Genomic DNA, 552,237 nt, shown 5'->3' with positions numbered 1-552,237 from the left:
GCTGGACTCACTAATACCACTTCCAGCAGCAAGCTTAGTTTTCCCCAAGAGGCCTCCTATTCAGGTACTGGCCAGACTCAACCCTGCTTAGCTTCAGTGTGAAACCAGCCAAGAACTGCAAGGAGATATGGCTCTGGCAGTATTCATCTTTTGATCTCAAACCCAAATGTCTTCAGTGTATAGTGAAAACAATAGAATTGGCCTTGCCATTCCAATACTTTCAGAGCGGACTGTATACATAACGGCCGAACAGGCTGGATGACCGCTACATAAAGTAAACACTTATTTTATCTAGCTGTAACGTATATATTTTATCTAGTCTATAACATAATGTTTATAAACAGCTCAATCAGCTACAAGATTACAAAACTGTGAACAATCCCAAACTGATATCCCAAATTATAATCCCCAGACTAGTGCACTATATCTTAACTACACTCTGTGTACTGAAGCATATGTTTAGTAGGAAGCCGTCTGAGATTCAGATCAATGTGTAAAAGTAGGATAGGCTTTGGTAAACATTACAAAACAACAACAATGAATAAATGAATAAATTACACTATAAAGCCTAGATTTAACATGTGAACTGTTAGCCTACTCGTTTCAAAGCATGAAATTGTTGCAGATATTTTTGTGTTCTTATTTTATTCGTCTTAAACATTTGGCTGATTTAAAATGATAGAAAAACATTTAATATATATACATATATATATATATCCTGCTGATTTCACTACTCCTTAGTGACTATTTAATTGTTGGTCTTCCACAAAAGATGAGCTGTCAGTGTGAGCCCATCCGTCTCTGCTTTTTTATATTACACTTTTTCCCCCCTTTTCCCCCACTTCCTTTTGCTCCAGGCAATTTTGACACCTTAAGATCTGCCTGCTGCCACTTTCCATTGAGCACAGACGTCTATTTCACCCATCCCCACACTCTAACCCACGTCCATGAATATTATTCCAAGAAAAAAAAAACATCATATAAAAACACATTAAACTACACTCCATCTGTTTTAATCTGTTTTTCTTTTCTTGTTTTTTTTTTCCTAAAAGAGCAACTGGAGTCATATATGTGTTTCTTTGGAGGAAATAAGCTCTTCAAGAGGCCAATTACTGTCAATATTACACCACACTAGCACTGCTTATCCTGATGGTATTGTAGCTCAAAATATTTTCCAAGCACCTTTTGTGAAAACGTAGAACCAATAGTTTTAACACTTCAGATGCCTTTATAATATCAGAGACACAATGTTTTATTAACCAATGCATAATAGATATAGGACCCATTCTGATGGCTTTACCAGGTTGGCTATTTCCCTGTTACATTGATCCTGAATAATAGATAAAATCTCATTATATTCTCATGGTGCGCAGAGGTCTTCAGCACTTTATTATCACTATGAACCTCAATTAGTGATCTGCTAGACTGCTGTTGAATTTTTTAAATTATTACTGTTGTTATTTCACTGTGCCCTCTATCTCCTCAGTCAATGGTGAGACTATTTAGCCTGATCTCTCAGCTGGGTTTTGGTGTAAAATTATTTAACCAATATCTCATGATGTACAAAGACTTTCAGATGGATTCAGATTATTATTATTATTGTTGTTGTTGTTGTTGTTGCTTCTGCTTCTGCTGTTGCTGTTGTTGTTGTTGTTGTTGTTCTTAATGGCATTCTGGCACAGTTTCGTGTCTGTGCTGAGTTTCTCATGTTCTTCCCCGGGTTCTGCTTCCTCGTTTTCCTCCTACTGTCCAAAAACATGCAGGTACGCAGACTGGTAATGCGAAATTGCCCATAGGTGTATGAATGGTGCCCTTTGATGAACTAGTGTCCCACCTGATGTGAATTCTCACACCTTGCACCCAGTGTACCCGGTGTAGTATTGGCTCTGGATTCACTGGATTCACTGCAACCCTTACCAGGATAAAGTGTTGCTGAAGATAACTGAATAAATTACTATTGTTATTATTATTAGTAGTAGTAGTAGTAGTAGTAGTATGATGATGATGATGATTATTATTATTATTATTATTATTACTATTATTATTATTATTATTATTATTATTAATGTTATTACCTGGGATGGACTGGCACCCTGTCCAGGGTGTACCCCGCCTTGTGCCCAATGCTCCCTGGGATAGGCTCCAGGTTCCCCCGCGACCCTGAAAAGGAGTAAGCGGTTGAAGATGGATGGATGGATAATGTTATTATTATTATTATTATTAATAATAATAATAATAATAATAATAATAATAATAACAATGTTATTATTATTATTATTAGTAGTAGTAGTATGATGATGATGATGATGATTATTATTATTAATGTTATTATTAGTAGTAGTAGTGGTATGATGATGATGATGATGATGATGATTACTATTATTATTATTAGTAGTAGTAGTAGTAGTAGTAGTAGTGGTATGATGATGATGATGATTACTATTATTACTATTATAAGGATACACACCCCTGTTAAATTTGCAACAAAAAAAAGAAACCAAGGTAAATCATGTTAGATCTTTTTCCGCCTTTAATGTTATACATAGTAACCAACAAAATTCAAGTGAAAAAAATGCAGTGAAAAAAAGAAAAGAAAAAGCACAGGTGTGCACACCCTTTTATAACAAGACTGTGCATGTGCTTGGTTAATGTGAATTAACCAATGGGGCACAACAGTGACATTACCAAGACCAGGACATCCATCCAAAATTGACAAAACATATCAGGGAGGCTGCCAAGAGACCTATAACAATATTAAAGAAGCTGCAGGAATATTCGGCAAGTACTGTTCACTCCAAGCACGAGTCCACAATCTGTTGTATTCTTCACATGTCTGGGCTGTGGTGTAGGGTGGCTAGATGGAAGCACATTCATGAAAAACACATCCATTCCCTCCTAAATCACCTCAAACCATGTGACAAAATGTGTTATGGTCTGATGAGACCAAGGTAGAACATTGTGGAAGTTAGCGCCCTCTTCTGGCTGGGGAAAATTGTATCTCTATTTTACAATGCATCTACAAAACAGAATTTCATGCTTGATGGTGTTTTAAAACATGTTACAGCATGGTCTCATTTCTGTTCCAGTTCGTGAACAATGTGCATTGAAACAGCGACTCGTCCTTCAGGTTCTCTAACTATTAGTCATATGCTTATATAAAGTATTTACATCAGTTAAACATTAAAAAAAAAGAAGCTTTTCTTACCTGCGTAGTTGTGAAATGTAGAATTTTCTGTTTTTCTGCATAAATAGGACCTAAAACATCATCAGATTTTCACACAAGTCCTAAAAGTAGACAGAGAGAATCCGATTAAACAAATGAGACAAAAAAAAAATATTATACTTGTTCATTTATCTATTGAGGGAAATGATCCAATATTACATATCTGTGCAAAAGCAGTTTCACCTGAAGGTGAAATTAGAGTCAGGTATTTTCAATCAACTAATAATGTTTTAGTTAAAGAAGGGGGATCTATCAGAGTCTGATCTTAACAACACGTGTTTGTGGAAGTGTATCATGGCACGAACAAAGGAGATTTCTGAGGACCTCAGTTAAAAAGTTGTTGATGCTCATCAGACTGGAAAAGGTTACAAAACCTTCTCTAAAGAGTTTGGACTCCACCAATCAGACAGATTGTGTACAAATGGAGGAAATTCAAGACCATTGTTAACCTCTCCAAGACTGATCGACCAACAAAGATCACTCCAAGAGCAAGACGTGTAATAGTCCACGAGGTCACAAAGGAACCGTGTGTAACTTCTAAGCAAATAAAGGCATCAGTCACATTGGCTAATGTTAATGTTCATGAGTGCACCATCAGGAGAACACTGCACAACAATGGTGTGCATGGCAGGGTTGCAAGGAGAAAGTCATTGCTCTCCAAAGAGAACATTGCTTCCCATCTGCAGTTTGCTAAAGATCATGTGGACGAGCTAGAAGGCTGTTGGACAAGTGTTCTGTGGACATAAGATGTTTTCCAGCATAAGAACTTTACCCCATCTGTGAAACACAATGGTAGTAATATCATGGTTTGGGTCTGTTTTGCTGCATCTGGGTCAGGACGACTTGCCATCATTGATAGAACAGCGATTTCTAAAGGAAAATGTCAGGACATCTGTCTGTGAACTGAATCTTAAGAGAAAGTGGGTCATGCAGTAAGACAATGACCCTAGACACACGAGTCGTTCTACCAAAGAACGGTTAAAGAAGAATAAAGGTAACGTTTTGGAACGGCCAAGTCAAAGTCCTGACCTTAATCCAATAGAAATGTTGTGGAAGGACCTGAAGCAAGCAGTTCATGTGAGGAAACCCACCAACATCCCAGAGTTGAAGCTGTTCTGTACTGAGGAACGGGCTAAAACTCCTCCAAGCCGATGTGCAGGACTGATCAACAGTTACCGCAAACGTTTAGTTACAGTTATTACTACACAAGGGGGTCACACCAGATACCGAAAGCAAACGCTCACATACTTTACACTCACAGATATGTCATATTGGATCATTTCCCTCAATAAACAAGTGACCGAGTATAATATTTTTGTCTCATTTGTTTAATTGGGTTCTCTTTATCTACTTTTAGGACCTGTGTGAAAATCTGATGGTGTTTTAGGTCATATTTATGCAGAAATATAGAAAATTCTAAAGGGTTCGCAAATTTTCAAGCATAACTGTAAGTGAGAAGAAGGATATAAACAGTTTAAAGCCTTTCTCCAGCTGGCTAGAAGTGACTTTACAAGTACATATCTACTGTAAATTCCACTGTTGTGAGTATAGTGAATGAACCGGAAATGCAGGAGCAGTACTATGAGGAGCACTTAAGTGGGCACTGAGTGGTCAGGTTAAGAGTTAATGGGGAAAATGTGCATTACATGTCTGAGTGTCATTATTTATAAGTTAAGGTTATACACGCTTTTGGAGTGACTTTTAAATATGCTTAGTGGTTAGCACATTCGCCTCACACCGACAGGGTTGGGGGTTCGATTCCCGCTGCTGCCCTGTGTGCATAGACAGCATTTATAGTTTATAAGCAGACACTTTGAAGTTTTTGCTTTATTATGCACTATTAAAGTATTATATATTATAATACCATAGGTACTATACTATATATACACCATATATAAAATTATGGGGGGGGATTAGTGGTTAGCACGTTTGCCTCACGCCTCCAGGGTCGGGGGTTTGATTCCCGCTGCTGTCCTGTGTGTGCAGAGTTTGCATGTTCTCCCCGTGCTGCAGGGGTTTCCTCCGGGTACTCTGGTTTCCTCCAGCAGTCCAAACACGTGCATGGTAGGCTGATTGACATTTCCAAAGTGTCTGTAGTGTATGAATGGGTGTGTGAATGTGTATGTGATTGTGCCCTGCGATGGATTGGCACACCGTTCAGGGTGTAGCCTGCCTCGTGCCGCATGCACACTGGGATAGGCTCCAGGTTGCCTGCGACCCTGAAGGATAAGCGGTATAGAAAATGGATGGATGGATGGATGGATTAATGGATGATGGTACCTGACACTGCTCATACACACTCTTTAGTTTTTACCTATTTATTCAGCACTCGCAATTCAAATTAGGTAAGCTTTATTTGTGTTATTAGAATGATTTCATTAATAATTATTTTCTTACATCAAGTAAAAGAATGGTTTTTTTTTTAATTATTCTCTTAAAACGTTAGAGATGTTACTGAAAGCAGTGCAGTTCTCTTCTATAGTGTAATGTGAAACGACAGCCACTAGATGGAGCTCTTGAAACGTCTGTGGCAGAAATTCCTGCCCCATGAAAGTGAAACTGTACATGGTGTTGTTTCATTTCAAAAGAAATCACATGGTATATTTGAAATTATTTCAACTAGCTAAATATTTGAAACCAAGACAAACCATTAGCGATTGCTATTACTACGAGCACTATGAGCAATTTTCTCGAACCATCTGAACGTCTTATAGGAAATCTGTTCACACGCTATTCTCCAGTCTTTAATATTATTTTTATTGTCAATCATTACCATCATTAAACATCTAAACTATTGCCTATCCTTCATAGTAAAAAAAAAGTGCAGCCATATTTATCCACAAGCACACTCGATCTTGGTTAACATATTTTAGTTATAAAGTGTTTGCTCCAGCATATCATCTAGACATATATGAAAGTATTAGATAAACCATTCCTTTTATGCACTCAGTAGGTGTTTTTTATGGGTGGTGAGGCCTCTGTGCTGCTAATTATCCCCTGTTGGGTTCCGGACCGGCCTCTGAAGGGTCAGGCGTGACCCCAGGGCAGACGTGACCTCCTACCTCCATAAAAAGGATAAGCTTTCTAGAGCCACCAGTGATTCTGTCTATGTTGCCTCTTCATGTGCTGGTGTGTATATGGGGCTGTACAGTTCAACAGCTCAACATTCTACGTACAATAGAACACTGCAAAGGCCATCATCAAGAAGCGGAGACAATGGGGCACCACAGTGACCAAGAACCGATCGAGACAAGACAAGATGAAACCATATCAGAGAGGCTTCCAAGAGACCTACGGCGACATTAAAGGAGCTGCAGGAATATCTGGCAACTACTGATCAGTCCCTGAATGTGAAAACCATCTCTTGTATTCTTGACATGTCTTGGCTACGGATTAGGGTGTCTAGACGGAAGCCCCTTCTCAAGGAAAACAACATCCATTTGACAAACCATGTGGTCTGATGAGACCAAAGTACAACTCTTTGGACATAATTCTAAAAGATACGTTCGGCTTAAAAACAAGACACCCAAAAAACACCATACCCATGATGAAGCATGGTGGTGGCAGCATCATGCAGTGAGGCTGCTTCTTTTCAGCTCATTAAGATAGACATCATCATGGATACATGATTTATCTTGGTTTTATATATATATATATATATATATATATATATATATATATATATATATATATATATATATATATATATATATATATTTACTTTTTATAACAACTGTAGCTATATGTAAGCAGAGAGCAGTTTGGGAGTGGGCATGTCTTCGGGGTTTGACTGTCATCGTACGATAAGTCTGCAGAGACGACGGATTCCTGACCCCCTGAGGTGAACTGGAATAACCCCCACTAACATTATCAGAGTCAATCAATATTTCAAATATGTATTGACGTGAGGCATTTGGTGCATTTGGAAGAAGCAATCCTATGTACGTCAGAATGAAAAACGATATGCCACCGGCCCCTGGCTAATCTACTGCAACGTCTTATATTTTAGATTTCTACTAAGTAACCAAGTAGACAAACTTCAACTATGGAATAGAAAGGCTGTTTCTTGGTGAAGTCAGTGAGTCTGCGTCTCATGCGCAAGTCAAATTCTTTCCTCTACTCCAGGAAGTGGTAAAGTGGGAGGTGTAGGATGGCTTCCTGTGGAAATAGATCCCACAGCATATTGAATCAGACAGAGCACAGCTCACTTGCCTTCTCTCTTCCTGTCAGTAGATAACGAGAAGCTATATCAAGCCGTTAAATGTGTACGGTGGATGTCCAAATCATAACAAACCATGGTGAGTTCCAGCATTACATTCTAGTCTGTAGAATTTACCCAGCTAACAGAGAACTTCATGTGTCATGTGTCTGGCAAGTACTGAGATTCCGGAAGCCGGAATGTTCTGAAAAGACATAATGGTCTTAGAACATTAATCACACCATGGCTTATGTTCGTAATGCAAAAACTAACTTTAGGGGAAACCTCAGTGTGGAAGCTGTAACGTCGTAAACACGTAATGTCCGGACAAACTGAACATTCTGGAAACTCAAACAACAGTGTCACCTGAGTTTATACACTTTTAGTTAAGGTTAAGTAATATACATGAGGTTGGTTAGTATTTACTTGTGTTATTAGTACTAGTAGTAGTAGTAGTACCATGCAAAATGTCAGTTCAGCGTGTTATGCTTTACGTTGATGGAAAGATCTTTTTTTTTTTTTTAGAAAGGGCAGCATTGCTGTCATCACCTCTTTCCACTCTCGTTTGTCAGAAACGCAATCTGACTGCAAAACAGTGATCTGCACTGCCGAGAGACTTCAAGTGTCACGACTTCATCTGTGGGCCTCCTCTAGTCCCAGGCAAGATGGATGTCAGTGTCGTTAATGTTACCAGGGGTTCAGATTTCTGCAACGGTACTCCATTTGGTTTTCGATCTGCAGTCCAAAGGAAAAATGCAGCTGTCCTGGTCTGTAAACAAATCCTAGTAGACGGTGTGGGGAAGTATGTGTAGTGTGAAATAGAGAGATAATGGGAAGGTTGTGTAAAGCAGGCTCCCTCTTTGGTATGCCAATAATGCGTAATGCCTGTTTACCCCCTAGCTGTTCCCCGCTCACTCATGCGTGACCCTCTGCTCCTGATTCCCCCTGGAGGGGTTTAGTATGTGGAATCCCTGTCGATCCTCACGTCTGCTCCTCCGACCACCCAGTCCACTCCTGCAGCACAGGATCCGATTTCAGCTCCTCTAGATAAGCCTAACCACGTCCGAGTAGCTTCAAACACACTCAGATCTGGTCTGTGATTGAGGCTGGCTCTCTGCACCATGCATTAGAGTCTCTAGATATCAGATTACACTATTACACTATTACTGAAAGGGGCCTTCGGTGTACAAATGGCTGGATTGCGGCTCAAGTGTGCTGCAGGACAGAAATAGACTAAGTGGCCTTGCTAATCATGTTGATCAATTAATGACAACATAATAATAATAATAATAAGAAGAAGAAGAAGAAGAAGAAGAAGAAAAGGATAACTGTTTTTTTTTTAGAGATGGTATGCTGTCTGGGTTGACTGACATCCAGTGTTTGTTAAAAAAAAAAATTATATTCTGAGAATGTTCTCTGTTTGTGTGTGTGTGTGTGAGTGTATTAGATGGCTGTGAGTATTCCAGGAATGCAGTAAGTGAAAATGCACAGCTCAGATTGCAGGAAAGAAACCACAGAAAACAAGCCAGTAAGGAAACAGACATGCGGTACCCTCCCCCCAGTAGACCCACCCCCGCCCCCCCCAAAAAAAGGGTGTTTTTCCTAATCTGGACGGCCAGAGATGAAACCGGTTCCTAGTTTACGGCTAAGCCTGTGGTACAAAAGAAAGGAGGGGGCACAGACCCAAACAGATGTCGATGAAATTCAAATACACAATAAGGAACTCACACACGGAAAAAGAAAGGACCGACAAGCCGAGTTGCATCTAAATGGGGGGGTGGGGGGGCCCAAAAAAAACCTATTCGATGAAAACCATCCATCCGAAATGCAAAGCGTTTTCAGTTTTCAAACTGGAGGACAATAATAAAAAAATAATAATAAGGAGACATAAAAGTGATCACATGACTGACTCGGAAGCAAGTTCAAGCAAGGGACTCAAGCGTCATCGATTAGGAACAGCTATCAGAGAGCGTGCAAGGAAGGATCAGGGCTTAAAATATACAGTTTACTCGTTGAAATGCATCCCGTATGGAGAATATTACATGTACAGCGATGTCAGAAATTCTTGAAATGAAAAGAAACAACACAAAACCACATGCACCGTTGTGTGTAGTCATGACTAACCACGTCATTCATTATTTTTTTTGACATATTTAGTCTAGCAGAAAATTAGATTTGCTGTGGGGCCAGGCTTACAACCAGGCTTAGCAAATCTATTTTGGGGTATAATCCATGTATTCCAACAATCCTTTTTCAGAAAATATTTGTAGTTCAGATTGGGAAATTAAGAACGTGATGGTTTGATGGAGTTTGCATGTTCTCCCCAAAGACGGTAATCAGATTTCCTCCCCCAGTCCATAAACATGCGTCGTAGGCTGATTGGCGTTTCTGAATTGTCCATAGTGTGTGTGAAAGGGTGTGTGAGTGTGTGTGATTGTGCTTTGGGTTGGTACCTCCTCCAGGGTGTCCCCCACCTTGTTCCCCGAGTCCCCTGGGATAGGCTCCAGGCTCCCTGCGGCCCTGTGTAGGATAAGCGGTATTGAAAATGGATGGATGTATTGATGGTGGTTCGATGTTGTTACCACCCCAAGGTTGATTTGTTCCCAGTGACAGCATGTCCCAAAGTGATTTACATTTTATTTATTAATAAGAACAACACGTCATACTAGGAGGTACAGTATAGAAGCTATAAACAGTCGTTCCCTCACCACCTTATCTTTTCTTGGTAGAAAATATATCGACTGTTACAAACCCAGTCAACATTATATAAACATCTCCTTCGAATAAAGCTTCACCATGACAACAATTATATTATATACTATTACATTATATACTGTCAGAGTTATGGTGTTATAGAAAATGAAGCAACACCTTCTGCCCAATCAGATTCAAGAACTTAACAGTGCTGTGTTATCAGTTAAGATGTTGCCATGACATGACAAACTGTGATTTTATTGGCAAGGTGATGTAAAGCCCAGTGACAGAACAGAACATTTTGCATGCTGCAAGTTTTCGTTAACGCTTCTCTAAAGGAAAAACTCTCCATACTGTGAGGTTTCTGGGTCAGGAAAATACCCAGCAGGGATTGTCAGGATTTTCTGTGTAAATCAGATAAGCTGCACACACAATTTTGCGGAAATAAGAGTACTGGATTCGAGCACTTGGGAAAGTCAGCTTGGGTTTTATGCAATTCGCATGAAGAAAACCAACAAAGCCTTGGTTATACAGTTGTGCCCAAAAAAAATCTTCATACTGTTAACAAAATAAGAGGGATTATAAAAATCCCATTTTGTTGGTATTTCGTCTTCTGCCAGACAAGTGAATATCTCATTTAGCGTCTGAAGGGCAGTACAAAATGAAAAAAAAAAAGATCTTTAAACAAAATAATAACAACTTACACCGATCATCCTGTTCAAAAGTTTACCCCCCCTCCCCCTCTCAGTCGTCCTCGGTGTGAAAAGACGGATCTCAAAATCATACAGTCGCTGCTGGAAAGGAGTCAAATATGCGGAAGATGCTGGAAAAGCAAAGAATGTGCAGGACCTGGAGGATTTTTCTGAAGAACCATGGGCAGTTTAACTGCTCAGGACAAACAAGTAAAAACATAAACACAGTCGTTGATCATCCGGGTAACGACACGCAGTATTAATAATCAAGCATATGTAAACTTTTGAACTGGGTAATTTTTTATTAATTCAGCTGTTATCTTGTCTTGTGGACTAGATGTGAGCATCTGTTAAGTGAAATAGCTTATTCAGGACAGAACTAAATAAGAAAACAACATGGGATTTTCATGATCCGTCTTATTTTGTTAACAGTATTAAGATTTAGCAGATTCTGCAAGGGGTGTGCAAACTTTTGGGCACCACTGTAAATGTAACTTAAACTACATACAAACACAACAATGAAAGAGTTCATCAAAATACATTGGCTTGATTTTTTGTTTTCTAATACAGAGCGAATAGTCGCTGCTACAGTATATTGCTTCTTTTCATGTGAGCAGTATGTTTATTTATTCATTATCTAAGAAGGACACATTGTCTACATTGTCTACTCCTGGATTTTTTTTCTTCTAATTTTATATATGTTATACTTCACCTTTATTGCTGATGTAGTATACCTACTTAATGAAGAGTTCATTGTGTTCCTGACCTAATCCTGTTTTGTCACTCTTTTGTGTATTTGACTGGTTTTTGGACATATTAAATATTCAGTCCTGATTGAATTCGAGCTCCGTCCTCGTACGCGTTCCAGCAGTCAGACTTGATGATGTGTCCGTGTCTCGCTTTTGAATAAGTTAAGAGTTAATCATGTGATCACCTTGATATATTGTCTACTGTATGTGTCTATGTGTCTTTGCAAACAGTAGCCTTGTATACTAATTGCTGTTTTCCTGACTTCATGGTCCTACATACTTGAAATTGATAACGTCCACCACATTGAGGCTGTATCAGATCTTTACTGTGTCGCTACCTGATCCGCAACCCTTCCCGATTTGCATCGTTTGATTGTAGCATTGTAGGCTAATGAATTCTACCCTTTATCATACATGTGTTATTTTACATTACACTACATGTTATTGTCATATCACGGCAGACCAGCGACTACATTTCCCATCCTGCACTGCGGCCTACAAACATGGCCGCCGTGGACTGCAATTCCCAGAACACTCGTTCATTCCAATCCAATCTCAGACACAATCACACCACGGTTTAAAAGGACTTTCTAGGCATTCACTCTTTGGGAAGTATTGAGTGTTATCACCGTACCAAACGTTTATATGCTGTTCCTCGATTTGTTTCATGTTCCTTGACCTTGGTCTTGGTTCTCGTCTCGATTCTTGCCTTGCCCTGCCTAGTTTATGCCTGTTTGTAGATCACCTGACCCATTGCCTGTTTTTTGAACCACGCTATTGTGTAATGATTTGGATTCATCTGCCTGCCTCTCTTTATTAAAAGCTCTTTTCTGCACTCGCATCTATCCTAACCTTCATTACGTGGATTACGTGACAGATTTGTTACTTGACAAATGAGTAACGTAACTAGGAAAAGATGAAAACTTTCACAGGACGAAATTTTCTCCATGCTGAGAATCCAATAGATGATCATTCCCACAGGAAGGCCTCAGGAAGAGGTGGTGTCTCAGAGTTTCAAGTTTCAATGTTTAGTGCTGTAGAAAAGTTAGTAAACTGTAACATATGATGCTGGATTATTGAGTGAGAAATGGTGAAATGAGCTCACTAATGATCCAGGGTGGAGATGTGAAGCAAGTGGTTTTTGATTTCAAAATATGTTGCTTTATTTCTTTGAAAAAAAGTCTGAAGCCCATCACTGGCAAATGGACACTGGTTCATGACTCATACTGGCTTCCACAGGGAGGAAATAAAGATGCTTCCTAAGCAGAAGTCTTTTTTTATTTTTGCATGTAAAGTAGACCAATAGTATAAATGCTCTAGAAAAAGAAAGAAAAAGCAAGCATCTTGCATGTACATGTACATTTGACATCTATTCGTCCATCCTGCCTTGCTTTCCTTGCATCCTCGGAAAGGAAATGAAAAGATGAAGTGAAATTAAAGAAATGCAACGCACTCTTAAAGTTTTGAATAGCAGCTGTTGGGGTATAAATCAGAAATATTATATTTGTTATATTTTTATGAATGCTAGACAAGTCATTTTTATAACTCCGATTGCTGGTGATTTGATTTAGTCATTTCCACAAACACCTTAACTCTTTACTGCATGGTGTTGCCGTATGGCAACAATAAGTTTATCTCCAATTTTTTGATAGGCAATAATATAAAACTACTATTTTCCTATGTAACTGGAAAAAAGAGGGCTTTAACTTTGACATAACAAAGAAATGCCATATCACCTGACCAGGAAGTCCTGTTTGCGCTTCCTTTTCTAAAATCACATGGCAAGTTGAAGGATATCATTGGAAATTTGATACATTTTTCAATATTTAGGCAAAACCACTTCATGGAAAATAATTCAACACTAACTGAGATAAGTTAACATTTATTTTTGCTCATTTAGACAAATTTATATACTATTTATATATTTAAAAAAAAAAAAAAAAGAAAGAAACGTTCCTTATTCAGGAGAATTTTAAAGATAATTTTGTAAAAATCCAAATAAGCTTTATACATCTTTATTGGAAAGGGTTTAAACGATGTTTTTCATGCTTGTTCAATGAACCATAAACAATTATTGCACATGCACCTGTGGAAAAGTCCTTAAGACACGAACAGTTTACAGGCGGGAGGCGATTACGTTCACAGTTACAATAACTTAGGACACTAAAGAGACCTTTCTACTGACTCTGAAAAACACCAGAAGAAAGATGTCTATTCAATTTTCAATTCAATTCAATTCAATTTTATTTGTATAGCGCTTTTTACAATAGACATTGTCTCAAAGCAGCTTTACAGAAATATCAACACGGTATACAGATATTAAAGGTGTGAATTTATCCCAACTGAGCAAGCCACTGAGTGGCGACGGTGGCGAGGAAAAACTCCCTAAGATGTTTTAAGAGGAAGAAACCTCGAGAGGAACCCGACTCAGAAGGGAACCCATCCTCATCTGGGTAACAATAGATAGTGTGAAAAAGTTCATTATGGATTTATATGAAGTCTGTATGGCCTTAGGAGCAGCCGTAGTCCCAGCAGTCTGGAATTAGAGAAGATTTGAGCTCCATCCAGAGTCTAGGGTTCCTGCTCACCTGCGTGAACATGCAATAGATTTGCTGCAGGGAGGCATGAGGACTGCAGATGTGTCCAGAGCAATAAACTGCAATGTCTGTAATGTAAGACGCCTAAGACAGTGCTACAGGGAGACAGCTGATCAAATTGAAAATTATATGTAACGTGATCGAGAACTTGCAAATGCCTTGGTGGAAGAGTGGACTAACATCTCACAGCAAGAACTGACAAATCTGGTGCAGTCCATGAGGATGAGATGCTCTGTAGTACTTAAAGCAGCTGGAGGACACCACATACTGACTGTTACTTTTAATATTGACCCCCCCTTTGTTCAGGGACTCGTTATTCCATTTCTGTTCCTCAAACGTCTGTGAAACTTGCTCAGTTGTTGAACGTTTTTATGTTAATACAAATATTTACACCTGTTAAGAAATGTGCTGGAAATAAAAGCAGTTGCATGTGAGAGGATGGGTTTTTTGTGTGTTTTTTTTTTTTTTTGCTGAGTATATATTTTGAGTAGTCTGTTAAATGGTGAAATGTAATTGTTGCCATATGGCAACAAAATGCGATAATGGAACTGTGGTTCCTCTTGTGTCTCCTGGGACTGTTACTGAGCATCCCATCTATAATTCAGCAGTGAGATGATGGCTACATACAACAGCCCAAGGCTTCCAGTAAAAATATACCATCACATTCTGGCTTCCAGTGACGATACAGGTCGTATGTACGTATGTCCAGATCATTTCCCGACTTTTCTCAACATGTCGTCAGTCTGCTATTAGTCAACGCCAACGTTTTAAGACATTTATTGGCAAATGACTTCAAACCAACGTGGACGGCGTATTTTTTCTTTACGGTTTGAATTTTCAATATCTCATACAAAGTGGAAGTGGTTTTCGATCACAATCTGCCAATGCTATAAGTATGCAGAGAATCTAAAAAAAGAAAAGAAAAAGAACCACACGCAGTTTGTCCTTAGAAATGCTCAATACTCCTTGTCATCAATAATAGAGTTTAGACTACTGATAGTGAGCACTTTAGAAGGCTAAGCTTGGAGTAGGCTTCAGGGCTGAGATGCCAGGCACTGATCAGTCATTAAGACTGATACATATTTAATGCTGTGGCCAAAAAGCAGCCAAGATTTTAGATCAATAGTCTACAAGACACCTAATCAAATGGACTTGCCATATCCAGGCTTTTGTATCTCAGAGTGAACAAACATGCTGCGCTCAGAAATTTATACTGCTGTATAATACACGTCTGCTTTATGAATTATGTATATTGTACTGTATATCGAGGTCTGGACACACTCAGATTTACCTGAACGGTCATATGGTAAAATTTCCCTGAATGAATAATTAAAGACAAAGTAAGCATTCCATCAAGGTAAGAGCGATACAGTATACTGTTTTACCTTCCGTCATACGTGCATACATCCAGACAGCTCAGATCGATCCGTCTGATCTGAAGACATTTTAAATTCGGCCGAACCCTCTTCAAAGTGCTCCAAAAGCAATGCAGTGTCGACATTACAAAATTATTCAACCCCCTGAATAGAATCCCTCACAACAGCACTAATATGCAAAACAGGTGTTGCCTCAAGCACACCCGAATCGACTAATCAAGGGCTTCATTAGTTGCACCAGGTGTGCTTGAGCTAGAACACATGAAATACCTGAACTGGGCAGAAAAAGGAAGGGCTAAAATTCCTCAGGAACGCTGCCAGAAGCTATGCATGTCATTTGCAGCAGGTCATAACAACAAAAGTGTGCTCTACTAAATACTAAAGATGATTGCCATGAAGGGGTTGAATAATTTTGAGACTGGAGAAGTCACTATAAGTTGCATTTTCAGTTGAATTTGGGGAAACCACTCGAAGCATTCGTCGTGTTGAACTATTTCGATCGCTTTTGTTTGATTTGTTCATCGCAAACAGCTGAAAGTCTAAATTTTGACAATAAACCTGATTTGCAATGGGGGTTGAATCATTTTGATTGCAGCTGTATAACCCCAATTCCGAAAAAGTTGGGACAGTATGGAAAATGCAAAAAAAAAAAAAAAAAACCCAAAAGAGTCATTTTAAAAATTCAGTTCACCCTGTATTATATTGAAAACCCATTAATAACACATTATTTGATGTTTTACTTTGTGAATGTAATTTATTTTTTAATATACACTCATTTCAAATCTGATGACTGCAGCACACTTCAAAAAAAGTTGGGACTTTCGCCTGTTTACCCCTGTGTACCATCACCTTTTCTTTAATAACACTTATTAAGCCCACAAGTGGACGCTGAGTGAAAACACCAGTTGGTTAAGTTTAGCAAGCGGAATTTTCCCCCATTCATCCATTATGCATTTCTTCAGCTGTGCAAACGTACAGGACCTTCGTTGCCTTATTTTACGCTTCATAATGCGCCACACGTTCTCAATGGGAGACAGGTCAGGACTGCAGCAGGCCATGCTAGCACCCGCACTCTCTGCTTACGCAACCATGCGTTTGTAATCCGGGCAGAATGTGGTTTGGCGTTGTCCTGCTCTGGATGGCAGCATATGTTGCTCCAAAATGTGCACATATCTTTCTGCATTACTGCTGCCTTCACAGATGTGTAAGTTACCCATGCCATGGGCACTGACACAACCCCATACCATGACAGACGCTGGCTTTTGGACCTGACGCTGATAACAGCTTGGATGGTCCTTTTCCTCTTTGGCCCGGAGAACACGACGGCTGTTTTGTCCAAAAACTATTTGAAACTTCGACTCGTCGGACCACAAAACACGATTCCACTGTGCTACTGTCCATCTCAGATGAGACCGAGTCCAGAGAAGTCAGCAGTACTTCTGGACAGTGATGATGTACGGATTCTGCTTTGCATAGTAAAGCCTTAACTTGTATCTGTGGATGCAGCAGCGAAGGGTGTTGACTGACAAAGGTTTACCAAAGTATTCCCGAGCCCATGTCAGGATATCCATTACAGACTCATGACGGTTTTTAAGACAGTGACGTCTGAGGGATCGGAGATCACGTGCATTCAGAAGTGGTTTTCGGCCTCGCCCTTTACGCACAGAGATTTGACCGGATTCCTTGAATCTTTTAATTATATTGTACACTGTAGAAGCTGAAATGACTAAAATCCTACCGATTTGTCTTTGGGGAATGTCGTTCTCAAAGTGTTGGATTATTCCCTGATGCATCCGTTGGCAGATTGGCAAGTCTCGACCCATCCTCGCTCTTGAAGGACTAGGCCTTTTTTGGAGGCTCCTCATATACTACGATTAGACGATTGCCTCACCTGTTTCACATCACCTTCTTATTTCAACTCGTCACATCGCTATTAGTCCTAAACTCACCGTGTCCCAACTTTTTTGGAACATATTGCATAACTCAATTTAAAAATACACACTTACCTTCAAAAAAAAACGATTCAGTTGATTCGATAAGACATCAAATACCTCGTCTTTATACGTTTGGTTTTTAAATACAAGTGAAAGTACATTTACAAATCACTCTCTTTGTCTTTGTCTTTGGCCCAACTTTTTCCCAACTAATGTATAACCTGTGTGGAACATGTTAAGATCAATGATGTCTAAACAGTATTTGCATATGTTGTTTAGCCAGCGTGTGAATAGTAGCTGTGTTTGTACTGGAGGGCTGACCTTTCGATGCGTGGCATTGATTTTAATTGTGCCATGGCAGGTCAGATTTGTGGCTCTCTCTCAGAGTGAGAGAAAGGAAAGCACGTGCTCTGGGACCTGGTCTATTAGTACGACGAGCCAGATGCTCTTTCTGCATACAATGTGACCCTAAGAGGACAAGGGTCCTTTAAATAGCCTATTATCAAATGTAGGGTCAGTGTAGAAAAGAGTATCTTTCTAGTGTGTGTGTGCGTGAGAGAGAGAGAGAGAGATAGAGAGAGAGAGAGAACAGTGCAAGCATAGCATACATGCATTCCTCTATGGAATGGAACAGGGCTTGAAACCACAGAGCGATTACACAAACATTGCAGCTGAGACTCGGCGGACACACTGTTTACAGGCAGAGTTTGCAACGTTGCTCAGCAACGGCTTCAGCTCAGACAGACAGACTCGGGACTGTGCTGCTCTGTTCTCTTCTGGCCTCTTCTGTTCTGCTTGCATGTGGTTCTGGGAGAAAGTGTGTGTGTGCGCGTGCGTGTGTGCGTGTATGTGTGCTTTGGGTGGGAGGGAGTCTGGAATGAATGCTAAAAGCTGTGACCTTTGCACAGGAAGTGACTGGACACCCACGGGGAGGTGGGTGTGTTTGTGCAACTGCCAATCGTGAATGATGTATGAGATTACACTTAGATTTTACTCACCTTCTGGATGTCGTGTTTGCAGACAGCGTGTATTAATCAAACGGCGAGGAAGGCGAGGCGAGCAAGAAAACCAAAACAGACGCAGCACCAGTGTATTACAAAAAAAGGGGGAAATGTGTCTGTATTTGCATGTTATTTACTAAACCTTGAAAATAAAAATAGAAGTGGTGCAAGGAAGCGTGACCCATAAGTGCAAAACCAGCAGCTTCATTCAGACCTTTACAAAGAGAAGGCCCTCATGCTTTCACTTCTGACAAGTGGCCTGACTTTCACCAGATGACCTCCCTCCTCTGCTGAATCAGATCTCTCACTCTTTCACCTCTCCCTCCCATGTCCTCCCTCTCCGTCTCTGTCTCTGTGTCCCACACTCCCGCTTGCTGACCTATCGACGTCGCACCCTTATGTAGATTGACTCGGGGTCTTCGTTCCTGATTGACCTCTTGTGTTCAGTGCACCATATAAAAAAGACCCACCACAGTGAGACCATTTATGCTAAACGGACAGCCGTTTGTTCATATAGCAGGTTTGATTAACTTCCTACAAGAGACAAAGATTATACTGTATATTTTAATACCACAGCAGTTGTTCTTGCGTCTAATTAGTCATACAGTGTTGATTCATTTTCTAGAATTGTGACACCAGCTATAATTCAAGTGTTATTTTAATTCTATTAAATATCGTTCAAATTCAATTTTAAAATGCGTTATTTAACAAAGCAAAAATCTATCATAGATAAATGATAATGATACGTGGAGCTGTCTGTTTCAGTTTCTGTTATTTAACTTTTTTTTTTTTTTTTGAAGGAGTCTCCAGTGTCCACGGTTCTGTCTAAAAGCAGAAGATTATACGTTTTGTGGTTTCTCAGTACCAAGAGAAAGAGAAGGAAACGTGGGATTATGGGACTTTGACGGACATTCCACAACATTTAGCCATAAATGGATCAAAAAAAAAAATAATTATGATGTACCATTCTTTAGTAAATAATAAAATGGTAGATTTGGGAAATATGACACTTAGGGGTAATAAGACATCAGCACACTATCACTGATTATTTTCCAATAGCGGCACACCCTGTCACGTTTTTATTTCTTTTCTTTTTTTCATATTTTATCCAAGGTATTTGATTATAAACAGTTTTCAGATGAGATAGATAGATAGATAGATAGATAGATAGATAGATAGATAGGATATTTGCTCTTTATTTTGTCAACAGATTTAACATGAAAAATTTTATCTTTCCTGGAAATGCCTGTTGAAATATCGTTTTACTGTTTCCAAGCCAGTGATGATTAAATGCCCGAGCTGATACACTGTGATGTTGTGTATGATGACAGTGTTGTGGTGGTGGCGGTTTACACTAGTTGTAGTTTGTGGTTGCCACCAAGATTGCAATGCGTGTTCCCTTTTTATTTACTGTGGTCATGAGCACCTTGTGTTCCTTTGAAACTTCTACAGCTTTGATCTGTTCACGATGTGTTGTAGCGGCTTTACAAAATCACACACTACCTAAGCAGTGCTGAGAGCTAGTGAAATCGTAGCTCTGTCTTTCTCTCTCGGGCGATTTCTTTTCTCCAATTACAGTTGTAATCGAAATGAATCAACCCCCAGTGCAAATCAGGCTTATTGACAAAATGTACAGACTTTCAGCTGTTTGCAATGAATAAATCAAACAAAAACAATTGAACAATTGAGTTCAACACAACGAATGCTTCAAGTGGTTTCCCCACAACAGCACAAATATGCAAAACAGGTGTTGTCTCAAGCACACCCGAATCGACTAACCAAGGGCTTCATTAGTTGCACCAGGTGTGCTTGAGCTGGAACACATGAAATACCTGAACTGGTTAGGGGTAGAAAATACATGAAATACCTGGACGGGGCAGAAAAAGGGAGCCATCAACGGCTGCAAGCAGATTTCTGAGAAGGCAGGTTGTGAAAAACCTTTGAGCAACTGCAAAAGGCCTGCAGCAAAACTTGATGACAACAGGCACTGAGGTTTCAGTGAGCACAGTAAGGCACGTACTAAACGCAGAAGGTTTCCATGCCAGAACTCCAAGACGTTCACCACTACTGACCCAAAAGCACAAGAAAAGTCGCTCAAAATCATATAAATAAGCCACAGAAATTTGTGTCCTCTGGCACTGGAAACCTGCAGTGTTTCCTAAGAGAAAACATCATGCCGTCTGTGAGGAAGCTGAAGCTTGTGCGTCACTGGACCTTCCAACAGGACAATGATCCAAAGCATAGCACAAATTCCACCAAGTCTTGGTTGCAGAAGAAGTCCTGGAAGAATCTACAAGGCCGTCACAGTCACCTGACTTGAACCCCATCGAAAATCTCTGGTGGGATTTGAAGAAGGCGGTTGCAGAATACAAACCCAAGAATATTACTGAACTGGAGGCCATTGCTCATGAGGAATGGGCTAAAATTCCTCAGGAACGCAGCCAGAAGATAAGCATCTCTTAAGATATGCAGCAGGTCATAACAGCAAAATGGTGTTCTACTAAGTACTAAACATGCTTGCCATGAAGGGGTTGAATAATTTTGAGATTGGAGAGGTCATTATAAGTTGCATTTTCAGTTGAATTTGGGGAAACCACTTGAAGCATTCGTTGTGTTGACTATTTCGATTGCTTTTGTTTGATTTGTTCATTGCAAACAGCTGAAAATCTGTCAATTTTGACAATAAACCCGATTTGAAAGGGGGGGGGGTTTTGAATAATTTTGATTGCAGCTGTACATAAACAATGTCAGGACTCGTGTGATTATGTCCTGACACCGCATGTGACTGTGAATACCCTATAAACTCAATCTGTATATGCTAACTACTAAAGCCATTACCAACGACCTATATGGTGTGATTAAACTACCAGTGTGCATGAATACCTATACATATCTATATATGCATATGTACCTGTAAGGCAACAAAACTCAGATACAGATTTTTCTGCATTTATGCAGGTACAGTTTAGCTCCAGTTAATGTTCACATCAGAAAAGTGAATGAATGGGGCAGAATGTGACCTCAGGGACTATGACCATGATATGGACATTGGTGCCAGACAGGCTGGTTTGAATATTTCCGAAATCCTGAGATTTTCACACACAACAGTATACAGAGTTTACATTGATTTGTCTTGTGGGGGTGGGGTCCAGTGAGTAGCAGTTCTGCCAGTGGAAATGATTTGTTGATGAGAGAGGCCAGAGGAGATTAGCCAGACTGATTTGATCTGACAGGAAGGCTACACTAACTCAGATAACCATTATTTACATCTGTGGTGAGCAGAAAAAACATCCAAGCAAATACAACACATTGAACCATGTGGTGGCTGGGCTACAACATCGTAAGACCACATTGGGTTTCACTTCTGTCTCCCAAAGAACAGGAAGCTAGCGGCTACAGTGGGCACAGACTCACTAAAACTGGACAGTTGAAGATTGGAGAAACATTGCCTTGTAGATCAAGGCCAATCCCTGGGACAGGACATACATCTTCTAGAGAGCATTTAATTGGATGAATACAAGACTAGTTCAGGATAAATCCATCCATCCATTTTCTGTACCGCTTATTACACAGCGTCACAGGGATTCTGGAGCCTATCCCAGGGGACTCGGTGGCATAAAGGCGGGGACACCCCGGATGACGTGCCAACCCATTGCAGGGCACAATTGCACACACACCCACAACGTATAATTTGGAAATGAATCAGCCTACAAAGCATTTGGGAGGAAACCAGGGTGCCCAGAGGAAACCCCCGAAGCCCAGGGAGAACATGTATACTATGTGCACACAGATTCCGTATTCGAACCCCCAACCCCACATGTGCGAGGCAAGCATGCTAACCGTTTCTTTTTCAGGCAAATTTGGTAAGATTGGTGAAGTGTGAAACACTGGGAGCAGTCCAGTTAACTGAACACTAATCCTCTTGAAAGCAGTAGCCTGGGGTTTGCTTCAAGGTATGGAAGCGCTATAAAAAAAAAAAATAAATAAAAAAAAGCCCCAGCAAACAGATCAACTTAGTGTCTATCATTTTGCGAAAACAGCGTACACAAAAATGACAAGGAAATGATCATTAAATCCATAGTTCATAAATGACTTCTTCTATATGAAAGCAAATCTGCAGTTATGAGCCCCTCCCACACACAATCAGTCCTGGGTGCGTTTACACCCAGTGTGAAACACCTTGACTCAGGTACACAAAGTTCTGAAACACCCATTTTGACTACAGGGGTGTGTTGAAGTCTCGATGATGTGTTTATTTCTACCAAGAATGTGGTGATGGTGATCTTATGTTCATTCAGTCTTTTTAAGGTGTGACACATGATTACAGCAGAGGATTATCATATGAATAGAAAGATAAGGCAAGGCTCTGGGTGAGCATGGGTGGTGTCATTAGGTTGCAGACTGTTTGTCACAAGTCCTGTTAGGGGGTTGTTTTTGTTTGTTTTGTTTCTCAGGCCTAGCTTATGAATTTCTGGTTTAACGCGTCGGCTTTACTGTGTCGGTTCCACCGCGTCATGACACGTCTATGAACACGTCGTAGTTATATGTTTCTTTTAAAAAAACACACACACACACACAATATGTACATAAAAGGTAACTTAACGTCATTTGAGACGGTAATTTACACGGGAAGCCTCGGGATGGGACTGTCCCGGTGGCCTAGGGCGCATTTCTATGGCTGTATTGTAGACTGGATCTGATGGTCAGGTTGTGGAATGTGTGGTATGCGTGCAGGAAGCAACCAAGAGCTCGGCGTAGGGTCGGAGCAAACCATTATTCATGTATACAAACCGTGTGTTCTACTTTTTAATACTCACGCCGTGTTCTGGGTTGATTCAAACGCTTTGTAACATCCCGTGGGTTCGCGAGAAACTGATCTGTCTTCGAAGAAACAAAGCTGAGATGTTTGCTAGGCGGTTAAACAACCCCCGCGGATGAGTGACGAATGGTTCGTTCCACAGTAGGTGGGTCTTTCCTGCGGGCAACAGAACGAAGATCAATGAACCAGGCGATTTACCGAAACTGGTTGGACGGCCCGAGGTGGGAATAATCCATCCACACGGTAATATATATAGTTTTGATTTTTTTTTAATAGTTTGGTTTTTTTTAGCTCGTTGGCACGTCGAACCTTCCAAATTCTGAAATATTTATTTATTTCCCCCCTCCTGAGCGACCGACACTATAAGAGTGCGATGTGGAAAAATTACAGTTCTGCTGCAGCCTAATAGAGCATTGTCAATTTGTTATTGTACCGGACAATATTCTTTTATTCAACGCCGACTCAAGGACAAAAGGAATTAACAATGATCTTTGCAAACACCGCCAATCCAGTCAGGACACCTTATCGAAAGCAGGTTGGTAAAAAAAATATATATATATATAAATTAATTAAATAAATAAATATACAAAAGCAGGAGCGCGAGCTCTGATGCTGGACAGGCCATGCACAACAAACATACCCGGAAGGTTATTGGGTTACATAGCAAGCAATTATATGTCATTTATGTCACTTTTGGGTTTTTTATTTATTAAAAATGAGGTCCATGTTTAACCCCCCCACCCCTTATACAAATTTAATTAGACTTAATGAGTGGATCCATACAGGCGTAGTGATCGTTTAGGGATCTGGTGGGAATGTTTATCTCTTCGACCCAGCTGTTTATTTTTGGTCAGTATTCAATTATTCAACACGACTGAGTCAAACAAGCTCCTGATGCAATGTGAAATGCGTCAGCTCGGTGTTTTTAAGTGCGTTGGGTATGGTGATCAAAGATCAGTCTCGAATCAACACCGCTTTGTAATCACTGAAGGTTTATTTGAAACAATCCTGTCGTTAAGTGTTGGATGAACATGACTGGTGCTGGTTTGTTTTTAACACAATGCTGTTAATGAGGAGTGAGATGAAGGGAAGGAAAGGGAAGGGGGGTCACTTTAAGGATGTGACCGGGAGAGTTTCCCATGGCAACTTGTGTCAAGAGAATCCTGGATGTGCTCATGAATATTTATGAGAAATGTACAGTATGTTACAGAAGTTGGGCGTGGCTTAGATGAGGGAAGGTTACCAGAGGGCAAGAGTTCAAAGTGAATAAGGATTGACTCTTGATGTTATGTCTTTTGAACTTTGAGAAGAATTATCTGTCTATCTATCTATCTATCTGTCTGTCTGTTACTCAGGTAACACCTTTTCAGATGTTTCTCAATACTTGACTTGAAGCTTTTTGAAGTAAAGTCCTACGCCATTCGTGTAAATGCAACGACATACACACAAATGCCTACACACCTCCACGCAGACATTTGCATATGTTCTCGCGTAGCTCCGCTCAGATCAGTGGCAGCAGAGAGGTTAGCAGGACTCCCAAGATTTCACAGTTTATAGGAACCATATGGTGCAGGATGACTGCAGCACATAGCACGGGACCCAGGGGACACCACCGACGCTTGAAAGATGGCCCGGAAATTGAATCCGATCTTTCGTTCTCTGCTTTCCTTCGTGCCTCATCCCAATCAAACCGCCCCCTCCCCTCTTTCTCTCTCTCTCTGTCTGTATTTCCCCCTCTCTCTCTCTCTCTCTCTCTCTCTCTCTCTCTCTCTCTCTCTCATTTCACAGACCGTACCGTACATACTATATAATGCATCCTTTCTCACGTTTGAAATGCCGCTTTACATCTTATGCATTCGCCTCGGGCCAATATAGCAAAGGGAAATGAGGACTATTTTGGCACCGGTTTAAACAAGTTCACTGCCGGAGGAGCTTTGGAGCTCGGGTTTTCAAAGTAATAGCATTCCCTTACAAAATGGTACCTTATGTTCGAGTCCACTTGGTGCCTCACTGTGTTCCTCAGTGGCCTTTGGAGGCCTCCGTGTGTTCTCTTGCTCCTTTCATTCTGAGCGGAAACACATTGCTCGACGCGCACACCTTGACCTCTTGAGCGTGATCAACTGACAGGAGGAACGAGCTTTGGGCTCCGTGTCCAGGCTTACCTGAGCATTCACATGTGTGTGGCTACGAGTGTATGAGTCACTCAACCAGAAGTGGGTCAGTGTGTCACAGAGCAGGAGGACACACACCCCTGTAGTGCTGCTGTTAGGCGAACCGTGGTCCGAACGCACACATGCACATGCACACACTTGCACGAGAATGCATGCAGCTGGAGTTCAGCATCACTTCACGGCAACAGCTGTAATTCACTGCACTGGGCTTTTCGGTCACTTTAATATGTTCTTGTTCCCTAAACACCCGTCTGGTGGTGTTTTATAGGCAGCCATTTTATGCGCGCTGAGAGGGGCGAGTCGAACGAGAGCTGTTTTAATGAACGAGCCAGAAACAGGAAGTGATTCACTGGTGTGAGCCGCAGTACACTATACTCTGCGGTGAGGGTGAGGGTGAGGCCTGTGCTTCCTGTATCCCTGTGCTCAGCTGTCATGTGACCTTTCCACACACAGAAAAAAAACCTCTTTCCTCTTTTTCGTTCATACCAGCTGTTGATTGTGTATTAGTCATCCTGACTAGGCTCTGGTGTGAATGAATTTAGTGGTCAGGGGAGATGTTTCTGCCATGACTCAACTCTGCTGTGAAGTCAGGTTGTAAAACTCTTTTGTAGTTTAGATATTTTATCCAGCTTTTGGTTTGTGGTTTGTTCACCAGACACATTCTGATGAGAAGGTGATTCACTTCCAAAGATTTTTCCATGCACACTGTATTAAAACAGACCAAAAGCAGCTTCGTCGTATCTGTTATCTAACAGACTGATCGGCCATTTTCTCAATCAGAACGTTTACATGGACAACAATATTGCGATATTAACCCGATTAAGACGATACTCTGATTAAGAAACTAGCATGTAAACAGCGATTATTGATGACCTTAATCCAACTAAAGTCATACTCGAAGTGAACACAGATCGTATTAAGACGTGTGGAGTATTCCTGTTTTAGTCGCGTTACAGACATGTACACACACGGCAGCGCTCAACCGTTTAATGGCAAATAGAGCACGGCTGCGTCCGAAACCGCGTATTTACCTAATATATAGTATAGTATACACGTATTTCTTCTACTATATAGACGGTAAGTACGCGGTTTGGGACGCAGCCCACGGCTTCAAGCAGTCGTCTGTTTGCACGTACAGCACGACAAATTATTAACCGCACTTGAAGCTTTCGTAAAATTAAAAATGAAACACCCGGAACTGTATACGGTCCCATAACGAAGACCAGCTGTACGTCAATACGTGAAATTCTGGAGGAACGTCAGACGGCGTGACGTGGGGACGTAATGACGTGTGTCGTTAATCGCTCTATGTTCTATAACACGTAAAACAGGATCATGAAAGGAATATTCTAAAAGTGACTCATGTAAACACCTTAATCAGAATATTGTCTTATTCAGAATAAGGTCAATAATTAGATTACCGCTGTCCATGTAAACATAGTCACTGAGATACTTGTTAATAGTACAGGCAAACTGACTGTGCAGAATTAGACAAGATCAAATCGAAACTTCTAATATATTTTTATTTAAAAAATTTAGCAGGGTTCCATTTTGAGCCCTAGTTACGTACTTCATGCAGATCTCCTCCAGATGACGTGCAATGCTTATTCACGCCAAGGGAACAAATCTTCATGGAGAATCTTAGTATTAGTATTGTCTTAGTATTTAGTATTAGTATTGTCTCGATCGTTAAAACAAATTGGCATTAAAAAAAGGAACCAATTCTCATGAAAATGCGTACGAATGTAAACGTGGCAACATGGTTCGATTTCATAATTGGTTTTCATACAAATTATATTGTAGGATAAGGTTTGAAGCCTCCAATGCTTATTTTAACCGATTTTAAACTCTTGGCTTATTATTATTATTATTATTATTATTATTCAGTTATCAATAGTAAAGTGTGCAATTTAGTAACTATAGTGAAACGAACAGGAGAAGTATGTAGTTGCGAAGGAGAGGACTGGACCTGCCAGTGATTCCTGGGAATATAAGTTTAACTTGCGTAGCTTCCGTGTGGATTTTTATGAATTTGCTAGCACGCGATCATATTGGGAAGATTTCGTTTTGCAGGCTATAGCAAGGCTGCAGAGATTTTGGCTTTAACGGCAGTACAGCTTAAAACTCTAGAAGCACTGATAAATGATTGCGTCCTGTCATAAGCAGCTAAAATAATCTAATATACAGGGATATAAAAAAAAAAAAAAAGAATAATTCCGTTCCCCCGGAGTTCAGTGCGGAGAAGTAATCATCCACCGTTCTGCTATGCTTAAGTGGTAGCTTGGACAGATATTAGCTGCTCAGGCAGGCCTGTCTGACGGTGCGTAGGCGAACAGAGGATCTGCGGTTACTGATTAGACAGTAGGGAGCCGTAGATGTGGGTGAACCCATGCGGAACCTGAATCTGCGATCGAAGCTCCGGCATGCTAGCCAGCACCGCAGAAGCGTGAAGGGCACTATGGGTAAGCGATTGCCTGTTTCAACACGCAGCAGCACTGCTGCGAGGCTCGGGACGGTGCTCACGTAGAGTACGCTCGTTTCGGCCAAGCGCACACGAGAGATTTTCATTCACACAGAGAACAGAGCTTGGACTGGGTCGAAGGGAATGTGAGATTTTGTATGTGAGACGTTTGAAGAAGTCGCCAGATATCAAAAAACTCCCATTTCTACTTTAATACGTTTTCTAATAATATTTCATAAAAACATGCTTGTTTCAAATTTTTATTTTGTGCTAAATTTGCATCCTTAGCCTCCTGTTGCTCCGCCCACACTCCCAATGGCTCCGCCCAGCCCAAGCACTAATAGCAGCACGAATAACAGCAGCAGCAACAGCAGCACGACCGGATGGGAGCAGCTCAGCAAAACCAACCTCTACATCCGCGGCCTGCCCCCATCCACCACCGACCATGACCTTGTCAAACTGTGTCAGCCGTGAGTATGCACACACACACACACACACACACACACGCACACACACACACACACTCTCTCTTTCTCTCTCTTCTCTCTCTCTCTCTCTCTCTCCTTGGAAGGACCTTCCATTGACATAACGATTAATTAGACTTAGCTAGTTAATGCTAAGCCTAAACCTAAATCCAACCCTAACCTTAACCTCAGTAACCAAAATGAAACCTTATGGAAAACCGTTCCTCATTGGAACCAATTACATGTTCCCTCAAGGTCAAAACAGTCATATATCCCTGTCCTTGTGAAAACATTTGGTCTCTACCAAGATATTAAAACACCTCTACACACACACACACTTTCAGGAACGATTTGTACAGACCACAACTTATTCTTTATTAGTATTATATTTCAAGTTTTACAGGTATAACGGCAAAATAAGTTGGCACAACACCAGAGAGAAAGGGGAGCTGCTTTAGAACAGCTTGCTTTAGTAGAATCGGTGAAATCAAAAGGTTTTTTTTTTTTTTTTTTTTCATTCTTTCCCCAATTTTCCTTCTCCAAGCCCATTTGAAGTACTGTGTAAGCAGAGACCATTTATAGTTTATAAGCAGACATTTTGAAGTTTTTGCTTGAAGTATTGTATATTATAATACCATATACTATATTAGATAACTATACTATATATATATATCATATATAAAATACTTGGGGAGGGACATTGGCGTAATGGTTAGTAGGGTTGGGGATTCCATTCCCGCCTCTGCCCCGTGTGGGAAGCGGAGCTTGCGGGTTCTCCCCGTGCATCAGGGGTACTCCGTCCTCGTCCAGGGTGTCCACCGCCTCGTTCCCCGAGCTCCCTGGGATAGGCTCCAGGCTCGCTGTGAAGGATTAAGCGGTACAGAAAATGGATGGATGGGATGCAAAATACCCGGTGTAGTGTATAGCAGAACCTCTGAAACTGTGGGTTAAAACTTGGCATGTAGTTTACTTTGAGCAAAAAATAAATAAATCAGATGCACATTTTCTGGTTGATATCACGTGTGTTTTGCCATATAAATCATTACATTTCGACCCAGTGCTAATTAGGACAGCAAATCCGTCTCACGTCTTCCTTCTCCTTCTCTTAAGCTTTCCATCTCTCTGTCTTCCTCTCTTTGTCCCTGTTTCTAAATCTCTCACCATCTGTTTCTCTCACTCTCCCTTTCTGTTTCGACTAATCTCTCTCGTTGCTTCGTTCCGTTTCTCTCTGGCTCGCACGCTCTCGTGCCTCACGTGAGCACGGCTGAAGCGTGTAACCCAAGGCAACAGCATCTATTTGTGTGACTTTTACCCAGCACTGGCACTGATGGAAACTGGCGTGTGTGAGGCAAGCATACATGATTCAGCAAATATTTAACAGAATGGAAAGAAAAGGGGTTTGATTGTGGAGATTAGGTGCCGTATCCTTTAAGCCCAGGTAAAATAATATAGTAGCTGTGTACTTTCCTTACAGGGTTTTTTTTTTTTTTTTTTTTACTCTGTGCTGAAAAACAGTGTTGCAAAATCCCACAAAAGGATTCCAGCAGCATAAAAGCCCAGATGTTTTGTGTTGTTTTTGTGTGTGTGGGTAGTTCATCCTGGTTACGATGTGTACCCAATCACACGTAAGAGGATATATATGAGTGTGTAGCAAAGTGAAAATCCTGTAAAATATAGACCCTTTGCTGCCATGTGTACGTGTTTCTCTGTGTCTGTGGTGTAACAGAAAACTGCTGCTGTTGTTAATTGGAGCATGAGTAAGGAATAGCACGTGACAAACTGCGCTATTATTGGAAAATATTCCCTTTGACGTGAGGCCGTTAACCCCTGCAGTGGATTATTTTCCTGTAACAGCACACCCCCAAGTATGTTATTCCTCTTACTGCTGCTGTTGTTAATTGGAGTGTAAGTAAGGAATAACCAATGAGGTTATTCATATGAAATTTTCACCAGACTTTGGTATTAACTCAAGAAATCCACACATTAAAGTCCATAAATGAAGAGGAATGACACGGGAAAAAAAGTATTGAACAAGCTAACTGAAATGTATTTAATACTCAGTGGAGAAGTCTTTGTTTGTAATGACGGCCTCAAGACGCTTCCTGTGTGAAGAAATTAATGGGCCGCAGTATTCAGGTGTGATTTTGGCACGTTCTTCTAAACATATTGTCTTTAAATCTTGGATTGGATTTGAGTCAGGTGATTGACTGGGCCATTCTAACACCTTGATTTTTTTTTCCACTGTTACTGCTGCTACTATTACTACTGCTGCTACTATTACTACTGCTACTACTATGACTACTACTGCTACTATTACTACTGCTACTATTACTACTGCTACTACTGCTGCTACTACTACTACTACTACTACTACTACTAATGCTACTACTACTGCTACTGCTACTATTACTACTGCTGCTACTGCTACTATTACTACTGCTACTTCTACTACTGCTACTACACTGCTGCTACTACTACTACTGCTACTACTACTACTGCTACTACTACTACTAATGCTACTACTACTGCTACTGCTACTATTACTACTGCTGCTACTGCTACTATTACTACTGCTACTTCTACTACTGCTACTACACTGCTGCTACTACTACTACTGCTACTACTACTACTGCTACTACTACTACTGCTACTACTGCTACTACTACTACTACTGCTACTACTACTACTGCTACTACTACTACTACTACTACTACTGATGCTACTGCTACTACTACTACTACTGCTACTACTACTACTACTACTACTACTGCTGCTACTACTACTACTACTACTACTGATGCTACTGCTACTACTACTACTACTGCTACTACTACTACTGATCCTACTGCTACTGCTACTATTACTACTGCTACTACTACTACTGCTGCTACTACTACTACTACTACTGATGCTACTGCTACTACTACTACTACTGCTACTACTACTACTACTACTACTACTGCTGCTACTACTACTACTACTACTACTGATGCTACTACTACTACTACTGCTACTACTACTACTGATCCTACTGCTACTGCTACTATTACTACTGCTACTTCTACTGCTACTACTACTACTGCTGCTACTACTACTACTACTACTGATGCTACTGCTACTACTACTACTACTGCTACTACTACTACTGCTACTACTACTACTGATCCTACTGCTACTGCTACTATTACTACTGCTACTTCTACTGCTACTACTGCTACTGCTACTACTGCTACTATTACTGCTACTACTACTACTACTACCACTACTACTGCTACTGCTACTTCTACTACTATTACTACTACTACAACTACTGCTACTATTACTGCTACCACTACCACTGCTACTATTACTACTACTACTGCTACAACTACTGCTACTGCCACTACTGCTACTGCTACTACTACTGCTACTACTATTAGGCAAAACTGATGCCTAGTATTGATATTCAGTATTTCATTGACCATTTTACCCCATAAATCCTTTTGTGCTACAGCATGTCCCATCCTGAGTGTGTGTGGGGGTGGTTGATGTGTGTGTGTGTGTGTGTGTGTGTGTGTGTGTGTGTATGGTGTATGTGAATGTGAAGCCCGGACATTCCCATCACGAGTTAATTTATCTCCGGTTGCTCTGGGGAGTCCAGTCATCGCCATGGTAATTCCAGAAATTGATTTTTAAGCGCCAGCTAGGGAGGACCCATAATCCTCTAGGCTTAGGGTTTTGTTAAGGTCAAATTTTGTGTGTTTAACGGTTTGAAATTGTGCCTTATCACGTTACACTACATTTGATCTCGTATGTCGTTTGTTTATTTATTTATTTTTGTGTTTGTCGTTAACATGTTAACGGTGTAGCTATGACGGTCACGTAGCAGAATAAACAAGGTCTTCTGTTTCTACGTGTGTGAAGAAAAGTTTCTGGGCAGCTTGATTTACTTTGACGTGCTCCAGGCTGACACATGCCATCGTAGGGAGCAGGAAATGGGGCCTCCCTACTCCAGAAGGAAGGGGTCAAGGCCAAGGTTGGGTGGGCCTCCATGGTGGAGAATCATGTGATCTGTGTGCGAAAGCCCATTGGTTCACACCCCCCCCCATCTCTCATTTCACTTCATGGGATTAGCCAAGGAACGCTGTTTACGCATGCTGTTTATGCAGCATACCAAATCAGACCTTTATTCAGTTTAGCTTTATGGAAATTTGACTCGCTCTGCAGTTTCTCTTGGAGCAGAGAGCAGTCTTGAGAAAGCTGAGACTGATTTCTGAGTTTTGGATTATTCCTCTTCTCTCAGGGGCTTTTGTTGAAATTGTTTTTTCATGAAACACTTTGTCGACTCGTTCCAATATATTGTGTAGCGGTTTAAAAGGACTGACGGACGCCGACGAACGTCATTGTTGTTTAAGAGAAGCAAAGGCAGATATCATTTTGAAAGACTGCATATTTTTTTTCTGTCCCAATAAGAGTTTGCGAGAAGAAAGAGCAAATATTATTCAAATGTTGCAGAAACAAAGACGGAAGTGAAACCTTCTCCCGTCTCCATCCAAACTGCAGGAGTTCGTCTCAGGGGTGTTGAGAAACACACTCGGCCATGCCTGCCCTCATTCATCATGCCTCACTCACTGCCTGATGATGGAGAACACGCTCACACACACACACACACACACACACACACACACACACACACACACACACACACTCACACAGCCCGAGGCCTTGGTCAGCCCTGCATAGACTTCCTCTGAACTCTATGCAGTAATCACAGGCTGTGCTCCATCAGCACCGGTGTCTCAGCCTCTTTTTACCACGTAATTGCCGCACGCACTTCGATTGTGGTCATGCCGGGCTCTCCACATTTCTCACACAAAGCCTTCTTTGTTTCTGCGTCATGCATCTTTAAACAATAGCCAGGGACTCGGCAGTACCTGCATGCATGTCATTTAGCTTAGCTCACACATTCCTTTTTCTTCATGCCATGTATGACGTGTAGACAGACTGTCTGTCAGCAGGATGCATTTATCCTCTCTCTCTCTCTCTCTCGCTCTCTCTCTCTCTCTGTGTCTGTCTGTCTCTCTCGCTCTTTCTCTCTCTCTCTCTCTCTCTCTCTCTCGGTCTGTCTTTCTCTCACTATCTCTGTCTTTCTGTCTCTCTCGCTCTCTCTCTGTCTTTCTGTCTGTCTCTCTCTCTTTCTCTGTATGTCTTTTTCTCCCTCTTTCTGTCTCTCTCTCTCTGTCTTTGTCTCTCTCTCTCTCTCTCTCTCTCTCTGTCTTTTTCTCTCTCTCTCTGTCTGTCTGTCTCTATCTCTCGTTCTCTGTCTTTTTCTCTCTCTCTCTGTCTGTCTGTCTCTATCTCTCGTTCTCTCTCTCTGTCTCTCTCTCTCGTTCTCTCGTTCTCTCTCTCTCTCTCTCTCTCTCTCTCTCTCTCTCTCTCTCTGCAGGTATGGAAAGATAGTCTCCACAAAAGCCATCTTGGACAAGACCACAAACAAATGCAAAGGTTTGTCAGATCGCATCGTCTTTCCCATACCGTATGCAGATCAGTCAGTCCGTACAGGATCGTTTGATTGTTGCGGCCAGTGATGCTTAATTGTGCTCCGGATCTCTTTTTACTTGAATCGCACAAAATTGTTTTGCACGGTCCTTCTGCGGAAAATCTGCGGTAATCAAATATTACGGCTTCACCATAGCGGCTCAAACGAAATCATTTCTTTGCTTGTGATCACAGTCTTTCAATTCAGAAACGAAAGAGTTTTATGGCGCTTTTACATGAACAGAAAAGCGGATTGATGTGCAGGGACACCATGGTTTTATTTCAAACCAATCAAGGGCTGGGCAATACTCCTAAGAATGATGGACAGGCAAATAGTCGGGGGATCAGCAGACAGACATGAACTAAAGTCTAAAGTGGTAAATGATAAGCCTGCGCCATGCTGGAGCGAGACTTGGAAAGTAACACCGAGTGTGGGATATTTTTGGGAGTGAATCAGCGGCGTAGCTAGAAATGAAACCCTATAGGATTTTGCGATCGCAGGAACGAATGCAGATTTGGGCCAAGACGTGTCACGTGACGTCATCACAACGCGCACGCCGCCAAAGCCCTAACGTTCACGTCCGTCGAGCACGAGCACGGCCGAAAGGCCTCATTTACCAGCGAACATCGCTGTCGAAAGACCGCTCAAAACAATTTCGTTTTCCACAACAACAACAACAAAAAAACATCCACAGCAAATTCAAGTGTTTTTTTGCCGCCACAATCATAAACAAAACTCCTGTATGGACGGATTACTTTCAGGTGGGGCTGAGGAGAATCACCACGTGATCTCTACAGCAAGTTAATTTACCATGTAACAAGCGTGACATGCTTAAGCATGGATCTAAGACCGAGGGATCCATTGAATTTTTTGACGTGACCTCCCATCAGCCGTACTTGCCATGTGTACGGGACGTAAAATAATCACAGAAATGGGGAAAAATGCATGACGCTTCTTGGTATCTAATAAACCGGCGATTAAAGACACGGAGCGATGTGTTTATTTGACCTTTGGGGCAGTTAAAATGGAGGAATCATGATGGGACGATGACGCCTTTTCTAAAGGTTATCATAACACAATCACTGCGTAAAACGCGTTATTTGACACCTGTGTAATGAGCTGCGCTGTTCGTGTGTTATGTTAAACATCCATCATTAAGTGTTGGGAAGTGTCATAAAATATTTCAGGGGGGATTCATTAGTCATCTAGTGATTCTGAACGGGGGTAAGTGCTTAACTGGTGATCATGTGGCATGTGGCAGGCTGGGGATCGTGGGAATTGTAGAAAGCTAAACATTTATTTTTTTTCCATTGTGAATTATGTGGCCTTTATTCCTTCAGATTCCTTGTTCAGGTGGGGAAAATGTATACGAGTTAATACATACACACATATAGGTTACATAGAGTGTGCACTAATATACACGCTAATATCGAACATTATCGCATTATCCGGTTTCTTTTAGTACTAACACTGACGATTACAGCTTTATAGCATCTTTTCGTTCATTACAGTTGTATTAGCGTGTAAATAATGCAAAGTGTCCTTCCTTCAGGTTACGGCTTCGTGGATTTCGACAGTCCAGTGTCCGCGCAGAAAGCCGTGGCAGCGCTAAAGAACAACGGAGTTCAAGCTCAGATGGCCAAGGTGAGGCAACTTACTTAAGGACGCGTCCTTCTTTTAGACTCGACTCGATGTCTCTGTTTGCAAGAACGTCCGGGCGTCATGCGCGTGGACGCTCGCGTAGGAGTCTGCTGTCATACATAGAGCTTGTACACTAGGGGGCAGTGTCTCACGAGCCAAACTCTACTGTATGGAAAAGGCAACGCAGGAAGAGGAAAAGAAAAAAAGAAAAGAGCAGTCTCAGAGCCAAAACGTGTTTCGCTGTAGGAGTAACAAATGGAAGACAGCGCAGGGGTAAATTTGTTTTGCAAAGTGCTGAGGGGAAAAAAGGAAGCTTGCGTGATCAATTATTAAACAGGCAAATTTGCAGCTAAAGTATTTCTGAAGCATTGGGTATGTCTCAACCAGCTCCCTAGTTCGGTAGGGAGCGAATCAGTATATCGTGTACATGAGTTCGGGGACCGGTAAGCACCCTGAATTTCCTGCGACGTGACTACGTACTCGCACTGGAAAACGTCACCGATTTAAATTCGTTAGATTTAATCGCACGTATTTCTGTCATAATATGTCGAGCAGAATCATAGGCAAGCCAGTGGATTAAAAAAAAAAAGAATGATCAAACACTTAAGTCGTTAGAGTCAAACAAACCTCATGCGGTGAAAAATCGCTAGGGTGAGTAATCGTCCGAGAGCTACAACGACAATAACAAGCTGCTTAGGTTTGTAGCCGGAAGTCGGCTGAGAGGCTTCAGAAAACACGACGTCATTTCCAGTTAGGGAACATAGTGAGCGTCCCTGTGTTTTTGTGGTGCATTCTGGGATCTTTTTATGGAGCGAACGTTCCAGTACACTGGAAGGATTTTTCAATTGAGACCGCACGTAGAATGGCCGAATCCCTGATCAGAGCCCTGACTGCTGAACTAGGGAGCTGGGTGAGACACACCCATTTTCACTCGCCTGTTCCGAAGCAGTTTCAACACGTTGTATTGAAGAGTTCAAATCTAAAATTCCATCAAACATGCACTTGTTGGTGGTTTGAATGATTTTTTTAATTTAGTCCACATCACGTACATCGTGTCTTTACTTGTTGTATTAAGCATCAGTGAACGTTGGCACCTTTTGTAAATCGTTCAGTCCCTCAGTGTGAAAAGACGGATCTCGACATCATATAGCGATAGTTAGAAAAGGGTTAAATATGCAGAAGATGCTGGAAAAGTAAAGAATGTGCAGGACCTGGAGGATTTTTCTGAAGAACAGTGGGCGGTTTAACTGCTCAGGACAAACAAGGGACTCGTGAACAACTCTCACAGAACATAAACACAGTCATAGAACATCCAGGTAATGACACACGGGATTAATAATCGAGCGTGTGTAAACTTTTGAACGGGTTCGTGTGTGTAAGTTCAGCTATTATTGATTTCTGGACTAGATGTAAACATCTGTTATGTGAAATAGCTTATTCAGGGTAGAACTCAATAAAAAAAAAAAAAAGCCATTTGAAGGATCCTTCTATATATATATAATATATTCTATATATTTTTTTATATATATAAGATTTTGCCGATTCTGCAAGGTGTATATAGACTCTCGCAGTGTTTTATATTTGCTGCAAAACCCAGCAGCCGTCATTATGTTTTTGTTTTTTTTTTTTTGTATGGAAAGTAGTCTCTTATGTAATTTGCTGCTTTCTTTCATATTCAAAGATTTTTCTCTGACATTATTTTTTTTTTGGACAAGTAATGCTTTGAAAACTAAAAGGATTTTGCTCTGACTCAGTAATGCAGAATTCATCAAATAAATGTCTATAACAAAAGTTATACTAAAAATAAATAAATGGGCTGCTTAAGACTTTTGCACAGTACTGTATATACAGTGTTTTCACTCATAGAGTATTATGATATATACACAGCGCTGTGTGAGACGCAAACGTGAAAGGTAGCGGGAAAACCGTCAGCCGTTTGCACGGTTCGTTTATAGCTGTCCGGATGCGAGAGCTTTAATCAAACAGAATGTTTTTATTACAGACACCAGGCTAAGAAACTAGCAGCAAGAATAGGGCTGATGTTTCTGTCATCGGTTTCTATCACGAGCCGAAGGAAGGAAGGAAGGAAGGAAGTACTGGATATGATATGAGAAAACTCGATTCTTTACCCTTTTATTGTATAAAATTGTATCGTTTAGATTTAAGGTTTAATGTATTTTGGGCAGTGTTACTCTGAAGCGCTTGAGAAAAGCCACAGCAGAATCCTTTACTTGTTTCTTGTTATGCAATTGAACACACCTCCACGCTGACCAATCAGCGTTCTCCTGGCTGGTCGACACACAGCACTGCTTTCTGGAGGACAGCATGTGAGTCATGAGTCTGCCTCTGTGTGCCACTCTTACCCATAAAGTACCTCTGTGCAAAAAAATATACCTGGCTGTGCTTTAATGCAGAAGTCTAAACTAGCCCTTAGTGTCCTCACACACTATCTGACTTAGATTTATAACACAGCATCTTAAACCTAAGGGTGTTAAACCTAGGAGGGGAATGTGAACGTGCGTGTCCTTCACCTCTCCATCGCTTTCTGGCTCAAGCTTTGCTCATCTCATTCACTGTCACCCATTTTGAGTGTGTGTGTGTGTGTGTGTGTGTGTGTGTGTGTGTGTGTGTGTGTGTGTGTGTGTGTGTGTGCGATAATCCAACTGCAAAAGCCTTACTCTTACTGCATTGACCTCCTCCCACTGCTTCTGCATTCATGTTCAATTATTCATCACTTCTCCTCTTCCAGCTTTTATTAGCTGTTCTAGTGCATCGATCAGCCACTTTCACTTCTACGTTCTTTTTGCTCATGCGCTCATCCGTGTGTTTGATTTTTTTACATCTCACATTGCTTTTTTGTTCTCTCTCTCTCTCTAATATATATATATATATATATATATATATATATATATATATATATAATTTAATTTAATTTTTTTTTAGTTTATTATTTTTTTTCTGCCATGCTTCTTCTTTCCAAATGAGAAGCCTTCCAGAGTCAGCCAAAGGCCATGTGTGTTAATCCTAGCTCATCACCATGGCTACGACCCCTTACTAACTAGAGGGTTATTCTGGATAATATATCCAGGCCGCCCTTATAAAGCAAATTGCTTCATGGTGAAAGAATGTCAGATTTGCCTCGGGCACACTGTAGCTGAAATGATGCCTGACGTGTTGTTCTTGGAATGCAGAGCGCACCGTTTTTTCCCTTTGCGAAGATGACGTGGATTGAGCTCAAATAAAAGTGAGGGCGACGGAGCCCCACACGTGTCACGAGAGGTGGGGGGACGATATATATCGTATTATAACGGATATATGATATATAACGAATTAAGAATTCGTTCCTACGATTTATTAACGTGTGGCCACATTTTGCTAATTCATTTCATTTTAGGTCAATCCTGGCCATGTTTTTCCAATTCGTGCCTGCCGTTTCATAAATCCATCGTCCTTTTACTGTGTAGTGATCAAATACTTCTAATAGCTGCTGTTCTGGAGTTTTATTTCGAGTTGGGATTGAGGTATAGCCTTGCAGTGTATGGAATCTTTTTAAGTGAGAGGCACCTACATTGCATATTGAGAGCCAGGGCGCTTTACCAGCGATGATGTGATGACTCGGGGGCTGGGCTCGAGCGTCGGCTCTGGCGAGCTCGGGAGTTAATGGTGTCAAATGTAGAGAGAATGATCCTTACTTCTTTTCCAGCGATATCCATTATCTTTTCCAGGGCCTTACAGCTGATCAACAATGAAGTCAATACCAGCACCCAAGTCGTCATTATATTGCTGGTAAAGCCCCGTGGCTTTCAATAAGTGATTTAGGCAAGAAGTAGTACAACGGGTCATGATTTACCTGAAACAATGGAATGAATTAGTACTGCAGGGCCACGATTTACCTGAAACGAGGGAACAAATTACTACAACGGGCAACGATTTACCTGAAACGAGGGAAGGAATTAGTACAACGGGCCACAGTTTACCTGAAACGAGGTTAGGAATTAGTACAATGGGGCCACGATTGACCTGAAACGAGGGAAGGAATTAGTACAACGGGGCCACGATTGACCTGAAACGAGGGAAGGAATTAGTACAACGGGCCACAGTTTACCTGAAACGAGGGAAGGAATTAGTACAACGGGGCCACGATTGACCTGAAACGAGGGAAGGAATTAGTACAACGGGGCCACAATTGACCTGAAACGAGGGAAGGAATTAGTACAACGGGGCCACGATTGACCTGAAACGAGGGAAGGAATTAGTACAACGGGGCCACGATTGACCTGAAACGAGGGAAGGAATTAGTACAACGGGGCCACGATTGACCTGAAACGAGGGAAGGAATTAGTACAACGGGGCCACGATTGACCTGAAACGAGGGATGGAATTAGTACAACGGGGCCACGATTGACCTGAAACGAGGGAAGGAATTAGTACAACGGGGCTACGATTGACCTGAAACGAGGGAAGGAATTAGTACAACGGGGCCACGATTGACCTGAAACGAGGGAAGGAATTAGTACAACGGGGCCACGATTGACCTGAAACGAGGGAAGGTATTAGTACAACGGGGCCACGATTGACCTGAAACGAGGGAAGGAATTAGTACAACGGGCCACAGTTTACCTGAAACGAGGGAAGGAATTAGTACAACGGGGCCACGATTGACCTGAAACGAGGGAAGGAATTAGTACAACGGGGCCACGATTGACCTGAAACGAGGGAAGGAATTAGTACAACGGGGCCACGATTGACCTGAAACGAGGGAAGGAATTAGTACAACGGGGCTACGATTGACCTGAAACGAGGGAAGGAATTAGTACAACGGGGCCACGATTGACCTGAAACAAGGGAAGGAATTAGTACAACGGGGCTACGATTGACCTGAAACGAGGGAAGGAATTAGTACAACGGGGCCACGATTGACCTGAAACGAGGGAAGGAATTAGTACAACGGGGCCACGATTGACCTGAAACGAGGGAAGGAATTAGTACAACGGGGCCACGATTGACCTGAAACGAGGGAAGGAATTAGTACAACGGGGCTACGATTGACCTGAAACGAGGGAACGAATTAGTACAACAGGACCACGGTTTACCTGAAATGAGGGAACCAATTAGTACAACGGGGCTACGATTGACCTGAAACGAGGGAAGGTATTAGTACAACGGGGCCACGATTGACCTGAAACGAGGGAAGGTATTAGTACAACGGGGCCACGATTTATCCGAAACGAGGGAAGGAATTAGTACAACGGGCCACGGTTTACCTGAAATGAGGGAACGAATTAGTACAACGGGGCCACGATTGACCTGAAAGGAGGGAACGAATTAGTACAACGGGGCCACGATTTATCCGAAACGAGGGAAGGAATTAGTACAACGGGGCCACGATTTATCTGAAACGAGGGAACAAATTAGTACAACAGGACCACGATTTCCTAAGATACTTTTCGGCTCACCATGGTTTTTAAAGGGTGGTTGAGTTACTGTATGCATCCTCTCAGCTCGAACCAGTCTATCCATTTTCCTCTAGCCTACCTCCTCAACAAGACATTTCCACCCGCAGAACTTGGGTTGTTTTTTGTATTTTCCCCCGCACCATTCTACACCATTGTAGGTAAACTCTAGAGATTATTGCGCAATAAAACCCCAGATCAGCAGTTTCTGAAATACTCAAACCAGTCCCTCTGGCACCAATGGTCCAACTTACTGAGATCACATGTTGGTGTAATTTGGTTTTTATTAATACTGCAGTTGAATTTTTGCACGAAAACGGTCCACAAATGGCGTTTCTCTTTATTAAAGAACCGAGAAACACGGACGCACGGATTTCGCGTTATAGCGAGCGATCTTTGAAGGGTTTAAAGCCAGACCGAGCGACTTCATCCATGTACTTCTTTATATTGGTAGTCACGTTACTCTGTCGTTTGTGTTACAGCAACAGGAACAAGACCCAACCAACCTGTACCTGTCCAACCTGCCAGTGTCCATGGACGAGCAGGAGCTGGAGAACCTCCTCAAGCCCTTCGGACAGGTCATCTCCACTCGCATCCTCAGAGACGCGCACGGCATGAGCCGAGGTGTAGGCTTCGCCAGGTCCGTGTGTGTATATCTGTCTGTGTTGTTCAGGTTTAGCCGTGTATGCATTTAAACCAATGGCAAATGGTTGTATGCTGTGTTAATACTTCTTTTTTTTCTCTCTCTCTCTCTCTCTCTCTCTCTCTCTCCTTCACCTCTGGGTGTCTGTCTCAGGATGGAGTCTACAGAGAAGTGTGATGCTGTGATCTCTCACTTTAACGGGAAGTTCATTAAGTCCACGTCTGGAATGCTTGGTAATTAAAGATCCTCTTCTGTCTTTCTCTGTCGCCGTAGACCCGAGGTGTATCGTCTATCGTTAACGAGTGTTAGAAATCTCCACCTAGCTATAACGTGTATAACGTGATTCCAGGCGCATCAGAGCCGCTGCTCTGTAAATTTGCTGACGGAGGCCAGAAGAAGCGACTGAGTCAGACTAAATACGTCCCCAACGGACGAAACTGGACAAGGGACGCCGAGGTGAGACTAGTAAGTCCATCTCATGTGCTTTTATTGTGTGCGTGTGCCTTCATGTGTGTGGATTAGACCAGTAGTAGACATAACATACCAGATTTCCTGTCTCCCAAGTTGTACTGCTGTCTGAGGATTCATTAAGATTATGTTTGTGATGATGCTGTAGCCATCCGTGGCCGAGACATAAAAACAGCATAAGTGGCTCCGCTCTCTGGAATCTGTGGATTTTTCCCTCATGGATATACATATAATGAAATAGAAAAACATCAACAACAACAACAACAACAACAACATGATTGGGGTTCTCGTAATCAGAAGCATCACTTTTTTTGTCTTTCAGAGTGGGATAACGTTGACCTATGACCCCAATGCTGCTGCGCTCCAGAATGGGTAAGAATTGCCAGATTGTGTCATTAAAGCTACAAAATCCCTGTTACCTTTTAAAATGGCTTCGTATTTCTATTGTATTCACAGTCGAGGTAAGCACGCACAGTGAGTTAACAGTAAACATAACGGCGGGGTTGCATACGCTGGTTTGGGTTTGCCTAAGACAGACGCATGTCTTCGTTACGGGTGATTCTGACCTCGGACCCATTTTCTTGCGTAATATTGGCTGAAGTGAGAAACAGTATTAAGTCCAATGTCACCGTCTGATGTAACTACAGTCCGTCACACGGCAATTTCGTTTGTAGTCTGCTTTTCTCGGACTCCTATCACATGATCGTTAGAACGCTTGCCATCTTCACATTTATACATACGTGTATTATTCTTTTTTTTTTTTTGTGTTTTCGGTCGGCATTTTCTATCCCGCATTCTTCCCCCTATTTTTAACGCTTAAAGGCAGGCGCTTGTGATTAAGCCGCAATTCCACAAAATTGTCTTTCGCAGTCATGTTTGTTGGTAAATGAGACCTTTCTAGCTGCACTCACGATCGACAAAGAGGGCTTCGGCAGAATGTACGGTCTGATGGTGTCACGTGACGCGCCTTGGTTCAAACCTGCAGAAAATCCTCGGTAATTGAAAATGAAAAATTGCGGGCTCGTCGGAATAGTCCGTTTGATCAGACACGCTGTCCTCCAGGGAGTTTAGGAAATACGACTGATAGGGAGCTAAAATTCTAAACTACTCGAACACCAGCATCCGTTCTGACGCCCGTATAGGTGTCGTGTAATGGAGGCTGAGACGGACGCAAGTGCAGTTTAGGGTTTTATTAAGAACAGGTAATCCAAAGGGCGAAAGGCATAAACAAAGACAGGCAAAGGTCAGACAATCAGCGAACAGGCATGAAGTGTGCAAGTAACAAAGTCGAAACCACAATAACAACATGAGATCAAGGCTTGGTAAACAACAGAGAAAACATCAACTGAGCGTATTACTTCACAAACACTGTCTCTCTGTGTCTCTCTGTCTCTGTGTGTGTGTCTGTCTCTGTGTGTGTCTCTCTCTATCTCTATGTGTGTGTCTCTGTCTCTGTGTGTGTGTCTCTCTCTGTCTCTGTGTGTGTGTGTCTCTCTGTGTGTGTGTGTCTCTCTCTGTCTCTGTGTGTGTGTGTCTCTCTCTGTCTCTGTGTGTGTGTGTCTCTCTCTGTCTCTGTGTGTGTGTGTGTGTGTGTGTGTGTCTCTCTCTGTGTGTGTGTGTGTGTGTGTCTCTCTCTGTCTCTGTGTGTGTGCGTGTGTGTGTGTCTCTGTGTGTGTGTGTGTGTGTGTCTCTCTCTGTCTCTGTGTGTGTGTGTGTGTCTCTCTCTGTCTCTGTGTGTGTGTCTCTCTCTGTCTCTGTGTGTGTGTCTCTCTCTGTCTCTGTGTGTGTGTCTCTCTCCGTCTCTGTGTGTGTGTGTCTCTCTCTGTCTCTGTGTGTGTGTGTCTCTCTGTGTGTGTGTGTCTCTCTCTGTCTCTGTGTGTGTGTGTCTCTCTCTGTCTCTGTGTGTGTGTGTCTCTCTCTGTCTCTGTGTGTGTGTGTGTGTGTGTGTGTGTCTCTCTCTGTGTGTGTGTGTGTGTGTGTCTCTCTCTGTCTCTGTGTGTGTGCGTGTGTGTGTGTCTCTGTGTGTGTGTGTGTGTGTGTGTCTCTCTCTGTCTCTGTGTGTGTGTGTGTGTCTCTCTCTGTCTCTGTGTGTGTGTCTCTCTCTGTCTCTGTGTGTGTGTCTCTCTCTGTCTCTGTGTGTGTGTCTCTCTCCGTCTCTGTGTGTGTGTGTCTCTCTCTCCGTTTCTGTGTGTGTGTGTCTCTCTCTCTGTGTCTCTATGTCTCTCTCTGTCTCCATGTGTATGTCTCTCTCTATCTCTGAGTGTGTCTCTCTGTGTCTGTGTGTCTCTGTCTCTATGTGTGTCTCTCTGTCTCTGTGGGACTCTGTGTGTGTGTGTGTGTGTGTGTGTGTGTGTGTGTGTGTCTCTCTCTGTCTCTGTGTGTCTCTCTGTCTCTGTGTGTCTCTCTGTCTCTGTGGGTCTCTCTGTCTCTGTGGGTCTCTGTGTGTGTCTCTCTCTGTGGGACTCTGTGTGTGTCTCTGTGGGTCTCTGTGTGTGTCTCTCTGTGGCCAGGTTTGTAGTTTGTGGTGCATTCTGGGAAATGGTGTCGCTGGTTTGGGGTGATATGCCATCAAGCTACTGTAATTTCGATTCTCCTTGTTATTATTCATACTTTTATATTCGACAGCCTGAAGGGGAAACACTTTTTACTGTACGTCAACGGGTTCTTCCGGCAAATATCTCAAACTCGGCTAGCGTTTTAGCTTAGCACAGGAATGAAACATCCAGTACCATAGGGTACACTATAGACCTTTTAAATAACAATAGTAATCTGTTTCATTTACATAGCGTCTTTCCAGAGCTCATGGACGCTTTACAATACAGTGATACATAAACAATGAACAATCGTGGACAAACACACAGTGTGAAAAACACAGAAAAGAAATTCACGGTACAGATTAGGGCAGATAACACTGAGAAAAAACAGATACGTTTTTAATTGGGATTTGAACTCGGAGATGGATGTGCTGCTGCGAAGAGTCAGAGGGAGAGAATTCCAGATTTTAGGTGCTACGACACTGAAAGACTTGCCCCCCGTGGTTGAGAGACGAAATCTAGGGTCAGAGAGAAGTCCGAGCCCGGAGGACCTGAGAGAGCGGGGCGGGTTGTCGGGGAGGAGCACTGCACTAAGATAGCAAGGTACCAAACAGTGAAGTGATTTAAATGTAAGCAGGATAATTTCATAAATTTAATGCGAAATGAAACCGGTAGCCCGTTTAGTCCAGACAGGATCGGAGTAACGTGAGCTGAGCGCTCAGTATGTCTGAGACGTCTAGCTGAGGAGTTTTGAATATATATTGCAACCTATCAATAGAATTAGCACGTAGACCAATGAGGAGAGCGAACAGTCAAGACGTGAGGATATAATCTGATTAAAGTCATACTCGAAGTAAACACAGATCGTATTAAGACGTGTGGAGTATTCCTGTTTTAGTCGTGTTACAGACATGTACACACTTTAATCACGCTATTAACGTCGTGTGGGAGTTTTCACCGCATTGTGCGACAGGACATCTACACACACGGCAAACAAGAGAGCACGGCTGCATCCCAAAATGCGTACTTACTAAATACTATTTAGTATTTCAGCTACTATACGGTAGGCAAGTACGCGGTTTGGGACGCAGCCCACGGCTTCAAGCAGTCGTCTATTAGCACGTACAGCACGACAAATAATTAACCGCACTTGGAGCTTTCGTAAAATTAAAAATGAAAACACCCAAAACTGTATACGGTCCCATAACGAAGACCAACTGTACGTCGATACGTGAAATTCTTGAGGGACGGCGTGACGGCGTGACGTGGGGATGTAATGACGTGTGTCGTTAATCGCTCTATGTCCTATAACACGTAAAACGGGAACATGAAACTAATATTCTAAAAGCGACTCATGTAAACACCTTAATCAGAATATCGTCTTATTCAGAATAAGGTCAATAATTAGATTACCGCTGTCCATGTAAACGTAGTCAGTGTTAAGTTTTAAAAAAATTGGAGTTAAGCCGTCCTTAATCCTTATTTCATTGACAAATACTTTATTTTCACTCAGTCCTGCTAGTAATAAAGGCTTTACTGTGCAGTGTGTTGTGTATGGACGGTAAATACATGTCTGCTTTTAGTACAAACCTGGAAAATGGATTGTGTAATTAATTACTGGGTATCGATTCAATAACTGTCCATCTGTAACATGTCCAGGTACTACGCCCCTCCCTACAGCATGGGGAACAGGATAATGACCCAGACAGCTGTGTCTCCCTACATCACACCTGTCTCCACTTACCCGGTATGACCTCTCTCTCTCTCTCTCTCTCTCTCTCTCTCTCTCTCTCTCTGCTCCATTTTAAATAGTGTTTGCAAACCTGGTTAATAACGGCTCAAGGGTTTTTTGGGGGGTTTTTTGGGGGTTTTTTTTCTTCCTTCATGATTGAGTGGTTGCACCACGATTATAAATAGGCACAATAGCCATTGTGTTACAACCGGAGACTCTCTGCTGATGAGGAGGACACAGCAGCTGTGTCAATGTAGTTAAGAGTCTTTTGTGCTGAGTAGTTCGCTTTCATACAGCACCTGCTCTCAACTGTGTGTGTGTGTGTGTGTGTGTGTGTGTGTGTGTGTGTGTGTACAGGTTCAGAGTCCCTCCTGGATGACACATCAGCCTTACATTATGCAGCATCCGGTAAGAGAGTACAACAGTAGTTGACTGTAGCAGTAGCACTAACATGCCGCTTGTCCGGAACAGAGAATCGTTGGCTTGGAGGCAGTATGCCAACAACGCCACGTTATTTCCTTGACCATTGTTAAAAAAGATGCGAAGCACGAAATGTAACGTAACATCGCTTCATCGTCATCTTGTCTCAGCGGCCTGCCGAAGAAGCAACTGTAAACGTAAACCGAAACCCTTTAGAGCAGTCGGCCACTGAGCCCGTTCCCGGAGACCTGCCTTCCTGCAGGTTTCATCTCCAAACCAAATCCAACACGCCTGTGTTAGTCCTTCGAGCGCTTAGACAGGCACGGTTACGGCTGGAGCTAATGTGTTCGGGACGGTAGATCTCGAGGAACAGTGTTGGGGACCGCTGCTCTACAGTCAGTATTGTTAAGCCTTAGGAAACGCCTCCATCTGCCAAGCATCTCACTTTCATTTCGTTATCTATTGACTATCTAATCTATTAACTCCCACATCTGATTATGTAACAGGTACGCTCTCAAACACAGGCCAATTCTTTCAAAAAAAATGTAAAGTGTGTGTGTGCGAACAAGTATAGAAAAGGAATCTGTTTTTATTCATCTATTTATTCAGTAGATGATCCTGACAAAATCAGAACATTTACACGGACAACAATATTGCGATATTAACCCGATTAAGACGGTACTCTGATTAAGAAACTAGCATGTAAACAGCGATTATTGATGACCTTAATCCGATTAAAGTCATACTCGAAGTAAACACAGATCGTATTAAGACGTGTGGAGTATTCCTGTTCTAGTCGCGTTACAGACATGTACACACTTTAATCACGCTATTAACGTCGTGTGAGAGTTTTCACTGCATTTTATGACAGGACACGATCACACACGGCAGCGCTCAACCGTTTAACGGAGAACAAGAGAGCACGGCTGCGTCCCAAACCGCGTACTTACTATAAATGCATGTATTTCAGCTACTATATAGACGGTAAGTACGCGGTTTGGGACGCAGCCCACGGCTTCAAGCAGTCGTCTGTTTGCACGTACAGCACGACAAATAATTAACCGCACTTGAAGCTTTCGTAAAATGAAAAATAAAACACCCAAAACTGTATACGGTCCCATAACGAAGACCAACTGTACGTCGATACGTGAAATTCTGGAGGGACGTCGGACGGCGTGGCGCGGGGACGTAATGACGTGTGTCGTTAATCGCTCTATGTTCTATAACACGTAAAACGGGAACATGAAAGGAATATTCTAAAAGCGACTCATGTAAACACTTTAATCAGAATATTGTCTAATTCAGAATAAGGTCAATAATTAGATTACTGCTGTTCGTAAAAACGTACTGAGTGACCTCTTTCTATGTCCTTCTCTCTCTCTCTCTCTCCGTTTCTCTGCTTTCATTTTCTTTTCACTCCATTTTGAGTTTAGCAAACAGACCTGACTCGCCTTTCTTATCTCTCTTCAGGGAGCTGTACTGTCGCCCTCTATGGAGCACCCCATGTCTCTGCAGCCGTCCTCCATGTTGGCTCCTCTGGCCCAACAGATGGGCCACCTCTCTTTAGGTGGCACTGTAAGTTCCACACAAACGACATCGGCTAATGCTAATTAAGAGATGCCTTTTTTAATATATAGTTTTATAGTTATGAAATCATCTTTTGTGGGGGTTTGTATTTTCCAGTTTATTCCGGCAAATACACATATGCAAGGAGCGTATATTCCTCAGTATGCTCATATCCAACCCGCTGCCCTTGCCACCGAGGTACGTCCTACTCGTCACTTCAGCTACTATGTAAGGAAATAAACACAACAGGAAAATAATTCATGCCGATTATTTTCCAATAACAACACGTCCCAAAATGTTTTATTCCTCCACAGCAATTTGTAAATTTTCGCACTTTTAAATTCGTTAATAATAAAAGACACGTCATGCTTTTTAACTGTTTATAGTTACATTTAATGGTGTGAACAGTGGTTCCCTCGCCAGCCTCACCTCACCTCACCTTCCTCCTCTTTTTATTTATTTATTTTTTGAAGTTAATAAGACCAAAAAAAAAATAATAATAAATGCAGCTTGTCATGTTCTTTTTCAAAATTACAGCAGATTTTCCGCAGATTTGGGCCAAGACGCGTCATGTGACGTCATCACGACGCGCGTTCACCCAAAGCCCTCTTAGATCCACGTGTGTCGAACATGAGTCCAGCTAAAAGGTCTCATTTACCAACAAACAACCATGCAAAACGAGTTTGTGCGATCGAAGTGGTTTTTCCACACACACACACACACACTCACACACACATTAAAAAAAAAAAAAAAAAAAAGGCGCGGCGAAATCGAGCCTTTTTGGCCGCCACACTCACAGGAAAAACTCCTCGAAATCCTACACGGACTGCGTATATAAAATTCTCCTAACGGAAAGCTTCATCATATCAGCAATGAATCGTGTTTCTTTGTTAAACAACAACATTTAAAAAAAAAAAAAAAAAAAATCCTATTTATTTCTATGCTTAGATTACATGGAATGTTCTCCGTACAAGTCCTTGTGAATTTGCCGTTTCTATAGAAACGATATCATGAGAAGCACATCGATATAAATCTCGAATTATAGCAACTGTCAGAGTCGTGCTGTTACAGAAAATGAATCCAGCGTGGTGAAAAGAGCGCGCTGTATCCTGAAGACGTTTCGGTCCATGCCTGCTGTATTGGTATTATGCGCTACGTATGATTTACTAGACTTGTTTGCGTTTAATTAGGATCCCAGTGTGCAGCCCCAGGACGTGAACTCCAGTGATCCCTCCACCTACCCATTCCAACCGAACAAGCAATAAAAGGGTAATTCTCAAAACACAGCCACGTGATGACGTAAACGTGAAACGCACCGGACTTTACCACTTTACTTCGCATAGATTTGGGATTCGGACCACGGTTCAGGAAACGTCTCTACACTGTCTTTTTTTTTTTTTTTTTTTTCCCCCCAGGTGAGCAGTTGGAGGTGGAGTCAAACGAGGGCTGCTATGACTACAGGCTTATCTTCCTTGGAGAGGAAGTGACATCACAGAGGAAAAGACACCATTTTTTTTGCACAGGTTCAAAAAACAAACGACAGTAACGACAACAACGACGACACAAAGTCCACGGTTTAATCAACTTCAACAACCTCAAAGACCCGCAGCAGGTGCATCAGCAACCAAAACAATGCAACTCATCACAGACAGACAGACAGACAGACAGACAGACAGACAGAAGGCACGGGGGGAGAAGTAGACGTTTTTATTTTGCTAATGAAAGGAAACAAGACGAACGCTTATTTTTTACCAAGGACTTCGGCACAGACCAAAGTCTGTGAACACTGGACTCCAAGAAAAAAAAAAAAAATGCAGTGTGCTAGTACCTTTAGATGCATGAGAGGACACTTTTTAGTATGGTTTTTAGTGTGTTTTTACTGACCGTTTATCACACACACACACACACACACACACACACACATGAAAAGAAATTTTGCTGTGGTAGTAGCAATGGGGAGGTTTCTTTTTTGCTTTTGTCTTCCGCACTTTGCCTTCTTGGTCCGTAGTAACAGAAATTTGCCTTGTAAATACTCTAGAGCGGGGTTTTAGATTATAACGCCCGGCGGCCGTCGTTGCTCTTCTCTCCTGTCTGTCGAAGCGGATAATTTCCCATGCTTTACTTTAGGTCGTTCTCCGCAAGCAGAATTGTGTGAACGCGTGCGCCACGGGAAAGACGAACTCCGCTGTCGTCTGAAGTCTTCTTGCCTTTCTTTCCAGTCAAACTCGATGTGGTAGTGGGTAGACGATGAAAAGCTGTTGTTAGTTCGGGAGGGGAGGTTTGGTGGGTGGGTGGGTGGGGTTTGGGAGGGTTATGGAATTCGTGGGTGGGGCTTGACGGGCGGAGTTTGGAATATAGAATACAGGGGAAGCGCTCGACGTCGGGGAGATACACCGTTATATTAGTAGTTTTTCAGAGAGCAGGGTTATGACGCTTGTTCGTTTGTTTTTTTTGTTGTTTTTTTCCAATGGCAGTTTTTTCTTGTATGTTTGAACATAGTGTGTAGAAATTTCTTGTACTGAGAGGCAGACGTGCAATGTTTCTTTAGATAGAAAGCCAGAGTTGTACAGAACAAGAGTAAAAAGAAAAGAAAAAAAATTGAGAGAGAGAGAGAGAGAGAGATTGTTTTTTTATAACTAAATCAATCATTGGGAAGTAAATCCCGGATTTTTCTTTTCGTTCGCGCAACGATTTTGTTCTTACGCAGTTACCCCTCTAGTTCATGGGCAATATTAAGGGCTGCAGCTGTCAATCAGAATCTTATATAAGATGCAGTGACTTTAGAATGAAATGAAAAACAGACACTACCGGTCAAAAAGTTTAAAGACACTCGACCGAAATGTTTCTCATGATGTAAAAAAAAGAAAACAAAACCCTGTTTTTGATCTGAAGGTGTGTGGTTAAACGTTTGATATCGGTGTCGTAGACAAAAATATAATCGTATTCATTTCTTTCATTGGAAAACCAACGTTTTATTTACAACAATAATATTTTTAAACGGCGGAAAAGCAGGCGATAAGAGTCCGGCGTCGGTGTGAACTCCTTTAATACTGTTTAAAAAGCATCTCAGGGGAATTCCTCAAGAAATCGCTCGAGAACACGCCAAGAATACGTTTCTGGAAATTTCTAGGCGGAAAAACGGCGTCTACTTTGAAGCTATTAAATTATTTTGATTTCTTTTTTTTTTTTTTTTTAATCACAACATAATTCCCATAGTCCCACTTGTGTTCTTCCAGAGTTTTGATGACTTTATTATTCTTCTTCTTCTTCTAAATAATGATAAAAATAAAGAACGAGTGTGTCTAAACGTTTGACCGGTAGTGTATGTTCTGTTAAAAACAGAGCATGCGAGAGCAAACCTTCGGAATCGATGAAGGATAAGCTCTTAGGTGTTACGTTTCAAATCGAGTCCTGCAGAGGAAAGAATTAAGGCAATAAACATATAATAAAACAAAAATCAAGGCAATTACTTTCCACCAAAGACCATCAAAAAAAGTTCCCATCGGTATGGACTAACGCTAAGGTGCAGGTGTAAGCTCGATAAATATGGATATTTGGAAATTGTGCCTTTTTTTTGCCAACTCGGTTATGATCATGTTTGTATTTACTTGTATACTCGGACATGAAGTATCTGAGAGTAAGGAGAAATACACGGAACGCTAAACTAATCAAAGGCTAACGATGCAGATTCAAAAGAGGCTTTGGTCTTTAACGTAGATAGTTAAACGGAGTCACGTGTGTCGTTTTTTTTTTTTGTTTCGTTTTTTTTGTTGTTGTTTTTGTTTTTTGCGGCTGTTTTCTTTTGATGTCCAGGTCAGCTTGGCCGTCAATCTACCTCAGAGTTGTATCTGTTGTCTGATTGGTCGGGTTTGCAGGTCTATCCTGCCCAATCAGAAGGGGAAAAACACCAGCTCTGGAGCTGGGATCATACAGGACTTCACATTTAACACATCTGTTCGTCCACTTCTTTTAAAAAAAAAAAACCAAAAAAAAAAAAGAAGAAGAAGAAGAAGAAGAAGCTTTTGTGGGTTTTATTCGTGTCTTTTGTTTGTTCTCTTTTTTTGTATTTGGATGTTTGGCTATCTGGAGAGTTACTAAACACAATATGGGCCTCTTCGTTCGGGGAAAAAGCTGTGGCGGTGAGAAAAGCCTGCGTGACTGCTTCCAAAAAGAAAAAAAAATCCATTACGGATATGTTTCATGAAAAGATGAATTATGTTCGATATCCAAACAGACCACAAGCTCTACTGGATCTTTGCAGTCTCGTTCAGTTTACTGAGGCTTCATTCAAGCAACCAAAGTAATACATTGTCGAAGTGAGAAGTGTGTATATGTATATGTGTGTATATGTATATATATATGTGTATATATATATATATATATATATATATATATATATATATATATATACATATACATATACATACACATACATATTGATGAGGGACATTTTTCAGTTTCACCTGATACAGTCCTTCATGTCAACAATGAGGTGAGTAAAGGGAAAAAAAGTTCATGAAGTAATGACACCCAGGTTTCACAGAAACGGTGACACTTTTTTATATTGCTTAATCGTACACACACCACGCTTTTGTCAGTGGTAACTTGTACGTCCAACTATAACAACGACGAGAAAACCTGCTCCTGTGTTTTTATTTCTATTCTTCGACCTGTCGATTTTTTTTATTTGATTTTATTTAAACGCTTTTTATCTTTTATTTCTATGATGATTTCCTCTGTGAAAAACTTTTGAATTAAAGACAGAGCTCAAACCTGGCCTCGTGGACCTCCTGCTTTCCACTGTTTTGCCTGTGAGACGTTGTGCTTATGGTGAAGTCGGAGACGGCATCATACCGCTTTGACTTTTACATAACCCAACACTGATACTGAAACTGAAACCTGGAAATATCTTACATGGAGAGTATCGTAAAGTAGGAATATAATGCAAATCAATCCTAACATCCAGAACAACAATGAATCAAGTCTCTTTATATTTGACCATTTACAGTTCCAAAAATCCAAACGTCTTTTTCCAAACCCAATTTCAGATCCAATTTATTCCTGAGTATCAGACCGGTGCCATCTCTAAAAACAAACAAAAAAAACTGATTGTGTGCAGACCAAACCGTAAGTCCTAGAGAGCTGAAACTTTGAGGGAAGGTAGTACAGGAGTACTACAGCGGTGCGAATTTTCGGCCTGTTCGGCCAGATGGTGGCGCTATAGTGAGCGTGTTTCGAAAAATGGGCATAACTATTGAACCTTGGACTTTTCGTAAAACCTACTTTTGCGAACTAGCCCTAGGTTTTTCGTCCGATCGGAGCCAAGCGATTCTGTGGCGTCTCAATATCAAAAGTTATCAAACAAAAGTCTGACATTTCGACTCGAGGTAGCTATGGATTGTAAAAACATCGGAAGTAGTTTTGCCACATGGTGGCACTATAATACGAAAAAAAACCCCATGAAATTGGCTGTAGCTATGAAACCCTTAATCCTATTGACGTCAAAATTTCCAGACATTGTCTTTGTCACAGCCCCCATCATTGTCTTTATGGAAATTCACGTATGTTGGAAAACATGGCCGCCATCAGCCAATCAAATTTCAGCGGCTATAAGTTAACAATGACCAATCTGAAGGAAACGTGGTGGACCTATTTGACTCTTGGTCTGAAAGGATTGTGCGAAGTATTTAAAAAAATCGCCCACTAGGTGGTGCTATCACAATTTAATGGTTGTATATAATGCAGTGTTTTCAAAATACACAAGTACTATATATCATTCTCATTCTAAACCACTTTGCCTCAAGGAACATTGGTGTCCGTCAAACTGTTCAGTAAATATTTCAGATAATGTTAAAAACCTACTTTTGCAAACTAGTCCTAGGCTTTTCGCTCCACTGAAATAAAACTATTGCTGGACAATTCTTTGGACTTCTTAGCTCAATAGTTATCAAAAAAAAGTTGAACTTTTGATTTATCCTTGCAAGGGCACGTCAAAACTTTGAAGTGGGCGTGGCCATTTTTACTTAAATGGCTATAACTCTTGAAGGGAATGAGATATTTTCAGCAAAATTGGTATACTTATATAAGGGCTCCGTCTGAGGTCAGGTGATAAAACAATTGTGGAGTTTGGCCACTTGGTGGCGCTATATGAGTAAAAAAAAAAAACATGAAAATGGCTGTATAAATGGTGTGTAAATGGTTGTATATTATCCGGTGTTTCAGACATACTCGTGTTCTTTGTATCATATGTTAGATGTCTTCATTCTGAACAACTTTGCCTCAAGGAACACTGCTGTCGATCAAATCGTTCGTTAAATATTTGAGAGATCTAGTCCTAGGTTTTTTGGCTCCACTGAAATAACTCTATTGCAGGACAATTCTTTGGAGAAAAGTTGGACTCTTGATTAACCCTCACAAGAGCACATCAAAAAGTTTGAAGTGCGTGTGGCCACTTTTACTTAAATGGCTATAACTCTTGAACGGAATGAGAGATTTTCACCAAAATTGGGGTACTTATCTATGGGCTCAATCTGAGGACAGATGTAAAAAAAAAAAAATTACTGATTGTGACCAATCGGTGGTGCTATAACAGAACAAAACATGAAATTGGCACTAAATGTGGGACCATTGGTCCAATAGACTTGATAAATGAATATTGCAAGAATTGTCCTTGTCCACGGTCCAATCAGTGTATATGAGGACAATCTTCAAAAACATGGCCACCATTGGTCAATCAATGTTCAGCAGCGACTAGACGACAAGCTTAATGAAGGCAGATATATTAATATCCTCAAATATTCTGTTTTTTTAATTATTTTATTTTTTATTTAGGTGCTTATAGGATTGCGCAATATTAAGTAATATCTTTTAACATCTTTAAGGGCCCTTAACAGCTTGAATCTTTTTAGCATTTGTGTGAGTGAATAATGTACTGTGTACATAGGAATAGCATATACTACAGGAAAGAACCTCTCACATTGCCTTGGCTGGGATTAGAGCACCGTGTGAACGACTCAGGAATGCATAGTGCCGGAATAAGAAAACTCCTAAGCTCGTCGGCGTTCTGCAGGCTGCTGTCAGAGCGAGAGAAATGAGCGTGGATAATGCGGGTTTATTAATCCATCACAGCTGCCATCATCTTCTCAGAGCACTCTCCATCTTCTCTAAGCATATGGCCACGAGCGCCTACTGCTGTGCAGGACACATTTTTAATACGTTTCTTCCCAGTTCCTCTCGAAGCTCATAATCACCTATGAGGAACCGGACATTTCCAGCAGATGGTGCTCTTTTATTGGTTCATATGAGTCACTGCCGGTATTATACAAGGAACTATCGTTGACCCTGCAGCTATAAGGACAAAGTTGATACCTGATCTGCAGTATGATTTTAAGACATGTATACGGTGTAAGATTGTCTTTCCAGTGAGTGGATCCTCGTCTGTTCAGCACAGTGCGGTCCTCTCGATGCCGCCTTTGTAATAGCAGCCTGCAGGGGTTTAGCTACAAATCCATGAGCTTAAGAAGAGCTGATGCCAGAGACTGGCAGGCACCATGTGTGTACAGTATACACAATATATGTGTATGTGCATATATATATATATAATATATATGTGTGTGTGTGTATTGAGGGAGCTGTCCTCAGGGGTCTTACTAATTTCAAAGTTCCAAAAAAATGTGGGCTTGTGCCCACGTGTCCCTATTACTCATTTGCCACAGACCCTGACACACAGTTATGACAGGATACTTATAACGTGAATATCTGAATATATAATGTGATGTGTACTGTGATTTTTGAAACCCACATATGTTTGGGGACCGAACTTTCCTTCCTTATTTTCGCACCGGGTTTATTCCACCCAAACTGCTCTCTGTAAATAAATGCTTGTTCTTCTTTGCAGGAGTCAGGACACCTTTTGCCTTACCGTAATCTATACTATATCTACATATCTATCTCTAGTATATATAAATCTTTAAACAGTGTGAAAATGATATGCAGTGGATATAATACGTCTACACCACCTGTTTAAAAATAGTAGGCTTTTGTGAGGGTAAAAAAAACGAAACTAAGATGAATCATTTCGATCTTTAATGTGATTTAGCAAGCAACGAAATTCAAGTGAAAAACAAATCGAAATGTTTAAGAAAAATACACAGTACCATTGGGTAAGAGTGTAGACTTTTTATATCCACTGTATTAAACGTAATATAATCCAGAACATATATATATATACGGTATTGTTTTTTATTTTCCTTTTCTTGAAATTCTTGGTTGAAGACCAGTCAAAAATGAGCTCGTCGTGTCTCCAAGACACCGGAAAGTCTTCTGTCGTGATGGAAAATGTGACTGGTGACAGTATGGTAAGTGATAACTGTTACAAAGTGCTGACAGATGAGATTCCTTACAAAACGTCTCATCATCTACAATCACAATTACAATGAAAGGGTTTTTTTTTTTTAATTGTTTATCATTAGATTTAGATCATGTAGAGATTCCGTGTGTAAGTGATTACTTTTGATATGATACCAAATGAGAAAAAGTACATTAATGTAAACTTTGCAGCTGAAAGGATGTAAGCTTTTATAGGAAATGAATGAACACGTTGTGAGCAAATCAGATTCATTAGCTCTGTGGTATAATGCACTGTGATGGGTCGGTATTAAAAATGCAGTCTCCTTTGGCAGCGGCTCGAAAGTAGTGCGCTCCGGAATCGCCTGGACTCGAAGTCATTTTGAACCCCGTGGAAGGATAATTCCTGGTGCAGTTTTATTAAAATGTTTAACATGGCCTGGAATCTTGGAATCATAATGTATGAGTATTTTCACTTCCAGAGAACTTTATTAGGAACACTATACTAATACATTGGCACCCTGTCCAGGGTGTATCCCGCCTCGTGCCCGATGCTCCCTGGGATAGGCTCCAGGTTTTCCCGTGACCCTGAAAAGGATTAAGTTGTATAGAAGCCTCAATTCTTCATGGCCTGGATTCCCCTAGATGTTGGAAACATTCCTTTGAGATTCTGATTTTTCAGGTGAACTTGCGTCTCCTGTTGTACCACACCTCAAAGGCGTTCTACCGGATTCAGATCCGGTGACTGGGAAGGCCGCTGAAGAACAAACTCATCGTCACGTTCATGAGAGCAGTTTGAGGTGACTGTTACTCTGTGACATGGTGCATTATCATGCTGGATGGAGCTGGTAGAAGATGGTAAATTGTGGCCATGAAGGGAAGAACATGGTCATCAACAATTCTCAAATAAGCTGTGGGATTCAAGCGATGACTGATCGGTATTAACGAGCCCAAAGTGAACCAAGAAAACATTCCCCGCAGCATTACACCACCTCCACCAGCCTGGACTGTTGACACAAGGAACATTGGTTTCATGGATTCATGAAGTTGGCGCCAAATTCTGACCCTACTATCTGTGTGACTCAGCAGAAATCAGACCAGGCTACGTTTTTCCAGTCTTCAACTGTCCAGTTTTGGTGATCCTGTGCCCACTGCAGTCTCAGCTTTCTGTTCTTGGCTGACAGAAGTGGAACCCGTCGTGGTCTTCTGCTGTTGTAGCCCATCCATCTCGGTGTTTGACGTGCTGAGCATTCTGAGACGCACAATAGTACAGAGTGGTTATCTGAGTTACTGTAGCTTTTCTGTCTCTCATCAACTAGGCATTTCTGTCCACTGGGTGTTTTTTTCCTTATTGCACCATTCTGTATCAACTCTAGAGGCTGTTGTGTGTGAAAATCCCAGGAGATCTGCAGTTATAGAAATACTCAAGCCCATCTGGCACCAACAGACATGCCACGATCTGAATCACTGATTTCCCCCATTCTGACGGTTGATGCGAACATTACCCGAGACTGCTGGCCCGTATCTGTAGGATTCTATGCTGCCACTCACAGCAGTTCTGGAGTTTATGTCTATATGATTCGATGCTGAAATTACTAACAGTTTGACAATTTTCAAATAATCATTCAGACAGAGTCAACTACTCAGGTTTGGACGAAAAGATAAAGTTCCTCATTTTGTGGAATAAACACGATGGTTTCAAAACCGCACTGTAAAACCTAACAGAGGAAATGACATAATGAAATGAGTAATCACTATACAAACGGGTCTAAATGTCACATTTGCTTGATCTGTTCTCAGTGTTGAGAACTTAGATACTGGATACTGTGTGAACACTCAATCTGCAGACATTTAAAGTGAGCCGTAATGTTTTAATTACTCAAAGAATATTAGCTTAAACCTAGACCAAAACTTCATTTCAGTTCGTTAACAAATAGTGAACCATATAGGCTGAAGTTATTCAGTTCCAATTTGTAAAGGTCATGTTTCATAAAATCCCTTCCTTACACTTTAAAAAGCGGTTAGGACGGTATGAAGCTTTTGCATATCGATATAATGTCCATGTTACCACATTAATATACTAAATATGCATACACATTTCTATGTAATGATGATGAGTCTTTATTGGTCACATATACGTTATAGCGCAGTGAAATTCTTTTCTTCGCATACCCCAGGACGTTAGGGTCAGAGCGCAGGGTCAGCCATGATACAGCGCCCCTGGAGTAGAAAGGGTTAAGAGCCTCGCTCAAGGGCCCGACACGAGCAGCTTGGCAGCGCCAGGGCTTGAACCCCCGGCCTTCCAATCAGTAACCCAGAGCCTTAACCGCCAAGCCACCACTCCACCTATGAGTTCGTAATGTATGTATGTGAGTTTCTGATGCATACCGAATGAGCTGTCTTATTTATAACATACCGTAGCTTTCTAAACAAAACAGCACGTCAAATTTGACTTCTTTAAACTTTATGGGTTTACGTAGGTGTAACAAATCATAAGTTAAGTCGACTCAAATCGTTACACTGTACTCAAAGCGATCGTTTTTTTGTTAAACTCAACTGCTTTATGGTTTCCTTTTACTGATTTGAGGAACCGTAATTCATCAGGATTTGCAGTGCATCTGTACACTAATGATAACACACACACACACACAGCGGTTCTTCTCTTATCTAGAGCTTCTGTTTGTTAGATATCTACATCTCACATCTCTGAAGTTACATCGCACCCCTTTTTTCTCTAAAGCCTCACAGCTGACGGGACACATGGTATATTCCCCCGTGGGAGGGTGAAGGTTAGGTTATGTGCGATATATTTCTGCATGTGATATGTATGAGAGGCAAACGAAAAGCATGATTTAAACCGACACGTTACTCGAGATCATGTTACGGATCCAGCCGACATCGACGCCGCGACATGTGCGATCAGATGTGCCTGAACACTCAACTCATTTCATCTCACATTTGTGGTATTTGAAGGATTTCCACAGCTTCAACCTGAAACCTTGTTTAAATGTGAAAGTGGTGAAGCCAGCCACCTACTTACCTCGTTGTCAGATAGAGCGTCTGATTACATTACGTGTGTGTGGTTTAGACGTGTGGGTGTCATGGCAGAAAATCACAGTACGTGAAGTCATCCTGTTCTCTCGTTCGCCAGGCCCTTTTTCCTCTTTCTCTCTACTTCCGTTTCGTCCTTGCCTGTCTCTCTGCCTCTTCCTCTCTGGATCCTTTTGTTACATTTCATCCATTGTCGCTGTCAGTCCTGAACAGTCAATGTCAAAGGAATCAGTCGAGAGCTCACAACTGAAACTACACACACAACCACACACACACACACGCACTTTAACCATAAGAGACCAGACATTGGTTTAAAAAAACACCTGACAGTTACGTTCCATTAGAATCAGTTCCACTTTAACACAGACAGCCTAAACCACCAGTCTATGTTCCATGAGAAAGACATGGTTTTACATACACACACACACACACACACACACACACACATATATGGGCTGTCATTCCAACGACCTCCCTCTCTCTATAATGAAAGTAGCTTATGAATGTGTGAGTGAATGTAGATAGACAGTTGCTGCTGTCATTTATGTCTGTGGATTGTGTTCATTCTTGTGAGTAGGGGAGAGAGAGCGAGAGAGAGACAGAGGCGTCATGCTCCATAAAGCTGCTCTGATACTCCAAGTTTAGTGTTACTCCGACACATACTGTTTGCTGAAAGGATTTCACACGCTGCACGTGACGGCTTCTCATTTCTCTGTTTTCAGTGCGTAATCACAGATCCAGTTGGCAGCCTGGACACTATGGTAGCCGAAGAGGCTCCTAGAGGTACGTAACGATCAGAACGATAATGACACTGCATTCTTTTTTGCATAAACAATTAGTACGCTTGACAGAATTGATCGAATTGAATTCGAGGTCCATGTCAGGATATGTTTGTACGTATTCGTTCAACCGAGTTCATATGAGCTCGTCCAGCATGGAGAGAAGAAAGGAGTGAGGTATGGGGTGGAGAGGAGACGAAAGGAGGGGAGGGGAGATGGAAGAAGAGAGGAGAAATGAAAGAAGTTCTTAAATACGAGCAATCTGGCTGCTTTAGGATGCCACAAGTGCCACACTGTATTTCTTTTCCTAGTATGAATTTTTCTTGTCTTAGTCATAGACACGCACACAATGATGTATCAGATGTATCAGGATCGCTCGGGCAGTCTTTACACCTGGTGTGTGGTTTTTTTTTTTCTTTCCTTCTTATAATGTTAATCATTAAAGTTTCTGTCATCCGTTTGAATTATGACAACAATGACCTCCTATCAAATTTCATGAGTTCACCGTGTTAAACATTAAAGTTGTTTTTATCTTTATTTGACCGGCGCTTAGTCTCAGACAAGCACTCTGACTCACGGCTGCTCGGCCAGGTGTGGCTCACAGTAACACACACCCACACACACACACACACACACACCTGTTCGCATGCATGCAGAATGGAATGTGTCTTAATCAGCTAGAGAAAAGCCCCTCCAGCAAATATTGGTAATGTTGCATCATTTGCGATAAATTACATCCAAACATGCTTTCCTGAGAACATCGTGGGTATCATCGGTACGTCTATAACCTCGACCAGCTTCAGTCGTACTAAACCGTTTGACATTTTTGTGATGCATTTCTAAAGCTTGAAACACTCCTGAGGTGAAAATGTGGCACTACTGTTTGTCCCATTTCTAGTGTTGAAGCTGATTAGGTCTGTCAGGCAACAGGACAGCCTGCTCTCGGTACGAACGAACATGTTTACAGATGTGTACACAGGTACACACAGATGTGAGCTGGTGGGATGTAAAACAAAACCTGGACTGATGAGTATTCATGATTATGGAGAATGGCTTTCTAATAAATATCGACTGATAATAGATAAGTAGTCCTGAGATTGGTAAAGCTCTAAGGTAGGAGTTTTGAAGTTCATTGCCTGGGGTTCACCTGGGCTACACCTGTGTGTAAAACATCTGTTTGCAGCCGCAATTAACCTTAACTAATAGCAGTGCTGCAGGTGAACATGAACATATTACATATTACATATTACATCAGCCTTTACACATCACTCTTTGATATATTAGCTGAGACAAGTACTACAATAAAGATGGTAAACAAATGGGTTACAGTGATTTTGAAATGTATATATACACACATATATATATATACACCAATAAATATCAGTAAGCCAGACTGGAAACATTTTAGGGTTTTTTTTTAAATGTCAGAGGTCGAATAGATAGTTCGAGGCCTCGGAAATAATCTGTCAATTCTGTGATTTTGAGACATTTTAAGAACTTTTAAGCAATCAAAAAAGTTCCAAACAAACCCATCTTTTCAGCTTTATATATTTCTTTTTTTATATACTTTCATGCAATATTTTGATGTAAAACTTCTCAAATATATATCTGTGGCATATAACATATTTATAACATTAGGTCATAACATTAGGTGGAACCCACAGTCAATTCCGAGGTCTCAAGCTGTTGAAGTTAAAGAAGTGAGAATGTGTGTAGGATTCCCACACGTAAATTCCCAGTCTACCCGCCTGTTACAGCTGAATGTCCCATGCGCTTAAAAAAAAGTCCTTTGTTTTTCATGAGCAGTGAGATAGCAACAGTAATGTATTAGATAAGTCTGTATAACAAAAAAAACAACACATTGTTATTATCATTATTGTTGTTGTTGTTGTTGTTGTTGTTGTTATCTGTTCCATTATGATGTTGATGCACTTTATGTTAATTTAATAACAATGTGATGAACAGGCTACTGTAAACATGGACAAATTTTTATTTATTTAGGTGGTTTTTCTCCACAAATGACAGTTGATTTTGTAGGGTAAATTTTTTTAAAGATGTAATAACAAGATTCAACATGCACAATAAATGGCTAATTAATAACAACAACGGCAACAGCAATATCACCCCCACCACCACTACCAACAACAGCAACAACAATAACAATAGTAACAGTAATAAGAACAACAACAGCGATAATAATAATAATAATAATAATAATAATAATAACAGCAACACCACCCACAACCACCAACAACAATACCAGTAATAATAATAACAGCAATACCACCACCACTACCAACAACGGCAACAACAATAACAACAGTAATAATAACAGCAACAACAACAGTAAAAGTACTGTTATTATTAACAGTAACACCCCCACCATCAACACCACCGACAACAACAACAGTAAAATAATAACAGTAACACCACCCCCACCATCAGCACCACCGACAACAATAACAGAAGTAAAATAATACGAGTGACACCACCCACACCACCATCAACACCACCGACTACAACAATAACAACAACAGTAAAATAATAACAGTAACACCACCCCCACCACCATCAACACCACCGACTACAACAATCATAATAACAGCAACACCACCGCCCCACCTCCAACAACCACAAAACACTCATAATCATCATCATATAGTTATACTATTATTACAGATGATTGTTTTATTATATAACCGTCTTTTGTTTTAAATAAACAATGACAGATTTGATATAATATCCTTAATGTTCATCATGTATGATACTCGGGCAAAATAAATAAATAAATAAATAATATCTTCATGCGCAGCTCGAGTATCTCTTCCTCTCTCACCTGGGCGGAAGTGCTGCTTGAAACTCGGCCAGGTAACAGAGCCTGCCCACTTTACACTTCCCTCCAGGTGAGACACAAGTACCTGAGTGTTCCAGCGTCACCTATTACCTGGTTCTTTCCCTCACAAAACGCCATGAACTCGGCTCATCATCATTTCTCACCCATACAGCAACCTTGAGGACTAATGGGGATTGTTTTACTGAGCCTTTTTCTTCCCTACTGGCTTAGCACGGTAGAAGGTAAGACACTTTACCCTGCTTGATGAACTGTAAAGTCACAAATTTATACATTTAAGTAAAGTTGTTTGGATGTTTTCACGCGTTGAAAAGCCTACAAAGCGTGTAATGTACGTCATTATTATTATTATTATTATTATTATTATTATTATTATTATTATTATTATTATTGCTAGTGTTTTGGTATCACAGACAGCGCGTGCCAGAGCACAGAGACAAATAAACAGTCCTGAATGAACACGCTGTTAGCTAAATGAATCCTGTAAAGTGTGTAGGAGATTATTATCTGATTCCGGTCGATTCCAGATTACTCAAGTGGCCATGTAAACACCCGAGGGTGATACCTGAAATATAATTCAAGTCGTTATCTGAGGTGAAGAATGAAACGTTGGATTCGGCCCAGGAAAAGTGTTGTTTGTTTATTATCCCAGCCTGTTTGTGTCCAGCTGAATTTCTGGATTGGTACCCCGCGCACTGTAAGGGTTTATTTAACAGTCTACGTAGAGAAAGTCGAGTTTCGGGCAAGAAATGAACCGCAGTGCCACAGTTTCGTGTTTGTGACACTTTTGTGTTCAGGCAGCTGTGGGGCGGAAGGCGCGCGGACGTGTGGCGAGTGCGTGCAGCTGGGGCCGCAGTGCGCGTGGTGCTCTCTACAGGTACGCGCGCGCACCTCAGTACTCTCTGTTTACAACTATCTCTAAAGGTCAACCGAATTCAGGGGTATTTAAGAGGAATAGCATCATCGATTTAAGTGGGATGCCACCCCTTTAAGTTTAAAGAAATAAACAAGTAAACAAATAAACACATACATACATACATACATACATAAACTTTTTTGGTGAAGTGTCATACCATTGCTTTTTGTACATCCATTTTGGGTTAAGTCAAAAGTGATTCCTCAGCATAACTCTGGAATGAAATCTGGTTTGTTCAAGAACATGGTGCAACACATACAAGTGGATATATAAATAGTCTACACACCCTTGTTAAAATGGCAGGTTTTTGTAGGGGGGGGGGGATGAAACCAAGATAAATCATGTCAGAATTCTACCTTTGTTGTGAAGTTTGAACCGATTAATTAGGCGAAAAACAGTAAGATTCGTGTACGATAACCCGGCTATTGTAGGCATACAGTACACGCGTGCACGTGTGGGTAAGAGTCGGTCGGTTTGGCGTATCTTGACGTAACAATATTTTGCCATTATTCCTCGCAAAAGCATGAAAAATGTCTGTCACATCGGCTGGGCAGCTCCTGTGCACAGCCGTCTTCAGGTCCCCCCACAGATTATCGATTGGATTTAGATCTGGCTGGGAAATTCCCAAACCTTGAACTTGTTTTGGTGAAGCCATTGCATTGTTGATTTGGACGTGTGCTTCGAGTCGTTGTCGTGCTGAAAGGTGAAATTCCTTTTCACCCAGCAAAATCACCAGTGTTGATGTAACACCCACAGTGTTGAATTCACACCCTATAGTGTTTATATAAGTTCATTGGACTCATATAAATACTCTGGGTGTTAAGTCAGCACTAGGGATTTTACTGTGCATCTTAAGTGTTTTTAGTAGAAGGTTTAAGAAAAACAGCCACTATGATGTATCAAGTATGATGCCAATATTGACTGGTATTTGGAGCTATTGGTTTTTCCCTCCACCCTGATTAAACCCCAGCTCCAGCTGAAGAAAAGCAGTCCCAAAGTATGATACTGCCGCCACCATGCTTCACCGTGTGCTGTGTGTTGCGCTTTTTTTTGTGCCAAACATCTTTTGGCTTCATTGCCAAAAAGATCAACTTTGATCTCATTAAACCATAACACATTATTCCTATGGTTTTGGAAGATTGTATGGTTGTTGTTGTTGTTTTTTGTTTTGTTTTTAAACTTTAGCCCGGTTTAGAATTCGGGAGATTGTTGTCACATGTAGGAAGCAACCAGTATTTACCAGAAATTGCTGCAATTCTGTTAATGTTGCTGTAGGCCTCTTGGCAGCCTCCCAGACCAGTTTTCTCCTCACCTTCATCAATCACAGACGGACGTCCTGTTCTTAGTAATGTCACTGTTGTGCCATATTTTCTCCGCTTGTTGATTGTTATCTTTACAGTGTTTACTCCTGATCGATATTTTTCAACAATGAAGATCTGCTTTGTAAGCTCTTTACGGTCCATGGATTTTCCAGTTGGACTTTACCAAGAAGATGTCAGGAAAATCCTATTTGAACAGCTGTACTTTATTTGAGGGTGATCGGTCACTTTAATTGGTGGCAGGTGTACACTAATTAGTATTTATCACGAGTTTGAATGTGATCGGTTAATTCTGATAACTAAAATTGAAAACATTTACATCACAAAAACCTGGCATTTTAACAAGGGTGTGTAGACTTTTTATATCCGCTGTATAGCATTACAGTTCCCCTTCTCTTGAACTAAGAGGCCCAAACATGTTCCAGCATGACAATGCTTTTGTGCACATAGCAAGGTCTATGAAGACATGGTTTGGAACAACTCGAATGGCTGGCACAGAGCCCTGACCTCAACCCCACTGAACACCTTTGCGATGAATTGGAAAACCGACTGCAGTCGGTCCCAGTCCCAGTCCTCCTCGTCCAATGCTCTTGTAGCTGAACGAGCAGAAATCCCCACAGTCACGCTCTAAAATCTAGTGGAAAACCTTCCCAGAAGACCGGAGGTTATTATAACAGTAAAGGCAGGACTAAATCTGGAATGGGATGTTCAAAAAGCACACGTGGCTGTGGTGGTCATGTATCCACGAACATTTGGTTACATAGTGTAGAAATACAGCAGAACGGTACACAAGACTACGTACACCAGAGTGTGAATTGAGTGCAAAAACATACAATATATCCCCAGGACACTGCACACTGACTAGAATAAGTATTAGATGGAAGAAACCAGTCAAAACAGATATCTGTCAACTGTCGGCTCTCCACTCTATCATGCAACTGTTTACAAAAGTAATGTAACTGCAAAATCAGTAGTAAAAGGTGTGTAATAATCCTTGTCATGTTAATGTCATTACATTTAAGATCGTTTAAGATTTAAGTCGCCCATTGATATTTCAAGTTCATGTGTGAGATGAAGGCGTACGTAGGCTGCCAAGTTGCGTTAGTTATATATCGGGAGTGCTTTGTGTTCAAATTAATAAAGTTTGCGCCGAAGCAAAGACACGGCAGGATGTTATTTAGAAATGCATGGGGTTCATTCACAAATAGAGTGATGGTGTAGCTTGATTCCTAGAGTCTATCAAATTAACCCCAAAACCTACAGAGGAGCCAGTCTAAAAATATAGAGTCCAGTGGTGAAGAGTTAAACGATTCGGTTTCAATAGTTTCAGTAGATAGCAGCTTCCAAACGTTTGTAACTGAACATTGATTCAATTGAACCGGTGTTTGTGCAGCAACGCATCTGGCAATCACGTAACTTTTTTTTTTTTCTTCTTCTTCTTCTCAACAGAATTTCACAGATTCTTTAGCGGTGAGCGAGCGCTGCGGTACGCGCGAGGAACTTCTTCTTCAGGGATGTCCGCAAGAGTTCATGCAGTTCCCAGTGAACACCGTGGAGCTGCTGGCTGACGGGCCGTTAGGGAAAAGTGCGGACCCCAATAACGTGTCCTACATAACACCACAGAGGATGGCGCTCAAACTGCGTCCAGGTGCGATGTATAGTACGCAGATCGAAACAGATCGGAACCATTCAAATAATACGTACATCGTAAGAAACCGTTCCATAAGAGTTTTTAGAAAATCCCAAGAAAAACGACTGCAAGTGGCAAAAAGTACATCGTTCACTATTAAAAATTCAGTACAATCATGCGTGCTTCAGAAACAGCTTTATCCAGGGTCGCAGTACTGTATATCCCAGCAGCACCGGGCGCAAGGCGGGAATCCACATCACAGGGCACCATGTGCAATCATTCAGTCCTACCGGTGGTTCAGCATAGCCAATCCACCTACATACATGTTTTTCTGAGGTGGGAGGAAACCCACACAGTCAAAAACACAAGTTCTGAATCAAACCAGGGACCCTTCATCATGCCACTCTCTATGAATATACACGAGAGGGATTTGGAAACATCCCTGTGTCCTATTTATAAAAATAGACCCAATTGGGTTTGGCTGTCTTTCTATTCATAGCACATATTACACTTACTTCCTCTAGAAACTAAGAGGAGGTGTGTTCTTATCATTTTATATAACGAATGCTGTATATTTAGAAAATGTCTGGACACAGACATTTAAGATCATTATATAATCGGTGGTATCCAGTCTTATCCAGAAAGGGTCGGTGTGGGAGCAGGTTTTCATTCCAGGCAAGCCGGAGCCACACCTAATTCCACCTGTTGTGTGGCTTCTGATTGGTTGGAATGAAAACCTGCACCCACACCGGCCGTTTCTGGATTAGATTGGACACCCCTGTTATATATCGTGCTTTGGCAGGAGGCGTATAACAGCTCTCTTAAATCGAGTCATTTTCCCCGAACGTCCTACGTGGTAAAGAATCTGAAGTTTCTGTTTCTCCGTTTCTACACCAGGAACCCAAGTGACCTTTCAAGTAAAAGTACAACAATCAGAAGACTATCCAGTAGATATGTATTATCTTATGGACCTCTCAGCTTCGATGTACGACGATCTGCAGATGATCAGAGACCTGGGGTCGACTCTTTCCAAAGAAATGGCTAGTCTCACCAGTAATTTCCGACTGGGATTTGGTTCGTTTGTAGAGAAGCCGGTTCTGCCCTACATTGAAATTACTCCAGAGAAGCTGGCAAACCCCTGCTGGTAATCCTCCCTTAATACACAGCTTATTAAATGCTCATTAAGTTGAGTGACTGATTTATTTTTTTTTTGACGATACGTAGTAACCGTGTTTTGCGGGAAACACCACGATTGCTAGATTCACCTTGATGAAGATATAAAGGAGAATATTTCATTACATGACAATATTTTGTTCCCCAGGAACGTAGAGCACGTTTGTTCGCCCACGTTCGGATACAGACACGTCCTTCCATTAACAGGCAGCACAGACCAGTTCAATAAGATCATTTCTGAACAGCACATCTCCGCAAACAATGACATTCCAGAGTGCGGCTTCGATGCCATCATGCAGGCAGCGGTGTGTGGGGTGAGACTTTTATTTTTTTATTTTTTTCTCGATCCCACACATGCACTAGATGCACTGGACCGTTGTTCTTCTCTAAGGACTCTATTTTGTGTCTGATACAAAATATCCTCTGTAGGATAAGATCGGGTGGCGGAACGATTCCATGCGCTTGCTGGTCTTTGTCAGCGACGCGGACTCTCATTTCGGGATGGACAGCAAAATGGCCGGCATCGTCATCCCTAACGACGGACAGTGCCACCTAGACAGCAACAATGAGTATTCCATGGCAGGTCACTTGGTAAGGTGAAGCCTACAGCTCTACTGTCCATGTGAAAAGTTGTTGATGATGATGATGATGATGATGATGATGATGATAAACGCAGTAATATACAGAACGTTTACTTCTGATTTGTGCATTGCATGATTTTCTTTCTCTGTCATGTTTAGGAGTATCCAACCTTAGGACAACTTATAGACAAGCTGGTGGAAAACAACATCCTCCTCATATTCGCAGTGACTACAAATCTGAGACAAACCTATGAGGTGAGATCAAGACTTTCAGGTTTGTGTATTTATTCCAAAATAAACACATTTCCGTCAGAGGCTGAGCTAGTCCAGTGTATCAGTGAGAATATGATACATGTTGCGACTGTATGTCTTATTCGGTTGCGCCTTGGACATGCTCAAACACGATCACGTCAAAACGTTTCCCTTTCTAAGCTCTCTCTCTGGACCCGTGCCCACTATATATCTATATCTGCCTTCTGCATTCCACAATCCTGTGGATGTTTTTATGTGGAGTTTTTTTTTGTTTTTGTTTTTTCCCCATTTTGAACAGAACTATGCAAATCTAATTCCTGGTGCAACAGTGGGGGTGTTGGAAAACGATTCCCGGAACATTCTCCAACTGATCTTGACTGCGTATAAGGTACAGTAGTTCTTTGTCTTTGTCTGGAACTGTCTTGCAGCAGGTTAGGGGGTACCAGGGTGCACTCGTGAAGGGCACTTCAGAGATAATAAGCAAGGCGTTCATGATCCTAATCTGGGCTGTTCAACACTAGAAAAAGAGAAATCTTTTGCAGTACTGCTTACGTTATATAGGTGCTGACTGCTTTTTTCCATCTTTCTTTTTTTTTTTTGCCCCTTCTAATTCTTTTTGTCTGAGTCTTAACGTTCACAGTGCGTGTCTGCACTTGTCCTCTCTGGGTTGTTTGATCTTAGCATTTCTGTTCCTTCATCCCCCACTCCCTCCTTCCTCTTTCCTCTCTCAGAGCTCTCTAATCATTTGCTTCTTCTCAATCCGTTGGAGAGCTGCTCTTCTGCGCAGGGCCCATTGAAGAGAGTGGGTCTAACTCTCCTTCAGAAATGAGACTGGTGGTCTCCGCTAAAGTGGGAACGTTTGAACAAATACCGCCTCCTTAGTGTGACTTTAGAACGGTTGATATTATATTGTGATATTTTTAATATGATATTTTCTACTGTTATGTTTTCCTCCTGTGACTCTACAGAATCATCGCCGATGCTTGCGAAATTGTTTCACGAATGAAAACAAAATCTAAGATAAACAAAGGCAACCTGAGTAAACACAAAATACAGTTTTTAAATAATAATGTTATTTATTGAAGCAAAAAAAATGATGCAATACCAACTGAAAATGTATTTGCAACCGTAGTTACTAATTCCCCGAATCTATGAAACTGCATTGATAACGGGGTTCAGCTGGACTAGACTCAACCAGGCCTGATTACTGCAAACCCTGTTCAATCAAATCAACACTTAAATAGAACTTTTTCAACAGCATGAAGTTGGTTAAAAGGTCTTACCCAGTAACACTGGGTAAAATTGAAAGAAATTCCAGAAATGATGATGAAGAAGGTGATTGAAATGCATCAGGCTGGGAAGGGTTACAAAGCTATTTCAAAGGCTCTGGGACTCCAAAGAACCACAGTGAGAGTCGTTATCTCCAAATGGAAAAACTCAGCACTGTAGTGAACCTTCCCAGAAGTGGCTGACCTTCCAAAATTCCTCCAAGAGCACAGCAACGACTCATCCAGGAAGTCACAAAAGAGCCAAGGACAACATCGAAGGACCTACAGGCCTCTCTTGCATCAGTAAAGGTCACTGTTCATGACTCCACTATCAGACACTGGGCAAAAATGGCATCCATGGAAGAGTGGTGAGGTGAAAACCACTGCTAACCCAGAAGAACGTTAAGGCTCGTCTGAATTTTGCCAAAACACATCTTGATGATCCTCAAACCTTTTGGGAGAATGTTGTGTGGACTGATGAGTCGAAAGTGGAACTGTTTGGAAGACGGGAGTCCCGTTACATCTGGTGTAAACCAAACACAGAATTCCACAAAAAGAACATCATAATTACGGTCAAGCATGGTGGTGGCAGTGTGATGCTGTGGGGATGCAAACAAAGTGAAGGCGGTTATAGCAGTGGGACTAAATCTGGAATGGGATGTTAAGCATGCACACGAGTGTGATGGTCAGGTGTCCGCAGACGTTTGGTCACATTGTGTGATTGTGTCAAATCAACAATGTCTTTCCAAAATCAAGAAACTGCTATTTACAGTTGACAACAATAGCCATCTAATAATATTTGATTCAATTTTCTAATTTTTTTATTAAGATTTTTATGTTTGTTACATTACAGGAAAATCAGAACTGTTGGCTGGACACAATAGTTTAATTCTTCTAAAAAGCTGAGTCAAAATTGGGTCCTTTAAATGGCATTTTATTATAATGCCCATATGATTTTCAGAGAATATTGTCTTTTAATAATGATGATGCCTTTTTTGTTTGTACAGAAATATGGTAGAAAAAAAATTAATAGTGCTTAATCTCGTATTAGTGTCATGTTAACGAACTTGGTCTTTCATGAACTTGGTTATTGTTTAAGTTTTACGAGCAGGGTTTACAAGTCAGGTTCTCCGTATAATGTATGCATATTTATATTGCAAATCACACATGCACACCACTGTTTACTTGTTTCCCATGAAAAGACGGATAAAAAAGAAGAAACACCCGTCTACCTTTTCCTATGACAAAGCATTCGGGGCTAGTCTCAAGTCTTTTGGTGCAGTTTTTGAGTTGTGGTTGTGATAGGGGAATTTGATGAAACCTGGCAACTCCTTCCACAAGCTTCCACAAGATGTCCTTTAAAGCTCTACATTAAAGCGAACAGCCTTTTAAAATTTTTCATCCTGCAGGGTCCACACTTATTCAGAAGCTTCTTGGCAAGCTTTAAAAAAAATAGAATACTCCTCCTATCTGTTCATATCTGTATATGTTATGTTATACATATATATATATATATATATATATATATATATATATATATATATATATAAATATATATATCTATATATATATATATATATATATATCTTAATTTAGGACGCATAAGCTATTCAATTCGAATGATTTGTTTGGATTCGGTTAAATCGCTACTATGAGGAAATTGATGTGTCTGTTGTGTTCGATTTTAAGGAGCTGAGGTCCGAGATTGAGCTGGAGGTTCTGGGGGACACGGAAAATCTCCAGATCTCTTTCACAGCTCTCTGTCAAGATGATGCAGTCCAGCCGGGGCTTAAACACTGCACCAATGTCAAAGTTGGAGACATAGTGAGTCCTCAGTTATTTTGATGCTAGACTAATTAGATGTTTAATGTTTATGCATCTTTTGACTAGTGAATGCAAATTGGGGTAAATAAAAGGCCATGATGATCCCTGAGTGATCAAGAAGTATTAGAATTACTATATGCTATATTGGGAGCGTGCGGAAAGGTTTGCTTTGCTTCTCTCAGGTGGCCTTTAATGTGACGGTGGAGCTGGACAGCTGTCTGGACGCTCCACATCGTTTCTCCCTGCGACCCGTGGGCTTCCAGGACACTCTCGAGGTGGAGCTGGAATCGCTGTGTATGTGCGATTGCCAGAGGACCATCGAGCTGAACAGCACACACTGCAGTGAAGGACAAGGGGCTCTGGAGTGTGGCTCCTGCATATGTGACCCTGGGTTCATAGGTCCAAGGTGTGAGTGCGCAGAGGACAAAGGTCAAGTCAGTGACTGCAGGTGAGAAAGGGCACCGATAACCTGTTACACCTGCTAAACATCACCAGTGCGTGTTGGTCCATTTTCCACATGCGTTCGCTTAACGATTAGTCATACTGTGTGTACAACCCTGTACAGGGCCCATGATAGTGCAGAGGTGTGCAGCGGGCAGGGCGAGTGCTTTTGCGGCCAGTGCGCGTGCTACCCATCCAGCTTCGGTCTCGTGTACGGAAAATACTGCGAGTGTGATGACTTCTCCTGCCTCAGATTCAGAGGGAACCTGTGTGGAGGTCAGTAACAGTAGCCACAACAAAAAAGACACGGCTGTGTGTAGGGAGGATTGTACTCGATCTCGCGCTCTACGGAATGTTAATGAAACAAAAACATCCCGGTAATTACATGCGGTCGTAACACCCACATTAATGTTTTATGCAGGGAGTCAAGGGCGCGTTAGTCACAGCGCCACAGCTCTAAATCGAGCCATTTCCAGTGCAGCAGGCAGAGAGTGTTGAGTATTCAGTCGCACCTATCAGGGTCTGTATATTCACAAGAGAGAGAGAGTTCAGCAGAAAGAGTGGACAGCATTTAGGAGTCATTAAGGAGATATTTAAGAGATCCCCGAAGGACTTTGGTTCTGGAATCAGTCCAGTGGAGTTCGCTCCAGCACTAAGCCCGGTACATCTTAATATATCTGCAAATTTGTAAGGATTTGAAAGCGTTTTGATGGTTCGGGTTAGGTGCAGTCATACCCCTTCTTATGAGGTAGGAAATCATTGTTCTAATTGTCCCTTGAATGCAATATTAAAAGTTGCAAAAGCAGTCATTAATTGGTTTAGTTCATACAAGACATTATGATAGTTTATATGGGTGTGTGTGTGTGTGTGTATATATATATATATATATATATATATATATATATATATATATATATATATATATAAACGTGCAAAATACCGGGAGGTGTCAATAAAAATGGATTCAGAAGCCTTTACTTCTTAATAATGAAGTTTTTAATAATGAGAATTTTTATTTAAACAATGACTTTTTTGAATTGCGGCTTATTATCACAGATGTGAAGTTGGTTTCAAATCATTTACACGTTTGATGCAAATCTGTACTCTTTGCCTGTTTCTATTTTACATTCACGTTATATTTTTAACAGCTTTCTGATGCATGTCAATGACTTAAATCTACATTTTATTTTAGAATCAGTTTCAGTTACTCTTCCAGGAGTCTCAGCATGACACTCAGGAACAGTTAGCAGAGGCAAACCCCCCCCCCCCAACAAAAAAAACAAAACCCTGATTTCCTTATTGTTTCCTCCTTTACAGTGGTGCTTGAAAGTTTGTTAGAATGTTCTACATTTCTGAATAAATATGACCTAAAAGTTCACCGCACAAGTCCTAAAAGTAGATTAAGAGAACACAATTAGGTTGTTGGGGGGAAGCAAGATATAAAATAAATAAGTAAATAAAATAAGAGAAGACAATTAAACAAATGAGACAAAAAAATGATACTCGGTCGTTTGTTTTTTGAGGAAAATGATCCAGTATTACACGTCTGTGGACTTGTGATGATGTTTTCATATATGTTTTATGCAGATATATACTGTAGAAAATTCTAAAGGGTTCACAAACTTTCAAGCACCACTGTACTTTGCATGTCACATATTTCACGCAGTTTAAAAAAAAAAAAAAAAAAATCACCTGCAACTGGCCCACTAACTGCACACACAATGTATCCCACTGCACATTCAAAATAGCACTCGTTATTTGGTCTCAGTAAATCCGGGAGAGTATTAAATTGAACGTTTCCATTTTTTGGTTAAAAATGTTGGCACAATGATGCCACTGATCGACCTTAGGACATTTTATATAGATTAAGTGGCCTGTTATTGAGAAATGACAGATCCATCTATCCATCCATTTTCTATACCGCTTATCCTTCAGGGTCACGGGGAATCTGGAGTCTATCCCAGGGAGCATAGGGCACAAGGCGGGGTACACCCTGGACGGGGTGCCACTCCATCGCAGGACACAATCACATACACACTCACACCCATTCATACACCTAGCACTTTGGACATTGCCAATCAGCCTACCATGCATGTCTTTGGACTGGGGGAGGAAACCGGAGTACCCGGAGGAAACCCCCGCAGCACACGGAGAACATGCAAACTCCGCACACACAGGGCCGTGACAGGAATCGAACCCACAACCCTGGAGGCGTGAGGCGGACGTGCTAACCACTAAGCCACCGTGTGCCCTATATTTCATGTATATTTCATCGAATTGATGATATATGTATGCCCCTAACACACAGTGGTGCCAGCATCTACAGTTTAGCATTTACAATGTCTAACCCCTCGGTACAGGATACAGGAGCATCCTGAAAACTATTCTTTTCTGCTTTTTCAGCTAAAGTGAAAAAGCAGTCAGGCCTAACATGAATAAAATTCGCCTGCTTGAAATGAAAAAAAACAACAATTTACTGAAGGGGAAAGGACGTGGGATGTGAAAGACGCACCTGTATCTAATAGTGTTTACTTTTGCTTTGTGGCACCTTTATCTAGGTGAACTTTGACCTGCAAGTAGAAAACAAGGCGGTGGGGCTGGGGTCATTTTGAAGCAGTGCGTATTACTTTTGCCTCGCTGTTTTCTTACTTCTTTTGGTGGTCAATTTTTTCCCCCTTCTCACTGCTTGCTAGAATGTTCTTGTTAGCAATGCTGGCACCTTTCCAGTGATACAATCTGGATCAAGAAACGTTTGACATAACTGTTGTATAATTTAATTTAATAAAAAACAACGACAACAAAGGCCTTATAAGTAAGTGAATATATAAGTAAGGAACATGTTTATATATGTGTGTGTGTGTGTGTGTGTGTGTTTGTACGTGCCTGTGTTCAGGTAATGGAGAGTGTGACTGCGGCGAGTGTGTGTGTCATGAGGGTTGGATAGGCGAGTATTGCAACTGCAGCACCAACACACACACCTGTGAGTCAGCGGACGGGTCGGTCTGCAGCGGACGTGGAAAGTGTGTATGCGGGAAGTGCGAGTGTTCTGTTGCCGGCGCTTCAGGGGATAAGTGTGAGAAGTGTGCTACCTGTGGAGATGTCTGTAGCGCAAGCAGGTACATGCACCTTTTCTTTCTCTCACACATAGAATAAAAAAAAAAAGTTTATTACCATATCATGTTCGTGACATTTGTAGTCTTAACCCCCCCCCCCCCCCATATACGGATTATCAGCTGCAAAAAAAATCCCTCTATGACATTGAAATACGTGAGTTGCAGAATATAAGCCGAATATATTGTCCTGTGTTTTTAATAGGTCGTTTGTCTTTGTGTCATTATGTGTGTGTGAATGTATAGGTACATATACTATACATTTTATACTTTATATCACTTTTATTAGAACTGTATTTACTGGATATTAACTCATATAAGCTTTCTTTACAACCGTGGTGAGCTGAAAAGTATCTCGGAGCTCACAACACGTCAACGGATGCACTGTAGGAGACGGGCTACACCCGCCGAGGACCACAGTGGGTTCCACACCTGTCAACGACAAACAGGAATGTGAGGCCACAGTGGGCACAGGTTCACCCACACTGGACAGCTGAAGATAAAAAGACGAGGCGACGTGTCTGATATACTAGCACCAACACCCATGTCACGGTCGAAGTCACCGAGATCCGTTTCCTCATTCCTCACACATGAGTTCGATGCGAACATTAACTGAAACGCTTGTGCTGTATCTTTTGCCTCTTATGATCGATAGCCAGTTGTACACGTTCTTATTAAAGTGGCCGGTTGGAGTGTGTTTATGAGCGGGCGCTACAGCACATCTGTGTGTGTGTGTGTGTGTGTGTGTGTGTGTATTTCATTCTCATGTTCCATTTGCCCAGTTGTTCTCAATATAACACCAGGTGAAAGCATCTCACAGGTCATCAGTGTCTCATTTCCCTGTTCTTATAGTCCAGCAGTTCAGATCAAAAGTTAGAAATGGACAAAGAGTAAGAAAGGGGAAAGGGGCTACGAGAAAAGTGTCCAGATGTTTCTTCGTTCAGCAAACACAAAACCAATCTTTGTCTTCAGATAAATCCTCTGACGTGTGTATACTCTCTGTGTGTGTGTGTGTGTGTGTGTGTATGTGCGTGTGTGTGTATACACGTCTGGGTCTCTCATAGGTCTTGTGTGGAGTGTTATCTGAAAACCGATGAACCCTCAGAAGAGTGTGTCCATAAGTGCAACACTATTCATACCACTGTCACCAACTCTACAGGTCAGTGTACACCTCCATGGCTGTCTCTTACTGTGTAGCGAGGGGACATTGTCTTAAATATACATCATTTGCATGACCGCAGCATTCGCTGTTAAAAAACCGCTCACAAAACAACGTTCATACTATAACATCACGTCATGGATAACTTTTTTGATCCAATTTATATGATAATCAGAACAAACCTGAGATTTGTACTTTGTCCAAAGCTCTTAATGTTCTCCATTCAGCAGCATTTTGCTTAAAACAGTTCCTAGTATGAACATTTTTACATTTATAACGAATTATTTACACAGTTTTACTATTTCAACGCCTTTCGTATTAGCAGATATATTTTTCATATTGATTTGACGTTAATATCTATTCCTGCTCCTAAATCAGTGGGTGTTTGTTTGTTTTTTAAATTTGTCCATACATATCCTTCAAGGATAATTAAAAGGCTTACTTGCGTAGGACATTCTTTCCAAGCTTCCCATCAGTCCCGCAACAGGCCATGACAAATCCTAAGTAAAACTGCACTGTGCCTGGGTGGACGTGGGAATGGCTGACTTGACCCTAATAGAGTTATACTCTTGGACAGTTGGACAGTATGGCAGTCGTCACACATGTTGTCTCACCATCTTGCGAGTTCTGACCTCTTTCTGTGTCTCGCACACAAACAAAAACCCCCCACGTGCTATAGATTAGGCCTTTTGACACTTAACAAAGATCTACAAGCCACTCAGACTATTGTGTAGACTAGCGCTATTGTTGGGCCTGAGTGATTACAAGCCCATCAAGTGTCTTGACAAGGACAGGCCATTGTAAGAGGCCTCAGTCTGGGGCAGGAAATGAGGTGTCAGACTGCATCGGTAGTCTCCAACTGAGACGTACAACGCAGAGACACAAAACGCCAGTCTTCTGTGACGACCTCACTGGACGTATGAATAGAGAACTGTATTATATATATATATATATATATATATATATATATATATATCAGAAATATCATGAGTGACATATACAATATTTTTTTTTCTGATTAATCCAGGATTCTCAAACATATATCTACAAAACGCTCCTATTTCTTTCACTGTAGGTTTGAAATACATTCTAAGAGGTTATGGAATAATAATAATAATAATAAGAATAATAATGAGAGTAATCACAACGTCCTTAACATCATAATATTTTCCGTTTATTTATTTCTATACTGCAATAGTTAACATGAATAAATGATAAACCTCAGCAATAATCAATTAATAATAATGGTGCGAACGCAACAATATCACTTAACACGTGTCGTAATTGACGTTTGTTTAAATGTTAACTAAAGACATAATGTTTGTTCAATCCATCCGCAAATATCATACCACAGCGCTGTTGAATTCTTGAATCTGATTGGTCAGAAGGTGTTGATGAATGTTCTAAACCAGCAGCTCTGACAATAGTGTCAACTGTCATTCAGATGATAGGTTTATATTAATGTGCGCGTCCTAATCTGTTATAGTTTCTGTCGCAACATCTCATATACAGGGACCTGCACAGCGGATGCTCCACGTCATCTAATAAAGGGATTTAAAAAAAAACATTCTTTAACGAAGACTCTTCTGTAAGGAGATGCTTATTTATAATTTCCAGAAAGAGTCTGAAATGTCAGTTTTCCTGCCACAGGAGCCTTCAGGACAGAAGACTTTAGAAGAGTTTTTGATCTTCTTAGCTTCAAGAGTGGGAAAACGAGAGAGGCTGGTGAGGGAGCGGATGTTAGCTGTTGTAATGTAACTGTAGATGAAATGGTTAAATAGCACAACGTGTCGTTCATTAATAAATTAAGGATTGTAATTGTTGGCGAATTGCTGTGGTAGAAAATCAAATAAAACACTTCGTTGGGAAATAATCAACTTGGCGGTAAGCGCATGACGTTGAAGGCTTTCCTTTCACAAGGGTTTATTCCTTACATAAATTACAGCGTGTTCCTAAATGTTGATAGGCTGAGCTTTGGTGAACTCTGGTCTCCAGGTATACACACCGGAGCTTGCCTCAGTTCTGAAATTCACTACCGTAAATCTGTTCGTTAAGGTCTCGGTTCACATGGGTCATATTCGGTTTATTATATAAAAACATCATTTAATCCAAGTGTTAGTTACTTTTTTGTTAGTTAGTAACGGTGCATTAATGCTGAAGCGTGGGACGTAAAGTCTTCCTCCAAGAGGTTAATAATGTCTAAATGTGTGTCCTACAGACTATGGCATAATTTTTCTGTCTTATGTACAGTACTGTGCAAAAGTCTTAGGCATCCTACTTTTTTTCTTTTTTTTAGTACAAATTTTGTTGTTTATTTTATGAATTCAGAAATATTGAGTCCATGAAAAAAACATCTTAGATTTCCAAACGTTACTTTTCCCAAAGATAATCTTTTTTATTTATTTTTCATTTTTGTATGACAGTAAAGAAAGCAACATATTATGTAAGAGACACTTTTCAGACAAACGCATAATGAAGGCTGCTGGGTTTTGCTGCAGAAAAATAATTAAAAAAAAAAAAAGAATCAAGTGCGACAGTCAAAGTCTCCACGTAAAACATACCAGCTCATTGGGACATTTAAGAAAAAAAAGCACAAAGCAAAGGGTCGTCACACCACATATCGACTTTGTTTACTTTATTACTGTTCACAGCGTATTGTAGTATTTTTCTTTTAAGCAGAAAGATTTCATTTCGTTATTTTTCAAGTCGTCTTTACTTTACGGCGTTCCCTCGCGAGACTTGAGCACAGTCCTGTATGTCTTTTGTAATTCCTCACTCGTGCCCACAATTGCTTTCTTTTCATGTTTTAGACTTTGACGAGAGCCACGCAGTGACGTGCGCTCTCCGTAGTGAGAACGAGTGTCTGATCTCCTTCACGTTAGTGGGCGGTGAAAAGGGAAGCGCCGTTTACAATCTCAGGCTTGGTAAGAACCCATTCATCTCATTTCCCCACCCTATCATTACCATTACCATTACCATTTGGCAGCTGCTTTAAACTAAGGCGATTTAAAGAAGAGGCAGAATTAAATCCGGGCATGCAGCTTTTAAATAAGTTCACTAATAGACATGTGGCACAAGTAAATTCCCACAGATTGAAACCAGTGCATGGTTCTTGTAGGAAGAACTGAAAAAGCCATAACTAAGCAGGTTCACACACTCACTCTGCTAATGCTAATGGGTTCATTTAGAATAAGCCCGTTATGGTCAGTAAAGTTAGATGATAATACGCTCATATGGGTCATACGTTAATAAATGTGCTTGTGTGATTGTCTTGCAGATTGTCCCAAGCCTCTAAATATCGCGATGATCGCTCTGGGTGTTTGTATGTCCGTGCTCACTATCGGCATCATACTTGCGGTGGTTTGGAAGCTTTTCATATACGTCCACGACCAAAAAGAGGTTGCCAAGTTTGAGGCAGAGAGAGCTAAAGCAAAATGGCAATCAGTAAGTTATTCAGGATTTTAAAATTTTTTTTTTTTTTTTATGTTCAAGCAAAAATGTTGAAAAACATTAACGGTATTTCTTATTTCTAATATATATTATTTCATGATGTATTCTTTACCATTTGCTATATTTTCCTTTTGCAGGGCACAAACCCTCTTTTCAGGAGCTCAACATCAACATTTAAGAATGTAGCATATAAACATACAGTTAGACAGAGAGATGATCTATGTTGACAAAACTAAAGGACTGACAAAACTGATTTAATGTGCTGACTGTAAAGTATTTTTCATGGAATGGTGAGTCTGTGTGTGTGCATATATGAGTGCATTTTCTTTTTTTCAGTGGTCTTTTCTCAGAGCCAGGCTGTGGGAAATATTTTATATTGTTAATATATTTGCTGCTAAATGATTAAAAAAAAAAAAAAATCAAAGAAAGCAAATCCAGAATTGTTTTGAACCTTGATTTAAAAAAAAGAGTGAAGTAGAAAACAATGTATATATTAATTTTACAGGGGAAACGATCCTTTAATTTATTGATGATTATTCAGTGGGATCAGCTGAAATTGCACATTTTCTGGTTTTCTTTTAAAAATATGTTACTGACTGTCGTTTTTACTGCTCGATAGTAATACTTTTGGACAGTTATTTCATAGGCTAGTGAATATTTCATGATTTCATGTTTGTGTTCTGACCTTCCTGCTGAAATAAAACCTAAACAATAGAAAGCATGACAGAAATTCGAATGGTTTCCACTACAAATACCATTACAAACCATCAGGTATCCATTAAAATCATTACCATTACCATTATTAGTCATTAATGGTGTCCAGTAGACACAACAAGCCACCAATAGAGACCCACAGGAACCATTACAGTTTCCATTAAAACCAATATAATTCTCATTATAACTATTACAACCATTACAAATTCTGTGAGGGTTTCTATAGTTTTTTTTTTTCCACAGGTTTTTGGAAAACTTCAAAAGACAGAAGTAGACAAGGTGAAAAAACAAAAACACTTTTTACCCTTACATTCCCTGCTGGAAAAAAACAGTACAAAAGAAAAAAACAATAAAAACCGTCACAGAAATTCAAATGGTTTCCACTTCAAATACCATTACAAACGATTACCGCTCCTTAATGGCATCCACTAGACATAACATGCCACCAATTACCAGTAAAGACCCACAGGGAGCATTACAGTTTCCATTAAAACCAATTACCATTCCCATTATAACCATTAAAACCATTACAAATTCTATGAGGGTGTTTATTGTTTATTTTCAGCAGGGCTAACTGTTTTACTTACATTTACTGTTTTGGTTTTAAGGTTTAGGTGTTGCAATAAACCTACTTTTCGCACACATAAGCATCTTTGTAACTCATCATCTGTCATTTTAATCCAGGCCATCTCTCTAGGGTATCATTTTAATCCAGACAGTCTCTCTGGGGTATAATTTTAATCCAGGTAATCTCTCTGGGGTATCCTTTTAATCCAGTTAATCTCTCTTTGGTATCATTCTAATCCCAGCAATCTCTCTAGGTTATCATTTTAATCCAGGCAATCTCTCTAGGGTATCATTTTAATCCAGACAGTCTCTCTGGGGTATCATTTTAATCCAGGCAGTCACTCTGGGGTATCATTTTAATCCAGGCAGTCTGTCTAGGGTATCATTTTAATCCAGACAGTCTCTCTGGGGTATCATTTTAATCCAGGTAATCTCTCTGGGGTATCCTTTTAATCCAGTTACTCTCTCTAGGGTATCATTTTAATCACAGCAATCTCTCTAGGTTATCATTTTAATCCAGGAAATATCTCTAGGTTATCATTTTAATCCAGGAAATATCTCTAGGGTATAATTTTAATCCCGGCAATCTCTCTAGGGTATCATTTTAATCCAGGCAGTCACTCTGGGGTATCATTTTAATCCAGACAGTCTCTCTGGGGTATCATTTTAATCCAGGTAATCTCTCTAAGGTATAATTTTAATCCAGGTAATCTCTCTGGGGTATCCTTTTAATCCAGTTAATCTCTCTAGGGTATCATTTTAATCCAGGCAATCTCTCTAGGGTATCATTTTAATCCAGGCAGTCACTCTGGGGTATCATTTTAATCTAGGCAGTCTCTCTAGGGTATAATTTTAATCCAGGCAATCTCTCTAGGGTATCATTTTAATCCAGGCAGTCACTCTGGGGTATCATTTTAATCCAGACAGTCTCTCTGGGGTATCATTTTAATCCAGGTAATCTCTCTAAAGTATAATTTTAATCCAGGCAGTCACTCTGGGGTATCATTTTAATCTAGGCAGTCTCTCTAGGGTATAATTTTAATCCAGGTAATCTCTCTGGGGTATCATTTTAATCCAATTACTCTCTCTATGGTATCATTTTAATCCCGGCAATCTCTCTGGGGTATCATTTTAATCCAGTTAATCTCTCTAGGGTATCATTTTAATCCAGGCAGTCTCTCTAGGGTATCATTTTAATCCAGGTAATCTCTCTGGGGAATCATTTTAATCCAGTTAATCTCTCTAGGGTATCATTTTAATCCAGACAGTCTCTCTGGGGTATCATTTTAATCCAGGTAATCTCTCTGGGGTATCATTTTAATCCAGGCAGTCTCTCTGGGGTATCATTTTAATCCAGGCAGTCTCTCTGGGGTATCATTTTAATCCAGGGTGTTGATATTTTTGTAGTCTTCCTGACTGGGATTCCAATCCTTATATGCTAATGCTAACTACTACAAGTCAAAACATCGGACATATCGGACTATCATTCATCTACAGCAGTTTCAGATTTGTTACATTGTGTGTATTGTGTTGTGGTTTATAAAATGTGGTTTATATGATTGTCTACACTGAGGCTGAGCCTTGTGCTTAAATTGTCAACGTCGAATAAAGTTGTTCTCTTTTTTTTTTTCTTTTCTAGCAAAGCTCTTTTGCAGTTATTCATATAAAAATGAAAAAAAAAAAAAAAATAAACTCCTTGTTTGACTTTCATTGATTTTAAACAGTGTTTAAACCCATTCCATCCGTGTTAGGTTAGTTTAAACCGTGTTTTATAAGTTTATAAATGTTTGGATCATTGGGAGCCAGGGCCGCGTGACAGAGCGGAACCCGCCCAGAAGCGGTCCGGGCCCGCGGGGGAAACCTTCAGCGCCCTGCTGCAGCTGCCTGCCTGTGGAGGCGCTGACGTAGGGAACCCACAAAAACTTGTGGAAAACTCCGAGGGGGGGAAAAAAACCCGGAAAAACCTCAACTTTAGTGGGAAGTCCAGAGCTAGGAATGAGCTCGTCTTTCTGCTCTTCATCCAGCTGTGGAAATGCGAGGACTTGTGCTAGCTTTTCGCCCACTGTTTAGTGTGGAGGCTTTCGCCTTGTGTACGGCGCTGCTTGCTGTGACCAGCTTCGGCCGTGCCGCTGCCACACAACATGAAGCTCTGGAGCAAAGTCAACTTTCCGACCTACACAGTAAGTCTGCTCTTCAAACGACACCAAAATATTACCTACTGATTATATCTAGCTCCCGCGAACACATTACAGTCTCTGTTATATTGTTGTTTAGTCACTCGAACTTATTTATTTATTTCCTGTTTTTTTTTTTGCTGTGGTCTGCAAAACACATTAAAACGTCCAGTGCGTGTCGCCTAGAGAAATAAAACCGTACTGGGCTCGTGTAAGGAGAAACAACCCACATTAAACAATACTACTAATGTCTGAATGGAGTTTAATCAGAGATCACCTTAATATAAAGGTCTGTGCTATGGGTGAGAATCATTAACCTGTTTTTAAAAACACGGTTATAGTGATCCAATCTGATAGGCTGCAGCAGATCACGTGACCTCTACAACTCTTCATCCTAATTTACAAGGTCATTAAAAACTTGAACTTCATAATTCATTTGACATCATTTATCAGTGTGTGCTGCGTTACAGGTCATATATATATATATATATATATATGTTTGCATGATGACATAATGCTGGACCGCTTGCTGTAAGGACTCAAATATTTGCAGAGTTAAAGCAGAGTTTGCTCGAGCAAATCCTCGTAGGTGTCACATCAGATTAAAGCCAGCTAAATTAATTAAGTGTGTAAGGATGGACACTGGAGTCTGGCCTTCAGAACTGAAAGACTCAGTGGACATCTGGAGCTCGTCCTGTCTCAATGGGAGACGCGAACCGGACGAGCTGAGGTATGGGAGGATCTCTGGATCTCTCTCTGTCTCTCTCTCTCTCTCTCTCTCTCTCTCTCCCTAGTTCCATTCAATCCAGTTTGGGTTTTTTTTTTTTTAACAGAAAGAAAACTACTAGAGCCAAAACAAATGCACATAAATAAGAACCATCAGTGCAAAGTGTGTGTGCCACTCATTATCCATCAGACTATTAGAGTGATCAGTACTGAACGCTAATCTCACACAAACACACCTTTCGCTTACTGTCCTTGTGAGGACCTTCCATTGTTCCAGCTGAAATGCAGTGCTACACCGAAGTCTCACGTTAACCTCCGTACCAAAAACTGAGAAACATTTGAAGACTAGTTTTTTTCTTTTTAAACAAAATGTCCTCATGGGGACCAGGCAGATGTCCATGTAGTGGTCAAAACAGGTCTTGACATGTTCTGCTGAGCTTATTACCCTTTCGAGTAATCCCAGTAATGTGCATGATATCACTTCTGATGAGTCACTGTATACGTACCAAGACTTCCAAAACACAGACTGGAGCGCTCTGAGAAAGTAAACATGAATCGAATGACTCCATCGAATGTTCGCTGGCTTCAAATGTATGAGACACTGAAATACCCGCGCTCCCCCACCCCCAGACACACACCCCATTCATATTACACGAATGCGAAGAATGTAATTTTAGTGGTCAGAGGTAAAAACAGTCCCCAGTATTTCGCCTTTGGGCACGTCTCAGAGATCCAGCGTACCGGTGAACTCTATAAAACTCTCAATCAGGAGCTTTCCTCTAGTCATTTGGCCAGGCCTTTACATGCAGGGCTCCTATTTGAAGCAGTGTCTTTGTGTTTTTGCCACTAGATTAGGTATTCAGTTACACTTTCATGTACAAAAGAAAGACCCTCACCCTCAGATGCATTTGAGAACTCTGAAATATTCGGTGACGTGAAATAGGATCTAGTGGTGCCGTCTTTCAGTCCGTGAAGCATATTATCAGCCCTGTGCAATACCTGCCTCCTTTGATGGGCTCTCATTCGCCAATACAACTTCTCATCTCATCATCTAACATGCAAATGGCCATAGAATACTCTTAAAGAGAGACTTTTCCCGTCGTGTGAATAGTTCACTCTCGGGTCTATTAGATACGGAGTTGATTTTTTTTTAATGGTTGTTTTGCTTTGGTTTGACTGGACGGTTACGCTCATATCACAATAATTTGCACAATAGGACAGGTACAAACTGATCCTTTTTGTCCAGGTCCTTTGAAGGCTCCAACAAGTGGCCATGGGGATGTCAGTGCTACTATCTAATCTACGTACTAATCTACTAGAGATTCACTCATCCTTGTGTTACACTTCGTGAAAGTAACCAGATTTGCTGTATGCGTGTGTTTCATCACAGATAAAGGTGTATTCCTTCTGGAGAGCATATCTTTGCAGCGCTGTCTCTTTGCCAACTCTTCGGGCATCTCACTGGCCAGCTGTGATCGCCCAACCGCCGGCTCGCTATGGAAGTGGGTGTCTCGCCATCGCCTCTTCAACCTAGGCACCAACAAGTGCCTGGGCATCAACTCTACGACCCAACAGTTCGAAGTGGGCATGTTCGAGTGTGACGTTCTGTTACACTCCATGTGGTGGCGCTGTCAAGCCTATACGTTGTATGGAACCACCCAGAAGAAACTAGTGGTGATGGGCTCCCGGGTGACAGTACAGAGAGCCATCACGCATGAGTGGAGGATATATGGGGAGCTTGGAGAGGCTCCATGTGCTTACCCCTATGAAGGCAAATTGAGTTATTAACATGTTATTATGATGATGTGCATTCAAATGGCTTTCGTATATATATATATTTATTTAAAACAGTATATTAGTTAAGCAAGGATTTAAACACAAGTTTCACAATTTCACGATTTTCACACAAGTCCTCAAAGTGGATAAAGAGAACCCAATTAAACAAATGAGACAAAACTATTATAGTTAGTCATTTATTTATTGAGGAAAATAATCCAGTATTACATATCTGGGAGTGTAAAGTATGTGAGCGTTTGCTTTCGGTATCTGGTGTGACCCCCTTGTGTAGTAATAACTGCAACTAAACGTTTGGGGTAACTGTTGATCAGTCCTGCACATCGGCTTGGAGGAGTTTTAGCCCGTTCCTCAGTACAGAACAGCTTCAACTCTGGGATGTTGGTGGGTTTCCTCACATGAACTGCTTGCTTCAGGTTCTTCCACAACATTTCTATTGGATTAAAGTCAGGACTTTGACTCGGCCGTTCCAAAACGTTACCTTTATTCTTCTTTAACCGTTCTTTGGTAGAACGACTTGTGTGTCTAGGGTCATTGTCTTCTTGCATGACCCACTTTCTCTTAAGATTCAGTTCACGGACAGATGTCCTGACATTTTCCTTTAGAAATCGCTGGAATAATTCAGAATTCATTGTTCCATCAATGATGGCGAGTCGTCCTGACCCAGATGCAGCAAAACAGTCCCAAACCACGATACTACCACCACCATGTTTCACAGATGGGATAAGGTTCTTATGCTGGAATGCAGTGTTTTCCTTTCTCCAAACATAACGCTTCTCATTTAAACCAAAAAGTTCTATTTTGGTCTCATCCATCAACAAAACATTTTTCCAACAGCCTTCTGGCTCGTCCAAGTGATCTTTAGCAAACTGCAGAAGGGCAGCAATGTTCTTTCTGGAGAGAAGCTCCTGACTTTCTCTTTGCAACCCTTCCATGTACACCATTGTTGTTCAGCATTCTCCTGATGGTGCACTCATTAACATTAGCCAATGTGAGAGAGGCCTTTAGTTGCTTAGAAGTTATCCAAGGCTCCTTTGTGACATCATTGACTATTACACGTCTTGCTCTTGGAGTGATCTTTGTTGGTCGACCACTCCTGGGGACGGTAACAATGGTCTTGAATGTCCTCAATCTGTCTGACTGTGGATTGGTGGAGTCCAAACTCTTTAGAGATGGTTTTGTGACCTTTTCCAGCCTGATGAGCATCAACAACTCTCTTTCTGACGTCCTCAAAAATCTGCACTGCTCGTGCCACGATACACTTCCACAAACGTGTTGTGAAGATCAGACTCTGATAGATCCCCGTTCTTTAATTGGGTTCTCTTTATCTACTTTCAGGACCTGGGTGAAAAATATGATGTTTTAGTTCATATTTATGCAGAAATATAGAACATTCTAAAGGGTCCACAAACTTTCAAGCACCACCGTACATCTGATCTATAAACAAATGCATTAAACAATCAGGTGTACACAGATTCCTACCAATTTATACAGTTTAAAACATCTAGTAAAGTCCTACTGTAAACGTGTTCAATTTCTGTCTTTCTGTAACGGCAACACTGCATACAGTATACACGCAGTTCCATTTAACATAACTATTTCATAGCATTTAATAACTGCTATTTTTCTTCTTGCCTTAAAAATCTTTCAAAGATGAGCATCATTTTGATTTCCATTTGTGAATCAATTGCCAATATCAACTTTTCTTCTTTTTTTTTTAATGGAAGAGTAGCGCACAAGATTTGTTTAATGAAATGAACCACAATGGGATTTGTGTTATTAGGAGGAAAAGATCATTTCTCTTAACACCGGTTGATATTTTTTTAATCAGAGCTCTCTCTATACAAACATGACATGACAATGGAGTTATACTATACATATAATATACATACTGATGCATCCACTGATTGAGATTACAGTACGGTAGGATATAACAGACCACGTGATAGAGTGATTCATATTTGTGTGAATTGTTAGAATTCATCTCAGAAAACCCCCATTTTAAGTGTGTGTTTCTGTGTTTGTAGAAATCCACACTCTGTTGGGGAATGCCCAGGGTTTGCCCTGTGCCCTGCCTTTTCAGTACAGTGGTAAGTGGTTCTGGGAGTGCACCACAGAAGGCAGAGAGGATCAGCACCTCTGGTGTGCCACCACCAGCAGCTATGACCAGGACCAGAAGTGGGGATTCTGCCCGACTGCAGGTACACACTGTCTAGATGTAGATAACACATACTATCACCAGTTTTATTGTTTGTATGATCTTCTGTTTTGGTTAATTTAGTGTCATAGTTTAGGGACTGTACACACAGGTGCATCTCAGAAAATTTGAATATCGTGGAAAAGTTCGTTTTTTCCCCCGTAATTTAATTCAAACAGTCGAACTTTCATATATTCTAGATTTGTTACACATAAAGTGAAATATTTCAATGGAGGCGATCAGCCTGTGGCACTGCTGAGGTGTTCTGGAAGCCCAGGTTGCTTTGATAGCGGCCTTCAGCTCGTCTGTATTGTTGGGTCTGGTGTCTCATAGATTCTCTATGGGGTTCGGGTCAGGAGAGTCGGCTGGACAATCAAGCACAGTAATACCACGGTCAGTAAACCAGTTACTAGTAGTTTTGGCACTGTGGGCAGGTTCAAGTCCTGCTGGAAAAGGAAATCAGCATCTCCATAAAGCTCGTCAGCAGATGGAAGCATGAAGTGCTCTAAAATCTCCTGGTAGACGCTGCTTTGACTCTCGACTCGAGAAAACACAGCGGACCAACACCAGCAGATGGCATGACACCTCAAATCATCACTGACTGTGGAAACTTCACACTGGACTTCAAGCAATTTGGATTCTATTCCTCTCCACTCTTCCTCCAGACTCTGGAACCTTGATTTCCAAATGAAATGCACAATTTACTTTCATCTTCCCCGTGACTGTGGGTGTGTACTGAACCAGACTGAGAGATTAAAGCCTCAGGAAACCTTTGCAGGTGTTTTGAGTTAATTATCTGATTAGAGTCTTCTCAGGTCCACATTTCTCTATTATAAATTCTTTATTCTAATATTTTGAGGTACTGGATTTTTGATTTCCGTGAGCTGTTAGTCGTAATCATCGAGATTAAAACAAAAAAAGGCTTGAAATATTTCACTTTATGAGTAATGAACATTACTTAATTACAAAACATTAATTATTTGTTATAACAATTAGTATATACAGTGTCTAACTTCACCCTTGTCTGAATAGTATCCATACTCACTTTTTTTTTATTATATATATATATATATATATATATATATATATATATATATATATATGTATATATATATATTTTAGGAAAATACAAAATATAAATTACCTCCAAATCACTCGAGAGCATTCCTGTAAATTTCCTGTGCCTTATGTATTGCACAGTGCCCGGTTGTGATTCGTTCTGGGAGAGCAGTGATGAACTGAAAGCCTGTTATCAGTTTAACTTGTACTCTCTCCTGACCTGGAGCCAAGCACTCATCTCCTGTCAGTCACAAGGAGCCAGTCTCCTGTCCATCACGCACACTGCGGAGCACAACTACATCCGAGGTGCACGCACGTATACACACACACACACACACACACACACACACACACACACACACGTATACACATACAGTGCATGTTTATGAGCAACATTTCTCTCCGCAGAAAGGCTTGTAGACATGGGTGTGATAGTCTGGACTGGGCTAAACCACCTAGCTCACGATGGGGGGTGGCAGTGGTCAGACGGATCCCCTCTCGCTCTGCTTCAGTATACCTCAGGTTGGAGAGAATAGTCCTTTCCTTTCTGTAAATTCCTGTAACTGTTTACGCTGTAGCAGGGAATTTGGGAACGAATTCTGGTCGCACTGATTCGATTTCAAAACAGTTCTTTATTCATGTTGATCCATCTTGATTTTATATTTATTTTTCAGCCTAGATTAGGACTTCTTTTTTTTTTTTCTTCTTCTCAGCATAACCACTGTATTCTTTTCTTCTTTTAAAGCATCACTACGAATATTATCATTTTTATTTTTATGTGTTTGCATTTAGGCAGTCAGGATGAATTTCATAGTTCAAGCTCAAATGCATTTTGAGAGTGCTATAAATCTGCTTTTATGTTATACCCTATGTAGTTAGCGCATATATAGTGAACCTGAAGCCGTTTGGAATATGTGTGCATTATTTCTGTGTAAAGATGAGTTGAAAATGGTGGATTTGACAGTATATGGGTCCCAGGTAGCATAATAAGTGTCAAATCTTAATAAATCTAGATAGAAACGAATGTGAAACATTAAGAATTAAAGACAAGGCAAGGGAAGCGCTAAGCACCCTATTCGACATATATGAGGTCACAGATCAGATGCCCAGAGTTGGTTACGGTCACTCTGATTGATAGGGGAGGGAGGAACGCCATCCCTCCCACCAAGAGAGCAGGGACAGTTTTAACGTCATGGACTCCTGGCCACAGATAGCTCAGGATTCATTCTCGCGATCTCCTGAAGATAAGGTGAACACGCGTCTGTTGGACCGTACGGGTTCCTTGAAAGTAATCCTAGAACTTCTGTAGAACTTTGTTGATGTTTTTCTAGTAAAAATGTCTGTATACAGCTTCCTGTAAATGTCTGATTATGACATTTTGTGGATCAATGCAGAAAAGCAGTGCACCTTAGAATGAATTCTTTTCCAATCCCTAACTGTAATTAACGTTGTAACTACTGGCTGGACTAAATGATTGTGCACACTATAATTCAAGTTGCCCTCTTTCCACGTTTCCTTCTGTGGCCAGACATGACGTCACTCGTGGTGGGACAGAACCAGCTGTGTGGAGTGTTTAACTCAGCTCTGGGGACAGGGTACTGGCAGAGCTTGTCCTGTGATTCTGCTTTGCCTTACATCTGCAAGAAAACCCCCAATATCAGCAGGAGAGCCGAGCCTATTGGTAACAAGCCTGATTTCTCCATCCAGCTCTATCCGATCCATCCATCAGATATATCTATACATCCAATAATCCACATCAGATCCATTTGTCCATCCATCAATTCATCCATCCAGACACATCAGATACCTCTTTTCTTTATTTTTCCTTCCATCAATCCATCCATTCAACCAACCACATCATACAGCTCCATTCATCCATGTAGATATTCAACCATCTATTCAATTATCCATCTTATCGATTTGTCCACAATAGATGTCTAGATCCATACACATCAGATTCATCTATACATCCAATAAACCACAGTATCCAGCTGTACATCCATATATATCAGATTAATCTATATATCCAGGAATTGGCATCAGAACCATCTATCCATCAATCAGTCTATACATCCATCCATTCAACCATTTGTCCAATCACACCATATATTCATCCATCCATCCATCTCTTCAACCATATATTCATCCATCCATCCAGTGATCAGACATGTCAGTCCAAACTATTTATCCATCCATTCGATCATTCATCCACTCAACCATATATTCATCCATCCATCAATCCATTCAATCATATATTCATCCATCCATCAATCCATTCAACTACATATTTATCCATCCATCAATCCATCCAATGATCAGACATGTCAGTCTAATCTATACATCCATCCATTCAATCATTCATCCACTCAACCATCTAATCATCCATTCAACCATATATTCACCCATTCATCCATCCAGTGATCAGACATGTCAGTCCAATCTATCCATCAGTCCATTCAACTATATATTCATCCTTCAATCCATTCAACTATATATTCATCCATCCATCAACCCATCCAACAATTAGACATGTCAGTCCAATTTATCCAGCCTCCATGCAAAAATCCATTTATAAATACATGTTCAGCTGTTCTTGTCCTTGCATCAAACCACAGGCAATAAGTCTCATTTCCAAATGTGAAAGTTCAATGTTTTTGATAATGTAGTCACAGGGAGCTTCTGTCATTTATTTCAGTTTTTAAGGCAATTTCTATGCTGTCCTGATGGATAGATCTGCGAATGTAAATCCTCAATATTAGTGAGTTAGAATACACCCCTTTCCTCTGGTGATCTTTTTTCCTTGGTGTAGAATTTGGGTGTGAATGTTCTAGCCATCTGTGGCCCACCTTGCAGTCTGAACTTCTGCAAGACATACATTCACACATTTGCACTGCAGAAACAAAAAGGTTTTCCGTTCGAACTCGTAATGTGGTACTCTCTGATTCAGATAACTGGCAGTATAAGAGTACGCTGTGTCTCGATGGTTGGATCGATCACAATGGCTTCTGTTATCGCTATGTGGATGAGAAGGGAAGCTGGGACAACTCCTCTAACACATGCAAGGCTCTCGGGGCACAGCTGACCAGCATCCACTCCCTCTCTGAGCAGGAGCTACTGTTAGCGCTCCTTATTAACGGTTAGCCCGAATGTTTCATATTCTTAATTTTTCTAATGAGTAGAGAGTCACTGTTTCTGTTTCAGGTGTATATGATGATAAAGCTATAAAGATTACGTTTAACATATGACTATAACTGTTGCTCAGAGTTAGTAATAAATACATGAGCCTTTCAGAACATTGTCATGGTTTGTCTTTATTTTCCGTTCGGGTTCTAGCCTCTGACTCGAAGGTGTGGATCGGTTTATATATGGAGTCTGGTTCCCCAGCAGTTGAGTGGTCAGATGGCTCGCCTCTCACTCTTACATCCTGGCAACGGCAGCAGCCTTTTCCTCGCCGTGAAGACAAACGCATGTGCGTTGCCGCAGACAGGAAGGTGAGATCCGCCGGCATACGTCAGACGTCAGCAAGAGCACCGTTGCGTTTCTTTATTATTGAATGCGCAGGTAGACAGGATCTGATGAGCTCATAAACTAATGCAAGCCGCCGTATGCAGGGCTGCACGGTAATAATTCAATCAGTTAGTTGATCAGGTCATTTTATTACAAGTTCTCATTTTAAATCATTATAAAGCAGTGTTTTCGGACACATTTGAAGCCTTTCAAATCTCTGAATCAGAATAAGACTTCTCTTTTTGCTCATATTACTTGAGTATATTATGTAATAATAATAATAATAATAATAATAATATTAAACTTTATTTTTATATAGCACCTTTAAGGCAGCTTCTGAAGGCATTTTACACAATGAGAAAATACCAATACATAGATAAAAACACAAAGCGTACAAAAACAGACTTGAATACATCTTTAATATGAGCAGGAAGTGCATTCCAGAGTCTAGGAGCATAGGACGAGAAAGCTCTGTCCCCTACAGATCTCAACCGTGTCTGTGGGACAGCAAGTAAACCAGCTCGAGAGGAGCGGAAATGACGCTTGGGAGTATATTAAGTTAAAAGCGCAGACAGATACTGAGGAGCCAGACCATGCAGCGCCTTATACGTGAGCATAAGGATTTTAAAATCAGCGTGAATCCTGACCGGGAGCCAGTGCAAGGACTTCAGTACTGGAGTGATGTGTTCATTTCTCCTGACACCAGTCAGGATCAATACGAGAAAATACAGAAGTGTCGATAAGCCTTTCAGTCACAGGAGACGATAGCATAGGGCGAAAGTCTAGCGATGTTTCTGAGAAGAAAAAAGATAAACTCGAATCAGATACGATATGACTCCTAGATTTTTTTTTCTATTTAGTTTGGAACTCCAAAGCAGAGCCGTCTACATTTAACCTTAGTGAATCAGCTTTACGAAGCAGATGAGAAGAGCCAACAAGCAAAACCTCAGTCTTATCACTATTAAGACATAAAAACGTTTTGGGTCAGCCATGTTTTTATCTCAGAAATACAATGTGAGAGAAAAGAAACATTCACGTTTTAACCAGGCTTCGAGTGAATATAAATCCGAGTATCGTCTGCGTAGAAGGGATTAATTAAGCCCGAGTGATCTTAAGAGAAACCCAAGAGGAAATGTATAAACACTAAAAAGTAAGGGGCCTAAAATTGATCCCTGAGGGACACCAATTGGAACACAGCCAATCTCACACATGAAAGCACTCATAATTAAGTGATTGTGATTAAAAATACAATAGCCTTAGCATCTGTCTTTTTTTTTTTTGTTGTTTGTTTTTTGTTTTTTTTGGTTTTTTTTTGCATGTGTTTGTGTATTGCAGAACGGGAACTGGGAGTTTGTGGAGTGTGAGAAGATGTATCCAGCAGTTTGTCGTACCGTTGGTCTTGTACCCCTACACCCAACAGGAGAATGGGATGAAGGCTGCCCAGAGGTAGACAAAAAAAAAAATACCCCAGCTGTATTAACATTACATCCCGCGTGACTACATACAGTACACAGAGTTTTGTTATACACAGCAAATAAACGTATTCATACTTAAATGTCATTTTTATGAAGAACGGTCGAGTCGAGAAAGAACCTTAGGAAAGCACCAGTATCGTTTGGATCTATAGTCTTCGTTATAGATACCACTAAAGCTGTAACATCACAATATCCGTCATATTTATTTAGAGATTTCTGAACGACTACATGGGTTACAACCTCATAACTCGGGTAATCGTCTGTATGGAGTTTCGCATCTTCTCCCCATGTCCTCATGGCTTTTCTTCAGGGGCCTCTGGTTTCCTCCCTGTGCCAGAAGATGCTAAATTGACGCTGTAGTGTGAATGAGTGCGATAGTGTGTGCAGTGTGCTCTATGATGGATTGGCATCTCATTCAGGGTGTGTTCCTGTGTTCCCATGCGCAGTGATCCCGGGACAGGCTCTGGATCCACCGCAACCCCGGCGGACCAGGGTAAAGCCGTTCCTGAAGATGAACGAATAAACGACCGCATTCAGATATAGAAAATCACTTGATACGTGCAAAAAAAATTCCAATTTCGGCAAAAATTCAAGCAGTTAATTTCCCGAGGCTTAAGTAATCTGCTAACGGGAAAACACTGGGTCTACATGGACCGGTCCAGAATTGGATTTTATTCGAAATATAATAGTAATGAGTCTTTATTGGTCACGTATACATTACAGCACAGTGAATTTCTTTTCTTCGCATACCCCCTGCATGCCAGGAAGTTGGGGTCAGAGTGCAGGGTCAGCCATGATACAGCGCCCCCTGGAGCAGAGAGGGTTAAGGGCCCAACAGTGGCCCTCATATATGATGTATGACACAAACACACCTCTTCATCTGCTCTGCATCCTGCTAATAAACCCACTGAAGAAGAAGGATGTGCCATAAAATGTCATTTCCCTGGATGTATTTTATTTTATTAAACATGGACTTCTGCTGCTCCTAAATATTACTTGTATACGATTGTACTGTATATGATGGCAGATTACACAGAAAGCCATCATTTTCAAGCTTCTTGGGCAGCTCATGACATAGCCACCACTGGAATAATCTGGTTAATGCCTGTTTAATTGTGTGTGTGTGCATGGAAACACACTCACTGGCTTGCAGAGTGGTACAGAGTGGTTATTGGTACAGACACAGGGCCTGTGTGGGTCTCTGCACAGTTCAAAGTGGGGTTTGGAGAGAACAAAAGTGGGGTGGGAGTGACCCCAGAGCAGGGCGAACGAGAGAGACAATAGTCTGATTCAACAGTCGACATGTGACAGCCTGAACTTTTATCGGGCAAGGAATTGGCCCCGTGACAGGGATTGTTGGAGAATGACAAACTGGCATGAGCGGCAGCATGCCCAAAGACAAAAGAAGACAGTGTTTGGATCCGGACTGAAGAGCAAACGCACGCACGTACACACTAGCACACATGCTGGCAGATATTCTACTTACATGCAGGCTTGATATAGAAAATTCCCACCACTGTGCATTGACCATTAATGCCCGCACACACACACACACACACACACACACACAGACACAGACACACTAAAATCACCATTCGAGACATATAAAAGGCAGTAAGTAAATGATGGCAGATGGTTCCAGATCATTTCAGGCTAGTTTATGTTACAGGCAGTATGTGTGTGTGCCTGTAAGATGAGGGTCAGTGTGATCAGGGCCAAACGAAGAGCAATTGTGAAAACAAAGTCAGACAGCTTGATGAGATCTGCCCTCTCTTACTGACCTCTGAAGCAGATCCCAGACCCAGAATCTAGCTGGCTCACACCAGATGGACGCAGTCAGGGGCCTTTGTGCCACGTGCCTGACTGAAATTCTAAGAAAATGAACATTTGCACGTATTTCTTAAGTTTCTCCGGTTTTTCAAGCGTATATATTTGGGTGTTTCTGCCTATGTTGTGCGTTAGTAGTGGGAGTCGACCGAGACCACATCATTTACTACAGCAGTCTAACATTATGATCGAAGAATCATCTTGCGCATGAATTGTGATTTGTAACCGAAAGCGCTTATTAAAGCGCACCTATTATGGTTTTGAAACGTGCCTGTACGATAGATTTACATGCATCCGAGGTCAAAAAACACTTTAATGTGCTCAGAATTTAAACTGCAGCGTTACCGTTTTTCCCCCAGTGTCACAAACGACTCCTAAATTGATCCGTTCTGATGGATTCATTCTAAACTCCGCCTTTCAGAGAGCATACTCTGCTCTGATTGGTCAGATGTCCCAGTCTGTTGTGATTGGTCTTTGTGTTACAAACCTACGTAGGTTAGTACAGGAAGTAAAGTCTGGAATCACTAACGAGTCGATTCAGCTGTTCAGAATCGGTTCCTTCTTTTAGGAGTCGATAACTCAGTTTGTCGTGCGCTTTGATTTTTGAAACTTTGCAGACTTTTTACATTCGCAAACAGCTCGATAACACACTACATATCTGTATGTGTAATATCTGAAAAACCATAATCGGTGCACTTTAAGCGTTTCCTGTGTCTTTGGAAGTGTCGAGTTTTTGTGTCGCATCTCTCTGTGGCGCTCCAGCATTGGTGCTCTGTCTTTGTAATTAAAGGGATGGAAGAGGAAGGGAAACTCCTGCTACAAGATTGCCGATGAGGAGCAGACGTTCGAGGAGGCAGCGAAGGGTTATTACTGTAAATCATCTCTCGTCACTATCGAGGACAGGTATGCAGTCATTTATTTATTTATTTATTTATTTATTTTAGAACACCAGTACCTGTGTTGTAATTATTCTCCAGAGCAGTGAGCCTTTTATCTTCCCGCAGGTTTGAGCAAGCGTTTCTGAACAGCCTGATCAATGCAAAGAACGGCGCTGCGTCCCAGTTTTACTGGACCGCTCTCCAGGACCAGAACAGGACCGGAGATTATCGCTGGTTGATGCAGAACGGCTCCACAACAACTCTCGCGTACACCAACTGGAACCGCCACCAACCCTGTGAGTCAACATTGCTGTCGGTAACCCTTATGCTCAGCTTGACGTTAGGGGTGTTTCCGTGCATGTTTCCTAAAGATACTACGCAGTACCCTCCGAAATGATTGGAACGGCAAGGCCAATCCGTTTGTGTTTGCTGTACACCGAAGACATTTGGGTTCGAGATCCAAAGACGAACATGAGAAGACAGTTTAGAATTTCAGCTTTTATTTCCTGGTGTTTATGAACATTAGCACATTTTGTATCAAACCACCCAATTTGTAGGTGAGCAAAAATATTGGAACGTGTGACCGACATCTTGTTACACAGGTGTATCCTGTTAGATTGATCGTTTAAACAATAAATAACTCAGAACATCTACTCTTGGTTTTAGCCTTCAGTTTCACTTGCCAAGAATGCATTTGTTGTTAAAAAAAGATAATCCAACACGAAGATCGAAATTAAAGCCGTAAGGGTTAGGGACCTGAAACATGGCAACTGTGGCGTGGTATGTGATTAAATGTGAATATGTTTTGTAGTCGTGACCGGAGGAGGTTGCGTGGCAATGGCAGGAGGGCAATGGATCGGGCACTGGGAGGTGAAGAATTGCAATTCCTATAAGGCCTTAGCGGTGTGCGAGCAGAGCGTGAGCAGTTACCATGATGTCATCTTTCCCATACCACACGTAGACATCTTTAAACCCTGTAAGGACGGATGGGAGAGTCATCCTGGCCTGCATCACTGCTACAAGGTGTGAGATGCATTCCAGTGCCAGTAAACACACCCGAGTTCGGGCGGTACCAGATTTGAATCAATACCGAATGAAAACATAACACTCAAAGTACTTTATTACAAAAATAAACAGTACTGATTATACCATGAAAACATATTGTACTTTTTTATTTTTTTTTAAATGTAATACATATTGCTATGTATTAACTATTGATAAATATCAAGGTAAATAAAAGATATACATCCAAGCCGAACCAAAAAGTAACGCTCCAAATAACAAACAAACAAAAAAAAACATCCAAAATGGATTTTTTTAAAAAACACTTTAAATAACACAACAAAATTTGTCAGCGATAGTTTTTCATTTCGCCTCTAGAGGCTGCTCTCATATCGTATACAGACCTAACCGGGAAAAACTATCGGTGTGGGCAATACCGATCAATCTGAGACAGAAAGAAATCTGATACCTCTAAATAATTAGGATCCATATACAGTATCGTTAGCTTTCTTATTACTCTGACTGTAGTTACTACCCAATTATTTCACAGTAGGTTGTAAATAATAGGCCTTACCATGACTAAGTGACCAAACATTAAGGGGAGATATATATATATATATATATATATATATATATATATATATATATATATATATATATATATATAAGATTTCTAAAGCTTGCCAATCTAGATGTACTTTCAGGGTTTTGTAATAAGCTAACATTCAGTTGTTTCTCGGGCCTCTCAGGTGTTCCACAACGAGAAGATCTTGATGCGTCGCTCGTGGTCTGAAGCGGAGTTTTTCTGCCGGGCTCTTGGCGCGGACCTTACCAGCTTCCACTATTACGAGGACCAGGCCTTTGTCAAACAGCTCCTGACTAAGATGTTTGATAGGTTGGCTCACACAGTGACATTAGGCATTTCAGACTCTCATCTCTGTTTTTTTTAAATACTGTTTTGTAATTCGTTAATAAATAAATAAACAAATAAACAAAACAACTCTGGTTACAGCGATTTTGTTCGAGGAGTTCTGCTTCCTCTCACTCTGTCTTTCTGTCCCGCTCTTTCTGTTCTTCTCCTCCAGTACAGAGGGTCGCTGGTTCTGGGTTGGCCTCACTAAACGAGATCCACAGTCTGCTGGAGCCTGGGAGTGGTCAGACGGCACACCGGTAAGGAGAGAGAGAAATGGATACATGACCGTCTAGCGAGATGAATTCTTATAATTCTTGCATTCTGTATGTATATGCCTCTCTTTACAAGTCGTTTGAACGAGATATGATCCACATATGTCCTTAATGCTAATAAATGCAAACCCGGTTTCTTACACCGGGTAAACGAACTGCATCCTCCAGCGGTCGTAGTGTTTTTGCGCTCAGCCGCTAATGCGTCAGTCGAAGCGATGAGGTCGGTTCAGTCCCATTCGAATGCGTGTCTTACAGGTGGTGAAATCTTTCATAGAGGACAAGAACGACGATGTGAGCACTCACGAGTGTGCCGTGTACAGCGATCTGACCAACACTCTCACACCCCGACCCTGTGACGCCAAACATGAATGGATCTGCAAGGTGCCAAGAGGTAGGTCTGGGGTTATCCGTGCATGTTTGTATGTACGTGTGTTACACACAGCATTTATAGTGAGTCTCTCAGCTTAAGCTTTCATTCCAGATTCATTGTAACGACTACTAACATTCCCATGTTGTTGTTTTTTTTTTTTTTTTTTAGGTGTGGAGTTAACAAAGCCTTATTGGTACAACAATCGTAAGTGAAACACCAGAAACTTTTGTCTATTACTGCTTTCAAGAAGCTAAAAAAATAGAATCCGAAGACCAATATTTCTCAGCCAAGAAGAAGACAATAGTGTCGTTTCTTTCAACTCAGATAAACAGCTGTACCAGACAGGGTCGGGAGGGTTACTTTAAAAATGTACTCCGTTACAAATGACTTCGTCAAAAATGTAATCCGAGTACCACAATATGAAAGTAATGTAATCTGATCGTTTTTGGATGACTTCAAGGTCACATATGTAAATAAAGTCAAGAGAAAAGCAATATGATCTAAAATACTTTTTTTGGGGGGGGGGGGGTTCTTAATAGCGTTCAAAACAGTGTTACTATGAATGCAGACTTTAATACTGTGAAAAAGACACACTATTAGCATCACACACACACACACATACATATATATATATATATATATATATATATATATATATATATATATATATATATATATATATAAATATAAATAGAATTGGTTTCACGCTACCCATGTTTTACTTTTTTTACTACATTATTTTGAATGTCCATGGAATAAAATAAAATATCAGATGCCACGAATGAACCTTCCGTCATCGTTTACACATTTGAATGGCCGTGTAATACGAAGCAGTGTGATAACATGAAATAAAAAATGACCTTATATGGACACGGGCATTGTTTCGACTCAGGACAGCTGGCGTTTGTTTGACGCCGAACACCTTCACACGTTCACTGAGAGTAGGCTAACGGTTGAGAGGCAGGAATTTGACCAATAGTTGCTGCAAGGTTTTTATAATCGACCAATTGGTGTGCGAGAAGGCGGGAATTACAGAGAGGGGTGCAGTATTAGACCATAAGCACATCATAATGACACTAAAGCCGAGTCCTGGACGTTTTCTCGAATTTAGACGCTTTTTTAAGGTCTGAAAAAGAGGACGAGTCACCCTAACAGCGAGTCACGACTGGCAAGAGAGAACCAGAACTATAATCAAGCAGCTGTCTATACTGTGTTATGTCAAACGATTCATTTCTTTGGTTTTATTTATTTATTTATTTTAAATGTCATCCTGATAGTGTTCCTTTTTTCTTCTTTTTTTTTTCCTGATTACTGTTTTTTTTTTTTTGACATAAGTGTATTACGGATTACAGTTACCGGTTTTTCGTATCCTGATTACATAACGCCGTTACATGTAGTCCGTTACTCCCCAAACCTGTCTATCAGCAATAGACATAATGATCTATAATGACATATACGTATAAAGACATGTAGGATTCACAATGTTATCACAAGTTTGCATGATCTATGCCGCAGCCATCCGAAAGAGCACATTCTGTGCTTATTTGTGTCTCTGCTGATGGTGTGTTTTGTGATTTTATTTATTTTTTCCTTCAAAAGAGCATTGTGGGAAACTTTAATACAGGCTAATTTGATCTGTGTAATGATATAACGGTCAGACCCTATTGCTAAGTGATAGACATTGTGTTAACTCTGCTTGCCACCACTATGTGTGCAGAGAATGAACCATGGGTGTTCTACCGTGGAGCCGAGTACTACTTGGCCAGCCAGGCGTTCCCTTGGGAGGTCGTGTTGTTCGCCTGCAAGATGATGGGAGCAGATTTGTTGTCCTTACACTCCAAAGAGGAACTGGCGTTCATCAAAGAACGCATGATGAAAGTAGGTCAACACGCACACCCATGTAGTGCCAGAGTGGAATACATTTCTCTTTCCACATACAAAGAACAACATAAACAGTGCACTACAGCGTGTCCCAAAAGTCCCATATATACTGTAGGGCAGGGGTTCCCAAACTTTTCCAGGGCAAGGCCCCCCAAATGGCATTAACATTTGACCGAGGCCCCCCTTTATAAAATACAGATTTCTGAATATATCCCCCTTTTTTTATTAATAATTACATCTTACATATTTACATTACATTACATTAGGAATTGATTGTGTGTGTGTGGTTGTATGAGAGTGAGAAAAAGAAAACATACTAGTGGGAGGGATGGGCTTGGTGGATCCGACACAGTTTGGCAAGCCTGGCCAAATTGTTGAGGACCCCCGGGCGCCCCCTGGTGGCCCCCACTTTGAAAACCACTGTTATATTGGACTATTATACTGTGTACATATACTGTAGCTGCACCACTGTGCCTTCGTCAGTGGATGATCACTGACGTCGACGTCTCAGTCGGTCCGTGACACTTCCAGTCTTTTTTGTATTTGTTAATAAGTTTGGCAACAGTGGCATGTGTTACGTCCATCGCAACCACGCGACAGCTAACCGATCCAGCCATGAGAATGATTTCAATATGTTCTTCCGCTGTGGCCCTGTGTGTGAAGAGTTTGCATGTTCTCCCCGTGCTGCGGTGGTTTCCTCCGGGATCTCCAGTTTCCTCCCCCAGTCCAAAGACATGCACAGTAGGCTGATTGGCATTTCCAAAGTATCTGTTGTCACTGAATGGGTGTGTGAGTGTGTATGTGATTGTGCCCTGTGATGGATTGGCACCCCATCCAGGGTGTACCCCGCCTTGTGCCCTATGCTCCCTGGGATCGGCTCCAGGTTCCCCGTGACCCTGAAGGATAAGCGGTACAGAAAATGGATGGATGGATGAACTAAGTATGAAAAATGGATACGGGAAAAAATGTATTTCCCCTGTGTCTGGAGACTTTTGGGACACCTTGTATATGGATTTAGCAAATTTAAGGACACTAAATATCAACCGATAATGATAACTAACTTGGGCTGATATCTGATGAATCAACTGAAATTGATGCCGAATGAAAACATAACCCTTAAAGTCAAATATCTCAACTATTAATAAATATTAAGGTGCATAAAAGATGTACATCCAAACTGAACCAAAAAGTAACACTCTAAATAACAAATAAAAACAGAGACATCCAAAATGAATCAAAACCACTTCAATTAACACAACAAAAATTTGTCAGCGATACTGTTTATTTCGCCTCTAGAGGCCGCTCTCGTGCTGTATAATGGCAGCGGACCCTTCTCAGCCGCTCCCTCTACTAGACACCTTCATGGTGGTGTGAACACTGGACGCTTACTCTAGACCGGAGCGGTGTTGGCTGTGGAAAAGCAAAATAAGAAGTGATCTCTCACTTTTTGTTTTCTATTTTTCCCCCTTTCACTCTTTTTTTTCCTCTCTCATCTTTTTTTTAGGCTGCTCATAGTACTGCTGAATGGTGGATTGGTCTAACAGCTGACAGCGCACACGACGGCTTCAGGTGATTTTTACATATTCATATTTAGTCCGATTTTATGGATGAAGAAGTCTATGTTTATCAGAATGAACAGCGCTTACGGTAATACTCCAGTGTTTTATTTTTAATATTTCTTTAAATATACTCATCCTGAGCAAGTCCCAACACAGTGTTTATTTATGTGTGCATGAATACGTGTCTATGTGTATTCTCCTGATCGTGTGTGTGTGAATCTGTGTCCTACAGTTGGACTGATGGAACAGCCCTAGATTACGAGAACTGGAAAAGCGGAATGCCTTTGAGACAACCTGCACAAAAATGCGTCTCTATGTCCCTGACTGGTGAGCAGCACCCACATGTTCTCGAGCACACTCGACCAACACACGGTCTCGCTAACCGTACGCGTTCTGTGTAGGGGCGTGGTCTACGGGTCGTTGTATGGATCTTCACGGTTCCGTGTGTAAACGCAGGACCGTATCGGTGGTGGAGACCCCACGGGAGCCTCACTTTATCGGCGCCTGCCCAGAAAAGTGGTTCTACTTCGGCCATAAGGTGTGAAACACGGACACACACACTTGATTTTTCAACTGTTCCAATATAAATGAATGAAAAAGACGACAGGTATTTGAATTAGGGTTAGATGTATTCATGTAAAACCGTCAGGTTTAGGTTGGTGCACACACACACACACACACACACACTTGGTTATGTAGGAATATACAGTTTTCATTGACAATGCAGTCAGTAAGTTAAACATTAGGAAAGGCAAAACAAGCACTACAACAAGACGCGTGAAAGTTGTCGTAATATTCAATGAAGCGTCATTAGCGAGGTGAGGTTTCTTATCGCACCCTTTGGTTCGATCGGCTAGTGTCTGTTGCTGCATCTCCCGCTCCGGCCGGAGGAGGGGAAGAGCTGGAAGGATGCTCAGTCTATCTGCTCTAGCTTCCAAGGCATGCTGGTGACAATCGAGGACGAGATCGAGCAAGGTGAGGCCGCTCACCTCTGAACCCGAACCACGCGATGACTCCAAAATAAATAAATAAATAAACGGCACAAAAACCTCTGTTTCTTTTTTTTTTGTTGTTGTTGAAGCTTACATCACCATGCTGCTTCACGGCGAGTCCGAGGGAGTCTGGATTGGCTTGCAGGATGCAGACACCATGAAATGGACCAATGGGAAGCCTGTAACGTACACTAACTGGTCACCTGTAGAACCAGAGCATTCTGTCACTGTAGGTGGAGATGTGCTTAACTCCAGGAAAGAGTTTGTGTTTAAGTGTGATCTTGGTTGTGATATGACTTTTGTGTGTGTGTGTGTGTGTGTGTGTGTGTGTGTGTGTGTTGTCTACAGCAGGAGGAGTGGTTGGGCGAGGGGACTGAAGTTGAACCTTTGTGCACTGTTCTGTCCAACACTCACAACTTTCACTTTACGGGAAAGTGGTACAAGGAGAAGTGCGACCAGAGTGGCTTCGGCTTTGTGTGTCAAAAACCACAAGGTGTGATCAGATGCCTCTATGTGTTTGTGTATCTGTACTCATGACTGACACTAAATCAGTAATTCGCCCCCCCCCCCCCCCCCACTTCAGACAAAACCAGACGTCCGTCTCAGTCATATCCTGGCCCTGCGTCCCTAGAGTTCTCCGAGTACAAGAACCGGAGTTACCGTGTTGTCCACGGCAACATGAGCTGGTACAAGGCCTTGACTGCTTGTGTGGAGGTAAATGCAGAGCTCGTGAGTATCACCGACCCGTTTCATCAGGCCTACCTCACTGTACTGGTGAACCGACTGGGAGCCCCGCACTGGATCGGACTTTTGAGTCAGGACGTAAGTATACCTATACAGTATACGTGTGTGTGTGTGTGTGTGTGTGTACAGTTGTGCCCAAAAGTTTGCATACCCCTTGCAGAATCTGCTAAATCTTAATACTGTTAACAAAATAAGACAGATCATAAAAATCCCATGCTGGTTTTTTTTTTTTTCATTTAGTTCTGTCCTGAATAAGCTATTTCACTTAACAGATGTTTACATCTAGTCCACAAGACAAGATAATAGCTGAATTTATAAAAATCACCCCGTTTAAAAGTTTACACACCCTTGATTCTTAATACTGTTTGTCGTTACCTGGATGATCATCGACTGTGTTTATGTTTTGTGAGAGTTGTTCACGAGTCCCTTGTTTGTCCTGAGCAGTTAAACTGCCCACTGTTCTTCAGAAAAATCCTCCAGGTCCTGCACATTCTTTACTTTTCCAGCATATTCTGCATATTTAACCCCTTTTCTAACTGTCACTATATGATGCTGAGATCCGTCTTTTCACACCGAGGACGACCGAGCGACTCGTCCGCGACGATTACAAAAGGTGCAAACGTTCACCGATGCTCAAGAAGGCGACACGATACATTAAGAGCCCGGGGGGTGTAAACTTTTGAACAGGATGATCGGTGTAAATTGTTAGTATTTTGTCTTTTTATAAAAAAATAATAATAATAATAATAATTATGATTCCTCTTATTTTGTTAACAGTATTAAGATTTAGCAGATTCTGCAAGGGGTGTGCAAACTTTTAGGCACAGCTGTATATGTGTATATGTGAACAGTGAACAAGTCCCCCTCCACAGGATGGTATAAATTATCGTTGGATTGATGGCAGTAATAATATGTTCACACACTGGGACTCAGTGGATGATGATGATGATGATGATGATGGGGACGGTTCTCTCGTGCTGGGAAATTGTGTGTACATTGACATCAGTGGTGGCTGGAGAAGAGCTAACTGTAACATGCCTCTTCCAGGAGCACTGTGCTACATCCCTCCACCTAGTGAGTTCCCTTCCACCTTCCTTTCCTTCTCTTCTCTTCCATACGTGCTCACACAATCTCGTCTATGACTACATCCGCGTTTATTACCTTATTCAAATGCTCAGCCACCCTGACCCCACATCTTCCGGGTCATTCCATCTTCCCCTTTCAGAAAGTATACCGTTCTCCGCTGAAGTGGTGTGCCCAGAAACCTGGGTGAAGTTTCGTGGAAGCTGCTACAACTTCGAGCCCATCATCTTGAGAATGCCTCTAGAAGAAGCAAGAGAACATTGCAGGAATAAAGGTACTCCAGCCCAGGCTTACTGAAAGCATGTTATAAGTGCGCCACCTAGTGTCTGGTCCTCATCGCAGCAGACACAGGTTTAGTTCGGTTTTTTGTGTTCTCTGGGTCTTTTGATTTCTGTTTGTAACCGAATCCGTGTCGTGTCTGTAATCTCCAGACAATTCTTCCGACGTTTTGACGATCCGAGACGAGGAGGAGAACCGCTTCTTCCTGGAGCAGATGCAGAATTTTTACAATGCCTTTGAGACTGTCTGGCTGGGCATTTATTACAACATAGATAGTAAGAGACATATCTGTATAAACATATATATATATATATATATATATATATATATATATATATATATATATATATATATATATATATATATATATATATATAGTAAAGTAAAGCATATTTACTTAAAATATAATAAAACTAGGATTCTTCTGAACTTTACCATGGAGTAAAGTTATTTTACTCCCCAAACACGGTATTGCAAGCATTTCTTAGGACGGTTAAAGGTTCTAGCATTCTAGAGACGAACGGAAGATATCCTTCAGGATATTCGAACGAACCCCCGTTTTTTAAATAGATAATATTATAATAATAATAATAATTCCTTACATTTATATAGCACTTTTCTAGACACTCAAAGTGCTTTACACTGAATGGGGTGGGGTCCTCAACCACCACTTGTATGTAGAGTCCACCTGGATGATGGGACGGCGGCCATAGTGCAGCACAACGCCCACCACACACCAGCTATTAGTGGAGAGGAGAGAGTGATGGAGCCAATTCAGAGATGGACATTATTAGGAGGCCGTGATAGAGAAGAGCCAGTGGGGGAATTTCACCAGGACACCGGGGATATACCTCTACTCTTTTATGAGAAGTGTCCTGGGATTTTTAATGAGCACAGAGAGTCAGGACCTCAGTATAAAGTCTCATCCGTAAGACAGTACTGTTTTTACAGTATAGTGTCCCTGTCACTATATCGAACCCACACAGACCACATGGTGAGCGCCCCCTGCTGGCCTCACTAATACCACTTCCATCAGCAACCTTAGCCTTCCCCAGGAGGTCTGGCATCCAGGTACTGACCAGGCTCAACCCTGCTTAGCTTCAGTGTGAAACCAGGCAAGAGCTGCAGGGAGATACGGCTCTGGCAATTATGGACACAGAAGCTCGGTTGATAAAATAGAGAGAAGAAACGACACGCAAAGAGTAATGAAGACGTTTGTTTTTCAGAGGGTGCTTTAACCTGGCTGGACGACTCAGCACTGGACTACACAAACTGGCGCCTGAAAGCTCCGGATACGAGCACGATGCATGCAGACACGTGCGTGTCGACGCGGGTCTCAAATGCTGAGTGGCTCCTGGCCGACTGCTCAGACAGACTTGGCTTCGTATGCAAAACACGTTCAGGTACAAAAAAATTCGAACCTCTACATCTGTACGCCTTGAAACATGTCGCCGTGTACTTCCAGAGTATTTCGCTTATCTGCATATTTCTCCTATCATTATAACGACTCCACTTTCAGCATGATAGTATCGTCTACTTTAGACTATTGTAAATCTAGAACCAGAAAATACAGAATAATTATCCAGAGCATACTTTTTAAATGACTGTTGATGATTTTCGTTATAGATCTGACTCAGTGAGGATGAGTTTTGGGGTAATTTTTTTTTTTTGTACGTGTCTCGTGGATTTGTAAAGTAAAGAGCCAATCACGTTCCACCAGCCTTCAGAGTGATACTGTGCCAGATTCAGAAACATTATGAAACATAAGACTGCTGGTTGTTGTTGTTGTTGTTGTTGTTGTTTTTGTCGTGTTTTATTTAAAAAAAAATCTTTCAATTATCGTCATGTTCTACGAAAGGGATTTTGGTACACGTGTAAAGTGTGTGACTGACGCCACGTTGTTTTTATTCTGTGTCCTCTGAATGACAGAGTCCGTCCAAGAGGTGGAGGTGGAGCCACTGACTGGTAAAAGCTTTCTCTCATTCTGACTCCGCTCTGCTCGCTAAACGTCACCACCCTTCCTCTTTAAACTGCTGTATTAATAACTTAATTATGTAAGGGAAATTTCATCAGTCCTACGTCTCAGTTTCAGCTGCCGTCTTATTGATCTCACAGTACTAGATTTCAGGCAAAGAAGAACGACCCCCGCCTACGAGTTTGAGAAACACACTGGGGGGGGTATTATTGCGTAATTTTATTGCGTAATAATAATTTTGCTTTTATATCTCTACAAGGCCGTGGCCAGGAGTCTGAGAGAGCTTAGCTAGCCCTGCTCTGTGGGTGAGAGGCGAGAGATGATCTTCCTCTCTCCCCGATTAAGCTAGTGCTCAGCTGAATTATGATGTCGCATGTAAAAGTTGCGGTGCCTTCACTCATAGATTGGTTGCTGTTGAAGGTCAGGGGAGCGCTGTAGCACCTGGGAAATGCGATATGATGTGATGTGATGTGATGTGGTGGAGAATGAATGATGAACGAATGACGTTTTCTTCCTCCAGGTTTGCATCATGGAGTTGTTCCAGCTGCAGTCTTGGTGGCCATATTGTTCTTCGCCATGATGGCTGGATTGCTGTGGTTCGTGTATAAGAGAAACACGCTGGGCTTCCGGAGGCTTCCGTCACTCGGCAGCGCCTTTTACAGCTCTCGGGCCACAGACTCGGACGGGAACGTACTCCTGTCGGACCTAGAGACACATGCAGGGGATTAGCGCGGGTGGGCGTGTGTGTGTGTGTGTGTGTGTGTGTGTGTGTGAGAGAGAGAGAGGGGTTTAGGGTGGGGTGGGTTGGATATTCCGGGAGACGTTTTTTTAACATTTTATATCTACAAGGATAGGAATATCTGACGGTTTTAGTTTTAAAAAGGCCGAAAGGTTTCTTTTTGGTTACCGGGGTTAAGGTTGGGGTTAGATTTAGGTCTAGCATAGCAATAATTCACCGCATTAATAATTATGTCCTCATGTGGATAGTAAGACAAATGTATGTGTGTGAGTGAGAGAGAGAGAGAGAGAGAGAGAGAGAGATAGAGTTCCATCAGGGATTCTGTGGTCAGGACCAAACATGAACCCTGCATCTAAACAGCATGTCTTTGGTTCATGATTCTCTCTGCTGTGATCAACAGCCACAGCACTGTAATGCACAATAATGTAGCGTTGCTTTTACACAGTAACACAGAGGATAGGGAATAAGGAAGGGTCGTTCCGAGTTAAAACGGTAATATTATCTTGTTTTTACAGTATCAGGGAGACTTTATGAACACAACGCTAAACTTTTATGACGTGTACGACAGCGAACAGTGTTTGCCGCTGAAACTTCTGCTGCTAAAATGTTATTTCTGCAGCTCCCCCCCCCCCAGGACACACACACGTGTTCACGCACAGATCGTTCTCAGCAGGCCTCGTTCAACGGGAAGTTCATTCTAACCCGGATTAGAACAATAAACAATGAATCCTTCAGGAATAATGGTCTTTTAAAAGCTTTAAAATTAGCCACAGTTCACCAAAGCAGCAGCCAAGCAGACATGTTTATATTGGAAAGACAGCACAGGCTTTCGTTATCAGTGTTTGAATACGGTTTTAAGCCAGTGTTATGCTTTTGATTTGCGAATCCTGTTTTATCGGAGCAAATTATCGTAGAATCGCATGTTTGTTCTTTGACTAGCACTTTATCTCATTTCAAACACCCCCCCCAAACACACACACACACACACACACACACACAAACACACACTCACACGCTCTGTCTCAGCATTATTAGTGGAATAAAGCATTAATCCTCACACACCGATGAACAAAAAGAGTCAGGCAGTAAAACTAATTCCGAATAACTGAGTCATGCATTAACTTACACTTACAGTGGTGCTTGAAAGTTTGTGAACCCTTTACCCTTTGTGCATTTTCTGCATATCTGCGTAAATATGGTCCTAAAAGTCGATCAAGAGAACCCAGTTATACAAATGAGAGAAAAATCTTATACGCTGTCATTTATTTATTGAGGAAAATATCGACCCTCCTTGTCTACTTTTAGGACTTCTGAAAATCCGCTAATGTTTTCGGTCGTATTTATGCAAATATATAGAATATTCTAAAGGGTTCACAAAGTATATAAGGCTTACATCCAGTATCTGTTTGTCTTTGGATAGAGTTCATCATAGTCTTTAGTTCTCTCCCTCCCCCCATCTGATTGTTTGTTTATATTTTGGATATTCTAAGTCCATTGTAAAAGATCAGCTGTGCTGAGCTGGATTTAAGTTGTATGTTTCAACAGAAAGAGTGGCTGAATGACGCCTGGTGTTCCTATAGTCAGTTTTGCTATTTTCCAGTCGGCATCTTCGGCTCTGTGTGAGATAATAATGACTGTGTGAAAACGTACATACGAAACTACTTGGTAAACTCTGCGGTCTTCTCTTGAAGCCAGCCTTGATATAGATCACAAGACAGTCGTGCTTCCACTTTGTATATGCACTGTGCGCATTAAAAGGGTTAACGGGGTTGATATTACTTTTCTGCTTAATGTGATGTGATGTGATGTGATGTGGGGGGGGGTGTTTTTTCATGCCACATGGGATAAAATAGCTGTACAGTATTGAATCACAGTTTACAGTTTTACTGCCGTGTTTGTTTTATTTGTAATGAAGAAAAAAAAAAAGAGTTTTGAACAGCTGTATGTAGCTGGCACAAGGATTCTTCACTCTTCTCTCTTTTTTTTATCCTTAATGTACTTTTCTTTGTTCTTATCCTTAATGTACTTTTCTTTGTTCTTATCCTTAATGTACTTTTCTTTGTTGAAGCACATGTGTGAGATAGGAAGCTTGTACATTCAGTTTTTACCACACATAGACAATACATGTGACCTTTTTCTTTTTTTTTTTCTTTCACTGCGCAGTTCTGATTCACAGTCGGTTGAAATAAAGCAAATGTGTTTCAATGTAACTTCTGCCCACGTTTCTTTCTAAATTACAAAAAAAAATAATTTGACCAAACCACAGTGTTAGGCTGGAGTTATCTTTGGCATGCAGAACTTCCCATATTCGGCAAAAAAACTTCCCATGTTCAGCAAAAAAACTTCTCATGTTCAGCATAAATAATCACGCGCTTGCTACATGTCCGATAATAGTCAGATCATTTCACTCTGGGAACTTTTGTTTGTTTAACAATAGCAAATTATGCATGAATTTCCAGAAAGAAATTGAAGATTTAAAAAAAAAAATAATAATTAATAATAATTTTGGTGAACTTTTTATTTTCTTTGTATTTTCTTATTGTGTAAAGTGCCTTGAGAAGCTTCTTTAAAGCCTCTATTTAAAATAAAGATGATTATTATTATTGTTATTAAAAACAAGTTATTAGGGTGACATAATGCTCTGACAACAGCTCCTAAGCATTTTCGTTTTGGGGCGTGGCTTATGTGTGTGCTGTGACGTGTTTGACAGTTGACCAATCACGGCGGTGGGTTGTGGAGAGTAATAACACTGAACAGGGAACGTCTCATAGCTGCAAGTCATTGGGAGGGGAAGCTTGGCGATGTTTTGTGTGAGGAGAATAACAGCGTGACTCTGTCAGTGGTAGAAAAGTAACGAATGACTTGAGGAAACGGTGTTTCTGTTTGTAGCCATGGACTGGATTGCTCAGGGAGTGCTTTACGCCGTCTTGTGCCTACTTTGTGGAGAGAGCACGGTTCTGTTTGGAAGTTGCGCACCGAATGTGAGCGCTGGTAAGACCGCATTCCTGCTCGAGGCTGGTCGGATATATGACCAAGCCGAATTAAATCATATCCTACTCACTTTCTTAATTTAGATAAAGCGAAAGCTTGAGGCAGAAGTCTGGTGTTGTTTAACTTCTGAAAGAGGATAAAGTTCACTGCTGGACCTCTCAATAGCGACATAAACAAAGTGTTTACACTCCTGTGTCTGTAAATAGATAGCTTACTGGGTACTGTATCTGCGTAGCCAGGAAGTCTGTCCAAACTCTTCCATTAGCTTGAACCGTACCATGTGTACTAATAGGAACTCTACCATGTGTACTAATAGGAACCGTACCATGTGTACTAATAGGAACCGTACCATGTGTACTAATAGGAACTCTACCATGTGTACTAATAGAAACCGTACCATTTGTACTAATAGGAACTCTACCATGTGTACTACTAGGAACTGTACTTCTGAACTGTACTTCATCCCAGTCTCTCAGTAATATTCCCATGGGGTTTTTTTAAACAAACGTAGGACTTCTGGTTACTACAAATGTGTTCAAATGTGTACTTTCAGTTGTTTATGTGTTCAGAGAAACACACTCCTGCACTAAATAGTACCGTTTCTATCTCTCTCTTTCTCCCTTTCTCTTTCTATCTCTTTTTCTTCCTTTCTCTTTCTCTCTCTCTCTCTCTCTCTTTCTATCTCTCTCTCTCTATCTCTATATATATATATATATATATATATGTGTGTGTGTATAATGTGTGTGCACATTATATATGCATACGTATGTATACACGTTATATACACGTATGTATATATGTATGTGTGTGTGTGTGTGTGTGTGTGTGTGTGTGTGTATACGTGTGTATATGTATGCCCTTTTAAACCTAGTCGTAGTCAGTTGACTGCCTATACCAGTATTACAGGACTCGAAGAGGTTCTTGCAAAGTAAAAGTAAAAAAAGAGGGAGAGAGACAGTGACATTTTACTCCCCCATATTTTTTTGTGTAAACATACTTCAAGATCCTCAGAAGAGGGAAACCTAATCGTTCAAAACCTGCTTCCAACTGTTTTCATAATGGTGCTTGGTCTCCACCCAAAAGCTACAAGGCCTGGAATACTAATTCCTGCTTTCTTTCTGCCAAGCAAAACCGCTCCTTTTTAGTTTCAAAATGAACGTGTTTACGAGAACGCTGATGCCCAGGGAACGCAATCTAATACTTGTGTGTTGACTGCGAAACACTTTAGTCGGAGGTATTCAACGCCGGTAAGGCTGTAGAATTAGATTCTGCGTGATTAAATCCGAATGATAGGTTGGTTTTAAAAGCTGCGGTAGCTCGACCGAGCTCTTAGAGACGACGGAGATCTGGTTACGTTATGTGAAATTTCAGGCTCGGATTCACAAAGTTCCAGAAAGAATATATCCTTGCTTCGGTACGATAGAAAGAAAATCGTCGCTACCTCACAGCTCCAGGGTCGATACCAAGCTCAAGTGTCACGTGTTGTCCCTGTGTCCGTGTGGGTTTCCTCCATGTTTTCCGGTCTCGTCCTACCTCCCGCAAAATATCCCGGTGGACGGCGACTCTAAATTGAATGAGCACGTGAACGTGTGTGATTTTTCTGGTGTCCCATCCAGGGCGTGTTCTCCTCCCCTTGACCCTGACCAGGATAAGCGAACGAGTGAATGAAAAATCAGGAGGATGTACGGCTTTGAATCGGCTCTCTGGCAGTCTCGTTCTTGCTGCTACATATCTCTTTAGCATACAGTGACCTCTCTGTCTGTTTGTCTCACAGGTGATGACACCTTCAGTATCCAGCACGAAAGCACAGGCAAATGCTTCCTGGCTCAGGAGGGCTCTCTGACACTGGGAGACTGTTCTACAGCGACGGCCCAGTCGTGGAAGTGGGGCTCAGGACATCGGATCTTCCACACGGGTTTATCTGCCTGCCTGGGACTGGACATTCTCTCCAAAACGCTGTCTCTCACCAGCTGTTCCAACGATGCCGTTTTGCAATGGCGCTGCTACGAGGGCTATATTATCACCACCTTTCAGATGAAGCTGAGCGTCACCGCCAACGGCACCGTGACAACCAGACGGGACACGTCTGATTCCTGGAGACGGGGAGGCACTACGGAGGACATCTGTGAACAGCCATACCAAAGTAAGAGACTCCACCGTGTACATATCATACCCTTAAGAACGACTGATTGGCACCCTTGATGAAAAGGAGCACAAATTAGTATAGAAAAAGGAAAAACCCAATCGAGTGATTATTTTGCGCTCAGAAAAACCCGCTACGAAACACGGGTTTCAAAACGATCGCAAGCCGTACATTTATATCTTGTGACGCCTGTCGTGGAGAGAATAACAGCGTGGATTCTCTTCCTGTAAAGTATAACGAGGGTGGAGACACACAAACCCCAGGTTTTTAGTCAGGTTTAAATTTGGAGATGGCAATGAGCATCGCAAAACATTGTTTTTGTGTTCCTTGAAGCGTTGCTGTGATGATACCGGTGGAGGTATGATTGTGTCTCCTTTTTATTCTCTCTAACAAGATCTAAGCTCAAAAGTCTGTCTTTGGCAAAGTCTGAACCTCCTGGCACAGGGAACAAGGTTTTGGTCTGAAATATCCTGGTGCTTGGCATAATTCATGATGCAATCATTGTTCACAAGAGACCCAGAACCACCTGCCACAAAGCAGCCTCGAAGCAACAATTATCCACCACCATGTTTTACAGTGGCTATCAGGTGCTCTTCTTTGAATGCAGTGTCCTTTTTTGTTTTTTTTGTTAGTGTTTTTTTTTTTTTTTTCTTCCCAAACAAACAGTGACCATAATGCTTGATTTTTGGTTTCATCTAATCACAGTACACAGTATGATGTTTCAATGACGAAGTTTAGATGCTGTTAAGATGCGCTCAGGAAGGGCGTCTTCTTTCTAACAGTTTCAAACAGCTTGTTGCTTTGAAATTGGCGTGTAACGCAACCACAACCATCAGCTAAACAGCGCAAATTCTGAAACTGTGATCTCTGTGCCTCCCCCCCTTCGCTATCCTCCTCACCGTGTGTGGATGTGTGTGTTTGGAACAGTGTGCTCATGGGTCCATGTGTTTGAGACACGTGAACATTTTTGTTATGGCCCTAAGTGTGTTAATTTTGTTTGTTAACCTTATATTTACAGTCCCCTCTGAAAGTATAGGAACGGCAAGGCCAGGTCTTTTTGTTTTCGCTTTACACCGAGTACATCTGGGTTTGAGCAAAAGTAATGGAACAGATAGTCCAAGTACATTTAAATTTTAAATAACACTTAATATTTAGTCGCATATCCCTTGCTGGCAATAACCGCATCAAGCCGGCAACCTGCTGACATCACTAAACTGTTGCAGTTTTCTTTATGATGCTTTTCCAGGCTTTTACCCCAGACTCTTTCAGTTGTTGTTTGTTTTGGGGCGTTTCTCCCTTCAGTCTCTTCTTCAGGAGGTGAAATGCTGCTCAACTGGGTTAAGGTCTGGTGATTGACTTGGCAAGTCTAAAACCTTCCACGTTTCCCCCTGATGAAGTCCTTTGTTGATTGGCAGTTTAGGGTCATTATCTTGCTGCATGATGAAGTTCTTCCCAATTAGATCGGATGCATTTCTCTGTAAATTGGAAGACAGAATGTTTCTGTAAACTTCTGAATTCATTCTACTGCTACCATCATGCGTTACATCACCAATACAGATTAGTGATCCTGTTCCAGGAGCATCCATGCAAGCCCAAGCCACGACACTACCTCCACCATGTTTGACCGATGAGCTTGTATGTTTTGGATCATGAGCAGATCCATTCTTTCTCCACACTTTGGCCTTTCCATCACTTTGGTTCCAGAACTTTTCTGACTTATCTCTGTATTTCTTTGTGAATTCCAATCTGGCTTTATGATCCTTAATACTGATGAGTGGTTTGCATCTTGTGGTATGGCCTCTAGATTTCTGCACTTGAAGTCTTCTTCGAACGGTGGATTGTGATACCATCACCTCTGCCCTGTGGAGGTTGTTGGTGATGTCACAGACTGTTTTTGGGTTTTTCTTCACAGCATCACAATGTTTCTATCATCAGCTGTGGTTGTTTTCCCTGGCCGAGCTGTTCCATGTCTCAATGTTAGTACACCAACGGTTTCTGTCTTTTTCAAGACATTCCAAACTGCTGTATTGGCTCTTATAGATTTTCTCGCTTTTCTCAGCTTCACAATGGCTTGATTTTTCTCCCATAGACATCTCTCTGGTCTTCATGTCGGTTTATCCTCCAACGTCTTCACAGGTGAAACCTAGGGCTCAAACCAAGAGTAAACAAATCTAGATGTAAATACGAGGAAACGAGAGCTGAAATTCCGATCCATCGTCTCGTATTCATCTTCCGATGGCGAACCCAAATGTCTTCAGTGCGTTGCGCAACCAACGGAATAGGCCTTGCCGTTCCAATACTTTTCGGATGGGACTGTATACCAGAGGGATGAAAGCAACAACAGTCTGTGGAACGGAGAGCAAATGGACAAAATTTAAAACAAACCTTTCAAGAATGTGTGCGTTTCATTTAGATTTGAACGTATTTCTGAGAGAAAACGCTCCTATTTGAAACACAATAGTATTTGCAATGAGTGTAAAGTTTGTTAGCGATAAAAGATTTGAAAATATCCAATAGTTTGAATAGAAAATCGAAATGATTGTGTGAAATGTTTACGCAGTCATTTTTGCTAATTTTTTTATGGAGAGTGCTAATAATTCTTGAGGGCACAGTACGTACAAATGCACTTAAACTTAAAAATAAATTGGTTTATTTATTTATTTCCTTATAGAAGGCCCAGGTTATTTTTATTGCTCTGCAAGTTACTCTGTTAAGCCTGTAAGTCGTACTTCCTGGTTGTTTTAGAGATATGTCTGTGCGTGAGGTGAGATTTATCAGATAGCTGTTAATTTCAGTTGCAATGTGTATCAGTTTCTGTGGAGTTTTGGGGGGTTTTTTTTTCTTCCATGTTCTCTTTCTCGTCAATAAATCCGTGTGGGACAAATGCGTGAGCGTAATTCGAGGCAAAGACCTACTTTCACTTTCGCTTCTTTCAAAGTTAACCAAGGATACGCTAATGACCACACCCAGAACTTAATCCAATACTGGATAATATTAAACGATGACACTGTTTTATTCTGCTCATATTGTTGTGTCCTTATGGCAGCTTTGCTCAGTTGCCGGAATGAATGCCTATCTTGCTGTCAGTGTTTACAGTTGAACATAGCCCATTGTTGGTGTTTATTGAATGATTACAGGGTAATCAAGCTGGTTCTAAGAAGCAGGATTATAGGGTGTTTGAACCAGTTTGTGGACTTTCCTCACTGTCATCATACACACACACACATACTCTCTCTCTGTCTAATAAACCCTTGTTTGTCTGTGTTCCTAGCCATTCACACTAGCGATGGTAATTCTAACGGTGCACCCTGCACGTTCCCCTTCCTGTACAATAACACCTGGCACCACAGCTGCCTTCCTCCCAGTGCCGCCAACTCTCTCAGCTGGTGTTCCACAACTGAGAACTATGATGAGGATCACAAGTGGGGAAACTGTCTAATATATGGTGAGCTTACATCCTTCTTTCTTTTTCTGTTGTTGTGTCTATAAATAGTTAAGTAGTCGCTCAGTGGTTAAGACGAGTCAGTGGTCAGGGGCGTCAGTGGTTGCTTAGTGGTAGCTCAGTGTTTAAGACGTGTCAGTGGTAGCTCAGTGGTTAAGACGTGTCAGTGGTAGCTCAGTGGTTAAGACGTGTCAGTGGTAGCTCAGTGGTTAAGACGTGTCAGTGGTAGCTCAGTGGTTAAGACGTGTCAGTGGTAGCTCAGTGGTTAAGACGTGTCAGTGGTAGCTCAATGGTTAAGACATGTCAGTGGTAGCTCGGTGGTTAAGACGTATCAGTGGTCAGGGGGGTCAGTGGTAACTCAGTGGTTAAGACATCTCAGTGGTAGCTTAATGGTTAAGATGTGTCAGTGGTCAGGGGGTCAGTGGTAGCTCAGTGGTTAAGACATGTCGGGGGGTCAGTGGTAGCTCAGTGGTTAAGACGTGTCAGTGGTCAGTGGTAGCTCAATGGTTAAGACGTGTCAGTGGTCAGAGGGGTCAGTGGTAGCTCAGTGGTTAAGATGTGTCAGTGGTAGCTCAGTGGTTAAGACATGTCAGGGGGGTCAGTGGTAGCTCAGTGGTTAAGACGTGTCAGTGGTCAGTGGTAGCTCAGTGGTTAAGACATGTCGGTGGTCAGCGGGGTCAGTGGTAACTCAGTGGTTAAGACGTGTCGGTGGTAAGTGGTAGCTCGGTGGTTAAGACGTATCAGTGGTCAGGGGGGTCAGTGGTAACTCAGTGGTTAAGACATCTCAGTGGTAGCTTAATGGTTAAGACGTGTCAGTGGTCAGAGGGGTCAGTGATAGCTCAGTGATTAAGACGTGTCAGTGGTCAGTGGTAGCTCAGTGGTTAAGATGTGTCAGTGGTAGCTCAGTGGTTAAGACATGTCGGTGGTAAAGACGTGTCAGTGGTAGCTCAGTGGTTAAGACGTGTCAGTGGTAGCTCAGTGGTTACTCAGTGGTTAAGACGTGTCAGTGGTCAGTGGTAGCTCAGTGGTTAAGACATATCAGTGGTCAGGGGGGTCAGTGGTAGCTCAGTGGTTAAGACATGTCGGTGGTCAGCGGGGTCAGTGGTAGCTCAGTGGTTAAGACGTGTCAGTGGTAGCTCAGTGGTTAAGACATGTCAGTGGTAGCTCGGTGGTTAAGACGTATCAGTGGTCAGGGGGGTCAGTGGTAACTCAGTGGTTAAGACATCTCAGTGGTAGCTTAATGGTTAAGATGTGTCAGTGGTCAGGGGGGTCAGTGGTAGCTCAGTGGTTAAGATATGTCAGTGGTCAGTGGTAGCTCAGTGGTTAAGACATGTCGGGGGGTCAGTGGTAGCTCAGTGGTTAAGACGTGTCAGTGGTCAGTGGTAGCTCAGTGGTTAAGACGTGTCAGTGGTAGCTCTGTGGTTACTCAGTGGTTAAAACGTGTCAGTGGTCAGTGGTAGCTCAGTGGTTAAGATGTGTCAGTGGTAGCTCAGTGCTTAAGACGTGTCAGTGGTCAGGGGGGTCAGTGGCAGCTCAGTGGTTAAGACATGTCAATGGTCAGTGGTAGCTCAGTGGTTAAGACATGTCGGTGGTCAGCGGGGTCAGTGGTAGCTCAGTGGTTAAGACGTGTCAGTGGTAGCTCAGTGGTTACGACGTGTCAGTGGTCAGTGGTAGCTCAGTGGTTGCTCAGTGGTTAAGACGTGTCAGTGGTCAGTGGTAGCTCAGTGGTTAAGACGTGTCAGTGGTCAGTGGTAGCTCAGTGGTAGCTCAGAGGTTAAGACGTGTCAGTTTGTCAGTGGTGGCTCAGTGGTTAAGACATGTCAGTGGTCATGGGGGTCAGTGGTAGCTCAGTGGTTAAGACGTGTCAGTGGTAAGTGGTAGCTCAGTGGTTAAGACATGTCAGTAGTCAGGGGGGTCAGTGGTAGCTCAGTGGTTAAGACATGTCAATTTTCAGTGGTAGCTCAGTGGTTAAGATGTGTCAGTGATAGCTCAGTGGTTAAGACATGTCGGTGGTCAGGGGGGTCAGTGGTAGCTCAGTGGTTAAGACATGTCAGTGGTATCTCAGTGGTTAAGACATGTCGGTGGTTAGCGGTGTCAGTGGTAGCTCAGTGGTTAAGACATCTCAGTGGTAGCTTAATGGTTAAGACGTGTCAGTGGTCAGGGGGGTCAGTGATAGCTCAGTGGTTAAGACGTGTCAGTGGTCAGGGGGGTCAGTGGTAGCTCAGTGGTTAAGATGTGTCAGTGGTCAGTGGTAGCTCAGTGGTTAAGACATGTCGGGGGGTCAGTGGTAGCTCAGTGGTTAAGACGTGTCAGTGGTCAGTGGTAGCTCAGTGGTTAAGACGTGTCAGTGGTCAGTGGTAGCTCAGTGGTTACTCAGTGGTTAAAACTTGTCAGTGGTCAGTGGTAGCTTAGTGGTTAAGACGTGTCAGTGGTAGCTCAGTGGTTAAGACATGTCAGTGGTCAGGGGGGTCAGTGGTAGCTCAGTGGTTAAGACATGTCGGGGGGTCAGTGGTAGCTCAGTGGTTAAGACGTGTCAGTGGTCAGTGGTAGCTCAGTGGTTAAGACGTGTCAGTGGTCAGTGGTAGCTCAGTGGTTACTCAGTGGTTAAAACTTGTCAGTGGTCAGTGGTAGCTTAGTGGTTAAGACGTGTCAGTGGTAGCTCAGTGGTTAAGACATGTCAGTGGTCAGGGGGGTCAGTGGTAGCTCAGTGGTTAAGACATGTCAATGGTCAGTGGTAGCTCAGTGGTTAAGACATGTCGGTGGTCAGCGGGGTCAGTAGTAGCTCAGTGGTTAAGACATGTCAATGGTCAGTGGTAGCTCAGTGGTTAAGACATGTCAGTGGTCAGCGGGGTCAGTGGTAGCTCAGTGGTTAAGACGTGTCAGTGGTCAGTGGTAGCTCAGTGGTTACGACGTGTCAGTGGTCAGTGGTAGCTCAGTGGTTAAGATGTGTCAGTGGTAGCTCAGTGGTTAAGACGTGTCAGTGGTCAGGGGGGTCAGTGGCAGCTCAGTGGTTAAGACATGTCAATGGTCAGTGGTAGCTCAGTGGTTAAGACATGTCGGTGGTCAGCGGGGTCAGTGGTAGCTCAGTGGTTAAGACGTGTCAGTGGTAGCTCAGTGGTTACGACGTGTCAGTGGTCAGTGGTAGCTCAGTGGTTGCTCAGTGGTTACGACGTGTCAGTGGTCAGTGGTTGCTCAGTGGTTAAGACGTGTCAGTGGTCAGTGGTAGCTCAGTGGTTAAGACGTGTCAGTTTGTCAGTGGTAGCTCAGTGGTTAAGACATGTCAGTGGTCATGGGGGTCAGTGGTAGCTCAGTGGTTAAGACGTGTCAGTGGTAAGTGGTAGCTCAGTGGTTAAGACATGTCAGTAGTCAGGGGGGTCAGTGGTAGCTCAGTGGTTAAGACATGTCAATTTTCAGTGGTAGCTCAGTGGTTAAGACGTGTCAGTGGTAGCTCAGTGGTTAAGACATGTCGGTGGTCAGGGGGGTCAGTGGTAGCTCAGTGGTTAAGACATGTCAGTGGTATCTCAGTGGTTAAGACATGTCGGTGGTTAGCGGTGTCAGTGGTAGCTCAGTGGTTAAGACATCTCAGTGGTAGCTTAATGGTTAAGACGTGTCAGTGGTCAGGGGGGTCAGTGATAGCTCAGTGGTTAAGACGTGTCAGTGGTCAGTGGTAGCTCAGTGGTTAAGACATGTCGGGGGGTCAGTGGTAGCTCAGTGGTTAAGACGTGTCAGTGGTCAGTGGTAGCTCAGTGGTTACTCAGTGGTTAAAACTTGTCAGTGGTCAGTGGTAGCTTAGTGGTTAAGACGTGTCAGTGGTAGCTCAGTGGTTAAGACATGTCAGTGGTCAGGGGGGTCAGTGGTAGCTCAGTGGTTAAGACATGTCGGGGGGTCAGTGGTAGCTCAGTGGTTAAGACGTGTCAGTGGTAGCTCAGTGGTTAAGACGTGTCAGTGGTCAGTGGTAGCTCAGTGGTTACTCAGTGGTTAAAACTTGTCAGTGGTCAGTGGTAGCTTAGTGGTTAAGACGTGTCAGTGGTAGCTCAGTGGTTAAGACATGTCAGTGGTCAGGGGGGTCAGTGGTAGCTCAGTGGTTAAGACATGTCAATGGTCAGTGGTAGCTCAGTGGTTAAGACATGTCGGTGGTCAGCGGGGTCAGTGGTAGCTCAGTGGTTAAGACATGTCAATGGTCAGTGGTAGCTCAGTGGTTAAGACATGTCAGTGGTCAGCGGGGTCAGTGGTAGCTCAGTGGTTAAGACGTGTCAGTGGTCAGTGGTAGCTCAGTGGTTACGACGTGTCAGTGGTCAGTGGTAGCTCAGTGGTTACGACGTGTCAGTGGTCAGTGGTAGCTCAGTGGTTAAGACATGTCAGTGGTCAGTGGTAAAGATGTGTCAGTGGTCAGGGGGGTCAGTGATAGCTCAGTGGTTAAGACGTGTCAGTGGTCAGGGGGGTCAGTGGTAGCTCAATGGTTAAGATGTGTCAGTGGTCAGGGGGGTCAGTGGTAGCTCAGTGGTTAAGATGTGTCAGTGGTCAGTGGTAGCTCAGTGGTTAAGACATGTCGGGGGGTCAGTGGTAGCTCAGTGGTTAAGACGTGTCAGTGGTCAGTGGTAGCTCAGTGGTTACTCAGTGGTTAAAACTTGTCAGTGGTCAGTGGTAGCTTAGTGGTTAAGACGTGTCAGTGGTAGCTCAGTGGTTAAGACATGTCAGTGGTCAGGGGGGTCAGTGGTAGCTCAGTGGTTAAGACATGTCGGGGGGTCAGTGGTAGCTCAGTGGTTACTCAGTGGTTAAAACTTGTCAGTGGTCAGTGGTAGCTTAGTGGTTAAGACGTGTCAGTGGTCAGGGGGGTCAGTGGTAGCTCAGTGGTTAAGACGTGTCAGTGGTCAGTGGTAGCTCAGTGGTTAAGACGTGTCAGTGGTCAGTGGTAGCTCAGTGGTTACTCAGTGGTTAAAACTTGTCAGTGGTAGCTTAGTGGTTAAGACGTGTCAGTGGTAGCTCAGTGGTTAAGACATGTCAGTGGTCAGGGGGGTCAGTGGTAGCTCAGTGGTTAAGACATGTCAATGGTCAGTGGTAGCTCAGTGGTTAAGACATGTCGGTGGTCAGCGGGGTCAGTGGTAGCTCAGTGGTTAAGACGTGTCAGTGGTAGCTCAGTGGTTAAGATGTGTCAGTGGTCAGTGGTAGCTCAGTGGTTAAGACGTGTCAGTGGTAGCTCGGTGGTTAAGACGTATCAGTGGTCGGGGGTCAGTGGTAACTCAGTGGTTAAGACGTGTCAGTGGTAAGTGGTAGCTCAGTGGTTAAGACATGTCAGTGGTAGCTCGGTGGTTAAGACGTATCAGTGGTCAGGGGGGTCAGTGGTAACTCAGTGGTTAAGATGTGTCAGTGGTCAGTGGTAGCTCAGTGGTTAAGACATGTCGGGGGGTCAGTGGTAGCTCAGTGGTTAAGACGTGTCAGTGGTCAGTGGTAGCTCAGTGGTTACTCAGTGGTTAAAACTTGTCAGTGGTCAGTGGTAGCTTAGTGGTTAAGACGTGTCAGTGGTAGCTCAGTGGTTAAGATGTGTCAGTGGTCAGTGGTAAAGATGTGTCAGTGGTCAGTGGTAGCTCAGTGGTTAAGACGTGTCAGTGGTAGCTCGGTGGTTAAGACGTATCAGTGGTCGGGGGTCAGTGGTAACTCAGTGGTTAAGACGTGTCAGTGGTAAGTGGTAGCTCAGTGGTTAAAACATGTCAGTGGTAGCTCGGTGGTTAAGACGTATCAGTGGTCAGGGGGGTCAGTGGTAACTCAGTGGTTAAGACGTGTCGGGGGGTCAGTGGTAGCTCCGTGGTTAAGACGTGTCAGTGGTCAGTGGTAGCTCAGTGGTTGCTCAGTGGTTAAGACGTGTCAGTGGTAAGTGGTAGCTCAGTGGTTAAGACATGTCAGTGGTAGCTCGGTGGTTAAGACGTATCAGTGGTCAGGGGGGTCAGTGGTAACTCAGTGGTTAAGATGTGTCAGTGGTCAGTGGTAGCTCAGTGGTTAAGACATGTCGGGGGGTCAGTGGTAGCTCAGTGGTTAAGACGTGTCAGTGGTCAGTGTTAGCTCAGTGGTTGCTCAGTGGTTAAGACGTGTCAGTTTGTCAGTGGTAGCTCAGTGGTTAAGACATGTCAGTGGTCAGGGGGGTCAGTGGTAGCTCAGTGGTTAAGACATGTCAATTTTCAGTGGTAGCTCAGTGGTTAAGACGTGTCAGTGGTCAGTGGTAGCTCAGTGGTTAAGACATGTTGGTGGTCAGGGGGGTCAGTGGTAGCTCAGTGGTTAAGACATGTCAGTGGTCAGGGGGGTCAGTGGTAGCTCAGTGGTTAAGACATGTCAATTTTCAGTGGTAGCTCAGTGGTTAAGACGTGTCAGTGGTCAGTGGTAGCTCAGTGGTTAAGACATGTTGGTGGTCAGGGGGGTCAGTGGTAGCTCAGTGGTTAAGACATGTCGGTGGTTAGCGGTGTCAGTGGTAGCTCAGTGGTTAAGACGTCTCAGTGGTAGCTTAATGGTTAAGACGTGTCAGTGGTCAGGGGGGTCAGTGATAGCTCAGTGGTTAAGACGTGTCAGTGGTCAAAGGGGTCAGTGGTAACTCAGTGGTTAAGACATGTCAGTGGTAGCTCAGTGGTTAAGACGTGTCAGTGGTCAGAGGGGTCAGTGGTAACTCAGTGGTTAAGACATCTCAGTGGTAGCTTAATGGTTAAGACCTATCAGTGGTCAGGGGGATCAGTGATAGCTCAGTGGTTAAAACATATCAGTGATAGCTCGTGGTTAAGACTGGTCAGTGGTAGCTCAGTGGTTAAGACGTGTCAGTGGTCAGAGGGGTCAGTGGTAGCTCAGTGGTTAAGATGTGTCAGTGGTCAGTGGTAGCTCAGTGGTTAAGACATGTCAGGGGGGTCAGTGGTAGCTCAGTGGTTAAGACATGTCAGGGGGGTCAGTGGTAGCTCAGTGGTTAAGATGTGTCAGTGGTCAGTGGTAAAGATGTGTCAGTGGTCAGTGGTAGCTCAGTGGTTAAGACGTGTCAGTGGTAGCTCAGTGGTTAAGACATGTCAGTGGTAGCTCGGTGGTTAAGACGTATCAGTGGTCGGGGGTCAGTGGTAACTCAGTGGTTAAGACATCTCGGTGGTAGCTTAATGGTTAAGATGTGTCAGCGGTCAGGGGGGTCAGTGATAGCTCAGTGATTAAGACGTGTCAGTGGTCAGTGGTAGCTCAGTGGTTAAGACGTGTCAGTGGTCAGTGGTAGCTCAGTGGTTACTCAGTGGTTAAGACATGTTAGTGGTCAGTAGTAGCTCAGTGGTTACTCAGTGGTTAAGACGTGTCAGTTTGTCAGTGGTTAAGACGTGTCAGTAGTCAGTGGTAGCTCAGTGGTTAAGACATGTCAGTGGTCGGGGTCAGTGGTAACTCAGTGGTTAAGACATGTCAGTGATAGCTCAGTGGTTAAGACGTGTCAGTGGTAGCTCAGTGGTTAAGACGTGTCAGTGGTCAGAGGGGTCAGTGGTAACTCAGTGGTTAAGACATCTCAGTGGTAGCTTAATGGTTAAGACCTATCAGTGGTCAGGGGGATCAGTGATAGCTCAGTGGTTAAAACATATCAGTGATAGCTCGTGGTTAAGACTGGTCAGTGGTAGCTCAGTGGTTAAGACGTGTCAGTGGTCAGAGGGGTCAGTGGTAGCTCAGTGGTTAAGATGTGTCAGTGGTCAGTGGTAGCTCAGTGGTTAAGACATGTCAGGGGGGTCAGTGGTAGCTCAGTGGTTAAGACATGTCAGGGGGGTCAGTGGTAGCTCAGTGGTTAAGATGTGTCAGTGGTCAGTGGTAAAGATGTGTCAGTGGTCAGTGGTAGCTCAGTGGTTAAGACGTGTCAGTGGTAGCTCAGTGGTTAAGACATGTCAGTGGTAGCTCGGTGGTTAAGACGTATCAGTGGTCGGGGGTCAGTGGTAACTCAGTGGTTAAGACATCTCGGTGGTAGCTTAATGGTTAAGATGTGTCAGCGGTCAGGGGGGTCAGTGATAGCTCAGTGATTAAGACGTGTCAGTGGTCAGTGGTAGCTCAGTGGTTAAGACGTGTCAGTGGTCAGTGGTAGCTCAGTGGTTACTCAGTGGTTAAGACATGTTAGTGGTCAGTAGTAGCTCAGTGGTTACTCAGTGGTTAAGACGTGTCAGTTTGTCAGTGGTTAAGACGTGTCAGTAGTCAGTGGTAGCTCAGTGGTTAAGACATGTCAGTGGTCGGGGTCAGTGGTAACTCAGTGGTTAAGACATGTCAGTGATAGCTCAGTGGTTAAGACGTGTCAGTGGTAGCTCAGTGGTTAAGACGTGTCAGTGGTCAGAGGGGTCAGTGGTAACTCAGTGGTTAAGACATGTCAGTGATAGCTCAGTGGTTAAGACGTGTCAGTGGTAGCTCAGTGGTTAAGACGTGTCAGTGGTCAGAGGTGTCAGTGGTAACTCAGTGGTTAAGACATGTCAGTGGTAGCTCGGTGGTTAAGACGGGTCAGTGGTAACTCAGTGGTTAAGACATGTCAGTGGTAGCTCGGTGGTTAAGACGGGTCAGTGGTAACTCAGTGGTTAAGACATGTCAGTGGTAGCTCGGTGGTTAAGACATTGGACTGCTGATCAGAATGTCATGAGTTCAAATCCCAGCACTGCCTAGCTACCACTGCTGGGCCCTTGAGCAAGGTCCTTAACCCTCAAATGCTCAGTTGTATAAATTAGAGAAATGTAAGTCGCTCTAGATAAGGGCGTCTGCCAAATGCCGTAAATGTAAAAAAATTTTTTTTAGATAATCACTATTGTTTTGCAAGCATGTGTGTAAACAGGACTAGAGCTGCAACAACTAATCGATAATAATCGATTATGAAAACCGTTGTCATCGAATCTCTATCAGTTAGTTGGTCTGTGCGGTACGGGGTGGATTTGCTCATTAAATACTTCTGTTCTCGAAAGCACGCTTCGGAGAGTAAATACTAAAGTTGTGTCCCGAATGATGTACTCTACACTTATACTGTGTACTATGTACTCTACCATCTACCCACCCATGGAGGCCCCACCATAAAGGTTACAGGACTTAAAGGGCCTGCTGTTAACGTCTTGGTGCCAGACACCACAGCACACCTTCAGAGGTCTCGTGGAGTCCATGCCTCTACAGGTTAGAGCTGTTTGGGAGGAACAAGGAGGACTTGCACAACATTAAGGAGGTGGTTTTAATGTTATGGCTGATTGATGTATTAAGGCCTTGTGCCCAGAGTTCCCGGAATGGACTCGAGTTCCACCATAACCCTGCTCCTGGACGTTATCTCTTACTTGAAACCCATGATAACACAATACATTTTAAAAGATTAGATATCAAATAACCGCAACAGTCCAAATCAGTGTAGCCCATATTAATAAATCAGGCTCTGCACTGTATATAACGTACGGTACGGAGTGAGAAAATGATTCTTGAATTGTCGTGTAAAAGTATATACAAGATCTCTCTCTTTCTCTCATTTTCTCTCTCTTTATATATCCACTCACATTATAACATCTGTTTCAGAGGAAGGATGCGGTGAATTATGGCATGGCCCTTTCGATGGTCGGTGTTACCAGGTGGTTTCCACCGCGATGGTATCTTGGCACGAGGCGCGGGATGCCTGCCGTAGTCAGGGTGGAGACTTGCTCAGTGTATCCAGTCCTGAAGAACTGCAGAAGTGTAAGTATGATCATACACAAACAAACCATTTATCATTCGCAGTGCAGTGAGGAGTATGACATGTTCGCTGCTGTGCCTACTTTCACAGCATGAATTACTGGGATACGGTCGGAAACGATTCATAATAGATTGATTAAGTATCGGACGGTGCTATAATATTTCAAATGCTATTGTGTAGGTAATCGTAGGTGCATGACGTCCATGGCATCCATGACTACTTGCATTCTATGTAGACCAGGGGTTCCCAAACCTTTTGGGCAAAAGGGAATGAATTATTTGTTACCCCAAGCCTTGACCAGCCTACTTTTTTTTTTTTTTTATAAACAATTTCACGGATTTTTATTGTCATTCCACCGACACGTACATGAGCTGGAATGAAATTAAGTACCAAAGGTCCAGTTAAAACCACTAACAAGTAACAACAGCTAACCCGCTCATCTTCCGGATGTACGGGAGATACAGCGTGACGCGTGATTTTATGGCAAAAGTTGCGTTATTCTTCACATACTCACTGTATCTCACGTACATCCGGAAGAAAAGCGGAATCCACTATAAGAGCCAATCCTCTCCGTCCATCCGGTTTCCAAGTCAAAACGTTTAGCCGTTTAATTTGTATTTTCACGCACAGCGACGTTAAACAAAGCGACGAGCTCGTGGGCCGCGTCTCGATTCAAAAACTCTGACCTTACATTCAAAACGTATTTAATCATCCAGAAGCTCCAGACCTTTCTCTAGGTGTGAAAGCGGGCATGAGAGGTTTTTAAATTGCAAACACTTTCAAACTGTAAATCTGTTTAGAATAAGTACATAAGTATGAGATTACAGCGTAGTCTCCGATGTCTCTAATGTTCATTCGTAATAAAAAAAAAAATACTCAAACGAAAAAAAAAGAGGAGGTTTCTCTCGTGATCCCCGTTTGTATATCCGTCGACCCCACCCCTAGTTCGGGAACCCCTAATCTAGAGTTTGTCCCGATTCTGTAACTCTGTGGAACATTTTCCGAGCATGCCGTTTTTTTTCTGAAATGTTTCCTTCGTTAATACTGAATTGATTATGACTGCCACTTTTCAACATTTCAACACTGAAATAACTCGGAATGTATTTCTGCACCTAAAGTACCGAAAGATTTACCCGAGCAGCTGTGGATCGGGCTGAACCAACTGGACTGGATGCAGGGGTGGCAGTGGTCAGATGAATCACCTTTAGTTTATTTCCCCACTGACGAAGGTAATGAAAGTTTATGTTACGAAGCCTTAGATAACAACTGAACTGGTTTTTTTAAATTATTTTTGTTGTTGTTGTTTTAAATCCATTTTAACACAGCGTAGGTTTAAGTTGAAAGTGAAACGTGGCCTGTAGCCCTTTGTATCACAGCAGGCATTCAGATTTGTTGGAAAATGGTGCACAGTGTCTGCTGTTGTTCTGGCTAGAGATTAGTCAGCCCCACCACTTTTGTGTAGTGCAAGTGTGTTAGTCTCTACCCTAAAGACAATAGACTTCTGTTGTTGCCAGGGTCACTGTTGATGTGGATGCGTGTGTGTGTGTGCATCAGTGTGAACAAATCTGCTGCTGAATAGGACCTTTATCCGTTTATGCACATGTATTTTCAAAATGTGGTGGGACAAACATCTGTCTGCCCGAGTCATTTTCATTGTGTGTGTGTGTGTGTGTGTGTGTGTGTGTGTGTGGTTTCATGAGACTATGCATGGTCTTGTACTTTGATTAGCTCTGTTAAAAACGAGTAAACTGTGGTGTTTTCAGTCCAGCACACTTGGATGTCACCGGAGTGTGGGGTGATTCGCCCTAATTTGCGCTTTGGTAGCGAGTCGTGTGACAAGAAGCTGCCGTATGTCTGTGAGAAAAAAGAGGACAGCAGCCAGAGAGAGACTACAGGTGGGAGATAAAAGCATGAACACCACAGTGTCACGGTGTACGACACAATCGATCGATATTTATTTAAGATATCCGTGTTCGTATCTCTCTCTCACTCTCGCTCTCTCTCTAGATAACCAGGTGTACAAGGTGACACAGTGCGAGAGTGGATGGTTCCCACTGCAAGGTTATTGCTATAACCTTTATGGAACCCTGATGACGGAAAGGAAGCAGTACGCAGACGCGCAGGAAGTGTGTGTGAAAAACGGCGCTCAGCTTGCCAGCATCCACAGTGTGGAGGACATGCATATGCTCACCACGCATTTCACAGGAAGTAGGCATTAACCTGACTGACGTACACACAAAGCTACAGGTTCCACCTTTTAGCAAGATAACGTGACGATAAATAGGAACAGTCCATTTATAAACTCGCTTTGTTTTCAGAGCGAATGTTAACGGCTTCGCTTCCTTTGGAAAAAGCACACGGGATTTATTTAACCTCGACTGAGAACGACCTTTCCATAAAAATTTTTGTTCCGTTTTTCAGTATTTACCACATTGTCATTATAAGCTGAAAGACATCAACAACACAAGAAATCTAATTAGCACAGCAGAGTGTAGCCACAAATAGACAGCTGTTTAGGTTAGATACGGTCAGCGATGACATGTTCTCCTGTTTGTTTGCTTGTTTTTTTTATAGCTGTGGTGAATGATCACGTTGGGAACCTATTAGGAGAGACAGCAGTGTAATGTGTTTACAACAGCAGCAGCTTACACAGCTATGGACCGGAGATTTAGGAACTATAAGCACCCTCGAAACCTGTGCAGCCAATATGTTACCAAGACACATCACGGTAGAAGCCGTTAGTGCAGGAAGGAAACTGACCCATGTGTTTGTGTTTCTCAGAGACCCTGAACCCATGGATAGGTCTAAAGGCTGAGAGCAACAGCGAACTCTTTATGTGGGAAGACGGAACCAACGTGTCATTTACGTACTGGGCACGTAATCAACCAATAATACTGAACACCACAAGCTGTGTGGTGCTCTCTGACTTGGTAAGTGGCTCTAATGGACATTTCTATAATTATGCATAAACTACATATATACATACATATTAACACTAGAGATGCACCAATACTAAATTTCCCAGCCGATACCGATAACCGATTATTCAGAGCGATATCGGCCGATACCGATAACCGATAGTTCTGCCTTTTATACCTTCTTTTAAATGAATAATAATTAAAACTCCCGCTTCACTGCTGCAGCGTCCGGAGTAAAATTTGATCAGTGCAGAGATTACAGAGATTACACACTGCAGTTTTATCCTCATTCCACACGAGAGACATCTTCTTGACACACAGCACGAATACGATGTGTTTTCCCGCACGCTTTTGATTGACGGGATATAATTGGCTCTGATCATGGGATGTTTCTAAACTCTCGGCCGACACATCGGTGCATCTCTAATTAATACAGGTAACTTTGAAGGAGAGCATGAACGTTGATTTGAGACACCACTACACAGTTAGTACACTGCGATTAGAAATCGCTTCGCTCCACTAAAGCACCATTTTTTTCCTTTTCTTCCCGCTTCGGATTTACGGCTGTAATTAAGGATCAGCCGAACTCGAATTTGACCCCGTTTTCCGACTTCTTAAACGGTTAGCGCAAGCGGCGTATGAGACGAGCGCAGGAAGTGTCTCAGTTTGTACAGGCGCAGAGGAAGGTGTGTTCACGCCGCAGCACAGTCTCGTGTCTAGCATGAAACCGGGGTAAAAGTGCTGCACGTCAGTATATTAATAGTTTTGCGGTTTGCATCCGGATAAAAAACAGTTTCCAGACTGACAGCTGATCTGCAGTGTGCGTGTGTTTTCGGTGTCGCAGCAAGCAAAGAGCAAAGCGCTTCTAACCCACAGGCTGTGGCGCACCTCTTGGCGCTTTCCCACAACTGGGCTAGGCATGCAGCTGAGCACTGTTAAATAATCCTCTTCGATTTTTGATCTCTCTCTTGATTATTCAATCTCTTTCCATACCTAATAATACGTTTTTAGGTTTCAATGACGTTTATCGTCATAGTATAAATTGACTCGAGCATTGTTACATTTATTATCGAGTCCTTATAGTTATAACCCACATGATTTCTAACTTCATTATCTCAAGAACAAGTTGTCCTAAAAATAAGGGTGTGAATTGAATGATGATGTTCATTTAAAAAAAGAAAGAAAAAGTGGAAAGTTCAGGAATAAAAAAATCTCTACAGCGCCAATAAATAGCCAATTTACATCTAATATTTGAAGAGCTCGATTACACTCGTAGAATAAATCTGTGCTGAGGGGTTTCTGTTTATTTATTTATTTTCCATACGTTAAAGGAGTCCTCCCTGGCTGGAATCAATGTGAGAACCCCTGTGCTAAGATGCACACACTTTATTAGGAACCACGTGGACGGCTGCACATTCATGCCGTTATTTGCTCAGCCAATCGTGTGGAAGCAGCACAATGCAACAAAAATAATAATCATGCAGATACAGGTAACGATCTTCAGTTAATGCTCGCATCAGACATGAGAATGAGGGGGAAAGTGTGAGCTCTGTGTCTGGGGCATGGTTGTTGGTACCACGTGGGCTGGTTTGAGTATTTCAGAAACCGCTGATCTCCTGGGATTCACGCGCACACACTCACAAGAAGTCTCTAGAGTTTACACAGAGTGGTGCGACAAACAGAAAACATCCCCTGAGCAGGCGGAAAACACCAGACTGTTCTGAGCTGACAGGAAGGATACAGTGACTCAAATAAGCACGCTTTTCAACCGTGGTGAGCAGAAAAGCATCTCGGAAGAAACGGCTCATCAAAATCGCATCGGGTTGCAGTCCTGTCAGCCTGACCGGAATCAGAGATTTTTAGACCAGGTGATCCCCCCCCCAATCTTCAACTGTCTAGTTCAGTGGTTCTCAACCACGGGGGCGCAGAGAGATTGGAAGGGGGTGCAAATTGTTTTCAAGAAAAAAAAAAAGGCAGACAGGACATCATTTGTGTACTCGGTGTATTTTATTGCTTTACAAATAGGATGTGCATAAATGAAAAACCCCGCATTCCCTCTCCCACTGTATTTTCTTTTTGCTGGGGAGAGGCGGAGCTTAGCCTGCCTTTTATCTAGCTGTCAGACTTTTCAGACCCTTTAATGATCATGATAATGAGTCTTTATTGGTCACGTATTCATTACAGCACAGTGAAACCCATTTTTGCATATCCCAGCATGTTAGGAAGTTGGGGTCAGAGCGCAGGGTCAGCCATGATACAGCGCCCCCTGGAGCAGAGAGAGTTAAGGGCCTTGCTCATTTTCCTCTGAACTGTGGCTCACTCAGTATTTTGATTGTTTGTTTGTTTGTTTTTACCATTCTGTGTAAACTCCCAGGAGATCATCTTATGATCAGTTTATGAAATACTCAAACCAGCCCATCTGGCACCAACAACCATGCCCCGATCACCGAGATCACTTTTATTTCTTCATTCTGGTGTTTGACGTGAACGTTACCCGAAGCTCTCGTCCTGTATCCGCATGATTTGTCGCACTGTGCTGCTGCCACGTGATTGGCTGATTAGATAACTGCATGAATGTACAGGTGGACAGTGAGTCTACATGCAAATGGAACAGAAGCTGAAAAACATCGAGCAGAGCACAGATCTCTGGCAAAGATCCGCACGCGTCTGCTGAAATAAACGTGTACAAACAGGAGGCAAGTACTGATGGAGACGAACCAGTAGAGTACTTAAATATGTAACGCGCGTGTGCGACAAATTCTTTTTTTTTTTAGCACAGCCGTCATTATTATTACTCCATTATGCGTTCAGTTTAAAATGGAAACGTTAATAAGCTTCACTTCCATGTGAAGAATGACCGGTGTGCCAGCCCACGGCAATGTAAATGCAGTTATTAATATTAATTAGCGGCTCTAAAAAATGTCACGCATCAAGGCGTTTTCAATTCATATTTATTCATACAGTTCAAAACAAGCACATCATAGCAAGCCAGAATACCCTGAATATTGTCAAATGTATCTTGTATTTCCTATTATGAGATCAGATAAACCAGATATATGATTATTAAACCCATTTCTAGACATTTCTACTGATTTGTTTACTAATTTAAGCTTCTTGTAATGGCAGATCTTTTTTTTTTTCCTTCTAATTTTAAATATTTAGTACTAGAAAGACACAAAAATGATTAAGTTTAAGGCTAGTGTAAAAAAAAAAAATCTAAAAACAGACTGGAAAAAAGAATTGATTTATAGTAATCTCGTAATTACTCATCTCATAATGTTAATAATCTCGTAATTACTCATCTCATGATGGTAATCTCGTAATTACTCATCCCATGACGTTAATAATCTCGTAATTACTCATCCCATGACGTTAATAATCTCGTAATTACTCATCTCATGATGGTAATCTCGTAATTACTCATCCCATGACGTTAATAATCTCGTAATTACTCATCCCATGACGTTAATAATCTCATAATTACTCATCCCATGACGTTAATAATCTCTTGATGGTGATAATCTCGTAATTACTCATCCCATGACGTTAATAATCCCGTGACGTAAATAATCCCATGGCGGTAATAATCTCGTAATTACTCATCCCATGACGTAAATAATCCCATGGCGGTAATAATCTCGTAACTACTCATCCCATGACCGTAATAATCTCGTAATTACTCATCCCATGACGTTAATAATCCCATGACATTAATAATCCCATGACGGTAGTAATCTCGTAATTACTCATCTCGTGACGGTAGTAATCTCGTAGTTACTACTAGATCAATTTGCCCATGTTCAAGACATTTTTACTTGCTAACACATTATCTTCACAGTGTATAGATAAAACTAATTAGATCTGCTGATGGGATTTACAACCCATTACGATTCGAGTATTATATTTCTGCGTATGTTACCGACCCAGGCCGAGGTAGCTTCACTGGTTTGCTGCTTCGCTGGTTTTATTCAGCTCAGATCCGTTCGGCTCTTTGATCCGAACCGTATAACGCGATAGAACGTCACCAATAAAATATCCTCATTTTACTACGGGATTCGGCTCAAGTCTGCACCGATCAAGTCACACTTCATAGATAAGTGTGAAGGTATAAAGTGGCGGTTAAAAGTGTGCATACCAGAAACAAGCTCTAACCACCTGTCTGTTGTTTGTTTTTTTTATTTCCCCCGCATACACACACAGATACATACATGGTCTGTAGACTCTTGCAGCGCATCAAAGTCCTTCCTGTGCAAGAAACCCGGCACGGTTAATGCGAGCGCTACAGAAACTAGCTGCCCACAAGATGGGGTGAGACATTGTTTTCCTCTGACAATAACTAGAACTGAAAAAAGGAACTAAGAAGTATAAAGGAAGATTATTATATAACGACTGATTTCTCTATCATCTAATATAGGATTGGAGAAGGTATAAGAATTCATGTTATAAAGTTGACCCTCGGAACGTCTCTTATAAGAACAGCTGTAAACTCATCATTAACGACAGGTGAATGTCCAGCTAAATATGAAATAATAACTCAAACAACGCTTACAGAGTTCAATCAAATGTATGTCCGTATCTCTCTCTCTCTCTCTCATACACACACACACGCATTCTCTTCCTTGTTTAGATTTGAGCAGGCTTTCATTAACAGTCTGCTGAAGGAGCATGTAAGCAGTAAGCGGCAGTATTTCTGGACCGGGCTTCAGGACACTAAAGGCACAGGAGAATACCAGTGGTCCAGCCAAGACGGACAAACAAGCAGAGTCGCGTATGTCAACTGGAAATGGAGAGAACCAGGTTGAGCAAACTTAATGTGGTACAAGTTAAATGTGTTTATTAGAGCCTTTCTGTTGTCGGTGCTACAAACAGAAATGTTAACGCTGATAAAGCCCTTCCCTTCATCTGGCCCCACCCCTTTACATTAAAACCGCATACGCCTCTGAGACAGTGGGCCGCTCGGAACCGCAGGGTAAGATCGCACATGAGAATTTTTTTTTCTTTTAAATTAGGCTCAGTAGTCAGTCAGTCACTTTTCAAAATGAACCTTGCTTTTCAGCTTGCTCATCGCTTTCTGATTTGCTCTGCCATGTTTTGCATCGTCACACACACGCTCACACGACCGCCTCCTTGCGGTCTGCGTGAAGTTTGCACACTCTCCCCGTGCTTCGGGGGTTTTCCACCGGGTACTCCAGTTTCCTCCTCCAGTCCAAAGACGCGCGTTGTGGTCTGATTTGGCATTTCCAAATTGTCCGTAGCATGTGACTGTGTGTGTGATTGATTGCACCCTGTGATGGGTTAGCACCCCATCCCGGGTGTCCCCGGCCTTGTGCCCCGAGTTCCCTGGGATAGGCCTCCGGCTCTCTGCGACCCTGTGTAGGATAAACGGTATGGAAAAATGGATGGAAAAATGTTCAGTAGATAGCTTTTAGGTATAGAAACCCTTTTAAAATGACCAACTGCAGGTTTAATGTGTATACTAAAAGCGACTATATACTATACATACAAATTATGGCTAATATGACCTATAGGGCTTGATGTGTGTGTGTGTGTGTGTGTGTGTGTGCATTATAGCTAAAGAAGGAGGGTGTGTAGCAATGTCCACACGCCCAATGGGTCAGTGGTCTGTGGAGAACTGCACCGAGTTTAAAGCTGGTAGTATCTGCAAGACTCCAATCGCTTCTGAACCTCCTGCTCCAACGTCACCAGCTGACCCTAAACTCAATGACACCTGCCCTCCAGGATGGGTTTCCCGACAAGGAATGAAGTATTGTTACAAGGTTTGTGTGTGTGTGTGTGTGTGTGTGTGTGTGTGTGTGTGTGTGTGTGTGTGTGTGAGAACCCCACGTCAGTTACGCCATGCTGTTTGTCCATGTGTGTGCACACGTAGGTGTTCACCGAAGAGAGAGTGAGTCGTAAGCGCTCGTGGGAAGAGGCCGAGCAGTTTTGCGAAGCGCTCGGAGCTCATCTGCCCAGTTTCACGGAGCAGGAGGAGATGAGTTTACTCCACGATATTATGAGAGACTCTGTTAGGTACCACCCACTCAAACACACGCAATCACACAAACACAGCCGCCTGGGCTTATATCCTGATCCGGAAATCAGACATAACTGCTTTTGGTCGTACAGAAAGTATTCCGACCTCTTAGCTCTTTCTTTATTGGGTTTAAAATGGATTCGATTGACTTTTTTGGCCATCGTCCTTCAAAGATAATGGTGAAGCGAAAACATGTTTTCAAAAACTGAAATCTATCATTTAAAGTATTCAGTCCCTTGTGGCTCAGGCGTTCCAGACTGAGCTCGGGTGGGTCCGGTTTGCCTTGTTTCTCTTGAACTTTGGCAAATTCAGTTGATTAGACGTTATTTAGAACGCCAAACGCCTTTTGTATCCTCACAGTGCACGTGCAAGTGCAAAATCCGAGCCACGAAGTCCAAGAAACTCTCCGTAGAACTCTGCGATCAGACTGCATTGAGACATAGATCTGGTTAGGAGTGTATATATAAAACTATTTCTAAAGCTTTGGATGTTCCCGGTAGTACTGTGGGCTCCATCATTGTGAAATGGAAGACGTTTGGAACCACCAAACTCAGTAACTTGGCCAGAAGGGCCTTGATCAAGAAGGTGAAGAAGAACACCATGGACAAACAGAGCTTCAGAAGTCCTCCACAGAGACCGGGTGAATCTGCCGGAAGGACAACCATCTTAGAAATACTTCATCAATAAAGCCTTGATTGTAGAGAGGCTATTCAGAAGCCACTCCTGAGTAAGAGGCATATGCCAGGCATATAAATGACCCTGAGAGCGTGAGGAAAATGTTTCTCTGGTCTGATGAGACAGAAAATGGAACTTTTTGTGATGTACACGATTCATTTGAAAACCAGGTACTGTTCATCAACTGGTAATACAGTGAAGCATGGTGGTGGTAGAATGATGGTATGGAGGTGCTTCTCAGTGGCAGGGACAGGGAGACTGGTCAGAATTGAGGGAAGGAGGAATGGAGACAAATACACAGAGGTTCTTGAAGAAAACACGCAACCTTAGACTATGGTGAAGGTTCAGCTTTCAGTACAACGATGACCCGAAGCACAAGTCGCTGTATGACGTTGAGTGGCCAAGCCAAAACCCAGACTTGAACCCCATACATCTGTGGAGAAACCTATAGATGGCAGTTCACAGATGTACCCCATCCAATCTGATTGAGCTTGAGAGGATCTGTCATAAAGAATGGGAGCAACTGCTCAAATCCAGATGTGCAGAGCTTGTAGAGACTTACCCAAGAAGACTTGCTTCTTGCCAGAGCCATTGCCTGGTTTCCCACTGACGCTAAGCAGGGTTGAGCCTGGTCAGTACCTGGATGGGAGACCTCCTGGGGAAAACTAAGGCTGCTGATGGAAGTGGTATTAGTGAGGCCAGCAGGGGGCGCTCACCCTGTGGTCTGTGTTGGTTCTAATACCCCAGTATAGTGAAGGGGACACTATACTGTAAAAACAGTACTGTCTTACGGATGAGGTGTTAAACTGAGGTCCTGACTCTCTGTGGTCATTAGCTCAGGACACTTATCATAAAAGATTATGGGTGTAACCCCGGTGTCCTGGTGAAATTTCCCCACTGGCTCTTCCCTATCACAGCCCCCTAATAATCTCCATCTCTGAATTGGCTCCATCACTCTCTCCTCTCCACTAATAGCTGGTGTGTGGTGGGCGTTATGGTGCACTATGGCCGCCGTCCCATCATCCAGGTGGATGCTACACACTAGTGGTGGTTGAGGACCCCGCCCCCCACCCCATACTATGTAAAGCGCTTTGCGTGTCTAAAAAAGCGTTGTACAAATGTAACTAACAAACAAAGTACTGAATAAGGGGTCTGAATACTTACGTAAATGACAGATTTCAGTTTCTGATTTTTAATAAATGTGCACAAATGTTTCTAAACTTGTTATTTGCTTTACCATTATGGGTTATTGTGTGTGTGTGTGTGTGTGTGTGTGTGTGTGTGTGTGTGTGTACTGATGGCCATAAAAGTAAACGTAATACTAAAGCTAATTCATCAGGCTTCCAAATGCACTACATAAGTCCTCTTACTTAACTCCTGAACATTTAAGAGAGCATGAACGGTGAACAGTCAGAGCTAGAGCATGGTGTCTTTCCGAAACGTTTTGAAAACGATAAAGACTGGGTTAATCAACTGTTTTTCGACAGAAATTACATAAGTGCTGTTACAAACTTTGCGCTCGACACTATCTGACATGCCGTCAGCAGGCTTTAAATTTATTGCGTGGGTATCGCATTCCTTACATCTAAGGAACGTGCATCAGCAACAAGTTTGAGTTCATAATAAAACTTCTGTCTTGTCTTTGGTCCTTCGACTTTTTTTTTTTAAATCACAGCGTGCATGTCTATAATAGCCTGACGTACGCTTTACTAATTAAACCAGCGAAAGAAAATAGGAATAAATTCAAATTTTTATTCTTTTTTTAAAAAGCAGGGCTTCAGAGCCATCAGAAGGAAAAAGGAAGCTGCAGAGCTGGCACAGAGCCAGATAAAGTTCTCCCGTTTATAGACGGGGAAATTGTATAAACTCGGGACACGAGTGTGTGTATGAACGCCAGGTTAATATTCATATTTCACGTCATGGTTGATTTTTAAATACTGAAAAATAGTTGAACATAACGAAAGTGTGTAGAAACTCTTCAGTGTCATCGTTTGTTTGTTTTGTTTTGGTTTTTTTTTATGATCGTTATAACACAAATGTACGAGCCGTAAAAGTCTGACAGCAAAGTTGACGATAAAAGTAGCTTCTTTTGTTGTTGTTTACATAGGCATAGAACGTGTCGTTTTGTTTAGCATCTAGTAGCTAACGTTGTAGGAAAAAAAAAAAGTCCACAAAATTTGCATGAGCAATAGTTCTATTGTCTGACTAACTCGCGTCCTGAACACACTGACGGGCTTTATGTTTATGTCGCGCAGTGACGATCGCTACTTCTGGGTTGGCTTAAATCGGCGAAATCCAAACAACGACAACCGATGGGAGTGGAGCGACGGGCAACCTGTGAGTTACCGCTAACGCTAACAACTGCTGGAAAAAGTGCCTGTATAGTTTATTAGCACGACTCTTTAACTAACAGTCAGTAGTGCTTTCTATAGCGACGCTTTGATGACGCGTCCGAACCGCTGCGTTACAGGTGTCCATGAAGATATTTCCAGAAGAATTCCATGAGGATGATGAGTATAACCGAGACTGCACTGCCTTTAAGGTGAGCTCAGTGATCAGCAGTATTATCGACGTTAATACGTCTCAGGGAAGGAATGAAACACGACGGGACGGTGTGAAGGGGTGATACAGAGTGTTAATGTTTTCCTCGAACAGCACGTCCCAAAGTGTTAAATTCGTCTTCTACCACAGCAGCTTAACCAACAAAATGTTTTTTATTCAGTGTATTTTATTGTGTTTGCGCTTATTTAATGTTGTGGAAAATCCACAATACAGTTTAGTTCCTGTTGTCACGTATATAACAGCACGGCCCGCTCGTCATGCTTATAAATGAACCGAAAAGGCCGTCCTTGATCATTGCGCATGCTCCGTGTTTTCTGTGGGGGTTTTTTCTTGACCAGTCGCTGAAAAAACGCTACATCCTGCTGTTCGTTTTCCTGACGGCGGAAGGTCCTAATCAGTTTTACCCCAGAGCCTTTCACTGCGACGCTAAGCTGGAGTGGGTGTGTCAGATCCCACGAGGTAAGCCACGCGCAAACATGGAAGAGTTTACGGTACGAGTATTTCCATTCGGACTCAGCTCATGAGAGAAACTATTATATTGTTATTATGTGTTCCAGGTCAAACCCCAAAGAAACCTGAATGGTATAATCCAGGTAGAGTATAGCTTTTTCTCTCCTTCCACGGATGTTAGTGCGTCGCGTGTATTATGATGTTTTCTCCACACCGCAGACGGACACCATGACACCTCGGTGTTTATGGACGGACAGGAGTTCTGGTTTGTAAACCAGCCGAGGTTATCCTACGAAGAGGCGAGCATATACTGCAGCAGCAACAAAAGCAAACTAGCCACACCTCAGACGTTCAACGCGGCCAGACATCTGCACGAACATCTCTATAAGGTATGAGTAGTCACCTCTGCAACCTCTAGCCCCACACAGAGAGGCATACAGCGGTTTTAACGCCGATTGTTGTTTTGTTTGTTTGTTTGTTTTTCTTTGAAGCATGCGGGTATGGAGTATTGGTGGGTGGACCTTCGTGATCCTGGTCCTCTTATTCCTTTAAGGTGAGTAGTATGAATCCAGTTGTTGAATCCAGATAATGAGTCTTTTTTTCGCATACCCCAGCATGTCAGGAAGTTGGGGTTAGAGTGCAGGGTCAGCCATGATACAGTGTCCCTGGAGCAGGGAGGGTTAAGGGCCCAACAGTGGCAGCTTGGTAGAACCGACCTTCCGATCAGTAACCCAGATCCTTGCAGTGCTGGGGCTTGAACCCCCGAGCTTCCGATCAGTAACCCAGATCCTTGCAGTGCTGGGGCTTGAACCCCCGACCTTCCGATCAGTAACCCCGAGCTTTAACTTCCAAGCCTCCACTGCCCCATTGCAGATACCGCAAAAGCAGTATGCCGAACCACTAATCACTGTGTTTTTCAGGCTCGCTCGTCTGCACATCTATCACGCTAAGTTCCTCGGCAGATGTACTTCACTTAGCCCTGGATCCTTCACACCAGGTACACCAGAAAATATCACACTCTTTAATCTTCTCAGTTACGGTCATTGTTATCTTTCCTCTTTAATTAAACACGCCGCCTATAACATGTAGTTCAACATTCAACGTTGTCCAGATTTCCAGATAAGATGCGACGCCAAACAGCCATTTGTGTGCGAGACGTTGAACGTCACGTCTTCAGAGGCCGGAACGGAAGAGCCCCACCCCCCCGGCAAACCATGCGAGGACGGCACGCTTGCCTTCAGGGACAAGGTTTGCCAATGATCTGCTCTGCAGCATGGAGGCCTCGTGACTGGTGGAATCGCTGCTTCTTCATACTTCATCCTTTGTGTTTTGTGTTTTCCAGTGTTACACAGTGACCAAGCCTCAGTTCCTGAGTTTTAAAGCGGCTAACGAGCTGTGTCATAGCCTGAGGGGAACGCTCCCGTCTATCCGAGACCAAGCCGAACAGGGTGAGCGTACTTGCTGCACGGAGTCCAGCTGTTCACTTTTCGTCATGATCGTGACGTGTATCAGGCCATGGTGCAAATGCATTATAACCGTACAAAATCGATGCACGTGTGTTTTTGTTATATGAACTGGAGTTCAATCTAAGACACGACAGTAAATCCCGGAAACGTGGTTCTTCCACGAGTTCCTCCTGCCGTCGGGTTGGTTTTTTTAACACCTCTCCATCGCTTGTTCAGACTAGCACCAGTGTTTGTTTGATTGTGTCTTCAGACTTCATCACCACCCTGTTGCCAGGGAAACCGAAAAAGCTTTGGATTGGTTTGAAGGACAATCAGTGGGTGGACAACACGCCAGTGAAGTACCACAACTTTAACCCCTTGATCCACGGTCAACTGCGTCTTATGTACATAAATGCAAGTGTTCCACTGTTTCCGATGTTAGATACAATACCAGTAACTTTTTCATTTAAAAAAAAAAAAAATTCCCAACTTTCTCCGTAGAAAAAGATTCTTACGTACATTCATCTGTTTTTTGTCTAGTTGTTTGAGCAGGATGGCTTGGGGCTGTGTGCCTATGTGTTTAATGATCCCCATTCAGACATGCTGGGCACTTGGGACTACACTTCCTGCACTGATGAGCAGAGCGTCGCTATCTGCCAGCATTATGCAGGTAGGCCATCTTTGCCCTTTTTAAGATATTACGATTTAGTCAGCAGAGATAATTTTTATTTTTTTTTTATACTTATTATTATTTTTTTCCCCAGATAAGCAGGAGGAACCTGGGGTGACTGAGGGTGAGTTCCAAGCCAACAATAACACGTTTAAGGTGGTTTTGAAGGAGAACGTGACCTGGTACGATGCTCTGGAGTTATGTAAGAAGAATGGCATGGACCTGGCCAGCGTGGCTGATGCGTACCAGCAGGCTGTGCTCACCGTACACGTCAGCAGAGCTCGGGAACCGCTCTGGATCGGACTGTTCAGCGGAAATGTAAAAGTCTCCTACTCGTGCATGTACACACACACAAACAAACCCCGTCGTAAAGTAAACACAACAGCGGCAAGGCGCAACACTGTAAATCTGTAGGCTCTAATGTTTCAGGTTTGTTCCTCTTGTTGTGTTTTGGACAGGACCAGCTGTACCAGTGGACAGATCACAGTCACACTGTGTTTAGCCGCTGGGGCTCAGAGGACGCTGCAGGGGGATGCGTTTATCTGGACAGCGATGGCTTCTGGAAGGCCACAGAATGTGGGGAGGAGCTAAACGGGGCTATCTGTCGCATGCCACAAGGTCCGAACATTTGAAATGCTTGTTCATAAACTCCCCCCCCCCCCCAATCAGGGATTGATTCACTATAGAAATCAAATGATTAATTAATATTAAGCATTATAATTTACATTGAATCCCTCTTTTTTTTCTCCTTTTTTAAAAAATAAACTAGACAACATCATCAAACCTTCTGACGACACTAAAAAGTGTCCACATGAGAGCAACGGACCCAACTGGATCCCATTCAAAAACAGTTGCTACACGTTTCTGCTCCGGGCCGCGAGATGGCAGGGGCATGACAAGGACAACGAGCAGCAGACATGCCAACGTCTCGGTATGGGTCATACCGAACGAAAATTTACGTTTCCAAAGCTTCCATGTCACTGACTGACTGACCTGCTGACCAACACCACCAACCAACCACCTATACTGATCAACTGACCATCAGTGGTCTGGAGAAGACTTGTACTTTTATAAACATGCACAAAAAAACAACCTCATTCTCTCTTTTTGTTAAGCATACTATCAGCTACGATTGTTTTTAATCCGTACAATTAAAGATTAACTCTAGCTCCTGAGTGGCACAACAGAAGCGTTTGGCCAGAGATCACGGGTTCGAATCCTGATGACGTCACAGCCATCCGAGGCCAGGAGCCGACCGGAATGACTTTCTCTTCCTTGTCAGTACGTTTACATGGACAACAATATTGCGATATTAACCCGATTAAGACGATACTCTGATTAAGAAACTCTCATGTACACAGCGATTATTGACGACCTTAATCCGATTAAAGTCATACTCGAAGTGAACACAAATCGTATTAAGACGTGTGGAGTATTAGTACTGTTTTAGTCGCATTACAGACATGTACACACCTTAATCACACTTAACGTCGTGTGAGAGTTTTCACCGCATTGTGCGACAGGACACGATCACACACGGCAGCGCTCAACCGTTTGACGGCAAACAAGAGAGCACGGCTGCGTCCCAAACCACGTATTTACCTACTACATAGTAGGCGAAATACATGTATGTCAGCTACTATACAGTAGGTAAGTACGCGGTTTGGGACGCAGCCCACGGCTTCAAGCAGTCATCTGTTTGCACGTACAGCACGACAAATAATTAACTGCACTTGAAGCTTTCGTAAAAATTAAAACTGAACCACCCAAAACTGTATACGGTCCCATAACGAAGACCAACTGTACGTCGATACATGAAATTCTGGAGGGAACGTCGGACGGCGTGGCGCGGGGACGTAATGACGTGTGACGTTAATCGATCTGTGTTCTATAACACGTAAAACAGGAACATGAAAGGAATATTCTAAAAGCGTCTCATGTAAACACCTTAATCAGAATATTGTCTAATTCAGAATAAGGTCAATAATTAGATTACTGCTGTCCATGTAAACGTAGTCAGTGACACTACCCAATTGTGGGCATCTGTGAGCTCATGTATGCTGAACAAGGCAGATAGCACTTTCCTCTGAGTGTTATGCTGCACCATGAGCAAAAAAAAAAAGAAAAAAAAGTGTTTGGCTGGGTTCACGTCAGGTGACGTCATCCCAACGTGCGTTCAGCCAACGCCTCCTTCGATTCACGTGCGTCGAACACGAGCACAGCTAAAAGGTTTCGTTTACCAGCAGACGTCACCGTGAAAGACCATGCAAAACAATTTTGTGCGAGTGTAACGTCACCAATTTGAGTAGTTTTCCATAACAAATCATGAAGTAACTCTCCGAAATCCTGTATGGACTGAATAAAATCGCTAAATATAGCAAAGGGGAGAAAGGGGCTGTTTTTCATTTATATTACATGAGTAACCTTTAGTGGACTGGCACCCTGTCCAGGGTGCACCCCGCCTTGTGCCCGATGCTCCCTGGGATAGGCTCCAGGTTTCCCCGTGACCCTGTAAAGGAGTAAGAGGTAGAAGATGGATGAATGGATGGAGTAACCTTTAGTTTTTTTTGTTTTTTTTTCTTTCCTGACCTCAGTTGGAAATGGTGACCTTCTGACCATTCGGGATGAAGAAGAGAATGAATTCATTAAAAACCAGCTTCAGCCATTTAAAGACTTGGCATCGTTTGTGTGGCTGGGGATGTACAGAGACAAGAAAGGTACTCGTAAATCTAGACCGTTATAAGAATAATAATTCTAATTTAGTCTCGTTTTGTCTGCTTTTAATGGGTTCTTATAACTCCCACACGACTTTTCTGCTGTTTTACAGGCGGGAAACTGAAATGGTACGACGATACCTACGTCCAGTACTCCAACTGGAAAAGTGGAAGACCGACAGCCACGGAGCACTTCATGGCTGGTCTGAGCCTGTCTGGAGAATGGTACCTGTTTGAGCAGGAAAGCCTCTTTAAACATTTCAAGCAGAGGACCATCGTGGTTTGCAAAATTGAAAACAGTAAGAGTTCACAACAGTCACGGTTTGATCTTTGAAAGAAGGGGGCGTGAATTCAACGCCTCTGATTCAAACCACCTGTAGAGACGTTTTTCAGAAGCTGTTTGTTTCTCTTAAAGATCCCAAAGAGGAGTACCGAAAGGACCCGACTGATGTGAAAACTCCGTCTGGCTATAACTTCCGCTTGGTTGCTAAGAAACTGAACTGGTATCAGGCCCTGCAGGAATGCGGAAGTGACGGTGGCCATCTTGTTAGCATTCACAACGAAACAACCAACCGAGATATGGCACTGATCGCTCAGCGAGACGGATTTCCTCTCTGGACCGGTCTTTCCAGGCTAGATGTAAGTAAACAGGTCTAGACTGTTTTTTCTGTTTTCAGTACATGGTTGTAGCGTTTGTCATGTAACATAAGATGAGGTTGTCTCGGATATTCCTGTAGTTCAGCGGTTGGCCTTACGAGTGGTCCGACGGGACGGCGTTGCAGTTCCAGCCTGAAGGCTTTCTGAGTCCGGACTCTGTTTCGGAGGGGAAATGTGTGTACGTGGACTCTAAAGGCAGCTGGACTGCAGTCAGCTGTCTTGCTGAGATGGAGGGTGCCATTTGTTACACCAGCAAACAAAGTAAAATACATATTCCAGACATAAAAGTACATGATATCCTGTAGGCAACTTGTTCCTGATTGTAAATTCAGCATTCTCTTAAACATTATTGTATGTACCTTAAGAAAGGATTAAGCAATTTAGAGTAACAAGCTTTTATTAGGAACACTTGTACACCTGCACGTTCATGGAATTATCCGATCGGCACGACGCAGGAAATCATACAGATACAAGTCAAGCGCTTCAGTTAGCGTTCACATCAAACATCAGAATGGAGAAATTCAGAAATCTCCTGGGATTGTCATGTAGAACATCCTCCAGCGTTTACATAGAATGGTGTAGAAGAAAAAAATTGCCTGCCCTTTTCAAAAGTCTGTCCGGTTTTGGTGAGCCTGTACCCACTGCAGCTTTAGGACAGGAAGGGGAACTCGATGTGGTCTTTGACATCCTGTATTGTGCATCCTGAGATGCTTTTCTGCTCACCATCCTTGTAAACCGTTGTGATTATTTGGGTTACGATATCCTTCTTGTCCATTCTAACCTGGTCTGGCCATCCGACTCTGACCTCTCTCATCAACGAGGTGTTTTCATCCACTCACCCCATGCTTTTTTTCTTTCTCTTTCGCCATTCTGTCTAAACCCTTACATTGAAGAGAAATTGCACGTGTGGGAAATCCCAGGAGCGTGCCATTTTTCTGATTGTCTGAATAAGCAGGCGTACAGGTGTTCCTATTAAAGTGGCAGATACGTGTAGAACTCTCATATATCCTTTTGAATGTTTTTGTCAGAGTCTCAGGTCGCTGCTCGGTCCAGTGTTAACTGTCCTGCGAGTAACGGAGATGTTTCCTGGCTCCAGTATAAAGACCACTGTTATGCCATCGTCAGGACCCTTTCCAACTACTCGGTCTTCTCCAATAACCATGCGCAAAATGTCTGTAAGGAACTGGGTATGTATTTGCATCTTAAAACCCGTTTCGAAAGGTTTTACTTGGGGAGCTCGGATTTTCATCTCCTTAAAACATCGCATTTAGGCTTTTTATTTAGCATTTGAATATCAGTGAAAGCAGCGGTGCAACACTAAGCCTTTCCTTTGCAGGAGCAGAGCATTTCTACTTGCAGGGGAAAACAGTGTTGAACGTTTTCGATCGTATTGACATTACGGTTCCGCCTCCGTATAGTTTGACCGAAAATAAAATCGGCTTGGTATTCATTATGACTAGCTGCATAGGCACTACATCACCGTTACATCGCACACTATGTATGCACTCTATGTCCAATGGAATGCCATTAAAGATTTAATGACTTATGGATCTATGGATCTTTTTCTCTTTCTCATGAGTTAAAGATATAGCTCAGAAACGAACGGCTCTAATAAGTGCCTAATGGGAAATGAGTGACATGTACTATCACTTTTAGGGCAGGTACTTTCTCATAGTTTGAAATATTTCATTGGAATATAAATGCAAGAAATTGGAAACATTTAGTCAACTTTTTTGAAGAATTACTTTAAGCAATCAACCCAGAATGTGCACAGTGCTCTCCACTAATATTGGCACCCTTGGTAAATATGAGCAAAGAACACTGTGAAGAAATTGATTTTTTGTTGTTTAACCTTTTGATATTTTGTTCAAAAAAAAATTCACAAAATACTCAGCACAGATATTTTGAATTTTGAACACAGATTTTTTTAAAATTTTCTTTAAAATCAAAAGGTTAAACGATAAAGACCGTTTTTCACAGCGTTCTTTGCTCATATTTACCAAGGGTGCCAATATTAGAGGAGGACTCTGTATTTGCCTTAAAAAATTTGATAGGTACACGTTTGAACAGTACAATTATTTCCAAAAGCGCAAATGTGAATTCAGAATTCGATTAGCTTACACAAACTGCAGTGTTGGGTTGCACGGTGGCTCAGTGGGTAGCATTGTCTCGTCACAGCTCCAGGGGACCTGGTTTGTTTGGGTCAATGTCCGACTGGAGATGTGCATGCTCTCCGCACGTTCACGTGAGTTTCCTCCAGGTTTCCTCCGGGTTCTCCGGGCTCCTCCCACGGTCTGCTGTACAAACCATATCCCTCAGCATGTTTATTGACACAGTATATGTTAATACATATACACTACCGGTCAAACGTTTAGACACACTCATTCTTTATTTTTATTGTTTTCCGACATTTTAGAAGAATAATAAATTCATCAAAACTCTGGAAGAACACAAATGGATCTGTGGGAATTATGCTGTGATAAAAAAAAAAATCCAACATAAATCAAAATAATTTAATTATTTTCAAAGCATCATCAAAATCGACGCCCTTTCCGCCTAGAATTTCCAGAAATGTATTCTTGGCGTTTTCTCACCCGATTTCTTGAGGAATTTCCCTGAGATGCTTTTTAAACAGTATTAAAGGAGTTCACACCGACGCTGGACACTTATCGGCTGCTTTTCGGGAATATTTCTCTCCGAGTCGTCCGTATAAAAAAAAAATATATATATATATATATATATATATATATATATATATATATATATATATATATATATATATATATATATATTTATTTATTTTTTTTTTGTAAATGAAATGTTTGTTTTCTAATGTAAGAAATGAATACGTCGGCCCGGTTTTATATTTTTGTCTACGACACCGATTTCAAACATTTAATCACACACTTTCAGATCAAAAGGTTTTTAAGATCATGAGAAACATTTCAGTCGGGTGTCCACAAACTTTTGACCGGGTAGCATATAAACGTGTTCTGTATATATTATTGTTGAAATGTTTCGTATTTTAAACGGACAAATACGCTTCGGTTCTGTCTGAGATTTGTTTGTATAACTGTATCCTCTTTTATGATCTCCAGAACCCTCCTCTCAGCTTCTGACCATTAAGAGCATGGACGAGAACGACTTTGTCACACGGCACGTCGCCGAAAACCCTCTCGCCACCTCCCGTGTTTGGCTGGGGCTAAGAACGAGCGACAAAGGTACAGCACCAGCAGGAATAAGTACTGAATTAGAAAGCACTATATATCGAGACGTCATCTTGTTGCTTCGAATAAATGTACGTTGGTTGTGGTGTCGGAATAAACGGCATTTAACCGTTAAATCGGCAGATAAGGCTGCTGTGTGGATGGATGGTAGCGCACTAGACTTCTCCAACTGGGCACACTTTCAGCCCCGCCCCGGTTGTGCCGTCCTGGTGTCCACGAACGGAACGTGGAGCACGGCGAACTGCACCGAGAGCCGCGGCCGCGTCGTCTGCAAGGCACCTGCCAGTGAGTCTCCCCCACAGCTTCTCCATTTCAGCACTGATCTAGTTCTCAGAGTATCTCACAGTGGTGCTTGAAAGTTTGTGAACCCTTTAGAATGTTCTATATATCTGCATAAATTTGAACTAAAACATCATCAGGTTTTCACACAAGTCCTAAACGTAGACATAGACAACCCAACTGAACAAACGAGACAAAAATATTATACTTGGTCATTTATTTATTGAGGGAAATGATCAAATATTACATATCTTTGAGTGGCAAAAGTATGTGAACCAGTGCTTTGCTTTCAGTATCTAGTGTATAACTTGTCCCTTGTGTAACTGTTGATCAGTCCTGCACATCGGCTTGGAGGAATTTTATCCCATTCCCAGTTCCAAATAGGCAGTTTGGTTGTGTTTATCTACTTTTAGGACTTGTGTGAAAATCTGATTAAGTTTTAGGTTACGTTTAGGCAGAAATATCGAAACTTTGCAAACTTTCAAGCACCACGGTCTATCACAGCGCTGTTGGATTGTCAAATCTGATTGGTGTGAAGATATTGGTTTTCATAATGCATAAATAATGACATTTTATTGTTGATGTGACATTTAATTTGACTCTATGAATTATCCTTTGTTTACTTTATCCATCGATGCGACACTTGAACTTGTCTACCACTCATTTGTTTTTGCAAATTATCATTTCATTTGTAAATAAATTTAAAATAAATCCATCAATGAACGATCGTCAGCTCAGCTAACGTGATATTTGTGAATGCACGCGAATAACCAAATTGAATAATTTTAAAACGTCTCATTTTAATATATTTTGATCCATTTCACAACATTTTTAAAACTTTCCTACGGACCCCCTGCAATTGCACCACTGATCACTAGGGGGTGCGCAGAAACACTGCGCTGGACGGTATAGTGCATAGTGTAAGTGTGGAGTATATAATGCATAGTGTAAGTGTATAGTACGTCATTTGGGACACAACTTGAGCGTATTTTCAGAACAGAAGTAAGTTAATGAGTAAATGTACCGCGCGCAGACGGACTAATCGATAATGAGATTCGTTGACAACGATTTTCATAATCGATTTTATCGATTAGTTGTTGCAGCTCTAGTGGAATTGTTGATGTGGTGGATTGTCAGTGAGGAGATGGTTATTTGACGTATTTGGAAAGAGTCTCCAGTGTTAGAGGTGAAGCTGTAAGTTTTCAGATAAATGTGATCAATGAAAAGTTTGCGTTGGCAAATCGTAAGAGGAATAAAACTTCACGGTGTGAACAGTAGCTCCACTTCACTTCACGTCGGGTTAGATCACACCACCTCACCCCATGGGTGATTTATTTTCCTATAACCGCCCCGTCATGTTTTCTTCCTAACACACCGTCTAATTATTAGGTCAGGAAGATTCAGTTGTAAGGATAAGTTTGTTTTTTTGTTTGTTTTTTAATTATTCACAGTTATACGCATCACGTTTTGTACCCTGGATTAACGTGGAATCTCCTTTCTCCTCTCGCTCCAGAATCGCAAGGTACTCCCGTGGCCTTGTTTTTTTTCATCATCGTGCTGCTCTGCGTCGTCGCTGTCGTGGTCTTCGTCCTGTATAAAAAGACCCGGCACCGCTACTCCTCTACAGTACGCTACCGGAGGAATTACGACGAAGCAGACAGCGCCAGTATGATCGCAGAGACCGAGTGAGCGTTCAACGTGCGGTTAGTAAACCGTGACAAAGCAAAAGCAGTTTCCTGTGCCTTCCAGTGTTAGGACTCGACACATTCAAACATCTGTCTCAACCAAAAGGAGTTCATTTATGATTTCACTGTTAATACTGATCAGCCCGACAGCTGCAGGGTTTGCAATTAATATACTAAAGGAATGTCCAATGATTTTGTAGATATGCATAAACTTGGCAGTTTGTTTTTATTTAAATTTCCTGAATGATTTTTTTTGTATATTTTAATAAGAAGACAAATATTGGACATGCTGTGTTTTTATGTGTTTGTTTGTGCCGTTCTGTGGCATCCTCGGATTGAATTTTAGGCCTGACCAGGGTTTTTTTTTTTCCCCCCCTGGCAATTCTTCTGAACAGGAATTAATTGCACTTAATGCCAAACTGGGATGGTTTTTAAAGCTTTAATGCCTTTCTTCTTGTGTGCGTTTGGTTTCTACTAATATTTTACACCTGTTCTGTAAAATATCAAACTACTGTGCCACCAGTTCTGACCCACTCTTACTGTTTTTGTGCTGGGTCTGCTTTAATCACCGTTTACTTTAGCTCAGCGACTCGGTAAATTCGATAAACAATTCTGCCTAGCGACCAAATCGAATTTTTAATTGGTCAAACCTCTGATGACAGCTCACACCCATTTAGCCCACGGATGGTTAGGTGAAGCTTCAGTATGCGCATCTAAATACTTCGTAACAAAAAGCAGTTTCCATAACCGCACGTGTATAATCGTCCACATTGTAACATAGCACTCAAAACTCATCTGCATGTTACACATAATACAGCCATTATTTCACACTTCTACAGAGTATTTACAGCACCAGAACGCCGTGACTGTCGAATGTATATGATGCCTTTATATGATACGTGGCCTAACAGAGTTTACCTCTATTATTCTTTGCACTCAAAACTACTGATATGTAATGCACTTTAAATTCGTTTTCCTTGCGGACTGCTTACGAATCCAAGCACAACATGAGGGCGTTTTTGTAAAGAATTTTTGAGATAATATGCCGAAGCAGCACTCAAACAGCACAGGGATGGATGTTGTATATGATCTGTAAATATCTTTTAGGCTTTTTCTTATATTCTTTTTCGATGGATGACAACCAAAGAGGCTTCTGAAATCACAAATCTGATAATAATGTGATCCTGCTCAGGTTTTCATATGCCCTGATTCAAAATATGAACTAAAGCGAATGTCTGATTGTTGAACTTTGCAGTGGTCATTTTGTTAATCAAACTCACTCAATAAAATGCTGTCGAAATGGTCTGATGTTTGAGGTTTTCTTTTTGTTGGTGGATTATGCAGTGTTTTACCAGACTGCCTTCAACCCCTAGAGGGCGAAACTGCCCAATTCATATGACTTGGATGCCCAAATTGTCCAGTTTCGATCATTTAATTTAGGTTTTAACCTTGAGTGCGGATTATCATCAATGTAAAGTGCATGATGAAATTGCATGTGTGCATAAAATAACTGAAAAAGTCAAATATATTGAGCTGAACAAGTTTCATAAAATAAGTGATTTAAAAAAGAAAGAAAGAAAGAATTTCAATGTGATCAGTTTTACTTTGTAAATGCTAGTGATGTGTATACCAGGCCTTTTCAGAGAGTCAGCTCATTCGGCTCACATCACCAAGACGAATCCACTCTTTCGAACAAAAATGAATCAGTGACAGTTCTTCCTTACCTAACAATATCTGAAATGCTTTTCACAAACCCCTTACTTTGCATTATGTTATAAAACATCTACTTAAATACATTTTAAAGGCATTACAAATGTGCACTGACTACTACACTCTGCATCCCTGCATGTCATTCTACCTGCCTAGTCCGTGATTCATTAAGAAGATTCATTTCCATTGCTCCTCCTAACAGATCCCCTCCCTTTGCAGTGAAACTAACTAACAACCAGCTCACATGCCAAAAGGTTTCCATTTTAGCACTGCGATTAAACTCCACTGCAAGAGTTATACAAAGACGGGAACTTGGCTAGTTTATCATACGAGTCGGTTCTCAACTAAAGGAGTCGGTTTAGTGAGCCGACTCGTCCACAAGCCAAACATCCCAAGTACAGTAAGTGGTAAGGATATCAGGCACCGGCTCTGAAACTTCAATCTTGTGTTAAAAATAGTCATTGGCAACTGGTGCAGGAGGGAGGGTGCATAAAAAGAACCCTAAAAAGGACTCCATGGCAAGACGTAGTAAAAAAAAAAAGGTAGATTTTTGAGCTGGATGCTGCTAGATGTAATGTAAACCTAGCTCCTAAACCAACCGCCATTTCAGCCTTGATGCTCAGGCACTCAGTGAATGTAGTCAAACAAAAATCAATAAATAAACTAAAACTACGCCATGTTGGTTGTAATGTGTGGAAATGCTTTCAATAAACTTAGTATAAACGTTTATCATGTTCAGTTACAAACACACTTTCTGCCTGTATACCCGTGTTTTCCAGCAGTCTCATACAGTATAAACACCTAAGTGCACGTCGGCCATCTTCCCGCAGGAACCTGCTCGCACGTCCTCCTCATCCTTTTGCTAAGGGAGAGAGAAATGAGTTTTGAAAATGGAGGTAAACGCTATATATAGTCTGAAGTGTCACCATACATGGGATGGAAGAGAGAAGCAAGGCTTCGTCTGAGCGAGTGGCATTATTTTTGTTACGGTCAGCAAGACGCCTCTAAGTGCTCTCAGGCTGACCTGACTCTCAGCGCCGTTCACTTCTCCAACGGTAAGTCGACTTTAAAATATCTCTTTTTTTAAAATAAATATTCTTACTATTGTGTCATCATGAATACTCGAGAACATCTCTCACACCTGTTCCGACTTCTGTTTCAACGGTTAAAACAGTATAATTAGCTAATAATGTCGTCTCTGATATCAGCCTGGTCATGTACATGAACATAATCTAATCTCGATTAATTACAAGCTTTAACGTCCTTGTTTTTTTGTTTGTTTGTTTTTTTTACTTTTCCGGTTTCTATTACACAGCATCTTGCTGTTTAAATTAATATTCCGAGCGAAAACGAACACAAGTTTCCCCTTTAAACCAAATATAAGTGTTTCTATGGTTTTACACTTTAAAGCTGCTAAGTAACTGGAGAAAGTGCTAGAACTTCCAGTTTAGCACAGTGCTGTATATCTAATTCATACACACTAACTCAGGTGGTCTCTGGCACTGTAAAACAAAACACACACACACTTATCTTATTATTATTATTATTATTTTATTATTTAAATTATCTATTACTTTCTACCTCAGTGCATGGTTTTGTTTACGTTTGTGACAGTATCTGAATCAGGTAAGAGCCCAAAGTTTGAAGGTATTACATCAGAACTTTAGAAATTCACACACACACACAATTTTGTAGTGGGTTTAGTCAAACAACCAAAGTACTAGGTTTTTGCTGTTTGCTCCACACACCTGGCTAGCTCGAGAAACATAATTTGGTTTATTAATAGCATTCGTACATAAATATTATATATATATATATATATATATATATATATATATATATATATATATATATATATACTCTGTTCTTGAGTTTTTTAAAATAATTTTATAAGACTAGACGAAACTTTTGCTGTCTTATATCGTGTGACATTTGAAATATTTTCCGTTTTCAGCGATCAGAAAGTTACAGACGGCTGCTGTGTTTAAAGCGGTCATATGATGCTTTTTAATCTTTTCCCTTTCCTTTAGTGTGTTATGAATCTGTTCCGTGCATGTGCAAGATCTGCAAAGCTCATCATCTTCCACAAAGGGATTTATTTATTCTATCTAACAGAGAACGCTGCTCCAGACCTTTCTAAAACGCCTCGACTTTACTTCCGCACACGTCTAGGTCCCAAATTGAACTCTCGCTTAACATAACGCCGCTTTAATTTATTGTAAAAGCAATTTTCATTCATTACATTTTTTATGTCACTTCGAGACGTAAAGTTGTTACGGTGAAGAAGCCAAAGTAAACCGTTATAACATCGTATCTGGAAGTTAGAGAGGCACAAAATAAAATCTGAACACGCCGTGAAACGTTCTGCTCAAGTCGTGCTTGCAGAGCTGGTTCCGGTTGAGCTGCTCGATCATCCGCGTTTTTCCGACTCCGGCCCGGCGTTCTGTAATCAGACCGAATCGGATTAACTTCAGAAATATAATAAGCGATATAATAATATTGCGGAACGTCCATGAAACAGGTTAATTTCTATTATAACTTATAGCAGTTATAGCGGGTCAAAAATCTTTCCTTTCTTTTCTCGCTCTCAAACTTTAGTAAAATTTATTTATTATTTTTTTTAAATACTGCATCTTACTGCTTGTCCATCCTGACGACTTTCCCATGTCGGAAACTCAAACGAACAGCGTTACTACTAGCGGTTAATAACCACTGAAGACTACAAAATGCTCCAGAAATGATCAATAAAAGTCTCCTCACACGAAGCTTCACCATATAAACAATTACAGAATTTTTTTTTTTTTTTTTTTGTGAGTTTATGTTGAGTGTCTATCTTACAGCTAAGGCGTTACAAATGAGTTGTTATGGGGGAGGAAATAAAAGACTAAACGCCTTCTGACCAATCAGAATCGATAAATCAATGGTGTTGTGGTATAAATGTTCGTCTTATGGATAGTGAGGATATACATTACTTCCAAGTGTAAACCTTGGCATTTCCTACTTAATTTCGATAAGCTACAGAAGTCTTCCGTGATCTAAGCAAACACATTAACGACATCATTTTATACCGGGATGCACTGGAAACTGTGATGTTGGGTGATAGGACATTATAATGTAATATCTATAATCATGATAACGTCCATCTCATTAGGTTTTCGCAGTGTATCGCACATATCATCGTACTGTTATAGTGATTATAGTGACGGATTGTTAATCACCGTGACTTGTAAATGTTATTTTTGTCCCCAATGTTTCATTTTCCCTTCTGTTTTTCGAAATTAGTTTGGAGACGTTCAATGAAACAATTATAGTTATATGTAACTATATATATATGACGTGATAGTATTTTTCTTTGTTCCTCTTAACCATGGCCCTGGTGTTAGCAAAATACCATGATGCATATTGTGCCTGGTGAAAAAGTGTCATAAGGTAATATTTTTGCCATTTCGTCATAGTGCCGTCCGATTCCACCATTACCATTATTCTAAATTTGATAAAGTTGGAATAATTAGAAGAATGTTTTTGAACAAGAATCATACCTATTCAGAAAAGCAGCATTTGTGTGTGCCTAACTTTAATCTAGAAACTAGAACTCGATCTAGATTAATAAGTGAATATAGACTCTAAACCAATTATTTAAAATGTATATATATATAACAAAATGTATCGAGCTATGTTCAGTGTTCAGTAGCCTATGGTGTGATTGTCGGGTCTTTGTTTGAAGTTTTCCTGACATGCCTACGAGGGCCATGCCGTTTTATCAGAAAACACAGACACGGGTTGGACATCAGTATTCCAGCTCAAAGCAGCAGATCTCATCGAGGTATGGGACATCAGCTGGACTGGACTGAACGCTGCTGAGTGTGTACCTAGATGGCTTAATAGGCTTACAGCAGTGGCTGTAACTAATGCTGCTTCCCTTTGCACTCTTTCAGGAAGCCTAGTGACTTGGCAGAGGCTGAGCCTAGAGTCGCTGGTCCTTGATGAAAGAAAGACGCTATAATGCTCTATGTTCTTGAAAAGTCTCTAAACCCCATAAAATTTGTGAAAAGAATATGAATTAATGATAGCACCTACTGCTCCTGGGGTGTTTCCTAAAAGTTTCGAATTTGTCTTTGACCAACGTTATGCATAAGTCAGTTAGGTGGCCTCGCATAATGCATGTGCATCACTTCCCAGTAAGAGAATAACACAAGAATAGGAGATTAAAATGCAACTGGTCATTAACGTACACTACGTGGCCAAAGGTTTAAGGACACCTGACCATCATACCTATAAGGGGTTCTTTCCCACACAGCTGTTGCACCAACGTTGGAAGCACACATTGGTTTGTATGCTGTCGCATTAATATAGCATTTCCATAGAACTAAAAAGCTCGAACGTGTCTCATCACGACAATGCCCCTGTGTACAAAGCGACGTCCATGAAGATATGGTTTGCCAAGGTTGAGACCAAGTGGAAGAACTTGAGTTTCCTGCACGGACGCCTACCTGAACCCCACTGAGCACCTTTGGGATGAACTGGAACACCCACTGCACCCCAGGCCTCCTCACTTGAAGACCTCTTGTAGCTGAATGAGCACAAATCCCAACAGACCTAGATCTTCCAAAATCTAGTGGAAAACCTTCCCAGAAGAGTGGCAGTGAAGAGGGGGCCAACTGCATGTTTAAAACGTGCACATATGGATGTGACGGTCAGGTGTCCTCACACATTTGGGCATATAGAATGTATGTGCATTCAAACGTTTTACCATTTTAGGTCACCAGATGACTTTTTGTAGCTCTTTGAATGAAGATTGAATTTGGGGTTTTGCTTATATAGGTTAAATGGTAATTTTTTTTTTTGGTATCAACCCTCTCGTTGCTTTATTGTAATCCCAACATCTGCTCAGAAATACATTGCTGTCTATTACCAAAACAAACCTGGCTTTGTAAGCACATAACGGCACAGCGGCGACGGCGATGATAAAACAAAAAGCTGCTTTTAAAGCCGCGCTTGTAGCTGTTGTTACATTGCGTGTGTTATAAAACGCATGGTGTTCGTTGGTATTTGGACAGGAAATCAAGCACCAAGTCGACGAAGAAGGAGCAGGTCGAGGCCACTGAGGTTATGGCGGAACCAGCCTATACGGTGCCAGCCTTCAGAACGAGGTGAGACTGTTAGCAGATGTAGCCGTTACCATTCAGGAGGCTATTTTAAGAGCCTAAGAGTGTCAGAAAACACCTGAACCTGCACCAGTATCCAGATTAACTGTAGGTATAAACAATATCCCTTCTGCACTGTAACTGCTTCACTGTATGTAATGTACGGACGAATGAATATTCTCTCACTGTGTTTGTACATTCGAACATGTAATTCAGACTAAAATGTAGCTAAGTGTTGTATATACTGTAGTATGTGTTCAGTATGAATACTGAACAATGCTTTTGTTGTCCCTAATTGCTGTGTTGTATTATGTAGGGCATTGTCCAGCGCACGTATTGTCCTTGTACTGTCCTGTACGGATTCATTGTACTGTGCTGCAGTATGTGATTTATTGTCCTTGCACGTTGTTTGTCTTTGCACTGTTACACATGTACACTTGACGATGGATCAGATTCTTGTAGAAACAACTGTTTGTTCCTCTGCGTTTGTGTATATGGAGAGAAGGACGGTAAAAATGTACCAGATGTGAATCCAGCATCTACATTTCATACCAGTTTACCAGCGTTGCATACATTTCAAAGTGTGTGTGTGTATTGGTGTTCTAGGCAACCTGAAGGAATGGAGGAGTATCAGCGTGTGTCCTCTCATCTTGAGAGAAATCTGACTACCCTGCAGGAAGAACTGCACAGGATGAGGGTTTCCACTCACGAGCAAGTGCTGAATATTGAGATTACAAATGAGGTGAATCCCTTTCCTTCAGATTTTAAGATTTATTATATTATGTTATATTAAATTATAGTGTATTGCCGGAGAAACGCGCATGTTGAAGCAACCCGTGACTCTTCAGGACGTATTGACTGTAGAATATTTGTCGTTACTTTACCAGAGTAGCGGTTCTGCGACTTTTAACTCTTCCAACATTTTAATGGTAAATGTCCATCCAGGCTTGTTGTTCTACCAATGGCAGTCATTTTGAATAGGCTGTTCGTCCGTCTGTCACAGGTGAGAGCAATGAAGTACATCAGGAAAGAGCTTCCTATTGAGATTCCTAAAGTCCCAGACTTCCTGTTGGGTCTGAGATCTCATACTGTGTGGGAGAAGACTCCAGTCAAGCTCTTCTGCACTGTCTCTGGCACCCCCACCCCCATCGTCCAATGGTTTGTACTTTATTATTAAGTACTGGCAACACGTTGTTGTTGTTGTTGTTGTTGTTGTTTATTTCAACTGAGTTTCAGATTCGTAGTAAAATTTAAAAAATTTAGATGTCTTTCTTCAGGAACTTTGAAAGTTTCAATGTAGAAACCTACTACTGAGTTTCAGAAAAGGTTTCCATTAAAACCCCTTTAGATAGTTACCCCTGGAGGAACCCTTTTTTTTTTTTTTCAAAGAATCTAGGAATCCAATGCACTTGTATTTTAAATGCAAACGATTCTAGTTATCCGATGTGAAAAATTCTCTTTAAAGAAAGTTATTTTACTCTTACACTATGTTAAAATGCTAATTAGGACGTACCATCCATGTGGTCCTCACGATCTCCGACTGTCTTGTACATTTGCAGGTATAAGAGTGGCGTTCCCGTTGACCCTCTGAGTGCACCCGGAAAATACAAAATCGAAAACAAATATGGAGTTCACAGTCTGATTATTAGCAGGTATGAACTTATCCCAGCAATCATCTTATCTTTCCTAGGTGACAGTATCTTCAATGTAAACAAATTCGTCTGGTATTTCCTGTTATAGGATTACAATAAACCATATACAACATTATTAAACCTATATATATAGAGAGAGAGAGATCAGTGATAAAAACATTGGACTTCTGATTGGAAGATCGTGAGTTCGAAATCCCAGCACCACCAAGTTGCCACTGCTGGGCCCTTCAGCAAGGGCCTAAACCCTCAACTGCTCATTTATATACAAAAATGTCAGTCGCCCCTGGATGAGGGTGTCTGCCAAATGCCATAAATGTAAAAACCATTCAAGAGCTTCATAAGACACAAACTCCAAAAGCCTGGCTAATCAAAAGGCAGTTCCAAAAAAAATTGGCCATCAAACATGTAGAACCGAAGCCGAGAAAAGACTGGACCTTCACTACAAGCTCTCAAAGTGCATAGACTCGAACTTGCACTCGCACTCTGCTTTAGCCAGAGCGAGTGAATGGCGTCCCTGTCACAGTGAAAGTTTCTTATTTGGTCTCAGATTGGACCTTCCCTCATCTACAAGACACCTCAGCTGTTCGTTCCTTACTGCTGAGCTGTGTGTCATTTAATGCCGGAATGCCTGACATCTGAGTCCCGTCCACTCCAAAGTGACAGTAGTGAGACTCTCTCTGGCCGTGTCACCAGTCAAGCGAATGCTCTTTCAAGTTCAAAAAAAGCGATTTGTTTCTAAAGCGCTATTTCCCTCAGTCTTCCCAAAACAACCCAAAAACGACTGGAAATTGGAGGAAGAGTTGCCTGGTGATCAAGGAAACTGTCGGTTTTTGGTGCCGAGGCAGCTGAGAGACTTTAAAATAGGCAGCGCAGACTGAAGGTCACATTTCTTCTTTCTATTCTCACACCCTGGCCTCTCCTTCAAGACCAGCACTGCATTTTTAAGATCACTCTCCCAGTCCAGTGTGCTCTAGCTGCGGGGGATCATGTTCTGTACCGTGTTGTACCCTTGCACCTAGGCAACGGTACTCGAACGCCGTCGGAGATTATTCCAAAGACGTACGGATTAGGGAAGGAATTTCTTCTAACTGTTTGTTAGACTTTGTTTTCTGACTTTGTTCTTTGCAAGGTTGTAGAACAAATGGAATAGACAGTTTAGAGCATTTTCGAGAACGTTATAGACGGGTCAGCTTTACAATATGTTTTATTGTTGTGGACGGTCCCAAAGTTTGCATTTCCCAAAAGCAGTTTACGGCTAAATCTTTCCCTGTTTCAGTGGATAATCTAACCTGGATGTTTGTGGAAGCGTAATGATTTATAATCCCACTATACATGGCCACCCAAAAAGCGGATGGGTTTCCTTTCCTTTCCACTGTAGCCTCCGGCTTGCTCGTTACGACTCTCAGTATAAATCTACACCGGGATATCTGTAAAGCTGCTTTGTGACAACGCTATACAATTAAAATGGCATGTAATGAATATTGGTGCATACAAAATCAGTATATTTATCACATTACCAATTTGATGTTTGTCGGTTCTAAGAAAGACGTATGAGTGAATCACTTAAATATAGGGGTGTAACAATACATCACGACACGATGCATCGTAATGCAAAAACGTGATTGCGTGCATCGTGAAAATGTGCGATTTACATAATGGTGGAATTCAGCATTCTAGTAATTATGCCGTTAATGCAGTTGCACTGTTTAACAGTTACAGCTGTGCAACCCATAGAGGTAAATATAGAGAGGGCATGCTGGTCACGTGATCGCGTTCTTTCGTGGAGAGTCTGCGAGATTTGCACTTGTGAAGTCCGATACCCGAACAGCTCCACACGGCAATGACCAACACGCATTATACGTCCTACGGTCACACGGCCATGTTATTACGGTTAAAAAGAACTCTTTTGTAGTTTTCAAACAAGAAACCGGGCATTTTAGCCGACTTTGGAGCTCTATTTCTGCTGCGGAGCTTGTTATGTTTCAGTCGATAGTTCCCATAAGTTTATTAAAATTTTGGGGAGAATTATTTCATTTCATTTTAAGATATCGTGTACCTGTAGTACTCTTGTTAATAATGTTAATCCTCTGTCTGGAGCGATTTTCGACTTATTACGGATTACACAAACAAAAAAAATGCGCCTTGTTTTGTGTCGTTTACGATTCAGAAGTCTTTTCAGTATTCATATTGCTTCATTCGAATTTTGTTCAAAATATTCTTAGAATCTGAATCGAATCAAAATCCTAAACCCAGGATCATGAATCGAATCGTAAAGTTACACCACTACTTAAGTATCTTACTTAAATGTGTGTACAATATTTTTAAATAGCCTGACAATGAAAGACTGAGTCTTTCATTCAATGTTGGTCGATATATCCTGTTTAAGACACTTGTTTGTAAGTTCTTGTGTCATTTAATAGGCATTCATCCTTTCCTTTTTAGATGCACAATAGCTGATTCTGCTGTGTACAGCGCTGTGGCTACCAGCTCTCAGGGAAAGGCCATCTCTAAGGCCACCGTCTGTGTGAGAAGTAAGATTTTCTCCTCTTCGCCCCTTTTTAACCTCTTGTCCTCGTGTCACTTTTCTTCTGTCTGCATTACTGTTGCTGACTGGTTTGTTATTCTTTCACGCAGGACCATCTGGGGCTGCAGAGAGCTCTTATCTTCCAGGCCAAGGTGAGAAGTTCTGGCTAACACCCAGATCTGAAGAGCCTCATTAGCTACAAATAACATCCTCTGTCACCCTGTGTCCCATTATAAGGTCTAGATAAGTCATGGAAAATATGCTTTGTTTGCAGCTGATGCTAGTTTTCACTCTAAGAGCCTGGCAAACATCGAATGGCTTGTCATCTATATTTATCCTCACTTTATTTAAATCAGATGCATTGATACTGATACTGGTTATTGGGTATCGGTCCGATACTGTGCTCGTTTACCCATACTTACAATAAAAAACAAAACGCTCCAATACCAACGTACGATACCATTATGAGGTAAGTCTAGTGTTCACGGTTGCTGTATTGAACATGCCAAACTCTAAACAAACAGTAACCCAATAAAAATGTTTGGGTGTTTTTTTTTTAAAGACCCCACTTCAAGACCTGGATGCTTGCACATATAGGAAATGCACTTGCTTTAAATAATGATTTCTTCAATATAATGTTCAGTTACAAAATCTTTCCGTGTAATACATATGACCAAAGTAATATGTGCAGTAAATGCAACATCGCAACAAGAACGTTGGCATAATAGCATTTACTTTTTATGTAACCACTACGCCACCGTGCGCGTGTATAGTATATAGCATATAGCACGGTGGCGTAGTGGTTAGCACGTGGCGTAGTTTTTAGCCTCACACCTCCAGGGTCGGGGGTTCGATTCCCGCCGGGTGTGTGCGGAGTTTGCATACTCTCCCCGTGCTGGGGGTTTCCTTCCCCAGTCCAAAGACATGCATGGTAGGCTGATTGGCGTGTCTAAAGTCTAAAGTGTCTGTAGTGTATGAATGGGTGTGTGAGTGTGCCCTGCGATGGACCCTGTCCAGGGTGTACCCCGCCTTGTGCCTGATGCTCCCTGGGATAGGCTCCAGGTTCCCCCTTCTTCCTGAAGAAGGAGTAAGTGGTAGTAGATGGATGGATGGATACTGCGTATCCATGACATGAAACAGGATTAAGGCTGTACCCTGTACTACAACGCATTTCCCAGAATATTAAAGCAGTGTTTTTACTTAACTATAGCTAACGACATTATTATTAACTAATGTTTAAGACATCTCTGACGGCTTCAGTTTTCCAGACGAACCGTATTCAACCGCAGTAACCCTGGAATCAAACTTTTTTTGTATTTTGTATTTTCTGTTTAATCCTCCCTAGCACCCTTGCCTTTTGATATCCAGCGTAGCAAGCTGGAAGTGACCCTGCTCGAGAGTTTTGGAGTGACGTTTGGAACGGAGGGCGAGTCGTTGACTCTGGTGGCGAACATGGTGGTGGTACCTGACCTTCCTAATCTGCCACCAGAGGTTATGTGGTATAGAGATGGTAAGTACGTTGAACTTACCTCAAATCTGTTAGGTTTTTTTTTTTCCCACCGTGCCTGTAAGATAAATCCCCTCAGATCTGTTGTGAGGGTCTGCCTCGCCTAACCGGGTGTGTGTACGCACATCTAGATACTCTGCTGACACCATCCAGATGGGCTGAGATGTATGTCGGTGGTGGGGCTGCCAAGCTGACTCTGCCTCACCTGAACAAGGATGATGAGGGTCTGTACACGCTGCGCATCTGGACCAAGGATGGAACCACCGAACACAGCGCCTACCTGTTTGTCAAGGGTTTGTTACAGACGTGCACCTTTTTAGTTGTCTTTTAGTTTGTTATACGTCATCACTTTAGTAAAGTTCACGGGCAACAGTAGCTTGAAACGAAGAAAATAAAAGCTCCACTGAATGACGATGTTGAAACACAGTTTCTTTGAACTTCGAAAGACTGTTATAAGTCTAGAAATACTTGTACATTTATAAACAGCAACTTCAACACATTCTATTCAGCATCACAGAGACGTCCTGGGAGAGTCACAACTTTCTATCTAGTATATTGTTAGCCCGTTGATAATCATTGATAATATCCAGGATGCTCTGTTGTATCAACATTAGCTATATGCTTATGTATTTATGCATTACTTCACCGAATCCATGACCACTACATTAACCATTAGAGACAAGGTTATTTATACTTAATATACTTAATAATATCCTTCTTATCAAAGAAGCATCTGAAGAAAAGAAAAGAAAAAAAAAGAGAGATCTTTTCTATTTTTTCTTTTTCTGTTTGTGTTTACAGATGCCGCGCCCACAGTAGCCGGAGCCCCAGGAGCTCCCATGGACGTCACAGTCTCTGATGCCAATAAGGATTATGTCCTCGTCTCCTGGAAGCCTCCCAACACCACTAATGAGCCACTTATCACTGGTTACTTTGTGGATAGGTTAGCACATTGTGTTTTCATTGGTGGCAAGTTAATATAAGATATTGCTATAAGTATGATTTTATTATTATTATTTATTTATATTTATATATATATATTTTAATATGGCATTTCCTGTCATCCTCACCAGACGCAAGTCTGGAACTAAGGACTGGGTCCAGTGCAACAGCACTCCTGTTAAGGTGTGCAAGCTTCCTGTGGATGGGCTCACCGAGGGGGATTCCTATCACTTCCGGGTCCGGGCTGTGAACAGCGCGGGTATCAGCCTGCCCTCCAGGATGTCCTCTGGAGTGACCGCTGCCGACGTGGAAAGTGACGTGGAAGGTAGGGCTTGACTTACGACAACGATCCAGCAGGGTTTCGATCTGCCCACATCGTTTCGGTTCAGCGTGTTAGGGGTAAGGACTGGAGCAAAAGGAGCGTGTGGCTTGTAGATATTAAAGTCCAGGACTTCACTTTCCGACAGAATCGTCTCTGAATACCAGAGCTACAAGTCGTCAGTATTCACCGAATCCTCATTGATACCGGGTTAAAAACACATGATTGCATTTTTACATTTACACCTCGCACACTGCTATCACACGTCATGATATTCCGAGCTGTATTATATTTGTGTTTACGTGATTAAATATGTAAAAATTACCCTCCTGGATAAATGAACCGAGTTATCTTTACTGTCACAACAGTGATTAAAATCCAGGGGAAGTATGATATTGCAATTCGACAGGAGGAACTGCAAGGAGGTACCTTTATGATATGCTAATCTCAACTAACTCATTTCAAACAAACACTAATGTCACATTTGTCCTAGCATAAAAAAAAAAAAAAAGACTAATCCTCATACATCATTGAATCTTTTTCATCGACTGAACTGCATGCTCATCCAGTCTGTTGTATCACGCTGTCTTAAACGAGTCATCTTAACCTGGAACATCTCATCCATACAGCATAAAGAGCAGTCAGTACCTATTGTACCTTAATCACTGAAGATCCTTGGTTTAAATTCTATATTCTTTTATTAATCGCACGTTACTTCGAGTAATTCATTCGACACCATGATGATGAAATACATTCTTACCGTCGAGTTCACATACAGTACAGTGTTGAAATCGCACGCGTTAATGACGACTATATGAAGCATTAGAGATAAGGTTATGTATACTCAATAATATCCTATTTATCAAAGAAGCATTTGAAGAAATTTTTTTTTTAAATATAGTTTACAGTGGGTCTTTTTCATATGTCAGTAGGTTTTGGCTGGTCTCGCAATTAATTATTCATTTAAAAACTAAACCTCAATCAGTTTAACCGTCATTAACATTCCCCACGTCTTGTGTCAGCTCACGGAAAAGTTCATCCTCACAATAAACGCTTTCCTAAAATTGAGTGTGATCATCTAGCTAATATCTTTGGTGAACTTTAATCGATTTATTTTTTTTGTTTTAAATGTCATCATTTTTACGACAAGGTAAACGCTTGGTGGCATTTGCTTTAATTGCCTAATCTATTTGTTGATATTTTGATTTGAATACCGTCGTATTCATTGGAATAAGACAAATTCGGTGATCTATGCAAACATTTTATTGCTTAGAAAAGTTTTATACACTCCCGGTCAAAAGTTTGTGGACACTCGACTGGAAATGTTTCTCATGATGTTAGAAACCTTTTGATCTGAAGGTGTGAGATTAAATGTTTGAAATCGGTGTGTCGTAGACAAAAATTGAATCGCCAACATACTCGTTTCTTTCATTAGAAAACGAACATTTTATTTACAAAAATAATATATTGTTCTAAATGCACGACTCGGAGCGAAATATTCCGAAAAGCAGCCGATAAGAGTCCAGCGTAGGTGGGAAGTCCTGTAATACTGTTTAAAAAGCATCTCAGGGAGATTCCTCGAGAAAATGCCAAGAATACATTTCTGGAAATTCTAGGCAAAAAAGTGGGTCTACTTTGTGTCATGTGACGGAGGCTGAGACGGAAGCAAGCGCAGGTATGGCAGATTAATAAATCAATACGAAGTACAAAGGATCAAGTAGGAAACACAGTGCAAGGCAGGCTAGGGTCAAACGATCAGTGAAACATGGAAACCTAGGCAGAACAGAGAATCGCCGTAAACAAAGTCCATAACCAGAAACGCAACCATGAGATAAGGCTAGACTGAGCGTAATACTTCGCGAAGTCATAGTGTTCACAAAGTCTCTTTTATAGCGTGGTTGTGAGTGCTGTGAATTGGATGCAGGTGTGTGTGATTGGAATGAGTGTGTGTGTGTGTGTGTGTGTGTGTGTGTGTGTGTGTGTGTGTGTGTGTTCTGGGAATTGCAGTCCATGGCGGCCATGTTTGTAGGCCGCAGTGCAGTATGGGAAATGTAGTCACTGGTTTGCTGTGATATAACAATTTGAAGATGCTAAAATATTACATTATCTTTCTTTCTTTATTTATTTATTTTCATCACAACACAATTCCCATAGTTCCAATTGTGACTTTTGATGACTTTATTATTCTTCTAAAATGTCGGGAAATAATCAAAAATAAAGAATGACCGGTAGTGTATATTTAACTGTTTAGTTGGGGTTTTTTTTTTATCTTCTCCAAATACAATTGAAGAGTAATCTAAACCAAATATTTACCTTGTCCAATAAGAATCATTGCAAAAAAAATAATAAATGTAGTAAACTGTATGAAGTTATATTTCCAAATCAATCCCTGATCTGTTCTTATTTAGCGTACATTACGTTGCCGGAGCCCCCGACAGACGTGCATGCTACTGAAATAAATCACACGTATATTGTTCTGAGCTGGAAGCCACCCATTCCCCGAGGACGGGCAACTGTGTGGTACCTCGTTGAGAAGGTGTGTGAGTGTGTGTACCGTACGTCTGCGGTTGTTTAGCTTTTCAGGCTGTTAAACGGGGCTCGTGCAGTAAACGAACGAGTCGAACTCGGTTCCCATAAAAAAAACACTAATCGCCGAATCGAGGAAGTGTTCTAACAGGAAGACTGCTTCTTTCAACTCTTTAATAACTGATATGATTCTAAGACCTTAGAGCTGTTCTATGTATATTCATGTTTGAGTCAGCAGTTATTCTATATTAATAGCATGCTAGTGTCTTAGCATTTCTAAAGCACTGAAACAGCCTGCAGGAATCATTTTCTTCCCTGACCTGCTCTTTGCCCTGGCTGACTTTGCGCTTGTCCCTCAGTCGCTGGGTGACAGTAACTCGTGGCAGAGAGTCAACACGGGCGTACAAATACGCTCGCCACGTTACCCTCTTTACGATCTGGAGGCCACGAAAGCGTACCGTTTCCGCGTTATCACAGTCAACAAGTACGGCCCGAGCGAACCATCAGAGCCCTCGGCTCTCATCCAGAAGGCAGACGCTCACGGTAAGCGGCTTTTCCTTAATCGTAAACACCGTCCTGAGACAAAAGTCAAGTTAAGATGGAGAAAGCGTTAATATTTTGGAAGGTTTATTACATTACTACGTAAAACCCAGCCACATTTCGACGGCTTTCTTTACGTTTCTAACCACAGATGAAATTTCTGTGATTCGTCTTCAAGAGCTTCTTTGATAAACTTGTCTCATGACATATTTTTCAGGCTGCGCTCCAAGCACCGGTATGTATGAATCACCACGTTTTGGTTATGAACATATCATGAAGAGGACAGACGCTCACTATAGTTGTATTTTGACCAATATAACCATGTAGCCATGTCACACACACACCCCCACCTGCACCACCACCACCACCACCACCACCAGCTGAAGCCAGTTTCACACTGATTTGAATTTTAACGTGAAAACCGCATGAAAATCGTACGTTCAGGCTGCGTCACTCAAACACAAAGCATGTCAGTGTTTTCCGGTTTGAGAACACCTCACCTCAACGGCACAGCCTCCTCTAAAGGCTTCTGCAGTCACCATGTGAGAAGGTGTGCGTTATAATACTGCTTTGCATTTCAATCTGTCTCGTGTCACCGTTTTCTTCGGAAAGAAGGAAAGTCAAGTATCACGGGACGCATTCAAACACGCAGCTTCCCAGACATCCCAGTATCAAAGCAGGAGTATAATTAACATTGCTTTGATCTGGGGGGTTTTTTTCTTCATGATTCCGCTGGTATTATTCTCATGTGTCGTTTTCCTGCAGGAGTTCCCTCGGCTCCGGGTAAGGTCTTCGCTTCTAGAAACACCAAAACATCTGCGTTTGTGCAGTGGGATCCGCCCAAACAGGGCAAAAACCTCATGGGTTATTATGTGGATTGCTGTGTTGTCGGCTCCAAGACTTGGGCGCCCTGCAATCACAGACCCTACAAGCACACCAGGTAATATCTTTATACACACACACACACACACGCGCGCGGATTTGTTTTTCTGACACGCCTCGCTTCTTTAAAAGGGTAAACTAAGGCTAAATATGTATCTGGACAGGTTTGTGGTCCATGGCCTGACTCCTGGTGATACGTATATATTCCGTGTCCAGGCAGTGAATGCCTATGGTCTGAGTGAAGAGTCTCAGGAGTCCGCTCCACTCTTCATTGACGCTGCTCTCGGTAAGCATGTAGCCAGATTTCTTTGGGTTATATTCTTCTTTTATGTACATTTGCTACTGGTTAAGTTGTACCCAATGCAAATATATGCAAAAAAAAACAGTAAAGCAGATGTTTTCATGTGGATTATTAAATTATCGATGGCGGTTTGTTATTATATACTGTTTGTATGTATGTATGTATGTATGTACAGTTGTACTCATAAATGTACATACCCCCCCCCCCTGCCGAATCTGCAAAATGTTCATAATTTAAAAAAATATAAATAATAATAATAATAATAAGTGAGACAGTATGATTGGTGTAAATTCTTTAATTTTAAATTATTTTGTCTTCTGGGACACATGTAGATATCTTATGTAGCTTCTTAAGGGTAGTGCTAAATGGAAAAATTATAAGAGTTTACACCGATCATCCTGTTCAAAAGTTTACACTCCCCCGGTTCTTAATGTATCGTGTCGCCTTCTTGAGCATCAGTGAACGTTTGCACCTTTTGTAATAGTCGTGTACGAGTCCCTCAGTCGTCCTCAGTGTGAAAAGACAGATCTCGACATCATATAGCGATAGTTAGAAAGGGGTTAAATATGGAGAAGATGCTGGAAAAGTAAAGAATGTGCAGGACCTGGAGGATTTTTCTGAAGAACAGTGGGCAGTTTAACTGCTCAGGACAAACAAGGGACTCGTGAACAACTCTCACAAAACATTAAAACAATCCTGGATCATCCAGGTAACGACACACGGGATTAAGAATCAAGCGTGTGTAAACTTTTGAACTGGTTCACGTGTGAAAATTCAGCTATTATCTTGTCTCGTGGACTAGATGTAAACATCTGTTATGTGAAATAGCTTCTTCAGGGTAGAACTCAATTAAAATAAATAAATAAATAAATGTGATGTGAACGATCCTTCTTATTTTTAAAAACAATTGTTAACATTTAGCAGATTCTGCAAGGGGTGTGTAAATTTATGAGCGCAACTGTATTAACACAGATTCCTGTATCAATCTCAATGCAAACTCTGCTGTTGTGGAATAAGAGATGAATTCGATCGATTCTTCTGTTGTCTCACACAGAGAGAGGCGTGGACTATGGTATGTGAGTTTTATATGCGTTCCTCAACAGCACAACTAAACTCACTCTCCAGTCAGTTTTTCTTTACCATTTAATAACCCCACGTTTTTATTTATTGATCGATTATTATCGACTGTCTCTCCACTGACATGATTCACTCACGGTTTTAAGGTGTGGATGTGGACTCAAGTCCATGCTTGTACCCTTGAATGCTATCTAGAATCAAGCGCCTTGTTGTGGTTCAAGGTTCTGATCCAGCAGTCCAATCACGTAACAGACATGCGTCCCGTCGCTTAACTCGGTCTCGTTGCTTTTCAGCGGTTCCCTCTGCCCCATACGCCATCACTCTGCTCAGCTGCGACGGAGCCTCCATGACCCTCGCCTGGAAACGCCCTAAACACACCGGTGGAAGCAGGATCACGTCCTACTTCCTGGACAAACGGGAAGCGGACTCTGTGCTGTGGAAGGAGGTCAGCTCAAGACCTGCCACTAGCAGGGTTTATAAGGTAAGCAGTTCTTACATATTATAAAGCATATTCGGAAGATGTCGTCTCAGGCGTAGATATTTTCACGGTGTGGTTAGCTGATATCCAGTCAAAGCATGGCTACTAGAAGATTGATAGCGTATATACACTGTGCGCAATGCATCTCTGTGAATATGCTTCTGTTTCACTCGACACACAGGTGGAGAATCTGATCGCTGGAAACTTCTACGAGTTTAAAGTTCAAGCTGGCAACATGGCCGGTGTCGGTCTGGCGTCTGAGCCCAGCGTGCCATTCGCCTGTGAGGCCTGGACCATGCCTGAGCCTGGTGAGTATCCGTGGCCTATCCAATCAGAATACGGACAGACATATCCACATATTGAGAGTAAATGATTGAAGACTGGTAATAATAGTACAGTAATGGTAAAGTACTCGAGTAATAAAGCAACACAACGATTTGAATATTTGTCGTTATCCCGGCGATGAGCAAAAGCACGCGTAGCATTCATTCATTTTTTTCTTGTTTTTTTTTTTTTTTTACAGGCTCGACTGTGACTTTTAAGTAAAAGAGCATCTTTATAAAAAAATGTTATTGGTTTAGAATATCAGCTACCAGTTAGAACAGGTTAGTTTCCTCCTTAGGTGTTTCCTTACACTGTTTCACACCTTCAGGCCCTGCATATGACATCAGTTTCTGGGAGGTGCGAGATGATTCGCTCCTGGTGCGGTGGAAGGCTCCAGTCTACACTGGGGCCAGTCCTATCACGGGTTACTTTCTGGAAATGGCCAAGAAGGGATCCTCTGACTTTGTGGCAGTCAATGCTGAGGCTGTGAACCGTTGTTACTTGACGGTAACGGACAACTAAAAATGAACTTATGGAATAAATAATTGTATGAATTATTCGTGACTCTGCTGCAGCTCCCAACAGCAGCCACAGTTTAATTTATTTATTTGTTGGTTTGTTTATTTAACCCATCCGTAAGCTTCACATTTTCTACATCGTCATCATCATAGTTGTTAGGAGTCAGTGTTTTTATTTGGACTCATTTTGGTCCGCCTGCTTCTCTGTTATTATTAGGATCCGATATATATAAACCAGTGCTATTTTCTCGGCTGGCAGCCACTTATTGTGGGTGGATTCCAGCTTGAGACAAACTTGCAAAGATGACAAATTACCACGACTCACGGTTCATCAACCTCAATCTATTCCCAGTATACATCTTTAGGCTCTCGTTTCCCTTATATAAACCTTGCTTTATTCCTCCCCTTGCATGGTATGTGTTCTTCAAGGCAAGGTTTAAAGGTAGTGTCGTATGCACAAGTGAAACATTCATGCACTAATAAGGAAAAATCTGGCAACCTCAGAGGGTAAACAGGTCATTAAAAAAAATGGAAAATATAGGTACACACCCACTTTAGCAAAATAAATGTATAAATAAATTTCCCCTTGTGTCAATTGACGCACAAACCCAGTTCATAAGCTTGCGTCTCTGATGGTGCATTAGTGCATATGTAATGGGCGGCTTGCACATCTGGAAAGGCGACATCAATGCTGAAAGGTATATACTGGTTTTAGAGCAACACATGCTTCCATCCAGATTCCATCCCATGTTTACTTCTGAGAGACTCCGCCTCTCTAAGATACTCTTTTTATACCCAATCATCTTACTGACCTGTTGCCAGTTAACCTAATTAGCTGCGAAATGTTCCTCCAGCTGTTTCTTTTTACTAACACTTACTTTTCCAGCCTTTTGTTGCCCCTGTCCCAACTTTTTTTGAGACGTGTCGCGGCCATCAAATTCAAAATTTGCATAATTTTTTTTTACATGTCCTCAGTTTAAACATTTTTTCTACGTTCTGTCGTGAATAACATACGGGTTTACTTTCTGCACAGCGTCCCAGCGTTTGTTTGGAATTGGAGTCGTGTCTTGTGATTCACGAACTCTAAATACAGCCCTATATGTCGGCTATGTTTTGTCATGTAGGTGACCGGTCTGGAGACAGGAGCTTCGTATGTGTTTAAAGTATGTGCCGCGAATGCCTCGGGTAAAGGAAGGGCCTCAGATGTGTCTGAGTCTGTGTGTGTTAAAGCTCTGCCAGGTAACTTTGCCTTTCTATTGTTTAAAAGCAAATTCACTCATTATAGTTTTAGGGGTTTTTTTTAACGCTCAAGTTCATCGTTCGTTCATGATGCGTACTAGTCCATGAAATATATTTTATTCGCCGTGTGCGACTGTTTCTAAGGTACGAAGGAGATCGTCTGTGGTGTGGATGAGGAGACTGGAGATATCTTCTTGTCCTTCGAGGCTTGCGAGACATCTGAGCACTCCAAGTTTGTTTGGTCCAAGTCCTACAAAGAAATCGCCGAATCCAAGAGAGTCACCGCCTCAGCTGTCGGAAGAACGTGTGTTGCGCTACGCATCTTAACTATATTAAGCATCCAGGTCTTACTGGTGTAAGAACTAACCGTGTAACTGTATTGCCTGCAGCTCCAAGCTGACGTTTATCAACCCTGAGAAGGACGACCTGGGTCTCTACTCAGTGGCTGTGACGGATACAGAAGGAGTATCCTCTAGTTACAGCCTCAAGGAGGAGGGTATGTGACGGAGGTCCAATTGAGGACTTGGTTTTCCCCCAGTTCAGATTTGTATAATGTCCCTCTAAATCTGATTTATTCTCTCCTTTTTAGAACTCAATAAAATGCTCGACCTCAGCTACAACATCAGACATCCAAGTTAGTACAGATATCTGTTTTATTTGTTGTTGTTGTTGTTGTTGTTGTTGTTGTTGTTGTTGTTTTTCCCCCACTTACAGCACCTACTTTGTACACACAAAGACTTGTTTGTTTTCTTTGGGATTTCAGTTGTTCCCCTGAAGACAGAGCTGAACTACGAAGTTCTCGAGAAGGGTCATGTGCGTTTCTGGCTGCAGGCCAAGAAGCTGTCCTCTGCTGCGTCCTACAGGTTCATCGTTAACGATAAGGAGATCACTAGTTCTGAGGTAGAGAGCACGTCCCGCGCATGACCATGACCCCCTCACTGTGACTGAGTGTTACTTGAAAAGAACAAAGCGCATATTCACTACATAAACATGTACTAACGGCGGTATCCTTCAACACTGATCAAACTCTTGGTTCAGTGCCTTCTCAAATGTCTCATTATGTTTTAAGTGCTATTATGTGTGTGTGTGTGTGTGTGTGTGTGTGTGAGTTTAGGGTCAAAAGATTAGCCACAATGCTTCCACTGGAGTTATTCAGATGGTAATTGAGCACTTCACCAGAGCCAACGAGGGCACGTATACCCTTCAGATCCATGACGGAAAAGCCAAGAACCAAAGCTCCCTGGTGCTTGTGGGAGATGGTGAGACATGGCATTGTCCAGCTACGACTGCGTTCTTGGTCTCGTCAGTTTAAGTGAGTGACACTGTTTTGGTTTGTTTGGTTTCAGTCTTCAAGACTGCACTGAAGGAGGCTGAATTTCAGCGAAAAGAACACCTCAGGAAACAAGGTTATAAACGATGCGTACAGTAAACACACCCCACTCTGCAGTTTATCGCCATGCACGATGAGAACTACCGAGTTGTGTAATAGCGGAACATTCCTATTGAATGCATATTGAACACTCTTTCTCTTACTCAGGTCCACATTTCTCGGAGTACCTGTCTTTCCATGTGGATGACGAGTGCACTGTTAAGCTTGTATGCAAGGTAAATTAAAAACGTTCAGCAGAGGACCACCTACCTCATACAGCAAGCATACCTAATAATCTGTGTTATATGAACATTATTTGAAGCCTATACACGGTGGCATAAATGTAAAGAGTGACCGTCATCACCGTCTTGAATACTGTGCTGCACCGGAGGTCTCAAAGAATGTTATGCGATCGTGTTCTAGCTGGCCAACGTGAGGAAAGACACCACGTTCACCTGGTTTAAAGAAGACGAAGAAATCACTCTCGATGTCGCACCCAACCCAATGTCCGGATCCTGCGCGCTTCCTATCCCCTTGGTAACGAACTCAACTTCTTTTTTTTTCCCTGAATGTTATCCGTGTGTATATATATATATATATATATATATATATATATATATATATATAATTTCTAATGTTTTAGCTTAAAGCTTGAACATAACTGTAATCCATCTTACAGTTTTCCAGAAAAGACCAGGGCATTTACAAAGCAGTGCTGAGCGATGATCGTGGAAAGGATACTTCTGTTTATGACATTTCTGGCCAAGGTAATGCTTTTATCATATACAGTATGTTCACTGTTTTCACTTACTTAGCATTTTCTGTCGTATTTCACTGGATAATCTAATCACCTTTTCTTTTCTTTTTTTCTTTCTCCGTGTAGTATTTGAGGATATCATCAGCGCCATCGCCCACATTTCTGGTACACTGACTGCATTCGAAAGCTTTTACTCGCACGTCTGTACTAATCGTTAAGGAAGCCTATTAGAACCAAGCCTTTATCCTATTTTAATTCATTTTTATTTCATTTACTTGCATTAATCTGTAATCTTATTATTATTTTTATATATATATATATACACAAAGCCATATTTGGAGCTATAGAACTTTAGTATTGTGGAAATGTCATTTTAAAGCCATTGAGAATGTTTTGTGCCGAAAAGGAAATCTACTCTCGGTATCGCTGTGCTGTTGCACACTTCCTTACTGAATGAGCATGAGTATGGAGAATGAGAATATACTCGAGTATAAACCTGGGTCGGGCTTCTAAATACGGTTCCTGGTTGTTGCAGGCTCCTCTGCCTCTGAACTGATGTTGCAGTGCACACCAGAGGGCATCAGACTGCAGTGCTATATGAAATACTACACGGAGGAAATGAAGACCAGCTGGTTCCACAAGTACTCACGTTTTGTGTTAATCCGAGAGTTTTACAAGGATCCTCAGTGCACGCTCATACCCGCAGTTAACCCAGTTCAATTCAACTGAGTGCATCGAGCAAATATAATCCCCGATCATAATATAAGCCATGACTGTCGATGCCCGAGTTTTAGGATCGTAGTGTTGAGTCTTGTTTTTCGTGTTTTAGGGAAAGTAAAATCGCCTCTTCGGAGAGGATGAGGATCGGAGGCACGTCCGAAATGGCCTGGATGCAGATCTGTGAGCCTACTGATAGGGAGAAGGGCCAGTACACCATTGAGATTCACGATGGCAAAACTGCCTACACCCGATCCTTTGACCTCTCTGGACAAGGCAAGTCATGCATTGTTAATTTAATGACTTAAAATGACTATGTATGCCTATTTGAATGCCTACATGGGCTTTATTCCCATCTCCTCGGTTTAATATGGTGTCGTGTTGTGTTATCTGGGTATCGCTTATTTTGTTCATTTGCCTTATTATTACATATTCACGCAGAAAAGATTTATTGTTATATTAGTGTCTTTTGTTTTCTTCTTCTTCTTATCAAAACAGCATACAATGATGCTTATGCTGAATTCCAACGACTCAAGTAAGTGAAACAGTAATACGCAGCAATAACATACGTTTTTACTGATATTTACCGAACAGTTTTTGCTAACGAGTCGTGCTTCTTTTTTACAGGGCCGCAGCATTTGCAGAGAAAAGTGAGAGCAACTCAGAACAACAAAACTATTATCATGTAGTAGTTGTACAACTCTACAGTCTTTTCAATTCAGTGCTTTAATAATATCTCACGTTTTTTTTTATGTAATGATCAATGCAGTTTTGACACTGAGTAAGGCATGTAGCTGAATGCATATGCTAAAATGTCTGCTCTCGTCCTCTGTAGACCGTGGCAGAGTAATGGGTGGACTGCCAGACGTCGTCACGATTATGGAGTACAAGGTAATATTTAGCTGGCCTGTACTTTAATCGGAAAGTAAAACTAATCCCAGGCTTAAAGAATTCTATCACGTTTTGTGTTTATTTCATCATTTGGGTTCTTAATAAAGTTTAAAGTAAACAAAAGATGTCGCACGCAGCCCTCACAATATATCTTTCTGACCTCTCAACTTTTCAGACCCTGAATTTGACATGTACAGTGTGGGGTGACCCCAAGCCCGAGGTCACCTGGTTCAAGAACGAACAGGAAGTTGTGTCTGACGACCACAACCAGATCACTTTCGAGAGCGGCAAGTTTGCCAGCCTCACCATCAAATCCGTTACGGTGGATGATTCAGGCAAGTACAGCATCAACGTGCGGAACAAGTATGGCGGCGAGTTTGTGGAGATCACCGTCAGTGTGTACAAGCTGGGCGAGGAGATCCATGAACCCAAGTTGGGACAGATGGCGAGACCCACCACAGCACCCAAGTCCTCCGCACCACCCTCCTCAAAGCCCCAGACTCCTGCACCATCCGTGAAGACCCCTACCCCAGCCCCGTCTGTTAAATCCCCAACTCCACCTCAAGCCGCAAAGTCCCCTACCCCGACTCCCAAATCCCCCACCCCACCTAGGAGTGCCAAGTCCCCCACTCCTCCCAGATTCATGAGGTCCCCAACGCCCACCAAGAAGTAAAACAAGAGGCTGTTACTTCCAGTGGATGATTTAGATATTGATATCGCAAAAAACGTATAGTGCTTGATAATATTTGAAAAATTTGACCACAGAAGTGGTTTATCAATCGATAACTTATTGGCCAAAATAAAAGAATATTGGCATCAAGTTAACCTTGTTAGTTTGTCATTTTTCATAGAGGTGGCTTATAAATCAACATAGTCTATGTTCTATGTGCATGAGCGCTTTCAGAAATGCGTTTGGGTAGATTTTATTAGATCAGACTAGAACTCTAATATCAGACTCTGTTGTAACAAAAGTCAAGGAAGTGGTTAAATATTCATTTAATCCAAAAACATTATGATAATAACAACCACCACGTTTGTGAACGCCATCACCATACAACTCTCCTTCTGTAGTTCGTAATGCTTTGTTTTGGCAATAAAAACAGTGATCAACTTCCATCTGTTGCATTCCCAGTTATTTTGCTCTATGCGGAGTTATATACAGCTTCGGATCAGAAATCAAGAATCGGTCACTGCTGCGTTTTATATCTTTATATCTTCAGAAAATGGTCCTCGGGGAAAAATGTCCTTAATAAAATGACTTCTTGCTTAGCCAGTTCACCCAGTAGATTCATTCAGAGTAATTCAGTTAAAGGCAACCTGTCAGGAAGGAGGTATATTTTTGTCTTATGGTTTAAGATTAAAAAGGTTAAAGTGTTTAGAAGGTTGTCCTGTAATGTGTAACGGACATAAATATGCGTGCAGGATGAAAGCACAGTGAAACGTCTTTATATGTGTGCTGAAAGTAAAAGCATTTATTTGGAATATCTCACTGAGTGGTGGAGCCTGGGCCTAGGGTTCGGTGAAAATAAATACTATTATAAAGTTTTGTGTTGTCGTTAAGGTAAGAATTTAACTTGGGGGTATGTTTTTTTTCTCCCATTTTATATAAAGGCTCTTCATGGGCTTTTGTTCGAATTAAACGATGGCGCATTTCAAAGATAACAATAGTGTTTTCCGGTGTCTTGGTAGTCACAGTCGCAAGACCTATATACTCTAGGTGTGGATTATGACAAGTGCATTACGACAAAACTACCCCTCCATCACCCCTAACCCTTTACGTTCCTCAGAAGTAATACATGATTTTTACCTCATTATATTCTACCTGACTTCCGACAGGGAAACCAGTTCATCACATGAAAATGATCTCTAGATGAAGTATTCCAGGGTTTTGTTCCTGTCTGTATCAGTCTCCTGTGTCTCAATCTCTAGGCGTTTCATGGCAATGAAATAACGCACAAATGGCTCACCCAGCGCCCCACGAATCACACTGTCTTCTGCCAGGGCCACTAAGGCGTCCTCCAGTTTAACAGGTATGGGAAACTGTTTTTGCTGCACTGGAGCTCTGTTAAGGAACTGTTCTGCGCAGAGGTTATGCTTGATACCATCCAATCCAGCTGCGATGGTAGCTGCCAAGACTATGTAAGGGTTTGCCATTGCTGAGCCAAGCTTGTTCTCAATGTGGGTCTCCTGCCCAGAGTGAAGCTTCACGTTAAAAGCACAACTGTTGTCGTTGCAGCCACACGTGGCATAGAATTTGCTCTTTGAACACTTGCCTTTGGAAATTTGAGTCTGGTAGCCTATCCCTGGAGCCATTAGGCAGCTTAGAGCTGGTGAGTGGTGGAGAAGACCTCCAAGCCATTTCTTGCCAATCTCGGACATCTCGCTAGTGCCTGAATGGAAAAGATTTCTCCTGCCATTGGCATCCCATAGGCTGTGGGACAGGCAGCCAGAATTGTAGATGGTCTCATCAGTAAGGAAGGTGGCAATGTAGTTACACTTTCTGGCCAATTCTTTAACTCCAGTACGAAAGGTGAAGGCACCGTCGGCGGTTTCAATCCCAAATGCAGGCTTGAAGCAGATCTCCATTTGTCCTGGACCACTGGCAGATGCAAAGCTATCCACGCTGATGCCCATGTGGTACATCCCTCTCACCAGTTGCTGTAAGAAAGGCATGTCGTGATTACTCAGTAGAGTAGTAGCAGGGAAAAATATGACCTTGGAGCCCATCCGCTCCGGCACTCCAAAGATGCAGCATTCATATGTGAAAGAAGAATGGATGGAGAATCCCATGGCTTGAAGCTGACCCAGCATCAGCTTAGCAATAAAGCGAGGAGATGTACGCAGAGGGATCCCTGTGATGGTACAAGGATCGCAAATGATACGAGCAGTCTGCTCAGCCCAAGGAAGGACCCGGAAGGTGGAGAGATCAGGGATCAGAAGAATATCATTGTTGAAACTGGCAGCAACTGGATGATCAACCTCATTTTCCTTGGGGCTCAGTGTCAGCTCCAGGTAGCTTCTAGGCATGGGCACACCATAAACTGCTTTTTCCTGTGATGCCAATGAAAAGTAATAATCAATACTATACATTTTTACAACGGAATATTTTGATGATCATTTTAATGTCATCAATGCTTATTAAGGTTTATTCAATCAAAAAAGAAAAGAATCATAGCTGGATGAAGATAGATAAGTATTTACATGAAATAAGGAAGCAGGGACAGTCTTGGATCTAGATACACCATGGAGATCGGTGGCTTCAAAGCGAACAAAGCCTATATTCTCACGGTTGATCTGCTGCTTTATGTGTTCAACCTCTGAAATGAAGTTTTGGGATCCGTGGTATTCTGTGTCGGGATTCTTCTTGTTATCTACAGAGCGTACGGAAATTCGAATTATTCGTTAATATCCGTTCACAGTTTACCAGACACTATAAGAGCAGAGGTAGTGAACTCCAAAAGGGACACTAACCTGTCGGTGATGTCCCAGGGTCGACCCAGTATGGTCTTTCACTGGTGGGTGACGTAAAACCGGTGGGACTATTTGTATGCCCACCTGTCTTCGAAGAACCACCAGATTCCCGACCAGATGAAGCATTATCTCTTGTTCTACTACTCCCTAGAGTGGGCTTGAAGGTTGTGAAGGACTTAGTTGGTATGTCATCTGGTTTACAGTCGATTCTCTGTCCAGGCATGTGGCAGCGATGACGAACTAATTGGTCTTCATCTCGCTCTCTCAGCAGGCTTTTCAGTTCCTCCATTGTTTGTTTAGAAACGCTAGAAACACCTGCTCCTGGAGGTAGGTTGTCTGGGTTGCCTTCTCTATTCCATTCATCAGTACAAGCGAAGTCCTCGGGCTGCGCTGCAGTGGAGACAGTGGGCCAGTAGTGTGGGCCAATCGAAATTATAGTGGAGTTGTCAGTGGGACTTGGAGCAGATAAGTTAGTCTGGACTATAGGCAAATCAAACCTTCTTGTATCCCAATCCGAAGAGGCTACATGTTTCCCACTTACCCTTACACCGTTCTTTTTGCCATGGCTCAGATTGCCGCCATCTATTTGGTCTGAATCCATCGAGGCGGTTTCCCAAATTCTGTGTAAATCCTCCTGATTTGTTAATTGTTCCCTCGAGCCTTTAATGCCTATAGTTTGAAAATGTGCTCCAAGTTGAAACCAGAGCTATGGCTGAGCACATCTTTTATAGGCAACATGTACAATGCTGACTGATTTGGAACAATCCCTTTGCGCTCACCATGTGTTCAGAGCAAAGTGGTTTACATAACTAATAACCTGTGACTGAACTATCCTTCATGCTTGGCCAAACCCAGACAAATCCAGGCTGTTCACTGGGCTATTGTATAGGTCAAAAACTGCTGTGCAAAACTGCTGTGCGTCAGCTTTTGTAAAGGCTACTAAGCACGCTTTATCAAATTTCTAGAAACACATTACATAAGAGAGAAAGGATTCAGAAGCTTTGCCTAGTCCACAATGTAAGCTGCATAAAGAACAGGAAATTTCATTCTCTTGCAATTTGGTACTGTGTATGTAATGAGATGTCGTTTGATTATACAGATGTTTTAATGTCAAATATTATTCATTTATTTATCCTCACTATCTACTTTTTCCTGGTCAGTGTGTTCCACAGTGTGTTCAAGCTTCCATTGAAAGGCACCATGCACAAATTCACACACGCATTCACACCTAGGGCCAATTTAGCGTAGCCAGTCATCTTAACGCCATGTTTTAGGGAGATGGGAGGAAACCCCCCACCTGGTTCATGACATGGTTCTGACATGCAAAACATCAGTAACCTAACCCAGGAGCACCAGGGTAGCAACGCTACCCACTGCAACACCTTGCGGTACGTTGTATGAACAATTTACTGTCACCCTGGCAACCAACAGATTCTGATGGTCCTCCATGAAGAGCAATGTGATGGATTTTGACAAAGAATGCTCAGCTTGTGCACAAACTAGAACATCTCACCATCTTCCCCTAGGAACCTCTACCCATACCACGACGCTCAGAACTGATCTACCAGTTTCACAAGGATTCAACAACAAAGTTCTCACCAACTCTTTCTCTAAAGCCTGCCGCCTTTTTCCCTCTTCCCACACCTCCTCACGCCACAGTCCTAAGATTCCAACCACTCCCATACGAGACTTGAGACTCCCATACGACAAGTCCAAGATTCAGTGGCCCTTTAAAAACACTTCTACAAGTGAATCCAGTCTCTTACCACATAGAGTGTCCATAATCATCATACAGAATTGCATCCATTATTACTCAGCAGGTCCGCCTCACACCTCCAGGGTTGGGGGTTCGATTCCCGCTGCCCTGTGTGTGCAGAGTTTGCATGTTCTCCCTGTGCTGTGGGGGTTTCCTTCCCCAGTCCAAAGACATGCATGGTAGGCTGATTGGCATGTCTAAAGTGTCCGTAATATATGAGTGGGTGTGTGAGTGTGTATGTGATTGTGCCCTGTGATGGATTGGCACCCTGTCCAGGGTGTACCACGCCTTGTGCCCAATGCTCCCTGGGATAGACTCCAGGTTCCCTGAGGAATAAGAGGTATAGAAGATGGATGGATGGATGGATTACTCAAACCTGTTTATCTTCCTCCCACTCCCAGCAAGTGAGCTGTCTTCACAACTATGGATTGAGTTTATGTGGACCAGTTTATAAGGAGGTCTGGGAGGGGTATGGGCCTCAAGAATGCTGATGACATTCCAGACCTGTCTCTCATAACAGTTTCATTGTGAACATCAGGGTTAACCTGCTCCATGGTCCAGGGTTTTACTGTTTTTTGGTTGTTGTTTTTTTTGGATTGGTACAGTTCTTTGAAAATGACTAATTTAATGAGGGAAAACCCTTTGTATGCTTGGATTTTCTATTAAAGCATCATTGCTATGATTTCTGTTTCATTTTTTCAGAAGATGTTAAAGGACGATCTTATTCTAGTTTGAAAATTTATGATGTGTGTTGGGTCGTGACTAAGAAATTTTAATTCATTAACCATAATGAAGCACAGTGTAGTGATGATGACTAGGAGGAGGATGAAGATGATTATAATGAGGATGATGATAATGAGGATGATGATGAGGAGGAGGAGGATGATGATGAGGAAGAGGAGGAGTATGATTATGATGAGGATGAGGAGGAGGAAGATGATGAGTGATGAGGATGAGGAGGAAGATGATGAGGATGAGGATGTTGATGAGTGGTGATGACGATGAGGATGTTGATGAGAATGAGGATGTTGATGAGTGATGATGAGGATGTTGAGGATGTTGATGAGGATGATGAGGATGTTGAGGATATTGATGATGATGAGGATGTTGATGAGTGATGATAAGGATGATGATGAGGAGGAGGATGTTGATGAGTGATGATGAGGATGATGATGATGATGTTGATGAGGATGTTGATGTTGATGAGGATGAGGGGAGGATAGTGAGGATGATGATGATGAGGTAGAGGATAATTATAATAATGATGATGATGATGATGAGGATGAACTGGTTTTCCTCCTCGTGACGCGCGCGCGCTCCGCTCCGCTCTCAGGGCGCGGCTGCTGCAGGCTGCCTGGTCCGCGCGAGCCGCTCATTAGACTCGACGCTGCCGCCGCGGCTGTATGGTGGAGACACACTTCAGATATTTCACCTCTTTCTACGGACCGGCTTTATGGTTAAGCTACAATCTTCAATGAGTAAGCATATTCCAGTAAGTACAATTCAGTGTTCTTTTGTTGTTGTTAAGTTCTATCGTTTCCGTGTGTTTACATATTTATATATATATGTATTTGAATTGATTTGAAAACGAGGTCATTGTCTTAGCCTGGAAGCTAGCTAGCTCGGCGTGTCAGCGGTTCCGACCCGAGTCGACTGATTTACCTTTACATTTCCCGAACCTTTATTCATTTCTACAAATTTCTACTCTTTTATCGTGTTTTATTTGTATTTTTTTGAGCTGTTTGCGACGACGGCGATGTGTTACCTGGTTAGCGTTGTGCTTTAGCTAAGTAGCTAACTAGCCGGAGGATTGTGTTTGTAACTTTACATGTTTGTTGCCTAGACAACAAGGTTATTTATTTCTCTCTCCCCCTCTCTTTAAAAAAATGTACTGAGGTTAACGTTTTATTTAAGCTTAAAAATCTTTCCAGGTCATTGGGCCGCAGGTTATAGTGTAGTGTAGTGTAAGCTAACCAGGCTAGTCAGCTTTGCCGCATTCACATGATCTGTCTCAGCTGCTAACCAGCTCGGTTCTTCACCTCAGTCCTGCTCCTTTTGTGAGGACTTGAACTAGCTCTGATCTTCGTGGAGGTCTTTTCGTCAGCCTAAAGCTGATCTGACTCATTACCAAGCCTGGAGGGAATCCCAGAAACCTCTAGCTAGTGATGCAGAGCCTGTAGTTTATGGTCCAGATGGTTACAGTGAGATCACCAGGTACCGAAAACAAGCCGAGCTGCTTCACTAAACTCAACCAGAACGCTTGAGGTCTTCTAGTTGCTTAACTTTTCTTATAAACTACTCCTCTCCCATGTAGCAGGAATTCAGACACTGTTCCCTTTCTAATGGTGGACCAGAAAGACAGAGATTTCCTGTAAGGGGAGAAAGGACAGACTGTAAATATCTCTCTTAAACGTGGACCAATACTGATTTTATATCTTCAGTCAGACTTCATTGAAAATATTCAATACTTATTACAAAAAAAAAAGTATTGATGGTTATACAGGTTATACGCGTACATAATCATTTTATACATTTTCACACTATTTACATGTCGTTTGTAGTTTAAATATACACATGCAAGGGTGTAGATTTGCATATGGACGTCTAGGGACATTTTAGAATTTAGAATCTTTTAGTCTTTGATCTGTTGCTTTGTATAATTTGTATTTAAATGTAAATACAGATCTTAAAGTAAATATAGATGTTATATTTTAATAAACCATTCGGTTGTCAACATTAAACAGTCCTTTTTTTTTTCCCGGGGTGGGTGGGTGGGTGTCCCTACCAATATTGAGACCAAACCTACGCCCTTGAACATATGTATTTATCTACAATATGAAAAATTTATTCACAATATTTTACATACATCTCTTTTCTATAAACAACTTTTAAATCTTTAATAATGCCCAAGGAGATAGAAAATGAAATATTATATATATATATATATATATATATATATATATATATATATATATATATATATATATATATGAGGGCTGCAACTAACCAATATTTCAATAATTGCTTAGTTGGCCGATTATTTTTTCGATTAATTGGAGTGGGGGCTTTCAGTACCCATTTTTTTTGTTTGTTTAATTTAAATAAAATCCACAAACTGAGTGTTACTAATATAAACTTCAGACTAAAACTTTACACAACTGTTTGTCCAATTATATAAAACTGAAAAGAACCCAATATACACACACACCAGAATATATATTATTCATTTAGGACTGTAGTTTAATTCGGTGCTTTTTGTGCATCCATAAAAACAATACATAACTCTTCCACTTGCCAGACATGAGCGAGTGACTGAAAATGATCATAAATTTAAATTGTAAATAAATTTAAAATAAATCAATGAACAATCGTCAGCTCAGCTAACCTGATGTTTGTGAATGCACACGAATAACAAAATTGGTTAATTTTTAGACATCTCATTTGAATATATTTTGATAAATTAAAAAAAACATATGTGAAATATATATGAATATATATATATTTATATATAAATATATATGAAATATATATTTCATTAAACATTTTAAAAACTTTCCCACGGACCCCCTGCAATTACACCACGGACCACTAGGGGGTCCGCGGTACCACTGCACTAGATGGGAGAGTGCATAGTGTAAGTGTGTAGTACTTCATTTGGAACACAACTTTAGTGTTTACTCTCCGAAGCGTGTTAACGTAGTGAGTAAACACACCTCGTGCCGCACGCAGATCAACTAATCGATAATGAGATTAGTTGATCGATTAGTTGTTGCAGCTCTCTCATATAGTAAATAAGATGTACATCCAAACTGAACCAAAAAGTAACACTCCAGATAACAAACAAAAACCGAGACATCCAAAATGAATCAAAAACAATTCAAATAACACAACAAAATTAGTCAGTGATAGTGTTTATTTCGCCTTTAGAAGCCGCTCTCGTGCTGTATAAAGACAGTGGACTCTTCTCGGCCGCTCCTGCAACAGACTCGCGCGACCTGGAAAAACCATCAGTTTGTATTTTTATCGGTGCCGATCAATCAACAAAACTGTTTGCCCTCTAATATTTAGGACTGGTTACATGTTTTCATAGGCACTCACAGATAACGTCAGGACAGTGGATATAGTCCCCATGTTTAGAGCATTACCTTATTTCTTCGCCTCTGTCTGATCCGTCCATCTCTCTGCTTTGTGCCATTACAGCAGTTCTGTGGTGTATTGGGTCACACATTTATGGAGTTTCTGAAGGGCAGTGGAGACTACTGCCAGGCTCAGCACGGCGTATATGCAGACAAGTGAACGGCGAGCCTTGCTACCTCACTGGAAGAGAGACTTGTGTGAGTGCTTTAACGTCGGCGGGATTGGACACGGAGAGCGGGGCGTCCACAGCAGCCAGACCAGTCTGGATGGGGTAAAAAAAATCTCCAGAAGTGCACTGCCCTCGTTGGCCCTCCGTTTCCTTGCTCACCCGAGGACCAGCCTTTTTTTTTCTTTTCTTTTATTATTTTTTATTTATAATCATCAGTTAATTTTCGTTTTTCCTTTCTATTTGCTCTTTTCCCACCCTCCCTCCCCCCAGATTTTCTGCAGAAATTTTTTTCGTTTTCTTTTGGGAGGTCGGTGAAGTTTCCTCTTCCGTTTTTTGTATATTCCGATCAGTTTTTCATTGTCAGCAATGGCTCGTATGAATAGGCCTGCCCCTGTGGAGATCACATATAAAAACATGCGGTTCCTCATCACCCACAATCCTACCAATGCCACCCTAAACAAATTCATTGAGGTGAGCCTTTTTAAGCAATGCACTTTTGCAAATTTGTGAAATGGCGGTTTTGGTTGAGGTTGCCCTTTAATGGTGGTCCAAAGCCACAGTTTATCATATTCAATCTCTGTAGTTACCTGTTAGAAGAAAAAAAAAAAAGGCAGCCTGTTCCTTGATAAAGATTATTGGGAACCTCTGCCAAAACTCTCAGTAGTGAGGCTGCTTGTTCATTAAATCTTTTTCTATTTTCCCTGCGACTAAAATCCTTCTCACACCGCTTCAATCACCAGGAACTAAAGAAATATTCCGTGACAACGGTCGTTCGAGTCTGTGAGGCGACGTATGATGCCAACTTGGTGGCCAAAGAGGGCATTCAGGTTCTGGTAAGTCCAGCCGAAGGTGTAGCTACGGACGTAGCGGCGCTCGCTATGAATTATTGCTTCGAATGACAGATGAATGCGGCTAAAATATTCCAAAACTAAATACCTTTTCCTCGCTGACGAAACCTGCAGGATTGGCCATTTGATGACGGAGCTCCTCCTTCTAACCAGATTGTTGATGACTGGTTGAATCTGCTGAGGATGAAGTTTCGGGAGGAGCCCGGCTGCTGCGTCGCTGTTCACTGTGTAGCTGGCCTTGGAAGGTAACGTGTTGTATAAAACGACCGATACGGTTATGAGCGTGAGGTGACGTTTGTTATACAATATTGTGACAATAAGACTACAGTGAAACCAGTGATTGTGTAAATGGTTTCGCTGCAGTTCTTAAATCTTTGTCTGGGGACAGTAACTGTTTCCAAGTTGAAATAATGGGGGGGGATTGCTAGCTAGGTAGGCAGTGTTGTGTTTTTTGTTTATTTTTTTTTTTGGGCTGGTTTTGTGTCCTCAAGGTAAGTGCAATTGAAATACTGATTTAAACCAAGATAAAATCATGTTGACGATTTCCACTGAAACGGAAATGTTAAATGGCATGGGCGGCTGTGGGTCAGGTGGTAGAGTGGGTTGTCCACTAAGCGTAGGGTTGGCGGTTCGATTCCCGGCCCACGTGACGCCACACACCGAAGTGTCCTAGGGCAAGACACTGAACCCCAAGTTGCTCCCGATGGCAAGTTAGCCCTTGAACGGCAGCTCTGCTACCATTGGTGTGTGAGTGTGTGTGTGAATGGTTGAATGAGAACCAGTGTAAAGCATGCAAGGCGCTAACTTGCCATCTTGCCCAAGGACTTGCCAGCTTTGGAACCGCTAAGGTTAAAAAAGCGCTATATAAGTGCAGTGAATGAGAACCAAGAAATATCTCATTTGAAATATCCCGATTCAGGATCGATCGGGTAACACGTGTCGCAGACGTGAGAGTCAGTTAGCAAAGCTGTGTCGATCACAGGGGAAAATATGAAACCTTTTAACAGCAGGAAGCTAGGGTTACCAAAATGACAGGTCTAGTGTTTAGGGAAGAAGTAAGGGGAGTTTATTTATCACATGGAGAACGTAGCGATAAGAGGAAGTCAGCACGGCGGACCTGCGTGTTACAGGTGCAGTGCAAAGCAGAGGGATCTGGTTTTATGCTTGCTGCGTGATTTTGCATGCGTAAGCAGAAGAAGTGCAAGTGGCATTCATTCACACACTCGCGCTGCTTATCTCACGTATATCCAGGAGGTTTAAAATCGGCAGACGGCATATCAGAGCCGAAACATCCGCGTACGCACTGATGAGCTTTAAAACCTCCTGCTCTCGTCGGTTGTTGTCATGAGCTGCGTCTCAGACTTGACGTTTTGGCCTCAAGTATTTAATAATCCAGACAATCAGTACACAAAACAGACCCTTCGATAGGTTTGAAAGCTACGTTGTTGTTTTTATTCAAACGCTAACTAATAATAGGAGAACTGGTTAGTGTTGGCACTCAATAGTGCTCTAGAATAGCACTGACGTATGAGATTTGCAATAACAAAGGCAACAGTTTCCTGTTCCTGCTCGACATGGTAGGGTGATGAGGAAGTCCACATGCATTCATGCGTTTCGTGCATACGACGTGCGCTTATGTAAAACGCTTACAACTGACTGAGAGAGCACTCCTAGTCTGCGCATATAAAATCCCACTTTTTAAACCGTGCTTGTAATAATGGCTTCGGATTCACTTTAGGAAAAGTTATCGTTACACTCGCACAGGCTACACGTTACCTTCAGTGGAACGTGCATTGCATATTAGAGATGCATAAATTTCTCAGCCGAAACTGATAACCGATTATACAGAGTGACATCGGCCGAAACCGATAGTTCTGCCTTTTATTCCTTCTTTTAAATGAATAATAATTAATTCCACAATTCTGAAGGAAATGCAGATAAAAACTTTATTCTCTCCATTTCAACAAGTTGTTTGACAGTAACTGGTCTCATAAACATTAACACATTACTCTAATTAACATGAACACATGAGCTCAATTCTGAAGATTAAAGTAAGATTATTAACTTATTGGATGTTATTAATTCATATGAACATTGACTGAAGTGTAAAAATCCTCCTGTTAGTCTCACATTCACTCTCCACACACACAAGCGTTTCTACTTAATCACTGACATCAAACTGGTCGTATATAATATCAACTTTTTATATATTAACATTAACTGGATATGAAATATACTACTCTATAAATATTTTTCTGTGTAATATATATATATATATATATATATATATATATATATATATATATATATATATATACTTTTTTGTCAACTCATCTTTATATAAATCTTTTAACCGTGTGCTGGAGCTTTAATTCAGCTCGAAATAAAAAAATAAAAATAAAATTTCGACTCGACACTGAAACTCCCGCTTCACTGCTGCAGCGTCCGGTGTAAAATTTGATCAGTACAGAGATTACAAACTGCAGTTTTATCGTCATTCCACACGAGAGACATCTTTACACACAGCACGAATACGATGTTTTCCCGCCCTCTTTTGATTGACAGGATACAATCGACCCTGATCATCGGATGACCCATAGCGGGAAAAATTGCCTTTATCGGCCGATACATCGGTGCATCTCTATTGCAAATGTTTTTGTGCTTAGCGATGTGTGCAGGCTGAGGAATTGTAACGCTGCCGCGTACCGAGACGTTCTAACTGTGTGCTTCGTATAGGTAGCCAGTGTATAGGTGTGCTGGTCGGGTGTCCACAAACTTTTGGCCACAGAGTGTATAATAGGAGCCTGAAAAGCACGAAATGGAGTATAGAAGCAGTGGAAACAATGTTTTTTGTGTTGTTTTTAAAAAAAATAAAAATAAATAAATAAAGTGTTTATTTGCAAATGGACCCAGCTTAGTAAATCGCTTGTGTTTGGTAAGTGGAAGACTCAACACCAGGGGCGCTGTAACACTGCAGTAGCTTTCGTTTGTTTGAAAATGTTGATGAAGCCTCCGCTTTAATACAGTGCATGGTTCTCCACAGAGCTCCAGTCCTCGTTGCCCTTGCTATGATTGAGTGTGGAATGAAGTATGAAGATGCTGTCCAGTTCATCCGACAGTAAGTGTTTGTACATCTGAGAGTACCATGCTGCTAGAAAACTGACACGCTCACGCTGTTGTTATCAGGCAGAAAATAGGACATTTTGTACCGTTAGTTATATCTAAATTATTGTTCCAGTGTTCCTAATAAAGTGGCTGGTGAGTGAGTGAGTGAGTGTGTGTGTGTGTGTGTGTGTGTATAGACACACACACTCACCAGCCACTTTATTGGGAACAATATAGTAATACTGGATTGTTTCTGAAATGATTGAAACCACGCCAAGTCACTGAGATCACATCACTTCCCCATTCTGATGTCTGATGTGAACATTAACCGAAGCGCTTGACCTGTATCTGCATGATTTTTTATGCATTGCACTGCTGAAACACGATTGGCTAATTGGATAATTGCTCGAAAGAGCAGGTGTGCAGGTGTTCATAGTGCCATTGCATGTTGAATGACACCTCTTTAGCAGCAGTTTTTAAAAATATTTTAAAATCATTATTAAAATTAGTTTTTATTGTACTTGGGGTCACTCATAATATTTTACACACACTGATCAGCCATAACATTAAAACCAGCTGCCTAATATTGTGTAGGTCCTCCTTGTGCCACCAAAACAGCTCTGACCCATCAAGGCATGGACTCCACAAGACCTCTGAAGGTGTGCTGTGGTATCTGGCACCAAGACCTTAGCAGCAGATCATTTAAGTCCTGCAAGTTGTGAAGTGGGGCCTCTATTGATCGGATTTGGTTGTCCAAAACATCCCACAGATGCTCGATCGGATTGAGATTTGGAGGCCGAGTCAACATCTTTAAACCTGTCATGTTCCTCAAACCGTTCCTGAACAGTTTTTGCAGTGTGGCAGGGAGCATTATCCTGCTGAAAGAGGCCACTGCCATTAGAGAACACCGTTGACATGAAGGGGTGTACATGGTCTGTAACAATGTGGTACGTGTCAAAGTAACATCCACATGAATGTCAGGACCCAAGGTTTTCCCAGCAGAACATTGCCCAGAACATCACACTTCCTCCACCGGCTTGCCTTCTTCCCATAGCGCATCCTGGAGCCATGTCTTCCCCAGGTAAGAGACGCATACGCACCTGTCCTTCCACATGATGTAAAAGAAACCGTGATTCATCAGACCAGGCCACCTTCTTCCAGACGGGCTAACTTTCATTCCCCACGTGCATCAATGAGCCCTGGGCGCCCCGACCCTGTCGCCAGTTCACTGGCTGTCCTTCCTTGGACCACTTTTGGTAGGAACTAACCACCACATACCAGGAACACCACACAAGACCTGCCATTTTGGAGAAGCTCTGACTCGGTTGTCCAGCCATCACAATTTAACCCTTGTCAAAGTCGCTCAGATCCTTACACGTGCCCATTTTTCCTGCTTTCAACACGTCAACTTCGAGAACTGTCTGTTCACTTGCTGACTAATATATCCAATATATATATAATGTATATCAATGTTATTCACTTCATCTGTCAGCGGTTTTATTGTTATGGCTGAAAGAATAAGACTAATTCGAATCTCTTTAATGGGTAACTGCAAACTCTGGAGTCAGATAAGAAAATGTGACGTTTGCTGTGTCAGGTGTTTCGGTGCCATTTTAAGAACGACCTGTATGTAATTTGTTCCTGCAGCGTCGGTTTAACGCCGTGTCTGTTTTGTCATCAGGAAGCGCCGTGGAGCATTTAACAGCAAGCAGCTCTTCTACCTGGAGAAATATCGCCCAAAGATGCGTCTTCGCTTCAAAGATTCAAACGGCCATCGCAACAACTGTTGCATCCAGTAGAGCTTTTGTGCCGAAGCCCTGCGGGAAACGCTTAGTCCAGATATTTCTGTGCATAATTGGTGAACATGTGAAAATAATGAAAAGATTTAAAAAAAAAAAAATAAAATAAGTCGTAGTATTTTTTTTTTTTTTCTTCTCTCACTTGAGTATCCCCCTTTTGTGTTTATTTTACAGTGTTGGCAAGGTGAGTGCTTATTGTGTGATCTTGATCAAATTTAGACAGATGCAAATTTTCTGCGTCTTTGATTCCAGCCATTTGTCAAAACTGTTACAGGAGTGCCCTCTGCCAAACGGTTATATATATATATATATATATATATATATATATATATATATATATATATATATATATATATATATATATATATATATTATATGTATGTATATATATATATATATATATATATATATATATATATATATATATATATTTTTTTTTTTTTTTACAGCTATACAACAGCATAGGTATCATTTCAATATTTATTTTGTTTTTGAAGATCGTAAAATGCCTTATTAAAACGAATAGAGGCCATTTTGTGGGGATAACCCGATGGCATTTGGAGAAGTTTCGGCAGGAAAATCACGAGTCACAAAAAAAAAAACCCCCAACACTGAATAACGGTGTGTATGTGAAAGGTATGGGATCTAGTCTGTGTCGTTTATCCAAACTTCGTTTACTAATTACTGCCATGTCAATAGTGTGATTTTTATTTCTATTTTTTTTTTGTGTGTGTGTGTTTTGGCTTCAAACTGGACCTCTGCGATTATATTTTGTATGCCTTTTTATTTGATGTGCGTAACTTTAAAAAAAACAAAAAAACAAAACATACTTGGGATACTTGATTTACGTATTTGAAACGTGTATTATTAGATCGGTTATTTATACCATCACTGGGTATGTGTTTTAGTATAGTGAGAGAAGTTGTACCTGTTCACTGATGAGAGAAAACAAAATAAAGGAATACACTGAGGACACGAGGTGTGTCTGAACACTGCATGTGAATTTGTTCAATACCATATATTCGTCACGTACAAAAACATGCAGAGCTTTATCAAAACCGTTTATTCACCCATTTTCACAAATGTAGGTGTGACATCGAACCTTTTTTTTTTATTATTTTAGAAAATAAATAATACCATTGAAACGATCACACGTTGAACGTAATTAGTAGACTGTACTTATGGGGTAATAGGAAGACTAACACTTAATTACATGTAATTGAACAAAGGTTTAAAATGATTTACGCTGATTTTAGAAATAGGTTTAATTCTGAAGGGTTAAAAATTGGCATGAAGAACAGTCAAGTTGAGGTAATGATGAACTGTATTTACATTATGTACTAGTGTATAAACCTTTTCGCATTTGAAACGTGACTATACATGAATCTTTGTGTACATTTCATGACGTATGGTTACTCGGTAAAGACAGGAGTGCCCTGGTTTATTCAGTTGGGAAAATAACTCCCCTGGGTGTATTATGGAAGTTATTGCATGACTGACCATTTAAAAAGAATTCATCCGTGTCTTTTTTTTTTTTTTTTTTTTTTCTTTTTTAATAGGAAGTCCATTTGTGCATGCTGGAACGTTCAGCCCTTTTCAGAACGATCAAAGAGATGTCTCGGAAATATTTCAAGGCTTAAAAACGTCCCACGGTATATGTTTTTAAGGAAAATCAGAAAGCACTATGGACATAATCACACTGTGATTGCAGGAAACGTTTTACCCTCAAAATAAAGACGTCGGTGAAGGGTTTCCCTTCTGTTAGTCTCTGGACTTCAAATCTGCGGCCACTTTAAAGTCTGTCTGGTCCCTTCATGCCAGAATCTTTGAGAGGTTGAGGTGGAGGTTCTGGTAATGCACACTGTGATTGCTCGCAGTATCCGTTAAGACCAGGTGGACCGGGAGGTCCTGGAATGCCGGGCATTCCGGGTACACCAGGAGGCCCTCTCATACCATCGCGCCCGTCGTTGCCATATGCGGGCTGCCCGGCCTCACCTGAGAAATTACACAGGCACATACAGGTGTTTGTGTGAGCTGATGTGGCTGCTGGACAGCAACCGATACCGTATTCCCTTAGTTCAGTTCTCCCAAGGCATCCCTATTTTCACCCCAAATGATTAGCGATCTAAAAATGTTTACTGAAATAAATACAAAACTCCTTCATTTACATCTGAATTTTACAGATACCGCGTGTGTGTGTGTGTATGTGTGTATGTGTGTGTGTGTGTGTGTGTGTGTGTGTTCAGGCTCGTGAACTTACGCTGACGCTCGTGTGGCAGGGAGTAAAATCACCTTGTTTTACGTTTACAAAGAACCACGATTGTAATGGCCGTCGAATTGACAAATCGAACGGCTCCGAAGGTGTCGGTCCGTTTTCCCTCGCACGTAATCCAGATCACGGCTTTATATTAACGTCTCGTTTCTGATCCGTTATCGTTCCGCAGGGACTTCTACATAACGTAGACACTCTCCATAATGGGAGGCTAATTATAAATAGGTGAAATATTTACGGGACGAGCCGTAAGAAAGAAAAGGAGAGACTAGCGAGAGATGTTTATAGCTGCTATAATGTAACCGCGACTGATTTTCACAGACGTAGCACAACATTAAATGTAACTTCATGGTTTTTTTTTTTTTTCAAAAGCATGTCGTTCATTGATGAATGAAAAATTGTTGGCTTTTGCCAATAACACTTCGGAGTGTGCGCTTCTAGGAAATGAATCCAGTTGAGTTGTGGATTATTTGTCTATAACGTCATGCCCCTTAGTAAAGTAGATCATTTTGACCCGAGTAGAACTAACCTGGAAGACCTGGTGGCCCAGGAATGCCTTTCGGCCCTTGTTCTGTAGGTCCCCTGTCTCCTCGGTCTCCCGTGTCACCTTTATAACACAAATATACAGGAAGCTTATAAAGGCATCAGCAATTTATTTTCACTTTCCGCTTTTGTTGCAGTTTTTGAACTGCCACAGACATACAGTGCTTTGCAAAAGTATTCACTCCCCTGGGCATTTTTCCTATTTTGTTGCATTACAACCTGGAATTTAAATGGATTTTTATTTGGCTTTTCATGGAATGGACGTACACAAAATAGTCCGAATTGGTGACGTGAAATGAAGGAAAAAAAATAACTCGTTTAAAAAAACAAAACAAAAAAAATTCAAAAATGAACAACTGAAAAGTGTGTGCGTATGTATTCACCCCCTTTGCTAGGAAGCCCCGAAATAAGATCTGGTGCAACCAGTTACCTCCAGAAGTCACATAATTAGTTGAGTAAGGTTCACCTGTATGCAATCTAAGTGTCACATGATCTCTGTGTATATATACACATGTTCTGAAAGACCTGAGTCTGTAGCACCATGAAGACCAAGGAGCTCTCCAAACAGGTCAGGGACAAAGTTGTGGAGAAGTACAGATCAGGGTTGGGTTATACAAAAAAATATCTATCTATCTCTCCGAAACTTTGAACATTCCACGGAGCACCATTAAATCCATTATTAAAAAATGGAAGTATTGACTTTTTTTTTGGGGGGGGGGTGGGGGGGATAGTTACGTATGCTAAAGTTTTCTGTCGTTTTGTTTTTTTTTTTGTCTTGTTTGTTTCACAATAAAAAATTTTTAGCATCTTCAAAATGGTAGGCATGTTGTGTAAATCAAATGATACACCCCCCCCCCCCATCCATTTTAATTCCAGGTTCTAAGGCAAAAAAAAAAAAAGGAAAAATGCCAAGGGGGTGAATACTTTTGTAAGACACTGTGAACAAGTAAGTACTTAGTGTTTGTCTTATGAAAAGATTACAGACAGACAATCACCTCGATTCAAAGCCAAAGCAATTAAACTGACATATGTTTATCATCCTGTACCTTTAGGTCCTTTCAGTCCAATACGTCCAGGAGGTCCTTTAAGACCTGGCAACCCTCTGGCTCCAGCGTGTCCCGGGAAGCCGTGCTCTCCAGGCGAGCCGGGGGGTCCGGGAAGGCCGGGAGGACCTTGCGACCCGGTAATGCCGTACAGTGGCCGCGTCAGACTCGCTGCAAGCTGAGCGAGCCGCTCTGTGATAGAACAGGATCGAGGAGGCTTTAGTCAAACTTGAGCTGGTAATAACGGACTTGTATCGCACACTACGTTACTCAATCTGTTATCATTTGTTAGTGTTTTATATTTTAAACACAGACCTTGCATAACCCTCATGCAGACCTGCTTGATGTGTCGGTCTGTGGGTCCTCGACCCTGAAAGACAGTGATCCAAGAAGACTTGCTTCACTACAGGGACAAATTCAGCCTGTTGTGTAACTAACTGCACAATCACATGATCCACAAGTGGATTAGCAGCAAAAGGGCCTCATAAAACTGTCAGCTCTCATACTTCAAATTAGGATCCAGTTGGCTTTTAACGGGGCGGTTCATTTTAATTTAACTGCCTGGCTATAATAAGAATAAAGAGCGTACCGGTCGTCCTTGTGGGCCAGGTAATCCACGCTCTCCTTGCTCTCCCTGCATGCCTCTGGGTCCTGACAGACCTGGTTCACCTTCAGGTCCCTGCTGTCCACGCACTCCCTCTGGACCTTTGTTTCCTGAATCGCCCGGTTTTCCCAGCTGAACAACAGCAAGTCCAGGCGTAAGGACGTGACCGTGTCAAGTACCGATCTAACAACATGCTAATCCTAACGGAATTCTGAAATTATGTCCAACTCACCGAACCTTTCTCGCCTGGTTCCCCTTCATCACCCTGCAGGAAAGAGGAAACTTCAAACGTTACGGTCTTGACTCACAGATTCTCTATCAGCAAGTCAGTCATTCAATTCTCTAAATGAGATTCAGCCACAAATAACACTTTTGAATTACGTACTACGTCCCCTTTTTCTCCTGGAGCGCCCTCTTCACCAGGTGCTCCCTAAAGACAAGCACAGAGCATTTTCAGATGAAGATGCTACAGATAAACAGAGAAACGATGCATGTTGACGCTACGTTCTAGACAGACGGATAATACAGGCCTACCTGCTCGCCTTTTGGACCAGTGAGACCGACTGCACCCTGATACCGATCAGAAAAAGCAGTTAAGTCAAGTGTTGTAAGACTTTATTTTATCTAAAGATAAAAAATACTTTGCTTCCTTGAGTCCGAGTCCTAGGAAATCCTAACGGTTCTCATATGTTGTTTATTTCCGAGATAAATGTTTCTAGCGTTTTTACTGCTGAACATCAGTGGATTTTAAATCCTGCCTTGCACAGTGCTGTGAAAAAGTATTTGCCCCCATCCTGGATACTTCTGTTCTTGTGTACCTCTCATTCTAAATTGTTTCACAAAAGAAAACAAATTCTAAGATAAAACAAAGGCGACCTGATCAAACACACAATACAGTTTTTAAATGATAATGTTATTTATTGACGCCAAAAAAATTATTATACCAACTGGGCCTGTGTGAAAATGTATTCTGCATTGATAACGGGGTTCAGCTGGACTAGACTCAACCAGGCCTGATTACTGCAAACCCTGTTCAATCACATCAACACTTAAATAGAACTTTTTCCACAGCATGAAGTTGGTTAAAAGGTCTTACCCAGTAACACTGGGTAAAATTGAAAGAAATTCCAGAAATGATGAAGAAGAAGGTGATTGAAATACATCAGTCTGGGAAGGGTTACAAAGCTATTTCAAAGGCTCTGGGACTCCAAAGAACCACAGCGAGAGCCGTTATCTCCAAATGGAAAAACTGCACAGTAGTGAACCTTCCCAGAAGTGGCTGACCTTCCAAAATTCCTCCAAGAGCACAGCAACGACTCATCCGGGAAGTCACGAAAGAGCCAAGGACAACATCGAAGGACCTACAGGCCTCTCTTGCATCGGTAAAGGTCACTGTTCATGACTCCACTATCAGACACTTATGCAATAATGGCATCCATGGAAGAGTGGTGAGGTGAAAACCACTGCTAACCCAGAAGAACATTAAGGCTCGTCTGAATTTTGCCAAAACACACCTTGATGATCCTTAAACCTTTTGGGAGAATGTTCTGTGGACTGATGAGTCGAAAGTGGAACTGTTTGGAAGACAGGAGTCCCGTTACATCTGGCGTAAACCAAACACCAAATTCCACAAAAAGAACATCAGAATTACGGTCAAGCATGGTGGTGGCAGTGTGATGCTGTGGGGATGTTGCAATAATTGAGAGAAACATGAATTCTGCTCTCTACCAGAAAATCCTAAAGGAGAATGTCCGGGCTTCAGACTGTAAATTGAAACTCAAGTGAAACTGGATTATGCAGCAAGACAATGATCAATGAGTGGCCTAGTCAAAGTCTTGACTTGGACCACCTGAGACGCTGTAGCAGGAACTTAAACAGGCAGTTCATGCTCAAAACCCTCCAGTGTGTCTGAACTAAAGCAGTTCTGCAAAGAAGAGTGTACCAAAATTCCACCACAGCACTGTGAAAGACTGATCTCCATTTATCAGAAGTGTTTGGTTGCAGTTATTGCCGCTAAAGACGGCACAACCAGATTTTAAGTTTAAAGAGGCAATTAGTTTTTCACATTGGTGAAATGTGAATAAATATAAAAACTGTATTGTGTGTTTACTCAGGTTGCCTTTGTTTTATGCTGTATTTAGTATGAGAGAGAGACAAAACCAGAAGAAATCAAGTTATTTTTCACAGCACTGTAGGCTTGTTTAACATATTAAAATTGACGCAAGTTTGTAAGATTGAGGAAAACAGTGAATGCCTAGGATTTGGAACATCTGATAATGTGGTAGAATGGAGTATATATTGGACAAATAAACAAGATTATGAAAGATACCACAATTCTCAAATCTGATTGGACAGAAGGTGTGGATTCATTTTCTATCTATATTAACAGCAGATAATCTAAGACTATTATAAAGAGTTACAAAAATTATTATTATTATTTAAAAAAGAAAATGTATGATCAGTGTATTAACAGAGTCTCGCAGGTCAGCGCTTTGTAATGGCCAGTATGTTTTTTGCCACAGGAGAATCTTCTCGGACGGGGGACTTTTTTGCGCTTTCCAGCTTCTCAGTAACACGACGAGCCGCGTTATATATTTTTATATATATTTTTTGTCTTATTGACTTTGAGAGAGCCAATTAACTACTGTATATCACAATCTACAATATCGTGAGTGAGAACAGGAACTAATTTGTTTCACAATGGAATGTTCCACAACATTAACTAAACTGGTTTTTTTTTTTTAATTGTGTTATTTATGAATAAATTAAACATTGTAATCATTGGCAGATTGCTGTGGTCTGAGAGAAACACACACACCTCAGGACTGCTGTTATAGGAAAATAATCCACTATGAGGTGGTAAATCACACCAGCTCGACACTGATCGTTTTCCTATAACAACATACCCTGCAGTGTTCTATTCATTCATATATATATATATATATATAAGAAATGGGACTACATAATATAAAGTCATATTTAAACTCTTACATTTTTGGTAATGTTCATTTATTATTATTTTTTAATCCTTGCCTTACCCTGTCGCCATTCTGACCACGAAAACCAGGTGCACCTGGTAGGCCAGGTAGACCGAGATCCCCTATAGGTCCCTGCAGACAAATACCCACACACACACACACACACACACACACAATTTTAACACTGAATCATTTATGCATGGTAACCACAAAAATTTTTTAAAAAATGAAAAAGAGGTGACTCTGTAAGCAGTGTGCTGCTGAAGCTGGTGTCGCTAACTGTGTGTGGATGTGGGCCCTGATTGCCTGATACCCTTAGCCTGGCTGGTTTATGGAATTCCTTCTGAACAGAGACTTCTTTCAGACCCCCGTTCTAACCCGAATATCCTCTTACCAAAGAAAATAACCCTGAGTGCCTCAGCTTCAATAACAACACTCTATTCATGGCTCTTTCGCAGCACCGAGACGCCGCTTTATTAAGACGTTCCGTTACAATTTGGATTGTAAACTGCGCGTGAAATCGGAAAATGTGGACCAAGAGTAACGTGTCCGGGATTGTTCAACACTTTGATTGGGTACTAAGACTAATGTCTTGAGTACGGAAATACAGCATACATATTGCCTCTTCACACAGAACGGAAGCTGATTTATTTATTTATTTATTTATTTATTTATTTTACATTTGCATTTTTTGTAAATAAAACTGATACGTTTTTTTGTTGTTTTTTTTTTTAAAAAGTGGGTTATTTTGTATAGGATACTTTTGAGGAAATTTTTTATTACTTCAACAGTACGGTTTTGTTCACTCCCAGTCCTTTCTGCCTAATAATTTCCCCTTCTTCTCTCATTCTTATTCTTCACGTTGTTGTTGTTCTACCCCTTTCAGTCCTTTCATTCTCGAGTCCTATCGCTGATCCTCGTTATTTCCTCTCTTGGCCTTTTATCCCAACGTGAAATTCTTTCTGACTATCAGATATTTTTGAATCACTAAACAAATGTATCTCTTCCATTGTATTGTGACATTATTGATTATCTCTTTGCCTAGAGTTACTAGATACTTACCCTTGGACCTGGCTGCCCTTGAGGCCCATCTGGACCCCTCATCCCTCTCTCACCCTACAAAATCAGAGAGAAGAAGAAGAAGACACCAGCACAGGACATTATTCGAGCAATAGTTCCGTGTCTGCTCTTTGCAGTGATATGTAAGTGGAAGCATACTCACTGTCCCACCTCTTGGTCCTACTGGTCCTACTTCTCCCTTTTCACCACGTTCGCCCTGAAATCAACCAACCAACCAACCAAGCGTGATTTAGCAGGTGAGGAAAAATCCAAACTAGACCAGTGCATCACTTGCCAACCATTTTCTGTTCATTATTCCACTTACTTGCTTTCCGCTGTTCCCAATTGGTCCTGCCACACCTGGATCACCAGTTTCCCCCTACAGGAGACCAGAGGTCATAATACTGGTCACGTGCTAATACCTAACACACACTCATGCTAATCTGTCCATACGTGTGGCATAATTTCGTACTGAGATATAAGATGTGCTTTCCCGCAATGCGTTATTATATTAAAGTTTCTTCTTGTCTTGTCATGCCTCAATGTATTATCTACCTGTATACTACTATATATATAGTGGCTGGAGATTCAGCCATGGTGACATGAAAAAATTGTGAATGCCTACCTTCTTGCCACTCTCACCCTTTGGACCTGGCATGCCTGGCAAACCCTAAAGGAAACAAAAGACATCATTGTATTCAAATGCTTTCTTGAGGAGAACATGAAAACAAAAACACTTGCTTATTATTATTATTATTATTATTATTATTATTATTATTTTAAAATCATTCTAGTTCTGTTCAAACTGCTGTCATGAATTCATTTTTTTTTCAGTAAGCGCTTCATCCTGGTTACGGTTGCTATCCTATCACTGGGATTAAACGCTGGATGGGATGGCAATCCTGAACACTTTCATGCAGTCATGCCAGTCCACCTACTGGCATGTCTTTGCGAGGTGTGAGGAAACCAGAGAACCGGGAGGAAACCCTGGAGTTCAAATTGATTTCTCAATCGTTATCGCGCATGTTCAAAAGGTCATACTTACAGGCAGCCCTTGAAGGCCAGCTTCACCAGGAGGACCTACTTTGCCAGGGATACCCTAAAACAGCAACAGTGACAGTGAACACCTCCAGTAACATACAAACCCACTTATGTTCTTGTTTTTCAACTAAAACGATGATATTACCTTGCTGCCTGGCAATCCTGGGATACCCTCACGAGCATCTATTGCTGGCAAACCCTTTGGGAAAGAAACCAGAAATGCTCACTATACTTCCTACAACACTTGTACTGAGATTTGTCTGTACTATAATTGAAACGTTAACATTAATATGAATGAATGTGGACTTACAGCTTCTCCTTTAGGTCCAATCAAACCTACACTGCCTCGAAGTCCCGGAGGCCCCTTAGACGATACAGATCACATTGTTTATAATAAACTAAATTAACGACAGCATTACTTTTAACCACTGTCCGGTGTGGTCTTATTTGGTTACGCTATAAAGAAGTGTATATTGAACCCAATCCTATACGACTCTTGCTTTTGTCCTATAGTTTGACGAGGCAATGTACTGAAGTTAAACGTGTGGCTTGCTAATACTCACTTGAGCTCCACTTGGTCCAGTCTCACCCATTTTTCCTCTTTGCCCTTGATCACCCTAAAGAGATGTTCATTATTCCGCTGAGTCATTGTGAAAGAACTCTTTAAACGACACAGGCCCTAAATTCATGGACGAATCAGATTATGTTCCAAACGACTGAATCACTAATTGTAGTATGACTGTTCGTGTACAGTGAGGGAAAGAAGTATTGGACGCTGTCAACATTTTTTTCAGTAAATATATTTCCAATGATGTTATTCACACACAGTGAAATTTTCACCATTTACGGCATTTCGCAGACGCCATTATCCAGACCGACTTACATTTCTATAATTTATACAACTGAGCATTTGAGGGTTAAGGGCCTTACTCAAGGGCCCAGCAGTGGTAGCTTGGCAGTGCTGGGATTTGAACTCATGACCATCTGATCAGTCTTAACCACTGAGCTATGTCTGACCACCAGACATCAGTATTAACTGGGAGAGCTCTTTACTTTCACCCATCATGAGATGTTTCTTATGTGACACCTTGGTAACGAAAAGCCTTTTTATAGACCATCAATTTACAAACCCAGCTGATACTAATTTGCACAGATAGGGGGTGTAATTACTTACGGATTTCAGCTGTTTCCTTGGAGAACTGCTTTTTCTTAGTGTGTTCAGTACACTTTTTCCCGTGTCATTCCACTTTATTACACATAACTTTCTTTATGGACTTTAATGTTGTGAATTCTTTATATTTCCAGATTTCTTGAGTTAATACTGATGTCTGGTGAAAATTTCATGTGAATAACCCTCATTGGAAATATATTTACTGAAAACAATGTTGACGTGTCCAATACTTGTTTCCCCCGCTGTATGGTTTTCGACACGTTTCTAAAAGTGGATGCTGTAGATGTCCGTTTTTAATATTTCACTATTTTAATATTAATCCGGTTTAGAAAAGTAGTTATCGTGATATCATCACGTGAAGAAAGACCACACGCACAGGTGAGGTTCGTTAGGACAGAAAAACACCACGACACGGATTCTGACACTTACAGAAGCTCCTTGAACGCCCTGAGGACCCACGTTACCATCGATCCCACGAGGGCCCTATTTGAGAGAGTTTACAGAGGTTTCATAGTAAAACAGTCACCTGTTAAAGTATTTCATTTGGAAGCGTTAAATATGTTCGTCTTTACCCTGTCACCTTTAGGACCCATCAAACCAGTGATCCCTCTTAGTCCCTGTGTTCCCTGAAATTACAACGCACACATTCACAGTGGTTGAATAAACAAGGACGGTAAATGAGGACATGATTTCTGAAAAATTTGTCCATGAGAAATATGTTACAGGTTTTCCTTGTGCGCCAGGTTCTCCAGAGGCGCCTTGTTCTCCCTCTTCACCCTACGATCGAATATGAGGAACAGTACTTTTAAACAATTCGTACTCGACATGAAAGTATTTTCATTTTAAAGCCTGCTCTGTACTACAACAGTTTTTTAGCTTGATTGCTGACCTGCAACTACACAACACAGGCGTGGAATGTGTATAATTCGTAAAACCTGAAATCCTGTCAAACGTACAGGAACCCACTTTACAGTTGTTACCTTATGTCCTTGTCTTCCTGGTTCTCCAGATTCACCTTTGATACCTTTGTGGCCCTGCGTGCACAAACAATCAAGTTCCTCTCTTTAGTAAACAAAATGATTCGGCATTCGGTCACTTTTCAGTTAAACTTCAACTCGCCTTCATTCCTGGAAGTCCGCTATAGCCGGTCAGTCCCCGTGTGCAGGAAGTTGGACACTGCAAAACGGAATCAAAACCGTGATTACCACGCGACAAAAACACGCTACACACTTTTCCATAGTCAAGTCAAGTCAATCCTTAAAGGTGGATCTACACTACCGGTCAAAAGTTTGTGGACACTCGACTGAAATGTTTCTCATGAGCTTAAAAAGCTTTTGATCTGAAGGTGTGTGATTAAACGTGTGAAATAGGTGTCGTAGACAAAAATATAACCGTGCCGACGTATTCATTTTTTTCCATTAGAAAACTAGCATTATATTTACAAAAAAAATATTTTTAAACGTATGACTCTGAGCGAGATATTCCGGAAAGTAGCCGATGAGAGTCCGGCGTCGGTGTGAACTCCTTTAATACTGTTTAAAAAGCATCTCGGGGAAATTCCTCAAGGAATCGGTCGAGAAAACGCCAAGAATACATTTCTGGAATATTCTAGGCAAAAAAACGGCGTCTACTTCGATGATGCTAAAATACTAAATTATTCTGATTTATTTTGGATTTTTTTTTTTTTATCACAACATAATTCCCATAGTTCCATTTGTGTTCTTCCAGAGTTTTGATGACTTTATTATTCTTCTAAAATGTGGATTAAAAAAAAATAAAGAATGAGTGTGTCTAAACTTTTGAGCGGTAATGTAACTCTAAGCAGCCTTGTGTACATGCTGAAATCACTCGTTGAAACGTTTTAAATTTGATACGTACGTCGTTTGACATCGGCAAGACGGACAAACGTAACGAGATATAATTTTAGAGACTTTTGTGGCAGCTGAAACTTCCGTCATGTAAAAATTTCTTACCAATTCTTCACCGTTCCAAACACCAGGGGGGCCCTAGGAAGTGTTTCAAACCGAGAAAAACCATTCTCAGGGTTAACAATGCTCCCACTGAGATACACGACTCAAATACACGTAAGAATCCATGTTTTAAAACATATTCAGCAAGACTTACTCTCGGTCCTGCCGGTCCAGGAAGGCCAACGGCCCCTCTTACTCCACGGCTCCCCTGTCACGCACCACACACAGCGTTAAAACATCGTCGTTTAATAGGCTTTGTTGGTAACACTAGGAATGTTTCATAGTCTACATACTGGAGGTCCAGCTTTGCCCAATTCTCCTGGCAATCCATCCTCTCCATCTGCACCCTTCCAAGGAAACATGCAAATCGTGGGAAAGATGGTCAATTAAAAACCGGCATGGTGACTACAAGAGATAAATTAATATCAGTAATAATGATCAGTAATTCAAATATAGTTAAAAAGAATAAGCGTACAGCTTCTCCATCCTCGCCGACCCCCTAGAGTATAGAGAGAGAACAAAATCCGAATCGGTACAGGGACAGGACTTAAATAAATAAACAAACAAATAAATAAATATGATAAAATCATTCAAGGAAAACTGTCACTGAAATGACGTGCAAAACTTTTAACCATTTTAAAGATACAATTTATTACTATACAGTGTGTGACCAGTGTATAATTATATATATTATAATAAATTACGAAGGGGAGCTCTGCCGTATAGTTTTAATAACAGTATACGAGAGATGGCAGAGTGTTTAAATGTTTTAAATATGCATTTATTTTCTGATTTTGTATCCTCATGATATTTATTCTACGTTCTGAAGCATTTGGAAAATGTAAAATATGCCTAGAAGGTTCCAGAATCTGGACTGCGTTGAAAATTTTGTTCACTTACAGGTTTCCCTCTAGGTCCAGGATCGCCGGGTTCACCCTAACAACATTGGATAAATATGAAAGGTGGATTTTAAATTTCAATTACGTTCCTAAAATGGATCTCTGCATTTATAATATATGACTCACTTTTGGTCCGATGGGCCCAACTGGGCCAGCTTCTCCAACAGGCCCAGTGATACCCTGAGGAAATAAACACAGCCAATTACAGTGTATAATAATGATTTAAATGTAGAACATGTGCGAATGATTTATTATTTGACAAGTGTTACGCTACTCAGCCTAGACGAGTCAGTAAAACCGCACACTGATAGTATATTTAGGTGCTAAGCACTAAACTACTACACTATACCAACTGTGAATTCAACAGGAAAGTTATGTATTTACATGAGTGAGGAATACAAGTTTGGAAAGGTTCTGGGAGTTTATGAGGTTAACCTAATGTTTACTCGTATGAAGCCATGTTCAGAGTGTAGCTAAATGCATGTAGTGAGGAGTCGATACAGAAATCGCTATTCAGACCCTGTATGATGGATGTGTGCATGGGGCGGAGTTTGGCAAAAAGGGAGGCGGAGTTTGGCAAAAAAGGGAGGTGTGTCTCAGGAATTCGCAATCCTGTGTTTATATATATATTTTTTTTAAATGCATGACAAGGAACTATATTACATCCAAGGCCAATGTCTGACAATTCGTATAACATCTTATTTATATAACATGATATACTGTATAGACACTGCTGCAACTCCCATGAGCAGTGTTTCTCACCCCCCCCAACCCTTTAATAATATTATTATTATTATTATTATTATTATTATTATTATCATAATCGTATCAGCTGGTAACAACTGTGGTTTCAAAGTGCTATTTTATAGGCTGGTACACAATTAACGTGAGTGGATTTCAGATTGCTAAACGAAGACAAATTTGCGAAGACCTCAAATAATGTCATTATCATGACTACGACTGTTCTATAAAGCTCAACTGCTCACGATCGAAGCTATCCAGCCCGGATATACCTCTACAAAAAAACAAAAAACAAACAGATAAGTAAATAAAAGAAACCATTTTTAAAAATAATAATGATGTAAAATATCAATTTACTCAAGAATACTGAATAATACTTGAGTAACCCTGATGGCCCGGAGAATGAAGTTAAGCACCTGAATACAGAACGCTTTCTTCGCATATCTGTTTGTTGTAGCTTATAAACTCGCGTTTCCGATTGAGGTCGTGAACGCCGAATAGATTAAGTATGTATGTATGTAATCGGGCGAATGTGCTAACTGGAATTAAAATCTAAAGGCTGCAAGAAGAAAAATACTGATGTCAAAGTAAATATTTGATAGCCAGAGGTCAGAGGTCAGATGTCTGCGAGTGTCTGATTCACAGCTGCGGTGTATATGGCTCCGCCCACCGCGTCTTCAGTATATAAAGGCGCAAAGACGAGTTCGGTGCTACAGCGAAGGAGCACGAAATGTCTAAGGTGCGCCACTCTAAAATGCGTTCATTTGCCTACAGTCCAATTAATATAGTGGGAGGAATAAACTAGCTTGTTGCTGTTGTGACACATTGTCCATTATTATGATTACGCACTTAAAATCTCAAGCGATAAATTGCTTTTACATGATTACACTCAATCTTTTCTTTAACTCTTGAGCATTGTGGACAGCATACAGGAGCCATTTTGTCTGGTGTCCCTTAGCATAAGGCACCATTCCATCCACAGCAGTGGTGGTCCAGACCCTCTGCCTTCCTCCTTACACACAAAAAGGCTTCTGTCTGCATGAAGCCCATATGGGTCTCTCTCTCTCTCTCTCTCTCTATTTCCTCCCACTCTCTTCATCTAAATAGCCAAATTGATGTCCACCACGTTTTTTTCAAGTTTCATGAGCCCCCAACCCCCCCTGCATTTTTTTTCTTCCTTGGGGCCAAGGTAAACTATAGAAAGTGTGTGCTCAATAGAGCATCTGTGCCCTGCCTCTACTGATACTGCTCAGAAATGAAGAGCTTTCAACACCGTTATAAACCAATGTTCAAAGAAATGCAGAAAGAATGTGAATAATAATAGTAATAATAAGACCTACGTCTGCTCCTGGAGTTCCTGGTAGTCCATTAGAACCGTTTTTCCCATCGTCTCCGTCTTGGCCCTACAATATAATAAAGATTAAAGTATGAAATGTGACGATGTATACATAGAAGCGAGGCAGGCATTTGTCTTCAACTACAACTCGATCGACTACTTACCGGGGGACCATCCGGACCGGGGCCTGGACCCCTCTCTCCCTAAAAACAAACAAACAAACAAAGTACTCATATAAATGACACGTCACAGAGAACGATGTCCTACTCATGTTCTGAACATCTCTGAAAATTAAGCAGTGAAATAAAGGTACGGATAAAAGAGTTGAAGAAAATGTCCAACGTAGGACTTACATCGATGCCATTGATGCCAGGAAAACCTGGAGAGCCAGGTAGCCCCCTGGGACCAGGCGGGCCCCTCTAAACACACACACACACACACACACACATAAGTGAATCATTATTTAATTCATTTCATAAAGTTCATCATAATATCTGAAAGTTTTATTCTGCTGGGCTTCCTAACAATGGTGTCGTCAAAACATATTTCAGCCATAAACATAATATTTTACAGAAAGTCACTTTAATAGAGCAACCCTAACTGCAGATCAGGTTATTATTAACACCGCTTTATTACCTAAATCTATTTATGAGATTTATTATTACCAGTGCTCTACTAAAACTGTGGTGATGTTCCATATCAGACAGACACTGATGTAAAAAAAAAAAAAAAAAAGTGGAGATAAATACCCTTCAAATATATAATTAGGCTATAGTTATGAAAAATGTCTTTAGGACAGTATGGTCCAAATAATAATAATAATAATAATAAAACAGCATTCAATTCCAATGAAGTCATTTGAAATACATCCCATTAGAGACAATAACGTCCTCAATCACTGCACTCTCCATCTGAACAACAGTTTACAGTAAGATGGCTTAGAGTGTAAACTTACCTGAGCTGAACAGATGAGGAATATTTGCAGTAAAATCACCAGTAAGGAAGCCCTGGCGTACGCCATGGTCTCCTTGAAGTCTTGGAGAATGCAAAAAGTCCTTTTTGGGGGGGGGGTTCACGCTTTTACTGTTAATATTCCTCAACTGAATCACCCCAATGTGCGCCGAGATGCTGGAGCTACTATTAAAAATTCATGTTTATTCATGAGGACGTACTCAGCGTCGAAACGCGATTGGTCGATACATGAACGGTCTGCGGGGGAAGGAGGGCGGAGTCAGGCCTTAACTTCCCACAACACTGTAATAATTATAATTATGATGGACTTCAGCATGTCAGGACAGTTTGTGTATATTAAATAAAAAACATAAATGTGCTCTAGTGTTTTGTGCGATTTTAATTTGGATATATATATATATAAATATATATATTACAGGAATAAACGTTGTGTTTGTTGTGCAGTATTTAGACGCGGTGATGCGCGGTGCGTCTCCAGGCCTGTAGACGGCGCTGTTTCCCGGGACACGCCTCAGGACCTTCTTGGCTGTGGTTAGAAGGAAGGGCGTCATTTTCAAAGCTTTTTCTAACTAACCGCTTTCTGTTGTCTTGACGCTGGGGGAAAACAGTTTACTGGACGAGAAGGTAATAATATCGGCTTGGTTTCTTTTGTGTGGGTTTAAATATATAACGGCAGATAGTTCAATGATTTGTTTTCACTCTCGCCAGCTCTAAAATAAGGTTAAATCTAGCTAGCTGAGTCAGCTAGGTCGGTGTGAGGTTCTGAAGATTTCTGGTTTGTTTTTGTTTTTTTTTTAAGCAAGGGACCTTTAATTATTTAAAAACCCTACGAACCTTTTCACTTAAAAAAAATAAATAAGTAAAATAAAGTGCGTCCTTTTATTTATTTCATGAACAGTCCAAATATTGCAGATATTTCATCTCATTATTCAAACATGCAAAATAATATTTGAGCTATTCTTTTGAGTCAGACAGCTTTCGATTCCTTGGCACTACATTCTTTAGGTTTGGATTAAACCTGTTCAATTGAAGGGAAGAACTCCAGAATGAATATAAAACGTTATTGATATTGAGTGTTTGTGATTTCCATAATAATAATAAAAATAATAATAATAATAATAATAAACAACCCTGGGTTCCCCCAAATCCCACTTTAAGAACCATGGGTCTAGATTGAGGAAGTTGCTTCGATTGCTATGGCGTATTTGACTTGTTTAACCTATTTTTTATTCCAACATAAAGATATATATATTTATATAATCTAACTATCTATCTACAACACTGTATTGTTCTAATATTATGACCAAGCTGCATGTAACAGGAGAACGAATCGTTTCTTTGCGTTTGTTTTGTAATTCTTCGTAGGAAATGGAAAACCTCGACTTTTCAGAGGAAGAAATCCAAGAGCAGTTGGCTGTGCTGGGATACACCAACATAACCAAAGAAAGACTGCGTGAATTCAAACAAGGTGGGGGTTTTGGCTTGCGTGTTCATGTTAACTTTGCTTCTCCCTGAAAACATCACAACATGTGAATCTGTGTTAGTAAAAAAGTCGCCTTTCCTGACTGGCACGTGAGCTGCGACTCTCACGCGGATCTGTTTCCTGACAAAAGCAGAACGTTTGATGATCACTTTAAGGGATTGTATGGGATGTGCCATTAGAAGGGGAAAAAAACCCCTCTCTTCTTTTCTCTCTTATATCTGTTACTGTATATCTACCTGAAGAGACCGTGGAGGCAGATCGACATCTAGAGAGTTTGTGTATATTCAACAGGAAACGGACAGTTTATGTGATTGTGTGTTTAGGATGCATGCGCAATTCAGTGCACTAATAGTGATTGTATCTTTACGTGTGATAATGTTACTCTTATGGGCAAGATTTTGTGATGTGTGTGTGTGTGTGTGTGTGTGTACATATTAATAGGCATTATTTTTATATACCTCGAACCTACCTGTCTACAGATCTTGACTTGCTGATCCGGCATGAAAAGTCCAGGAGCAGCACTTCGACTGAGCGGAGCTCGCCAGAATCTCACCGCAGTTCGAGCAAGAGTCCACCAGCCTTTACTAAAGAGAAAGGTTGGTGGTGGTCGCGTCGCTAAATCGACTTGGAGTGAATTAGACGCCTCTCATCTAGCTGCAAAAGCACAGATATGATTGGAACTTTTTTTTTTTTAGTCCAGGTACCTGGTGCTGGTTCCAAGTACAGCTACATTTACTCCAGTAACAGGGCAGCAGATCAGCACAGACAGGTATGCGCTTACTAAAGCTCTGTTTACAAGGATTTATTCTTTTCTTTTTTACAAATATCCATCAAAACACCGTTGCCCTGAAATAGAACTTTTGCAAAAATCTTCATCTCTCCAGTAAAACAGGAGATCTGCTAATCGACATGAATCTGGAGCACTTTGTGCGGGTATATTTGACCGCTCGATATTACCTTACACTGCCTGGAAGCCCCGCCCCCTTCCCGTCATCACATGCCTTTGCTTTCTGTCAGGGTAAACGGAGAACGTGTTCATTCGTGAGAAAAAAATCTATATCTATAAATCTCTACAACTCCGTGGCAGAATCGGACTCCCCTTTGTGTGCTTTCGGCACGTGCCATACAATAGCCTGTAAAGTCTCACTTGAAGATATTATATATACCAGAGAATTCAACACTAAACTGAATAGCTATCGGGTTCCGGACGATTAAATTGTTGATTTAAAAAGTTAAAGGAGATGCTTAAATCTAGAACTAATCTATAAACGCAGCCAAAGGCACGTTACTTAACAGCATTTGTTCCCCCACTCATCACCACCACCTTACTTATACGTTTTCTGCCAGAACGTCTTCGTGAACACGTTGCAAGGCACAGTGCCGACAGTACATGCTCTTAGATGTGACTTTACATCAGAACTGACTAACTCTAACGCTGCATGTTTACGTTCAAGGTTCTGACGTCAATATTTGACGATGAAAACCGTGACTCTTACATAAAGCACTCAGTGGCTCCCAGATGCATCAGACCCTCTACAGCTCCCAACAGGCTTGAGGTCGAGGACGCGTCCTCCGACGTTTACCGTTCGGTCCTGGGTGCCGGTGAACCTGTGAGGCAACAGCGAGACCTTCACACTAATGCGAAACCAGCTCTCAAGAGAAAAGTGCTTAGGTAAGCTGAGCAAGAGAGCATACATCTAAATATAAAGTAAACCGCTTATAAGCATTATGATTTTGATGTCTGGGAGTGTTAGAAATCTTTGATGTACATACCAAACATTTCCCTCACATATCAGACTATCCACATGCAGTCAAGTGCAAAAGTTAGCATGGCTTTAGGATGTCATTAAAGTGCACCTGTTATGGTTTTTCAGATATTCCCTTTCGTGTAGTGTGTTATAGAGCTGTTTGTGAATGTAAAAAGTCTGCAAAGTTTCAAAAATCAAAGCGCACGACAAACGGAGTTACCGACTCCCAAAAGAAGGAATCGCTTCTGAACAGCTGAAACGAGTCGTCAGTGATTCCAGACTTTACTTCCTGTACTAACCTACGTAGGTTTGTAACACAAAGCCCCGCCTCTGGTCTTCATCGGCTGCTCGCTGACAGCGGTAGACCGATCACAACAGACTGGGACACATTTAGGAAATAATGCTAAATATTGATAATGACGATAAAACATTGTGTTAAACGCGTTTATTTATTTATTAAATATTGCGATCTCCTTCTGTGTTAAATAATTGTTATAGGTGGTTACTAAATGTATGATTAAGCTTTTCCGTTACAATGTGGCACTACTGTTCTGCTGTCTCTCCTTTAACAACACCACAGTCCGTTCATGCAGTGTAGAAAAGTCTTACATTATTGTAATCTGATGTTTGAGATATGCCATATCACCCACTTGTAGGAAAGAGAATATTAAAGTGTGTGTGTGTGTGTGTGACAGATTTAGGTCTAGAATTTGTCAGCTAAATAATTCTGATCTTTTTCCCTCCAGGAAGCACAGGGGACATTCTCAGGTGTGTGATGAGTCTACATACAGTGAAGACTCTGGTAAGTTTAGCAGCATTTACAACTACTGGTAGTGACCCGTGTGTGTGTGTTGGAGCACTCCGTGAAATGTCATGCAGTCTCAATATCACTACGCAGTGTTGTAGATCTAGGAGCTCTTGGGCATCAGTGCTAATCTTCTTACAGTCACTCCTCCTCCTCCTTGGCAGCCATCTGCCAAGCCTCGGTGAACAGACCGATATTTTCTTTGACGTCGGTAAGAAAGGAAGCCTCAGAATGTATAAAGCGTATTACAGCCACTTGGAAAACGCCTATGAAGAGGACAATGACTCTCTGTCGTCCTCTTTCTGGACTGACCAGGAAAGTGAAGACCAGGGAGAATATTATGTAAAGGATGACCAGATCGAGACAGAGCTTGGAATCTACAAGCAGGACATTAACAAAGCAGAGGAAGGGTACGTCAAAGGTGACGGAGTAAATGAGCAGGCTGGAGGAAAGCCGGAAGAGGGCGATGAGTGCCAAAACGAAGAAGAGAAGCGGTGTTATGTTAAGGAGCAAAGTAAGGATGAGGACTCGGGAGGACTAAGCGGTGAACAGGTGAGTCAGCGTGGTGCCAGCAGTGCGACAAACCCAGGAAAAGAAAACGATGAAGGCAAAGAGAAGAGTTGTAAATCAGGAGCTGAGGATGAAGAGAGCGAAGATAATGTCAAGGAAGGTTGTCCAGGAGAGGAAATGTCAGGCAGTGAATTTGGGGAGGCTGGAAATGAAGACAAAGGGGTGGAAGAAAACAACGAGGAAGAACAACGCGAGTGCTTTGTTGGGGACGAGAACGTGGACGGGAGTTTGGAGGAGTCGGAGTCTGAAAGCCATGATCTGGAGAGCGAAGAGGAAATAGAATATTTTGCCGGCGGGTTTAGCCAGGGTGACGACCCAGAAGGAGAAGAATTATGGAGAAATGAGGAACGGAAAACTTTTTTTGTGCACCAGGATAACATGAGTGAACTGGTGATGAATGATGACCAGACCTATAAGGAGGAGCAATACCCAGAAACGAGACCATCACACAATAAGAATGCCATATTGGTAAACGTAGACAACACTGATGAAGCAGAGTGGACTGACCAAATATATACCAAGCACAGAGAAAACAATGGCTCTGCTGAGCAAATTTGGAAATATAGTGCCGATCCACGTGAAAATGGAGTGTATGATGAGGATTACCACGGTAGCATAAGCAGCCTTACGGCAAGCGTTTTAACTTCCGGCTACGGAACGTACAAACCAGACTCCCCTAAAGATGACCTGGATGTTCGAGATGACTGCAGTCTGTTTGAACTGGAGTTACACACTGAATACCCCAGAGCTCTTTATACTCAAGATGACCCCAATCTGTCCTGGTATCAAGATGGTCTTTCTTCAGAAGTGGCCGAGCAACAAATTCCTTCAGAGTCACGAAATGGAGCCGATTGGACCCTTTTCGAGTCATTTATCGATGGCGATAGCACCATGTACGATTACCCTACTAGCACTGTTCGAGGCACAAGTGATGAGAACAGACTGAGATCTGCTACTGTATGCCCTGAAGAGTCCCAGAGTGTTGATCTCCCAGCTAGTGAAGAGCGAGCCAGCGATAGCGTTCATCTCCAGGTAACAAGAACAAACACCCAAAGTGTGACATTTTGCAGTGAAGACGTTGAAACATTTCATATGCGCAACAATGACACGTTTAATAGAAGACGTAATGAATATATGACGGCAATAAAAGATCACCGGAGTGAAGATGGACATGCGGGGCAAAATTTCAGGAAGACAAAGCAAGGAACGTCCCGTCCTTTTAGACGTGGGTAACGTTTTTGAACTTCCCCTGTAAGGGTTTTTAAAAAAACTAATACTATTGGTTGAACTTGAGTTAATCAAGCTGTTCATAAGTGTAGTTAGGTTTCAGTCACCGACTAGTGACGCTCTATAAAGTATTGGCTTGTCCTAATTGAACCAGTTGATGTAGCTAAGCCTAGTTCTTCAACCTTCTGCTGAGAGATCCTTCAGTTATTGATAAACCTGTGGAAGCAAGAAAATGAAGGCAATCGAGCTTTAACGAATTAGGACTGGGTTGATGGCGTCCGCTGTAGATGAACATTGCTTTCCTGTTTTTTTATTTTTAGAGCCAGTAAGTGAGATGGAAGAGCGCTTGGACCACCTACGCGTGTCTGCTCCTCGCACGCGTCGTGACTCGTACTCCGAGAGCGAGGAGACGGGCAGCTACAGTGACCGACGCAGCTCCGCGACAGTGGAACTGCCCAGTGCTTTTCAGTTCTACATTAAAGGCATGGTCAGTACAGTCACGCACCATCAAAATATCCTGGAGCATCAGGGCTGATTGTGCTGAACACTGTTCTGTATTGATGATGCAGACATGCTACACTTTTATTTCTTTCTTTTGTGCAATTTCTGCCCGTTTTATTACGCCTTTTGGTAATAAAAAAATGTTCCTATGTTTTTATCAGACAAGATCACACAGCGAGAATGACATCAGGCCTCGTCCCAAATCATGTAAGATTTTAATATACTCCGTGCTCTTAGTCTTGAATCCTCTCCAGTCGGTTCGAGTCCGTAATCAGTTCTCCGATTTAAATCGCCTCAATAGTAAAATCTGTCAATAAGTAAACAAAGTAACAGGAACCATGTGCAACAATACTTTCTGAATTCTTGTCATTTTTCCCCACGCACTACATAACTTGGACATGGGCTTGTAATATTGTCTTCTTTAGTCAAACTAAGACTACTCGATTTAATCGTACTAATAATATAGTTCTGTAGTGATTAGTTGTCTACCTGAAGCATAGACATTTTCCATTTGAGCTGTATTTAATCCATAACAATTGTTTCTTAAGTTATTCGTCCAGTTATGGATCATCCCCATACGAGAAACCTGAAAAAAAACGATCCTGTTGCAAAGTAAGTTTTTTTTTTTTTTTGGACAAACACCGTCAGTATGCTCATGTATGGAAGTGTTTTGACCATATATTGGTCATTATTTTTTAAACAGAAGAAATCCTTTTCCTCTCACTCAGGTATTTCCAGTACAAGCATGAGTGGGAGACGTTTAAGGCCGCTGGAGAGATCCGCCGCAAAGAGCTCCACTGGGCCATCAGGGTACCATTTGCTCTTTTGTTCTTGTTTCTTTTTAAATATATTCAGCACCACCGTCTTATATAAACACATGTTTACAGAGCTGTGTATTAGCAGTATGAATAAAATGTAGAATATCGTGTGACCAACACACTTGGTTTTTTTTTTTTCAATCTTCAGGATCAACTCGCATACCAGCCACCGCCTGTAAGTTACGTCCAGATGATTCGTGTTTGTATCAACTACATTTTTATCTCTCGCATTTTATAACACTGACTTATTATTTATAGCCAAAGCCTCAGCGAACATACATCCCCAACACGTATGTGGTGCCGACGGAAAAGAAGCGTTCTTCCTTGCGGTGGGAAATCCGCCACGATTTGGCGAACGGCGTAATTCCAGCAAGAGCAACCTACATGTAACGTGACATAAGGACTACATGACTTTAACGTCCAGGTCACATTCTTTTTTTTAAAGGTTTTTATTTATTTAATAATGAATTATTTTTTTTCCCCCTGTCCTGTGAGTTGTACGTTCGAAATGAATGGCATATTGAACAGCGTTTATGAAATAAATGTTTTTAATACATCGATGTTTACGGCACATCACTATACGGCAGCTTGAAAGGGTAGAGCGGCGTGAAGCGAGAGTCGTGCCACAGCAGCTTCTTTTCTAGAAACTTCACAGCCTCCAGCGTGAGCACCAGACTTTCGTGTTTCAGCATGCTGTGAACATTCAGGCCTGTGAGAGTGCAAAGGTGAGGGAAATGACTGTTAACGGTCCGACTCGGATGACATGAGGGACGCAACAGGAAGGATTATCACCTTGTAAGACTGTATACTGAACTTACCTATGGCTGGAATGATATTGACAGTCTTTAAGTTTGCCGTGGCCTGTAGAACGTTGGGAGAGAACTCCTCCCCTCTGGATAAGGTTCAAATAAAAGTTAAAGATTTGTCCATTTTGAAAGGGAACTGTCAGAGACGTTCAGGATGAAAAAGCTATAATGATGCATAAATAAATATATGGGAGATACTCACACATCCACAATCAGGACTGAATCCCCCCACTGCCTGTGTTGGAGCAGTTCCTCTAGATAGTGTGGGTCTGGAGTGGGAATCTCCAGCGTATCAATAACGTGAAGATAATCCTAGGAGAATAATAATAAACAACAGATTGATAGCACATTTATGTTGTATGTGATTACACTGAAAACTCTGGAGCGATTTTGAGACTAATTCGTCCCCACTTACACTCTCAGGAGGAATCTGGAACTAGTCTGGTCTGTGATTATAGTCCCAGATCATCTTGTGGTATCACAAGTGTAAAATCTAATCTAAACCCCTCAAACATTACATTCGTGGCGGTTATAAATGTAAATCGTAAATAATAAACCTTCTATATTATGCGTCCAATGTTTGTTGCTCGACAATTGTGTGTGTAAGAGAAACCCATCACCTAAAAGTGTGTGCTCTTTTTGTTATATAAAATAATTATAAAAATGAATGACTTTAGTTTTAGGCAGGAAAAAAAACAACCCCACATTGGCTCCATAACCTTTAATCCAAACAAGGAGTCATCTGAAAATTCAGTTCACCCTGTACTATATGGAAAACACATTATTAACACATTAGTTGATGTTGTTTAATTAATTTATTTTTGAAAATATACACTCATTTCAAATCTGATGACTGCAACACACTCCAAAAAAGCTGGGACTTTCGCCTGTGTACCATCACCTTTTCTTTAATAACACTTATTAAGCGTTTGGACGCTGAGTGAAGACACCAGTTGGTTAAGTTTAGCAAGCGGAATTTTTCCCCATTCATCCATTATGCATTTCTTCAGCTGTGCAAATGTACAGGACCTTCGTTGCCTTATTTTACGCTTCATAATGCGCCACACGTTCTCAATGGGAGACAGGTCAGGACTGCAGCAGGCCATGCTAGCACCCGCACTCTCTGCTTACACAACCATGCGCTTGTAATCCGGGCAGAATGTGGTTTGGCGTCGTCCTGCTCTGGATGGCAGCATATGTTGCTCCAAAATGTGTACATATCCTTCTGCATTAATCATGTCCTCACAGATGTCCAAGTTACCCATACCATGACAGACGCTGATAACAGCTTGGATGGTCCTTTTCCTCTTTGGCCTGGAGCTGTTTTGTCCACAAACACAATTCCACTGTGCATCTCAGATGAGACCGAGCCCAGAGAAGTGGGCGGAGCTTCTGGACAGTGTTTATGTATGGCTTCTGCTTTGCACAGTAAAGCCTTAACTTGTATCTGTGGCTGCAGCGGCGAATGGTGTTGACTAACAAAGCTTTACCAAAGTATTCCCGAGCCCATGTCAGGATATCCATTACAGATTCATGACGTCTGAGGGATCGGAGATCACGCACATTCAGAAGTGGTTTTCGGCCTCGCCCTTTACGCACCCAGATTTGACCGGATTCCTTGAATCTTTTAATTATATTGTACACTGTAGAAGGTGAAATGACTAAAATCCTACCGATTTATCTTTGGGGAATGTCGTTCTCAAAGTGTTGGATTATTCCCTGATGCATCTGTTGGCAGATTGGCGAGTCTCGACCCATCCTCACTCTTGAAGGACTAGGCCTTTTTTGGAGGCTCCTCATATACTATGATTAGACGATCACCTTCTTATTTCAACTCGTCACATCGCTATTGGTCCTAAATTGCCCCGTCCCAACTTTTTTGGAACGTGTTTGCATGCATCAATTTCAAAATACTATACAGTTGATTAAATAAAACCTCAAATACATTTACAAATCACTCCTCTTAATTTTTATTAGCATTTTCCATACTGTGCCAACTTTTTCAGAATTGAAATTCTGGAGAAAAATGGTCGTGACCAGAAATCAGTCCGTACAGGATTTCCCAGAATTTTTTGTGATTGTTGCGGCCAACAATGCTTGATTTTGCGGTGGTTTATTGCGGAAAACTACTTAAATATGTTGCTCGGTCTTCCGCACTGACGCTTGTTAGTAAACGAGACCGTTTGTCTGTACTCGTGTTGGACGCACGTGAATTGAAGAGGGCTTTGTCTGAACGTGGTTTGTGAGGACGTCACATGATGCGTCTCGGCGCAAATCTGCGGCCATTTTGAAAACTTGCTGGCTCCTGTGAAATATTCCGAGGTTTGCTTGATTTTTGCGATCGCAAAATCCTGGAGGGACTGAGCAAATTTAATACGTGCTGTTTAACGTAATCGTCGGACTGTTGTCACGTACCTGTGCGAGTTTAGCGGTCAATGCGATTTTCAGTCCTTGTACACGCACCTTCATAGGCAACATGTAATAATAACTGGTTGGTCCTCTCGGACCGTGAGCAACGCCACCTAAAACGAAACACAGGGACTATTATATATGCAACACGATACTGAGCTACTGGAACATATTGCTTCTGTGAAGCCATATTTGTTCCAGGTTGCTCGTACAGTACCTCCTCTCCATATCGGGGAGCGAATGCTTCCGTGGCGAGCGCGTCCACTTCCCTTCTGCTTCCAGGGCTTTCTGCCTCCTCCTCTGACCTCCGCCCTGCTCTTCACCTTAGCATTGCTCTATAGTTTAAAAAAAACAACTAATTATAATCATCAATTTCACTGCATATATTCGCAGCATGATGAACAAACAATACGCCTTCTGTCCAAAGCAGGACCATCAACCTTTATAAAGCTGGTTATGTTTGTGAATGATCACGTCTGATGTCCTGAGCAGGAAATTCATTTTTAGACATCATCACACTGGAGAGATTAAAACTTGAGTGGTTTATGGTTACTCACAATTCTTTTGAAATTCCTCTGCCAGACCTCTACAGCATGGAGTATATCGAGCCTGGGAACACACACACAAAGCTTACTCTCCGTGAAAGACGTCCTCGGTGTTGTTCTGTCTATTGTATATTCTCCATGTGTCTCTGATGCCTGATTTTTATACAGCAGTGGAATCAATACGTTGGTCTACCTGACTGGTACGGAAAACACATCAGGGTGAAGATCGACGACCCCCAACGGCTCGCTCTCGTAACTCCCTAAGGAGTGCAGCCATGTCTGAACAGGTGCGAGGTGAGCTGGAACATCAGCGTCACATCTGCGCAGGACCGGAAGCTCGGACCCGGTGGGGACGGCCGCCTCTAAAATAAAACGTGTACACACGTTACAGCATACATGGACAACGTTCAACTGTCATCCATAAGACAGGTTTCATTTTTTTTCCCCATTCTCACATCCACTCATTCTAACAAATGATTCAGCATTTATTCAAATTGTATGTACATGTTTTGTGTAAGCCAAACTGAACGATTAAACAGTGCGTACAGGATTTCATGCTCGATTCTGTTGCCCCCCTCGCAGAAAACTACTCGAACTGGCGAAATCGCGGTCGCACTAAATTGTCTTGCACGCCCTTTCGCAGCGCTGTCTGTCGGTAAACGAGACCTTTTAGCTGCACTCGTGTCCATCGCACGTGCATCGAAGATGGCTTTGAAAACCTGCAAGCTCCTCTGAATATCGCAGCGTTTGCTTGATTTTGCGTCGATCACTAAAATCTAAAAAAATCCAACAGATTTACAAACGTCTCCGAAATGCCGTTTTCTGATTTTCTTCGTACTTGGTGTGCACGTGTCGATGACGGTGCCAGTCACGGGAAAATGAAGTTCATTCCACCACTGAGGGACAGTTAGTGTGACGGTTCTGGAAAGGGACCTCATGCCTCACTGAGTAGCTCTACTAAGCGCCGGTCGTTAACCGATCGCAGATTGCGTGAGGGAACGTAAACCTTCAGGAGAGTGTTGAGGTAGGGGAACGCTGTTCCAGACAAGGTTTTGAATTTGTTGCAGGCGGTTACAGGAAGCCAGTGGAGGGAGATGAAGAGGGGTGTGACATGGGTTCTTTTGGGCTGGTTGAAGATGAGGTGTGCTGCTGCATTCTGAATCATCTGAAGGGGTTTGATGGAGCGGGCTGGGAGACCCGAGAGTAGTGCGTTGCAGTAGTCCAGTTTTGAGATAACAAGAGCCTGGACTAGTATCCAGCAAACAGGGGACATCCCCCGGACGTTACGAACGTCCACTTAGGTCCGCGTCCGGTCCGGTTTATAATGTTCGCTGGCTGACATTCCGAGGAGAGCAAGTCATAACACTACTGAAAGTGTTCATTTCAGCGAAAGTCCCCTAAGCATCCCAGATGGCCGCTGGACGTCCCCTTAAACATCCATAGGATGTCAAGCGGACCCTACACATGGACGTTCGGGGGATGTTCGTAGAGGCCATTTAGGGGACGTCCTGGGGATGTTTTTTTGTCAGCTGGGTAGCCGTGCAGCCTGTTCAGTGAGATAGCGTCTGATTTTCTTGATATATTATATATAAACACACTTATGTGCAAAGAGACTTTTGTACAAATACTTAATTATAAAAATTTTCCCTTTAATTCTCAGAAATGAGTTGTGTGAGGGTTTTTTTTAATGGAAATAAAACTTTAAACTTAAAAAAGGAATACCGTGATAACCGTAAACATTTACAGACAACCGTGAGAATCAAACCGTACCACCGGTAGTTTCACCTGGACTGGATGGGTGTAATGTCTGAGCAGCTTACTTTGTCTCGGAGCCCCGATTAGATTTGCTGGAAGACGTAAATTTGACGGAAGAGCGCTTTCTCCAGAGAGAGAAGAGATCAGCTGGTGAAAATAAATAAATAAATAAAAAGAGTTAGACAAACCACTTGTGAAAACTCGGTCAGCTGTAAAGCCGGTAGAGTGTTTCTGAAACTAATCCTAGCACAGATTACTGAAGAGAGCTCTGTACTGCACAGTTCAGTCAGCTGCAGTAGCTAACGTTAGCGCTACGATTAGCAGAGTGCTACAAGGCGCGACGTTATAACGTGTTCATGAACACATTTCTGATTACTCACCCGTGTAGAGATGCCCCTTGTACATACTGTGAAAGTAGCACGAAACATGATTCCGACCAAATAAAACACGAGCACTAATCATCAACACATTGCGCTGTCAAACCTGCTGCTAGAAGGTCGTGCTGCGGCGGTGCCGTCGCAGGCTTGTGACGTAATAGCGCGGTTTGGGCCGCTTGAATTATACGTATCTCCAATAGGTAGGGCTTCTTAAACTTTTTAAAAACAATGTTAACAAAAGGTCTTGAGTACATTGTGAATTTATTTATACTAATTGCAAAAATTTGATATACATAAACAAAAGTATGTTAATTCATCTCCAATATTTAGGGTGTTATTAGGGTGGAATTTGATTGTTTTATATCTTGTTAATTAAAATATGTTGTATTATAAATAAATATATGTTACATTGTTAATCGTCATTAACGTCTAAAATATTATATCATTTTCAGATCCTCTGTTACCAGTTAATGCAACACTTTGTTTTGTACTATTGTAGGCTATGCCAGTGGTTTTCAAAGTGGGGGCCGCCAGGGGGCGCCTCAACAATTTGATCGGAGCCACCTAGCCCATCCCTCCCACTAGTGTGTTTTCTTTTTCTCACTTTCAGACAACCACACACACACAATCAATTCCTAATGTAATGTAAAGATGTAATTATTAATAAAAAAGGAGGATATTTTCAGAAGTCTGTATTTTTAATGTGTTTTAAAGACATCTTTCAAAAGGGGAGCCTCGGTCAAATGTTAATGCCATTTGGGGGACCTTGCCCTGGAAACCCCTGGGCTCTGCTATGTTTGTTACTTACTCTGGTTTCAATACATAAATAAATAAATAAAACATTTTTGCAGCCAGAGAGCCCTGCTAGATTAAATTAATTTCCAATGACCCCTTATGACTACAACACGGATAAAAACAAATTGGGCTGTATATTCCCTAAATCTTATTACATTTATAAAAAATAAAAAAGGTGAAAATATATATTATATATATTATACAGCCAAATGTTTGTGGACACCTGGCCATCTCACCCATATGTAGGCATTCTCTAAAGTATTGCCACAATAGTTGAAAGCACACAATTGTGTAGAATGTCTTTTTTATGCCGTAGCTTTATGTTTTCTCTTCTCTGGAACTAAGAGGCACAAACATGTTCCAGCATGACAATGCCCCTGTGCACAAAAGCACACATCCCACCTCGCCGTGAAGCTCCAGGAGGCTCCCGCATACCGGCTCTCTGACCTGATGCCTGCAAATTATATACGGTTTTTTGAGAGTGAGTGAGAGACCAGAGGATTTGTAATAGGTGGCAGGCTCTGGAGAAACACAGTGAGCGAGTGACGAGACGTAGTGAGAGGGTGACAGAGAGTATCAATTCAACACATTTTTAACCTGTTTATGTGGAGGGTTCGCTGTACGAGTCCCTGTGTGTGTAAATAGTCAAAGTTTAAATTTACACTTATCAGCCATAACATTAAAACCACCGACAGGTTACGTGAATAACCCTGATTATCTTGTTACAATGGGTGTGTGTGTGTCGCTTACCTGGGGAAGAGATAGCATCAGGATGCACTATGGGAAGAAGGCAAGACGGCAGAGGCAGTGTGATGTTCTGGGCAGTGTTCTGCTGGGAAGCCCTTGGGTCCTGACATTCATGTGGATGTTACTTTAACACGCACCACATTGTTACAGACCAAGTACACCCCTTCATGTCAACGATATTCCCTAAAGGCAGTGACCTCTTTCAGCAGGATAATGCGCCATGCCACACTGCAAAAAATGATCAGGAACGGTTTGAGGAACATGACAAAGAGTTCAAAGTGTTGACTCGGCCTCCAAATTCCCCAGATCTCAATCTGATCGAGCGTCTGTAGGATGTTCTGAACAAACAAGTCTGATCCATGGAGGCCCGACCTCACAGCTTACAGGACTTAAAGGATCTGCTGCTAACGTCTTGGAGCCAGATACCACAGCACACCTTCAGAGGTCTCGTGGAGTCCATGCCTCAATGGGTCAGAGCTGTTTGGGTGGTACAAGGACAACATTAGGCAGCTGGTTTAAATGTTATGGCTGATCGGTGTATCTTCACTTAGTGAACATTTGTGAGACATTTGAATGGGATTAGCATATTCAAGATGTTCTAACAAAGAAAGGAAGAAAACATAATTGAATACCTTCTCCACTAAATTTATCTATGGTAAACCAAAGGCATCTATCGCTGGCGCTAAATATACTCACCTAGATGGCCTGGAAACGTCATTTCTGAAACTCCTATCTATTGTTTAATACAATTTGCTGGTTACAAATAAAAGGGAACTTGATTAATGAAGAGATTAATGAAGAGGGAGTGCAGTTTGCACAATTGACCGACTTTATTTGAAAATGTTACAAACGCATCATATCATGCCTCTCCATTTCTTAAGGAAAGGAATCTGACAAAAGGCACAGTTGTTATTTCTTCCGAAAGCTGATTTGGGTGATTGCATAGGGCTCAGAACCTCAGCAGATTCAAAATGATTAGTATATAATACATATTAGCAACGCAAATGAAGATGAATTACAATCAAAACAGACAAACTGTAGATAAGCCATCACTCACACCGACAGTAAAACTGCCATCTGCGTGTGAACGAGGGAAAACACGAGCAGAGACCGTATTTCCCGTTTCTGTTAAGACCGCAAGATTAGGTCTAGATCAAAATGAAAAGTGTTTACCAAAAGACAAATTCCCTCCAGTGTTTGTGTTACTTTGGCCACGTATTTAATTGCTCTTTTCTAAGATGCTAAGCCTAACGGCAAAAAATCACATCAATGATCAAAACAAAATTTCAAGTATTATCTTCAGTATCCCAATGAGAATGGTCCACAGGATGGGCTCGTCTTCCTCAAATTCCTCCCCGGTGCCCGTCTGTGGGTATTTGGGCTGTTCATGACTCTCCTCTGGAGAATACGAATCCTTTAGAAACAGGTCCTCGGTCAAAGCGGTCTGATCGTAAAACACCCTCATCTCAAACTCGCTCTCCAGGTGAGAAGGGTGGCCATAGATCCCGATGCCCACCGGTCTAACAAAGTCGCCTGGAACCACGACCACGTCGTAGCCACAGGTGGCCGACTGGAGCTTATAGGTGTCGAAGTCCGGTCGCAGCGTCTTGTCGGAGACGTAGAGGTCGGCGTCGCCTTTGAGGCTGAGCATGTGCAGGATGATGCGTCCGTCATGGTTGAGGCGCAGGTAGCTGTAGTTGCCTGCGCCGATGTGGCCTTGAACGACGTGAAGCAGGACCCATTCATCAGGCACAGAGAATTCCTCGGAGGCCTGGATGGGTTCCTGGACCTGAGAGAGGAGTACCAGCAAGAACGCAATACGGAAACACAGCATGGTCACTGCTGCCAGCCACCAAACACATCTGTAGCCTTCCTGTAAAGACAAGAGAACAAAAGAGCTTCTGTGCACAAATATACTCCGTGAAGCTTTCGAAGGATGCAACCGCAGACACTGAAATTAATGTGTATAAAGAAATCAAATTTCGTTTTAATGCCTCAATTATTGCGCATTACGTTTTCCTGGTTTAATAGAACCGCCAACAGTAGAAGCTACAGTAAACCTCATTTAAAAGATACATATACCCTCCCCAGCCATTTTATCATCCAATCAGCCAATTATGTCAAGCACAAAGCACTGCTGCATCACTCTCTTTAGGTAGAGATGATGCAAGAGCACCACTATAATCCACCACTATAATCAGGTGCATTGTGGGTAATTTAGGAACCTGTTAACCAAAGTTCAATTCAATTCTATTCGTATAGCGCTTTTAAACAACGGACTTTGACCCGAAGCAGCTTTACAGAAATAGATGGATTCAGGATATAGATTTGAAACATATGAGTTTATCCCTAATGAGCGAGCCAGAGGAGACGGTGGCGAGAAAAAACTCCCTGAGACGCCATGAGGGAGAAACCTCGAGAGGAACCAGACTCAAAAGAGAACCCGTCCTCATCTGGGTGGTCCAAGTGAAAAGAGACCGACATCATGATGATGGGGTTGGGGGTTGGGGGTTGGGGGATGGGGGGTGGGGTGCAAACTAAAACGGCAACAGAATTCCATTACAAAATGAACCTTGGACACCGCTGAAGATCATATGTTAATTATTTAAAAATTAATATGCAAGTCATTCAAGGTAGATTTACAAACAACAGACTTTCCTTTACGAGAACAAAAAAAAAAAACAATAATAATAATAATAATAATAATAATAATAATAAAACGTGCATGATTTGACCCTACTGGAAATATTTACTTAGATGTTATATCTATATGTTGGATCTAAAAAATAAATAAATAAATAAAAAAAAGTCAGGTTTTGAAAACACATGTTAATGTAGTAGAAAAAGGTCACTCAGTAATTACATGGGTGTGGAAATTCAGTAATCCGGGAAAACTCCGGCAACTTCGAGAATGTGGAAATTATATGGTCCAATGCATCACAATTACATCTCTGAAGTCAAAGCTTCCTAAGCCTCAGTGTCAGCCTCAGTCAATCCCCTGTTGGCTGTGTACACTGCTCAATTCATGCTCCCGATCGTGCTCCAGAGACTTCATATTATTCCTTGCTGGTGTTCGAAACATTGATTTGAGATTCATGGTGACATGATTGCATCACATAAATGCTGCAGATTTGTCAGCTACGAATCTCACGTTGCCAAACCAGTTTGAGGCGACTTGTGCTTTGCGATATGGCGTATTATCGTGCTGGATTATCACGTATCTGTTATAAGATGGTAAACTATGGCTATAAAGGCATGCAACAATCCTCAGACAGGCTGTGGCGTTCAAACAACGTTCAATTGGTATTCAACAGCCGAATGTATGCCAAGAAAACATTCCCCACAGCATTACACCACCTCCACCAGCCTGGGTTCATGGATTCATTCTGTTGATGCCAAATTCGCACCCTGCCTTCTGTGCAACTCAGCAGAAATGAAGAATCATCAGACCCGGTTACGTTTCTACACTCTTAGACTGTCCAATGGGAGTTTTTCGGTGAGCCTGTGCCCGCCGACATGGTCTTTAACCCGTTCGTTCAATAAGGTTCAATGTCTCGAGGGTTCCGAGCTGCCTTTCTGGACGTTTTTTTGTTTTTCCCACCATTCTGTGTAAGCTCTCGAGACTGCTGCGTGTCACAAGAAATCCGTATTATTATTTAAAGTGCTCAAACCAACGCTTATGGCACGGTCAAACTCACGAGATCACGATTCCCCCAGTTCCTACGTTCGGCGTGACACGTTTCTGCGTGATTTTATGCATGCCGTTGCTGCCACATGATTGGCTGATCGGATAATCGCTTCAAAGGGCAGTAAAGATGTTTCTAACGAAGCGGCCAGCGAGCGTATAAAGAATTGCCATCCCATGGTTGCAGTAAATTTAAAATACTAATTGTTGTAAAAATGATCACAGACAGCAAACCGTGCTGAATTCATTCAGAAGCTGTATTGTTTCAAGGGAACGGTCGTTTTCTCGATATTTTTAAGGAGGATTTTGGTGTTGAATGAATATTTCACTACTCATACTGTTAGACTTTCAACACGGTGACGTCTCCTGCATTTTTCTCTCTTTTTTTTGACATGAATTTACCACACGAAGATCCAATAAGTTTGTCACAAAAATGTCTTTCAGTGAAAACCTCCAGAAACTCCTGTTTAGTTTTTCATTTCAAGCATTAACTCAGGGTCAGTAAATTCGATTTTAATTCAAAACTGAACACTTTTTGCAGCCAGGGACTTTTTTTTTTTTAACCGTGAAATAAATGTCACAGACTCCCTCTGAACACAATCCAGCTGTATAATTATTATTCCTAATAACATGTAAGTGTGTACTGTAATATTTTGGTTCTGTATTGAAGCTGTTTAACTTAAGTGTTAGTAAAGGGCTGGATGTAACCCATTACATTCAAAAGACAACTACAAAAACTCAATAATAAAGTAGAATAAGTTGATAATAATGAGACCCAGCTACACAGACTAACCAACATCTTATAAAACAGTGCTTGTACCTGTGCCACAAATTTGTAGCATACAGCTCTAAAATAAATTTTTTTAAAAACCCACAAGAAACCCTTCCATGTTTTCCAGATAATCCTCCACAGCATGGTGAACTTAGCTAAACGGTTTAATGCATTATTTAAAAACCTTGCTCTCCATTAGAGTAGTGCACGCGAAGTGCTACACCGAAACTGGGTTAGCTAACTGGCTAACAATAAGTCAATTCTGACAAGCTACATATCAATAGAGAACTAACGTCAGTTTAATAACTGAGTATTAATGGTGAATGTCGTGTTTCACAACTTCATTATATGTGATTGGTTAGTAATCATATCTTACCAGTGCATTGTCAAAAGTAACCTGCTAACAACGCTGCTGAACTTCTCGCTCTTCTTCATGCTTTTCACAAAACAAAGGCGCTTTACCGCCACCTGCCGGCGCACCAGGTGTGCACCTTATCACACTCCTCAGCTTCATCAATCAGGCCTTTTATTATTATTTATTATTGTTATTATTTATTCTCCAAACATGTCTAAGGCGTGTAATAAAGGTGCATAATGCTGATTACCATCTTCGACCTTAGGTATGCCATAAAAAATATTAACAAGAAGGAAAGTAAGGAGAATGTAATTCTTATCCTGGACACTAGAGGCTGCTGCAGATCAGAGCAGGTTCGTGTTTAAATGCGGCTCAGCTCCATGCTACTCTCGCCGGGCGCGGTGGCGCGTGCCTGTAATCCAAGCTACTGGGAGGCTGAGGCTGGCGGATCGTTTGAGCTCAGGGGTTCTGGGCTGCAGTGGGCTATGCCGATCGGGTGTCCGCACTAAGTTCGGTATCGATATGGTGCTCCTGAGGGAGCTCGGGACCACCAGGTCGCCTAAGGAGGGGTGAACCGGCCCAGGTCGGGAACGGAGCAGGTCAAAGCCCCCGTGCCGATCAGTAGTGGGATCGCGCCTGTGAATAGACACTGCAGTGCAGCCTGAGTAATACAGCGGGACTCAGTCTTTTACACTTACTTTTTAACAAACCACTTCAACATAACTACAACACACTGTCCTTTCACAACTACATATTTCAGTCTCTGCTCCTAAATACACAAATGTTACATCACACCCACACCTCAGTCTCATCAATAGGGTTTAAACAGGGTTTGGGTTTCAGGGACCATAAATACAAAATGCCCCAAACCATCAGGGATCATTGTAAATAATAAACTTGCTAATTTTGCTTATCTTTTACCCGTTTTATGTATCTTATGGCAGAATTGAAAGGTATCTGGTTATTAGCTCTACACTGCCTCCTATTGGAAAAATATTGAAATTACAACTTTATATTCCTAAAGTATAGGTCATGGCCAGTAGGAGGCGCAATTAATACACATTTAATGTTATTGAACTATAATTTATTGAATTTAACTTAAAGCAACCACAAGCAGCTTTTCACACATTGGAATTACACTGATCCGTATTTTTATAGGCCTACACGATAAAACATTTGATATTAATCTCGAAGTGCTGTAATTGCAGCTTTTACAGTAATGACTAGTTCATTTTGCATATTAATCTTTTACAGCATTTTAGTCACTTAATTCCCTTTATACTACTTGAAGGTTTCTACAGTGATACCTTTTCAGCTGTTTAGGGTGAATATACTGCAAAGATATTATTATTATTATTATTATTATTATTATTTAATATTGGTTAATATTGAGTTTTTCTGTTTGGTTTGTTATTTGACTTTACCTAAAGTTTTTTTTGACTATTTACAGGATGTAATATTTCATACTAATTCCTGAAGTCTTGTTGCTTCAATACCCAAACTCTGGCCTCTGGGCTTCCAACCTGTGAAATGTTGTTATACATCCAGACACACAAAGTTCAGTTTTTATTATTTAAAGTGGGCTTAATTATACTATTCAGATGCAGTATATTAGCCAAATTTAAATGGCATGCAAATATATAAACTTTACTATTATGTGTAAACTTTGATGATCTTTGAAAAAATGCCTTGCAGTATCTCTAGTGAATGTTTACTCGGTAGTTATTTGTGTTACTTGGCTGAATGCAAAACTTTCTACATTAAAATTGGAGTGCATTAAATGCTCTGTGAAAGACTTAATTTCATACACTAACTATTGGACTTATGTAAGGGTTTGAGAGTAATTTGGAATTCAGTTAATGGCTCATATACTCTTAATTGTCCTTGTAGTCTCCTAATTGAACTATCTGAGAGCTAAATAAGCCTTGGTGTAAACACTTACTGATATGGTTTTCTTAATACATTGCATATTTTCTTGGAGTCTAATATGTGTCACTCTTAATGGTGATAATCCATTCTGCTGTGTCAGCATATTTAGATCCAGACCCAAAGGATTGTTTTGTTGTTGTTGTTTTGTGCACTTTTTAGAATTGGTCTGGTTTCTGTGACATTTAGCAGAAATGATGTACAACAGTGTAAAATGTAATCTAATATCATAATGACAATTGCTTAATTATGAAAGGCAAATGTCCAACATCCACAGGCTTTGTGTTGAGAAAGAATGAATTTGCAATTTGAAGAATGCACTCTTAGTGCATCATAGTGTTTGGTGTTTTCTCTCCAGCACCTATTTCTCCAGTTCTGATCAGTAGTGGGCAAAGATGCTGGAAGTGGTGGTGCTATAGCACCCTGACATTCAGGATTCCCTTAACTGCCACTGAAGCTCTTACAAATAATAATATATAGATAGCAGACATCACATGTATACTGCTTAAAAGTCCAGCAACCCCAATGTAAAATGCATCCCGATCAGTCCTGTGAATAAACAGTAGCACTCAGTCTTTTTCACTTTTTCCCTGAACTTCTTTAACACAGTAAGCATTAGATAGCACAAACTCAAAATGCCTATTGTAAAAAAAAAAAAAAAAACCTTAAGAAATGTTACTGATTTTAGGCTAAATTTCTCATTTTTAACAAAAAGCAGAAGTGTTTTTATTTCTATGTTTAAAACTAAGGAACATAAGGAAAATAACAAATTCTTTATCCAACAATAGTCATGAGTCATTTTCTAGAATGCTGTTAATATCTAAACAAGACCAAAATGCCACTTTGAAAAATGCAAAACCAACAATAATATCAAAAATCTGTTTTTCCCCAGTAAATTTCAGAAAAATATGAATGTATAAAAATACAGTATATTGTAATTACACCATAATATAATTACAAAGTTAAACGAGACAAAATGCCTCATTGTATGAGGAACCTAAAATAGACAACAGAAATAGCTGTACATTAGCATGCAAAACAGCTGACTCAAAAAATTACAGGTCAAAAATGCTGACCAGCTACTTCAAAAAAAAAAAAAAAAAAAAAAAAAAACTTTTTGTAATTCCATATGAGACTGTCTGGTTATCAGAGTTTAATAATAAAGTTTTCCGGTTTGCTAAACATGAACGGTAGCTAACTAGCTAAATTAGCTCACTAGTAACTGGCTGGTTGTAAGTAGTTCAGGTTAGGTCTTGTTACCCCTGAACTAAAAAAAAGACAAGAATTATCTGGCTGATCTAATTGATAGAAAAACATGTAGACTAAAAATAAAATAAACAGAACCCCTGTACATATTATATACCCACGTATGTATTCATATATTTAAGATATTTTAAATACGCCGTCAAACCTCAAAGAAGCGAAGAGGAAATTAAGGAGAGTGAAATTCTTATCCTGGCCACTAGAGGCCGCTGCAGCTCAGAGCAGGTTCGTGTTTAAATGCTGCTCAGCTCTATAATGCTCTCGCCGGGCGCGGTGGCGGTTGCCTGTAATCCAAGCTACTGGGAGGCTGAGGCTGGCGGATCGTTTGAGCTCAGGGGTTCTGGGCTGCAGTGGGCTATGCCGATTGGGTGTCCGCACTAAGTTCGGTATCGATATGGTGCTCCTGAGGGAGCTCGGGACCACCAGGTTGTCTAAGGAGGGGTGAACCGGCCCAGGTCGGGAACGGAGCAGGTCAAAGCCCCCGTGCCGATCAGTAGTGGGATCGCGCCTGTGAATAGACACTGCAGTGCAGCCTGAGTAATACAGCGGGACTCAGTCTTTTATGCTTACTTTTTAACAAACCACTTCAACAACACACTGTCCTTTCACAACTATATTTCAGTCTCTGCTCTTAAATGCACAAATGTTACAGTGTACATCACACCTACACTTAGTTAGTTGTGTCAACACAATTTAGTTGGTTTAAGTCAAATACATTTACTCTAGTATGTTTAATTAACTACTACAATTTTCAAACTATATTTTCTTATGTTGTTCCACATTATTATTTTGTAACAATTTAATGAGGTTTAATTAATTTTCGTATGCTTATACAAACGGCTTCCTTCATCAATATACACAATGTATATATTGAACAAATAAGATAAGACTGGAGTCAGTACTGACATTAGTACAGATCACTGAGTGTCCACAACCTAAGCACAAGTGCTGCTCATCAACACAATGATAACCACAAAATTCAAAACCATTGCAGAAACTCCTTCAAAGGTCCAACATAACTGAAGATTAAACACTAACATGTTTTTTCCTTTACTGAAAAAACACATAAAATAACACTTAATCCTTAAAATTTACTCTCCTAGTGCAGTCCTGTGCAAAGCATGCTGGGAACTACAGATCCACTGCCCAAATAGTTATGTCTACATACATGATTAATGTAGTTTTAACACAAATGAATTAAGTAAACTTCAGTTTAAAATATATTAGGTGGACTGAACAGAATGAAATTAAGGTGTGACACAATGTTCCAAAATCGTGTTACTTGAGCTCATTCTAATTAATTCAACTGAACAAGAGGCAAAATGCTTTTATTTTTTGAGTGTTGGAGGTTTCTACAGTGATACATTTTCAGCTATTTAGTGTGAATATATTGCAAGGATATTATTATTATTATTATTATTATTATTATTATTATTATTATTATTATTATTATTATTTAGCCAGCAGTTGGTTAATATTGAGTTTTTCTGTTTGGTTTGTTATTTGACTTTACCTAAAGTTTTATTACTATTTATAGGATGTAATATTTCATACTAATTCCTGAAGTCTTGTTGCTTCAACACCCAAACTCTGGCCTCTGGGCTTCCAACCTGTGAAATGTTGTTATACATCCAGACACACAAAGTTCAGTTTTTATTATTTAAAGTGGGCTTAATTATACTATTCAGATGCAGTATATTAGCCGAATTGAAATGGCATGCAAATATATAAACTTTATTATTATGTATAAACTTGTATGATCTCTGACAAAAAGCCTTGCAGTATCTCTAGTGAATGTTTACTCGGTAGTTCTTTGTGTTACTTGGCTGCAGCGCAGAGCAGGTTCGTGTTTAAAGGCGGCTCAGTTCTATACTGCTTTCGCCGGGTGCGGTGGCGCGTACCTGTAATCCAAGCTACTGGGCGGCTGAGGCTGGCGGATCGCTTGAGTTCAGGGGTTCTGGGCTGCAGTGGGCTTTGCCGATCGGGTGTCCGCACTAAGTTCGGTATCGATATGGTGCTTCTGAGGGAGCTCGGGACAACCAGGTCGCCTAAGGAGGGGTGAACCGGCCCAGGTCGGGAACGGAGCAGGTCAAAGCCCCCGTGCCGATCAGTAGTGGGATCGCGCCTGTGAATAGACACTGCAGTGCAGCCTGAGTAATACAGCGGGACTCAGTCTTTTATGCTTACTTTTTAATGCAACATTCACAAGTTAAATTCACGTGTGGCATCTCGTAAACGGAGTTTGGATTCATCGACTATAAACATAACTTTGGATGGTATCTGACTATCAGCACTACACCGCCTCCTATTGGGAAAATGATGGAAATTATAATTATATTATATCTAAAGAAAAAGCCATGGCCAGTAGGAGGCAGTGCTGAGTCGCACGTGCTTGTGTTAGAAAACTATGGGAAAGCAGATTGCAGAAACATTATATAATATTTGTAGTAGCCCTGAGTAGACAAGGAACCCAATTTGACCCCAGAGAACAAAAAATCTTGTCAGGGTTGATAAAATGTCTTGACAGAAAATGTGTTTTTTCCCAAAAGTGTTGCCCAGGGGCGGACTGGCCATCTGGAGCACACGAGTTTTCCTGGTGGGCCAGCCGGCTGCTACGGAAACATGTAGGCCTATATATAGCCTACGTATACATACATAATACCAGTAATGATAATAATATCGCGTCTCCTTTCAGGGCTCTACAGTGCGACCATTTCATTCGCGTTTGTGACTGAAAAGGTCTTTGTGTGACTGTGAAAAAATATTTAGGGGCACCGGTGCGAGTGACCAGTTCATAGTTGTATAATGCATCGGAATAAAAACTACAGGAAGTCCAAAATGCATCTACACCGCGCAACAGTTACTTTCACACTGCATTTCATCACCTCGGTCAACCAAACAAGTGTGTAAATACTGCAGAGAAGCCATTATGATGAAAAGAGTAACACTGAACATCATCTGATTCTCTCAACTTCCCAATCTCACAAACCGCCATCGTTTATTGATCCCGCAAAATTACATGAACTTTCACCTGCTCATGTAGACACAGTGGCGTCGGGAGGAGTAAATTAATAATAATACTAACGCTATAAGGTGGGGTTTAATTCAAACTTCTTTATTAAATAATTCCTCCCCAATCATAATCAAGATTAGCAACTGTTCAGTCTGTAAACATACAGTACACTGCCGCTCTCCTTCACTAACTCTAATAGCGCATTCACTTCATATAAACTCTCGGTTGCCAGATATCACCAGAAAAGTCAACTCCAGTTTCAATGTTCTGATTTAATCACCCCAAAAAACACAATATTATCACATGGCAACACTGTACTGGGGAAATCCATCTAAAAGGAACACTATGGGTTGGGTTACTATGGGTTGCACTTAATATCAATTTGACATTAAGCTTAGTAAGCTATCTCCTTAGAGCCTTTTTCCTAATATGGATCATTTTTGTGTTAGTCTACTTTTAATTAGGACTCTTTATTGTTTAAGATATTTTAAAATACATATGTTATGCTTGTTTATTTATCAATTAATCAACAGTATTTCTCATTGCTATTATTTTAATTCAATTAACAGTGACCATGAGCAGAGAGCTTACATTTAACTGTTTATGACAGACCTCCTGATTAAAGCTTAAACAAAAAAAGATTGGTATCTGGATCGGTATCGGCTGTAAAAATCCTGATCGGAGCATCCGTAATGAACACCACTAAACTAAAGCGCTGTGCATCTGACAGGTAAATGAACTCCCCCAATCACATCCTATATGAGATTATTCAGATATATACACAATATACACAGAATGGTTCGAGAACTGACTCCAGCCCAGAACCATGACAGTGGAGAAATGTCTAATAGTGTAGATTTAAATATATTTAAGAGGAGCAGACTTCAGACACTGAACATTGAGGTTTATTGTATTTAATTACAAGGTGGAACAGATTAACGGTTGTTGTTTTTTGCATACAGTCTGTAAAATTAACTGAAAATATTAAATTTAGTTTATTAGAAGGTAAATTAATGTGTCATGGCTCACACTATCTTCCTAAATTCTGTCATAATTGACAAGCTCAAGTCTTCTCATGCCTACTTGTGTGTTATATTGTGGCACATTAACATTGCCATCTCAAAAAAAGCAACCCTATATGCTCTCTCTCTTTCGCTCTCTCCGCTCTCTCTCTCTCTCTCTCTCACTCTCATATATACATATATACTCTCCTCTTCTCCTCCTCCTCATTCCCTTCTAAAGCTCTGCTGACCTGCTCCCAAAAGAAAACCCTGAACTCTGCAGACATGATCATAGCTGAGTTTAATGTCCTATGATGATTGTGTGCCATTCAGATGTGGATTCATTTTAGTGTATAAAATATAAAGTTTCAGTCCTGATTCAGGAGTTGTACAGATGAGTGGTACAGCTCTCCTACACTGCACCCAGATACTGTCTGGATTTGTTTGATATTATAAATGTTCTTTGTTACACTGTTCTTCTGTTTCTGTTTGCCTATTTTACAAATATGACTTGATAACTGTTCAGTGTTACTTCAAATAAATATGTTTAAATAGCATTTATGTTTTTGTATTGTGTTATATTTTTATGCTAGTAACTGGTGTTAAAAATTGGTCTAACCATCTATGAGCTGGTGTGTTATATGATGTGGCGTGTTGTGGGCCGGGTGGGGTAGGCTGCTCTGGGCCAGAAAGTCCATGCCCACGTTTTGGTCCGCCCCTGCTGTTGCCACAAAGTTGTATAAAATGTCTTTCTATGCTGTAGCATTACAATTTCCCTTCACTGGCACTAAGAGGCCCAAACATGTTCCAGCACAACAATGCTCCTGTGCGCAAAGTGAGCTCCATGAAGATACGATTTACCGAGATTGGAATGGAAGAACTCAAGTCATTCTTGATCGTTCATTTATTTGAATATCAAAATGAATCAAGAATGATGAAAACCAAGCGAAGGAGTTTACGAGAGTTTAATTTAATATTTATGTAATATGTAATATTGTGTTAAAGCCAAAAAATGTAACAAGTTTTGAACATTCTATCTTTATATATATATTTTCATTTCAAAACGAAAAGGAACGAACACAATGTACAAGTGCATGGACCAAAAATGCTCTCATGAAAGTGTTTTTATTGCAATAATACAAAAATATACAACATATAAACATTCACTATACAAAGTCACCATTAACAATTGAATGCATTATTAAAAAAGACCAAAAAAAACAAAAAAAACAAAGACGAAAAGGACCCAGAGGACAGACAGAAAGAATTACATTAAAAAGTCAAATAAAGTGCATATAAAGTACAGAATCTTTTTTTGCTTTTTTCATTTGTAATTGTTTGAATATAGTTTATATATTGTTTGGCTTCAATTTCAAACAATGTCAATGCATGCCTAGAATTATTATTTTATTTCCATTTATGAATAAAATAGTTTGCCATAATACTAATTAAATTAATGACATAATATTGATCGTTCTGGCTGTTGTCATATCTATTAAGCCAAACAAAACATCAGCTAGACACAGACTAAAATCTGACTCAATGTGGTCTATAATAAAACTAATGAGATCTTTGCAGAATTTGTGTGTGTGTGTGTGTGTGTGTGCACGCCAAAATAAGTGGAGATGTGTTTCTGGGTGTGTGTTACAAAATTAACAATTTGTCAATATATGTTTTTTTAAACCTAACAATAAACTGAGTAAGATAGATAGATAGATAGATAGACAGATAGATAGATAGATAGATAGGCAGACAGACAGGCAGATAGATAGATAGATAGATAGATAGATAGATAGATAGATAGGCAGACAGACAGGCAGATAGATAGATAGATAGATAGATAGATAGATAGATAGATAGGCAGACAGACAGGCAGATAGATAGATAGATAGATAGATAGATAAATAGATAGATAGATAGGCAGACAGACAGGCAATTAGATAGATAGATAGATAGATAGATAGATAGATAGACAGACAGACAGACAGACAGATAGATAGATAGATAGGCAGACAGACAAGCAGATAGATAGATAGATAGACAGATAGACAAGTAGATAGATAGATAGATAGATAGATAGGCAGACAGACAGGCAGACAGATAGATAGATAGATAGATAGGCAGACAGATAGATAGACAGGCAGATAGATAGATAGATAGATAGATAGATATTATTAGTAAACAAGTGCCTACATGGTGAGGTCTGGTTCTTCTCATATGTATTTGCAAACCTGATTTCAGAAATGAAGCAGCGTTAGCGCGCGCGCCCGGGTTACTTTACTAAGGGGGCTCCTCTGCGCGATGACGTCATTCCCGGCCAGAGCGCGCACGTACACACTGGCTGCTATTTCGCTCGGTTTGAAGTGAGAGGGGAAGACGACGGGAACCAGTGAGCAGCAAATCCAGCTATTTTATGTTGCTGTTTCTGAGCCGTCAAGTTTCTCTCTCGCACCAAGAAATCCCATCCTGCTCTCGAAGCCTGTTTCTCTGCCCCTTTGCCCCGGATAGCGAGTAGACCCATTAGCTCGGTGTTGTACTCTTTCTGCTGACGCTTCCAGCCCGACCCGAGTCAGCCAGCATGCCTGAGAGGAGGCCCTTCGTGCGGCTGCCTACTGACGTTTACCCCGTTAACTACGCGCTGTGTCTGAAGCCCGACCTGATTGACTTCACTTTCGAGGGCAAGATGGAGGCAGAGGTGGAAGTAGGTTTGCTTTTATTTATTTCTTATATTATTATTAATTTTTAACGCGCTGAGAACTTCAACACCGTATAAGTCAATAAACCGTTCACGGGTTGGTGAAGCTCCACAGTTACTGCTCTCCTGCTGCTAAAGCTAACTAGCCCGAGAGCCTGAAAAGAGCTCGTCATCAAGTTACCTTAGCTGTACTGCTGGCCTGTTCGCCTTGAGCCAGTGAGCGCGGTTTGGTCAAGCAGGTTATCGAGTGAACTGCACTGAGTTACTGAGTTAGTACAGCATGTCTGTGTTAGCACGCAGTTTGAGCACGTTAGCTAGCTCCTCAATAACATTAGGACACATCCAGTAGCTCCTATCAGCAGATTAAAAACTAACCCGCTATGTCTGGAGGTTTTTCTGGCAAACCAAGTTGAGTACAGGTCAATCTGTCAATAATGTCACTTTCTAAAGATTAGTCTTGTTTTTATGCGACTTAATTATTTGCTTGCTAACTCCTGAGTCTGTTCTAGCTAAGTGACAGTGCAGATCCGAGAGAGTGAACCTGAACAGCTCCCATGTCCAGTTTATTTGACTTTATTTGACTTTTAAAAGCTAAGGATTTGTTTCTGCATTAGAGATTATGATGATCAATGTCCTCTACATTGTCTGATTTTATTTATTCCCCTCTCTCCTTTCACCTTTTTCCTTCAGGTTATCCTGAGTGTTTTGTATCAACACTCCTACAAACAAGGTTTATTTATAAAAGCTTTATAAAAATAAAACAGACAATGTTCTAGTTTTTCTCCATGGCGTGGGGTTTTTCCTTGGACAAAAACACCTGGCTGTTCTACATGGAGCCGGGAAAGTGCCCTGAATCTTTTATTTAAAAATAAATAAATAAAATGTGGTGTTTTACAGCTTTTTGATATGATAACAAAACGAAAATATGCGGACAATATTGAATCAGATAGCGGCTTTGACACCGTTTCATATAGGGAGTTTATGGGACAAACTGAACGACCATTCATGGAGTTAATCAGATTAGGTTTTAAAATCCATCCATAAATGCTTATTGGCACGCAATACGTTTACGTGGACAACAATATTGCGATATTAACCCGATTAAGACGATACTCTGATTAAGAGACTAGCATGTAAACATCGATTATTGATGACCTTAATCCGACTAAAGTCATACTCGAAGTAAACACAAATCGTATTAAGACGTGTGGAGTATTCCTGTTCTAGTCGCGTTACAGACATGTACACGCTTTAATCACACTATTAACGTCATATGGGAGTTTTCACCGCATTGTGCGACAGGACACGATCACACACGGCAGCGCTCAACCGTTTTACGGCAAACGAGAGCACGGCTGCGTCCGAAACAGCGTATTTCGGCTACGTTTCAGGCTTCAGACGCAGGCCATGGCTTCAGTCAGTCGTTTATTTGCACGTATAACATGACTAATAATTAACTGTGCTTTCGTAAAATTAAAAAGGAAACACTCAAGACTGTATACAGTTCCATAATGAAGACAAACTGTACGTAGATACGTGAAATTCCGGAGGGACGGCGTGGCGTGGGGACGTAATGACGTGTGACGTTAATCGATCTATGTTCTACAACATGTAAAACAGGAAGATGAAAGGAATATTCTAAAAGCGATTCATGTAAACACCTTAATCAGAATATTGTCTTATTCAGAATAAGGTCAATAATTGGATTACTGCTGTCCGTGTAAACGTACTCAGTGTCTGTAACGGGTTCGAATCAGGGGACGGATTCACGAATGAATCCTTATGAATAAAATTCTTCTTAACTGCCATTATCTAACTTAAGAAAAAAAGTTATGAATATTTCGTATTTGCAAAAAAAAAAAAATTGTTACTGTGCTTTTCTTTTTTCTTTTTTCTTTTTAAGATTGTTCCTAAGACAACTTAAGAGAAAATCAAATTCTTAAAAAGTATGTCGTCGTAAATAACTTCTTAAAGTTAAAGGATATCTTTGCCAACTTGTCGTAGCTCCCCGAAGGGTAAAGGTTTTTAATGGATTTATTGGGTTCTTTCAAATATTAAGCATGGCAAGATTTTAAAAAATTTTCAACATATAATAGATACTGTGTTAGTTACGTAACAATCGGCTTCCACTTTCCAGCAAGTAAATCTCCTCTGATGTGGGTTAATGTTGTTAAACGAACTCATCTCATGCCCTTTAAATTTGGATCAATGATCATGAGGTGATTTCTACTTTTTTTTTTTTTTTTTTTTTTAAATAAAAGGATAATAAATTGACTCATTTAAAATTTGGCAGTATTGAATTTGTTGTAGCTATTATACTAGTTTTTATACTGAAGAGGAAAAAATTCAGATGTTCTTAAGTAAATATTTGCAGATTTTTCAAGAATTTCACTTAGGAACATCTCTTACGAACTTATTAGAATTGATCATCTTTCTTAAGAAGATTTTCGTGAATCCGGCCCAAGTTATGACGCAATCGACATTAAAACAGACCCGAGTGTTTAATGTACTTACGTGTGGCTCATATAACAAACCGTGGTTCTGTCTTCGTTCCACATGCCTCTCTGGCTATTTTTTTTTTCTTTCTTTTTTTTTCTGTTTGGTTGTGATTTCTATTTTTACTCTGTACTAACAGCTGCATGGTTGTGTGATGGCAGACCGTTTTGAACAAGTACGCAAAGCTCATTAGTGTGGCATTGATCTGTGGCGTATGGATTTCTAGGTCTTTTTTAGTGAAAGATGGTTTGTCACATTTCAGCATTTCCTTTTTTTCTAGGCCACCACAATGGCCTGTGTCGAGCTGCTTTCGCATCCGAACCCCATTGTGAAATTTCACCTGCTGAGCTCAGTGTGGCGTCTGTGCTGTGAGATTAACTCCATCCCCATAACGCTACAAACCGTGACCTTTCAGACCGCCTGAATACACTGCTCGTACGTCGTCACGTGTACGCGTTTCTCACTGCGTCCAACTTGCATCCACTGGGGTCATTTTCATGCGAAAACTAGAAGCTTAGAGGCTAAAAAATAGTCTGTCCAGAGCGAGGCAGGTTATGTAGGTTTGGATGTATTGATTGTTTCTCTCCCTAAGTAGAGAAGTCTCTCAGGCCTGAGGGATGAATATCTCAGATTTCCTGCCAGTATTTTTGCATTACAGAGGCTTGTGAAGAAATGAGCTCCAAAGAGGGATTGTTGTGTTGGCAAACTAAGTAACTTTAACTCCGGGTTTATTGCAACGGCACCACAATTTTCCGACCAGCTCCGTCACCAGGGTCTTTTACTCTCCTCGGTTCTCCTTCAGAGACGTTATGTTTCAAGTTTATGAGCTGGTTCTAATTTGAGATGGAGCACTCGGGGATTTTAGCATAAAAGAGTCACGTATGAAACACATTGATGGGTTTTGGTCTTTTTTGCAGTATAGCGTCAACATTCCCCAGGTTCATATAATTTATTTTAAACTTAAATTCTTAACAATCTGCATTGGATCACTTCTGAAAGATATTCTACATGAAATATATTTGTGATGGCAAGTTGTACCAGAATAAAAGTGTTAAATTATTCAACAAATAAGGCAACAGTCGTGTGTGTGTGTGTGTAAAATATATATAATGCACACAGTTGCAAGTACTTAGTAGAGCACCCTTTTACTGTTATGACCTGCTGCATATCTTAAGAGATGCATATCTTCTGGCAGCGTTCCTGAGGAATCTTATCCCATTCCTCATGAGCAATGGCCTCCAGTTCAGTAATATTCTTGGGTTTGTATTCTGCAACCATCTTCTTCAAATCCCACCAGAGATTGTCTATGGGGTTCAAGTCAGGTGACTGTGACGGGCCTGTAGAATCTTCCCGGACGACTTCTGCAACCAAGCCTTGGTGGAATTTGAGGTATGCTTGGGATCATTGTCCTGTTGGAAGGTTCAATGACGCACAAGCTTCAGCTTCCTCACAGACGGCATGACGTTTTCTCCTAGGATTTCCTGATACTTCAATGAATCCATCTTGCCTTCCACATGCTGCAGGTTTCCAGTGCCAGAGGATGCAAAGCAGCCCCAGAGCATCACCGAGCCACCACCAGGCCTGACTGTGGACAGAGTGTTCTTTCTTCATTCTTCTTCCTCCAAACATACCGCTGATCCATCGTGCCGAAAAGTTCCAGTTTTGTTTCATCGCTCCACAGAACAGAATCCCCAAACTTCTGTGGCTTATTTATATGATTTTGAGCTGATTTTTCTTGTGCTTTTGGGTCAGTAGTGGTGTACGTCTTGGAGTTCTGGCATGGAAACCTTCTGCGTTTAGTACGCGCCTTACTGTGCTCACTGAAACCTCAAAGCCTGTTACACCAAGTCTTGCTGCAGGTCTTCTGCAGTCACTCGAGGGTCTTTCATAACCTGCCTTCTCAGAAATCTGCGTGCAGCCGCTGATAGCTTCTTTTTTCTGCCCCATCCAGGTATTTCATTTATTTTCCGCCCCAGCCAGTTCAGGTATTTCAAGCATTTTCTTCCCGTAGCCAGTTTAGGTATTTCATTTATTTTCTGCCCCTAGCCGGTTCAGGTATTTCATGGATTTTCTGCTCCTAGCCGGTTCAGGTATTTCATGAATTTTCTGCCCCTAGCCAATTCAGGTATTTCATCTGTTTTTTTACCCCTAGCCAGTTCAGGTAGTTCATCCATTTTCTGCCCCTAGCCAGTTCAGGTATTTCATGTGTTCCAGCTCAAAGCACACCTGGTGCAACTGATCAGGGGCTTCATTAGTTGCATCAGGTGTGCTTCAGTCAACACCTGTTGTGCATATCTGTGCTGTTGTGAGGGATTTTATTCAGGGGGTTGAATAATTTTGAATCTGGAGGAGTCATAAGTTGCATTTTCAGTTGAATTTGGGGAACTCACTTGAAGCATTCATTGTGTTGAACTATTTCAATCGCTTTTGTCTGATTTTGTTCACTGCAAACGGCTGAAAGTCTGTCAAGTTTGACAATAAACCTGATTTGCAATGGGGGCTGAAGAATTTTTGAATAATACAAATGTATGCAGATAAATGTAAAATAATTCAAATGAGCAGAAATAAAGAACTAAATGTTTAAATACAGTTATATTATATTTATTCATTTAGCAGACGCTTTTATCCAATATTTGACTTCGAAATGAGGAAATACAATACCTCATAACTAATACCTCATACCTCACTGAGTAGCTCTACTAAGCGTCGGTTATTAACCGATCGCAGATTGCGTGAGGGAACGTAAACCTTCAGGAGAGTGTTGAGGTAGGGGAATGCTGTTCCAGACAAGGTCTTGTACGTGAGCAAGGTTTTGAATTTGTTGCAGGCGGTTACAGGAAGCCAGTGGAGGGAGATGAAGAGGGGTGTGACATGGGTTCTTTTGGGCTGGTTGAAGACGAGGTGTGCTGCTGCATTGCAACAAATGGCAGGGGATCCGAGACCCTTGGCTGAAAACGCCGGTCCGGGTGAACAGCTCATTAGTGAGGAGGCTCCGACAGTTTGTTCCATTTTTGCTGCAAACAAGGCTAGCCGTATTTTCATTAATGATGGATTTTAAAAGGAACAGATTTGAAGTGTTATTGCTAGAGGTTGATGATTGTGTTACGTTGTTTGGGTTCAGGGGAAAAAGGAAAAAAAGAAGGCACTAACTAAGTAAAGCTTTCTTAGAACGCTTTGACTAGGGATGTGCGAGACTAGTCGACTAAACCGTACGTTTGCTACTAGACGACGTTGAAAACAATATTCGATTACACGGGGAAAAAAATGTATCGTTCAAATTACCGTCATTTTAATGCTACTTTTTAAAAATAACGCATTCAAATAAAACGTTTGAAAAAATAATACATTATATTTAGAAATGTATCTGGAGCGGAAACGCAATCCTTTTATTTTACCTGGGATCTCGCATGAGTTTTCTCCGTGTCAATCGCGGCGGGCTCAGAAATGACCACTCGAAAGACGAGCAAGCCCGTGGGAGTCTTTTGACTCGGAAGAAAACGGGAAAAGTTTTATGAAAGCTGTGCCATGACAAACTGGCGTATAATAATTCCAATGGAGCCGTGCGTAACCGTATTCAGCACGGGCACGTAGGTGCTAACATAGGAGAGACTAACCGAAGCAAACAAATGCCCATCGCGTGATTCACTACGACTCGCCGCCGCTTTGATCCCGTCCGCTCGGGAGGGGAAATAACCGAGCTGGTCTCGGAGATGACAGCAAGAGACACGCTACCACTCAGTTTTGTCGAGGGAGAAGGCTTCTGAAACTTGATGGCCTTTTTCGAGCTCGAATACACAATACCAGGATGGAAAATGATCACGTCAAGGTTGGAGCTGAACTTCAGGACATGCTCGTGAATATGAAAGAGACCATGGAGAAGACCAAGGAGTATGTAGCAATAACAGCGGATTGTTGGACATTCTTTTTGGGATTTGACTGTTTGATTCATAGATGAAGTATTTCAAATGGATCATTATTTTCATATACACACCCACACTTTTTTTGACTCTGGGTTTCGTACTTTAAGACTTCCGTTTTAAACGTCAGTCAGATATAGCAGTAAAAAAAAAATGACCAGAGAGAGCTGATTGGCTTAGCTAATTGTTCTTCACTTTTGAATTAAATAAATAAATAAAGAAATTTCTGCCCAGTTATGTTTGGTTTAATGAGCTCTGTTTTCCTGACTCAGTATGTTGAGTTTGCTTTATGGCCCAGCCTTCAGGGGGGTGTATTACAGAATGATCCTAACATTAAAAACCCTTAATCTTCTCTGTTTGGTAACCATGGCAGTTTCTCTTAGGACCTCATTTAGGACAAACGCTATTACAGAATAACATTTCCTAAGTGCATTATCTTATCTTAACTACAGATAGGAAAAGGGTATTACAGAACCATCCTAGCATGACAAAGTCTAAAAGGTGTGTATAGATGGCGTGTAGACGGCGTATAGATGAACAGATGGCAGAAGGGCTGCATTCCCTTCATTTTGTTGAAATACTGAATAGAGCAGCCATGGCCTGTGGGGAATTCGTTTTCAATGGCCGAAGACGTGTTGCATTAGTTCTGCGTGTATATACGTTTGTGTTAATGCTGTGTCTAACTAACTGTTTTCTTTTTTTTTATTTTTGCAGGTTATTCAAGGGACGAATCAAATTGTGATGAACTGTGCTGATATAGATATAATCACTGCGTCTTTTGCACCAGAAGGAGGAGAAGGTAAGTGTGGAATTGCTGCTGCTGCTGCTGCTGCTGCTTTGTGGATGTGTGAGTGACCTTAAGTGTTTTTTCTTCATATGTTAGGGGTGTAAAGATTGACCGATTCGAGTGAGTGCAGTTGTCTCAGTAATTGCACTGGTGCTCTGCTCTGCTCTGTTCAGCTGTGCACGGCTTCAAAACAGCTTGCGACAGGAAGAACAAATCAAACCGGAATCGATACAAGCGTCAGTGTATCGGTCAAATCCACCTCTATTTTACAGATTATTATTTAGTAACATAATAAAAACAAACCATAATCACATATTAAAATGGTAGCTCTGACGTTGAGAAATACACGTTATTATATTTTATTTTATATGTTATATGAGTCATAGGATCGAGAGAGAGCACGGTCCGAAAGAGAGAGGGAGGAGAGAGATCGAGAGGGAGCGCCGTCCGAGAGAGAGAGAGAGAGATCCGATCGAGAGCTAGAGAGCGGTCTGAGAGTGGGGAGAGAGAGTGTGAGAGCGGTCCGAGAGGGGTGGGGGAGAGATCTGTTGGAGAGAGAGCAGTCTGACAGAGAGTAGGAGAGGCTGCTGAGGGAGTAACTGTTTTTTGTGCCTGTAACATAATTGAGAACAGGAAGTAACTTTTTTTTTTTTCTCTCGGATGTTTCACAACATTACTTCTAACTATAAACCCGGAACCAGTGTTCCACCCGCGCCGCCTGTCACGTGTCCCTCCCTACATAACACACTGCATACCGACATGCACATCATATCATCTTGTGCGTATGGAGAACAGTTCTGCCCAGCAGTGGACAGATCAGTACCCCGAGTGCACGGGACTAGCAGATCGATGTCTGGACTTTTATTCGTATCTGCTGCAGAGCAAAATGCTTCATGTCGTTTGTTTGTTTGTTTAAAGGAAGCACCTCGATGCTGGAAGTAAAGCATGTTATCCCACTGCCACACATCACACCTCACTGAGGATCTGGTGCACAGCAGAGCGATTTTTACTAGACGAGTTAATTAAACGTGAATTTTCGTATGAACATACTACTCGGACTCGATCGCTTTTAATTACGACGCCCCACAGCTCATAGCCAGAGCCTTCATCAGCATGATGCGCTATATTAAAAGCATTATGAGGAGACGAGAATGATTATTGCTACACGGTTGTCCTGTCCGTCCCTACCAATTCATTTGCCTCATCTGGTCATTTTCCCTTAGCCTAACGGGCAATAAAAACACGAGACTGGCCAGCACTATAGCTTTCACTCGTCTAGTGGGCTAGGTGGTGGATTTGTCCACTCCTGCTGCCAAAATGAAAACTAAAACAATCACTTATACTCGTTACTTATCTCTATGAAGAACCCAACAAATTATGTATGTTATTAACATTGGCTTTATTTAATTAGATTTCCCCCCTTTGTTGTATTCCTTAACTCTCTTATTTCTATATCTATTCATTCATTTCTATTTATTTCTATATATTTCTGTATAGTAGGGGAGGGTTTTGGAGCTAATGACGGCTTCTTAATTAGCAGACAAACAAGCAAACGCGACGATAGATAATAGACAAAATAACACATAAATAAGAATAAAAGTATTTAAATATTGTAAATAATTGAGGAATAGACAAGATATATAAATAAAAAGTTTTATTTCTATATATGTGTATCACACGCACACACAGTTGTTTTCTTTTATGGCTTAATTTATTTGTTGATGTCATTTATTTATTTATTTATTTACTTTCCCTTTTGCCAGACCTAGTCCTCTATCATGTCGTAAGAAGAGATACGCACCTCTATTACATCTGCGTATAGAGTAGAGTTTATAGACAAACACTGCTCGGCGTTCAGCCTCGGCGTCACAGTTTTGTGTGGATTAGATGTACATTTCCATGCTGTTTCTCATCATTGTAATACTATATAACTATATAATTTTTTTTCCCTCCTTGTTTCCATTTAGAAATTAGCGCTACGGGGTTTAACTATCAGAACGAGGATGAGAAAGTCACTTTGTCCTTTCCCAGTGCTCTTCAGAAAGGTAAACACCACAGCACCCCTCTGTGAATGAGACTAATCTATCGCTGTAGTCATTCTTTCAGCAGCTGAAAAGATGCTCATAAGTTATCGTTATTCCTTCCCACAATGAAACTGTTCCCATGTCTTACTCTTTGTATAGTCGAACTCTATGAATGACTTCATTTGTGGTTTGATGTCAGGATCATGTGAGCGTTTGTTTGTTTTTTTCTGGACATTTCTAGGGTCCGGTATGTTGAAGATTGACTTTGTTGGAGAGTTGAATGACAAAATGAAAGGTTTCTACAGAAGTAAATACACGGCTCCGTCGGGAGAAATCCGCTACGCGGCCGTCACACAGTTTGAGGTAACCCGACACCTTTCCTTTCCTTCGTTCATGCGCTGCATTTCTTCAGGTCTTCTCCCAGCACGTATATCCGGGGCTTGTTTCTCTGACTTGCAGCTAGGCACCTTCTGCTCTACACATGATTTAAGTAACGTGGATATTATAGGACTGTTTTTATAGGTAATGAGTAACTACGTGTCCGTTGAACAAACAGGAAAGAGAGATTTTAGGTTTAAATGCATCGAGGAAGGAAGTGTAGAAGGAAGATATTAACGCTCCTGTTCACACTCCATACAATGCGCGTGTCTGTAGTATCAGCTTTTGTTTCAGTTGTTTATTGTTGGCACTTTCCGTTCACATAAATGTTCCAGTTCGACACGTGTGAACCATTGTCAACCTCTCTCTCCCCCACTCTCTCTCTCCCCCTCTCTCCCTCCCTCTCTCTCTCTCTCTCTCTCTCTCTCTCTCTCTCAGGCCACGGACGCTCGCCGAGCTTTCCCTTGCTGGGACGAGCCAGCGATCAAAGCCACCTTTGACATCACCCTTATTGTCCCCAAGGACCGAGTAGCCTTGTCGAATATGGTACGTGTCGTGTTTCACCCCGCCCCTCTGGAAAGACGCTGCCCCCATCATTGTATTATGTATGAGCTCAGCTTATTTACAGAAATAATCCTTCGAAGTCTTAAGAGGTCGCGTCCACTGCGTGCATTTTTGTTCGAGCACGGCGCGATGCTCTGATACTGTCAGCTGCAGAACCTACATTTTTAATGCAAACGTAGCGAATAATAATGAACAGAATTGTAGTTATGTTCGATTCTCAGAGGTTTTTGTCCTTTTTGTTAAATACGTGACTGCAAACGACACCGGATGACGACTCGTGTATATTTAAAATCCACCCGTGTCCGATTGTGATTAAACTGAGCTTGTTTACTAAATTAGCAAACTGCTAAGTTTGACAAAATCGCATATTTACCCATGTTCATAAATACCAGTGTTTTAATTCTGTACGGTTAAATACGCAGAGATTTCCTGGGCTGTTTTCCTACTTCGTTGGACATTCTTATCGAAATACGTTCAACGATTTTATACGCTACGTAAATGAGGTTTAGATTTTACGGCTGAAATGGTGTGTTTCTGGGATACTCTGAAGTGTTGTGCATGAAAACCACTCTCATACGTTGTGTAATATAATTCAGTCCGGTGTTGTGCAAGGATGAGAGTGTAATGGCAGCGCAGCTCTGGTTTCGCTCCTGATTTTCAGAGAGCATGCTAATTACTGCAGTTAATGGAAGGAAGATGCAGGCAGGCATAGCTGGGAGATAAAAGCTTCAGTTTCCTCAGAGCTTTTAAGCTATTTTGGAGCACGTTCTTACACAGTGTATAGAGGAACATGTTTGGGTGTGTTTATTTATTTATTTATTTTTATTTTTTTTTATAAAAACAACTCTCACGTTGTCCTCACACACTTGTCTGATTATCACAACCGTGATCTCGCGCTGTAGAATGTCATCGATCGGAAGCCGTACCCAGAGGATGACAGTCTTGTGGAGGTAAAGTTCGGCACTACACCCATCATGTCCACCTACCTGGTGGCGTTTGTCATCGGCGAGTACGATTTTGTGGAGAGCCAGTCGTCTGACGGCGTGACGGTCCGCGTGTACACGCCAGTGGGGAAAGCGGAGCAGGGGAAGTTTGCACTGGAGGTAAGCAACCTGCAGTTATATGTAGAATTAACCTGACCCAAACACTTGGTTTGTTGCCCCAGATGAGGTCATTTTACGATGAAGTATTAGCAGTGCGTTCTTTTCTTTTACTATTTGATGTAACTTTAAATATTGTGTCTTTTTTTCCCCCCACTCTTTTTAGGTGGCTACTAAGACGTTACCTTTTTACAAAGACTATTTTAACGTTCCTTATCCGTTGCCTAAAATCGATCTAATAGCAATTGCTGACTTTGCTGCTGGTATGTCATTTATTTATTTATTTATTTATTTATTTATTTATTTATTTATTTATTTATTCTTTGCTGTGTTTATTCTACAGTGTTTTCACATTTACGCGATACATATTAATTTATTTGATTGTTTTTGTGCATTTAGGAGCCATGGAAAATTGGGGCCTTGTTACGTACAGGTACTATGAATGCATATTAGTATAGCTTATAGAGTTAGTAAAGCGTGTACCCACTTGTTTGTGTGTAGTAAAGAAGTCTTGACTTCCTGATCTGCATTTTCACTGCCTTTTTGATTATCCAGTTAGGTTCATATATATTTGGACACGGACACAAGTTTTGCTCTTTTGGCTGTTTACCAAAACACATTCCAGTTACACTTAAATAATGAATATGGGCTTAAACTGCAGTGTCTCGTCTTTCATTTAAATGTATTCGCATCAACATTGGAGGAAGGGTTTAGGAATTACAGCTCTTTAATATGTAGCCCCCGTTTTTTCAAGGGACCAAAAGTAATTGGACACTTGACTCGAAAGCTGTTTCATGGACAGGTAGGAGCTATTCCTTCGTTATTTCTTCATCAGTTAAGCACGTAAAAGATCTGGAGTTGATTCCACGTGTGGGTTCGCATTTGGAAACTTATGAACCCACAGCATGCGGTCAAAGGAGCTCTCGATGCAAGTGAACCAGGCAGGAGATAGCAGAAACATTAGGAGTGGTCAAATCAACAGTTTGGTACATTCTGAGAGGTAGGCATATCATTATCCCAGTCTACAGTAAAGAGAAGACTTCACGAGAGCAAACACAGAGGGTTCACCACAAGGTGCAAACCATTCATAAGAATAGAAAGGCCAGATTAGACTTTGCTAAATAAAAGAAAAGCCAGCCGAGTTCTCAAAAAGAATTATTTGGACAGGTGACACTAAGATGTACCGGAACGATGGGAAGAAAAAAGTATGGGGAAGGCTTGGAACGGCTCATGATCCGAAGCATACCACATCATCTGTAAAACACGGTGGAGGAAGTGTCATGGCATGGGCATGCATGGCTTCCAATGGCACTGGGTCACTAGTGTTTATTGATGATGTGACAGAAGATAGAAACAGCCGAGTGAATTCTGAAGTGTATAGGAATATATTGTCTGCTCAGATTCAGTGAAGCTAATTGGACGACGCTTCACTTTACAGATGGACAACGGCCCAAAACATACCGCGAAAGCAACCCAGGAGTGGAATATTCTGCAATGGCTAAGTCAGTCGCCTGATCTCAGTCCGATCGAGCACGCATTTATTTCACTTGCTGAAGACAAAACTCAAGGCAGAAAGATCCACGGACGTATAACAACTGAAGACAGCTGCGGTAAAGGCCTGGCAAAGCATCATAAAGGAGGAAACCCAGCGTTCGGTATTGTCCATGGGTTCCAGACTTCAAGCCATCATTGCCTGCAAAGGATTCTTGACAAAGTATTAAAAATGAGCATTTCATTTATGATTGTTTATCTGTCCAATTACATTTGAGCTCCTGAAATAAGGGAACTGTGTATAAAAATGGTTGCAATTCCTAAACGTTTCTTATATTTTTCTTCAACCCCTTGGATTAAAGCTGAAAGTCTGCAGTTTTTCAATTTCAAATCCGTTGTGGTGGCGTACAGAGTCAAAAAGATTAAAATAGTGTCGCTGTCCAAATATTTGCGGACCGAACTGTAGCTGTGATCTTTTGACGATGTTCCCTACACACGGAAAAACTGCAGTGCGTGTTTTGTGTTTTTAGGGAGACCGCTCTACTAATTGACCCAAAGAATTCGTGTGCGTCCTCACGTCAGTGGGTGGCCCTGGTGGTAGGGCATGAGTTGGCACACCAGTGGTTCGGGAATTTGGTTACTATGGTGAGTGTATGAACTCTGTAACCGTAGTGACCTCGTAAGAGCTTTGTTACTGTTTGCTGAGAACCAAGCTTAGAACATTTGTGTTGTTAAAGTCCTGTAGGTTTACAAATATTTATTTCATTCTGTTTTTGTTTCAGTAATAAAGATGATTTTTATTTCTCAGGTTTTGTTATATCTTTTTATGTGTATAATGTGCACTAGAAGAGCCACCGTGACACACATGAACATAAATGTGTTACATTATTATTTGCACTGTGAAAGTCAATCCAGAGAAAGTGCAACTACAAATTTGATAGAGAGAGAGATCTCTTTCTCTCTAATCTGCTGGTTATACATATTGTTTCCTTTGTTCTTGGTGTGAGTTTACTGTAGTGACTTTGCACAGACTGTAAGCATCATCTGACAGCATGCTGAAGTATATTAACTTGTCCATGGGCCTGGTTTCCGTTTACTGATAGAGGGGTTATTCTGCAGGAATGGTGGACCCATCTGTGGCTAAATGAGGGCTTTGCGTCATGGATCGAGTACCTCTGTGTGGATCACTGTTTCCCCGAGTATGACATCTGGACGCAGTTTGTATCTGCTGACTACACCAGGGCTCTGGATCTGGATGCTCTTGATAACAGTCACCCAATCGAGGTTGTATTTTCTTTTATGTTTTTAAGCACCCCATGCGTTGTTACTCTTTAATAACCATAACTTCAGCTCGGTTCTTGTTTAAAAGCCGCACAGCAAATCTGTCTGAATCCGTTTCTGGCAGTCGTGTCATTTCACCTGTGGCATTATGGCATTATCACAGTGTTACAAGCAAGAGTGTCTTGGGTGATGGCCAGAGACGCCTAAATTACAGCTTGGGGTTGTTGGGTTTTTTTTTTATGATTACAATTTGTACTAGCTTCTAATGTTGGTTCATAAGTCACAAGAATAACTGTGAATTAAATCATGACTGGTTCTAATGAGTAATTGTTTTAATTATGTTGTAAAAGCAGCTTTTAATTTGCCTGTTCATGACGACACGTGTTTAGGGATGGATTTTATGAGTGCAGAGTGCAGTGATGCCAGAGCTTACTAATTTTAGAAATACACGCATGCAGTTGTAAAATGGTTGCTGTTGATTAAATAAAGATACTGTAAGCAGCATCTGACAAAATAGAAGTACTTGAAAACGCATTATTTAGCCTACTGAAATGACTGTGTGTGTGTGTGTCCTAAATGTCAGGTTAATGTAGGGCATCCCTCAGAAGTGGATGAAATCTTCGATGCCATATCATACAGCAAAGGTGCTTCTGTTATTCGCATGCTGCACAATTACATAGGAGATGAGGTAAGAGAAGAACCCAAGCCTGGGAACCATTCACTCTTTCACAATTCAGATGGACCGTGCACTAGACTGACCTATTTATTGCTTTGCCATTAATAAGGAAAGCTCTTGTCCAGTGGCCCTTTTGTGCGTCTGATTAACATTGTTTCTTTATGTGCTTCCAGGATTTTAAGAAGGGAATGAACACTTATCTTTTAAAGTTTCAACACAAAAACGCATCCACAGGTATATTTTTGCGTGTGTGTGTGTGCACATGTGTTATAATAATTTGTAAGACTAAAGATTTTCCTAACCCTGGCATTGATGAGTGATTACAGACCAATTTATTATCTTTTAAATCCACTGTTTCTGCTCCTCACCTCTTGCTCATGGTCTTGTTCCTTTGTTGTGTTTTTTTTTTTTTTTGATTGTTTGTTTTTTTTAAAAAATCCATCTGTAGTAAATAGGTCTGTGATTATTATAGTAAATAATTGACTAATTCCCTATACGGAGAAAAGAGCAAGCAAAAAGAAACCCAGTTGAAGATAAACTCCACTTATAATGGAGGTCCAAGGGCAGCTGTTGGAGCAGTTCATAAACACATTTTTGTAGCATGCTTTTAATGAACCTGTCAGTCGAAGGGCTATCTTTTCAGAGAGTCCTTTTTATTTATTTATTTATTTTTGCAGAAGGAAGGAAGAGTTTGTCGTTGCGTATTACCACCATAGTCCGTTTCAGACATTTTGCTCATGTTTGTTTCAAATATTAGCACTGAAGTGATGGTAGTAGTCTTGAGTTTGCATTATTTAGTTATTTTGTTGTATTTTAAAGCATATATATCGACAGATTTTAGCCATTGCCTTGAGACTTCATTTATAAGGGTGAGTTGAGTTAGCAGGGTTTCTGTTCTTTTCCCAGTACAGCGAACTTTACCGTCAGGGTAATTGCCTAATTGCATGGTATTCCTTTAAATAGTTTCTACCTACACCACATCACTACGTCTCTCGCGTTCTTTCTTTCACTTATTCCTTCATCCTGTCTCTCTTTCAGAGGACCTGTGGGACTGTCTAGAGCAGGCTAGCGGGAAGCCCATTGCCGCAGTGATGAGCTCTTGGACCAAACAGATGGGATTCCCCATTATTGTAGTGGACCAGGAGCAGGTACACTCGCTGCCCTAATTACTGAATGAGCAAGAGGGGGAAATGTTTAGGCTGTGTGACTAGAACAAATATATATGGACTAGGTTTAGTGCACCTCCAGGGCTGGATTGGAAACTTTGTGAAACCAGTTTAGTTTTAGTTTAATGTAACAGTCCTAATAGAAGCTTAAAAATAAATAAGAATTTTAAGCATGTTGCTTATACATATTCCATAAACATATTTCTGGTTTAATTAAGAATGAATTAAATAACAATGCATATTGTCTGCTCTTTTTTTTTTTTTGTTTGTTTGTTATTTTTAAAGCAAGGAGACGATCGGGTGCTGAAGATATCTCAGAAGAAGTTCTGTGCTAGTGGACCACATAATGGTAAAATTGTTGTTGTGTTTTTTTTTTTAATAGTTAATATAGTATTGTAATGTTAGGTAGGATCTGTTATGTAAAAACTGTCACTTTTCGGAGTCGATTCTTTCCGTCGTAATGAAATTCAAGCGCCGGCGTACATATTTTCACAGGGACCGTAAACGCGCTCTGTTGTAAACATAGTAGCAGTTCTGTGTTGAATGAAAGGAAGGAAAATCCGTCCCCAGACCTGAGGCATGGATGCTTGCTTTCCGTTCTCATTGTTTGTGTATATTGTGTGTGTGTGTGTGCGCTAGGTGAGGACTGCCCCAGCTGGATGGTCCCAATTAGCATCTGCACCAGTGAGGACCCTAGCTGCTGCAAGATGAAGGTTCTGCTGGACCAGCCTGAACTCACAGTCACCATCCCTAACCTGGGACCAGATAAGTGGGTCAAGGTCAGATCTCTTTCTCCCTGTATGTGTGCTGACGGTGTGATCATTTGCATTGTTAAGAGTTTGTGAAAATGTCTAGCCTTGGAGTTGGCATTGTTTGGTCGACCGGAGATTAGCACATCTGTGAAACGTGTCGGTTCTTCTCGTTGTAGCTGAATCCAGGCACGGTAGGCTTCTACAGGATCCAGTACAGCTCTGCTATGCTGGAGAGTTTGCTGCCCGGAATCCGAGATCTTACGCTGCTCCCTGTCGATCGCCTGGGCCTGCAGAATGACCTTTTCTCTCTGGTAAGACCACACACGTGCGCGTACTCACGCATACACGCTGCATTATTGCTTACCATGACACATCCATTAGCACTTGATGGATAGTAGTTGACATGACCCATGACCGTGTCAAATCCGGTATTTATTGATGAAATAAATCTCTTTGTCCGTTTAGTCTCGTGCAGGTATGATCAGCACGGTAGAGGTGCTGAAGGTGATGGAGGCGTTTGTGAACGAGCCGAACTACACGGTGTGGAGCGACCTGAGCTGTAACCTGGGCGTGCTCTCATGTCTGCTCTCCCACACCGACTACCACGAGGAGATCCAGGAGTTCATCCGAGACCTCTTTACCCCTATCGGCTTAAAGCTTGGCTGGGACAACAAACCTGGCGAGGGTGAGCATCGGGGTAGAGGGTTGGGGTCACGGTCCTGCTTTTTTCTAGTAGTTTAATGTCTTGTCGATATTTACTTCCTGTTTATTTTTGTCATGAAACGGTCCAGGCCATTTGGATGCTCTGCTGCGAGGGCTCGTGCTAGGAAAGCTGGGGAAGGCGGGACACAAGACCACGCTGGAGGAGGCTCGCAGGAGGTTTAAAGACCACGTGGAAGGCAAGCAGATCCTCTCTGCAGACCTCAGGAGTCCAGTAAGACCTGCATGACTCAACACATTTAGACCATTTTCATTTAGACCGCAGCTGCTGCTGCTGCTTTCACACGTCATATGTTAAGGATACATCAAAGGATCTGTTTGTGTGTTGTTTTTCCTCCTTCGATTAAAAAGAATAGAAGAGTAGTGGAAGTTATTCCTCTTTCTATCTATCTATCTATCTATATTGCACTGATTTTCCCTGAAAAAGTATTGTACAGGCAATTTTTGTATTTTATTATTCCAGGTTTATCTAACGGTTTTAAAACACGGGGATAGCTCAGCGCTGGACACTATGCTAAAGGTAATATCACACTGTTTGTGTAAGTTGTACTATTTACCATTGTAGATGATTTGAAAATGTATTAATTAAAAAGAATGCAATTTGACAGATTAGAGATGATGTAATAAGAAACGTATTGCGCTTCGTTTCGTCCGTCCAGCTCCATAAACAGGCGGACATGCAGGAGGAAAAGAATCGCATAGAGAGAGTTCTGGGAGCGATCTCGTCTCCAGACCTCATCCAGAGAGTGTTGACTTTCTCCCTTTCGGTATGTTGTGCACGTTCGGAGTCACTACCCCACACCCTTATTGTCTCGGGTGAAGTTCCTTTTTATTCCGAAGACCTCGGAAACAAAACGCCAGATCCGAGTGGTAGTTGGTGTAGACTTATGTACGTTTCCACAGATCGGGTTGGGAAAATCTTGGCTACTAAGCTGACGTTAATGGAACACCGTGTTTACGACTGTAAAACTAGTACTCCTTAAGTCAGCACTGATGTGCTCTGAGGAATTGACATGTCTGAAGCCTTCTTGTACTGCGAATATTATTTATTTATTTCGGTTGGGCTGAGTGTGTGTGTGTGTGTGTGTGTGTGTGTGTGTGTGTGTGTGTGTGTGTGTGTGTGTGTGTGTGTAGGATGATGTTCGTCCACAGGACACCGTGTCTGTGATCGGCGGCGTGGCCGGGAGCAGCAAGCACGGCCGCAAAGCAGCTTGGAAGTTTGTCCGAGATAACTGGGAGGAGCTTCATAACCGCTACCAGGGTGGATTCCTCATCTCTCGACTCATTAAGGTGAGCCTTAATGTGTACAGAATAGCACACATGCGTAGTAGGTATTAAACTGCATTCAGGTTTCATCTTTTCCTTGAAAACTCTTGCTAAATACAAGCTTAATCATACTTTGTTGTCTTTTACTGTTGAATATGGAATAGTCTCTGCTCAAGCTATTTCGGCATTTTAATCAAAAGCTAATAATAAAGATCAACAAATGAGGGGAAAATTTTTTTTTTGTTGTACATCTCTCTCGTCCAGCTCACTGTTGATGGGTTTGCAATTGACAAAATGGCTGCAGAAGTAAAGGTAAGCCATAGAGTTGTATTTCTATGATAAAAATATCATTCTCGTCTGTAAACGATGCTGGTTAACTGATTTATCATTTGCGTAACGCAAACCCTCATCTCATCTCGGCTCGCGCGATCGTGTGCGTTCTCAGAGTTTCTTCGAGACTCACCACGCGCCCGCGGCCGAGCGCACCGTGCAGCAGTGCTGCGAGAACATTCTCCTGAACGCTGCCTGGCTCAAGCGGGATGCCGAAGACATCCATCAGTACCTGCTGCAGCGCAAAGCGCCACCAGTGTGACCCCCGAACTCTGCTCCCCCCCAGCCTCTCCGGACCTGCTCATTCACTCACTCCGATCTCCTAGCAAATCATCGCTGCCTCAGCCAGTCCGCCCAGCAGAGAGCGAGAGTATCCAGATATTAAACAGGCTTTTTGTTTTTATATATATATATATATATATATATATATATATATATATATATATATATATATATATATAATGTATATGTGACGACGATTAAAGCGCTGTAGCTACATCTTGCGAATTACCCGAGACTAATCGAATTCGAGACAGAAGTGTGATGACGAATGTTGTATCCTGTTCTGCCTGCTGGAAGCAATGCACATGCAAAGATGATGTAACAAAAAAAAAAATTCCAGATGTGATTTTTTCTTTTTTTTTTTTGTTTTTGTTTGTTGTTGTTGTTTTCTTTAAAATGGTAACGCATGCATTTGATTTTTACAATTAGCACTTATTCACTCAGACAGTACTCACTCGGCCAGACATTTCACTATGGACCTCTACATGCATTTACACAGTAGTATGATGACTGTGAATTGATTTCGCTCTTCCACCTATCTCTCTTAAACAAGAGGCATGCTTGCAACATTCGATATCAACGCTTTGAGATATCAATGATTTATTTCAACGGTTATTTTTAAGACATGTATGTTTCCGTGCAAAAAAAAAAAAAGAAAAAAGTATTCGACTTCCTCTGCCGTGTCATCCATCCATTACGATGGCTGTAGCCAGTTTTATGTAGAGTTACCTTGAGACGTGGCTTGGCAGAACGGGGTTAAAGGTCATGGTGTGCTTGTAAAAAAAAAAAAAAAAAGAAAAAGAAAAAAAAAAGAGGACTTTTTGACAGCAACGGCACTGATCCACGGTGCTTAAACGGTTCAAACGGACCGAACAGCGTAAGCATGGTACTGTATGTATATCGTATAATGCAAGCGTTCTTGCTGAGAACTAATCTGATTTGTGACATACATCATCTTTCTTTCTTCGTCTTTATGTAAGAATCCCTCTTCCACAAACACTCTCCCTCTCGAGTAACTACCGAATAAGAAAATTAAACAGCAGAAAAAAGAAAGGAAAAAAACTCATTTTAGACACCCCCTGTATCTGGGAAAGACATTTTATAAAGTGTATATTCAACAGCTCTTTTAACATTGAGAATCGCACCTGAAGTAGAATGAGGTTCTTGGGCTTTTGGAATATATTAACTCGAGTTAATAAATCATGGCCCACTTTAAAGTAATGATCATTTAATCCGTTATTTGCTCTGAGGCCTTAAATCAGTGAAAATGGTTGGCAAATATGATTACGTACCCACACCAGAGTGGTAATTTTACTAAAATGGGCATGCAGACGTCAGTCAGAGACGCACAGGCTTGTGGAGCGCGTATATTGATTTAAGAATGATCTGATGTGGCTCTTAATTATACAGGAGATCAAAATGTCTGACTCCTTAAAACATTTGTTGTGCTTTTTTGTTTAAGGATACAATTGGTGTTTAATTAAAGATAAAAATGAAAGAAAAAAAAAAGTAGTCTGAAGGAGAAAGTTTGTGTGTGAATGTGCCTCTTGAGAAAGGTTTCTTTACGTAAAGGTTCACTGAGGCAACTAGTCTGCCCTTTTTTTTTTTTTTTTTTTTTTGAAGATGCTAAATTTAGAAGTAAATGTCAGTTCTTGATCAGAGCTCAAAGTTTTCCCAGTGTCAGGTTCACACGTGGATTTTGTTACTTCTAAGCAACTGGACCATTAACACACCTTATTTTAAATGCTACTGTAAAACCCAGTACAAGGTCAGAGGGTGAGGTTTGTTTTTTATGTCCACAAGAAATTATTTGTGGTTATAATTTGGGTTGTGCCTGCACCGTGGGGTGTACAGTAAACACTGACTCTGTGAGAGTTGTGGGTTTGGCTGAAGAATCTCTACTGTTATTGCTTTAAGCATGTTCAGTGCGGAAAACTCGCATTCGAACGTGGACGTGCTTTTTTACGTCTCTCGCTTCTCGCTACAGAACGTCTTACTGAGCACATTTAACTTTCCAGCTAACTGGCCAAATGTTCCATCCCACTATAAACTGCATGACGCCAATGTGTGTGACTCAATCCCAGATAGCTCCTTGTTGGAATACCTAGGGCAGGGAATCCATTATTTCATACCCTAGGTAGTACACTTAAATAGGGAGTGGGGATTAATTAGGGACTAAGCCATTGTCTGACTTTGTTTCCATATTAGCAGTAAACAGGTCTGCCCTTCCAGGGGCCGCCAAATTTAATCACCCGAAGGCATGTTTCATTTTCCCCAATGCACTATTGTGTTGTAGTAAAGAAGGGAGTGGTTGGATCACTGCTTCGGTGATTCCTGCTGTTACTAGTTACAACAGCGGGGTGCAATCTTTTAAACGAGCTACGAGTTAGAAAATGTGAAGAGTTGTCTCCTTGGAAAAGAACTTGGTTAAGTATGTGGTTAGTAGTGTGGTTATGTATCTGGGTAAATAGAAATATTACTACTACTGCTACTTCTATCATTATTTATTGTTATTATTACTACTACTACTACCACTCTGGCTAATGTTACTACTACTACTACTACTACTAATAATAATACTAATAATACTACTACTACTACTACTAATAATAATATTACTACTAATAATACTACTACTACTACTACTACTAATAATAATAATAATAATAATAATAATAATAATACTAATAATACTCCTCCTACTACTACTGTTACTAATAATAAAACTAATAATACTACTACTACTACTAATGATGATGATAATACTAGAAATAATACTACTAATGATGATGATACTACTAATGATAATAATAGGAGGAAGAACTTTATGAACAGTTAAAGGGACTTTTCATACAGGTAACTCGGAGTACTTTACAATTAAGGGTTCAAATTAAATAATACTTTCAGCTGTAAATAAAGAAAGAAAGAATGTAATTAGAATAAAACTATATAAAAAAAAGTGAAAATTATGATGCACTTACCAAGACACAAGATGTATTTGTTGAGATCTAAGATGTGTTTTCAAACGGTTCTTTAAGAGTATGTGCTATCAGAATATACATAGTGTGGCCAAAAGTATGTGGACACCTGACCATAACACCCAAATATGCTTGCTGAACATCTCTTTCCAAAACCATGGGATTTAATCCCAGTTTGTTCCCTCTTTGCTCTTATAATAACCTTCACTATTCTGAGAAGGCTTTCCACTGGATTTTGGGATGTGGCTGTGAGGATTTGTGTTCATTCAGTCACAAGAGCGTTAGTGGTGTTTGGAGAGGAGGCCTGGCACTGTGTTAGCATTCCAACCCATCCGAAAGGTGTTCACTGGGGTTGGGGTTAGGGCTCTGGGCGGGCCACATGATCCAACATTACAATGCACAGGACCGTTATGATGCTGGAACATGCTGAGGCCCTGTAGTTCCACTGAAGGGAACTTGTAATGCTACAGCATATTGAGACATTGTAGATAACTGTGTGCTTCCAACTTTGAGCCAATAGTTTGGAGAAGACCCAGATATGGGTGTGATGGTCAGGGCTATAAACATACGGAGGCAATAGATAGGTGCTAGGCCGTGAACCATAAAACGTGAGCTGTTTTGTTTGTTTTTTTCAGGATCTGTTCTGCTGCGTTTTATACAATCTACTGTACAACATACGAGTTTACTGTCTTCTTCGGATACTCACTAAGCATATCACGGTAATAAATAATGCTCATAAAATAAAACACATGGCTCCCCCCCCCCTAAAATAACACCTAGGTTTAATTGAATTTAATTGAATACACTTGGCAAAAGATTACCTGTTCTCTCACATCGCTGTAGAATATATACGTACACTACATGGCCAAAGGTTTGTGGACACCTGACCATCGCACCCATACATGGATCTTCCCCAAACTGTGGCCACGACGTTAAGAAGCACACAATTGTGTAGAATGTCTTTGTAGACTGTAGCATTACAATTTCCCTTCACTGGAACTAAGAGGCCCAAACATGATCCATCATGACCATGTTCCATGAAGACATGGTTTGCCAAAGTTAGTGTAGAAGAACTTACGTGTCCTGCACAGAACCCCAATTCCAACCCTACTGAACCCCTCTGCGATGAACTGGAACACCGACTGCACCCCAGTCCTCATGCAACATCAGTACCTGATCTCACTAACGCTCTTGTAGCTGAATGAACACATGTCCCCGTAGCCACGCCCCAAAATCTAGTGGAAAGCCTTCCCAGAAGAGTGGCGCTTATTATAATAACAGCAAAGGAGGGACCACATATGGAACGGGATCTTCAGCAAGTAGGTGACCACAAACCTGTGACCATATTGTGTATTTTTCATCATTTTAGGGTAGGGCTGCACAATTATGGGCAAAATGATAATCACGATTATTTTGATCAATATTGAGATCACAATTATTTATCATGATTATTCATTGATTTTACATGCATCAAATATAACAATGTGCAACCAAATGAAAAACATTCAGGCCTATGCAGAAAAGTCAATAACTGTTTACAGGAGGAGAGACGCAGCCAAACCGCCCAATAGAGTGGTGACGCAGGGATGGCGTCATGTTGTACCGGAACCGGAAGTTAGGCTCACACTGCTTCCCTCGATAAAAACCCAATAGGATTTTCACATAGGCTTTTGGATTATCGCCAAAAATAAGCTCTGTGATCAACAAAAGTTTACAATACGAACATGTTTTCTCCATTAAGATAATTTTCACAAACGAACACAGGTTTTATGAAGTTTGAAGCCTAAATACAATCGCCAGAAATAAAAAGCTAACCGAATGCTATAAACGAACTACACCACGGTCGCTCGACTTCACGTCACCATCACCGAGCTTCCGACAAACTTTTCCAAACTTGGATTTAAAAACATGTTCCATAATACGGATTTACTCTGTGGATGAATCTAAATCCACGTTTATTTTAATGTCTGGGAACTGTGCACAGCACACCTGAACCAGTTTATCTGCGAAGTTTTTTTTTTTTTCCTGTTCGGCGTGATGACGTTTAATATCCTCGACAAGGTCTGTAGTCTCATTTAGCAACATATTAACAATCACATCAATACACGCTTTAAAAAATAGTCACGTGTATTTCATGTCGTAGAATAAAACGTGAAAATATTTTGAGATTGTGTTCACCACAGACGTTATTTCAGGCTTTTAACCAAAATCCCATTGATTCGGGACGATGGAAACGGAAGCGCTAAAATGCTAACTCGTTTCCGGGTTTTGGCATTACAAAATGACGTCATCCCTGCGCCACTCTATGGTGATTGGCTGTAAGTTTAGGAAGCGCTTGATTTGACCTGCAGCGGAGTTTTCTTATAACATCGCGGTCGATCATGTTCATGTAATCGTGGGCAGTCAAAATCGTAATCGAGATCAATATTAAATTAATCGTGCAACCCTATTTTACGGTGTGTATTAGTACTGTGATGAGGTCCAGCTTGTCAGAGAGAGGTATTCTCCCTGCCACCAGGCGGCGCTGCTTTCTACTCAGCAATACAAATAGAAGAGGAAGAAGATGAGAACATGGCGACGTCCATCTCTAGGACGTTAAAGCTCCTTCATCAGAGCACATGCAGCAGTTTAAAGGTATAAAATGAAGTAATATTGATAAGTACTTTTAAACATACTACTAGTTTTAACATACAGTACTGTTTGGCTTTCTGGGTAATGTATTCAGTAACAAGCTGAGATGCACATGTCTGTCCTCCACGGTGTTCAGTCTACTGCAGCTGAATGGCATGAGATTGAGTTTGAATGTAGTAGTGAACAGGATGCATGATAGACATGATCACAGCAGCTTTACAGAAATACAGATGTAGATCTATATTAAGGTGATGGCTTGGTCAAAAGGGAACTCATCATCTTCTGATGATGGGATTATAAATCATTACTCTTCCACGACTGTAATCTACAGAGTAATGATTTATAATCCCATCATCAGAAGATGATGAGTTCCTGTAGTTACAACTGTAATCTACAGTTGTGCTCATAAATATACACACCCCTTGCAGAATCCACAACAACAACAAAAAAACCTTTTTTATTTAGTCCTGCCCTGAATAGGCTATTTCACAGATGTTTACATATAGTCCATAAGACACAATAATAACTGAATTTACACGAATGAACCAGTTGAAAAGTTTACACACGCTTGATTATCAATACTGTGTGTCGTCACCTGGATGATCCACGACTTCTCTTGTTTTTTTATGTTTTGTGAGAGTTCTTCATGAGTCCCTTGTTTGTCCTGAGCAGTTAAACTGCCCCACTGTTCTTCAGGAAAAATCCTCCAGGTCCTGCACATTCTTTACTTTTCCAGCATCTTCTGCATATTTAACTTTTGAATGGTTTTGTGTGTGTAAATTCATTTATTATCATGTCCTGTGGACTAGATGTAAACATCTGTTATGTGAAATAGCTTATTGAAGGCAGGACTAAATTATAATTTTTAAAAAAAATAATTAAAATGCCATTTTTATGATCTCTCTTGTGTATTTATTTTTTCCATTATTAATATTTTGCAGATTCTGCAAGGGGGGTGTGTAAATTTATGAGCACAACTGTATGTGTGTTGAACTGATACTCAGTGTGAGCATCACAGTCTTTATGATTACAGTACCCAGGTAAGATTATCCAGTAAAGATGAGACTTGGGCGTAAACTGTTTTGTGCAGGTCTTTAGAGTATCCATGTAGCACCATGTACATAAGCTCCAGACAGACATAAAGCACCAGGATGACTCAGGCAGGGTTGGAGGGCGAGAGGTGCTACAGCAGTAGAGATATTGATGCAGTGTGATGATGTAGGCGACTCATGGTGTGATGTATCCGTATATATGTAGTGTGTTGGGCCTTTCCTGGATGTGCAATGGCCCCAGGCTGCACTGATTCCTGTTCGCACCAAGAAGCGCTACTTCATCCCTCCGGCTGTGGGGCTGAAGGACAGGTCACACGCTGAGCAGGAGGCGAAGGCGCGCGCCGCAGGCGTGGTCATCAGACAGGAGTACATGGAGAGACCCATCAACATCTCGTGCACGGGTACCCGTTGTTCTCAATTCAGCACGTGTTTTAATACATATATTGGCATACTCACTGGCCCCTTTAATAGGAACACCTTCTCATTTATGCAGTTATTTAATCAGCCAATCATGTAGCTGCACTGCATAAAATCATGCAGATACAGGTCCAGAGCTTCACTTAATGTTCACATCAAACATCAGAATGAAGCACCAGTCTGATCTGTGACTTTAACCATGGTATGGTTGTTGTTTTGAGTATTTCAGACTGGGGTTTTCACACACAGCAGTCTCTAGACTTTACACAAAATGGTGTGAAAAACAAAAAAAACATCCAGTAAGAGGAGGGTCTGCAGGCTGAAACACCTTGCTGATGAGAGAGATCAGAGGAGAACGAGCAGACTGAGCTGGTCTGAACTGACAGGAAGTCTATAGTAACTCAAATAATCACTCTTTAAGACTGTGGTGAGCAGAAAAGCATCTCCGAACGCACAACACATCAAAATCCTCAAGGTGGATGCATGACAAGAGCAGAAGACCACATCAGGTTTCACACCTGTCAGTCAAGAGCACGAATCTGAGGCTATCATGGGCGCAGACTGACCCAAACTGGACAGTTGACCGCCTCAGATTCCTGTTCTTAGCTGACGGGAGTGGAACCCGATGTGGTCTTCTGCTGTTGAAGCCCATCCACCTCAAAGTTCGATGTTTTGTGCAAGCCGAGATGCTTTTCTGCTCAGCATGTTTGTAAAGAGTCATTATGAGTTACCGTATCCTTCCTGGCAGCTCAAACCAACCTGGCCATTTTCCTCACAAGGCGTTTCCACCCACAGCCCTGTCCCTCTCTCAGTGATTTTTGTTTTTCACACCATTCTGTGTAAACTCTAGAGACTGTTGTGTGTAAAATTCCCAGGAGACCCAGCAGTTTCTGAAGTACTCAAACCAGCCCTTCTGACACCAACGTCCATGCCACAATTCCCTGAGATCACATTTTCCCCATTCTCATGTCTGATGTGAACGTTAACTGAAGCTCTTGACCTGTGTCTGCATGATTTTATGCACTGCTCTGCTGCCACACGATTGGCTGATTGCATGACCGAGCAGGTGTACAGATGTTCACGTCACAGTGGACGGCGAGTGTAAATAGTGAAACATGTTCAATATTCGTGATTCCGGTGCTAATTTGTTTGCTGGTGGTGTATTTTTGTTATTGTGGTCGTGTGCTACACTGATGTCACAAGAGGACATTGCCAGGGTAGTTTAAATGGAGATTAATAGGAGAAAGTTCAACAATCTCAAACATTATGGATAAAGATTTCGCTGCTAGTTCCTAAAAAAAAAAAAAAAACAAACAAAAAATCCTCACCATTCATTAATCAGGAATCTAACATAGAAGTAGTGAAAACAACAAGCGTTGGGCTTGAAGTCGCGCGATCCAGTGCGGCTATACGACGTCGAGTTGGTTAGATAGCGATCTGCATGATGTCACGCACAGTGATGACGGCAGGGTTAGCGTGAAAGCTGTGAAAGTTTAGGAAGCTGAGACCGTCCAGACGTGAATAAAGGACTAAAGTGGAACAAGGGTTAATTCCACGTCCCACTGGCACCAATGTCAGTGGGTACTCCAACAGCATTGTGGGTAATGTCGGAAACCGTTACCTGGTGAAAAGTGAAAATTGACCGACGTCAATCGGCGCAATAAAACTAAAAAAAAAAAAAAGGTCCGAATTTCGTTTCAAGGAGAATCTTGGACGGCATTGAAGATCACGCGTTAGTTCTAAATATTGATATGTACAGTGAGGGAAATAAGTATTGGACGTCAGCATTTTTTCCGGTAAATATATTTCCAATAACGCTATTCACATACGGTGAAATTTTCACCAGACAGCAGTATTAACTTGGAGAGCTCTTTGCTTTCACCCATCATGAGATGTTTCTTGTGTGACACCTTGGTAACGAAAAGCCTTTTCATAGACCATCAATTTACAAACCCAGCTGATATTAATCTGCACAGATAGGGGGTGTAATTACTTACGGATTTCAGCTGGTTCCTTGGAGAACTGCTTTTTCTTAGCGTGTTCAGTACTTTTTTCCCCCGTGTCATTCCTCTTTATTACACAGAAGTTTATTTATGGACTTTAATGTTGTGAATTCTTTATATTTCCAGATTTCTTGAGTTAATACCGATGTCTGGTGAAAATTTCATGTGAATAACCTCATTGGAAATATATTTACTGAAAACAAACAAAAAAACATGCTGATGAGTCCAATACTTATTTCCCGCACTGACTGTACAAGTCATTGAGTGTGGATTTTTCCTTTAATGTTCCTCACGGTCTCAGATACGACCTCTTTTTAACTTCGGTTGTTTTGTCTGCCGTCGGTTTGTTTGATCTCATCCCCCTTTTCATTGTCCACCTCTGAATCATTGTTTATTATTTTGAAGATTTTCTTCTAAGTGTTTTGTTTCTGCCTTGCATGACCGTGATAGCCGGAGTCTTTGATCCGTACATCCCTCCCGAGGGCGACGCCCGTCTCTCCTCTCTGTCCAAAGAGGGGCTGAAACAGCGCACGGAGCAGCTGCGACAGAGCGCCGCCTCACAGCTGGCGTAAGAAACATCAGCATTTTACATCATCAGTATTCTCCTAAACAAGTCCGAGGCTCGTCCGGACCTGGGACCTGACGCTTACTTAATCCGAGCATTTCATTTTAAAACGGTCGGCTTTGAGTAAATATAAAAGCTGTACGATTTTTGATGCTTGTGTAGGTTTACGTTCGGTTATGTTTTGTATCATGATCAGACATGTAACATCCTCTAACGTTTCTGATGTTTGTGGGGATTTCTTTGCCAAGGATGCGCAAAATAAAGGACCACGACCCAGAGTTCTCTTCTAAAGGGTTTGCCATGCGAGCGCAGGAAATCTTCATCGAGGCTCATATGGCTCTAACACAGTAAGAAGCATCTTTCTGGGGTTTGTTCGTTTGTTTTTGTTTAAACCCTCGTGAGTGTTCGAGAAGTATCCACCATTCTTACGACAGACTAGAAGTCGACCGATCAAACGGTTTTTGCAGATTAATCTGCACCAGTAACCGATTTGCTCGAACTATCGATTATAAGCAGAAATCCACATCGATGGATTTTCCTGGGCGAGAGCGGCCTCTAGAGGCGAAATAAACACTATCGCTGCAGATTTTTTGTTGTGTTATTTGAAGTGTTTTTTTAATTCATTTCGGATGTCTCTATTTGTTATTTTTTATTTGGAGCGTTGCTTTTTTTGTTCAGTTTGGATGCGTGTCTTTTTGTTTACTTTAATATTTATTAATAGTTAATATTTATTTATGTAATAATGTTCAGCGATATTTTATTTTGAGTGTTCTGTTCGATTAAACATCGGCTGATTAATCGGTTGTCGGTGGGTACTGCCCAACTTAGTTATAGCCCGACCTCTGAGACAGACGTCTATTCGTTAGCTCTGCCATGTGACGTTTTGAAGTCTATAAATTACTCGGGGACGTCGAGCACCTTTTCCCTTCTTTTCACTGTTTCCGACTGACCGGAAGTCGCGCATTTTTATTCAAGCTTAGTCATGTGTCATTTCTTAAATGTCATGTGTAATATCTGTATATTTGAAAAATAAACGTAGTCGGTGGCGTTACTTTATTCAGACTGCTTCCTGTTGTCAGCGTCTGATCTGTTGGTTAGTGTAAACGTTGGGACGTGTATGAAGCAGTATGACGACGAGGATCCACTGCACAGCTGCTCCGTGTTGACGATGTACTGTATGAAGTGAAGTGTCTTAAGGGGAGGCGATCGGTTAAATGGAACTCGGTCTTCGTAAGGAAGCATGAACGTAGCAGGCACGATAACATTTAACGCAGGGTTGTTATGGTAATTTAATAGATCGAGAAAGGGTCAAACGAAGGTCGGGCTTTTCTGCTTTTTCAGATCAAATCAGTTTCACTCAGCTGAAAAGCCGATTCACTGAAGGCGAAAGGACGACGTTTGATTTCATGCCGACTTTTTTTATCTAGATGAACTTTGACCTGGGAGTTGATTTGGGGGCGGGGGGGGGGGGTCCGGTTAATAAAAGTTTATCATTTGTGCTGTTTATTATGTACGCTCTTTTGGTGAAATGTATATTTATTTATTTATTTATTTTTAATGTATTAATTATGAAGGGTTATCTCTACATGTTCAAAAATAGGAACACCGAGGGGGTCACTATTCCCATAGTCCGTTATTGTAATATAGCACTGTTTACGTTTATGATCACGAGTCGGATACGAAGTCGTATTTCCTTTCTCCGCTCTTCCAGGTTCAACAAAGAGAAACTCCATTCTTTGGTCACGGAAAGGTGTTACCCTGTACGTAAACCGCTTTTATGTCGTTCAGCCTTAACTGTGTAAATGTTATGATTGTGGTGTTTATTACATGCACATGAAAGCGATTCATTAATGACATGTTTGTGTATATTAAACGCACCTTTTAAACCGTTTGTCAGAGGGTCACAAGCTTGCTGTGTGTTGTAGGAGATGGTTCGTGGAAATCGGTATAAAACGCTGCGCTGGCGCTTTGTCGAGTCTCTGGAGCCGCCGCGGTTGGTCCACGCCAGATGCCCGGACATGATCACTAAGGGCAATCTGTACGGTCAAGTGACGATCCGCATGCACTCGAGACAGGTGAGTTAAGTAAAGAAAAGTTTGTGAAGCATCCCTGAAGGCGACGATGCTTTTTATTAGTCTTCTTTTTCAGACGTTGGCAATCTATGACCGGTTTGGCCGCTTGATGCTGGGAGATGAAGAGGAGCCCAGGGATGTCCTGGAGTACTTGGTGATGGAGAGACACCTGGTCAACCCATACGGCCTCTGGAGACTACACGGCAAGATTGTTCCGGCATGGGCGCCACCTAAAGAACCCATCCTTAAGGTTTGTTCGTTTAAGTCGCATAGTGTCGTATTGCATAGTCGGTGCGTACAGGGTTTAGCTGTTTTTTGTGATTATTGTGGCCAAAAATGCTCGGTTTTGCTGCGGCTTTTTAAAAAAAATTCAAAATTTTTTTTGTGTGCTTTTTTTTTGTTTGTTTGTTTTGCGGAAAACGACTTGAATTTGCGTAATTGCGATTGCATAAAATTGTTTCGCAGTGATATTTTTTGGTAAATGAGACCTTTTAGCTGTACTCGTGCGCGTTGTGATGACGTCACGTCACGCGTCTTGGCCCAAATCTGCCGAAAATCTGCGGTGATTTTTAAAAATTGTGAGCTCCTCTGAATATCGCGGCGTTCGGTTGATTTCGCGTTAATTTCTGCAACAGGAAAATCGCAAAGGGACTGGTGTAGTTCTCCATGCACTGACTCGCGTTGCGAGCATAAGACTCGATGATTTTTTCAGCTAAGCATTAAATGCATTCTTGGCCTATGACTTGTTTATTGAGCAGGATGATGATGATTAAAGCAGGAGTATACAGTATAACTTTTATACAGATGCAAGGAGTTTGAGACCCCACTAATTTCGTGATGTTAGTTGTGCCGTGCGGATTAATCTGTTCAGACCGAGTCAAGCCTAAGCGAAATGTTTGTAATAATTTTCTGTAGTTATTGCTGCGTGGACGATTTAGCGTAATGCTAGTTAGCTGAGAGCGTAGTTAGCTGAAGTACCAAATATGAAGCGTTACTTTTATAATTTTAAAACTATCCGTTCCTGTACTTTTGCTCACCTAAAAAATGGCATGGTCTGCCACCAAAGGTGCCACGTTTTTAAGTTGTTTAACACATCTAGATGTAAATATGAGGAAATGAAAGCTGACATTCTGATCTGTCTGTCTCATGTTCACCCAAATGTCTTCAATGTATTGTTAAAAACAATAGAATTGACCTTGCTGTTCCAATACTTTCGAAGGGGGCTGTATATGAGTGCTTAGCTGGGAGAATGTGCTGTAACTGTAGCAAGAGAGCATAATGCCTTGGTACTGTTATGTTCATGCGCACTTACAGGAAGCACAGGGACCTTGTTTACGTTTGTGCCTGCGTGTTTTTTGGTTGTTTTTTTTCCCCCTCATGCTGGCTCAACCATGACACTACCTAGGGATTACAAGGGTTAGAGGTTGAGCGTGTCGTCTTTATCTTTATCTGATGTTTATCCTCCTCTGATGTCTGTCTGTAGTTCAGTGCTTCACAATAGTTCCATTGACCGTAGACAGACTTTCATTCATGCCTGTCATGATTTTTTTTTTTCCCTCGATCGTCTCAATTAGGCTACTTGTTTAAATTTGAACAACACCAAAAAACAGTTGCATTCTGCAGCTTTAATGGTAAGCTTGTCACTCCTGTTGTGTTACTCTTGACAGTCAGTACGTTTACATGGACAACAATATTGCGATATTAATCCGATTAAGACGATTCTCTGATTAAGAAACTATCATGTAAACATCAATACAGCCCACGGCTTCAAGCGGTCGTCTGTTTGCACGTACAGCACGACAAATAATTAACCGCACTTGAAGCTTTCGTAAAATTAAAAATGAAACACCCAAAACTGTATACGGTCCCATAACGAAGACCAACTGTACGTCGATACGTGAAATTCTGGAGGGAACGTCGGACGGCGTGGCGCGGGGACGTAATGACGTGTGACGTTAATCGCTCTATGTTCTATAACACGTAAAACATGAACATGAAAGGAATATTCTAAAAGCGACTCATGTAAACACCTTAATCAGAATATTGCCTTATTCAGAATAAGGTCAATGATTAGATTACCGCTGTCCGTGTAAACGTGGTCTGGTTCAGCTGTACTAACTCCTGTTTGTTTCTCCACAGACTCTTATGATCCCAGGCCCCAAGCTTAAACCCGAAGAGGAGTTTGAGAGTCTTAATTATGAGGTGCCAAAGCCCAAGGCAGTGCAATGGCATAAATAAGCCAGAGGGGGCGTGGTGTTCGGTCATCTTTGTACAGATTTCATTATTGACTTGTGAAATAAATAAACCTAATGTTCCTGAAACTGTATGGCTCTCCATGGGTGTCCTCACTGAACCACTTTCAACGCGTAGTGAAATCTGGTAAGGTCACACCCGTGGTCAATTTACAACCCATTAGAAAAAGATTATATATTTTATATATATATATAATATATTTATACATAAGGTGATTTTTTGTGCATAGTGTACACTGCATCACTTTCAAAATCACAGAATTGCTGTGTCGCTTGTGCATGACATTTATTTGTTGCCTTGTGGTGTGTACACTGCACAAACGGTTACAGATGAGGTGTTACACATTACATCCGGTCAAAATAATAACCTTTTAACAAGCACAGTTCATCAATCTGAGGTAAGAACATATAACATTTAAAAAAAAAAAAAAAAAAAAAAGTAAAATGATCCCAGAACAAATGGATACAGATCACTTATGATAGTTAATAGCCCGTGAATATATCCTGACTATATCGTTAAAAATTGTATTCCGCAAGAATGGCTTTCAACTTAATGAAAACCTTCATCTAACGCATGTGCGTTATGCTTATAAGCAAGATAAATCAGATAATAAAAATGGTAATTGTGTCATGGTTAATTCTTTGATTGGATCGAATGAGCGATTAATACCTGGGTTTATATCAGTCTTGGATTTGATGGGGATCCCATGGTGATTTAAATCTCCACACACAGTACTGTAATGACACACCAGCTGGGAAAATGTACCCAGGTAGAAGTAGGACCGTGACCAGGATCAAACGTTTAGTGAGGTCCGCATTGCTGAAATGTGTCGTTGTTAACATATCACAATGGCGAATGTGTACTACATCAACTGCTAAACAACTGCTAAGCTGATTTGGCTACTGATATTGAGTAGTCTTAAAAAAAAAAAAAAAAAAGAACAAATTGAAGTTTGTAGTTTAAAAATCACCAACTGCTCTCATAAACTCTCACATTTACACCATATATATATAACATAAAATATGCCACTGTTTCCATATTAAATTTGACCGCTGGTGATGCAATGTGGGAGGAAGAGGAAAAAAAAAAATCCTTGGTATGTCCACATGTACATTATATGGCCAAATGTATGTGGATGCTTGACCACACCCAAATGCGCTCCTTTCCCTAAACTGTTGCCCCAAATTTGGAAGCACACGATTGTATAGAGTGTCTTTGTATGCTGTAGCATTACTGTAGCAATTTCCCTTCAATGGAACTAAGAGGCCCAAACCTGTTCCAGCATGATAATACCCCTGTGTACAAAGCGAGCTCCATGACGACATGGTTTTCCAAGGCTGGTGTGGAAGAACTCGAGTGTCCTGCACGTCAACCCCATTGAACACCTTTAGGATGAACTGGAACACCGACTGAATCCCAGGCCCCCTCGCCTGACATCAGTGCCTGATCTCACTAAATCTCTTGTGGTTGAACAAGCACACATCCCTACAGCCACGCTCCAAAAGCCTTCCCAGAAGAGTGGAGATGATTATAACAGCCAAGATGGACTGTATCTTAAAGGGATGTTCAAAAGGCTCATGAGTGTAATGGTCAGGTGTCCACAAACATTTTGCCGTATAGTGTAGCTAGTTACAGCTATGGGTGAAAGTACTGTATCACAATGATCTTCATGCTTGGCATGTTGCTGGATGAGTAAGAATTTGACCTGGACTTTTATTTGAGTAGTCCGTTTGCAGTGGCGACGTTCGTTTTCCACATGGACACTTATTGTGGTGTATAACTAGTGGCTCAATTTGTTAAAACATGGTTTACATTTCTAAAGCTAGAACAAAGCACGTGCTAATAAGCTTGGATCTTAGAAGTCTAGCTTCGATCTCTATACGCTTGGAGTTTATAAGTCAGGTGGGAAGATGAAGGCTTCTGCCGCTGTTTCTGCATCACTTTCTTCTTCCGCTATAGGTTCCTCCCATGTGAATATGTCCGAGTTATTATCGTGCTCAATGGATCCTCCCTTCATTTCCCATGGACACAGTGCATCACATCGAGTCAGAGGCAGATTAGCCTTTGCCCCTTGTACAGTATGTGCACAGGTATCTTCTTCCGTCTTCTCACTGACGCTGTCCTTTGTACTCGCTGGTCGTTCAGTGCCCCAAAGGGAAATGTCTACACAGACACTTGTTTGCATTTTGGATTTTCCTGAAACCTCTAATTCCCAAGGACATATATATGCTTGAAGGTAATTTGGACTTTGAGTTTTTTTCGGCGACTGTTCTGTTTCCCATGGGCAAATCTCAGCGTAAGCATTTTTGTTTCTTTGGATTTGCTTCTCAGGCTCACCTGTATGCACTGGATCTACATTGACATGAAGGCCTGTTTGTTTCTGAGATGATTTCCCGGGCTGTTCACTTTCTAGTGTAATGGTTTCCCAAAGACAGATTTTAGCGTGCACACTTTCTTTTTGTAGGACTGAGGTATCTGCCTCCTTTGTTATGGTAATACCTTCGGACCTCTCTGTTGTATCTGCTTCCTGGGAACAGCTATGTGTTTTCTTAGTTGTGGACACTTGTGAAGGCAATCCCATGTCCTCTTGATTTGGTTTCAGTGATGCTTCCTCTGTTTCCAACAGATAGACTTCTTTTACAATAGATGGCGAGTCAGGGAAATCCCACGGACAAGTTTCTGCTGTGCTTGTCAGCTGTTTAGTCAGTGGATTTGGCGCTGATTTAGTTTTCTTGACATCATCACTTGGGTTCTCAGCATCTGTTTTACGTAACTTTTCCAATTGGCAGGAAGATCCCTCAGGGAAATCCCATGGGCATATATCCATATCCGCAGTACTGGTAAGTTGTTTTGTTAAACGGTGCCTTGGACTAGGCGTAGTTAGACTTTTTGTTTCCCATGGACAGATATCAGTTCGGAGTGTCTCTTGTCGACTCTGCTTCTTTGTGTCTGGTAGAGGATTTACATAAATAACTCTCTCGGTGGGTTTTGTTGCCTCAGAAACTGATTTGGCAGAATCTTCTTTAACATTGCAGGGGAACACTTCTGCCTCTGTATGGCTCTGATGTTGCTCAGTTCCTTTCCTAGCTTTACTATTGATTCTTGATGTCTGTCCTAGAGGTTCCCATGGACGAATCCTTTTGTCCCCTGTTGTTATTTGCATTTGCTTGCTGTCCACTTCGCAAGTTAAATCGTCATCACAAAAACCTTTGGATTGTAATTGATCTTGCTGCTTCGCTTCCCATGGGCAGATATCAGCAATGCTGCTTTGTCGACAAGTCTTGTTTGGAACGTCCCATCGACACACTGTTGATCTTGGAACAGTCAAAGAAGCTTTATCGTGGTGCCAGGATGGGTTGGTTCTCTCGATACTAGGAGTCAGACACAGTCTTGGCCTGCCACTGTTCTGACATTGTATTATATTTTCATACTCCACGTCTTCAGACTCCCACAGGTGGATACGTGGTGGGACGGTGCTTACGGAGTTCCTCTCTGGGGATGCTCTTATCGCTGCCTGTTTCACAAGGCAAGGTTTTGAATCAACACAAGTCATAGATCGTATCGGTGTTTGTGGTGTCTTTTTCCCTGACTTTATAGCACTGCTTAGAGTCACTGATCTGGTGGGTTGTGATGTACTCTCCAGTTCATTTTTACTGCTATATCTGCCAGACCCTTTTTTAGCCACCAAACCCCTTGCTAAAAGGAGGGTCTGGGTAGCAGAATGGAAAGAGATACCACAGCGGGCCATTGGCTTGGCAAAGCTATATGGTGATCCTGGGGCACTTGAGGAGATTGGAGGATTTGGTCTTGTAGATTCAACATCTGAGTCTAGACTACTCCCTCCCTTTGCCACAGGAGGAGAAGAGGAGGGCAAGGAGGAGGCGAATTCCCAGGGGCAAACATACAGTAGTGTGGGGGGAGATGTAAGCTTCTGTGTTAGGGTTTCCTGTTCAGAAAGAGCGCAAGTGACATTTGCTTGGTTTGACGTGTTTGTGCCTGTAGGCTGTTCCTCGTTAATTTCAGCCTTGTCAAATGACTTATCTTTTGGGCTTGTTTTCAGAACATGCGATGTGTCCACTGTGCTCTTAGTGGGAGAAAGCGGATAATGATCCCTGTGCTTTTCTGTAAAACTAAATGATTTCTGAACCCGGGTGGACACTGGGTGTAGGAAGTTGTTGTCTAGGGCTAGGTTCTGAGCACTGACTGACTTGCAGAAAAGTGGCGCGGTGTCGATGGACTCTGTCTCCGAGGCCCTCTTGTTCGTACAGTTTTTCACTGAGGCGTCCCTCAATGGCAGACACTTTTGTCTCTCTGGTGATGGCTTTGCTGTCTCACTCCTCATAATGACACGAGCGCTTTCGGAAGTTGCCAGGCAAGATCCAGACCCTTTTAGTGTCCCTCCAGCTCCTGAAGTGTCCTTATCTTTACGGCTACCCTGCAGACTCATGCTCTCAGGGATCTCAGCTATCCGCCTAATAAGGGATCGGCCAAACATAAGCCGAGAGCTGCGCTTTTTCTGCAGGTGTGGGTTGTTGTTTTCCATTTTCTTGGTCTTGTGGACTTCTAACTGAGCATAAAGTTTCTTTAGCTCACCCTGATGCCAGTGAAGACAGAGCAGATTCAGTTAAGAACAGATAGAGAACCATATATACGTTCATGGTCATTCACGGTAGCGGCGCGAATAAAGCACGACAAATAAATTAAGACCAGGAAGAGGTAGAAATGAAGGAAAGAGAAAGAAAAGCTCAAGCAATCGCTGTTTTACACGTGAACTGATGTCGTCGCCGAAATGATTCCAGATCACTGAGATCATTTCTAATCTTGTAATGAATCTTATCACATAGGCATTGTTTTATTTATTTAAAGAACCGTTTCTATTTCCTGTATAATATGCTAAAATGGAGAAACACTGAGAAATTATAATCGTATTATAAATCCTATCACTTGTACTTTGTACACTTATAAGTGATTAGCATGTTTTGTCTTAGCCTGTGTGCTGTTTAGGGCCAAGGACGTTTACCCGAATGTCGTCAGGGTCCAGGTTGTGGTCACTCCAGCAGGCGGATGTAAAACTATTATTTAGATGTAAACATGAACGTCGTAGGTCCACTTCATCCTCATATATCTCTGAAGCCATTTGAGATACGTGAAGGAGCTGCAATTACATTGAATTGATCCATTGATTAATCATAGCAAGTACCAAGAGCTGTGGCATATGCACATCACTAAAAGGTCTGCTTAAATGGGAAGTACCTTAGGAAAGAACAGCAGGCCAAGTGTTACAGTGATTGTGACATGTATGTGGATAAAGAACAGCAAGAGCATCCAGTCAGGATGTAGAGATGGCTTTACGAATCTGAGAGTGGAAGAAATACACGACACGATTCGAATAATGCGTTATATTTGCCACGTTTTGTCGATTTGAGCACATTAGCATGACTGTGAGACCTCACCTGAGGAGATGGAACATGGTGGAGAAGAGCAGTTCGTTGTTTATAGCGATGCTCATGTAGCGAGGCTCGTGGAAGGCAGCGGGCACAGCCTTCACTGCACTGCCGAGGGAGCTCCCCCAGCACAAGAACAACAACTCTGCTGAGAACCAGACACATCAACAGTGGTCAACTTGTCAGCTCTGTGTATGTGCCACTCATTTATTTTTCATATCGGAATGCAAAAGTATTTGTTTGTTTATTTGGCTCACTGTAAAATAGGAAATGTATTCATTTTTTTTTTCAGAATTATTTCAAATCAAATATCGACACCTTTTAGTTTCTAGTTTCTATTTCACCGTACAAAGTCTAGAAATCTAATGTTTATGAATCCAAATTTGAACCAATGCCCATCGCAGTACATTTCAGTCTGAACAAGTCAACCTGGAAGTGTAGGTAGGCTATTCTACACGCTAGTCCCTGGTTAAAATGTGTACTCTGGAACTTTATTCTGTTTTCTTTAAATATATTTTTAAAAAAACCCCGCAGAAATAAATTTTGGGTGATTTAAATATACTTTAAGTATATTTAATATTCAGATATACTTGCAGCACCTGGAAAATCCTGCCATTTTGTCCTCCTTTCTCATCACCCTCTTACTATTTAAAAAAAAAAAAAAAACACCAACACATAAGCTATAGTGATCCATCAGGCACTAAGGGTAAACTTTAATCGACCCCTATTGCTACTAGCTACCGAGTAGTTGCTGATACACACCCGGATCATTCAAGATTGTGCATATATTTTAGCTTCAAAACTAATCTGAAATGGTGAGAAACATACAAATGAGTAATATTGTGATTATTTATTGTTTTAAAGTGAAAAGCCGTTTTGAACAACTCGTTTTGGCATATAGTTTGTGTTCCATGTCGGAATGAAAAATGAATTAACATACGTGTAACCTTTAATCGATGTGGTATTGTCCAAATTTACACCATAAGGATACTTATATGTGTATACATGTACTGTATATATATATGTGTGTGTGTGTATGTGTGTGTGTATCCTACCCATAGCCATCATGTAATCCCAGCGGTCCAAATCACACACTCTGAAACTCTGCCCATCTGAGGTCGCTAATGTAATGAGTAGTGGGATGTTACGATCCCAGTTCTGAAGGACTCCCACAGTCCAAGCACACAAAAACCATTTCACAATGAGCACCATCACTCCCAGCATCCTGAGTACACTGGTGCTGGACATGTAGGGGACTCTCTGGGCCGTGCATGAGAGGAATACATTCAGAACCCTGTGGAAGTGGATGACAGCAGTCATTACTTCTCAAATATATTACATACATGTACAGCTAAGTGGCATTTATGTTAAGGTAAGATACCACAAACACACTTTTCAAGCAAAGTATTTCCTAAAAAAATAGATTGGGCTATTTAAAAGATTTAAAATATGTTTAAAAATTCTAGATATACTGGTCACAATTAGACAAAACAGTATTTGAGCACTCAATTGTGGTCGCAGTTACAGTGTTTTTGTATGTAGTTTGGCTGTCTTTGTTTTGCAGAACTTCTTGACAACGTCTCGGCATGGAATCAACCAGTTTCTGTAACAGTTCCGGTGCACGTTTCCACCAACAAAACTTTCAGGTGATCCAATCTAGAGCATCGACAATCGACAATGTCTTCTCCATTGCATAGCATAGATGTCCATAGATGTTCTATAGGGTGCAGTAGGGTTTATGGACTTGTGTCCAGGTGTTCTATAGGATGCAATAGGGTTTATGAACTTGTGTCCAGATGTTCTATAGGATGCAACAGGGTTTATGGACTTGTGTCCAGATGTTCTATAGGATGCAATAGGGTTTATGGACTTGTGTCCAGATGTTCTATAGGATACAATAGGGTTTATGGACTTGTGTCCAGATGTTCTATAGGATGCAATAGGGTTTATGGACTTGTGTCCAGATGTTCTATAGGATGCAATAGGGTTTATGGACTTGTGTCCAGATGTTCTATAGGATGCAATAGGGTTTATGGACTTGTGTCCAGATGTTCTATAGGATGCAATAGGGTTTATGGACTTGTGTCCAGATGTTCTATAGGATGCAATAGGGTTTATGGACTTCTGTCCAGATGTTCTATAGGATGCAATAGGGCTTGTGGACGTCTGTCCAGATGATCTATAGGACGCAATAAGGTTTATGGACTTGTGTCCAGATGTTCTATAGGATGCAATAGGGTTTATGGACTTGTGTCCAGATGTTCTATAGGATGCAATAGGGTTTATGGACTTGTGTCCAGATGTTCTATAGGATGCAATGGGGTTTATGGACTTCTGTCCAGATGTTCTATAGGATGAAATAGGGTTTATGGACTTGTGTCCAGATGTTCTATAGGATGCAGTAGGGTTTATGGACTTGTGTCCAGATGTTCTATAGGATACAATAGGGTTTATGGACTTCTGTCCAGATGTTCTATAGGATGCAATAGGGTTTATGGACTTGTGTCCAGATGTTCTATAGGATGCAATAGGGTTTATGGACTTCTGTCCAGATGTTCTATAGGATGCAATAGGGTTTATGGACTTGTGTCCAGATGTTCTATAGGATGCAATAGGGTTTATGGACTTGTGTCCAGATGTTCTATAGGATGCAATAGGGTTTATGGACTTGTGTCCAGATGTTCTATAGGATACAATAGGGTTTATGGACTTCTGTCCAGATGTTCTATAGGATGCAATAGGGTTTATGGACTTGTGTCCAGATGTTCTATAGGATGCAATAGGGTTTATGGACTTGTGTCCAGATGTTCTATAGGATGCAATAGGGTTTATGGACTTGTGTCCAGATGTTCTATAGGATGCAATAGGGTTTATGGACTTGTGTCCAGATGTTCTATAGGATGCAATAGGGTTTATGGACTTGTGTCCAGATGTTCTATAGGATGCAATAGGGTTTATGGACTTGTGTCCAGATGTTCTATAGGATGCAATAGGGTTCACTATTCCACTTAACCACTAAACCACTTCTGTTGTTTGAGTAATTTCTTCACCGAGTTCCGCAAGTTTACATCCAAAACGCTTTTGTACACTTGATGCCATCAAAGACAACAAGCTCACCAACACCATTGTAGGAAAAACAGCTTTAGCCACTTCTATGCTTTACAGTACCCTTACTGCAGTTTGATTTGAATTCTTCTCCTCACTTTCTCCAAACAAACACTCTAGCATCACACCCATCCAAGTTAAATTTGGATTCATCTGAAAATAAGACGGTCCTCCAGAAGCTGCTGTCTTTCTTTGCATGTTCTTTTGCTAATTTCAGCCTTGGTATCTTATTCTTGAGACTGATAAATGGTTTCCAGCTCATTACTGGTCATTCATATTGATGTCTGGAACAATCCTTGCTGCTGTTTATTGCCTGTTTTTCTTGAGATTAATCACAAATATCCTGCCCAGTTACTTTCAGTTTCATACAGGCTTCCATAGCAGAGTAACCACATGGTGTATGTAGTTCATCCTTTTAACTATGGATTAACAGTGACAACAAGAATAACCTTACGTGACCAATTTTTTCTTTGTCTAATAATTTATACCATTATATCTATTATTTTGGGAATATTTTTAAACATGAAAATCTATTTTTGGGAAATGCTTTGCTTGAAGAGTGTGCTTGTGGGATCTTTCTTTAAAATAAATGCCACTTGGTTTGACACGTTGCTTTCTAATGCAGTGAAATCCATACATTTGTAAGTGTGACTTAAGTGTCCAAATACTGTTTTGTTGCCACTGTAGAGTTAACATTGTATTTTCCTCAATAATGCTTCTGAAATGATACTAAAGGTCCTGCCAGATCTGTTACAATGTGTATTTATGACAGAGTTCTCAGCACAAAAATCTTTGAAATGTATTTTCCATATCAGAAACAGCCAGACCAGGCTCATTCAATAACCTGGTGGACATCTTCCCCTACTCTACCCTGCTATTGTTCAGCTGGATGGAATGGTGATGATCAGGTTAGCCATACAGACCTGTACATTTTCAATGACACCGTGCCGTAAACAACAGAAAAGCCAAGCAAACGGACCCAACGGAGCAGGATGCAGCGAAACGTGCTGGGTTTGAAAAATATTATCAAGACCTATAAACAGAGATGTAGATACAGTGTTTACTAAGAACATTTCCATCAAACTGCTTTTCTAGACACAAAGCAAGAAAGAGAATTAAAGTCTAATACCAGTAGAAAGATGTGGTTCTAAAGAGAAAGAGTAGAAAGACGGGGTTCTAAAGAGAAAGAGTAGAAAGACGCGGTTCTAAAGAGAAAGAGTAGAAAGACGTGGTTCTAAAGAGAAAGAGTAGAAAGACGGGGTTCTATTGTTTGCACATGAATAACACAGAGCCCTGTTTGTTGTTGTTGTTGTTGTTGTTGTTGTCGTTTTATTATCCCGTTATTTTTACACAAATATAAAAAGACATTCTGTAATATTTCTTATCCATTCTTTATTATCAATAAAGCGATAGATTTAGAATGAAAGTGATTTAGAATGTGAATAAACACAATGATAATTACAGTAAACTGAGCTGATGGAATAGCATCGTTATCTTTAACGCAAGGAGACATGTTGAGTAACGTTCACTAACGCTATGCCATTCGTTTCCCACTGATTATGAATCTGCAAATGATGCTCCATTATGCATGTTATAAACACATCATTCTATCACTCACAGGAAAATAAAGGAGCAGAGACCCGAAGAGAATAATCTCGAGCAACAGGAGACCAGATGCTCGAATCGGCTGCCGTTTGAAAGGAGAGAGAAAAATGAGAGGCGGAGGAGAAACAGGACAGAGGAGAGCATGAAGAACTTTTATACGTGATATATTATGCGTAAATCGACATAAAAGCCTGAGAGATGTCTATAACGGAAAGCAAAACTTCTGCCTGATAAAAAAAACATTAGAATACATCAAATTTGTAGTGGCTGAATATAAATACAGAAACGGATCTGTAGATTATCATAGAAACAGTCTTGTACATACACTGTATGACCAAAAGTATGTGGACACCTGCCCGTCACACCTACTACATGAGGGCCTTGAGACTCGTCTAGACGGTATGCATGCTGTAGAATTCCCGTTTTCTTTTATTGGAACTAAGACGTCCAAATATGTTCCACCGTAGCTCCATGAAGACAAGGTTGGAGTGGAAGAACTCCTGCACAGAACCCTGACCTCAACCCCAGTGCTTTGGGATGAACTGGAACTCCATCTGCAACCCAGGTCTCCTCACGCAACATCAGTGCCTGACCTCACTAACGCGTATGTGGCCGAATGAGCACAGATCCCCACAGCCACGCTCTAAAATCTAGTAGAAAGCCATTCCAGAAGAGTTGAGGTTATTATAACAGCAAAGAAGGACTATATATAGGAAAGGGATGTTCGAAACGCAAATGAACATACTAGAACATTCTTGGACTCCTTAGTGCTACAGCTTACAAAGACATCCTATACAACTGTGTGCTTCCAGCTGTGTGGAAGCAGTTTGAGGAAGAACTATCTATGGGTGTGATGGTCAGGTGTCCACATACTTTTGGCCATATAGTGTTATAAGAGTTTAAATAAAATAATTATATATATTTAAAGTACATTTCTTGCTTTTATGCGGTTTAGGAATGAGAGACAGATCGCTTCTGATTACTCACCCTTGAACTCCGGCATTGGTACACTCTCAGCATGCTGATAAGCACAAGTGCCATGAAGAAGCAATGCACAGTTAGGAGCACTGCTCTCAGGTGCCAGTCCTCCTGAACCCAACACGGGGAGCCATTCTGACAATGCTTACAGCCCGGATAGCAGGGCACACACACAGGAATCATAGGGTAACACCCCTGGGTACTACTGGAACCATCATCCACTGTTTCACCAACAGAGGATCACAGAGTAAGACCAGACTGAGAACTAGCAACAGAACATTTGGCTATTTTTATTCCTGTTTAAAAAAAATCGTTCGACATTTGCTCGTGTACAGTTTGGACAAAAGGCCATACACTGGTCCTCTGTGACGTCTGGCAGGCTGTAGTATCCCTCTTTACATCGGCAACAGTACTGGCCAAGACGAAACCCCTGCCTAGGAATCGGCTCACACTAGGTAGAGGAGAAGCAAGAGAGACCGCGAGATGGTGAGACGGCAACCTGGTTGCATAAGCGTGCACACTCCTAAACTAATACTTAGTTGGAGCACATTTAGATTTTATCACAGCATTCAATCTTTTTGGGTAAGAGTCGATCAGTTTGGCATCATCTCGACTTAGCAATATGCCATGGCAACACTTTGCCGTTCTTGCTTGCAAGAGCATTCGAACTCTGTCAAATTGAAGATGCTGAAAGGTGAAATTATTCTTCATCTTAAGTGTTTTAGCTGAAGCCTTAAGGTTTTGCACCAAATTTGACTGGTACCTCAAGCTAAAGGTTATTCCCTCCACCCTGATTAAAGCCCCAGTTCCAGCTGAAGAAAAAAAAACAGCCCCAAAGTATGATGCTTCCCTGTAGGTAGGGCAGGGTTTTGTTATGTAAAACAATGAAACTAAATTCAATCATGCCAGAACTTTTTTTTTACTCCTTTATTGTGAAATTGCAACATATAAATGTCAAGAAACTTTTGTAGGGAGAAAAAAAACCTTCCAATACACCGCTTACATACGTGTGCACACCCTTTTATAACTGGGAATGAAGCAGTGTTCAGAATCAACCAATCACATTCAAACTGATATTAAATACTAATTAGTGTGCACTTGCCATCAATTAAAGTGACTGATTAAACCCCAAAATAAAGTACAACTGCTCCTATAGGATTTTCCTGACATCTTCTTGGTAACATCCAATTACAACATCCAAAGCCATGGACCGTAAAGAGCTTACAAAGCAGGTACGGGATCTTCATTGTTGAAAATGATCAATCAGATGAGGCTTTGGACATACCGTGGAACACTGTGAAGATTTTCTGGTAAGTACTGGTTGCTCCCTACGTGTGACGACAATCTCCTGAATTCTTCATATCTCTGGGCTATGGGGTAGGGTGGCGAGACGGAAGACGCTTTTAACCAAAATATATATAAAAGGTACATCAAATCTCCCCAGACCATGTGGAATAATGCGTTACGGTTTAATGAGACCAAAGCTTAACTTTTTGGCCATAATACCACAAGATATGTTCGGCACAAAGAACACCATCCTCACGGTGAAGCATGGTGGTGGCAGTACCATAATTTGGGGCTGTTTTTCTTCAGCTGGAACTGGAGCTTCAATCAGGATGGAGGGAATAACGAATAGTTCCAAATACCAGTCCATTTTAGCATAAAAACCTTAAGGCTTCTGCTAAAACACTTAAGATGGAAAGGAACTTCACATTTCGGCACGACAACGACCCAAATCAAACCTCCAGATCAACAATAGAATAGTTTCACCAAAACAAGATCAAGGTTTTGGAATTTCCCAGCGAGAGTCCAGAGCTAAATATAATCAACAGTCTATGGGATGACCTGAAGACGGCTGTGCACAGGAGACGCCCGGCCAGTTTGACGGAGTTAGCTATATTTTACCATTCATCCTTGCAAATGCATGCTAAGTCAAAATGATGCCAAATTGATTGACTCTTACCCCAAAAAGATCGAATGCTGTGATAAAATCTAAAGATGCTCTTAATCTATGAAACTATTCATTTAAGGGTGTGCACACTTATGCAACCAGATTATTGTACTTTTTTTTTTTTATTCTTTCCCCCTAAAATAACTCTAATAGATTTTCACTTTAATGAATAGGTTAAAATTTCACAGTAAAGCTAGAAAAGCTTCTGACATGATTTATCTTGGTTTCATTATTTTACATCACAAAAACCTGCCGTGTTTAACAGGGGTGTGTAGACTTTTTATATATCCACTGTGCATGCCTTATCTAAACAGTTTTCTCCCTTTTCACTCTTTTCACAGTGTCAGTTCAGGAAGGTCACTGTGTGTGGCATTTCCCCATGTAACCACATATTTATTTCCTACTCAAGACGTATATGTGTCCTGTTTTTAATAGAGAAAATGGAGTGACAAACTGCTGATGAGTACAGTTAGTAAGTGTGTGTGTGTGTGTGTGTGAGAGAGAGAGAGAGAGAGAGAATGAATGTGCTCTGTTGTAATTACTCTCTCAGACTATCATCAGTGTTGAAAGGCCTTCATATCAGAAAAGCTGCGTTAATCTAAATGGATAGCTAATGTCTATTTTAAAGGCATTATTATTATTATTATTATTATTATTATTTTTCCAGGAAACTCTAATCCCCATCCCACGTACAATTTGTCTTCCATAAAACTCTGTGATTATTATTTACAGGTATGTAATACTGTATGTTTAACGCAACGTCGTTGTTGATAACGCCATTTTCTTCATAAAGGCGACTGGGGATAAGAGCTTATTAAAAAGCTTATGGAATCTTTGGCATAGAGAAATATCTCGTATATCATAATACCCTTACACTAGCTTGTGCTCAGGAACTTAATGGAACTTTTTTTTAAAAAACTGAATGTGAGAATATCAGAATCTCATCCGTATGATCCTTTTTTGTCTGAAACTGGCCAAGAATGAACTGAGCAGTCAGTAATCTCATTATATTTTACCTAAATGACAATAATGTAAAATAGTTATAATCATGGTTTCATTTCGAATTCAGTGTGTCGGAGTACCAAACTAAAGCAACATTGCGCAGTGTGTCTTTTTCCCAGAAATCCCAGTGTTTATCCTACTAGGACATCCAAAATATGTATGAAACTACTTCTTTTTATCCTGTTCCTCCAAAGTGGAGAGGTGTGTTGGGGAAAAGGACATTGACGTCACTGGATTTATGCTGGTTTAATCTCCCAGATTATCCCCGTACCACCCAGCACAAAGCTCTTTAAATAGGAGGCCTGAGTGAGACAGAGACAGATGGAGAGAGCTCGAGAGAGAAAGAGAAAGAATGAAAGGGCACCCGATAAGAGGAAAAGGTGTCATAGAGGAAAATGCTATAGCGAGAAATAAACATATATATATATATATATATATATATATGACAATGACTGGCCCACTTGAAATTTGCATTATTATGGTGAACTAAAACTACAACCAAAAGCTAAGCTACTAAACTATTAGAAAATAATGCAATAATAAAAAAAAAAAAACAACCCCGAAATAACTGTAATACCTGGAATCAATTAAAATGTTCAAACCTTTGAAAATTCTGAATAGCATGAAAAGAGAATATTTGTATTTTTACAAGTTGTGATCAATAAAATAACAAATAAGAGGTAAATAATCGAGCCAATATAGAAACAATGCTCTCTAGGCACTATATTTCTGTACGTTAATTAAACTGCAGTGTCCTACACTTGTGTGCCCCTTCTCTACGACACCGGGCCTACTTCAGTTGACTATATAAGTGTTAATTGCATGGTTTGGTGATTGGAGAGAATTTACCTCCATGCTGGTACGGTTACACTGATGTGTGTCAGCAAACCAGAAATCCCCAGTGGCACACTGGTTTACATCAAAATCCTGGATATTCACATCTAAACGGATCACACCTCTACCAACAGAACCAAAGACATAGAAAGACAGGTGGTTATTGTGAGGCTATGGCTTTAATTGATAGTTGTGTTGTGAAGATGCAATATGGAACTGAAGGAAAGGAAGGAAAATAGAGACTTTGGTCTGGTTAATTAAGAGTTAATTGAGTTAGTCGGTTAATTAAAGAGTTAGAATTTGAGAGATGAAAGGCATGGTATGATTTAGTCATGGAGATGTGTTTTGATCATAGATATTTTTTTTAAAATGCAAGAGTTCTTCAGCACCGGTGATCCGTTTACTTTTGGAAAACATATTAGAACCAACACCATACAAAAGGGTTCGATGGTCCTATTTACAGATAACTTGTCTTAGCAGTCTAAAGAACTTCTACTTGCAACCCTTTCTGAGGAAACACTGCTATGTAGGGTTCTACATAAAAGCTTTAAGGGGTCCCACAAAAGACAGACAAGCAAAGAACGGTTAAGGGTATGAGACAGAACCTTGACTGACCTAAACTCAGGACTGAGGTCTGGCTTCAGCCCATAAAAAGGCATAGAAAGTGTAAGTAGCCACCCAGGCAGGAAACGACCTTCTTTACACTCCAAGAATGGGGTCTCACCCCACTGCAGTCCACTGCTATTGGTTACATAGATGCCCCCGTATGTCCACTTGGGTGTGTCCAGGGTGCTGAGGTCATTGAGCAGGACCTGTTTAGACAGGCTAGGAAAAGATGGGCTGTTGGACTTCAGTAAGGTGAACCAGCTCTGATCAAGGCCATGGGGCAGTAAGTCAGGTTTTTCCCAGGCCAAAGTGAGGTCCTTTAAGTAGATGTCCTGAGATGAGTCCTTGGAGGCCCAGAGTACCAACTGTGGTTGAGGTGCTGTAGGATCAGCATCAAAGCTTAGCAGAGCATGTCTCACCAGGCTAGGTCTTTCACCAACAAGCATGGACCGGATCAGCGCGTGGTACCACTCTATATCCTCCCTTACACTGGTCTCCCTCAGTTCACTTGCCTGAAAGATAAGGTTGAGGAAGTTCACAGTGTTGGTCAAGGACACTGTAGACTTGTAGAGGAGGGCCTTGATGTCTTGCGGGATAGCACCATGCTGATCCGTCAACTGGAAAGAATTGCGGCAGCTTGAAGAACTCAGGAGAGAGGCATCACCGGTATAGAGGTAATTTTCAGGCACAGACCAGACTTGCTCTTGCTCTTTTACTGCTACTTGAGGCTGTGTGCTCACACTGGGAGGCTGCATGCTGCCAGCAAGCTCATCTTCCACTGTATAGCTTGTGTTGGAGGCTGATGGAGTGGGTTCCTGGATGGAAGAAGTCGTGGAGTCAGAATTGCGTCGGAGCTGGGCCGAGACCAGGGAAGATAGGAGGAGCAGGATCAGCAGTTTGTCTGCGAAGCTCATCTTCATATAGCTCGACATCTCTCTGCTACACCCACTGCAGGTTTTCTTGAAAAAAGGGGAAAAATTACTTTGGAAACCTGCCTAGCTGGTGCTGATCTGGAGTTGCTCAACCACCTCTGGTCTCCTGGTCTCTACTCCCAGGCATACAGGTGGAAAAGCTGTAGCAGTTGTAGTTGGTATTGGAGACTCTGGACTCACAGAGATTCTGGATAAAGCCAGCAGAATTGAAGAAGCTGCAGCATCTGCTGCTCCAGTAATGGTATGGCAGAGAGGACCATAAAGTCTCCCAAACCTGTTTTTCAGTTGTATTCGATACTCATTTGATCTGCAACTCCTCCGCAATGCCGCTGCCTCTCGCTCAGACTGTCTATCACTCACATCTCTCCCTAGTAGTGGGGGTGATGAGACAGATACATCTGTTAATATTAGAGTCGCAGTATGTGTGTGAGTGTACAAGTGCATAGGCGGGTAATCCTGATTATTATGGCATGGGGCAGAATCTCACCATGCTCTGGATTAACTCCCCCACTCTCTATAGATTGAGTGGTATTTTATGGTGGTCAGTGTGTTTGTTTGATACCAAGTTCTAATTATTTCTGTAAATAAAAAAAATAATAAAAAAAAAAGGGCTGCACATCTAGAGGAAAATACTGCCACATTTGTAACACTTAATTGTTTTGTTTTTTGGTTTCAATGAAAATGAGCAATTTGAACGAATGTTACAACTGTGCCGGCTCTCTCCTAACCGAGAAATAGTCTTGCTGTGTATCGATGTCTATACGTGAAAATGTCTAAACACTGTTTGTTTTTCTTCCCCTCCAGAGAGAACTTTTGGATGACAGCAACATCATCTGGTCCTCCAGGATATTACAGGAGGCAAAGAACTTAAAGCCAGATGCGAAGGCATCAAAGCTGACTAATGATGCATTTACAGCTTTCAAACGTGAACGACAACGATCATCAACAACCTCTTCTGAAACACTTTAACTGTCGCTGTGTGGCAGAGAGTTCCAGGCAAATATGTCAACATCTCCCATTTATAGTGCTGTTTACTAAAATGAATCTTTGTGTGAATTCCGATATATTGGGACAGTTTTGGAATTGCTACATTGTCTAAGATTTCTTGCCATATAAAAAAAAAAAAAAAACCCACCCCAGCACATGATACGGTTCTGAAATCATCAAGGTGTTGATTAGCAACATGTGAAGTAAAAATGTTTATGCTGTATTCTAAAGAAGAATGGCTTACCCTTTTGTCAAGACTGAAACCCGTTTTAATCACACATTTGGCAGTCTGGTGCAAAATATTTGAGGATTTAGGATGAGCCTTTAATTTTATCCTCGGTGACACATTAAAAAACGTTATTTATTTGTAGTATACTTCTTCAGGTCATCAGTAAATGAAATAAAATACAAAAATAATAAAAACAGGACTTCAAAATGCCTTCTCCAAATTCATCGTCATAATATTCTAATATCGTATTAACACGAGGCACACGGTGGCTTAGCGGTTAGCACGTTCGCCTCACACCTCCAGGGTTTCCGCCGTGGCCCTGTGTGTGTGGAGTTTGCATGTTCTCCCCGTGCTGTGGGGGTTTCCTCCGGGTACTCCGGTTTCCTCCCTCAGTCCATAGACATGCACGGTAGGCTGATTGGCATGTCCATAAGTGTATGAATGTGTATGTGATTGTGCGCTGCGATGAATTGGCACCCCGCCTCGTGCCCGATGCTCCCTGGGATAGGCTCCAGGTTCCCTGCGACCCTGAAGAATAAGCGGTATAGAAGATGGATGGATGGATGGATGTATTAATCTTCCCTTTAAGGGGACATGTGGGCTGATTGGCATGTCCATAGAGTAAGAATGTGTATGTGATTGTGCCCTGTGATGAATTGGCACCCTGTCCGGAGTGTACCCCCTCTCTGGGATAGGCTCCAGGTTCCCCCTGACCCTGAAGGATAAGCAAATGGATGATGGATGGATGTATTAACACAAAATAGCACAACACATCGGTTGTAAAATTCAATATGAACAGATTAGGTAAGAAATTACAGTAGAAAAACACAACTAACGTAAATTACATTAACATTTTAGAAATTAGGCACATTCTTGCAGTAACAATGTAACAAAGGGTTAAAAGAAAATTTTTTGGCATCAATCTCTAAAATGATATCAACACAGTACACTAAGGTAAACTGTGTGAAGTGATGTTCTATATTCCCCACGCTACTGTATTCCCCTGCTTATTAAGATGTTTCAAAAAACACCATTTAATGCACATAAAATCTTACAAATGCATCATCTAACCACAGTTGTGGGGTGTTTCATGCATCCGTTCATGGGTCCAATATCCATCCGTCCATCTTCTATACCGTTTATCCTTTTCAGGGTCACGGGGAACCTGGAGCCTATCCCAGGGAGCATCGGGCACAAGGCGGGGTACACCCTGGACACAATCACATACACATTCACACACCCATTCATACACTACGGACACTTTAGACTCGCCAATCAGTCTACCATGCATGTCTTTGGACTGTTGGAGGAAACCGGAGTACCCGGAGGAAACCCCCGCAGCACGGGGAGAACATGCAAACTCCGCACACACAGGGCCACGGTGGGAATCGAACCCCCGACCCTGGAGGTGTGAGGCGAACGTGCTAACCCAATGGGTCCAATATATCTATAATCCACTCTCCATATCTCTCTCAGCATATTGAGGTCCCCACACTGTCCCAATTAACCTGAACCATGTCTGGTAGCCTACATCTTGAAAAGTATTCAGTCATAAACACATGAACATGCTTTGAACTAATTTCACATGCAAAAAAAAATAATAAACCACACACACACACTAAATTAGGGCAAATTTCCTGTTTACCACATGCTATTTCTATCAAGCAGTTCCCCTGCAAGGGCTTAGTAACATTTAGACTTCATCAATTCAAAAATTAATCAACATTAATCAGGTCTCTCCATGACAAACACAAACGCTCTTTATTTTAATTTTTTTAACGAAATGTGACACTCTACACAGCCGTAAATAACAGCCTAACAACAACACATCTTATTTTAAAAAAAAAACACACACAAAAAAACATGAAAGCTCTCTGAGTCTCCAACCCAAATCGCTCAGTCGCGCATATATAGTGCACTAGGTTGTAGAAGGCACTATTTCATAAGCTGATGAAGTGCACGTAGCCTATATAGATAGAAAGCATGCAGCCATTTGGGACTGAGCCGTAACCCGGAGTTAAGTAGAAGCGCGTCGGCGCTGATAAGCTCGCGCTATCGAACGTGCGGAAGTGGGTGAGCGGGCGCGAGCGCGAGCGCGTGCGCGCGGGTGGGGCCGGACAGACGGTAACGTGACCAAGACGCGCACGCATTCCGTTAAATGAAGCGTTATACATGACCCTGCAAGAACCCGTTGTCGTTTTGGAACTCACAGACGCGCGTTTTTCTGTGTGAATATCCGGGCTGTCGGTAACAGCGTACTAACAGGGATGTTGAAGCTACGGAGGAAATAATAAATCATAATAATATATTTTAATTCTGGGGCTGAGCGGGTGAAGCACAGCGAGCGGAACTGGCTTCCATTATCACTACAGGCAACGATAACGATCTCGACACTGGGGCGATGTGAAACGCCGATATTGCTCGTTCGTTCCGCGCACAGAGGAATAAGAATGAACACCGGGCATGATATGTCTCCTGATTTTGTGTTGATGCGCCTGGTCTCTGCGGCCGAGGAGGACCGCTTGGACGATGAGAACAGCAGTCTGTCGTCGGGCACTGGACTGGTGGCTGGATTCGGGCAGGACGTCTTGAGCCACGGAAACGTTAAGGGTAAACTGGACTGCGCGCAGAATCACCTCTCAGCGGGGAACAAAGCTCCGCAGTCTGGCGGAAGTCAGGCACCTGACGCCGGCGGCATGCCGCGCAGAGCCGCTCTGCCTGTCCCCCCTCCTCCGCTTCACTCCGCGGAGGCCCGAGCGTACGATCTCGGCCACAGAGGCGGAATCGGGCCTCAGCTGTTGGTGTTCCGAAACGTCTCGAGAGACCCTGATGGATTATCTGAAAACAGTGCGGATGCTAGGCATGCTTCGAGGGCTTTCGACGAGCAGGCGACACACACTTCCGAGTCGAGCGCCTGCACAAATAACAATACGCTCAGCGCTGTAGATGCTCAGCATCAGTACCATCCTCCATGGGCGCTGCATCCTCAGCTGAAGCTGAACACAGCGGATACAGACAGAGCCGAACTGTGCCACCGGCATCGCATAATCACGGAGAAACGCGACTGGACGCAGATTGTTGATAAATCCGACCCGACTGAAGTGTCGGACCCTAATTGGAGCATGAGAGCGCGGGGAGAGCTCCGGCTCTCTGACAGGCCTGCTCTGGAGCTCGCAAGACAGTTTGGGGAGCTGGGAGTCGCCCCGGTGCCCGACTTTTTGCTCAAGGACGGGGATCTACAACACTGCTCGTGCTCCACGACGACCGGAATCAGACAAGGCGAAGATCCAACCGAGACCAGCGACGCTCTGCTTGTACTGGAGGGCCTCGGCTCGGAGGAGGTCAGCGGCCTGGGCATGAAGAACAATCCCGAGTCCCAAGACGGTGCACAGGTGAAGACCCAGCTCGCGCTCAAATGCTTCCCTTCAGTACTCTCGGGCCAGGCGGTCGGGGTTACCGGTGGTCTCTGCTTACCGGCATGTCGCGACTCGCAGCTCTGCTGTTTGTTCCGAGGCTCTCTAACCATAAAGGCTCAAGGCAACACACCTGACAGAGACTCATCACAGTTCCCGACATCCCCATCATCAGTAGAGTCCGCCGTGCAAGTGCGTCCTGACAGCGCCAGCTCCAGCCTCGTCTCGAGCCCCAGCGTGCAGGCGGAGAGAAGCGCGGGTGCGACCCGGGCCGCATGTGGGAGCGAGAAGGCGCTGAAAGTGCCAGGGAAGACCAGAAAGGGCTCTCTTAAAAATCGTCTGAGCAAACTTTTCAGAACTAAAAGCTGTAGCGGCTCTAATAGTCTTCTGGATAAGAGACCGTCGGTGACGTTCTCCATCTCTTCAGCCGGCAGTTTGGTGGACATGTCAGGCGCGAGCGCCGTGGAGCACGACGCGGCCAGGTAGCACTCGGTGTAAACGTTCTGTTTTTTAATTATTCTGTCATAAATGTATACTATGTTCACTTTTTCCCTTTTGGGCTTGTTGATTTATTCTCTTCCGATCGAGAGATCGACCGATACCTCTTATTTATTTATTTTTTTAATTAATTATTTTTATTTTTTTTATAAACAGCACAGTTTTTAAAAAGGTGATGGGCTCTGGAACTGTACACTGACTCTTCAGTTGTCCCTCTGGGGAACCCTTAAAGGTTCAAATATCAGTGGTGTTTAATCTTATCCAGAAAAGGGCCGTGTGAGTGCAGGTTTTCATTCCGATCAAGCAGGAGCAAGGAATGAATACCTGCGCTCACACCGGCCTTTTCCAGGTGATTGGACCCCCTGTTCTATGTAGAACTTTACAACAGAAACGTTCAAAGTAGAACCCGCTTACGGAGCTAAGAACCCTTAATTATACAACAAACCCTTAAAGGAGGCTTTTATTTTAAGATGTTCCTGTCATTCTTCAAAAGATACTCCCTCAAGTGATGATTTGATGATGGATGTGGGGAGCACTGTATGGGTTCAAAATCTCCCACAGATAGGGTTGAGATCTTCTCAGTAGCGTATGATTTGCATCATCAGACCCTATTGTCCTGTGGATGTGGACATTGTCATCCTGCATGAGACCACTCCAATCAGGGTAGAACTGTTTTCCCTCACACCTACAGGGTCGGGGGTCCGAGTCCCGCCTCTGCACTGTGTGTGCGGAGTTTGAATGTTCTCCCCGTGCTGCGGGGGTACTCCAGTTTCCTCCCCTGGACCAAAGACATGCATGGTAGGCTGATTGGCGTGTCCAAAGTGTCCGTAGTGTATGAATGGGTGTGTGAGTGTGTATGTGATTGTGCCCTGTGATGGATTGGCACCCCATCCAGGGTGTACCCCGCCTCGTGCCCTATGCTTCCTGGGATAGGCTCCAGGTTCCCCGTGACCCTGAGAGGATAAGCGGTACAGAAGATAGATGGATGGATGTGTTAATCTTCCCTTTAAGTGGACAAGTGGGCCCAAACCATGGCAGTTTTTCCTTTAATTTTGTATTTGTATTCATGTTCCTACTATGTCCTATTATTTCATGTTTACCATGCAATAACTCTTCACGTCATGTCTTTCACTAGCCAACCTGGATTAACAAGGGCCCAAAGTGCCTCCTCTGGTACAGCTTTCACTCCTGTCTTCACTGGTAAGGAGCTAAGAACACGAACAACCACGAAAAGCTTCAATCTGACTTATTATAGACTAAGAAACTTTCAATGTAGGTAAATGAGTACATATACGTAAACTCTGACTATTTTTACACGGACAGCAGTAATCTAATTATTGACCTTATTCTGAATAAGACAATATTCTGATTAAGGTGTTTACATGAGTCGCTTTTAGAATATTCCTTTCATGTTCATGTTTCACGTGTTATAGAACATAGAGCGATTAACGTCACACGTCATTACGTCCCCACGCCACGCCGTCCGACGTTCCCTCCAGAATTTCACGTATCGCTATACAGTTGGTCTTCGTTATGGGACTGTATACAGTTTCGGGTGTTTCATTTTTAATTTTACGAAAGCTTCAAGTGCGGTTAATTATTTGTCGTGCTGTACGTGCAAATAGACGACTGCTTGAAGCCGTGGGCCGCGTCCCAAACCGCATACTTACCTACTGTATAGTAGCTGACATACATGTATTTAGTAAGTAAAATACATGGTTTCGGACGCAGCCGTTCTCTCTTGTTTTGAGCACTGCCGTGTGTGATCCTGTCCTGTCGCACAATGCGGTGAAAACTCTCACACGACGTTAATAGCGTGATTAAAGTGTGTACATGTCTGTAACACGACTAAAACAGGAATACTCCACACGTCTTAATACGATTTGTGTTTACTTCGAGTACGACTTTAGTCGGATTAAGGTCATCGATAATCGCTGTTTACGTGCTAGTCTCTTAATCAGAGTATCGTCTTAATCGGATTAATATCAGATTATTGTTGTCCATGTAAACGTACTGATTGTTTTCTACCATCAACACCCTGACCAGGATAAAGTAGTTACTGAATATGAATGAACAAGCTTGTGCGTTAATGAGTTCGAGTAAGAACGGTAATGCATCCGGTCTTTAGCCTCTATCGTGTCCTGGTTGCAGGAGAGACAGTGTCGCTGGTGGATGTGGACATCTCACAGAGAGGGAGAAACTCTCCTCATCCCCCAACTCCTCCTCCACCTCCACGCAGAAGTCTCAGCTTGCTAGGTACACACACACACACACACACACACACACACACAACAAATCTCATCATCTCATTCCTATTCTGGCCTCCATGTGTTTCTCTCTCTCTCTCTCAGCTTATTTTATATCTTTGATACTGTCCGACATTTTGGTTGACATTCTCAGCATGTTTGTCTCACCTCCATCTCTCCAGGAATCTCTCCGAATATTCGTTTTCTTCTGTCCTGTTTTCCTCTGCCTCATGTTATCTCAGGTTCCTAACTGTTATGTCTGTCTGAGGTCCTACTGTGTGAATAAACTGCATGCGGGCTGGATAAACGGTATCCTATCAATGCTAGGGGTGTAGACGACGGATAAATAACGCAACATGTTTCAAACCCGTTTTTGCAGGTCGACAGTATTGCGATTATGTCGATAATATTGTTATCGTGATTGAAAGGGCAGCGTGTTCTTACTGACGTCATCGTTTAGTTGATTCCACTTTACACTCACGTGGTCTTTCCTGTCTTCACAGTTCGGAAAACACGCTCTGCGCTGGCCGTTTCATCAGCGCTTCCGTTCGCGTGTTTGAATGCACACATCAGCGTACGTTTTCTCACGTCTGCAGCTGTATACGTGTTTTCCGTTCCAAATTGCATCACGCTGCAGACGGCTATAATCTGTGGTCTGTCAGTCCTATCGTGCATGCTGTGAGGGGATGACAGACCGTGGATGATTTCTCGTGTCATCTAATTGGAAGGATTCTGTGGTTTACATGGTGTGAACAAAACATGTTACAACGACGTAATTGCCTTTGCGCGAGTGGATCGTTTTCTAAACATCATAGATCGGAAAAAATGTTTTTCTTCATTAAACTTATAACTTTAGTACTTTTACACACTGGAATTATATCTCTATTTCACAAATATTCTGTTCGGAATACAGTACACTTGAAGACAGTGATTCCCCCTTCACACCCAATCCTGGGCTTGGAATGCACTGCCGTGTACATTTTAGAGTCTTGTTTAGTTTTTTTTCTCTCTCTCTCTTTAATACACTAATTAAAATGTGAAGTACAGGGCAGTTGTGCTCCAGGACCAGGACTTGAGAAACAGCGTGTACCTTTACATGCAGCCTAATAATTCATTGATAATGCGACTAATCTGGCACAATCCGATTTGTTGTTTTTTAAAAACAGCAACGTATTATTATTATTATTATTATTATTATTATTATTATTATGTATATACCTCGATCGGAAAAGAGTAGAGAGATTGAGGCAGATCGGAATGAAATTGCCGTCCGATTGAACAAGATGGGTTAATGTCCGTTTAATAATTCATTAACAGGAAGTTACAGATTTGAATCTGTTTCACGTAATTGAGCGAGGTTAGATCGGCATCACGGGGCATTATAGATTGAGGCAGATTTAGATCGAGTTCAGCATTTATTATTCGCCAGAATTTCAGCAATGATTAAAAAAACAAAAAAACTTGCACGGTTAAAAATAGGAGTAAAAACTCTGACTATAATTCTCGTGTTATTCCCCAACAATGGCTGTTAATGCTTTTAACAACAGTAAGAATATAAGTAAAGGAAGTCTACCAATGGATAATGTGCACAGTTGATGTTATTTTCAGCAACCAAAGACCCAAACCCCACAATTTAAACCCTGTACTTAATCAGAAGTACTTCTACATTTATATTTACTCATGATTCAGTGCGACGGATAATTAAGCCGAGCACATTCAGGTCATGGCTCTCGTTTAAGTGCTCAGGAGTGGCAGCACAGCCGTGTAGGAACTGAAACTCGCAACCTTCCATCACTAGTCCACAGCCTTAACCTCTGATCTATCACGGCCATCCGAACTCGTCACCAGTGAGGATGCTTGGAGAAGTTCCTTTGGTCGCTGCATCACATCACTATCTTCATCTTAAAGCACACGTGTCAAACCCCAATTGTGCCTATCTAATCTAAGGCTATTAAATAATTAACGTATCATTTATTGATTAACGCAATTAACCTAGTCTCTGAAAGTGGATAAGTACATCAACAAAAAAAAAAGAACAAGGTTTGATGGAAGTTATTCAACTGGATGAACTATTAGGCCAAGATGGTTAACTGTGTGTATATATATATATATATATATATATATATATATATATAATATAGTGGGGTCCAAGAATCCACTACTGAAATGCGACCAAAAATTCTTGATTTTGCTGCATACGTGATCATCGCGACCAAAAACGCTTGATTTTGTTGCGGCTTTGTTCAAAATTTGTGATTTTTTTAATGTTTTTCTTTTGTTGTTGTTGAAGAAAACTACTCGAATTGGCAATTGTCTTCCGCAGTGATGTTTGTTAGTAAATGAGACCTTTCAGCTGTACGCGTGCTCGCCGCACGTGAATCGAAGAGGGCTTGGGCTGAACGCACGTCGTGATGACGTCACATGACGCGTCTCGGCCCAAACCTGTGGAAAATCTGCTGTAATTTTGGAACACTGTTAAGCTTCCGCGAATATTGCAGAGCTTGCTCGATTTTGCGTTCATTTCCGTGATCGTTTTTTGCCTTCAAATCCTGCTTGTCCCCTTTTTTGCCTTAATGAGCGTGCACTCGAGCTGGCACGGACTCCACAAGTTTGGGCAAATCCGTATAATCAATTTTTGATCAAATCCATTGGCGTGTCATCTGAACAAATTCTCCTCAATCGAAGAGAGGCATGAGGTTTAGGAAAATGTTTTCCAAATAAATATATATATAAAAAAACCCCATAATGTTACGAAAGAGATTAAGAACTCACGTGGACTTTATGCTTTATGACATACATATCCTTGTCTTTGCGCTCCACCACCTTTTTTTTCCCGACATATTTTCTCTCTGGTGATCCGTTTGGCGTCAATTACTGAATCACACTAAAGTCCCTCATCCGATGTGTTTTCTGAAAGATTTTAGACACAGGTCTGACTTGCAGCCAATGCAGGTATTGGTTTTAACTAGCGATTCAGCCCTGTGAGATGCGAGCCCAGAACATGGGTTGTCTATGGGTCTGGTGTGAATTGTAGCCCGGGTGAGAACGTTGAGTAGTAGTGTACTACTGTGTCTGACTTACGGGGCTTGAGATTGACACCTGTGTTTCAAATGCCTCCTTCTGGTTTCTGAATACTTGCTACTCTGTTCCAGACGATATAGGTGGGCCACAACCAGGGCCTTTCCTAGTGAATGTCATGGGGGCGTCCCTGCAGTCTCTACCCCTGCCTCTTCCTCCTCCTCCCCCCCTCCATGCCACCATCCAGCATAGCCTCAGCCTCAATGGTAAGGGTGTGATGGTGGCAAAGTGTGTGTGTGTGTGTGTGTGTGTGTGTGTGTGTGTGTGTATATGCTGGGGCTTCAAGGAGATTTTTTGGTCCTAAGAGCAGACTCCGACCCTCCCTTTCACTCTTCCTCCCCTACTGTCTAACCTTATGTCCCATCTATGTCTCTTGTTGTGCAAAGATGATTACAGAATATTGAGTAGCCAAATGCTCCACAGGCCTCCTACTGCATGTGTTGCCTTAATTTATAAAACTGCTTGACTATGGCTTCTTTTTTGTCCTTCAAAGTGTAGGAAAAACATGCTAACGAGCAAGACAAAAAAAAAAGGAGGACAAAAAAAAAAAAAGAAATGATGTGAACCGCAGCCTTGACATGGTTAATCATTAGAAATGCCAGGTTGCATAACCCAGGTTTGGTGATTGTTAGATGAGTTTGTTATGAGAATTGCATCAGCTTTTCTGTGAAATGTGGGCTCTATTCCCATCTTTTCCATGAATATAGTGCCAGGACTGGAGCTGGGTACTTGTTTAAAAAAAAAAAAAAAAACCCACCTTTTCAAGAACTACCCCATGTTTTCGCTGGTTTATGAGCCAATCCAGTACATACTGTGCAGGTTTGCTATTCAATAACGTTCAAATGATACTTCCTCACTCACAACAATGACACGTGAGATCAGAGACATGAGACGTGTTTCCATTCACTTTCTTGCAGTTGCCAGTAAATGGTTCTTTTGAAGGGGGAACGGTGGCTTAGTGTTTCGCATGTTTGCCTTGCACCTCCATGGCTGGGGGTTAGAATCCTACCTCCGCCCTGTGTGTGTGGAGTTTGCATGTTCTCCACACGCATCAAGGGTTTCATCTGGGTACTCCGTTTTCCCTCCCAGTCCAAAGACATGCATTGTAGGCTGATTGGCATTTCCAATTTGTCCATAGTGCATGAGTGTGTGCTCGTGCAATTGTGCTCTGCAATGGGTTACCACCTCGTCCAGGGTGTCCCCCACTTTCTGCCCCCGAGTACCCTGGGATAGGCTCCCCCGCGACTCTGTGTAGGATAAGCGGTATGGAAAATAGATGGACGGTACTCTTGAGACAGTGATTTATTTAAAAAATATATATATATAGTGTTGTTCTCATCATGTTTTAATGGTGGTTATGTTAAGTTGTCATGACGACAGAATGACACCGTCTTCAAGCTCTTGATGCCACCTGTCATTGGTTCCAAACCAGCTGCCACAGAGCTGATTTTATTGGTTGTTCTGTTGTGGAAACATGCAAAATAGTTCAGCGTTATTCACTAGCACTGTGTGAGTCGAAATTGGCCAAATGAGAACCCAGATAACGGCTCGCTGACCTATTTACATTGGCACCCACTTATAGAGATGTGCCGTGGCGATACAGCAGTCTGCTTGAAGTCAGGAGAAAGCCTTTAACCTAGCAACACCACAGTCAGAGTGTAACATCTCGTAGTTATGCCAGATGGTGGAACTGTGTAGTATACAGCATGAAAGACGGAGAGAGAGCGCACTCCTCCTCACACAGAACTACCAGAGAGTTGCAAAGCGTGCTCTGTCTACCTTAGAAACAGAGACGCCCGCCCACATGCCCAAAGTAACTGGCAACCACAGAGTTAGGGGAAATACATACGTGAGGTTTAAAGACAGCGCATTTTGAGGTCTGGCCTCGACCTTTAAGTATAAAAATGGGTAGAGGTTCTGCAGCGACATACAGAAGGGGTTCATGCACTGGTTCATTTTTCAGTCTGTCGATTGAAAAGCCTTAGAGTAGATTATATTATATTTGACCATGTAGAATATATTCTAACATACAAGACAAGAGTGGACAAATCATCAATCTGTTCAGCCCACCAGGTAAGCAAACTCCAATCTGCTTGTTCAGTTAATGGTTTGGTTGCTCCGAAACTCTACTGAGAAATGAAACTGGCAGTGTTATTTCAGACAGCTAGCTTAAAAAAAAAAAAAAAAAAAAAAAAAAAAAAAAAAAAAAGATGCGGAAACGTACATTTGCTGTTGCTAGCTTGAGGGAAAACAATCTGTGCTAAAAACATTCACGCTTCAAGCTAGCTTCATTCATTTTGTACTTTCACACTATCCGTTGTTACCCAGATGAGGATGGCTTTCCTTCTGAGTCCGGTTCCTCTCAAGGTTTCCTCCTCATATCATCTTAGGGAGTTTTTCCCTCACCACAGTCGCCACCGGCTCGCTCAATAGGGATAAATTCACACACTTAAAATCTCTATCCTGTGTTTATATGTTTCTGTAAAAGCTGCTTTGAGACAACGTCCATCGTTAAAAGCGCTATACAAATAAACAATTTACCTTACTAATAAAAATAGTCAGAAAGTGTCCTCAGATGATGTCCTCATTAGTGCACTAATGGGCAGGATTCGGTTTGCTCAACCTATCAAATCCCATGTCTGCTGGGCAATGTCAAATAAAAAAACCTGAGAGTCCAAATGGATAATCTGCAGGCTTGTGATTTGCCCACACCTACACAGTGTTATCCGTCATGTTTAATGACTAACACCTGATAATGACCCATTTACTACAGTCCTCTATGCATTATGCATCATGTGTATTCTGTCTACTGCTTGTAGTAACCGTTCCTGGTAGTTTCCACCCGTATTTAGCCAATAAATGAATGTCAGAAACCAAACATCTTGAATATTGGTCAATTTCTTCTTTCTGTTCTAGACGCTTTCTTCCGAGCGCTCCCTCATTCTGCACCATCACCAATCGAGACTCCGCCTCCGATGAGAGTAGCTCCACCTTCCAATGTGTGTCCTCTGAGAGGAGTCGATTCCAGCAGCTTCACAGCCAGCCTTAGAGAATTGGAGAGGGTGAGGATGCATACCTGTAAAAATAAATACATAAATAAATAATAATAACGGGTTCATATGTATTGAAATTCTTCTAGCAAGGAGTGCCTGATGAAGGGTGATTGCTTCTTGTGTCCTAATGGGCTTCATCATACATTCAAGTTAAATGATACAATGATATCTGTGCTGTTAGTCCGAGACAGCTGAATGCGCCGTCTGAAATCAACCGGAACAGCTTGTGATGGATACTTACGTAGGTGCCTGATCTGTCTTTCCATAAGTGTGGCTGGTACTGGGGACCGATGAACTGGGAGGACGCGGAGTTGAAACTGAAAGGGAAGCCGGACGGTTCATTTCTGGTGCGAGACAGTTCAGACCCCCGATATATACTCAGCCTCAGTTTCCGCTCGCAAGGAGTTACACACCACACACGCATGGAGCATTACAGAGGTAACCAGTACACACAAGTGCTATGCATAAAATATGTAAAGATTCCCTCATATGCAGAATGACCTATATTTGTTTCTCTGTTCAGGGACCTTCAGCTTATGGTGCCATCCCAAGTTTGAGGACCGCTGCCATTCTGTGGTGGAGTTTATAGAGCGTGCCATCATGCATTCTAAAAATGGGAAATTCCTTTACTTCCTGCGGTCACGTGTACCTGGTAATTTTACTTTAGCGTGTTTTTAAATAGGTCTCACACAGGCTTGAAAAATCTCACCCATAACCGAGTACACTGTGCGGGTGAGATGTTGTGACAAAGGTTGTCTGGTCTCTGCCTCACAGGACTCCCACCAACCCCAGTGCAGCTGCTTTATCCGGTCTCACGCTTCTGTAACGTCAAATCCCTGCAGCACCTTTGCCGCTTCTGTATCCGACAGCTTGTCCGCATAGACCACATTCAGGAGCTCCCTCTCCCAAAGTACTGCTCGGTTTCATTCGTTCATAATTTCACACTGATCTGTCTGAATAGTGCTACTTACACTGTACTGAAAATGCTCTTACTTCCTTTCTGCTCCAGACCCCTCATTTCCTATCTGAAAAAGTTCTACTACTATGACCCAGAGGAAGAGATGTATCTGTCAATCAAAGGCATGCGACAGATGGCAAGTGTGGAGCAAGAGCCAGAGTCTGAGACGTAGCCGGAGAGCCATATTTGCTGTAAGAATGACTAATAGGTGTTCGTTGACCAAATATGAAGAAGCAAGAATGCTAATCGAGTGTGTTTTCCTTCAGGTTTTTTCTCTGTATGGATAGCAGATGGGATAGTGCATAGATGCTCCTGTTGCACAGCTCTGCCCCAAATTCCCCATCAGTCTTCCAGCAGAAGCCAGTGGACATCATCAGAATGGCTGCTCATTGTATTAATTCAAGATGGGGTAGTGAAACGCTGGAGTACTGCCCGTATGAAACTGGCCAGAGGTGATCCGCCAGGCATTAGACTACTGGGCAGGCACAGAACTGTGAAATGAAATGGATAGAACGTTATATGTGATCTGGAGTTATGACATAAACCTCCATCTGTAGTTCATGAAAACGTTGGACTTTTTCAACCGGACACATTTGTGAATCGCTTTCCTTTGTTTTTGTTCTTTTTCTCTCTGTTCTCTTGCGGTCCCCTTTATTTGCCTGTTACCTCAACTGTAACTTCCTCAGCCTGACTGCAGGCCATCTTTTCAGTAAAAGAAAGTGAAACTGAAAAAGGCTTTGGCATTCTTCTTCTCCACCTTTCAGGGCTATACTGTCTCAGCACGGACTGGGCGTACTGTAGAAAAAAACTATAAAACTACGAATTATTCATTCATCTTCACCGACTGCCCTTTCCTGGTCAGGGTTGTGGTGGAGCCGGTGCCTATCCCAGGAACACTTGGCACATATCCTGAATGGGACATGTTGCGCAATTTGGCAGGTAGCAGGAAACCTGGAGGAAACCTATGTGAAGATGGGGACAGCATACAAACCACCACACAGACAATAACCCGAGCTCAGGATTAAACTGGGGACCCTGGAGCAGTGAAGCGGAAGTGCTACCTGCTGTGGCACCATGCTGCCTCACAAGTGAATCAATCCATTTTATATGACTCATTGGGAAACATCCAAGCACTCGTTCTTGATGTATGTGTAATCGGTGTCTATAAAGCAATGCACAAACTACTGTGGTTAAATACAAATTTTGTATTGAACTAGCGTTGTGACTCACGTCTTAAGGGCCCGTTCACACCGGGACGTTTATTGCCGTGTTTTGGTTTTTTTGTGTGTTCACACCCGGGCGTTAAACGCGGGCGACGCGCTGAACGAAAGTGCTAATTCGCTCCCTGACAGTAGACGGCGCTTATTGAAAAGCAGAAATACTCCGGGACACAATACGGCGCTTTAGAACTTTCCGTTTCTGACACCCGCTCATCGCTGAGAAGAAGAAGAGCGTTCACACACTTTTTACGAACTGGCTAACTAAAAATAGATGTTATGTATGGTAATGTAAGGTCTTTGGTGATTTGGCCAATGCAACAAATACTTCTTTAAAGCTGAATCCTTAAGGTTCTCATTTTAAACAGTATACTCTTTTTAAACAAGTAATGATTTGAATAAATTCATAGTCACAGAAATAGCATTCACATACTTACCGGAAGATCCAGATTATTAGTATTTTTTGAATCTATTTTTTTTGGGAGGGGGTGAGTGGGTATAAGGCAACTATTGTTGTGCCCAAAAATGTTAATGTTCCTGCAAATTGATGAAGTGTTGAACATGAATAGACTTTTTTTTGTGGTCGGTATGATAATACGACGACGCAATAATGGGGCACTTAGCTATTTGATTAAGAGGTCAAGAATACTTATATGCATATATGTGCCAGGTGCAAAATAAATACAATCAGCAGACCATCCATCAGCGGATTATCATTTGCATATTTGAAGGGAACAATGCTATTTAGTGTAGAAAGCAACACTGAAAGAATTAAATGGATCGTTTAGAATATACGCTTGCATTTCATTTTCAAGTATTTAGTGGGTATGTTTGAATCGGGTGCTTTCAAAATATACCTTGTTAATGTGTGTAGGCAGAAGGATTTATTAGCAGTGAGCATTTTATTTCAGGTATGTCACTTATGCACTCTCTCAGTAAAATGGTGGACGCTAGTAAAGAGGTTTCAAAGAGGTTTGCATGTTGAATGCCATTGTTTTGTAATAATACAGCTGAAAAATTTGTGAAAAGTCGGACGTTTATTATTTATTTATTTTTTTTTTTTACAAATGAACAATGTTTTGCAACAATAACAATAATAATAAACATGACATCAGGAAATGGTAGTCAGAAATGGTGGTGCAAATAAGTCTCAATGTCAGTTGGGCAAGTGAAAGGTGGTACAAATAAACATTACAGAATGACACTTTAGACATAGATTTGTAAACAAAGAATTTCTTGCATGTACATTAAAAAGATTTTTTTTTAAAATACCGATATATTTTCTCAGTTTCCTCACCAATCGCCTGTGTCCTACCATTAGGTCACCCCGCACACCTCTGCTATATATATAGTAGAGGTGTGCGGGGATGGTAGGACACAGGAGCTTGGTGAGGAAACTGAGAAAAAGAGGACTGAAACTCAGCATCATGCAATAAGTTGTATTTGGAGATTGACAGAAGACAGATAGGGTGGGAACAATCTCTTTAGTGTAGCGCTCCTCTTTCTCTCTTTATTCTTGTAGTCGCTGTGGCATTTATCATAAAGCTCTCTGCGTTCAGACACCAAAGACACCAGCAGCTCAACATTCAACTCGCTACTTGCTTGCATCTTCTTTTTCGGCTTCTTCTTTGTCGGCAAGGCAGTTTTGTACTTGAGCGCCACCAAGTCATAGGCTGCGTCCAAAACCGCATACTTACCTACTATATAGTAGGCGAAAATCATGCGAGAAACAGTAGGCGAGAAATATCTGGATGGTGTACTACTTCTGGCATACTGGACACTACGCGAATCAAACAATCCCACGATGCAACGGGACTGGTGCGGACGAGCTCAGAAACCCCCGCCGCAAAAGACAGCGTCAGTTCTTTTTAAGTATTAAACCTTGGTTGAACAGGACTTGTTTACCAATACCGGAGTAAATTATTAACTTGTTTAAGATTTTTGTGTTTATGATGATGTCAAAGGTCACATGACAATGCTAACATGGCGGATGTAGTTTGTCAGGGGTTGTAGTCATAATACACACACGTACTGATTAGTACGTACTGTCACAGTATGCGATTTCGGATGCAGCCGTAGTTTTATGCAACTTCCGCGGCTCCGGGCACATGAACAAAAGCACGAATCTCATTGGTCGGCCAGTTCTTAACGCGGCGCGTCAAAAAAAACCAAAAAAACAACTCCTCAACATTAAATAAATTTGACGCCATGTGTCAAACGCCATACGCATGGGTGTGAACACTCCTATTGACTGCCATTGGGGCGTTAAACGGCTCTGAAGATGTGATACTATAATAAATAGCTGTTTGTCAAAAGGCCACAGACAAACACCAAACCGTTGTGCAATGATTACCCTTAATCCACTGAGAAAGTAAACTCCAAAGAAATAGATGTACAGTGACAAAGCTTTTGAGTAGGTGAGTAAATTAATGTACAGCAGAAATGTCTGGGATTTATGGGGAAGGAGACATCCAAAGAAAAGCATCATTTGAACTGTATTCACACACAAAACTGTGGTGATCTACTAAGGTCCTAAGATCACTTATAGCATCTCCAAAGCAGCTCGAGTTACAAAATGGATGTCAATTACTTTTGATTGATATGTTTCAGCCAGTTCTAACTGGTCGAGCAGGACGTCAGTGAAATGCGCCACCGTTTATAACCTGTCTCAGCGCCCGCCTTCTTTTTTTTACACTAAACCGCGACGTGTTATTGGTCAAGACTCAGCACCTCGACAACCGCTGTAGCTATTGGTCAGATTGAAATTCAATCAGGAAGACAGCGTGCGTTGATTGGACGGCACTCTGATCAATCATCTCTCCACACGCATGCGGATTGGTCGAAGGGCGCGGGGCGGGATCTGGACATGAGCTTTACTCTTGAAGGTTTAACGGAGAGCGAATGTCGTCATGAGCGGTGGGTAGGAATTATAACGTTGGCGTTTATGTTACTATATACTTTTTTTTTTTTTAAAAAAACAAACAAACCAAAAAACACCCCGTACCCTTCTCTTTTTTTTTGAACACAGAGCTGCATTATCCAGGCTAGCAAGAAATGTGTTTCAAAAATGATCTATTACACTGCAACATTCTGCACACTTCCGGAATCAGGGAGCTTTTCCGTATCAAAGAGTTTATCTGGCTAGTTCGGGGCTCGTTAGCATGCTAGCTAGTTAGCTAGCACAGCGCAGTTCGGGTTTGCAGTTACGCTGTTCAGAGTTGAGTTTGTTTTTTTATGCATATTATTTCGGCGTCTGTTTGCTCTAAACTTAGCTGTGCATTACATAAGCTTAGGAGCGATTAAGTATGTGAGGAAGATAAGCCGAGGCTGGAGCCCCTCTAGCGGCGCTAGCTCTGTTAGCGCTAACGCGTAGTCGTTAGCTTGCAGTCTGTTTTTAGCTGTTAGCGAAGGTTGGTTTATTTTCCGAAGAGGCGCTTTCACCCCTCACTGGGATGTGAGCTGTCGCAGGATTTAGTTTCTATGAAATGTACGAGTTATTATAGCTCCAGGAATTGCAGAGAGGTTGATTTACATGGCGTCTTTAATACCAGTCGTGTTGTTTATGTCGAGAATAAAACCGAGCATTGTTTAGGAAGCTTGTGAATGAATTAAGTATGTGTATTAACTAGCTAGTCTTCTCACACAGCCTCTTATCTACCGGTATGATGAGCTGGAGGTCTGGGGGATGTGATGCTTTTTTAAAAAAAATTATTATATATATATTTTTTTATTTTTCAGGATTTGTGCTTGCTTCTAAAACTCTGCAAAGTCCATGTGAATGAATGAGATTGTGCATGTTTGTGTATTTCACATGTAACGCCTCTTTAGTAAGGTCCATTTGATTGTGAAAGTGCATGAAATTTAGTCAGCGCGTTTACATGGACAACAATGTCGCGATATTAACCCGATTGAGACGATACTCTGATTAAGAAACTAGCATGTAAACATCGATTATTGATGGCCGTAATCCGACTAAAGTCATACTCGAAGTAAACACAAATCGTATTAAGACGTGTGGAGTATTCCTGTTTTAGTCGTGTTACAGACATGTACACACTTTAATCACGCTATTAACGTCTTGTGAGAGTTTTCACCGCATTGTGCGACAGGACACGATCACACACGGCAGCGCTCAACCGTTTGACGGCAAACGAGAGAGCACGGCTGCGTCCGAAACCGCGTATTTATGTATTAAATACACGTATTTCAGCTACTATATAGTAGGTAAGTACGCGGTTTGGGACGCAGCCCACGGCTTCAAGCAGTCGTCTATTTGCACGTACAGCACGACAAATAATTAACTGCACTTGAAGCTTTCGTAAAATTAAAAATGAAATACCCAAAACTGTATACGGTCCCATAACGAAGACCAACTGTATGTCGATACGTGAAATTCTGGAGGGACGTCGGATGGCGTGACGTGGGGATGTAATGACGTGTGTCGTTAATCGATCTATGTTCTATAACACGTAAAACAGGAACATGAAAGGAATATTCTAAAAGCGACTCATGTAAACACCTTAATCAGAATGTTGTCTTATTCAGAATAAGGTCAACAATTAGATTACTTCTGTCCATGTAAATGTAGTCAGTGATGGGAAGTTCGGATCATTTTACTGACTCGGATCTTTGAATCTCGTTCAGCAAAATGAACAAATAATAATTTTTTTTCGGGTCATTTCAGCAAAATATAATTAAAATGTTACATGTTCAATTCCTCAACACATGTAGTACTTACGCAAACATTGATCGCATTTGGAATAAAAAATAAACTATAAGCTAATGCAGTCAAGGCCAAATTATTAGGAACAGAAACGATTCATTTATAGTTTAGCTGGGTCTTCAGGCGATGCAGTCGGTTAGTTCACCTCACCTCTCGATCCGAGTCGTTCTTTTGTCACGTCATGTCACGTTTAGTTCGCCTCTTGCATCTTCAGGTCCTGGGGGCTGTACTTCGTGAATATCAGTGGGGATTATTCAAATGTAGACCTTAGAGACTTAATCTTAAAAATAAAAATAAAAAAACAAGAGAGAGGCTGAACTCACTTAATGTACCTTTTTAAGGGAATTTTCAGGGTTCCTCAATTCCAGTTCTTGGTACATGCGATTCAGCTCACCAGTTAATGACCGGGTTTAGTCCAGACTCCAGTCTCCCTGAACTGTAACTGGTGATCCCTGAGCTAGTTGATGTTTCTTTTACATGAACATGGACTTCTTTGACATGAACATGGGGCTGTGCAGACAGTACTATCAAAGTCGATTAGAAGTTGTGCAGTTCAAATTTTGGACCGCATTTCTAATTCAGCATAGCCGTTTTACTATATTTTTACTTCGATTTTGACCATTTGCTAAAAGTTCTGTCTCTCTTTTTGTTTCTCCCCTCCCAGATCAAAAGGACAGTATGGCCACCACAGTTGCTGTCAGTCCCAGTGAATATCTTCAGCCCTCAACCACCACCTCTCAAGTAAGAACTCACAATTTTGCACCAACACTGTGTTTCCTCATTGGTCTTGGGCATGGGTTCTGTTTGTTTTGCTGTTTTTTCAAGAGGTTTTTTCATCATGCTTTCTCAAAGCAGGGGCCGGAAAAACGGTGTCTAACATAATGTAAGACAGTACGGCTAATTAAGTGCCTGAATACAGACACAAACAAGGTGACTGCATGTCGGGTGCAGTTTAAGGTGCGGCTGTGGGTCAGTTGGTAGAGCGGGTTGTCCTCTAATCATAGGGTTGATGGTTCGATTCCTGGCCCACATGACTCCACATGCCAAAGTGTCCTTGGACAAGACACCGAACCGCAAGTTGCTCCCGATGGCAAGTTAGCGCCTTGCATGGCAGCTCTGCTACCATTGGTGTGTGAATGTGTGTGTGAATGAGACACAGTGTAAAGCGCTTTGGATAAAAGCGCTATATAAGTGCGCCATTTACCATTTATTTTGCTCACGCTTGTCAGTGTTGCCACGCACCCGCTTGTTCCCGTTTTTGAAAAGGTCCTAGTGATTTGTCCATCCTTTCTTTATATCCTGGCTCAAATGTGACTAGGTTGTTGAATGCTCTGACTACTTAGTAAATTTGACTGCAGGACCTCTGTTATTCAAACCTCACTGGGTGGTCTGCAGCTGGTCTTTCTGACGACTCCGCACAGGTGTAAGTTAAAAACGTGGACACGGGTCAGATTGAATGTCTGCTTTGTCGCCATCTGTTTTGTAGGATTCTCAGCCGTCACCTTTGGCGCTCCTGGCTGCCACTTGCAGTAAGATCGGCCCACCTGCCGCCCAAGCTCCGGCCAGCGCTCCACCGGCCCAGCCAACCACACGCCGCCTTCACCCCATCAAACCTGCTCCCATCGCTCCGGCTCCACCCAAAAACCTGGGCTTTTTGTCGGCCAAAGGAAATATCATTCAGCTCCCTGCAGGCGTAGGTTCTTCAGGATCAAGTCCCATCCTCCTAACTATACAGCCCCCGTCTCGCCCAGCAGGTACAGCTACTGCCAACATTCAGTACCAGGTGGTGCCCCAAATCCAGGGAGCTCAGACCATTCAGATGGTACCCCAGGGTGGACAGTTCCAGATCATCCCTGGGACCAACCAGGCGATCATCACCTCACCTGTTACAGTGCAGGCTGCTACTCCCACTCCTGCACATAAGACAGTACCCATCAAGCCATCAACGCAAAAGCGGAGGCAGAACAACGCTAACTTTACACCCACCACTAACATAATGCATCTGCCTAGTGGACTTGCTCTGCCCCTCAATGTTGCTACGGGTGAAGTGGGCACCACTCAGATTGTCACCGAGTCAGCAGCCGCCTCGCCTCGGCCAGTAAAGGGAAAGAGGGGGCGGAAGAGACTGGCTGCTGTAGTTGCTCCCGCTCCTGCTCCTCCACCAGCCTCACCTCCACCTATTGCTGAACAAGTGGAAACAGTGCTGATAGAAACAACAGCTGATAACATCATTCAAGTAGGTTCATCGTTCTCTGCTTTTGACCTTTAGAACAACTGGGGCTTTATGATTTTTAGCCCCGTAACCTGAACTCCATCATGAAAAGGTTTTTTTTTTTAAAAAGTGTAAGCTGTAAAACTATTCTAAAAGCACTTGTGTACTCTCTTACTACACAAGTCCTCTGATCAGGTGATGTAAAAGCAGAGTTCAGCAAGAACACTGGTAGGCATGAATAAAGATTAAACACTAGGCTGCAATTTTAAATGTGTTGTAATTCAAACATTTTTGTAAGCCCAGTTTTGTTGTGTGCTGTGAAAGCTAGTAGTTACTGATTTTTTCCCCTCCTCATGTCAGGCAGGGAACAACCTCCTTATTGTGCAGAGCCCAGGAGGGAGCCAGCCTGTGCTACAGCAGGTGCAGTTGGTTCAGCAGAAATCAGATCAACAGGTGGTGCAGATACCGCCTCAGGCTCTAAAAGTGGTACAAGCTGCATCCGCAACACTCCCCCCTGTGCCCCAACGAGTGCCAGCCACCCCCAGTGTGCAGGTGGCTTCCTCAGAACCCACACAGGTACCTCAGCGTCTCGTTTTCTGCAGACATTTAGTGATCGTGGGCGGCTGGGGTTTAGTTGATGCCAGTGACATGTCTGTAAAAAAGGGGTTAGTTTTCGCATCACAAAGCAAGCTGGCTAACAGCTGGTACGCTTGATGGATAATTATATCTGGCTGTATTGTAATATGTTGTATAAATGATTATCAGCATTTGGTGTGTTCACTTTGTCAACACTGGTGTTATTTTTATTTTACAGGTACTGATAAAAACAGCTTCGGGTGAATGGCAGGCAGTACAGCTGCAGGAGACCATCGTAACCACTCCAACGACGCCCACCACCACTCCCATCACGCCGGCGATGGTGAGTAAGAAAGCCCAGCAGGGGGCACGGAAAGAGAGGACCTTTGCCAAGATCGCCCCTGCCGGTGGTGGTCTGATAACACTTAACGCGGCACAGCTCACTTCAGCAGCTCAAGCCGTGCAGACCATTAATATCAACGGCGTTCAAGTACAAGGAGTTCCCGTCACCATCACCAATTCAGGGGGTGAGTAGGAGTTCGACTGACCCATGTATGGTCACAGTAGGCTTTCTGTGAATAATGTATTCTCATATCATTCGAATTTCACGTTATCCTATTATCCTCTTATTCAGATGATTAATAGTAGGAAAGATGAATGTTTATGATTAACGTTTATAATCATCAGGTGTGTTTTAGATTTGTTGAATATGTATACATCTTTGCACCACCAAAATGTCAGTGTGCCTTAGCATGGTGAATTCATGAAATAAAACCTAAAATCAAGTTTGTTACATTTGGAATTAAAGGAAATGTTTGTCACTAAAAAAATAATAAAATAAAATAATTTTTTTAAATGCAATCAGGTTTTTTTTTTTTTTCTGGACCAGAAAACGTAAACAGAAGCTTTTAAAGTAAAGACGTTACCCGAATCCATTGCAAGGCGGTACTGTGCAGTCGAAGTTTCCCAAACATGTGTTGTATAATTACTAGTCTAGAAAGGCTTTTCAGCATTTATCTAGCGCGAGAAGTTCCTGTAGTGTAATCTGTATTATACGTTCTGATACAAGCGCCACATCTGCCTGATTTGTTTGGCTCCCAGGCCAGCAGCACCTGACAGTACAGACGGTTCAGGGAGGTGGGCTACAGCTGGGCAGCATGCAGACGCAGGACCAGCCGCTGAAGGTGGAGCAGACGCTTACGCTTGAGCTCCAGAGCCAACCGGGAGAGAAGAAACGTCGCATGGCATGTACCTGTCCCAACTGCAAAGATGCAGAGAAAAGGCAAAGCAGACCCTGATTACATTAATAGGAGCAGCTCAGAAGGCTTTTAACCTTGTTAAGATGATCATAGCATTACTTTTAGATGAGCTAGAGGTGAAAGGGGAATGCAACATCCTCTGGGTGTTGTCAGACGGGGAGATCTTAATTGAACTGGATGTTTGTATTATAATATTCTGTCTGAGTGGAATGTTCAGAGAATATCCTGTTTGTTTGACAGAATAGTAAGAAATATTTTTGCAGCTCTGACTCTGTTCATGGCACTGCTTTATTTTGTTGGTATCTAGACTGATCGCCACTCATTTAACTCTTTGTCTTGGCTTCTGTAGGCCGGGTGAGGTTGGGAAGAGGAAGCACATCTGCCACATAGTAGGTTGTGGGAAGACCTTCCGGAAGACGTCCCTGCTGCGAGCGCACGTGCGGCTCCATACGGGGGAGCGGCCTTTCACGTGCAGCTGGGTCTTCTGTGGGAAAAGCTTCACACGCAGTGACGAACTCCAGAGACACGCCAGGACACATACAGGTACAATACAGTTTATAAAAAATATCAAAGTGGGACTGCAGTTACAGTTCTTCAGAAAATCAAACCTATTAGAATCATGAATATTTCTCCTATGAAACGTATATAGGGTTTTGTATAGTAAATACCTCATCACCAGCCTTTGTCCCCTACCTTCTTTACACGAGCCATTTCTACAGGTTATATCAATTGTATTTACGTAAGTTTTCATCTATATTCGCTCACTATAGGTAGCTACATCCACCCGAGAACAAAATCAGGCCTGTCACAGCAAGACCATGCGAATGGTCGTGTCCATCTTAAACTGAAAGCTCAATATTGCTGGTTAGAAAGTTGAATAATGTACGATTACAGTTTGTAAACAATAGAGCCATTAGAATTATTGACAGTCACTTTTAAACCTCGGAGGAACATGGACTTCTTCATTATCAGACAGTGTGCTGTACCTTCTTAAAAGCTGGCAAAACCACACGACAAGATACAAAGTCTGGGGCGGCGATGTTCAGTGTAGTTTACACAAACAAGCAAATGAACCAATTAAGCGTGTGTATATTAACAAGCTATGTTTTGTACTCCTTATTTAAGGTCCGCGGTCCGCTAGCTCGCATCAGTGGGAGGATAAAATCGCATGGAAGGAAACTCGGCGTTGATTATAGATCGCTTTTAGAATGCGCTGTGCTATACATATAAACCTTGTTTATCATTTATGCCCATAGTCTGTTCATTTATACCGACATACATCTGTAACACGCAAGGTCGCGTGAACTCTTATAGGGGTCGAAGTAAGAAATATTCCTGCTGGAAAACATGAACGAAATGGAGTTGTTAGGAAAGTAATCCGGAAATCGTTTATATTTTATTGTCGTTTTCGCCACCCCTGAGGCCGCATTTCAGACTTGCCATCCTTTACACATTTTGTACTCCGTATCAGCCGAGTAATAGTAGCAGATAAGCCAATCAGCATGTGAATCTAGAATGATTGACAGTTGCACTTTATATATTGAGTGTATAGTGAGCATCTAACAGTAGTCTTTGTGCTGTGATGAAGTATGAGACATATTTGATACTGGTGAATTTGTTCAGTTGACGTTTTATGCATTGAGGGGAATCACGGTACATAGAATTTTATTTTCTCTGTCTCTTGCTTTCTTTATGGGTTGTTGTTGTTGTTGTTGTCCCCACAATTGTATTTAACTGTAATTATGACTATAGAACTTATCTACAAAGCTTTGTAGGTGTGCATACTTGACTTGTAGAGTTTTGCTGAGGCTCTTTAATCCAGCCAGCGTTACTCATTATATTACTTTGTGTGTGTGTGTGTGTGTGTGTGTATTTATTTATTTATTTATTTATTTATTTATTACAGGAGACAAGCGCTTTGAATGCGCAAAGTGTCAGAAGCGATTCATGCGGAGCGACCACCTCACAAAGCATTACAAAACGCATCTGAACACAAAGAACTTGTGAACGTACGCCGGCCGAAGGTTTAAAAAAAAAAAAAAAAAACATTCTTAAAGAAAACCCTTTCCCTGGGAAGGAGCAGGGATTGAGTCAGGGTGTTCACGGAGGAAAATCCCTCCCCTCGTCCACATCACGCTCACGGCGTGTTCTAGTCCAGGCCCTGTGGCGTAGTCGATCCAGACGAGCGCTCACTCCTCTCGTGTCTCATTTTCAACTCATCTCATTCGTCATAGGAGGGCTGGCCATGAGGATCCAGAAAGCGACAATAGGTGTGTAGTTTGGGAATCCCTGAGTGTTTGGGTCAGCTTGTTCTTCTCCTAGCAGGAAATGAAGTGCGTGTCGTGTGTATCTCAGACATGAACTGCTGCAGCACCAACAAGTACTCCAGCCAAGAAGCTCAGTTTTTCCTCCAAAGTATTCATTTCAGAGCAGTTTTATGTGTTTTATTTTATTGAGCCTTTTGACCGGTGTGTAGCAGCTCATGGTCAGCTTTTATCATGTAAATGTTTGCTTATATTCAAACATATATTTGTACAAATGTAAATGCTTAGACTTGTTCTATACCCCAGCCAAGGTGTTTTTTTTTTATTTTTATTTTTTTTATTTTTTTTTTCCCCAGCATTGAAAAGTTTGAAATGCTCTAACCCTCCTTACTTTAACACATATAACATTTTTAACAGCTGTTTAGAATGAATATATTTTGCTGTGACTGGACAATCACGTCTCGAGTGTGGAAGAACAGTCGATGGGCGCCAGTTAAGAGGCCGTGGATTTGAAAACTGCAGAAACCTATACAGAAGATAGCTGTATTTAAAAGACAGAAAAATAGCTTAGTCATGCAGTTATTTAGATGGTATGTTCTGGAAATTTTTAGAGTTGATTTATAGAATCTGATATTCAGATGTGGGGAATTAGGTAAAATAATAATAATAATAATAATAATAATAAATACGGTCACCTTTGTCTGTAGAAATATGGACTTATCTTTACAAACGCGAGACACCGTTAGAGGGAAATGAACTTGATGACTCAGCCAAATCCAATTATATAATACAGTACAGTTTCATTAGGAAGACTTAGTTTTGACATACAGTCTGAGAAATACCCAAGAGCTTTGGAATTTATTCCAGTCAGGTCTATATCAATGTGTAACGTGCAGATTCGCAAAAGTGCTTTAAGGAGAAAATGTTTGTGCATAGGTATGTTTGTATTGTGTCTCTGAATACATGCGGGCGCATCTTAGAGACCGTAAAATGTAGGATATTTGTTACACAAACGGGTGTATCGGCTGCTCTGGCCAAACCTGAAAAATAAGGTCTGTGTATATTGTATATGAGCAAAAAAAAAAAAGAAAAAAAACAAAAAGAGAGAGACGCTGTATAGTTTCATTCCTGTACTACACAAGCCTATTAGATGACCCTTTTTTATCAATTTAATGTTGCCTTAGAAAGCTTCACACACCCTATTTAAAGAGATTTCTGTCTAATGAAATGGAACTGCATTCGTAGATTTGCTTTATCTTTTGTCTAACTTGTATTATGAAATACAAACTTTATGTGCACTGACCAAATTCAGGGTTTTACTTTACTGGTTAAGTCTAGTCGTTGTGTTTTTGACTTTGTCAGAATTGGGGAAAAGAAAGAAAGAAAGAAGAAGAAGGAAAAAAAGCCCTATTTTTTATCTTTCCCGCATAAATCCTGCACCTAAACTCCCTGTCTCTGAACGCTGAAGATGGGTAACGCTTTCTATAACTGTGGAGGTGTTTAAAAGGGAGAGCTCGCTACTTTACGTTTTCTACAGTCAGTCCATCTTTCCCAAACTGACAATAAAGAGTTCAAATGACTGCTTGTTGCAGCGTGTCACTGCAAGTGCCCGAAAAGAAATACAACATAATATTTAATGATTATTCAGAGTATTCATTTGCATATTCAAGCATTTTTTTTAATGATATTATGATTACCAGAAAAGCCCTTATCTTATTTTACCATTGCTGTGGGTTATTACTCCTGTGAGAGATGTTTATCTTGAAGAAATCATAGCTCATCAGGTTTTTTTTGGGTTTTTTTTCTATACTGAGGTAAGTTTATTCAACTTTAACTAACCACAAGAACCGTATGATCCAGTGGCTTAGTTAAGTATTCAAGTTAAGCCTTCAGTTTTTGGACACTTCTTATTCTATTATAGATTTAATTTAAAATAGATTAAATGTAAAAAAAAAAAAAATTTTTACTTGTATAGGAAAAACCTGTAATCTCTTTTCGTTATATTTAACGAACCTTTACGATTAGTATTCAGTACTCTGTGAAGCACCTCTTGCAGCAGTTACCCAATTCTTGGGTAAGTCTGTACAAGGTTTGCACATCTTGATTTGAGCAGTTTCTCCCATTCTTTCTGGCAGATCCTCTCAAGCTTAATCAGATTGAATGGAGAGCATCTGTGAACTGCAACCTTCAGGTTTCTTCCAGATGTTCTATGGGGTTGAAGTTTGGGCTTTGGCCGGGCCACTCAAAGACATTCGGACTTGTCCTGACGCCACTCCAGTGGTGTCTTGGCTGTATGCTTCGGGTCACTGTCGTGCTGAAAGATGAACTCCCTGTTTTGTGCAGTCTGGTGCAGGTTTTCTTCAAGGACCTCTCCTTATTTAGCTGTAATAATCATTCACCTCAGTTGTGACCAGTCTCTACATCCCTGCCACTGAGAAGCACCCCATAGCATGATGCTGCCACTACCATGCTTCACCATAGAGATATTACCAGTGGATGAGCAGTATCTAGTTTTCGCCAAATGTAGTGCTTCGAGTTCTCCTCAGCGCAGAGAATGTTCTTCTCTAGGGATGTGATGGTGAGGAAATTTTCCCACCAGTTAATCGACGCGTGATAACACTGGTATCACCTGGTTGGGTTGGGGGACATTGCTGCTTTTCCCTCTTTTTTTTCCCCCCCTCGCTTTTAAATTGCTTATGAATCCCCATGCGCATTTCACTTCCGCTTTCGAATTAGCGGCAACTTGGGGGCGCCAATTGCTGGTGCGTTGTCAGGCATCTCGCCTCGCTCTTCTGGTCGGTCAGCTCGCCTCGCTCTCATCACGTGACGAATGAAATCTGACTTCTGCTGATCTGTGCTGCGACTTCTCTAACTGAACTAAGTTATTTTTATTACTATTTAAAAAAAAAAAAAAAAAGCAATATGACAGTAGGGACGGCGCTGCCATGGGCAAGTGATGTAACGGGTGTGTAGCCGAACACCGTGTAACACAGACTATCGCAGCAAGCCTATCAGAGTCATTTTGAATACCTGCCATATGCCTCTTTCTCAGGAGTGGCTTCTGTCTAGCCATAAAGGTCTGATTAATGAAGTATTTCTGTGAAGGTTGTCCTTCCAGTAGGTTCTCTCTGCTGGAAGACTTGGTCACCAGACGGCCAGCTCTAAAAAGAGTCCTGGTTGTTCCAAACTTCATTCATTTCACAATGATGGACTCAGTTGTGAGTTGGGAACGTTCAAAGCTTTAGAAATGACAGATCTATGTCCTGTCACAGTATGATCGTGTAGGTCTACGGCAAGTTCCTTGGACTTCATCGCTTGTTTTTTTTTTTCGTTTTTTTTTCCTGCCATGTGCTGTGCCTTTCTAAATCATGTCCGGTCAATTGAATTTGCCACAGATGGATTCCAGTCAAGTTCTGGAGACATCTCAAGATTATCAAAACAAATGTAGTGAAAGGAATCAATGTACCTAAGTTCAATCTGGGGTGCTTTTACCAAGGGTCTGAATATAAATGAGCAAAGTATATATATTTTATATGAAATATAATAATTAGTTAAGTGAGATTTCATTTTAACACTTAAGCTTTTGCTTTGTGTTCTATTGTGTGTAGATAAATGACAAAAAAGTGAATTTAACCCATTTTAAATTACACCGATCAGCCATAATATTAAAACCACTTGTAGCGCCCCCTTATGCCACCAAAACAGCTCTGACCCGTCGAGGCATGGACTCCACGAGACTTCTGAAGGCGTGCTCTGATATCTGGCACCGAGACATTAGCAGCAGATCCTTTAAGTTGTGAGGTCGGGCCTCTATGGATCAGACTTGTTTGTTCAGAACATCCTACAGACGCTCGATCGGATTGAGATCTGAGGAATTTGGAGGCCGAGTCAACACTTTGAACTCTTTGTCATGTTCCTCAAACCGTTCCTGATCATTTTTTGCAGTGTGGCAGGGAGCATTATCCTGCTGAAAGAGCCCACTGTCATTAGGGAATAGTGTTGCCATGAAGAGGTGTACTTGGTCTGTAACAGTGTTCAGGTAGGTGGTACGTGTCAAAGTAACATCCACATGAATGCCAGGACACAAGGGTTTCTCAGCAGAAGATTCCCCAGAGCATCACACTTCCTCCGCCATCTTGCCTTCTTCCCATAATGCATCCTGGAGCCATGTCTTCCCCAGGTAAGAGATGCACACGCACCTGGCCTCCACATGATGTAAAAGAAACCGTGATTCATCAGACCAGGCCACCCCTTGACTTGTAAACAGTGGTGGAAATCACAACCAACAATTAAGTTATTTATTATTTATTTTCTTATGCAGTCGTTATTGACCTGTTTGATCATTTGAGATGGGTTTAATCCAAACCTCGATCACTCAACAACAAGTGGTATAAATAATTTAAACTTGAAACTGATAAATTATCATTTTAATAAAATGTTGTGTGAGTGGAAATGTAAAGAATAAAAATCTGTGACCTGCAGTTCATTACAAAAAAACACCCAAAACATGTTCATAAATAGGTTTGTCAATTATTTAGTTAAATGGGTCTCTGTCTGCAAAATGTTTGGTTTAAAACTCATGAGTTGCACAAAATTGGGCAAAACTACATAATTATGTTTATTGAAGAGATTATACGTAATGTAAACCATATTTTATTATTATTTTCATTTTTTTTTTTTACTGCAGGGCGGACTGTAGTTTAGTGGATTGCATGTTCTCCCCGTGCTGTGGGGGTTTCCTCCGGGTACTCAGGTTTCCTCCCCCAGTCCAAAGACATGCATGGTAGGCTGATTGGCATGTCGATAGTTTCCATAGTGTATGAATGTCTATGTGATCGTGCCCTGTGATGGATTGGCACCCCGTCCAGGGTGTACCCCGCCTCGTGCCCGATGCTCCCTGGGATAGGCTCCAGGTTCACCGCGACCCTGAAGGATAAGCGGTATAGAAAATGGATGGATGGTTGGATTTTTATTTTATTTTTTTTACTACTGATGATATTTATGTGTCTATGTTGTCATGTTTAGAATCAGGGGTAAATTAAGGTGTTTAAGGCCCTGGGTTACTGATCGGAAGGTCAGGGGTTCAAGCCCCAGCACTGCCACTGTTGGGCAACTTGAGCAAGGCCCTTAACCCTCTCTGCTCCAGGGACACTGTATCATTTACATTTATTCATTTAGCAGACACTTTCATCCAAAGCGACTTACAACTGAGAAGACTTACAAGTGGATCATAGCTGACCCTGCGCTCTGACCCCAACTTCCTAACATGCTGGGGGATGCGAAGAAAAGAATTTTATGTACGTTATTAATAAAGACTCATTATCATTATTTGAGGTAGTAGATTTAGATGTCATGAACGATTAAGAATAAAATATATATATACTACATATAACATATTCAGCCTGTGATTTAGACTAACCAGATGATGAATAGGAAATTAGATGAGGGGGTGTATGTGTATGTGTGTGTGTGTGTGTGTATATATATATATATATATATATATTTATATGTATGTATGTGTGTGTGTGTGTGTGTGTGTGTATATATATATATATATATATATATATATATATATATACACACATACACACATATATATATATATATATATATATATATATATATATATATATATATATATATATATATATACACACACACATACATACATATATATATATATATATATATATATATATATATATATATATATATATATATATATATATATATACATTATATATACACATTATATATGTGTGTGTATATATATCTGTGTATATATAAATGTGTACGTGTGTGTATATATATATATATATGTGTGTGTGTATGTATGTAAAAGTTAAGAGTGATGAATATTTTTGAAATTTGCTTTCATTCTTAGCTCAGGACTTTTATTATGACAGGCTGATATGTACGTTTCTCACTTCCGCATTAGTGTTTACTGCACACCGGCTATACAGTACAGCAGGTACACGCTGCAACTAAGTCAAATGAAACGCATTTAAACTTTCCGGTGGTTCTTTAAGTAACGCAGCGACACATGCAGCTGATTTATCCTGGAGTCATTACATAACAAGTGCAGTTTAAAATGTACAGCAGCTGGTTAGCCATGTCATCTGGTTCTAGTGCCTGATAACTCAATGATCTGCGGATTGATTGACCCTAACCTGTAAGTGATCCGTTTTTGAACTCCTAAGAGAAAATATCCATCCGAGAAAATAGTGCCCCTGTTATTTCCTTTGAGAAGTAGGGTCGTTAACGTTCACACTGTGTCTGCTGAGGCTTTTTTTGACCCAGCTTTATTATTAGCTGTGCGAGACTGCAGAAAAAACATAGTTTTTGGGTTTGTAAGGGTTCATAGGATTCATAATGAAGTTTATTAAATGGTTCCTCACAGTATAAAGACTTCTAATGGTTTAACCGGTGACCTGTGTGACCTAGTAACGAAGCTAACTGGCAAATATTCCAATATAACACACACAATTGTACATGATTAATTACCAACCACTTTATTATTTAGGAACACCATACTGATACTGGGTAGAACCGTCCGTTTGTTCTCAAATAGTTTTTCGGAGACATTCCATTGAGCTTGTGGTCCGAATGATTGCACATTCATCCCGTCCCAAATTTATATCTATATTAGAAACTTGATGATGTGTTGGATTCAGATCTGGGGACTGGGAAGGCCACCGAAGTACACCGAACTCATTGTCACGTTTGTGGAACCGGTTTGAAACAGCTTCCGGGCTTTGTGACATGGTGCGTTATCATGCTGGAGTAGTTTAATGTTGTAAAACAGGGACGTTCTGGCCATAAAGGAATGAGTATGGTCAGCGACGATATGCAAGAGAGGCTGCGGCGTTCAAACGATGCGCAGCCGATATTAAAGGGCTGAAGAAAACATTCCCCGCACCATTAGAGCACCTCCACCAGGCTGGATCGGTGACACAAGGCAGGTTAGATCTGTGGATTCATGTTATTGATGCCAACATCTCACTCTACCGTCTGCACAATCAAGATTCATCGGACGAGGTCTATTCTTTCCACTTTTGGTGAGCCAGAGCCCACTGTCCCCTGCTCTTGGCTGCCAGAATTGCAATCCGATGTGGTCTTCTGCTCTCGTAGGCCGTCTGCCTCAAGATTTGACATGTTCTGCATCCCGAGATGCTCTTCTGCTCACCACAGTTGAGTGGTTATTTGATTTACCCTAGTCTTCCTGTCAGCTGAAACCAGTTTTCATTTCCCTCTGACCTCTCTCATCAACAATGCACTTCTGCCCTCACTCTACAGACTCTTGTGTGTGAAATTCCCCGAAGATCAGCAGTCTCTGAAATATTCAAACAAGCCCATCTGGCACCAACAATCGTGCCACGGTCAAAATCATTGCGATTCCCATTCTGATGGTTCATGTGAACATTAACTGAAACTCGATATACAGTGTGGGGGGGGGGGGATAAGTATCGGATTGGATAATTGCACGGAGAAGCAGAATTCCTAATAAAAACAAGCAAGACGTCCTCATAAAGATGCCGATGAGTGTTTCATGGATCTGTAACTGAACTGAAACTGATCGAACTTGATCTTGGTGAACAACTACTAGGACAGTCCCTATTATCATAGAATAAAAATACTTTTATTTTTCTGCCATAGTTATATAAATATAAGGATATTTGGTTAGCATCTTCCGTTGTTGTACGAATAGAGTGCAGTAGAAATAACAGAATACTGTACTTTGTGTTTCTATTCAGCAGTGTGTGTGTGTGTCTGTACTGTGGCACGATAATCATAAAGTCAACCTTGGCTCAGACGTCATGTCCTGACTGTGATTCAGACATCCAGAGCAATGGAGGGACCGTTAGACAGCTCAAGGCCTTCCAGCATCATATCAGAACTATGCGGCACCGAGGAGGACTGGCCATTTCCTGTGTGGCAGAATGGCACCCTCAGTCCCTGCTTTAACCACATCATCTGTGGAGCTCTCGTGCATGCTGTTACCGCAGTGCTCAGTGCCTGTTATCTGAGTGTGCCGAGGTAAGATGGATGATCGATCCAGAATGCTGCAACTGAATATGATTCATGTTTAAATGTAGAACTGCATGAAGGCGTCTGTATGTCGCGTTGCAAAACATTGTTTACATTATGATTAGATTGTAATTGACTGGTTCATTTTTGTAGGGTTTTTGTCATGCACCATGATTTATTGTGTTTTGTATTAATTGAAGTCATACGATGCATTAACCCCTGTTCTGATATGGATTCATTATTTAGCATTTTTTTATGTGTTAATTGTAAATAACAATGGGGCGGTGATGGCTTAGCGGTTAAGGCACTGGGTTACTGATTGGATGGTCGGGGGTTCAAGCCCATTGAGCAAGACCCTTAACCCTCTCTGCTCCAGGGGGCGCTGTATCATCTCTGACCCCAACTTCCTAACATGCTGGGGTATGCGAAGAAAAGAATTTCACTGTGCTGTAATGTATACGTGACCAATAAAGACTCATTAACCATGGACATTAATGACATTACTGTTTACATTACTCTTTGAGTGACAGTGAGTTTTACACACTGCAGTTATGATATGTGTTGCAATATACACTATTTGGCCTGTTGTCGAGGCCCAGAGAGGTCCATGAATATCTGATTTGCTGAGGTTGGACTGGAACAACTTAAGTGTCCTGCACAGAGCCCTGACCTCAACCCCACTGAACATCTTTGGGATGAATTAAAATGACAGTCCTTCTCACCCAATATCAGTCCAATCCTGGTCTCACTAATGCTCTTGTAGCTGAAGGAGCGCAAATCCCCACAGCCACACTCCAAAATTGAGTGGAAAGCCTTCCCAGAAGAGTGGGGGTTATAATAACAGCAAAGAGGGGGACTAAATCTGGAATGGTGTGATGGCCAGGGGTCCACAAAATAGTTTTTGACCAAATAGTGTATTAAAACAAACCGATGAACCAGTAATATCTCATAGTTAAAGATTTAACCGGTATTAATTCATTTAAGGTTTCCACCAGGGCCGAGGTGGATCCGGAGCCTATCCTGGGAACACTGGGCAGGAGGCAGGAATACACCCTGGATAGGATACCAGTCCGTCACAGGGAACCATGCACACACAAATTCACACGCTCGCTCACACCTAGAGGTAATTTAGTCTAGAGATTCTACCTACCTGCACGTTTTTGGTTGATGGGAGGAAACTGACGAACCCGGAGGAAACCCACACAGAGAAAACATGCACAGAAAAAACATGTTGGATAGTTACATCAGCTCTCTAACTCACGTCAACTGCTAGCTGGTCTTTATTTTGGAAGAGACGGTTACTACCTTCTAACCTGCGCTTTGCATCTTCCATGTGTCTGGAAATGTCCAAGATCATGTAACAGAACACAGAGTACTCATGTGCGTGTTTCAGGCTTCTGGGATGTCCAGGGTGTGCTCCTGCCTCACACCCCGCCTTCCCGGGAGTCAAGGTTCAATGCGAGCCTCTCCAGGATAAAGTGGTTACTTAAGTTCAACGAAGGAATATTGTGATAATGGTTAATATTCTGGTGTGCGTATTTTGTACTCCGTGTGCTAAACGTTCATTATCGATGTTTTTGCAGACTCGGTGTCCCTCTGCGCTCGCGTTCTGTTGGCTGGATCTTCAGGTCTGTCGCTGCACTGCTGCTGGTTTTCGTTTTTATTACGGATTTGGGATTTGTGCTCGTGCTCCACCAACGGGACGTTTACATGAACATCTTGGCTGATGGATGCGGTGTCATCGCATGGCTGGTCCACCTTGGGGCCATTTTGTCCTTGCAAAGATCTGTCTACAGAAGGACTCGAGGGCCACCATTTTTTCTGATCCTGGCTATTCTTCCTGTTCCGAACATAGTGTTTACCCTTATCGCTTACATTCAGGATGGCAGTCATCTCAGTAACGAGCACCTCTTGCAGCTCGGAAGATTTGTCTTGTCTGTTACCAGGTCAGCCCTGATCTTTTTGTACTTGCTGGCCTTTATCTTTCCTTGTTACACGTCGCAAAGGGAGTCTCTGCTTGTAAACACGGACGATGGGGCTCCTCTTATTGTCCCAGAGCCTGCTGGAGGTGAAATGGTGGCCGAGGACGGCTGCAGCTGCCTGTCTAGGTTTCTCTACTTGTGGTTGAATGTTCAGCTGAGGCGAGGTCAACGCGGAGAGCTCGAGAGACCCTGTGATGTTTTACAACTTCCCCAAAGGCTACGGACCAAAGCTGTCACTCAACGCTTCGGTCAGTGTTGGGTACGGTGTCTGAATAACAGAGTGCCGAGGACACTTGAAGGGAACCAGCAGGATGGGTTGTACAGTGAGATCCAGCCTGAGGCGCTCTCGGAGGAAATGAGCCACCATGACGTGAGACTCTTCAGGGTGCTACACAAGGCGTTTGGACCACGCTACTACCTCCTTGGTGTGCTGAAGCTGATGGCCAGCTTGCTAGCCTTTGCAGGACCGCTACTCCTCAGCTGGCTAGTGGGGTTCATGGAGACTGAGGGGGCGCCACTGAGCAGAGGCGTGTGGTGTGCTGTCGGACTCTTCTCGAGCACTTTCTTAGCAGCGTTCCTCCGCAACGTCTTTGTTTTCCAAGTGTCGAAGGTGGCCCTGGAGGCTCGGGCCGCCGTGGTGTCCACTATCTATTCTAAAGCTCTGCGGGTCAGCAGCTCGGCGCTGGCACGTTTCACTACGGGCGAGGTGGTCAACTACATGAGCACGGACACAGACCGACTGGTCAATTTTTTCAACAGCTTCCATGAAGTTTGGAGTCTTCCTTTCCAGTTCATCCTGGCCCTCTACCTGCTTTACCTGCAGATGGGCGTCGCCTTCCTGGGAGGTCTGGGTGTGGCTTTCCTGCTCGTGCCACTCAATAAGGTTCTGGCATCCCGCATCCTGGAGAACAATAAACACATGCTGACGCACAAGGACAGCAGAGTGAAGGTAGGAATGCATCACTGTTCTTGTTTACTCTTGAGGTTACCTGTTACATGCAGTGCAAGTTTTCATATTGTTCTCAGTCTTTATTTGAAATTCAGTTCAGTTGTATTTTCGACGTAGTTGGGTTATCGTACCGCGTTGTGCGACGGTAAACACGACTGTAAAGAAATTCTATAATGCCGAAGATTCTTATGAAATGAAACGGTTTTAAGAAGAGCAGAAAACTGTTAAACTAAATCAGGTCAAGATTTGGTGGGACCTTTACCCTTTGCCTTTTAGGTACACAGTCATGTGGTTTTATAAGCCAATCATCTGCTTGGCTCTCAACGTGCTTCTGTTTCATTCTTTCTTTCTTTTTTTTTTTTTTTTCAATTAAAGTTTTGCATATCTAAAATTTGCTTGTTTCTACTGACAGGCCTTGTATTTAATTTAATTAATTTATTTTTTTGCACAGTACTGTATATTTGTTTTATTGTTTTTGGATTTTTGCGCAGTTTCTGTATATTTAAATGTCCAATTTTCGATTTAGTTGTGTCTGATCATTATAAAGAAATTGTTCAATATACAAATGCCTGAAACTGCAAAACATTATGTATTTCAGTGCAATAAATATGGGCGCGTTCAATCTCTCTCTATTTCTGTAATCGCCAGTTACGCAAACGATATTAATCTTATATAAACAAATACTTCAGACCTTAACAAAATGATCTTTATCAATGAATTAACACCCGGTTGTCCAAGGATCCGCTTCAGTTGGAAATGATGCCAGTTGTTTGACCCGTGCGCTCTGTTTCCCTTTTTAAAGCTAATGACTGAAGTCCTGTTTGGAATCCGAGTTCTCAAGTTTTATAACTGGGAGCAGCACATTGCAGAGAAGATAACTCAGAGTCGCAAAAAAGAGCTGAGTCACCTGAAGGCCCTGAAGTATCTGGACGCAGTGTGCGTGTACACCTGGGCAGCTCTTCCTGTCGTTATCTCGATCCTCACCTTCATCACGTACGTGCTGCTTGGAAACAGTCTTACTGCAGCGAAGGTGAGCAATGTATTCTTATATTCTAGATTCATTGCACATAAAGTGAAATATTTCAAGCTTTTTTTTTGTTTTAATCTCGATGATTACGGTTTACAGCTTTTCAGAAAGTCGACATTTCTGTATTATAAATTCTTTATTCTAATATTTTGAGATACTGGATTTTTTATTTGTAAGCTGTAATCATCGAGATTAAAACAAAAGAAAGGCTTGAAATATTTAACTTTGTGTAATGAAATATATGAAAGTTCTAATTTTTGAATTAAATTACGTAAAAAAACTAATTTTTCCATGATATTCATTTTTTGAGATGCACCTGTATATATGTGTGTGTGTGTGTGTGTATAATACACACACACTATCTCACAAAAGTGAGTACACCCCTCACATTTTTGTAAATATCTGATGATATCTTTTCATGTGACAACACTGAAGAAATGACACTGTGCTACAATGTAAAGTAGTGAGTGTACAGCTTGTGTAACAGTGTAAATTTGCTGTCCCCTCAAAATAACTCAACACACAGCCATTAATGTCTAAACCGCTGCCAACAAAAGTGAGTACACCCCTAAGTGAAAATGTCCAAACTGGGCCCAATTAGCCATTTTCCCTCCCCGGTGTCATGTGACTTGTTAGTGTTACAAGGTCTCAGGTGTGAATGGGGAGCAGGTGTGTTAAATTTGGTGTCATCGCTCTCACACTCCCTCATACTGGTCACTGGACGTTCAACATGGCACCTCATGGCAAAGAACTCTCTGAGGATCTGAAAAAAAGAATTGTTGCTCTACATAAAGATGGCCTAGGCTATAAGAAGATTGCCAAGACCCTGACACTGAGCTGCAGCACGGTGGCCAAGACCTTACAGCGGTTTAACAGGACAAGTTCCACTCAGAACAGGCCTCACCATGGTCGACCAAAGAAGTTGAGTGCACGTGCTCAGCGTCATATCCAGAGGTTATGTTTGGGAAATAGACGTATGAGTGCTGCCAGCATTGCTGCAGAGGTTGAAGGGGTGGGGGGTCAGCCTGTCAGTGCTCAGACCATACGCCGCACACTGCATCAAATTGGTCTGCATGGCTGTCGTCCCAGAAGGAAGCCTCTTCTAAAGATGATGCACAAGAAAACCCGCAAACAGTTTGCTGAAGACAAGCAGACTAAGGACATGGATTACTGGAACCATGTCCTGTGGTCTGACGAGACCAAGATAAACTTATTTGGTTCAGATGGTGTCAAGCGTGTGTGGTGACAACCAGGTGACAGCAAATTTACACTGTTACACAAGCTGTACACTCACTACTTTACATTGTAGCAAAGTGTCATTTCTTCAGTGTTGTCACATGAAAAGATATCATCAAATATTTACAAAAATGTGAGGGGTGTACTCACTTTCTGTGAATATGACGTTTCGGACATTTTCTATAAGAGCATAGGCAAGAGGGACTCGTGATGTTTTGGATTCGGGGCACACCAGAACAAAACCCACTGATTCCGGCACTGAAATTGCTTACTTGTTTTGCTTGTAGGTTTTCACTACTCTGGCTCTAGTGGGCATGCTCATTCTTCCACTCAATGCCTTCCCCTGGGTTCTTAACGGCACACTGGAAGCCAAAGTATCTCTGGACCGCATTCAGCTCTTCCTCAGTCTGCACGATCAAGACTTCAGTGCATACTACAGCCAAGGTAGTAAAATTATTCCGGAGGTAGTTCTCTACGGCCTAAAGGAACAAACATGGAAATAGTCAGAAGTTGGCTGTCTATCCAAGCCATGATTTCCAACAGATACCGCTGCTTATAACCACTGATCATCACTCAATTCAATTATATTTCTAGCAGTTTATACAAAAAAAAAAAAAAAAACAGACATCGGTAGAATTGTCTTTTGAATAAAAATCAAAGCAGCTTTACAGAACGCTGGGTCCAGTTCACTAAAGAGCACAGAAAGTCCAGCAGTGACGAGTAAACCTTCCCCTGAAAGTAATTTAAGGTCTAGTCAGAGATTTCGACAGATATTCAACGAAGCTTTAATTGACGAGAGCAGGCATTTTTACAAAGCAGCTTTATGGAAACCTGGATGTACTGTAGATTTACATCCCTATTGAACAAGCCACTATAGGGACAACGGAAAGGAAAACCGCCCTTGAGGAAACTTTAGGACGACTCAAAAGGCGGAACCCAGCCGAATAGTAGGATTGCAACTCGTTATTGCATTATACGTCTGTAGAAGAGTGCAGGCAGTAAAAACAGTGCGTCGAAAACGCTGTTCAGTATGACGATATTAATATTATGTAAACAAGTCTGGGGTGAGCACAGGGAAGTCTTTCTGATTACAGCAGGTACAAGTCTGCAGGCGAGTCCATGCACTGAAACGAGAGTGACGCAGGGTCATGAACTGTTTTGGGGACATCTTTAGGGTGTTCATCTTTAGAGACCACAGCAGCATACGTTGAGTCATAAGTGCAGAAAGCTCCAAGCAGAAGTAAGGCATCAGGATGAATCAGGCAGGCCCATAAGGCGAGATGAGCCACAGGAGTAACAGTGTATCAGGCAACCGCCAGTCCAAGGGACTCACTCAAACGAGAGTAACGTAGTCCTGTATAAAATGCGAATGACAGTTTTGTTTGGTTTAAACGGTTCATTTAAATGTTAAATGTTTCACGCAGTATCTCCTGATGACCCTCTAACTGCCATTCAGTTGACCCAAGCCGATTTCTCATGGAAGAAGCCAGATCCACAGTCTAACTCTGAGGTCGATGACGCATCTCCGACACAAAGCCTGTACCTCCATAATCTCAACTTAAGTGTCAAGAAGGTGTGTGCCACTGTGGAAAGGAAAGCACATGACAAGCCTATCAAGGGCAAAGAATTATTATCGGACATTATCCTGTTACAGATTTGCTCCTTGTTACAGTTGCCCTCTTTTAAGTCATATTTCTTGTGAAAATTTCAGGGCTCTCTATTTGTTGTGGTTGGCAAAGTTGGCTGTGGAAAAAGCTCACTGTTAGCTGGCATTACCGGAGAGCTGAACAGGTATCATTTAATGGTGCCGTTTATATTCAAATCATTTTAAATCCAGGCACCCAAAAACGCTCATCCTCACATACTAATAAATAGATGATACATTTATGGTAAAAAAAAAAAGCTTCATATAAACATTTCTATTTATTTAAAAATAACTCTGCAGAGTTGGAGGGATTGTGCACGTCCAGGGCAGAGAGCAGGGCTTCGGCTTGGTTGCCCAGGAGCCGTGGATCCAGCATGCAACCGTGCGTGATAACATCCTGTTTGGAAAGGACTTTGACAGTGGCTTCTATCAAGCTGTGCTCGAGGCTTGTGCCCTAACTGCAGACCTTGATGTAAGCCCATTTCTGTATTTTCAGTTATTTCAGCTGGGGAAAATGGTTCACCAGTGGAGCTGAAACCTGTGAAACCAAACCAGATAATGATTCAGAGAAGTGTAGAAATGTCCCAGGATTGGCTGGTTGTTTTGCTAATCGATCTAGAATAAATCCTTGGATGTGGATCTTATACAGAGTCAGAAAATGAATCCGACGACGTTTTAACTGTTACACGCTGAATGTTCTGCAGGTTTTGCCAAATGGGGATCAGACAGAAGTAGGAGAGAATGGAGTGACACTCAGCGGAGGGCAGAAAAGTCGACTCGCTCTAGCCCGAGCCGTTTACATGGTAAAAGCTCTCACGAAAACATGGAAACGAATCCGGAAATATTGTACAAAAAGTAGAGCTTTAACCTGATAGACCGTGTTGTGTTCTGTGACAGGACAAGGACATCTATCTGCTGGATGATCCTTTAGCAGCAGTTGATGCTGACGTGGCTCATCATCTCATGGAGAAATGCATTTTGGGAATGCTCAGGAGCAAGACCAGAGTCCTTTGCACTCACAGAATAGAGTTTGTGGAGAAAGCCGATGTAGTAGTGCTGATGGACAATGGGACAGTTGTAAAAACAGGTATCATCAATATAACCAATATTATTCGTTACTCTAGTGTTTACAGTATATAGTATATACACAATAGTATATAGACGTGTGCATGTCATTTACAGATGTGTTGCCTGAGCCTAGAAAAACACACAAATGTTTGAAATGTTGGATCCGTTCTGATGTTCTTGATGGTCTGGTTTGCTTTGTAAAGGAACACCACAGGAGGTCTTATCTCTGGTGAAAGATGTACGTATGGGTAGCACGAATGAGAGCAAAGTGAAGGAGAAAGGTGATTATTGTATTTCATTACCTGTTTCTCATCGTAAAGTTTTAACCCAGTCAGAGCTGAGATTTTGTTTTGCTAATAAATACTTTAATTAGATGGCGCTGAACAAGACGAAGAGCTGACCAATGAGACAGATTCCGAGGAAGGGCTTCGCACCATAGGGGAGGAGCAGAAGCAGATGGGTGGACTCGCCTGGACAGTCTATAAGTCCTATTGGAAAGCAGTGGGCGGGTGTATGGCCGTGTGTGTACTTTTGTCCCTGCTCTTCATGCAAGGTATGAATGACAGAGAACAGCATTTTAGCATCTAGTTAGACTGTGCTGTAATTACTCCTGTAATTAATACCAGTATACTAATGACCTTACCTTTACCGCAGGCTCTAAGAATGTGTCTGATTGGTGGCTCTCTCACTGGATCTCCAACTTAAAAGCTAATGGGTCTGAACTGGTGTCTCTGACAGCAAGTCCTCTCTCTGCCCTAGTGCTTCTCTCTGCAGGCACACTGGCGTAAGTTAGGATAAAAAAAAAATAAACCTTCAGAATTCTTCTGTATTTTGTAATACAGAGCTAACAGTTAAATTGCTGCCCTTGTTGAGAATTTTTTTTTTTCTGAAACATTTCATTCAAGGTTTCCTTTACCAGTCAGAGACTCGTTTGGCAATATGAGCTCAGAGCTGAAGTTCTACATGACTGTGTACGGTTCTCTAGCTGTAGCCAATACCGTCTTCACCGCTGCTCGTGCCTTCCTGTTTGCTTACGGAGCAATCCACGCTGCCACGGTCATCCATAGAAGACTGCTGGATAGTGTGCTTAAGGTAATCTGTAAAAAAAAAAAAAAATGTTTTTTTAATAACAGAGAACAAATAAAACAAGATTATGCAAATATTTCCGAATGTCGGACCGTTATGCCGAATTTCAGGTGAAGATGTATTAGGGTCATAGATGAAAGTGTTTGCAATGTCATACAGTAATTTTTAAATAGGATCAATATATTATATGCCCATATATAGACATATTCAAGTACGCACTATATGCCCATCTATAGACATATTCAAGTACGCACTGTATGCCCATATATGGACATATTCAAGTAAGCAAAAGGAATTAATTAGCATATAGAATTGTTTTACAGATTGTCTTAGCCAGCAACCTGACAGGGTTTCTGATATCATTCCTGAATGTTCATAAATTTCATTGCTAATGTTAGCTAGCCAGCTATATGACATAATAAATGTTCATAATATTCAGAGCTAGCATTAGCCAGCTACCTAATAATTTCTGTCATATTTATAACATTAGCCAGCTAGCTCTATGAATTAACCTGACTGGTCCATAAATGTTCATAATGTTAACAGTTAATGTGAGAGAATGTGAGGATGACAGGATTTTTAAAGTATTCAAAGGTGTTCATAATGCCGACTAGAGCTTACGTGACAGTAAGTTGTAAATACATTTTTAAAAAAAAGATACATTTCTAGAATGATCTTATTTCCTTTGTTCATCTCTCATCCAGCTAATATTGCTATGTTTCATTCTTAATTCCAGATGACGGTGACATTCTTTGACACCACTCCTCTGGGCCGAGTCCTAAATCGCTTCTCCTCAGACATCTATAGCATAGATGACTCGCTACCGTTCGTCCTCAACATCCTTCTAGCCAATGTCTTTGGGCTGTTGGGAATGTTGGTGGTGATGAGCTATGGGCTGCCCTGGGTGCTGCTCCCTCTAGTTCCACTAGGGGTGCTGTACTACCAAACTCAGAGGTTTTATCGGCACTCCTCCCGTGAGCTCAAACGCTTGTGCAGCCTCACGCTTTCTCCAGTCTATTCACACTTCTCCGAAACCCTCAGTGGCCTGACAACAGTGCGGGCCAGTGGACACACTGCCAGGTATAGAGCCCGTGTCTGTCAATGCCGCCTCTGTGTTTCCTCTTGAAATCTTCATTTCATAATCCTAGACTTAACTGTTCACACTCAATTCATAACCATGCAGGTTTGAGGAGGAGAATGAGAGGAGGTTGGATCAGAACCAGCGCTGTGTGTTCATCAGTAACGCTGCCATGCAGTGGCTAGACATTCGGCTGCAGATGATTGGCGTCACCGTAGTGACCGGAATTAGCGTGATCGCTGTGATCCAGCACCAGAGCGGATCCGTTGATCCAGGTTGGTCGTCTGCTTTCCTCACGCTTACTTCGTATTCACAACTCCTCATAAACTTCACTGGTAATACTAGGCAGCCAGCCATCCTTATAGGATTTCGGGAATGCAAGTCATATGAATAAAAGTTCATACATAAAATGTAAATTAGCCAGCTGGCTATTTGAGATACTCTAACAGGAGTTCTGACAGTATTTAGAGGTCATAGTCATACTGTAAATGTTCCTAATATTTCACTACTAATGCTAGATAGACGCCTAACATGAGCTTACATATGAGGATATTTCAGAAAATTTCAATCATAAGACAATGTCTACCCAATGACACCATGCCCTTCTATTCAATTCAATTCTATTCTATTTGTATAGCGCTTTTAACAATGGACGTTGTCTCAAAGCAGCTTTACAGAAACATATAAACACAAGATAGAGATTTTAAATGTGTGAATTTATCCCTAATGAGCGAGCCGGTGGCGAGGAAAAACTCCCTAAGATGATATGAGGAGGAAACCTTGAGAGGAAGCAGACTCGGAAGGGAACCCGTCCTCATCTGGGTAACGACGGATAGTGTGAAAGTAAAAGAAAGTTCATTATGGTTTTAACATGAAGTCTGTCTGTTGAACTAGTTCACTAAAGGAGACTTAGTGTGTGTCCTTCTGTCTGACCCTGCTCTAAATACTAGAAGCAACTGAAGCAACGCATGTGACGATGACGCGTATTTATGGGAAGTGCTTAATTTGTAAAACACGAGGTAGCAAAACACCAAGGGAGAGTGAAAGGTCCAGTGAAATATCGACACGACCGTGCTCCGAGCGCTTCAGTTAATACAATAGTGTCGAATGCCGTCATTGAGCTAGTGCTAATTATAACATTTCAGCGATGCCGTGGGAGGACAGGACAAAAGAGCTGCACATTGCACACATAGTTATGTGTTAAGCTTCACAGTATGCGCTGAACCTCACAACAAACCTTTAGCTCTGAACAATAAGTCTTACAAAAGACCATCATGCCCTTTAGAATATAACAATGTGGGTGGGGTGGAAGAGAACCCAATATCAATGAAAAGAAATCCATCCATAAAAAATTATCCATAATACTCCACAATGCGGTCATGATATTTCAAGTCTGTTCCCCCAAAGCGTCACAATTTTCTCTGCTCATCTATGGATGTTCAGTGTCCTTTAGACCGTCTCTTCAGCTTACTTCGTTCTGAATTGGTGAGATTAGCAGCCTTTTTGTCACCACGTTACACCCTAATGCGAGCACACGCGACTGATGACGCTAGTTTATGATGACTAGTTATCAGTTAGTCGTCATGGAAATGAGCCGATCGTGTTTTCGGAATGATTTGATACATTTTTTTTAAAAAAGCTGCCTGATCTACATCAGCCCTTTCCAGAAACGCCGGCACTTTCCGAATTTGAGTGGTGCCGGACGTCGTTCCTGCATGTTCCGGTGCAAATGAACTGCTGATTGATTGGGCCCAGTGTGAAGCATCATAATTGTCAGAAAAAATGACGAGGATGTGGAAGATCTCAAAGATAAAGAACTTTCTTGCAGCACGGTGACAAAGTACACTCAGGTTCAGCACAGGGATTTTATACTGTATTTCAATCCAGGTTTTCTGTACGTCATGTAGATGAAGTTTCACTCTAGACGTAAATTAAGGATAGCGTTTGATGTAGAGATGCACCGATGTATCGGCCGATAAAGGCGATTTTTCATGCTACAGGCCATCGGACGAGAGTTTAAAAACATCCGATGATGAGGGTCGATTGTATCCTGTCAATCAAAAGAGGGCGGAAAAACACCTGGAATTCGTGCTGTGTGTAAAGATGATGTCTCTTGTGTGGAATGACGACAAAAGTGCAGTTTGTAATCTCTGCACCGATTAAATTTTAAATAATTTTTCAGCCTCGAGTCTACATTTATTGTGCCTGCGCTGAATTAAAGCTCCAGTACACCGCTGAAGGATTTATATAAAGATGAGTTGACAAAAAAGTATATTTTGCACAGAAAAATATATTTATAGAGTAGTATATTTCATATCCAGTTAATGTTAATATATAAAAAGTTGATATTATATACGACCAGTTTGATGTCAGTGATGAAGTAGAAACGCTTGTGTTAGTGGAGAGTGAATGTGAGACTAACAGGAGGATTTTTACACTTCAGTCAATGTTCATCTGAATTAATAACATTCAATAAGTTAATAATCTTACTTTAATCTTCAGAATTGACTTCATGTGTTCATGTTAATTAGAGTCATGTGTTAATGTTTATGAGACCAGTTACTGTCAAACAACTTGCTGAAATGGAGAGAATAGAATAGAGAGAGAGTTTTTATTTGTATTTCTTTCAGAATTGTGGAAAGAATTATTATTCGTATAAAAGGCAGAACTATCGTTTATCGGTATCCGCCGATATCACTCTGAATAATGGGTTATCGGTAGATATCACTCTGAATAATCGGTTATCAATAGATACCACTTTGAATAATCGGCTATAGGTATTGGCCGATATCACTCTGAATAATCGGTTATCAATAGATATCACTCTGAATAATCGGTTATCAATAGATATCACTCTGAATAATCGGTTATCAATAGAGATCACTCTGAATAATCGGTTGTCGGTATCGGCCATTATCACTCTGAATAATCGGTTATTGGTAGATATCACTGAATAATCGGCAGTCGGTATTGGCCGATATCACTCTGAATAACCGGTTATCGTATCGCCCGATATCACTCTAAATTATTGGCAGTCGGTATTGGCCGATATCACTCTGAATAATCGGTTATCGGCATCGGCCGATATCACTATGAATAATCGGGTATCAATAGATATCACTTTGAATAATTGGTTATCAATAGATATCACTCTGAATAACCGGTATCGGCCGTTATCACTCTGAATAATCGGTCATCGGTAGATATCACTCTTGAGTAATCAGTTATTGGTATCGGCCGATATCACTCTGAATAATCGGTTACCGGTATCGGCCGATATCACTCTGAATAATGGGTTATCAGTATCGGCCGATATCACTCTGAATAATCGGCTATCGGTATCGGCCGATATCACTCTGAATAATCGGTTATCGGTATCGGCCGATATCACTCTGAATAACCGGTTATCAATAGATATCACTCTGAATAATCGGCTATCGGTATCGGCCGATATCACTCTGAATAACCGGTTATCAATAGATATCACTCTGAATAATCGGCTATCGGTATCGGCCGATATCACTCTGAATAATCGGTTATCGGTAGATATCACTCTGAATAATCGGTTATCGGTAGATATCACTCTGAATAATCGGTTATCGGTAGATATCACTCTGAATAATCGGTTATCAGAAGGTATCACTCTGAATAATTGGTTATCAGTAGATATCACTCTAAATAACCGGTTATCGGTATTGGCCGATATCACTCTGAATAATCGGTGTCGGCTGTTATCAGTCTGAATAATCGGTGTCGGCCGTTATCAGTCTGAATAATCGGTTGTCGGCCGATATCACTCTGAATAATCGGTTATCGGTAGATATCACTCTGAATAATCGGTTATCGGTAGATATCACTCTGAATAATCGGTTATCGGTAGATATCACTCTGAATAATCGGTTATCGGTAGATATCACTCTGAATAATCGGTTATCGGTAGATATCATTCTGAATAATCGGTTATCGGTAGATATCACTCTGAGTTATCGGTATCGGCCGATATCACTCTGAATAATCAGTTATTGGTATCGGCCGATATCGCTCTGAATAATCGGTTATCGGTATCGGCCGATATCACTCTGAATAATCGGCTATCGGTAGATATCACTCTGAATAATCGGCTATCGGTATCGGCCGATATCACTCTGAATAATCGGTTATCGGTAGATATCACTCTGAATAATCGGTTATCGGTATCGGCCGATATCGCTCTGAATAATCGGTTACCGGTATCGGCTGATATCGCTCTGAATAATCGGTGTCGGCTGTTATCAGTCTGAGTAATCGGTGTTGGCCGTTATCAGTCTGAATAATCGGTTATCGGCTGATATCACTCTGAATAATCGGTTACCGGTATCGGCCGATATCGCTCTGAATAATGGGTTATCGGTATCGGCCGATATCGCTCTGAATAATGGGTTATCGTATCGGCCGATATCGCTCTGAATAATGGGTTATTGGTATCGGCCGATATCGCTCTGAATAATGGGTTATCGGTATCGGCCGATATCGCTCTGAATAATGGGTTACCGGTATCGGCCGATATCGCTCTGAATAATCGGTTATTGGTATCGGCCGATATCACTCTGAAAAATCGGTTACCGATAGATACCGCTCTGAATAATCGTCTGAGAAATTTAGTATCGGTGCATCTCTAGTTTGATGTGATCGCTTTCCGTTCTCACAGTACTGATGTCGTTACAGGTGTTGACCCCCCAAACGGTGAGCTGATAGGATTGTCTAGAGAGACGTCTTTGTGGATGAAAATGACGGGCACGTAACCCTTTGTTCAGGGATGGTTCTTGATGTCCCACTGCCGCTCCCATGCTGTAACTGTGTGAATGTCACTTTAGGTGTTGTTATACACACATTGCTGAGACCGAATTATCCAAGGGTGTATTGTCCCGTTGATACTTCAGACTTTTTCAGGGATGAGCGTTTTCCATCTGTTTAGAGGCAGTCTGTAATTTCTTACATGATCCTAATCATTTTTTATCATCCTTTTTTTAACGTTTAATGTTTACTCTTGTGGAACAACCAATAAACAAGTTCGTTCCTGTTATTGCTTCCATTATAGCAGCTATAAACACTCGTTCTGTCAGCAGCCTCTCAAGTCATGTGACAAAGAAGCCTGAAGCCTCCTGCAGTGGGAAAGCGTTATTTATTGAGCTTATGCTACGAACAGGGAAATCATGATGAGTTCACAATGTTAGGAAGCCTTTGAGAGTAATATAGACATTTAAAGTACTTTACAAACCGTACACAAGTGCGAAATCATTTAAGCTTCAGCTTCACATTGTTTTCGTTTGAGCTGGTACTTAAAGGGGACCTATTAATCCCAACGGATGCTTCACGCTAGGAACAGCGTACAGTACGCTGCCAGATTTTTCTAACAGGTCGCACATGCGCGTTTACTTCTTTTTGCACTACTTAGTTGTTCCACAAGGTGGCAACAGTGACCCCGGGCCGTTGATTCTCAAGATAGTTACTGCTCTGTACTGAATCTTGTAGGCCATGAGAGGTAGTGCCTGTGTACGCTTACATGTCAAATGGAGTATACTTTGAAAGGCTATGCATACGTGTAAAAAAAAAAAAAAAAAAAAAAGAATTAAACCGGAAGTATACTTTGGGCTTTATGCAAAATTCACTTTTACATGGTTTTTGAGCATAAATGTGTCAGCAGTGTGTACAACCACCCTAGAATGCTAAAAATCCACCCACTCCTTTTTTTATGTTCCACATAAATCATAAACAGTCTCAAAATGAGTCCTTTGGATTTTCTACGCAACGTGACGGCACATTGGATCAGGCCCTGCCCATGACTGGTGACGGGCCTTGTACTATTAGCATAGCTCCTCCCCTGAGTGAGCTGCACACAGTCCGCCATGTTCTCCATGCTGGAGCAGCTACAGTGATAAGAAGACTATCTCCGCTTCGTAAGCTTAGTAAGTCTTCTGTTGTTGGCTGTAAGAATGAACATAAACAGTCTTCATGTACTCCCGGCATCAGAGCCACTGAAGACGTAGTGGAGAGGGTTTATTTTTGAAGGAAATGTGTCCCAAGAAATAGCTACATTCGTGTATATATTTGTGCGACTCATTTTACACCGGACTGCTTTGTGAACGAGGGTCAATACACAGCGGGATTTGCTGAAAAGTTGATTCTCAAGCATGGATCAATACCAACTGTTCGTGATCCAGCTTCATATCCAGCTTCATTGCTTGTTAGCAAATTCCACGGCTAATGTGGCTAAAGTTACCGTCGTCTCTGAATGTATTCACAGAGACCAGAGTTATGTCGTCGTTTTTATTTTTAACCCGAAAACGCTTCCTGTCTGTATAATTCCTACATATTGGGCTGAACACCGGTATTTACGGTGTCAGTCATACCGGTTCTGCTGATTTGTTGTTGCCGTAGTATCCGAAGCACGAGCTGTAAAGGCACATCCCTCTTCTGGAAATGAATGATCCATGGGGTATTTTGAGCTGAAACTTCACAGACACGTTCTGGGGACACCCGAGACTTATATTACATCTCGTGTAAAAAAAAAAACAAAAACAAAACAAAGGTGCATAATAGGTCTCCTTTAAAGCTAAAGTTGCTGTGTGTTTGTTTGGGCTAGGTATGGTGGGTCTGGCTCTGTCCTATGCTCTATCCATCACTAACCTGCTGTCAGGATTGATCTTCAGCTTCGCCCAGACTGAGATGCAGCTGGTGAGTGTGGAGCGTACCGAGGAGTATTCCACCTCCATTCCTCTGGAACCACAGCATGGCAAAGCAGAGGTGAGAGAACCAATCCCGCTCAAATCCACATAGAACAGGGGAGAGTTGTGTTGTATTTATAATGCACAAAATATACTTGCGTAACCCTAACTGTGCAACTTTTCAACTAGCTTCCAGCTTCCTGGCCCGAGCACGGTCGAGTAGAGTTCGACGCAGCGGTTTTGGCGTATCGGCCTGGGTTGCCCAATGCTCTGGATGGCGTCAGTTTTCTGGTGATGCCAGGTGAGAGGGTCGGGATCGTTGGACGCACTGGCTCAGGGAAGTCTACTCTGTTCCTGGCACTGTTTCGTATGGTGGAACTGAAGCAGGGATGCATTCTGCTGGACGGGGAGGACATCAGTCAAGTCGGGCTCTCTCAGCTTAGGTGAGCAGTGCAATGTAGTCTGTATGATGACGCTTTTTGAGCATTTGACTGGAATTCATTCAAGATGAAATATTGAAACATTATTAAATACCAGGTGATCAAAAAATGTTAACAGTGGAAATACTTAACATTATAACACGAGGTTATGTTACTAATTACAGACTGTAAAATGTCACCTAAGTGCCGTTTCTCCAAAAGAAAAACGACGACAATACTATAAAGAAAAATGTCTCCAATAAGTGCTAACATTGTTTTTTATTCACCCCGTATAACTCGCAAACATGTGATGTCCTTTGTAGGTCCAAGCTGGCCATCATCCCCCAGGATCCCTTTTTATTCTCTAGCTCTGTGAGGGAGAACCTTGACCCCTGTGGGCGTCACCTAGAACATCAGCTACTAGACGCTTTGGAGCAATGTCACCTAGGAGATGTAGTTCGAAGAATAGGTATGTGCCAGCGAGTGAGTCATATATTGGTAATTTACTGTATGTGCACGAATAAGTTTATAAGAGTGCACAGAAAAACATTTTCTTCTCATCTTTGTCCCCCCCTTATTTATCAGGAGGGTTAGAGGCTGCAGTGGGAGAGAGAGGAAAGTCTCTTTCAGTTGGCCAAAGGCAGCTGCTGTGTCTTGCTCGGGCTCTTCTGACTGACGCCAATGTACGCGCGTGCTCAGATCGTTTCTTGGGTTTTTTCATTAAGCAGGCCGATCTGACTATAACAGGGTAACATTTGGGTGTCTTCTTTGTAGGTTTTATGTATCGATGAAGCTACGGCCAGCGTAGATCACAAGACTGACATGCTTCTACAGAAGACTATCCGAGAAAGATTTAAGCACAAGACCGTGCTCACCATTGCCCATAGGTAAGGGCCATATTTATTTTCTGTTTGAATAAGCACCATGTAGGTGGAATCTCCAAAATCTGCAAAGTCTTAGTTAAAAATGATAGAGTTAACATATAGCGGAGTACAAAAATGTGTTACAGAGTGGGAAAAGTAAAAGAAAATTAAGTATATAATAAATAAATAAATAATTTTCTAAAATAAATAAATAAAAGATTATATATTACTCCTGCTTTTATCATTTATTCTCGTCTATGTTATTGGGTTGTTTTGTCACATTTTTTTTTCTCTTTTTGACACCATTTTCGCCATATTTAAGTCGTTTCCCAGTTCAACAGCTACCGTCAAGGTTAGGGTGAGGACCAGCATGCACTTCCACACATGAAACCAGCCGCTGGAGGTTTTTCAAACTGCTACTCGAAAAGACACAAGTAACGTCTTGGAGTCTTGGCCACGGGTGGCTCTGGCATCGCTGGGATTTGATCTCAAATCTCTCAATCTCTTGAGTGAAAGCTGTTCTGCTGTGACGCACAAGAGCCCCTTCATTTACTCGTTTCGTACTGTCCTCACCACTTACGACATTGAGCCATAACATTAAAATCCATCTGCCTACTATTGTGTTGGTCCCTCTTGGGCCACCAAAAGACCTCTGAGCTGTCAAAGCATGGACTCCACAAGACCTCCACTCTGAAGATGTGCTGTTTTATCTGGCACCAAGATGTTTGTAGAAGATCCTTTAAGTCCTGCAGTTTGCTGTCCACATGATGTAAAAGAACATGTGATTGATCGGACCAGACCACCTTCTTCCATTGCCCCATGGTCCAGTTCTGATGCTCATGTGCCCATTGTAGGAGCGTTCGGCGGTGGACATGGGTCAGCATGGGCCCTCTGACTGGTCTGTGGTTACGCAGCAAGCTATGATGCACTGTGTGTTCTGACCCTTTTTTTTTTATCATAGCCAGTAATAACATTTTCAGCAATGTGTGCTACAGTAGCTCTTCTGTGGGATCGGACCAGACGAGCTAGTCTTTGCTTCGCGCACACATCAATGAGCCTTGGGTGCCCGTGACCCTGTCGCCGGTTCACCAGTTGTCCTTCCTTGGACCACTTTTTGTAGGTACTAACCACGGTATATCGGGAACACCTCACAAGACCTGCCATTTTGGAGACACTCTGACCCAGTCATCTAGACATCACAGTTTAACCCTTGCCAAAGTCGCTCAGATCCTTACACTTGCCCATTTTTCCTGCTTCCAACACTTCAACTTCGAGAACTGACTGTTCACCTGCTGACGAATTGATCCCACCCCTTGACATTTGCCATTGTAATGCGATAATCAATGTTATTCACTTCACCCGTCAGTGGTTTTAATGTTATGGCTGATCGGTGTCTGTGATAATGAGAGACGTGTGTCCATATCCATCCAGATGTTAGATGTTAGATTCGAAAAGGTACAGAAGTATAAAAGTAACACAACATTATATTTAATTCAATTTATTGACTGTTTGAGACTTTCTAACTAAAGTTTTTATTGGAGCTTAGTCTGTAGCAAATAATTACCTTAATTTTTTTTTTTTTTAACTGAAACGGATACACAGTAAAATTCTGAGGTGGGTTGCTAAGGGGGGGTGTGGCCATTCATAGGGGGCAGTTCCTAGTTCAGATAGATGTTCCTCAGGAAACTTAAATCTCAAATTTAAGAGCTCAAATTTAGTGTACTGTGTCGTCGTGATAAAAGTAAGTGGATTTCTAGTGATGGCTGGGTTACTTCAAAAACATGGCCAAAAAATGAGCTTTCAGCAGGCATTTCTAATAGTTAGCACTGAGTTATAATCACAAGTTCATCATGTTCATCTGTGGTCCCTTTATTGGTAAGAACTGGGGAACTGGCCATACTGTTTGCAAAGGGTGCTTGGACCCCGCAGATCGCTGTTTGTGGCTATATGTTTGTTTGTTTGTTTGTTTTTGTTTTTTGGGGAGAATCTATACATGTGGAGATGTTTATTTGTAAAAGAACCCTTGAATTACAGTGACCTCACCCTTGTGCCTCTCTCTCTCTCTCTCTCTCTCTCTCTCTCTCTCTCTCTCTCTCTCTCCCATCCAACAGACTCAATACAATCATGGACTCTGACAGAGTTCTGGTGATGCATGCTGGGAAGGTGGTGGAGTTCGACAGCCCATCTGCTCTGCGCAAAAAAGAGATTCCGTTTTTCAGAAACGTCTACACGGAAGAGACGAACGATGACGGAGTGCTAAACGAGCGTAATTAGCAGCACCGATCTGGACCAGTGGTTTTACAGACATCGCATCAGTTTGGTTAAAAACTCCAAAGACTTAGATTTCTTTACGACATGTTTACGTGATGACGTTTGAATTCACGAGAAATCTGCTTCCTGTTTTATACTCTCGTCACACGTTTAAAACTATATGTCTATATGATTTATCTGGAAAATAAGAAATTCATATACTAAGGTTGAGTATTTTTGTCACACATTAAATAAGTCCAAATATATTACACAGAAACAAATTAAATAAATAAATCAGGCTGCTTCTTTTCTTTTTTAAATCAGTCTTCTTTATATATATATATATATATATATATATATATATATATATATATATATATATATATATATATATATATATATATATATATATAAAATTATAATTAGTTTTTTTTATCAGTCTCTTTATTTATATATATATATATATATATATATATATATATATATATATATATATATATATATATATATATATTTTAATCAGGCTTCCATACTGAACCTTTGGTCATTCTTGGCCTATGCTTAAGGACACCTCAGTTTATTTCATGCCACAGGCTTTGAGTCTGAATCCTTTATAAGGAGCCTGTTGCTATTAATGTGGCTAGTTTTCTAGTTAAGGACATTTATTTTTTTTTAGCTACCTCATTCAGTAACTACGTTTACATGCACATCAAATACCGTTTAAGGTCAATATTCGGGTTGCGGCCATATTCCGAATGCGATGTATGTTTATGTGAGTCCAGGCATAGGAATATCCCTGTATACAGGCTTGTTGTAAGTATGCCCGAGTTGCCATTCCTAAATACCTCTGTTAGCACCCACAGTTCCTTGCGGTTTGAGCATGCGCATATACAGTACTGTGCAAAAGTTTGAGGCACATGCAAAGAAATGCTTAGAGCAAAGATGCCTTCAAAAATAATGAAATGAAAGGTTTCTACATCCAAAAAATAATAAATACGGTAAAGAGCAGTGAAATGTAGTAAATGAAACAAAGTCAATATTTGGTGTGACAAAAATGTTGTTTTTTTTTTTTTTTTTAAATAGTCTCAGGTAGAATGAGTGCAGTTTTATAAGGAAATGAGCTGTAAGTTTTATCGAGCATCTTACAGAACCAGACATCATTATGTTTTTTGTTGTTTTTTTTTTGTCTGAAAAGTGTCTCTTACCACTTAATACGCTGCTTTCTTTACTGACATACAAACATTTTTATGTAACGTTTTAAATTTTGTGCTGGAAAACTAATCTTTGGAAATATTAGTAAAATGACGCAATAATGTAGTGATGTCTCAGTGGTTAAAGGCTCTGGGTGACTGATCAGAAGGTCAGGAGTTCAAACCCCAGCACTGCTAAGCTACCACTGTTGGGCCCCTGAGTAAGGCCCTTAACCCTCAACTGCTCAGTTGTATAAATGAGACAAATGCAAGTCGCTCTGGATAAGGGCGTCAGCCAAGTGCCGTAAAAAATGTGTTTTGAATAAATGCAACACATTTCTGATTAACGCAGACGTATTCCAGGGGTGAGAATCAGAATATTGTCTTAATCTGAATCGGGTAATCGACTCGACTCGGTACTAATTACAATATTGGCAAATTCTGACCAATATCACAATATTGATGTGCATGTAAGCGTAATGTTTATGAGTCAAATGTTCATTTACTTATTTTATACGTTTTCAATGTGTTATTTCTGTTATCTGCGTGTAATGAGAAACAGAAATTCGTTTTCACTTTTAATAAAGCCTCTTACTAGCTTAATAATGTCTTTCTGTATTTCCTTGTTATATCGTAAGTATAAGCTGTAGGGTTGTTGTGGGTTTTTTTTTTTTTTTTTGGTCCTCCTTAATGGCGCAGTATTTGTGTTCGCTGTGTGTTGTCAATCCAGACACACAATCTGCATACCAGAAGGTGTGTTCGCTGCTAAATATTCATCCCCACCCAGATCAGCTGTGCTGCTTAATTGAATAGTAATGGGTGTTTCTCTGTGAAAGCTGAGCACCTGAGTCATATGAGAGGATACAGGTGTGGACTTTTTTTTCTCTCTCTCTCTCTCTTATGGAAATGTATTCTTATGAGGTTTTTTTTTTTTTTCTTGGATGGAAAGTCATGAGAAGGAATTTGCGGGCTTGGCAGGGTGTCCAAATCTGTGTGATGGAGGTTTAACCTGTTTGTTTGGCTGCCTTAAAGTTGCCTCTCTTAAACAGCGAACGGATAGAGGACGTAATCATAGTCGTACCGCTCCGTCTGTGGTGGCGTATCAACATGGGAAGTTGACACATCCAGCTCTGAAAGGACGCTCAACACAGTCTTAATGCAAGCTGAGGTAAGACTTATAACTTACATAGGAGACATCTGTGCTCTAAATAGACCTTCTTGATTAATTACGTCATATCACTAAGTGGTCAAGTATGACTAATGAACTATTATAGCAAAGTGTACTTCTGTGTGTGCGTTTGAATTGAAATTAATACTCTGGATCAGATTTAGTCTTGGAAATCAAACCTCAGAATGGAAAATGATAAAGATGCAGCCAGGAATCTAGCATGGATGCGGATTAAAATTCTCATGGATGTTAAATGCATGCATAGACAGAAGCCTTGTAAAATGTGTAAACAATTCATTTTCTCATCAAGCTAAAAAAAAAAAATACTATTATAATATACACACTGTGAGATACTGTTAATGTCTTGCTATCTTACCATATATTGATATCGGGAATTAATAGTATATAGAGATAATATCCAGAGAAGGCAAAGTTTATATATGAAGTATGTCAATCCGTAGAGTATCCCAACAGCACCTTTTGCCTCTCCTCAGTTTTTGAAGCAAGAGGGTGTGGTTCAGTACACAACCTCCTTTGTTCTGGTCAAACCCGTTTCCTGAACCACAAGACAAATACCTTCAGGTTTCGGGTTTGTGTTTTGCCCTCACTCTCTCGTCCCTGCGTGATCATCCTGAAAGAATGCAGAGCGATCAGAAGATTCACATAGAAACTTGTTCTTCACATGTTTCATATTTCAAAAATGGACCTGATGTACGGTACTGTGCAAAAGTTTAAAGCGCATGCAAAGAAATGCTGTAGAGCAAAGATGCCTTCAAATATAATGAAAAGTTAAATGTTTCTACGTTAAAAAAAACAACAAAAAAACGCTATAAAGAGCAGTAAATGGTGATAAATGGAACAAAGGCTGTATTTGGTGTGATGACCATTTGCTTGAAAAAATAAATAAATAAAGTCGTCTCAGGTAGAATGAGTGCAGTTTTATAAGGAAATGAGCGGTAAGTTTTATCTTACATCTTATCATGCATCTTACAGAACCAGACACGGTTCTTCCGGAGACTTTGACTGTCGGGGTCGCTTCTTATTTCTGCAGCAGACTTCATTATGTTTGTTTTGTTTTTTGTTTTTGTCTGAAGAGTGTCTCTTACCTCTTAATACACCACTTTCTTTACTGACATGCAAACATTTTTCTGTAACATTTCAATTTTGTGCTGGAAAACTAATCTTTGGGAATCTAAAACGTTTTTTTTTTTTGTACTGACTCGATCATAAAATAAAAATCTATAACAAAGTACTAAAACTAGAGTGGCGAAAACTTTTGCACGGTGCTGTATCTCCTTTCAGTGGATTTTCTGAATAAGCTGTTTAAACGCAACACATTTCTGATTAAAGCAGACGTTTTCCACTAGGGTGCCTAAAACGTTTGCACAGCACTGTACGTTTTTTCATACGTTCTTTCCCCTGTGTTTATTTTTGTATCGTCTACGTTGAGCTGTTGTAGTTAACGGAGTTAATACACTCCTCATATCTCTCGCTACGTTCTAACTGGCCGCGAATTAGTTTCAGCGCTGGAACGATGTGTAATTCATACGAGCGGCCCAATAAGACCATTATATAAACAAAATCCTTCCATTTTTACTGCTCATCTATTTCTTTATTTCTGTAGCTAATTCTACTGGCAAAGTAAGAGAGATCTGGAGAAATATAAATGTATCGCAGTACGCAGTTAAATAGCTGTAATTCTATTGGACGATAACAATCAGCTGACTAGTAAAAAAAAGTTCAACATTTTAGATCACAACAACACAATTTGCGCAAATTAAGTACACGCATTTCCTAATAAGAACAACACAAAAATATGTTATTACTTTAAAAATAATGACAGACCTGATGATTAAGAGTGTGTATGGGTGTTTTTTTTTTCGTGTTTGGGAAACACTGATTGGCACTGCGTGTTAATTGGTTAAAAATGATTTTGGGAGTTTAAATGTAGCAATGAAATCACACCCTAATTCTCAATTTAAACAACCTGCTGCTGACCACAAGAGGTGACGCCTTGATTTCCATTTAAATTGAGTTTCTTTTATGCTTCATCAATGACTTTTGTTTGTTTTTGTTTTCTTTCTATCTTTGTTTGTCTGTTTTGGGTTCTCACATTGAACTGGAAGCTAATATAATATAATGAATATATTTATGAAGAAGTACTAAAACATTGGAATAACTGATTGACTTTGCTCTTTCTCCTTTACAGGCTTAGACCTTGCTTCTTTTGTTTAAAAAAAAAAAATGGTATGTATGTATTATTATTCTTATTATGTGCTTAATCATATTAGAATGTTTCTTATTGATTATATACCCAGTGATGTTAGAATGGAAAATTCCACCAAAAAAAAAGTGGTGCTTTTTTTTTATTGTTTTAGTAAATAAGCTAATAATAACAAAAATGTTGTAAGAATACCTTGTAAATGTGTATTTATTCTCTTCAGACTAACCATCGAAGGAGCCTGTCTGAAAGCCTTGTGCTTGAGGATAATGACAAAAGATATCTGCATGTCTCTGGAATCAACCATGAGGAATGTCAAGATGGTAAATAAAGATACTGTAATAAATTAACTATGTAAATTTAGATATCTTTACAATCCACACTACCTTTAATCAGCTAGACCTACCATATAAGTACACACCTGGTCAATTTATCGGATATACCTACCATATTGGGCACTTTGTATGTATTTAATTAATCACTGTCCTCTAACTATTGCTAGTCAGGGTCACATTATACCCTGTCCGTCAGTGGGAAGGGGCCATTTAGGATCAATGCTGACCATAGACAGGCATGTGTGAAAATAAGTACACCCCATGGAAATTGTTGACATATTTGGACAAGCAAACATTTGACCATCTTTGAAACAGGGCCTATTAATAAAGCTGATATACTTGAACAAAACTTCAAGGAAACTTTGCTTTTGAAATCATTTATTCAACAGAAATATCAATAGATGTGAGATTCTTCTGTGGACAAATTAAGTACACCAGCCTCTGACATCGGCTTGCTGGAATTTTTTACCACTCTTCCATGCAAGATGTTTGAGGGTTTTCTTGCATGTACTGCCCATTTCACACAATCCCCCCCACAACATTTCAATGGGACTCAAATCAGGGCTTTGACTAGGCCATTCCATAACCCTCCATTTCTTCTTTTTGAGCCATTCCTTGGTGGATTTGTTACTGTGCTTAGGACCATTGTCTTGTTGAAAGGTCCACTTTTGGTTCAACTTTTGAACAGGTGGCCTCACGTTATCTTCAAGCACTCTTTGATGTGATGCAGAATTCATAGTTGAATCAATGAATATAAGCTGTCCAGTCTCTGAGACAGCGAAGCAAACCCAAACCATAACATTTCCACCACCGTGCTTCACAGTTGGTATGAGGTGCTTCTCCTGAAAAGCTGTCTTTGGATGTCTGCTGTTACTGTGGCCAAACAACTCTATCTTTGATTTGTCTGTCCAGAGAACATTATTCCAAAAGGCCCGGTCTTTGCCTATATGCTAGTTGGCAAACTGTAGTCTTGCAAAGGCTTTTGGAGCTGACAAAAGGGATGGGATCTACTAAGTAATTTCATGCCTAAATGGTGCACTTATACTGTATGGTAAGTGTATCAGATGAAAAGTGTAGGTACAAGGCAGGTGTGCTTAATAAACTGAGTGTAGATATACCTACAATGAAAGAACTTGATTTAATTAATATGTATACAAGTGTTAAGTTGTTGCCATTACAGGAGATGAAACTGTTGGTGCCATGAAGAATGAAATCATTGACATACTGCAACTAACTGAACCATACAATGACAAGATTCAAGTGCTGTCAAAGCCACACATGAGATCCAGTAAAAGCTTGGGAAATTTGGATAACAGAATCAAAGCTCCCGATGAGGTGTGTTTCAACTGTAATTCACATTGCTGTATTTTAAAGCAAGTGCCAACAAAGCAATATGTAACATACAGCGAGAGCTTGGGACATTTTGTGCAACAGAAAGTGCCAGATAAGCATGTGGTAAATGCATTTGACATACATACCAAATGAAGTAATAAAAAAATAATTGTTCAAATATTTCCGCAGCTACGTATGGATACTTACAACAGGCTTTTCAATACCAAAGTCAAGAGGTTTATTAAAGGAAACCCACAACGAAAAAGTCAAGATGTTGTCAGACCTAATATTGATGTTAAAGGTGACTTCACAGAGCCAGAATTTGGTTTGTCATCTCCCAAAATGGATGCAGGATATAGTCGTTCTGACGTTTACATTAAAGGGCTAACAAATGACCTCAATCCCGAAACCGGACTTCCAACTCCAAATGTGGACTTATCATCAGGCAACGTGAACACGCCCAGGTTTAAAATGCCAGATTTTGGACTGTCAGCACATAAAATAAGGGCACCTGACATTGATCTCTCACATCCTAAGATTAAGGGAGAACTCAACTCACGAGACATCACAACCCCAGATCTCAATGCACACACTCTAGATAGACACAAGCCACATTTAAATTTTGAAGTTCCATATGATGATATTGATGTATCTGGATTCAGCAATGACATTAAGGCTCCCTCAGGAAAACTAAAAATGCCAAAATTTGGAGTATCAGGACATTTGCCCAAAGGAGGGGCTGATGAACAAGACATTAAGGTGACTCTCCCAGAAGCTGATTTGAAGGCACCGAAACTGAATGTGAATTCCCCTGATATTGACATTGATAATCATACAGGAGAATTCAAAATGCCAAAATTTAACCTTCCACGTTTTGAAGGACCTGACACTGATGTGAAAGGAGATTTAGAAAGGCCTAATTTGCGTTGGTCTTCTCATAGATTTGATGCAGATGTTGATGTTCCTGATATTGATGGACCCAAAGCAGACATGACACTTCCAGATATGGACCTACCATCTGGTAAATCAAAAATGCCCAAATTCAAGATGCCTGATTTTGGACACTCAAAATCCAGTGTAAAGACACCCGAGATGGATCTCTCTCTGCCTAAGATGAAAGGACAGATAAACTCACCAAATCTCACAGCACCAGAGTTCGATACTGATATCCCAATAGGTAAAATCAAAGGACCAAATCTTAAAGAACCAAAGCTTGATATAAACTCACCTGAATTTAACATCGATGCTCCCTCGGGGAAACTGAAAATGCCAAATCTCAAAGTCCCAACGTTTAAGGGAGATATGGGTTCACCAGACATGAATTTGGCTTTCCCTGAAGCAGATGTGAATGGGCCAAAACTGAATGTGAATTCCCCTGATATTGGCATTGATGGTTCTACAGGAAAAATCAAAATGCCCAAAATGAAAACACCTAAATTTAGCCTTCCTGGTTTTAAAGGACGTGACGTTGATGTAACAGGAGACTTAGAAAGGCCTGATTTGAGTTGGTCCTCTCCTAAATTTGATGGAGATGTTGATGTTCCTGACATTGATGGACCCAAAGCAGGCTTTAAAGACATGACACTTCCAGATATGGACCTACCGTCTGGTAAATCAAAAATGCCCAAATTCAAGATGCCTGATTTTGGACACTCAAAATCTAGTGTAAAGACACCTGAGATGGATCTCTCTCTGCCTAAGATGAAAGGACAGATAAACTCACCAAATCTCACAGCACCAGAGTTCGATACTGATATCCCAATAGGTAAAATCAAAGGGCCAACAATTAAAGAACCAAAGCTTGATATAAAGTCACCTGAATTCAACATTGATGCTCCTTCAGGGAAACTGAAAATGCCAAATCTCAAAGGCCCCAACATTAAGGGACATATGGGTTCACCAGACATGAATTTGGCTTTCCCTGAAGCAGATGTGAATGGGCCAAAACTGAATGTGAATTCCCCTGATATTGGCATTGATGGTTCTACAGGAAAAATCAAAATGCCCAAAATGAAAACACCTAAATTTAGCCTTCCTGGTTTTAAAGGACGCGACATCGATGTAACAGGAGACTTAGAAAGGCCTGATTTGAGTTGGTCCTCTCCTAAATTTGATGCAGATGTTGATGTTCCAGACATTGACATTGATGGACCCAAAGCAGGCTTTAAAGACATGACACTTCCAGATATGGACCTACCGTCTGGTAAATCAAAAATGCCCAAATTCAAGATGCCTGATTTTGGACACTCAAAATCTAGTGTAAAGACACCTGAGATGGATCTCTCTCTGCCTAAGATGAAAGGACAGATAAACTCACCAAATCTCACAGCACCAGAGTTCGATATTGATGTTCCAAAAGGTAAAATTAAAGGACCAAATCTTAAAGAACCAAAGCTTGATATAAAGTCACCTGAATTTAACATCGATGCTCCTTCAGGGAAACTGAAAATGCCAAATTTCAAAGGCCCCAACATTAAGGGAGATATGGGTTCACCAGACATGAATTTGGCTTTCCCCGAAGCAGACGTGAAAGGACCAAAACTAGATGTGAAATCCCCCAATGTTGACATTGATAGTCCTACAGGAAAAATCAAAATGCCCAAAATGAAGACACCCAAATTTAGTATTCCTGGATTTAAAGGGCCAGACCTTGATGTCAAAGGAGACTTGAAAGGGCCAGATTTGAATTTGTCCCTACCATCAGGTAACATTGATGCTCCTTCAGGAAAACTGAAAATGCCAAATTTCAAAGGCCCCACATTTAAGGGAGATATGGGTTCACCAGACATGAATTTGGCTTTCCCTGATGCAAATTTGAAAGGGCCAAAACTAGATGTGAATTCCCCTGATATTGACATTGATGGTCCTACAGGAAAAATAAAAATGCCTAAAACGAAAACACCCAAATTCAGCATTCCTGGTTTTAAAGGGCCTGACATTGATGTTAAAGGAGGCTTGAAAGGCCCAGATTTGAGCATGTCCTCTCCTAAATTTGATGCAGATGTTTCTGGTCCTGACTTTGACATTGATGGACCCAGAGCTAATGTTAATGGTGTGACACTTCCAGACATGCATGCACCATCAGGTAAAACAAAAATGCCCAAATTTAGGTTGCCTGGTTTTGGACTCTCAGGACCAAAAATAAAGGCACCTGAGGTAGATCACTCACTTCCTAAAATGAAAGGAGAGATAAACTCACCAAACCTCTCTGTCCCAGAGTTAGATGTCAATGTCCCAACAGGTAAAATCAAAGGACCAACTCTTAAAGAACCAAAGGTTGATATCAGGTCACCGGACTTCAACATCAATGCTCCATCAGGAAAACTGAAAATGCCAAATCTCAAAGGCCCCAACATTAAGGGAGATATAAATTCACCAGACATGAATTTGGCTTTCCCTGAAGGAGATGTGAAAGGGCCAAACCTATATATGAATTCCCCTGATATTGACATTGATGGTCCTACAGGAAAAATCAAAATGCCTAAAACGAAAACACCCAAATTTAGCTTTGCAGGTTTTAAAGGACCTGACACTGATGTTAAAGGAGGCTTGAAAGGCCCAGATTTGAGCATGTCCTCACCTAAATTTGATGCAGATATTACTGGTCCTGACATTAATGGACCCAGAGCTAATGTTAATGGTGTGACACTTCCAGACATGCATGTACCATCAGGTAAAACAAAGAAGCCCAAATTTAGGTTGGCCGATTTTGGACTCTCAGGACCAAAAATAAAGGCACCTGAGGTAGATCACTCGCTTCCTAAAATGAAAGGAGAGATAAACTCACCAAACCTCTCTGTCCCAGAGTTAGATGTCGACGTCCCAACAGGTAAAATCAAAGGACCAACTCTTAAAGAACCAAAGGTTGATATCAGGTCACCGGACTTCAACATCAGTGCTCCATCAGGAAAACTGAAAATGCCAAATTTCAAAGGCCCCACATTTAAGGGAGATATGGGTTCACCAGACATGAATTTGGCTTTCCCTGATGCAAATTTGAAAGGGCCAAAACTAGATGTGAATTCCCCTGATATTGATATTGATGGTCCTACAGGAAAAATAAAAATGCCTAAAACAAAAACACCCAAATTCAGCATTCCTGGCTTTAAAGGGCCTGACATTGATGTTAAAGGAGGCTTGAAAGGCCCAGATTTGAGCATGTCCTCTCCTAAATTTGATGCAGATGTTTCTGGCCCTGACTTTGACATTGATGGACCCAAAGCTAATGTTAATGGTGTGACACTTCCAGACATGCATGTACCATCAGGTAAAACAAAAAAGCCCAAATTTAGGTTGGCTGATTTTGGACTCTCAGGACCAAAAATAAAGGCACCTGAGGTGGACCTCTCACTTCCTAAAATGAAAGGAGAGATAAACTCACCAAACCTCTCTGTCCCAGAGTTAGATGTCAATGTCCCAACAGGTAAAATCAAAGGACCAACTCTTAAAGAACCAAAGGTTGATATCAAGTCACCGGACTTCAACATCAATGCTCCATCAGGAAAACTGAAAATGCCAAATCTCAAAGGCCCCAACATTAAGGGAGATATAAATTCACCAGACATGAATTTGGCTTTCCCTGAAGGAGATGTGAAAGGGCCAAACCTATATATGAATTCCCCTGATATTGACATTGATGGTCCTACAGGAAAAATCAAAGTGCCTAAAACGAAAACACCTAAATTTAGCTTTGCAGGTTTTAAAGGACCTGACACTGATGTTAAAGGAGGCTTGAAAGGCCCAGATTTGAGCATGTCCTCACCTAAATTTGATGCAGATATTACTGGTCCTGACATTAATGGACCCAAAGCTAATGCTAATGGTGTGACACTTCCAGACATGCATGTACCATCAGGTAAAACAAAAAAGCCCAAATTTAGGTTGGCTGATTTTGGACTCTCAGGACCAAAAATAAAGGCACCTGAGGTGGACCTCTCACTTCCTAAAATGAAAGGAGAGATAAACTCACCAAACCTCTCTGTCCCAGAGTTAGATGTCAATGTCCCAACAGGTAAAATCAAAGGACCATCTCTTAAAGAACCAAAGGTTGATATCAGGGCACCTGAATTTTCTTCAGGAAAACTGAAAATGCCCAGTTTCAAACCCTCTAACATTAAGGGAGAAATAGATTCACCAGACATGAATTTGGCTTACCCTGAAGCAGATATAAAAGGGGCAAAGCTAGATGTGAACTCCCCTTATATTGACATCGATAGTCCCACAGGAAAAATCAAAATGCCCAAAGTGAACACACCAAAATTTAGCCTTCCAAGTTTTAAAGGACATGAGACTGATATCCAAGGAGACTTGGAAGGGCCAGATTTACCCTTGACATCCAAAAAATTGAATGCAGTAATTGGTGCTCCTGATATTGACATTGATGCACGAAAACCTACATTTCCAGACATGGATTTAAAAGTGCCCGGACTTAAGATGCCCAAATTAAGATCATCAGATCCTAAATTAATGGCACCTGAGATGGATGCATCACTTCCTCAGATTAAGGGAGACAATTCAGCTGACTTTAATATCAAAGGCTATAAACCACACATTTCCTCCCCTGACTATGATGAATATATCCCTACAGGTAACATTAAAATGACCACTCCAAATGTTGATCTCAAAGGTCCTGACATAGATAGTGATATGACCTCAGGAAAACTGAAAATGCCCAAATTTGGACTTTCAAGTAAGATGCCAAAACATAAGGGGCAAATTGATGGCCAAGACATTAAGGTACCTCTTCCTGAAGCTGAGTTGAAGAGTCCCAGACTGGATTTGACATCTCCAGATATCGACATTGATGGCCCAGCAACACCAACATTTAGCATCCCTGGATTTAAAGAGCGTGATATTGATTATAAAGGTACCTGGGAGACGCCAGTAGACGTGAAATATCCTGAAATTGGCACTGATGGTCCGGAGAGTAAATTCAAATTACCAAAACTCACGACACCAAAATATGATATTCAAGGATTTAACAACGCTGATATAAAAGCGCCATATTCAAACGTATCTGCAATGGATTCTGAGTTTGGGATTCCTGACTATGTCACAACTGATCTTAAAGGTCTCAAAACAGACCTTACACTTCCAGATGTTGACTTGCCATCAGGCAAAGTAAACTTGCCTGGCAGTGGCCCAAATAATCATTACAAATCTGACATAAAATATCACCAGGGAAGAGATGCATCACATGGCAGTATTAAAATTAAAAACAACTTGGAGTCTTTGGTATCAGGCATGGAACTTGAAGTACCAAAACAATCCTTAAAGGGGTCAGTGTTTAAAAAGCGAACACTACTATGATGGGATGGATTTTCATATTGATGGTAATCTCTCTTTTTTTTTTTTACCACAGAAAGACAGGTCTTTCAAAATAATTCATTTCATGTACGTTGTGAAGAATATATCAGGGTTATATTAATATTCACGTGTAAATATTTGAACAAAAACATATCACAAATATACACAAAAAACATTATATACTATCTTTTGTTACAACTTGTGTATGTATATACATTTTGTATGCTTGCTTTGTACCACTAGCAGTTAAAATAGAACCTTACACATTCTTGCACTAGTACACTGGGAAAGTGTCGAATTTTTGTGGGATTTAATGACGATTACAATGCATTTGAATGTTTTCGACATTGTAATATATTATTGTTACCACTGTTAAATGAAGTTTAAATGTGCAAAACCTTCTTTGGTGTAAAGCTAAAATTCATATCAAACACATGACCGTGAAGATGTATTAGTAATTTGTGCTTTTTTGGGGTATTTTAAAACGGATGTAAAATAAATGTTTACAAAATTATTAGTCGAACCCTGCGTTATTCTACTTCTGTAAAAAATAAATAAATAAATAAATAAAGGGGGGGGGGGGCAAAAACAGGTTACAGAGAGGTATACTGGGAAATCAAGTCAATTGGGACCGTATACCTTAGCAAAACTTGTTTTCTTATGGTGTTGCACCATGACTTGAGATTTTTTATAAGGTTGTAAAATTATGACAAATATATTACACATATATATGATGCATATATGCATAAGATGTACTACTGTAACAAAATCAACATAATGTTATTTCAAATCATGCAAAGAGTGTATATTTATAATTGAATGATTTTCAAGAAGCCCCAAATTACCAAGCATGGATACTTAGCTTTTTTGATGGGTCTGTTTCACTCCTCCAAACCTCTAGGGGTGGTGTTATAACATGTGGACATCCTCTAGCATGCATGATGCACACCCTCTAGAGAACTCCCACAGTCATGCAATGACAGTAATATAACACTTATGAGTACTAGAGATGCATCAGTCCTGATACTTATATTTACTCATAAATATGCCCCAATACCAACTAGGTTCCATAATTCTAGTGTGTTGTCATGCTAATGAACAGATGACATGAAATGACAGCAATCCAGATGTATTTCATAATTAATGATGGCAATTGATGCAGACTGTGCACGACTTTCCTGAGAGGGGGCATGGTTGTCCATGGGGATTCTGATAGCTCTTGAACAAGACTTATTCCATTCATTTTTAAACATTAAATAGTTCATCTCTCTCTGGAAATGTGGATTCACCTACTCATAATTGATAACTGAATACTGGAGTTACAGATTAAAATCAACATGCACTGTTACTCTTTCTCCTGTCAGTGGTGAAAACTGAAACCCATCTGAGGTGCATTGGTGTGGACTGACTGATGTCTTATTGCTGCACTTACACAGTAGGTTACTCATTTCGGGTTCGGTATCGGTATAGACGAGTACCAAAAGCGTGTACGTGTACTCATACTAGGTCTGAGAAAATGGTATTTTCTCCGTAAATGCACCATCACTTTGGCTCCTTTTACTCTACTTGCCACGAACTGTTTCAGATCTTTGTGCATCTTGGAGCTATCTGAGAAACAGCTTCTAAGAAACTGTCCTCCAAAGCTCGTGATAGACTACCATCACCTCCTAATCCCCTATCATTTCTTCAGACACAGCAAGATTTACTAAGCTGGGTTCTATTGTTAGCATGCTAGTTAGTAATCATCACTCACATGCTATCTACAGGTTAGCTAGGAACTGATCTGTTCCTGATGGTGGCTTCTGTACTTACAGTATATATTAAAATACTGTCATGGCATGGTGACCAGAGGCTTTCCAGGTGTTAAAACATAAAACATTTTTACATAACCACAATTAACAAACCACCATTAACTACCATTTTCTACTGTAATTTTTACTTACTCAGTTCATATTGAGTTTTAGAAAAGATGGGCCTGAATACTATAGATTTTCTAAAAAAAAAAAAAAAAAATTTTATTGTTGTTTTTGTTTTAAGAAATGAATTGTAGAAAGTTACTCAGGCCAACCTCTTCATATGCAGTAATTGTCATTTTAATTCTCATCTACTGTGTTCTTACAGTATAATATTTTACTGATGAATTTGGAGAAGATTTTTATTTTCCAGATCCTGTTGTTGAAATATAATTTATGTATTCCATGAAAAACTACGCCACAAATACATGTTGATTTTACATGTCATTGAGGATGAAAATTAAGGCCTAAACCAATGAAAATGTCCCAAATTCCCAAATGTTTTGACAAAAAAGGTAAGCCATGCTTCTTTAGAATGACATACTGTAAACATTTTCCCTTCACACACACACATAGTCAACGCCTTGAGGATTTAAAAAATGTATCGTTTTATATTGAGCATGTATCGAACATTTTGTTTTATTAATAGCAGACATGCTTAGACGTTGGGGAAATGCAACTCCTGTTAAAATATATTTTAGTTCACCCCTATAATTCTTGATGTCCATGTTTCTTACTGGAAAAATTGCAAATGATCCACCTTTTAAACGTTTTCAAAGCATCAGGATTGGGATACCGGTATTATTATTAGATCTAAAAGAAAATTAGTGGTAAGTCTACTGTCCATTGCGGTCTAAAACTCATATCTCCGCATGCATGATGTGCACAGTTTACATCTCGGCACCCTCCACAGTGGTCCAAAATATCGAAATGATACATGAGAAATTCTCTTGCAATTTTTAGGACCAGTCACAGCGAGTGAATTTGTTGAGAGCAAAGTCCATCCATCCATCTTCAACCGCTTACTCCTTTTCAGGGTCACGGGGGAACCTGGAGCCTATCCCAGGGAGCATCGGGCACAAGGCGGGGTACACCCTGGACAGCGTGCCAGTCCATCGCAGGGCACACAATCACACACATTCACACACCCATTCATACACTACGGACTTGAGAGCAAAGTATTTATATTATATATTGTTACAAACAAACATTATAAAAATTGATTACCAAGTTTAAATCATACACATCATTACTTTCATGCTCTCTACAGGTTAGCTAGGAACTGATCTGTTGCTCAGTACAGGACTCACCCCTTAGTCCATCCAGCTATATCATTCTGGTGAGGTCTTAAGACACTGCCTGACCGATGGCACATACAGGCAATTCACTAACAATTTTGCTGCTTGCATTGGAGTGATCACTCTAGATCCCTTTGTGAAAATGCTGATGGATGGTGCCAGGTGTGGTTGACACAATCTGTGGTGAAGGACAATAAAATATACAATAATCCCTGAGAAACCTACCTTACGTAGTAAGGTCATTCTTTCAGCCTGTGCCCAAAGTTTATGTTTAAATCATACACACTGTCTTTGTATGTAATATTGGGATCCCTCCCAAATGTTCGCTTTTACACCCTTGCACACTAGATTACCGGCACACCTTGACGATGTCACCAATGTACGGACCTGGAGGAGGAGTAAAGGGCGTAACGTCCCATTTGAGCCAAGGCCGTTAAAACATTAAAGAGCCGCCACCATATTTAACCATGGGCATGAGGTACTTTCCCATATGGCTACCTCTCTGTGAGCACCAAAACCACCTCTGGTGTTTTTTTTTTAAACCAAAAACAGGGCTCTACGGTAACAATTTCTCACTTGTGCTCCTAATTACAAAAATTTAGGAGCACGGTTGAAGTTTAGTTTGTTTTTTTGTTTTTTAGAGGTGGTAACATTAATGTGCCACAATATAACACACAAGTAGGCATGAGAAAACTTTAGCTTGTCATTTATGACAGAATTTAGGAACATAGTGTGAGCCATGACACATTAATTTACCTTCTGATAAACTAAATTTCATATTTTCACTTAAGTTTGCAGGCTGTATGCAAAAAACAACAACAACCGTTAACCTTTTCCACCTTGTAAACAAATACAATAAACCTCAGTGTTTAGTGTTTGAAGTCTGCTCCTCTTAAATATATTTAAATCTACACTATTAGACATTTCTCCACTGTCATGGTTCTGGGCTGGAGTCAGTTCTCGAACCGCTCTGTGTATATTGTGTATATATCTAAATAATCTCATATAGGATGTGATTGGGTGAGTTCATTTACCTGCGAGATGCAAAGCGCTTTAGTTTAATGGTGTTCATTACAGATGCTCCGATCAGGATTTTTACGACCGATACCGATCCAGATACCAATCTTTTTTGTTTAAGCTTTAATCAGGAGGTCTGTCATAAACAGTTAAACGTAAGCTCTCTGCTCATGGTCACTGTTAATTTAGTTAAAATAATAGCTATGAGAAATACTGTTGGTTAATTGATAAATAAACAAGCATAAAATATTATTTTTTAAATATTTTAAACAATAAAGAGTCCTAATTAAAAATAGACTAACAAAAAAATGATCCCTATTAGGAAAAAGGCTAATAGCCTTCTAAGGAGATAGCGAACTAAGCTTAATGTCAAATTGATATTAAGTGCAACCCATAGCAATTAAACATCATTTAATTTCTCATTTTATTTATATTTTATGAAGTTATTATAATATCTATTTTTTATACTAAATGATTTATTTATAACTAAGCTCATTTTCTGTCTTTACATTTTATTAGTTTTTGTTTGTTTGTTTATCGGTTGTTCCTTTTAGATGGGTTCCCCCAGTACAGTGTTGCCATGTCTGCTGCTAATATTGAGTTATTTTGGGGGATTAAATCAAAACATGGAAACTGGAGTTGACTTTTCTAGTGATATCTGGCAACCCTGAGTCTAAATAAAGTGAATTTGCTATTAGAGTTAGTGAAGGAGAAGTGCAGTGTGCTGTATGTATGACTGAACAGTTGCTACTCTTGATTATGATTGGTGAGGAATTATTTAATAAAGAAGTTTGAATTAAAACCCACCTTGTAGCGTTAACATTATTATTAAGTTACGCTGTCTCTACACGAGCAGGTCGCAGGTGCAGGTCATTTTGCAGGATCAGTAAAAGATGGCTGTTTGAGAGAAGCAGATGATGTCAGTGTTACTCGTCATCATAATGGCTTCTCTGCAGTATTTGCACACTTGTTCGGTTGACTGAGGAGATGAAAAGCAGTGTGAAAGTAACTGCTGCGTGGTGTAGATGCATTTTGGAGTTTTAGTTTTTATTCCGATTGTATTATACAACTCCGAACAGGTCACTCGCACCGGTGCAAATAAATATTTATTCACAGTCGCACAAAGAACTTTTCAGTCGCAAATGCGAGTGAAATGGTCGCACTATAGAGCCCTGGCCAAAAAGCTCTATCTTGGTTTCATCTGACCATAGAACCCAATCTCATTTGAAGTTCCAGTAGTGTCTGGCAAACTGAAGATGCTTGAGGTTTTTTTGGATGAGAGTAGAGGCTTTTTTCTTGAAACCCTTCCAAACAACTTGTGGTGATGTAGGTCAGGGGTTCCCAAACTTTTCCAGGGCAAGGCCCCCCAAATGTCATTAACATGTGACCGAGGCCCCCCTTATGCAAGATGACTTTAAAACACATTAAAAATACAGACTTCTGAATACATCCCCCTTCTTTTTTTTTTTATTAATAATTACATCTTACATCTTTACATTACATTACATTAGGAATTGATTCTGTCTGTGTGTGTGTGTGGTTGTCTGAGAGTGAGAAAGAGAAAATATACCCGTGGGAGGGATGGGCTAGGTGGCTCCGACCAAACTGTTGAGGCCCTCCGGGCACCCCCTGGTGGCCCCCACTTTGAAAACCACTGATGTAGGTGACTTCGGATTGTAGTTTTGGAGACTTTCTGACCCCAAGACACAACTAACTTCTGCAATTCTCCAGCTGTGATCCTCGGAGATTTTTTTTGGCCACTCGGACCACCCACTTCACAGTGCGTTGAGACGATATAGACACACGTCCTATTCCAGGTTGATTCATATCATTTCCAGTTTACCGGAACTTCTTAATTATTGCCCTGATGGTGGAAATGTGCATTTTCAATACTTGTGCTATTTTCTTATAGCCACTTCCCATTTTGTGAAGCTCAACAACCTTTTGCTGCACATCACAGCTATATTCTTTGGTCTTACCCATTGTTATGAATGACTAAGGGAATGTAACCTGTGTGTTACCTCATATTTATACCCCTGTGAAACAGGAAGTCATGGTTGAACAATTTCCTTTTCCGATCCCAGGTGTACTAAAAATTTTAAATATCAATGGGAATATTCTTCAAATATATTTTTCTCGTATGAATTCATATTCAAATCAATAATTGTTGCACACCTATATGTAACAGATATATATAATATATATGTATATATATATTTTTACAAACCTGTTTTGTTTGCAATTGTTTGATATCCATGAGAGCAGAGCATTTTTGTGTATTTTTAACAAAACTTCAAAAGATTAAACGATAAAGACAACTTTTCACAGCCTTCTTTGCTCATATCTACCAAGGTTGCCAATATTAGTGGAGGGCACTGTATGTGCATGTTTCAGATAAACATTAATAAACATAAACATTATATGTATATATATATTATATAACATATTATATATTATATAACATTATATCTGTTTAACATCTCTTACAGGTGCAAACGCTGACATTTTATTAGTGTCCCACAACATGCACTTAACCCTGTTATGTGAACACATTCATCCCTATGAAATATTTAGAATATTCCACTAGTTTCACAGGAAGTTACATCATCCAAATTTCCTGAAGATCATAGGAAGAAGAAAATGAGCTAAATTCTCAATTTCCCCCCCTTTATTTTAAATGATATTGTGGTGTTGACTAACTAAATCACTAGTACAACCCTGTTACTCAAATTATGCAGCGATGATAAATGATTCATTTTTAAAACAATTAAGTGAATCATTAGAATGTTCTTGATGTCTTCATGACATTAGCACGGAAGGGAATTAACCACAGTTGGTGTATTTCCTAATTCTTTGCTAAACAAACAAACAACTAACCAACTAACTAACTAAACAGTTTACTTTCAACCGTGTTACTCATTTAAGAGCAAAATGCAGCCATTATACACTAAAGAAACCTTGTAAAAATGAGATTGTTGCCTGTGAGGTGTTTTTTTTTTTTTTTTTTGTATGGTGAAATGCAGCTTTTCTTAGATTCAGTGGTTGAAATCATTTCAAAGTTTAATCGTTTAAGAGTTAAGTGGCACCAATAATACAGAATCACCTCAGTACAGTATCAGACAGTGTGTGTGTGTGTGTGTGTGTGTGTGTGTGAGAGAGAACTCATTAGCTTCTTTAGCACTTGCTAGCTAGCACTTGTTTGTTATTGTAAACAAAACAGACATAAAAAAAAAGTGTGGTGTTTACATTGTTAAAGATAGGCCTGACTGAAAGTTTATTTGTTTAAAGTTGTTTGGGGGAGGGGTTGGTTCGGTTCTTGCAATAAATAGTAGGAATGCCCAATACAAGGTGCTGCTCTGAGTTTGGTAAAGGCTTGAACTACAATTATCTTTCGGCTCTAATCGGAGGTATTCGGCTACCTGCCACCATTTTGTACTGCTTCTTAGACTTCCGGGTTTCTCAGAACTGGGTTCGCCGCTGAAGCCCTAAAGCTGTGGCTTCCTTTAAACTCACTTTCTCTGGATTAAAAGTTTAAGGAAGCGGGAGAGTTTAGTATGCCTATATATATGCGCCTATATTTCGCTAGTGTTTAGTCCTGAGTGATAAGTTTATTAGTTTTATACCCCCACCAGTGCACCCCGCTGCCAAGTGGGTTAGACAGCATGAAGCTGCGGTTCTTCGAGTCGTTAACGTTAGTGGTTTAGTTTCCAGGTTTGTTTTGTAACTGGTCTGTAAGAGTGTGTGTGTGTGTGTGTGTGTGTGTGTGTGAGTGAAATCCCCGGAGAACAAACCGGTTCAGTTTCAATGCTGTTGGAGACCCGAGTCGCTGATTAGCCGCAGGTAAGTCGTACAGTCGAGTCTGTTGTGTTTTCAGAGAGGTGAAATGAGCTAACTAAGGTGATAGTCTGCTGGTTTGTAATGTTTATGCTTTACAAAACAAAACAACGACACGGTATTTTTGTTTGTTTGTTTGTTTGTTTCTGTTTCTAAACTTACATCCTACTCTTTAACTGCTGTACAGAAGTCTTAAGGCTTTCTTCTTCCCCAGGTGATAAAAGTTTGTTGACCAAAGCTTTGGTGTGTGTTTATCACAGTGCCAGCTCATTATCATTTTTTCCCTGTCGTGTAGCTCTGTCTTTATTTATTTATTTATTCATTTACTTCACAAACATGACCATTTCCTTGTTCGTTAAGAAATCATTTAACGAGTCATTAAAGCAGTCTACCTGGTCCTGGTTCTGGTCCTGGTTCTGGTGTCAGACAGTGTATGGTGCTGCTATGTCTAAAGCATTTAATTTAATGTTGGACTACATTCACATTTATCTAGAGAGAGAAATGTGCTTTTAATGTGTTCTCTGCACCCATATTTGATCACCTGAGGTGTGCATGAAATCACTGGAAGTCATGTTAGATTATGTATACCTAAAAGTATGTGTGAGATCTGATGATAAACATACTGTTTATGTTGAAGATCTGGTTATTGTAGACCGCTGGGTGGAGTTATTGTATTTATTTTTAAACATTCGCAGGTTTATTTATCGTATGGGGGGGGGATTAGTATAAGCCGTTTCTGATCCGAAGACCCCCAATGATCAATAAAGGTACTTGATACATTTCAACTGCGCATAAGGCGTACAACAGGGCATGGTTAATCACATGAGCTGCATTTCTTGTTTCCTGCCTCACACCTATGTTACTGGCTCGGTTGCTGGTGTTCCTGCTTAACAACATTCCTCAACGACATTGGAACTGACGAAGCGGCGTATCCTTACCGTCTACGTTTATCTCTCGTATAGAAGATATATATGAGAGAGAGAGAGAGTGAAAGACATTTCATTCATTTTGCAACGTACTCGAACATTTTTTGTTCAGCGTTGGGGTGTATGCAAGGGTGAAAGGGAATGGAAACCAGGATCCTATCAGACTGGTTTTGAGAGCGTTGGTGATAAGCGAAAAGAAGGAAACAACAAAACAATCAGGGTTGTTTTTTCGTTTTTTTTCTTTCCGACCCCACATTTGAATATGTTTAGTTTTATTTGCATGTAAAAAAAAAAAAAAAAAAAAAAAGGTCTACTACTTTGACACAGCCAATGTCAAAGCGCTGTTTGATTATTTACACGTTCTCAGCAGTAAGTAGATCCTAAATGATATCTTTGCTTGTCGCTGGGGTGGTACCCTCAAGAGTACATCCTTTTAATATGCAGGCTTTTCTCATCTTTCTCCTGAAAACATGGACGTTTAAACGGTTTAAGGTAGATAAATGGAGCGTAATTAGTTTTTAGATTTAAACTTTAAAGGTAGAAAAGTTGTACTATCCTAGTGACGATGAAAATACAGTTTAGTATCCTTTTTTTCTTTCTGAGTGCGGGTTCAGGTCAATTTTAGCACACATGCGATATTTCATATTTCCATTTTAGTCTATATTCGTGCGCTAACTTTTTACAATACACGGCAGCACTTGGGTGTGAAAAAATATTTCGATGCATATCTTTCATTTGCAGAGCTTTTGTGAGCAGAACCACAGCTGCTGAGACTGAGGTGGTAGTCACCATTCTTGTAGAAACAGCAACATGCCTATTCCTCCACCACCTCCACCTGGACCTCCGCCTCCCCCTGCCTTCAGCCAGGTATCCGCATTACAGAGGGTTTACCATACAGTCTTTTACTCTCTACATTCACCACTTCATTTGTTATTCGTTCAGAATCCAGAACGTTACTCGGTTGCTATTCTGTTTATACTGAGCATTATAAAAACGATGACATAAATCAAATATGAAGGCAGTGTGGTTTTTGATGTGGCTCGATTCGAACCTCTGTCAAGAATGAATCCTTTTTACAGGCAAACACTAGCGCGCCCAAGCTGCCACGTGATGAAGCTAAAGGAAGAGGAGCGCTGTTGTCAGACATATGCAAAGGGGCCAAGCTGAAAAAAGTCGCAAACGCCAATGACCGAAGCGCACCTATTATTGAGAGTAGGTCGCTCAGATAAGAGCAGTGAAATCAAGAGTACTTATTAAAAAGGTAACATTAATGTTTGACTAGACCTTTATTATGGCTAATCATCCATCTGGTGTGTGTGTGTGTGTGTGTGTGTGTGTGTGTGTGCGCGCTTTCCCAGAATCTGGAGGGGGTGGAGGCGGCAGCAGTAGTGGAGGAGGAAGTGGAGGGGGCTTTGGTGGCGGTTCTGGACCAATGCCAATGGGAGGCCTGTTTAGTGGAGGAGTGCCTAAACTTCGTCCAGTGGGAGGTAGTTTTATAAGGTCCTTCACAGAGACTACGTTTACATGCACGTCCAATTCTGTTTAAGGTCTGTATTCGGGCTGCAGCCATGTTCCGAATACACTGTTTATATGCGTACAGGCATCAGAATGTTCCTGTATATGTGGTTGCCGTAAGTAGGGTGGTCTACACATGCGCTTTTCTTTTCACGCTTGTTATATCCCGGAAGATTCAAGATGCTGCCGTTGCTACCCATAATTCCTTGCAGACTGAGCATGCGCATATATCTGTTTCGAGTGAGATGTTTACATGCAGCAACTTTCCGATCAAAACGGGCGTATTCCAGGGGTGGGAATTTGGGAAATCAGAATATTGTCGTCATCTGAATCGGGCAAGTCGGATTGCGGCGTTTACACGACTCGGTACTAGTTATAATATTGCGACATTCCGATTAATATCAGAATATTGATGTGCATGTAAACGTAGTCAGAGAAAGACTTCTGAAAGTCATCTTCAGCACTAGTAACTCAAGTTATTCTCCTAATAAACTCTTGTACTTTCCAGATGCTTAAAGCATTACTTTGAGCTTGACTCGCTCTTCAGAATGATCACAATTCCAGAAATGCTGGTTGACTTTTGCGTACATCTCTGATTGAATTCTTTAATTCTAATTTGTAATGTCTTTTACAAATTAGTCACATCTGTTGACTACTTCTACTATATTCTAATGCTTAAAAAAAACATGACAAACTGTCCAGAGTCGATCATGGGAGCACTGAGTGCTTCTTATTCAGGGTGTATGGGGAATAAGCTGCAGGGCACCACGTACGCACACTAAACTCCTGCGAGGTAGTAACGCTACCCGTTGCATTCCTGTGTCACCGAGAACTTGAGTCATGTGATATGCCCTTATTGCTGAAAAGTTTTTTTTTTAAAAAAGTGGTTCTTCCATAACATCAAGAAGATATTTTGTTTAGGGTAAAGCAGTATAATTTTGCAGCTTGAATTGAAGTGCTAACTGGTTTTCAGCCAGTATGTTAATTCAGCCTCTAAAAATAAAATGGATGATTATTATTGAACTTGGAAAAACTGAAAAGCATTCCGTGCCAGGTTTTGGTTTTTGTTTTGGTTTTATATATTACAATATATATAGTGTATGTGTGTGTTATATATGTTGATATATATTTTTATCAGACAAGTCAACGTTGTAAAATGGACTAAAGGGTGAATGGTGTTGATGGGATCGTAAATCTCTTTCCAGACGGCACTGCTGGCAGAGCAGCACTGCGGCCTCCAGGTTCTCGTCCTGCTGTGCCTCGTCCTACGAGCCAACAAGCCAATGATGAGCGCTCCTCACCCCCTGCGCAGTCGAGGAATCCTCGTCCTTCTCTACCTGACATTTCGAAACCGGGTGGCGGCGGCACTACGAAACCCAACAGCTCAGCCCCTCCTCCCCCTCCGCCGTTCAATCGACGTGGTAATAACCCTCCTCCCAGCAACAGTCCAAGCTCTGGCCGCTCTTATGGGCTAGAGAAGCCCCACCCACCACCGAGTGGGAACAGAGCCCCTCCTCCCCCCTCATCCGCACGTGATGTCCTGGCAAAATCTCATTCTCGCACTTCATCTGCGCTTTCTTCAGCTCTACCACCCCCTCCTCCTTACCGACAGCCCCCTTCAGTGGCAAACGGTGATCCACCCCCTGAGTTGCCACAGAGGCGGAACTCGCTTAACAGGAGATCCAACGGGCACGCTCGTAGCCAAGGCCAACCCCCACCACCGCCCGCACCCCAACAAAGCAGCCGACCGCCACCGCCAGCTCGAGACCCTCCAGGACGCCGACCAGGTAATTCGCAAATATCTTGCGTTATAAATGTTGACGCGTATAAAGATTGTGTTGTTTTTGTTTGTTTGTTTTGTAAATCCTCGTGCTTCTTCAAAAGATTTTGCATGTTTGTATTTATTAATAAAGCCACCCAGGCTCCCCCCCTTACATCCCGGAACGGGACTCGTGATGCACCCCCCCCTCCTCCTCCTCCCCCAGCCCGCATGCAAAGTAGTAGCGCTCAAAATTCTCACGAGAGCCGAGGGAGGCCTCCACCACTCATCTCTTCCAGTCGCCAACCCTCATCACATCCACCTCCACCTCCACCCATGCGCAACGGACATACATCTGCCTCTAGGGCTTTCACTGGTGAGTCTGCCTCGGTGTTCTCATCGTTTGGTTCAATATTTATTACAATTAAACCTCAAATGAATTTCACCCTGTATGTTCCATTGACTTATTTCATTAGCACACTGTACTTTCTTACTGTGGTATGGTGTCAATAAAATACTGTTTTCAGTCAGATGTGTACACTGTATGGCCAAAGGTTTGTGGACACCTGACCATCACACGGACATGTGCTTGTCGAGCCGCCCATTCCAGCTGTACTGAACTCCTCCTTTTGCTGTTATAATAGCCTCCGCTCTTCTGGGATGGCTTTCCAGTAGATTTTGGAGCATGGCTGTTTTGATTTGTTCAGCATTTGTTGAGCATTAGCGAGGTCACGTGAGGAGGCCTGGGGTGCAGTCAGTGTTCCAGTTCATCCCAAAGGTGTTCAGTGAGGTTGAGGTCAGGGCTCTGTGCAGGACACTCAAGTTCTTCCACTCCAACTTTGGCAAATCATAAAAAAATTGTGAATTTCATTTATCCCCTTGTTCTCTGTATCATTGTTCACACCACAATAAGGTAGTGTGTGAACTTAAAACCTGTTAGCAATGTAATCCCATACTCATCTATATGTTCTTGCCATTTTAGTTACCTTTGATATTTAAATCAGTCTGCCTCCTTTATTGTTTAGAGTAGATCATTTTACTTCTCCCTCTGTCCAAGTTTTTATCCTTGTCTTCGAATATTCCAATTATTCAGGACCGTATTCAGCAGAATATTACAAAACCAGTTCTTTATCTGTGTGAGTGACTGTTTAATGTCTATTTATCTTTGCGTGTGTGACTGCAAATCCAAATATTGCTATAATCTTTTTTTTTTTTTGTGGATGGGAGATTATGAAAGCAACTCGAGAGTACACTAGAGGTCAACATTAGTCGTTTGCTTTCAAACATCGGCAACTGAGCATTTTATCTGAACTTCAGACGTTATCAATGTCGGGAAATCGCACTGCAGGCAAATGACCTCTCAGGAATTCAAATCGGGCCTCGGCAGTTCCTCTTTATGTAAACGGTTCGGAGCACGCTCCGAACGCAGAGATCATGTTGAAAGCAGGCGAGTTGGGCAGAAACATGTCCACGGTGCCATGGCCACAGATAATAAATACCTGCCTGTCCTACTCGCAGGTGAAGTTCAGGGTTGGAGTGATTAGTAAATGTGGACAAGGAAGTGTACCTTCGGGTTTTTATGCTTGATGAAAGAGAAACCGATAGGTTAATAAAGGGGCGTGGCCTGGAACATCCAGGATACTTTATGTGCGCTTGTTACTGATATGGAGATAAGTAGAAGTCACTTACAGGAAACAATAAGTACGTGAGTGCACGTTTTCCAAACAATTCAATAAAACGATTAAAACATTTCTGCAAAACATTTCTACACATTTTCTTCTTAAAAACCCTTTTTTTTTTCTTTTTTTCCAAATGCAAATAACGCATCCCATTTGTGTAGTATAAAAGATTGCTTTAGTAGTTAAAGTATGAAACTGTTCTTGCGTCTGCTCGTTGTTTCTCAGATGAGTTTGAGTCCAAGTACTCCTTCCATCCTGTTGAGGACCTGCCGCCCCCAGAAGAGTACCGACAGTTTGCAAAAATCTATCCGAGTAAAAACAATAAAGGTAAGAACCAGTTTTCCCAAGCAGTACTCGTAGCTGATTACGTATTCAGGACGATTTGTAACGATCGCTGCGATATGTGCGCAAGTATATAAACAGCAGTCGGCCTGAATTTCATGACACAATCCCAGCATGCAGCTGTAGTGGCCGGGTTGGTGCCGTGAATCCCGTCACGTGGTCGCTGACTATCATGCACTTCATGAGCTGATGGGTTGTTTTTGAGGAGTGCTGTTCTGATGATCCATGGCTTAATTTGACCATTTCCATGCCTGTAGCAGCCTGGTATTCAAATCTAACAGTCTTAAAGGGATAGTTAACCAAAAAAAAAGAAAATTCTGTCATCAGTTATTCAAACTCATGTTCCAACGTCTGCGCTCGCGTGGACACAACACGCATGCATCGTGGTTCTCTCGTGAACGCACGTCGGAGATCTATGAGGAAGTGAAGCTATTTTGTGAATAAAGACTCCATTTTAGTTGGGTTTTTTTTTACGCACAAAAAGCATTCGTATCGCTTCAGAAAATTGAGATTAAACCACCGGAGTCACGTGGATTAATTTAACGATGCCTTTATGAAAGTTTTGGTTACTGGACTGTAAATGAAGGGACTGAAATCTCCCAGGTTTCATTAAAAATCTCTTCATTTGTCTTCCGGAGATGAACAAAAGTCTTTGGGTTTGGAATGACATGAGGGTGTGTAATTGATGATGGAATTTTCATTTTTGGGTGAGCTATCCCTTTAATATTTAATATTATATTTAATATTCATGCAGGTTTAAAAAATAATTTAGTTTGTTTGGTTTATGAAACCCCTATGCTGTATATATGAAGACACGAATGATCATTTTAAGATGAACAGATTTTCTGTCATGCTTTTTGACTCACTTAAAACCCAGTATAAAGATTGTGTTAAAAGCCGTAACGCTTAAGGGCCCGTTTACACTGGGACGTTTTTCGCAGCGCGTTATAAACAGTGGTTTTTTTTTTTGGTTTTTTTTTTGCGTGTTCACACCCAGGTGTTAAAGGCTCAGGTTGTGCTGAGTGAAAGTGCTAATTCACTCCCTGACAGTAGACGACGCTTATTGAAAAGCAGAAATACTCCGGTGCACAATACGGTGCTTTAGAACTTTCCGTTTCTGACACCCGCTCATCGCTGAGAAGAAGAGAACCAGTATTTACGACTTTAAGTCGTTCACACACTTTTTACAAGCTTGCTAAAGCACGTATGCACTTTTGTGGAATATAAGGTCTTTTGTGATTTAACTTTAAAGAAGTATTTGTTGCAGTGGCCAAATCACCAAAGTTCTCATTTTAAACAGTATACTCTTTTTAAACAAGTAATGATTTGAATTAATTCAAAGTCACAGAAATAGCATTCACATACTTACCGGAAGATCCAGATTATTAGTATTTTTTGAATCTATTTTTTTTGGGAGGGGGTGAGTGGGTATAAGGCAACTATTGTTGTGCCCAAAAATGTTAATGTTCCTGCAAATTGATGAAGTGTTGAACATGAATAGACTTTTTTTGTGGTCGGTATGATAATACGACGACGCAATAATGGGGCACTTAGCTATTTGATTAAGAGGTCAAGAATACTTATATGCATATATGTGCCAGGTGTAAAATAAATACAATCAGCGGATGATCATTTGCATATTTGCAGGGAAGAGACAAAGAAACAAACAGTGCTATTTCGTTTAGAAAGCAACACTGAAAGAATTAAATGGATCGTTTAGAATATACGCCTGCATTTCAGTGACTACGTTTACATGGACAGCAGTAATCTACTTATTGACCTTACTCTGAGTAAGATAATAATGGGATTAAGGTGTTTACATGAGTCGATTTTAGAATGCTCCTTTCACGTACCCGTTTTACGTGTTATAGAACATAATTAGATTAACGTCACACGACATTACGTCACCACGCCACGCCGTCCGACGTTCCCTCCAGAATTTCACGTATCGACATACAGTTGGTCTTCGTTATGGTACCGTATACAGTTTTGGGTGTTTCATTTTTAATTTTACGAAAGCTTCAAGTGCGGTTAATTATTTGTCGTGCTGTACGTGCAAATAGACGACTGCTTGAAGCCGTGGGCTGCGTCCCAAACCGCGTACTTACCGTCTCTATAGTAGCCGAGATACATGCATTTCTCCTACTATAGTAGACCTATAGTAGGTAAGTACACGGTTTGGGACGCAGTGGTGCTCTCTTTTTTGCCATAAAATGTTGAGCACCGCCGTGTGTGATCGTGTCCTGTCGCAAAATGCGGTGAAAACTCTCACACGATGTTAATAGTGTGATTAAGGTGTGTACATGTCTGTAACGCGACTAAAACAGGAATACTCCACACGTCTTAATACGATTTGTGTTTACTTCGAGTATGACTTTAATCGTATTAAGGTCATCAATAATCGCTGTTTACATGCTAGTTTGTTAATCAGAGTATCGTCTTAATCGGGTTAATAGTGGATTATTGTTGTCCATGTAAACGCACTGAGCGTCGTCAAAATAATAGCCACAACATAATAAATACACATATATAGTATTTAGTGTGTAATCTGGTGCTTTCAAGCGACACCGTGTTTGTGTAAGCAGAAGGATTTATTAGCAGGGAGCATTTTATTTCGTGTATGTCACGTGCGCACTCTCACTAAAATGGCGAGCGCTTGCGTCGTCTTCGTCTCCTTTTTCAGCTTCTGCTTCGTCGGTAAGACCGGTTTCTTCTTGAGCTCCATGAAGTCATACTTTTATGTAAGTTCAGCTCTGGGCATGTGAACAAAAGGGCGAATCTCATTGGTGCGTCAAATGAATATTCGTACACACACAACAAAATTAAATGAATCAATGCAAATAATAAAAATACATGCACACATAGGGAGGAGAAAAAAATTCTGTGCTTTAGGTGCGAGTGTAAGGTGAGGTGGTGTAATGCCTACTGGTCACAGCAAATAAGAGGGAATAATGGTGCTGTGCTTGAACTGAATTGCATTCAGAATAAACTTTTTTTTTCTCATCAGTCCTAATTTGAACTATACGTGACACAAAAATACACACGCACAAAAAGTTAAGTGTTCTTGAGCTATTTAGAGAGGGTCTGGCATCTCCTAAGACCTGTGAGTACGTAAGATAAATGGTTTTGTATATCTGTACGTCAGCTGAGCTTCTTGTCATTTCTCCTTGTCGTATTGCTTTGCCACTGTGCCTGATGATAAACTTTCTGTACTGTCTCACACTGTAGCTACTATACGAGGAGCTCCCCCTGCGCCACCTGTCGGGAGATGATCTGCACTCGGAGAGGAAAACGGCTAAACCTTTTGAATCTGATTATACTCACACACACACACGCACACACACACACACACACTATCACAGCTGGATCAGAGACCAGAAACTGTCTTTAGCAGAATGCAAAAATGAAACTTTACCTGGCTAACTGAAATATTCTCAGGTGAAGAGGATTTAGGCCATTAGTTAAAATAATATTATTAATAATAATAATATTTTTTTATATATATATAAAAGAAGGTGACCAAACTTTTGCACATATGTTTGAATTATTTAGCATTTGCAAATAAATAGCAACTTTGTATTTGCAACTAAATCGTAACTATGCATTGCAAGTGAAAGACACTTTTCCATACATCTACGATAAAATGAATGTTTTAAGCACACTACATGATGACTAAACAGCTCCAGCCTGACGTACCTCTAGACCAGAGAACACTGTGCAGTGTCATGGTCCTGATCAATTCATATGTACTATCGCTCTTCACGGAGTGTTAAGAGGACACACACTACACAAGAGAGATATTATAATATGCATTCCACATTATCTGAGAGACACATACCAAGCATGGTACCATTTTTGTAGCACTTGTTGATCATGATTAACACTATTAGGATGAAAGGAGAGATTACATAAGGCAATCAGTAGACAATCATTGCATTGTGATGCATAAAGATTGACTTGTTTGTCAAAAGAATTGAAAAAAGGATTACTCTCATAGTCTTTTTCCCCCCATACGGGATCCATTGTTTCATTATTAGATCAGATTTTATAACTTTAAAAAAAATAATAATAATAATATTTTTTTTTAGTGTTGATGATTGGGCTATACGATTTTTAATTGTGCAAACCATTACCTTTAAACTTGATCTGTGAATAGTGTATTAATGTGCATGAATATTTGAGCAGCCATTCGGTTTACTCTGCAGCTAAAGTGGCTCTCCGGAAACAGTGCAAATGCATTCTTTCTGTCTGTGAAAAGGGATCCTATTATTATTATTATTATTATTATTATTATTATTAGTTTTTAAATGATGTGCATGTCTTAAACTTGGCAGATCTTTAAACTAACCACTTCTTCATAACTGACCAAAAACACACAAAGTGCCACTAAGCCCACAGTATTTCCAGTAGGCTTCGCCAGGTTTGTGCGAAGGACCTGATTGTGTACGTGTGGTGCAAACTGTGCTGCTGAGAATACAACAGTCTTCTCCGTTCATTATCTTGAATTACTTTGATTGACATATAATGCTCAAGCAGATTTGACTGTTCCAATCTGTCACTAATTTCCTGGTACCAGTGCTCTTTTTTTTTTTTTTTTTTATATTTTATTTTTAAAATAAAGATTTTTAAAGTGTGAATGGTTATAGAGAAATCTTAATGTAATGTATAATTACACTATATGTAGCTAGATATTTTTATTGTAAAAATGTACAATATAGAGAATTAAACATAGCCTATAATTGAACATATGACATTTAAAGATTAATTACAAAGAGGCAAGCCCGGTTTCTTACCAGGACCCTTTTCCATGGATGGTTTATGTTGACTTGATATATTTCACATTCTTCTTGGGTTATTGTAATTTTAAATAAGTTCCCATGGCTTGCCAAATGTTCATGTTGACATGTTTAGGGTGTGTTTGTATGATTTTTCTTGTTAAATTTGAAATAAAAACGGTTATGGGGAAAAACCTATTGTGTGCTTTGACTTTTTCGTGTTGCTTGTATACATTTTTAATGTTTTAGAAAGACTAAAAGTCCAGCTGTTTCATCACTTCAGACAAATATTCACACTGTCTTTAAAATTTGCAGGGAATTTTTTTTTCCCCCCTCAGCAGAGTCAACAAAAAACAATTTACCCGCCATCTGAACGTGGTCCAACCCCATAAGAGGCGGGACCAGTGATTCTATTGGCTGTTTAGGGCGTTTGTTGTTGAGCCAGCCAATCAGGACGCAGCACTCTTCAGAACCGCACCAGCTGATGTGTGGCGTGTTTCTCAGCTAGTTTCAGTCAGCGCCGAGACGAGACGAGACGAGTCGCGACGCTTTTCCGGACGGCTTTGAGACTGGAAATAAAAAGAAACGTTTTATCCAGATATTAGGTAAGATATGAGAATTATTACAGTTAAAAAGAAACCTTCAGAGCTAAGTCTATAATGCGTAGAAGTGTATAAAGTACAGGAGTTTAAAACCGGAAGTGCGTGTTCAACTGCTTGGCGCCAAATACGAGAATGAGCTAATTCAAGAAATTCACTAGTTAAAGTAATTTTGCAGGTCAGCAATGATGGAACTTCAAATTTCGCTTTCTCGTTTATTTTACTAGCTAGCTGTTTGTTGTGTGACTTTTATTATGTATTTCTATTTATATTGCTTTTATTGGGGTTTAGGCGCCATGAGTAGCTCATCTGGCAGGCCAGACTGTTTGCACGTGCTAATAATAATAAATAATAATGTTTTCTGTTGTAATGTATAAACCGTGTTATGCTAAATGAAGTGTTGTTAGAGCCTACTGAGCTGCACAACATAATAGTTCTCTTTAAAACTTTAAATCTGCATACTGATGTGCAAGGTGTTGTGTAGTGAGTGCAGTACATGACTGGAGCTTTGTGGTTTTTATATATGTATATATATATATATATATATATATATATATATATATATATATGTGTATGTGTGTGTGTGTGTATAAGTAAAAGTAATTTAATTCCCCTCCTCATTCAGAGCTACAGCCTGGTCTGGTGAAAAATGCCCAACACTCGCTCTCAGAGACAGCCAACTCTCCAGTTCCCCAAGCGCAAGTCCTCCAGGGTCTCTTCCCAACCCAAAAAATCACCTCAGCCTGACTCGGAGCATGTCCTGGACCCCCGAACTATCCCGCTGTCTCCCAGAAACACCGGCTTGGGTGTCAGAAATGTCCCACTTTCTCCCGTGAAGGCAGTTGCGGACGCCCGGATCTTCCCTCTTTCTCCCAGGAAAACGAATGTTGTAGACACCTGTGCCGTTCCCCTGTCCCCACGACACCACGTCCTCCACAGCATCCCTCCATCTGAGAGACTCCCTCTGAGCCCCAGGAAGCGCACAGGTAATCAAAAGCAAAGACAAGTCTATACTTTTTGATCTTTTCGGATGTCGTTTTAAAGTCACGTGGGGTTTTTTATCGTCGTTCCTCTATATATAGCTTGTACACAGTGGAACAAATTGTTTATCCAGGGCCATGGTGCACTACATAAAGTGCAAATACACAGCAGTGTGAGACAGGCGCAAGACGATAAATACACCGGACATGGGGCTGTGAACTATTTTGTAGTATAGCAGCAATATTAACAAGTATAGCTGTAATATTGTTATTTATGATGAGTTTTTATTATTTTATTTCTTCCTCTCCCAGGCGATGAGAACGGATGCAACCTGCCAGCGTCTCTTCAGGGTTCTCCACCCAAGCAGAGCCGTCCCTCACTAGGCTCTCCTAGCAAGCTGTCCTTTAACGAGAACACGCCTGTCGTCACGTCTCCTCTTCGGCCTACCTCGTCCTTGATTTGCTCTACTCCAAAATGTTTGAAGGAGCCCACCAAAGCTGAATCCGATGCAGCGGAGGTGGTGTCCATCCCTGTTGCAAAAAGTACGTTCTTCTTCTTCTTATTATTATTATTATTTGTCTCACACTTTTCTTTTTACGTCGGAACGTTTTTGAAATGCATTACATTTTTTTAAAAACTGCTTTTGGCGTGATGACGAATGTACCCGTGCTGCCGTGTTTCAGAATCGCAGTACCAGTGTGTGAAACAGGCTCTTCACACGGCCGTGCCTGAGCGACTGCTCTCTCGAGAGACCGAGCGAGGCGTTATCGTCTCCTTCCTGGAGAAACACGCGATGTCCGGCAAGCCGTCCAGCCTGTACATCTCTGGAGCTCCTGGAACGGGGAAGACGGCCTGCTTGAACTGCGTGCTTCAAGAACACAAGGTGAGCTTTGACAACAGGTGGCAGGAAGGCTGTGCAATAGGAGGATCCTGTGGAACACCGTAGGTCATAGCTGAAACCCTCCTCGGCACCTTTCCTGTCGTGCAAACACGATATGCTTCTTTTATTATGTAATCATTCATTTCTCTTATTCTGTATCAGTCAGTCCGTCCAGGGTTTTGCGATCGCAGAACTTTACACAAAATCAAGGAAACTCCGCTGTATTCGGAGGAGTTTGCGATTTTTCCAAATCGCCGCAGGTTTGGGCTGCGGTGCGTCACGTGACCTCATCACGACGCGCATTCGGCCCCTTTTGACTCGAGTGCGCCGAGCATGTTTACCGACAAACGTCACTGCGAAAGACCGTGTAAAACACTCTCCTGCGATTGCGGTTTCACCTATTTAAGTCGTTTTCCGCACAATAAAGCACACAAAACAAAACTCCGCAGCAAAATCGAACGATTTTGGCCGGAACAATCGAGAGAGAAAAATCCTGTACGTACTAATCAATGCTCAGCATACGTTATTGCTTTACACTAGCTAGCACTTAAGCCGTGTGACGGCTCTTCGGAGTTTATAACTTGCCTGTTGAGCTAGCTGATGAGTTTTGAGAGATTTGTCCAAGCCTGCTTAAGTAGGAATTTTCAAACAAATACGCTTTCTGTAGGGATTCGGAAAGATGACCAACTCCGACACGTGCACGTAGTTACAGTGTAATCCACTTGCCAGTGGAAACGATGACGAAAGATAGGGACGGGTGGACTGATGTTTTGCAGAGGTGCAGCGGCAGGGGGTTAAAGGCAAATCGAATCCTGTACTGTATAGTCTGGGTTGCCAGGCAACATCATGATGAAAATCCGATTGGAGAACACTTCAGCGTTTCATGTTTGAAATACTTGATCCATCCGTATACAAAATCGCACTGACGAGGTGCAGTAACAAGTTTTTTTTTGTTGTTGTTGTTGTTGTTGTTGTTTTCCAGGCTTTCCTAAAAGGAGTGCAGACTGTGGTGATTAATTGCATGACACTGCGTAGCTCCCATTCGATCTTCCCACTTCTGGCTGAAAAACTGGGAACGTCCAGAGGCCACAGTGATGGCAAGCTCGAGAAACTGCTGACCAGTTCAGGCCCCACTGTGTAAGTGTGCGGTAGAGGCTGGAAGTGTTCTTTACTATAGCAAGTCTCTCTCGCTCTGGCCTTTTTGTGATTTTTATTTATTTAAAAATATATATCTTTTACATCTTTGTAATGTAATTTGATATTGTGTTTCTGGCAGTCTGTTGGTACTGGATGAGATGGATCAGCTGGACAGCAAGGCCCAAGATGTTCTCTATACCATCTTTGAATGGCCTTATCTTCCTAAGTCTCGGCTGTGTCTCATCGGTGAGTCGTGCGTCATGTGGTTTCCATACGAAAGAATAAGAAACGCATTTCTGTGCGCTGCATTAATCATTAATTCATCTGCTACAAATATATTTATCTGCTATAAAGTTCAGCAAAGCATTAACTAAGCATCAGGAATGACCGTGTTTCCTAAATTAACCTTTTTTGTTTTTTTTGTTGTTTAATCTTTCAACACTCAGGTGTCGCGAACGCTCTCGACCTGACTGACCGTATTTTGCCCAGACTGCAGGCGAAGCCTCACTGCAGACCGCAGCTTCTTCACTTCCCTCCCTACAGCCGCCAGGAGCTGTCCGCCATCGTCCAGGACCGACTCGCGCAGGTAAGCCATCGTTCACGTTCACGTGCACCGCCGGGAGTTTTGAAATCGGTGTTCGTTTTTCTTTCGGCAAAATCTAACGCCAAAACGATCACTCATTATCGTTTAACCTTTTCGCCTCGTACGCTTTCAGGTGTCTGGAGAAGGTGTTCTCGATGCTGCTGCTGTTCAGTTTTGTGCCCGGAAGGTGTCTGCGGTTTCAGGAGATGCCCGAAAAGCATTAGACATCTGCAGGTATGAGAGATCTGGTTAAAATTGTTTACTCACCTTTTTATTTATTTATTTTTAATATATAACATATAAAAAGGCATAATTCTCAAATTCTCCTTGTCCTCCATCACCCCCACAGGAGAGCTGTAGAGATGGTCGAGTCTAACAACCGACCCAAAACGTCTTCCGAATCGACAAACACCACTACAAATACTAATACTAAAGGTACGAGTGACGAAACAATCTGAAAACGTAAACGTGAAGGTACATTTTGCCGTACTTGATCACTAGTTGCCATCTGTAAGCTTTTAGCTTTGTCTTGGAGATTTATTTATTCATTTTTCTCACAAGACACGGATCGTTTAAGAACACAGTGACCACGTGCTATCCTTAGTTGACGTATTAAAGGAACCGTTAACTGGTCATCGGCTATAGCTAGCCGAACAGAGCGTCGAGTCGGATTCAGAACAGCGTGTCAGCGGGAGCTAGGTTAATCGTTGGCCACGTCGCGTGCTAAATAGTACGTCACGTTTGGTGTTGAGAGCGGAAGGTGACGCGCTATTTGGGTACAGTAGTATTCTTTACAACACAAGCGATTTTTAAAAAAAAAATTTATTATTTATTTTTGAAGCTGGGTCGTCCAGTCTACTGCCACCTCCTGGTATGGAGAGTTATTTCCTTTCACACAGAAGAAGTGAGGCAATGCCTGCATCAGAATACCCCTACTACTCTACTGTACAGTCGGGGAAAAGCAGTACATGTGTCTGAATTCTCATTATTCATAAAACATTAAAACCATAAAGCCCCGGATGCTGTTTCTGCTGAGAATCTGCGGTAGGGAACCAGTGGACACTGTGCTATCCCATAAGGCAACGGGACTGGCGCGGAAGAGCTGTCGGAATCGAAAATAACAGAATGCGGTGCCTCAGCTCTTGTTGTAGGTCATGCCAACATGGTGGATGTAGTATGTCTGGATTGTATTCACTGCATCACTGGCCGAGCAGTAGGTACTGAATCGAATGCAGTAGGTACTGAATCGAATGCAGTAGATACCGTCAGAGTACACGATTACAGACGTAGAGGATGTGAGCAAATCCTCAGCTGGTCTTAATTGCTAGTTTTTCAGCTTGGTGTGTGTGTGTGTGTGTGTGTGCGCTCATTTGAAGGAAAAGTCTAAAATGAGTTTGTTTGTCGTTGCAGCAGCACGTGTGAGTGTTCCTCAGGTGGCGCGGGTGCTGTCGGAGGTGTATGGAGACCGCATGGCCTCCAGTGTGGGGGAGGAAGGAGAAAGCTTCCCCCTGCAGCAGAAATTGCTGGTGTGCTGCCTGCTCCTGCTTACACGCAGCGGCAAGAGTCGAGAGATCCAGCTGGGAAAGGTGAGGGCTTTATAAAAATAAAAACCCACTGAACCACAGATCCCCACGCTGCTTTTATTGCTCTTACTAATGAGAATTTAATTTGCATGTTTAATTAAAGTCAGGTGTTTTGAGTGGAGAGTTTTATTCGTGCACTGGAGATAGTCTAGTGGCCTAAATACAAATCTCCAGACTGAAATCATGTGCTCTTGTGCTTACAGCTGTGCGAGACCTACAGTAAGCTGTGCCAGCAGAGGCAGGTCAGTGGAGTGGGCCAAGGCGAGTGTCTGTCATTGTGCAGTTTACTAGAAAGCAGAGGCATCTTCTCTCTCAAGAAGGCCAAAGAAGCCCGACTCACCAAGGTAAACACATCATCAACTGCATTTTGTTTCCACTAAGGACAGGATGGGGGGAAATGCAACATTGACCAAGAATGTTTATGGGCTAGTATTCACTAGGGCTGGAGAGAATAATTGATCAATTTGTCAAATTTGAGAATTAGATTATTATTGAAAAATCATGGACTCTGCCAACAGGGGGCGCTACAGCGATCAAAAAATGTTAAACTGCACATAACTCCTAGACCGTTTGTCGTAGACTCATTGGAATCCTTGGCTCAAACCAAACGTATATCTCCGATTTCATTTCCACCTATAAAATTTCTCTCAAATCTTGGATTTTTTTCCTGTAACTTTTGCAAACTAGTTCTTGCTTTTTTTTTATTTTAAATCCGATCGGGACCAAACCGGAGCCAGACGCGTCCATGGGGTCTCACTGTCAACACTTATCGGAAAAAAGGTTGAACTTCCGACCCGATATAGCTACGGCATGTGAAAGCAAAGGGAGTGGGCGTGGCCAGTTTTACATAAACAGCTGTAACTCTTGAACGAATTGAGATCTTCACCAAACTTGATAAGCTTATGTATGAGGTCAATCTGTGGTCGGGCTGTAATACCAAAAAAAAACCATGAAATCGGCTGTAACTATGGAACTGTTGATCTGATTGACTTCAAAATGTGCATGAAGTGTCTTTGTCGCAGCTGCCATCAGGACATTCACGCATGTTGAAAAACATGGCCTCCATCAGCCAATCAGAATGAAACTGGGTGGACATATGACTCTTGGCCTAAGAAGTTTGTGCAAAGTTAAAAAATATATATAAAAATTGTCCACTAGGTGGCATGATCACAATTTTTGTCGGTGTTAACGGTTGTATATAATGCAGTGTTGTCAAAATACACAAGGAATGTATATCATATGATTAGCTCTTCTCATTCTAAACCACTTTGCTTCAAGAAGCATTGGTGTCCGTCACACCGTTCTGTAAATATTTCAGAATGTTAACCTGCTTCTGCAAACTAGTTGTCGGTTTTTCCCTCTATCAATGAAACAAACGCCACAAGATTCTCTGGAGTCCATTTCTAAATAATAAAAAAAAAGGTTTGAAGTGGGCGTGGCCACTTGTTCTTAAATGGCTATAACTCTTGAATGGAATGGGATTCGCACCAAAATTTGAGGTACATGTGTAAGAGCAGTAGTGGCTTGGCGGTTAAGGCTCTGGCTTACTGATTGGAAGGTCAGGGGGCCCTTGAGCAAGGCCCTTAACCCTCTGCTCCAGGGTGCTATAATGTGTATATGATTGATAAAGACTCCACAAAACATGAAATTAGTCATAAATGTGGAACTATTGGTCCAATAGACTGACTTTTTATTTGATAGGTAAATCTTGCAAGAATTGTCCTTGTCCAATCGTGAATCTTGAAAAACATTGAAAGCCGCCGTTGGTCAAGCAACGTTCAGCGGCTATTAGACAAACTTAACAAAGGCCGATATCTTGATTTAGGTGCTTATAGGATTGCGCGATACTAAGTAACATCTTTGAGGGCCCTAACAGGCTCGAACCCTTCGTGACTTTGTATTCTGCTGTGGTCTCTTAACCCTCTTACCCCGTATGGCCGAAAAACTGGCTTGCCCGTCTTTGATCTACTCCCGTAAGACCGATATAGCGGCTTTACAGTGTAAACGTTATCCCCGTAAGGCCGGTGTACCGGCATTACTCTGCTATGATTCCTTACTTATTTAATTATTATTTTCTAACCCGGAAGGTTGACGACGTCACGACGTGATTACGTTATCACGCCGGCATTACGATGAAGATCCAAGCGTGAATATTGGTGTACTAGTAGAAGTGAACTAAAAACGCCAAAGCGAAAAGCTAATCGTGTTCCAGCTAAAGTTACACCTACAGTGAACACAGGTACATCTAAAACATAGTTACACAGGCGTGAGCGAGGATTCTAGGTAGTGACAGCAGTGAAAGTTCAGGCGATGTTGAAACCGAAACCGATAGAGACGCAAACTCTCCTGATTCAGACCCTGATCCGTCTTCATCTTCAGCATCAACCAGTGCGACTGACACTGCAGGGGTCTGGAGTCATAACGGGACCATCTCTGTGCATTCGTGAAAACACTACCTGCTGGTCTGATTACCACCAGAAACTTGACTTTTGGTGCTAAGATGCATTTATTTATTATTTACTTGAATTTATTCAAAGGCATTGACCACGCTGATGCCCGTATGGTACTTCTAAATGAGTAGAAGGATTTTAGCGAGCATTTTTCGTTATTTCTCTAGTTAAGAATTGTGCTCTAAGTGGAGTAAAAACACTGAACTGCTTCATTTTCAAAGTAATATTACACAAATACATTATTGTAAGTTGTTTCAAGGCCTAAAAATGTTCAAATTAAAATGTTGATTTTGGGGCCAATTTTGGCCCGGGAACTCAGGGTTCTGTTTCTGTGGGACATAATACTGTGGGAACTAAGGGGTAAGAGGGTTAAATGTATTTAGTAAATATTCAGACTCTCGTGTGTGTGCTTTTGTTGACAGATCTCTCTGAAGATCGAGGAGAAGGATGTGGAGAATGCGCTGAAGGATCGTGCGTTACTTGGCAGTATCTTAGCTGGAGGCCTGCCGTAATCTCCGTCAATACCGCTGCAATCCTCCTGCGTCCACCAGCATGTATTGCCTCCAGACCGTCACTCTCCTTTTTTTTTTTTCCCCCCTCTCTTCCTTCAAGCAGTGATTATGTTTTGCTTCAGCAAGAAAGCTTCAGGATAATTATTTAAGTAGTTTTTTTTTTTTTAAGATTCTATTAGTGTGTATTTACATTTTAATGTAAATAAATGTACAGGATTTTAAAATTATACTTTTTTTGTGTGTGTTTAATAGTGGTGACCTTTCAATAAATCTCCACTCCTACCCCCAAAGAAAGAAACGGGTCCACACTTCAGTTAGTAACTGATTTTATTTAGTAGTTTTTTTTGTTATAAAGTATGATGTAGAAACACTATAAAGATAATTGTCACACTTCCAACATTCCCCCTCAGCATTCTTATTGTGTAACTGTTTTAATTATTGGTATCACCAAAGATCTAAAAAGCCTATGTAAGGGGAAAAAAAAAAAGTGTCAAACCTGCAGAATGCTAATTAGTCAGATGTTACTTAAAGATTATGAACACATGATACAGGAGAAATGAGCAAAATCTACGCCGAGGCCCGTGTATAAATATTGCGCCGTGGTGCAGTCCTTTCCTGCACTGCTGCTGGACAACGTGAAAAATCACTCAACATTCGGACAAAAGAACATCTTAAACGCTATAAAGTACAATTATTTATTCTGTAGTTGCTGTGCAAGAAAAAGGCAAAACAGTCCATCAATGTGAGCTGGATTCTGAATGTTTCCATCATTATGGCACAAACGATTAAAAGCTTGAGTTAAGACCTGCTATATCACTCAGCCCGAGGGTGGGCTTTAAGCTGCGCGGAGGGAAAAGAGGATCAATTTACATGCTTATCATCCGCCTACTGTGTGACTGAAGTGGATAAAGTGTTAAAGCTGAATTGGGGTCAATTGATTCGCAGTGTTCAGTCTCAGCCGTGCCAGCTTTTCCTACTGTCAAATGTGTGCTTAAAAAAAAAAAACACAACAACTCATTAAAATCTCTTTGGTAGATTCCCAGTCCTCCTGTCTAATGAGTTTACAAACCCCCGATAAGCCCTAAAATACAACATTTTCTACAAAAAAAAAAAGGTAAGAATGTGTTTTCATGAGAAGGCAGTGTTGAGTAATATGCAATTCTACCCCTCACAGCACGGTGATCGTTGCATATCATACAGTAGTGTGTGTGTGTGTGTGCAGAGCCAGATGTCCGCTCGAGAAGGCAACTTTCCACTTCTGAAGCGTCTCCTCAGTTAGTGCCCTTGAAGTATTCTGGGAAAAGAAAAGCGACAGACGTTAAAAAAAAAACAAACCCCACAAAGAAGCTTATTACAGTTAGTTACGACAAGAAACTCCTGATGAACGGGTGAAAAAGCTCCTGATCACGGCCTGTGCTAAATGTTCCAGGAACGCAGTTCGGCCGTCGCAGCGCACACCGACTTTTCCTACTTTTATAGGATTGTTTTGGGATTCTTTCTTCAGGTCATTCATAACATTTGCGTTAATCGTGTGCAGGCGATCGAACTCATCTGAAGCCAATTTGCAGAGCATGAAGCTGAACATAGGGCCGGGCGATATCGTGATAAATGATTACGCAATACGGCGATTAATTACAAATGGTACTAAATGGATTCTGTTTATTTTTTAAAAAATAAAATAAATTAATTCTCTTTGTCATTGGAGTCAAACTCACTTTTTTTTTTTTTTTTTTTACGGTTTTCGGGACAGTTTGTCAGCTACGTTATACGTCGGTATATGCCGCGTGCATCGTAGAAACATCCTCGAGTATCATTTTTGTCATATCGGCCAGTACTAGTTTCACATTAGTAAGCATAATACAAAGTCAGGAGCTCGTAGGATGCAAGAACATTCATGAATTCCCATCATGCTTGTGTAAATGCTGTTGCAGAAGATTAAATTTTTTTTAATAGATAATTGGTTTCATACCCAGTTTGCTAAATGAGGCACAATGTCAGTATCTGTATGGACATTAACACCTGCCCTTATACACAGGGCTTCATTACATAATTCCAACAAAAAACAGCACACCCCAATATATTTAAACATGTTATTATAATGCAGGAGTGTCCAGAGTCCAGCCCCAAGGCCAGACTGCGGCCTGTGAACATGTTAACCCGTTAACGTGGCTTCTGGGATAATGTTGCAATTCTTCCATTCGTCTGAGGGGGGCAGCACACAGTGTTTACACAGTTAGCCAAAATGCAAGTGCCTTTTTTTTTTTTTAAAAAACCAGAAAGATATGAAGTCACGCCGACAGATAAAAAGCACTTTGGGTGACTGCAAAAAGCGCTGGAAACCACTGAGCATGGAAAACCTCGTGAATATTTGGAAAAAAAAAAAAGTTCTTAACTAAAAATGGATTTGCAACGGGGTATTTAAAAAAAAAAAAAAAAAAAAAAAAATTTGTTAGTGAGCTCAATTGCTTTTGGTTCCTGAAATAAGGGACTATTGTGCAGGAATTCCTACAGTTTGGACACCCCTGCTATAACGAAACGATTCAAAAGCACCGACGTGAATACCGATACTACCCGTTTCCACCCTTGGGCCTGTTTATAAAACTGTGGTAGTAAAGCAGTGCGAAGCAAGTCTGTGCAGGAAGAATGTGTCAGAGAGAAAGATATGAGTTGGAACTTGTGTAACAACCTGTTAGCAAGCATCAGTGTAGCCTCTGCCCATTGAGTCATAGGCTTGGGGGTAATCATCAGCCATGTCAAGCTCCGCCTGCGCGTGATCATATCCATACCCACCACCGACAAAGCGAGGCTCAATATCTGTAAAACATACACACTTTAGCTCACTTACACATGGTCTCCTTCACTGTGGTGAACGATGCACAAACAAAATCAGAGCCAGTTAAGATGCACGCTGATAATGTCATGTGATGGTGTGAGGGGGTTTATTAGAAGCGTGTTAATATGTTAAGTGCACATATTTAAAAATAAATAAATAAATAACTGGTCCAGAGCTACGCACCATCTGGGACAAAGCCAGGCTCCATCATCGAACTCTGAGCCTGAAAAGAAAGATCACACGACGAGGAAAAGAAAAAAGAGTCAGTTTCTTTTCGGTCTGAACGGCTTCCAGTTGGATCAAATGCTCGGAACGTGACTCGGGTTAGAAGACACACTCACCGTTTCCCACGCTTCTGGGTCATGTTTGAAAAGAGAGTGCGTGAGCTCCACGGACATGCGCTTCCTGTAGTCTGCGTTTTTGTCCTCGGAGATGCGGAACAGCACGGCAGCCGAATACGTTGCTGAGAGAGGGGGGAAATAAATAAAGCCATTTAAATTACAGCCGTTAACTCTGGGAGTAAACTCATACTGCGGTCTTCGCTACGGTCTTAATGCTGCTTGACAGAAAGCTAGACCAAGATACTGTATTTACACACACACACACACTAGATGAATACTATGTATAATAAATACTGAAAGGTGATCATAGAAACTGAGAATAAACTGTTTTACATCGCTTGGACATTTCAACCATAATTGGACATTTAATGTTGTGCAATGTCTGCAAAACTATTTAGTTCCTGTTATTACTGCTATTATAGCAGCTATTAACTTCCCTCACCAGCACTAAAAAGGAACAGCCGTAACTCTAATTCCCAAAGCCCCGACATTGAAGACTCCATCCTCATACGTTAAATATCACCAACAATTACCACATCGATGGTTATATAATAATAATAATAATAATAATCACAACAGAAACGGCCGCATACTAGAACGAGTGCATTAATACAAGCGTGTGATTTAAATGACATCCGGCACTACGGTCAGATTCATGTGCTTATACAAAACGTATCTAACCAAAACAGACTCGAGAGTACATGAGCTCGGAGATATAGAACTATTCCTGCCATTCAAACAAGATCGCAGTGTGCATGCTATTTTAAGTCTAGAGAAAGAATCAGGGAAATCGTAATTATTTCCGAACGTATTAAAGAATGCGTCCGGGCGGGGACTTTCCCCGTTATATGATTGTTTATTCACATCTTACGCACCAATGCCCTCGTTGTTGGAGTGCAGCAGATCCATGAGTGGGCTAGCAGCTCCCTCGCTATCAATTATGAGGGCTGCATTTTTATCCAGAGCCAGCTCACAGAGCACACCGGTAGCCACCCGCTTTATGTTATCCCCTGGGGAGTAGAGCAACTGGACAGAGAACGAGTAAGAGTGAGACACACACACACACACAGAGTCCTTAGAGTATTCTGCTCACTAAGCAAGTATCATAGACACAGAATGGAGGAAAGGTCTGTTTGTGATGTTTACCTGCACAAACAGTGGAATGGTATTCAAGTCAGTGATGATTGCTCTATTCATGCGATCTCTGGCCAAGATATGCAGTGCTCCTGTGCAACCTTCTACAATCTCCTCCATCCTCACGCCGTCCTAAGAGCAGATGAGAAACGAGACGTTGTGAAATGAGATCTGGGAACCACTGAGTGGAATAAATAAAATCACTGGGAGACACGAGTACAGAGTAATATGTTCCTGTGTGCTTATGGTTCCAGGCATACAGTTTAACTGTGCTGCAGTGTCACGTACTGCAGTAGACATTGAGAGTACGGCTCAACGAGTCTGAACCAACCTGGTAAGTTTGCTGGTTGGTTGAACCGTGCTTCTGAGCATCCTGGTGGGCATTTTTTAGCAGATTGACCAGCTTGGGAATCGCATCCGCATCTCGGAGAGAGGCCTGATTGGCTGGGCACAGCGCCAGGTTACGGATCAGGCCGACCACAGCCTAAAAACACAAGACAAGTGCGGTTCTGGTTCACTGTTGCGTTTACCATCGGGAGTCATGTTTCCTGTCCCGTTAAAACACTTCCATATCGTAATGATTGAGAAATTTCAGGTCTTCAGCTGCAAAATCTCTACTTTAACTCTGGTCACAGCAACTGTAAATAATAATATAAAAATGATGAAAATAATGTTCGTCTCGGTTGTAAATCTTACTACCAACACAAGACTAACATTCTGATTGATGAGATACTATCTTTCAGATTTTTGATTGGTAGAATTTATTTGCTGGTCTGGTTACTACTACTACTGCTACCACTACTACTACTGCTACTACTGTTACTGCTACCACCACTACATCTACTATTGCTACTACCACCACCACTACTGCTGCTGCTACTACTACTACCACCACCACTACTGCTGCTGCTCCTACTACTGCTACTACCACCACCACTACTGCTGCTGCTACTACTACTGCTACTACCACCACCACTACTGCTGCTGCTGCTACTACTGCTACTACCACCACCACTACTGCTGCTGCTACTACTACTGCTACTACCACCACCACTACTGCTGCTGCTCCTACTACTGCTACTACCACCACCACTACTGCTGCTGCTACTACTACTGCTACTACCACCACCACTACTGCTGCTGCTCCTACTACTACCACCACCACTACTGCTGCTGCTACTACTACTGCTACTACCACCACCACTACTGCTGCTGCTCCTACTACTGCTACTACCACCACCACTACTGCTGCTGCTACTACTACTGCTACTACCACCACCACTACTGCTGCTGCTCCTACTACTGCTACTACCACCACCACTACTGCTGCTGCTACTACTACTGCTACTACCACCACCACTACTGCTGCTGCTCCTACTACTGCTACTACCACCACCACTACTGCTGCTGCTACTACTACTGCTACTACCACCACCACTACTGCTGCTGCTCCTACTACTGCTACTAGAACCACCACTACTGCTGCTGCTCCTACTACTCCTCCTACCACTGCTGCTGCTCCTACTCCTCCTACTGCTGCTACTACCACCACCACTACTGCTGCTGCTCCTACTACCACCACTACTGCTGCTGCTCCTACTACTGCTACTACCACCACCACCACCGCTGCTCCTCCTACTGCTGCTGCTCCTACTACTACCACCACCACCACTACTACTGCTGCTGCTCCTACTACTGCTGCTGCTCCTACTCCTCCTACTCCTCCTACTGCTGCTACTACCACCTCCACCGCTACTACTGTTACTGCTACCACCACTACATCTACTACTGCTACTACCACCACTACTACTGCTGCTGCTGCTGCTACTACTACCACCACCACCACCGCTACTACTGTTACTGCTACCACCACTACATCTACTACTGCTACTACCACCACTACTACTGCTGCTGCTACTACTACCACCACCACCGCTACTACTGTTACTGCTACCACCACTACATCTACTACTGCTACTACCACCACTACTACTGCTGCTGCTGCTACTACTGCTACTACTACCACCACCACCGCTACTACTGTTACTGCTACCACCACTACATCTACTACTGCTACTACCACCACTACTACTGCTGCTGCTACTACTACCACCATCACCACCACTACTGTTGCTGCTGCTCCTCCTACTACTACTGCTGCTGCTGCTCCTACTACTGCCACCACCACTGCTCCTACTACTGCTGCTGCTCCTGCTACTACCACCACCACCACTACTGCTACTACTCCTGCTACTGCTCAACTTTATACAACCAAGATAACTGCACTGAATTTCACAGAAGATTTGGAAGTAGTATATAAATATATACTAAATAAAACCCCGTTACCCTAACTCTAGCTAACAGATTATCTTGGTTAATAATCTGTTAGTCACTTTAACTGAAACGCTTCCTCTAGCTTCCACTTCTTTCCATTGGTTCTGGTTTTCACCTTAACGACAGGCCAGTAGTGCGGCTTGTTGAGCAGTTTGACGATGGGCGGGATGCCGTAGTGTGTGCGCACAGCGTTCTGCGCCAGCTCAGCGTCCTGGTGGCGGCTGGTGAGGTGGCGCAGGGCGCAGGTGGCGGGCTCGGCCACGTCCTCCTTATCTCCAGCACGCAGCAGCGCGTGGATCAGGGCCTCTACGCCGTTGTTCTGGCTTACAAACATCTTGTTACGGGCATTGTTGCATGTCAGATTTGACAGCGTACCCGAGACGCAAGCCAGCATGTTCATGTCTTCTGTGGCGAGGAGCCCGATCAAGATCTGCAGCAGCCCTTCCAGGCCATCCTGCACGCAGAGGCAGACGGCAATCAAGAATTATACAGGATGGAAAACGTACAGAGATAGAGAACACAAGATGGAGCTTCAGTATGTCTTAAGGCAATTTATTTGACAAATATATTACACACACACACACACACACACACATACACCTTATTTTTGTCTTCTTTTTTAAAATCACGTGACAGCATTCCAGTCTGTCTCTCATAAGGACGAAATTAAAATCGGAACGGACTTTCAGAAGCTCAAGATTGTACAACACTGCAATTAGTAACTCAAATGTCACTCTGCTACTAACCCTTGTGTCATTCAAAATGCAGCTTTTTAAATGACTGACTCATATATGTACAGAATTTAAGAATAACTTGAGCAATATAACCATCCTATTAGCCATTAAACTACTAGAGCAGAATGTGAGAACTTCTGGTGGGTGTGTGTGTGTGTGTGTGTGTGTGTGTGTGTGTGTGTGTGATTACACCAACCTGTTTGGTGGCAGCATCAGACAGGTTTCTCAGAGTCCACAGACAGTTTTGAGCCAGCCTCTGGCTACTGCCAGTCACGTGTTTCCCCAGACACTGCATTCCACCTATGTGCATGTATGTGTGTTTTTTTTTGTTTTTTTTTGGGGTGGGGGGTGTGGGGGAGGAGTTGAATGGGCGAGAGGGAAACAGAAATAAAAGGGAGAGACAGAGAGAAAGAGGCAGCACATATTCATTATTTAGGTATTTAATTATACATCCCATCAACATCAGATTATTCAGTCATAAAGTCCCATTCGTACTTCATACTTCTTCCAGCATGGAACAGTTTGGTTACTGTGATGCGTTAACGACTGTATGAAACTGTGGCTACATGCTATAATCAGTACTGTGTGTCAAAACCCCAGACGTGGCAAAGTTTCACTTCTACTTTCTGGATGTGCCATAAAGAGGGAAAGGAAAGTGAACAAACCAGCAATAAAGACAGGCTGAAAGAAAAAAAGATCTAGTGCTCTCACAGAGCCTGTGACTCCCCAGAGATTGATTGTCTTGCTAAAAGAGCAGCGGGTCCCTCGGCTCTCACTTACCAGCCTCTACAATGGTCGGCTTGTTGCTAGGACACACTGACAGCACTTTCAGTACGCGGCTGGTGGTCCACAGCAACTTCTCGTAGTTGTAGTTCCTCATGATCTGCACCAGGGCCTCGGGCCCTCCGTTAGCCAGGATTATCAACTGTAACAGAGACCAGAGGAATTAGAGGGTTTTAGACTTATATCCCTCCACAGGGAATGTAGTTTTCTTGTTGCTTCTAGCCATATATATATATTTTACATTCACACACACACACCTTGCTCTCCTGGTTGCCATAGGAGAGAAGTTGAAGGCAATCTGTGGTAATGGCCAGAAACTTGGGGTTGCTCTTCTTCAGCAGTGGCACCATCCTCTGCAGGCCATCAGCCAGACGGACGGCCATCTTGGCCCCCTCCTGGTGTAGAAGCAGGTTGTGGAGTGTGGTGATGGCATAGAACAGCACCGACTCCAAAGGAGAGCTGCAACACACACATTACCTGGTTGACATGCAGTACACAGCGTACTGGGTTAAGGTGAGATGATGTTAAAAATCATCCGAAACATCTTGAGTTTAGGGTTAATTAGTTGAACCTTCCATTGAAAATACAAGAGAGATCCAACCTTTAACTTTACTCAAAGAAAACAAACAAAACGCTTTTTTTTTTTTATCAAAACCATGTCAATTTCCACCACCTCTAGAAATTCCTATGAGCAAAAAGTTTTATATATATATATTTTTTTTGAACTTTCCACCTATACAACACATTTGTATTAAAATAGTCATTAGATTAGACAGATTTACAGATTATAATAAAGGGTAGGTTGTGATTTCCACCACTCGAACCAAATTAGGGACCACCTGGCTATGCTTCCCACACTCCGCTTCCAGAAGCATGGACGTGCCGGAGACATATAAATATAAATCTAGGTGTGTGGAATATTTTATAAAAAGGTACGAGATGATCTTGTGCTGCGTCCTCACCTGAGCATGCGCACCAATGCAGGAATGCCTCCTGATTTGAAGATGGCCAGCAGGCCCTCACGCTGGTGTGACAGGTTGTGCAGGATGCTGGCGGTGGCGCGGGCTGTCTCCATGTCGCTGGTGTTCTGCATGGCCCTCACCACAGCCGCCACCATCTGGGGCGACTGCATCAGAGCACGGCGGGACGCCTCCTTCCGTGTCAGCTGGTTCACAATCTGCGCCGCCTTGTTCACCACCACCTGGACAAGAGGACAAAGTCAGAGGTTAATGGTTTTCTCAGCGTGTGTGGATGTAATATTTATTTATTTCCCGGAAAAACATTACGTTCTGCTCGGACGGTTTCTTTAATTGCACTCGAAGCAAAAATAATACAAATTTTAAAACGTCCTGTATTTTGCAGAGCTGTTAAATGGTATTTGACCAAACGGTTCACCATAGAAAACCGGATATGAATGTAATTAACAGACATGCACCAACGTTACATTTTCATACTGTGACGATAACCTTGTTTTAAAATATAAAAAAATTATCCTGTTTTTGAAAAGGAAACAAAAACAACCTACATATTTACTGGCCTCTATGAGCAGCATTTGAACTGCAGCATTTGAAACACACCTGAATGTCTTGCTTGATTAGATAAAATACGTCTAGGATTTTTCCACAGGGTGTGCTCCGGTCTCAAAGATATGCAAGGCAATGCTAATTAGCAACTCATAAAATGCTGTCTTCCTTGCCAGCTGCCTCATGAATGAAAGTGTTTGCAATAACATGCACACTCTACAGCCGATTATCAGCATTAACATCCATCAACTACTATCTTAATCTCTAGAGTAACTACAGGTAACTGCAGGAAGCCCTCTTAGGTACCTGGTCGTCATCATTGAGCAGTTTGGTGAGTTCAGGAATGGCGCGGGTTGCCAGCTCAGCGTCGTCCTGGTAGTTAATCAGGTGGACGATGGCCGTCTTGAGCATTTGCGAAGGTTCGGCCAGTCTCTGCACGTTGGTCTGCTGGGACGAATCCAGCTGTGTGGACACAATGGTCACCCCCTCTTGCATCGTCTCCGGGAACATGGCCTGCCTCACGCGCTGGGTTCGGGTCAGGATGAGCTCTGACTCTGTAAGAGTTTGCGTGTGCATACATGGTCAGCAACGGAGATTAGGGAAATGGCAGCGTTTCGTTTGTACTGAGCCGAGCTAATTGGAAATAGGAACAAAAGCCTAAAAACAGGAACAACAATCTGGGCTAATTGTCTGTGCGCGTGAACGCAAACGTCATGGAAACTAGAGCAAGCGCAAATTTTAAAAGGCAAAGAATGGTCAGATCTAAATTTAGACAGGATTGGTACGACTAATCTGGCAGTGCACACACACATAAAATATACAAGAAACGGCGAGGCTGCTTTCTGTTTATATTCCAGTGGTATGGAACGCCAAATCCTGTTGCCATGAGATTTCATGCACAATTTGGAAACCCCTCTTCCGCCCATTCATCAGCTGAAAGTTCATTAGATAACGTGTGTATGGTGGACCATTCCCAGCACAGCATCAACACCGTGGCACGGCGGTGTGGAGATGGTAAGAGTGCAGCAGGTGGAGCAGCACTGTAAGGATTTCTTCATTTATATCGCATTTTCAGCAATGGACATTGCCACAAATCAGCTGCACAGAAATCCGGATGTGGATTTGCCTAGCAAGAGGCGACAGTGGTGAGGAAACCCCCCCCCCGAGACGACGTGAAGAAGGAACGTCGAAACGAACGCGACTCAAAAGGGAACCCATCTTGTTCTGAGTGACACCGGACAGCGCGATTAGGAGTCGGTACTACATTACAGTTCCACGAGCGTACACTATAGAGTAGCGTCGGGTCCGAGTCCACCTCGGTCGAGTCCGAGTCGAGACCGAGTGGGGCCACGTTGAGTGTTGAGTCCAAGTCCTTAATAGTAATAAAAAATACCACGATTACATCTTGCTATTACCATTTAATATTCTTATTTCATGTCATCAGCACCTCAACTAGTTTCCTATCAAAAAATGGCTTCATATAGAGGCATATGTAGAACTTATTATATTACAAGTAAATGAGAATACACATTAAGCGGTTTTGTTATTGTACCACGCTATATCGTGTCCTCCAGTTTGAGCTGACATTTAAATGATTTGATGCGTCCCCCACACAGTTATACAGTCAGAGAGAGAGAGAGAGAGAACAGAGTCGAGTTACATTTAACAGCGTGTCATAACAAGCGTCATGCTTTATTACGGCTTTTAATCTGTCTTTGAAATGACGATAAACTCATTTCTGAACACAGCACTGTTCTTGTAACTGTTTCATTTTAATTCCTAAAATGAAAAGAAAAATAAATAAATAAATCCCTATCAGCAGGGTTTATGATATTTACTATATTAAGAAGTACATTTCACATTTTGTGAAATTCAAGACTGGAATCAAGAACTGCTGATGTTTAGGGCTGGGCGATATGACTAGGATCTTATTTCACAATAACGATACGTTTTCTCGGGTAGGTCTATCAGAAGTATTCAAGAAAGAAACTGAATTCAACTACAGAAGTTGAATAAAGCAATTAAATGTAAAATAAAGTCATTCAGTCAAATGAGTGAGTGAGTGATTTTTTTTCCCCCCCTTTTGTTGTTTGATGAGCATTAATGACACGGACAGGCTCATTAGACTACTAATGCACAGCTCCAATATATTGTATTGACTTACCCCCAACCCCCCAAACTGTTTACATTCACTTAAGTCATACCCGCCTGTGTTTGCATGAATACTCAGCCAGACCTGCATTTTGACCTGATGTGCGCGTGGTTATCTGACCGTCCGAGCGTACCAAGCCGCTAAAGGGAACTCGATTCAGAACTCGCACGGAAAGCCACGTCATCGTGCGCGCGCTTCAAGGGAGACGTTCATTAATTTCTTGATGCATTCATTTCATGCCGGCATCCCGCCCTGCAAAAATACGGGAGACTCGACTGTACTCGGAAAAATTACCGAGTCCGCGTCAAGTCCGAGTACAAATTTACCCGAGCGTGTGACGAGTCCGAGGTCGTTCATAATTAGACTCGAGTCCGGACTCTAACCCGTGATCGAGTACACCAACTCTACTATCGAGTCAAGAAGTGCCAAGTGTGCTGAAAGGCTCTGTGTGTAATAAAATTTACAGTAAACCGTACAATGTAATTATAATTGTTATTATTTTTTAAACGTAGATCTGATCAACACAAGAAAGTGCGACACACACAATCATATCGGTGTAACTGCTGTGCTGGGAAAGCTCCACCCCACAGTTAACATCTGCGTACAGTTGTCCCTTCGAAAGCTGTTCAAACCAATGCTTACACGTTCGCAATGAAATAAGTCCACGCAGTATAAAACGACGCAATTCAAGTATGTAAAGTGTTTGTGTTTCTCACCTGCAGGGTGCTCAGTGACCGTGGAGGTGTAGGTGTATTTCTTGCTGTACTCCGTCCCGTCATCATCTCCACGAACTGTGGTGGCCCCTGACTGGATGCCTGAATCTGTCGTATAATACGTCTTCTGCCACTCTGTAACCTTCACCGCACCGTCACGTTCACCCACTACACACACACGCACACAAAATGAGCCAAATTTAGCTAATGATAGACTGAATATCAATCATGGTACTCACCACAGACATTAAAATCCTTCATCAGACTACTCAAGAAAACATGATGTTATGGATATTACAGAGAAAAAGAAGAAAGAAAGAAAGAAAAAACACTCGACGGAAAGTCGACATGTACACTGCAGATGGGTTTAGAAGGTCATCTCGTCATTGTTTAATAAATCCGTGTCACACTCTCCATAAAGCTTGCTGAGGGAAACTACGTCACTAAGACATTCAATGAAAGGACGTGACATTTAAAAAAAAATAAATAAATAAACTTTCTGTTTAAAGCGTGACTGGATTCTGTTCTCCTTAAATACTGTAGGCATGATTAGGCTTCATTCCATTTTGTTCTGCAGACGTTTCCACATGACGACTGTCGGGGTGAATGAACCGTCTATTCCTTTCACCTGCATTGAAAAAAGGCGTTCTCGACTGGGCCGTACTTCTCTCATGGTAAGGGATAATACACAAACAAAATGTGTAACGTAATGCAAAAGTAAAAAAAAAAAAAAAAAAAAAAAAAAATCACTCATTGTTGCAGTACTTATTTAATATTTCACAATGCCTGATCCATCCCTCCAGTCATTTGGTGTACTGCTAATACAGGCTCGCGGCGGCGCCTGGAGCCTGTCCCAGGGGACGCGTGGGACACGCCGGACAGGGAGTGCCAACCCATCGCGGTGCACAAGCGCACACGCACCCACTCACGCACTACAGATCATTAGGAAACGTCAATCAGACTACAGTGCATGTCTGTGGACTTGGAGAGGAGACCCTCAAAGCAGGGGGAGAACATGCACACAGGGTGGAGGCGGGACTCGAATCCACAACACCTGGAGGTGTGAGGCAACCGTGCTAACCACTAAATACAATTACTTGTATTATTCGTTTAGCGGACGCGTCTATCCAAAGCGACTTACAGATGAGGAAATACAAGCGGTGCGATAGTTCCAGCGGAGAACAATACAAGTAGTGCAAGATCTTTTAATTAAAGTTCTAGAGAAGCAAAGTGCGCAGAGTCGCGGTGTAAGAGCCAGTAAAAATGATGAATATTTTATTATATTTTTAAATAATGTGGGGGTTGGCAGGTTAGGGGTTAGTCAGGTGTCCACGGAAGAGGTGGGTCTTTAGCCGCGTTTTGAAGATAGAGACAGATCCTGCGGTCCAGATTGAGGTCGGAAGTTCATCCCACCACCGAGGGACGGGGAATTCGAAGGTTATGGAATGAGACCTCGTGCCTCAGTGAGTACGCACTACTAAGCGTCGGTCGTTAATCGATCGCAGGCTGCGTGAGGGAACGTAAACCTCGAGGAGAGTGTTGGGAGAGGTTGGGGGGGGTGCTGTTCCAGACAAGGTTTTGTACGTGAGCATCAAGGCCTTGAATTTGATCTGGGTGGCTACAGGAAGCCAGTGGAGGGAATTATGTCTAAGTTAACAGCACTCTCTTTACAGTACTTACTTTGCATTGCCATCATTGCTTCCTTGGCTCAATCCAAGCCAAAGTTTAAAACCTGGGGGGGAAAAGAAAGAAAAAAAAGTGTTAGTCAAAAAAATGACAGACTTTTACATGTTCGCTCAATGCACCTGCTATTTGTTAGGTTTTATTTTTTTAAATGATAACCTGACATCAACTTGCCTAAGGAAAGGAACGAGAACAGAAACGATACACTTTTCGGCAAGTTCAGCAAATTCACGAAACGATCGTGTGTGTGTGTGTGTAGAGAGAGGAGGCGTGGCAAGTGTGGGCGTGTGTGTAGAGATTGTGGGGGGAACTTTGACCCGTGTTCCCACCCTCAAAGTCTGTGCGGGATTGAAAGGGGCCGTAATAACCGCAACGACTCAGAGAACCGGCTTCGCATGATTCACCCTTCACACAACACCTTAACGCTTCCCCGAGATTCCTCTCCAATTAAACCACTTCTACGTTTCACCTGTCAGGGAAAACGAACGGTTTTTAAAATCCATTTATATTATTAAAATTGTACACGTATTTATTTTAGCCCTTAAGAATGCCTTTGAAAAAAATAATAAGGTATTGAAATCATTCTCATGGCTGGATCGGGAATGTGTCGCGAGGTTGCGACGGACTATAACAGGAAACGTGGTGAGCACGTCACATACGACACTTCACATGCCGAACTTATTAACAGATACGAAGAGACTGGAAGTGTTGCGGACCGACCGAGACGTGGACGTCCACAAGCGTCCACTGATGAAGGCACGACTGACGTGGTGCTCTCCTATATATGGAGCCTTTTGGGACACCCTGTACAGCCTTATATTCGTTAAGGCTTCTTCTTCGCCCACCTCACACATCTACGACACAACTCGAAACAAACACTCAGAACTTGGTAGCTCATGAAGTCGAGGTACAGGCAAAGTGGATTTGCTTATCAGATTAAATCTCATTTCTTGCTACTAACCATCTACCCTGCTTGACTGTCCTCGATTCATCATCTTCCCTCCGTTTGTTATTCATCTCCTGCCCCCTGGACATTCTGCCCTCTCCTTTATCCCCTTCACCATCCTCGCGCTTCTCTCTCAGCGTATCCTACTCGTATGGGTACTCTGACTGTACGGTGACAAAGCCGTTTCTCATTAAATTTACCAGTCACTAAACCAAAACATTTACGAGGACATGATGCATCTCCATTTGCCAAAAACATAAAAACACATCTTTAGGAGTGGCTGCATCGTTTGCCATGTCATGTGTTCCGGGACCTGAGCCTACACACACACAAACACACACGTATATAGTACGTATACAGCGAGAGAGATATGGAGAGATAGAGAAAGCGAGAGAGAGAGAGAGAGAGTCTAGAAGTCTACTTTAAGACTGAATAGTTAAAAGTTAGGAGTAGAAATCAGAGGCTAGAGGGGGTTGACCGTTCCAAATGTTTTTTTCGTGGGTTGTAAACCTGAATGCATCTCAGCTGATTATATAGAAACACACACACACACACACAATAACATTATTTTTTCCAGTAATTGCACTATAATGACGTTCAAAAAGTCACGTTGTATTGGCTACCAGCTGCTGCGGAGTGAAATCAGACATTTGTTTCTGGTAGATCTGGTTTTATAAGGCAAGATGCCATTTTCCCCCATAGAACCATCATCATCATCATCATCATCACGTGATTTGAATCTTTTTCAGCCGCAAAGCTATTGCATTTCCTACACCTATTAACGTTATTAATACGGCAAGATCGATTAGATAACTACTCGTAGTACTTCTATCTGGCATCCGCCCAAAATGTAGAAGCGCGTCACATTTATAGCACATAAAAACAGTATACTGTAAGTCACATAGCGAGTTTCATTTAGCATGTTTTCCACCCGCTGAAATGAATCCCCGGCGACGCCACTGGTAAAAACGTGTCAAAAGTTCACAGAACGATTGTGTAGGAGTTTTAGGAGTAAGAGCAGGAGTAATCCTGAGTAAATCTTAATGATGCTATACACAATGCACAATCGCACCAGGGCTGAAATCTTACGCTCACAAAATAATCACAAGTGTCAATGGTAATCGAATTAGTGCTTAAACTTAAACTGAGCACAGCTCCCAGTTACAGCCTCTACAGATTTACTAAAGGGTGTGTTCGATATGTAACCTTTTTTTTTTTTTTTATTAAGGACATCCAATTGTTCTCTGCTCAAACGCAAACCACACTGGATATAATTACAAACCTAAATTCTGGTGGAGTTGGAATTAACATAAGACAGCATAAGGGGCAAATTTGGGTTCAACTTCGAGATTAGTCAAGTTCATATCCAGCCATCTGCTCACCACATATGAATGTGAGGAAATGCTGGTGCTTCCCAAACGAGTAGAGGTGGACCGAGGGATCGGTTTTGCCAATTAATCGGCACCGATAACCGATTGCTGGAGCTATTGTTCATCGGCAAAAATCCACCCAATGGTTTTTCCCGGTTGAGTCCGTCGCGGGAGCGGCTGAGAAGGGTCTGCCGTCATTATACGGTACAAGAGAGGCCTCTAGAGGCGAAATAAACACAATCGCTACAAATTTTGTTGTGTTATTTAAAGTGTTTTTGATCCAATTTGGAGGTCTCTATTTTAACTTGTTATTCGGAGTGTTATTTTTTTGGTTCAGTCTGGATGTACATCATTTATTTACTGTAATACTTATATATATATTTAAATTTAAAAAATTACAGTACATTCTCATGGTACAGTCAGTACTGTTTATTTTTGTAATAAAAGTTCAGCAATATTTTACTTTGAGTGTTTAAACAAAAGATAATGTCTTTATTAGCTCATCTTTACCGATATCTCAAGCACTCCTAAATACTTACCTATTTAAGGCCTTGTATATTGCTCTTATGGCCACTTAAAGCCAAAATATTTCTCTGAATGGCTTTATACATACCCGTGTAGGATGTATGAAATTTTCTTGAACTGTTTTGTCTGAGTAAATCTATCACTCTGCACCCCCACCCCCCCAATCGTAAACTACACTCTAGTCATGGTTATATGGTTTCATTATCAAGATCGTTTTGTACGTGATTTTAAAAGCTAAAAAAAAAGTACTCATCACAATAAGAAAAGAACACAAGGCTTGTAGTTTGTGACGGTATCTAATGCAATCGAAATGGGCATGTCCTTATAACGGGTTATATTATATATCGTAAAAATTCCCTGCACATCTCCGGACGGCGATTACGCTCCCCAGATAACGACTGCAACCTTTCGGAGGCGTCCGTCTTATTTGAGTACTGCACACGATCCTGAAAATGTTATGCAATTATCGTTGCATGAAAATTTAATAGCAGCACATGCTTTGATAGACTTCACACAAGCCCTTCAAAAGCAGTCCAGTGCTGGACTCCCACACAGAAACAAACAATCCTCTAAGCAGCAGGAATCTGACACTTGGCAACTGCTCAATGCAAAAGACATAAGTGGTGAGCAAGTAAGCGGAGACGCGTATGCTCGAATCTACCGTGCATGAGTGAGTGAGAGAGAGAGAGAGAGAGAGAGAGAGAGAGAGAGAGTGTTAATAACATGGCTGGGCTGGTGGAGATGGAAATCGTGGGTTCCTGCTAAACATGGCGTAAACACCTTCCACAGATGCACAAACAAGGACGTAAAACTAAACCTTTATATAGGGCTTGTATGGATCAAAACAAGGCCATCGATTATTCCGCATTTTATTCATCTTTTCTGAGGTTGCTGCTAAAAAGAAATACTACTGAATGAATTTATACGATGTCCCAAGACTCTTTCTTTTCCCACTGATAAACAACCACCACGGAAGAGAGGATCAAGGACATTTCTACAAAACTATAACATAATAAACGTGCTCGGCCACAAGATCTGTGACTATGCGTCGAGTCATACTTTTACACAGATATGTTTAATTAAAACAAACAAACAAACAAACAAACAAACAAAAAAACCCCACTATAAATACCTTAAGTCAGGTTTTTAAATAGCAGCTAATGGTCATACATGGGGGGGGGAATATAATGTAATCTATATGAAAAAGCAAATAAATAAATAAATAAATAGATAGATAGATAGATAAAATATATAAAAATACAAAAAGGAATAATAAAAAAAACCCCACTATATATATATATATATATATATATATATATATATTATATATATATATGGTCATACAGGGTCAGGGTGGGTCATAAATTAATCTATACACAAATAGTTATAAAAAAAAAAAAAAGATTTCCTCCTTAAAATCTCACAAAAAGCAAGAGTGAGTACAGCATGTGGATGAGCTCGTGTGCTTTGTTAGATTTTGATTGTTTTCTCTGAACAAGGTTCAGCTTTTTATTAGCTGGTCATAAAGCGCGAGTCGCTATTCTGCGATGCATGTCACAGCCCTCCTCAGACAACAAACAACTGCATCCGAACAGCGCATTTGTATTTACCAAGAACTGGACTGCACCCGAGTTACACCGAAAAGTTTACTGTTGCCAGGGGGATGATAAGAACATGTACAAACAGGTAACAGGTATTACTGGTGTCCTCCTCCCATGAAGCAACACATTACACGGGCTCAACGTTCCTGTTAACAGAGGGGTGTGCCTACCTTCCCAAGCACTCCTTAGTCTTACTAAGTAGGCAAATTAGTTTTTCTGAAGATGACTAACGTTGTGGTCATGCCGGCTTTAATCTTATTTAGTTTATATGATCACGGCATGTAGTATCTCTCATGAAGCCAATAAAATGTGTCTCACTGACGCAGTCAGCATGAAAACACGGCTATTTCTCTGAACGGCGACACGTTTAAACATCACGTTCTCATCAACTGGAGGCTACGTTCCGCTGCCGAGGACGGCCCCAAGCGGTGCAGCCTGGAGATTGCTGAGGGTGGCGCTACAGGGAGTAGCGTGGGAATGCTTTCGGACCTCAATCTCACATGGACACTTGCGCTGTGATCCTGGAACTACGGTTGCTGCGATGGCCTTGGGACTGCAATTACCTCATGCAGTTCTGCACTCGGATCTCCTTTACTGAACAGTGGATCAGTTCAACGACAGACTTCATATTAAAAACTACAACGAATGAACTTCCTTACTTTCACATTATCCGTTGTTCCCCTTCTGAGTCTGGTTCCTCTCAAGGTTTCTTCTTCCTCATATCATCTTAGGGAGTTTTTCCCCTCACCACTGTCTCACTCAATAGGGATAAATTCACACACTTAAAATCTGTATCCTGTGTTCATGTCTCTGTAAAGCTGCTTTGAGACAATGACCGTTGTCTCAATGACCAAGCGGCACGTTCCCGGCACGGCCGATTTACGTTCTGCGACGCCCGCGAAACTACACGACGTGCTCTAAAGTATGTGGACACCTGACCATCACGCCCATGTGTGTCCCGTCACCAAACTGGAAGCACATGATCGTATAGAATGTCTTTGCATGCTGTAGCATTAAGATTTATTTTCACTGGAACCAAGAGGCCTAAACACGTTCCAGCATGACAACGCTCCAGTGCACAAAGCGCACTCCGTGAAGACATGCTGCCAAGGTTGGAGCGGTAGAACTCAATATTGTCCTACACAGAGCCCTGACCTCAACCCCACTGAACACCTTTGGGGTCGTTCCAGTGGCTGAACGGGCAAATCCGCACAGCTACTCTCCGAAATCTAGTGGAAAGCCTTCCCAGAAGAGTGGAGATTATTATAACAGCAAACAGGGGACTATATCTGTAATGGGGATGTTCAACAAACACATACGGGTCCGACCGGTCGGGTGTCCACATACTTTTGAGCATTGGTCGCATGCTAAACCCTTCCATCTTTCATGTCTATTTTTCCTTTTCCTAACTGAACGGATGTCTTACTTGTCTTCATTTATGGAATCGTTTTCGATTGTTCCAGTCTACACCACGAAATGACTACGTCTGACAGCACGTGTGCGCGACGGAAATAAGCGGCCAAGTTATTTGAACCCGACGACAATCTCTACATAGGACCGCAGTAACTTGTGCCAGTTATGCAATTCGCCGGCTATCGACAGTGAATCTCCATATACGTACATTTCCACGAACTCGGGGGGGCTCGTTTCTTGTTGAAAACGCTGCTGCAAACGATTTATAAATAAATTCGTTCTTATCCAGGTTGATAAATGAGGCCCATTATGTCTAGAACTGCAAAACTATAAACAACACTGATTTGATTTCTGCTTAGCTCTAAGAATTCTGATCCCCCACACACACCCACCCCACACCCACCCCACCAAAATAGTCGCTCACGATCATCATATCTTAATTATTAATCAGTTAAACAGTTTAAGTTTAAACCAAACAAAGGCGCAGAGTTTTCACTGCGATAAGCGTAAACTGACTGGATGGGCGTTCCCGTTCCGGCGACACGCGCCAAAGCTCCCGTTTTCTGAGGTAAGTCTGAACACAGACTGCCTAAAATATGCTTAGGTTTACAGTACACTGCTGATACACGGCTCATAAACAGATAAGACATCGCTGCAGACTTTGGACTTCAGTCTAAGGGCGAGTTAATGAATAACTTCCACTCGCTGTACTTTAATTGTCCGACACCGAGTCGGGTTAGCTGGTGTACCCGGTAGCGTTCTACTCTTTATTAATCGTTACCGCACTCCGCCATGAAACCCTCGGCGTGTGTCGTCGTGGATTAGACACAAGTTTGAGATCAGGCAACAGTGTAACATGGTACAGTCATACCAGGCCTGGCCAAGCCCAGCCCTCTAATCCTGGTGTGACATTCCTCACCCAGAGCATTCTCTCACACTCCCTCCGCCCTTCACCCTCCCTCTCACACGCTACTTGTCCCTCGTTGGCACCGGCTGTGTCTCCTATTATCACTCTTAAACATCTCTCTCCCAGACGCTCTCACTCACAGCCACACCCAAAAAAAGGGGGGGCTGGGGTGGGGGGGGGGGGTTGTTAAATGAAGCAAAGTAAATCAGATGGCTGACAGGGCTGCGATTCTCATAAGCACTTGTTGTTTCTGCGACGCTCCTCCTTTCCCTCAGGGTTGACGAGGGCCATCGCATTTAGGTGTGGCTTGGGTGTGTTTGATTTTTACTCATCCTGATAGTACGGTGTGAGGTTTGAGTCACCATTTTGATAGCTCTGGAGTAAAAGAGTGATCGTCTTGATTTTAAATAAACATTCTCATCATTGACATAAAATCACTTCAAACGCAAACCGGAGACTGTTGTGCTCTCCTTCGCCTACATAAATCCCCTCACAGAAACGGCTATGGAAGTGAAGAGCCTGCCATCTGAGTAGCTGTGCTTGTTCGCGGTACGTACAGAAACAGACATTCCGTGATATGCTAGGAGCTGAAATGTACACACACACACACACACACACACACTCTTTTGGAGGTAATGGCTCTGGAAGCAGACAGAGCAACCAGCTGAGTCCATACTGTTAAGAGCCTGTGGTCAGTGAGTGCTCCCCAGACGCCGGCTAGTTTCCGCTGAAGAAAGGAGCGATATGTGAGTGAGCAGGTGGTCGGCGCTAGACTGGTGAACTTAACCTCAGGCAAAATACGTAGGTTTTTACAATGCATCTCCATCAGCCAGCTCGGTCCATTCCAGCGGTATTATAGCAGCCTAGGAAGAGGAAAAAAAAAAAAAAAGAGGGAAAAAAAAAAAAGGCCCACCTTTTGACCAAAGATTGTAGATCTGTAGCTTTAACTACTACTATTTAAAACCCTTTTGTGCACTTTGTTTCAGAGGACGTCCCAAAGGGAACGTCGGATACCTGCTGCAGTGTTGGTTTCCTCCGTTAATCACAGTTGATGATGCTCTAGCAGCATCTTAATTGCCTCTCTCCATTATTTAGCTCATCCGATAAAGAAGCAATGTAGCATCTTCACAGTGAGACACGAGTAAGATGTCTCACTTTTTGCTTGCTTTTCTGCAGGGCCTTAAATTGAAATAATGCCAATACGAATCGCATGGCACGGGCTCAGTATGTTGGCGATGCACTCCTCCCCAGAGGGAATTGTAATAAATCATGAAACTTTATTAGACAGTCAGGAGGCAACGCAGTCTGGTGGCAAGTGATACAACTCAGGAATGCCAGAAGGATCCATCATTATGGTCCTACTCCGACACCGACGTCTTGCGTGCTTTGACAAGCTGCATCATTCTTTCCTGTTACACACGATTATTTCAATGGAAAACTCGAAACCATCAGAACAATAAAAGCAAAATACACACAAAATTCCAAGGCACTGGATCTGTTAGGGCATGCGGCGGCGTCCTGGTTTTAACTCGATGGCTGTAAACTAGTTGTACCAGTCAGAGAACAAATGGGTTTGAGAAACTGAGAAACCTATGAACAATATTATTATGTAAATAATAATAATAATAAATATTAAAAATAATAAATCATTTTCTGTGAGCACATATGATTCTCATGAACATGTTTGTGTTAAAAAAAAAAAAAAAACCCCTAATGTACTATAACATTTCTAAAGAGCTCAGTAAGATGAGCAGTTTGGACTTGGAAGTTGCATTTTTCATGCAGAGTACATGAAAGCGTAAAAAACATGTTCTCCCTGCATTCCTGAGGGGGGGGTAGAGAGAGAGAGAGAGAGAGAGAGAGAGTAAATGAGGGAAAGAAACGTGCCTTGACGGACAGTGGACTGAATCAGAGCCTGTTCTGGATGATGGATTCACTTCACAGAACCATGAAAAGAGAGAGAGATGTGAGAACAAGGCCACGCTCAGTTTACCAGGACCAGGCCTGGGTGCTGAACAACTGTCGAGATTATTATCCACCACCCCCAACATCCTCCTGTCCACTAAACAGGAAAACAACACGATGGATCAAGATATTGCATATTTCTATGACTATCAACCAGGCCTCCAAAACTGGTCTGAAAATAAAAAAGAGAATTACACGGTATAAGGATTTGCAATTCTAGCTGGATGCCTTTGTGTTCTTTATTTACTGCTATATCTCTCTCGACAAGCAGCTCCCAGGCCGTAAAAAAAAAAAAAAAAAAAAAAGTCATTTCAAATGGCAGAATAAAAAAGGTATTCAGTCTTGTTTTAAGCCTACTATTCTGGCATATCTGGGGTTAGCAGCGATAGGTATGCATCACAGGTGAGGCAAAGTGACAGATGGTGAATATTTCATTGGCCTGAGGGGCACTATGGGAAGCTGTGCAGCCAGAGCAAAAACCTGAAGAGACAATGAAAAGTAGAACAATCTCACAGCTCCAGAAAAAGACAAAGATAAATGTGATCGGTGTTTCAGGTTTAAAAAAAATTTTTTTTTTTTTTTTTTGGTAAGATTGTAAATATAAAACGAGTTAAGAGTAAAAGATACACATGATGTAGGCCTGTACTGGGAATATTTAGGTTTCCTAAAACTCCCAGAATAATGACCGAAAGCCCAAGTGATGCAAAGCGATCCAGCAATACGCCCTCCAGGACGTGATCAAGTTTGAGTCCCATCTGTGCCCTTTCTGTCTGGTCCCTGAGGATTTAATTGACTTTGTTCGCATTAGCGAGGAAGCATGGCACGGCCGGTCGGATGTGCGTATTGACGTGTAGTAGACATGAGTGCTTAGCGTTGTCCTCTCAGTACAAGGACATGTTCATCAAATCTGCCAGGGTGAAAACCTGTCAGCCCACATGGTCCTGTTACACAGTAAAGAAACGGATGAATTGAATTAACGAGATCCAAAAGAGAACCAAATCCATCCAGACGTGGCCTTGAGATAAAATACAGGCAGCTTTATTAGGGGTGCTTAATCGCCGCTTTGACACGAGTCTCCGGTGTGTGAACGTTCACAGAGCGGCGTTATTTGTTCCCCCACCCTTGTCTACTTCCTGGATGACTGCTTTTTTATCACTGGCTAAATAAGATGAACAATATGGGAGGACATAATCGTTTTAGACAGTGCTTTATTTGTGAGACGTCTCTTTTCATCACTCGCTCAACAAAGCGCTTCAAGATGTACCGATATTACGGGATTAAATTCAGAATGGCCGTCGACGGAGTCCAAAACGTACCCATGTTAAATTATTGGCCGGGAAAGGGCCTGTTGGTTACGAAGGCTTGGGCAGCTCACCTTCCTTTAGCATTAAAAACAGACTTAAATACCACAAACTGAGAACAGGATATCCATAAGATGGGACAAAACATGACGACGGGCTGATAACTATTAAGATTGAAAACGATGTGCTTAATTATAGAAGGTGTAGTATTCAAGTTGAAAAGCGATATGAATTTATTAACTACTCTTCTGTGTGTTCATTGTTAAGCATCAATGATTATCCCGAGTAAGGAGAAAACCGAGAGTGGAAGGGAAAGATTTTCGTTATTTAACCCTTTAATGCATTAATTTTTACATTGCCAAGAAAAAAAAAAATATTAAATGGGTTTTTATGACTTGAATTAGCTGAGGTAACAGGTTTTCAAAAAGTTTTAGGGGGGTAGTTGGCAATATGCAATGATGGAAAGCATTATATAATCAAAAATAACACAAAAATGTATGAGATTACAAGTCCAATTACTGCATTTTCCAGACTATAATTTGCAGAGGTTTTTTTTCCATCTAGTAAGCATATATTCTAAAGAGGAATTAGAGTTGTAAAAAGTATGTGCTTGGATGGTAACTTAAAGCCCTCTTTTTCCAGTCACGAAGGAAAATAGCAGTTTTGTATTATGGCCTATCAAAAAAATTGGACATAAATGAAGTGTTGCCAAATGGCAACACCATGCAGAAAAGGGTTAAAGTGCACCTGTTATGGTTTGTCAGATATTCCCTTTCATGTAGTGTGTTATCGAGCTGTTTGTGAATGTAAAAAGTCTGCAAAGTTTCATAAATCAAAAGCGCACGACCAACGGAGTTACCGACTCCCGAAAGAAGGAATCGATTCTGAACAGCTGAAACGAGTCGTTAGTGATTCCAGACTTTACTTCCTGTACTAATCATCGTAGGTTTGTTACAAAAAGCCCCGCCTTTGGTGTTCATCGGCTGCTCGCTGATAGCGGTAGACCGATCACAACAGACTGGGACGTCTGACCAATCAGAGCACAGTATGCTCTCTGAAAGGAGGAGTTTAGAATGGATCATTTAAGGAGTCGTTTTTGACACTGGGGGGGGGGGGGAAAGGTAATGCTGTAATTTAAATTATGAGCACGTTAAAGTGTTGTTTTGTTTTGTTTTGTTACCTTGGATGCATGTAAATCTAATGTATGAGACCTCTAAAACAAAATGAGGCACGTTTCAAAACCATAATAGGTGCACTTTAAAGTTGATTCATCTTAGCTAGTATATTCCCATTTCATGAGAAACATGTCACATCAGACAACCAGTACACACAAACACAAAATACACCTGTATATAATACAGACTTTTTTCTTAATTTAACTCGTTCATACTATTAATATCAGACAAAAGACAGACGTTCAATTAAAGTCCCGCATATAATATGCAAAAAAAAAAAACATCTGTGAGGTCACAGTAAGCACGAGCTGGACGTCCATCTAAACAAACAATACGATTCAGTAATCCCCGATTCCCCTCTCTGGATGTGCGTTAACCAACGGTGATCTCACGCTTTCTTTCTTTCCTTCCTAATCTAGGGCACGATCAGGGATTTAACATGGCTGGGGGGTGTTTAAGAGATACAATCCTGTATCTGTATGCCGATATACAGTAAATCTCATCTTAAAATGTACAGCTAGACAGCAAATGTGTCCTGACTGCACTGCAAAACACCACGGCACAAAAAGCCAAGACCTCCCAACACCCACCCACACAACTGTTATGAACCATTTATGGAATTTCGGTGTTCAAGACTAATTCGACTCGGAGCAAGAATTTTTGTGGGAAATTATAACCACTCAGGGAGAAAAACAAACAAACAGCCAGGGTAGATGTTAAGGAGCATGACTGCCTAAGAGGGGTGTTAATGAAAACACTTCCCCGGACAACTTGGGGAAACGTAAAGTGCGTCGGACGCTAAAACAACATCAACATGTTACTGGTGAACGATGACAGGTGCTTGCTCTTGCACAATTAATTACTGCGTCAATCAAACACGCAAAAAAAAAAAACAAACAAAAAACAAACCCAATCTCCACCCTGTGTTGCTTTCACAACACACACATATGTCTTACTATACATTGAAATAATTAGTAATGCATCCAAATAATCCCGTGCCTACACCTTAACAACAAACCTTAATCTAGGTCGCTCTTTTAGTTTTTGTTGTTAAATAAAACCTGCACAAAAAATAAATAAAGAGTAGTCACAACTGTCATACATCCATCACAGTGGAACCATTCGGTCCCCACAAAGAAGGAAAGGAAAAGGAGGAAGAAGAAAAGAAAGATAGATAGATATATATATAGAGAGAGAGAGAGAGAGAGAGAGAGAGACACAACCCAAACAATAAGAAAGGATCAAAGTAGGGAAGAAAATGCCGGAAGTGACGTATCCTCGTGTAGCCTTGTCAATTCCAGTAACCTTATATGTTAAATAGCAACCTTTCACACTCGTAGTAACCCCCACAATGCATTGCGCGCTCCCTTCCCTATTAAAGGTGGTTTCCAAGGTGTGGTTTCAGAGCATTAACCATACATCTAATACAGAGAGAGAGAGAAAAAAAATAAACCCAGCTCCTTTTGTATCCAATCATAAACCAAACCAGTTCATACAAGCAGGCCACAAGTTGGCATGAGTCATGGTAGTACCAAATAAAGAAATCAAATGAAGCTGGAGCTCTTAAAAATAATCACGAATATGGCACAAGTTCCAAGTTATAATACACAACAGGATCCCACCTTCCATTCCATTAAAGCTGACATTTAAGACTGGACAATGCATTATTGTTGTGCTCTGCTTACTCATCAGAAGGACCAGGACACTCGCTTCCTTTCGTATTCGCTTTAAATAACAACACGGAGAGAGAACTCGACTATACTCAACAATAAAAACACCATCAGGGTGATGACCGAGTTAAACCGCTGGAGGAAAAATGAAAAAGTTGGCGCAACACACACACACACACACACACACACACACACACACACACACACACACGAAACCCGACACACGGAAGTGGGAGCGAAATTTCAGCCGCAGGTGTGTAAACCTACCCAGGAAGCCTCATTTAAGACAAAAAATACTTCCAATAGGGAATAAAACCGGAAAAACGCGACCGGACTATTTGTTTTTTCCAGCCAGTTCTCCGGAAGCGCGAGACAGACTGAGGAAATTCAAACGTTTCCACAAACATATACACGGAATAATTCCATTAAAACAGACAGAAATAGAAAAGTGTATGCTTTAGTTCACACTTTCGTGAGTCCGCTTACCTCTCTGTAGACGTCTGTGAAAACTAAAACTCGGACTTTTACTCGAAACTTCCGCCTACGGAGCAGTTTGTGTCCAGCGCGCGCGCTCGCTCTCTCCCTGAATTCCGAGCAGACACGAAAGATACAGGGAAAGCTCGAGCCAAAGCTCCGCCCCCGAGAGTGAAAGCGCTCGTGCCACACCCAACACCACTCCACACACACACACGCACGCACGCGCGCTTTGTATACAGCACATTAAATGTCATGAGTACGTTTAGACACGACTGTGTGTTGATGAGTAAAGCAGGTTGCATACAATGAAATGTTTCTAGTGAAAACCCAAATTACTGTCTCAAATTTCATTTGCTTTGAGCGGCTATGAACTGGTTTATTTGGTATGTGAGGACATGTCACCACTAGCAGCCACACCTGTAATGGCGTCATACGTTAGTAGTCTCACATTCATGAGTCACCGACAAGCTAGACATATACTGTACGGGTATCAAAGCGTTTACTACCTGAACAACAGGTTTTGTGTAAAAAAAAAAAAAAGGTACTACTTTCTAGTTTCACCTGCGTTGTGGCTACATTTGGTGTGGGAATTTATCAGGTTTACAGTGTGTATACCTGTAGATATATCCTACAGTGCATATCCTACAGTGTATATACCTGTAGTATATCCTACAGTGTATATACCTGTAGATATATCCTACAGTGTATATCCTACAGTGTATATACCTCTAGATATATCCTACAGTGTATATGCCGGTAGATATATCCTACAGTGTGTATACCAGTAGATATATCCTACAGTGTATATCCTACAGTGTATATACCTGTAGATATATCCTACAGTGGGGATCTACATTGTATATCCTACAGTGTATATACCTGTAGATATATCCTACAGTGTATATACCTGTAGATATATCCTACAGTGTATATCCTACAGTGTATATACCTGTAGATATATCCTACAGTGGGGATCTACAGTGCATATCCTAAAGTGTATATACCTGTAGATATATCCTACAGTGTATATACCTGTAAATATATCCTACAGTGTATATACTTGTAGATATATCCTACAGTGTATATACCTGTAGATATATCCTACAGTGGGGATCTACAGTGTATATCCTACAGTGTATATACCTGTAGATATATCCTACAGTGTATATCCTACAGTGTATATACCTGTAGATATATCCTACAGTGGGGATCTACACTGTATATCCTACAGTGTATATACCTGTAGATATATCCTACAGTGTATATCCTACAGTGTATATACCTGTAGATATATCCTACAGTGGGGATCTACAGTGTATATCCTACAGTGTATATACCTGTAGATATATCCTACAGTGTATATCCTACAGTGTATATACCTGTAGATATATCCTACAGTGGGGATCTGCAGTGTATATCCTACAGTGTATATACCTGTAGATATATCCTACAGTGGGGATCTACACTGTATATCCTACAGTGTATATACCTGTAGATGTATCCTACAGTGGGAATCTACAGTGTATATCCTACAGTGGGAATCTACAGTCTACACAGCAAGTCTACACATCCTTATTAAAATGGCAGGTTTTAGTGATGTAAAAATAAGAATAAAAACAAGACAAATCATGTCAGATCTTTTGTTGTTGTTGTTGTTGTTGTTGTTTGTTTACACCTTTAATGTCATGTAGCAGCCTACAAAAGTCAAGTGAAAAACACAGAGAAACATTTTAGGGAAAGGATAAAGAAAAAACAAACAACCTGGTTGAATAATTGTGTACCTCCTTAACTAATACTTATGATATGTTTAAGCATGCTTTGCATGTAATACAAGACAACACTTAGTCTTTTGGGGCAAAAGTCTACCAACTTATCACATCTTGATCTGGTGATTTATTATCTCACTCTTCCTTACAGAGAATGCTCCAGACATATCAAAATGAAAGGAATTTCCATTCCACAGCTTTTCCATAGGATTTAGACCTGCCCTCTGACTGGGCCTTTCCAAAACGTTGATCTTCTATCTCTGAAGGCATTCTTTTGTTGACTTTCGGTTGTTATTGTGCTACAAGGTGAAAGCCTACAGGTTTTTCGCCAAAATAGATTGTATTTGGAGCTATCCATGATTCCCACTATCTTAACCAGAACTCCAGTCCCAGCTATAAAGAAGCAGCCCCATAGCATGACGCTGCCACCACCATGCTTCATGGGTATGGTATTCTTTTAGAATTATGCCCAAAAAGTACTACCTAGGTCTCATCAGACCATAACACATTTTGCCACATAGTTTGGGGTGATGTACATTGAAAAGAAATATTATGTTTCTTAATAAAACCTGATTACACTGCTTATACTAAACCTGATTTAACTATGTTTCTAATTACTATATTGAATTATGAATTGTGAGCGTGATCAGTTCACATAATATCAAATTATGTAATTGGTTTAATATTAATGTAAACTAATTACATCATAAAATCTCACAAGGATGTTGGCACTGACAGGGACTATAACTACAATGTTAAATAAACACAGTTAAATCATGTGCGATAGAATAGCTCAGCAATAATATGGCTGTTGCAGAATACCAGCGCCTGAGTTTGATCCTCAGTTCAGTCGAGAGCATGCGGTTTGATTTTATTCATGGCTTTGAAAATACATGATCAAATCATGTCGGTGTAATAAAAAAGAATAAATTGTGTTAATGTAACTCAATTCAATCACATGGAACCGATGTACACATTTGAATTAAGTAAAGCTTTTTTTTTTTTTTCAGTGTAGGCAGGCTTGGATGTTTGTTTTTATTTTTTATTTTTATGAGAAAAGGCTTCTGTCTAGTCAATCTACACCATAGACCAGACGTGAAAAATACGAGAGAATTATGAATAAGAGATTGCATAAATTAGATTGCACCAATACTTGTCAGATATTCCTGCAGCGCTTTCAACCCTCAGTTAACCTTTTGAGCCTCCAGTTATGTCCTGGATCAATTTGACCCAGCAAAGACCCCCAATCGGAGCAAAAGGTGAGGGCCACACAATGTTGCTGTCTGTCTCTCGGCAGCCTCCCTGATTTTTCATCTCGTCCTTTTGTCAGTGCTGGAGGGACGCCCTATTCTTGCCATGTCACAAAGATGCCCCATTTTCTCCACTCCTTGATGATGGCCTTCACAGTGTTCCATGGTACATGTGATGTTTTGGAAATTCTTTTGTACTCCTCTCCTGATCGATAACTTTCAACAATGAGATGCTGTACATGCTTTAGAAACCATCATTTCAGCAGTCTGATGAAACCAAGAAGATGTCAAGAAACGATCTTTATTTGGGGTTAATCAGAATTACTTCATTGATGACAGCTGTATGACAACTACTTTTGAACGTGGGTTTGAATGTGATTGGTTAATTCTGAGGAAAGCCACATGTCCCATTATAAAAGGTTGTGCACTCTTATGCAAACAGTACACACCCCACCCCACCCACCCACACACCTCTGTTGCACTTCTGAGTTTTTTTTGTGTTTTTTTTTAAATAAGGTGAATTCTTACTGGTCACTTTATTAAACATAATATATATAACCTTGTTAGTCCATATTGTGGATGTACAGCTAGACAACATAGTTGATCTTTTCCCACTGATTTTTTGTAATTGTCCTCTAGCCCTTCATCATTTTCAGGTCCTTCATCATGTTCAGTGACACAGTGGTGTTTAAAAACCTCTGAACCTAGAACACTTGAACCAGTGCCACAAACACTTCCATGTCAATGTCAGTGGCCCACCACAACAAATACTATCTGTTCAATGGTGGTCCAATGTTGGTTTCAATTGATAGACAGTTGGCTACAGTAATTGTGTACTTACAAAGTACACCTGTATGGATCTACCTGACCCTAATGTTTGTCCTTAATGTGAATCCAGTACATCAGTACATAGCGAGTGTGTGGTAATAAATAGGCAGTATAGTAGAAAGTCGCCACCAACTGGCCAAAAAAATATTATGTGTATATACATACAGTAGTCCTTGAAAGGGCCTCAGAAAAAGAGTTTATCAGGCTGGAAAAGGTCACAAAACCATCTATAAAGAGTTTGGACTCCACCAATCCACAGTCAGTACAAATGGAGGAAATTCAAGACCATTATTACCCTCCCCAGGAGTGGTCGACCAACAGAGATCACTCCAAGAACAACACGTGTAATAGTCCACGAGGTCACAAAGGAACCCTGGGTAACTTCTAAGCAAATAGAGGTCTCTCTCACATTGGCTAATGTCAATGTTCATGAGTGCACCATCAGGAGAACACTGAACAACAATGGTGTACATGGGAGGGTTGCAAGGAGAAAGTCAGTGCTCTCCAGAAAGAACTGCCTTTCTGCATTCTGTTAAAGATCACGTGGACGAGCCAGAAGGCTGTTGGAAAAATGTTTTGGGAGTTTTTGGTTTAAATGGGAAGCATTCTGTTTGGAGAAAGGAAAACACTGCATTCCAGAATAAGAACGTTATCCCATCTGTGAAACATGGTGGTGGTAATATCATGGTTTGGGTCTGTTTTGCTGCATCTGGTCCTGGACTGCTCGCCATCATTGATGGAACAATAAAATCTGAATTATACCAGCAAATTCTAAAGGAAAATGTCAGGACATCTGTTCATGAACTGACAAAGAGAGTGAGAGAGAGAGACATAACATTAAAACCACTGACAGCTGGCAGGTGAAGTGAAAAACATTCATTATCTCATTACAATGGCACCTGTCAAGGCATGGGATATAGTAGGCAGCAAGTGAACAGTCAGTTCTCGAAGTTTATGTGTTGGTAGCAGGAAAAATGGGCAAGAATAAGGATCTGATCGACTTTGACAAAGCCCAAGTTGTGATGGCCAGACGACTGGGTCAGTGCATCTCCAAAACGACAGGTCTTGTGGGGTGTTCCCGGTATGCAGTAGTTAGTAACTACCAAAATTGGTCTAAGGAAGGACAACCGGTGAATCTGCGACAGGGTCAGGGGCGCAAAATACACAAATTGCTGAAAAAATTAATGCTGGCTATAATAGAAAGGTGTCATAACACAGTGCTTGTATGGGGCTGTATAGCCGAAAGGATCTGAAATATTTAAAGTTGTTGATGTAATTATCAACATTATTATGTCAACATCTGCTGCTAATGTCTTGGTGCCAGATACCACACCACACCTTCAGAGGTCTTGTGGAGTCCATGCCGCGACGGGTCAGAGCTGTTTTCGTGGCACAAGTGGGACCTACACGATATTAGGCGTGCACGGTGGCTTAGTGGTTAGCATGTTCACCTCATACCTCCAGGGTCGGGGGTTTGATTCCCACTGTGGCCCTGTGTGTGTGGAGTTCGCAGGTTCTCCCTGTGCTGCGGGGGTTTCCTCCGGGTACTCCGGTTTCCTCCTCCAGTCCAAAGACATGCATGGTAGGCTGATTGGTGTTTCCAAAGTGTCCGTAGTCTATGAATGGGTGTATGAATCACTGCACCCGGGGACCATCTTCAGTCGTCCTTCTTAGGCTATCAGGCAGCTAGTTTTAATGTTATGGCTGATCAGTGTATGTGTGTGTGAGTATCGTTGGTTCTGTAGTTCTGTAATAATATATCTTCTGTGTTGATGTATTTGCTTATGCTAGAGGTTTTGCAGAAAGCAGCATTTATGAAATGTGTCCCAGCTGAGATGTTTGCAACATTTCACATAATCCATTGCAGGATCTTACAATCTGAGCCATGGATCTTTAGCTAAGCTTCCTCACGATATGCACACCAAGAAACTTTAGGCACTTGTCCCAGATTGGTTAAGGAACAAAGAGGAATGATCACTGAGGGTTTTTTTCTGAAGCCAGCAGACATTGCATACTCTGCATCAGTACACAAGCCCCAGCTTCTTGCTGACTTACTATTAGTGGAAGGTGTCAGATCACCATGGTAGAGGTGCTAGAGATCGGACGGTTGAATCTGAAGTCTGAAAATTAGCAGGCTGGATTTCTTTATCAGCTTCTGTAGAGTTATTGCATTCAATGCTGAAATAAATGTTAGTATTGAATGCATACTCAAACATGTAAAAAAAAAAAAAAGACATGCTGTGAGAAACCCGACTACTAATATGCAAAGATGTATAGGTCAACATATGTGAACTATGTTGAGCTAAACATTATAAGGGTCATATTATTATTGTGCTGCAGCTGGGTCTTTTTCAGCATCTGTGAGGCTACATTTAGCTGCACAGACACTTAACAGCCTGACATCCTACTCAACAGGAAACAGTATACAGAGCCCCAATTGTTCTCCAAAGTGGACTGTGTTCATTCTACTTAATGACATTGACAGAGGAATCTGGTCACACATTCATGTCATTGATAATAATAAATTAAACATCATTCTTTAAAAAAATAAAATGAAAGCATAAAATCATGGGTTAATTATTCCCCAACTAGTGACCTAACTATGCAAATATATATATATATATATATATATATATATAGAGAGAGAGAGAGAGAGAGAGAGAGAGAGAGCTCATATGCCATTTAACAAGAAAAAAACAGTTACTTTTGGTGAGTATGGAGTGAATTAATGTAATGACTACTGTAATACTACAAAAAACAACAACAACAACTAGTGGCTCTGTTACCCTGTTGTTGAATTTTGTTGGCATGGGTTGGGTCAACTTGTACCCTTAGGGAAGAGTCACAAAATCTATACTACTCTATCTAATACTAGGTTCTGACTGACCTACTAGGATGATACATTTCCATACTGGTGGGACTGCTCTATTTCAAAATGCCAACACTCCCATCCACAAGGCACGAAGGCTCACTGAATGGTTTGATGAGTATGAAAATTATACAAATGATATGTTATGGCCTTCCCATTCACCAGCTCTCAACCCAACTGAACACTTTTCGGTCTGACAGCATACTCTAACACCATCATCAAAACACTAATTGAGTGAATATATATATATTTTTAAAAGAATGGTGTTCATCTCTCTACCCTGCTGGAAAACCCCCCCCAATAGAAACCATCACAGAAATTCTAATGTTTTCCACTACAAATACCATTACAAACCATCCATCCATCCATCCATCCATCTTTTATACCGCTTATCCTTCAGGGTCACGGGGAATCTGGAGCCTATCCCAGGAGGCATGGGACACAAGGCCTGGTACACTCTGGACATGGTACCAATCCATCATCACAAACCATCAGCTGTTAAATATTAAACCATTACCAAATGGTTTCCATTACATAGTAGGACGAATTAAGGATGTAGGTCCTTAATGGTATCCACTAGACATAACCTGTCACAAATAGAAGGCAACAAATTAACCACAGGGACCATTACAGTTTCCATTAAAACCATTACAAATTCTACGAGGGTTTCTGTTAATGTTGTTGTTTTCAGCAGGCTAGTACTGTAGAGTTCCAGAGCCAATATCTAATGAAGCTGTTCTAGTGGCACCTTTATGCCGGCTTTTCCTTATATTTCTCATCCATCTGTATGTTTGTTGTCAAAAGAAATGATCAAGTTTGTAAAGCTCTCAATCAGTATTACAAAGCTTTCACTGAGAGGAAAACAATCTGATATTCAGTTAAACAAACAAAAGTTCAACATGGGCCAGTATAGTATACAGTGTTATCGATCGTTTTGTTTGAGAAACTTTGAATTCAATTAAAAAGAGACAGACAACTGAGTAGAAATGCTCATGAACAGGAATACAGATCAGGAAGTGGATCATGTCTCAGTGAGAGGGCGCCCTCTGTCGGATCACATGGCTCATAGCTCTAAACTCTCCAGGATAACCTATACTACCGTACTAAATAGTATGTCTCCTGAATAGCACGCCGTCACTACTTAGTAGGGTAGTATACGAGGACGAAGACAAACCTTTGACAGCTGTGGAAGGTGCTGTGGAAAAAGTCCCCTCAGGCGAATAAGTTCCGACAGAAGAGGACGTGTCGCGTGACTCCACAAAACAGGGTTGAAAGTAGGTTTCCACTATTTTAAAATCATACTTTAAACTAAACAACACCACTTATTGTTTGTTTATATCTGTTTGTTGTTTCCTTGTTGGCTCCAGTACCTTCTTCCTTTTTCTTTTCCTTCCCCCCAAAGGTCAATTTGAGTCATTGGGAGCTGGGGTATTGCTGTTGTTGTTGTTGTTGATGTTGATGATGTGTTTTGATAAAGCTATATTTATGTTCTATATCCTGTCAAGTTGATAAAGTTGCACTGTATCAATAGCTGAAATGAAATGATTGAGAGGACATGATGAACCTCCAGTTATATTCTTACACTCGTACCTTTTATTTTTTGTGGCTGGTGTGGTACCCTTAAGGGCATGTTTTAGACCTTAAAGTGCACCTATAATGGTTTTTCAGATACGACCTTTCATGTAGTGTGTTATATACGTAGCTGTTAGTGAATGTAAAAAGTCTGCCAAGTTTCAAAAATCAAAGCGCACGACAAACTGAGTTATCGACTCGTAAAAGAAGGAACCGATTCTGAACAGCTGAAACGAGTCGTTAGTGATTCCAGATTCACTTCCTGTACTAACCTACTTAGGTTTGTAACAAAAAGCCCCGCCTCTGGTGTTCATTGGCTGCTCGCTGACAGCGGTAGACCAATCGCAACAGACTGGGATGTCTGACCAATCAGAGTAGAGTATGCCCTCTGAAAGGAGGAGTTTAGAACGAATCCTTTAGAACGGATCGTTTAACGAGTCGTTTGTGACACTGGGGGATAAAAAGGGTAATGCTGCAATTTAAATTCTGAGCACATTAAAGTGTTTTCTGACCTCGGATGCACGTAAATCTATTGTACGAGAGCTTTCAAACAAAATTAGGCACGTTTCAAAACCATAACAGGAGCGCTTAGGTATGTACAGTAGCCTGTGTTTAATCTGGGAGTGGTGCATGTAGTGTAACTTAATCGATTTACCCCAAAAATATTGTATTTAAAGTTGTAACAGTGGTCTGTAAGGTCCGGTTCAGTAACTTTTTAATAAGAAGATACATACTAACGGTGCAAAAGGCTTAATCTTTACTTCTGAGACTGAGGCATCAGTTGGTACATTGAGACTGATGAATTAGTTATTAAAGTACCTGTTTTCAATACTAGACAGTGTCAAGGCAAAAGTTGAAACTATTTAACTCTTTTTACCAGAGACCAAAGAATGGAATTTGCGCCTGTTTTTGTGGTGCCCGTGTTCAGCATTGAATTTATGTGAGATGTCACACTCCACAGTAGTGGTTCATGGCTCACATGACAGTAGACACGGGGCTTTAAGAATTTGCAGGTTTTTTAAAAATGTGTTTTTCATTATTTATTTTTTTTTTAAAAACCTAGCCTACTACGTTTAAATGTTATTGTTTATTGTGGCCGTTGTGTACAGTGTTTCAGTATAAATAAAAGCTTTAGTTGTGTTGTCCATTTTATCTCTATACCAATGTTATTATGGAGAGGTGTGAATAGTTTGCCCAGCAGGGGGCTCACACCCCTCCCCTTTTCCCATAGCCCTGCTCACTAGCAGCTAGACCCAGAGTCACGATACTCTACACACAGAAACCCAACAGCTGACTAATTTGATAAATCCTGACTAATTTTATAACCGAGTGGCAACGATAAAATAATTCCTTTGTGTATACTGATCGAAAACGTCTGATAAGTTGATTTCCATTCCGCCGGCGGCCTGGAATGCCAACGTACTGCTCTAGGCTGTCACTGTTGGGCCAATGGGTGGCTCCTGCTAGACCTGTATCAGGCACATCCCACTGGACAGAGACCCCGGGGAAACCCCCAGGACCCACTGGAGAGATATCTGACCGTTAAGTTAGGAACATCTGGGGATCATCCAGGAGGCTCTGGAGGAGTGTCTCAACACTCTGTTGCAACCCGCACCAGAAAAATAGAAGAAAAATGAATGAATTAATCTCTTTGCACAAACATTCACCTAAAAGTAGCTGGCCGTTCTGCATCCAAACTGAGCCAAAAAGTCACACTCTGATTAACAAATCAAAACAGAGACATAAATAAAAAAACACTTCAAATAGCACAATAAAATTTGTTTTCGGTTACAAAATCGGTTCCAATTGATCAGCACAACTGACCAATCGGTCGACCTCTACTCTGCACTTCTACATACATGCATTTAACGTACACTGATTTCCATCAGATGGGGAAAATAAACGTCTGAACGAGGAGCAGACATTTCAGAGCACCAGTGAAAAACCGTTCTCAGCGTCCTGTTTTTAAAAAGTTATCAGAAAGCTTTGTTTTAAACAGTGAAGAGTATAAGTCCAATGGCCTCTTTTAGTCGGCCATGTTTAGTGACAAAAACAGTAGACTGTCTAGTGAAAAACCTAGACGTCTGGTTGTGTGACTAGAGCGAACTCTCTGGTCTTGTAACCTGCAGTATAGCGATAATTTCAATACTTGTAAAATATAAGTGCTTGGATGAGAGGTGCTCATTTTTTGTGCTTCCTTTAAGAAGATAAATGATTTGCTCTGTGGTTGGTCTTTGCACCTTTGAGCCTCTGCTTACCAATGCAAAGCACAGTCCCCTGCGTTTTGCATGTGTGTCTTTCGTAGTTTGCTGAGATTTCTGTAGGAAACAGACTAACACTGAGTCAGTGTGTATCTTGGTTGATTTTAGTTAAGATTGTCAAAGAGGAAACTGAATCACACTCACCACGCAGAATGACCGTCAGTGATCTGATCCGTTTAAGGATTCAGTATTTCTGATTATTTTAGATTATAGGAGTGGCGCTGAATGAAGGCTGACTGAATAAAGCGAGTGATTCAGTAGTGGAGGAAACTCAAGGCAGGACCTGCACTTGCATATAAGTAACCCAGTGCTGACTCGCACTCCCGTCCCGTCATCTATATCTCTCTCCGTTTGCTTCGGTTTTCAGGTTTATTCATATCCATCTGCCTCGCCCTCTGTCTGCTTCGCGCTTTCATTCACTGCCTGCCTCTCTCCGCCTCTTATACGTCCCGTTCCCTCCCCCACTCTGTTTGATCTGCCCTTTTTACCACAGTTGCTCTGTTCATTCCTCCTCCCCTTCTCCTCTTCTTTCCCTTCTCTCTCTTTCACTAAACAGGAGGTGCTTTCACTGAACGGGACACGAGAAATGTAGCACAGTGGAAGTGCCAAGGAAATCGGACCCGACGAAGCTTTCGAACGTGACTTCCAGACTGTCCTTTAGCCCGGCGCAAGAATCTCCCAGCAACTTCAGTAAGTAAACCCAGAGTCGATTCCCACTTTCTAGTACACCGAGTGGACGTGTGTGGCACTCCTGCTGCTGCAGTTTGTTCATTAGTTCATTGATGACCGATTGAGCAAAGATCTGCAAATGAAGGCGTGTTTTACTGAGCGATTACTTCTTTCAGGTGATGTGGAATCGACCTTTCTATATCTACAGCCAATTTTTCTCCATGTATCATTTCATTAGGATATGTAGACAGCGTTTGTCATCTCCTGCTTGGGACAGGTGGTGCATTCATCAGCTCCCACGTTGGCAAAGGTACAAAGTAAACACAAAATTACCTCAGCGAAGTGGTGGATAATAAAGGCTGACATCATGACTTGACATCATGACAGTCAGCTTGTTCTGTGAATATTAGAGAACGAAGTAATGCTATGAATGTTACCTAGATTGTTCTGGTTAATAAGTTCCTCGGCATATTTACAGTAGGATCCAGGCTCAGGTAGGAGTAAGTGTTGAAAAAAAGTTGATCATTTTAATAAAAGATTCACCCTCTGGGCATCTAAATGTCGCTTGAGTGTTCTGTGATATGAAGATAACACAAGATAAACTGGCTGTATTTAAAGGTACAGTAATGACAGAATGGTGATATGAGTGTCTGTGTTTTCCATTTCTGTCTATATATCCACCGTGTGACATTATCATTGAATTAACGTTCTTACTATTCTGTTATCTGAAGATAAACAAGACAAAGTCAGTGTGTGATGGGATGTTCTGATCTTTTAATATAATCATCGAGTAATGCATATAATTGAATTAGGATACGTGTTCGGTCTCCAAAACTGTGCAATAGCAGTAGCACTGTGTTTTATTTGATTCGTTTTTAAATCACTGATTTGTTTCAGTTCAACTCGGTCGACTCAGTTCAACATGACTGGTTTGTTTCAGACCATGTTATGATTTTTTTTTCCCCCTGGAAAGTTATGATATGCTATGCATATCAATATTACTAATGCCTTCTTGAAAAGTCCAAGCTCTCCCTCAAACAAAAACAGCAGCCCAGTATGATAAAAATCTGCCGAGTCTGAGAAGTTTTTCAGTGTGAGAGGAGTTCTCGGACGTTTTATGCCTGCTACTAATATCATTGGGCGGCTGTGGGTCAGGTGGTAGAGCGTGTTGTCCACTAATCGTAGGGTCGGGGGTTCGATTCCCGGCCCACGTGACTCCACATGCCAAAGCATCCTTGGGCAAGACACTGAACCCCAAGTTGCTCACGATGGCAAGTTGCAAGTTGGCAAGTTGGCTCCCTTACATGGCAGCTCTGCTACCATTGGTGTGTGAGTGTGTGTGAATGAGACACAGTGTAAAGCGCTTTGGAACCTCTAAGGTTAAAAAAAGCGCTATATAAGTGCAGAATATTTACGAATATACGACTTGTCCTGCCAGCTTGTTATTCTTTCTCAGTCACGTGTCACTCTGTGGAACCGAACTGCAGTGACAGGTGGAATGGAACGCTGGAAGGGTTTATGGGAGAGGCAGTGTAGGTTAATGTATAACCACCACTCTGAGTCTGTTCGATAGAGTGTGCGTTTGGTTTGGTGTGCTGATTTGGAGACCGTGATGATGTCACGTTCTGGGATCGTCAGGCACCGGTTGTTTGCTTAGACGTCAACAATATGCTGGTTATGGCAACGCACAAAGTAGCACACACACATATATATATATATATATATATATATATATATATATATATATATATATAAAATGACTTATATAATCCTCCTCCTTCCACGCAGGCCTTGTTAGGCGGGTGCTTTCGGGGCCGTTCCAAAAAAAGCTCGAGGCACGATAGCTCAAGATCCCCAAGAAGAGAAAATATTTTGTTGAAATTTATCGTGCATTTTATAATTCGCTGCACATCCAAATCTCAATGCTGTCCTAAAGCATTAACTCGCGTTTGAATAAAAAGTGCACGGCGGTTGCAATACCTTTTAATGGTAACAGTCTGTGACGCATGAAAGACGAACACTGGATGTAAGGTCCTTTCACAGGACTCAAAGAGGCGATTTTGTTTTCCTTTTCATGCAAGGAGGATAAAATGGCTAATTCAATTGTGCAATGTTTCGAGAAATTTGACTGAACGGGGCCAAGATTGATTACGTTCAAATCCACGAATGCCTGGACGTGTTAAGAAATACAAGCTGCCCATTGTGTACTGCTGACTCATATTCATCATTTTATCTTCAATCCGCCAGCTGGGTATACGCAAGGATTACGCAATTTAAATCCACTAAATTGTATACGAGAAATAAAAACAAAGCCACCAGGGTGCCCCAAAAAATCTCCATACATAGAGGGAAATTAACACTTTATTTATTTATTTATTTATTTATTTATTTATTTATTTGTAGCAAAATGTCTTCTAAAATTTTTCATACTTAGTTTCTATTATATACATATGTTTTACACATAGCCTTTAAGAAGAGCGTATTAAAACCGGTCTCATGGCTGTCGCAAAGTTGCGATGGACTTTAACAGGAAGCATGGCGAGCACATCGCACACACGACACCGTTCCTAAACGTATTAACAAATTCAAAAAGACTCGAAGTGTTGCGGACCGACCGGGAAGAAACTGACGAAGGCACGACCGACGTGGTGCTGCCGAACACGGTCCCCTCCTCTATGGAGACTTTTCGGACCCCCGCTGTATTTGCATATCGTTGCGTCTCATGCTTTCGAGCTGTGTATTTGAAATAAGTCTTCACGTCGCTTCAGGAATGACTACTCTTATAAACATATCTTTATATGCGAGTCCCTGAGTGAGAGGTCAGGCTCACGAGACAGCTTGAGAGCGAAGGCTACTTCTATTAGTCTTTGTGGGAGAAAAAAAATCTGGTATTACGCCCTTCTTCTCCGGCATCGTTGAAGTGGATCGGGCGAAAGCCTTTAATGAGATCACATCCAATTAGAACGGTTTTGTAAAACAGAATTTGGAAGAATAATCCTATTCAACCAAAATAGGATAAATTATATCCCTTTTGTGTGTGTATGTGTGTGTGTGTGTGTGCTCTTTATTCAGTTGTAAGCCTTTGGCATGAATTGCCTAAGAGAGAAAGAGAGCATGCAAGACGGCATGTAGGCACTGTTTATTGTACTGCTGGAGTGATACATGGATAAGTGATAGGTGAAGGCTTATCTGTAATCTCTAACACAGTGAATGAAGACCCAACAAGATGGCTCGGAGGTTGATAAGGAAGTCTGACAGGCAGAATTTGAACATAAATGCTTGTGTGTGTGTGAATACAGATAGTTCAACTCAACACTATTAATCCAAACTAATTCGATAATAGTTGTAAACCCGAGTTGCATTTACTGTAACTCCTTATCTAAATTACACCACACCTTTACACCCTTGTGCAAGCTATGAGGGACGTACACACACAATAGGAAATACCAGTATCGAGCGGGGAATTATAACAGTACAGTATGGCCTTCCTTATTATAGCGTATTATTTTATTATATTTTCCTAAGCGGAGACAGAAAGCTGGCTGTTAAAGGCTGTTTAGCTTTGGGTTGTTTTTGTTTTTGTTTTTTTTTTGGTAGAGGTTTGAATGGAATTCTGTATCTATTTGCACACGGATCCAAACGACCGAGCATTATCGCCATCTTTCATGCGATCATTATTTAAGCCCGGAACAACGAAGCACTTTATTCTCGCTAATGTCTTGTAAACTGGTAATCATTGAATGTGCTCTAGGTCAATTACACACGATGATGAAAGCAGACCTAGATACCAGAACAAAAGCTGTGGAAAATAATATGGCGGCAGAGAGGGGAAGCCAAAAAAAAAAAAAAAAAAAAAAAAGGAAAGCTAAAGAAGTGTATTAAATCTGTAGAAGTAAGACCGTCAGTTGCAGTTGTGTGTAACAGGGACCAAGAGGCTGGAGGGTTTCTGGTACTGTTCTGTACTTTCATTTATCCAGTCTCTTTCATGAAGGACATGTGCTGGTTTATTATTTAGAGAACTAGCATTGCAGGTCATCTTTCAGTACATGTTTATCCTATCGATAGGGCAATCGTTTATTGGAATAATTGAAGAGTCCGCTCCTGTTTGCTTTCAGAGTGGTGTTGATGAAACGCTGAGCTTATAAAGGGCTTTCAGGGGTTACAGTGAGGTATTGCAAATACGGTTTTGTAGCAACTCAACAGAGCTTGGAAGAAAAACTAGGACTTTTCATGCCATTTGGCTTGTGGAGATCCTGTACCTAGCGCATTATGCAAATTCCACACACCGCGAACAAAACAAAACCCTTTGTGTTGATTCATTGGCAGAATATCATATGATCAGCTAATCCCGGGAACACTGGGTGCAAGGTGGGAGAATTCACTCCAGACAGGACGCCAGTCTATTGAGGAGCCTCATTCTCATTCTCCTGCATATTTCTGGACAATGAGAGGAAACCCAAACACAAAAACAAACAAAGCTTCTTTAATCCACTTCCTCAACTTCTCAACAAAATGATAATGGGACGGAGGATGAGCAGGAAATAGCTGGGGCCTTTTCTAGGCTGCACACGTGATGTCACGCTCATAAGGAACTAAAATCATTTTTAGTTCCCTACAGTACATGTGTCTGGTGAGAAGAAGGACAATAAAGTCTACTTGACCTGGTGTCGTATACTTGCAACACATTATTTCATTTTTTTTTTTTTTTTAGCTTTGTAGTTTAGAGAACGTTTCCGTGACCATAACCCCAGTTCAGAGTCCTCTGGTCTCCTAGGTGACGATTCAGAGGGAATATGGCTTCCGACTGACCAAAGACGAGATATACTCGAACGTTCATGTATCCCCTTACTCTCTAATGAAAGTACTTCATTCAGAATGGTTTGGTATTCAGGCTGTTTTCTATCATCTCAAGTACTTCTTTGGTCTGTTTCTTTCTTCTTTTTGTGGACTCTCTCTTTCCCATTGTTTACCTCCACTAACCCCCCCTTGTGAGCGTTTGAGCTATAGCTTATGTGACGGCACACACGTACGCAGCCTCTTTCTCCAGTACGGTTGGCACTGAGCACCGCTGAGTGTGTGCTGACTGGCCTTGAGATATCTTACACTTCAACTTTGCTCCTCATGTGACCACAGTTCGAGGGAGTTCATGTACTGCCAAAAATACGACATCGTAATTGCTGGCAACCAACTGTCTGTCCTTAAATATCTTTGTAATGGACACTTCTAGCCACAATTATTTTGGACTTAATAATATCTCACAAATGACCTGCATCTGTAGACCTTGAAATGTATCTACTTGAAATGATAGACCATTCTTATTAGAACAGGGTTTTTTTTCTTCTTCAGGAAACTAGGCTAAACTAGGAGATTAGGCTGTTCTGAATGAAGATAATCCGTGTGGATGCTATTCGGGAGATTCTGCTATTCATAAGAAAATATTTGTCCATCACACACCAAGTATAAGATCGTATTGTTGTTGTTTTTTTTGTTTTGTTTTTTTTTTTAGCATGAATTCAAATCTGGCCTTCCTCTTTCCTGTTTTATTTCTTTCTGGCAAATAAATATTACCTTGACTTCTTGAATACGTTTCAATGTATGACCTGTGATGAGCGAAAACGTAACGTTTTGAACAACATTAACATCCTGTGGTATTACATGAATGAGTAACAGCATGATGAGTTGATATATGATCTGAAAACCTTCATAATTCATGCGCACACAGAGATGAATGCTGTACTGCCAGGGCCGTTTCTCTACTGCAGCTATGTGAGGCCTATCTTATTACAGATCAATGCTACAGGGAGGGCTGGCCTGCTTTTAGGGAAAGTGATATGGGGTGGTACAAAAGCACTACTGTTGTTTATAAGCACTTTGACGATTTCCTTTTAATTATTAACACTTACTAATGTCGACGGTGTACCAATGAGTTTATTAAACCATATTAACATGTAAAATGACTCAACGGTTGGATCAGTGTTTAGGGTTTGATGCCTCGTTTTGAATCTTTTGTTCCTTTTATGTTTTTCAGGTCGGAGGAGGGCCTGCATGTCCAAATTCCTCCTTGTCAGTCTTTGGAGTCTTTGATCCACTAGGGGGCAGCACCACCATTTTGCAGCCATTCAGCACACTGAGCTCTGGTGACCCGTGCCGACTTCCTCTCTCACCGACTCTCTCCTCCGTCTGGTCGCCTTCAGGCCCTGCTGGAGCCACGGGCATCCTTCACCCTGAGCGGGGAGCAGGAAGAGGGATGTGGCCCTCTCACCCAGGACCTCCGCCTCTCTCCTGGGAACCTGAGGCATGGCCCTCTCCTGGTTAAAGCATGCAAAGATGTGTCCACTCTCACAGGTAGGAGTCTTGCACAGCTATTGATGCAGAAATTACTGCAGTGGTCACGTCAGATTATCTTTATGCACTGTGCTGCTGCCACATGATTTGGCTGATTAAATAACTGCATACTGTAAATGAACAGGTGTACTGATGCTCCTAATAAAGTGGGCAGTGAGGGTATATACTGTAATTGATATTAAGATACACACACACATATGTATATATGTGTGCGTGTGTGTGTGTGAGTATGTATGTATATATATATATGTGTGTGTGTGTGTATAAAAACAGTATCTCACAAAAGTGAGTACACCCCTCACATTTTTGTAAATATTTGATTATATCTTTTCATGTGACAACACTGAAGAAATGACACTTTGCTACAATGTAAAGTAGTGAGTGTACAGCTTGTGTAACAGTGTAAATTTGCCGTCCCCTCAAAATAACTCAACACACAGCCATTAATGTCTAAACCGCTGGCAACAAAAGTGAGTACACCCCTAAGTGAAAATGTCCAAATTGGGCCCAATTAGCCATTTTTCCTCCCCGGTGTCATGTGACTTGTTAGTGTTACAAGGTCTCAGGTGTGAATGGGGAGCAGTTGTGTTAAATTTGGTGTCATCACTCTCACACTCCCTCATACTGGTCACTGGACGTTCAACATGGCACCTCATGGCAAAGAACTCTCTGAGGATCTGAAAAAAAGAATTGTTGCTCTACATAAAGATGGCCTAGGCTATAAGAAGATCGCCAAGACCCTGACACTGAGCTGCAGCACGGTGGCCAAGACCATACAGCGGTTTAACAGGACAAGTTCCACTCAGAACAGGCCTCGCCATGGTCGGCCAAAGAAGTTGAGTGCACGTGTTCAGCGTCATATCCAGAGGTTGTCTTTAGGAAATAGACGTATGAGTGCTGCCAGCATTGCTGCAGAGGTTGAAGGGGTGGGGGGTCAGCCTGTCAGTGCTCAGACCATACGCCGCACACTGCATCAAATTGGTCTGCATGGCTGTCGTCCCAGAAGGAAGCATCTTCTAAAGATGATGCACAAGAAAACCCGCAAACAGTTTGCTGAAGACAAGCAGACTAAGGACATGGATTACTGGAACCATGTCCTGTGGTCTGATGAGACCAAGATAAACTTATTTGGTTCAGATGGTGTCAAGCGTGTGTGGCGGCAACCAGGTGAGGAGTACAAAGACAAGTGTGTCTTGCCTACAGTCAAGCGTGGTGGTGGGAGTGTCATGGTCTGGGGCTGCATGAGTGCTGCCGGCACTGGGGAGCTACAGTTCATTGAGGGAACCGTGAATGCCAACATGTACTGTGACATACTGAAGCAGAGCATGATCCCCTCCCTTCGGAGACTGGGCCGCAGGGCAGTATTCCAGCATGATAACGACCCCAAATACACCTCCAAGACGACCACTGCCTTGCTAAAGAATCTGAGGGTGAAGGTGATGGACTGGCCAAGCATGTCTCCAGACCTAAACCCTATTGAGCATCTGTGGGGCATCCTCAAACGGAAGGTGGAGGAGCACAAGGTCTCTAACATCCACCAGCTCCGTGATGTCGTCATGGAGGAGTAGAAGAGGACTCCAGTGACAACCTGTGAAGCTCTGGTGAACTCCATGCCCAAGAGGGTTAAGGCAGTGCTGGAAAATAATGGTGGCCTCACAAAATATTGACACTTTGGGCCCAATTTGGACATTTTCACTTAGGGGTGTACTCACTTTTGTTGCCAGTGGTTTAGACATTAATGACTGTGTGTTGAGTTATTTTGAGGGGACAGCAGATTTACACTGTTACACAAGCTGTACACTCACTACTTTACATTGTAGCAAAGTGTCATTTCTTCAGTGTTGTCACATGAAAAGATATAATCAAATATTTAGAAAAATGTGAGGGGTGTACTCACTTTTGTGAGATACTGTGTATATATATATATATGTGTGTATATATATATATATATATATATATATGTGTATATATATACATATAAATATAAAATATTACATTTTATCCTTTGTCTGTGGTGCACAAAGATGTGTGTTCAGGTGTGGATTTACCTGAGGTGGAGATAGTGAGCTTACTGGCCGAGGAGTTACCCAGATACACTCTGCGGGCAGACCATGTGTTTGGGTATGAGCATGACGACTGGCTGCACACTCCACTGCTGCCACCTGAGGCCGCTCTGGGACTTACCTATGAGCAGATCGATGAAACCTTCAAATACTTTTGTAAGTCTGCACTTTCCTACTTCCTTCAGTGTTCACATTCTCAGAGTGTACGAGCTGGTTGTGTATTCTGCAGACTGCATTCTTCTTCCTTCCGGTCAGCTCCTCAAAGTGTGATCCACAGATTGAGGAATGGCCTTTAACTTTACGTGTGTTGGTTGGATTGTACACCTGACCAAAGTACTACAGGTTTAGGGAATGATCTTTTGTTAATTGCATTGAAATGTGGCCTTTCATGGTGTAGGTTTTACTCTACAGTTGAGATTCTGATGTGGGCGTTTCCCCTTCAAACTCTCGTTGTGGGCGTCATTTCTTCAGGATGGATGACACCATCTGTGGGATAATCTGTGTTTTTTAACTGCTAGAATTTAGGTGCATTCAGGAAGTTTCTTTTTCCTGTCGCCCCAACCCCCCCCAGTACAGTTAATTTCATTACATTAAATTATCATCAGCTTAAACATGAACACTGTGCATAGATGATTAGAAGTTGCCGAAACTCATTCATGAAATTTCCTTGATGCGTTTCCCTTTGGATCTTGGATCATTATATCTTATTTTATCTTTATTATCTTTTCTTTCTTTTACTTTGTGGACTTTTTCTTTTATCTCATGTTAAACTACTATATATACACTGATCAGCCGTAATGTTAAAACCACCTGCGTAATGTCGTGTAGCTCCCCCTTGTGCCATTACAACAGCTCTGACCTGCCGAGGCATGGACTCCACAAGACCTCTGAAGGTGTGCTGTGGTATCTTGCACCAAGACATGTGGCAGGGTGCATTATCCTGCTGAAAGAGGTCACTGCCATTAGGGAATACCGTTGCTGTAAAGGGGTGTACTTGGTCTGTAACAATGTGTAGGTAGGTGGTTCGTGTCAAAGTAACATCCACGTGAATGCCAGGACCCAAGGTTTCCCAGCAGAACATTGCCCAGAGCATCACACTGCCTCTTGCCTTCTACGCATAGTGCATCCTGGAGCCATCTCTTCCCCAGGTAAGAGATGCACACGCACCTGGCCTTCCACATGATGTAAAATAAAACGTGATTCATCAGACCAGGCCACATTCTTCCATTGCTCCATGGTCCAGTTCTGATGCTCACGTGCCCATTGTAGGAGCTTTCAGCGGTGGACATGGATCAGCATGGGCACTCTGACCGGTTTTGCAGAAGCTCTGACTCAGACGTCCAGCCATCACAATTTAACCCTTGTCAAAGTCGCTCAGATCCTTACGCTTGCCCATTTCTCCTGCTTCCAACACGTCAACTTCATGAACAGACTGTTCACTTGCTGTCTAATATATTCCACCCCTCGACAGGTGCCATTGTGATAATGAGATAATCAGTGGTATTCACTTCACTTGTCAGTGGTTTTAATGTTATGGCTGATATACAGTTTTATATATATAATATATATATATATATATATGTTCTATGTATATTTTATATATACAGTTTGCTTTAGGTAGAAAATATTTCAGCTTCCTGAAATGACCTTTAACTGAACTAGATTTCTCTTTACTTTTAGTTTTTACTGTGCTGGCCAGGTCGAAATTATGTTATATAATTTTGTTATATGTTATATATTACGTATTTAAAAAAAAACATGTATTCATCTCCCTATACCTCACCTTCTGTATTTCTCTCCAACCCTCTAATTCAAAAATAACTTGGACATCTACTGACCCTAAACCCACGCTGGATGTTTTTAAGCTCCTGTTCAGTAACGGGACTGCACCTGGTCCTTCTTATAATCTTGAACACATCCCCTCTGCATGGGCCACAGTTGCCAAATACCATCAAGCTGATTAACTGTCTGCTTTACCAGTATAATTAAGCTCCTTTGGCTCTCAGCAGCCTCTCTCTGTAGCTTGGGCACCTGACATCCTGCCCAGACCTTGTTTTGGCAGGGCCGATGTTCTATCAGGTCAGCACGTTATCTCAGTGCAGTCGCAGCTCTTTAGGTGGATTAAACATAGAGGTTCCAGAAGTGTTTAGTCTGTTATGATGGTGCAGCATGTGAGATAAACTTGGTGGCTATGACCTGAGTCAGAAGTTGCAGGCTTTGAGATTTGTAAGCTTTTCTTTTTTTTTTTTTTTTCTGGAAAGATTTCATAACTTTAGGAAATGAATACCAAGAAAGCATATATATATATATATATATATGTATGTATGTATGTATGTGTGTGTGTGTGTGTGTGTGTGTGTTTGTGTGTATTTGTACTTTTTGTTGCTACCGATCTCCTGACCCGATTTGATAGCTCACTATTGACTAGACCTTAGCTGTTTTATTGGTTCTGAAAAGTAGGCATCAGGCCTAATACTCGAATATTCCCTTAAATGGACAAAGCCATCCATCCATCTTCTATACCACTTATCCTTCAGGGTCGCGGGGAACCTGGAACCTATCCCAGGGAGCATTGGGCACAAGGCGGGGGTACACCCTGGACGGGGTGACAATCCATTGCAGGGCACAATCACATACACACTCACACACCCATTCATACACTAAGGACACTTTGGACATGCCAATCAGCCTACCATGCATGTCTTTGGCCTACCAAAGGCATGCATTTCCTACCATGCATGACACTGGGGAGGAAACCGGAGTACCCGGAGGAAACCCCCGAAGCACAGGGAGAGAGAACATGTAAACTCTGTACACAGCCACAGGAATCGAACCCCCAACCCTGGCAGTGTGAGGCGAACGCGCTAACGACTAAGCCCACCGTTCAATATATACAGTAGGTCAAGCTTTGATGATGGTTTGTAACCTTTATTGGTCTGTGACCTTATAAGGTGTCTTTGTATTACATACTCCAGATTTTGTGAAAACGACTACAAACTAAAATGCCTTTGTTTATGTAGCAGTTCATAAAGTAGATTTGAACAGTAAGAAGTGGGGTAGAGTAAATGAATGGTGACTTTTCAGTCTTCAGATTCTCAGACCTGCCGCTCTGACTTTCCTTTCAGTAACTGCACTCTGGAGTGCCATAGAGTACTATGACAGGTTTTTATCTCTCCCTAGTCAGATTCTAGGGCTCAGTTGGGCGTTTGCAGTTCTGATCATTGCTTGCGGTGTTAAACCTGACCTTTCTGGAGCTGAAAAATTCATGTGGCTAGAGGTAAATATTTGATGTAAGGTATAGCATTTTTAGGGTATGACACAGCTCTTTAGTGTGACTGAAAGGAAAAGGTCAGTGCTTTCACGGAAACCTATTGTCTGAGTTTAGATTCATATTACACTCAAAAAGGCTTCAGGACAACAGGATAAATTATCAGTGAACACATGCTATAGATATGATTAATCACCAAGTGATGATTAAAAAAATACCATCAGGTTGTTTTGTCGTTCAAATCACGTTAAGCTCTTTAGGAATTTGTGTATTAAAATTTTTTTTTTTTTTTTTGCTAGATTGAGGACAGTGACCCCTGAAACCTAATATCATACTGAAATAATATCACACACTCATACACACACACACAGTCTGGTCTTCTGCGACAGCATTGCGTCTCCAGATGGATAATAAATGTGCCAGAATGGAGCATACCATTAACATGGGGGTGTTCACTCCCATGAAATCTCTTTAAACCCTTTAAAAACACGATTCCAGCCAACCAGCTCCCTCCAATTATTATTTCTGTCCTAAACAGTGATTAAATCAGTGACCGAATGAATCGTTTCCCTCCCCGTCTTTTTGATAGTCACGTTCGTTTGAACTTTTCCTTCACCTCCCCCCACTTCTTGTCTTATCTCTACCCATGGCTTAGAGCAGCCAGGTAAGTGTCAGTAAACACAGTGCAGCTGAAGCACTGAGAGGCTAGTACAGGTATTCAACCGGACTGTCACTTGGTACAGACAGACAGCACGGTAGTCAAGCCAGACTGTAAGGAATTTGGGAGAAGAAGAAAAAAGGCAGAGATTGCAGTAGAGGAGCGGCGAGCGGCGAGGTAAACATGGAGGTTTGGAGCAGCTCGGGCACAGAGGAGAGCGAGAGAGAGAGCAGCATAAGTCAGGATGAGGAAGATGAAGAGGAACAGGAGCAGAGTACCAACGGTCTGTGCAGAGAGCTGGTGAAAGGTAATGACAGAACCATTTTGGGGTAATGACGACATGGACCGGGGAAAAGGGCAGAACTAAGAGAGAGGAGAAATGAAGGGGGTTCGTTCTAAAGAGGATCGTGGAATGTTGATTAAAGCTGGCACAAATGCAAAAGAGAGACTGCGTGTAGGAGAATGTAATCAGTGAAGGGCAACAGAAAGCTGGCAGAAAGAGTCCTGGATGCCCTTGAAGTGTTTTGTATTTGTGCAGGGTTTTGTTTTTTGTTTTTTTGGAAAAAAATCAATCAAATCAGAGTTTACCTATGCCTCATGGGATTTAAATTCAGTGCACGGAGTTTGTATCAATCTGTTTGTCTCTCTAAATTCTCGATGAGTCTTTATCAATTCAAATCAATTCCATTTGATTTGTGTAGCGCTCTTAACAATGGACATTGTCTCAAAGCAGCTTTACAGAAACATATAAACACAGGATACGGATTTTAAGTGTGTGAATTTATCCCTATTGAGCGAGCCGGTGGTGAGGAAAAACTCCCTAAGATGATATGAGGAGGAAACCTTGAGAGGAAGCAGACTCAGAAGGGAACCCGTCCTCATCTGGGTAACAACGGATAGTGTGAAAGTAAAAGAAAGTTCATTATGGTTTTTACATAGTCTTTGTTGAACTAGTCCACTGTTCACTAAAGGAGACCTGAGTGCAGAACTGTATGTGGGAATTGCAGTCCCAAGGCCATCGCAGCAACCGTAGTCCCAGCAACCACAGCGAGAACGTCCATGTGGAATTGACGTCCAAAACCATTTCATGGTACTTCAAGCGGTACCATCCTCAGCAATCTCCAGGCTGTAGCCTCCAGTTGATGAGAGCTCCATCCAGAGGTAGGGCATCAGGATGGATCAGGCAGGTCTGGAGAGAAGAAAGGATCAGGATCACTGACATCTCCATAAAATCATGTGTGGCTCGACAGAAGGAGAGTGGGAGAGGGAGGTAAAGAGAGGGAGAGATTATTAGGTATGCTTACTATCCCGTGATGGATAGGACTGTGTACTTTGCATAAAAGAAAGTTTATTCATGTTAAGCTTGAGTAAACAAATACGTTTTCAGCCTGGACTTGAACACTGAGACTGTGTCTGAGTCCCGAACACTAATCGGAAGGCTGTTCCATAACTGTGGGGCTTTGTAAAAGAAAGTTCTCCCCCCTGCTGTAGCTTTCACTATTCAAGGTACTAACAAATAGCCTGCACCTTTTGATCTAAGTAGGCATGGCGGATCATAAAAAAACAAAAATTTCACTCAGGATACTGTGGTGTGAGACTGTTTAATGCTTTATAGGTCAGTAGTAGTATTTTATAATCAATGCGAAAATTTTACTGTGAGCCAGTGCAGTGATGATAAGATCGGGGTGATGTGGTTGTATCTTCTGGTTCTAGTTAGGACTCTAGCGGACTAACTGGAGTTTGTTTATGCTCCTACTGGAACATCCAGACAGTAAGGCATTACAGTAATCTAATCTAGAGGTGACGAAAGCATGAACTAATATTTCCGCATCATGTAGTGACAATATATTTCTCATCTTGGAAATATTTCTGAGATGAAAGAAAGCTATCCTAGTAATATTATCTACATGAGCATCAAATGATAGACTGGAGTCAATGATCACGCCAAGGTCTTTTACAGCTGCACATGACGAAACAGAAAGACCATCCAGAGTTACTATGAGATCAGAAAGCTTACTTCTAGCAGTATGTGGTCCTAGAGCAAATACTTCTGTCTTATCAGAATTAAGTAAAAGGAAGTTAATAAGCATCCAACGTCTAATGTCCTTTACACATCCTTCAACTTTATTAAGCTGCTGTCTGTCGTCTGCCTTTTCTGAAATGTACAGCTGTGTATCATCAGCATAACAGTGGAAGCTAATTCCGTGTTTACGAATAATTTGACCCAGAGGTAAAAAGCAGTGGGCCTAAAACAGAACCTTGTGGAACACCAAATTTAACCTCGGTATGCGTGGAGAAGTCGCCATTTACATCTACGAGCTGATCGCGATCGCTCAAATAAGACCTTATCACATTGGAAAAGTAGTTTTGTTTGTTTTTGGAGATCTGTTGCTATACTGAACTAATCAGACACACTGACTGACGTACAGTGTATGTTCAGACGGTCTCTACGTGGCTAGTGTTTAATTTGACCTACTGTGAGATGCTGTAAGCGATATTGGAAAATCGGCATCCCGGAAAATACCTGCGCACCCTATGAGACCTTTTGGGAATAGTTTAAAGGACCTCACAAGAGACGAGCCCTCTCTATCAGGCTTTTATGATAAGTAATCACACGGTCCTCGCTGTGCTCATGTATGCGGTCAGCATCAAATGAAATCACCGCGGGATTGTTTTTTCTACGAACGGATGGAGTTTGCTTAACCTTGAGGAAACACATTCATTAGTCAGCATGTAAGTTTACACAGTGTGGTTTTCTGAATTATGGTTTAGGAGCCAGACTTGTGGCTAGACTTACGTAAGCCCATGCAGACAAGGGTACAGACTAGGATTTTTTGTATTTTTAATGTGTAGGGGGTTACACAAGCTCAAGGACATTTGAGCACACCACAAATGTTCCCCTGTTCCCCAAAACTACACCCTACAGATGCTATTCAGTGTTTTTTTTTTACAGTACTTCTAGTTAGTACCCTAGCTACCTATTACGTACCAATGACGGTTCTCATCTTCTACTTGTCATGGCAAGTAATAATTTTATTCAGCATCTCACTTATTCCATGGAAGAATGGAAAATATCCCACCAGTGTTAAATGTTAGCCTGTTTTGTGTTTTCACCTTAATCTGTGTACTGTAAACATTGTTTGGACAATTTAGCTCGCACGTGTAAGGCATGTGGGGAAGTCGTTTGACTTCAGATGCTTAGTGATGTAGCAAAACTTCAAGAAATGTTCCTACTTTGTCTAGGAATATGCATAATTTGAGCATGGAAAATTGTTGCAGTGACGTGATTTTGACCTTAAAGTGTTGTGGGGGAAAAAATGAATGAGAATGCACACAGTGTCATGCTAATGGTGTGGTTAGTGGAGGACAAATCATGCTGCTACCACAGAGTTGTTCAGGTTACTTTGTCATTTAGTCAACGATAAGACACATGGACACATCTTCCTTTAAAACTGTATCTCAGCTGGTTAGCACGTTTGCCTCGCAACTCTGGGGTTGGGGGTTCGAAGCCCACCTTCGCCCCGTGTGTGCCTTCTCCGCATGCTTCGGGGGTTTCCTCTGGGTACTCCAGTTCCGATCTGGTGTGTGATTGTGCCCTGCGATAGGTTGGCACCCCTTCCAGAGTGTCCCCCGCCTTGTGCGCCGAGTCCTCTGGGATATGCTCCAGGCTCCCTGCGACCCTGTGTAGGATAAGCGGTACGGATAAGCGCTTTTTCAACCTTAGCGGTTCTACAAAGCTTTACACTGGATCTCATTCACCCATTCACACACACTCACACACCAATGGTAGGAGAGCTGCCATGCCACCCAGTGGTGCTAGCTTGCCATTGGGAGCATCTTGGGGTTCATCGTCTTGCCCAAGGACGCTTCGGCATGTGGAGTCACGTGGGCCGGGAATCAAACCGCCAACCCTACGATTAGTGGACAACCCGCTCTACCACCTGACCCACAGCCGTCCCCAGTTAAGCTCACAGTTTTAAGCTTAACTGGTTAAAATCCAGAACACCCTGCACACTAAATTTAACTGTATTCATTTGTCCAGCAGACAGTATATGTAATATATAGGATATAGCAATTACTGTAAAATCTTAATAACTTGTTTGTCTTGGTATTTCGAACCCATATAACTAGATTAGAGGCATAAAATTGGTGCATTAAAAAAAAGGTGTAAGGAAATGCGTGAGGTCTTATCCACACAGTCAATATCCATCATAGTGCTGTACTATATAACCCACACCCCTGAGCTGGTTTGACAATGAAGGCAAAATACAGCAGAGGTTTTATTCCTCTGTCCTCGCTTCAGTGGCATTTTTTTCCACTAAGCTGTATTTCACTGAACTTTGAATCTCTGTCAAAAACTGGAATCGTTTGTGGTGTGAAGGGTTAGAAAGAGTTGGTCCGCTCTGGGGTGAGCATCGATCAACGTCGACTGGATTACTGTGACGTGACATGGTGTGAAGCAGTCAGTCAGCTCGCGTTGATTCCATTTCCATTTATTCATTAGGCAGAAGCTTTTATCCGGAGAACAATACAAGTAGTGCTACAATAGGAGATTTATAATAAAAAAGCAAAGTGCGCTTTTTAGAGTCGAGATGTAAGAGCCAGAGTAAGTTATTTATTTATTTATTTATTTATTTATTTATTTATTTATTTATTTATTTATGAGGTGGCATTTGAAGAGGTGGCTGTTTTTTGAAAATAGTGACCGATTCTGTGGTCCGGATTGATGTTAAAGAGAAAACCCTATGCACTTAATTACCTGTTCCACAGTTAAAAGATTGTTGTTGATTTTTATATTGGACAAAACCTCTGGAAATGATGAAACTAATTCTCTCCGCACAAGAGGAAAACTCCAACCAAATGAAACTTTTCAGACACGTCAAACACTAGTGTTGAATCGTTAGGATACCGTCGAAAAAGTGTGTGAAGTCGGCAACCTTGTACCATTTCATTTTCCATTGATTTGTTTGAAGACTAAAACATAAATTCAGTTATAGTAAAGAAAAAGCCCTTTCACGGCCCATTTTAGCTTCCTTTTAGCCAATTCTTCTCTCGAAATAACTCCGCATGCACCTTTTAGATGATCTCTTAATGACTACATTTACATGGACAGCAGTAATCTAATTATTGACCTTATTCTGAATAAGACGATATTCTGATTAAGGTGTTTACATGAGTCGCTTTTAGAATATTCCTCTCATGTTCATGTTTTACGTGTTATAGAACATAGATCGATTAACGACACACGTCATTACGTCACGCCGTCTGACGTTCCTCCAGAATTTCACGTATCGACGTACAGTTGGTCTTCGTTATGGGACCGTATACAGTTTTAGGTGTTTTTATTTTTAATTTTACGAACACTTCAAGTGCGGTTAATTATTTGTCGTGCTGTACGTGCTAATGGACGACTGCTCGAAGCCGTGGGCTGCGTCCCAAACCGCGTACTTGCCTACTGTATAGTAGTTGATATAAGTGTATACTATAGTACATAGCAGGTAAGTACGCGGTTTCAGACACAGCCGTGCTCTCTTGTTTACCGTCAAACAGTTGAGCACTGCCGTGTGTGTACGTGTCCTGTCGCACAATGCGGTGAAAACTCCATGTACACGTCGATAATGCGACTAAAACAGGAATACTCCACACGTCTTAATACGATTTGTGTTTACTTCGAGTATGACTTTAATCAGATTAAGGTCATCAATAATCTCTGTTTACATGCTAGTCTCTTAATCAGAGTATCGTCTTAATCCACGTCCATGTAAACATACTGAATGATTCCCATAAGCATTAAAGCACGAGTAATCTACATTTTAAACCTTCACCTTTAACACAAACTGAGTAGAACTGTTTATCTGTAGACTTTTTTTGTTGGTTGATGTTTTCCTCATGAGGAATGGAAGAAATAGAACCATCTGCCATCTTTTAAGTGCGCTAAGTGTTTATCCTCAATCTTCGTTCAAGTTTCACTGCTGTGAGTTTTACACGTTTTCAGTAGCTGTGTTTGAAATAGAAGTCAGGTTTTTGGACCACATCTGCTGTTTCCATATCTGCTGAATAACTGCTTGGCCACTTTTACACACAATGAAATGCCACTCTCGTGTAATATAGTACCATCGTTTGTATGCCTATTTTTGGGACAGGGACTTTTTTTCTTTCTTTTTATAAATCATATCCCGCATCTTCATTCATGGTCTGTTTGTTGACGCCTGATTAACTTACAACACAGATATATTTATCACACGGACACATAATGGGGAGCTTTAAACTAAAGTGGCTCAAGCTAAGAAGCTCAGTGCTTTAGAGTGGGAGGAGCTTGCCTGTGCCAGTCCTGCTCTAAGTATAATGTGCTTATGTATATAAAATGTCATAATGAGGACTTATTACAATAATTACAAAATCATTGTGAGACATGATTAAGCATATTCTACATAAACTTCAGTAAGTGTGGAGTTATGCGGTACAACAAAGAATGCCTCGCCCTGTTTGAGAATGTAGGCCACGTGTAGTAATCTGTCACTCTGTCTGCCTCTACAGTGCTGTGCTCAGAGAGGGTTGGACAGGTTACAAAGACATACCGTGACATTGAGGCTGTCACACATCTTCTGGAGGAGGTGAGGGACAATAACAGAATGCTGTATACACACAACTCATGGTTTGAGGCTTCGGCTGCCTCCAAGGAGAAAGACAACTGCAGTGAAAACACTGATAAATCTGTCCTCTCCCCATCTGACCCCAGTCCTTCTACCCACACTGCACTTTTAATAAAAGGGGAGGAGCTAATTTCATGTCAACAGAAGCCTAAAATGAACAAACTAGCCAAATCCCTTGCACGTCAATATTGTAAAACACATTTCTATTTAGAAATGATGTGATTGCTACAGGTCTAGGAGAACTTTTAAACAGTACAAAATATACTTTTTAAAAAGATTTTGGAAGTTATATCATGACATTGGACAATGAACTCTCTCTCTCTCTCTCTCTCTCTATATATATATATATATATATATATATATTTAATTTTGCACTAACTGCCCAAATTCCTGTTCCTCCACAGAAAGAACGTGATCTAGAGCTAGCAGCTCGAATTGGCCAGTCACTGCTGAAACAGAACAAGTCCTTAACAGAACGTAATGAGCTGCTGGACGAACAGCTGGAGGTCGCAAAAGAAGAGGTCAGTATGTACTGCGGAGCTCAGTGACCTTGGAGAAGTCCTTGTTGAGACATGCATGTTTTTCATTTGACCTCCGATGGTTCAGTAAATGAACAGACATAAAGATGTGCAGGATCTAGGATAACACGCCATTTACACTTATTTTTATTTATTTAACGGAATAAATTGTAATGTAAATTATAATTATTATTAGAGATGCACTGATGTATCGGCCAATAATCTGTATCGGACGATAAAGGCAATTTTTTATGCTATCGGCCATTTGCCGATTGTATCCTGTCAATCAAAAGAGGGCGGGAAAACGCATCAGTTTCGTGCTGTGTGTAAAGATGTCTCTTGTGTGGAATGACTTTGAATTGGGTGACAATGAGGATAAAACTGCAGTGTGTAATCTCTGTAATCTCTGCACTGATAAAATTTTACACTGGATGCTGCAGCAGTGAAGCGGGAGTTTCAGCGTCGAGTCGAAATTTTTGTCGAGCTGCAGTAGCTCCAGTACACCGCTGAAAGATTTAAATGAAGAGGAGTTGACAAAAAAGTTTATATTGTACAGAAAAATATATTTGTAGAGTAGTATATTTCATATCCAGTTAATGTTAATATATAAAAAGTTGATATTATATACGACTAGTTTGATGTCAGTGATGAAGTAGAAACGCTTGTGTTTGTGGAGAGTGAATGTGAGACTAACAGGAGGATTTTTACACTTCAGTCAATGTTCATATGAATTAATAACATTCAATAAGTTAATAATCTTACTTTAATCTTCAGAATTGACTTCATGTTAATTAGAGTCATGTGTTAATGTTTATGAGACCAGTTACTGTCAAACAACTTGCTGAAATGGAGAGAATAGAATAGAGAGAAAGTTTTTATTTGTATTTCTTTCAGAATTGTGGAATTAATTATTATTCATTTAAAATAAGGTAAAAAAGGCAGAACTATCGGTATCAGTTATCGGTATCGACCGATATCGCTCTGAATAATGGGTTATCGTATCGGCCGATATCGCTCTGAATAATGGGTTATCGTATCAGCTGAGAAATTTAGTATCGGTGCATCTCTAGTGAATATTATTGTGAATACGTAAATGATATTCTGCATGTTGTTTAGTATCATTAAATGAAAAATGAAATGCATGCTGAGTGGTATGTAATGAAGGTGTGTAACACTTTAGATTGCTCAGCTGCGTCATGAGCTCTCTATGCGAGATGATCTTCTGCAACTGTACGCCGGCACGGAGGAGATGGAAGCTGCTGCAGAGTCACTCTCAGCGTGAGTACAACACACAGACACCATTCTTAGACGTGATGATGTGCCCCCTTTCAGACGGTCACAAATTTAGGTGATTATCGTTCTTGTGGTTTTTTTTTTGTTGTTGTTATCGTTGCTGTGTTAGGATCAGGCGAAACGAGTCAAGCTCTTCTCTCAGCAACTACGTGCATTATGATTTCCTGCAAACGAAGCTGAAGAGTCTGGAGGAAGAGAACCTGAAACTTCGCACTGTGGTTAGTTTACGCATCACGTCGAGCTCCGCTTGTACTTTCTCAGAGTTAGTCTGGATTGTTAGCTTGAGTTATACACTATGGGCCAAACATTTGAACACAGCTGTTTATGTTTTTTTTTTTTTTTTTTTAACGTTTTTTTGGAATTATGCAGTGTCTATAAAAATGTTAAACAATTCAAAACTACTTTATATGTTTACATCCTTAAAAGTATTCCTAATAAAGCTTTGCACACTCCTGGCTTCACGAGGGAGCTTCACCCAGGAGGCTGTTCGCAAAGTTTGTAAATAGGACGAGTATGTATGTATATATGTATGCTGCTTCTCCTTACTTAACAATGTAATTTAAAGTAAAAGCCACTTGTTTTGAGGGGAAATAAAATACACAGTAAAAATATATTTTGATTCAGAAATTAAACTGTACACAGGCATTATTACATTTATAAATAGTGCAAGCATAAGCCTTTACCATCCATCCCTCCATCCATTTCTGTACCGCTTATCCTACACCGGATTACAGGGGAGCGTGGAGCCTATCCCAGGGAACTTAGGACACCAATCACAGGACACAATTTCACGCACCCATTCACATACTACGGACAATTTGGAAATGCCGATCAGACTAGAATACATTGTACAGGAAAATCCACATATTTATGAATCTGATGCGATTCTGATCAACAACCAAACCAATTACACTGGAGGGTGCTCATTTTTAGTTATAAGTACTCATATTTGTAATACATGTTGGATAACCCTGCATTCTACGGATGAGCTACTCAATCGTATAACCATGTTTATGCACACCCTGACTCAAACAATAGACTATGTGTCTGTTCCAACTAAACCAGAATGGCCATCACCCAGACTTCTATGATGATGGAAATTGAACAATAACAAAGCAAGAAGCAGATAGAGGGGTGTAGTTAGAGACTCCACTTCCATAGCTGCTCAACAAGAATGGGGAAACAGGACAAGCATGATGTAGCTGGGACCTTTTATAGGCTACGCATGTGACAATGATAATAATAATGAGTTTTTATTGGTCACAGTACAGCATGTCAGGAAGTTGGGGTCAGAGTGCAGGGTCATACATGATATGGTGCCCCTGGAAGCAGAGAGGGTTAAGGGCCCAACAGTGGCAGCTTGGCAGTGCTGGGGCTTGAATCCCCAACCTTCCGATCAGTAACCCAGAGCCAGGCACCACCAGGGCTTGAACCCCTGACCTTCCGATCAGTAACCCAGAGCCAGGCAGTGCTGGGGCTTGAACCCCTGACCTTCCGATCAGTAACCCAGGGGCAGGCACCGTCAGGGCTTGAACCCCCGACCTTCCAATCAGTAACCCAGAGCCTTAACCGCCAAGCCACCACTCCCCCCCACCATGTGGGGTTAGTAGTAAGGAATATTCCATTAGTTCCCAAAGGACATGGCCCCTAGTGGTCCGGAATGAAAAGAACTGTTGGTGTTCTTAAAATAGGTATATGTGACATTATTTTTCATATCTTCCAGTTCGGCGTGTATAACCCATAGTCCTAAGGGCAATATGACAAAAATATAATAACGGATTTTTCAATACATTTAGCAAAATCTGGTGTCATAATATTCAGATTTTTTGAAGTTATTCAACAGAGAATGTATGCGTGCTGTAATATGTCAAATGAAACTTAACTAGAAGTAGGAGGAAAGTGAACATCCGGTATTTCATTTAACAACGATGACACCACCGGCCTTTGTTTACACCCCTGAACCAAGAATAATGATGGGATATAATCATACTACGATGGTAATGCAAACCCTTTTTTTTGTTGCTGTTGTTGTTTTCTATTTGCAGGCCAATGAGTTGACGTCAGAGACCAGCAGCTATGAAGAGCAGGAGCAACAGCTGATGATAGTGTGTGTCGAAGAACTCTGTAAGTAAACCTGATTTTCCTCGAAACGATCCTGCATGCTGTAGAATATTCCAGTTTTGTGTTCTCTCACACTTTTCTTTCTCCTACGTGTGTAGCGTCAGCGAATAAGCAGGTGGTGGCAGTGTCAGAGGAGCTGGCTCGTAAAGTGGAGGACTCTTTCCGGCAGCAGGAGGAGATTAGCTCTTTGCTGGGTCAGGTGGTCGACCTCCAGCAGCGTTGTAAAGTGGTGAGAGACACCGTGCTGCATGCACACCTGCTAAACTTAACTAACTTGTTGCGTACGTTGGGCTATATGACGATATGATATTGATACTGCAATACGTTTGTCAGTGTTTCTATCACACTGACCAACTTTATGGTTGTTCAGAGTAATAGATTATATACTATATGGAGATTAGATTGTATTTTCTTTTTAGCAAATGTTCCTCCTGTTGCTGATTACACATCTTATTTTTGTAATATTTTATCTTAAAGAGAATATTTGAATTGTGCGTTTTGTAGGAATGTATAGGCAGGCAATCAACAGCAGGACTAAATATCATGATAAATTATATGTGTCGTTAAGATGTCTTGTCTGCTATATAATATTTTGGCCCGATTGCCTAACCCTAATTGTCATTTGTTTATTTGTTTTTTGACTGCAGCTAATCCGGGAGAATGAGGAACTCACTCAGCACTTAAACACGTCCCGGGAAAGCCAGTCACAGCTCAAAACAGAGGTGTGTCCTGCTCATCTCTCACTGCTGTAATCAGCAAATCAGCAGAATTTCTTACAGCCCTATGATAATCCTGTAAATACATTTTAACCAAGAAAAATGCATGGGACTCTACATGTGATTATGCTTGACTCTGCTCTCTCTGTCTGTAGCTGAAGGACCTGAAAGAGAGGTATTCAGAGTGTGAAGACATGCTACAGGAAGCCAGAGAGGACATCAAGAACCTGCGCAATAAGAGCCTGCCGAACAGCACAGTGCAGCGCTACAGTTCGCTGGCTGCTGTGTTCCCCATGGACTCGATCGCTGCTGAGATCGAAGGAACCTTCCGCAAAGGCCTGGACAGTCCTGCTCCCTCAGAGTACAAGTGCGCAGAAAAATACTCCTTCATAACAGCAAACTTGGTAAACATCTTAATGTCTGTAGCGTTCAATTATAATCTGGCTTTGTAATAGGACCCATCCGTGGCGTGTGTTTGAGACGGTGAAAGTGGCCAATCAAGTTGCGCGACTGCGCTTTCGGTGCCACTCGCCACAGGTCCCCAGCTCTAGCCCCAACTCCTCCCAGTCCAGTCCAACCAGCACACCGGGCACTAGCTACTATGGATCTGACTCCGTCAGCGTCAACCTCGAGGACAAACCCCACTCCATAACACCTTCACAGGAGCAGAGGTGAGGTTTGAAAAGGAGACCGTTATCCTGTTTCTCCTGACCAGGTGTCAGTGCTTTAGATGGAGCTGGGGTAGATTCAGCAATCCAGTGAACACTTTTCTGACCTTCACGTCCACTGACCAAACGATTGTGTCATAATAATGTGTGTGATTTACTAATGAACCTGGTTAGAAACGTTAGGGATCACGTTCCATTTCTTGGTGTGCCTCCAAAGCCTTGTAGAATCCAAGCGTCTGGGTCAGCCGGGCAGGCCAGGTGGCCAAGATCTGGAAGAAGCTCTGCGTTCCCTCTCTGCACGCCAGAAGAGCCATTCCTCTGATCGGCCGTTCTTTGATGTCGAACGTGAGAGGAAGCTGAGGGCACTGGGTGGCAGCAGCGCAGGAGACTCTAGTGGCTTCCTTACACCCAATGACAGCTTGGAATCCACAGGAACCAACTATTCAGGCAGCTCCCAGCATTCATCTGGGTCATCCAGATCCCAATCCTACCTGCCTGAACGCCTGCAGATAGTCAAACCACTGGAGGGTGAGTGAACGAACACACACACACACACACACACACACACACACATTCAAAAGATCGTCACTTCTTGTCATATGATTGTATTGTACAATGTAGCTAGGGATTTCTTTCTCCACCATGTATATGTAGGTTCAGTCACTCTGCACCACTGGCAGCAGCTGGCTAAACCCAACCTAGGGGGTATTCTTCTTCCACGGCCAGGCATCCTCACCAAAGACTTCAGGGAATTGGATGTGGATGTTCAGCAAGTTTATAGCCTCAATGACTTTGAGGAGGACGAGCCCAACTGGTCCAAACTCCATAACCCCATTCACATCCCTACTGGTAAGGATTTATTATTCTCACAATTTAGAGTTTGGTGGGAATGGTTAAAACTACAATCCCAACAGGGGGCATTGTTGGACTGAAAGTTCACAGGACACTATGCCTCTTAGGATGAAGGTTATAAGGTTGTAATAATTCACATATGTTATAGTAAATCATAATAACGTAGTATTGTACTGTAAATGGCTTGCTTACCTTTACTGTGGGCTAATAGTTTCAACCCAGACACTCCACCCATGTGATGTGGTACATCTAATATCCTTTTATACATTTATTTTTGTTTGGCCACAGTGTTGAGGATGGGAAGTGGGAAAACAAACTTTTGAACACTGTGACGCAGTGAGCTTCTCAGAGCAAGATATAGGCACTGGATGGACATGGTATCATAGTTCATGGTATCTGGGTAATACTATATGATAATTGTGATTTAAAGAGTTTTGTTTAATGCAGTTAAACAAAGGGTTAACGAAAAAATGGGAAAAAGGTCTGAGGTTTGTCTGCTATATTAGTCAAATCAACTCCTTTGTGAAAATAGAGGGTTCTTGGCCACTGTGTAGCGAAACTAGAGGGCTGGCTTGTGAGAGTTGCGGACTGCGCTGGACTCGTAAGCTAAACACTGATTGAGTACATACAACGGTCAGCTACTATGAAGAAGCATATCTGTTACACATAATTAAGGAATATAAATCAGTCTACATGAGCATTTTTTTGCTTCCTTCTTATCATCTGCTTTGACTCCCATTTTGTGTTGTGATAATGTTGTGATAATGAGTAGTGCGTTTTAGTAAGTGTGCATGTGTGTCTATCTCAGTCACTTCATCTGGATCCAACTTCCCCCACACCTGCCCCACCCACACCATCACCAACTCTCAGATCCTCCATCCCTCTGTCCTGCTGTCCTCCTTATCCACTAGGTAAGAGACTACTTTATCCCACTGCTTTGTTACTCTATATTTCAGATAACTAATAAGCTATGTCATGCATCAGTGAGATCCAGCTGGTCCGTTGTTTCTCCATCATTCCCATTTCTAGTTTGCCTTAATTTTACAGCTGCAATCAAAATGATTCAACCCCAATTGCAAATCAGGTTTCAAGTGGTTTCCCCAAATCCAACTGAAAAAGCAACTTATAACGATTCCTCCAGTTTCAAAATGATTCAACCCTCTGAGTTGAACACAACAGCATAAATATGCAAAACAGGTGTTGCCTCAAGCACACCGCATGCAACTAATCAAGGGCTTCATTAGTTGCACTGGGGGTTGAATTATTTTGATTGCAACGATATGGTCACCCTTCAGTTGATCTTAAAATTGAGATTCTCCCAAGATACCATTTCTAGAAACGTTGAGGCATTAGGAGAAACTGAATTTATGTAAACATATGTATAAGCCGAATTTCTATACTGTTGACGGTGCCTGGTACACTACAGGGATTTAACAGGTCAGAGAAGATGTCTGCTTTTTCATTCTTCTCTTTCTTCTTTTGAATACGTTCTCTTTCAGCCACAGGAAGCGTTGGTCAAGGCTCTCGCTCCAGCTGTAATGTCCCCTACCTCCATAAAGTGAGAGCCAAAAGTCATGGCTGAATAGGCACCCAGACAATCCCTAACGCACTTATTCCCTAATTTAACCACTCTCATGTTAGTGTCATCTCTGCTTTTAACAGGATAGACTAATTGGTATGAAAGTATTTTCTTGCCCTGAAATGCAAGAGTCATGGATTAACGTTCTCCATTTTTGCATGGCTTTATAAAAGGCATTTTATTTCATTCTCATTGGTGAAATCTTCTGAATGGACTTTTGCTAAACTCGTTCATGTTTCATTTCTCATTGTTTTGAGCTTTTCTGTTTGCAGCATATGGCCTGGTGAAATACTAACCTATTGTTTTTATTATTTTTACCGATTTTTTAAAAAATTTTTTGCAGTAGTATTGTGATGTCATTTTTTTGTCGTCTGTGTTTTTTTTAAAGCTTTCAGCCTCATAACCTGTCCACCTCTGGGAGCAGTGAGCATGTAAGGACCTTACCAGATCACCAGCATGGTTTCTTCCATAGACCTGCCATGAATACGACACCCACCTTAAGTCTTATTCAGCTGCTTCAAGAGCGAGGTATCTCTGCTTCAACTCAGCCCAGCTTGCCTCCCATCCTCAGACCTTCTACCAGCACTTTAGCAGCTTTAAACGATAAAGAGCGAGACGGGGGACATAGAGGAGTGAACCAGCAGAGGAGGAACATTTTTAGCTTCAACCTGGTTGACAAGCTTCAGAGTCTTGGTCTTCATAAAGTAATAGCCAGAGGACTCATAGGCTCGGGGAAGATGGAAGGAGATCCACGTCATCCTCCTCCAACACAACACTGAACGCTGGCTTTCAGCAGAGCTACTGTTTTATGTACTGTCTTCCATTTTGTATGCAGCAGATCCAACCTCCTATCAAGTCTTGTATTTATCATTGAACATTGAAACCCATATACACATCTCATATTGAAGTGATGTCATATTGGTTATGAATGGATGGTAGACTGGTTTAGGTTTGGAAATCCAAGGCATTTTAACAGTCTGCGGTACATAACGTATGATCGGTGTTTATATTGCGCTCTTATGTGTTCTGAACACTTTTCAATAGGGATGAACCGTTCTTTCATTATGATTTAACAACTAGCCCTGTTTTTATTTTTTTTAATTATCTGACCGTCGCCTCCATCCTGTCTCACCATTTGTCTTGACATGCATGAGCACGATATATTATTTATATATATATATATATATATATATATATATATATATATATATATATATATATATTTAAAGGCCAGTGACCTCCGATTTGTCAGTGTACTGGATGAAGTGTGACCGTTCATGGGTTACCCGTTAGTTGTTTTTATGACAATGTGCACATTTCTACTATTGGAAATACTAGATGACCTGAGCATATTGTTCAGGATGTCTAGAGGGACATAATATTCTACGATGAGCTGTTTTAGAACCTATTCCCAAAATGCACTGGGGCACTTAGTTGTGGATATCCACACGCATGACGCTTTATACAGACACGTAATAGTCACGGGCCTACTGTATAGTTAAAGCTGTTATATAGAATCCTTCAGATACTTGTAATTGTGTTGTTTCCACACACACACACGCACACGCACACACACACACATTACTGTAGGTGAACACGGGCTATTATTTGCACATGCAGATTTGTCACAATAAGAAATTCGAGGAGACTCCAAAAACATTCACCTTCATATGTTTTTGAAAGTTTTATTTAGCAGACGCATATTTCCAGACGTATTACCTTTTGTGAACGCAGAACTGATTATAGAAGGTCTTTTACAGATAGCACCTTATATTATGTGTCCTCTTGGCGCTCAGCTAAAGCAAGCTAGCGGAAAATCCGCATCAGAACATTTCCACCTTAGCATGCGATCTGTATATGTACTGTACGTCAATGTCTGGAAGGACTTACATGTTTCTGTGTATAATGTTTGTCCAGGTCGCATGGTGTCACATCTATATCTCCGCTAATCCACCCAGAGTTTCTTATGCAACATGGTTTAGTTTTGGTCTGTAGAAAAATCTCTCATGAAACAACAGAAACATGTTTGTTACTGAAAGTCTTTTATTTTATTTTATTTTTAGCCTGAGATATGATGACAGGATCAGCCGGGCTCCTTCATGAGACGGTCTGACTGATCAATCACATCACGATCGTGTTCGGTGCCTTACGCGTCGCGTTGACGTGTGTTCTCCACGGTCCAGATACAAATCGCTTCAATGCGAATTTAGATCTGAATCCAGGTTTCTGAAGAAGGAACTGTCGTTAACGTAGCCAAGCACCTGTACAGCCTTAGTACACGTAGCTCTAAACTTGAATGGCCATTAAGCGATCACTCAGCTACTTATTTACGATTGCATTTATTCAGCGCTTTTCTAGACACTCCAAGCGCTTTACGTAGTATGGGTGGGGATCTCCTTAACCAGCACTAGTGTGTAACGTCCACCTGGATGATGCGACGGCAGCCATAGTGCACCAGAACACACACACACACCAGCTATTAGTGGAGAGGAGCGAGTGATGTAGCCGATTCAGAGGTGGGGATATATTGGGGGAAATACATCTTCCTAAAACCCTTTCCTTTGGCAATATGTAATACACGTACGTAGATTTGTATATTACACACATCCAATCATCCAGATCAGAACTGAGATTTCGCTTGACTCGATCAGAACTTTGACATGCTTGAGCACTACGCTACTGTAGAAATGGTACTGCGTTATATAATGCCAGTTTGCATTTGTAGTATGGGAAATACGGGGGGAATCAGAGTGAACATAATCACTGAGTGTACTGTAGACTTATTGATTACAAGTCTGTCGCATCTATTGATTGTATTTTTTTTTCTTCTTCTTCTGTTATTAGGTCTGTAAATACGATGCCATTCGTTTGCACCTACGATCACTGTAATTATTATATAAAAAAAAGCTGTATTTGGAATAGGAGCCGTGTACAGTATTGAAGCGTATGTGAATGATTGTTGGAGGGTTCCAATAAAATACAAGATTTTGACATATTCATGAGTAGGTCTGTGCATATTTTGATTCCAGAACTGTTTTAAATAATACACTTTTCATCCCCAGTACAACTCCTGTGTCGTACATTGTCCTCGTCGATGAGGTGGTAAGTTCAGTGGTATCTTTTGTACCTGTAGTGTGTGTAGTTTTCCTGCATGCAAAGGACTTTTAACATATTACTCTAGAGCAGGGGTGGGCAATCTTATCCGGAAAGGGCCGGTGTGGGTGCAGGTTTTCATTCCAGCCAAGCAGGAGACACACCTGATTCCACCTGTTTAATCAGTTGATCTCGGCTTTCAATAGACTCAGGTATGTCTACTGCTTGGGTGGAATGAAAATCTGCACCCACACCGGCCCTTTCTAGATAAGACTGCCCACCCCTGCTCTAGAAGCTAATTAAATGCTAGTTAAAGACTGGTCTTTCGAGTCAAATTACATTGCTTAAATAATCTATAAACGTAAATTGCATTCATGTTAGCATGTAATAGGTACGTTCTAGGTACATACAGTGACAAGGTACATTTGAGTACGTTCTTTTGCATCCTACGGTCTTAAACTCATTTGTAGTTAACGAATCAGACATACGCTGCATGAGCATTGTCTAAGTGAGGAATAACCGGACAGCGATGTGCCATAATGCACAAGTGGACTGCCTCTACCCCCCTGAAGTGCATTACTCTTGTATAAAATCACAGTCTGTTGTGTATTATTCTGTTCATACTGCAGTGAGTTGCTGAAATACACTTTTTCATTTAATATTATACGAAACATTGTGCATTTTACTGGTTCCTAGTCAGATTGCAACGTGCAAGAGACAAGTTAGTTCCTGTTCTCACCTGTTACAGCCAAGATAAACTCATTCATTCTCTCTCTCTCTCTCTCTCACTCTCTCTCACTTGGTCAGATCTCTCTCTCTCTCTCTCTCTCTCTCACACACACACACACTCTCTCACTTGGTCGGATCTCTCTGTCTCACTCTCTCTCACTTGGTCGGATCTCTCTCTCTCTCTTGCTCACTCACTTGCTCTTATCTCTCTCACTCTCTCTCACTTGGTCAGATCTCTCTCTCTCTCACTCACTCACTTGGTCGGATCTCTCTCTCTCTTGCTCACCTGGTCAAAACGCTCTCTCTCTCTCTCGCTCAATTGGTCGCAGTGGCGGATCTAGAGTTTTATACATGGGGTGGCCCCACACATACACATACACATATAGTGGAAAGAACGAGGTCACCCTGTTTGTGTCTATAAGTGTTGAACATCCAAAATATTTTCAGAAAATGAAGCTTAAGCACCAAGGAGATAAGATACAATAGCATGTGTCTGTTACATGAACTGCTGAGTTTATTGACATAAAACCTCAAATTTATAAACAAAAAAACACACAAAACCCAGACAATGTAATTGGATATAGCAGGCATCGAGCAGACAGGGCTGGTTGCACTTGGGCTTCATTAAAAAGAACTCTGATATCTCTCCCTTTCTTTTCATCTTTAATTGATCCTGTGCAAAAATAAGACCGTCTATGGTTACATCTAATCAACCAATTACCAACATGTTTATCTTAATCTGCACCTATTATGGTTTTTCAGATATTACCTGAGAGAGAGAGAGAGAGAGAGAGAGAGTGAGAGAGAGAGATGTGACCAAGTGAGTATAGAGCTGTTTGTGAATGTAAAAAGTCTGAAAAGTTTCATAAATCAAAGCGCACGACAAACGGCGTTATTGACTCCTAAAAGAAGGAAGCGATTCTGAACAGCTGAATCGAGTCGTTAGTGATTCCAGACCTTACTTCCTGTACTAACCTACGTAGGTTTGTAACAAAAAGCCTCGCCTCTGGTCTTCATCGGCTGCTCGGTGACAGCGTTAGACCAATCACAACAGACTGGGACATCTGACCAATCAGAGCAGAGTATGCTCTCTGAAAGGACGAGTTTAGAACGAATCCTTTAGAACGGATCAATTTAGGAGTCGTTTGTGACACTGGGGGAAAAACGGTAATGCTGCAGTTTAAATTATGAGTTTAAATTACAGTGTTTTTTGACCTCGGATGCACGTAAATCTATTGTACGAGACCTTTTAAACAAAATTAGGCGTGTTTCAAAACCATAATAGGTGTGTAGCCATGCTTGTATCGCCTCATTTATATGTGCCATCCTAGCATAGGTAGCCTGTTGGAGCCTTATTAACACATCCAGTGCCTCATAAAAGTTATTCAGCAAACAAACCTGATGCTAAACTTTAAAAAATGTACTTCAAATATGATGTTTGCTTATTCTAGGTATCCTGCAGCCATATTCTCTCGTCCTTGATTTGAAAACGTTTAAAAAAAACCTCTTCTTTCGACAAGAGGTGAAATGATGTGTCAATCAGCATCAGCTACTGCCAGTAGTGAATATAATGTTGGGGTGGCACCCGGGGTGGCCAATCGGATGTCAGCGGTGTCCAGTGCCATACTGGACACCTTTCTGGCTCCACCACTGCTTGGTCATATTGCGCTCTCTCTCTCTCTCTCTCTCTCTTAAAATGCAAATTGTCATTTTACAGAGAAACAGGAAAGCACAATCTCCCCTGTCCTGAAGGCCTTCCTGACCCGGGAAACTGCAAAGCACCGTGACTGTTACAAAGCACTTGCCTTCAAGACTCATATCCTAGATGATAAATGTGTCCTAAAACCAGCACATCGATATTAACCCATAATTCAATAACGTGTCAGCCGGAACTACTTTCCGAGCAGTTATGACCAATCAGACCAATCAGATTCGAGCATTTAGCTGCACTGTGGCGTATATGCCAAAAAAAACAATCCAGTGTGGATTCTTTTTCTACAACAGCACGGCCCTTCGTGTGTGTTATTCCTTACATATATACCATTTTATATAAAATACAAAAAAACAAAAAAAAAAAAAGTGAACTACAAATTTGAGGTTGCATTAAATCGAATAAATTTAATGAAATGCAGAGAGATGATGATCGTTCATTAGAAACTTCAGTCCGTACTGCGACGCCCGAAGTCCACCCAGCCCTGATAGTCTGAAATGCAGTCGTCCCGCTGGATCATTTCTGTCAAAACATGAAAAAGGACAAAATGAAGCATGAATGAGGGACGACCCAAGCGTGAAGATAATCTCCATCCGACGACACTTACCCGACAGAGCTTGCAGTAACTGCTTGGACGTAAAGCGCTGCTGGTCCTCTGGTAAAGGTGCAAAACGCTCCGTTCTCATGTCACGACTCTGAGCGCCCCGCTGCACCTGCATCCCCCTGATCTCGCGAGGTTCCGACACCTCCTGAGCCTCGTGGGCTGACTGTAACAGCGGCGAGCCGGTGCACGTGTGCACCATTGCCGCAATCATTATGAAACCGAGCACTGTGAATGTCGCAGCCATGCCTGGGAGGGAAACGCGGCTCTAAATGACACATCAAACATCATAAACAGACAGATTATGCGCGTGTGTATCATTTACAGCTAGTATACTCTACAGCATAAAACTCAGGTTTGACAACAGTATCAATAACCACCTAAAACAATAACACCACAGTTTATCCCTTGGCTTTACTTACATTTACTTACCTGAAATGAGCAAAGCCGAATATTCCAAATGTAATGTCATGGACCCGTTCAAGATCTGGCTTATATATATATAAGCAACTCATCATCGACAAGCAGGACTGCAGCAATCAATAAAACATCGCTGGCAAGAAGGAAGCAATAAACCGCATGTAGGCTCTTACTGTAAATTGATCACATGACTGTTGATCACCTGCAGCATCCATTGATTATGTTTTTCAACGTTGTTTGTTTTTAGACATTTTTGCTCTTCGTTGATTTTATTTGTGTTAGTTGCTGTCATTATAATCGTATAGTGAGACTGTACCGTTTAGACGCCTACCCTTTCTTTCTGAGAGGTTTAGATACTTTGTGTAAACAAAAACAACAACAACAAAAGGTACTAAACTGTACCACTTCTTGTCACAGGGGTGGTGCCCCTTACATTTTGTACATTTAGTATGTATCTTTTACATATGCAGGTGCACATCTTCAACACTTTACTGTAAAAGGTCATTTACAGTTCAATGATCCACTAAAATTCACTATATATAGGTAGACTATATTTAAATTTCCAAGAGATTGATGTGCACTACTGTATATGGTCAAAAGTATGTAGACACCTGGCATTCAAACTGTTGACATAAATTTGGAAGCACACAGTTATCTAGAATGTCTTGGTATGCTGTAGAATTATTTTTTATTTGATCATTTCCCTTCACTGGAAGTAAGAGGCCCAAACATATTCCAGCGTGACAATGGGCCCTGTGCACCAAATGAGCTCCGTAAAGACAGGGTTCGTCAGTGTTGTTGTGAAACTCAAGTTGCCTGCGTAGAGCCCTGACCTCAACCCCAGCGAACACCTTTGAGATGAACAGGAACTCAAGACTGCATGCCAGACCGTCTCGCTCAACATCAGTAACGCCGAATCAGCAGAAATCCCCACGGCCACTTTATAACCAAACTCTAGTGGAAAGCCTTTCCAGAAAAATGGAGACTGTGTAATAGCAGCAAATCCATACTGGGGACCAAATCCGTATTAATACCCGTTAATTCCCATAGTTTTGGAATGGGATGTTCAGCATACACATCGGGCTGTGATGGTCACGTGTCCACATACTTTTGGATACCCCCCCAGAAACAAGGAATGGTACAGTTTCATACCTTTTTTTTTTTTCTGAAAGCGTAGGACTACTGTAAGATTTCATAATGCTTTTTGATACTGACTCACATCTAAGGTTACACCAACGTATTGCTGTATCACATTTCCTAGGAATTGGCCAAGAGGAAAAACACCTGCGGTGCATCCTATTTTTCTTATTTATGCCAGTATTTTTGTCATATTTCCGTGACCATAGATAGGACCTTATCATGTGTTACGGGTTTTGATAAGAACATTGATTAGCTTAAGGTGAAATAAGGCTTAAGTGGTTTCACTGACGCAAAGACTCCTATTTAATCCAAAAATGGACTAAGTGTCCTGTCCTAGAGACAGAGCACGGTTTATGTACCTAAAGATTTTAGAAAGCGGTAGTTGTCAATCTCTGCAATACTGTAGGCCTCACTGTGTACTCAGAGCAAACAGCTCAATACAGTCGACCCCGTTTTCCATCGAAAACATCTGCATGAGCCTAAGTCATTTTAATATGAGGTCATTCGGTATCGCTCGCATTGGAAAGCTAAACGTTGGAACACATGCACACTGAAACAAAAACAGAATACAACAGGAAATACCAACAAAACGAGGGTGCTGAACGTTCATTCTTTTCATGTTTGGTTTATGAACAAACCTAAAATGCTAAAAAAAAAAAAATAATAATAATAATAATTTGTTTTAAAATAAATAAATAAATAAATAAATAAATAAATCTGCCAGTACAATATTGTGGGCTGTAAGGTTGACCTGCCCATCTGTGTATTAATAAACTTAGAATCATTTTCAAGTAATTAAAACTAATGCTTCTCACAAAAAAAAAACGAGGACGTAGGGACGTGAAAATAAGACAGGTGCAGGAATAATATGTGCGGGAAATAGTCCAAAAAAACACACACACACACACACACACACATACACACTTACACATTTTATTATTTTTTTTTAAAGCAAAACAAACATTTGAAACAAAGCCAGAAAAAGAATTTGTCTACCAAACCATGTACAAATCCTTCTACATAATAGAAACGATTCCATGCTTGTCGTCTCAGACAGGGCATTGAAAACTGAAGACCCGCCTTTTCCATGCAACTGAAGATTACACCGATTAATTCATGCCACCCGATCCTGTATGATTTGGGGTGTATCAAAAACAAGCAAACAAACTATGTTAGCCAATTAAAAACACAAAAGCCAGGTGTTGAGAAACGAGTCTACTTAAGAAATAACCCTTACCATAAAGTCATGAAAATAATCACGTGATTCACTTGTTTATTTACACGTGGTTCTTAGACAGTTCACACATGTGTTCCAGCCTGTAGCAAATGATGAAAATGAGTTGATGACAACAAATGAAAATTGATCTTTCATTTTTAATGGGCTTTACATGTTCTATGTGTTTTGATACTACTATGCGCTCTGAAGGGAGAAAAAAAATATTAGGTAACTATTGTTTTATAATTAGGTCCTACACCCCCCCCTTTCCTCCGCCTACAGTTGACACTTCTGGTATTAGGCTGGTATTTCAGTACTGCAATCATTATGTAAAATCATTAGGACTGCTCTTAAGCAACACTCAAAAAATGGCTTAGCCCAAAGCATTTTTGTTCCTTTTTTACACAGGTATGTACCATCCCTCTTTTAAAGACCTGATGAAAATGAATAAATTCTTTGGAAAGGCGCAACATGGTGTGCGATGTCAGACCCACCCTTCCAAAGAAAGGAATTCCATCACATGCAGGATTATAAAAGGAGAAACAGGTCAGACAGTTTCCGTCTCATTTGTGAAGGACATTGAGGATTTAGCGAGCATCTGAAGCATCCAGCCATGGCTGTCACACTCCGTCGTAGTGCTTCCTACAGTACAGGCAGCATTGCTAGGTCAAATTTCCAAACTTCAGGTTGGGGGATGGGGCTGAATGGCATGGCTAGCTCGAGTCAATCCATCCGTGGTCACTACGGTCCTAATTTCGATTTTTCATCCTCATTTTCCCCCTCTCATGAGTTCTCAGTGTTTGGCAGTGAAAAGCTGGCCATGCAGAATCTTAACAGCCGTCTGGCATCGTACCTGGAGAAGGTAAAGTCAATTTTCTTTTTCACTTTTTTTTTGTTGAAAAAAATTAAGCAAAATGTGATTCATTAATATCTTTACACGCTCACAAAGCAAGAAACAAATGCTGTCTCCGTTTGTTTTACTCAAAGAACAGCGGATCTCGCTTTTTTCCCCTCCTTTTCAGATACTTTCTGAATCTTTCTTGACCTGAGAAAAACTTTTTATTTATTGACATTTCTCATGAATGTTCTGTGCTGTCAGGTTCTCTCTTTGGAAACTGCCAATCTAAAACTTGAGCAGAAAATAGACAAGTTTAATGAAAGCAGAACCCCCGCCAGCAGGGATCTGAGTAAATACTACAGCATCATTGAAGACCTGCAGAAGCAGGTAACGTAGCAGAGATGAAGAACCACCGTCATCAAAGCTGAAATTCCTGAAAAATCCATTTAGGCTTCTTAAGACCTTAAGCCTCATTTGCTTACCGTATTGCTTTGTGTTTATTGTATCCATATGTTAGTGTTTCTAGTTTCCCCCCATGTCTTGACTCTTTTTTCTAACTGTGCGTTTTATATATATATATATATATATATATATATATATATATATATATATATATCTTTCTCTTTTAAGATTATTTCTATGGCCAAACAAAAACAAGAGGTTTACACAAAGCTGGACAATGCTAATATAACAGCTTCTGAATTTAAGATGAAGTAAGTGTCTGCTGTTTTCTCTGTTATTACCGAAGTTTGCAATAAACACTCAGTTAGCAATGGTGTACTGAATTAAAAATGTATAAAAATCGAGTAATTCTTTAGGTCGAATGTGCATTTCATTCGTCGCAGATCTTTTAGTCTCTGTTCACTGTTTGATGCTGCAGGTTCGAGAACGAGAGGGACATGTGTTTGTCTGTAGAAGCAGACCTGACTCGTCTGCGCATGGCTCTTGGGGAGACTGAGATGGAAACCAAAGACCTACAAATCCAGATGTCTTGGCTAAAAGAAGAACTGATTTTCCTCAAGAAGAGCCACGAGGAGGTGAGAACACCTTTGGTTCTTTGTTCAATTCAAGGATTTGTAGTTTTATCTTCGTGCGTGATCGTCCGTCAAACTATTCTGCTGTTTTTCACCTATATATGTCAATAATCATAATCGTCTGTCCAATTCTTTTCCTATTCGTCTGTTCACAGGATCTGCACATGGCTCGCACTCAGCAGAACGGCTCAGTGAATGTGGAAGTAGACTCTGCTCCAGCTGTGGACCTCAATAACAAGCTGGAGGAGATACGAGAGCAGTATGAGGCAGTCATCATAAAGAACCGTAACGAAATTGAGCAGTGGTTCCAGAACAAGGTGAACTACCGGTCGTTTGGATGGATGGATGGAAGACCTTTATTGAATTAGTCAGTGTAGGACATTTGGTAGATTCTTCTGGAGATTATGTGAAAGGTGCTCAAAGTATATGAAAGAGGTTGGAGGTCATTATAAAAGCAAATGTTGAATATATATACACGGACTCACACACACACGCAGTCCCCTCCGAAAGTGTTGGAATGGTAAGGCGATATGAAGTTCAGCCTTCATTTACTGATATTTACATCTAGATGTGTTAAACAACTTAGAATATGGCACCTTTGGTGTCAGACCACCCAATTTGTAGGCGGGCAAAAGTATAGGAACAGTCTTAAAGTAAATTAAAGTAAATAACATTTAATATTTGGTTGCATACCCATTGCTTGTTATAACCGCATCAAGCTGGTGTGCCCACTGACATCACCAAACTGTTGCATTCTTCTTTTATGATTATTCCCCAGGCTTTTACCCCAGCCTCTTTCAGTTGTTGTTCGTTTCGGGAGCGTTTCTCCCTTCAGTTTCCTCTGCAGGAGGTGAAATGCTGCTCAATTGGGTTAAGGTCTGGTGATTGACTTGGCCACTTCCTTCCACTTTCCCCCCTGGTGAAGTCCTTCATTGTGTTGGAAATGTGTTTTGGGTCATTGTCTTACTGCATGGTGAAGTTCCTCCCAATTAGGTCGGATGCGTTTCTCTGAAAATTGACGGACAAAATGTTCCTGTAAACTAAATTCATTCTGCTGCTACCATCCTGAGTTACATCAGCAGTAAAGATTAGTGAGGCCATTCCAGAAGCAGCCAAGCAAGCCCAAGCCATGACACTACCTCCACCATGCTTGACTTATGAGCTCGTATGTTTATATAATAAGTTGCTATATTGCTATAAGTTTGGTTTGCTTTTCATTGTTTCAGAAATTCATTCGCCAGTCTTTCTATACAGTTTGGCTGCTAGCTAACGGAGTTTGGCTGTTTTCTAGGTAAAGAATTTGAACACTGAAGTGCTTAAAAGCCACACTGAGATCACAACTTCCCAAACAGCCTTCAGTGACCTGAAGAAAACCTACGAGACCCTGGAGATAGACATCAAAGGGATTCACACACAGGTACCTTTAGCTTATATCTTGCTTATATAGCTGAAAACTATTCCTAAAACTCTCTTCATCTTCCTGTACTTAAAGATCTCGAGGACTTTCAGATTTATAGAACTTCACTTTACTCTGCCAAACAGGATTGCATTACCTTTCACTAAGTCTTCCATAACATCTTGTGGTACAGATTCAAATGCTGCAGAACGATCTGGTTCAGGTGGGGGCACGTTACAGTGAGCAGCTATCACAGCTGCAGTTGTACATAGACCGAATACAGACAGAGCTGCAGCAGATCACTGCCAACATACAACAACAGGCTATGGAGTACCAGCTGCTGTTGGACATCAAGATGAGGCTGGAGCTGGAGATTGCTGAATACAGGAGGCTGCTAGAGGGAGAAGGACAAGGGTGAGGCTTTGGGTTTGGTTCTTGTGGATGCAAAGCTGAACAGATAATTTTCTCAAGGTGATTAGATTTCAGCTGTAGATATTAAATAGAGAGGATCAGGGTTTAGCTTGCATTGATCCTTACTTTGATGCGTGTAAGGAAAGAAAGACCAGTCATTTTTATGTATTGTTCACAGGTATCGTATCGACACATCCACGGTGACCAAGAAGGTGACCGAAACAGTCGTGGAAGAGACGCAAGAGACGCAAAAGACGCAAGAGGGTAAACTAAAATTTCATGCATTTCATTTTGTCCATTCATATATTCATCAAGACCCTATGAGTTATATAACCGATACAAACAAATACACGTAGTCATTCATTAATGACACTCTCTGTATTTGTACGTATCTGTTTAGTGCTCCAAATATCCGTACTTAGTAAGTACATAAGTAAATCTTTATTTAACACTTTTCTAACAAACCAAAATCCTTCCAAACTTACTTAAAAGTAAACCACATAAAACCAAAAAGTACGTACAATTCTTCAGTACACATTAGACAGGTACAATTAAATAAACAGCTACTGCTAAGAGCTATCAAGAACAAGATATAAAAGTGGGTTTTAAGACATCTCTTTAAAATGCTCATTGAATCTGAAAAAACAAAACAAAACTATGAACCCTACCACGATACCCTCAGAAACAGTGGAAAACACAAACGTCAGTACGAGCCCCTCGAGCTCAGCTACATCACCCGAGTTCATATTTTATATGATTATTGATTAAATGTTTCTCACACAGTTGTTATTTTTGCTTGTACCTGCCGTTTCCGAAAATAACGTAAACAAACTCCTCTCCTGATTTGAACCGTCACAAACCTGACCAGGCAGTTACTAAGGATGAAGGAATGAACACAGAGCACTACATGTGTGTCCAGCAAGCTTCATATCTGTCAGCTCACTCATGATAAAAATCTGTCTTGAAAAAAGCAAGTCTCACGAGCAAACACATTCCCTTTTATTCATGGTGGAGATAGTATCAGGGCTTGGTTATTAAACATTCCAGTGGACTGGACCAACTTTTCTTTATCACTGATTATCAGTGATTAGTGACAGGACAGAAAGATAACGTCCGATAGAACTTCTGATAGGTCTTAATTATTCAAATCCACCCGAAATTCCTCAACAACATTTGGTCTACTTACTTATGTACTAAAAGGTCATAACAGAGGACATATTTAAAACATTTATGATCGCTATGGTTGACGCGATACAGATGGAAATACCTATAAATTACAGCTTTTACCGTTTAGTAACCAAAAAAAATCCATTTTGCTGGAGTTTATACCAAAAATAGTGTTTCACTATTTATTTACTTCCAGATTTAATTTCATATATAACATTTTGTATTGGCTCAGGCAGTAATTATTGTTGTTGAAACCGAATTAAGGTCAGTAAGACATGATGTCAAGATAGTTTTGGTTGTGATTAGGGTTAGTAATACTTAGTAATATGTGTGACAATCTGTCATGTCATTTTTTTCACTGTTTGCCCTGTCTGTCTCTCAGTCAATCTCAGTCAAGAACTACCTAAAATACTTCCATCCATTGGTAACTGTGTGTTTTTCCTTTGTGTTCAATACATGTAGAAAAACATCATCACCAGAGACGTGTGAAGGTTATCGTTGAGGAGCTGGTGGATGGAGTGATTGTGTCCTCGAGTGTCGATGAGAAAGTGCAGGATTTGCCCAACTGAAGAGAAAATGCCTTACATTTAGTTATAATCATAATAGTGCTTCTACAGTTGCCGATCAAAATAACAATGCAAAGATTTGGGCTGTTTGGGTTGCAGCAGAGATTTATGAACAGTTCAACGTTCAACGTTTGTGTGGTGTTGACTTTTAGAAATGGTGTTGAGTGAAATGTTTGGCTTTAGGATATGTGGTAACATATTTTCATTTTCAAATCTGTTGCTTAGTCACTAGGTGTCATGTTTGTCTAACTCATGTGTTAGGGATTCATACCAAGTGGAGTGTGCTGCCTGCCTTAACAAGAAATATCATATTCACAGACACATGCTTTGTGTTCCAGAGATTACAATAAAGTGAACTGTGCAAATAAGCTAACATGAGGTTATGTTTTTGCTTCAAATGAGGACTTGCTTGTTTGGAGAGCAGAAACTCAGTACAATACGGAGATTTAAAATGTCAAACACACCCAGCACGAGTAAATATAGATGTTATGCAGCATTATGGATGGAAAATCATCAGACAGATTCCTCTGCCGATTGTTAACACTTACAGGAGCGTTTGTGCTTTCTGACATGGTGACAGTAACTGAACAGAAAAGCCTTTTAATCCATTTCTTTTGTATTGCAGGGGTGGCTCCATATATATATATATATATATATATATATATATATATATATATATATATATATATATATATATATATATATATATATATGAATATACACGGACACACACTACCATTCAAAAGTCTGGGGTCACTTAGAACTGTGCTTGTTTACTAAAGAGAAGCAAATGGAGGATTCTTTGACCAAAGCAAAATTAGATGAGACAATTATCGATTCAGTTAAAAATAATTATTTCTAACCTTGTCAATGACTATATTTCCTATTCATTTAGCCCCATTTCCTATTCAAATTCGTTTCAGGCATGAAAACATGGACATTTCTAAGTGAGATATATACATACACACATACATACATACATGTGTGTATGTGTTCCATATATAATGCATATATTGAATTTCACCATTCAAATACTTCTAGATGGTTCACTTTGAACATATCAACTGATTTAAATTTGTTTATTTAACCAAACTTTGTATAGGCTCATTGCAGTCTAAAATCCATAAAAATGACAGCAGTAGTGGTAGGAAGACATCTTAATCATCTACCTTACTGGCCTTGAGTCGGCGCATGTCTGCATGTCGTCTGTGTGACTGTGTGCGGTTTGCCTGCCATGTCCCTGATGAGCAACTAACCCCCTTTCAGATAGCTTTCATTTATTTGAGAATACAGCTTTATAATATGCATCATGAAGTCATTAACGTATTGTGTGTGTGTATGTGTGTTGGGGGGTAAATTTTTTACCTCTTTGGATCCACCATGAGAGAGGTCTGTTTTATCTTACTGGTGCTCATACATCTGGTCTGGTCACTCCCTGGTCACGCTGTCTTTCACCTGCGTGTGCTAGTCATATCATTAAAATGAGCTAGTTAACCAGCCTAACTATTATACCACCATTTGAGACAGATGGGGGATGTGTCTGGATTCCTATCTGGCTGATAGTTGGCTTGGTAGGTAGCAACTAACTAGCTAGCTAGCGGCACGTCACCTTCAACCATCATGACTTGTTATTTTTTTAGTAGCTATCTTTCCATTCCATTTGAGAAAACTGGAATTATCACAATCTTTTGCAAGTAGATTAAATAAGGCTAGGTTTTTTTTTTAGTTATTTTAACAATGTACACTTGCGTTCGGTTGTCGGTTAGTCATCGCTACAAATATGTTTGTTCTGAGCAATCTGGCTAGTGAGTGTCATGCAACTTGCAGCAGATAGAATCCCACTGACAGTACTGCAGATCAATGCACGAAGAGGAGACTCCATCCAAGCCTAATTCGTTTGTTAATACTTCCGATACAATAAGATACAATACACAAAAAAAAATCAATGTAAAAAAAAAGAAAGAAAAAACATGTTATGTGGCATTAAAACGAGGTGAAAGTGGCGTGGCATTTGCTTCCCCGCCACACCCTTCACGGTTGTATTGCATTCTGGGACTAGTGTGTTATAATCATTACAATCATTCCATCTCTCTCATGTATGCAGAAAGTGAAATGTTTGAGGGTGAGACTTCACGAACTACCATATTTCGAGGTATTAAAATCTGTGAAATAGGCTTAAATACAGTGTAGTCCACAGATAATTGAACACTAACATATCTTTGGCTGTTTTGGCTTGACGTCACAACGCAGTATGACATTGGTCTGTGTAGTAAAGGGCAGTTGTTTGCTCAGTTGTTTCTTGTTCAGCTGCATGCCTGTTACGCCCCGGTCCAGGGTTGAGATGATAACAGGAAAAAAAAAATAGTGATGAAAAATGTGCATGAACAAAGGACACTGGCATCCCAAAGATGTTTAAACCATGTCTTCATGGTGCCTTAGTTCCAATGAAGGGAAACTGTAATGCTACAGCATACAAAGACATTCTATAGATTGTGTGTGCTTCTAATTTTGTGGCAACAATTTGGGGTAGAACCACATATGGGTGTGATGGTGAGGTATCAACAGTACAATACAGTAGTGTATATAAATCAGACAATCAAAAACCAATAGGAGACAGGTTAATCTCAAAGACACACAAGCAAGCTTATGGTCGAATTCCAAAACGTCAATCACAAATAACAAATGGCAAGTCACAGAATAGACAACAAGCTGTGAACAGGGCTGCCGACATTCCCTCCAGCAGTGTCTTATACGCCATCACGGTGCTGATGTAAGTACACCTGCAGATGGCAGGAGATCTCTTGCCAGCATCCCAGAAGTGAGCATGGCACAGGACACCCGAACAAAACACGCAGATACAAAAAGGGCTGAGCATAACATTGCCATAGATCATGAGACAGGGTCATCGCATGTACAATGGTGCTTGAAAGTTTGTGAACCCTTAAGAATGTTCTATATTTCTGCATAAATATGATCTAAAACATCATCGGATTTTCACACAAGTCCTAAAAAGTAGATAAGGAGAACCCAATGAAACAAACGAGACAAAAATATTACACTTTCATTTATTATATTTAAGATGGTTCATTAACAGTACTCATCATTATTCGTTGTCAAATCACGACTTTTAAAACAAACTAAAGCAAGCTGAAATGTCATTGAAAAAAAAAAAAACCTTTTGCACCTTCCTGAAAACATAATTTATCCTCCTGAACTTCAGATGTAAAATTCAATTCAATTCAATTCAATTTTATTTGTATAACGCTTTTAACAATGGACGTTGTCTCAAAGCAGCTTTACAGGAACATATAAACACAGCATACAGATTTTAAGTGTGTGAATTTATCCCTGTGGTGACGGTGGTGCGGAAAAACTCCCTCAGAAGGGAACCCATTCTCATCTGGTGTAACAACGGATAGTGTGAAAGTAAAAGAAAGTTCATTATGGTTTTATGTAAAAAGCAGAGAAACTTTGCACGAGTGACTACACACAAGGTGCTCGCAAGCCTCATATTCTGATTCTTACAAGAGTCAGCAAGAACCTGCCTAAAAGAACAAAGAGAAAAAGAATAGCTATCCATGAGTCATAAATCTAAAATTATTGCAGGTCTGAACAGGGCTGATAATACAAGTCCTCAGTGGTTTTAAGAACTCATCCCAGTTTTATTCATCAAACCACATGTCATTCTGTTCACAGCATGATTCATAAGACAGTGCCAGCTCCAAGGAGGCCAGGGCATGCCCAGATGACACATAATCCATTTCATTCTTGCAGGACTCCTGCGTGCTATTTCACACAAAAACAGCATTCATCAGTTCATTTTGGTTTCTTGTTTTTGTGTTCATTCCATCTCAAGTGGTTCAGTACAGGATACTCGACCATTTTGAATTTTCTGATTTTTTTTTTAGTGATTACCTCTATGTATTGGCACTGCAAAACCACCATTTTTTGGTTACCATTAATTTACTTGGTTTAACTATGGTAGCCATCATTCTGATATGGCACACAGCAAATTTTGGATATAAAGCTGTATATGGAAACCTCAATATCGTGGCACAGCCTAGCTCCTTGGAACAAAAACTGAAAAAAATACTCTGCTTTGCAAAGGAAAACTCGACTCGCAAACAAACAGAAAACGATTTTCTCACAAACATGCCACTGTAGATTTTCTCACAAACGTGTCAGTGCAGATTTTCTCACAAATGTGTCAGTGCAGATTTTCTCACAAATGTGCAGACTTTATTTTCTCACAAATGAGTCAGCGCAGGTTTTCTCACAAATGTGTCAGCGCAGATTTTCTCACAAATGTCTAGACTCGATTTTCTCACAAATGTGTAGATTTGATTTGATTTGTGTATACAGTTGCTTGGAATTATAGACTATGCATTGAAATGTATGTATGTGTATGATCGAAAGCTGTATCTACGCACTATTGTTATTTTTTTTTGCATAAAACTTCAATAAAAAAAAAAAAAATTAAAATAAAACACTATTTACTGTACTCTATTGTGGTGTAACGTAATGCGTGTTGTAATGTTAGTGTAAATTGACCGATAGCACCATCTGTTGGTTTGGAAGAGGAACTTGCTTAGCTGCATTTGTGATAAAAATCGCTTTCTGTTTGTTTGCGAGTCGAGTTTTCCTTTGCAAGCAGATTGTGTTTCTTTGCGAAATGGTATATTTGGTATATAATTGTATAATATAATGGTATATATTTGTTTCATTTTGGCACAAATGTAACTCCATAGTATGCCCTCTATATTTCTGCTCTCCGAGTCTTCTTCAAAAGGTAGATCATGATACCTTCACCCTTGCCCTGTGAAGGTTGTTGAAGATGACACTGACTGTTGTTTTGGGTTTTTCTCTCAAAATGCTGTTGTTTGTTATCTAGTTGCTAGTATACCAGTTTCTTTCTTTTTCAGGACATTGCAAATTGTTGTATTGTCTATATCCAGTGCTTGTGAAATGGCTCTGATAATTTTTTTCTCTTTTCTCAGCTTCAAAATGGCTTGCTTTTATCCCATAGACAGCTCTCTGGTCTTCATGTTGGTTTATTCTTTTTAAGAACAAATGCAGGGCTCAAAGCAAGAGCAGATGTTAGGAGCAATCAATCAATCAATTTAATAGGGCACACCTGGGCAGCAAAAAAACCCACATACCAGTTACATGTTCCAATACTTTAGATCACTTGAAAAATGTGCGGGTTCACACAAAATGTGCCATGTTCTAAGATGTTTAACACATCTAGAAGAACTTCTGATCTATCGTCTCATATTCAATTTTTGATCTCAAACCCAAATGTCTCCAGTGTAGAGCAAAAATAACAGAATTGGCCTTCCTGTTCCAATACTTTTGGAGCGGCCTGTACATTATCATCATTTTACAATACCTCTCTCACAGAAGCATTACCTTTGTAAAGTGATTATTATCGGCGATCTCAAAGTTTCTCCTTATTTGTCTATAAAATAAATGCATGAAAAATCATTCTTTGCGTGCAAGGAGAAGTAGAAGAAAAAGAAAAAGGAGCAGCAGGCTATGGCATGTCCATAGAGGCAGAACATGTGGAGATCACATCACTACACAATTTATGTGTGGAAATTCACCAGGGCAGGATGCCCATGCTGCCCTGACAAGGCTTTTGCAGCCTCACGCAATTTGACTCTCTGCCCCAGTTCTACACTCTGCACACATGATAGTACATGCACAGTTTGATTATTAGCAAGAATGTTCTAATATGGCATTATTAACTGAATGTTAATAATTAAAAGAAGCTTTTCAAAAAGAAAAAAAAAACATTTGCATTCTGTTAGTGTATAATAAATATATCTGGATCTTAAACATGACAGTGAAATGTAATAGTTAATAATAATGGTTAATAGTAATAGAGTAATAGTGCCACTAAATGGTAAATAACGGGTAATTACGTTAGCTTGTAGAAAAAGGCATGCTCTGTAAAATGCTCTGTAACCCTATTAATAAATGGAATCTATTATATATGTATATATCTGAAGCAATGCCGAGGGCCTAAACACTGCGGAATGTCACTGTGGAAAATGGTGCACAGGACACAAAGACAAAAAGAGGTCTGTTCTGAGGATGCTGACTTGGTTCCAGGCAAAACAGCCAACTTTGTAATGAGGTTTTAGTTTACTGTGTATGAGTGTTGATCTACTCCAGTTCTTACTTGTCTTGGGAGTATAACTGCAAATGTAAGCAATAGTCTCTAAGGCACATTATAGACAGATATACTACACCATAATACAGGACAATGCACCCCTGATGTATATAGGAAGAATATGTCAAGGAATTATATGTTGTTGTGTATTTGCACATTTGCACGTTTTTTTGTGCATGTTCGTCTTAACTCTGCAGGGGCAACGCCTTGAAAAGTTTGGATCTATAAATGTGCCTTAAGGGCGAATATATTTGTGATGAAAGGATTGTTGGGCCATATTCCTATTCCTGCATGTCTCCTGTTAGTGCTAGACTTTTCATGCACCACAATATTATAACAGAACAGAACTGTCAGCTGAATGTTAATTGCACAACTTTGAGTGCATCCTCCTGCACGTAGACCTTCAGCTGCCAGATCTTCTGCCCCTGGGCATATTCTCAGTGGAATGTAAAAAGGTGCTTTTTTTCTATAATCCCACTCACCCTCCCCTCAGCAGGGCAACATATAAAGCCCCAACCTCTCTCTTAGTCCTGCAGTCTCTCTCCCTCTCTCAGGAAAGAGCCACTCCTTGCTCTATACCGCAACCATGACCAGCTTCAGCAGCCAGAGTTTTAAGTCCTCAGGTGGCTCCTTCAGCGGAGGCTCTTTCCGGGGCCCTGGTATAGGTGGATCCTCTCGGCTTTCCGCAATAGGCAGTGGTGGTGGTGGTGGTGGTGGCCACCACTTCATGGTTTCACGTGCCCCCAGCATGCATGGTGGTTCTGGAGGATCTGGTGTGCGCATTTCCACTGTCTCCCACTCCATACGTAGTGGTGGAGGTGCTGCAGGCCTAGGTTTTGGTAGTAGAGCAGGCTTTGGCTTTGGAGCCGGTGGAGGAGCTGGTGGAGGAGCTGGTGGAGGAGGCGGGTTTGGCTTTGGTGGGGGTTTTGGTGGTGAAGATCTGGGTGTGGCAGCCAATGAGAAGGCCACCATGCAGAACCTGAATGACCGCCTGGCGTCCTACCTGGACAAGGTGCGCACCCTGGAGAAGGCCAATGCTGACTTGGAACTGAATATCAGACAGTTTTTGGAAAACAAGGCCTCCCCTGCTGCCCGAGACTACTCTGCTTTTGAAGACACCATCAGGGACCTGCAGGATAGGGTACCATTTATTATAATTTAGCTTGGTATATAGATTTGTCTATGGTACAAATATAATTCTATGAATGTTTGATAAATGTTATTGGAATGAGTTTGTGACTAGATATTGTGCACTAACTTTTTAAATGTTTCTACAGATACAGGATGCTGCCAGAGATAATGGAAACGTCTACTTGAGCATTGATAATGCTAAACTGGCAGCAGATGACTTCAGAACCAAGTAAATATTCAGTGTCTTACACACCCTTCACACTCAAATATATCAGATGTAGAAATACGCTTCACCACTAATGGGTTTCTGAGAGAGTCTCTGTGTTCCTGCTCAGGTATGAGAATGAGTTGGCCATGCGTCAGTCAGTGGATGCAGACATTGCTGGGCTTAGGAGACTCTTGGATCAGCTGACACTGACGAGGTCAGACCTGGAGATGCAGATCGAAGGCCTTAAGGATGAGTTGATCTTCCTCAAGAAAAACCATGAGGAGGTGAGTCCTATGACAGGACAACAACTCACAGATCTGTCAAAAGCAAGCACGTGTATTTCCTATTTGAATTACAGAATTAGTCCCGAGATCATTTCTCACACCCACATGCACACTTTCTAACTAGGAACTGGAAGCAATGCGTAACGCCATGTCCGGTAGTGTGAACGTGGAAGTGGACGCTGCACCTGCGGAAGACCTGAACCGTGTCCTGGCTGAGATTCGCGAACAGTATGAAGCTGTAGCTGCCAAGAACAAGCGTGAACTAGAGAGCTGGTTCCAGGCCAAGGTGAAGGAATTATTACCGTTATGTAATGCTTGATAGCAAGTGTTCATGGTACTCTTACTTCTCACTAATTTCATACTTTTTAAGCATGATTTCATTTATTTTAAGCTAAAGAAAGAAAACAATATCAGGAACATACTGCTAACCTTCAACTTCTGCTTCTTTGCAGGTCGATAATCTGAACAAAGAGGTGGTCTCCAGCTCAACGACTCTAGAAGTGTCCAAGTCAGAGGTCAATGATATCAGACGCACCGTACAGGGCCTGGAGACTGAGCTACAATCCCAACTCAGCATGGTAAGTCATAGTGTATTCCATTGGCAGACTAGAGCAGCATGTCGGTTGTGATATTAACTTTTTAATATTTCACTTTTTTGAACTGAACTTTTCTCTATATCCATCACTTTTCCAATGCCATTCCTACCTGTCGTTTAAACCCACTCCTCCTACAGAAAGCGTCTCTGGAAGGCGTTCTAGCAGATACAGAGGGACGCTACTCCATGAAACTGGCTGGACTGCAAGATCAGGTAACAGGACTGGAGCAGCAGCTGGGGGAGATCAGAGCTAATATAGAGAGGCAAGGTCAGGACTACAGGATTCTGCTGGACATCAAGACCCGGCTGGAGATGGAGATTGCTGAGTACAGGAGGCTGCTGGATGGAGAGGGTGACAGGTGAGAGCAGGCGCTATACGAAGGAAACCAACACCAAACATGGCTTTTTAAATTATTCCCATTTTCCCCAAATGTTGTAATCAAATGAAGTATTTTGCTCTTTTCATTCATTAAAAACCCGTTCACATTCATGAAAAAAGTTTTCTGTACCTGCTGCACTGACCTAAAGCAAGTTAAAACACCATGTTTCGTTCATATAATTGTTTTTTTTTTTCCTTTCATAATTGCAGTGTCAAAACAAACATCAGTAAAAATTTGAAGGTGAAGACCATTGTGGAAGAGATGGTTGATGGGCAAGTGGTGTCCTCCACAAGTAGTTAGATCCAGTGTGGCTACATTCAACACCATGATACAACCTTCATTTTTAACCAAAATAAAATCTTCAATATCAATCTTCAAAATACAATTTCAACATCCACAGCAAGAGATCCATGATTCATGTGAAATAATCTGAACTGAAATGAGACAATAAAATGACTCATGGACACAACGACACAATGTCTCCTGCTTTTCATTATACCACATCTCCATTCAGAATAAATTCCCATTGTTCAGGAATATTAATCACAAATAAACTTGTTCAACTTGGTACTGTCCTGTTACAAAACAATATTACAGAACAAGATGCCGTATATTGTGAAAAATGTTCTGCACGTGTCACAGCTTATGACTCATGCATTTTCACTGTGTGATACAGGTACACTACCCTACTGGTACAGAAGTATTGGGACACACGTAGTCTGATTAAATCATGATTTTGTTGCATGATTTAACACCAAGTAGATCTAGGTTTGGTTTGAATAATCCTCGATGTGTATTGTGGAAGGCTCTTTAACAATTTAAAGTAAGAAGAAGATGCAATAAATCAGGATCATCTTGAACATCACCATCTCATGTATATTATATTATATTATATTATATTAATTATATTATATAGCATGTTTGCCTCACACCTCCAGGGTTGGGGGTTCGATTCCCGCTGCCCTGTGTGTGCGAAGTTTGCATGTTCTGCCTGTGTTGTTGGGGTTTCCTCCGGGTTCTCCAGTTTCCTCCTCCAGTCTAAAGACTCCAGTCCGTAGTGTATGAATGGGTGTGTGAGTGTGTATGTGATTGTGCCCTGGGATGGATTGGCACCCTGTCCAGGGTGTACCCCGCCTTGTGCCCGATGCGCCCTGGGATAGGCTCCAGGTTTCCCGTGACCCTGTAGGATAAGCGCTATAGAAAATGGATGGATGGATGGATGGGTGGATATTATACTGTGTTGTAGCATGGTGGCGAAGTAGGTAGATGTGTCTCCCTGCAGCTCCAGGGTCTTGAGTTCAGGTTACTCTCTATGTAGTGTTTCACATGTTCGTGTGGGTTTCTGCCAGGTTCTCTGTCCAAATACATGCAGGTAGCTGGACTGGCTATGCTACAGTAAATTGCCCCTAGCTGTGAAAGTAGTGTTCATGGTGCTCTGTGATGGATCCCTTCCAGGGTGAATTCTCTAGCCTTGCGCCCACTGTTTCCGGAATGGCCTCTGGATCCACAGCCACCCTGACCAGTTCAATGAATGAATGAATGAATGACTAAATGAATATTACATTATTTTATTCTTTTCTCTCATGATCTATCACCTTCACTGGGTCTTTCATTTATGACTCAGAATTGTAGCTTTTTTTTTTTTAGGAACAACGGCTGATGGTCTTAAAATGTAATCTATAGCATTTTCAAAAAAAAACAACAACTAAATTTTCAAGTTAAAATATTCTCCATTAAAATGAGCACACAGAAGGGGCACAGTATTTATGGACTTTTAGCAAGGTTGTATTTGGTTGCGAGGACTGTAATAATAGTTTAGGGGTTGTTTTCAGTGCAATATTGTGCTATAGTCAGCAGAGTGAGTCTCTAGAGGCTGCAGAAAAACAGACAGCATGTGGTGCAGTAATGGTTGTTTATGACCCTGCTTTGCTGTCAGTTGGTGCTCAGTAAAAGGAGGTGAATTTATTTATTTACTGAGTATTTGCTTAATTACTCACCAATGGCCAAAACAGTTTCAACTGCTAGTTTGCCAAAGAAACAGTGCCAGTGAAGGAAGTTCATTAGGTGCCATAGAGTTACAGTTCTTTAGGATTTATATTTAATTAATGTCATGTTAATAATAATTTCAAGTATTGAGTATTTTGTGAGTATAGATCTGTGGATAAATTGGTTGCAGGGTTAAAATGGCATTCAAAAAAAAAGGACCATGAAGATAGGATCAGTCTTAAGTGTATCACAATGTTGGTACAGAAAATATGAAGGAAAGTTGAACATACGCAGTTGTACATTTACATCTTTCTTTGGTTAGCCTGAGGAGCAAATAAGTGTAAACAGATCATATTATGTATACGTAGTTCACCCAATTTAGGCATAAAAACAATTTATTTGGAACACCGGGGCAAAATACCAACTTTGTTGTCACTTCATAAACACTTACAGACTGCACTCTGTATTCCTTTTTCTTACACTGTATAACTGCAGAGGCCATTTGCCATTTGTGTGATGTTAGCTAAAGAGCAGTAAGTCTGATTAGTGGATTAAGTCTGGATTAAGATGGGTCTGTCTGCAAACTGTCTGTTTTTAAGTAGTACTGATGGGCATTTCTTTCAGCTCTTTATAGACTCAAATATATCCCGTCTAGCTAGCACCGGCAGTGAAGATATTTATATGTATGACCATTACTGAAATATCTAGAAATCATGTCAGCTTAGCTTGTGTTAACTAGCTGACTAGAATTAGCACCGATGATTATTACAACCCCAATTCCTAAAAAGTTGGGACGTTGTGTAAAATGTAAACAAATGTAACACTTACTTTAGTAACACTTACTTTTCCAGCCTTTTATTGCGCCCGTCCCAACTTTTTTGAGGCGTCATCAAATTCAAAATGACCTGATTTCTTTCTTAAGACGGTACATTTCCTCAGTTTAAACATTTGCTATGTTTTCTATGTTCTGTTCTGAATCACATATGAGTTTATGAGATTTCCAAATCGTTGCATTCTGTTTTCATTTACATTTATTTACATTTTACACCGCGTCCCAACTTGTTTTTGGAATTGGGGTTGTGATAATCATCGGTGCTGATTCTAGTCAGCTAGTTAACACAAGCTAAGCTGACATGATTTCTAGATATTTCAGTAATGGTCATACATATAAATATCTTCACTGTAAGTTGAGTTGTAAAATACAAATATGTCGTAAAAGTCCTCTCAGAATTCCTGTCAGCTTAGCTCATGTTTGTTACATGTATAGGATAAGCAGTGATGATTATGACGTTTATGGATAGCACATCGAGGAATAAATCCTATCAGAAGTCTTCTTGTCGTATCATGTTAACTAGCTGACTAACAAAATCTGTACGATCATCAAGAGCCACTCTCATTTTCATATATGCATTCCTTCCATACTCTGCAGACAGACCTTATTGGGTTAGGTTGAAAACATTGGCTTTATTAAGGTGTGTTCGCACATCAGTCATTACTGTATCTTCACTGTCTGGCTGCTTTCCACTACCTTTATCACTGCGATCTTCTTGCGAGCGACTGTAAGACAGAACATGAGAGACGGTTATTTCCTGAGAGACTTACAGGTTATCTGTTGCAACTCTTTTCAAATTTACTACAAAACAGGCGCACATTTAGTAAAGTCACCATGTATAACAAATGGCTAGTATAAATCTATGCCTTTTAAAAAAATGCAGGTTTCTTCAGGCATTCAAATTGTGCTCCAAGACAATCGTGTTAATCTCTTAAATAAATAGCTTATTAAAAAAAAAAAGAAAAAGTGATCAATTGTGTAGCGATTCTCCAAGTAAACAGAATGGCAATAAAGTACGTCAGCAAGTACAGTACATGGCAAAACTGTGATTAGTGCAGTTCTTATCGCCTCTTACGATCACTCAGGACAGGAAAGACGTCACTCACCTTGGGGGTCACTGTCAAATAAAGAAAAAGAAAGAGAAAATAATAGCATTAGCACAAATAATGAAACCAGCAACCGACGTCCAAAACAATAATAATCATTTCGAAAAATTCATCATTCATAAACTCTGGCAGGGAAATGCAGTATTATCTTCACCTGCTGTTTCCTTCCAGCAGTAACCTATACGTTTTGATCTCCTCCATCAAGGTGTCATAGTCTTCTTTTTTGTTGGTTATGTTAGCATGAATCTGCTTGAGCTTGTGCTCCAGGTCAGTGATGATTTTTTGGAGCTCTGCTAGCTGCGCTGCGTAGCGGGTCACAGAGTCTTGTAGACTGCCTTCAAGGGACATCCTCTGTGGAGAGAGGTTCGAGCAGCAAAAATTGTGCATGATTAGTACTCTAATACATGGCGTTTAAGTCAAACTATTAGGTCTTTCCAAAAAAATATGTGAATAGTGTGTGTATTGAGTCTTCAGTTTTCTAATAATATTTTATCTGGCGTCTAAATTGATCTGTAGCGCCTCCCACAAACATCGAGTATTGAGCGGAATTCATTTCATGAGATTATGCTGTTGATTTTAATGCTCATTTCTCATCTGGGCCATTCCTTTAGTTCATTTTACTGTGCTGTGTAAAATAAATGGCATTTAGTTTCAAGTTGATTTGGTACAACCCCAATTCCAAAAAAGCTGGGACGCTGTGTAAAATGTCAATAAAAACAGAACGCAGTGATTTGCAAATCTCATAAACCCATATGATATTCACAATAGAGCATAGAAAACATATCTAATGTCTAAACTGAATTTTAAGGAAAAAGTAAGGTTAATTTGATGGCCGCAAGACGTCTCAAAAAAGTTGGGACAGGGGCAGCAAAAGGCTGGAAAAGTATGTGTTACTAAAAAGAAACAGCTGGAGGTTAATTGGCAACAGATCAGTGACATGATTGGGTATAAAAAGAGTATCTTAGAGAGGCAGAAGTAAAGCTGGGCAGAGTTTCCCGAAGTTCCCTGCCCCCGTCCCAACTTTTTTGAGACGTGTTGCGGCCATAGTAAATGGGAAATGGTTTACACTTATATAGCGCTTTTTTAACCTTGGTGGTTCTACAAAGCACTTTACACTGGTTCTCATTCATCCATTCATACACTCTCGCACACACACCAGTGGTAGCAGAGCTGCCACGTGAGACGCTAACTTGCCATCAGGAGCAACTTGGGGTTCAGACACTTCGGCATGTGGAGTCACGTAGGCTGGGAATGGAAACGCCAACCTTAAGAATAATGGACAACTCGCTCTACCACCTGATCCACAGCCGCCATCAAATTCAAAATTACCTGATGTTTTCCTTAAAATGGTACACTACCTCAGTTTAAACATTTGATATGTTTTCTATGTTCTATTGGGAATAACATATGGGTTTATGAGATCATTGCATTTTGTTTTTAATTCATGTTTTACACAGCTTTTGTTGCCATTGTGGTTCAATTTTGCCATTCCTCTTGGCAAATCATCTTCAGTTCCCCAAGGTTACAAAGGTCCCTCTGATGGACCGGCAATTTCAAAATCCTCCATAAATTTTCAGTGGGATTCGAATCAGGCAATTGGCTAGGCCACGCAAAGCCTTTTGTCTGTATGTGTGGAACGTCCATCTTCTTCCCACATTCAGTTTCTTGGCTGATGAGATTAAATTCTCCTCTATGCCCCTTTATATTGCTCCATTAATGTGTCCTTTGAAGAAGCACAATGCATCTTTTGAAGAGAAGCGGCTCATATCATGATGATCCCACCTCTGGACTTCACTATGAGTGTGGTGTTCTTGGAATCATACAAGCAACACTTCATTTTTGCAAACACGACGAGCTGAAAAGATTCTACACTGCACTGGACGTATATGAAATAACAAAGACAAAAATTCGGAATATTTCTTTTCCCCTCGCTGTATGTGCTGAGAATGCCAGTTTCTTGATGAACAGGTATTTTCTTTTAAATACACAATATGTAAGGTTTTAATATATCATATTCATTTAATATTAATATTTAAGGCGTCTGAAGAAGAAAAAAAAAAATCCCTAGATCCGAGGAGTCCAAGACCGGTCCTGAACAGTTTGGTCAATTCCATGCTCACCTACTAACTGGTGATTTGAATAAGATGTAGAATAAGATGTAGAATTTTCCTGGACTATGGCCCATGAAGAATTGATTTTGGCCCCTCTGATCTAGAAGGTGCTTGAAGGAAAAAAAATCTGGACAGCATGACTGTATTTCCTCCCTCTTAATATACTCCTACTGTGCAGGAAAGTCATGAAGGTTGGCAGCACACTGGTTGGCAGGGAAAGGGTTGGGCTTGATGCATCATGAATACCAATCATTAAGGCTCAAAAGTGGTATTTTGTCTGATGGGAAACCACCTGGCACAACAATCCTTCTGCCTTTACTGTGCATGTTGCTTCAAGCTTGAAAAATGACGCTCCTGTTTAATTTGCAGGAGGAGTCATTCATTTTTTTGCCTTGCAGATGGAGCCAGACACTCCATGGACCCCCGAAATGCATACTTTTTAAGTAAAGGAAAACATCTGATCCTATTTACAGAAAATTCTACATGTCTAGGTTTGTTTTTTTTTTAAACAAAGATGACATGAGCTCACCTGGATAATTATACATACATGTCTGGTATGTCAATAAATATTTGAAACCATCATTAGACAAATAAACTGTGATTAAATAGAGCTTAATGTGTTTGTGGTAGCAGTAAAGTGTGGGTGTGTGCCTACAGTACTGTGTTGAGTCTGCAGTTCAATCTGCATCCTATGGAAGTCGCTCTTCAACTGACTGAGTTCTGCAGTGTTGTGCTCCAAATCCTCAGTCTGCTCGATGGATTTCTTTTGCACCGTAGAAATCTATAAAACACAGCTCACTTATTCAAACACCTTCTGATGACACCTTTCCACAGAAAACGTTTTGCACAGTTCATTTTTACGGTCCGTTTGATGTACCTTGCTTTGGTACCAGACCTCCTGGTCTCTACGATTCTTGGCAGTCACGGCCTCATAGTCTTCACGCATCTTTGTCAAAGTCTCGATCAGGTCTGTAGAGGGTGCTGCATCCACAGAAACATCTACCTGGACTACAGCCTGTGCAAGAACCTGAGCTTTCTCCTAAAAGACATAGTTTCCAAGATTCGACATGGATGCCAATTCATGATTCTAACAAGTAAAATATATTGCTAATATTTGGTGGGTGTATGAGCAGTGAAAATAGATTGGTTGGGCATGTGTGTGATCTAAATGTCAGTAGTAGCCTGTTTCATTCAGTCAGGAAGTTACTGAGAAGGCTTTGAAAGATGATTATGAGATAAAAGAACTGAACAAAAAGACAATTTTTTTTGTTTCAACAACAACAACAACAAAAAGTACTCATAAGCACACACGAACAAGGAAACAGCTGATCACGAATAATATTTCTAAGTAACTAGCTTTATGTGTTGTTGAGGTAATTCATATTAATATGAATTTTTGTTACCAAAAATTAAATTGTGCAACTTTTTTTTTTTTTTTTTTTTTTTTTAAAAAGGCACAGGGTAGCTATGTGATTACAGTGTATGTTTCATCTGGATGTTTCTGCTCTCTTCATATCGTTCCACTCAGTGTCATAGTACATTGAGTTGGCATGGTCAAGTTTTCAAGTATGAAAACTCTCAAATTCATTTTACATTTAAGGTGTAAAAGCCACCAGGTAATCATGTCCCAAAAGCCTAACGCCAAAACAAACAAACAAACAAACAAACAAAAAACAGTAAATGGATTAACAATATTTGCAAATGAAAATCTCTAAAATGAGAAATTGACTAAATGGATTTATTTATTTATTTATTTATTTATTTATTTATTTTTTAGAAAAGATTTATTTTAATTTGTTTTAATTCTTGGTCTTTGTGCATGCAACATATTCTTAATTTTTTAAAAAAACTTCATAGTTTACTTGTGCTTCTTGTATCTTAATAATTCTGGCATAATTCTTCATAGATAGGGTGTTTGGCTTGAATCTACCGTTCTGTCTGCCTTGTCCTGAATACAAGACATGTTGCACTGTCACAAAATGAATTCATTGTGTAATTGTAGGGACCTCTCCTTTGGCCCCATGTTGTTAATCAGATCAGCAGGATCATCACAGGAGATAAATAACTCCAAATGAAGGGTATATTTTCACACATCACAGCTAAAAACCTACCGTGGATGTGTACTGACCCCACCCATCCTCTTTACTTTCTGCCATTAGGAGGCAGACTGAGAATTCTAATCAGCAGGAACAATGGCTTTGTCGAACCAGTTTCCATCAAGTTTTATTTCCTTTCATCCCCTTTCACCCACATACTGTATGCATTTTTACTGATCTGTGTACACTATGCTTTTAATATGGTACTGTATGATTTTTATTGCTGTTAAACTCTGAACCATGAATTTACCATGAAGTAACTGTGTTTCCTCACAGTGATAATGATTACTATACCTTAACCATAATAATACCTTAATTTACTCTGGGTTTACTATGGAAACTATGTCTACTACATATTTAGCCACAGTTTTAGTATCTTTCAGTAACTGTGTTTGTTATTCTTTCCATGATATTACCATGGTATTACTATAATGCCTATGTCCACTGTTATAGTATAAATATGACAGTCATACCATAGTAACCATGGTAACCATGGTCATGGTAAACATGCAAAACACTGCTTTCGTTTGTCGAACAGAAACCGAGCAATGCCAAGCTCAAATTTTTCACTTCATGTACATTGTATGTAAGAACTAGTATTCTGGAGAAAAATACATAACCATCATTTTGAGAGCTAATGGAACGGGAAACTGCAAGCGGAACAGATTATAGGAGCGCAAAAACAACCGGGCTGGTGGTGGTGGTGGTGGGGGGGGGGGGGGGGGGGTTGAAGGGAAAGAGCACTGCATTAGTCATACACTGTTTCCCCTGTAGAGACCTCAGTGTTTTGGTTAACTTTGTTGAGCTGGCTGAAAGTAGTAACAAGACCAGTCTAAATTTGAACCTTGTAGCCAGATCAGGTTTGACATAAAATAAAGGAGACGTAGGGTTTTAAGCATCAACCTGGCATTAAGACACAGTTAGTCAGTGATAAAATCTTCTATTATAATGTTCAGACCCTTTTTCCTGTTATAGGACGTAACAGAACGTTTCAGTTTTGCTGAAGCAAGCACCAATGAAGCGAGCTAACACAGCAGCTGATATTCTCACTCGTGCTGTGTCTACTGCTTTAACTGTAAAGAAAGGTGTGTCCACCTTCACACTGGCCCTGGCATTCCAGCACTGTCTGAAATCTCCACACAGAGACCACCTGGAATGTGTTCTTTCACAGTTAACACTATCTGTTTCTCAGACGCTACATCACTGACTGAAGTCAGCTGTGATATTGCCTCTTAGATACACAGCACATTGCTTTGCACTTTGTTTGAAGTGATTACGAATGAAATCTTCACTGGGGAAATTCACTTGTATTATATTTAGTAAAACGGTGGGTAAAGATTTTCATGTGAAGAAATGTCTTCGAGGATTAAAGTGAGAAACGGATGAAAACGAGGGCGTCGCACATTCCAGGTTGTATCTGTGTGGAGTTTTCAGACAGTGCTGGAATGCCAGGGTGAATGTGAAGGTGGACACACCTTTCTTTACAGTTAAAGCAGTAGACACAGCACGAGTGAGAATATCAGCTGCTATGCTAGCTGGTTTCACCGGTGCTTCAGCAAAGCTTAAACCTTTTGTTATGTCCTATAACAGGAAAAAGTGTCGGAACATTATAATAGAAGATTTTTAGCACTGACTAACTGTGTCTTAATGCCAGGTTGAGGCTTAAAACCCTATTGATAAGTTGACTGTGAACACTCTCCCCTCCCTGTGAACACCCTTCCCCCGCCCCCCCTCTCTGTTTCCTGGTTCCTGTGTTCACACCTTTTTCTCTTTGTTGACTGAGGTGCGGATGGATAAAGCCCCTCACCTGTGCATTCCTTTGTCCCCTCACTATTTGCACATTTACATACCTTCCTACTTCATGCAAAAATATGCCCTTCCGCCTAGCAAATCAATAGTTAACCCATTATCTCTGTTGTGTGTCAAGCATGATTGATATATTCTCTGTCTTTCTTGGAATCAATGAGAGATCTTGCCATTTGAACTTTGTGTGTCTGTGTGATTTGGTAAACTCTCCCAAGGGCTTGGTGTGGAAAGTGTGTATCGAGGCGATGGCACTGTCGTTCTTGTGCATTTTCACCTTCTCTCTTTTTAAGAATCGTAACCTGGAGATTCTCTAGTTTCAAATCCTAACAGTTTTCTAGGGGCTCGCCCCGGGATATAGATTCACAAATCCTAACACCTATGTCTCCTTTTTTTTTTTTTTATGTCAGACCTAGTTGACTTGATAAAAGAGGACTTCAGAACTGTCAGGATATTATACGAGGGATATACAGTTAGAGTGAGGAAATAAATGACAAATGTCTGTACCTCCTCATGGTTCTTCTCAAGAACGATGCGTTCCTCCCTCAGGCTTTCATACTCCATCTCCAGAGTTGAACGGGATAGGATAAGCTCATCCATGAGCGTCCTGTTTTGGGCAGTTTCTGCCTCCAGTGATGTACGAATGGCTAGCTCTAACTCGTACCTAAAGTGAGGTAAAGGATTATTAATGCAATAAAATATGGAAAATAACACACGTATTCTAAACACACACATTTTGTTCACTTACTTGATTCTGAAATCATCAGCAACCAGAAAGGCATTTTGAATATTTAGTCCAGCCTCACCATTGGACTTAGAGATTTGCTGAATCTGGAAAAGATTGGAAAAGATGCAGAACGTTTTCTCATCACTGTCAGCCAGTTGATACGGTTTATACTAGTAGGGACTACTGTGGGATGTTAAAGTAGAGCAGCAAAAGGGAAATAAATCAATAAACAAAGTGTTGTAATTTTAGAGCCGGGCTAGACAATCTTATCTGCCAAAATCTGGTCTGACTGCAAGCTTTTGTTGCAACAAAGCAGGAGCACATCTGATACAACTAATCAGCTGAACACTGAAAATCAAACAAAACTTTGCGCTCCTGCTTAAATCAATCAAAACTATGCTGTCACACTGACTCCTTTAAGATATGCCCTTATGCAGATAAGATACCTAAGAAGCCTACTCTTACGTAAATTACATTTGTAGCATATTTTCATTTAACCATTCAATCATTTTTAACTCAATCATTTTGATGCATTCATTTTTAAGCTTTAAAGCTATTTAAAATTGTGCCTTTTCAGTTTGTGTAGCAGGGAGCAAGTTCAGCAATGTCACTATATGGATCATTCACACGTTGAGATTTGGAAAATATGTAAGGTAAGTGAAAAGGAGCACAGAGAAAAGCAAAATTTAACCAAAGGGTGATTAGTTAAGGATGATTAGATCAAACAGTATGAGTATTCAGTAAAATATAGCTTCAGTCAAATATAACTCTGACTTTTTTTGCCCTAGGTGTACAAAAGCATTCTTAAATAAATCTCTCTCTCTCTCTCTCTCTCTCTCTCTCTCTCTCTCTCTCTCTCTATATATATATATATATATATAATCAATGATCAATGACTATGACTGCAATTTAATAGAGTTAATGTGAAATGGAATACACCGTTATATTTACATCAGGCACATGTCTGTAAAAGTATGCTACTAGCTAAATGAGAAGAAAATGCTGGTGTCTTTAAACTAGATTGTGAATTTGTGTTTGATACATATAGGTGCGTCCAAAGTAAGATCATATGTTAGTGGAATAAATGTGAAATGTAAATAATCAATTCATGTCTAAAATTGCTATACAGTAACGGAGTAGGCTTGTGCACTGTTAGTTATCAGCCTTAGTCCCGTATTTTCATGCATACTTTTTTCTTCTTTGCTTAGCTAGATAGATAGAATGTGTAATGTTAGGCTTACATTTGTCAGAGTTAGACCCCAAGTTACATTGTAACGTTGCAACCATTCTATATGATCCCTTCTACCTTTTTTTTTTTTCTTCTAATCTTACCTGATCTTGTAAGCTTTCAATGGTGGCCAAGAATCCCGAGTACTCGTTGGACACCACAGTGTGGCTCGCACACCACTCGTTAATGTTCCTCTCCAGTTCAGCCTTTTTACCGTTCAGAGACTGCACCTTCTGGATAAAGGATGCCAGACGATCATTTAGATTCTGCATGATGGCTTTTTGGTTGTCTGAAATGTCCAAAGTGAGGCCATCTGCACGGTTGAATTGCCAAGAAGATCCACAAAATAACGCAGGCCTGGAAGATGAAATGCGGGTTCCTTGGCCCCCGGCGCCCCCGTACACACTGAGTGTCTTGGTGCCGTAGGTTTTCAAAGGCAAAGACATGTTGCTGTCCTGGTGGAGACCTACACAAAATAGTAGCTGCAACTAAAGAGCATCTGCTCGCATACTGCAGTTGAGTAGCTGGTAAGGCTTTATAGGTATAGTCCTGCATATGATAAGACAGGTGCATACCCCATTTCCATTTATGGCAATAAAGCATCCTTTCCGGTTACATACCCACATTTTCTTGCAACCAGTGACATGATAATATCACAAATGGCATCCATGTCCATCATCATGAACCTGTTCAAGGTTAACGCATTCACTCAACGTCAGTAACCACTTGTCCTGAACACTTCAGAACCTGTCCTGGAACAAAAATGTTCATACATCCTTTATTTGAACCTTATTTTCTGGTGAAAACCAGTCAAAAACAGATTTTGTCACTTTGTCAAGATGCGCATCAGATGTTGGGCATGCAGATTTTTAGATATGAAACGTTTTTCCAATGAAACATCAGAAAACTATTCACCCAACCTGTTGGAGGGGAAATATTTAACTAAAAGCAGCGTTCCTAGAAGAGCAGATATGACCATGCAGGGTATGCAAAGTAACACGTGTGCTTTCTATGACAGCCATACTTCATCTTCAGTGCAGAGGTCAGAAATGCGTTATTGGATGGTCGTGGATCCTGAAAGATAAAACTCTTTCATCCAGTGCATCAGTATGTGTTGATCATGTACGTGGTATAGTGATGCTTCTGCAAATTTTGCCATTTTTAACCATATTTGAACGTGCAGATCTATCCAATGAACTGATCTTTTCCTAAATACAAGAAAATATGAAAAACAAAGGAAAAAAATACATGGAAGTAAAAATTTGATGCTGACATTGACACACTTTCGTGAATTACAAATTAGAGTATGAGGCTGGAATATGTGCCTCTTCGTTATTTCATCTGGTTGATTTGTGTGTGTGTGTGTGTGTGTGTGTGTGTAATGTTTTCTTCCAAACCCATTTTGGTCCAAATATGTGCTTGTGATACCTCCTACCGAGGTAATGACCATTTTTCTGACTTAACTATCAAGTTCTTCCAAACTTACAACTATATTTTAAAATACTATTCAATATACTCTATACACATTTTTTCCAATGTATTTAAATATATTGTTAAATATACTATATATATATATATATATATATATATATATATATATATATATATATATATATATATATATATATATATATATATAACAATATATGTCAATATATGTTGACACGCCAATTAGTGTTTACCTATTTCATGCGTTTTGCTAACAAAGTACAGTCATACATTCTCCATAGATAAGCATACTAGAATGGGAGTGACCGAAGAGCACAGTGACTTTCAATGTGGCCCTGCCATAGCTACTGCACATAGATAAAAACCTATGTGCTACAGAATGCATAAAATTCGTGCTTCTCTATATGTTGAAGATTTATAATAGCAACCCAGAAATGAATCAATAAAAAAATGAATACTGTAGTAATACTGAAATGATATGCTTTGTACTACACCCTTCATTTACTTATATCTAAACAGAGTTACTGATTGTTATTACTGAAGGGTACTGAACAAATAACGATCAGATTGCTAGTTTTATTACGTTCCTGCAGTTCTGTAAAGACCAGAACCTCCAGGGGTGGTGAATATCATCTGGATACCTTCTTGGGCACATGCACACACATGCTGAGACCTTCCAACAATGTCACAAAGTGACCTGATTATTAAATAGCCACCGTCTAGTTCAATTCAATTCAATTCCATTTGATTTGTATAGCGCTTTTAACAATGGACATTGTCTCAAAGCAGCTTTACAGAAACGTATAAACACAGGATAAAGATTTTAAGTGTGTGAATTTATCCCTATTGAGCGAGCCGGTGGTGACGGTGGTGAAGAAAATCTGCATAAGATGATATGAGGAGGAAACCTTGAGAGGAAGCAGACTCAGAAGGGAACCCGTCCTCATCTGGGTAACGACGGATAGTGTGAAAGTAAAAGAAAGTTCATTATGGTTTATACATGAAGTCTTTGTTGAACTAGTCCACTGTTCACTAAAGGAGACCCGAGTGCAGAACTGTATGTGGGAATTGCAGTCCCAAGGCCATAGTAGCAACCGTAGTCCCTGTAACCAAAGCGAGAACGTCCATGTGGAATTGACGTCCAAAACCATTTCATGGTACTTCAAGCGGTACCATCCTCAGCAATCTCCAGGCTGTAGCCTCCAGTTGATGAGAGCTCCATCCAGGGGTAGGGCACCCGGATGGATCAGGCAGGTCCGGAGAGAAGAAAGGATCAGGATCACTGACATCTCCATAAAATCATGTGTGGCTCGACAGAAGGAGAGAGGAGAGAGAGGGAGGTAAAGAGAGGGAGAGATTATTAGGTATGCTTACTATCCCGTGATGGATAGGACTGTGTACTTTGCATAAAAGAAAGTTTATTCATGTTAAGCTTGAGTAAACAAATACGTTTTCAGCCTGGACTTAAACACTGAGACTGTGTCTGAGTCCCGAACACTAATCGGAAGGCTGTTCCATAACTGCGGGGATTTGTAAGAGAAAGTTCTCCCCCCTGCTGTAGCTTTCACTATTCGAGGTACCAACAAATAGTCTAGTCTAGTCTAAATAGCATGCAGAGCATGTACTCGGCATAAGAAGGACCTTAGGCAGAAAACCCAGGTTTAACCACAAGGTCAATCTGGAATCATATGGCCCGGAGCGTTTCCTGTTCCGCTAGATTGCAGACGTCCAAAACCACAGGCTTGTGTAACCTTGTTCTGAAACTGAAGTTTGTAAACTGACAACATTTTCATCAGGACCCACATGTTATGATGTTATTAATGCCCATTGAACAATTTTGGCTGTGATGCGTCCCACCGGCAGCCCCCGCCCCTCATAAATGGTCTCTAGAGGATCCTTTAATGGAGGGAGGCACTGTTTAAGACATGAGCCACAGGAGGATTAGGGTATGCCCAGGCACCTGCTAGGGGCCTAAGAGGATCCATGGCTAGTCTAGTCAGCTGTGCAGGTTTCTAGTTTCTGAAACCTGTACTCTTCTCTCCAAGGCCTTCATTAGCAGCAAACCCAAAGAGCAATCCTAACATATAGGGCAGATTTCACAAAGTTGATTTACACGGGTCTGGTATCGTTTCTAAAAAAAAAAATAAACAGCTTGAAATCACTAGCCTAAAGCCTTCACACTCCTCTAACAGTATGAGTGGCTTGTTATTCCTGTAATCACTCACAGCCTGTATACTGTAGACTAATGAAAGGTGTGCTTGATCAGTGCAGTGGGTGTGTTGCTATGGGTGGAGTAGTTGTGTCTGTTTTGTTTTGCCACTAGGTTATGCTGTGTAAACAAACCTCTACTCTGTCCTCTTGACTTCAGGTGTTATATCAGAAAACTATGAGGGCTTGTTTTAGTCAGGAAACTCGAACAATGAATAACATGGTCCAGCATTGCAATACTGTTTTTAACTTTCCATGGCCATTACCTAATTAGAGGAATCTGCATGATCATCTTACTACATCTGACCTATATTGAACATTTATGGTCATATTTATCCATAATGTCAGAAAATATTATCTTGTCCATAGGGGCAGGTGATATTGAGCCTCACAATTTACAGTATACTCGCTAGCCACTTTATTAGGACCACTTGTACACCAGCACATTTATGCCGTTATCTAATCAGCCAATCATGTGGCAGCAGCGCAATATGAAAAATCACGCAGATACAGGTCAAGAGCTTCAGTTAATGCTCACATCAAACATCAGAATGAAGTTAAAGGGATCTGTGTGTCTTTGATCGTGGCATTGATGTTGATACCACATGGGCTGGCTTGAGTATTTCATAAACTGCTGATCTGACCTGGGATTTTCACACACAACAGTCTCTAGAGTTTACATAGAATGGTGCAAAAACCATTATCTTTTTCCAGTCTTTAACTGTCCAGTTTGGGTGAGTCTGTGCTCATGATCAGGGCGGGATTAACACAGTGTGGGGCCCTAGGGTGTCCCCCTCATCCCACTTTACACGTAAAAAAGCGACATGCCTATGCCTATAAAGACCATAGATTTACATTAACTTATAGCTAAAGTACATGCTCACCACACATACTACATGAAAATGTAAGACCCAAACAAAAAACCTGACACTATAGATAGACATGGGCCTACAAAACCGTTCTAGCCCTTACTGATACTCAAATCTGACTGCAACTCACATGCCAATGCAACATGTCAGGCTAAGTATCATTATTTCCATCATAACTGGCCTGTATTAGGAAGTAACCATATCAACAGCTGAAATCAGCACCATAGAGACGCACAGCAGCGTAACACAAACAGCAAAACCTACATAGCAGCAAAACATACACTGACACTGACACTACAAGCTTCACTCACTGAGCAACTAGCTCCACAAATATCAGATCTACAACAGCGCCAAGGTATATTGGTAAATAAGCCTTACGTTTAGCAGAACGTCATATTTCTTGACTTTGTGCATGCAAAGCCGTTAATGAAATCCTCAAAATTATTTTCTAAATCTGAAGAAAACTAACTTGCGATTGCGGGTACATTGCGAACGGTGGCTATGTGCTGTGATAGTTTATCTTCTTTTTTAGTTTGCATTACACACAACCACTTAGCTGATGCCGATCCATTTTTAATTTGTCTGATATGATAGATTGGCACCAGTGGCACTGCTGTCATATCACAGCAAACCAGTGACTACATTTCTCATCCTGCACAGCGGCCTACAAACATGGCCGCCATGGACCGCAATTCCCAGAACACTCACATTCACTCTAATCATGCACACCTGCATCCTATTCACAGCTCTCACAGCCTCACGTATAAGAGACTGGTTCTACACAAGGACTTTGTGAAGTATTACATTCAGTTGCCTAGTCTCTGTTGTATGTCCAAGCCTTTTATCGTGTTTGCTTTTCTGATCATTGACCTTTGTTTACTCTGTTGACCTCGCTCTTCTACCCTGCCTAGTTTTGCCTGTTTGCCTGATCGTTTGACCCTAGCCCAGGGATGGGCAACCTTATTCGGAAAGGTCCGGTGTGGGTGCAGGTTTTCTTTCCAACCAAGCAGGAGGCACACCTGATTCCACCTGTTTAATCAGTTGATCTCGGCTTTCAATAGACTCAGGTGTGTCTTCTGCTTGGGTGGATTGAAAACCTGCACCCACACCAGCACTTTCTGGATAAGATTGACCACCACTGCCCTAGCCAGTCTTGTACCTTGATTTCTGCCTAATCCTTTGGACTTTGTTTAAGTAAACCGCCATACCTGCATTTGCTTCCGTCTCAGCCTCCATTACGTGACAGCTGCGTCATTGTGGACTAGACTCGGACTATATTGTATTAACGGTTAATCTGTGTGCATCTCTTCCTGTAAATAATATATATATATAGATAATATGACAAATATTTTAAAGCTGTGGAATCTGACGTGGTCTACTGATGTTGTAGTCCATCCACCTCAAGGTTTGACATGTTGTGCATTCGGAGATGCGTTTCCACTCACCACAGTTGTAAAGAGTGCCGATTTGAGTTACTATAGACTTCCTGTCAGTTCAGACCAGTCTGCTCATTTTCCTGTGATCTCTCTCAACAACAATGTGTTTCAGACCCTCCTCTCACAGTGTAAACTCTAGAGATTGCCGTGTGTGAAAATCCCAGGAGATCAGCAGTTTCTGAAATACTCAAGTGGAAGGGGGATTGTTGAGTGCTTAATATCTGAACATCAAAAATACGTGCAAAATTCTTGTTTCCCAGGCGAAAGCTGAGAAAAAATGAAGAAAAGACTTCTTTTTTGCAATGCCTATTTTTTGGGGGGTTAATTTCAAGTTTTTTGTGTGTGCTTTAGATGGAGTTGGGCTGGAAAAACCTGTTAATGATATTACCTCGAATACAGTTGAACAAATGTACATCTAAAACTGCTGCTAGGCTGTGTGACTGTATGCTGTTGGTTAACAATATTAGCTCTTCTGTATTCGTCGCACACTTGTGAAACACACCAGAGCCACTCTACATCCTCACTGTAGGGGTCATGCATTCTTCCTGTACCATTCTCGCTGTGTTACACCACACATGCAGCCACCCATTTCTCAAGAATATGCTGAAGGGTGACTCATTTTATTTTCCACATCTGCAGACCAGTGCGTATGGTCTTTGCACTTCTGAATTCTCAAATGTGCCTTTGTCTTCGAAATAAGGGATTTATGTTCTGCTAGCCTACTATAACATCACTCTTTATGACGTTGTGGACAGACTGGTCTGATCAAATCACATTGTGCATTAACATGGTCCTTCACTTGACTTGATGAACAGTTGCTCGTCTGTGTTTCCTTACATATCACACTAATACATGAACATCATGGTCATCATGGCCCATAGCTTTCCCATAGCTCTAAATGAAGATGTCAGTTTAGTCACAGTTCCTATTAAATCACAAACAGTTGACCGGTCTGTCTGTGAATGAAACTTCAGCCGTTCATACCCTAATAATGAACTCTTTAAAAGTCAACTAGATATTTTCCTCTAACCATCTTGATCCAAAAGTGAGCCAAGTGAGTCCCCCTCAAGGTCTCTAATACTAATACTTGCAACAACAGAAAAGGAGTGTTGCATGCTATAGAGATATGCACTGGTGGAAAGAGTACAAAAGAGTACATACTACTTGCTAAGTAAGTAGTCATCAAGAAAATAGCACAAGTAATAGTAAACAAGTCATCTGACGAGAAACTATTTGAGTGACTAATTAACAAATTGCAAACTTTGTTTGTTTATAATTGACACCACTAATCTGAATAATCTGTTTTCTATTCTGTTCTACTCTGGCTCATGTTAATTCATACATGTTTCTAGCTACATAGTTAGCTATCTAGCAAAGAGTCTCTTTACTCATTATCCTGAGCATTACCTGTAGGCTGTAGCAGCACTCAGATATATTTAAAACAACAGGCAATCACTACCAATTGGACTGACATTTATACTATACTATAAAACTACTATACTATACTATAAAACATGAAAAGATGCGCCTAGCTAGTCTCGTTCACTCATCTAGCTTATGGCTTACTTTTACATGTTTCCACAGGTTGGATGTTGAGTTGTGAAATGCCACTATCTCTGGGTTTTGGCTCATATAATTTGCAGATCATTATCATGCTGTTTTTACTGAAGCGGTTATAACTGATGACAACTTGATAAATTGGACCAGGGATATTTATCTGTCTGCAATGTCTCAGAACATTGCCGCAGTTGACTTGGAGTTCATTTGGTGTTTGAAGACTTTCGGCAGCTAGTTTTATTTTGCACGTACTTTTATTTTTATTTTTATTATTATTATTTTTTTGTACTTATTTTTACTCTGTAATAGGGATCGAAAGTAAATGTATAGAAGTTTTTTTATTTACAAAAAAAAAGTTGCAGTACAGCGAGGTATATACTCAAGTTCTGTAACAAGAGTGCATGTAGTTTATTGCTGTCCACTTTTGGTCATTTGTTTATGGTAAATATGAAAGATTCTTGACATACATATACTCAATAGTTGTTTATCAAGGTGTATCACCCTTTAGGTAAGAGACAAAAGTTGTTAGAACTAATATTTGGAATGGAGTATATGCAAAGTAAATATTAAGCCAAGTTCACCAGGCACACATTGACTCAATAACAGTGCCATATATTTTTTACTCCACAGCTCGGTTTAGTTTGGTTTAATCATGGAACACAAAAATTCGTTTGTTCTCTTCTTTTTTTTTGTCCTCTTGTTCACAGGTAGTCTTTATAAAGCCACTAACTCAGCTTATAGTCTTTCTTTACAATAAAAAATGTGAAAGATGAGACAGGATGATGGGTGTAGATCACACAAAGCTCAGCTTTCAGGCATTAGGAAGCAAAAACAGGCACCACCCAGGTCCAATCCGAACAGTTACTATTAAGCCTTACTTTTCATTTTATGTGGGAGGATGCAAAGGATACATAATATGTATTGTATTTCACGATGAAGCAATTGCCTGTCTGTAGATTTCCCACACCTGCAAATCAACAAAGAATAAACTGGGAGGTTTAACTGAAAATTTTGAACAAGTTATTGAGTGTTGAGTAATATTTCAGTAACCGCTGGTCAGGATCAAGGTGCATGCGGAGCCTATCCCAGGAAAACTGGGTGTGAGGCAGGAGTCCAACAGTCCATCGCAGTGCACCATGCTTACACACATTCCATTCACAATCAGGGGCAATTTAGCATAGCCAGTTCACCTCCTGGCATGATTTTGGGAGGTGGGAGGAAATCACAGAATCTGGAGGACCCTGGAGCTGTTAGGTGGCAATGTTACCCCCTACACCACCTCGCTGTCCACATACTGTATATTCACTGACTGCAGCAAACTATTTTACAAAATAACATTCTTCCGCAAATATTAATTTACAGTTACTTAATATTTGATGAACTTAAAATATAGAAAAAAACCCCCAAAATAGTAATTGTGGCATGTACAAATGTTTGGACACTTGTCATTGGATGACTGGATCATTGCCCTGTTGTAGAAGCCTTGGTCTTGGTCTGTTAGTTTCTTGATTGGCTGTTTCACATTCCTGCTTTTAATATTATCTGGAGTCCATTTTCCATCGACCTGTACAATGTTTTCTGTTCCACAGGCTGCCACACAACCCTAAGCCCTAAGTAGATCCACCCCCAAGCGTAATATTTGGGAATGTGTTCTTTTCATCAAATGCTGATTTTTTTTTTATTTCTCCAAACGTACCATTGGTGATTGTGCCCAAGGAGTTCCATTTTTACATTATCAGTCCACAGAACTTGTTTTCAAAAATACCTCTGGTTATCTAGATATTGTTTTTGCATATATAAGACATTGATTTTTGTGATGAGGTTTGCAGGTAAGGTTTCCTTCTGATGACTCTTCCATGCAGATTAATATTGTGCAAGCAGTTCTGTGAAGTAGAATGGAGCACTACCACTCCTATGTTGTCTAAACTTTCCTCCAAGTCCTTCATGTCATATGAGGGATTTGCTTTGCCTTTCGTGCCAGCATATGAGCAGTTCTAACCGAAAATATTCTTGCTCTTCCAGATTTTGCCTTGACTTACACAGTTCTCCTTAAGTGCAATTTCTTAGTGACTTTTTGGACAGTGAAAATTGTGCGCTGGAAGCGGTTTGATAACTTTTCCTCTGTTTTGTAGGCATCAATTAGCTTCATTTTCAGATCCTCAGTCAGCTGTTTAGATGAGCCCATGGTTGTTAAGTGTCAGAACAAGGTTTGAAGGGTCAGATAATCTATATAATTTAGAGTCAGACTCTGGAAATGTTATTCCTAATGACAACTCTTGACCTGAGTTCTGAACAGAAACATGTTATTATTATTATTATTATTATTATTATTATTATTATTATTTAAATAGTTTGCTGCCATTGTTGTGTTTTCATTTCCAAAACCAACTGGGTGGTCAAACTTTTGCATACAAATGTATTGGAGTTAAGTCTAGTATGTGTATACACTTAGAATAATGAGATTACATTTTACATTTTAACACAAATATATGTTTATTTGGTTATGAATAAACTTGCTCAGATGAAAGCTAATATTTTTCCCAGAGCATAGCCTGAACTACTGTTTATGAATGAACTAATCCAAGTGTTTACCAAATTACACAGTGCAGTGTTCATTTTTATAGCCACTTCGTGTTCATGAAACCACTCACTTGGCTCACTTTCTTACAATGAAAAGAAATGACACAATGGGTGTATATGATGAGTGTATATTAAGCAAAGCTTGTCTTTCTTAGGCAAAGACAAGCAATAACAAGAGCTAACCATCAGGAATTCAGACTACCTAAGCCTCATGGCACCATTGGTTGGGGGATGATAAATCCATGTGTGATTCAGTCTAAATCATCACCATCTCATTGCTACTTGGTTTTTTTTTGTTTGTTTTTTTTGGGGGGGAAAAACTTTTATTGAGAAAAGCACGAAAACATTGCATTTCTGAACAGAAAAATAATTGCATGTGCGATATGTAGCAATAACTCAGCAATAAATCATCGCTTGCACAGACCCTTTTCTGTCACCAGTTGCTTGACAACTTGGCACATGACACGATACACTCACTATAGTGAAATGTTTGAGAAGTTTTTGTCACTTGAAGAACGTCGACTCATATAAAACTCTAACTCTATAATTGCATTTAGTGCAGAAGCAAAGTTTGTCCATAGCTGTGAATGGAAATGTAATTCACCATGAAAGTAAAATGTAAAAGTGAAGCTTCTTGCAGCACTATGTAGAATTTCCACATTTGTCACCGTGGCATTTAACAGGTTCCAAACACCCAGGCTATATTGGAAAAGTATAGCTGGTGCACAAAGGGAAACTCGCCAGCCTGGGAACAATGTCACTATTCATTGCATATCCAGCTCTACACACCCGTACCTGAGTGTGTTCTTACCATGACATGATCAAGAGTCATCAGCTGTCTTACATGGGAAACTGCTCATATGTGGCTGGATGCCAACTTCCACAGTTCAATACAGGTTAGGACACTGGCTTACACACTGGAATCTCAGACATCCTGCAATGAACAATGGAACTCATGCAAAACAAAAAAAAAGAGAGGTCATTTAGTTTGTTGCATGTTGTTTAGTTACTATGGCACCATGAAGGCAATTGCACAGAAGGAAAACTTGATATGGTAAATGTGGGTAGCACAAAGGTGAACAAGCAAATGTAACAATGATAATGAGTCTTCATTGGTCACATATACATTATAGCACAGTGCGATTCTTTTCTTTGCATACCCCAGCATGCCAGGATGTTGGGGTCGTCCATGATACATCACCCCTGGAGCAGAGAGGGTTAAGGGCCTTGCTCAAGGGCCCAACAATGGCAGCTTGGTAGCACTGGGACTTGAACCCCTGATCTTCCTATCAGTAACCCAGAGCCTTAACCGCTAAGCCACCACTGCCCTCAATGATGAAGCATACCCAGTTAGAGATGTTACAGACCATTAAAATGCACAACTACATCAGTATCAATATAGTCTGGATAATGATAGAGTTAGGGTGAGCCTGAATATGGCCACCCCCTGGGAGTTCTGTGAAAAGGAAAGCACAAAAGTCAGGAAGCATAATAATGTGCTTGCAAACTGATAATTTTGTACCAAAGAAAATTACTGTCACACTTTGGAATGCATTTGTATTGTTTAAAGACTTAAGAACAATAGCAGCAGTTTCTTATTTGTTGGAAATCTGTAGCCTGAAGAATCAAGTTCTGCTTTATAGTTGTTGGGGTTTTTTTTGTTTGTTTTTTTTAATTATTATTATTTTTTTTAAATCATGCCCTTTTATCTTTGTACAATGATGCAAATGGTAAATTTAGTTAAATATTTCCAGGCAAAGTAGAGGTTTATAGGCTTTGAGGCTCATGGGTGTGGTCAGTATGACTTCGAATTGTAATCAATGCTGCTACAGTATAATAACCGTGTTTCCATGCCTGTGCAGGCCTGTTCCCAAGAGCATGCAAAAGATCTCTTTCAGCAGACTTTTCAAAGAGACCACAGTCAAACCCTGAGTAACTCTTATCAGAGCTGGCTCTCAGAGCCGAGCACACCTCTACACTGGGGAGAAAGCACAGAGTGCACGGGTGGAGTGTTGTTTATGCAATGAATCATGGCTCTAATGAGTCTTAGCTAGCTTAACACACTAAATCCTCAAAGCCAAAGGCAGAAACAGAACTCAATGAAGTTCTAGGGACAAGCCCATTAATATACTATAAAGTTTTTTTTGTTTGGGACAATTACAGCTTGTGTGAAAGTTGGTACTCCGTGTCTAGTAAATCTAGTAAATTTACTTCATATTCCAAATATGAGTACAGAATGTACACTAAAGACTACACTTGTGTTGTTTCTATGAAACTATGAAGACTGTGAAAACTTTCTAAGAAGTAAAGCATAAAATTTATGCATGCACGTCTGCTATATTGTATCTGAGTGTTGTCTCTGTTTCAGTTTCTGGGAGTGGTGGCATGTGTGTAGCAAGACTGGTTTTGTGTCTCTCACCAGCATTCGGGGGGATGTGAGATCATCTCTGAACTATAGCCAACCTTTTCTTCCCCCTCCTTCCCTGGGCCACATCTGGAACTCTGTATCATGCCAGATACCTCACTAGTGAACAATAGAAGGAGAGAGGGGGAAAAAAAAATAAACTTAAGACACAAATAGAGATTGTCTTTTACAACACAGGCAGGTTTAAAAAAACAAACAAAAAACAAACATTGCAAAGAGTTGAAAACATTGTTCTGTCACTTTTATGACCTGCACAGGAAGTGCAGTCAGTACTTCTATTGTGCATACTTGATATTTGAAATACGTGCTAGGATATTTTAATTATGTGGTATGATATGTAAACGATGTGCTACGATTTGAAAAATGTGACAGTCTCCAGCTGACAAATTGTCATGATAAGGGTGTTACGTGCATGGTTTGACAAAGCTGATATGGAAGAACTCAAGTGGTCTGCACAGAACCCCATTGAACACCTTTGGGATGAACTGGAACACGCTGGACATCTGTGCACAACCTCTGGTGCTCTTGTGGCTGAATGAGCACAAATCCCCTCAGCCATTGTTCAAAAGCTAGTGGAAAACCTTCCTTCCCAGACAAGTGAAGGCTGTTCTTGCAGCAAAGGAGGAACAACTATACTGTATATGAATTCCCATGGTTTTAAAATGGGATGTTCAATACACAGGTGTCCACATACTTTTGGACATATAGTATATGCATCAGAGGGTGAAACAAACAAAAAAAAACCAAACGTTTCACTCAAAACTACTTGATACTAATAAAACTGTGAAGTTATAACTATGAACTGATTGTGTCATGACAAATTATTTTATTACAGTACTGACTTTAAATTACTTCAGGGCTTGTCTCTGTACCCTCTCTGTTTTTTTTTAAAACCTGGTTTTTGATAACATGGCCAGGCAGGTACAACACAAGTTGAGTAATTGCTGATAATGAGGTATAAAGAGTAAAATGCACGATCCTACAGTCAATAGGCGGAACTTTGTTCCAGCAGTGGATTTGTTAACGTAGGATGCTATTGTTACTCAGGTGATAATATATCAGCTGTAAAAAAAAAAAAAAAAAGACAAAAAAAGTACTCGTGCATGTAAGTACTTCAAAGTAATGTGATTTATTTACTGTTTCATACATAAACAGGTCAATGTGATATAATAAATACTATAGTTCTACTCCTATAGTCATAGATATAAGATCTAATGTCAAAAAAAAACAACAACTTTGAACATGATTTGGATACGAGGAGTTTTTCAGTGTGCGCTTATCTGAACTGGAGTTAGTGGTAACACAATTAAACACACACTAAACTCTGTGTGTATTCCAGGTCAGACTGGTATTAAGGAAGGAAAGCTGGCAAGCATACAAAATTTCGACACTCACAAAACTTTTACTGCCTTTAGAATGGAGTAAACCTGTCGGTTCTCACAGTATACTCCATTTTCTGTAATCCGAACTCTCGTGGACAAGGACACACACATTCCAAAGTTGTTTCCTCACAGGGGTGGTTGGTGGTTTTCCCTCCCTCTCCTTTGCGTGCACACACACACACACACACACACACACACACACAAGGACAATCCCACAATGCAGGACCCGCCCCAGGGCTCAGGCTATATGAAAGGACAGAGCTAGATACAGTGGATCACTCCAGCTGACTCCAGTTCAGGGTAGCTTCCTCCTCTCTGCCATTCCTTGTCTCTGAAACTTCAGCTTGTCTCTGAAACCATCCATCAGTCAGAATGAGTTTCTACCAGCGTAGCTCCTATTCCAGCGGCCCTGTAGGCTTCACCGGAGGTTCTGTGATCAGCCAGCGCCGTGTGGGCACAATGTCCTCATCACCTAAAGCCTTCAGTGTCTACGGAGCTGGCTCAGGCAGCACCCGAATCTCCTCAGGAGTCGCAAGGACTGTGTCTTCTGGCTATGGTGGTAGTCTGGGCTTTGCTAGAGATGGTGGCTTTAACCTGTCCTCTGCCCTTGACAATGACAGCGTTCACATGAATGAGAAGGCCACCATGCAGAACCTGAATGATCGTCTGGCCTCCTACCTGGACAAGGTCCGCTCCCTGGAAGCTGCCAATGCAAAACTGGAGCTGAAGATCCGTGAGTACTATGAGAAGAAAGGGCCAGTTGCTGAGAGAGATTACAGCGCCTACTGGGCCACCATCAATGACCTGAAGGATAAGGTAATAACTTAAATACTTAATACTAAAATGTGAATTTTTTTGCAGTGATTTTTTTGAAGGTCTGCTTTGTAAAGTTCAGTCAATAATGTTCAATAATAATTGTCCCGATTTCAGATCAAGAATGCCACCATCAACAATGCCAACATCCTCCTGCAGATTGACAATTCAAAACTGGCTGCAGATGACTTCAAGACAAAGTAGGTGTACCTAAGTTATGAAAAACATATATATTGTACCATGAGCCTATAAAGGTACATGGTAGAGTGACTTTAGTTGGTTAGTTACAGTTAAATTTATATAGCACCTTTCTATACCCGGGGGGGGGGGGGGGTGCGGTGGTCTCGTCAACCACCACTAGTGTGTAGTATCCACCTGGATGATGTGACGGCAGCCATAGTGAGCCAGAACGCCCCCCACACACCACCTATTATTTTTATTTTATTACTTTATTTTATTATATAACGACTGTGATTAGAAATGCCAACTTGGTATCGATCCTTTGTCTCCACTGATTAGGTATGAGCACGAGTTGATAATGCGACAGTCCGTGGAGGCTGACATTGCCAACTTGCGACGCCTGCTGGACCAGACCACCCTGACCAAGGCTGACCTGGAGATGCAGATTGAAAGTCTGCAGGACGAGTTGGCCTACCTGAAGAAGAACCATCTGGAGGTTAGTAATGTTATCACCACTGTGACTCACCACATTTGCACCAAACTAGCCCACATTAACTACTTCAAAGGAATTGGATAATTATGGAATGTATAAAACTAGCAAGGTGTCATCATTTTTAGTGCATTTAAAGTACTCGACTTGGAAAGTGCAGTGGTTCTGCTTGGAATGGATGCTCTTGTAGAGTGGGCCAAGTGCCAAGAATATGTCTGCTGGAGAAGATGCCATTCTTAACAATCTCCATATTTGGTTGCACTTTTCTTCAAGTATTCTCTCAGGACTTTTTCAAAGGAAAACAGCAGAATTAACCCCAAAGTATTTGCAACTTCATCTTTGTAATGCATATGCTTGTAGGATCTGGCATCTATGAGATCTCAGCTGTCTGGAAACGTTAACGTGGAGGTAGACGCTGCTCCTCAGCAGGACCTGAACAAGGTTTTGGATGAGATCCGCGCTCAGTACGAGGCCATCACAGATAAACACCGCAGAGAGCAAGAGGCTTGGTTCAACGACCAGGTGAGCGTGGATGTTTTTATTATTAATTGGCATATAATCATTATTATTGTTATCATTGGTTGTAGCGTAAAAGGTTACCTTTCTAACATATGTGTATACCTCTCTTTAAGTCGGCAGCACTAAACAAGGAGGTTGCCATCAGCACAGAGACCATTCAGACCTCCAAGACAGAGATCACAGACTTGAGGCGAACCCTGCAGGGCTTGGAAATTGAACTACAATCACAGCTAAGCATGGTGAGACTGAGAAAAGATAAAAGAGTGGAAACAACTGAAAGAGGAAGAAATGGGGAGGGATTAAGGGAGAGGGTATGTTAAAAAAAAGTTACATAAGAGGATGAGGGTATTAAGGAGGGTAAGAAGGGAGGCTGAAGAAATGGATGGGAGGAGGCTGACTAGAACCAGACACATTGGTGGGGAAGTCTGCCAAGGATAACTTGTGTTCATGTCCCAGAGAAACAGAATGATCCAGGGAGTAAGGAATGTGGAGACATTTTGTGGTAAAAGCAGCCAAAACTGCTAACGGTTTCTGGCGCTTGGGTGTGGACTTGCAGCACCTTGGTGTAACTGTTGCCATAGCGAATGCTGCCAAATATTTCAGAAAGGAACTTTGGAAATAGTCTATCATGTGTGTGTTGATTTTGAGTTCTGAAAGTTAGAGGTTATTTCAAAACCTTGCTTAGATTAATGGCAACCCTTTTGGTATGAGGATGGCAACGTTTATAAAAAAAAAAAAAAAAAAAATGGAAAGTGCACTTTCTGTGCATAAACATCCAGGATTTCTGTGCACTGTCAAAGAACCTTAAGCTCTATTAAACAGTGTGCTCCCACCTAACATTTTCCATGATCTCTCTGTCGTACAGAAAGCAGCCCTGGAGAACACGCTAGCCGAGACAGACGCTCGCTACAGTGCTATGCTCGCAGGTTTCCAGAACCAGATTAACATGCTAGAGTCAGAGTTGTCCCAGGTGCGTGCCAGCATTGAGCAGCAGGGCCGCGACTACACCATGTTGCTGGATATCAAGAGCCGCCTAGAGCAGGAGATCGCCACCTACAGAAGCCTCCTGGAGAAGGAAGAGTCCAGGTAGGGTCACGTACCTACATGTACACACACATTCAAAATATGACCAGTTTTACTGCTCATTATAAGGTACAGTGTATCTGATCCTTGAATAATGTGATATGAAGCTAACTAAAGTATATTTTTTATTTTTTTTTATCTTCTATCCTTAGGACTCCTGGCACAGGTAATGATCACTTCCCTTTCCTGTAGATATATTATTTGAATTCTCAAGGTTATTCAAATAATCCGCATGCATTATTCTAAACAGAAATATGTATTCTTTTTCAGGTGGATCCACCACGGTCACTCACACCACCACCATACGCAGCTAAGAAGAGCACTGCTTTCTGAGAAACACACACACACACACACGCTAAAACATAGTTTCAGTGGGTCACTGTTTATGGTATGACAGTAAACAATTGTCAGTCATGGTCATAAAACCCAGGAAATAACTGTTTAAATCTGATAGAGAATAAATCCACTTCCGTGTTGTTGTGTGTGAGTAAAACCTGTCTCTGAAAATAAAGCTGCTGGCAAACTTACTACTGTTCTGGTCTGACTCTTTTAGATTGCAAGAATCAACAAACAGTCATTTAATCATGGTGCATAGACAATAACACACACAATATAAAATGACACAGGACAGCAACCCAACAAATGAACTGTGTCTCGTTGAGACATTATTAATGAAATCTTCAAAGCACAAGATAAAACTCTCTGGTTTTGATGCCCCAGACACCAGATAAAAATAAAATTGGAATGTGGAGTCAGTGTGTTCATCAACAATTCTGCTCACATGTGCCAAATCTGTGTATGGTGCAGCCTGGTCCACTGTTCCTCCATTACAACACATTCGACTAGACAAATAAGACACACTCCAACAGCTCCCTCTACAAAGCCCCCTTTTTCAAAGCCCAGAGACTGTTGCCAGGAAACCATGTCGTCAAAAAAAACAAAAAAAAAAACACTGAGTGGAAAGTCAAAGTGTAGCCTTTAAAAAGAAGTCCGGAGTTTGTTCACCCTCCCTTTATCAGCGGTGCACTTTGCCCTTGTGCTTAAGCGAAATGGAAAATAGAAGCAATGAACCACAATGGGTGCAGCAGAGAGGGGGAGAGAAAGAAAAAGAAAGCTTTTTCACACACATCATTACTTATTTCAGTATTATCTGTATCTTTAAATACACACCGTACGTGCAAAGAGCACTACCAGTAGAGCATGACCCTAATTATATCGAATTAAATTCTCATTTTCTGAATATTATTGTCACTGAATTAAATCTCTAATTACACAATTACTGTATTTATCTACCAGTGTCTATGCTAGCAGTAATAATTCTACATTGAGTTCATTTTGTTCCAAGATTAAGAAACCTTGGAGACTTTCCTATTAACAAGGCTAAAACAAAGTCCCTGTGCTTGTGTGAAGGCTAGACAAGGTGTGGCTGCACTATTTACTCAAGGACAGGAACTCGCATTCAAAGTACAGTGTGTTTTTACAGTTAGAGGCCTTTTCATCTGTTCTACGCCATAACAATAAATCCATAAATCAATAGCAACTGTCAAACCTGGTCTTAAACGAGGGCATATATCCAATCTTGCAAAATTGCCAAGTAGGGTGTGGACATGTGTTCTGTCACCTCTGAAGGGTGGGAACTTTACACGTCTCAGTGTTAGTCATCAAATTATGACTGAAAGCTATACAATTTTGGATCTATTGTCAAATTCTTAGCAGCATTTTTTCCCCCAATACGTTCATAGCATGTCTGCGAGTCTTAGCATGTCTGCTCTATGATTAACAAAAAAAAAACTCAATTAAACTTAATTTATAGTGATTTGTCTTTGCTTAGGCGTGGTATGTGGGAATTATAGTGTTCTGGTTTAAAAAACCGGATGCAAATATTGTCAGAACTGCTGGATAACATATCAACAGATAGATCTACTGTGACCCTGAGGAGAAGAAAGCAGTTACTGAACATGAATCAGTAAAGAAAAAATGCTGCCGACTGGCTTAATTTTCAAAATGTCAAATGTTCTTGAAGCAGAAAGGATGTCTTTCATGAGAAAATAAGCTGATTTTTAGCGCCGTCTGCAATTCAGATGATACAACTGACCCGGTTCTGTTTTGGTGCAACTGTAAGTAATTCTGAAGTTCAGTGTAAAGTCAGTTCTCTGAAACTTCTTACGGTTTCATAACTTTGAAAATCCATTGATGTAGGCAGGCTGGCTTAAATCAGTATTAGATATAACCACCACTGAAGACTACCCGAACATTCAGCCAACTGTTTAAAGCCCACACAGGAGGCAATTTACAGATTACTTTTGAGAGATTAATTCTTTGTCTTAGAGCTAGTGTAGTGTGATTGATGTTCTTGAGTGTGGGGATGAGAAATTAATTTGAACATAACATCATGAACTATTTAGTGTATGAAATAAAAGGCATCTGCAGCCTATTTAGTGCAGTATGTATTCAGTGCAGAACACTGCTTTGCATTCAGTCAAATACCACATAAACAGAACAACTGAGTAAACATGCATGATAGATATTCGAAGCATATTGTCTAAGGTCATGAAAGTTTACAAAGAATTGCATGGTTAATACGTTTCAATAATAAAAGCTGGATATTGTGTGGCTGGATGTGTAAACGTTTCACTGGCTAGAAGCCAGCCACAGGCCTGCCCTCGAAGCAATGAGATATTAGCTGTATGATTTAAGACTTCATGTAGATGGTCATAACTAGTTACTGCATTAAGGGGACTTTGTGCTTGTACTCTGTGGAATGACAATAAAGTTGAATCCAATCTAATCTAATCTAATAAAACTTTAGGTAAAATCAAATAATAAAAAAATTAACCAGGTGTCTTCTTTCCCTTAGCCAATATTAGCCTACATTCAGATGTGATCAGAAGCTATTAGCTTTACTGCTTACTAAATGATAATAATGATAATGATAATGATAGTCATGATTGTAATCATAATTATAATCAGGATCATAGCCTGCAAATATATTGATGTTAAACAATAACAAAAAAAAGTTATACCTGCAGAAATCTCTAAACAGACTATAAAAGATTCACATGCAAAATTGAAAGGACGCTGTAAAATCTATAATCACAGCAGGAATTATTAATGTTTTATAATAATACATATACCTTTGGTACAATATCAAATATTTGTTATCTATAAAAATACAGATCTGTATAATTTTTAAGTTTATAAACTATCAGTTTATATTCCTAAACTTTTACTTTAGGAATATAAAGTTGCAATTTCAATCTTGTTCCAATAGGAGGCAGTGTAGCGCTAATAACCAGATACATTTCAATTCTGCCATAAGATACATAAAACGGGTAAAAGATAAGAAAAAATTAGCGAGTTTATTATTTAAAATGATCCCTGATTGTTTTGGGTATTTTCTGGTTATATTTATCGTCCCTGAAACCCAAACCCTGTTTAAACCCTATTGATGAGACTGAAGTGTAGGTATGATGTACATTGTAACATTTGTGCATTTAGGAGCAGAGACTGAAATATAGCTGTGAAAGGACAGTGTGTTGTTGAAGTGGTTTGTTAAAAAGTAAGCATAAAAGACTGAGTCCCGCTGTATTACTCAGGCTGCACGGCAGTGTCTATTCACAGGCGCGATCCCACTACTGATCGGCATGGGGGCTTTGACCTGCTCCGTTCCCGACCTGGGCCGGTTCACCCCTCCTTAGACGACCTGGTGGTACCGAGCTCCCTCAGGAGCACCATATCGATACCGAACTTAGTGCGGACACCCGATCGGCATAGCCCACTGCAGCCCAGAACCCCTGAGCTCAAACGATCCGCCAGCCTCAGCCGCCCAGTAGCTTGGATTACAGGCACGCGCCACCGCACCCGGCGAGGGCAGGACAAAGCTGAGCAGCATTTAGACATGATCCTGCTCTGCGCTGCAGCGGCCTCTAGTGGTCAGGATAAGCATTCACTCTCCTTACTTTCCTTCTCGCTGCTCTGGGGTTTGACGGCACATTTAAAATATCTTAAATATATGAATACATACGTTGGTATATAACATGTACAGGGGTTCTGTTTATTTTTACTTTTAGTCTACAGGTTTTTCTAATTAGATCAGCCAGATAATTCTTGTCTTTTTTAATTCAGGGGTAACAAGACATAACCTGAACTACTTACAACCAGCCAGTTACTAGCGAGCTAATTTAGCTAGTTACCTACCATTCATTTTTAATGTAGGCCTATAAAATTATGGATGAGTGTAATTCCAATGTGTGAAATGCTGCTTGTGATTGCATTAAGAGGTAAATGTTCATTAATTGGGCCTCCTACTGGCCTTGACTTATACATTAGGAACACAAAATTGTAATTTCAAATTTTTTCCAATAGGAGGCAGTGTAGCACTAATAACCAGATACCTTTCAATTCTGCCATAAGATACATAAAACGGGTAAAAGATAAGAAAAATGAGCGAGTTTATTATTTAAAATGATCCCAGATGGTTTTGGGCATTTTCTGGTTATATTTATGGTCCCTGAAACCCAAACCCTGTTTAAACCCTATTGATGAGACTGAGGTGTAGGTGTGATGTACACTGTAATATTTGTGCATTTAGGAGCAGAGACTGAAATATGTAGTTGTGAAAGGACAGTGTGTTGTAGTGATGTTGAAGTTGTTTGTTAAAAAGTAAGTGTAAAAGACTGAGTCCCACTGTATTACTCAGGCTGCACTGCAGTGTCTATTCACAGGTGCAATCCCATTATTGATCAGCACAGGGGCTTTTACCTGCTCCATTCCTAACCTGGGCCAGTTCACCCCTCCTTAGGTAACCTGGTGGTCCCAAGCTCCCTCAGGAGCACCATATCAACACCCAATCAGCATAGCCCACTGCAGCCCAGAACCCCTGAGCTCAAACAATCCTCCAGCCTCAACCTCCCAGTAGCTTGGATTACAGGCACCCACCACGAACAGTATAGAGCTGAGCAGCATTTAAACATGAAACTGCACTGAGCTGCAGCGGCCTCTAATGGCCAGGATAAGCATTTCACTCTCCTAACTTTCCTTCTCGCTGCTCTGGGGTTTGACGCACATTTAAAATATCTTAAATATATGAATACATACGTTGGTATATAACATGTAAAGGGGTTCTGTTTATTTTTACTTTTAGTCTACAGGTTTTTCTATTTAGATCAGCCAGATAATTCTTGTCTTTTTTAATTCAGGGGTAACAAGACATAACCTGAACTAATTACAACCAGCCAGTTACTAGCGAGCTAATTTAGCTAGTTACCTACCATTCATTTTATAATGTAGGCCTATAAAATTATGGATGAGTGTAATTCCAATGTGTGAAATGCTGCTTGTGATTGCATTAAGAGGTATATCTTTATTTATTGCACCTCCTACTTGCCTTGACTTATACTTTATGAATGTAAAATTGTAATTTCAATCTTTTTCCAATAGGAGGCAGTGTAACGCTAATAACCAGATACCTTTCAATTCTGCCATAAGATACATAAAACGGGTAAAAGATAAGAAAAGTAATCGAGTTTATTATTTAAAATGATCCCTGATGGTTTTGGGCATTTTCCGGTTATATTTATGGTCCCTGAAACCCAGCCCCTGTTTTAACCCTATTGATGTGACTGAGATGTAAGTGTGATGTACACAGCCAATCATTAGCAAGCTAATTTAGCTAGTTAGCTACTATTCATTTTTAGCAAACCGGAAAACTTTATTATTAAAATCCCGACAACCAGACAGTCTCATATGGAATTACAAAAAGTTTTTTTTAGGAGTAGCTTGTCAGCATATTTGACCTGAAATCTTTTGAGTCTGATTTTTTACATGCTAATGTTCAGTTATTTTTGTCATCCATTTTTGCTACCTTAGACAATGAAGCATTTTGTCATGTTTAACTTTGTAATTGTATTGTGGTTTAATTACTATATACTGTATGTTTATACATTACATTTTTGGGAAATTTACCTGAAAAAACAAACAAACATTTTTAAAAATATTATTATTGTTGTTGTTTTCTTTTTGCATTTTGCAAAGTGGCATTTTGGTCTTGTTTGCATATTAACAGCATTTTAGAAAATGTCACAGGACTATTGTTGGGTAAAGAATTTGTTATTTTACTTATGTTCCTTAGTTTTAAACATAGAAATTAAAACACTTCTGCTTTTTGTTAAAAATGGGAAATTTAGCCTAAAATCAGTAACATTTCTTAAGGGTTTTATTTATTTATTTATTTATTTTTATTACAATAGGCATTGTGAGTTTGTGCTATCTAATGCTTACTATGTTAAAGAAGTTCAGTAAAAAGTGAAAAAGACTGAGTCCTACTGTTTATTCACAGGACTGATCGGGATGCATTTTATATTGGGGGTGCTGGACTTTTAAGCAGTATACATGTGATGTCTGATATCTATATATTATTATTTGTATGAGCTTCAGTGGCAGTTAAAGGAATCCTGAATGTCAGGGTGCTATAGCACAACCACTTCCAGCATCCTTGCCCACTGCTGATCAGAACTGGAGAAATGGGCGCTGGAGAGAAAACACCAAACACTATTACGCACTAAGAGTGTATTATAAATGAATGCTTTCTCAACACGAACCCTGTGGGTGTTGGACATTTGCCTTTCATAATTAAGCAATTGTCATTATGATATTAGATTACATTTTACACTGTTGTACATCATTTCTGCTAAATGTCACAGAAACAAGACCACTTCTAAAAAGTGCACACAAAACAACAACAACAACAACAAAACAATCCTTTGGGTCTGGGTCTAAATATACTGACACAGCAGAATGGATTATCATCATTAAGAGTGACACATATTAGACTCCAAGAAAATATGCAATGTATTAAGAAAACCACATCAGTAAGTGTTTACACCAAGGCTTATTTAGCTCTCAGATAGTTCAATTATGATACTACAAGGACAATTAACAGCAGACGAGCCATTAACTGAATTCCAGATTACTCTCTATCCCTTACATAAATCCAATAGTTAGTGTATGAAATAAAGTATTTCACAGAGTATTTAATGCACTCCAATTTTAATGTAGAAAGTTTTCATTCAGCCAAGTAACAAAAAGAACTACTGAGTAAACATTCACTAGAGATACTGCAAGGCATTTTGTCAAATATCATCAAAGTTTACACATAATAGTAAAGTTTATATATTTGCATGCCATTTCAATTTTGCTAATATATTGCATCTGAATAGTATAATTAAGCCCACTTTAAATAATAAAAACTGAACTTTGTGTGTCTGGATGTATAACAACATTTCACAGGTTGGAAACCCAGGGGCCAGAGTTTGGGTATTGAAGCAACAAGACTTCAGGAATTAGTATGAAATATTACATCCTGTAAAGAGTCAAAAAACTTTAGGTTAAGTCAAATAACAAACCAAACAGAAAAACTCAATATTAACCAATATTAATTAATAATAATAATAATAATAATAATAATAATAATAATAATAATAATAATAATAATAGCCTTGGAATATATTCACCCTAAACAGCTGAAAAGATGTCACTGTAGAAACCTCCAAGTAGTTTACAGGGAATTAAATGACTAAAATGCTGTAAAAGATTAATATGCAAAATGAACTAGTACTAGTACTTACTGTAAAAGCTGCAATTGCCTATAAAAATACGGATCAGTGTAATTCCAATGTGTGAAAAGCTGCTTGTGATTGCTTTAAGTTAAATTCAATAAATTATAGTTCAATAATATTAAATGTGTATTAATTGCGCCTCCTACTGGCCATGACTTATACTTTAGGAATATAACGTTGTAATTTATATATTTTTCCAATAGGAGGCAGTGTAGAGCTAATAACCACATACCTTTCAATTCTGCCATAAGATACATAAAACGGGTAAAAGATAAGAAAAATGAACGTGTTTATTATTTAAAATGATCCCTGATTGTTTTGGACATTTTCTGGTTATATTTATGGTCCGTGAAACCCAAACCCTGTTTAAACCCTATTGATGAGACTGAGGTGTGGGTGTGATGTAACATTTGTGTATTTAGGAGCAGAGACGGAAATATGTAGTTGTGAAAGGACAGTGTGTTGTAGTTATGTTGAAGTGGTTTGTTAAAAAGTAAGTGTAAAAGACTGAGTCCCGCTGTATTACTCAGGCTGCACGGCAGTGTCTATTCACAGGCGCGATCCCACTACTGATCGGCACGGGGGCTTTGACCTGCTCCGTTCCCGACCTGGGCCGGTTCACCCCTCCTTAGGCGACCTGGTGGTCCCGAGCTCCCTCAGGAGCACCATATCGATACCGAACTTAGTGCGGACACCCGATCGGCATAGCCCACTGCAGCCCAGAACCCCTGAGCTCAAACGATCCGCCAGCCTCAGCCTCCCAGTAGCTTGGATTACAGGCACGCGCCACCGCGCCCGGCGAAAGCCGAAGTGAGCTGAGTCGCTTTTAAACACGAATCTGCTCTGAGCTTCACTCTGTCACCACCTCGTGTCCACAGTGTGAATTGCAGCAAAAAGCTGAAGCAGTTAAAAAAAATAAATGAATTAAATAGCACGACTTTCATGACCACTTTTGCTATTTCCTCAACAGTATGGATTTTCACGAAGGCTCGAAATTGTTAAAACAACAACAACAACGCAGTTAAACACTGAGTTTGTTTATATTACCTGCCCGGTCTGATGTAGCCAGTGACGTGTCTCAGCGATGAGTCTCTCAACCAATGAACAGTTTCATCGCTCTGAATGAAACCGGAGTAACGGGACGCTTCTCTGTGTAGGTTGCAAACCTAGCAGTGTATGCTAACTAACGCTCCGTGTTTACAGATTTGCTCACGATATAACCGTTAAGGTAAGGACTCGATCAGAGTTTACTCGGTAGAACTAGCTAACTAGCTAAAGCACTTCATTAGCATGCTGCTTTAGTTAACCTGCTTCACTGTTAAAGAAAGAAAGATAGAGAGAGGTAGCTGCTGTCCCGGAATATTAGCTAGCTCAAAGCTGAGTGATGAGAAACCGAGTATAAACACGATTTGGACTCTTATAAAGACCATATTAGATTAGAAAAAAGTGTTTATTTAATACTCAAGAGGCTCAGAGGGGGTTTCACACGACCGGATAATAATACTTGGGTGTGTGTTTGTGTGGAATTTTATAAAAGAGGTCTAATGGACAACAAGGGAGTGGCTTTCTGAGGTGAAGATTACAGACAAATACATTATTTAGTTATTTATTTTATTCACAAACACAATTAATCTTCAGATAGACTCGTAATCAATACCTGACTTGCATATAACAGTGTACTATGGGCTTTAAATGACTGACAGTTTTTCTTACTGTGTAGTAAGTGTGATTTTTTTCTTATTGTTTTTGCCTCAAAAGGATAGAAAATGGCTATTCATCCCCTCAGACTTTGCTTTTTCTGATCTGGAAATTGGTATTTTTGAAATTCACCTAGTTTTATTGGCAAATTTGCGTTCACATACAGTCACGGGGGGCAAAAGGTACTGTACATGTGAATCAGAATTAACGTATTTATACTAAAGTTGTATAAAATTAGCCAGGAAAGATTGAGAAGTAAGTAGTTTTTCAGGATTTGCGATTGTATTGTAAATCACTTTCATGAAGCAGGCCCCACCCCGCCCCTAATCTAGTCTCCCATCATGTTCTCGTTGTATTGTCCTTGTCATTGTTCAATGTCCAGTACGTCCTGGCGGAAACGCTCGCCTTGCTCCTCTGAGTACGCTCCGACGTTCTCCATCGAGGATATAGACTTCGAGAGACATCCTGTGGATCACTGTGCCGTAGTTCTTCACCGGTGTCTCAACCAGTTCCATGTAGTTTCCGGCTTTGTGATTGCACAGGAAGCTCCAAACCACTGCGAAAAAGCTGGTCCAAGCCGCTTTCTCCTTCCTAGCGAGCTTCTTGGGGAATTCCTTGCAGTCCAGGATGTTCTTTATCTGTCATCCTTGTCTCAGACAGCTTAGGAAAGACAGTCTTGACGGCACTCGAAGGTTGCCGAATCCTGATCTAGAGCTGTGACAGATTTCTGTTTCCTAAGGCCCAATTTGATGTGAAGTGGTGGCACAACCAATGGCTTCCACCTGACGTTGTTCCTCCGCACCGTGAACTCGGTCTGCTTTGGCCAGTCCCGCTTTTGATAGCGTGCCTTGGTGTCCTTGCTGTCACAAAGACAAAGATAGCAGGGAAAACTTTGTAAAACCGCCTTGGAGACAGGAATGCCACCATTTTGAAATCTCTGATGACCTCCTAGCCGTACTCATCATACTTCAAGGTCTCCAGCAGTGTCTCGATGCTGTTGTAATCCTCTTTGAGGTCAGAAAGAAACAACATATTTGGAAAAACCTGTTTTTTTTTTTGTAGTTTTTTAAAATTCTGACTTTATGTGAACGAAAAGACACATTCGCCTGTTCTCTCCTGGTCATGAAAGCAAAGTTTTACGGGATTAATAGTCATGTTATAAACTTTTGCTGTATAAGCAATTAGGAAATAACACTTACTACCCAGGAACAAAAAATGATTATTACATAGTGTTGTCATTATTATTGTTTTGCTTCTTTTACTTTTATTCCTTTTTATTTTTACCGAATGTTGATTTTCACTTTTAAATTTGTTGACATATTCTTTGACTTATTTATTAATTTTTCTGATTTTGATGATAATGTATTTTATTTGTTTTTTATTTTTATTTTAAATCTCATTCCTTTAAAACACCTTGGGCTGCAAAGATGCTTTACATATATCGTTTGGTTATTACGAGCCATTATTTCATCACTTTTATAGATGGATGGATCGAGAGAGTATTTTGGCATGGGGACAAATTGTCATTTTTTTCAGCTGCTTATTATTTTGTCTCCCAGGACCAGCTGGTATATTTTTCTCCTGTTTGAAGGAAAAAATACATAAAACTTTGTTTCATTGATGTGCATCCACCTTGCATTATTTGCTGTTAACAAATGGCTAGAAGTGTTTTATATAGTAATGTGTTTTACTTTTCTGGAACCAGGATCAATAGCACCACCAATGGTCATAATTAAAAATACACAGAATGGTAGAAAGTAGAGGCTGTGGCTGATTTCTGTCTAGCATAGATTGTGTATTCACTCAGTTTCCATCATATAAAGTGAAATGTAAAATGTCCTGAGACTTTGATTACGAAAACACACATGAAACACCGGAAGGGCCTTTTTTTTTTTTTTTTTTTTTTTGGTATGGTCTGGAGTGTGTTATTTCGCTTATACCACAGTGATCTGCCAACCATTACAATGTTTAATTTGTCAATGCACAAGTCCCTGTGCCTGAGCTGGTACTATAGCAACAATAACATATTAGAACGGGTGCATTAATAATCTATTGTTCGTGTTACAGCCGGAACTACTGTCCGAGTCGTGCTGTTATACAAAAGTAATGCAAACCTTCTGACCAATCAGATTCGAGAATTCAACCGTGCTGTGATTAAGTTCATTAATTGATACTATAACAACCTCAAGGCAGGAAGACTCTCTAGAGATTCTGCACAGACCCCAACAACACCGAGCATTACTGTGAGAACCACACTGGAAAGCTAGAACCATTAACCATCCATAGCACCTTTTTGAAGTGTGCACTTGTTGGAAGAAGCTTAAAACAGCCAAATTCATTCTCCTAATATGCTCTATGATTTTTAAGACTTTAATATTCAAAAACGTGGACTCATCCCTAATAAAGACACAATACACTGGACACGGTAACGGTTCTTCCTGTTATTTTTTCCAGAAAGATGCAGTTCATGCTGCTGTTTAGTCGGCAGGGCAAGCTGCGCTTGCAGAAGTGGTATGTTGCGCTGTCCGACTCCCAAAAGAAGAAGATCTCCCGTGAGGTCATCCAGATGGTGCTGGCCCGCAAACCTAAAATGTGCAGCTTTCTGGAGTGGAGAGACTTAAAAATTGTCTACAAGAGGTAAACGCTATCATTTTTCTCCACTGTCACACAGAAACCACAGGATCTGGATTTGGTGAAATGTGTTATGGGGGTCCTCTTTATGCTTTGAGTCAAACCCACTCAGAAGATCCATTAGGTTATAGCTGGGTTGGTGACCTTGTTACTGTTGCGAAAGTGTATCATGTACTCATGTACGCATTTTATTTTGTTTTCTTTCCAGATATGCCAGTCTGTATTTCTGCTGTGCTGTGGAAGACCAAGAGAATGAACTGATAACCCTCGAGATCATCCACAGATACGTCGAGCTGCTGGACAAGTATTTCGGCAGTGTGAGTCTCGCTCGCTGGTCCTTAGCCGTCTACTCGTGTTTTCTATTTTTCATGTGTCTGTATGTATCTTTCCATCACGTTCTACCAGGTATGCGAGCTGGACATCATCTTCAACTTTGAGAAGGCATACTACATCTTGGATGAGTTTATACTGGGTGGGGAAGCTCAGGAGACGTCAAAAAAGATTGTATTGAAGGCCATTGAACAGGCAGATATGTTGCAAGAGGTGGGGAAAAGCTTCACGCTGTAGGAAAATACACGGTGTGGCCAAAAGTATGTGGACGCTTGATCGTGACACCCATATGTGCTTGTTGAACGTCCTATTTCAAGGGCATGGTATTAATTTGGAGCCCTTATAATAACCGCCACTCTTCTGGGAAGGCTTTCCACCAGATTTTTGGAGTGTGGGTGTGGGGATTTCTGTTCATTCAGCTACAAGAGCATTAGTGAGGTCAGGCAATGATGTCAAGCGAGGAAGCTCGGTGCGCACTAGAGGTCGACCGATCGATCGGTTTTGCCGATTGCTGGAACTGTCGGTTATCTGCGAAAATCCACACCGATGGTTTTCCCGGTCGCGTCCATTGCGGGAGCGGCTGAGAAGGGTCCGCTGTCATCATACGGTACGAGAGCGACCTCTCGAGGTGAATTTTGTTGTTATTTGAAGTGTTTTTTGATTCATTTTAGATGTCTCCATTTTCATTTGGAGTGTTACTTTTTGGTTTAATATGGATGTATATCTTTTGTTTACTTTTATATTTAATCGTTAATATATATTAATATTTATTTCATAAACAAAACGTGCAGTACATGTTCATGGTAGCAATATTTTACTTACGCTTTCATTGAGGTATCAATTTCAAAAACTATCGGTCGTTTAATCGGTTATCCGCAGGTACCGCCCAACTTAGTTATCGGTCCCTGTAAAATCCACTATCGGTCCACCTCTAGTGCACACGGTATTCTAGTCCATCTCAAAGGTGTTCAGTGGGGTTGAGGTCACTTCTCTATGCAGGACACTCAAGTTCTTCCAACACCATCCTTGGAAAACCACGTCTCCATGGAGCTCGCTTTGTGCACAGGCGCATCGTCATACTGGAACAGGTTTGAGTACTCTTAGTACCGGTGAAGGGAAACTGTAGTACTACAGCATACAATGACACTGTGTGCTTCTAGCTTTCTGGCATCAGTTTGGGGAAGAACCACCTATGGGTGTGATGGTCAGGTGTCCGCATACTTTTGGCCATATAGTGCATATCAGCTGCATGCTATTTTATTCTAACGTTATAACATGGTATAGTTTGGTATTTTGTTTATTATAAGTGTTAGACATCATCAATCTGGTACTTTTTATTTGTTTATTTTAAGCAAAAATGACTGCATGGATTTTGTGCGCTAGCAAGTGTGCGTAACTTTTTATACCCTTTTTACATCCAGGAAGCAGAAGCACCGCGCAGTGTACTGGAGGAGATTGGACTCACATAAAACTCCAGAAGTCTGCAAAAGAAGAAGTACCACTTTCCCATCTTCTGCCTTTTCAGTATACGTGTGTCGATCTTCTAATGACGTCACACAAAAACCACAGTACCTGCATTTAGGGGAATATGCAACTCGTTTTTTATTATTATTATTATTATTATTATTATTCTTTCCAGTATTCTTCGATTAATCCATTTTCACTTGCCTTCAGTTCTGATATTGAACAACAGAGCACTCTGTGGATCCAGAACACTAAATCTGCTCGTTATATTATGAGAAATTATTTTCCTGACCTCACTTTGTCTCCTTCACTGCCTTAAGACGCACGTTCCCAATTGGGTTATTAACATTTCAGCTTAAATTTTTACTGGGTATGAACTAGGTGTGTCTGTCTAGGTCACATTAGTACGAAATACTCCTTTTTTTTTTTTGCGATCAAACAACATTTAAGTGGAAAGCTAGATCATAATTATGATGGCACACAAAGTGTTTACTTATTAGTGGACTGTATTCTGTGAAATAAAAGTTACTCGCGCCAGTATTAGAGAAAGTTCTACCGATCAACACTGTAAATGTCGACCACGTGACGCCAGGATTACGGATACGCACGTTCGATCCCCTGATATGCTAAATATGTGTTGTCAAGGTGTTTCATGAATAATTGCTCACTTAGAAGGGTATCCTAGTACCCTTGCGCAAACGTTCGCTCGACTTGTAATAGATGACGCCTATTCTTGCTTCTTGTCCACTGTTCAACATGGCACCGTTATTGAGACTGTACACTGATCTTTAAGATAAAATGCTTAATTGTTACATAAAAAGAAACTAGGGTTATTCCTCCTGGACTGTGTCGTGTCCTGTAGTGCCAGGCTAACTGGTACTTCATAAAATGTTTCCTGCGTTTCAGTTTATTTTCACTACCAAAGAATTTGCCTTTCTCCTGTCTTGTTTGTATCGATTTCTTGATGACACTGTGGTTCACTGCCTAGCCTATCTCTTTGTGGGGGAGGGTGATATGAAAGTCCTCCAAAATAAAATGCAATGTTGTGTCAACAAGAACGTCTCTCACTTTTTTTTCACATCTTCATAAATGGTTATATTTTGTACTACAGTCCGTAATAACCAATCACCGATGTTTTGTTTTGATCCATTGAACACCGTGGATTTGAAATCAAAGGTGTTTTCGAATCTTCAGCTGTCTGGTTTTGCCGAGTCCGTGTCTGCTGTAGCCTCGGATTCCTGTTCTTGGCTGACAGGAGTGGAACCGGATGGCGGCGTCTCCCGCTGTTCTATCTCATCCACCTTAAGGTTCGATGTCTCGTGTGTTGAGATGCTTTTCTGTTGTAAAGAGTGTCTGTTTTAATTCACCGTAGCCTTCGTCAGATCACACCAGTCCGGCCATTCTCCTGGGATTGCTCTCACAAGCAAGGCGTTTCCGCTCACCACGTTGTTTTTGTTTTCTGCACCACTCCGTGTAAACTCTAGAGACTGTTGTGTGTGGAAAAATCCCAGGATGGTTAGTAATAAATACGATCATGTTAAGGAGGAGGAGTTCTCAAACGTTTTGCACCCATTAAACTATAAAACACAATCCACACAACCCCTCAGGAATATAATCCTTAAGTGTTGAAATATTTAATATTTTGGCTATTTATTGGCACTACAGAGCTTTTAATTTCTGAACCTTCCACCCCCCTACCCTCTACCACTGTCACAGAAATGTCAATATGCTTCATGGACCTCTGGGGGTCTCTGGATCACTGCTGTAAATACACCCGAAGTAATTACCCTCCCAGCTGTTTCTGTTCCAGCTGCATTATTAATCCACGACCAAGAGAACCAACAACAGGTACATAGTTTTAGATAGATTCCAGATGGGGTGTTCAATCCGTTCGTCATCAACATGAAGACTAAACGCTAATGTCTATACTGAAACATGATGCTATTGCAAAGTGTTGTAGTAATGGAAAAACGATGTAGTGAAATGACCGAACATATTCAACCACGACTGAAGTAAGACTAAAGTGTAACTCAGAGGAAATCGTTTAAAATATAACGACACTATCTGACTGTATACTATACTAATACTGCCATTTCTTCAGTTTTAATAAAATATACTAGAAGAGACGTGGGTCGGCATAGACTGTGAGACGGAGACTGCGACGTCTCCCGTCACGTCACATGCCGTCAAAACACATCTTTATGCTTGTTAAGATCCAAGTAAAGTATTGATTAATTTCGAATTAATTGCGAATACAGGCTTTGTTGGTCGAGTTTGTATTCAACACGGGTCTTGTTACAAATCAAACATTTCATTAAAACCTCGACCTTCTGTCTAAGCAAATAAACTGCACCCACTTCACTCGAGACAAGGCATTACCAATCTCGTTTTTAGATTTTCCTTTCTTTCCGCAGGACTGAAGTTAATCCAATTTTACGATAGAAATGAAACCTGGGTTCAATTAAGGTTTGGTGCAACTGTGTTCAGAGATAAAAAAAATAAAATAAAAAAAAGTTGTTTAAACCAGACTAAAGCTTAATCTCTGTTCGAAACCATATCATTAAAAAAATAATAATAAAGCTTGGAAAAATGTTAACCACATTTATTTACATATCAAAACTGATAAGAAGAGAGTTTTGTTGAAACCAAAAACTGGAAATACAGCAACGTCTTTTCCTTTTCATTCATCAATCAGGGAAACTTTCAGTAGCAACGCTGGCAGGTGTCGTACGAGTGACTTCAGGTGTACTTGATTTAGTTTCCTCATCATCCTGGAGAGAGACGAGGTTCTCATCGACCTCTGTATCCTCTCCAGCCTTTTCTGTGTTGTGCTTATCTTCGGCTTTTGGTGTTTCTTCATCTTCATCGTCCTCTGACTCTACAGCAGAAGCTGCTGAAGAACTGACGCTGGAGGATTTGCTCCTCTTTCGCTTTTGTTTCTTTTTGCTCTTTTTCTTTTTCTTGCTCTTTTTAGAGCGTTTGTGGAGACGTGAGGAGGTATTCGCGTCTGTCGAGGAAGCGTCGCCAGGTTTTGGGCTTTTGCTCTCACTCTTCCTCTTGATGGAGCGATTTTTGAATCGCTCTTCGGGGTTGTTTGATTCTGATCTCCTGGAAGAGCCCGTTCTCGAGTCTGCACGCAAATGCCGACCTCCGCTCTGAGAATCGGTTTCTCTGCTTCTGCTGCGTGATCTGCGTCTGTCGCGGCTTCTGCTTCTCCTGCCACGGTCGTTTAAGTAAGCTTTTTCCCTTCTCAGGGAGTGATGCGCCCTCCAACTCTCTCTGCTTCTGCTACGACTCCGCCTCCACCTGTGGCTGTGCTCCTCACGACTGTCGCTCCACCGGTCACTCTGTCTACTGCGAGATCGGTCAGGGCTGTGGCCACGCTGTGACTGTGACCTGTGCCGTCCGCTGAAGCCTCCACCACGGTCAGGGGACAAATGGAGGTCACGGTCTGCCTCCCAGAATTCATTACCCGGGTTTTGAAATACGTGGAGGAAGTTACAGTGCTTCCCTTTTGGACACTTATGCCGGTCATAAAGTCCTAAAATAAAAAATAAAAAAATAATAAAAAGTCTTAAAACCAGTGTGGGATATTTTCAGATATTGCTCCTATGTCTAACACATCATCAAACCAATTAAAGTAGAGGTACAGTAATGTACTACTTGCATCTTTTCCTGATTGGTGCTGGACGGCATTAATAACGACGTAGCCTCTCGACTTCATTTAACGTTTGTGGCTATCACACTTGACTTATGCTACAGGCTACTATCTAGTGAATCGTTAGAGTTAACCAGGGTTCAGCAAAATCTGCAGTCCAACTACACCTCAACAACCACACAAAGTACCTGAAACTATCCCAAAGAATTTGGCGATGGGAAAAGGGAGAGACGTTTTTCTTCTTTTTCCTCAGCCTTCGCATGGGAAACAAGTTCACTGTAGTGCACACGCATTTCTGACGTACACACACAAAAAATGCTAACCGCTAAGCCACCGTGCCCCCGCAGACAATTATATTATATTTCATTCAGATTATCTGCTATAAAACAAGATCATGGTGGTTGTACAGTATTTTTAAACGAACCCAATTTGGAGTAAAAATGTGAACCTGGCAACACTGTCAATAATCGTCTTCCCCATTGCACGGGGCAGCGTGGGTCCTGTCCCAATGGGCCTCGAGGTGCAATAATAACTCTATGGAGCTAAACAAATAGCAATTTGACAGATTAAAAAAAAAAATATTATTTTAACGGAATTTAAATTCTATAGGTTTGTGAACGAGGACTTCATGAAGATTAACTTTTGCTGAAAGGCTTTTGTACAGTATATAGTGCCCTTCTTGCACCTATGGACGAGCCACAACTGGCTAGTTCCCAAGACAAAGTAGGCAAATTACACTCCCTGGTTTTTAATGAATTATACCAGAGTAATCTTGACCAAGTCATTAACGTCACTGTTCAGGTCCCCCGAATAATTTGTCAAGAATTGTGCTATTGTTATAAATAAATAATTACTGTAGCAGCTGTAGTTTAAATGCAAACCGTCCTAACAGTGAATGTTTTTCTTCTAGTTAAAAAAATACAAATAAAAAATAAAGGATGCTTACCACATATTGCCGTTTTCCATTTGGTCACCGGAGAGAACTCGCACTGCAGCTGCCTCCCTGCATACCACCGTCCATTGAACATCATAAAAGCCTCTTTGCACTGATCCTCCCTACACACCAAATGCATTTTAACAGTCACGTACCCATCCAATCATACACTGTGACTAACCGTGAAACTGTAACAACCCTACGCAGGATTTGGTTTTTTTTGTCTACTTACGTGTCATACTGCACATAAACATTGCCTCTTAAGTGGGGTTCAAAGTTGCAGCTCACCTGAAACAACGCAAGAAATAGTTTAATGCCCGTCGCCCACTACAGTTTTAACTTCCCCGGGACGTTCCGTTCAGGTTTTATTACCTTGAACTGCACGACTTTGCCCGCGTTCCTGAATTCTGGAAGAACGTCGTCGTAGAAGTCCCGGAACTGCTGCCGCATCTCCTCCTCGCTGAACTCGAGACTTGCGTCTGTGTCGTAGTCGTCACGTCTGCTCTGCTCCATGGCGAAGGTCACGAACATACCCCGGATCATCAGAGTGCTACTTGATGACGGGTGATCGTGTTTTCGGGAGCACCTGTTTATAAACAGACGTTTTCGTTGGAAATATGACGGACATGTGCTGCGTCCCAATTCGACCTACTTATACTACACGCCCTTTTTGTGGAGGAAAAAAAAAGTAAATAATGATAATGAGTGTTTATTGGTCATGTATACATTACTGCACAGTGAAATTCTTTTCTTCGCATACCCCAGCATGTCAGGAGGTTGGGGTCAGAGCGGAGGGTCAGCCATGATACAGCGCCCCCTGGAGTAGAAAGGGTTAAGGGCCTTGCTCAGGGGCCCAACAGTGGCAGCTTGGCAGTGCTCGGGCTCAAACCCCTGACCTACAGCCTTAACCGCCAAGCCACCACTGCCCCACACACTACTGTTGAGTGTGTAGAAAAAGAGTATACGCAAGTACCGGGACATGCTAACACGTCGTGTAAGGGAAGAGAACGTTGTTGCCTAGTTACGCACCCTGACAAGTTAAACAAGCTCCTCGTTGCATTTCAGCTTTTCTTCGTTCATTATTCCTGATATAATGCTTAACATTTACGTCCTTACACTCAAATACCGAAGACGCATCGCCGATGTTACACTCGTCCACCGTGTCTGCAGGCTGAATTCGGCGAAGCAAACCGCCACGATATTCCTCCTCCATCGTGCAAGGAGTTGTGGGCGATATTAGCTGAAAAAAAAAAAATGTCCATGGATCCATACTTCGAAAATAGTAGACCGTCCGGGTACCTTCGCGATCCTCACTACGATTTGGGACACGCCGATTCTAATCTCGGATACTATTTAATAATGATAATGAGTCTTTATTGGTCACATATACGGTAGAGCACAGTGAAAGTGTTTTCTTCGCATACCCCAGCCTGTCAGGAAGCTGGGATACGGCGCCCCTGGAGCAGAGAAGGTTAAGGGCCTGAGTCTTTATTGGCCTGGCAGTGCTGGGGCTTGAACCCCCGACCTTCCGATCAGTAACCCAGAGCTTTAACCGCCAAGCCACCACTAGGACGGGTTTCGGCGGATATTCAGGACGGATAGCAGGCGAATTGGGACGCGTCCGTTTCCTCTTCTTTTTATGAATATTTGACACAACTGTAATGTATCTTACCTGTCTCCAAATCTGCACGCTCCGGTTTTGATGAAAAAGGGGCAGTTTGCCTTGTCCTTTTCTGTCCCGTAATCCAAAGGGGCATCAGGGTTTTTCCAAGAACCTCCGTTTTCCAACTGGAAAACATGCAACCGAAAACAAAAATATGATCTAAACCGTACCTCCAAGCATTCATTCCTGTAAACGTTTCTGCACAAAAAGGTGTTCACGGATACCTGGCTTTCGGCTTGATCCAACAGTTTCTGTCCAGCTTCCTATAAATGGTGCAAACACACAGTATGACTCGTAAAAACCTGCAGTCAGCTACAGATATCTGTTAGCATTAGTTAAGACCGCTGAGTGAACGTGAACGAATTCTGCCAAGTCAGCACATTTTCACTGGCGGCAAAATGAATATGGACAGTGGAAATGTAGGTGGCAAAACATTATTGTTAAACTATTCATCAAAAGATACATTGTCTTCAGATGAAGGAGCTGCCCACAGGCCTGTCACTCTTTCTTTTGTGTGTATCTTAGTTAAGGAAGCAACCATTATTCGTCACAATCAAGACAACCAAAATGACTCTGGAGGCGTACAGTGTGTACAGACAATCACAAATGTAGCTCTTCATTTTTTTCCCCCCCCCATGGAGAAATACATGTATAAATATGCTTGTGCACGTCTTTTACGGAATTACATTTGGGCCAAAAGTACTGAACGTAACTTTTCAAGAAACAACACACACTCTGAAACTGAAAACAGTGAACTCGGGGGCGAAAATTTAACGCGCTCGTCAAATAAACAGCACTCTATGTTAACGGTTTTCTACGCTTCCTTATTGCTAATCATGGTTTATGAACGCGCTGCCAGAGTTTTCGTTTATGCTTCCATTTACGCTCAAGGTTACATTCGCCATTCTGGCACAAATCTCTCACGTGGGCGGGGCCTAACAGCGATTCACTCTCATTGGCTACTGAGATTTGGATCGACAGCTCGAGCGTCCAGCTGAGGAAGAGGATGACGACGCTCTGTGCCGCTCAACTTTAAAAATTAGTCGTATGAGACTACCCAAACGTCAAATATTAATTACGAACGAATATTCTGACTAAGTAAATAAATAATTTCCACGACAAAGTACAAACACTATAACTATACAGAGAACCGCATCCAGAACGCTCTCCAAACTTCACACCACTGAAGTCTCTACGTCCAGGTCAGGGACAGCTGTCCATCCAAATCTCACTAGCCAATGACAGTAAATTGCTGTTAAGCCCCGCCCACATGACAGATGTGTGCCAGAATGTAGCAAAAAGAAAGTTTAGAAAACTATTAACAACGAACGCTGTTGATTTGAAGACCATGTAAAACTTCTGCCACTGTGATTAGTTTCAGAGTGTTTCTCTTCTTTCCCGTTGTATGTTTTTGTTCGTTTCTTGAAAAGTTACGTTCAATACTTTGGCCACAAACTGAATTCCATTTTCTTCCCCTTTCCCCCTATTCCAACAGTTCTGAGAGTGGTTTAGAAACCCAGAGGCGTCAAATTAGTGAACTGGCAAACACAACAAACCAAACAATTCATAATGCATCAACACAGGGAGAGAGGATGGGGTCATTAAGCTTTCCATCACTTTATTTTAACTAAATAATGTGTTAGAAAGAACTGAATTATTAGTAATTTTTTAAAATATTTTTGTTTGGTCCAAGGCGCACCGAATATAAAATATTGTTCCAACTCCTGTCTGGAGCTAGCGATAGATTCTCACGTCTTATCTACAGCAGCTCTATAGTAACTGACCTACCATCTTGCACTGTTAATTAATCCATTGCAGAAGATCCTAATTACATCAGCGTGTCCGCTCTTGAATCAATCCAGACGTGCACAGATGCACGCACATTGCTGTCCTTGATGCCTGCCACTAGGGAAAACTAGGGTGGAAAACTAGCTGAATTCTTGAGAAATGTAACGATTTGCTGGAACGTGGTTCATCCTTGGTGAGAACATTCTGTCCAAAAACCCAAGTGTGTTCTTCACATTATCAGTAATGAGAAACCCTTTCGTCTACTTCAGTCACGACCAACTGAATAAAATACAATAATATACACTCTGTGGTCGGATTAGTATGTAAACCTTGTGTAATCGGTGCACTAGACTACAGCTATTCATTTACTAACTATAGTGCATGAAACTCATCCTCTCTCCCGTCATCACTGGAAAGGAACCACCATGAACCGGATATCACTGGGTGGTGGAGAATTCTCACAGCGGTAACACTGACATGGTGGTGATATTTTAATGGTACAGCGCTGGATCAGCGTTACGTAAGCAACGTTGTTAGGTTACAGACTACAGCTCCTTTTGTTCTATTTACACGTTGTGTTCTTACCAAAGGACTGATTATTAGATAGCTGTGAAGTGTTCTCAGGTCATATTGAGGTGTTTAAAAATTCCTGAGCGTGAATTTTGTAAAGTATGCCAGTGTCTGACATTGCTGTGCTGGGAAAGAATGCGCCACCATCTAAATAATATCCAGGCATCATAGGGTTTTTTTTTTCCTATTGTGGCACCTTCCAGTAAAAGACGAAGTAGAGGATGGTTGACAGATTGAGTTAGTAACTGTGTTCCCGACATGGTGCACCTACAAAGCCTTGCATAAATGTGTCTGTGAATGGGTGTCCCAGATTTGGCTAGAGAACACGCCTAAACAAACAGCATCATAAAGACCACAGAGATATCAAAACAAGTCTGGGACCATGTTTTGGGAAAATGTCAATCATGAAGCATCTTTTTCCATTATTTAAAATGGACCTCAATATTATAGGCTATTTTGTGTAGATTCATGAGATCTAATCCGAGTTAAGTCCATTTTAGTTCCAGGGTGTAACGTTACAAAATGTGGAAAAGTTCAAGAGGGGGTGTATCTCATAAAAAAGGCATAGGTAATGAGTGCAGGTATGAGGTATCTAATAAACCTGGGTGGATATGCATATTTAGAACCTGCTCCATTGGGAAAACATATTGTGCATGTGAAAGCTGAGAGTGAGAGGATATATAGATAATCAGCCTCTTTGACTTTATCCTCCGAATGCAGGGATCACCTCTCTGTCTCTCTTCTCCTGCTGTTTCTGCTCCTGCAGCTCTTTTTCCTTTCTCTGCTGTTCCTCCCATTCCTCCCTGATCCTCCTCTGCAGTGAATAATAAAAAAGAAAACCAGCTTTAACACATCAGTAAAAAAAAAAATACAACCTCAGCAACACCTTCAAAAAAAAAAAAATGTAAAAAATCAAATCCCGCATGACCTCTTCGTCCTCCTTTTTCTTTCGAGCCGCCTCTTCTTTCTCTTTCCTCAGCCTAAATTCCTCTTGAGCGATCCGCTCTCTCTCCAGCCATTCCTGGTGTAAACGCTCTTGCTCTCTGAATATATTGTCAGACACAGAATTTTTCAGTGATGCAGTAATAATAAGCAGCGTGACAGTTGATCATTGAAAGCGTGGACAAACCGCCTACCTCTGCTCTTCGTCCTCATCACCATCATCATCATCATCATCACCATGGTCTTGCTCAGTTTCAAACTGATCAACACCTGCACAGGACCAGGAACATCATTATTTCACTTCATTTAAGGCTTCGGGCTTTTAGATTTACTTTTAGAAAACTTAAAAAGTAACCAAAGTTTACGTTTAACTGAAGTACATGAGGTTAGAAAGGAAGTAAAACATACTAGCACATTCTCTGACTTTAGCAAGAGCTTGACGTTTTCTTCTTCTTCTTTCCCTTTTCAGACAGGCCCGTCGTTGTTTACCACTAAACACACACACACACACAAAAAGAGAAATTAGAAAATGTTATACTACATTATCAGATTATTTTAGGGATAGGCTACGTCCAAAACCACTACTGCCTACTACTAAATAGTCAATGTAGTGGCGACCAGATAGACATCACTCTCAGACCTCAGGGACGCAGATGGCTGGATTTCTGCAGCTTTGTGCTGATTCTCAGAGGAAAGAACAGCAGTCTTAACGGGAAACTGGTCGCTTGTCGAATACTGGCACGGATCTGTTGATAACATTTTAGCACATCACGCTAGCCGTCGAGTTACTACACATTCAGCGAGAAGGAGGTAGCGGCGCAGTATGATGACGTTTCCTCCTGTGGCGCGCTCTAATGTCGTGTCGGTTGCGCATGCGCGTTCGTTCGTGCGCGCAGAGGGTGAAAGAATTCTGGAAAGTTCAGCTGCAGTGAAGTGTAAATATTTCATTTCATGAGTGGTTTATTTTCAGGCGTTGAATCCGGACTTGTTTGAATCTCGGTTCTGCAGGATACACTCCGAAATGGCAGACAAAGAAGGTAAAGTTTGAGCGCGCGCTTTGTTTCCGTTGATGGCTAACTGGCTAACACGCTAAATTTTGGCGGCGGCGTCGGCGCGTTTTTTTTTCTTTTCACTCAATTCTCCAAACCTCCGAGAGCACGGCCTCGGGTATAGAATACTGTAGTGTAGAGGTGTTTAGTTATTCAGCTTTTAGTATGTAATGGCGCCTAAATAAGCGTTAGCGGGAAGCCTGTACCCCGAGTGAGATTTCATATTAGCATCATTCGCTCCTGCTAGTTAATAAAAAGTGAGAGTCATGACTGTGGAGCGTGGAAGCTGGCAGAAGTAAATTATATACAGGTCACATTAAATATAGTAGTTTCTGTATCTTCTGTGAATGTTGTGTGTATTTAGGGTGAGCAGGTGCACTGCACATCATTTTAACTCCTCGTCCCGCATACTGAGAGAGCTGTCCCGCATTTTAATGGTTCATGTTGTTTTTAATTGGAATATATTTTTTAACAATATGTAGACATGGATGCGTTGTTTGACCCGCCTGGTACATGCTCAAATCATACCATTGCGTCCAAACATTACAACATATAGTCAGGCTTTTCTAAAAGCCTGGAGAGTTGAGAAGAGAGAGCAGAGCCGAGGAGAGAGAGTTGAAGAGAGAGGAGAGCCGAGCCGAGGAGAGAGAGTTGAAGAGAGAGCTGAGCCGAGTTGAAGAGAGAGCCGAGCCGAAGAGAGAGAGTTGAAGAGAGAGGAGAGAGAGTTGAAGACAGAGCCGAGTCGAGGAGAGAGAGTTGAAGAGAGAGAGCAGAGGCGAGTTGAAGAGAGAGCAGAGCCGAAGAGAGAGAGTTGAAGAGAGAGAGCCGAGCCAAGCCGAGTTGAAGAGAGAGGAGAGAGAGTTGAAGACAGAGCCGAGTCGAGGAGAGAGAGTTGAAGAGAGAGAGCAGAGGCGAGTTGAAGAGAGAGCAGAGCCGAGGAGAGAGAGCTGAAGAGAGAGCAGAGCCGAGGAGAGAAAGCTGAGTTGAAGAGAGAGCAGAGCCCAGGAGAGAGCGTTGAAGAGAGAGCAGAGCCGAGGAGAGAGAGTTCAAGAGAGAGCAGAGCCGAGGAGAGAACGCTGAGTTGAAGAGAGAGCGTTGAAGAGAGAGCAGAGCCGAGGAGAGAGAGTTCAAGAGGGAGCAGAGCCGAGGAGAGAACGCTGAGTTGAAGAGAGAGCAGAGCCCAGGAGAGAGCGTTGAAGAGAGAGCAGAGCAGAGGAGAGAGAGTTCAAGAGAGAGCAGAGCCGAGGAGAGAACGCTGAGTTGAAGAGAGAGCGTTGAAGAGAGAGCAGAGCCGAGGAGAGAGAGTTCAAGAGGGAGCAGAGCCGAGGAGAGAACGCTGAGTTGAAGAGAGAGCAGAGCCCAGGAGAGAGCGTTGAAGAGAGAGCAGAGCCCAGGAGAGAGAGTTGAAGAGAGAGCAGAGCCGAGGAGAGAACGCTGAGTTGAAGAGAGAGCAGAGCCCAGGAGAGAGCGTTGAAGAGAGAGCAGAGCCCAGGAGAGAGAGTTGAAGGGAGACCAGAGCCGAGGAGAGAGAGCTGTGTTGAAGAGAGAGCAGAGCCGAGGAGAGTGTTGCTACCACACTTGTGTAAAAAAAAAAAAGATATATTTACCAATAGGAGGACGGCATATGAAACTTGCAGGACAGCTCCAAACATGGTAGTGGTGATGGCGAAAGTAAACAAAACACATGGGATTTGAAATAAGAGCGGTTTGTTGAATTGTGGCAGCAGACAGAATGTCTCTAACGTCTTGTCATAATTATATCACGACAGGACAAAAAAGGAACAAATAAGCTGTGACGTATTCCTGGGTGAGGCTGGTGATGGGGGATTCACCGAGTGTCTTCTGCAGTTTGTCAGTTTTTCCTTTTCTCATGCAGGGGAATATGATGTGAAGCGATATGAGGCTCACAAGAACAGGGTGCTAAAAAAATTAAAATAAAAGCGCGGCGTCCAAATCAATCGGACTGTTTTCTGCTGAACCCCAGAGCAGATGGCTTGCTAGTGTGATTTTGGTTTGATGGAAAGATTTGCTTTGAAAATATTTTATTTCACGTCTTTTATTTTGTGCTGTATGTCGTGGTTGGATTTAGTCAGGAGTATAAACGGAAAGAATCAAGCTGAAATATATCTGCTGCTTTCTATACATCTGCTGATATATCTGCAGCAGTTGCCTTTGATGGACTTCAAAATTAGTAGACGGACAGCATTGTGCTCATCATCTCTCGTATCGCAGACGCTGCACTTGTACAGGTGTTCCTAATAAAGTGGGCGGTGAGTGTAACTCGAGTAATACGAAATTCCTATTCGCACCCATCCAGTCACTGTCCGCTTTATTAGGTACAGCTGAACATTCATACAGTTATCCAAACAGCCAATCATGTGGCAGCAGCACAATGCAAAAATCATGCAGATACAGGTGAAGAGCTTCAGGTCATGTTCACATCAAACATCACAATGAAGAAAAAGTCTGGTCTCGGTGACTTTAACCGAGGCTTGGATGTTGCTACCCGAAGGGCTGGTCGTCGTATCATCATATCGGCCACTCCTACTAGGAGCTGTAACGTGTAGTCTCATCAGACCAGCTGTACTTCGCTGACACACGCTAAACTTATCTAGTTAATGTAGCCTGGATCAGTTCACACACTGCCTTCAGCGTGCAAATGATTTAAAATAACGTGATAATTAGGGGGAATATCTTCTAACGCCAGATCTACCCTCTCCTTTTTCTCCTCCAGCATCCTCAGCATCTTCTGTCACGATTAGTTTTCAAACAGAAACCTGTTTCTCACCCTAGCAGCTGGGAGCCAATTAAACGTAATAAAACAAACGAAGAGACGCATTCATGTGACGTTTGGGCCGGGTATACTGTATGTGGAGAAATCGTAACAGTCTTCACTGAACGTTTATAAACATCGTTATATTATATTACGTTGTTGTGTTATATTATATCTGGATGTGGCTACAGTGCTCTGAGTTCATCTGTTTGTTTTTCCCCCGCTAGTGTATGATGATGCCGTAGAGGAGCGGGTAATAAACGAAGAATACAAAATATGGAAGAAAAACACACCGTTTCTCTACGACCTGGTCATGACACACGCTCTCGAATGGCCGAGTCTAACGGTGCAGTGGTTGCCTGATGTGAGCAGGTAAAATAAATAAATAAAAGTGGGGGATTTAAAAAAAAAAAAAAAAAAAAAGACCCTTTTCAAAGTAGCACTTACACCCAGTGCAGTGGTTACAACCGCTAATGTTTCACATGCGTATACAGTAGAGGAAATAAGTATTGGACGCGTCAACATTTTTTTTTTTAGTAAATGTATTTCCAATGACGCTATTCACATGAAATTTTCACCAGACATCAGTATTAACTCAAGAAATCCAGACACACAAAGAATTCACAACAATAAAGTCCATAAATAACGTTATGTGTAATAAAGAGGAATGAGACAGGGAAAAAAGTATTGAACACGCTAACTGAAATGTATTTAATACTCAGTGGAGAAGTCTTTGTTTGTAACAGCAGCTTCAAGACGCTTCCTGTATGAAGAAATTAATGGGCCGCAGTATTCAGGTGTGATTTTGGCTCATTCTTCTAAACATATTGTCTTTAAATCTTGTTCAGTTGGATTCGAGGCAGGTGTCATTCTAACACCTTGATTTCTTTCCTCTGAAACCAATTGAGAGATTCCTTTGCTGTATGTTTTGGATCGTTGTCCTGCTGGAAGCTCCACCCACGTCTCATCTTCATCATCCTGGTGGATGGCAGCAGATTCTTCTCTTCTGCTGATGTCTTGTGAATATTTCATGTGAATAGCCGCATTTGGAAATATATTTACTTAAAAAAAAAAAAAAAAAAAAAAAAATGTTGACGTGTTCAATACTTATTTCCCCCACTGTATATATTTTCCTACCAGATATGTGGAGTAAGATTTGAACTAGTGAAAGTGCCCCAGTCTCTGCAGACCTGTACGTGTTTGAATCGATTCTCCTTGAGCTTCCAAACACTGTTAAAATCTGTGTTTAATTATCCGGGTTTATTCTCTGGTTTAGACCCGAGGGAAAGGATTATGCAGTTCACAGACTGGTGTTGGGAACACACACTTCAGATGAGCAGAACCACCTGGTCGTTGCCAGTGTGCAGATCCCCAACGATGACGCTCAGTTCGATGCGTCTCACTACGACAGCGAAAAAGGAGGTTTGTCTTGCATAAGTCAGATTTTTTTAATATATATGTGTATATAGTGATTGGTCAATTCATGATGTCAGTATTTATCGTAAATGAGACAAATGAACAAAAAAGTTCCTAAATACATGATAGGTTTTACTAGTCAGTTTCATTTATTTTAAATGGAGATGTTTCTTGATTTTAATATTGAATTGGGTTTTTGTTGTGTGTGTGTGTGTGTGTGTGTGTGTGTTTGTGTGTGTTTCTTCAGCAGGTACGTTCACTCCTGAATATTTGGTATAAATCGGAGGTTCACTTCATTACCGAGTGAAACTGCTGGAGGATGTAAAAATCAAGAGTGGAAAATAAATCGTTCTGGTGGTATTAATGATATCTTGACGTATTAGTAGAAACAAGGAACCAAGTTCCCCTTGTTTTGATATTTCTTCTGAAAGAATCATCTATTTAATTCACTTATTTAATGTATGTTGAGTGTAACGTTTGTTGACTCCTAGTTAGGTTACAAACATTTAATGCTCACCACTTCTTTCTCGCGCGCGCTCTCGCACTCTCGCTCTCTCTCTAGAGTTTGGAGGCTTTGGGTCTGTGAGCGGAAAGATTGAGATCGAGATAAAGATCAATCATGAGGGTGAGGTGAACCGGGCGAGGTACATGCCACAGAACCCCTGCATAATCGCCACAAAGACTCCTACATCTGATGTGCTAGTCTTTGACTACACTAAACATCCATCCAAACCAGGTGAGTCAAAGTTTTGCATCATTTAGCCCAGAATACTTTCCTCTATAGTAATAGATATCTCTCTCCCCCCCCCCCCCCCCACTTTATTTTCCTCTTTAGATAAATCAGTAAATTCTCTGATTAATCTCTGATCCAAATTTAATTAACTCATTAATATGCAGCTCAATTCTGTGCTGATTTTATTTGAAAATAAAGCTGTAAATTGGCAGAAGAAATTCTGGTGTAAATGTGAAGAATCGGGTGGAAATAAATAATAGGCTAAATGTTTGAATGAGTGGTGTTTAGGATAAGTAACTCTTGGTGCATTGTTGAGCATGTGTATACTATAGATTTATGTAGCGTGGTGTTCTGACTAGCTTGAAACTTTCTTTTTTTTCTTCTTCTTCTTGTCATCGATAGACCCCAGCGGCGAGTGCAGTCCAGACCTGAGACTCCGAGGCCATCAGAAGGAGGGCTATGGTCTTTCCTGGAACCCCAACCTGAGTGGGAACCTGCTCAGCGCATCAGATGATCATGTGAGTTCTGAATCTCTAGAGCTCGGCTTTAGTAAAGTTCACCTCGGTTAAATGGACTGAACATCGTTTTTCTGCAGACGATCTGTCTATGGGACATCAGCGGATCTCCTAAGGAAGGAAAGATCGTAGATGCCAAGACCATCTTCACAGGCCACACCGCCGTAGTGGAGGACGTGTCCTGGCACCTTCTGCACGAGTCGCTTTTCGGCTCAGTGGCCGACGACCAGAAGCTTATGATGTGAGTACGACTAATCGGATTAGTGTATTAGTATACTATATTTAAAATGTAGCTTCTCAAGGTGCTTTACATTTAAAAAAAAAAGTACTCGTGCTTGGGCACGGTCCAAGGCAGCCGTCGGCAAGGACAATGTCGGGTTGTTTCGAACGCAGAATACGTGTCGAACTGTGGGATTATGGTTGTCTGTACATCATGGATGAAGTCTTTTCAGCAGTTTGCAATGCAAACTGACTTCCTGCTCACATTTCATCAGCAACAAATCACCATATTGTCTGACTCGGAAGTTTAACAGGAAAAAAAAAATCCAGAGAATAACCGTCAATAGATGACGAGACTGTTTGACTGTGTGATTATTTCTTTAAGGGCCCAACCGTGGCTCTTTGGCACACCCTGAAATGTGACTCCGCATTCTCCTGGTCAGCAGCACAAAACCTGAACAGCGCTACTGTATAAACACACACACACGGTCATTACCGCAGTTATTATCGCAATCGCAACGTTAATGAATGAAGTTTATTCTAATAATCACAACTTGGAGCTGAGAGAGCATTACAAAATGAATTCTTTTGAAAAGATTTGATTGGACCCGATAGCCACATGTATGATATAAGGGGCGGCTGTGGTTCAGGTGGTAGAGCCGGTTGTCCACTAATTGTAGGCTTGGAGGTTCGGTTCCCGGCCCACGTGACTCCACATGCCGAAGTGTCCTTGAGTAGGACACTGAACCCCAAGTTGCTCCCGATAGCAAGTTAGCGCCTTGCATGGCAGCTCTGCTACCATTGGGGTGTGTGTGTGAACGGGTGAATGAGACACAGTGTAAAGCGCTTTGGATAAAAGCGCTATATAAGTGCAGACCATTTACCACATAAGGAAAACTATTTTCTTGGTATTTTTATTTTATTTTATTTTTTTTTAATGAAAGCTGTTCCATAAGTACAACGATTGAAAGTCATTTTCAGGATCTAATGAGAAATCGCTTATCGTCTTTTAACAGCTGGGACACGAGATCCAATAACACAGCTAAGCCCAGCCACTCAGTGGATGCTCACACTGCTGAAGTCAACTGCTTGTCCTTCAATCCCTACAGCGAGTTCATCCTAGCCACCGGGTCTGCAGATAAGGTTTCTACAGCACACACACACACCATATTCTACATTAGGTTATATACATGATGTATTTTTTCTGTGTATGTTCTCATACTCCATATCTGCAAAAATCATTATTGAGTGTCCTTGCATGCCTTACATATAGACACACGTGTTTTTATCCCTACAGACTGTGGCCCTGTGGGATCTGCGCAACCTGAAGCTGAAGCTTCACTCTTTCGAGTCACACAAGGATGAAATATTCCAGGTAATACTTTTTTCTGTCTGTCATCCGCAGGAAAGACGCACCATGTTTACATTTACGGCATTTGTAGACGCCCTTATCTGGAGAGACTTACATTTCTCATTTTATACAACTGAGCAGTTCAGGACTAAGGGCCTTGCTCAGGGGCCCAGCAGTGGTAGCGCTGGGATTTAAACTCACAACCTTCTGATCAGCAGTCCAATATCTTAAGCACTGAGCTACCACTGCCCCTGTTTTTATATAAAATACTCGACAGATCAAATGAACAAGTCATTTGTTTCCTGGTGGCCGATCAGTTTTATGAAGCCGGTTGCAGTTGCGCCATCGATGGAATTGAATAGCAGCAAAGTATTTGTCTGTTTAGTAACACCACCTGCGTTTTGTCTTAACGTGTCCTCGTGCAATTAAAGGTTCATTGGAGCCACTTTAATAAATGCTTAGTTTATTTATTTTAAAAACCGGACACTTGGCAAACTCCTTTGCGCACTTTAAGTTTATTTTATTAGGTTAATAAACTTAATTTGAACGCATACAGCTGATTGGAATTGGGTTGGTGTTGTGGTCTATTTTGCAACTTCTGCAATTGTGTGTGTGCTTAAAGGCTATCAACAAATTTGTAGAAGGGAATCCTCTTTATAAGTAACGAGACTAATACTGTATGCAGCTCGGTTTATTTATTATCAGTTAGACAGAAAATAAATTGAGCTGAAGTATAAGGGCTGTGACGCTCCAAGCTGACATTGAAGCACTATTCGGTTCAATGCAATTTATTTATATAGCTCTTTTAACAGTGGACAATTTGGGCTGTGCGTTATGGCAATATATATCGCTATGCTATGGATACATATCGTACAACATTAGAAAATTGACGGATCCGTCTCTATTGATGGATATTTTCCTATGTCGTCTATAATCATTTGTCTGCTACAGAACAGTCACAAATGCATGCGGTTATTTTGTATAGATAATTTACTCATCAGTTTTAGAGAAAACGTAATTGGAGATCGACCGATAATCGGCTTGACCGGTATTTTTCCAGATATTTAAGCATTTTTCCATAATCTGATATCGGTTTTGTAATATCAGATCCACCGATAAGTGGCGGCATCTTGTGGGCGTTTGGAGAATTGCGTGCAGGACCGTAATTGCAGCACTGCATCGTTTTATTTTTTAGATTTGTTTGAATTATTTTTGTGCTGTTTGTTTACCTCATCTACGCTTTTATTTTTAAAAAAAAAGACACTCTAGTAACAGTGCTTTTAATTTTGTTGCACTCTTCAGACCCCTCTAGCTATTGGTGTATAAAAAAAAAAAAAAAAAGAGTTGTTTTATATGCAAGGAGGAAATGATATTGGCAAAATTGTTATAAATTAAATGCTTTGTTCAGTTCGGTGGTGTCAAAAACAGAAGTAAAACAATAAATAAATATCAGTTCTGCATATAAACATGCAAATAATTGGTGTCGGTTACAAAAAAATATCGGTCGCTCTCCAGACGTAACATACAGTGATATTACGTATGGTGATCATCAGAAAGCAGCTTTGCAGAGAATTCTCTGCAAGGGAAAACTCCCCGAGACGACACGAGGAAGCACTAGCTAAGTCTTCTGCGAAAAGTCGCACTTGAATACAGTGTGATACACCGCAACGCCACCGTGCATCCTGTGCCTGTGAGGAAAGATAAAATCGGCTTATTCCATAACCGAAGACGGCAGTAATAGTGCTCGGTGTACGTTAAAAATAGATCCAGGTACAGCAGATGAGCAGAAACAAAGTGAAGGTGTTTAGCTTGATTTACTCGCTTCAGTTTGTCCAACAATGGTTCGCTCGGGTGAACAGCCAATCAGAGAAGTCAGTTCTCCTGGTGCTGACACTGTAGACCACGCCCCATAAACACCACCATCGGTTGGATGCCAGAAGTCCGGTTGTTTGTGTGCATGTCACGGCACTGACAGTAAGTTTCTCGCGGCAGGTTCAGTGGTCTCCTCATAACGAGACGATCCTGGCCTCCAGTGGAACAGACAGGCGACTCAACGTCTGGGACCTGAGGTGAGGCAACATGCTTCGGTCTTCTTCCTTTTTAAATCCATGTATTCAAGTTATACCAGATAGTTTAGTCTCTCTAACATCCTTTGCTCAATTTAATTTGTGCTTGATATGCTTGCAGTAAAATTGGAGAGGAACAGTCTGCTGAGGATGCTGAAGATGGACCTCCAGAACTGCTGGTAAGCCCACAACACGGGTCGTTTATTTTAATCTATTGCTCCCGATTGACTTCTACGGATTTAAAAAAAAATAAAAATTACGAGCTTGAACTCACTTCTGTGTCTGCAACTGTGACAGTTTATTCACGGCGGCCACACGGCGAAGATCTCCGATTTCTCATGGAATCCCAACGAGCCCTGGGTGATCTGCTCCGTTTCTGAAGATAACATTATGCAAGTTTGGCAAATGGTCAGTTCCTGATTTATTATATGCTTTATTATTTCGAAATGCATCCTTCAGAGTTGATATAAAGAGGTCCGCTTTATGAAGATGAAGCTTAACCACTCGTTCCCTCTTTCAGGCTGAAAACATCTACAACGACGAGGAACCAGACACTCCTGCCTCCGAGCTCGAGAGCCAGGCCTCATAACAGCTTCTACCATGTAATCGCAAGGTTCTTTTTTTTTTTTTTTTCCTTTTTCCTCCTCATCGTTACTCTGGTTCTCTTTCATTACAAAGATTCACCCACTCACAATCACTTGGGATGGATCGAGTTATGAAACATCCGCATTTGAGGACGTCATCCAGAGGCCAAAATCCAATTAAACCAGTCTCTCAACTCCTTCGCTTTCCTCAACTATTACTCGGCCTTCGTTAATTTTGTTTACTCTCTAAACTTCTGGTGTGTCAAATGTTTTACTAAAAAAGGCAAGTCATGTTTGGTAGCTCACCATGAGACGTGGTGTGGGAGAATGTTCTGGTGGAGAAAATCGTCTATTGCTTTGAAAATGCACTTGAACGGGCGTTGCTGTCGATTCAATTATCCCCCCCCCCCCACCTCCTCCCCATGCACGAGTCAAAGCAAACCGTTTCCAATCCTTTATACTTTTTTGTGCATAAACCTTATGTCAATTGCAATAAAACTTTTGTAATACCTTTTTACGCGCTTGTTCATTTTCTATTCCTAAAACCGATATTGTATTAGTGATTAATTACAAAATAACGGAGCACGTACAAGTGACCCTAAACATGCCGGTCTCTCTTTGGGGGAACGCCTTCTACGTTAAAGCCATTCTGGGGTTTTGTTTAAAAAAAAAACAAAAAAAAAAACAGTATTCGTGTCTCGCATGTGGTAAATGTTATTCTTTAGGCAATCAGAAACAGCATGCATTTCCCATCCCGTCCCCACGGAGTACATCAGATCAGCTGAAATTGACGTATAACAAAAGAAACCGTGATGAGAAACGGAAAAAATCTACAAAACATTTTATTGAAAAGCAAGACATGGCTACAAGAGCATTCGGTCTCACAGGGTACACAGATTCAGGTAAGGGAGAAAAGGAAAGAAAAACACGTTCATAGCATTTGCTGCCTTTAGCCTCTTTCACAGTTAGTTTTGCCTGTGGAGGTAGATTTCTTGCATAACCTGAGAATCAAACTGGGGCAACAGCAAAGTAAATAAGAGACACTCTGACAGTACCGAAACAGCAAACTGTCCTCAGTTACAATCTAAACCTCACTGTGTACTGGGTTAAATTATAACTTAAAAGAGAAGTCGAAGTCACACGTGCCAAGAACGTGTGACGTTTTATCTTAAGAGCATGATAAACATTCACATTTCGACAACAAATTCAAGCAAAGGGATCGGTCAGTGGTGCAGTTGAAGCCTTTCCTAAACTGCGACCGAGACTGGTGGGGGTCCAGCCTCTTGATTTATTTAGCAGCGCATCACTTGTGGTTTTATTTATTTTTTTATACATGGTTCAAGTTGCTTGCTTTTTTTTTTTCTTCCCCCAATTTAAAAAGTGAAATCCTAAAACAATCTTTTTCCAGTGACCATGTGAGCTGACAAAAAGGGAGCCATTTAATAAGTACTGTGTTTTTTTTTTAAAAAAAAAAAAAAAAAAAAACACTGGAATGTGTTTGCTCAAGTCAAATAATTGTGGAATGTTACTGGGTGGCTCAACGTGGACCTGAGGGGGACGCTCTCAGACACCCTGTTTTCCGACTGTATGAAATGAGAAAGCGTTTACGCCTACGTGTCCTACGAAGTTTGCATAATTTCAACATGGAACTTTCACAGAGTTAGGAACAGCTACAAGGCTCGCAGCTACTGCACTTCAGAAAAACAAACAACATTCAATCTTTCCCGTCGAGTACCAAAGATGATCTCGAGGCCTCTTTTGAGCTTAATCGTAAATGAATTTCAGACACGTTTATTTCCAGTTCTAATGGAGAGCGGTTGTATTACAAGTCCAGACAGCTATTGCAAATGGTTGCTACCTAAAGTTTCATGTTTATATGAATTTCAGAAACATTTAAACAAATATGGAATGTCTCAAGTCGTTACAATAACATGGTGGTTTAAATTGAAACGATGTAGGCCCTTTGCCACTGTATCAAAAAGTTCCCCCCAATATTTAGTTAACTGGTTAACCTTGTAAAGCATTCAGAAACTGTAGTTAAGCTCAAGGTGGTCTGGTTTCGTTTGTCAACTTGGGTAAAGGTGATTTTATCTGCCTCACTACTAGGGCACATGACCGGTTTGTATGGAACGAAACAAAGCCATCTCCCATGTTTAGTTCACAAACCTTTTTCAATACACAATATGAATGTGTCGAGTTTCAAAGGAAAGTTTCTAACTGTACCTCGATGCACACGGAGGAACCCGAGATGTTGTTGTAAACAACGTTTAAAGCGGTAGGATTTCTCATGAACGAGCCTCGATAAAACTCTGAAATTGTGTTGAAAGTAGTCCGGACATTTCTCAAACTGTGTGTACGGAGCAGCCTTGTTACGTCGAACTAGCCCTTGATTGAGGAGTATCCCATGTTGAAAAGAAAACGATACAGGCAGTATATATATTCTCAGAGATGAATAAAAACAAAATAACATTAAGATCAGTAAATTTATATATAAACGGAAGAACAAAACCCGTTCGAGCTTCTTTCGTTTGGAGTAAACCGTCCAAGGAACCTGATCGCGATCATTCCTTTCGTGAATGCCCTACAATCACACTGTCAATTAGACAACTACAGACGCTTATGTCAAAATATCTCTATCTTTATATGCATCTGAATGCGTTTATTTGAAATCGGATACTAGAAGCCGGATCTGAGAGCTACATTATCGTAAAGAACAAGTCTGAAATCAGAGCACAGATTAGCAGGAAGTTGGGGGGGGGGACCTAAACGGAAAGAACTAAGCATGAAACACTAAAGCTGTAGTCGCTGTTAGACCACATGACGGCTTCCTAAGAAAAATACACCTGGTAGAAAAAAAGCGAGTAAAAAGTGCTCATCATAAATCCAATCACCGATGTATTAATGATGGGGTCTTTTTTTTGTTGTTTTAATTATTAACTATTACACAAAAATATATACCTCCACAAAAAAAAAATTATTATAATAATAATAATCAATCGTCCCTCAGCGGGCTTGGCTCAGTCGTTATTAAGATGCTCTCTGGTTGATTCCTCGAGCTGTGTTTGCAGCGCCAGCCTCTCTGTCTCAGGGGCCAAACATTCCATTTCTCCCTCCACCTCTCCATCCATCCCTACGCTTGCAGGAGGGCTGAAAGCCTCCTCTGGCTGGGGGTCTGGAGGCCCTGTCCCCTCCTCTTCAGGATCCTTTACTGGGTCCTGGAGGGCTCCGAGTTTCTGGCTCAGGTCGTTGCGTTCCCTCTGCAGGGCTCTGCACAGCTTCTCCAGACGTTCCAGTTTCCCTTGGAGAGCCTTGTACTGTTTGTCTCGCACAGTTTTCTACAAAACAGTAAAGAAATCGTAATCACATCATTGACACGTTCTAATGTTTACTAGCTCGTCGTTCAACTACTGCTCAGGCTGCACGCAGTGCTTCAAATAAACGTTGGTCATGTTTACTGTACAAGAATTAATCCATCCATCATGCTGTAAACAGGTCAAACTTGACTAACCGATCGGTGTGTCTCGTCGTTTACGCTATTCACATCACCTGTTGGTTTGGGATTCCCAGAGAACGCCTAGATAAACACACATTCTTAGCGTTCTACAGGCCTGCTTCTCTTAACTACTACAACACCCAGCATGATCTCTCACCTCCTCAGCCATCTGCAGTAAGGTGTGGTTGTTAGTCTCCCATTTGGTCCTCCAAAGAGTGGTCTCCTTCTCCAGCTTCTTGATTTTCTTGGTCATCTGTGTATAACAGCAGTCAAAGAAGAGTCAGGACTGAATGACCAAGCCGACAGCTTCGGAAAAAAACGGCGTTAGAAGAATACCACAGACCTTCTCCATTTCCTGTCTGAAGGACGTGAACACTTCGTTGCTTTTCGCGAGGGTCGTCTGAAACTCTTCAAATTTGTCCATGTAAAGCGTAAGCTGCTGCTTCAGCTGGAGCTCCTGCTCCTTCATCAGCTCACATTTATGTCTCGATTCTGTCGCATCTTTCAGAAGCTAAAGAATGAATGGAGATGAGGTGATCCGTTACAGAGCGACAAGGCTGCCGCGCCACGGGCACTGTGACGGGCAAACCTTTTAACGCACTCAAAAATGAACACGTTAGGCTTTCCTGCAGTTCTATAAGATCTCGAAACCGTCAACAGTTACATACAGGCAGGACCATGATTACTGGCACCCCTTAAGAAAAAGAAATCTGCAGGTAAAATGACTGCCACTGCATTTAGAAGTTTATGAAACCTCCTCCATGCCAACACAACCACCACGAGTCTTCTATACATGCTCAGTGAGACAGCAAGGAATCGGAGACCGCTTCTCAATACAGAATCTCTCCAATTCCTCCAAGGTTCTGGGCTCTTCTCTTCAGCGACGTTTATTCCAGGGATGGAACTGAGATGGCCATGCCGAAAAAACTTCATTCCTGTTGAAGTTTCCAGGTTTTTATTAAAACTCTCCTAGTGCTTCATAAAGTCTATGCCGTCATGTATCCTAAAAAGGTTCCCAGGGCCTATGGAGGAAAAAAACAGCTCCACACGTACCCTGCAGCGTACTTAACACTGGAGATTAGATTATTTTCTGTACATCATGCTTTTTACGTCAAATCTACCTTGTGTTTGTTGCCAAAATGTGACTCAGGAAATTGCGTTTGCGGTTGATAAAAGAAAAGGCTTTCTACTGGCATGCCTTCCAAATCTTTTGTTGGCAAGGAGGTCGTGTCAAAATACACTCGCATCATCTTCCAGGTAAATTCGTTATAAGTTCCGTTTTTTGGTAAACGTTTTAATATTTGTCCAACGGCGGATACGAGCATTTTTCAGTGATGTAACTATTTTCCACGGCTATAGTCAATGACTGCGTTTACACGGACAGCAGTAATCTAATTATTGACCTTATTCTGAATAAGACGATATTCTGATTAAGGTGTTTACACGAGTCGCTTTTAGAATATTCCTTTCATGTTCCTGTTTTACGTGTTATAGAACATAGATCGATTAACGTCACACGTCATTACGTCCCCGCGCCACGCCGTCCGACGTTCCCTTCAGAATTTCACGTATCGACATACAGTTGGTCTTCGTTATGGGACCGTATACAGTTTTGGGTGTTTTCATTTTTAATTTTACGAAAACTTCAAGTGCGGTTAATTATTTGTCGTGCTGTACGTGCTAATAGACGACTGCTTGAAGCCGTGGGCTGCGTCCCAAACTGCGTACTTGCCTACTGTATAGTAGCTGAAATACGTGTATTTAGTAAGTAAGTACGCGGTTTCCGACGCAGCCGTGCCGTCTTATTTGCCGTGTGTGTGTACGCGTCCTGTCGCACAATGCGGTGAAAACTCTCACACGACGTTAATAGTGTGATTAAAGTGTGTACATGTCTGTAACGCGACTAAAACAGGAATACTCCACACGTCTTAATACGATTTGTGTTTACTTCGAGTATGACTTTAATCAGATTAAGGTCATCAATAATTGCTGTTTACATGATAGTCTCTTAATCAGAGTGTCGTCTTAATCGGGTTAATATCGTAATATCGTTGTCCGTGTAAACGCACTGAATGACTGATTTATGGAGGCTGTCTTATTTCATTTGTGCATTCTCTAATCTTCCCCATGCTGATGAATGATCAAGAGAATTTGGCCTCTGTGTCATCCAGGAAGTCATGGATGAAAACTTCCTAAACACTCTAAATCGAAAAATGGTCATTTAACGCCCAAAGAAGCATCAATGTGCTAAACGTCTCACTCGACCAGCAGAATGACCGCTTAACCTATCGTTACACAGGGTGCCAATAATTCTGAAGCTGCCTGTATAACTATTGATATAGACAGGAAGTTGTTTTCCTTTAGTCCATACTGAGAATAATGAAGGTTTAAAAAAAAAAAAAAAAGGCTAGATCATAGGTGAGTGGTTCTGGTCTGAGTTACGTACAAGTTCTCTCTCTCTCTGCTGCTTCTCTTCCACCTCCCTCATCAACTCGGCCGTCCTCTGAAGATTTGCATCAACCAGCTGCTGCTGAAGCTCCTTGTGCTTGAACACCTTGTCAATGTGCTGGGGGGAAAAAAGTGTTATGTTCAGACGTGCCATTATAAACCACTCCGATAACAAGTCAGCCCTTTTTTCTTTCTTTCTTTTTTTAAATTTGCGATGCAACTTGCTGAGTTTTTTTTTTTTTTTTTTTGCAGAAAACTACTTGAATGGTGTGAAATTGCAATTGCAGAAAATTGTTGGGAAATGAGACCTTTGAGCTGTCCTCGTGTTCGACGCACGTGAACCGAAGACGGTTTTGGCTGAATGACGTCACGTGACGCGTCTTGACCCAAATCTGCAGTGATTTATAAAAAAAAACTGCAAGCTCCTCTGAATGCTGCTCGTTTTTGCGTTCATTTCTGAGAACATTTCTGTTCCTGCTGTAGATATTTTATTCAGAGTTCAGTGACTAATGAAATATAGTTTATAAACTGTCCAGACATGAGCTGAACAGAACGCCCGTGTATATTTGCTTGCTTTTGGGCTTTCCACACTAACTCGGATAAAGCAGGCGTCTTACATGCGCATAATCCTGTGAGCAGAACAAGTGGTATTAAGGTTAATACATAACGTTCCTACGATTAAGCTCCTCCATGTCTACAGCGTGAACATCACTGCGTACGTTTCAGCATCTCTTCGTACATCCCGGAGCTTGGACAGTCCGGATAGTTAATCGATCAGGTCCTGACTATACGCGTCTCAAATTTCCCCGTTGTCTAATCCATGTAAGATTCTCCTCACCTCCTCCCGCAGCTCGTACTGCTCGATGAGCTTCTTGAGCTTCTCGGCCAGCTCCATGTTCTCCTGCCTCAGCTTGGTGTTGTGGGTGTTGTGCTGCTCCATCTGCGTTTCGATCTCGTTGAGAGTCATCTGAAAATGAAGCGTGGCCTCCTTACGCCTCTCTTCGTATTCTCTGAACCGCTGGGCGTTCTCCTCCTACAAAAACAAAACAGATCCCAGACCAATAACACTTCATACAGAGCCGACATCGGCGTGAATGCCCGTCAACCCGTAACCGGCGCGGGAATGATGTAGCACCTTCAGGGTCTTGTTGTGCCGTTGTAGTTCCCTGCAAAGGCTTTCCAGCTTGCTGCGAGCCAGAATCGCTTTGCTGTGCTCGCTCTGAAGATGGATCTTCTCTTTGAGGACCTGCGTCTGCTTCTTCTGCAACGCCTTCACTTGCTTCTGCATACTGCGGCTCTCTTCTAGCTGTCGATTGATCAAAGAGCTCCTGTTATGGTTCTAACAGATACTACGTGAACCCCTGTCTACTATCGTCTTTGCGGAACACCATACAGTTAAGACCACATGAATAGCTCTGAAAGCTACACTTACCAGGTCAGCATACTTTTTGCAAAGAGCAGCAAGTTTCTCCTCTGGAGTGGCTAAAGTGTGAAGGGCTTGCATCAGTAACATCACCTCCTTTCCTGCATTAATGTAAAAGAGTAAAGTAAGTGAAGTATTTTATGCGCACCAACCAATTACTCTAACTTGTACTTCTGTTTGAAATCCGAAACGTCTGCCTAAGTAACCTGCTATTTAGATATCCAATCAGGAAACGAGCGAATCTAATCACTTCCTTCTCATCTAACTGAGTGACCTGAACGTTCGGCACTCACCGAACATATTCTGCTCCTTGTTCTGATCGCCACTCGTCTCCAGTCCTCCTTCAAGGGGGTCAATCCGGCAGTCTTCTCTCCCGGGTGTCTCCCCTCTTACCTCTTCGCTGCAGCAGGTGTTAATCAACCCTCCAAACTCCCCAAGGTTATCTTGAGAAGGGGTCACACTAACTGGAGGGGAGCTGCTACCCTCTACAAGGCCACGTGTAGCTGCCTCCATTCCACACACACCGGCGGTCTCCATCATGTTAGCCCCGTACTGTCGGAGAAAAACGAGCGCAAAACTTGTGAGAATGTCTTGGACGATTATCCACGATGCCTTTTAACGTGTAAACAGTGTCTGCGCTTCTGACCGTGTAAAAGTCTACTACTGTGCACTATCTGTTACTGTGTAATAATACACGCACAATGGTAAATTACCCAGTGTCTGTTGTCTACCGTCTAGACTCTATTGTCCTGTGCATAATGGCTGTATAGTCTATTGTTTAGTGTTGCGTATAGTCTATTCAGGTTACAGTGGTGCTTGAAAGTTTGCGAACCCTTTAGAATGTTCGAAATATCTGCATAACTATGACCTAAAACATCATTTCCAGAAGTTCTTAAAGTAGATAGAGAGAACCCGATTAAACAAAAGAGGCAAAAATATTATACTTGGTCACTTATTTATTGAGGAAAATAATCCAACGATCTGTGAGTGACTTCACACTCAGTAAAAAAAAACAAAAAGCAACTAAACTGAACCATTTCCTGTGACAGGGTGGTACCTTAAAGAGTGTGTACTAAGTATTTTTAGCATGTGATAGTCACACGAAGGTCATCAGGGTTGAATTAGGATTTAGGAGATGGCAAAGCCCAGATTCGGATTTGATATAATTCTTTGTCCTAACTTCACCCGGACAATCGGACCTTTAAAAATTAGAAACATAAAAACATTTTGGTTTAAAGGACAGATGTATATACACCGCAGTTAACAACTGCCTTGAGTGAATGAACACATTTAGCCATTTTAAAAGGGGGGCGGGGGGGGGGAGAAAACATCTCTATAAAGCTGTATGAAATTGTCTCTCATCATCACCATCATTAAGCTATGCTATGATTTGCATTTCCATCAAAGGCTCTGTTCCCCTCTGGTCTTATACCCAAAGGTTCAGCATGGCTACAGATGTTCATTCCAACCAAGCAGGAGCCACACCCCACCTGACCATCGATTAAAGACCAAAATCAACTGATTACACGGCTGGAATCGGGCGTGGCTGCTGTTTGGTTAGAATAAAACCGGCAGTTGAATTGGCTTTGCTGATAATATTGGACACCCCCTTGCAGTAAACCTTTTCCACTGTCGACACTTCTGATCCAGCCGATCGGTTAATCATCAAGCTCTTCTTCGGTTGGCACAGGAACATTACGTTAAACCATGCAAGGGATCGCCAGGACTGGTGTTGAGAACCCTTGCAATAAACACAACGTCCTCCTAGAGGCTCAAGCAGAAAATAGGGTCGTGTATACAGAAACGTCTTCAAAGCGAGCTTGAGCTAATAAGGATATTTTGTTCTGTCCGTTAGAACCGTTTACGTTTCGCAGTCGTAGCCGTCCCAGGAATTTTGCATAATCCTTTTTGTTTCCTCCGATCGGTGGCTTCGAGACGAGCGTTGTAGCAGTAGTCTCTCTCTGGTCCCAATGGCACGAAATCAGCCAGTACTACCGAGTACGTCACAGTCTGCTGATCTCGACTCGAAACCAAGAAGAAGAATTAGGAACAATGGCATAGTTAATATGTTTTCCCTAAGGTTTAGCTCTTAGTTTCCACAGTACAGCCTAGTTAATGTGCCAGGTTAAGTTTTAACCTACACTTTTCTTTTCTTTTTTAATTACACTATATAGCCAAAACGTATGTGGACACCTGACCATGAGATTGATCTGTGGTTTTTTCCAAAAAAAAAAAAAAAATCCACAATGGCTGTGTTTACACTGCAGGACTTGACGCCCAATTCCGATTTGCTGCCTATATCCGACCCGCTTACGTCTTCTTTTAAAAGCGACCCATATCCGATATCTGCATTTACACCGTACACTTCGTGAAACAACCCGAACTTGACGTCACCAGAAGCTTGGGCCGGAAAGGAAGTAAAAACGGCGCAATCTGCAACGGACCCGGACGCAAATATTATACAAGCATATATAAAGGTAAGCAAAACACCGGCCTCTTAAAGCGGAGAAATAAAGACGAAAGACCTTGTTGTGTAGTTGTGTTTTCGCGGTTAATATCCACCCGAGTTGACGCCATTCTCCGCCGTCTCTTTTTCAACGACGTACGACTCGCGTTGACCGGGGAATATCCGATCTGTCCGCTTACACGGCAGGCGCGAATGCACCGTATCCGATTCGCGTCAGATTTATTCCCGCATATGAATGAGGAATCCATGTGCTTTTTTCCTGCTTATACGCTCACGGGTCGTATCCGATCTCGTGCCACATGGGAGGAAGAAATGGGAATTGGGTCAACTGAACCATGTAGTGTAAACGCGCATGGCCAAAGTTTGAAGCGCACAATTGTATAAGATGTCTGTGCATGGTAGGGACGGGCGATATGGACTTACAACTATATCACGATATTTTCTGGTATTTATTGCGAAAACGATATCAGTGACGATATAAATATACTACCATTCACTACTGTTTTTGGCTACAAGTGACCGCTGCATGCAGTCTTGAGAGCCTCAGAAACACAAACAGTGATCTAAAAGTAAAACCGATTTTCTGTAAGCGACCCAGTTCCAGATTGTAGAGGTCCAGTAGCTCCTCGTTTAGCGATAAACTCCTCTTCAGCTTCACGTCCGCCTTCTGCCGTACTTGTTTTCGCTCTGCACGTGAACTGCGAACGGGTCGCAGACCGTCGCACAACGAGGCTTTATCGTCATCATCACGGGAAGACTAATTCTTATTGTGTGGAGAATTTCTACCGGTGTTTCGTAAACGTTAAGATAATCGCCCCGCTCCTAGTGCATGGTGTAACATGGTGAACAATTTCCCTCCGCTGGAATTAAGAGGCTCAAATATGATCCGGCACGAACGAGCACCCGAGCACAAAGCGATGCTTATAAAGACACGGCTTGCCAAGGTTGGAGCGGCTGTCCTGCACTGAGCCCCGACCTCGACGCCACTCCTCAGAAGAGATGGAGGTTATTAAAACAGCAAACGTGCACGACATCTGGAACGGGATGTCCGACAAGCACGCGTGTTTTCGGCCATATCGTGTACATCAAAACAAATCAACACGCGCAATTATTTCACACTGATCTTAATTCAGGCTGTGGTCTAATAGAGGTGGAACTTGTTTACTTGAAAACAAAAATTGTATTTATGCATGCTTCTTCATGTTCAGGAACGGTGTTTATAGCATGTCACATAGCTTGGGAAAGTCATTTCCTTTAACATGGGTTACAGCTACACTGCTGACAGAGTGGTTAGTTGTTATTACTTGAGTATCTGCTGTATGAGAGGACTCTGAATAACGTGCTGAACAGGTTACAGAATAACCACGTGCTGTACACCAACACCAAGAGGAACACGTGCAACAACCACAAAACAAAAACAATCAATCAATCATAATAAACACCCTACATACATACAAACCGATAACTTGTTCAACACGTCGTTTTTTTTATTTATTCATTCTGACCTGCCAATTTCCTGTTGTATGCACGCGCGCCTCGTTACTCAAACTGCTGACTGACAACCGAATACTGAACACGGCGCGCGCGCAAAAAAAAAAAAGAAAAAGAAAAAAAAAAACAAGTACGGAGAAAATTAAAGCGTTAAATATTCCCGAGTAACACAATTTCAACCGGTTATACGCTGTTCTAGATATTATTTCCTATATTATCGCGGTCATATAGTCGTTTAACGTGCCGGTTCAGATACAAATACACGACCAACAAACTTTACCTCGTGATAAAACCCACACTGTTCGTGTAAAACATTAACTATATACATATAAATAATAATAAAAAAACGTGTTCAATCTTTTAAAAACTCCAGCTTCGAACACCGTCCTAAATCAACATGCGAGCTAACCTACCTTTAATACCCTCGGAAATAACCCCCAGAGCAGAGTACAAGTCCAAACAGGCGAGTGAGCTACTAAACTTCGTGGGGAAACAAATCAGGACCCCCAGCTAGTGAGCTAGCTAGCTAGCTAACGTTCCCCAGATGCGTCGCTAGCGAACACAAGAATTCGAGTTTTAAATGAAATTCAATAAAACTCCCACATGTTGTTTTTCACACGAGTAATACACAATCCTAACAACATGTACGGTTTAATAAAATGTCAACGAGCGAGTCTGTGTCAATCAGTTCTGGCTTTGCTGGACTCGCTAGCCCAGTTAGCTTAGCCACTTCCTCTGTAAATATATAACACCCGTGGTGTGAGGAACCTCTGGCACTTCCATTAGATCAGCACCTAGCACTTACGTCTCCTCAGCTCGGGGTTTCCTGATAACATTAAGGAAAATACTATACACACAAACGCAAAAACCTGTTAAATTATGACCGTGTTAATCAACCAGAACGTCATAATATCCGACGGTTGCTGTTACCTGAAGGGTTTCGGTGTTTAAATCGACCCTGGCGCCTGAACAAGTCGCCATGTTGTGACGAAACACTGAGCAGGAAAATAAAAGCTCCGAGGAGGTTCAGTGCAACAGGTTCAACTTTACTCATCGCCACACACACACACACACACCTCTCTCATGTGCTTACACACGTCCTGCTGGATCATTTTCATGTCTTCAACCAGTCAAACAACACCAAGAAACACACGTGTATCACACATCAACATCAAATATATCAAGGATTTCACCTGAAAGTCCCATATCTACTCCTTTTCATCCTTATAATTAGCTTCTTACTTTTATCTACAGCGTCTGTGCTGGATTTACACACACACATCTTTATTTTATTCCCTTCCTGCTTTCTGGACATTTGTAATATTTTGGTACAGGTGAGATCAAGTATTTGCTCATTATGCAATGGTTAGTTCAGGTGCACTGCTTTGATTGGTCGAGCAGCGTTCCAAGAGTGCTTATATTTCATGTAACCGCACTGGGATGTTTCATTGACTGCGTTTACATGGACAGCAGTAATCTAATTATTGACCTTATTCTAAATAAGGCGATATTCTGATTAAAGTGTTTACATGAGTCGCTTTTAGAATATTCCTCTCACGTTCATGTTTTACGTGTTATAGAACATAGATGGATTAACGTCACACGTCATTACGTCCCCACGCCACGCCGTCCGACGTTCCTTCCAGAAATTTCACGTATCGCTATACAGTTGGTCTTCGTTATGGGACCGTATACAGTTTTAGGTGTTTTTATTTTTAATTTTACGAAAACTTCAAGTGCAGTTAATTATTTGTCGTGCTGTACGTGCATATAGACGACTGCTTCAAGCCGTGGGCTGCGTCCGATGCACGTACATACATGTATTTAGTAAGTAAGTATGCGGTTTGGGACGCAGCCGTGCTCTCGTTTGCCGTCAAACGGTTGAGCACTGCCGTGTGTGGTCGTGTCCTGTCGCACAATGCGGTGAAAACTCCCACACGACGTTAATAGCGTGATTAAGGTGTGTACATGTCTGTAACACGACTAAAACAGGAATACTCCACATGTCTTAATACGATTTGTGTTTACTTCGAGTATGACTTTAGTCGGATTAAGGTCATCAATAATCGCTGTTTACATGCTAGTTTCTTAATCAGAGTATCGTCTTAATCGGATTAATATCGCAATATCGTTGTCCATGTAAACGTTCTGACAGCGTGTATCACTCCGCCAGTCTGTGATCGCCACGTAAAATTCCACTTACTAGTTCGAAACCATTACTACAGTAGAGTTAGAGACATCATCAGTAGACATGACAAATCGATACTTTTCAGGACTGTAACTTTTGGTTTAAATTATCAAAGCTCATCAGATGAAGATGAAAAGGAAGAAGGGACGCCGGTTTCATCAGAAGCACCTTTAACCGGAATGTACAAATCAATGTGAGCTAGCTAGTGAGCTAGCCTATGGGCTAGAAAGTAAGTGTGGCTTCTTCGGGAACTATTTCCACTGGCAGAGCAAAAAATAAACAGATCATTTGGCCATATTGTGTCCGAAATATGACTTACGCGATATGAATTTCTTATTTTCTACTATTTCTACAGAACTGTTGTATAAAAGCAACAAGCAAGAGTGCGGATATAGTGAATCCCTCCCTGCGGCCTCATACCTGCGGCGAATCACAGCTGTAACATAACCACACTCTTGCTCGTGCAATGTTGCTAAATTTATCTTCAGTTGCTGCTTTATCTTGATCAGAGTTTCGATGACTCTAGAGTCAATTCTGGTAACACTGGGCACAAGGCAGGATCCAACTCCATGTTTTTGGGCTCTGGGAGGAAACTGGAGAACCTGGAGGAAACCCATGTGAACAGTATGAGAACATGTGAAAGTCCACACAGACAGTAACCCAAGCTCAGTATTAAATCCTGGAGCTGTGAGGATGCAATGCTACGCACTGCACCGCCATGCCTCCCCCAATCAGAATCAGGCATCTTGACAAAGATCCAATTAACACACATTTCCTGACTTATCGTAAGTGCATTCTAACACATGTTTTGTGTACAAGTTTTGTTTCTGTAGCTTTGATAGATGCTTACTGAAAATCTGAAGCCTTTCAAGCACCTTGCCAACTGCATTCATGCAGGTCTGAGTGGACTTTGCCATGTCATTAATGGCCATTAGACTCCATTATTCATTAACTAAGTCAACTTCATCTCAGGGAGTTTTTCCTTAGCACCATTGCCTCTGACTTGCTCATTATATGCTCACTTCCATATTTAAAATCTATGTCCTGAATTTATATATTTCTGTAAAGCTGCTTTGGGACAATGTCCATTGTTAAAAGCTCTATCCAAATAAAACTGAATTGAACTTCATGCAGAACTCCAAGGCAGAATGTCACTCGCTAAACCTGCCTGCCTTGCCTGATATACATGTAATTTGTGTAAATTTGTGTAAATTTGATTTCTCCTAAATCTTTCCATTAACAGGGTGAGCCTATGCAAAGCAGAGACAGTGGAGCTCTGACAGTCAAATACTAAGATACGAACATGGTTCTCTGTGTAGGTGTTCTCCAACGATCATCAAACATACGTATGTTAAGTCACATAATCTCCCAGGCAATGAATTCACATAATCTCCACTGTTGCTTGAAATGCAAATGTTATTTGAAGGGCAGCTAAAGAAAAAAAAATGTTATCAAACCCTTATTTGTTCTAGTGAGGAAGTATAAATTCAGGAGCCAAAGTGAAGGTTATTTCACACCTCACTTCATCTGCATATTGGTGAGTCTTACACCTGCATTTCTGACCGTTTTAATAAATACATACTCTTTTTATAATGAAAAATGAATTTCAAATTAGAGATAAAAAAAAAAGATATCTTCATTCATTTTTATAAATGACCAAGATAAATGATTTGATCGTTACATATATAATACTTCAGTTTTTGTTTTTTAAATTTATTTTGTTTCCAAATCAGTTCATCCATATTCTTCCAGTCGAAACCATGGCACTATTTGGGAAAGTTCTGGAACCTGTTGGGTTCATGCAGACCATGCGTGTGCTCGTCGAGGGAATCTGCTCTTATCTGAGTGGCAGCCCTACCTCTGATAATTTGGACCTGGTGAAGAAGAATTTAGACCACATCGATCATGAACTTAGCTCCTTTGGACCAGGTCTGCTGACTGACGACGAGGTCCACTGTCTTGAATATGACTTGGCTGTAGTGTACAATCAGCTAGGAGCATCAGTGAGAGCCCAGGCCGAGTTCACAAAACGTGAGAAAGAAGTCTTTCTGAGCTTTGTTCAGGAGTACAGACTGGAGCGGCAGCTGACAGCACTGTACAGTCGTATGATGGGTATCTCTGTGCTGACCGATCAGCCCACCCTGTTGGAGAAGCTTGTTCTTAACCGCAAGCCCAGACGCTGGGAGATTAAAGAATTTTGTGTCAAGGTCAGTACACATGCAGTCTTTGGGTGAAGGTGGAAAACATTCATTCATTCAGCTTCAATGATCAGTTTATCCTAGTCAGTCTCACATTGGCTCTGGAGCCTATCCTGGGAACACTGACCAGGAGGCAGGAATACACCCTGGATAGGACACCAGCGTAAAAAATTCAGCTGACATTTACAACATTTGGCAGACGCCCTTATCCAGAGCAACTTACATTTATCTCACTTATACAACTGATCAGTTAAGGGCCTTGCTCAAGGGCCCAGCAGTGGAAGCTTGGCAGTGATGGGGATTTGAATTTACAACCTTCTGATCAGTAGTCCAACATCTTAACCAGTGAGCTGCCACTGCCAATGACAATGCTAAATGACAAAATGTAATGGTTCTTTGAAACAACTTAGAAGATAAAAAATGACTGTACTGGTGATTACACACATTACACACACAAGATATTTGCACGCAAGATCACCTTGATAGTAATACACACATAGTTCCAAATAACAAAGTAAATGTCGGTCACGAAAGACAAAAGAACAAAGCAAAGTCATCTGATAACATTAGCTGATAATTTACTCAGAAACAACGTTGACCTTTATATCTTAAATTCCCACACAGTGAATTTCCAGTGAACAACCTGGACCAGTAAGGCTCTTTGGTGCTTTGTCCAAGGGCATGGTGGCGGACTGGACAGGCAACAAATAATATCTTCATCTTCAATTTATGGGGGAAAAATGTATTTTTGTTAATTAGTGTAATCAATTATTATTATTATTATTTTTTAAACAATCCACACTTTATACTTCAAGCAGCCACTGGAGAGAATTACAGCACTGAATATCTTCCACTAACGTCTAACAAAGCTGGAGATGCTTTTTTCCATGCAGAACATTTTTAAACAAATATATTCTTTGGTTTGCACATGTGTACTGCCCTCTTTAATTCAGACCCCTGATTCAGGTTTTCAGTTTGGTTCAAAGCCACATAGTGGCCACTGCAAAACATTGTGTTTCTGCACCCATTGCATATTGTTTTCTTTTTTTTAAACTCTTCTTGGTAAAAGCAAGCAGGATCTGGGATAAAATATGGTAGTAGTTAAAAGAATTCATTATGCCACCAATCTTAGCAGGAGCCCCAAAACATCAATGATCCACCACCATATTTTACAGTGTTTATGAGGGCTTTTACTTGTACACTGATTTTAAATCATCCTCTGTAATTATTCTATATCTATGGCCTGACTTGGGCGCACGGTGGCTTAGTGGTTAGCACGTTTCCCTCACACCTCCAGGGTCGGGGGTTCGATTCCCACCGTGGCCCTGTGTGTGTGTGTGTGTGTGTGTGTGTGTGTGTGTGTGTGTGGAGTTTGCATGTTCTCCCTGTGCTGCGGGGGTTTCCTCCGGGTACTCCGGTTTCCTCCAGTCCAAAGACATGCATGGTAGGCTGACTGGTATGTCTAAAGTGTCCGTAGTGTGTGAATGTGCATGTGATTGTGCCCTGTGATGGATTGGCACCCTGTCCAGTGTGTACCCCGCCTTGTGCCCCATGCTCCCTGGGATAGGCTCCAGGTTCCCCCGTGACCCTGAAAAGGATAAAGTGGTATAGAAGATGGATGGATGGATGGATGGCCTGACTTGTGCAGATCAAGAACCATTTGTCCCTGTAGTTTTGGATGACAAAGGGATGTTACATGTGCTATGACATATTTATACACCGGGCAAACAAGAAGTTTGCATTTACATGCAATATTATTTAAGGCTATTAGTAATTTTGCTGGAGAAAAAAAGCAATAAAAAGAAGTTCTTGTGAGAATGATTTTTGTTAAAGAAAGGTGAGTAGTTTCTTTACTCAATTAAGTGGAACATTTGAATTGTATCAAGTGGAACTCATTTTGCCTGTTTTCTTACGTTTTGGAGTTGACTGTAGCAGTCAAGAATATGCAGCCACTCCTGGCATTCAAACTGAACTGTGTAACAGTATATTGTAAAAAAAAAAAAAATAAATAAATAAATGTACTGTAGATTTTACAGTAATTTACAGCAACTTGTTTTGCCAGTAAAGTACTGTGAAATTCACAGTAAAGAACTGTAAAACATATTTACTGTAAAGTACTGTAATATCTTACATGGTATAAAATAACACACGATCCAGTACTTTCGCTCATTTGGCTGATGCAGGATACAGCGGAGGATTTGAACACATGACCTTCTGAAGTGTATCTGAAAGCCTTAACCACTAATTAGTGTTGATTCAGTGCAATCTTTTAGTGGAGTTAATTCAGTGGTAGAAGTGGTTGAATCGATGTGCATTGACAGTGCTAGCTGTGGTGGATCAGACCTTAAGGCTTTGAGTTACAGATCAGAAAGTTGTGTGTTTGAATCCCAGCACCAACAAACTGCCATCAACTCAGCTCAGTTGTATCCTGCATTAAGGAAATGTACTAGCTTATGTATATTATTTTATGGATTTATGTAAGATATTACAGTACTTAACTGTAAATATGTTTTACAGAATTTTACAGAAATTTACTGGCAACCTGAACACGACAGAAATATCTGCGTTGAGTCCTGTGTTTGTATAAACCTAGCTTTTTTTGCATTGCAGGTGAATTTTGTGCTTGGGACAGGCCTGTTATGCCTTTTTGTAGAGGCTTGTTTGACAGGAAGAGATCAGGCTCTTCT

General features: G+C 41.3%; 31 protein-coding genes and 2 long non-coding RNA genes across 50 annotated transcripts; 22 read left to right on the top strand and 11 right to left on the bottom strand.

The window, feature by feature from the left end:
* Positions 1 to 23,048: 23,048 nt before the first annotated feature.
* rbms1a (RNA binding motif, single stranded interacting protein 1a) lies at positions 23,049 to 53,131 on the top strand. 4 transcript variants are annotated; one of them, XM_053634942.1, is made up of 14 exons: positions 23,049 to 23,526; positions 28,204 to 28,385; positions 33,805 to 33,863; positions 35,450 to 35,541; positions 41,474 to 41,631; positions 41,788 to 41,867; positions 41,984 to 42,099; positions 42,425 to 42,474; positions 46,296 to 46,383; positions 46,726 to 46,776; positions 48,259 to 48,363; positions 48,472 to 48,582; positions 49,545 to 49,623; positions 49,770 to 53,131. In XM_053634942.1, exons 2-13 carry the CDS (start codon positions 28,231 to 28,233, stop codon positions 49,617 to 49,619), a joined length of 1,140 nt encoding a protein of 379 aa, XP_053490917.1. In that variant the 5' UTR covers positions 23,049 to 23,526; positions 28,204 to 28,230; the 3' UTR covers positions 49,620 to 49,623; positions 49,770 to 53,131. The 4 variants fall into 4 exon arrangements, with proteins under 4 accessions (XP_053490917.1, XP_053490915.1, XP_053490914.1 ...); XM_053634940.1 differs by having other exon boundaries at positions 23,088 to 23,818; positions 41,984 to 42,090; XM_053634939.1 differs by having other exon boundaries at positions 23,092 to 23,818.
* Positions 53,132 to 60,261: 7,130 nt separating this feature from the next.
* itgb6 (integrin, beta 6) lies at positions 60,262 to 81,202 on the top strand. Of its 3 annotated transcripts, XM_053634934.1 has the most exons (17): positions 60,262 to 60,534; positions 63,536 to 63,605; positions 64,179 to 64,258; positions 67,066 to 67,264; positions 68,144 to 68,390; positions 68,568 to 68,733; positions 68,849 to 69,010; positions 69,160 to 69,255; positions 69,551 to 69,640; positions 72,210 to 72,344; positions 72,527 to 72,792; positions 72,910 to 73,061; positions 75,679 to 75,901; positions 76,960 to 77,054; positions 79,865 to 79,978; positions 80,332 to 80,498; positions 80,642 to 81,202. In XM_053634934.1, exons 2-17 carry the CDS (start codon positions 63,551 to 63,553, stop codon positions 80,729 to 80,731), a joined length of 2,337 nt encoding a protein of 778 aa, XP_053490909.1. In that variant the 5' UTR covers positions 60,262 to 60,534; positions 63,536 to 63,550; the 3' UTR covers positions 80,732 to 81,202. The 3 variants fall into 3 exon arrangements, with proteins under 3 accessions (XP_053490909.1, XP_053490908.1, XP_053490910.1); XM_053634933.1 differs by lacking the exon at positions 60,262 to 60,534 and having other exon boundaries at positions 63,434 to 63,605; XM_053634935.1 differs by lacking the exons at positions 60,262 to 60,534; positions 64,179 to 64,258 and having other exon boundaries at positions 63,434 to 63,605.
* Positions 81,203 to 83,625: 2,423 nt separating this feature from the next.
* pla2r1 (phospholipase A2 receptor 1) lies at positions 83,626 to 111,875 on the top strand. The gene is made up of 30 exons (XM_053634926.1): positions 83,626 to 83,965; positions 86,076 to 86,456; positions 88,507 to 88,680; positions 89,877 to 90,041; positions 90,144 to 90,257; positions 91,264 to 91,416; positions 92,683 to 92,871; positions 93,069 to 93,226; positions 94,578 to 94,688; positions 97,335 to 97,447; positions 97,549 to 97,718; positions 98,234 to 98,445; positions 99,174 to 99,319; positions 99,510 to 99,594; positions 99,865 to 100,000; positions 100,148 to 100,183; positions 101,697 to 101,857; positions 103,365 to 103,429; positions 103,652 to 103,746; positions 103,821 to 103,957; positions 104,277 to 104,394; positions 104,501 to 104,640; positions 104,760 to 104,904; positions 104,995 to 105,233; positions 106,028 to 106,229; positions 106,381 to 106,512; positions 106,670 to 106,792; positions 107,744 to 107,920; positions 108,447 to 108,482; positions 109,013 to 111,875. Exons 1-30 carry the CDS (start codon positions 83,818 to 83,820, stop codon positions 109,219 to 109,221), a joined length of 4,470 nt encoding a protein of 1,489 aa, XP_053490901.1. The 5' UTR covers positions 83,626 to 83,817; the 3' UTR covers positions 109,222 to 111,875.
* Positions 111,876 to 111,999: 124 nt separating this feature from the next.
* On the top strand, positions 112,000 to 152,093 carry ly75 (lymphocyte antigen 75). Its single transcript, XM_053634923.1, has 35 exons — positions 112,000 to 112,222; positions 113,997 to 114,365; positions 117,637 to 117,810; positions 127,321 to 127,476; positions 128,593 to 128,703; positions 129,238 to 129,369; positions 129,482 to 129,682; positions 130,256 to 130,404; positions 134,593 to 134,700; positions 134,807 to 134,895; positions 135,020 to 135,189; positions 135,964 to 136,169; positions 136,280 to 136,422; positions 139,357 to 139,438; positions 139,572 to 139,643; positions 140,002 to 140,122; positions 140,221 to 140,256; positions 140,333 to 140,502; positions 140,605 to 140,666; positions 141,034 to 141,110; positions 141,225 to 141,361; positions 141,456 to 141,561; positions 141,830 to 141,972; positions 142,099 to 142,228; positions 142,323 to 142,546; positions 142,687 to 142,846; positions 142,998 to 143,159; positions 144,823 to 144,945; positions 145,056 to 145,241; positions 145,358 to 145,581; positions 145,680 to 145,860; positions 146,628 to 146,786; positions 148,698 to 148,820; positions 148,950 to 149,111; positions 150,619 to 152,093. Exons 1-35 carry the CDS (start codon positions 112,123 to 112,125, stop codon positions 150,792 to 150,794), a joined length of 5,124 nt encoding a protein of 1,707 aa, XP_053490898.1. The 5' UTR covers positions 112,000 to 112,122; the 3' UTR covers positions 150,795 to 152,093.
* Positions 152,094 to 153,044: 951 nt separating this feature from the next.
* Positions 153,045 to 177,323, top strand: myom2a (myomesin 2a). Of its 2 annotated transcripts, XM_053634924.1 has the most exons (37): positions 153,045 to 153,555; positions 156,225 to 156,323; positions 157,558 to 157,650; positions 158,251 to 158,386; positions 158,648 to 158,802; positions 159,204 to 159,296; positions 161,739 to 161,827; positions 161,931 to 161,972; positions 163,166 to 163,330; positions 163,459 to 163,620; positions 164,129 to 164,270; positions 164,401 to 164,594; positions 164,957 to 165,013; positions 166,997 to 167,124; positions 167,474 to 167,657; positions 168,420 to 168,594; positions 168,701 to 168,822; positions 170,208 to 170,395; positions 170,574 to 170,700; positions 171,045 to 171,223; positions 172,359 to 172,473; positions 172,618 to 172,777; positions 172,863 to 172,969; positions 173,063 to 173,107; positions 173,237 to 173,373; positions 173,588 to 173,732; positions 173,820 to 173,879; positions 174,011 to 174,078; positions 174,266 to 174,379; positions 174,522 to 174,609; positions 174,726 to 174,764; positions 175,135 to 175,240; positions 175,429 to 175,592; positions 175,815 to 175,851; positions 175,944 to 175,966; positions 176,152 to 176,207; positions 176,383 to 177,323. In XM_053634924.1, exons 2-37 carry the CDS (start codon positions 156,235 to 156,237, stop codon positions 176,878 to 176,880), a joined length of 4,482 nt encoding a protein of 1,493 aa, XP_053490899.1. In that variant the 5' UTR covers positions 153,045 to 153,555; positions 156,225 to 156,234; the 3' UTR covers positions 176,881 to 177,323. The 2 variants fall into 2 exon arrangements, with proteins under 2 accessions (XP_053490899.1, XP_053490900.1); XM_053634925.1 differs by lacking the exons at positions 164,957 to 165,013; positions 166,997 to 167,124; positions 167,474 to 167,657 and having other exon boundaries at positions 153,196 to 153,555.
* Positions 177,284 to 182,153, bottom strand: lgsn (lengsin, lens protein with glutamine synthetase domain). The gene is made up of 3 exons (XM_053634937.1): positions 179,679 to 182,153; positions 179,409 to 179,578; positions 177,284 to 179,258 (listed from the first exon to the last, which is right to left on the bottom strand). The coding sequence occupies exons 1-3, from the start codon at positions 180,277 to 180,279 to the stop codon at positions 178,074 to 178,076; spliced, it is 1,956 nt and encodes a 651-aa protein (XP_053490912.1). The 5' UTR covers positions 180,280 to 182,153; the 3' UTR covers positions 177,284 to 178,073.
* Positions 182,154 to 186,081: 3,928 nt separating this feature from the next.
* On the top strand, positions 186,082 to 191,780 carry ptp4a1 (protein tyrosine phosphatase 4A1). The gene is made up of 5 exons (XM_053634951.1): positions 186,082 to 186,211; positions 186,481 to 186,573; positions 186,703 to 186,833; positions 189,632 to 189,706; positions 191,375 to 191,780. Exons 1-5 carry the CDS (start codon positions 186,107 to 186,109, stop codon positions 191,490 to 191,492), a joined length of 522 nt encoding a protein of 173 aa, XP_053490926.1. The 5' UTR covers positions 186,082 to 186,106; the 3' UTR covers positions 191,493 to 191,780.
* Positions 191,781 to 192,405: 625 nt separating this feature from the next.
* col9a1a (collagen, type IX, alpha 1a) lies at positions 192,406 to 208,232 on the bottom strand. The gene is made up of 32 exons (XM_053634694.1): positions 208,105 to 208,232; positions 207,503 to 207,568; positions 207,314 to 207,352; positions 207,154 to 207,216; positions 205,199 to 205,252; positions 205,074 to 205,109; positions 204,649 to 204,672; positions 204,467 to 204,520; positions 204,328 to 204,381; positions 204,177 to 204,209; positions 203,323 to 203,379; positions 203,184 to 203,237; positions 202,927 to 202,980; positions 202,776 to 202,829; positions 202,633 to 202,686; positions 201,596 to 201,649; positions 201,343 to 201,396; positions 201,178 to 201,231; positions 201,037 to 201,090; positions 200,617 to 200,661; positions 200,317 to 200,370; positions 200,155 to 200,208; positions 199,995 to 200,048; positions 198,993 to 199,064; positions 196,489 to 196,524; positions 196,340 to 196,384; positions 196,187 to 196,219; positions 195,940 to 196,086; positions 195,666 to 195,720; positions 195,354 to 195,542; positions 194,294 to 194,371; positions 192,406 to 193,487 (listed from the first exon to the last, which is right to left on the bottom strand). The coding sequence occupies exons 1-32, from the start codon at positions 208,168 to 208,170 to the stop codon at positions 193,285 to 193,287; spliced, it is 2,043 nt and encodes a 680-aa protein (XP_053490669.1). The 5' UTR covers positions 208,171 to 208,232; the 3' UTR covers positions 192,406 to 193,284.
* Positions 208,233 to 208,533: 301 nt separating this feature from the next.
* hyls1 (HYLS1 centriolar and ciliogenesis associated) lies at positions 208,534 to 215,829 on the top strand. Of its 2 annotated transcripts, none has more exons than XM_053634696.1 (12): positions 208,534 to 208,745; positions 209,487 to 209,589; positions 210,084 to 210,200; positions 210,300 to 210,373; positions 211,107 to 211,276; positions 212,099 to 212,154; positions 214,275 to 214,441; positions 214,617 to 214,662; positions 215,004 to 215,067; positions 215,184 to 215,265; positions 215,422 to 215,448; positions 215,532 to 215,829. In XM_053634696.1, exons 2-12 carry the CDS (start codon positions 209,490 to 209,492, stop codon positions 215,661 to 215,663), a joined length of 1,035 nt encoding a protein of 344 aa, XP_053490671.1. In that variant the 5' UTR covers positions 208,534 to 208,745; positions 209,487 to 209,489; the 3' UTR covers positions 215,664 to 215,829. The 2 variants fall into 2 exon arrangements, with proteins under 2 accessions (XP_053490671.1, XP_053490670.1); XM_053634695.1 differs by having other exon boundaries at positions 208,536 to 208,745; positions 211,059 to 211,276.
* mrpl4 (mitochondrial ribosomal protein L4) lies at positions 215,808 to 221,499 on the bottom strand. The gene is made up of 9 exons (XM_053634697.1): positions 221,169 to 221,499; positions 220,854 to 220,935; positions 219,227 to 219,395; positions 219,046 to 219,097; positions 218,706 to 218,823; positions 218,495 to 218,601; positions 216,282 to 216,391; positions 216,092 to 216,165; positions 215,808 to 215,982 (listed from the first exon to the last, which is right to left on the bottom strand). Exons 1-9 carry the CDS (start codon positions 221,214 to 221,216, stop codon positions 215,837 to 215,839), a joined length of 906 nt encoding a protein of 301 aa, XP_053490672.1. The 5' UTR covers positions 221,217 to 221,499; the 3' UTR covers positions 215,808 to 215,836.
* A 2,016-nt stretch (positions 221,500 to 223,515) lies between these two features.
* c10h6orf120 (chromosome 10 C6orf120 homolog) lies at positions 223,516 to 227,619 on the bottom strand. Its single transcript, XM_053635502.1, has 2 exons — positions 227,541 to 227,619; positions 223,516 to 224,580 (listed from the first exon to the last, which is right to left on the bottom strand). The coding sequence occupies exon 2, from the start codon at positions 224,539 to 224,541 to the stop codon at positions 223,981 to 223,983; it is 561 nt and encodes a 186-aa protein (XP_053491477.1). The 5' UTR covers positions 224,542 to 224,580; positions 227,541 to 227,619; the 3' UTR covers positions 223,516 to 223,980.
* A 9,357-nt stretch (positions 227,620 to 236,976) lies between these two features.
* On the top strand, positions 236,977 to 256,772 carry npepps (aminopeptidase puromycin sensitive). The gene is made up of 23 exons (XM_053635036.1): positions 236,977 to 237,423; positions 244,545 to 244,629; positions 246,585 to 246,662; positions 246,883 to 247,004; positions 247,458 to 247,565; positions 248,486 to 248,686; positions 248,850 to 248,946; positions 249,083 to 249,116; positions 250,705 to 250,819; positions 251,294 to 251,458; positions 252,039 to 252,143; positions 252,305 to 252,365; positions 253,170 to 253,279; positions 253,583 to 253,646; positions 253,937 to 254,076; positions 254,226 to 254,360; positions 254,515 to 254,734; positions 254,841 to 254,983; positions 255,233 to 255,289; positions 255,429 to 255,536; positions 255,904 to 256,059; positions 256,300 to 256,347; positions 256,481 to 256,772. The coding sequence occupies exons 1-23, from the start codon at positions 237,301 to 237,303 to the stop codon at positions 256,625 to 256,627; spliced, it is 2,622 nt and encodes an 873-aa protein (XP_053491011.1). The 5' UTR covers positions 236,977 to 237,300; the 3' UTR covers positions 256,628 to 256,772.
* A 4,323-nt stretch (positions 256,773 to 261,095) lies between these two features.
* mrpl45 (mitochondrial ribosomal protein L45) lies at positions 261,096 to 271,020 on the top strand. Its single transcript, XM_053634288.1, has 8 exons — positions 261,096 to 262,259; positions 263,514 to 263,709; positions 266,179 to 266,296; positions 266,542 to 266,640; positions 268,005 to 268,053; positions 268,219 to 268,368; positions 268,442 to 268,615; positions 270,505 to 271,020. The coding sequence occupies exons 1-8, from the start codon at positions 262,197 to 262,199 to the stop codon at positions 270,601 to 270,603; spliced, it is 948 nt and encodes a 315-aa protein (XP_053490263.1). The 5' UTR covers positions 261,096 to 262,196; the 3' UTR covers positions 270,604 to 271,020.
* A 1,163-nt stretch (positions 271,021 to 272,183) lies between these two features.
* Positions 272,184 to 289,052, bottom strand: gpr179 (G protein-coupled receptor 179). Its single transcript, XM_053635075.1, has 11 exons — positions 286,153 to 289,052; positions 285,553 to 285,661; positions 282,105 to 282,201; positions 281,760 to 281,971; positions 280,786 to 280,854; positions 280,091 to 280,200; positions 277,118 to 277,356; positions 276,072 to 276,210; positions 275,872 to 275,974; positions 275,639 to 275,773; positions 272,184 to 275,212 (listed from the first exon to the last, which is right to left on the bottom strand). The coding sequence occupies exons 1-11, from the start codon at positions 287,073 to 287,075 to the stop codon at positions 272,510 to 272,512; spliced, it is 4,839 nt and encodes a 1,612-aa protein (XP_053491050.1). The 5' UTR covers positions 287,076 to 289,052; the 3' UTR covers positions 272,184 to 272,509.
* A 1,084-nt stretch (positions 289,053 to 290,136) lies between these two features.
* On the top strand, positions 290,137 to 301,893 carry socs7 (suppressor of cytokine signaling 7). 2 transcript variants are annotated; one of them, XM_053634284.1, is made up of 10 exons: positions 290,137 to 292,186; positions 293,338 to 293,402; positions 294,354 to 294,458; positions 297,601 to 297,732; positions 300,443 to 300,588; positions 300,849 to 301,017; positions 301,103 to 301,231; positions 301,354 to 301,489; positions 301,589 to 301,728; positions 301,804 to 301,893. In XM_053634284.1, exons 1-9 carry the CDS (start codon positions 290,742 to 290,744, stop codon positions 301,707 to 301,709), a joined length of 2,448 nt encoding a protein of 815 aa, XP_053490259.1. In that variant the 5' UTR covers positions 290,137 to 290,741; the 3' UTR covers positions 301,710 to 301,728; positions 301,804 to 301,893. The 2 variants fall into 2 exon arrangements, with proteins under 2 accessions (XP_053490259.1, XP_053490260.1); XM_053634285.1 differs by lacking the exon at positions 297,601 to 297,732.
* A 3,385-nt stretch (positions 301,894 to 305,278) lies between these two features.
* Positions 305,279 to 315,368, top strand: sp2 (sp2 transcription factor). 2 transcript variants are annotated; one of them, XM_053634287.1, is made up of 8 exons: positions 305,279 to 305,971; positions 308,142 to 308,218; positions 308,964 to 309,713; positions 310,050 to 310,269; positions 310,508 to 310,792; positions 311,367 to 311,547; positions 311,874 to 312,067; positions 313,431 to 315,368. In XM_053634287.1, exons 2-8 carry the CDS (start codon positions 308,156 to 308,158, stop codon positions 313,529 to 313,531), a joined length of 1,794 nt encoding a protein of 597 aa, XP_053490262.1. In that variant the 5' UTR covers positions 305,279 to 305,971; positions 308,142 to 308,155; the 3' UTR covers positions 313,532 to 315,368. The 2 variants fall into 2 exon arrangements, with proteins under 2 accessions (XP_053490262.1, XP_053490261.1); XM_053634286.1 differs by having other exon boundaries at positions 305,618 to 305,670.
* A 4,318-nt stretch (positions 315,369 to 319,686) lies between these two features.
* Positions 319,687 to 342,423, top strand: abcc10 (ATP-binding cassette, sub-family C (CFTR/MRP), member 10). Of its 2 annotated transcripts, none has more exons than XM_053635513.1 (22): positions 319,687 to 319,960; positions 321,626 to 321,825; positions 323,400 to 324,747; positions 325,550 to 325,777; positions 327,298 to 327,454; positions 328,435 to 328,583; positions 328,722 to 328,801; positions 328,956 to 329,127; positions 329,360 to 329,458; positions 329,553 to 329,742; positions 329,927 to 330,004; positions 330,097 to 330,276; positions 330,378 to 330,507; positions 330,629 to 330,815; positions 331,546 to 331,889; positions 331,993 to 332,162; positions 338,510 to 338,670; positions 338,781 to 339,034; positions 339,334 to 339,479; positions 339,596 to 339,693; positions 339,785 to 339,897; positions 341,985 to 342,423. In XM_053635513.1, the coding sequence occupies exons 2-22, from the start codon at positions 321,638 to 321,640 to the stop codon at positions 342,145 to 342,147; spliced, it is 4,635 nt and encodes a 1,544-aa protein (XP_053491488.1). In that variant the 5' UTR covers positions 319,687 to 319,960; positions 321,626 to 321,637; the 3' UTR covers positions 342,148 to 342,423. The 2 variants fall into 2 exon arrangements, with proteins under 2 accessions (XP_053491488.1, XP_053491486.1); XM_053635511.1 differs by having other exon boundaries at positions 321,543 to 321,825.
* Positions 342,424 to 342,663: 240 nt separating this feature from the next.
* On the top strand, positions 342,664 to 355,189 carry si:ch211-69b7.6 (neuroblast differentiation-associated protein AHNAK). Of its 2 annotated transcripts, none has more exons than XM_053635510.1 (5): positions 342,664 to 344,481; positions 346,691 to 346,728; positions 346,926 to 347,025; positions 348,221 to 348,372; positions 348,559 to 355,189. In XM_053635510.1, exons 2-5 carry the CDS (start codon positions 346,726 to 346,728, stop codon positions 354,676 to 354,678), a joined length of 6,375 nt encoding a protein of 2,124 aa, XP_053491485.1. In that variant the 5' UTR covers positions 342,664 to 344,481; positions 346,691 to 346,725; the 3' UTR covers positions 354,679 to 355,189. The 2 variants fall into 2 exon arrangements, with proteins under 2 accessions (XP_053491485.1, XP_053491484.1); XM_053635509.1 differs by having other exon boundaries at positions 348,218 to 348,372.
* Positions 355,190 to 361,612: 6,423 nt separating this feature from the next.
* Positions 361,613 to 373,807, top strand: wipf2a (WAS/WASL interacting protein family, member 2a). The gene is made up of 8 exons (XM_053635517.1): positions 361,613 to 362,623; positions 364,285 to 364,410; positions 364,623 to 364,755; positions 364,902 to 365,030; positions 366,264 to 366,845; positions 366,972 to 367,193; positions 368,722 to 368,823; positions 372,067 to 373,807. The coding sequence occupies exons 2-8, from the start codon at positions 364,354 to 364,356 to the stop codon at positions 372,108 to 372,110; spliced, it is 1,269 nt and encodes a 422-aa protein (XP_053491492.1). The 5' UTR covers positions 361,613 to 362,623; positions 364,285 to 364,353; the 3' UTR covers positions 372,111 to 373,807.
* A 98-nt stretch (positions 373,808 to 373,905) lies between these two features.
* Positions 373,906 to 383,606, top strand: cdc6 (cell division cycle 6 homolog (S. cerevisiae)). The gene is made up of 12 exons (XM_053635516.1): positions 373,906 to 374,218; positions 374,838 to 375,198; positions 375,505 to 375,735; positions 375,877 to 376,076; positions 377,056 to 377,210; positions 377,350 to 377,456; positions 377,657 to 377,796; positions 377,927 to 378,027; positions 378,143 to 378,228; positions 379,204 to 379,379; positions 379,580 to 379,720; positions 382,249 to 383,606. Exons 2-12 carry the CDS (start codon positions 374,862 to 374,864, stop codon positions 382,336 to 382,338), a joined length of 1,764 nt encoding a protein of 587 aa, XP_053491491.1. The 5' UTR covers positions 373,906 to 374,218; positions 374,838 to 374,861; the 3' UTR covers positions 382,339 to 383,606.
* Positions 382,648 to 410,055, bottom strand: jupa (junction plakoglobin a). Of its 2 annotated transcripts, XM_053635514.1 has the most exons (16): positions 409,928 to 410,055; positions 396,566 to 396,617; positions 394,889 to 395,053; positions 392,327 to 392,574; positions 391,460 to 391,698; positions 390,755 to 390,956; positions 390,495 to 390,639; positions 389,911 to 390,014; positions 389,096 to 389,434; positions 386,978 to 387,130; positions 386,659 to 386,778; positions 386,388 to 386,538; positions 385,513 to 385,634; positions 385,355 to 385,394; positions 385,025 to 385,152; positions 382,648 to 383,632 (listed from the first exon to the last, which is right to left on the bottom strand). In XM_053635514.1, exons 2-15 carry the CDS (start codon positions 396,579 to 396,581, stop codon positions 385,028 to 385,030), a joined length of 2,169 nt encoding a protein of 722 aa, XP_053491489.1. In that variant the 5' UTR covers positions 396,582 to 396,617; positions 409,928 to 410,055; the 3' UTR covers positions 382,648 to 383,632; positions 385,025 to 385,027. The 2 variants fall into 2 exon arrangements, with proteins under 2 accessions (XP_053491489.1, XP_053491490.1); XM_053635515.1 differs by lacking the exon at positions 385,025 to 385,152.
* A 7,494-nt stretch (positions 410,056 to 417,549) lies between these two features.
* Positions 417,550 to 427,381, top strand: LOC128613683 (uncharacterized). Its single transcript, XR_008386923.1, has 3 exons — positions 417,550 to 417,905; positions 421,021 to 421,154; positions 427,162 to 427,381. It is a non-coding gene; the product is annotated as an uncharacterized LOC128613683 (long non-coding RNA).
* A 3,876-nt stretch (positions 427,382 to 431,257) lies between these two features.
* Positions 431,258 to 449,020, top strand: hap1 (huntingtin associated protein 1). Of its 3 annotated transcripts, XM_053634709.1 has the most exons (15): positions 431,258 to 433,774; positions 440,005 to 440,081; positions 440,525 to 440,641; positions 441,819 to 441,916; positions 442,041 to 442,149; positions 443,977 to 444,055; positions 444,151 to 444,281; positions 444,700 to 444,774; positions 444,924 to 445,135; positions 445,224 to 445,439; positions 445,654 to 445,964; positions 446,091 to 446,285; positions 447,097 to 447,199; positions 447,788 to 447,846; positions 448,256 to 448,344. In XM_053634709.1, the coding sequence occupies exons 1-14, from the start codon at positions 433,651 to 433,653 to the stop codon at positions 447,825 to 447,827; spliced, it is 1,887 nt and encodes a 628-aa protein (XP_053490684.1). In that variant the 5' UTR covers positions 431,258 to 433,650; the 3' UTR covers positions 447,828 to 447,846; positions 448,256 to 448,344. The 3 variants fall into 3 exon arrangements, with proteins under 3 accessions (XP_053490684.1, XP_053490682.1, XP_053490683.1); XM_053634707.1 differs by lacking the exon at positions 447,788 to 447,846 and having other exon boundaries at positions 448,256 to 449,020; XM_053634708.1 differs by having other exon boundaries at positions 447,788 to 448,377.
* A 2,293-nt stretch (positions 449,021 to 451,313) lies between these two features.
* LOC128613682 (uncharacterized) lies at positions 451,314 to 454,382 on the bottom strand. The gene is made up of 2 exons (XM_053634710.1): positions 454,008 to 454,382; positions 451,314 to 453,922 (listed from the first exon to the last, which is right to left on the bottom strand). The coding sequence occupies exons 1-2, from the start codon at positions 454,246 to 454,248 to the stop codon at positions 453,849 to 453,851; spliced, it is 315 nt and encodes a 104-aa protein (XP_053490685.1). The 5' UTR covers positions 454,249 to 454,382; the 3' UTR covers positions 451,314 to 453,848.
* A 3,008-nt stretch (positions 454,383 to 457,390) lies between these two features.
* LOC128614214 (keratin, type I cytoskeletal 13-like) lies at positions 457,391 to 462,581 on the top strand. Its single transcript, XM_053635568.1, has 9 exons — positions 457,391 to 457,639; positions 457,877 to 458,002; positions 458,246 to 458,328; positions 458,496 to 458,652; positions 458,805 to 458,966; positions 459,941 to 460,066; positions 460,239 to 460,459; positions 460,635 to 460,720; positions 462,086 to 462,581. Exons 1-9 carry the CDS (start codon positions 457,391 to 457,393, stop codon positions 462,190 to 462,192), a joined length of 1,317 nt encoding a protein of 438 aa, XP_053491543.1. The 3' UTR covers positions 462,193 to 462,581.
* Positions 462,582 to 468,892: 6,311 nt separating this feature from the next.
* On the top strand, positions 468,893 to 471,431 carry LOC128613745 (keratin, type I cytoskeletal 50 kDa). The gene is made up of 7 exons (XM_053634810.1): positions 468,893 to 469,505; positions 469,642 to 469,724; positions 469,831 to 469,987; positions 470,112 to 470,273; positions 470,440 to 470,565; positions 470,721 to 470,941; positions 471,172 to 471,431. Exons 1-7 carry the CDS (start codon positions 468,951 to 468,953, stop codon positions 471,260 to 471,262), a joined length of 1,395 nt encoding a protein of 464 aa, XP_053490785.1. The 5' UTR covers positions 468,893 to 468,950; the 3' UTR covers positions 471,263 to 471,431.
* Positions 471,432 to 473,186: 1,755 nt separating this feature from the next.
* Positions 473,187 to 483,297, bottom strand: LOC128613903 (keratin, type I cytoskeletal 13). Its single transcript, XM_053635074.1, has 8 exons — positions 482,956 to 483,297; positions 481,645 to 481,727; positions 481,404 to 481,560; positions 477,875 to 478,036; positions 477,653 to 477,778; positions 475,041 to 475,237; positions 474,887 to 474,897; positions 473,187 to 474,505 (listed from the first exon to the last, which is right to left on the bottom strand). The coding sequence occupies exons 1-8, from the start codon at positions 483,295 to 483,297 to the stop codon at positions 474,441 to 474,443; spliced, it is 1,143 nt and encodes a 380-aa protein (XP_053491049.1). The 3' UTR covers positions 473,187 to 474,440.
* Positions 483,298 to 493,675: 10,378 nt separating this feature from the next.
* Positions 493,676 to 497,052, bottom strand: LOC128614272 (uncharacterized). The gene is made up of 3 exons (XR_008387022.1): positions 496,771 to 497,052; positions 495,370 to 495,474; positions 493,676 to 494,406 (listed from the first exon to the last, which is right to left on the bottom strand). It is a non-coding gene; the product is annotated as an uncharacterized LOC128614272 (long non-coding RNA).
* LOC128614270 (keratin, type I cytoskeletal 19) lies at positions 497,030 to 500,369 on the top strand. The gene is made up of 8 exons (XM_053635666.1): positions 497,030 to 497,573; positions 497,688 to 497,770; positions 498,090 to 498,246; positions 498,601 to 498,762; positions 498,873 to 498,998; positions 499,625 to 499,845; positions 499,995 to 500,008; positions 500,113 to 500,369. Exons 1-8 carry the CDS (start codon positions 497,130 to 497,132, stop codon positions 500,154 to 500,156), a joined length of 1,251 nt encoding a protein of 416 aa, XP_053491641.1. The 5' UTR covers positions 497,030 to 497,129; the 3' UTR covers positions 500,157 to 500,369.
* Positions 500,370 to 508,573: 8,204 nt separating this feature from the next.
* On the top strand, positions 508,574 to 515,309 carry ap1s2 (adaptor related protein complex 1 subunit sigma 2). The gene is made up of 5 exons (XM_053635668.1): positions 508,574 to 508,686; positions 511,611 to 511,793; positions 511,996 to 512,104; positions 512,193 to 512,330; positions 513,539 to 515,309. Exons 2-5 carry the CDS (start codon positions 511,615 to 511,617, stop codon positions 513,584 to 513,586), a joined length of 474 nt encoding a protein of 157 aa, XP_053491643.1. The 5' UTR covers positions 508,574 to 508,686; positions 511,611 to 511,614; the 3' UTR covers positions 513,587 to 515,309.
* An 859-nt stretch (positions 515,310 to 516,168) lies between these two features.
* zrsr2 (zinc finger (CCCH type), RNA-binding motif and serine/arginine rich 2) lies at positions 516,169 to 523,969 on the bottom strand. The gene is made up of 11 exons (XM_053635660.1): positions 523,777 to 523,969; positions 523,545 to 523,627; positions 523,331 to 523,406; positions 523,123 to 523,237; positions 522,922 to 523,008; positions 520,061 to 520,099; positions 519,846 to 519,961; positions 518,546 to 518,759; positions 518,406 to 518,461; positions 518,186 to 518,295; positions 516,169 to 517,122 (listed from the first exon to the last, which is right to left on the bottom strand). The coding sequence occupies exons 1-11, from the start codon at positions 523,893 to 523,895 to the stop codon at positions 516,269 to 516,271; spliced, it is 1,869 nt and encodes a 622-aa protein (XP_053491635.1). The 5' UTR covers positions 523,896 to 523,969; the 3' UTR covers positions 516,169 to 516,268.
* A 47-nt stretch (positions 523,970 to 524,016) lies between these two features.
* rbb4l (retinoblastoma binding protein 4, like) lies at positions 524,017 to 534,359 on the top strand. Of its 2 annotated transcripts, none has more exons than XM_053635664.1 (12): positions 524,017 to 524,173; positions 527,186 to 527,330; positions 528,235 to 528,380; positions 528,937 to 529,110; positions 529,510 to 529,625; positions 529,703 to 529,863; positions 530,858 to 530,984; positions 531,139 to 531,216; positions 533,185 to 533,261; positions 533,380 to 533,437; positions 533,556 to 533,666; positions 533,779 to 534,359. In XM_053635664.1, the coding sequence occupies exons 1-12, from the start codon at positions 524,158 to 524,160 to the stop codon at positions 533,845 to 533,847; spliced, it is 1,278 nt and encodes a 425-aa protein (XP_053491639.1). In that variant the 5' UTR covers positions 524,017 to 524,157; the 3' UTR covers positions 533,848 to 534,359. The 2 variants fall into 2 exon arrangements, with proteins under 2 accessions (XP_053491639.1, XP_053491640.1); XM_053635665.1 differs by lacking the exon at positions 524,017 to 524,173 and adding an exon at positions 526,435 to 526,455.
* A 309-nt stretch (positions 534,360 to 534,668) lies between these two features.
* Positions 534,669 to 546,395, bottom strand: txlng (taxilin gamma). 3 transcript variants are annotated; one of them, XM_053635661.1, is made up of 9 exons: positions 546,095 to 546,367; positions 541,500 to 541,758; positions 541,216 to 541,307; positions 540,919 to 541,089; positions 540,622 to 540,816; positions 539,782 to 539,901; positions 537,679 to 537,846; positions 537,493 to 537,588; positions 534,669 to 537,177 (listed from the first exon to the last, which is right to left on the bottom strand). In XM_053635661.1, exons 1-9 carry the CDS (start codon positions 546,143 to 546,145, stop codon positions 536,860 to 536,862), a joined length of 1,470 nt encoding a protein of 489 aa, XP_053491636.1. In that variant the 5' UTR covers positions 546,146 to 546,367; the 3' UTR covers positions 534,669 to 536,859. The 3 variants fall into 3 exon arrangements, with proteins under 3 accessions (XP_053491636.1, XP_053491637.1, XP_053491638.1); XM_053635662.1 differs by lacking the exon at positions 546,095 to 546,367 and adding an exon at positions 545,578 to 546,082; XM_053635663.1 differs by lacking the exons at positions 537,493 to 537,588; positions 537,679 to 537,846 and having other exon boundaries at positions 546,095 to 546,395.
* Positions 546,396 to 552,237: the final 5,842 nt, after the last annotated feature.

Source organism: Ictalurus furcatus, chromosome 10, assembly GCF_023375685.1.
Source record: "Ictalurus furcatus strain D&B chromosome 10, Billie_1.0, whole genome shotgun sequence".
Lineage (NCBI taxonomy): Eukaryota > Metazoa > Chordata > Actinopteri > Siluriformes > Ictaluridae > Ictalurus > Ictalurus furcatus.
Note: the sequence above shows the minus strand (reverse complement) of the source record. Positions and strands in the feature narration are given on the sequence as shown.

Coding starts and splice junctions, on each gene's coding strand:
- rbms1a (XM_053634939.1), top strand. CDS start 23,768: ATGATCTTTGCAAACACCGCCAATCCAGTCAGGACACCTTATCGAAAG. Junction 46,777..48,258: donor CTTACATTATGCAGCATCCG/GTAAGAGAGTAC, acceptor ATCTCTCTTCAG/GGAGCTGTACTGTCGCCCTC. Junction 48,364..48,471: donor ACCTCTCTTTAGGTGGCACT/GTAAGTTCCACA, acceptor TGTATTTTCCAG/TTTATTCCGGCAAATACACA.
- itgb6 (XM_053634934.1), top strand. CDS start 63,551: ATGGGGATTGTTTTACTGAGCCTTTTTCTTCCCTACTGGCTTAGCACG. Junction 63,606..64,178: donor CTGGCTTAGCACGGTAGAAG/GTAAGACACTTT, acceptor TTTTGTGTTCAG/GCAGCTGTGGGGCGGAAGGC. Junction 67,265..68,143: donor GGCGCTCAAACTGCGTCCAG/GTGCGATGTATA, acceptor TTTCTACACCAG/GAACCCAAGTGACCTTTCAA.
- pla2r1 (XM_053634926.1), top strand. CDS start 83,818: ATGCGAGGACTTGTGCTAGCTTTTCGCCCACTGTTTAGTGTGGAGGCT. Junction 86,457..88,506: donor ATGTGCTTACCCCTATGAAG/GCAAATTGAGTT, acceptor CTGTGTTTGTAG/AAATCCACACTCTGTTGGGG. Junction 93,227..94,577: donor GCGTTGCCGCAGACAGGAAG/GTGAGATCCGCC, acceptor TGTGTATTGCAG/AACGGGAACTGGGAGTTTGT.
- ly75 (XM_053634923.1), top strand. CDS start 112,123: ATGGACTGGATTGCTCAGGGAGTGCTTTACGCCGTCTTGTGCCTACTT. Junction 130,405..134,592: donor GTGTGGTGCTCTCTGACTTG/GTAAGTGGCTCT, acceptor ATACACACACAG/ATACATACATGGTCTGTAGA. Junction 144,946..145,055: donor GATGTACAGAGACAAGAAAG/GTACTCGTAAAT, acceptor GCTGTTTTACAG/GCGGGAAACTGAAATGGTAC.
- myom2a (XM_053634924.1), top strand. CDS start 156,235: ATGCCTACGAGGGCCATGCCGTTTTATCAGAAAACACAGACACGGGTT. Junction 158,387..158,647: donor ATATTGAGATTACAAATGAG/GTGAATCCCTTT, acceptor CGTCTGTCACAG/GTGAGAGCAATGAAGTACAT. Junction 174,610..174,725: donor TTATGACATTTCTGGCCAAG/GTAATGCTTTTA, acceptor TTCTCCGTGTAG/TATTTGAGGATATCATCAGC.
- lgsn (XM_053634937.1), bottom strand. CDS start 180,279: ATGGATTCAGACCAAATAGATGGCGGCAATCTGAGCCATGGCAAAAAG. Junction 179,579..179,678: donor CCCTGGGACATCACCGACAG/GTTAGTGTCCCT, acceptor TACGCTCTGTAG/ATAACAAGAAGAATCCCGAC. Junction 179,259..179,408: donor TCCCTGCTTCCTTATTTCAT/GTAAATACTTAT, acceptor TTGGCATCACAG/GAAAAAGCAGTTTATGGTGT.
- ptp4a1 (XM_053634951.1), top strand. CDS start 186,107: ATGGCTCGTATGAATAGGCCTGCCCCTGTGGAGATCACATATAAAAAC. Junction 186,212..186,480: donor CCCTAAACAAATTCATTGAG/GTGAGCCTTTTT, acceptor TTCAATCACCAG/GAACTAAAGAAATATTCCGT. Junction 186,834..189,631: donor TGTGTAGCTGGCCTTGGAAG/GTAACGTGTTGT, acceptor GGTTCTCCACAG/AGCTCCAGTCCTCGTTGCCC.
- col9a1a (XM_053634694.1), bottom strand. CDS start 208,170: ATGGCGTACGCCAGGGCTTCCTTACTGGTGATTTTACTGCAAATATTC. Junction 204,673..205,073: donor CTGGACCTAGAGGGAAACCT/GTAAGTGAACAA, acceptor TCTATACTCTAG/GGGGTCGGCGAGGATGGAGA. Junction 203,380..204,176: donor TTTGGAACGGTGAAGAATTG/GTAAGAAATTTT, acceptor TCCGTTTTGCAG/TGTCCAACTTCCTGCACACG.
- hyls1 (XM_053634695.1), top strand. CDS start 209,490: ATGGAAAACCTCGACTTTTCAGAGGAAGAAATCCAAGAGCAGTTGGCT. Junction 215,068..215,183: donor AAAAACGATCCTGTTGCAAA/GTAAGTTTTTTT, acceptor CCTCTCACTCAG/GTATTTCCAGTACAAGCATG. Junction 215,266..215,421: donor AGCTCCACTGGGCCATCAGG/GTACCATTTGCT, acceptor TTCAATCTTCAG/GATCAACTCGCATACCAGCC.
- mrpl4 (XM_053634697.1), bottom strand. CDS start 221,216: ATGTTTCGTGCTACTTTCACAGTATGTACAAGGGGCATCTCTACACGG. Junction 219,396..220,853: donor AATCGGGGCTCCGAGACAAA/GTAAGCTGCTCA, acceptor GTTTTATTTTAG/AGGCGGCCGTCCCCACCGGG. Junction 218,824..219,045: donor AGAGGAATTTCAAAAGAATT/GTGAGTAACCAT, acceptor TTTAAACTATAG/AGCAATGCTAAGGTGAAGAG.
- c10h6orf120 (XM_053635502.1), bottom strand. CDS start 224,541: ATGCTGTGTTTCCGTATTGCGTTCTTGCTGGTACTCCTCTCTCAGGTC.
- npepps (XM_053635036.1), top strand. CDS start 237,301: ATGCCTGAGAGGAGGCCCTTCGTGCGGCTGCCTACTGACGTTTACCCC. Junction 253,280..253,582: donor TTGTAGTGGACCAGGAGCAG/GTACACTCGCTG, acceptor TTATTTTTAAAG/CAAGGAGACGATCGGGTGCT. Junction 255,290..255,428: donor CGCTGGACACTATGCTAAAG/GTAATATCACAC, acceptor TCGTCCGTCCAG/CTCCATAAACAGGCGGACAT.
- mrpl45 (XM_053634288.1), top strand. CDS start 262,197: ATGGCGACGTCCATCTCTAGGACGTTAAAGCTCCTTCATCAGAGCACA. Junction 268,054..268,218: donor TCACGGAAAGGTGTTACCCT/GTACGTAAACCG, acceptor TGTGTGTTGTAG/GAGATGGTTCGTGGAAATCG. Junction 268,369..268,441: donor TCCGCATGCACTCGAGACAG/GTGAGTTAAGTA, acceptor CTTCTTTTTCAG/ACGTTGGCAATCTATGACCG.
- gpr179 (XM_053635075.1), bottom strand. CDS start 287,075: ATGTCGAGCTATATGAAGATGAGCTTCGCAGACAAACTGCTGATCCTG. Junction 277,357..280,090: donor GTGTCATTGAAAATGTACAG/GTCTGTATGGCT, acceptor CCACTTCCACAG/GGTTCTGAATGTATTCCTCT. Junction 275,975..276,071: donor ACCATGTTCCATCTCCTCAG/GTGAGGTCTCAC, acceptor TTCCACTCTCAG/ATTCGTAAAGCCATCTCTAC.
- socs7 (XM_053634284.1), top strand. CDS start 290,742: ATGAACACCGGGCATGATATGTCTCCTGATTTTGTGTTGATGCGCCTG. Junction 297,733..300,442: donor GCATAGCCTCAGCCTCAATG/GTAAGGGTGTGA, acceptor TTTCTGTTCTAG/ACGCTTTCTTCCGAGCGCTC. Junction 301,490..301,588: donor CAGGAGCTCCCTCTCCCAAA/GTACTGCTCGGT, acceptor TTTCTGCTCCAG/ACCCCTCATTTCCTATCTGA.
- sp2 (XM_053634286.1), top strand. Junction 308,219..308,963: donor CCTCAACCACCACCTCTCAA/GTAAGAACTCAC, acceptor TCTGTTTTGTAG/GATTCTCAGCCGTCACCTTT. Junction 310,793..311,366: donor CACCATCACCAATTCAGGGG/GTGAGTAGGAGT, acceptor TTTGGCTCCCAG/GCCAGCAGCACCTGACAGTA.
- abcc10 (XM_053635513.1), top strand. CDS start 321,638: ATGGAGGGACCGTTAGACAGCTCAAGGCCTTCCAGCATCATATCAGAA. Junction 331,890..331,992: donor GCCAGTGGACACACTGCCAG/GTATAGAGCCCG, acceptor ATAACCATGCAG/GTTTGAGGAGGAGAATGAGA. Junction 332,163..338,509: donor GAGCGGATCCGTTGATCCAG/GTTGGTCGTCTG, acceptor TGTTTGGGCTAG/GTATGGTGGGTCTGGCTCTG.
- si:ch211-69b7.6 (XM_053635509.1), top strand. Junction 347,026..348,217: donor CCATGAGGAATGTCAAGATG/GTAAATAAAGAT, acceptor TTGCCATTACAG/GAGATGAAACTGTTGGTGCC. Junction 348,373..348,558: donor GAATCAAAGCTCCCGATGAG/GTGTGTTTCAAC, acceptor ATATTTCCGCAG/CTACGTATGGATACTTACAA.
- wipf2a (XM_053635517.1), top strand. CDS start 364,354: ATGCCTATTCCTCCACCACCTCCACCTGGACCTCCGCCTCCCCCTGCC. Junction 366,846..366,971: donor CCCTCCAGGACGCCGACCAG/GTAATTCGCAAA, acceptor TTATTAATAAAG/CCACCCAGGCTCCCCCCCTT. Junction 368,824..372,066: donor TCCGAGTAAAAACAATAAAG/GTAAGAACCAGT, acceptor CTCACACTGTAG/CTACTATACGAGGAGCTCCC.
- cdc6 (XM_053635516.1), top strand. CDS start 374,862: ATGCCCAACACTCGCTCTCAGAGACAGCCAACTCTCCAGTTCCCCAAG. Junction 375,736..375,876: donor GTCCATCCCTGTTGCAAAAA/GTACGTTCTTCT, acceptor GCCGTGTTTCAG/AATCGCAGTACCAGTGTGTG. Junction 378,028..378,142: donor AAAGCATTAGACATCTGCAG/GTATGAGAGATC, acceptor TCACCCCCACAG/GAGAGCTGTAGAGATGGTCG.
- jupa (XM_053635514.1), bottom strand. Junction 391,699..392,326: donor TGCTCAATGATGACGACCAG/GTACCTAAGAGG, acceptor CCTCTTGTCCAG/GTGGTGGTGAACAAGGCGGC. Junction 390,640..390,754: donor ATGGCAACCAGGAGAGCAAG/GTGTGTGTGTGT, acceptor TCTCTGTTACAG/TTGATAATCCTGGCTAACGG.
- hap1 (XM_053634707.1), top strand. CDS start 433,651: ATGGAGGTTTGGAGCAGCTCGGGCACAGAGGAGAGCGAGAGAGAGAGC. Junction 444,056..444,150: donor AGTGTGTGTCGAAGAACTCT/GTAAGTAAACCT, acceptor CTACGTGTGTAG/CGTCAGCGAATAAGCAGGTG. Junction 445,440..445,653: donor ACACCTTCACAGGAGCAGAG/GTGAGGTTTGAA, acceptor GTGCCTCCAAAG/CCTTGTAGAATCCAAGCGTC.
- LOC128613682 (XM_053634710.1), bottom strand. CDS start 454,248: ATGGCTGCGACATTCACAGTGCTCGGTTTCATAATGATTGCGGCAATG. Junction 453,923..454,007: donor GTTACTGCAAGCTCTGTCGG/GTAAGTGTCGTC, acceptor ATGTTTTGACAG/AAATGATCCAGCGGGACGAC.
- LOC128614214 (XM_053635568.1), top strand. CDS start 457,391: ATGGCTGTCACACTCCGTCGTAGTGCTTCCTACAGTACAGGCAGCATT. Junction 458,003..458,245: donor TTGAAGACCTGCAGAAGCAG/GTAACGTAGCAG, acceptor TTCTCTTTTAAG/ATTATTTCTATGGCCAAACA. Junction 460,067..460,238: donor TCAAAGGGATTCACACACAG/GTACCTTTAGCT, acceptor CTTGTGGTACAG/ATTCAAATGCTGCAGAACGA.
- LOC128613745 (XM_053634810.1), top strand. CDS start 468,951: ATGACCAGCTTCAGCAGCCAGAGTTTTAAGTCCTCAGGTGGCTCCTTC. Junction 469,506..469,641: donor TCAGGGACCTGCAGGATAGG/GTACCATTTATT, acceptor ATGTTTCTACAG/ATACAGGATGCTGCCAGAGA. Junction 469,725..469,830: donor GCAGATGACTTCAGAACCAA/GTAAATATTCAG, acceptor GTTCCTGCTCAG/GTATGAGAATGAGTTGGCCA.
- LOC128613903 (XM_053635074.1), bottom strand. CDS start 483,297: ATGTCTTTGCCTTTGAAAACCTACGGCACCAAGACACTCAGTGTGTAC. Junction 481,561..481,644: donor GCTGATGATTTCAGAATCAA/GTAAGTGAACAA, acceptor ACCTCACTTTAG/GTACGAGTTAGAGCTAGCCA. Junction 478,037..481,403: donor TTGAGAAGAACCATGAGGAG/GTACAGACATTT, acceptor TATGTCTTTTAG/GAGAAAGCTCAGGTTCTTGC.
- LOC128614270 (XM_053635666.1), top strand. CDS start 497,130: ATGAGTTTCTACCAGCGTAGCTCCTATTCCAGCGGCCCTGTAGGCTTC. Junction 497,771..498,089: donor GCAGATGACTTCAAGACAAA/GTAGGTGTACCT, acceptor TCCACTGATTAG/GTATGAGCACGAGTTGATAA. Junction 498,999..499,624: donor TACAATCACAGCTAAGCATG/GTGAGACTGAGA, acceptor TCTGTCGTACAG/AAAGCAGCCCTGGAGAACAC.
- ap1s2 (XM_053635668.1), top strand. CDS start 511,615: ATGCAGTTCATGCTGCTGTTTAGTCGGCAGGGCAAGCTGCGCTTGCAG. Junction 511,794..511,995: donor TTAAAAATTGTCTACAAGAG/GTAAACGCTATC, acceptor TTTTCTTTCCAG/ATATGCCAGTCTGTATTTCT. Junction 512,331..513,538: donor AGGCAGATATGTTGCAAGAG/GTGGGGAAAAGC, acceptor TTTTACATCCAG/GAAGCAGAAGCACCGCGCAG.
- zrsr2 (XM_053635660.1), bottom strand. CDS start 523,895: ATGTTATCAACAGATCCGTGCCAGTATTCGACAAGCGACCAGTTTCCC. Junction 523,628..523,776: donor CAGCCATCTGCGTCCCTGAG/GTCTGAGAGTGA, acceptor GTGTGTGTTTAG/TGGTAAACAACGACGGGCCT. Junction 518,760..519,845: donor GCGTGCAGATTTGGAGACAG/GTAAGATACATT, acceptor GTTTATAAACAG/GTGCTCCCGAAAACACGATC.
- rbb4l (XM_053635664.1), top strand. Junction 529,864..530,857: donor GACGACCAGAAGCTTATGAT/GTGAGTACGACT, acceptor GTCTTTTAACAG/CTGGGACACGAGATCCAATA. Junction 531,217..533,184: donor ACAAGGATGAAATATTCCAG/GTAATACTTTTT, acceptor TTCTCGCGGCAG/GTTCAGTGGTCTCCTCATAA.
- txlng (XM_053635661.1), bottom strand. CDS start 546,145: ATGGCGACTTGTTCAGGCGCCAGGGTCGATTTAAACACCGAAACCCTT. Junction 541,090..541,215: donor GCAAAAAGTATGCTGACCTG/GTAAGTGTAGCT, acceptor ATCAATCGACAG/CTAGAAGAGAGCCGCAGTAT. Junction 537,847..539,781: donor AGCAGAGAGAGAGAGAACTT/GTACGTAACTCA, acceptor TTCATTCTTTAG/CTTCTGAAAGATGCGACAGA.